The sequence below is a fragment of the Moschus berezovskii genome, chromosome 21, assembly GCF_049115385.1.
Source record: "Moschus berezovskii isolate FMDL1 chromosome 21, NW_MosBer_1.0, whole genome shotgun sequence".
In the NCBI taxonomy this organism is placed as follows: Eukaryota; Metazoa; Chordata; class Mammalia; order Artiodactyla; family Moschidae; genus Moschus; species Moschus berezovskii.
Genome location: NC_142480.1, coordinates 41,198,709 through 41,775,424, shown reverse-complemented (window position 1 = coordinate 41,775,424; position 576,716 = coordinate 41,198,709). Strand labels below are relative to the sequence as shown.

The 576,716-nt window shown below is 43.2% G+C and overlaps 4 protein-coding genes, 1 long non-coding RNA gene and 1 pseudogene across 12 annotated transcripts; 3 read left to right on the top strand and 3 right to left on the bottom strand.

Annotated features, from left to right (window-relative positions):
- The first annotated feature begins 116,796 nt into the window (after positions 1–116,796).
- Positions 116,797–147,674, top strand: LOC129550385 (uncharacterized). Its single transcript, XR_008684823.2, has 3 exons — positions 116,797–116,856; positions 118,919–118,985; positions 147,346–147,674. It is a non-coding gene; the product is annotated as an uncharacterized LOC129550385 (long non-coding RNA).
- TJP1 (tight junction protein 1) lies at positions 147,076–413,105 on the bottom strand. 7 transcript variants are annotated; one of them, XM_055417981.2, is made up of 29 exons: positions 412,936–413,105; positions 400,617–400,749; positions 231,693–231,749; positions 202,900–203,024; positions 201,877–201,979; positions 191,498–191,774; positions 188,298–188,401; positions 187,548–187,716; positions 187,198–187,345; positions 175,325–175,464; positions 174,306–174,411; positions 171,369–171,519; positions 169,278–169,386; positions 167,891–168,110; positions 167,476–167,660; positions 167,286–167,381; positions 165,010–165,092; positions 164,091–164,301; positions 163,676–163,776; positions 160,396–160,746; positions 159,827–160,066; positions 158,341–159,198; positions 158,114–158,211; positions 156,568–156,795; positions 154,203–154,378; positions 151,802–152,273; positions 150,384–150,601; positions 149,521–149,664; positions 147,076–147,214 (listed from the first exon to the last, which is right to left on the bottom strand). In XM_055417981.2, the coding sequence occupies exons 1-29, from the start codon at positions 413,103–413,105 to the stop codon at positions 147,120–147,122; spliced, it is 5,568 nt and encodes a 1,855-aa protein (XP_055273956.2). In that variant the 3' UTR covers positions 147,076–147,119. The 7 variants fall into 7 exon arrangements, with proteins under 7 accessions (XP_055273956.2, XP_055273957.2, XP_055273958.2 ...); XM_055417982.2 differs by having other exon boundaries at positions 149,581–149,664; XM_055417983.2 differs by having other exon boundaries at positions 149,560–149,664; positions 412,936–413,043.
- Positions 278,905–279,028, bottom strand: LOC129550829 (U4 spliceosomal RNA; annotated as a pseudogene).
- An 81,945-nt stretch (positions 413,106–495,050) lies between the features above and the next one.
- Positions 495,051–505,690, bottom strand: LOC148774541 (uncharacterized). Its single transcript, XM_088829714.1, has 4 exons — positions 505,611–505,690; positions 505,178–505,242; positions 498,950–499,567; positions 495,051–495,256 (listed from the first exon to the last, which is right to left on the bottom strand). The coding sequence occupies exons 1-4, from the start codon at positions 505,688–505,690 to the stop codon at positions 495,051–495,053; spliced, it is 969 nt and encodes a 322-aa protein (XP_088685840.1).
- On the top strand, positions 505,642–549,585 carry TARS3 (threonyl-tRNA synthetase 3). The gene is made up of 18 exons (XM_055417989.2): positions 505,642–505,985; positions 508,368–508,564; positions 516,305–516,428; positions 517,955–518,076; positions 519,193–519,310; positions 521,744–521,808; positions 524,699–524,777; positions 525,850–525,996; positions 526,809–526,907; positions 528,613–528,779; positions 530,411–530,573; positions 536,583–536,720; positions 538,365–538,442; positions 538,520–538,620; positions 544,667–544,771; positions 546,942–547,014; positions 547,645–547,759; positions 549,084–549,585. Exons 1-18 carry the CDS (start codon positions 505,689–505,691, stop codon positions 549,230–549,232), a joined length of 2,337 nt encoding a protein of 778 aa, XP_055273964.2. The 5' UTR covers positions 505,642–505,688; the 3' UTR covers positions 549,233–549,585.
- A 2,525-nt stretch (positions 549,586–552,110) lies between these two features.
- TM2D3 (TM2 domain containing 3) lies at positions 552,111–564,231 on the top strand. Of its 2 annotated transcripts, none has more exons than XM_055417991.2 (6): positions 552,111–552,225; positions 552,570–552,662; positions 555,132–555,289; positions 559,849–560,023; positions 561,488–561,563; positions 563,684–564,231. In XM_055417991.2, exons 1-6 carry the CDS (start codon positions 552,135–552,137, stop codon positions 563,847–563,849), a joined length of 759 nt encoding a protein of 252 aa, XP_055273966.2. In that variant the 5' UTR covers positions 552,111–552,134; the 3' UTR covers positions 563,850–564,231. The 2 variants fall into 2 exon arrangements, with proteins under 2 accessions (XP_055273966.2, XP_055273967.2); XM_055417992.2 differs by having other exon boundaries at positions 563,574–563,826.
- The last annotated feature ends 12,485 nt before the right edge of the window (positions 564,232–576,716 follow it).

The window sequence follows — 576,716 nt, the reverse complement described above, 5'->3', positions numbered from 1 at the left end:
AATTACTTTACAATATTGTGATGGTTTCTGCTATCCATCAGCATGAATCAGCCACAGGTAAACATATGTCATCCCCCTCCTAAACCTCATATTTTAGATTCCACATATAAGTGATATTGTATGGTATCTTTCTCTGACGTACTTCACTGGTATGATCATCTCTACATCCATCAAACAATGTGAATGTACTTAATGCCACTGACTTGTATACACTTAAAAATGGTTAAGATGGTGAGTTTCATGTTATGGCTATTTTACCACAATAAAAAATAGTAACAAATGTCCTTTTCTCCCTGTAAAACTGGAATAAAAGCAGACGAGGAAGAGACCCTGGAGCTCCCTGGGGCTGGGATGTGCGTGCCCAGGGCAGGAGGGGCAGCTGTTTTCATTATCAGCCTGTCAGTGCTGTCTGACTTGAACTCTGTTGTGCACTAGATGGATTTTTTAATATTAATTTTAGAACATAATGGGGAGCAGCGGAGATGAAAAGAAAAGCAAATTGAGGAAGCCGTGTGCCAATAAGCCGGGTGTCAATCATGGACATACGAGAGGGGATTATCCAGCAGAAGGCTCAGGCGTGCTCAGGAGTGGAGTGTCAGGACAAACCCTTCTTGCTTTCCCTTTTAATAAGGTCATGAGCTGGGGGATCAGAGGAATGCTAAAGAGATTAGGGCCTTTGCTTCAGCAAGATGTTAGTGTGAGACCAGAGCAGCCCCCACTGCGTGGTTGGGGGTCCTGGACCCAAGCCCTGACCTGGAGAGAGGATGGGTTCAGGACAAGAACACAAGGATTATGACATCAGCCTGCAACCTCACTCCAAGGTGAAATCATCTCAACTGTCTGGAATGCTAACTTTTAAAGTGAGCAGATGAACTCATCAGTGTTACAAATGTTCTGCATTTTGATACCAACATTCATAAATGCCATGAGCAGCAGACCACAAAGGAAGGAAGGGGGGGATTCTGGGTGGCCACCGGCCCCTCTGAAGGCAGTCAGCTATGTGGGTGGGAGCTGCCCAGGCCACAGTGGGAATGGTCACCAGCCAACACCCCACCCTGCCAAGTCCAGAAGGGCAAGATGTCCAGAAACCATCAGATGAAAACTGGGCAACAAGGCTTTGAATGTGCAAGAAGAACAAAAGCCACACAAGGAACGGGATGCAGAACTGGGTTCTCCATTTGAAGGACTCTGATGTGAAAAGAGAAATAAGGGATTTCCCCAGCTATTCAGGAAGAGCTGGGAAAGGAGGATCACTGTGCAAAATCAGACTTGGCTCCAGCCTTACAACAGAGATCCCCATAGTTGGCTCTAGGACACCAGGTCCTCCCAAGTCAGAAATATCATGGACAGCACCCTGCATTCTGCAGAGGGGTGATTTAACTGAACTGTAAACACCTAATATTCCACAACAATAAGAACAGAAGCAGCCACGAGAAAGAATGACTGACATTTATTTGGTTTAAACCGCAGCCAGGCAATCCTCACTACACTTTCATTGCATGCTCACTTGGTAATTCCTTGTTATCTGAATTTTATGATTCATTATAAATACTATCAACAAACCAAAAAAAATGTGGATATTTCATTATACATCATGAGTTCTTCAGGATGACAGCTGCAGCTAAATCATGGCAGGGGAAGGAGAGGGTGGCATGAATTGAGAGAGCAGCACTGAAGCATATACACTACCATGTGTAAAACTGTTGAATATGTAAAGATTTTCTTATATAACGCTAGTTCAGGACTCTAGCAACTGTAAGGCTATGCCCCAAAAGTGTAAATATCAATTTTAAAAAAAATTTCTGGGACTTTCCTGGGGGTCCAGTGGCTAGGACTCTGAGCTCCCAGTGCAGGGGGCCTGGGTTCAATCCCAGGTGGGGAGCTGGATCCCATGCCACAACCAAAGAGTTCACATGCTGCAACTGAGACCCAGTGCAGCCAAATAAATAAGTATTTTTTAAAAAATTTCTCCTGGATTAAAGTCATACCTCTCACAGGACCTGCACAAAGGCCATCTCAGCAACACTGCTTGGCCAGATGCTGGGAAATATCCTCCCCCGAGGATCAAGCCAGGATGAGGCTGACACAGAATGCAGGGGGTGTCTATGGTGACCCCCCCATCCCATCCTGACAGTCTCCTTCCCCAAAATTCTGACACCTGCTACAACATGGACAAACCTTGAGGACATCATGCTAAGTGAAATAAGTCAGTCACAGAAGGGCAAATACTGTGTGACTCCTCTTCTATGAGGTCCCTGTGTGTGTGTGCTTGCATGCTCAGTAGCTCAATCATGTCCCATTGTAGTCTGCCAGGCTCCTCTGTCCCTGGGATTTCCCAGGCAAAAATACTAGGGTGGACTGCCATTTCCTCCTCCAGGGTATCTTCCCGACCCAAGGATCATACCCAGGTCTTCTGCACTGGCAGGTGGACTCTACCACTGAGCCACCTGGGAAGGAGTCAAATTCCTAAAGGCAGAAAGGAATGGTGTCAGGATGTCCTTGGTGGTCCAGTGGTTAGGACTCCATGTTTCCAATGCAGAGGGTGTGGGTTCCATCCCTAGTCAGGGAACTAAGATCCAACATGCCACTCAATGCAACCAAGAATTTTTTTTAAAAAAAGAAAAGAAACTAGATGGTGGGTGCCAGGGGCTGAGGCAGGGGCGAGTAGGGAGTGAGTACTTCATGGGGACTGAGTTGCAGTTTTGCAAGATGAAAAGAGGGCAAGACAGATGGTAGTGAGGTTTGCAGAGCAATGTGAATGTACTTAATGTCGCTGAACCGTACACTGGAAAATGGTTAAGAGGGTAGATTTTTCTTATGTGTATTTTGTTGCTGTTGTTCTGTCGCTCAGTCGTGTCCAACTCTTTGCAACGCCATGGACTGCAGCACGCCAGGTTTCCCTGTCCTTCACTATCTCCCAGAGTTTGTTCAAGTTCATGTCCATTGAATTGGTGATGCTATCTAACCATGTGTATGTGTATTTTAACAAAATTAAATTTTTTTAAAAAATCTTCCAGTCCCAAAGGCTGCCTTCCATTCAAATCTCCCAGAAGGAAACCAGCAGGGTCCCCTCCAGGGACCCCAGCTGCAGGCAGGAGTTCTCCTGGAAAAATGGCTCCCTCTGTATTTCTCTCCACATTTGAATTGTCTTTACCACCATGGGAATATCTTACTTTCCTTTTCCAAAATCAGCGCCTTTGAGTACTCAGAAAGAATCGTGAAAACCACTGATTTTCTACAAGCAAGCAGCAGGGGGTTGGTAGCAGGTATGTTCAATATAGCTTTAGAAACTGTAGAATGGATTTCTTCACATCACCAAGAAGAGGCTAAGACAAGAGCAAACAATTGATGCCGAATTAAATAACCCTTAACAAACACACCACAGAAAATCACAATATGCTCATAAACACTGGCAGAGAAGAGCAAAGTTGACTGAGGAGGAAGGAGAGGCTGCAACCACCATGTTGGCTGCGTTGCTGGTACCCAATTCGCCACGAGGACAGTGGTCCTGGGCCAGAAAGTCCTGTTCCCCAGATACACATTTCCTGTGGGCAGTGCAATCTTGTCCTCAGGGCTCACCCCAGGGCAAACTTCACCTCAACTGACTGCCTCCCTCTCTCACACATCCCTGCAGGCTAAGCCAGGAGGGTAAATTTCTGCCACTGGGGCCCCCAGCCCAGACCATCCCACCCCCTAGCACGGCTGATACTGCCAAGCAATCATGTTAAAGCCCAGATGCACTTCCTCCTCAATCTTTCCAGAAACTGCCAGAAGCCACGATGCACTGATGGGCACCAGAATACCACGTAACAGAGTCACCTGTGAAGTCCCAGAAGCTACCAGCCAGCCAAGGTGACACAGAAGGGGCTCTGCCTTCCAGGTGTCAGAGATGAGATAATCCCTCAAAGATGCTGAGCAATTCCTTCCTTGGAATTTTACTGTGAACTGTCCCAAGTTTATTATTTATTATTAGAAGACAGCAGAGTAGAAGCACATGTGCTCATCTTCTCCTGCGAGAACTCCAAAATTACAACTTGCTGCTGAATAACCCAGAGAAGGGAATGGCAAGCCACTCCAGTACTCTTGCCTAGAAAATCCCATGGATGGAGGAGCCTGGTAGGCTGCAGTCCGTGGGGTCGCTAAGGGTCGGACACAACTGAGCGACTTCACTTTCACTTTTCACTTTCACACATCGGAGAAGGAAATGGCAACCCACTCCAGTGTTCTTGCCTGGACAATCCCAGGGACGGGGTAGCCTGGTGGGCTGCCGTCTGTGGGGTCACACGGAGTCGGACACGACTGAAGTGACTTAGCAGCAGCAGCTGAATAACCATCAACAGGAGAAGGTTGGATCCCACCAAAAATAGATACCGCACATCCAAGGATAAAGGAGAAGCCACAGTAAGATGGTAGGAGGGTCAAAACTGCATTTAGAATCAAACCCCATACCCGCCAGAGATGCTGGGAGGGCTCAAACAAAACCTTGTGTGCACAAAAACACAGAGACCCCACAGAAACTGAGCCAGACCTGTATTTGAGTCTCCTGCAGAAGTACGAGTCATCAGTGGCCTGCTGCAGGGGCAGGGACTCTGGATGCAGCTACCTGGCCACACAGCCTGTGGCATAAACCCTCTTGGAGGTCGACATTAACCTCACCGTACAGCTGCTGAGCAGACGACCCACAAACTGCAGAACAATTATACCTAAGAAATTCTCACACTGTTAAGAAAGTTCTAGGACCCACAACAGATTTCCAAACCTGGGGATCTGGCAAAGGGACTGAGACCTCCCAGAGAATTTGATTTTGGAGGCCAGTGGGATTGATTACAGAACTTACACAGGACTGGGGAAACAGACTCTTGGAGGGCACAAACAAAACCCTATGTGCATCAGAACCCAAGAAAAAGGAGCAGTGACCCCACAAGAGACTGACCCAGACTACCCTGTGAGTGTCCACAAGTCTCCGGTGGAGGCATAGGTCGGCAGTGGCCTGCTGCAGGGTCGGGGGCACTGAGTGCCACAGTGCATTCCCAAAACCTTTTGAAGGAGGTTGCCATTATCTTCACTACCTCCACCATAGTTTGGTCTCTGGTCAAACAACAGGGAGAGAACATAGCCCCACCCATCAACAGAAAATTGGATTAAAGATTTACTGAGCATGGCCCCGCCTATCAGAACAAGACCCAGTTTCCCCCACAGTCAGTCTCACCCATCAGGAAGCTTCCATAAGCCTCTTATCCATCAAAGGGCAGACAGAATGAAAACCACAATCACAGAAAACTAATCAAATTGACTGCATGGACCACAGCCTTGTCTAACTCAATGAAACTATGAGCCATGCACGTAGGGCCACCCAAGATGAACAGACCATGGTGTTGAGTTCTGACAAAAGGTGGTCCACTGAAGAAGGGAATGGCAAACCACTTCAGTATTCTTGCCATGAAAACCATGATAAGGATGAAAAGGCAAAAAGATATGACACTGAAAGATGACTTCTCCAGGTCGATAGGTGCCCAATATGCACTGGAGAAGAGTGGAGAAATAGATCCAGAAAGAATGAAGAGATGGAGCCAAAGTGAAAACAACGCCCAGTTGTGGATATGACTGGTGATGGAAGTAAAGTCTGATGCTATGAACAGCAATATTGCATAAGAACATGGAATGTTAGGTCCATGAATCAAGGCAAATTCAGTTCAGTTCAGTTCAGTCGCTCAGTCGTGTCCGACTCTCCGCGACCCCATGAACCACAGCACGCCAGGCCTCCCTGTCCATCACCAACTCCCGGAGTACACTCAAACTCATGTCCACAGAGTCGGTGATGCCATCCAGCCATCTCATTCTCCGTCGTCCCCTTCTCCTCCCGCCCCCAACCTTTCCTAGCATCAGAGTCTTTTCCAGTGAGTCAACTCGTCGCATGAGGTGGCTAAAGTATTGCAGTTTCAGCTTTAGCATCAGTCCCTCCAATGAACATCCAGGATTGATCTCCTCTAGAATGGACTGGTTGGATCTCCTTGCAGTACAAGGGACTCTCAAGAGTCTTCTCCAACACCACAGTTCAAAAGCATCGATTCTTCGGCGATCAGCTTTTTTCACAGTCCAACTCTCACATCCATACATGACCACGGGAAAAACCATTGCCTTGACTAGACGGACCTTGCTTGGCAAAGTAATGTCTCTGCTTTTTAATATACTATCAAGGTTGGTCATAACTTTCCTTCCAAGGAGCAAGCGTCTTTTAATTTCATGGCTGCAATCAGCATCTGCAGTGATTTTGGAGCCCAAAAAAATAAAGTCTGACACTGTTTCCACTGTTTTTCCATCTATTTCCCATGAAGTGATGGGACCAGATGCCATGATCTTTGTTTTCTGAATGTTGAGCTGCAAGCCAACCTTTTCACTCTCCTCTTTCACTTTCATCAAGAGGCTTTTGAGTTCCTCTTCACTTTCTGCCATAAGGGTAGTGTCATCTGCATATCTGAGGTTATTGATATTTCTCCCAGCAATCTTGATTCCAGCTTGTGCTTCTTCCAGCCCAGCGTTCCTCATGATGTACTCTGCATATAAGTTAAATAAGCAGGGTGACAATATACAACCTTGACGTACACCTTTTCCTATTTGGAACCAGTCTGTTGTTCCATGTACAGTTCTGACTGTTGCTTCCTGACCTGCATACAGGTTTCTCAAGAGGCAGGTCAGGTGGTCTGGGATTCCCATCTCTTTCAGAATGTTCCACAGTTTATTGTGATCCACACAGTCAAAGGCTTTGGCATAGTCAATGAAGCAGAAATAGATGTTTTTCTGGAACTCTCTTGCTTTCTCCATGATCCAGCGGATGTTGGCAATTTGATCTCTGGTGCCTCTGCCTTTTCTAAAACCTGCTTGAACATCTGGGAGTTCACGGTTTACATACTGCTGAAGTCTGGCTTGGAGAATTTTGAGCATGACTTTACTAGCGTGTGAGATGAGTGCAATTGTGCGGTAGTTTGAGCATTCTTTGGCATTGCCTTTCTTTGGGATTGGAATGAAGACTGACCTCTTCCAGTCCTATGGCCAGTGCTGAGTTTTCCAAATCTGCTGGCATATTGAGTGCAGCACTTTCACAGCATCATCTTTCAAGACTTGAAATAGCTCAACTGGAATTCCATCACCTCCACTAGCTTTGTTCGTAGTGATGCTTTCTAAGGCCCACTTGACTTCACATTCCAAGATGTCTGGCTCTAGGTCAGTGATCACGTTATTGTGACTATCTTGGTCGTGAAGATCTTTTTTGTACAGTTCTTCTGTGTATTCCTGCCACCTCTTCTTAATATCTTCTGCTTCTGTTAGGTCCATACCATTTCTGTCCTTTATCGAGCCCATCTTTGTATGAAATGTTCCCTTGGAATCTCTAATTTTCTTGAAGAGGTCTCTTGTTTTTCCTATTCTGTTGTTTTCCTCTATTTCTTTGCATTGATCACTGAGGAAGGCTTTCTTATCTCTTCTTGCTATTCTTTGGAACTCTGCATTCAGATGCTTATATCTTTCCTTTTCTCCTTTGCTTTTCGCCTCTCTTCTTTTCACAGCTATTTGTAAGGCCTCCTCAGACAGCCATTTTGCTGGTCAAACAGGAGATGGCAAGAGTGAACATCAACATTTTAGTAATCAGTGAACTAAAATAGACTGGAATGGGTGAATTTAACTCAGATGATGATTATATCTACTACTGTGGGCAAGAATTGCTTAGAATAAATGGAATAGCCCTCACAGTCAACAAGAGAGCCTGAAATGCAGTACTTGGGTGCAATCTCAAAAATGACAGAATTAACTCTGTTGTTTCCAAAATAAACCATTCTATATCACAGTAATCCAAGTCTATATCCCAACTAGCAATGTTGAAGAAGCTGAAATTGAATGGTTCTATGAAGAGTTGACTCACTGGAAAAGTCTGATGCTAGGAGGGATTGGGGGTGGGAGGAGACAGGGACGACAGAGAATGAGATGGTTGGATGGCATCACCAACTCGATGGACATGAGTTTGAGTGAACTCCGGGAATTGGTGATGGACAGGGAGGCCTGGCGTCCTGTGATTCATGGGGTTGCAAAGAGTCGGACATGACTGAGTGACTGAACTGAACTGAACTGAATGAAGACCTACAAGGTCTTCTAGAACTAACACCCAAAAAAGATGTCCTTTTCATCACAGGGGACTGGAATGCAAAAGTAGGAAGTCAAGAGATACCTGGAGTAACAGGCAGGTTTGGCCTTGGAATACAGGATGAAGCAGGGCAAAGGCTAACAGTTTTGCCAAGAGAACGCACTGTTCATAGCAAACACCCTCTTCCAACAACACAAGAGAAAACTCTACACATGGACATCACCAGATGGTCAACACTGAAATCATATTGATTATATTCTTTGCAGCCAAAGATGGAGAAGCTCTATACAGTCAGCAAAAACAAGACCAGGAGCTGACTGTGGCTCAGATCATGAACTCCTTATTGCCAAATTCATACTTAAATTGAAGAAAGTAGGCAAAACCACTAGGCCATTCAGGTATGACCTAAATCAAATCCCTTACAATTATACAGTGGAAGTGACAGATTCAAGGGATTATATCTGATAGACAAAGTGCCTGAAGAACTATGGATGGAGGTTTGTGACACTGTACAGGAGGCAATGATCAAAACCATCTCCAAGAACAAGAACTGCAAAAAGGCAAAATGGTTGCCTGAGGATGGCTTACAAATAGCTGAGAAAAGAAGAGAAGCAAACAGCAAAGAAGAAAAGGAAAGATATACCCATTTGCAGAGTTCCAAAGAACAGCAAGGAGAGATAAGAAAGCCTTCCTCAGTGATCAATGCAAAGGAACAGAGGAAAACAACAAAATGGGAAAGACTAGAGATCTCTTCAAGAAAATTAGAGATACCAAGGGAACATTTCATGCAAAGATGGGCACAATAAAGGACAGAAACGGTATGGACCTAACAGAAGCAGAAGATATTAAGAAGAGATGAAAAGAATACACAGAAGAACTATACAAAAAAGATCTTACTGACCCAGATAATCACGATAGTGTGATCACTCACCTAGAGCCAGACATCCTGGAATGTGAAATCAAGTGGGCTTTAGGAATCATCACTACAAACAAAGCTAGTAGAGGTGATGAAATTCCTATTGAACCATTTCAAATCCTAAAAGATGATGCTGTGAAAGTGCTGCATTCAACATGCCAGTAAGTTTGAAAGACTTAGCAGGGGCCACAGGACTGGAAAAGGTCAGTCTTCATTCCAATCCCAAAGAAAGGCAATGCCAAAGAATGTTCAAACTACCGCATGATTGCACTCATCTCACATGCTAGGAAAGTAATGCTCAAAATTCTCCAAGCCAGGCTTCAATAGTACATGAAGAGTGAACTTCCAGATGTTCAAGCTGGATTTAGAAAAGGCAGAGGAACCAGAGATCAAATTGCCAACATCCACTGGATCATAGAAAAAGCAAGAGAGTTCCAGAAAAAATCTACTTCTACTTTATTGATTATGCCAAAGCCTTTGACTGTGTAGATCACAACAAACTGGAAAATTCTTCAAGAGATGGGAATACCAGACCACCTTACCAGCCTCCTAAGAGATCTGTATGCAGGTCAAGAAGCAACAGTTAGAACTGGACATGGAAAACAGACTGGTTCCAAATTGGGAAAGGAGTAAATCAAGGCTGTATATTGTCACCCTGCTTATTTAACTTACATGCAGAGTATATCATGCGAAATGCTGGGCTGGATGAAGCACAAGCTGGAATCAAGATTGCCAGGAGATATACCAATAACCTCAGATATGCAGATGACACCACCCTTACGGCAGAAAGCAAAGAAGAAATAAAGAGTCTCTTGATGAAAGTGAAAGAGGAGAGTGAAAAAGTTGGCTTAAAACTCAACATTCAAAAAACGAAGATCATGGCATCCTGTTCCATCACTCCATGGCAAATAGATGGAGAAACAATGGAAACAGTGACAGACTTTATTTTCATGGGCTTCAAAATCACTGCAGATGGTGACTGCAGCCACGAAATTAAAAGACGCTTGCTCCTTGGAAGAAAAGCTATGACTATCCTACACAGCATATTAAAAAACAGACTTTACTTTACCGACAAAGGTCTGTCTAGTCAAGGCTATGGTTTTTCCCGTGGTCATGTATGGATGTGAGAGTTGGACTGTGAAGAAAGCTGATCGCCGAAGAATTGATGCTTTTGAACTGTGGTGTTGGAGAAGACTCTTGAGAGTCCCTTGGACGGGCAAGGAGATCAATCCTAAAGGAAACAGTCTTGAATATTCATTGGAAGGACTGATGTTGAAGCTGAAACTCCAATACTTTGGCCTCCTGATGCAAAGAATTGATTCATTTGAAAAGACACTGATGCTGGGAAAGATTGAAGGCAGGAGGAGAAGGGGACAATAGGGGATGAGATGGTTGGATGGCATCTCAACTCAACGGACATGAGTTTGATCAAGCTCCGAGAGTTGGTGATGGACAGCAAAGCCTGGTGTGCTGCAGTCACGGGGTGGCAAAGGGTCGGACACGACTGACTGACTGAACTGAATTGTCCCAAGTTTTAAGTGCTAGCAAATAAACATTTAACACTGCAAGAGCCAAGTAAATCACATCTGGAGGCAGACAGCCACCTTGGGCCTTAGTTTCCTGACCTCTAAACTAAAAGATATCCTTCAGTGCTCAGGGTGAACATGAACATGTAAATGTTTAAAAAAAAAAAAAAAAGGATGGAGAAGGAAATGGCAATCTACTCCAGTATTCTTGTCTGGAAAATCCCACAGACAGAGAAGCCTATTGGGTTACAGTCCATGGGGTCACAAAAAGTCAGACAGGATTGAGCAATACCCCCAAAAACCCCAGTCAATCCAATTTTAAAAATGGGCAGAGTATCTAAATGGGCATTTTTCTAAAGGAAATACAGATGACCAAAAAGATACATGAAAAGATGCTCAAGATCGTTAATCATCAGGGAAATGCAAATCAAAACTACCGTGAGATATCACCTCACACCTGTCAGAATGGCTGTCACCAAATAGACAAGAGATGATAAGTACTGGCATATATGTGGAGAAAATGAAACTGTTGGTGGGAATATAAATTGGTGCAGACACTCTGGAAATCAGTATGGAGGTTCCTCAAAATATTAAAAATAGAATTACTATATGATGCAGCAACTCCACTTTTGGGTATATATCCAAACAAAAACACTAACTTGAAAAGATATATATGCAGCCCCTTGTTCACTGAAGCATTATTTACAATAGCCAAGACAATCTAAGTGTCTATCCATGGATGAATGGATAAAGAAAAAACACATATATATACATAATATATAATACACATACATACAGTGAACATTATTCAATAGTCAATTCAATTATTCAGTATTATTCATGTTTAAAAAGAATGAAATCTTGCCATTTGTGATAACATGGATAGACATTGAAGGTATTATGCTAAGTGAAACAAGTCAGACAGAGAAAGATAACTGTTGCATGATCTCATATGTGGAATTAAAAAACAAAAACAACAACAAAACAAGTTTATATATACAAAAAACAGACTGGTAGTTAACAGAGGTGGATGTTAAGGAATTTTGGTGAAATGAGTGAAGAGAATTGACAGATACAACTTGCAGCTATTAAATAAGTGTCCTGGGAATGTAATGTACAGCATGGGGACTACAGTTAGAAATACTGTGTTGTATATTTGAAACTAGCTAACAGAGTAGATTGTTAAAGTTCTCATCACAAGAAAAAAACAGTGACTATGTACGTTGACGGATGTTAGTTAGACTTGGGGTGAACATCACACTTCCCAACCAATACAAATATCGAATCATTATGTTGTTCCCCTGAAACTAATACAGTGTTACATGTCAATTATGCCACAATAAAAATAATTAATCTTTAAAAAACAACAGAGAGGTCTTTCCTGGTCACTTAGTGCTAAAGAATCTGCCTGCCAATGCAGGAGACACAGGTTGGATATCTGGTCTGGGAAGATCCCACATGCTGTAGAACAACTAAGCCCATAGTAGAAGTGTTAGTCGCTCAGTTGTGTCCAACTATTTGTGACCTCATGGACTGTAGCCCGCCAGGCTCCTCTGTCCATGGAATTCTCCAGGCAAGAATACTGGAGTTGGTTGTCATTCCCTTCTCCAGGGGATTTTCCCAACTCAGGGCTCAGTAGTTGCAGCTCCTGGGCTTGAGTCCATGCTCTAGAGCCTGGGAGCCACAAGTAATGAGTCCGTGTGCCCTACAGCCTGTGCTCGGCAAGAGAAGAGAAGCCACTGCAACGTGAAGCCCAAGCACCACAACTAGAAGTAGCCACCGCTTGCCACAACCTGACAAAAGCCTGCACAACTAAGACCCAGAACAGCCCAAAATAAAATAAAATAATTAGAAAAAAAAGAGGCAGGGTTGGGTGGGGTCCACAGGCATGGTCTAGGGGCCTGTGTCACCTGCACAGTGCTGACAATGACCCAGCTCTGAGGACCAGATGGGGATGAATGCAGCTCCTGGGCCAGTGCAAGCTCACAGCAGGTGCAGGGTCCTTTAAGCTCTAGTTTGCTGCGATCACCACCGAGTTGAGCAGGAGAGCCACACACCAGGCTCTTCCTTCCATACAGGCTGGGCTCTGTGATGACCGTGCTGCTGGAAGACGCCCCCCTTGGCTCCTGTGACGACCTCCTGCAGCCCCAGACATGGACACTCCCAGCTCTGTGGACAGCAGTCAACTCTGAACCAAGGCACCCAGCAAAACAAGACCCAGTGGCAAGAGAGACACCATGGAGCAGAGAGAAGGGACCCTGCATTCCCCAGAGGGGACATGAGGCCATCACAGGACAGGAGTCCTGAGACACGAGATGTCACTATGGACGCCGGTCCTGGTGTCCGCTCCCCTGGTCACCCGTTCAACCTGGACAGGCATGTCTCCCGTCTCCAGGGAAACCAGCCTCAGCGGAAAGACGACTGGTCCACGGTGACAGGCATCTGATTTCACTTCTCAGTGATGTCCTGCCAAGGGGGGCGGGGAGTGGGGGCTGGAATCTGTATCCTGTCCACATTAATATCTATCCATGAGCTAATAGTCTATTAAGGAATACTCACAGACAAGATAATCATATCTGGGGAATGTGACAGATGAGCAAATGAAAACAAATGTAAACTTACAAAATGTCAAGGGGCAACAGTATGAAATTCAGAGACATAAAGCACACATAGAAGTTTCAGGCAGTTTTACACTGTTCAAGATGCAACTTTAGCTCTGTAATTTTTATAACTGAAACTGGCAATTCTTTTTATCTTCAGAATAATGAAACTGGTGATTTACATAATAGGTGTGATCATTTGAAAAAGCGTATTGTATACTTTATTATATGCTTGTAAAGTTGTAAAGTTGACCTCCCACCATAAGACAAAAAGTCTATGCTCACATGGTTAGCTGACCCCTTCTTATTTTCAGAGGGCATTCTGGCTAAAATATCAGCAGAAAAGGTCACGACAATGATAAATAGGTCAGACATTGGCCACATTCTCTGAGAGCACATCCAAGCAAGTGGCAGTGTGTGAGAGCTCATTTCTTGACACCTTCACCAGCCAGGTTTTACCATCCTTTAAGTCTTTTTTTGATTTGAAAGTCAAAATACATCAATACTAACATAACACTCACAACCTATATTTATTAGCTGCTCATCATGATGCACTCACTGCATTTAAAAAAATTCTGCATAAATTTTCTCATTTAACCCTCACAACAGTTCAGAGTCAGTCAGGAATTATTATGCCTATTTTATGGCTAAGAAAACCAAGGTTTAGAAATTTAAAGCCACATGTGATGCCCCAAATCACATGCTGAAGATTGTTGTGAACTTGATATCTAATTTCCAAATCCAGGCTGCCTGAATAACAGAAGTCATCAATTTCTCTGATTACCAGTAAGGCTTTTTAAAATCAGGAATCAAATCACACTTCTTTACTGGCCATTTGTATTTGTTCTTTTTAAAAATTGCTCACCCATTACCTTTTTTTTTCTTCTGATTTTCTCAACTGGAATATTCACTTTTTTCTATTGATTTGTTAAACTCAACACTTACTAAATACTTTAAAACATTTCCTACCAAAGGCAATGTTTTCCCTCAAGCTTTCCGTCTCTATTTAGTTTTCTTCAATTGCCAGTAATACATTTAAATAACTAGCTGCACACATCTCCCCTCGTTGTTGTTCTTTTGTAAAAAATTTCCTTGAATGCAGTTTTCTGTTTCTTCCTTGAATACTAGTCCATTTGGGGTTCTGCTTCTTAAGAAAATGTGATGGTATCTTTTCACAGAAAAACAGCTATTTCAGCAAGATTTTCATATACATCAGAGGTGCACAAACACTTCGTATGTTTAAATGCTTATCTCTGCATTGCCTACCTTCTTGTTCAGTAACATTTTTTCTGCTTTTCTGCTTTGGGGGGAAGATTATTCTTATCACATGATTTTTTTTAAATCTTATTGATCTTTTCCAAGAATGGTTAGATTTATTCATCAAATTTTCCGTATTCAATTTCATCTTTATTCTCTCCTTCTATTTTTATCTGGATGTGGCTTATTGCTTTCCGCCCCCCGCCACAAATTTACTAGAGTGGCACGTTCAATTCATTTAAAAATTTTTCTCGGGACTTTCCTGGTGGTCCAGTGGCTGGGACTCTGCACTCCTAATGCAGGGGGACCAGGTATGATCCCTGATCAGCGAACTAGATCCCACATGCCACAACTAAAGATCCTGCATGCCATAACTAAGACCCAATACAATCAAATAAATTAATTTTAAAAGCTTTTCTTTTTACCTAACAATGATAGCACTGAAGCTATAAAGTGTCCTGTGAGCACATAGAATTAATAGAGCATTGCTGCTGTTATTTCCATTTTTATAATTTTCACTCACTATTTGGTGTTTATTATTTCTGTGCATTTTCATACTTATACTGCAAGTGAAGGTTTCCTAAAATGATGGTTTTGTTTTGTATACTTTACATAAATGTTATCAAGCTATTTTTTAAAAGTTTAGATTTTTGTCCAAGGGTTATTTGGCCTAGTGGCTATTTTTATTTATTCATTTTTGTTTGTTGGCCTTTTTAAAAATGAAGTTTACCTATGCCTTTATTCTAGCTTTACAGAATGGTGGTCATAGAACCATAATTTCTACATTTTAGAATAAGCTGATGTTTTCCTTGAGATCTAGAAAGTAATCAATGTTTTAAATGGTTCATCAGTACTTAAGTGGATATTTCCTGATGCGATAGAATATTGGTATATACTTATTAACATGTCCTTTTATATTATTAAATTATTTCATATATTTATTCAGTTTGCCTTAACCCTTGGATCAAAATCCAAACTTTTAAAAAATAGCTTGATAACATTTATGTAAAGTATACAAAACAAAACCATCATTTTAGGAAACCTTCATTTGTAGTATAAGTATGAAAATGCACAGAAATAATAAACACCCAAAAGTGAGTGAAAACTATAAAAATGGAAATAACAATAGAAATGTTCTATTAACTAAAGAAATGAGTAACTTTGAGAGGAAAACTGTGACTTCTGTCAGTTTCTCACAGCTTTTATTTGATGTGTTTTGGGGTTGTATTTTTAGTAAAGGATCAAGACACTTTTATCTTCACTGCAGCATTTTGTTTCCATAAAATTATTCATTCTTTTTGATCCCCTCTGCCTTGATTTAATATGGCTTTTCAGCTGGACCTGTCTTGTACATCTTTATTTTTAGCATCTTGGTCCCTTTGTTTTAGGGCCTTCTGAGGTGGTTCAGGGAAAGGTATCTGCCTGACAGTGCAGGAGACACTAGAGATGATGGTTCGACCCCTGGGTTGGGAAGATCCCCTGGAGAAGAAAATGGCAACCCACTCCAGTATTCTTGCCTGGGAAATCCCATGGACAGAGGAGCCTGGTGGGCTACAGTCCATGGTGTCAAAGAAAGTCGGACAAGACTGCAGTGACTAAGCACACAAACATGCACTACATATAAAAGTAAACACATAGATCATAGACAAGCATGTAATAAAGGCTTAACTTTTAGACGAAATCATGAGAATATCTCTATATAGTATCAGGACATGGAAGTGAAAGTGAAAGTTACTCAGTCACATCCGACTCTTTGCAACCTCATGGACTACAAAGTCCATGGAATTCTCCAGGCCAGAATACTGCAGTGGGTAGCCTTTCCCTTATCAGAAATCTCTCCAACCCAGGGATCAAACCCAGGTCTCCCGCATTGCAGGAGGATTCTTTACCTGCTGAGCCACAAGAGAAGCCCAAGAATACTGGAGTGGGTAGCCTATCCCTTCTCCAGGGGATCTGCCTGACCCAGGAATTGAACCGGGGTCTCCTGCATTGCAGGCAGATTCTTTACCAACTGAGCTAAAATATTTCTTAAATAAGACAAAAATCATTTAAGGAAATGTTTATGTATTTAACTAAATCAAAATTTAAACCTTTTAGGGCAAGTGACAGTCTAGAGTCTAGGAGAAGATATTTATAATATTACTTTAAAAGTATCCAGGACAGGGACTTCCCTGGTGGTCCAGTGGTTAAGACTCCGTGTTTCCACAGCAGGGGCATAGGTTCAATTCCTGGTCAGGGAACTAAGATCTCACATGCCAGGTGGTGCAGCCAAAAAATAACAAAAAAGGCTTTTTAAAAAAAGTATCCAGGCTATATGCTGCTGCTAAGTCACTTCAGTCGTGTCCAACTCTGTGTGACCCCACAGACGGCAGCCCACCAGGCTCCCCCATCCCTGGGATTCTCCAGGCAAGAACAAGAGATCCTATAAATTGGTAGAAAAAAGCAAACCTCCCAACAGGAAAATTAAGAAGGGACACAAATAGATAACTTAATAATGAAGAAATCCCATAGCAAATAACATAAAAATAAATGTAAACTCGTTAAATTCAGGAAATAGAAGCAAAAGCAATGATTAATACCCTGAGGCAGATTTCAGTTCAGTTCAGTTCAGTCGCTCAGTCGTGTCTGACTCTCCGCGACCCCATGAATCACAGCACGCCAGGCCTCCCTGTCCATCACCAACTCCCGGAGTACACTCAAACTCATGTCCACAGAGTCGGTGATGCCATCCAGCCATCTCATTCTCAGTCGTCCCCTTCTCCTCCCGCCCCCAACCTTTCCCAGCATCAGAGTCTTTTCCAGTGAGTCAACTCGTCGCATGAGGTGGCCAAAGTATTGCAGTTTCAGCTTTAGCATCTAGGAAGCTAATGAAGTGTAAGCATCAAGATCCCCTCACTCACGTGGGCTCTTTACAAAGTCCTGGCTTCCCATGGTATTCACACAGTCATACATTTTTGCAAATTTTGTAAAATTAAATTGCTCATGGACTTTTGGAATCTAATAAGAGGAAGCTGCATTTCAGTTTGGGGCACATTGATATGATTTGTCATCATGTTGGTGTAATTAGGTTCCTGCTACCCTTCCCAGTAGAACTGGTAAACAGTGGTCCCTCTGCTGCCCTATGCCAGCACACCCACATAGTGGGAGGCAACCTGGGGACTGGAGGTTCTGCCACTGTACAACATGCCACACTGGGACATCCCTAGTGGTCCAGTGGTTAAGAATCCACCTTCCAATGCAGGGGACATGGGTTTGATCCCTCGTTGGGGAATTAAGATCCCATATGCCATGAGGCAACTAAGCCTGAGTGCCACAACTACTGAGCCTGTGTGGCTCCACTAGAGAGAAGCCTGCACGCTGCAACTCAGACCTAATGAGGCCAAATAAAATAAAGTTTAAAAGATAGATATAAAAAATGCCACATAGCACCTACTACCAGAAGGGCAAAGAAGGATCTTAAGATTAAACTCTGTACAAGAAAACTTGAAACGCCCTAAAATTTTACCATCCACACATGAAAGAAACTTCATGGATGTTTCTAAAACTCTACAGAACTCTTAAATGTGGTGAAATAAAATTTTCTGAAGCTGAAGTTCCAACACTTTGACCACCTGATGTGAAGAGCCAATTCACTGGAAAAGACTCTGATGCTGAGAAAGATTGAGTGCAGGAGGAGAAGGGGATTACAGAGGACGAGATGGCTGGATGACATCATCGATTCAACGGACATGAATTTGAGCAAACTCTGGGAGTTGGTGAAAGACAAGAAAGGCTGGCGTGCTGAAATCCATGAGGTCGCAAAGAATCTGCCATGACTTAGTGACTAAAAAGAAACAACAAATTTTTGTAGATGATTAGTGGGGGAAATCTTAAAGGAATGATGTCAGAAAAAAAAAAAAAAAAAAACCTAAGGAGATGCAAAATTCTACCTCTCAATAAAAACAAGGAAAAACTGCAAAAACTGTCATTATCAACTTTCTTTTTAGGAACTCTGAAAACTATCAAAGGCTTACAGCAACACGGGGAGTGTTTACACAAAGAAAAATATCTAAATCTCAGTAGGAACAGTGAGCTTTGTGTAGTATTTTTACTACAGTCCCATCCCCCACTCCTCAGCGGCAGCCTTGAAAATAACAGCCCACAGTCAAAGTATCAGAGGGAGCAGAATGGGCAGCTTTCACAAAGAAATGTCATTATTTCTTTTAATCCATCTGGTGCCTCCCTGGAAGACCAGATCAAAAGGCTTATTTTATTTTATCTGACTAGGAATTCTCCCAGTGCTACAGTTCCTACCCAGGGATATTTGCTGCAAACATTTCCAGGCAAATGTTTTATTCACTATTGCCTGGGGTAAGACACAACAGTCTGGGCCAACAATACCCTAATCAGAAAGCTAAGGATGAAAGGCTGAGGAACCAGAGTAGCTCTGAAAAGTTCAGAAGTATTCCTAGAAACCTAAAAGTTAATGCACATGTAGAGCTGCACCCATGCTCAAGAAAGACTCAAGAAGGCACTAAGCTGTCACCTCTGGCTAACCCTGAGCTCTACACAAGTCAGCAGGATGATTTTGAACAGGCCCCGACAGGCACACTGTCAATCCTAAAGGAAATCAACCCTGAATATTCATTGGAAGGACTAATGTTGAAGCTGAAAGTCCGATACTTTGGCCACCTGTTGCAGAGTCAACTCATTGGAAAAGACCTTGATGCTGGGAAAGACTGAAGGCAGGAGGAGAAGGGGTCGACAGACAATGAGAGAGTTGGATGGCATCACCAACACAATGGAGATGAGGTCTGAGTAAACTCCAGTAGACAGTGGAGCACAGGGAAGCCTGGTGTGCTGCAGCCCACGGGTCACAAACAGTCAGACACAACTTAGTGACTCAACAACAACAACATGCACACAGAGCCCCCTGGCAAAGACAGGGACATTATTTTGGTTGCAATCATGTAAGGAAACATCATTAGCAGACCTTCAAGCTCTCAGAACACAGAGTATAGCAGCACACACAGCAAAGAATACAAACTTCACAAAATTAGCTCAGAAAAGTGACCAACAAAGAACAACTCCAAGGAGCAACAACAAAGCCTGGAGGGAAGGGAGAACATGGTTTCCAGAGTTATGACATAATAATAATATGCAAAATGCCCACTTTTCAATGAAAAAAAAAAACAAGGCACACAAAAAAACAGGAAGATGTAACCCAATACAGGAAGAAAAAGCAATCAAAAGAAACCATCTCCGAGGAAGCACAAATACTGGACCTACTGGACAAAGACCTTGAACAAGCTTTTAGGTGTTAAAGACTAAAGGAAACCATGACTAAAGAACCACAGGGAAGCAAGACAACGTCTCACCAAATAGAGAATACAATAAAGAGACAGAAATTAAAGAAGAAAAATAACAGAAGTTCTGAAACTGAAAAATACACTAACTAAAATGAAAAATTCTCTTTAGGGGCTCAAAAGCAGATTTTAGCAGAAAGAGGAAAGAATAAGTGAACCTGAAGGTTTTAAGACTGTCCAGTCTGGGACTTCCTGGTGGTCCAGTGGTTAGGACTCTAAGCTTCCACTGCAGTGGGTACCAGTTCAATCCCTGGTCAGAGAACTAGGATCCCACAGGCCACATGGTGCGGCCAAAAAAAAAAAAGATTGCTCAGTCTAAGAAACAAAAAGCAAAAAAATGAACAGAGCCTCAGAGACCTGCAAGGTGCCACTACCATGCTCCACAAACACATTTGACAGATCTCAGAAGCGCAAGCGAGAGGCACAGAGAATATCTGAAGAAACAATGAATGAATAAACTGTAGATCATCAGAACTGATCAGTCAACTGCCAAGCACACACGTGAGGCTAGATCTAAGAGTTTTATTCTGTTTCCTGATAACCCCGAGAGGTAGGGTGCCCTGACCTCCGCATCATGGGAGGGGCAGAGTAGAGGTCAGATGTGCAGAAGACAGGATTCCAACCCTATTACCCCTGTGCCACTGCTGCTGGTCCCCAGCATCTCCAACCTCAAGGGCACTAACAGACTTCAGCACACATGCAATAACAAGCCCCTTATTCCGGCACATTTAAGATGCCAACAACTGCAGGACATCCCAGGAGAAGAAGTAGGATGCTGACAAATGTCAATGTACCATTCACTGGGAAGACCCAGCCAGGGTCAGGAAGCACTGAAATGCGAAAATACGCACATCCTGGGCTCAAAACACCTCGTGCACAGTAAATTCTCAACAGTGGCTATTTGAGAGTGATGGAATTAGGGCAGGGTTTTTTTGTTTTCTTGGCCCATCTGTATTTTCTAAATTTCCTACAGTGAATTACATTACTGCTAAGATTAGAAAAAATGACAAATAGGAAAGGAAAAAATAAATAAGCCAACCAGATTTACCCTGAAACTAATGAAGCTTAAGTTCTGGGCCATCCTATAGTCCCAGGCTCCATCCAAGTCCCGTCGGGGTGACTCCAGCTTGTCTGTATCTATGGTTTCAGTCCTCCATTCTGCACATACTTCAGTCCCCATAAAGCCGTGATCTGTCTTAGAACCAACAAATACGGAATAACTAACATGTCTGACTGCTTCAAAAAACAGAGAGAGGGCTTCCTTGGTGGCTCAGTGATAAAGAATCCACCTGCCAATGCAGGTGACACAGGTTCGATCCCTGGACCAAGCAGATCCCACATGCCCCAGGGCAACTAACTACCAAATCTGTGCTTTAGAGCCTGGGAGCCACAACTACTGGGCCCACGTGCTGCAACTACTGAAGGCTGAGTGTCCTAGCGCCCATGTTCTGAAACAAGAGAAGTCATCGCAATGAGAAGCCCACACACTGCAACGAGAGAGTAGCCCTCACTCTCTGCAACTAGAGAAAAGCCTGCACAGCACAAAAACCTAGCACAGCCAAAAATCTAAATAAACAGATAAAAAGAGAAAGAGAAAATTTTCCATTTAGGTGAGAACAAAAATAGGTAATCAAACCTGCATTCTCCCTCTGCCCGTTGTAATCATCACCTCTGCTGCTGCAGACTGAACTGTGTCCCTCCCCTTCCATGTTCAGAAGCTGAAGCCCTCAGCCCTGATGTGATGCTGTTTGGAGGTGGAGCCTTGGGAGGTGATTATCAGATGAGGTTGTGAGGGTGGGGCCCCCAGGATGGTCTTATTGCAAGTGCCCTTACTGCAAGAAGAAGAGAGTTCATTCTCCACCACGTGAGCCCTGAGAAAGGAGGCAGCTGCCCACAAGCCAGGAAGCGAGCCCTCCCAGGAACTGATTCCACGGGCATCTTGGACATCCAGCCTCCCACACTGTGAGAAATAAACATCTGTTGATTAAACCACCCAGCCTGTGGTGTTCTGTCCTGACAGCCCCAGCTGTCTCAGATACCCTGTCTTCTTCAGAATGCCCAGACCTGATTATACACACACCCAGAGGTCACCTGTCACTCTTCAAGCCACTGCACTGCTGGAGTTTTATACACAAATGGAGAGCTGCCAACATTTTATAAATGCTATTCACCCAAGAATTCTCTTTTCTCTGGGGTCTGTCAAGTTCTTTAAAAAGTCAGCCTCTTTTCATCCACAGGGAGATTTTCTTTTTAAATCCCTCTTTAAACACTTCCTTTTGTGTGATGTCTTAGCCTTATGCACTGAACATTAAAGAAAAGCTGTTTTCCATTCATTGGTTTGTTTTAGATACACTCTCCCTGACCTTTGAAAATGGCAAAAGAGGGACTTCCCTGGTGGTCCAGTGGTTAAGACTCCATGCTTCCACTGCAAGGGGTGCGGGTTTGATCCCTGGCTAGGGAACTGAGATTCCATATGTGGTGCACCATGACCAGAAAAAAAAAAAAAAAAAAAAAGAACCTGGGCCCACCTGCTTTGAATGTCCAAGCAGTAAAGGGACCAAGTAATAAACCTGGTTAGAATACCTGGCCCCAAGAACCCTAACCATATGCAACAGAACCCTCAGACAAGTGAACTGCTAGGTTGAACACCAAAATGAAATGACCCTAGTCCTGGTTTATAGTTTGTGGGAATTTGAATAGAATTTGTATCCTGCTATTGTGTGAAAACTGTATAAATCTTATTTATGTTGAATTGGTTCATGGTGCTTTTCAAGCAGGTCTACTATATCCTTCTACTTTTCTGTATATTCATTCTATTAATTTTTGAGACGTTGACATTGAAACTCCAACTAAAAGCCTTAATTTATCTACTTAAAAAATAATTGTAATATATAGTGGAACTACATGTACAAAGTTAAATATTTTCCAAGGCTCCTGCAAATGTGTTACCATACTTTCATAGTTTAAACAAGCAACAGGTAATGACACTAAAGGTTAAAGCACTCTCTTTGAAAAGAAATAGGAAAACCCTAAAATTCCACAGCACAGAGTCTGCAAACCATGTATCTGCATTCTCATCAAACAAGAAGCAAACAGATTGGGGGATTTTTCCCTCCACAAAAGCCAGGCCTCCTTTACCCCATCCACAGAGGAATGGGACACACACTGGATGTGACCCACATCCCCGAGATACCACTGGGGAGATAAGTGACACAGCTCAAGGCCTGGAGGAGTGAACAAGAGATTCTCTCTGTAGCAAGACTCTAAAAGTATTCATGCAGAAATGGTGAGTATTTGCTCACAAAAACAAGCTAGGAGCACTTCCTCTGTACCCTGCCTTTCTGTCTGCATCCAACAAGAGCATCCTGACCCAAACGCAACCCTCAGTTTAACGGACAACATCCACCAGCAGGAGTATCTCTAAGTCCACCTCCTGGTCTCTCAAGCCTGGAGGCATCTGAGATTTGGGGCACATCTGTGTAATCAACACATATTCGTGAAGTGCCAGATTGGTGGCCAGCGCTGTTCCAGACCATCAGTGGACAAAACCACTGGCAATCTCACCTGCGGGGCTGACATGCTGGACGGGAGGCCTGCCAGGGCTGCCAGGGTGCACCATATGCATTGAAATACGAGATGACAGCGGGATATTGCACGAAGTAGGGGCACAGAGGAGAATGCAAACGTTACTAGCCCTGTCCCACAAACACAAAGATCTACGTAGGAGAAAACAAGCTGCAGGGAGGGGAGACAGCAATACTAATAGACCAGACACAGCCTGTAAGTCATAATGACTCAACCTTCTCAACAACTCTGTGACAGATACTGTCACTACTTCCATCTGACTAAGGAGGCAAATAAGTCCCCATGAGGCTTCATTGTCTGCCCAAGATCAAGCAGCAGGGCTGGGACTTGAACCCAGGCTGTCTGGATACAGGTGTTTATCCCCATGCTCCACTGTTCTCTGAAATTCAGTGGGCGTCTATTCATCTCCTCTGGCAACAGGTATTCAAGAGATACCACGCAAATCCAAATTTCTAGCTTACAAATAGAATGACTCTGGGTAAACAAGGTCCTATTGTATAGCACTGGGAACCATATTGAATATCCTATAATAAACCATAGTGGAAAAGAATATGAAAAAGAACATGTACATATATATATTTATATATATGTGTTTGTATAACTGAGTCACTTTGAAGCAGAAATTAATACAACACTGTAAATCAACTATACCTCAATAAAATAAAATTTAAAAAATATTAAACAGATACAGCATTTAAAAATTTAAATATAAAAATAAATTTTAAAAGAGCGATTCTAACCACTCAAAAATTGTTCATAACCTTTTCTACTGAACTGTAAAACATATTCATATTCTACTTCCTGATGAAAGAGAGAAAAATGAAATTTATACTTTAATATTTATCCTTAAAGTAAAATGTACAATGTAAAACTCTCTATACACACCCCTTCTACTTATACCCATTAAGAGAGGGCCACCTGAGCACTGTTCCCCAGGCGTCGTTAGTGGGCTTGTTGTTCCAAGTGGCATTTTGTATGTGTGGTTTTTTTCCCTTTATTTTCTTCTACCTTTCTGTATGGCTTGAATGTTTGATAATGGGTATTTATCATTTTTCACAACAAAATTATTCTGAATAAAATGCCCACCTAATGACACTTTGAAAAGACCAAGTGAAAAACACCCATCAATGTGCCTCCTGTAGAAACCCAAGGAAAAGAAAGAGCATAAGAACCTTAAGAGGAAGAACATTCCTCTAAAAATAATCACAGGGTCAGAAAGGTCTTTCTCAGACAGGCATCATGGGTACATTACAGGCAGACAGCGCCCTGGGAGCCCAGGGCTCTTGCAAGGAGACAGCAGGCTGTGCTCGCAAGGGGCCGGATGAAAGAGCAGGCAGGCCATGGAGACAAAAATGTAAGTTCAGGAGAAGAGTGCACACTGAAGGAAGTACAAATCAGAACTTACACCCTGCAAAATCAAACCTGGTTAGAGGGGAACGCTTCAAAAATTCTACCAGAACGCAAAAACAAAAAGAACGCTGCTTGACAAGGTCTCCTGTAGTGAGACAAAAAAGGAGAGGTCACAGAATATGGGAACAAAATGTGTCGATAAAAGGTGTTTCATAACGACCTGCTATTTTCCAAAATAAATAAATAAATAAATGACTGTGGTACAAAAGCAAACAATTATTTTCTGGAAGAAAGTCTCTCTCCACCAGCATGTATTAGAGATACTGCCTGAAATGCTCTCTACACTGTACAAAGGGACAAATTTTGTCTTACAGGTCAGGAAAACACATCTGTACATTTACTTGGAGCACCACATTTCTTGGAATCTAAAATAAAAGACACTATTCTCACACACACACACATACACACACAAGAGAAAATAAGGTCCCTTTAAGCTAAACAGGAGCTCAAGTGTAACCTGAGGATTGTTAATAAACATAATTCCATCACATGAACAAAAATGAGTAGCTTTAAAAGAAACAATGGTGATGTTAGCAAGATGGTGGGATGGTTTTCTACCACCATCCCCCCAGAGAACACAGAGTGTGACCATCCATGCATGGACAGAGTACCTCTGTGGGAGTCCAGGAGTCCAGCAGATTACCAACACAGCACTGAAGCAAAAAAACCAAGAGAGAGGCACTGAATAGACTAAGGAACAGTTTCAATCTGCTGTGCTTCAATTTACACAAGGCAGCACTCTGCGGTGCCAGTGAAGCCAGCCCAGCCCGCCATGTCTTCAGAAGAGAAAGCAGAGGGTGAGGGGGTGCCTAGCTTCCCCAGCTGTGCAGGACCCTGCCTAAGAAGTCCACTGCTCTCTTGTTCTACCCAGAATATGGAGGTCTTCTGCGTTTAGCACCTCCCCTGGCTTTGCAGGACTGAGAGATGGCAGATAATCTTCAGAACTCCCTGCCAAAAAGGAACACAAAGTGTGGAGCAGGCACACCTGTAGAAAAAGTCTGAGGAAGCCTCAGATTTTCTAGCTGGACCAACTGATGAAGCTATTTCTCCCCCAAAGTCAGTCAGTAAAGACCAGAGGAACAAGATAAGGGTGCCCACTCTTGCCACTTCTATTCAACATAGTCCTGGAAGTCCTAGCCACAGAAACCAGACAAAAAAATAAATAAAAGCCACCCAAACCAGAAAGGAAGAAGCAAAATTGTCTCTGTTTACAAATGATATGATCTTACAAATAAAAATTCTATAAAAAATTCTAAAGATTTCACTTAAAAAACTGTTAGAACTAAGAAACAAATTCAGTAAAGCTGCAGGATACAAAATCAACATACAAAATTCCGTTTTGTTTCTGTACACTTTACAGTGAGTTACCTAAAAGAGAAATTAAGAAAACAATCTCATTTAAAATAGCATCACAAAATATACATACATAATACTTAGGGGTAAATTTAACCAAGAAGGTGAAAGACCCGTGCTGCTGCTGCTGCTGCTAAGTCGCGTCAGTCGTATCCGACTCTGTGTGACCCCATAGACGGCAGCCCACCAGGTTCCTCTGTCCCTGGGATTCTCCAGGCAAGAATACCTGTGTGTTGAAAACTATAAGACCCTGATGAAAGAAAGTGAAGAAGGAACATGTAAATGAAAAGATACCTCATAGTTTATGGATTGAAAAAATTAATATTGTTAAAATGACCAAACTACCCAAAGTGATGTACAAATTTAATACAATTCCTGTCAATTTCCCAATGGCATTTTCCACAAAAATAGAAATAGCAATCCTAAAATTTGTATGGAATCACAAAAGACCCCAAACAGCCAAAGCAATCCTGAGGATGAAGATAAAATGGGTACATTACACTTCCTAATTTCAAACTCTATTAAAAGGACAATAATTAAAACAGTATGGCACTGGCATAAAAACAGGCATAGAAATCCATGGAACAGAATACAGTACAGAAACAAATACACAGATATATGGTCAACTAATCTCAGACAAGGATGCCAAGAACACAAAACAGGAAAGAGACAGTCTCTTCAAAAAATGGTGCTGGGAAAACTGGATACCCACATTCAAAAGAATGAATGTCAACCCTTTTCTATACCACTCATGGAAATTAACTTGAAATAAACTGAAGACTTAAATGTAAGACCTGAAACCAAGAAAATCCTAGAAGAAAATGTAAGGAAAAAGCGTTCTGAGATTGGTCTTGGCAATGATTTTTTGGGAAATGACAAAAAAGCACTGGAAACAAAAGCAATAATAAACAAGTGGGACTACATCAAACTAAAAAGCTCCTATATAGCAAAATAAACAATTAACAAAATGAAAAAGCAATCTATAAAATGGGAGAAAACATTTGCAAACCATATAGCAGATAAGGGATTAATATCTAAATATACAAATAACTCAAACAACTCAATAGCAAAACAACAACAAAATAATCCAAATTATAAATGGGCAAAAGACTGAATAGACATTTTCCCAAAGAAGACATAAAAATGGCCAACAAGTACATGAAAAGATGCTTAACATCACTCATTAAGGAAATTCAGACCCAAACCACAATGAGACATCACCTTATGCTTGTTAAAACAGCTATCATGAAAAAGAGAAAAGATAACAAGTATTAGTGAGGATGCAGAGAAAAAGATACACCGGTACACTGCTGATGGGAATGTAGATTGATACAAGCCATCATAGGAAAGATTGTGGCAGCTACTCAAAGAATTAAAAATACAACTTACATATGATCCAACAATCCCACTTCTGGGTATTCATCTGAAGGAAATGAAATCAGTATCTTGAAGAGATATTTGTATTCTTACGTTCATGCAGCATTATTTACAACAGCCACAACATGGAAACAACCTATAGTCCATCTATAGAGGAATAAAGAAAATGAGGAAAAAACAAGCTTGAGAAACACTGCTTCCCATGAGCCTCTCCCTCAACAGATGAGTAGAAAAACAAATACATCTAAAACATACCTAGAAGAATAAACAATCGGTCAGTTCTCTTCCCTCTTTCACTCCAGGTATTGAGCAACATCTTCAACCACCTTATCCTCATCTGCTCTTACTGAAACTTAGTTCTGTGTGAAATGAGAGGCAGAACTTACTACAGTACCCTTGGGGGGCTGGTTCCAGGACACTCTTCATACATCCAAATCCAAGGATGCTCAAGTCCCTTATATAAAAGAGTACAGTATGGCTGGCCCTCATGCCTAGAGATGGCGAACACCAGTCTCATCTCCTCACCTGGGTACTGAATCAGAGCATTGCCAACAGAAGGGTCAGCAGACCCACTAGTCTTGTCACCTGAGTTCTTGGTAGGCCATGGAGAAGCCGAGAAAGCTCTCGGAAAAATGCACACACACACAAGACATAAGCTTCTATATACAACTTCAAGGGTCCACCCACTCAAGCTCATTCTCTAACCCACAGATTCAAGCTCAGCACCCTGGACTGTGGCCTCTTGGGGGTTCCGTACTACTCATCCTGGCCTCCACCCTCTCAGGTTCATTGCTGAAACTACAAGAGACAAGACTCAAAGAGAATGACCTTGCACAAAGTAACTGAGACCTCTCTGACCAGCCCTGCAGAGACCTCGACACCTATTCACTGGACACACATCTACTGAGTTCAGCCTATGTCCGGTGCTCTTCTAGCTGAGGAAGACAGATGCCAGGATTCCTGCCCTCAGGGAGCAGATATCCTTGTGAAGGGGTATCCTCTTTTAGTTTTAAAATCTTTATTTAAAATTTTTTAAGTTTGATTTTCATTTCTATTCAGCTCAAGAAACTTTCTTCCTTTTTTTGCTGCCAGGCATGTGGGATCTTAATTCTCCAACCAAGGATTAAACCCATGCCCCAAGCAGTGAAAGCATGGAGTCTTAACCACTGGACCACCAGGGAGGTCCCAAGGGTATTCTTGATACTGGGTGGTCAGTGGTATTGTTTCACAGCCTCTGAGATTCCATTCCATAAAAATCCCATCAAGATGCATAAAGCATCTCTAAATCCTTCAAAATAAGAAGTTACAATCTCGGGACTTCCCTGGTGGTCCAAGAGTTAGGACTCCAAGCTTCCACCACAGGGGGCCTGGGTTCGATCTCTGGTCAGGGAACTAAGATCCCATATGCCATGCAGTACAGCTTCCCCACCCCTCAGAAAAGAATAAGAAGCTACAGTCTCAACATTAACAGTTGACCAAGAACAAAAAAGAAAGATGAGTTGGCAGAGTCCCTCCTAAACTCATAAAGGGATGCTCATCCTCCCAGATTCCCACTCCCAGCAGAAACCTAGCCTCTATCACCAAGCGAGAGTCGCACATTTCTGCCAATCACCGCCATCTGGTATAATGGCCTTGTGCCACTGCAAAGACAACGAGCCAGTTTCAAATGGTAAAGGCGCCCAAAAATAAAGATGTAAAACCAGAGCCCTTGAATCGAGCCAAATGATACTTCCCCAGAAAACATCTTCTGATGACAAATCAAGTACAGAGGTCTCATGAACAAAGAACCGTAATTCCAGATAACGGGAGAATTAGTGCCACAATGAAAGCCTACATGCTAAAGCTGTTTTATGATTCACTGAATTATAGGTCTCTACATTGAAAAATTACATTATTGTGTTTCAAACAGACAAAAAAAGAGAAATTTCTAAACCCATCAATAGGAGAATGGTTACATAAATGATGTTTATAAAACAGAGTAATCTGCGACCATTACAAATAACTGGGTAGGGACTTTCCTAGTGGGCCAGTGGTTAAGAATCCTCCTTGGACACCAGTTAGATCCCTGGTCAGGGAACTAAGATCCCACGTGCTACAGAGCAAGTAAGTTGGTGCACTACAACTAGAGGGTCCGTGAGCAACAATGAAAGATTCCGCATGCCGCAACTAAGACCCGACGCAGTCAAATAAAATTTAAAAATTTTTTTAAAATAACTGGGTACACACTCAGTACTACATATAAAATAGGTAACCAGGACCTACTGTCTAGCACAAGGAACCTGACTCAATGCTCTGTAATGGCCAAATGGGAAAAGAAACTAAAAAAGAGGGAATATACGTATATGAATAACTGATTCACTTTGTTGTACAACAGAAAGTAACACAAGATTGTAAATTAACTATATTACAATAAAAAAATTAAAACTGGGTAAAACGATATTACAGCTGACCCTTGAACAACCTGGGGAATAAGAGACACTGACCCTTCATGAAAGTCTTCATATAGCTTTACAGTCAGCCCTCATACCTGCAGGTGTGAATCCTCAGATTCAGGCAACCATGGATTTACTAGTGCTATATCACTGAAAAGAATCCACACAGCTCTCATCTGTGTCATTCGAGGGTCAGCTGTGTATTACTTAAGGGATGTGTATTGTCTTATCTACCTAAAGCTTTACTCTTCTCAAAAATTCTCCTTCATCCTTTGTGATTCTACCTGGAACTTGCAATTATACCATTACCCTGACTAATCCCAGGATAGAGTCATGACATGGGAAAAAAATCTATTAGAGTCCCCTCTAGGATTTTCCCACCGGGAAAACCAAGGTCTCTTGCACGTCCAGTGATGGGACTATGAGCACATGAGCTCATAAGAGCTTCCGGTGGCCGAAGTCGACATAAAGGTAGGGTGTGTGCATACATGTGGTGTACACACGCTGTCCAGTATAAACATGGGAAGCTACGCGCACACAGTTAAGGACAGGGTGAGAGGCAAAGGCAGAGGAAATGCTACTGCTTTCTGAAATTCAAGAGAAATTTTAGGATTATCGGTGATATTTTTCTTTCTCTTTAATATGATTTGAATGAAAGGAAAGGCACCGCAGTGTATCACTGACAAGACCCCAGGCTGCATTTCATAACTCCACTTAGGAGTCAGTTACTTGGAACTGGAAATTATTTTCCCAAAGAAACCCTGCTACAAACAGCTGAGGTTAGGTCCCAAGCGAAACCCATAAATGCTTATTTAAACCACCATTTACTCTGGGGAAACATTTTTTTAAAGTCTTTTCTGTGTGCCAGACATTGTCTTCCAAAAAAAAATTAACTCATGTGTTTCTTAAAACAACCATGAATGGGGTTTTACTTCCTAAAATGAGCAGCTGGGAAGCCTATGATAAAGGCCACCAAGAGTTCCAGGTGGGCTTCCCTGATGGCTCAGTGAATCTGCCTGCCAATGCGGATTTGATCCCTGGGTTGGGACGATCCCCTGGAGAAGGGAAAGGCTACCCACTCCATTATTCCTGCCTGGAGAATTCCATGGACAGAGAAACCTTGAGGACGTTCATAGGGTCCCAAAGAGTCAGACACTACTTAGTAACAACAGCAACAACAGAAGTCCAGATGATATGTCTTCACTTGGCTTTTCCCATCACCATAACCTCACCTACAACTGTGACGCTCCCCTGGGGGGAGTCACCAGAGGAGACCAGGCTCCCCACGTGCATCCTAGATCCTGGGTCTCAGATCTTCCCGTTGCCCTCCTCTCTACTGTCTGTACAAATGCACACCATTCCTAAATCTCACCCTGCTTCCCCCTCCAGCCTGTCTCCTCCTCCAGCCCGCCTCCACTTCCTCTTTCCTGACTCCCTCTCGACACACCCCCTTCACATCCTAACCCTCCCTCCCACCATCCAGCTTCTGCCCCAGCTGCTCCAGGCAGTCAGTACTCTCCTTGCCAAACCCAGAGGATGCCAGGTGGCCCTTACGTGTCCTGGCGTCTTTGCCATGTGGGCTCTGCTGTCACACCTCCTCAGGCCCCTGGACACTCCTCTCCTCTTCTTCTCCCACTTCTGGTACCACTCCCCCATCTCCTGTTCTGACTTCTCTCCTAGTTTCCCTTAGGACACCACTGATTCCCGGAGCTCTGTCCTCAGCCATGGGTTCTCATTGAAAGGTTGTTGCCGAGCCGTGAAAGATGCCAGGATTCTTGGCCTCCGGAGGAGAGGAATTCAATCTGGGGCCAGTGGATTGCTCAGAGCTTTTGTGTAATAAAGTTTTATTAAAGTATAAGAGAGATAGAGAAAGCTTCTGACATAGATATCAGAAGGGGGCAGAAACAGTGCCCCCTTGCTAGTCTTTAGCCTGATGTTTTATGTCTGTTAGAAAGCTATCAATCAGATAAGAGGGACACCTCAAAGCTGAGGGAGTTTCACCAGGCCCCTCTCCCACAAATTGCATTTTTGAGATAGGATGGCACAAGGTGTGTGTAGTCCCCCAGCCATAAAACAATTGATATGAATACTGGTTTATTGAGCTATTATCAGCCCAAGGTTTGAGAAAAGAAAAAAAAGTCTTGCTGCTCATGCTGCTAAGTCACTTCAGTCGTGTCCGACTCTGTGAGACCCCATAGACGGTAGCCCACCAGGCTCCGCCGTCTCTGGGATTCTCCAGGCAAGAACACTGGAGTGGGTTGTCATTTCCTTCTCCAATGCATGAAAGTGAAACTGAAGTCGCTCAGTCGTATCCGACTCTTCGCGACCCCATGGACTACAGCCTACCAGGCTTCTCCACCCACGGGATTTTCCAGGCAAGAACACTGGAGTGGGTTGTCATTTCCTTCTCCAATGCATGAAAGTGAAAGTGAAGTCGCTCAGTCGTATCCGACTCTTCGCGACCCCATGGACTACAGCCTACCAGGCTTCTCCACCCACGGGATTTTCCAGGCAAGAGTACTGGAGTGGGTTGCCATTGCCTTCTCCCCGGCTTATTTCCTACCTAGAAAGAAAAAGGGGCCAAAGAGAAGGAAAGAAACCATATAATGCCAAGTCTGTCAGTGACTGACATAGAAAAGAAGCTCACTGATTTGATCCTATACAGCCAGAAGTGATGATGGTGTAACTTTCATCTACTAAAAACAAGGTTTGATAAATGTTTTACCATAAGTCTTTGTTTGCTTATAGTCATATTGATATATAATTGACATAAGACATTGTATAATAAACATTTGTTGATCAATAGAAATCATAATAAAGCATTTTTAGGTTTCTGATCAGGAAAGGTCCATACAAATAATTAGTAGCCTACTGCAAGATTTTTTAAGGACCTTTAATTGTTATTGGGCATTATAAGTAATAAAAATGTGTTTAAAATTTTTCAATAATTCCAAAAGATCTCCCAAGTCGGTCTGGCTCAAGCTCTGAGTAATTTCTTTTGAGGCTATGGACTATCTGGTAAAGAAGGTAGACTGAATGCAAATACTTATTTGGCTTCCTCTAAACCTGCACAGCCGGAGAAGGCAATGGCAAGCCACTCCAGTACTCTTGCCTAGAAAATCCCACGGACGGAGGAGCCTGGTAGGCTGCAGTCCGTGGGGTCGCTAAGGGTCGGACACGACTGAGCGACTTCACTTTCACTTTTCACTTTCACACATTGGAGAAGGAAATGGCAACCCACTCCAGGGTTCTTACCTGGAGAATCCCAGGGACGGGGGAGCCTGATGGGCTGCCGTCTATGGGGTCACACAGAGTCGGACACGACTGAAGTGACTTAGCAGCAGCAGCAGCAAACCTGCACAGAAATAATTTTTTCTTTTTAAAGACAGGTATAAGTCTTTTTAAAAAGAACCAGAGAGGAGACAATACCACCACAATTTTTATAAGGAGATTCAAAAGCTGAATCTTCAGCTCTCAGTGAAGAAGAACAAGAAGAAACCCAGTTTACATCTCAGAATCCCCAAGTCTTAGGAATAGGTGACAACAGGTATCTCTGGAGCTGAGATTAAAAACAGGAGGATTGATTACAAATCTATTTACGAAGCAGTTAGTGCTAAACCTACTCTGTGGAGCTAGGTGAATGTGCTCCATTTCCCTGGCAAAGACACCTGAATCATTACCTGGAGAGCATAAAACAGAGGGTCCCTGGACTGAGAAGGGGAGAGTAGGCACAGCTGAAAAAAGGTTGTACTGTACAGATATTCAGGGGATTAATTAGACATTTACTTGTGGAATGTTGAGACCCAGCTCTCTCCTCTGTACCTTTCCACTTAGGTGGGACCATTTTGAGCAAAGGCAAATTCCAAAGCAAATACATAGTTTCATTAACATAGCTTAAGAAGAACATTTCCATAAGAAAAACACACTGGTTAGCTCAAGGGTTTGAGAAGTTAAGTTCAGGTGGAACCAGGTGTCGCCATGGCAACACAGAATTTTAAAAGAAACCTCCTTTTAATTTTGTATAGAGAAGGAAAACAATCTGACACTTATAGTTTGTTTCCTCCTGCTGTTTAAGGGAGAGATAAAAAAAAAAATGTCTGACACTTGCAGCCTATTTCCTCTGGAGACCCCTGACCTTTCTGCCTGTTACCCTCTCATCACCATGTTCGCTTTTCTTGGGTAACTGCATCTACTTCCAGAACTGGAGCCTGCAGCACCTAGACAAAGATCCCCAGACCTTTTTCTAGGGCCCTGTCAAGAAACAGTCACCAGGATGAGGAATCAGATACCTCAGCCCTAAGGACACCAAACTGAACTCAAGATTTCTTCTCAGGCTTCCCTGATGGATCAGTGGTAAAGAATCTGCCTGCCAATGCAGGAGACATGGGTTCGATTCCTGGTTGGGTAGGATCCCACATCAGTTCAGTTCAGTCGCGTCTCTGCGACCACATGAATCACAGCATGCCAGGCCTCCTTGTCCATCACCAACTCCCGGAGTTCACTCTGTTAGGAGCCCTGACATCTGAGTAGCCGTGATAGGCCTGAGACCTTGCTTAGGCCTAAATTTCGATTTCCTGGAGACAGGGTGGAGGCTAAATTCACAGAAGCTCCTCCCTAAGAAAATCCCGCTGGCGCCAAAAATAAGAAACTCCTCCCTAGAAAAGTCCGGCAGGCTCCAAAAATCAGACCAATCAGAGGAAAAACGGAAATCCCCCAGAAAAACCCCGCGTGCGCATGAACTGGCCAATGAGCTTCTGCGCACGCATGAACTGGCCAATGAGCTTCTGCCAGCTTGATCTTTTGAACAAAAATAAGTGCTTATGTAATCTGAGACTATAAAAACCGCTGTGACCTGGGCTCCAGGCTCTTGTCCGCACTCCACTGCGCTGGAGGAGGCATGAGCCCTAGCTCAAGCTAGAAATAAACCCCATTCTTGCTTTTGCATTGCTGCGAGTGTCTTATTCTACCAGTATGGGGGGACCGGACTCAGGGCATAACAACTCAAACCCAATCTGCTGCTAAGTCACTTCAGTCGTGTTCGACTCTGTGTGACCCCATAGACAGAAGCCCACCAGGCTCCCCTGTCCCTGGGATTCTCCAGGCAAGAACACTGGAGTGGGTTGCCATTTCCTTCTCCAATGTGTGAAAGTGAAAAGTGAAAAAGTGAAGTCGCTCAGTCGTGTCTGACCCTTAGTGACCCCATGGACTGCAGCCTACCAGGCTCTTCCATCCATGGGATTTTCTAGGCAATAGTACTGGAGTGGCTTGCCATTGCCTTCTCCGCAAACCCAATCTGCTAAGGAGCAAATAAGCCTGTGCACCACAACTACTGAGCCTGTGCTCTAGAGACCAGGAGCCATAACTACTGAGCCCATGTGGTGCAACTTCTGAAGCCTGCATGCCCTAGACCCTGTGCTCCACAGTGAGAAGTCCCTGCAATGAGAAGCCCGTGCACTGTGACAAGAAAGTAGCCCCTGCTTTCTGCAACTAGACAAAGCCCAATCGCAGCAACAAAGACCCAGCACAGCCTAAATACATAAATAAAATTATTTTTTAAAAGTTCCCTCCTCTACCTGCCTCCTGGCTCTGACGTTGATCCAGGTTAGGAAGGCCACATGTCATCAGCATCACTGCCTTCAGCCTTGCAAGTGCTCTCATGCACACTCTCCATGAATATCAGTGTACAGGCAGGACAGGTATGGTGTTTTGATGAGGTACGGGATTTGTTTTGATCGGGTATGGTTAGACCTGCAGACACAGAATGCCTCTCATGAGGGAGGAGCTTTTCACTCACAGTTTTCTAGAAACAAGAGGCACAGCAGGCTATGCAGGGCCCCGAGGGGAAGCACCAGGGTCAGTCAGGAGACAGGGGAAGGGGAAATAAGGCCATTGTTGTGGTTCCCATAGGAAAGAATGGGCTGGGTGACGCAGGGTAAGCAGGATTAGCCTTGGTGGGTTTGGATAATTGGAGAGGGGGTAGAGGCGGTCCCCAGATGTCTGGTTCCTGGCCCCGGGGGTGGACAAAGCAGGTGGACAGGCAGAGAGTGTCCAAAGTGTGAAAGCCCTTCAGGGGAGAGGGTTGGGGATTTTCAGTGTGGACAGGCTGGTCTGGATTTGCAAGGCTCCCTTGCAGGGGGTCACCTGCTATCTACAGGGACTCCCTAGTCCTGGGAGGGGCAGTCTCTCCAAGGTGGACAAGACCACAAAATGTCAAAGCATCAAATATAGAAAATTAAAAGATATGATTAATATACACTTAAACCCTGTGTTACAGAGAATAGTGTAAAGAGAGGGTCATTGATGTGACCAAATTCAAATGGGTTAATAAATTCTACATTAGAGCTTACATAGCATTTACATATATTAGCTCCATTTATTTTTTTATTGAAGTCTAGCTGATTTATAATGTTGTGTTAATTTCTGCTGTACAACAAGGTGACTCAACTATACACATGTATACATTCTTTTTAATATTCTTTTCCATTATGATTTCTCCCAGGAGACTGAATATAGTTAGTTCCCTGTGCTATACAGTACGGAGAAGGCAATGGCAAGCCACTCCAGTACTCTTGCCTAGAAAATCCCATGGACAGAGGAGCCTGGTGGGCTACAGTCCATGGGGTCGCTACTAGTCGGACAAGACTGAGCAACTTCACTTTCACTTTTCACTTTCACACGTTGGAGAAGGAAATGGCAACCCACTCCAGTGTTCTTGCCTGGAGAATCCCAGGGATGGCGGAGCCTAGTGGGCTGCCGTCCATGGGGTCGCACAGAGTCGGACACGACTGAAGTGACTTAGCAGGTATACAGTAGGACCTTGTTGTTTACCCATCCTATATATAATAGTTTGCATCTGTTAATCCCAAACTCCCAGTCCATCCCTCCCCACACCCTGCAACTTCAGCAACCACAAGAACTCTGTTCTGTGAGTCCATTTCTGTTCTGCACATGGGTCATTTGTGTCATATTTTAGATTCTACATGAATTCTAAGTGATATGGTATTTGTCTTTCTCTGACTTACTTCACTTAGTATGATTATCTCTAGGTCTATCCATGGTGCTATAAATGGCACCATTTAGTTCTTTTTTACGGCTAATATTCCATTGTATATAGGCACCATATCTTCTTTATCTATTCATCTATCGATGGACATTTAAGATGTTTCCATGTCTTGGTTATGGTAAATAGTGATGCAGTGAACATTGAAATGCATGTATCTTTTCAAATTAGAGTTTTCTCCAGATATACGCCCAGGAGTAGGATTGCAGGATCATATGGTAACTCTCTTTTTAGTTTTCTAAGGAATCTCCATACTCTTCTCCGTAGTGACTGCACCAGTTTACATTCCCACCAACAGTGTAGGAGGGTCCCCTTCTCCAGGAGCAGGCAGTTTCACCCACCCATGCAAGAAACATATTTTAAATGCCTCATAGCTTTTTCACCAGAACTCCTCACAGACATTCCAGACTTCAAAACTGACCATGAAAATGTAAAGTAATTCAGAATTTCACATTAAAAGCATTTAAAATTTGGAAAGTCGGCAGGGGTAGAATAACAGCCATCTACCACCATGACGAGGGTTTGGGAGGTCAGGCAGATTTCTGGCTCAGAGCTTGAGAAACTTGAAAGAGAAAAAACAGGATTGACTGGGGAAGAACCAAACATGGGAGAAGGAAGGGCCAAGGGATTAAAAGCCTGCCTGAAACCTTCCATTTTTAATGTTTATCCTATATTATGGGGAGTAGTTTTCAATTTATTTCACTACAGTGTGACCTGCAGAACATATTTTATTCAGAAAACATCATTGGTAAACAAAAAGCTCAAGATGTGATCTTTGTTTACAAAAACTGGCAAACATATTTTAAATATATTCTTAAAGAATAAAATGCAGTTATACAAGCAGTAAAGAGTGTTTCTAACGTGTGGTATTCACAGCTGAGATGCATGATGAAAAAAATCCACTTGGTTTAGGCATCTCTTTACAATCATAGGCAGAAAACATGACCATACCTTCCCACTGGCAGACACACAAAGCAGTACCTCCCACACACTTGCAGTAGCTCCAGTACGAGCTGTTCTAGAAACTTACGTGAGAAGCTGCAGTCACAGACAGACTTGGTTGCTAATGTGCCAAAGAGCAACCTCTTCCACCCTGAAGCTAAAGTCTCTTGAGGACCAATGAGCTGAGCAAATTAAGTGAGCTCAACTAGTGCTTTTTTTTTTTTTGTACAGTTCTTCTGTGTATTCTTGCCACCTCTCTTAATATCTTCTGCTTCTGTTAGGTCCATACCATTTCTGTCCTTTATCGAGCCCATCTTTGCATGAAATGTTCCCTTGGAATCTCGAATTTTCTTGAAGCGATCTCTTGTTTTTCCTATTCTGTTGTTTTCCTCTATTTCTTTGCATTGATCACTGAGGAAGGCTTTCTTATCTCTCCTTGCTATTCTTTGGAACTCTGCATTCAGATGCTTATATCTTTCCTTTTCTCCTTTGCTTTTCGCCTCTCTTCTTTTCACAGCTATTTGTAAGGCCTCCTCAGACAGCCATTTTGCTTTTTTGCATTTCTTTTCCATGGGGATGGTCTTGGTCCCTGTCTCCTGTACGATGTCACGAACCCCCGTCCAGAGTTCATCAGGCACTCTATCTCTCAGATCTAGTCCCTTAAATCTATTCCTCACTTCCACTGTATAATCATAAGGGATTTGATTTAGGTCATATCTGAATGGTCTAGTGGTTTTCCCTACTTTGTTCAATTTAAGTCTGAATTTGGCAATAAGGAGTTCATGATCTGAGCCACAGTCAGCTCCTGGTCTTGTTTTTGCTAACTGTATAGAGCTTCTCCATCTTTGGCTGCAAAGAATATAATCAATCTGATTTCGGTGTTGACCATCTGGTGATGTCCATGTGTAGAGTCTTCTCGAAGAGGGTGTTTGCTATGACCAGTGCATTCTCTTGACAAAACTCTATTAGCCTTTAGCCTGCTTCATTCCGTGCTCCAAGGCCAAATTTGCCTGTTACTCCAGGTGTTTCTTGACTTCCTACTTTTGCATTCCAGTCCCCTATAATGAAAAGGACATCTTTTTTGGGTGTTAGTTCTAAAAGGTCTTGTAGGTCTTCATAGAACCGTTCAACTTCAGCTTCTTCAGTGTTACTGGTTGGGGCATAGGCCTGGATTACTGTAATATTGAATGGTTTGCCTTGGAAACGAACAGAAATCATTCTGTCGTTTTTAAGATTGCATCCAAGTACTGCATTTCGGACTCTTTTGTTGACCATGATGGCTACTCCATTTCTTCTAAGGGATTCCTGCCTACAGTAGTAGATATAATGGTCATCTGAGTTAAATTCACCCATTCCAGTCCATTTTAATTCACTGATTCCTAGAATGTCTATGTTCACTCTTGCCATCTCCTGTTTGACCACTTCCAATTTGCCTTGATTCATGGACCTAACATTCCAGGTACTGTACAAAAAAGATCTTCATGACCAAGATAGTCACGATAATGTGTTCACTGACCTAGAGCCAGACATCTTGGAATGTGAAGTCAAGTGGGCCTTAGAAAGCATCACTACGAACAAAGCTAATGGAGGTGATGGAATTCCAGTTGAATTATTTCAAATCTTGAAAGATGATGCTGTGAAAGTGCTGCACTCAATATGCCAGCAAATTTGGAAAATTCAGTAGTGGCCACAGGACTGGAAAAGGTCAGTCTTCATTCCAATCCCAAAGAAAGGCAATGCCAAAGAATGCTCAAACTACTGCACAATTGCACTCATCTCACACGCTAGCAAAGTCATGCTCAAAATTCTCCAAGCCAGGCTTCAGCAATATGTGAACCGTGAACTCCCAGATGTTCAAGCAGGTTTTAGAAAAGGCAGAGGCACCAGAGATCAAATTGCCAACATCCGCTGGATCATGGAGAAAGCAAGAGAGTTCCAGAAGAGCATCTATTTCTGCTTCATTGACTATGCCAAAGCCTTTGACTGTGTGGATCACAATAAACTGTGGAACATTCTGAAAGAGATGGGAATCCCAGACCACCTGACCTGCCTCTTGAGAAACCTGTATGCAGGTCAGGAAGCAACAGTCAGAACTGGACATGGAACAACAGACTGGTTCCAAATAGGAAAAGGAGTACGTCAAGGCTGTATATTGTCACCCTGCTTATTTAACTTATATGCAGAGTACATCATGAGGAACGTTGGGCTGGAAGAAGCACAAGCTGGAATCAAGATTGCTGGGAGAAATATCAATAACCTCAGATATGCAGATGACACTACCCTTATGGCAGAAAGTGAAGAGGAACTCAAAAGCCTCTTGATGAAAGTGAAAGAGGAGAGTGAAAAGGTTGGCTTGAAGCTCAACATTCAGAAAACAAAGATCATGGCATCTGGTCCCATCACTTCATGGGAAATAGATGGAAAAACAGTGGAAACAGTGTCAGACTTTATTTTTTTGGGCTCCAAAATCACTGCAGATGCTGATTGCAGCCATGAAATTAAAAGACGCTTACTCCTTGGAAGGAAAGTTATGAGCAACCTTGATAATATATTACAAAGCAGAGACATTACTTTGCCAACAAAGGTCCGTCTAGTCAAGGCAATGGTTTTTCCCGTGGTCATGTATGGATGTGAGAGTTGGACTGTGAAGAAAGCTGATTGCCGAAGAATTGATGCTTTTGAACTGTGGTGTTGGAGAAGACTCTTGAGAGTCCCTTGTACCACAAGGAGATCCAACCAGTCCATTCTAAGGGAGATCGGTCCTGGGTGTTCATTGGAGGGACTGATGCTGAAGCTGAAACTACAATACTTTGGCCACCTCATGCGACGAGTTGACTCACTGGAAAAGACTCTGATGCTGGGAAAGGTTGGGGGCGGGAGGAGAAGGGGACAACCGAGAATGAGATGGCTGGATGACATCACCGACTCTGTGGACATGAGTTTGAGTGAACTCCGGGAGTTGGTGATGGACAGGGAGGCCTGGTGTGCTGTGATTCATGGGGTCGTGGAGAGTCGGACACGACTGAGCGACTGAACTGAACTGAACTGAACTAGTGCTTAGCCTGAGTTTCCACTTTTACAACTTTCTGTGATGCTGTGCAGTCAGTCATCCCTTGGCATCAACAAGGGGCTGGCTCCAGGAACCCCATATATACACCAAGTCCCTCATATAAAACAGCACAGTATTTGCACAGAACCCACGCCCATCCTCCCATACACTTTTTTTGAACTTGATGAATTGAATTTTATTTTATTGAAGTATGGTTGATTTACAATGTTGCATTAATTTCTGTTCTACAGCAAAATGATTCACTTATACATATTCTTTTTCACATTCTTCTCTATCACAGTTTATCACAGGATATGGATATAGTTCCCTGTGCTATACAGTAGGACCTTGTTATTTATCCATCCTATAAATAATAGTTTGCATCTGCTCACACCAAACTCCCAGTCCTTCCCTCTCACTGCTCCTCCTCATTGGCAACAAGTCTGCTCTGTCTGTGAACCTGTTTCTGTTTCCCAGATAAGTTCATGTGTGTCGTTTTTTTTTAGATTCCACAGATAACTATCCTATGGTATTTGTTTTTCTCTTTCTGACTTACTTCACCTAGCATGATAATATGTAAGTCCATCCATGTTGCTGCAAATGCCATTATTTCATTCTTTTTTATGGCTGAGTAATTTTCCATTGAATATAAGTACCACATCTTCTTTATCCATTACTCTGTTGATGGACACTTAAGTTGTTTCTATGTCTTGGCTATTGTGAATAGTGCTGCTATGAACACAGGGGTGCATGTATCTTTTTGAACTATAGTTTTATCTGGATATAGGATCAGGAATCTCCCATACACTTCAAATCATCTCCATAAAGTGAAATCATCTCCATTAATATCTAATACAATGTAAATATTATATAAATAGCTTCCAGAGCATGGAAAATTCAAGTTTGCTCTCTGGAACTTTCTGAGGGTTTTTCTCTGAATATTTTCAATCTGTGGTTGGTTGAACCTGTGAACGCAGCACCCAAAGACACATAGGGCTGACTGTACTAGCAAATACAGATTTATATTGTTTTAACAAAAAAGGAGAAATTGGAATTTATCCCAACTAGATTTCAAAACCTACAAATCCAAAATCTTCCCAAGAATTGAAAACAGATCTCAGACTGACATGCTTATCAAATATATAAATTCCATTGGTATTTCAAAGAAAATGAAGAAAAGACATTAAACAGAAGGCCAGGGATTACAGCCAAGATCCTGAACTATCCCCTGAAACTGGGTGACATATTCACCACCCAAAGACAGCAGACCCTCCCACACTATTCTCGGCTCTGTCAGAGCAAGAGATGAGCCTGATTTAGCATGTGTTTTATGTACTGTAGGGGCTTCCCTGGTGGCTCAGTGGTAAAGAATTTGCTGCAATGCAGGAGACACAGGTTTTATACCTGGGTCAGGAAGATCCTCTGAAGGCAGGCATGGAAAGCCACTCAAGTATTCTTGCCTGGAGAATCCCACTGATAGAGGAGCCTGGCGGACTACAGTCCATGGGGTCACAAAGAGTCGTACTAACTCGGACTAACACTGTGCACTGTAGACAGACTATTTCAGTGAATTCTCCTTGATCTTGGGTTTCCCACAAAACAGACTCCTCATCACCACTCAGCAAGGGCAGAAACTGAGGCTGGAACTCGCCCACAGCTGTCCAGGCAGGAGGTGCTGGACAGGACCAATGAGGCCTTGATCCTCTTCCTGGGCACCATGTCCATCTGCTCCCAAATCCACAGCACATCCAACTTCAACTCCAGAAGAATTTCAGCCAACTTGCATTTTCCTCTAATCATAAAAAGTATGCATTTTGTCTATAGTAAGCTTTAAACATATCAGACATGGTGACCCTACAGAAGGACTCTAGGCTTCAGCTTCAGATGAACTTGTGACCAGTAGGGAGGGAGAAGCAAAAGGCAGAGAAGTGACCAGGAGAAAACTGCTAGACCAGACTCAGGGACAAGCGATACTGCCTTCATTATTTCCAAGTGAAATACTTCTTAGGCTATACCTGTTGATCTGGTGAGAAATTCAATTTCACTATGTAGTATAAGGACCCCAGAATGGGGACTTCCCTGGTGGTTCAGTGGTTAAGACTCCGTGCTCCCAATGCAGGGGGCATAGATGAATTCAATGCCTGGTCAGAGAACGAAGACTCTGCACACTGCCTGGCACTGTCAAAAAAAAAAAAAAAAAAGAATCTCAGGGTGGCTGAGGTTATGAAGTCCATAAAAATGTGGAGAAAGGTCCACCATGGCCATTATTAAGCTTCTCATAGTCCAGACCTACATGGTCCATCCCAAAGGCACTGATCAGGGCAAGGGTTGTCTTCAGACACTGACCAGCCTCACTATGGAGTTCTCCCTCCTCCAATAGCCAGTAAGACACCCCAGATTAAAAAAAAAGAGTCTGGCATTCCTCCCTGAGAGCAAAAGAACTTCCCACTCCAGCAGACCAAGACTCAAGGCTGTCCTTGAGGGGAAGGAGAAAGGAAAGTCCACTGCGGCTTCAGGAACGAGCTGGGAGCAGACATGGTGGGCACTGGCAAAGAGAGCAGGTCTACATTTGGATCTGTTTCACTGAGAAGTCGCTTCAGCTGTGCTCTGTCAGGGCCCAAGGATTCGAGTTCTAGAGAGTATGTGTCAGGCTGAACTGCACACTGCTGCCCATATTGGACTCTTAGTTGTGCCTGACTCTTTGCAACCCCATAGACTGTAGCCCACCAGGTTCCTCTGTCCGTGGGATTTCCCAGACAAGAATACTACAGTGGGTTGCCATTTCCTCCTCCAGGGGATCTTCCCCACCCAGGGATTGAACCCTTATCTACAGTGGTTCTTGCACTGGCAGGCAGGTTCTTTACCCCTGAGCCACCTGCAAAGCCCCATATTGGACTCTATGTGACCCATAAAAAGGGTGACTTCTTACGTTCAAAGCTAGTGGAGGTGATGGAATTCCAGTTGAGCTAGTTCAAATCCTAAAAGATGATGCTGTGAAAGTGCTGCAGTAAATATGCCAGCAAATTTGGAAAACTCAGCAGGGGCCACAGGACTGGAAAAGGTCAGTTTTCATTCCAATTCCAAAGAAAGGCAATGCCAAAGAATGTTCAAACTACCACATGATTACACTCATCTCAAACACTAGCAAAGTAATGCTCAAAATTCTCCAAGCCAGGCTTCAACAATACATGAACTGAGAACTTTCAGATGATCAAGCTGGATTTAGAAAAGGCAGAGGAACCAGAAATCAAACTGCCAACATCTGCTGAATCATCAAAAAAGCAACAGAGTTCCAGAAAAACATCTACTTCTGCTTTATTAACTATGCCAAAGCCTTTGACTGTGTAGATCACAACAAACTGTGGGAAATTCTTCAAGAGATGGGAATACCAGACCACCTTACCAGTCTCCTGAGAAATCTGTATGCAGGTCAAGAAGCAACAGTTAGAACCAGACATGGAACAATACACTGGTTGGGAAAGGAGTACGTCAAGGCTGTATATTGTCACCCTGCTTATTTAACTTACATGCAGAGTACATCATGCGAAATCTGCCAAGAGAAATACCAATAACCTCAGATATGCAGATGACACCACCCTTATGGCAGAAAGTGAAGAATAACTAAAGAGCCTCTTGATGACAGTGAAAGAAGAGAGTGAAAAAGTTGGCTTAAAACCCAACATTCAAAAAATGAAGATCATGGCATCCAGCACCATTACTTCATGGCAAATAGAAGGGGAAACAATGGAAACAGTGACAGATTTTAATTTTGGGGGCTCCAAAATCACTGCAGATGTTGACTGCAGCCATGAAATTAAAAGACGCTTGCTCCTTGGAAGAAAAGCTATGACCAACCTAGACAGCGTATTAAAAAATAGAGACATTACCTTGCCAACAGAGGTCCATCTAGTCAAAGCTATGGTTTATCCAGTAGTCATGTATGGATGTGAGAGTTGGACTATAAAGAAAGCTGAGTGTCACAGAATTGATGCTTTTGAACTGTAGTGTTAGAGAAGACTCTTGAGAGTCCCTTGGACAGCAAGGAGATCAAACCTGTCAATCCTAAAGGAAACAGTCCTGAATATTCATTGGAAGGACTGATGCTGAAGCTGAAACTCCAATACTTTGGCCACCTGATGCGAAGAACTGAGTCACTGGAAAAGACTCTGATGCTGGGAAAGACTAAAGGCAGGAGAAGGGGGCGACAGAGGATGAGATGGTTGGATGGCATCACCAACTTGAACAAGCTCTGGGAGTTGGTGATGGACAGGAAAGCCTGGCGAGCTGCAGTCCATGGGGTCGCAAAGAGTCAGACACAACTGAATGACTGATCTGAAAATTCAACCCAAAACTACACTAGCACAGGAGGCCCTGGGTGGAAACATCTCTCTCTCTCTTTTCCAACAAGGAACACATGGGATGTTTGAACCAACCCAGCTCTGACCTAATCCTCCTCTCACAATTCTGAATATAGAGAACTGACTTTCTCACGTGGGTCTTTGAGACGATGGATGGGCCCATAATTTAAAAGGGTTCTGTGGCAACGTCAAGTCAGACTTGATAAATGTGGCTCAAATTCCCTGCTGGTCCAGTAGTTAGGACTCTATGCTTCCACTGCAGAGGCCACTGGTTCCATCCCTGGTGTGGGGGACCAGGATCCCACAGGCTGCTGGGTGAGGCAAAAAATAAGTTCTATAAATGTGGCTCTTGACTCTCTAAACCCATAAACGGAACACTGAGCTGCCAGGATATTACGATGATGGTTTTGCACTTAGCTCTTTTATTTATATCCCTTCTTGTTCTGAAAAATATGTCAGGGGTTTATTTCACCATGAAGAAAGGGTTGCTTTAGCAACAGTATGGAAGCACAGGATAAAGAAGAATACTTCTCAAATGTCTATAAATGACCCGGATTAGGCTTCTCAGTTTGAAAAATACCTAATCCCTTTCAGCAATGAAGTGCTGAGATCATAAGGAGAAATCCAAAGTTCTTTTAAGGGCTGAGAGCTGATTTATTTTTAGGGAGGAGATGAGTTAAACCTCTGGTCATCTCAGTCCATCACAGGCGACCCTACAAAGAATGGGGTGAGCATGGGGTGTCACAGAGGGGAAGCTTAAAAGTAGTGGGGTCTGAGTTGTGGTTACTACACTCTGGCTAGAGACAAAGTTGTCACTGTTCCAGACAAAATGAGAAAAATAAGGGCAGTTCTCAGCACAAGAAAAGGCACCAATAACTATCTGTAGGGGGCTTCCCAGGTGACAACAGTGGTAAAGAACCTGCCTGCCAATGCAGGAGACATAAGAGACTCGGGTTTGATTCCTGGGTTGGGAAGATCCCCTGAAGGAAGAAAGGGCAGCCCACTCCAGTACTCTTGCCTAGGAAATCTCATGGACAGAGGAACCTGATGGGCTATAGTCCATGGGGTCAGAAACAGTCGGACATGATTAAGTGAGTGAACAACAGCAACATAAGGCAAGATTTAACACTACAAATTGCACATGTGATCTCCCTAAACAGCATGATCCAAAAAGTGCTAAAGCCACCTGGGGTTCCATGTAGATGATGTTATTCAGTGGCTCAGCTGTGTCCAACTCTTTGCGACCCCATGGACTGCAGCACACCAGGCTTCCCCATCCTTCACCATCTCCTGGAGTTTGCTCAGATCCATGTAGGTGATACCATTGCAGTTTGTAGGCGTTTTCTCTAAACACAAGTACAAAGAAGCTCTCTCTAAAATAAATGAAAAGTAGACAGCACGTGAGCCCCACAGCTTTGAAAAGTTATGCGGGAATATTCTAGACACTGCTGGGCTGGAAATAGAACCTGTCTGAGGACATGAGGAAAAGGTTCTTAAAAACCCAAAGCCCAGACAGGAATCCAGCTGGCACCTCCAGGACAGAATCAGAGCTGCTCTCCCTCCGTCTGGCTCTTGGCCTAATGATCACAAACCTCCAGGCACTCAGTGACCTGGGCTGACCAGAAAAGGCAGCACCTGCAGACAAGAACTGACCCACTGACAGGGACCCACTGGACCCATGGCGGTGGGGCACCCACAGTGATGCAGAGCTGTGTCCATGGGGACTGAGGCTCATTTCCTCTGTTCACAGGCTTCTTCCATAAACCCCACCTGCCTTGGGACACATATGGTCCAGGGGACAAGGTGGAGTCACCTGTCTGGGGCTCTGTCTTGGGAACCTCTACTCCAGTGAGAAAGACAGACAAATGCCTGGTAAAATCGAACATCAGATGGTACAAGAGATGAGCAGAAGGTGAAGCCAGGAGAGCAGGTCTGGATGTGGGAGAAGGGAGGATGAGAAGGGGTAAAGGGTCAGGGAGAGCCCCCTCTGAAAGTGACCAAAGGGTAGGGCCTGAAGCATGAGCAGGAGTTTGGAGAACCAAGAGTCCAACTGGAGAGAAGTCCTAGAAAATGAGGGTGGAAGGTGTTCTAGACAGGGATCAGGCACAAGGGTCCTGTAATGAGGGCAGCGGCCGTGTGAGAGGAGAGGCCATGTGATGGGCACACGGAGCTGTCATTAACTCAACCTGTCAGTCTGCAGAGACTGATGAGGTCCAGGGGGCCTCACAGGCCAGGGAGGGAGCAGGCAGTTTCTCCAGGAAGGGCAGGAAATAAGGGGAGGGGGCGTCACTGTGGGGGCCACACCATCAGAACCACCACACCTGCACAAAAGCAAAACCAGGCTTCCGGCAATAGACCACCTTGGCACATTTCCTCAATCAATGAATGGATATTTAAACATAACTTTAAATATTTTCATTTTATATATTTATTTTATTAAAATATTTTTATTTGGAATAATTTCATTCTATATACTTAAATCTGAACAACTGATCCATGGCCCTTTAATTTTGTAAAATTTAGTAATACTGCAGAACAAAGAATGGGAACATTCCCCAAGCTAGATAAACAGATATTAGAGTGAGGATATTGGCACGTCCAGTATCAACTGGCACACAGAACAAAATAATTCATGGTTAGTTTAAATTCAAATTCCTAGAGGCAGAAAGTGGAATGGTGTCTGCCAGGGGCTGGAGGAGGGGAGGTTAAGGAGTTGTTTAATAGACATGGAGCTCCAGTTCTGCATGATGAAATCGGTTCTGGAGGTTGGTTTACAACAATGCAAATGTAATTAACACTACTGAACTGTACACTTAAAGATTAAGATGGTAAATTTTACATTACATGTTGTGTTTTTGTTGTTTAGTTGCCAAGTTGTGTCCAACCCTTTGCAACCCCTTGGACTGCAACATGCCAGGCTTCCCTGTCCTCCACTATCTCCTGGTGCCTGCTCAAATTCATGTTCATTGAATTGGTGACGCCATCCAACCATCTCATCCTCTGTCATCCCCTTCTCTTCCTGCCTTCAATCTTTCCCAGCACCAGGGTCTTTAATGAGTCAGCTCTTAGCATCAGGTGGCCAAAGTATTGGAGATTCAACTTTGCCATACGTTACTTGTATTTTAGTACAATATAAATTAAATTTTTTTTTTCAAATAAAAATAATCATAATTTTTGCTAGGCAGGACTGGCTATCAGTCAGCAGAAGAAGACTGCACATAATTACTCATAACTTTGCAGGCAAGAAGCAGAGACCCTGGCTGGAGTGAAGTCTGCCTTGGGGTAGGAGGGGCACAACTCTGAATACAGGTCTGGGTTTCCTTAGGTCTAACACTGACGTTTTAGTCAGTCCTGATGTTAAGGTGCCTCATCCAATCAACGTTAAATAACTCTGCTACCTGCCAAGCAGATGTGTAGACTAAGAAAGCGTTGCGGCTGACTGCGCATGCACAAACGTCACCAGGCAGGAAGTGTACTGGCTCCCAGCAACACGGTTCTACTTCAGTGGCACCATGCGGTAGAACGCAAGCTTAAAGTTGAATATCTAACTGGCCCTTCAGATTTCTCCAAATACTTCACTATAATTAAAACTAAATATTATTGAGTGAACAGAAGGTTGCCTTTGATACAGTTAAGCTGCTCAGTTGAAATAAGCAACAACTGCCATATCTTCTGGGTAGATTATAAAATGTTTGAAGTTAGGACAGGCTGATGAAACTGACTGATGCACTGGGACATTTCTCCATCCAAAGTTCCAGCTGACTTAAAATTCAGCTGTCCCTGAAGCAGCTGTTCAATTTTCACAGACACATAATGCAGTCACAGAAGAAGTGAAATGCAGAGATTAACCGAAGAGGGAATGCAGGCATCCAGCAATTTTCAATATGCCTTGAAATTACACTGTCAATCCTAAAATGGCACAAGAGGTCAAAAACAAGAGTGTGGAATTTTAAAAGTATCCTGATAAAGACTCCTGCTGACACAACCACCAAAGGCCAAAATAAATAACAGAAAAAAATATACTAGGAATGAGAAGAGAGTATAAGACTCAAACTTTGTGATACTGAGGAAGAAAACAGCATGAACTGTGGGGATAAATGCAGCTACCATTCAGTTCAGTTCAGTTCAGTTCAGTCGCTCAGTCGTGTCCGACTCTCTGCGACCCCATGAATCACAGCACGCCAGGCCTCCCTGTCCATCACCAACTCCCGGAGTACACTCAAACTCATATCCACAGAGTCGGTGATGCCATCCAGCCATCTCATTCTCCGTCGTCCCCTTCTCCTCCCGCCCTCAACCTTTCCCAGTATCAGAGTCTTTTCCAGTGAGTCAACTCGTCGCATGAGGTGGCCAAAGTATTGCAGTTTCAGCTTTAGCATCAGTCCCTCCAATGAACATCCAGGACTGATCTCCTTTAGAATGGACTGGTTGGATCTCCTTGCAGTATAAGGGACTCTCAAGAGTCTTCTCCAACACCACAGTTCAAAAGCATCGATTCTTCAGCGATCAGCCTTCTTCACAGTCCAACTCTCACATCCATACATGACATATTTTATGAAAGCTACATTTACAACAGTGTTTCATTTTTCCAAAAAGATGCCACTTAATAGCCAATGGTCTTTATAATAGAAGGTATGTCAATGGTTTTGTTGTTGTTCTTGAATCGCTATGGCTTGTCTGGCTGCAACCCCATGGACTACAGCACACCAGGATTCCCTGTTCTTCACTGTATCCTGGAGTTTGCTCCAATTCACATCCATTGAGTCAGTGATGCTACCTAACCATCTCATCCTCTGCTGCCCCCTTCTCCTTCTGCCTTCAATCTTTCCCAGCATCAGGGTCTTTTCCAAGGAGTCAGCTCTTGGCACCAGGTGGCCAAAGGATTGGAGGTTCAAATTCAGCATCAGTCCTTCCAATGAATATTTAGGGGTTGATTTCCTTGAGGATTGACAGGATTGATCCCCCTGCTGTCCAAGGGACTCTCAAGAGTCTTCTCCAGGATCACAATTCAAAAGCACTGGTTTTACACTATGGTAACATACAAGTCACTTTTGCCACAATGAAGGACAGTTAGTTACTGAAGGCCACCCTGTCCCTCACTTTAAATATATATATATATTTTTAAATAAATTTGGCTTTTATTGACCTTTTTTATTGCCGACATCAGGCAGCATCGGGTATCTGAGTTCCCTGACAGGGAATCGAACCTTTTCCACTGGACCACCAGGGAAGTCCCTCACTTTTTATTATTAATGCGATGTAAAGTCTTCTGATGAAGGTACAATACAGATTTTTAAAAAATCATTCAAATATGGGCACTGTAAGTTCAACCTCCAGTACTACTATTAAATAACAAACAAGTGAAAACAGCTTCTAATATTGATCCTAAGCAGATCCTAAAGCATTGTTTAACATGTTTAAGATTGGTATCACTGACCACGCTCACCCAAGAAGAAAAATGTGAAGAATCTAGGAAAACACTGACAGTACCTATAATTCTACGTCACTTTGTTGTTATTCAGGTGCTAAGTCCTGTCTCACTTTTTGTGACCCCCATGGACTGTAGCCCATCAGGTTCCTATGTCCATGGGGTTTCCCAGTCAAGAATATTGGAGTGGGTTGCCATTTCCTTCTCCAGGGGATCCTCCCAACCCAGGTATTGAATTCAGGTCTCCTGCATTGGCAGGCGGGTTCTTTACCACTGAGCCACCATGGAAGCCCCTGCATAAAAGTTCCTATAAAAAGCACAAGATGCTTTAGAGATAGGACAACTTTTATAATACTCATCGGAGGAAGACAGAACAAATCAGAAATAATTATACCTCAGTTCCTCCTAATATTGACCAAGATAAAAAATGAAGGAACGTCAACACATAATTAAAACAAAGTTAACAGTCAATGAAAATGTCCGAGCCAAAGATGAGGGAGAGGCTGAAAACTTCCTTTGGGCACTTACTTCATGATACTCACTCATCTACTGCAAAAGCAAGTCTCATCAATAATTTAGCTCACTTAGAATCTTTCCCATTATTTTATCTAGATGCCATGTTATATGATATTTGGAAGTCTGACAGTTACCCAAACAAATAAAAATACTAATGCTCTAAATGCTAAGATGACCATTAATAATACATCTGGATTGAAGTTTTCTTTTTAAATTTATTTTTTATTGAAGGATAATTGCTTTACAGAATTTTGTTGTTTTCTGTCAAACCTATCAGCCATAGGTACACATATACCCCCTCCCTTTTGAACCTCCCTCCCATCTCCCTCCCCATCCCATCTCTCTAGGTTGATATAGGGTCCCGGTTTGAGTTTCCTGACCATACAGCAAATTCCCGCTGGCTATATATTTTACACATAGTAATGTAAGTTTCCATGTTACTCTTTCCATGCATCTCACCCTCTCCTCCCCTCTCCCCACGTCCATAAGTCTATTCTCTATGTCTTTTTCTCCATTGCTGCCTGTAAATAAATTCTTCAGAACCATTTTCCCAGATTCTGTATATGTACATTAGAATATGGTATTTATCTCTGACTCACTTCACTCTGTATAATAGGTTCTAGGTTCATCCACCTCATCAGAACTGACTCAAATGCATTCCTTTTTATGACTGAGTAATATTCCATTGTGTATACATGTACCACAACTTCTTTATCCATTCATCTGTTGATGGGCTTCTAGGTTTCTTCCATGTTCTAGCTATTGTAAATAGTGCTGCAATGAACAATGGGATACATGTGTCTTTTTCAACCCTGGTTTCCTCAGGGTATATGCTGAGGAGTGGGACTGCTGGGTCATATGGTGGTTTTATTCCTAATTTTTTAAGGAATCTCCATATCATCTTCCATAGTGGTTAAATCAATTTACATTCCCACCAACAGTGCAAGAGTGTTCCCTTTTCTCCACACCCTCTCCAGCATTTATTGTTTGTAGACTTTTTGGTGATGGCCATCCTGATCGGTGTGAGGTGATATCTCATTGTGGTTTTGATTTGCATTCCTCTAATAATGAGCGATGTTGAGCATCCTTTCATGTGTTTGTTAGCCATCTGTATGTCTTTTTTTGGAGAACTGTCTGTTTAGGTCTTTTTCCCACTTTTTGATTGTGTTGTTTGTTTTTCTAGCATTGGGTTGTATGAACTGCTTGTATATTTTGAAAATTAATCCTTTGTCAGTTGTCTCCTTTGCTATTATTTTCTCCCATTCTGAGGGTTGTCTTTTCACGTTGCTTATAGTTTCCTTTACTTCGCAAAAGCTTTTAAGTTTAATCAGGTCCCATTTGTTTACTTTTGTTTTTATTTCCATTACTCTAGGAGGTGAGGCATGGAGGATCTTGCTTTGATTTATGTCATCAAGTGTTTCTGCCTATGTTTTCCTCTAAGAGTTTTATAGTTTCTGGTTTTACATTTAGGTCTTTAATCCATTTTATCTTTGTGTGTGGTGTTAGGATGTGTTCTAATTTCATTCTTTCACATGTAGCTGTCCAGTTTTCTCAGCATCATTTATTGAAGAGGCTGTCTTCCCCCCATTGTATATTCTTGCCTTCTTTGTCAAAAATAAGGTACCCATAGGTGCATGGGTTTATTTCTGGGCTTTTTCTCTTGTTCCATTGGTCTATATTTGTTTTTGTGCCAGTACCATACTGTCTTGATGACTGTAGCTTTGTAGTGTAATCTGAAGTCAGCAAGGTTGATTCCTCCAGCTCCATTCTTTCTCAAGATTGCTTTGGCTACTGGGGTCTTTTGTGTTTCCATATAAACTGTGAAATTTTTTGTTCTCGTTCTGTGAAAAATGCCATTGGTAATTTGATAGGGATCGCATTGAATCTGTAGATTATGTTTGGTAGCATAGTCATTTTCACAATATTGATTCTTCCTACCCAGGAATGTGGACTATCTCTCCATCTGTTCATGTCATCTTTGATTTCTTTCATCAGTGTTTTATAATTTTCTGTGTACAGTTCTTTTGTCTCCTTAGGTAAGTTTTTCCCTAGATATTTAATTCTTTTTGTTGCAATGGTGAATGGGATTGATTCCTTAATTTCTCTTTCTGATTTTTCATTGTTAGTATATAGAAATGCAAGTGATTTCTGGGTATTGATTTTTATCCTGCAACTGCTAAATTCACTGATTAGCTCCAGTAATTTTCTAATACTATCTTTAGGGTTTTCTATGTACAGTATCATGTCATCTGCAAACAGTGAGAGCTTTATTTCTTTTCCAATCTAGGACTTCCTTGGTGGCTCAGACAGTAAAGCGTCTGCCTGCAATGTGGGAGACATGGGTTCAATCCCTGGGTCGGGAAGGTCTCCTGGAGAAGGAAATGGCAACCCACTCCAGTATTCTTGCCAGGAAAATCCCACGGACCGAGGAGCCTGGTAGGCCATAGTCAGTCCATGGGGTCGCAAAGAGTCGGACACGACTGAGTGACTTCACTTTCACTTTTCCAATCTGGATTCCTTTTATTTCTTTTTCTTCTCTGAATGCTCTAGCTAGGACTTCCATAACTATGTTGAATACTAGTGGTGAAAGTGGACACTTTTGTCTTGTTCCTGATTTTAGGGGGAATGCTTTGACCTTCTCACCATTGAGAATGATGTTTTCTGTAGGCTTATCACATATGGCCTTTACTATGTTGAGGTGGGTTCCTTCTATGCCCATTTTTTAAAGAGTTTTAATCATGAATGGGTGCTGAATTTTGTCAAAGGCTTTTTCTGCATCTGTTGAGATTATCATATGATTTTTATCTTTCAGCTTGTTAATATGGTATATCACATTGATTGATTTGCATATACTGAAGAATCCTTGCATCCCTGGAATAAACCCAACTTGATCATGGTGTGTGAGCTTTTTGATGTGTTGCTGAATTCTGTTTGCTAAAATTTTGTTGAGGATTTTTGCATCTATGTTTATCAGTGATGTTGGCCTGCAGTTTTCTTTTCTGTGTTGTCTTTGTCTGGTTTTGGTATCAGGGTGATGGTGGCCTCATAGAATGAGTTTGGAAGTGTTCCTTCCTCTGCAATTTTTTGAAAGAGTTTTAGAAGGATAGGCATTAGCTCTTCTCTAAATGTTTGACAGAATGCTCTTGTGAAGCCATCTGGTCTTGGGCTTTTGCTTTTTTGGGAGATTTTTTGATCACAGATTCAATTTCAGTACTTGTAATTGGGTTGTTCATAATTTCTGTTTCTTTCTGGTTCAGTACTGGAAGATTGAACTTTTCTAAGAACCTGTCCATTTCTTCCAGGTTAACCATTTTATTGCCATATAGTTGCTCATAATAATCTTTATAATCCTTTGTATTTCTGCATTGTCTGTTGTAAACTTTCCTTTTTCATTTCTAATTTTGTTGATTTGAATCTTCTCTTTTTTTCTTGATGAGTCTGCCTAAAAGTCTGTCAATTTTGTTTATCTTCTCAAAGAACCAGTTTTTAGTTTTATTAATCTTTCCTATTGTTTCTTTTCTTTCTTTTTTATTTATTTCTGCTCAGACCTTTATGATTTCTTTCCTTCTACTAATTTTGGGGTTTTTTGGTTCTTCTTTTTCCAATTCTTTTAGGTGTAAAGTTAGGTTGCCTATTCAATGTTTTATTTCTTGAAGTAGGATTGTACTGCTATAAACTTCCCTCTTAGAACTGCTGTAGTTGCATCCCATAGGTTTTGAGCTGTTTTTTCATTGTCATTTGTTTCTAGAAATTTTTTGATCTCCTTTTTAATTTCTTCAGTAATCTATTGGTTATTTAGAAACATTTTGTTTAATCTCCATGTGTTTGTGTCTCTTACAGGTTTTTCCTTGTAATTGATATCTAGTCTCACAGCATTGTGGACAGAGACGATGCTTGATATGATTTCAATTTGCTTAAATTTACTGAGGTTTGATTTGTGACCCAAGATGTGGTCTCTCCTGGAGAATGTTCCATGTGCACTTGAGAAGACGGTGTATTCTTCTGCATTGGGATGGAATGTCCTGAGGATATCAATGAGATCAATCTCATCTAATGTATCATTTAAGACTTGTGTTTCCTTATTAATTTTTTGTTTTGATGATCTGTCCATTGGTGTAAGTGGGGTGTTAAAGTCTCCTACTATTATTGTGTTACTGTCAATTTTTCCTTTCATGTCTGTTAGTGTTTGTCTTACGTATTGAGGTGCTCCTATATTTAGGTGCGTCAGTTCAGTTCAGTTCAGTCGCTCAGTCTTTGCGACCCCATGAATCACAGCATGCTAGGCCTCCCTGTCCATCACCAACTCCTGGAGTTCACTCAAACTCATGGCCATCGAGTCGGTGATGCCATCCAGCCACCTCATTCTCTGTCATCCCCTTCTCCTCCCACCCCCAATCCCTCCCAGCATCAGAGTCTTTTCCAGTGAGTCAACTCATCGCATGAGGTGGCCAAAGTATTGGAGCTTCAGCTTTAGCATCAGTCCTTCCAATGAACACCCAGGACTGATCTCCTTTAGAATGGACTGGTTGGATCTCCTTGCAGTCCAAGGGACTCTCAAGAGTCTTCTCCAACACCACAGTTCAAAAGCATCAATTCTTTGGCGATCTAGATACTTACAATTGTTATGACTTCCTCTTGGATTGATCCCTTGATCATTATGCAGTGTCCTTCCTTATCTCTTGTAATCTTCTTTAAGGTCTATTTTGTATGATACGAGGATTCCTACTCCAGCTTTCTTTTGCTTCCCACTTGCATGTAATATATTTTTCCATCCTCTCACTTTCAGTCTACATGTGCCTTGAGGTCTAAAGTGGGTTTCTTGTAGACAGCATATATATGGGTCTTGTTTTTGTATCCATTCAGCCAGTCTGTACCTTTTGCTTGAAGCATTTAATCCATATACATTTAAAGTAGTTATTGATATATACATTCCTATTGACATTTTCTTAATTGTTTGGGGTTGATTTTGTAGATCTTTTTTCTTCTCTTATATTTTTGGACTATATAAGTCCGTTCAACATTTGCTGTAAAGCTGGTTTGGTTGTACTAAATTCTCTTAATTTTTGCTTGTCTGAAAAGCTTTTTATTTCTCCATCATTTTGAATGAGATCCTTGCTGGGTACAGTAATCTTGGTTGTAGATTTTTCCCTTTCAGTACTTTAAATATATCCTGCCATTCCTTTCTGGCCTGCAGAGTTTCTGCTGAAAGATCATCTGTTAAGTGTATGGGGTTTCCCTTGTTTGTTACTTGTTGCTTCTCCTTTGCTGCTTCTAATATTCTTTCTTTGTGTTTAGTCTTTGTTAGTTTGATTAGTATGTGTCTTGGCGTGTTTCTCCTTCGGTTTATCCTGTATGGGACTCTTTGTGCTTCTTGGACTTAATCGACTATCTCTTTTTCCACGATGGGGAAATTTTCAACTATAATCTCTTCAAAAGTTTTCTCATACCCTTTCTTTTTCTCTTCTTCTGGATCCCTATTATTCGAATGTTGGTGTGTTTGATAATGTCCCAGGGGTCTCTGAAACTATCCTCAGTTCTTTTCATTCTTTTTACTTTATTCTGCTCTTCAGAAGTTATTTCCACCATTTTATCATCCAGCTCACTGATTCATTCTTCAAATTCAGATATGCTGCTATTGATTTCTTATAGAGTATTTTTAATTTCAGTAATTGTGTTGTGTTTGCATGTTTATTCTTTAATTCTTCTGGATCTTTGTTAATTGATTCTTGCATTTTCTCCATTTTGCTTTCAAGGTTTGTGATCATCTTTACTATCACTATTCTGAATTCTTTTATTTATTTATTCCTCTTCATTTATTTGGACTTCTGTGTTTCTAATTTGTCCCTTCATTTGCGTAGTATTTCTCTGCCTTTTCATTATTTTTTTTTTAACTTATTGTGTTTGAGGTCTCCTTTTCCTAGGCTTCAAGGCTGAATTCTTTCTTCCTTTTCATTTCTGCCCTCTAAGTTTGGTTCAGCTGTTTGTGTAAGCTTCTTATAGGGTGAAATTTGTGCTGAGTTTTTTTTTTTTTCTCCTTCTGATGGGCAAGTCTGAGTGAGGTGGTAATCCTGTCTGCTGAGGCCTGGGTTTGTATTTTTGTTGTTTGTTGTTTAGATGAGGCATCCTGCATAGGGGGCTATTGGTGGTTGGGTTTTGCCAGGTCTTGTATTACCGTGGTTTCCTTTGTGTAAGTTCTCACTATTTGATACCCCTGGGGTTAGTTCTCTGGTAGTCTAGGGTCTTGGAGTCAGTGCTCCCACTCCAAAGGCTCAGAGCTTGATCTCTGGTCAGGAACAAATATTCTACAAGTGGTCTGTTATGGCATTAAGGGAGATTAAAACAAATATCCAAAAACAAGAAATCAAAGATGAACCCCAGACAAATGGCAGTTACAAAATCAGCCAAATAATAATTAAAATAATGGAATACACACACACACATATACACTCATGAGCAAAGTCAAAAAAGTCCAACAAAAATAAGGTACAATAGACTGACCTTACAAACAAAGGAAATCAAAACTTATATTTACCAGTTAAGAACAAAACTAACTAAAGCACAAACTGGAAAACAAAAACAAGCAATGTGCCAAGTGGGGAATAAAGCAATGAAAACAAAGCTAACAAATATGTTGAGAGGAAAGGAAAGAAAGAAAAGAAAGAAAGAATAGATACGCAAAGTTAAATACAGGTAGATGAAAAAGATTTATATATATTAAAGATTAACTGCAAGGGGAAAAGAACAGTAGGAAAGGTAAATAAAGGAATAAATGTAGAAAAATATAATAGGCTTAAAAAAATTAAAAGTTAAAATTTTAAAAAAGAGAAAAGATTAAAAAAAAAAAAAAGGAAGAAAAAAAAAGAGGCAAGAAAAAGGAAAGCTCCACAGAGTTGCAAAAGCCCAACATAGATGCAGAGGTTTATAACAACAATAAAAAGTGTGACTGAATATACACATATATACATACACCCATAAGCAAAATCAATACACTCCAACAACAACAAAAAAAGGGACAATAGCTTGACCTGGCAAACAAAGGAAACCTAAAATTATATCTACCAGAATAAAACTAACTAAAGCACAAACTGGAAAACAAAACTAAGGCAAGGTGCCAACTGGGGAATAAAGCAATGAAAACAAAGCTAACAAATATGTTGAGAGAAAAGGAAAGAAAGAAAAGAAAGATAGAATAGCTATGCAAAGCTAAACAGAGATAGGCTAAGAAGATTTATATACACTGAAGATTAACTGCAAGGGGAAAAGAACAGTAGGAAAGGCAAACAAGGAATAAATGTAGAAAAAACATAATAGGTTTAAGAAAATTAAAAATTAAAATTATTAAATAGAGAAAAGAAAAAAAAATGGAAGAAGAAAGAGAAAAGGAAAAAAAAGGAAAACTCCACAGAACTGCAAAGGCCCAATGTAGAGGCAGAGGTTTATAACAATAAAAAGCGTGACTGAATATATACATATACACCCATAAGCAAAATCAAAACAGTCCAACAAAAACAAAGTATAATAGATTAACCTGGTGAACAAAAGGAACCAAAAATTATGTCTACCAGAACAAAAGTAAATAAAGCATAAACTGGAAAACAAAACTAAAGCAAGGTGCCAATTGGAGTATAAAGCACTGAAAATAAAACTAACAAATATGTAGATGGCAAGTGAAAAGCAAAGGAGAAAAGGAAAGGTATACCCATTTGAAAGCAGAGTTCCAAAGAATAGGAAGGAGGGATAAGAAAGCCTTCCTCAGCGATCAATGCAAAGAAATAGAGGAAAACAATAGAACAGGAAAGACTAGAGATCTCTTCAAGAAAATTAGAGATACCAAGGGAACATTTCACGCAAAGATGGGCTCTATAAAGGACAGAAATGGTAGGGACCTAACAGAAGCAGAAGAGATTAAGAAGAGGTGGCAAGAATACACAGAGAACTGTACAAAAAAGATCTTCACGACCCAGATAACCACAATGGTGTGCTCACTCACCTAGAGTCAGACATCCTGGAATGTGAAGTCAAGTGGGCCTTAGAGAGCATCGCTACAAACAAAGCTAGTGGAGGTGATGGAATTCCAGTTGAGCTAGTTCAAATCCTGAAAGATGACGCTGTGAAAGGGCTGCACTCAATATGCCAGCAAATTTGGAAAACTCAGCAGTGGCCACAGGACTGGAAAAGGTCAGTTTTCATTCCAATCCCAAAGAAAGGCAATGCCAAAGAATGCTCAAACTACCGCACAATTGCACTCATCTCACACACTAGTAAAGTCATGCTCAAAATTCTCCAAGCCAGGCTTCAGCAATACGCGAACCATGAACTTTCAGATGTTCAAGCTGGTTTTAGAAAAGGCAGAGGAACCAGAGATCAAATTGCCAACATCCGTTGGGTTATCGAAAAAGCAAGAGAGTTAAAAAAAAAACATCTAATTCTGCTTTATTGACTGTGCCAAAGCCTTTGACTGTGTGGATCACAATCAACTGTGGAAAATTCTGAAAGAGATGGGCATACCAGACCACCTGACCTGCCTCTTGAGAAACCTGTATGCAGGTCAGGAAGCAACAGTTAGAACTGAACATGGAACAACAGACTGGTTCCAAATAGGAAAAGGAGTACATCAAGGCTGTATATTATCACCCTGCTTATTTAACTTATATGCAGAGTACATCATGAGAAACACTGGGTTGGAGGAAGCACAAGCTCAAAACAAGATGGCCGGGAGAAATATCAATTACCTCAGATACGCAGATGACACCACCCTTATGGCAGAAAGTGAGGAAGAACTAAAGAACCTCTTGATGAAAGTGAAACAGGAGAGTGAAAAAGTTGGCTTAAAGCTCAACATTTAGAAAACTAAGATCATGGCATCTGGTCGCATCACTTCATGGCAGATAGATGGGGAAACAGTGGAAACAGTGGCTGACTTTATTTTTCAGGGCTCCAAAATCACTGCAGATAGTGACTGCAGCCATGAAATGAAAAGACGCTTACTCCTTGGAAGGAAAGTTATGACCAACCTAGACAGCATATTAAAAAGCAGAGACACTACTTTGCCAACAAAGGTCCATCTAGTCCAGGCTATGGTTTTTCCAGTGGTCATGTATGGATGTCAGAGATGGACTATACAGAAAGCAGAGCGCCACCACAGATGCTTTTGAACTGTGGTGTTGGAGAAGACTCTTGCAAGTCCCTTGGACTGCAAGGAGATCCAACCAGTCCATCCTAAAGGAGATCAGTCCTGGATGTTCACTGGAAGGACTGATGTCGAAGTTGAAACTCCAATACTTTGGCCATCTGATGTGCAGAGCTGACTCATTGGAAAAGACCCTGATGCTGGGAAAGATTGAAGGCAAGAGGAGAAGGGGATGACAGAGGATGAGATGGTTGGATGGCATCATCGACTCGATGGACATGGATTTGGGTGGACTCCAGGAGTTGGTGATAGACAGGGAGGCCTGGCGTGCTGAGGTTCATGGGGTCGTAAGGAGTCGGACACAATTGAGCAACTGAACTGAACTGAAATGAACTGACATTAAAGATTAACTGCAAGGGGAAAAGAACAGTAGAAAAAGCAAACCAAGGGATAAATGTAGAAAAAAATAATAAGAGGTTTACAAAATTAAAATTAAAAAAAGAGAAATAAAAATAAAACACTTCCCAGAACTGTAAAAGCCCAAAATAGAGGCAGAGGTTTATAACAACAATAAAAAATGTGACTGAGGAAAAAAAGAAGACAAAAAAAGCTCAAAAGCTTAGTTAGATTTCATAGTGCCAATAAAATTGACAACTACAAGGAGCGGGGTGGGAGGAAAAAAAGGGAAAAAAATCCAAAAGAATCTATGGAGCACATCAAAACATAAGAATAATAAATGTTTTTCTTAAATCACTGCTGCCAGAGTCGTTTCCTTTGCTGGGAGTCACAGTCCACTTCACCTTCCTAGGATGCCCTCTAACACTGTGCTAATCTCTGGAACTGCTGTGAGGGCAGCTCAGATTCTAATCTGATCCTACTCCTCTGTGTTCTTGCCTCCAATGTTCACAGCTATCAGAACTAGTGTACTTTCTTCTGTCTGAGCTCTCAATGACCTTTTACATATTCCTCAGACACAGAGTCTGCCTAGTTGATCGTGTGCAGATGTACAGCTGGTAGGAGAGTTTTAGGTCTTCTTCCTCAGTCACACTGCCCCTGGGTTTCAACTGTGATTTTATTTCCACCTCTGGATATGGGCTGTCCACTGGGGTTTACTCCTGAGGCTGCCCTGGAGGACTTGGGTTTGCCCCTGGGAGGGCCAGGCGTGGAGGTGGTGCAGCTACTTGAGTCTCAGGGGTTCTAGCAACACCAGGTACTCAGGGGAGTTGGCGGCTAGGGCAGCAGGAAATACAGTGTTCTAGAAGGGTATGGCAACCAGTATTGTCCCATGCACTCCAGTATTTTTGCCTGGAGAATCCCCCACCTTGACAGAGAAGCCTGGCAGGCCACAGTTCACAGGGTCACAATGAGTCAGACACTACTGAAGCGACCCTGTGCACATAGGTGCAAGACTTTTTTTGCCTGTGCCAGCTCTGTCCCAGTGAGAGTTGAGCATGAAGGTGGTGCAGCTGCTTGGCTTGAGGGGACCCTGGCAGCGCCAAGTGTGCAGGGACATGGACTGCCTCTGGCACAGGAGTTATGGCCCAATCAGTCTTTTTTCGAGCCTCTTGTAGCTGGCGATCAGAAGGCTTCTTTGGCCAGTCTTTCTCTGTAACCCCACCCGTTCAGGCACTTAGAGGGCTTCCATGCCTGGGGTCCTTCTCTGTAGATCAGCACATCAGGCGCTTAAAGGAGCACCCTGGGTGGGGTCCTACTCTGTAGTTCAGTGCGTCAGGCATTTGATGGGCCAGCCTCTCTACTGTTCAGCTGCCAATGCTGTTTGTGTTGGAGGGAGAGAGGCTATGGTGATGGCTCCACACCCTACATGTGACTCAGCAGTATTGCCTTGCTTCCATGGCTGCCAGGCTTTCCTCCACAGGCATTTCCCACCACACTCTCCCTCACATCTCCTTGATCTGTCTCTCCGCAGTCAACAGCAGCCCTCAGCGTAGGATTGCTCCACAATCCCTAAACTCCAGCTCCCAGCCACTGCACCTTCCAGGGGACCTGCGTCCCTGTCCAGGGTATGTATGGCTGCAGCAAGGACTGTCTGATTCTCATTCCATTTGGGCTGCTACAGATCAGCTGTCTCCTGCTCAGCCTTAAATGTTTCTCCTCTGACTCAGACAATTGCCCCAGTGTGGGATCTGGACCCCTGCTTCAGTTCCCCGACCCGCTGAGGGCAGGTCCAGTCCTACTAACTCCTGTTTTCCCCCCTAGTTCCTTTGTCCCACTGAGTTTTGCGTGGGTCTATATATTCTTTTCTGCTGGTCAGATACTCCTGTCCACTCTCAGCTAGTGTTCTGCATGCAGTTCTGTGTCTGAAGGTGTATTCCTGATGTATCCGTGGAGAGAGATATATTCCACGTCCACCTACTCCTCCACCATCTTCTGAAATTTTCTCAATAACTTTTGCATCCTTGTTCTTGCCATAAATTAACTTTTTAAAAAGTAGCCAAAATCTAAAGAATTTTCAATACTCTACAGCCACTAGAATGTAAGTGAACTAAGTCAAAGACAAATATATGATATCAGGTGTATGTGGAAACTAAAAAAATGATACGAATGAACTTATTTACAAAACAATTAGACTGACAGACATAGAAAAAAACCTGAGGTTCCCAAAGGGGAGAGGGTGGGAGGGAAATACTGGGAGTTTGGAATTAACAGGTACAGACTACTATATATACAACAGATTAAAAGAAAAAGGACCTACTGTACAGCACAGGAGTTATACTCAATATTTTACAATAACCTATAATGGAAAAGAATACGAAAAAGAATATATATGCATAGCTGAATCACTTTGTTGTATACCTGAAACCAGCAACACTACATTGTAAACCAACTATACTTCAATAAAAATAATAACTAATAACAAAAACCCACTAGAATATAAGTGAAAGTGAAAGTGATAGTCACTCAGTTGAGTGACCCCATAGACTGTAGCCTGCCAGGCTCCTCTGTCCATGGTATTCTCCAAGCAAGAATACTGGAGTGGGTTGCCATTCTCTACTCCAGGGGACCTTCCTGACCAGGGTTCAAACCTAGGTCTCCCTCATTATAGGCAGATTTTTTCCCTGTCTGAGCCACCAGGGAAGCCCAAATCAATTATACTTCAGTAAAAATAATAGTAATTTTAAAAACTCACTAGAATATAAGCATACTCTAATTTAAAACAACATTCATCACCAAGAGCTAACATACAATCATGATGTTCTTTGGCTCATTTATCTTTCTCCAAGGCTGGACCAACAACAGACTCATTCATTCCTTCATGCAGCAAACATGTACTGTCTCATACATTCTGGAAGGGAGCTGGAACACCACACTTCCTGAGCCCTTTTTCACAGATGAGGAAATTTGGGTCAGAGAGAGTAAGTGACCTGCCCATAGGCACAGAGCTAATAAACATGAGAAGTCACAGAGGCAACCACATGTCCTCAACTCTGCCTGACGCCCTGGCCATCCAGGCAGGCCACCTCCCTTGTGGCTACATGTGCCTCCAATGCAGTCCTCCCCCTGGTAGAGAACACTACTGCAGGAGGTGCTTTCTCCAGTTTGGGGCCTCCCAGCGCTATGGGGTCACACAGAGTCGGACACGACTGAAGTGACTTAGCAGCAGCAGCGCTGCTTGATCATCCCTCCTCCATCTGGAGAATGAACCCAAGGCAGAAGCAAGACCTTATCCAGCCCCTTGCAGCGGGACCTTGGCTCCAGACACAGCTTTCCTATTGGCAGGCACCATGGGAAGGCAGCCGTGGCTAGCGGGGCTGCTGACACTCAACCCCCAGCAAGCAGGGTGTCTTCTAGGTGGTGGTCGCAGAGCTGTCTTCACTTGTCACAGCCCAGTGCTGTATTCCTGGCACTGGTCCAGGTTACATGGAGTTTTGTGAAACTGGCTACAACAGGCTCTGGTTTTTGCAACTAAGAACCCTGAATGCTGTTCCACCTATGGATCTTTCCAGTAGTCATGTATGGATGTGACAGCGGGACCATAAAGGTTGAGCACAAAAGAATCAATGCTTTAGAACTGTGGTGCTGAAGAAGACTCTCGAGAGTCCCTTGCACTACAAGCAGATCAAACCAGTCAATCCTTAAGGAAATCAGTCCTGAATATTCACTGGAAGGATTGATGCTGAAGCTGAAGCTATGATATTCTGGCCACCTCATGCAAAGAGTCAACTTATTGGAAAAGACCCTGATGCTGGGAAAGACTGAGGGCAGGAGAAGAAGGGGCTGACAGAGGATGAGATGGTTGGATGGCATCATTGACTTAACGGATATGAGTTTGAACAAACTCTGGGAGACACTGAAGGACAGGTTAGCCTGGTGTGCTGTAGTCTATGAGTGTGCAAAGAGTCCGACACAACCAAGCGACTGAAGAACAACTCAATTACCCGGATGCTCAGTAAATCTGTCTCACAGCTATATTCAAAGTAAAGGGAGCCTCTTCTCAGACCCTCAGTATGCACCCCCAGTTCCCATCTATCTACCCACGTCACAAACTTTGAAAAGTATAAATGCTGCTTTTCTATCAAAAAGACAATGATGGAAAGAAAGAATGGGCTTGTGCCAAAATGTTCCTGGAGGCGTGTCTGGGGAACCTGCATTTCTTTGCTTTACCAAACAACCTTTATTCATCCTTTTATAAACAAAATGTCCCATTCATAATTGCAAAACCATTTTCTCTTGATGCAAAAAAGTTTTTTGTTCACATTTTCAATAAATGTATATAGGTTAAAAAACGAACAGTGACAGGACTACTGTACTTTTAGCAACATCTATTGAATTGTCGAGGCTGTATATTGTCACCTTGCTTATATGCAGAGTACATCATGAGAAACACTGGGCTGGAAGAAGCACAAGCTGGAATCAAGATTGCCGGGAGAAATATCAATAACCTCAGATATTCAGATGACACCACCCTTATGGCAGAAAGTGAAGAGGAACTCAAAAGCCTCTTGATGAAAGTGAAAGAGGAGAGTGAAAAAGTTGGCTTAAAGCTCAAGATTCAGAAAACTAAGATTTTGGCATCTGGTCCCGTCACTTCATGGGAAATAGATGGGGAAACAGTGGAAACAGTGTCAGACTTTATTTTTGGGTGCTCCAAAATCACTGCAGATGGTGATTGCAGCCATGAAATGAAAAGACGCTTACTCCTTGGAAGGAAAGTTATGACCAACCTGGATAGAATATTAAAAAGCAGAGATATTACTTTGCCAACAAAGGTCCGTCTAGTCAAGGCTATGGTTTTTCCAGTGGTCATGTATGGATGTGAGAGTTGGACTGTGAAGAAAGCCAAGCGCCGAAGAATTGATGCTTTTAAACTGTGGTGCTAGAGAAGATTTTTGCGAGTCCCTTGGACTGCAGAGATCCAACCAGTCCATCCTAAAGACCAGTCCTGGGTTTTCACTGGAAGGACTGAGGCTTCAGCTAAGGCTGAAACGCCAATATTTTGGTCACCTCATGAGAAGAATTGACTCACTGGAAAACACCCTGATGCTGGGAGGGATTGGGGGCAGTAGGAGAAGGGGACGACAGAGGATGAGATGGCTGGATGGCATCACCGACTCGATGCACATGAGTTTAATGAACTCCGGGAGTTGGTAGTGGACAGGGAGGCCTGGCGTGTTGCGATTCATGAGGTCGCAAAGAGTCGGACACGACTGAGCGACTGAACTGACTGAACTGTCAAATGCCTCCATACTTTTTTAATATGTGATAATATTAATTAATTGGCTGCACAGGTGCTTTGGTACAGTACACACTTTTTCTAGTTGTGGCTCACAGGCTTCTCATTGCAGAGAGCGGGCTCAGTTGCCCAGTGGCATGTGGGATCTTAGTTCCCTGCCCAAAGAGCAAACCTGTGTCCCTTGCATTGGAAGGTGGATTCTTAACCACTAGACCACGAGGGAGGTCCCCTTCCTTACTTTAAAAATAAAAATTAAGAAAATGGCACAATGAAAACCAATACCAAATATCTTTCCCCCAAAATTTAACAACACAGCACAGCTGGCACCAAGCCACCACTCTACACAGCAAGTTCCCACTGTTCCACATGGCCTCCTTGGAAGCAGGAAGCAAACGAAGAGCAAGTTAACAAAATTCTGAAATCTCAGAACAGCTATCAACCTCAGAGAGCAGCAGAGGAGAACAGCTGATGCAACCTCCAGAGAATGAGGAGAACTTGCCCCAACACCTCGCAACATGTCACCTAAGAAAAAGGAAAAATGCTCCAGAGAGTACACAAAATGCTCTTTCCAATGGTTACAGGAAGGAAATGTTTAAATATGACACTGCAAAAAAATAAATAAATAAAAGTAAACATGCCATTGAAAAGAGAATCACTTTCTCAACTGGACAGGATGAAGGGAGAAGGCAAAGGTGTCTAAGTGCCTTCGTCTTCTTGTCTGTCTTAGAAGGCAAGCACCAAGAAACCCAGAAACAGAGTTTTCAACTTGGTATTTAAAGTTAGACTGTAACAACAACCAAAAAAACTAACTGAAAATAAAGACCAAAACTCAGGAAATAGAAAAGGTGATCATTTTTTTCATTTTCATGCAAACAACAGATGTAATTTAAGAACTGCTAAGCCATGAAGGAGATTATATATAATAAATACATATTTAGATAAGTAGCCAGTGGGAAAACTAAAGACTCGAAACCACCCAATTCACCAGAGGAAATATCATAAATATACACATAAGTGTGCTTAGTCGCGCAGTCATGTCCGACTGCGACCCCATGGACTACAGCCCTTCAGGCTCCTCTGTCCACAGGATTCTCTAAGCAAGAATACTGAAGGGGGTTTCCATTTCCTCCTCTAAGCGATCTTTCTGACCCAAGGTTCCCACCGGCATTTCCTATGTCTCCTGCATTGGCAAGCAGATTCATTTACTACTGAGTCACCCTGGAAACCCCAATATGAACTCAGATAACAAATTTTAAAAAAGAAGGAAAATGCAATTTAAGAAAAAAAAAATGAGGAACTTCCCCGGTGGGCCAGCGGTTAAGAATCTGGAACCGTCAAGACAGGATCAGACACATCTGTGTTTGCCGTGAGGACACACGAGGCCCCTGCTTTGCTGCACATACGTGTGCTCAGCTGCTCGGTCGTGTCTGACTCTTTGGTTCTGTCCCTCCCCTGGAGGTGGGCAGGCCTGTGACTGCAGAGGCAACAACACTGTGTGACCTCTGAGATGAGGCTGGAAAAGGCATCAGCTTCCACCAGTGCTCCTGGGATGCCTGCTCTGGAGGAGTCCAGCCACACTGAGACCACAGGCCAGAGGGGCCACCAGGAGGCACGTGGCTAAGCTCCCAGCTGCTAGCCAGTAGTAACCCCGGCAGTGAGGGAGGCAGCTGGGACGTCTGGCCAGCCAAGCCTTAGGACAACCATAGCCCCCGCCAGCATCTGATGCAGTCGAGATGTGCAGACCTGCCCCACAGAGTCCCTCCAAATTCCCCAGGAAGAACGTAAAATACCTCTTTCCACCTACTACCTGTGGGTATAATCTGCTATGTAGAAACAGTAAGTGGGACTGCAAGTGAATTCTGTTAGAAAGAGAAAGAATGAAAAAGACACAAAAAGAACATGGGGGAAGGAGCACCATCAAATTTTAACACGTAAAGAATCAAAGTGCATCCATTAATTCACTGAACAAATGGATACTTAGCGCATACAGGTTCACACAGGCCAGGGGATTTGACTCCGGTGAGACAGCCAAACAAACAGATTTAATTTCAGGTAGCTCAGAGTTCTCTGAAGGAAAATAAAAATCAGGATAGGAGAGTGAAATGAGGGCAGTCAGAGCAGGCCTCCAGGAGGAAATAATCAAAGAGGGTTTCCAGCATCAAAGAACGGACACACTGACTGTGTAAAGTCCCTTCATGAAATATTGTGAAAGATCACCCCACCAAGAATAAAGAGTAGAGGGACATCCCTGGTGGTCCAGCGGTTAAGAATCCATTCACCTTCCAATGCAGGGGGCGTGGGTCTGATCCCTGGTCTGGGAAGATTCCAGATGCCCTGCGGCAACTAAGCCTGCAAGCCACAACTGGAGAGCCTATGCACCACAATGAAAGATCCAGTGTGCTACAACTAAGACCTGACACAGCCAAAGAAACAAATAAGAAAACTCAAGAGTTTAAAGGAAAAAAAAAAAAAAAAGAGGGGTGTGTAATGCAATGAGCAAGGCCAGGACTCGCAGGTAACGACTTTGCCGTCCAGTCTCAGACCATGTGAGCAGCTCCCCTGAAGTTCTCAGCTAATCTGGGTGCCAGAGAGGAAAGAGAAGACCATGGAAAGACACAGAAAAAAAGTTGAGATCGGTGACTGGCTAAGGATCCACATGGGAGAAGTCTCTGGAGATGAGCCCCCAGACAGGTCCCAAGGGCAAAAGCAAGAAAAGAGACCCGATGCAGGTGACTGCAGTCTGCCTGCAGAACTACAGATGGGCCTCAGGACCCCAGGCACATGTCCTCTCCCCAGCATTACAGTACTGGTTTCTGCTCTCAGGTAGAAACCAAAACAGTGCTGTATGCACCAAAGAAATGAACTTTCTGCCTCGTCCACTTCCAAAGCGAGAATTCACAACCCAGAGCACACACTTCAAGCACACGAGAGGAGAGGCCTAGCCCAATACCCAATACCCAAGCTGCCTGCTCTCAGCTTCGCCCACACCCAGACAGCATGGTCAGGCCCTTGCTTGATGGGCAGGACAGGAAAGTCAAGGAAAACATGTCAAGCACCACTATGAATCTAGCCCTAGTCTTCAATGATAAACCCCAAAGGACACCAAGAACCACCAGACCATTAAGGAAAATCAAAGCCACAAAGAGGAAGACTTGGAAGAATAAACAGAAGAGTCTGAGAGCAAACAGAGGATTCAAAAGTAAGAAGAACTCTTCTTGACTTAATTAGTACCCTCAGGCAGAAATGGAAAACAATGCAAACAGAAAATAAGATGAACATTAAGAAAAATTAGTAGAAAAGATAGAAGAGAGCACCACAATCTTAATTATGGTGACTATATACTAAAAAAGAAGACCCTAGAAATTTTCAGAGATGTAAAACAGGCTAGGTCTCCAGCAAAAGATGAGCCACACTGGATCAGACCTCTCACCAGTGACACCTGGCATACTGTGTGCTTTGTCGCTCAGGAGTATTTCCTGCTGTGTCAATAAACAAGGATGTCACATTCAACACCAATTCTAGCCCTCCAGGGCACTCAGGAAGGAGAATAACACCTGTGATCTGGCACCCTCGAGGATGCACCCATTCCCCACAGTAAGCCCTGAGGAAAATCGCAGGATGTTGACCCCAGGTAGCTGAGATGCATATGAAAGGAATGATTTCAGTGAGCCCAGACTCTTGCATCTTGCCATATGTAGAAAAGCGCTAAATTCCTTAACTTGGGATATCTGGTTATCCTTAATTAACAATCACGTTTTGATGTTCATACTACCTGCCCTTTGTTGCAAAACTTCTATGTAACCTGGCTCCTCCCCTCGCCTCCTTGGAGCAGTTCTCTCAGGGTTACTTGAGATGCTGACTCCTAGGCTCAAGACCTAAAAATTTCCACCAACTAAAACATAGCTCTCGACTTCTAAACTGTGACTATTTTTTAAGTCAGCAGTTATGTATGACTCTTTGAGACCCCATGGACTGTAGCTCGCCAGGATCCTCTGTCCACAGAATTTCCCAGGCAAGAATACTGGAGTGGGTTGTCATTTCCTCCTCCAGGTGATCTTCCTGATCCAGGGATCAAACCCATGTCTCCTGCATCTCTTGTATTGGCAGGCAGACTCTTTACCAGCTGAGCCACCAGGGAAGCCCATGGTGTACTGTACTTGCTATCAAAAAAGAAATAACAACAGAAAGGTTGAAAACATTTAATTGTGAGGGATGGAGAAGGCAGGAGCTGAGGGATCAGTTTAGCATTTCAATTTGCACCCTTCCATGCTGTTAAAACAATTTTAATTTCCATGATATTAAGTTGACAACACTTCTGTCATCATCACCAAAATCACCACCTCCATCAAAAAACAGAGAGATGAACTGTGTTGCTTCCACCACAATACACAACATCAGGGCTCTTTCTCTTAAACTCTGACTCCATTCCACTCGCTTGACAGGCACACCATCTGAACCACAGGTAAGAGCCACAGGTATAACTCTATTTTTTTAATTTGAATTTTATTTATTTATCTTGGCTGTGCCATACAGCAAGTGGGATCTTAGTTCCCCAATCAGGGATTAAACCCATGCCTCCTCCAGTGGAAGGGCAGAGTCTTAACCACTGGACCACCAGGGAAGTCCCAACAGGTGTAACTCTTTAGGTCACCAAACAGGCAACTAGCTCTGGCTTTTTGTCTCATTTTCTTTTGGTTTTTGTTATTCTTTATATAGCAAAAATAAAATGAAGGGTATTATACACATATATGTATGTATATTTACACACTCTCTGTTTTCAAGGAGAAGTCAATGTCGAGAAGTTATGTGCCACTAGTTATGACAGACTCCAGCTCAGTTAATCCGTTCACACCTCTTATGTGTTAATATTTCCTCATCTTGAAAAGGGTCAACTCCAAGCCTCACACTCTGCCTTGGCATAGAATGGCAATGGGAGGCGTGAAGAGAGGACTCGAGAGCACCAGTGCTAAATTTGATGAACTGGCAGGTGGAAAGCAGATGCCATGTTTCTTTGCCTTTTTCTGAGACAGGGTCAAACGTTAGTTTCTACAAAGGCAGTGTCCCTTTGTAAACAGTTGTGAAAAATTCTGGGGTGTAGTTGGGGGAAAAAAAAGATGTAGTTTCTTTTAAAAAAAAAATCACAAGATTCTGATAATCATACACTCTTTGTGGCTAAGCTGCTTATTAACATGTTAAACAGGGACCATTCTCTGAGAGCTTTCAGATTCTAGGTTAGAGGGTCTAAAAATGTACTTCAATATCACCATCTGCGGACTTCCCTTGTGGTCCAGTGGTTAAGACTCTGAGTTTCCAATGCATGAGGCCCAGGTTCAATCCATGGTTGGGAACTAAGATTCCACATGTGACCAAAAAAATAAAAATCACTGTCTGTATCCACTATCAGACAATAGTGTACAATATTGTAAAGCCAATATGTACAATTTCTCATTATAGATGAGAAGACAACACTTCTCTTATCCTTAGATCACTTCAATATTTTTCAAAAGAAAAATCTGTCTTTGCATGAAGTTTCAAATTCTCTATTTTTTTTTCTTTCTTCTGTAAAAAGATGAGCTGTAATTTTAAGGGTTTATTTTTGAGTCACTAAGTTACATGACTCTGTGATAGATAATTACATCATAGGCTCTGTAAGTAAAGCTGCTGACGCAAAGGAAGTAGTTTGTTTACATTTACCACATACTTGACTGAAGGCTATGAAATGGAATATTTCCTGCCATACTGGTAAACAAGGATGTCACAGTCATCAGGGATTCTAGCCTTCCAAATGTAATTTCTGAGCCCAGGAAGAATAATACTGGCTATTTGGCAGCCATCATCCACTTCCCTAGTAAAAATAAGTACTGAGGAGCTTGGTGGGGTGGGGTGGGGAGGATGAGAGAAACCACAAGAGGCATCTAACCCCACATACCTGACTCCCTTACTGTGAAGTAGGAATTAAGGATGTGAATAATCAAGAAGCAGAATTTGGCCCCAGAGAGCTGAGCCCTGACACTTGCATATTCCCATATCCAGAAGAGCCATAAATTCCTTAGTTCAAGATATCTAATTTTCTTTAATTAACAAGAATTTTTTGATATTCGGATTACCTGCCCCTTGCTACAAAACTTCTATATACCCTGACTCTTCCCCTCCCCTTAGAAGGCAGTTCTCTCAGGGTCACTTTAGATACTGTCTTCCGGGCTTGAAATCCTAACAATTCCCACTGGATAAAACAACTCTTGACTTCCAGGTTGTCACTATATTTTTTAGTTGCCAAGGCCTTCCCTTCCCCCGCAAATGCCAGTATCCCCAATTCCTGGAGGTCTTTAAGGCTCACATTTACCTAAGCGTACTGAAACCTGAAACTTTCATCACCAGTTGGACATAGGGAAGGTAAGAACAGCCACGATGATCAAATGAGGATATCAAGTCAGGTCACTGAAGTGCCTAAATGCAGAAACCAAATGCAAGCAGGCTTGCATTGGGCACACCAGGGACAGGGGCCTAGAAATCTCACCTTCAATAAATAGATGGGTAAAGTAAAAAGCAAGACATAAATGTTTCCTTTCACACCATCATTCAACATGAAGGTCCCAATTAACACAAAAGGAAAGGAATAAGCAGCATATACATTTTTTTGTTGATATGAAAAATACTGAAGACAAAGAAGCAAAATGATTTACCGATGATATCAATGTAGAAATGGGAAGCACAAATGAAAGCATGTTAGTTGCTCAGTCATGTCTGACTCTTCACGACCCCAAAGACTATAGCCCGTGAGGTTCCTCTGTCCATGCGATTCTCCAGGCCAGAATACTGGAGTGGGTTACCATTTCCTCCTCCAGGGGATCTTCCCAACCCAATTCTTTACCTACTGAGCCACCAAGGAAGTCACAAGACATTTACTTAAAAATAGAATAAATGATTTCAAAGTAAGACAGAAACAAAAGTCGACAGTTTCTCTGTATAGGAGCCGTCAGTCCTGGAAGAAGGGAAATTCCAATGATGACACAGAGCTACACCACAAAACTTGAGTACATTTAACAGGAAAGGTACAGCAACTATAGGACAGAACTTCAGAACACTCTACCTGTTCAAATATTGCATTCATATTAAAAACGTTCAGCACATATTAAAAACTGAAGCAAAACACAAAGATACAGCATTACATCATATCATATCTCAAATAAGCAAGAATATATGAGTTTTACCTTGCCTGGTATCAAAGAGTAAGGACTCAGACACCCAGAACAGACTTGTGGCTTTGAAGGGGGAGCAGGTAGGGGAGGGATGGATTGGGAGTTTGGGATGAGCAGATGCAAACTATTATCTATAGAATGGATAAACAACAAGGTCCTACTGTACAGCACAGGAAACTATAGTCAACATCCTGTGATAAACCATAATGGAAAAGAATATGAAAGAGAATGTACATATGTGTTTGAGTCACTTTGCTATACAGCAGAAATTAACACAACATTGTAAATCGACTATGCTTCGATTAAAAAAAAAGTGACACCTGCTTTTTAAAAAAAATATTTATTATTTGGCTGCACCTCATGGCATGTGAGATCTTAGTACCCCGATCAGGGATAGAACCTCTGTTCCCTGCACTGGAAGTTCGAAGTCTTAACCACTGGACCACCAGGGAAGTCCCAAGGCCTGCTTTCTTTTCATTTGAATTTGCTTGGTATATCTTTTCCAGTCCTTTTATTTTTAGTCTTTCTAAATCTCTCCATTTTCAGTCTATCTCTGGATCTTGCTTTGTTAAGTCAACCTGAAAAACTTTTTTAACCAGGCTTAATTAAGTCTATTTACATAATGTGAATACAGTCTGGATGTCTGGCATCAGCTTTGCAGATTTTTAACCTTATATTTAAAACAATGACGCATATACTCCGTCCTTCCGTCCATGGGCTGCCCACTTCCTACATTCTCTGCGTCTCTGCAGGTTCGTAGGAAGGATACTGGTTCTAGTTGCTCCTTTTATATTACCACCTTATATAACCCCCAGAGCACCCTCCTTTTCTAGGCATTATTACCTCCCTCCTAAGAGCAATAATGGGGAAACAGTGTCAGACTTTATTTTCTGGGGCTCCAAAATCACTGCAGATGCTGATTGCAGCCAGGAAATTAAAAGACGCTTACTCCTTGGAAGGAAAGTTATGACCAACCTGGATAGCATATTAAAAAGCAGAGATATTACTTTGCCAACAAAGGTCCGTCTAGTCAAGGCTATGGTTTTTCCCGTGGTCATGTATGGATGTGAGAGTTGGACTGTGAAGAAAGCTGATCGCCGAAGAATTGATGCTTTTGAACTGTGGTGCTGGAGAAGACTCTTGAGAGTCCTTGGACTGCAAGGAGATCCAACCAGTCCATTCTAAAGGAGATCAATCCTGGGTGTTCATTGGAAGGACTGATGCTAAAGCTGAAACTCCAATACTTTGTCCACCTTATGCTACGAGTTGACTCACTGGAAAAGACTCTGATGCTGGGAGGGATTGGGGGTGGGAGGAGACGGGGACAACAGAGAATGAGATGGCTGGATGGCATCACTGACTCGATGGACATGAGTTTGAGTGAACTCCGGGAGTTGGCGATGGACAGGGAGGCCTGGCGTGCTGTGATTCATGGGGTCGCAAAGAGTCGGACACGACTGAGCAACTGAACTGAACTGAACTGAAGAGCAATAATGCAATTAGCTAGTAATTGCTTCTTCTTTCTCCCTTCGTTCTTCCCTAAAGCATCCATTTTATTTATTTTAACAATTTTTTTATTGTGGTAAAAGTCACATAATGTAAAACATACTATTTTAACCATATTTAACTGTATAGCTCAGCGGCACTAAGTACATTCACACTGTTATACAACACTCACCATCATCCATCTCCTGAATTTTCCACCTTCCTGAACTAAAATTCTGTCCCCATTAAACATTAACTCTTCACCTCCCACTCCCCTCCCCATTGGCACCTACCAATGTACTTTCTGACTCGATGAATTTGACTATTTAAGGTACCTTGCATAATTGGAATCAAACAGTATTTTTTTGCACCTGATGTATACTGAAATGCATATTAAAAAACAGAGACATCACTTTGCTGACAAAGGTCCATATAGTCAAAGCTATTTTTTTTCCAGTAGTCATGTGTGGATGTGAGAGCTGGAACATAAAAAGGCTGAGCACCAAAGAATTAATGCCTCCAAATTGTGATGCTGGAGAAGACACTTGAGAGTCCCTTGGACAGTAAGAAGATCAAACCAGTCAATCTCTCTGTGACTCCATGGTCTGTAGCCCACCAGGTTCCTCTGTCCATGAGATTTTCCAGGCAAGAATACTGGAGTGGGTAGCCATTCCCTTCTCCAGGGAATTTTGCCAACCCAGGGATCCAAACTGGGTCTCTTGCATTTGCAGGTGGATTCTTTACCACTAGCACCACCTGGGAAGCCCCCATCTTATTTATAATAGTTTGCATTTGCTTATCCCAACCTCCCAATTCTTCCCTGTCCCAACCTCCCCCCAACCTTGGCAACCACAAGTCTGTTCTCTATGTCTGTGAGTCTGTTTCATAGATAAGTTCATTTGTGCTGTCAAAAGCAGCAACATTCTTTTTTTTTAATTAATTAATTTATTTATTTTTATTGGAGGCTAATTACTTTACAATATTATATTGGTTGGTTTTGCCATCCATTGACATGAATCCGCCCCAGGTGTACATGTGTTCCCCATCTTGAACCCCCCTCCCACCTCCCTCCCCATCCCATCCCTCTGGGTCATCCCAGTGCTCCAGCCCCGAGCATCCTGTCTCATGCATCGAACCTGAACTGGCGATTCATTTCACATATGATAATATACATGTTTCAATACTATTCTCCCAAATCATCCCACCCTCGCCCTCTCCCACAGAGTCCAAAAGACTGTTCTATACACCTGTGTCTCTTTTGCTGTCTCGTATACAGGGTTATCGTTATCATCTTTCTAAATTCCATATATATGCGTTAGTATACTGTATTGATGTTTTTCTTTCTGGCTTACTTCACTCTGTATAATAGGCTCCAGTTTCATCCACTTCATTAGAACTGATTCAAAAGTATTCTTTTTAATGGCTGGATATACTCCATTGTGTATATGTACCAAAGCTTTCTTATCCATTCGTCTGCAGATGGACATCTAGGTTGCTTCCATGTCCTTGCTATTATAAACAGTGAGCAGCAACATTCTTGACTGGATGTACACAATTTCCAGAAACTGACTCACAACGTTAACATTCAAAATGTCCAGAATATAATCCAAAATTACTAGGCCTACAAAGAATTAGGATAATGCCAACTCCCACAGGAAAACACAATCAATGATAGATTTTGGAACAATCAAAGATTTTAAAGATGTAATAACAAAAATGCTGCAGTAAGTAAGGGAATGAATAAAAAACTACGAAAACCAAAAGAAAAAAAATCCAGTTGATATGAAGGAGAACTATATGGAAATTTTAAAAACAGAAATACAGAATCACTGAAGTAAAATATTCACCAGATGAATTTAATAGCAGAATGGAAATGAAAGGAGAAAAAGTCAACTGACATGGGAGCAACAATTTAAATCACAAGGGATTTCTCATCAGAGAACACAGAAGGAATTAGAAGACTCCATTCTGCTTTTCATTTATTTCCAAGAATGCATAACGTGAGTCTGACCACAAGAATAAACCAGATGGACCCAGGTTCAGGGTCATCCTATAGCATATAGCTTTGTACTCTCAAGACTTTCCTGGTAGTCCAGTGGTTAAGACTCAGTGCTTCCAATGCAGGGAGGGGGTCCAGTTCGATCCCTGGTCAGGGAATTAAGATCCCACATGCTGTACAGCACAGCCAAAAAATTTCTTTTTTTACTCTTTAAAAAGGCTTGTACTCTTTAAAATCATGGAAAACATGAGACATAAAGGACGACTGAAGAGAGTGAAGAGATACGAGACACATAGACTGCTGGATGGAATCCTGGGCCAGGAAGGGGAAAGGGACACTCTTTGGACAGTTGGTGGAATTGGAATGGGGTCTATGACTCAGACAACAACGTTCTTCTGATGTTGAGTTCCTAGGCTGGAGGAGTTCATACTGGTTACACAGAAGAGTGTCTTTGAGTAGGGGAGATATACACTGAAATGTTCAGAGGTGATGGGACATCACATCTGCAGCCTGCTCCCAAGAGATCAAGAAAAATAATCTAATGATACTGGACGTTTTTTTTCCATTCAGGAAGAGAGACAGTGTACACAAGTCTCCATGCGCAAGCCATGGAGCAAATATAGTAAAAGCAGTTACAATTGGGGAACCTAGTAGACAGGATACAGCACAGGAGTTCTTAGTTCTGCTCTAGAATCTTCTCTAAAGGTTGGAAATTTCAACTTGCCCCCTCCAAATTGACTTTTGAAAATACTGCTTCACCTTTTCTAGCATAGAATTTGTTTGGCTTTGAGAACTGCAACACACAACACAAATGACTAAGACTTTCCCCCTTATCTTTAACATTATTTTACAGGGATCTGTCTGTGCTGATTTTTCTCCACTGATTTTTTCCCCCATCACATGGTGGACACTTTCAAGTCTTCTTTTATTTTTAGGTTAGTTTTCTGCCAGTAATAGTTCTAAACATTTATTTTATTCCATTGCTTTGTTCTTTCTTTCTTCCTTTCCTGGACACTCTAATTACACATAGATCTCCTTTGCCTGTCTCCTGTACTTTCTTTTTTAAAATATTTATTTATTTACTTATTTGGTCACGCTGGGTCTTTGTTGTGGCATGGGAGATCTTTGATCTTAGTTGCAGCATGTGGAATCTAGTTCCCTGACCAGGGATTGAACCCTGGCCCCCTGCATTGGGAGTTCGGAGGCTTGGCCACTGGACCACCAGGGAAATCCTTGTCTCCTATACATTCTAACTCAGTCTATTCCTTCATTTATTTGCTTTTGTTTTCATTTTTCTCCTTCTCATCCTGTGTTACTATTTTTGGGCTATGGTAACCACTTGCTCTTGTGTCCCTTCTGCGTATAATTTAGTCTTCCATTCTAAAATTCATTTTTTCTAATTCTTTCCTGATATCAATCTGCTCTCATTTCATAATTTTCTGTTATCAAGCCATGTTTTTGTAGTTTCTAAATTTATGCTGGATGCTATACTTTCAAATTGTTTTTTTCTTTTAGTTTATATTGAAATATTAGTTTATGATTTTTTCTGGCGTGCTCTCATTTTCTATAGTACCATTATGTTCATTTCATCATTCTTTTCTGAATCAATTTTGCATAAGATTAGATCATATTCCACTTTTCGTTCCCCATGTATGAATGAGGTAGATTTTCCTGATCTGGGAAGAGAAAGGTCCTAAAGAATAAGGGCTGAGCTAGGACAGCTTTGGGCTTCTCCAGCGGCAAAGCGGTACAGAATCCAACTGCAATCCAAGTGCCTCGGGCTCGATCCTTAAGTTGGGAAGATCCCTTGGAGAAGGAAATAGCAATTCACTCCAGTGTTATTGCCTGGAATATCCCACGAACAGATGAGTTTAGCAGGTTACAGTCTGTGGGGTTGCAAAGAGTGAGAGGCACACACATAGGACATCTTCATCACCTGGGCTCTACCGATCTTAAAGACTCAAGTATGAGATCTCTATGTATCCACTTACTTGCTTCTCAGCATTCAATCCAGAACCTGGGGACACTCACCCCCACCCTGGCCCTTTGCTCTAGCTCCAGACCCTGCAGCCCTTGTTTCCAAGGCCATTCTCTCTGCCCAGGATCTTCTACTGCTGCTGGAGCAGTTTCTGGGAGCCCCTTGACCTGCACCATCCTAATCTATGCCTCCTTACTGTCGGTGTTCCTGTCCTGCTCATTTTGGTTTCTGTTTCTGGTCATTCTGCTCAGGGCGAGGCACCGACCTTGTAGGAGAAAGAACTCACAGTGTGTTTCTCAGATGCTCCCAGGTTTGCATCTTTGCCCCTGCAAGGTGGCTGTTCTCACACCCAACCAGAAAACCCAGAGCACCTCTCCAGCATCCATCCACTTTTCGGGGTGAATAACTCGCGGTGATTCCGGGTTCCCATAGCCTGTCAATGCTTTCATTCACTCCCGACCACCCGCTGCTGTTCGTCTGCAGCTCTGGCTGCCAGTGGACTGGCTGCATCTATGTCCTGATTTGTAGGGATCACACATCTCTTTCACACATCACACATCTCTTAGGTTTTTCTAGGATGAACTGGTTTAGTTTTCTGTTTTGTTTTGTTCAGGCCACACTGTGCCACATGTGGGATCTTAGTTCCCCAACCAGAGATTAAACCAGTGACCCCTGTATTGGCAGCATGGAGTCTTAGCCACTGGACCACCAGGAAACCATGAACTAGTTTTCAAAAAAAGTTTTGGGGAGACTGAAAATCTGCTCCCATAAGAGATGTTCTGAAAGGTGTAAGACAAAGGATAAAGAAACGAAGATGCAGCCGTGTTCCTGAACTGGAAGCTTCCATATGAAGAAACTGTCGTTACTGCCAAAATTGTTCCATCAATGTAATGCAACTGCAATTCAAACCTTAAACAGGTATTGCTGGAAACTAGACACAGACATTTTAAAGTTAATATAGAAGAACTAAGGCACTTTTGAGAAAGAAAACAGTATGGAGGGAGATGCCTGACCAGATAGTGAAATTTACCAGGATGTTGCCTTAACCAAAATAATGTGGTTTGTGTGCATGTGTGCATGCTCTGTTGCTGAGTCATGTCTGACTCTATTCAACCTCATGGACTGTAGCCTACCAGGCCCCTCTGTCCATGGGATTTTTCAGGCAAGAATACTGGAGTGGGTCACCATGCCCTCCTCTAGGGGATCTGCCTGACCCAGGGATGAAACCCTGGTATCCTGCATTGCAGGCGGGTTCTTTATCACTAATGCCACCTGGGAAGCCCCTTTGTTAACTATATGTGGTGACAAATGTTAAGTACTCTTATTGTGGAGATCATTTTGCAACACATAGAAGCATTGGATCATTATGCTGTATGCCTGAGACTAGCATAATATTGTATGTTAATTATATCTCAATGAAAAAAATAGAGTAAAACTGAATAGAATCCCAAACAGAAGCACAGGTAGAGAGGAACTTGGTCTGCAAGCAAATAAAGTTACGCCTTTTTTTCATACTGTTGTTGTTTAGTCATTCAGTCGTGTCCAACTCTTTGCGACCGCATGGACTGCAGCATGTCAGGCTCCTCTTTCTATGGGATTTTCCAGGCAAGAATACTGGAATGGGTTACCATTTCCTTCTCTATACACAAAACAAATTTTGGATGATTTAAAAATTAAATGTAAAAAATAAGATGAAAACATAAGAAGGAAATATGAAGGAATGTTTGTATGACCTCTGTAATGACAACCCTCTTTACTAAGAAGAGAGCCCTGACACTGAGGAAAAGAAAGCTAACAGATGTGACTACATGAAAAGTTTTAAAATTTTATATACAGCAAAAGACACCAAAAATTAAGCCACATGAGAAATGAAAAACTGCAAGAAAATATTGGATTGGCCAAAAAGTCCATTTGGGTTTTTCCATATGATCTTATGGAAAAATCTGAATGAACTTTTTGGTCAACCCAATACTTGAAATGTATCAGAGAAGTAACCATGGAAGGTCAGATCAAATGAAAACAATGAAATATCTTTTCTTCCATCAGACAAATAAAATGTGAAGGAATGCTAATAGCCTGGGCTGGGAAGATGATGGCAAAGGGGCAGTCTTATGCAATGTTTCTGTGGGCAGGGATGACTACAATTTTTCATAGAATGACTCTGGCAATATCTAATGAAATACAAAATTGGAACCCCCTCCAACTAGCCATTCCACTTTGGGGAATGTATGCTCAGAAAACCAGCACTGGCCTCTAAGGCTACATAAGCAGCATGGTTTGTGGAGACACAGGACTGACACAACCAGACTACTCCTCGAAGGAGAACTGAATAAATTATAAAATGCATCCTATGGATTCTTACATAGTCGTTAACAGTGACAGAAATAGTAAGAATAATCAGTATGGCTGGGCATATTTATTACACACAAAATAAAAAAAAGTCAGAGTAAGTGGTGTGTGACATAATCTTTTCATAAAAAAATGTTAAAAGAAAAGAAACGTTCCACACATTACATATAAATCCTAATATTTTTGTGATTGTAAAGCAAAGTGTAGAAAGGTCACATGAAACAACACTGCTAATGCAGGTCACCTGTGGGTACAGAGCTGAGACAGAAGAAGGCACTGTCGTCATTTTCTATACACCCTTCTTTGTTTTCAGTTACTGCAACAAACACCTGTTGCTTTGGAGTATGGTGTTGCTTTTAAAGGAAAAAAAAAATATACACACATCTGTGCATCAACAGCTCCTAAAGGTTATGTCTTTATCAACACGTGACTGGCCATGTGGATAATTCACAGGGTACTCGGTTGTCTCTGATGTCTTGGGAGTGAACAAAATGTCAAAGAAAAATAATGAGGCTGTTCTGTCAAAGGTTAATGCTAATACTCCATGAGAGACAGCAGAAGTGCTGGAGACTTCCTTCCCCTCCCCTTTAATACCATTTTCTAATATTTAAATTACATATACAAAACTGTTTAATCTGGTCTATGATATAAAGTTCACTTAAAATAAGACTGAATTCATTGTGGACTTCCCTGGATGGTCCAGGGGTTGAGAGACAGTGCTTCCACTGCAGGGGGCACAGTTCAATCCCTGGTTTTTAAATAAATGATTAATTCATTGATCATTAAACACACACGCACACACACATACACACACACAGCCTTGGTAGTCTTCTAAACTGTTCCTATAGATCATCATCTCTCAAAAGGGGCCAAGCATTTATCCCTAGGGAAGCCAAGCCACCCAAATGGAGGGAACCTGGGACATGATAGCCACTTGAAGGCAGGTCTCTGAAACAGCATTGCTCCCCCGACCAGACCTGCTGCCCCCTCCAGTTTCCAGTCTTGCCAAGGACCCCCCAGGCCTCTCCCTGACCCTTAAACTTTCTCAGTCTCTGTAATTTCATGCTTCCCCAAAGTTCTCTTGCATCATCGCCTTTCTACACATGTTTTGTGCTTTACCTAAGAAACAGGTGTTTCTTCCCTACAGAGGCTTTACCTTTGACCCTTCACAGCCAACTCAAGTCCAGCCCCTTCAGCCACTGCCTGGGGTTGGGGGTGGACAATTAAAGTCTAATGGCTAGAGCTGTGGCCTCAAGTCAGAACAACTAAGTGCACATCTGACACTGGCCATGTGTGACCTTGGGTAGACATGAAATTTCATTTTATGTGCCCACTTGACTGAGGGATGCCCAAACAGACATGACAACATTCTTTTGGAGTATGTCACAAGGAGGATGTCTCTATAATATATTAGCATTGCCTCAGGAGACTGAGTGAAGAAGGTCACCTTTATCCATGCAGATGGGCCTCATTTAACCCAGGGAGGGCCTGAACAAGACAAGAGAGGCAGAACTAGGGCAAATTCACGGTCTCTGAGCTGGGACACCCACCTTCTCCTGCCTTGGACATCAGTATCCCTGGTTCTCAGACTTTGGGGCCAGAATGAGGACCACATCACTAGCCCTCCAGTTTCTGGGCTTCTGTACTTGGACTGAAAGATACCAGCAACATGCCAGGGTCTCCAGCTTGCTGATATGTGTGTATATCGGTTTGTTTCTCTGGAGAGCCCCAACTGATACAGCAAGTTCCTAAATCTAGCTTCCCCTTGGTGCACTCTGCACAAGCTGCCAAGACTTCTCAGGGTGTAGGTCTAGCCCTGACACAGCCTCAGTTCTGCATCACCCTACTAGCTAAGGCCAGTCGGAGGTCCAGTCCAAGTACAGGGAACTGCACAAGAGCGGTGGATGAAATGTGCTATCACAGCACGGAAAACACTTAGTGTAAAGGCTGGCACATCATACGCGCTCAATAAACCTAAGCTGTTTTCTTGATTGTTGTTTTTCCTTAAATAGAGGGGTTATTTTTACATTGGTTCTTCACCAGGGACACACCACAGAGAAGGCCGAGAGACCTAGAAAGTGCTGAAGAGCCCATTTTCAGGAAAGGCAGCCCCAAGTTATGCAGAGCAGATTCTGGCGAAAAGTCAATCATCCTAGTCACCATCTTATGACAAAAATGTCCTTGCAAGGTGGTTTCCACGGTGGGTGGGCAGGCAAGCGGCCAGTGTTACCGCCCACAGCTGCGACAACATGCTAACTGTCCCAGCACTGCTGGAACCATTCACTGTCTTTGCAGAGGGGTATAGACTGTTTGGAAAAAATTTTAACATATTACTGACCAGAGACATATTAATATGTCTTTTGTTATTCAAATGTTACTGACTGGAGTGTTTCAATACTCACATAACAAATCACTGGCCAAAGGCATTAGTTTCTGCAAAAATCTCTAGGTCAATAAAAAGTTAAAGGTGTTTGTGGAAGATTCAGTTTGAAAAAAGCCCATGAGACAGGAGGTGTAAGGAGGTGGGGAGAGCGAGAGGTGGACCCGGGGCACAATCTACCACCTCTAAAATAAAAGCAGAGGATGTTGCTCACTGTCCTCCCCAGAGCCCAGAGGCAGGTCTGCACACACAAGACACATGGGAAATTACTCTGAATTGCAGGACGTTAGACTACAAAGTTATCGTTGTGGAAAGGAATAACCCTGGGGATGCAAGCTGAATTAATGGTTTACATATTTATTTAACGCTTTAGACTACAATGCACTGAATGTACATTTTTCAACATAAACAGCTTTTCTACAATGTCTGATGGCTGTTTCCCCTTCCAAGTTCATCATTAAGAGGCAACTCTTTCTCTATGCCCTTTGGAAGAACCAAAGTCACAAAGCTAGGACAACCTGGCCCAGGGAGAAGCCAAGAGCAGCTCGTTTACCAAGCTGCCACCTGTGGGCCACAGAAGACACAAACTCAGACCACATGAAACAATGAACATTAAATCATGCTGAACAGAGTCACAGATGTGTTTGAAGGCTGTATTTAGGGGACCCCGTTTGAATCATGACTCCCGGGTCTTGTGTCCAATCCCCTCTCCTTACTTTGAGCACTGGGAGCCTGAGACTCACACTCCGTTGTTCTAATCGACTCTCCAAGACTCATTCCTGTTCTGAAATAAGCTCTGGAAATTCACACACCGGGGTGGTACTGAGTCGGATCTGCTTCGATCTTATCTTACAAGGCTTGCAGCAGACTTGGAGAACAAAGGCCATTACAAAAGAACAACAAAAGCGGAGATCGACAGAATTTTTAAATTTCAGAAGTCAAGGACAAATAGCAAACATTCGTTCTAAAGGCTTGGTTTGGATTTTTTGGAGATGGAGTTAAAACCCACCGAATTTACTGTTTAAACCTATAAGTCATACTCTGGCAACGCAAACCAAATGCAGGTACAGACGTCAAGAGTTCTCAGAACAAGGGCTTCTCTTTATAAAAGAATATTTGCTCAGTATAGATCTTTCCTGTTTCCATATATTCACTCTTTATTAATATAGGGGAAAAAACAACTTTAATAAAAAATTTTAAAAAAGCCTCCCCCCCACCCATTACTTCTTGGAGACCACCACTTCCTTGAATGGGATTTCCTGGTGGCTTTGCTTCTACGGAGGTTTGTCAGTCACTGGCCTCTCTAATTTGGGGTCAACATCCTGAAAATCTGTCACCTCCCGGCGAGGAAGCTCACTAAACACGTCCCCCACAACGCGACCCGCGGGCCGCCTGCCCAGTCGCACTGTCCACTGCTCTCGCGGATCAATCCCCACCACACGCGGGACGCGCCACGTACGCTACGCCGAGCGGGTGGGCTGCCAAGGCGGGTTCGGCAGCTTTCCGCCGTCAGGACTGACCCGCGACCCGACGGCACGCGCCCTGCGCCTGAGACTCCAGCCGCGGAGGCCAGCCGCGCGGAGCCGCGTCTCCGGACCGGGCTCGCACCCCGCTCCCACCCCGCTCGGGGTCGCCCAGACCCCCACCACCCCCGGCGGCTCCTGGGCCCCAGGGCGCAAGGAGCCTCAGGGCCCAGCCGCCGGCCCCGCCGCCCACCCTCATCCGAAGGCCCCTCTGGTGCTTGAGGGCGCCCGGGCTCCTGTCTCTTCGCAGAAAAGTAACTCCGGGACCAGCGCAGGGGAAAGGGAAAGCGACGCTCCCAGGGCGGCAAGCGGTGAGTCGGGTCCCCGGAGTTCTCCTGCCCGAGTTTTAAGCCGCACCCCGGGCTGTGGCAGCTCGCCCGGCAGCTCGCGCGCCGAAGTCGGCGCCCGCGGGTGGTGGGCCCGCCTTCCGGCCCGCAGCCCCCGCGCCCCGCGCCGACACTCACCGAGAAGCCGGCCCAGAAGGGGCAGGAGTGGCGGACGCGGGCCGACGTGGTGAGCGCCAGAGCGGCGAAGCTGACGGCCACGATGAGGCATCCGAGCGCCATCTGCGTGGCCCCGAGCGCCAGCACGATGCGGGAGCGGCCCGGGCACTCGCGCAGGCGGGACAGGCTGCGGGGCAGCGCGGCGGGGCGCGGCGCTCGGGGACCGCCAGCCGGAGGCATCGCGCCTGCACGCCTCACCCGCTCGCGCCCGGCCCCGCGCGCCGCCCCTCCTCACCAAGGGTCCGAGGCAAGTTGCACCGACTGAGGGGTCGGCGTCCCCCCGGGTCGCCGGGGCTGCGGCGGCCGCGCGCTTGGAGCGGGACGGGCGGGGCGGGGAACCGGACGCCCGCAACCCCCGCCGGTGCCCGCGCCCATGCCGCCGCAGCTCCGCAGGGCCGCCCGCCGGCCGCGCCGCGCTGCGCCCTCTCCCGCCCGCCCCGCGCGCTCCCCAGCCCGGGCGCGGGCTCGAGCCGTCGCCGCCGCCGCTGTCCCCGGGCGCGAGCCCTGCCGCCGCCGCGCGCGGGGCCGGGGCCGAGGCCAGAGCACGAGCCGGGACCGAGCGGCGCGGGAGCGGGCGGGCGCAGGTGCGGTCCCAGTGGCCGGGCCTCGGCGCTCGCGCCTCTCACCGAGAAGGGGAGTGAGAACCGCGAGCGCGTCAAGGGCGAGGGCGGCAGGAGCTCGGGCCCGGCGACGGGCAAGAGGCCTGGGAGCTGGGGCGGGCCGGCCGAGCCGCTGCCGAGCCTGGGGCTGGCCCGGGAGGGGCGCGCGCCGCGGCGGCCGGGGTCGCGGAGGAGGTGACTTCCCAGCGCCTAATCCCAGGCGTGGCAGGCGGGAGCCTCTCTCGAATGCGGAATTCCTGGTTGCAGGATTCTGCTGATCTCCTGCAGTTCCAGGAATTTCTCAAGCTAAGCGGAGAACTCGGTCCTGGAGGACTGGGCATTCAGAACATCCCCAGTCCACAGATGTCTCTTGCCCACCTTCCGCTTGCAGGGCTTTTGATACAAGTGGAAAATTGGGGCTGAAAATCAGTTGCACAAAACGAATTTGATGAACAGTGTCATGAAGGACCTACTAAATCATCTCTCCCTTTTGACAGTATTAGGTTTTAAATGCCTGACTGTTGGCTTCCTAGGGTACCGAGAAAGCCTGGAAGTTCAGGTTATCACGAGTCACCTTGCGGCCCCATTGATGTGTCCCCTTTAAGACTGCCAGTGTTGAAAAGGGTTGTGTTGACAGGAGAGGCCCAGGAGTGTCAGGCAGTCTGAGGATGTCAAGCACCAAAAGGCAACGTTCATAGTAATCATAGCGGGAAATGGTGGGTCAGTTTACACAGCCTCAAGGCGGGACTGAGGGAGTTTCCTGTTGGATTTGGATCAGAAACGCTGCAGTCTCGCCCCCAAATATCTCAGTTGCTGGTGGTGGAAATTACACCTTTAGAGATATAGATTCCTTTGGGGCTGACGAGACTCTATTAAAATGCAAATTCCTCTGGAAGGGCCAGTAGCTCAAACCTTTATCAGCCAACACCTTAGCAGGCATGGGATTTATTTTCCAATTTAACAGGACGGCCCAGGGATGCACAGGGGTGGGGATTCCACAGATGGAGTGGCTGACCTCAGAATGCTGGCCTCTGGCCAGAGCTGCTTCTCCCCAGTCCTGTCTGTAACAGGATGAGCTTCTGGCAGGCATCCTTCTGAGCTCTGGAGTACAAATACAAATTTCTTGAGACATTCTTTACCTAGAAATGCACAGGGCAGCACTTTTTAAGGGCTTGGAATTATACCATCAACATCCTGGACTGCTTGGAAGTTAGGTTCTCACTGTAGTCACCTCACTCTTTACTTCATTTATTCACTTCTCCAACAAAAGTTCACAAAGAACTGTCTAAGCACCCGGTCCTGTTTTAGGCTCTCAGAGAACACGGATATTCATGTTGGGTATTCCTCTGGCTGATTCATGTTGATGTATGGCAGAAACCAACACAATATTGTAAAGTAATTATCTTCCAATTAAAAATAAATAAACTTAAAGAAAGAGAGAGAACATGGGTGAATGAAACAGCCAACTCCCTGCCTTCCTGGTGAAAGGTGGGAAAAGATAAGCATAACAAATAAGTTACATAGTTGATTGACATTATGTGGTATTCAAAAAATATGTTAAACACCCACAGTGTGCCACACACTGAAGATATAAGGATGAGCAGACAAGCTTCCTGTACTCAGGGAACCTTCAGGCTAGTGGGGCAACAGGCAGTATGTGGGTAATTGCTCCAAGGCCATGGAGAAGGCAATGGCAGCCCACTCCAGTACTCTTGCCTGGAAAATCCCATGGACGGAGGAGCCTGGTAGGCTACAGTCCTTGGGGTTGCGAAGAGTCGGACAGGACTGGGCGATTTCACTTTCACGCATTGGAGAAGGAAATGGCAACCCACCCCTGTGTTCTTGCCTGGAGAATCCCAGGGATGGGGGAGCCTGGTGGGCTGCCATCTACGGGGTCGCACAGAGTCGGACACAATTGCAGCGACTTAGCAGCAGCAGCAGCTCCAAGGCCAACTGCAAATATGTTCAGTGTTACGGAGAATTCTACATGGTGCCAAAAAAACAGATAATAAGGAGCTTTGGAAAGAGCTTTCTGACCACAGTATAGAAAATTGGCTGCAGGATGCCCAAGGAAATGTGGAGATGTGAGATGCTGTTGCTGTCATCTAGGCAAGAGGGGATGGTGTTTGGATTAGGGTGGAGATGGTGGTGATACCGAGAATTGGGTGGATTTCAGAGGTGTATGGGAGGTGTCAGTGATGAATTAAACATAGACTAGAAATATAGAGGCTGCCAGTTGGCACACCATGGGAAGAATCACCAAATGCTGGAAACCTCCGGTGAACTCCCATCTACATATTAGATGTGCTTCCAGAATGTATATAAATCCTTCTGTTTATAAATGACATGGGAAAAGCTCCAGGCAGCTTGGCAGGGAATTTTGCTGTAGGTGGGTCAGGAAAGAGATCTACCTCCTTAGTAAAAATTGATCAGAGGGAGAGACTGTCGAGAAATTAAAATTACTTTTTGCTCTTCTAAAAATTAATTCTAGGATATCCCTGACTGACCTGTGGTTAAGACTCCATGCTGCCAATGCAGGGTGTATAAATTCCACCTCTGGTTGGGGAACTATGATCCCACGTGCCATGAGGTGCAGCCAAAAAATAAATCAATTCTGTGTTTTAGAAAATCTTAAAATTTTATTGTATTAAACCCAGTAAATAATTAAAAGGAGTCAATTTCCTAGAGGTGAATCATAAAGATAAGAGGGGGAGGGAGGTAGGGAGGGTAAGAACTGGCAGCTCATTGACCCTCTTTGCCCTTCACTGTTTTTCTTTTATGAAAGGCTGTAATAATACATATCCTGGTATTCTGGGAGATTCCTGGAGACCCCTGGAATGACCATATAGCAACTTTTTATTTTCCCTAAATCAGATGAGACTAATAGACTGAGATCATTTTTCTTTTTTTAAAATTTTATAGAAGTATACTTGATTTAAAATGTTGTGTTAATTTCTGCAGCAAAGTAACTCAGTTGTACATACATGTATTCTTTTTCATATTCTTTTCCACTATGGTTTATCACAGGATATTGAATATGGTTTCTTGTGCTGTACAGTAGGACCTTGTTGTTTATCCATTCTATATCTAATACTTTGTCTCTGCTAATCCCAAACTCCTGATTCATCCCTCTCCCACCTCCCCACTTGGCAGCCATAAGTCCATTCTCCATGTCTGTGAATATGTTTCTGTTTCACAGATATGTTGGTTTGTGTCAAATTTTAGGCTCCATATAAAAGTGATATTACATGGTATTTGTCTTTCTTTTTCTGATTTACTTCATTTAGTATGATAATCTCTAGGTTCATTCATGTTGCTGAAAATGACATTATTGCATTCTTTTTAATGGCTGAGTAATATTCCATTGTATATATGTACCACATTTTCTGTATCCATTCATCTGTCAGTGGACATTTAGGTTGCGTCCATATCTTGGCTGTTGTCAATAGTGTTGCTGTGAACATAGAGGTGCATCTGTCTCTTTGAATTATAATTTTTGGGGGGTATATGCCCACGAATAGGGTTGCTGGATCATATGGCAAGCCTATTTTTATTTTTTTGAGGATCCTTCCACTGTTTTCCATAGTGGTAGCACCAATTTACATTCCCATCAAGAGTTTAGGAGGATTTCCTCTTCTCCACACTCTCTCCAGCATTTATTATTTGTACACTTTTAACAATGGCCATACTGACCAGAGTGAGATGATACCTCATTGTCGCTTTGATTTACATTTCTCTAATAATTCATGATGCTGAATATCTGTTAATATGCCTGTTGGCCATCTGTATGTCTTCTTTGGAGAAATGTCTGTTTAGGTCTTTTGCCCATTTTTCAATTGGGTTGTTTGATTTTTTTTTTTTAGTTCTATGAGCTGTTTGTATATTTTGGAAATTTAGCCCTTATTGGTTGCATAATGTGCAAATATCTTCCCCCAGCCCATAGGTTGTCTTTATGTTTATGGTTTCTTTTGCTATGTAAAATCTTTGATTAGGTCTCATTTGTTTACTTTTGCTTTTATTTTTGTTGCCTTGGAAGACTGACCTAAGAAAACACTGGTATGATTTATGTCAGAGACTGTTTTGACTGTATTCTCTTCTAGGAGTTTTCTGGTGTCTTGTCCTATATTTAAGTCTTTAAACAATTTTGAGTTTGTTTTTGTGTATGGCAGGAAAGTGTGATCTAACTTCATCAAGAATATCTTTTCTCCATTGTATAGTCTTGCCTCCTTTGTTGAAGATTAATTGACCATAGGAGGACTTCCCTGGAGGTCCAGTGGTCTAGACTCCACACTCTCAATGCAAGAAGCATGGGTTCGATCCCTGGTTGGAGAACTAATATCCCACATGCAGCACAGCATGACCAAAAAAATAAATTAATTAATAATTGACCATAGGTATGTGGTTTTATTTCTGGACTCTCTATTCTGTTCCATTGATCCACACATCTGTTTTTGTGCCAGTGCCATGCTGATTTGCGTACTGTAGCTTTATAGTATTGTGAGACCATTGCTCATAAGCAAAGAAGGTGGCTGAGCTTTTTGTGAAATGTGATCATGCCTGCTTGCACCAAGGGTAGATAAGTAACACTAATGCCTCCCTTACAGGCCCCTTGTTGCAGATTCCTACTCTTTTCAAAATATACTTCTGCATAAATGGATAAGGAATGAACTTGTTCCTTTGTATGTCCTATAAGATGTAAGAAAGTTATACTTGGATCTCACAGTCCCTGTCTCTGGAAAAGTAATAACCAGTAGAGACTCCACTTCCAGGAATAGCACGTTAGCAGATTCTCCTGCTAAAGTCAATTAAGAAGACAAATTAAATATTTTTTAAAATATCTTTTTTAAAACATCCAAGAATTAGGGACATAATGAGAGAATACCAGGCCAAGACCTAGGAGGAATCCAGAGAGTGAATGCAGCACTTGGGCAGCCTCTGCCCTGAGCCCTTGTATTCTGCTTCTGGCAACCATTGAGGGTTAGAACAAGGAGTTTTGAGTCCAGGTCCCTCCAAGGGGGCCGGGGTGGTGGTGGGGAATCCAGGAAGCCAGTACCCTGATTTAGGATGGCCTCTCAGATGGCTCTGCCTGAATAATAATGGAGTAAGCCTACCTTATCTCTGGTTGCAGGTGCCCAGAAATCCCAAACCTGAAGTTTGGACTAAGGTAGCCTTGCATTGCTCAGGCCTCTAGGAGCTGACAAAAGCCATTGAAAATCATCTCTGGAGAAAAATAGCACCAATAACTACATCATCCTAGGCCTCAAATTATTTCTAAAAATAGCATGCTAAAGACTCACTTTCCTTTAACTTCCTCACTATGATAAAGGACATTTTTATGAAAAACCCACATATAGCATTATACTCAGTGGTGAAATATTGGCTACTTTCTCACAAGATCAGGCATGAGATAATGATGTTCATATTCCCTGCTGCTATTCAACATTGTACTAGAAATTCTGGCCAGAGCAATCAGACAAGAAAAATAAAGAAGAGACATACAAACTGGAAAGGATGAATTAAAACTTTATCTGTTCACAGGTGATATTATTGTATATTTATAGGAAATCCTCAAAGGATCCACACGAAAGCTACTAGAGATGATAAATTCTGAAAAGCTTCAGGATACAAGATCAACACATGACTGTTAATCATTTTTTTATTTGCCAGCAAAGAATAACCTGAAAAGAAAATTAATAAAACAATTCCATTTAAAATACAGCTAAAAGACTAACACACCTGGGAATAAATTTAACCAAAGAGGTGAAAGATTTGTACACCAGAAATTATAGAAAATTGCTGAAAGAAGATAAAGTATACCTGAATAAATAGAAAGACACCATGTTTGTAGATAGGAAGCCTTAATATCAAGATATAAGTACCCAAAACACTCTACAAATTCAGTGTGATCCCTGTGAAAACTCACAGACTTTTTTGCAAAAATAGGAAGGCCAGTCCTCAAATTCTTCTGGAATTGCAGTGGGTCCCAAATAGCCAAGCAGTCTTGAAAAAGAAGAATGGAGTTGGAAGACTCACACTTTCAGATTTCAAAACTTACTACAAAGCTACAGTAATCAAAGCAGTGTGGTAGATGCATAAGGATAGACAGACCATTGGAATAGAATTGAGGGTCCAGAAGTAAATTCATCCACCTAACACCAGTTGAGTTTTGACAGGACCGTCATCCAGTGTATAAATAGTCTCTTCAACAGATGGGGCTGAGACAAGTGGATTTTCACATGTAAAAGAAAGAGGTTGGACCCCAGTCTCACACCATATATGAAAATTAACACAAAATGGATAAAATACCTAAATATAAGAGTGAAAGTCATAAAACTCTAAGAAGAAAATATAAGTATAAATATTTATGACCTTGGATTTGGCTCTAGATTCTTAGCTATGACACCAAAACTGTGAGGAGCAAAAGAAAAACTAGATTAAATTGTACTTCAAAATTTTTGTTCATCAGAGGATACTTTCAAGGAGGTAAAAAGACAAACTATAGAATGGGAGAAAATATTTGCAAATGATTATATATAGCCGATAAGGATTTAATATCCAGGATATATAAAGAACTCCCACAATTCAAAATCAAAAAGACAATTCAATTTTTAAATGGAGAAATGACCAAACTAAGTATTTCTCCAAAGAAAATGTATAAGTGGCCAATTATCACATGAAAAGATGTTCAACATCACTAATTAGAAAAATGCAAATCAAAACCGCAATGTGGTACCACTTGGCATGCGTTAGGATGGCTGTTATCCAAAACAAAACAAAACTAAAATAGCCAAGCATTGGTGAGAATATGGAGAAATTGAAATCCTTGTGCACTGCTGATAGGAATGTAAAATGGTGCAGCTACTGCGGAAAACAGTATGGAGATATGTCAAAAAATTAATTGTAAAGTTACTATACCTAGCAATTCCAAGTATACACCAAAAAGGATTGAAGGCAGGGACTTAAAGAGATATCTGTCCAACTGTCTCCTGAACCTTGAGGACATCATGCTGAGTGAAATAAGCCAGTCAACAAAGACACAATTATTCCATGACTCCACGTATACGAGGTGCATAGAGTAGTCAGATTTACAGAGACAAAAATGTAGAACAGTGGTTGCCAGGAAATGGCGGGGAAGAGAAATGAGGAGTTAGTGTTTAATGGGGGCAGAATTTCAATTAGGGAAGATGGAAAAATTCTGCAGGTAGATGGTGGTGATGGTTGTACAACAACGTACAGGTACTTAATGCCACAGAATTACACACTTAAAAATGGTCAGGGCTTCCCTGGTGGTTCAGTGGTGAAGAGTCTGCCTGCCAATGGGGGAGACACAGGTTCAATTTCTGGTCTGGGAGGATCCCGCATGCCTCGGAGCAGCTGGGTCCATACGCCACAGCTGTCAAGCTCTTGTGCTTCAACTACTGAAGCCTGTGCTCTGCAATAAGAGAAACCACCACAATGAGAAGCCTGCATACCACAACTAGGGTATAGACCCTGCTTGCCACAGCTAGAGAAAAGCCCATGCCCAGCAACAATGACCAAAAATTATTTAATTAATTAAAAGCAAACAAACAAAAATGTTCTGTGATAAACCATAATGGAAAAGAATATGTGTATAACTGAGTCACTGTACAGTACATATTAGCATAACATTGTAAATCAGCTATATGTCAATTTAAAAAATGAAAAAAAAATTAAATAGGGACTTTCCTGGTGGTCCAGTGATTAAGACTCTGTGCTTCTACTGCAAGGGGTGACGGTTCAATCCTTGGTCAGGGAACTAAGATCCCACATGCTGCAGGGAACAGGCAAAAAAAAAAGATAAATCCAAAATTAAGTTTTTAAGACTTCCGAGTTACTGACTAGGATTTTGTGCGAAGCCCCTGAGAAATAAATGAGGTTGGATTACTCCGGAAGGGCAGTGAGGCTAAGAAGTAGGTTCCACTTAAATTAACCAGCACCATTAAGTCAGGTTATTAGAAACATATATTGTCATGGTTTCATTAGAATAAGCAGTTATTCATATTCACACACATTGACGCAAACAAAATTAAGCATGAAAGAAATGTTTTGCCTTCAGGGAAAATGTATCAAAATTACGAGTCAAGCCACATGAGATTTGATAATTCTCATCCATCAACTGAACAGAAAATAATGGAGTTGAATTTATCATTTGATTTTGAAGCATGAGAGTCACCTTCAACCAGAACTCCTTGAATAGCTTTTTTATTTTTTAAGTATGAAACAAAAGTAAAACACTTTGCTCATGGATAAATAGGAAGTCTCTGGAAACATAAACACTGATCTTCAGCATCAGTTACATGACTGGCCCTGGTTTCACAGCAGAGATATAATTCAGGGGATCTGTTGGCCTTTTTTGTGTAGGTCAGCTGTGCGCTCAGTGTCAGCCTTGACCATCCTGCAAATCCCACTCTCTCTCTGCTCTCCCCGATGCATTCCAAGCCCTCTGATCCAGAGAAACACCATTATTGTTGTTGTTGCTGTTCAGTCACTCAGTCGTGTCTGAATCTTTGCGACCCCATGAACCGCAGCACGCCAGGCTCCACTGTCCTTCACTATCTCCTGGAGCTTGCTCAAACTCATGTCCATCAAGTTAGTGATGCCATCCAACCATCTTATCCTCTGTCGCCCCCTTCTCCTCCTGCCTTCAATCTTTCCCAGCATCAGAGTCTTTTCCAATGAGTTGGTTCTTCACATCAAGCAGCCAAAGTTTTGGAGCTTCACCTTCAGCATTAGTCCTTCCAACGAATATTCAGGACTGATTTCCTTTAGGATTGACTGGTTTGATCTCTTTGTTGTCCAAGGGACTGTCAAGAGTCTTCTCCAACACCACAGTTCAGAAGCATCAATTCTTCGGCACTCAACCTTCTTTATGGTCCAACACTCACATCTGTAACATGACTACTGGAAAAACCATAGATTTGACTAGATGGACTTTTGTCAGCAAAGTGTATGAGACTAGTGCTGTAATAATAATATTAAAAGAGCCCAGAGAGCTCCCTTGCCTCTTCTGCCAGATAACAGCACAGCAGGAAGATGGTCATCTGTGAGCTAGGTAGCAAACCCTCAGCATACACTGACTCTGCCTGCACCTTGACCTTGGACTTCCCAGCCTCCGGTACTTTGAGGAGCATATGTCTGTGTTTATAAGCCACTGAATCCATGGTCTTCTGACTGTGGCAGCCTGAACAGACTGAGACATGCTCTGACAATGTCGCTATAACGACCATTTTTCAAAACGGATTGAAAGGGAAGAACAAATGCAAAAGCTTTAACTGCGTCCGTTAGTTAATTGGTTGTGATAGGGTTTGCATTATTATGATGAGACTGCACATAATACCAGATTAAGCAAATGAGGAATTTGGGGACATTCTATCATTTTTTTGTGTCCTTGAGAACCTGGGTTTTCAGTGTAGAGACAGGGAGTTAGAGATGCAGTATAGATGTTACATAAAATTCCTGTAGTCCTGAATTTGAATTGGAAATAACAATTTTGTGTAACTGTATTAGTAAGGATACTCATTGCAGTGCCTTTAAGCTTACCAAATATGTTTAAATCCATACGGTCATGATAGTGTTTTTAAAGAACTCATTAGTTGCTCCCAGTTGATGATAGGGAAATAATTCATAATCTTAAAAATTGGCAAATGACAGGAAAATAATCAGGCATTTATCCTGTCTTTCCTACATAAAGTGTACGTTTGGATAAATAGATAGTAGGTGAGGGGAAGTATAGTTTTATAATAATATCAATTATTATTATAAGAGATAGTTAAAAAGAAATATTGAATTAAGATGTCACCACTTTGCAGCCCACAATGAATTAACACATAGAAATTGAGCACTGACAGCTGCTGACATCAAAAAAAAGGGTGAAAACTAGACCCTGATGGGCCTCCTGATGGAAGGATGCATCATTTTTTATCTTGTGAAAGGGATTAAGCCTGACTCCAATCCCGTCTCTGGATCCAGCTGCCAAGTGGCAGGACACCCACAGGCAAAGAAACACACTGAACTGAATCAGGAGAATGCACTCAGCAAACGCTAGACTTCAGGACAGCCTGCTTCCTCCACAGATAAACTGTAGGGAAAAGAGAGGGATGGAATGCAATCTGGAAATACAAACAGACTTGAAAGACATATTTTTAAAAATTTAATGGGTAAGGCTAGTCTGTAGTATGTAGAGAGAGATTGTTGTTTGTTCTTTAGTCACTATGTCATGTCCCATTCTTTGTGACCCCATGGACTGTAACCAGCCAGGCTCCTCTGCCCATGGGTTTCCCAGGCAACAGTACTGGAGTGAGTTGCCATTTCCTTCTCCAGGGGATCTTCCCGACCCAGGGATCAAACCCTCATCTCCTGTTTGGAAGGTGGATTCTTTAACACTGAGCCACTGGGGAGGCCCTAGGGAGAGATCCTTGAGTGGTCAAATTACAAAGAAATGAGAGGAAGTGAGGACTACATGTCAGGGGGCAGTCGTTGATACTTTAGGGGAGGAGTAAGGGTTTGTCACGGCGATGGGGCAGTTTGAGGAAACTCCGGTGTTTCTGGTGGTTAATTTCTTTTTAAAAAAATTTGTTTTTATTTATTTTATTTGGCTGCTCTCATTTTAGTTTCTGCATATGGGATCTAGTTCCCTGGGCAGGGATGGAACCCAGGCCCCCTGTATTGGGAATGTAGAATCTTTGCCACTGGACCACCAGGGAAGCTCCTCTTGTGGTTAATTTCTTAGCCTGGGGGCGTGGTTACAAGGCCACTGACCTTACAGTAATTCACCCAGATCTACACTTGATGTGCGTGGATTTCGCTGTTGCTTTTCCATTCCCTTCTACCCCAGAGAATGTTTATTTACAGAAGATGGAAAACCTCACCCTCTGGACTTGTCAAGTTCATCATGACCTTCCCGTCCCATGACTTTTATGCCTGGATCAGAGAGTAAATTTTGAAAACTGCATTTTGTGTCTTTCATCCCCTGCAGTGTTCCTCAGCGCATCCTCATTCATCCCAGGCAACGAGTGGCATGTCACCTGCCAGATGCTGCCTGACACGCAGGCACCCCATTCAGCTCCCCCCGACACCCCCACCTCTGCAGCCCTGTGGATACTCGCATATGCTGTCTGCTGCGTTGTTTCACGGCTGTTCAGATATCGACTCTTTTTTTTATTATTTTATTGAAGTATAGCTGATTTACAGTGTTGGGTTAATTTCTCCTGTACAGCAAAGTGACTCAGTTATGTATACATATATATTATTTTTCATATTCTTGTCCATTATGATTTATCACAGGTATCGAATAGAGTTCCCTGTGCTTTACAGTAGGACCTTTTTGTTTATCCATCCTACATATAATAGTGTGCATTTGCTAATCCCAGATTCCCAATTCATCCCTCCCTGACCCCTTTAACCCTTGGCAACCACAAGTCTGTTCTTTGCTTTGTGTGTGTGTGTGTGTTTTGGCTGTGCAGTGTGTGAGATCTTAGTTCCCCGACCAGGGATCAAACTTGTGCCCCTACGTTGGGATCACAGAGTCTTAACCACTGGACTGCCGGGGAAGTCCCCACAAGTCTATTCTCTCTGTCTGTGATCTGGATGTCGACTCCTTATTCCTCCCAGACTTAATCTGCAGCAGATTCATCAAAACAGGTGGCTGTGAAATGGGAAAAACAGTAAGCTTGGAATCAAACCCCGTGTCCAGCTGGCTGCCCCCCCCCGACCATCTCTATGACCAGGGCCACCCCATGGGCTATTCAGCCTCGGTTTCCTCATCTGGAAGGTGTGTGGCTTGGGAATAGTGGGGAGGGTGGCGGTGGGGCTTCAGTGAGGAGATGAACAGAAAAGCCACTTGTAACCTCAGCTATGAGGCTTCCCAAGTGGCTCAGATGATCAAGAATCCACCTGCGATGCAAGAGACCTGGCTTAGATCCCTGGGTCAGGAAGATCCCCTGGAGGAGGACATGGCAACCCACTCCAGTATTCTTGCCTAGAGAATCCCATGGACGGAGGAGCTTGGCGGGCTACAGTCCTTGGGGTGGCAGAGTTGGACACGACTGAATGACTGATCAGCAACAACAGTTAAGACTTAGGAAAGGTCAGAGGCTCGTCCAGCATCTTTCATGAGAGACCGGCACAACCTCAGGCAGAATGTAGTTCTTTTGGGTTATAGGGCAGCGTCCTTCCCACTGGGCCCCCCTTTCCGCGGTGCCTCAAGGCTCTGTCTTGGCTTCATGGAGAAACGGAACTGGCATCCGGGCCACCTGGGATGGCTGGCTGTGCTCTGCACAAGAACCCCCATCAAGGGGGCTAGGTGAACCAGGTGGGTCTAATTCACCCCCACTCACCAGGCCAGGCATCCTAGCCTGGGGCATATCCTGTTCCCATCCTCTGCTTGGCACCCTGATGCTGTGTGTGCTGGTCTCAGTCCTGGCCACCAGAGTGATCAACTCGTGTGCCATGGCTTCTCTCCTCGAACCCTTTTCAAGGTGACCTTGTATCCAGCCCGCAACTGATGGATGGCGTGCAGACAGGTGAATTTTTGATGAAACACATCAATAGAATGGAGAAGCCAGATAATTTTTCCTTGTGACCTCCAAGTACCATCAGTAGGACTAGAAACTGTAATTGCTTGTCCGGGCCACTAGGGTGCCATTCAGGAAATTACTTCCTCAGTAAAATTTAGTAAATTACAGTTATAATTTAGGAAAAGTAGGCTACTCTTTGGTGAATTAGTGTTTCAGGGTGGTGGAATCATTTACTGCACAGAGTGGTGTCCAAGTGACCTAAAATCCTTAATGGTCCTTTCAGATGTGTTCTCAGTCCCTTTTTTGAGACCCCACTAGACTCCTCTGTTCATGGGAATCTCCAGGCAAGAATACTGGAGTGGGTAGCCAATTCCTGCTCCAGGGGATCTTCCCAACCCAGGGACTGAACCCATGTCTCCTGAATTGGCAGGTGGATTCTTTACCATTCAGCCACTGGGACGCCCCAAAGGAGAAAGCTTCCGTGTTGGAAAAAAATGCAGTTTAATTATAACTCACAGAGAAGGGAGAAACCAAGGGGCCCTTGTGTTCTTTAAGGAAGATAGCTCAAGGCACATGAACTGCACGTGCAAATGTCTCCAGAATGGACCCAACGTGCTGACCTATATACAGCCTCACAACTTACAGGAAAAATTAACTTGGAGGGAGGAAAGAAGGAAGGAAAGGAAAATTTTTATGACTGATATCATAGAATATTTAAAGACATGATGCAAAAGGTTTTTAAGAGATCCAGATATTCATAAACATGCTGATAAGGATGACTGTGCTTTATAAACGCTCTAACATAAATTATAATTAATATGCAAATAATGCCCCAGAGGACCTGTAATGTGATCCTCTCAGAAGTTTAACAAACTGCTGCGTCAATTAGCTATGAATACTTTCTTCATTAATCTTACACATTAACTAAACTTTCAAATGTTACTGTCTTCTTCTGCCAGTCTCCCCTCAGTCATTATTAAATGCAACTTCTCATTTCCTTCTTCTTAAACAACATCCCTTTTTTCTTACATCCGTCAAAAACGGTATAACATAGTAAGAGATTTGAGGAAAATCAGTCTTTGCTAACAGATGTCATGGCAAGTAGATTTGTCTGAAAAGAATTAGTGTTCTCGAAAGCAGTGCGTACGTCGTTTTGCAATCTTCTCTTGAAGGAGTCACTTAATTTTGGAAGACTCTTGTAAGGAGAGGTTTTTTCCCTCTTTTGTGCCCCAGAAGGCACTGTATGGCACCCACAGTTCATGTTTGCCTATCCCTCCTTTGTTCCTCCCCATAAGGGAGGAGTGACTTACCTGATCAACGAGTGGACCACATTACCCATAGGACAACAGTGACCCTTTCATCTGCTGTGCATTGAATTATGTCTCCTAAGAGCGTATGTTGGGACTTCTCTGGTGGTCCAGTGGTTAAGATTCTGAGCTTCCAATTCAGGGGGCTCAGGTTTGATCCCTAGTTGGGGAAACAAGAAAAAAATAACCAAGAGGGTATGTTGATGTCCTAAACCTTGGTATCTATGAATGTGACCTTATTTTTTATTTGTTTATTTTTAATTGAAAGATAATTGCTTTACAATATTGTGTTGGTTTCTGACATGCAACATGAATCAGCCACAGGTATATGTATGCCGCCTCCCTCTTGAACCTCCCTCCCACCTCCCACCCCATCCTACCCCTCCAAGTTGTCACAGAGCACTGGGTTGAGCTCCCTGTGCTATATAGCAGCTCTGTGTTTTACATATGGTAGTGTACATGTTTCCCACTAGCTCTTTGTTTTACAAATGGTAGTGTGTATGTTTCCACGCCAGTGTCTCAATTCATCCCATCCTCTCCTTCCCCTCCCCCATCCCCTTGTCCTCAACTCCATTCTCTACATCTGTGTCTCTATTCCTGCCCTGCAAATAGGTTCAGCTCAAATTTCACTTCCATCTTTATCACTTTTTGTTCCTTTGTTGCATTCTCATCTTTGTTGGCCAGTTCTTTCTTTTGATCACCCAGTGTCATAAAGTGCCATGTGGGGTTATCGCTGAGAAGCAAGGAGGCACCCCAGCTGCACACTTTGCTGTCTGTGCAGGGTCCAAATGATTGGATCCATAGACCAGCCTAAAAGTAAAATGTGATTCAAATTTACATCTCACCAAAGTGATCAGATTCCATACACCATACAGGCAAAGGAAGGGGTTTCTAGGGAGAGGTAACAGCATGTACACCATGGTTCAGATGGTAAAGAATCTGCCTGCAATGCAGGAACCAAGGGTTCAATCCCTGGGTCGGGAAGGTCCCCGGGAGGAGGGAATGGCAATCCACTCCAGCATTCTTGCCTGGAAATCCCATGGACAGAGAAGCCTGGTGGGCTACAGTCCATAAAGTCACAAAAAGTCAGACACAACTGAGTGACTGTTTCAACAGCATGTGCAAAGGCCCTGGGACAAGGAGTGAGGCATGTCTTAAATACCAAAAACCAAGGTGCAGAGAAGCCGGGAGTGCAGAAGGATATGGAGAGTGTCCAAGGATGGGCCAAAGACCACAGGGAAAGAGTTGTAAGATGTCCATTGGTGGATGAATGGATAAGAAAGTTGTGGTACATATACACAGTGGAATATTACTCAGCTATAAAAAGGAATACATAAGGAGGTGGATGAAACTAGAGCCTATGATACAGAGTGAAGTAAGTCAGAAATAGAAAGCCAAATACTATTTATTAAACATAAATATGGAATCTAGATGGATGGTACCAATGATCCTATGTACAAGGTAGCAAAAGAGACACAGATGTAAATAACAGACTTTTGGACTCAGTGTGAGAAGGCAAGGGTGGGATGATTTAAGAGAATAGCATTGAAACATATATATTCAGTTCAGTTCAGTTCAGTCGCTCAGTCGTGTCCGACTCTCCACGACCCCATGAATCACAGCACGCCAGGCCTCCCTGTCCATCACACTTCACTCAAACTCATGTCCACAGAGTCGGTGATGCCATCCAGCCATCTCATTCTCGGTCATCCCCTTCTCCTCCCCCCCACCAACCTTTCCCAGCATCAGAGTCTTTTTTTTTTTTTTTTAATGAAATCCTGTTTTATTTTATTTTTTTTTCCAATTTTATTTATTTATTTTTTTCAAGTTGAACAGACTAAATTTCTTTAAACAAACTTACTTATACTCCAGAGCCCTTTAAAAACTTAATAGCATTTATACATTGAAGGTATTTGATTTTCTTGTAACTAGCACTTCAAATGCAACAAGCATTTGACCCAACAAGTAAAACTTTCTACAGTTCATAACTTTTATAAATAAAATAAATGTACAGTGAATAAGTTCTCTGAAATATTTCAATATTTCTGCAGGTTTAGTAACATCATAAAATACATTTCAACTAAAATTCACAAATCTAAAAACCTGTTAGGCATTTTTAGGCGTTTTAAGATGGAAATGAAGACCAATGTTACATCGTAATATGCCAATTACAAATAGTACTTCAAATAGCAAATACTACAGTTTGTCCCAAACTTTAAAAACTATTCATGAACTCAACACTGAACTATTGATGGCTATGAGAATTGTTTCCTAGCCTTTTTGAAAATTTCAACCCATTTACGTTTAAGGTAATTATTGATAAGTACGATCCCGTAGCCATTTTCTTTATTGCTTTGGGTTCAAGTTTATACACTCTTTCTGTGTATCCTGTCTATAGAAGATCCTTTAGCATTTGTTGGAGAGCTGGTTTGGTGATGCTGAATTCCCTCAGCTTTTGCTTGTCTGTAAAGCTTTTGATTTCTCCTTCATATTTGAATGAGATCCTTGCTGGGTATAGTAATCTGAGCTGTAGGGTATTTTCTTTCATCACTTTAAGTATGTCTTGCCACTCCCTTCTGGTCTGAAGAGTTTCTGTTGAAAGATCAGCTGTTATCCTTATGGGAATCCCCTTATGTGTTATTTGCTGCTTTTCCCTTGCTGCTTTTAATATTTGTTCTTTGGGTTTGATCTTTGTTAATTTGATTAATATGTGTCTTGGAGTATTTCACCTTGGGTTTATCCTGTTGGGGACTCTCTGGGTTTCATGGACTTGGGTGATTATTTCTTTCCCCATTTTAGGGAAGTTTTCAACTATTATCTCCTCAAGTATTCTCTCATGGTCTTTCTTTTCGTCTTCTTCTTCTGGGACTCCTATGATTCGAATGTTGGAGCGTTTAACATTGTCCCAGAGGTCTCTAATATTGTCCTCATTTCTTTTAATTCGTTTTTCTTTTTTCCTCTCTGTTTCATTTATTTCTACAATTCTATCTTCTAGTTCACTAATCCTGTCTTCTGCCTGTGTTATTCTATTGTTTGTTCCCTCCAGAGTGTTTCTGATCTCATCTATTGCATTATTCATTGTATACTGACTCTTTTTTATTTCTTCTAAGTCCTTATTAAATCTTTCTTCCATCTTCTCAATCCTTTTCTCCAGGTTATTTATCTGTAACTCCATTTTGCTTTCAAGATTTTGAATCATTTTCACCATCAAAATTTGAAATTCTTTATCAGGTAAATTCCCTATATCTTCTTCTTTTGTTTGTGTTGGTGGGCAATTATCTTGTTCCTTTACTTGCTGGGTATTTCTCTGCCTCTTCATCTTGCTTATATTGCTTTGCTTGGGGTGGCCTTTCCCTCTTCTTGCAGTTTGTGAAGTTCTCTTTATTACGTAGTTTCTTCGCTGTATGTGGGGTTGGACGGGTGACTTGTCCGGGTTCCCTGGTTAGGGAAGCATGTGTCGGTGTTCTGGTGGGTGGAGCTGGATTTCTTCTCTCTCCTTTAGAAGACAATGGGCTGCTTTTCTGGGAGCCTGATGTCCTCTGCCAGTATTCAGAAGTTGTTTTGTGGACTTTACTCCGCGTTCAAATGTTCTTTTGATGAATTTGTGGGGGAGAAAGTGGTCTTGCCATCTTATCCCTCCGCCATCTTGTTCCTTCCTCCCCAGAACACTGGATTCTTATATTCCACTTGGTCGTGGAGTATCTCTTCCCAGCTGCTCCAGCAAGGCGCAGCCGCTGTACCTTACCTTGGACGAGGGGTATCTCCTCAAGGCCGCGCCTCCTGCTTTGAATGTAGATCAGCTCCTCTCGGCCCTCCGGTGCCCAAGCAGCCACCGCCTCCTGAACGTGGTACAGCTCCTCTCAGCCACCGCCCTAACCCTGGGCGCAGGGTAGCTCATCTCAGCCATGATTCTGCACGTGGTCGGTTGCGCCGGAGCCGGGAGTCTCCCGCGCCTGCGCCGCCAGAGCCGGGCGTCTCCCCCCAGCATCAGAGTCTTTTCCAGTGAGTCAGCTCGTCGCATGAGGTGGCCAAAGTATTGGAGTTTCAGCTTTAGCATCAGTCCTTCCAATGAACACCCAGGATTGATCTCCTTTAGAATGGACTGGTTGGATCTCCTTGCAGTCCAAGGGACTCTCAAGAGTCTTCTCCAACACCACAGTTCAAAGGCATCAATTCTTCGGCGATCAGCTTTCTTCACAGTCCAACTCTCACATCCATACATGACCACGGGAAAAACCATAGCCTTGACTAGACGGACCTTTGTTGGCAAAGTAATGTCTCTGCTTTTTAATATACTATCCAGGTTGGTCATAACTTTCCTTCCAAGGAGAAGGCGTCTTTTAATTCTGTACATAGAACAACAGACTGGTTCCAAATAGGAAAAGGAGTCCGTCAAGGCTGTATATTGTCACCTTGCTTATTTAACTTATATGCAGAGTACATCATGAGGAACACTGGGCTGGAAGAAGCACAAGCTGGAATCAAGATTGCTGGGAGAAATATCAATAACCTCAGATATGCAGATGACACTACCCTTATGGCAGAAAGTGAAGAGGAACTAAAAAGCCTCTTGATGAAAGTGAAAGAGGAGAGTGAAAAGGTTGGCTTGAAGCTCAACATTCAGAAAACAAAGATCATGGCATCTGGTCCCATCACTTCATGGGAAATAGATGGGAAAACAGTGGAAACAGTGTCAGACTTTATTTTTTTGGGCTCCAAAATCACTGCGGATGCTGATTGCAGCCATGAAATTAAAAAAACATATATATTATCATATGTAAAATAGATGACCAGCACGAGTTTGAAACATGAAGCAGCGCACCCAAAGCCGGTGCTCTGTGACAACCTAGAGGGACAGGGCGGGGAGGGAAGTGGGAAGGTAGTTCAGGATGGAAGGGACACACGTACACCTGTGGCCAATTCATACTGATGTTTGGCAAAAACCATCACAATATTATAAAGTAATTATCCTCCAATTTAAATAAATAAATTTTAAAAAAAGAGAAGACCATGATCCAATTTTTAAAAATTTGTTTTTAATTGGAGGATAGTTGCTTTACAGTGTTGCTTCTGCTGTACCCTGATGTGAATCAGTCATAAGAATACAGAGGGCAAGCGGATGGGAGAAGGTAGATGTAGGGGAGGAAGCTATGGCAGGGCCTGGAACAGGGAGGATGTGACACAACCCTTGTGGGAACAGTGAACTTGGGGACAGCGGACAGATCCCAGAAGCATCAGCATGTAAAACCAGTGCTCTAGAGCAGCGATCTCCCTGTGCGATGCCAGGACACAGCTGGAACATGTTAGAGATACAGGTCCCCAGCCTGCCGCAGCCCCCCACCCCCCCAATTTCTCGAGTGGTTGGAGCTCTCACAGCTCCCAGGAGGTTCTGACTCTCAGCCCTGTATAATATCCACTGAAATAGGTAACAGAATGACAAGAAGGAACTCCAGGGCTGACTTCGGATGGAGGGAGACGCTAGCTTGGTGACCAGGTGGGGGCTGTGCTCTCCTGGGGCTGGATTCCAAAAGCAAAAAGGTAAATAACCCTGTCAAACACTAAACAGAAAGACAGCAAAAGCCCTTCTTCAACTTGGATTCACGTGAAACTCTGCCTATTTTATGAAGGACACGATTGACAACCTAAAAATTAAGTATTTATATATGACAAGATTTCTCATCAAAAATTAAGATGAGCAACAGGGAAAAATGTACTTGTAACAATTACGGTAGAGGGGGAAAGGTCACTATCCTCCTTTTTAATTCTTTTTGTCTGCACCGGGTCTTAGTTTCGGCGTGCAGTTTCTTCCCTGACCAGGGATCAAACCCAGACCCTTGCATTGGCAGTGCAGTTTTAGCCACTGGACCACCAGGGAAGTTCCAACAGGTCACTCTCCTTAACATGAAAAGAGCCCAAAGAGAAAACTTAATAGAAAACTAGATTGAGGATGTGAGTAGGCATTTCACAGAGAGAAGAAATACTAGCTAATCCCAAATGGAGAGATAAGTGATCATGTCAGTAACAAAGGAAATACCATCACAGCAACAGGGTAGTTCTTCCCGCCCAATCTGACAGCAAAAAAAGAATTTTTTTAGGGCTGATAATATCCAGTGTCAGAATTTCATAAAATTGGGTGTATGGACACATTTTGCACTATTGGCGAGACTGTAAATTGGTAGTTTTTGGTTCTGGCAATTTGATAGTATCTCTTAAAACTTAAGCATACATTTTCTCTGGGAACTAGGGGAAGAAAGGGGGGAATTTCCATGAGACACACACCACAATATTTTTTAAAGAAATCAATGATTAGTTTAATTTCTATGCAGGTACCTTCTTATTCATAACATATTATGTCAAGTCATTCTCAGTTTACTTTGAGAGTAATTGTGGTATAAATCCCAAGGTCATGATATGTCTTATCCAAGGAATTCTGCCATATAGAAATAACAGAGTATTGAAATGGAAGAGTATTGAAATGGAGTAACCTGCCGAAGAATTAATGCTTTTGAACTGTGGTGTTGGAGAAGACTCTTGAGAGTCCCCTGGACTGCAAGGAGATCCAACCAGTCCATTCTAAAGGAGATCAGTCCTGGGTGTTCATTGGAAGGACTGATGCTAAAGCTGAAACTCCAATACTTCGGCCACCTCATGCGACGAGTTGACTCACTGGAAAAGACTCTGATGCTGGGAAGGATTGGGGGAGGGAAGAGAAGGGGACGACAGAGAATGAGATGGCTGGATGGCATCATCGACTTGATGGAGGTGGGTTTGAGTGAACTCCAGGAGTTGGTGATGGATAGGGAGGCCTGGCGTGCTGTGATTAATGGGGTCACAGAGAGTCGGACACAACTGAGCGACTGAACTGAACTGAACTGAACCTGCTTAGAACATTTTAGATATTTTACTTTGAAATTCAGTGTGGAATTTAAACTGAGTATTTTTATTTCTTTTGGCGTCACAGCAGAGAGCTGTTTCCCTAGGGGAAAAAAAGAAAAGCTTTTGTCCCCCGATTAAATCCAGTACATCCTAAAGAAGCTGATTAGAAGAGAGACAGGAGTGTGGTGAGTGTGGTAGAGGGAGTCCTGGATAGGAGATGAGACAGTCCTCACTAGCAGGTGAGAAAGACAGGTAGTAAGAACTTCCCTGGTGGTCCAGCGGTTAAGACTCTGCCTTCCAATATAGGAGACTCAGGTCTGATCAGTGGTCAGGGAATTAAGGTCCCACATAACATGGGGTGTGGCCAAAACTTAAAAACATCTAAAAAGAAAGGCAGGCACTGGCTGTGCCCTGTGACTTGGGCTCACTATACAGGGGACACGCACCACAGTGTTTATGGGGGTAGTCAAAGGCAGGCAGACCCCAGTCACTCCCAGAAATGTACAGAGAATGTTTAAACTGAAAAGCAGCCTGTAGTTAAATAAAGCTTGAATGTCCCTGATGGACATGTCTCTGAAGGGCCACCTTCTGAGCCACCCATCCTCAATCCGTACGTGTATCCTCAGTGAACAAATTAGAGACCGAACTGTGAAAGGCAGATGGGAGTACTACTTTTTATTTACTTATCAATCGCTGTGCTGGGTCTTCATTGCTGTGCATGGGCTTTCTTAGTTGCGGAGAGTGGGGAGTACTCTTCCTTGTGGTGCACGGGCTTCTCATTGCAGTGGCTTCTTTTGTTGTGGCGCACAGGCTTAGTTGCTCCAAAGCATGTGGGATCTTTCTGGACCGGGGATAGAAGTCATGTCCCCTGCATTGACCGGCAGATTCTTAACTACTGGACCACCAGGGAAGTCCCCTGTTCCTCTTGATTATAGCCAACCTCAGGGGTATGCGCTGGTATCTCAATGTGATTTTGACTTGTTTCCCTGACAACCAGTGATGCTGAGCATCTTTTCATCTTTTCAAATTGATAGTTAACTAATTGCTTTTAAAATTTTTGCTGAAGTATAAGTTGATTTTCAATGTTGTGTTAGTTTCTAGTGTACAGCAAAGTGATTCCGTCCTACATATACAATCCTTGTTCACATTCTTTTCCATTAGGATTTATCACAGAATATGATTCCCCATGCTGTACAGTAGGAGTTTGTTGTTTATTTGAGTGATAACCGTGGACATTGTGAAAGTGCAGAGTGTACACAGTGGAAGCAGTGTGGCCTTTCATGCCCGCATCCTGGCCCCTCTGGGCCCTTGTCTGCATGTCCTTCCAGGGACAGGTATGTAACTCACCCAGACACATACTGTATGCGTCACGCTAACACTCTTCTAGGCCAGGCTTCTTTCCCTTGACCATATACTTTTGCAGATTGATTCATATCAGTAGATCTAGATCTGACTCATTTTTAAAATTGTTTTAAGTAAAACAGATAGAGAAAACCACACAAATCAAATATAGGGTTTAATGAATTGTTATACGGTGAACATGACCTTGGACAAGAAAGAACTTTGCCCACTGCCCCCAAGCCCCTCGGTACACCCCACACTAACCACATTCTGCTCCCTCCCAGCATCTCCAGTATACCATTTTGGTGAAAGTTTTCACTTTCTTCTCAGGTGCAAAGGATTTGTTAACAAAATAAACCATTCATATATACAAATAAATAATACCAATTTGAGAATTATCTAGCTTACTTTTAATATACCAACATTAAAAGAAAAGATAAATAGAAACAGCAGAGGATACATTACCAAATTGGGTTTTGACCAACATCCAGACTCAAACAGCGCTGGGAAGTCCCATGTCCCAGCACATCTGGAGTCCCAATTGAGAACATGTCCCAGGCATCACATCAGCTCCGTGGGTGAGACGTCAAAAATTGCAGTTTGGGGTTCCTACTTATAATTCCAGGATGCAAACTGATATCATCCCACTTATAATCCCAGGATGCAAACTGATATCATCAGTCTGTGAGCAAATAGCAGCTCTGGTTTCATGTTAATGCTGTTTGTTTTGTCATGTGAAACTTGGATTGTTGTTAAGCCTGGGGCTTGGTTGGCCAGGCCCCCTCCAGGGGCCCAACAATCTCGAGATTCATCCCCCATCTTGTCTATGGTGCCACAAGTCTTGTGCTCATGGCAGGCAGTCACTCACAGTCAGGGCAGTGTCCAGGCAAGTTAGAAGCAGTCAGAAGCCTGCTCTGCTGTATCTCTAAAGCCTAAACAAGACTATTTAATTTCCCTAACACACTGGCTGTATGTATGGGCTCTCATTGGAATTGCATGTGTTTGCTCTGTTTCTTGTCAGAACATTGGTTTTCGAGAGGTTTTTGGACCCCAGGGATCTTAAGCCTTTCTTTGACCTTGAGGTTCCAGCTGCCTCTCTTGTTTTTAGTTTGTGATGTTTGTTTGGTTTTGCTGCAGGAAGAGCCCAGCATTTCCCTTCTGTCTTCTGGCTCAGGTGTCACACTTAGAACAGCAGTGTCTACCCCAAGGTTATATATACACGTATTTACTAAAAGGGTTTCATTTTGTATTAATACATCTCAGCTTTAACCCATCTAATTTCCCTTTCAAATAGCAAAACTGCTATTTCAAATAAAAAAAAAGACAAAAATTCACCTGGACACTCTCAAGATTTTCTGGCAAAGACAAAAAGCCCCCTTTGTATAGTGTTTTGTGTTTTTTTTGTAGGAGACATCCAGAATAGGTAAACACACCGAGGAAGAAAGAGAATTAGGGGCTGTCAGGGGCTGGGAGAGAGAAATGAGGAGAGCCTGCTTTGGATACAGGGTTTTATTTGGGGGGAAATAGTCTGAACTACATTGATGATGGTTACAAAACATTCAGTTCAGTTCAGTCACTCAGTCGTGTCCGACTCTTTGCGACCCCATGAATCACAGCACGCCAGGCCTCCCTGTCCATCACCAACTCCCGGAGTTCACTCAAACTCATGTCCATCGAGTCGGTGATGTCCATCCAGCCATCTCATTCTCTGTCATCCCCATCTCCTCCCGCCCCCAATCCTTCCCAGCATCAGAGTCTTTTCCAGTGAGTCAACTCGTCGCATGAGGTGGCCGAAGTATTGGAGTTTCAGCTTTAGCATCAGTCCCTCCAGTGAACACCCAGGATTGATCTCCTTTAGAATGGACTGGTTGGATCTCCTTGCAGTCCAAGGGACTCTTTGGGAATGTACTAAATGTTCCTCAACTGTGCAATTTAAAATGGAAAATGCTTAACATTTTATTATTTTAAACTTGAAACATAAACACATAGAATGTGACTTTTTAAAAAAAATGTGAATGAAAAAAGTAAAAACAGAAGAAATGACAGAGAAAAGGAAGTAAATTTCAGGCGTGGGAGTAGGTTGATGGTGAGGATCGGGAGCTGATGGGATGCTGGTTGCAGAGCCAGACTTGCCCGTGGGGCTGGTGCTTCCTGAGACAGCTCTGGGTCTCCGGCAGGGTTGGTAGTTCCTCACTGGGCTCTGGGTCTCCTGCAGGAACGGGTGTTTATGCTCCCTGCGGGATTTGTAAATCTGCTCTTCGCTCTGGGTCTCCTGTAGGAGCAGATGTGGGTTCTCCTGCAGGAGCTGTGGGTCCTGACCCGGCTCTGGGTTGTCTGCGGCAGCAGGAGCAGGTGCTGGGGTGCGTTGGCCCTTTGGGCAGTGTGGCGTCCCAGCCCCTCACTCAGGGAGATGGATCAGGTGTCCCCATCAGTCACCTCCTCGCTTATCTCTATGTGGGCTCTGCAGCCCGGACTGGCCCAGAGGTGTCAGAGCCCCGCCGGCCGTGACCATTGTGGCGACCTTCTACTCCCAGATCAGACCCAGACCCGTGTCTGCTCAGTTCTGCCTAGAGGGCTTGGGGTAAGCCGCAGGCAGAAGGGCACTGCCTGCACTTTACATCCCGCCCAGCCAGCTCTGACCAGGCGTGTGGACACCAAATGCCCACCAGGCTTCTAACCCCTCACCAGCCTGCTCTTGCTGGACGCCGACTCACAGCACAGAAACCCCCACCCTCACACAGCCAGGGAAGAGACATGAGGCTACCCGGGTGGGATCAGAGTGGTGGCTTGTGTTGGCCTGTGCGGGGGCTCCATTTCAGTGTAAATGTTCAAAGTTAAATGGATTCAGCAGTTCAGCTGGCAAGGAGTGCTATATCCAATGAACTGTCGGGCAGGCAGGTTCTGCACTTCTCGCACTGACCACACTGTGGTTCTGAACTCGCCTCTCTAACCCACACACCACTTGAAAGGTCCACCTCATGCGTGTCCCATGTATATCATGCACGTGCCACTTCGTGCACTTTCACGTGATTCACATGACCCACGTTTTACGTCACGCACGATTTACATCATTCACATTTGCGTCACGCACATTTTGCGTCATACACTTTCGCGTCGTACACTTTTTACGTCATGCGTGCATCCGTCACACATTCACGTCTTGCACGTTTACGTCACGCACGTTCCTATTTCACACGATTTACCCATGCTTTGAGTCATGCACATTCACATCATTTGCGTCGCGTCAAGCACGTTTCACGTCACTCACGTTCAACTTGGACTGAGCTCTGATCGCTGCTGACAAGCTGTGTCTTGTCAGCCAGCGGAGCTCTTCGGCCAACAGCCCTGCTCAGCGTCTCTGCAGTTGGGAGCTCAGTCTCCTTACTACTTGCTGGGTTTGGCTTCAGGACAACACAAGGCTGCGTCCACGCTCACAGGAGCTGGGTTTTCTGCCCACCCAGGTGATCCGGGGAGGACAAGGTGAGGAGGACTGACACTTCCTGTGGGCGATTGACAGCTGGAGGTGTCACTCTTTAGAGGATGCGGGAAGGGTGTGGTGTGGAAAGCTGGGATTTTAGTCAGTCTTGTGTGGGTGTAGAGGGCCTATGGCACGTGGTGTCAGAACTGCCAGCGCTGTTTGTGGTGGAGCTGCCGTGCTGTCTTCCCCACGGGCTGCACCGGTTCACCCGGTTCCTTTATGACAGAATATTGAGTAGTTTGTGGATCAGCCGGTTTTGTTTATCCGCATACACACGGTGGACGTTTGCATTGTTACTTTCGGCCGTTGTGAACAGTTTACTAGAACTGTGTGTGCTGTGTTCAGTTCTTTAGGTTCTTGTCCTGGCAGCCTGAGCGTGGGTTGGAAAAGAATTTCCAGATGCAGAGCACTTCAGAAGGGAGCGAGTGTATTAAGAATGAGGAGCAGAGATGATGTGGACGCTGCAGATTTAACCGGTGGGGGAGAGACTGCGGGGTGCTGTTAGAACAGGGGCAGTTCGAGGGGGAGCCAGAGCTTTTTCTGGGTTAGTAGCCAGTTCTTACAGCCTGGGGACAAATTTTCTGCTCAGAAATTTGGCATTTTAGGTGATTGGGTAGGGTGCTGTAGAGTGAGCCCCAGGATGGGCATTTTTGCCTAATTTTGGGGTCAGGAAGCTGGTGAGTAAGGATCGGGGGCGGTTACAGTGGGACTCAGGCAGTTCCGCGATAACCTTAGTTCTGGGCTCCGTATCTGTGGTCTTGGTGTAAGGCCTCCCACCTGTGCCCTTGGGTCAGGATTCCACAGGTGTCTCTCTAGGAGGGTAGTTGTAATAAATATCGGGGCTTCCCAGGTGGCTCAGTGGTAAAGAACCCACGTTCTAATGCAGGAGACACAGGAGACCGGGATTCAATCCCTGGGTCGGGAAGATTCCCTGGAGAAGGAAGTGGCAACCCACTCCAGTATTCTTGCGGGAAGAATCCCATGGACACAGGAGCCTGGTGGGCTACAGTCCATGGGGTCACAAAGAGTCAGCGACTCTTTGAGCAACTGAGCAACAACATAGTGAACATAGGTTGCACCGTTTTCCCACAAGTAATGTTTAAAGGTTCCAGCTTCTGTGCATTGTTGCCAACATTGGTTACCTTTAATTTTCTTGATTTTTAGTTGAGTGTGGAAGAAGTTATTGAATTTGTGTTTTTTTTTTATTTTTTAGGTAAAAAATTTGTATTTTTTTATTGTGGTAAAAAGTTCATAAAATTTACCTTGTTAAGCGTCTTTCTTCTTCAAATTGGAATATACTTGCTTTACATTATTGTGTTAGTTTCTGCTGTACAATGAAGTGAATCAGCTACATGTATACATGTATCTCCTCCCTCTTGAGCCTCCCTTGCACCCTCTTATCCCACCCCTCTAGGTTGCATCGTGGTTTTCAACTTGCATTTCCATCCTGTTTTCATCTGCTTGTTGTCTACTTACATGTCTTGTGTGAAGGAAGGTCTGTTGAAGTCTTGTTGGTTGTTGTTAATGAGTCATAAAAGTTTTAACTATACCCTGGATACATCATTTATTTAAAATTTCTTTAAAATGTTCTATTGGAGTATAGTTGATGTGACAATGTTGTATTAGTTTCAGGTGTACAGTAAAGTGATTAAGTTCTACATAAATATGTATCTATTCTTTTTTGAACATGTTTCCCATTTAGGTTATTACAGAATATTGAGTAGAGTTCTCTGTACTGTAGTGTAGGTCCTTGTTGGTTATCTATCATTATTTTAAATACAGCAATGTGTATTTGTCCATCCCAAACTCCTAATTTATCCCTCTCTCACCCATGTCCGTTGGAAATCGTAAGTTCTTTCTCCAAGACTGTAAGTCTGTTTCTGTTTGGAAAATAGGTTCATCTGTACCCTTGGTATGTCTGCGTCTCTCCTCACCTGGGTCCCCCCTCACATCACCAACTGCAGGAATTGAATGTTTGCTCAGCCGCCCCGCCCACATCTCAGTGGCCAATGCTCACATGTCGCTGAAACCCAAAGGCAGATCAGTCAGTTCAGTCGAGTCCAACTCTTTTCAGCACCATGGACTGCAGCACACCAGGCTTCCCTGTCCATCACCAACTCCTGGAGTTTGCTCATACTCACGGCCATCGAGTCAGTGATGTCATCCAACCATCTCATCCTCTGTCGTCCCCTTCTCCTCCTGCCTTCAGTCTTTCCCAGCTTCAGGATCTTTTCCAGTGAGTCGGTTCTTTGCATCAGATGACCAAAGTATTGGAGCTTCAGCTTCAGCATCAATCCTTCCAATGAATATTCAGGACTGATTTCCTTTAGGATTGACTGGTTAGATCTCCTTGTCATCCAAGGGACTCTCAAGAGTCTTCTTCAACACCACAGTTCAAAAGCATCAGTTCTTCAGTGGTCAGCTTTCTTTGTGATCCAGCTCTACATCCATACATGACTGCTGGAAAAACCATAGCTTTGACTAGACAGACCTTTGTCGGTACAGTAATGGCTATGCTTTTTGATATGCTATCTAGGTTTGTCATAGCTTTTTTTTCCAAGGAGAATGCATCTTTTGATTTCATGGCTGCAGTCACTATCTGCAGTGATTTTGGAGCCCAAGAAAATAAAAGTCTGTCACAGTTTCCATTATTTCCCCATCTGTTTGCCATGAAGTGATGGACTGGATGCTATGATTTTAATTTTTTGAATTTTCAGTTTTAAGCCAGCAAATGCTGTATGTTTTGGAGTCTTAATTTCTCATTAAATTTTGCATTTCAAGAGCCATCTCATTTAGCACCCTGCTTTCCATTCCTTTAGATCCAATAGTTGTTCAGTTTAAAAAATGTAAATAAACACCTATGTTGTGAAATGATGACCACAATGAAGCTAATTAACACATCTGTCATGTCACTTGTTTGCATGTTTTTTTTCCCTCTGGTGAGAACACTTCAAATACCCTTTCCTAGCAAAGTACAATATACTCTGTAACTGTTTGACCAGGCTGTACTTAGATCTCTCAGTTTCTTCATCCTGCAGAACTGAATTATTTTATCATTTGAACAATATTCCCCATCTCCCTCACAGCAAGTTCCTGACAATCACTATTCTGTCCGGTTTGGGATTTGGACTTTAGTAGTTTCCACATATAATTGAGATAATACAGTGTTTTCCTTTCTCTATTGGCTTATTTCACTTAGCATAGTGCCCTTTGGGTTCATTCATGTTGTCCAAATGGAAGGATGTTCTTTTATAAGGCTGAATAGTATTCATTCATATATATCACATTTTTAAATCTGTTTATGCTAGACACCAGGGCAACAATAGTGAGATATCACCTCAGATTTCTAGATGCTTAAATAAAAAAGTATATTTACATAAACAGTGATAAAGAATTGAAATTACCCTATATTGCTGATGGGAGTATAAAAAATATATCCAGATAGGAAAACTAATTCACTTTACTTATAAAACTTTATCTACGCATTTAGGGGAAAAAAAGTAAACACAAAACAATGAAAATTCTGAACTTCTGAGATACCCCTTCTCTCTGAATTCCTCCAGCCATCTATGGTTATCTTATGTTGTATGCAAATGTTGTTTTTAAGTCAAAGATAAGGAAACAGGTGAATCTCAGGGTTATTCTCAGACGCCCAGTGCCCATATCCCAGGGTGTTAATGTAGATAAACTCCATTAATATATGAGGGGCTTCCCTGGTGGTGCTCGTGGTAAAGAATCCGCCTGCCAATGCAGGAAATGCAGGAAGCGAGGGTTCGATCTCAGGGTTGGAAAGATCCCCTGGAGAAGGAAGTAGCAACCCACTCCAGTATTCTTGCCTGGGAAATCCCATGGGCAGAGGAGCATGGCGGAGTACAGTCTTATGGAGTCGAAAAAGTCAGACACAACTGAGCTGCTGGCACACAGTACTAAACAGTGCACAGTAACCTATTTTCAAACACATAGCAGATGCTCAGTAATTGTTGCTGTACTGACTATATACATATGTTGTCCTATTGGAGACTCATGTTATAGCCTTTATCAGCCTTCTCTAAACTGTAAAATGCCAGCCAAACATGTGATCTTTCAAGGCCACAATGGTGGTCATTAGTGGAACTCACAGTAGTTGTGCCGAGATAAGGGAGTTGGTGTGAGGGGTTTGGGTGTGTTCTGCCTGCTTGCTTGCGTGCAGTGACACTAAAAATGGGACTGGGGGCTTCATCGGCTCAAAGAAGAAACTGGATAAAGATGCCAGATCATGGGTCCCTCTCCAGACCTGCAGAGTCAGTTTCCTCCACAAGTCCTGGAATGCTTTATCTGTGTGCTTAAATTTGAGAGGAAAGATGTACATAAGTGCTTATCACTCTAGGTTTACAATGAAGATGATGTGGTGAGATTTAATAACTATAACCTGTGTCCCCTCTCACAGATCCTATTGGCCTGGGCCGGAGGCTGTTTTTCTAAAATGAAGTAGAGTTGACCATCGGTATTGTATTTGATTCGGGTGTGCAGTGTAGTTTCAGTTGAAAATAATTAACACAAATTACAAGTAAATTTGTTTTAATTAGCTGCTCTGGGCAGTTCCAGGGTGAAACCAGGGTTACTCAAGAGGGCTGTCAGATATTTTTGTGGTGAAATGAGTTCAGTCTTTAGTTGAAGAAAAGGTAATAGTCTGTGTGGGCTTCCTAGGTGACTCAGTAGTAGAGATCCGCCTTTCAGTGCAGGATACGTGGTTGATCCCTGGGTGGGGAAGATCCTCTGGAGAAATGGCAATCCACTCCAGTATTCTTGCCTGGAGAATCCCATGGACAGAGGAGCCTGGCAGGCTGCAGTCCATTCCATGGGGTCAGTAAGAGTTGGACATGACTGAGCCACTGAACAACAGTAGTCTGTGTGGGTGGGTCTGGTCCATGCAGCCCAAGCTCCCCTCTGATGCCGCAGGGTGAGCGGTCGAGTGTGTGTAAACAGGGCAGGAGAAAATCGTGTTCTGGTCTCCATGGAGGTACTTATGTTGTCCTGACTCTGTCAGGTGATCTTTCCTGCATTTCAAGGTCTTTCTGCCTCTGAGTGTGGGGGGAACAGGTGAACAGGCTGTGCTGACGCCATTAGAAATACACAGCTGTGATTTCTCTACGTAGTATCGCTGGAGAAAGAAATTTCGGAACAGAGGAGGAGGAAGAAACACCAGGGTCTCCCGTAAGTATTGTGACCCAGATTGGTGGCTCTATCACCTTTTATTGCAGAAATCCCATGTGTTTAGAACTTGCAAACACTTACTTATGTAAATCCAGTGGGCCTGCCCATCAGATTTATTTTCAGTACTTTTCTTCCTAGTGATAGCCAGCGTAGATCTTTTCAACATTTCTCTCTTATCCACCACCTTTGTCTCCATCCAGGCTCCCTATAGGACATGAAGGATTCCTGCCATGATGTGCAGATGTTAAAACTGTTCCCTTTTTGGTAGAGATGACCCTATTTTCAGGGCAGGAATAGGGACGCAGATGTAGACGTGGGGGAAGGAGAGGATGTGAACAATTGGGAACTTACCATTGACGTGTGTGTGTGTGTGTGTACAGTTGTTCAGTCACTAAGTCATGTCTGACTTTTTGGGGTCCCACGGGCTGCGGCTCTCCAGGCTTCCTTTTCCTTCACTATCTCCTGGAGTTTTCTCAGATGCTCAAATATATACTATTATGTAAAATAGCTAGTTAGTAGGAAGCTGCTGTATAGCATAGGGAGCTCAGCTCGGTGCTCTGGGATGATGTAGGAGGGTCGGGGGGAAAACTCAAGAGGGAGGGGATGTGTGTGTGTTTTATATATATATAGCTGATTCACACTGTTGTACAGCAGAAACTAACAAAATATTGTAAAGCAATTAGACTTCATCCACCCCAGAAAAAAGAGTAATAGATTAGAACATTTATTTAAAAAAAAAATGTTCTCTCTTTGTCTTTCAAATTAACATGGGGATGTGTTGATATACAAAATTCCCACCGAATGTGCGGTTGAGTCCTGGGATGTCACTGACGAAGGGACAGTATGTAGTTTAGGTTCTGTCCGGAGGCAGCATGGGTCTGTGTAGACAAGAATTATGAAAATGCACCAATAAAGCAGATGGCTATGCTGTCCAGAACCTGGAGTTCTGAAAAAGAAACAGAGCTCTCAGTTGCCTCAAGGAAAGATTTCCTGTTTAAAATACACAAGGGTACAGGATACAAGAGTTAATATGTGACTTTAAATGTGCTTAACCCTGATCTCATGACTAAATTAATGGGTTTTTTAAATTTGTTTTTTGTTTGCTTTTTTGTAAAACCAATGCAGCAGTGATGAGCCCTGCGTCTGTGGGGCAGGTGATATCAATTTGTCCCATCATAGCTGATGTTCATTTTGTTCATTTGGCTCAGAAGCCTGTCTGCCAGATTCCTCGAAAAGCTAAGAATTTTACAATTATCTTTAATAGAGTGCTGGTGGAATTTACTGAGAGATGTTCATGAACCATCGCGTTTAATCTGAAAAGTTGCCCGTCTTGTTATGTCCCTTTCCCAGTAGAATTGCTGTGGGAAATGACACCTCTAGGTTTCATTCAGTCTTTTGTCAGTAAACGTTCTGTAAATTTCTTATTCCACAGTCATGTCACAGTTTTTCTCCTCTTTATTACTTTTTGTATCTTCAAGAAAAGAAAACGAGTCCTATAGTATGTGTTCAGGTATCTTAAAATGCCACAATACAACCAGCACAAAAGGGAAATGAGATCATATCAAGGAACCAGGGGTTTATGGATGCAAAGAAAATCTTCACAATGTTTCATCTCATCCTTCTCGTCTCTTGAGTTGACCTCATCTTTCTAGATCATTCTGCTACTGCTGCTGCTAAGTCACTTCAGTCGTGTCTGACTCTGTGTGACCCCATAGACGGAAGCCCACCAGGCTCCCCCGTCCCTGGGATTCTCCAGGCAAGAACACTGGAGTGGGTTGCCATTTCCTTCTCCATAGACCATTCTAGAGACTCATAAAATACTGTTGCCCATATCTTAAAGACAAATAGTCATTCCTTAATTTGATAGAGTTCCTTATTTGTGGAAATAGAGTTAAGGATCTGTGAATTAGAAATGCTTCCTGCGTATTTTAAAGTATCTGTCAGGAAATGGTATTTGGTGGAATAATTTTCTATAACATATAGTGTCCTCTCTTCTGTGAACACAGTACAGGGTTGGAAATTGTAGAATCCCCAGGGTGATTCCCGTTCCTTTTTTAAATAGGTCTTGACGTCTGGAAGCTGAACCTGATCACCCTTTTTGAGCAAAGGAGACAGCAGTCATCACCCAGGTAGGTGGGCATGAATGAAGCACGTGGCACAGGTGTGAGTTGAAAGAGGGGGAAGGAAGCTTAGTTTTTAAATGAGGGTTGGAAAGCTCTGCTTCAGTGGAAGTTACTTTGAGTATTTATTTATCAAGGTTTACATCTCCTGCGTCACAGAGGTGCATCTTCTGAAAAGGATGAACAGGGAGTAGGGGTGGAGCCATGGCAGGGCTTTGTTGTTGCTTTAAATATTATCTGAACTGACATTAGCTATTGGCTCTACCGAGTCTGATATTGGAAGAGGGACTATTCTGTGTGGGGCTGCTGAAGCAGTTTAAGCCATGCTGTCAGAGGTTGATGAGTGCCTCTTGTGTTTATGTTTCTTGGGTGGTTCTGGTGGCCACTCCCTGATCCAAGCTGCTCTTGGGTCGTGTGCTGCACCATTAGAGGAACTGGGTTCAGGTCCTCGTGAGTCTCTCCTGCGTTCCCTTTGTGCCTGTGTGAAGTTCTGGGCTGAAGGAAAGGATGGAAAGGGGAAGGTTGTCAAAACCCCAAGGGGTAAGGACAGGGAAAGGAAGGAGAGCTGGTCTGTGCTACGGTTGTGGTGCCAGCTTCCAGCTTGCCTGAGCTTGGAACTTAGGTGAGTCGGCGTCATTACAATGGGATTTGAGCCTGGTGATCTGGAGCCCTGGGACAGTGGAGGGAAGAGCCAGGGGCTGCAGGTGCTGGCCCTGGGAGGGTATGGTGTGGGCGGAGTCCTATGGGAAATGCTCAGTGTGCCAAGGGGGTCTCTGATAGGAAAGGCTGGGTGGTGTTCTTACCAGGGTGAAGTCTGCTCAGGCGAGGATGCAGTTGGGCTGTGTGTTAACATCCTGAGTGAGTGGGGATGGGGATAAGTGGGGAGAGCTGCTTATTGAGGTCTCAGGCCATGCTGCACCTGGATGAGGTGTTTAGGGACTAGATAAAGACACTCCTCAAAGTAAAAGGTGACTATGTGGTGTTCAAAGGTAAACTTAGCACACGTTCAAGTTTCCAAGAGTTAATTCTAGTTCTCACAGCCTCAGATCAAAGTTGGTTTTGGAGCACTTCGCTTGCAGGGATTGGGGGAGAAGTTTTCTGGAGAAGACACCACATCAAAGCAAGGATGATACTTGATGGTACCTTAACCATAAAGTTGGTTGTGTGTTGGTTGATCTTAATTTATAGTCTCAGATTAAAATGTCTTGACTCTGGATTTAGTTTGCTTAAATAGGTTCCCAAAGCATTAGTCGTTCATGCGTGCATGCTAAGTCGCTTCAGTCTAGTCCGACTCTTTGCAACTCCATGGACCAGAGCCCACCAGGCTCCTCTGTCCATGGGATTCTCCAGGCAAGAATATTGGAGTGGGTTGCCATGCCCTCAACCAGGAGATTTTCCCGATCCAGGGATCAAACCAGAGTCCCTTGTTTCCTGCATTGGCAGGCAGGTTCTTTACCACTGGTGCTACCTGGGAAGCCCAACCTCAGCCTAATGACCTCCTTGTTTAGTTACTTTAACACTGGAAATGCAGTAGGGGGGATATTATACTTTTCATCCATTTGCAAGGTAAGTCAGCAATTGTTCGATTAATGTAGAAATGCAGTCACGTGGGAGCAACAGTTTATGCCCCAAACCACCAGGTAATCCACATGGGTACAGATCGAAGATCCACAGTCTGTGATAGCAGGAGATGAGCACTTGCAAACATGGAAATGTATAACTAGGAAATGTTTCTGTAAAGTCATTTTATTCATAAGTACCGTGAAATATGATGATGTCTGTTGGAATGCAAGAGATCAGTTTATTCCAGTGTGGAAAATATCACCTTCCTATATCATTGGTTAAGGATGGCAATTTGATTGATATAAAGTTTGATTTAACAATATGTATGTCAATATTGAACCATGTACATAATATTTTGGGCTTCCCTGGTGGCTCTGCAGTAAAGAATCCACCTGCCAATGCAGGAGATGTGGGTCCAATCCCTGGGTTGGGAAGATCCCCTGGAGGAGGAAATGGCAACCCACTCCATTATTCTTCCCTGAAAAATCACATGGACAGAGGAACCTACAGTCCATAGGGTCACAAAGAATCAGACATGACTTAGCAACTGAACAACAACAGCATAATATTCTAGTGTTTATGTATGTGTGCATGTGTAATATACAAGTTCAAATGTAATTTAAATGACACATTTCATAGCAAGGAGGATATACTTGGAACTGAGGATATTACATCTGGAAATAAGTGATGGGACCAGATGCCATGATCTTTGTTTTCTGAATGTTGAGCTTCAAGCCAACCTTTTCACTCTCCTCTTTCACTTTCATCAAGAGGCTTTTGAGTTCCTCTTCACTTTCTGCCATAGGGGTAGTGTCATCTGCATATCTGAGGTTATTGATATTTCTCCCAGCAATCTTGATTCCAGCTTGTGCTTCTTCCAGCCCAGCATTCCTCATGATGTACTCTGCATATAAGTTAAATAAGCAAGGTGACAATATACAGCCTTGACGTACTCCTTTTCCTATTTGGAACCAGTCTGTTGTTCCATGTCCAGTTCTGACTGTTGCTTCCTGACCTGCATAGAGGTTTCTCAAGAGACAGGTCAGGTGGTCTGGGATTCCCATCTCTTTCAGAATGTTCCACAGTTTACTGTGATCCACACAGTCAAAGGCTTTGGCATAGTCAATGAAGCAGAAATAGATATTTTTCTGGAACTCTCTTGCTTTCTCCATGATCCAGAGGATGTTGGCAATTTGATCTCTGGTGCCTCTGCCTTTTCTAAAACCTGCTTGAACATCTGGGAGTTCACGGTTCACATATTGCTGAAGCCTGGCTTGGAGAATTTTGAGCATGACTTTACTAGCGTGTGAGATGAGTGCAATTGTGCGGTAGTTTGAGCATTCTTTGGCATTGCCTTTCTTTGGGATTGGAATGAAGACTGACCTTTTCCAGTCCTGTGGCCACTGCTGAGTTTTCCAAATTTGCTGGCATATTGAGTGCAGCACTTTCACAGCATCATCTTTCAAGATTTGAAATAGTTCAACTGGAATTCCATCACCTCCACTAGCTTTGTTCGTAGTGATGCTTTCTAAGGCCCACTTGACTTCACATTCCAAGATGTCTGGCTCTAGGTCAGTGATCACGTTATTGTGATTATTTTGGTTGTGAAGATCTTTCTTGTACAGTTCTTCTGTGTATTCTTGCCACCTCTCTTAATATCTTCTGCTTCTGTTAGGTCCATACCATTTCTGTCCTTTATCAAGCCCATCTTTGCATGAAATGTTCCCTTGGAATCTCTAATTTTCTTGAAGAGATCTCTTGTTTTTCCTATTCTGTTGTTTTCCTCTATTTCTTTGCATTGATCGCTGAGGAAGGCTTTGTTATCTCTCCTTGCTATTCTTTGGAACTCTGCATTCAGATGCTTATATCTTTCCTTTTCTCCTTTGCTTTTCGCTTCTCTTCTTTTCCCAGCTATTTGTAAGGCCTCCTCAGACAGCCATTTTGCTTTTTTGCATTTCTTTGCCATGGGGATGGTCTTGGTCCCTGTTTCCTGTACAATGTCACAAACCTCCGTCCAGAGTTCATCAGGCACTCTATCTATCAGATCTAGTCCCTTAAATCTATTATAATTTGATCCTATATGTAGTAGTTTTTTTTTTTCATTGCCGTAACATAAGACCACACATTTAGCAGTTTTAAAAAAATTTCTACAGTTCATAAGTTAGAAATCCTGTTGTTTTGGCTGAATTTGCTGTTTAGGGTTTTTCAAGGTCAAAACTCAGGGTGTCTTATCCACAACTTCCAGGGGACAGTCCACTGCCAGGACCATTCAGGTGCTAAGCAGAGCCCATTACATCCTGGTGGCTTCCATGAGAGCCCTCATGCTCACATCTAACATCCTGTATCCCCAAGAGAGAGAAGAAATATAACGTGTCATTGTTTTACTCTTTTTTTCCTCAAATCCTTTACTGTGTATTCAGTTGAAGGGATGGTCACAAGGATTTTAGGTGAATAAGGTAATTTGTTATGTAGGTATGTAATTTGTCTTAAGGACTCGAATTAGAAACTGTTCACTATTGGGTTATGATTTGAATGCGAATCATGGAATTAGTGAGGAGAAAACAATGAGTGTCTCTCACGCCACTGCAATGCCATCACCTCACCTCCATCATTCTCTTCCTCAGTGTGACCTCAGTGTCCTCACCTGTGTGACGTTTATCTCTAGAACTAATTCTTCCCCACCTAGGCTTCTTTATTGCTCTCCCACATCCATCCTGTGCATTTTAGACCTCCATTGCATTGAAACCTCCATCCCCCTGATTCCAGAGCTCAAAGTCCAGCCCTCCTCCATTCCAAACCCTTCATCCTTCATGTCTTCCTTTTCCCTTGCCCTTTATTCTCCGCACACTCCAATGACTTCTACCCATTTCTTGTGTTGTACTGTACGTCCAGTGCTTAATGCTCCAGCCATCAGGTATCAAGGTTTCATCATGACTTTGCATCCATTTCCCCCGACCCTATCATCAGTTCAGTTCGGTTGCTCAGTCGTGTCTGACTCTTTGCGACCCCATGAACCGTAGCATGCCAAGCCTCCCTGACCATCACCAACTCCCGGAGTTTACCCAAACTCATGTCCATTGAGAAGGTGATGCCATCCAGCCATCTCATCCTCTGTCGTCCCCTTCTCCTGCCCTCAATCTTTCCCAGCATCAGGGTCTTTTCCAATGAGTCAGCTCTTTGCATCAGGTGGCCAAAGTATTGGAGTTTCAGCTTCAACATCAGTACTTCAGTGAACACCCAGGACTGATTTCCTGTAGGATGGACTGGTTGAATCTCCTTGCAGTCCAAGGGACTCTCAAGAGTCTTCTCCAGCACCACAGTTCAGAAGCATCAATTCTTCTGCGCTCAGCTTTCTTTATAGTCCAATTCTCACATCCATACATAACCACTGGAAAAACTGTAGCCTTGACTAGACAGACCTTTGTTGACGAAGTGATGTCTCTGCTTTTTAATATGCTATCTAGGTTGGTCATAATTTTCCTTCCAAGAAGTAAGCGTCTTTTAATTTCATAGCTGCAATCACCATCTGCAGTGATTTTGGAGCCCCCCAAAATTAAAGTCAGCCACTGTTTCCACTGTTTCCCCATCTGTTTGCCATGAAGTGATGCGACCGGATGCCATTATCTTAGTTTTCTGAATGTTGAGCTTTAAGCCAACTTTTTCACTCTCCTCTTTCACTTTCATCAAGAGGCTCTTTAGTTCCTCTTCACTTTCTGCCATAAGGGTGGTGTCATCTGCATATCTGAGGTTATTGATATTTCTCCCGGTCATCTTGATTCCAGCTTGTGTTTCATCCAGCCCAGCGTTCCTCATGATGTACTATTCCTAACTGTAGTTTCCTCTGCAAGGCTTTGGAACAGTTTGAGAAGAATAGGTGTTAATTATTCTCTAAATGTTTGTTATAATTCATCTGTGAAGCTGTCTGTTCCTGGACTTTGGTTTGTTGGAAGTTTCTTATTTTTAAATTTTACATTGGTATATAGTTGATTTACAATGTCATGTTGGTTTCAGGTGGACATCAAAGTGCTTCAGTTGTATATAAATAGATATAGATATAGATACCTATTCTTCTTCAGATTATTTTTCTATGTAGGTTATTACAGAATTTTGGATAGAGTTCCCTAGGCTATACAGTAAGTCCTTATTGATTATCTATTCTACATATACTAGTATGTGTATGTTAATTCCAAACTCCTAAATTATCCCTTCCCCAAGCCTTTCACCTTTGGTAACAATAAGTTTGTTTTCAATTATCTATAAGTCTATTTATGTTTTGTAAATGTGTTCATTTGTATCACTTTTTAGATTCCACATGTAAGTGATATGATATTTGTCTTTTTCCCTCTGACAAATTTCATTTAGTATGACAAACTCTTGACCTGTATGCAGGTCAAGAAGCGACAGTTAGAACTGGACATGGAACAACAGACTAGTTCCAAATTGGGAAAGGAGTACATTAAGGCTGTATATTGTCACCCTGCTTATTTAACTTATATGCAGAGGGCATCATGAGAAATGCTTTACTGGATGAAGTACAAGCTGGAATCAAGACTGCCAGGAGAGACATCAATAGCCTCAGATATGCAGATGACACCACCCTTATGGCAGAAAGCGAAGAAGAACTAAAGAGCCTCTTGATGAAAGTGAAAGAGGAGAATGAAAAAGTTGGCTTAAAACTCAACATTCAGAAAACTAAGATCATGGCATCTGGTCCCATCACTTCATGGCAAATAGATGGGGAAACAATGGAAACAGTGAGAGACTTTATTTGGGGGAGCTCCAAAATCACTGCAGATGGTGACTTCAGCCATGAAATTAAAAGACGCTTGCTCCTTGGAAGAAAAGTTATGACCAACCTAGACAGCATATTAAAAAGCAGAGACAACAAATGTCCATCTAGTGAAAGCTATGGTTTTTCCAGTAGTCATGTATGGATCTGAGACTTGGACTATAAAGAAAGCTGAGCACTAAAGAATTGATGTTTTTGAACCGTGGTGTTGGAGAATACTCTTGAGAGTCTCTTGGACTGAAAGGAGATCCAACCAGTCCACCCTAAAGGAAATCCTGAATATTCATTGGAAGGACTGATGCTAAAGCTTAAGCTGCAATATTTTGGCCGCCTAATGCAAAGAACTGATTCATTGGAAAAGACCCTGATACTGGGAAAGATTGAAGGCAGGAGGAGAAGGGGGCGACAGAGCATGACATGGTTGGATGGCATCATTTACTCAATGGCTGTGAGTTTGAGTAAACTCCGGGAGTTGGTGATGGACAGGGAAGCCTGGTGTGCTACAGTCCATGGGTTTGCAAAGAGTCGGAGACGACTGAGCAACTGAACTGATGACAAACTCTGAGGTCACTCATGTTGCTACAAATGGCATGATTTTATTCTTTGTATGGCTGAGTAATATTACATGGTATATATGTACCACATTTTCTTTATCCATTCGTCAGTGAACACTTAGGTTGCTTCCATGTCCTGACTATTGTCAATAGTACTGAAGTAGTGAAGTGACTCAGCAGTAGCAGCAGCAGCAGCAGCAGACATTGGGGGTGCATGTGTCTTTCTGAATTACAGTTTTCTCCAGATACATGCCTAGGAGTGAGTTTTCTGGATCATATGGTAGCTCTATTTTTAATTTTTTAAGGAATGTTCCTACTGTTCTCCATAGTGGCTGCACCAGTTTACTTTCCTATCAGTGGTGTAGGAGGGTTCCCATTACTCCACACCATCTCTAGTGTTTATTGTTTGCAGACTTTTTGATGATGGCCTTTCTGATTGGTGTGAAGTGATAATTCATTGCAGTTTTGATGCCTTTCTCTCATAATTAGTGATGCTAAGCATCTTTTCATGTGCCTCTTACCCATCTGTATGTCTTCCTTGGAGATATGTCTATTTAGGTATTCTGCCCATGTTTTGATTGGGTGGTGGTGGTTTTTTGGGTTTTTTTGATTTTGAGCTGCATGAGCTATTTGTATATTTTGGAGATTAATCCCTTATCAGTTGCTTCGTTTGTAAATATTTTCTCCCATTCTGGGTTGTCTTTTCATCTTGTTTATGGTCTCCTTTGCTTTGCAAAAGCTCAAGTTTAATTAGGCCCCATTTGTTTATTTCTGTCTTTATAATATTTTTCTTACTCTAGGAGGTGGTCATAAAAGATGTTGCTGTGATTTATGTCAGAGTATTCTTTCTGTATTTTCCTCTGAAGAATTTTATAGAATCTGGCCTTACATTTAGGTCTTTAATCATTTTTTAGTTTATTTCTGTGTATGGTGTTAGAGAATGTTCTAATTTCATTGTTTTACATGTAGCTCTCTAGTTTTCCCCACATACTTATTGAACAGACTGTCTTTTCTTCATTGTATATTCTTGACTCTTGTCATAGAGTAGGTGACCGTATGTGTGTAGGTTTATCTCCAGGGTTTCTAAGCTGTTCCATTGATCTATATATATATCAGTACCATAATGTCTTACTTATGGTAGCTTTGTAGTAAGTTTGAAGTCAGGGAGGCTGATTCCTCCAACTCCATTTTTCTTTCTCAATATTGCTTTGGCTGTTTGGGGTCTTTTGTGTTTCTATTCAAATAGTAAAATTTTTTGTTCTAATTCTGTGAAAGGTGCCATTGGTAATTTGATAGGGATTACATTGAATCTTTGGATAGTATAGTCATTTTCACATATTTGATTCTTCCAATCCAAGAACATGGTATGTTTCTCCAACTGTTTGTGTCATCTTTTATTCCTTTGGTTCAGTGTCTTACAGTTTTCTAAGCATTCAGTTCAGTTCAGTTCAGTTCAGTCACTCAGTCGTGTCCGACTCTCCGCAACCCCATGAATCATAGCACGCCAGGCCTCCCTGTCCATCACCAACTCCCGGAGTACACTCAAACCCATGTCCACAGAGTCGGTGATGCCATCCAGCCATCTCATTCTCCGTCGTCCCCTTCTCCTCCCGCCCCAAAACTTTCCCAGCATCAGAGTCTTTTCCAGTGAGTCAACCCGTCGCATGAGGTGGGCAAAGTATTGCAGTTTCAGCTTTAGCATCAGTCCTTCCAATGAACACCCAGGATTGATCTCCTTTAGAATGGACTGGTTGGATCTCCTTGCAGTATAAGGGACTCTCAAGAGTCTTCTCCAACACCACAGTTCAAAAGCATCGATTCTTCGGTGATCAGCCTTCTTCACAGTCCAACTCTCACATCCATACATGACCACAGGAAAAACCATAGCCTTGACTAGACGGACCTTGGTTGGCAAAGTAATGTCTCTGCTTTTTAATATACTATCAAGGTTGGTCATAACTTTCCTTCCAAGGAGCAAGCGTCTTTTAATTTCATGGCTGCAGTCAGCATCTGCAGTGATTTTGGAGCCCCCAAAAATAAAGTCTGACACTGTTTCCACTGTTTTTCCATCTATTTCCCATGAAGTGATGGGACCAGATGCCATGATGTTTGTTTTCTGAATGTTGAGCTTCAAGCCAACCTTTTCACTCTCCTCTTTCACTTTCATCAAGAGGCTTTTGAGTTCCTCTTCACTTTCTGCCATAAGGGTAGTGTCATCTGCATATCTGAGGTTATTGATATTTCTCCCAGAAATCTTGATTCCAGCTTGTGCTTCTTCCAGCCCAGCATTCCTCATTATACTTTTTGTTGCAGTGGTAAATAGGATTGTTTCCTGTATATCTCTTCCTGATCTTTCGTTGTTAGTTGGTTATCCATTTTAAATATAGCAATGTGTACATGTGGATCCAAAAGTCCTTATTTATCCCTTTCCTCTGCCCTTCCCACACGGTAATCAAAAGTTCTTTCTCTAAATCTGTGAGTCTTCTTCTGTTTTGTATATTAAGTTTACCTGTATTGTTCTTTTCAGATCCACATATAAGCAATATCACACAATATTTCTCTTTCTCTGTCTGACTTATTTCACTCAGTATGACGATCTCTAGGTCAGTCCCCGTTGTTGCAAGTGGCATTATTATTAACAACTGAGTAATATTCCAAGGTACATACATACCACATTCTCTTCATCTGTTCCTCTGCTGATGGACATTTAGGTTGCTTCCAAGTCTTGGCTATTGTAAACACCGCTGCAGTGAACACTGGGGTACACGTGTCTTTTCAGATCATGTTTTTCTCCAGATATATGCCCAGGAGTGGGTTTTCAGGATAATATGGTAGCTCTATATTTTTTAGTTTTTTAGGAATCTCCATATTATTTTCAATAGTGGCTGTACAATTTACATTCCCACCAACAGTGTTGGAGGGTTCCCTTCTCTCTGCACCTTCTCCAGCACTTATTGCTTGTGATTTTAAAAAATTATTTAGTTAGTTATTTTTGCCTGTGTGGGGTCTTCTTTGCTGCGTGGGCGTTTCTCCAGTTGCGGGGAGCTGCTGCTACTCTCTTGTGGTGCTCAGCCTTGTTGTGGAGCAGGGGCTTCAGAGCGCAGGCTCAGTAGTTGTGGTACACGAACTTAGTTGCCCCACGGCATGTGGGATCTTCCTGGACCAGGGATTGAATGCATCTCCCTTGCATTAGCAGGTGGATTTTTAACCACTGGGCCACCAGAGAAGTCTGTTTGTGGATTTTTTGATAATAGCCATTTTGACTGATGTAAGGTGATAAACTTTGGCCACCTCATGCGACGAGTTGACTCACTGGAAAAGACTCTGATGCTGGGAAAGGTTGGGGGCGGGAGGAGAATGAGATGGCTGGATGGCATCACCGACTCTGTGGACATAAGTTTGAGTGAACTCCGGGAGTTGGTGATGGACAGGGAGGCCTGGCGTGCTGTGATTCGTGGGGTCGTGGAGAGTCGGACACGACTAAGTGACTGAACTGAACTGAACTGAAGGTGATAAATCTCATGATAGTTTTGATTTCCATTTCTCTAGTTGTTAGCGATTTTGAACATCTTTTCACGTGCCTCTTGGCCATGTGAGTGTCTTCTTTGGAAAAATGTCTATTTAGGTCTCTGCCCATTTTTTTATTGGATTGTTCGTTTTGATGATATTGAGCTTCATGAGCTGTTTGTAAATTTTGGAGACTAATCCCTTATTGGTCACAACATTTGCAAATAGTTTCACCCACTCTGTGGGTTGTCTTTTTGTTTTGTTTATTGTTTCCTTTGCTGTACAAAAGCTTTTGAGTTTAATTAGGTATTTTATTCTTTTTGTTGCTGTGGTAAATGGGATTGTTTCTTGAACTTTTCTTTCTTATCTTTTATTGTTAGTGTATAGAAATGCAACAGATTTCTCTGTAATAATTTTGTAACTTGCAACTTTAGCATATTCATTGATGAGCTCTAATAGTTTGTTTGTAGCATCTCTAGTATAATATTTTCTATCTGTAGTGTCATGTCATCTGCAAACAGTGACAGGTTTTCTTCTTTTCCAGTGTAGATTCCTTTTATTTCCTTTTCTTTTCTGATGGCCATAGCTAGGACTTCCAAAACTATGGTAAATAAAGGTAGTGAGAGTGGACATCCTTATCTTGTTCCTGATCTTAGAGGAAATGCTTTCAGTTTTTCTCCACTGAGTATGATGTTAGCTGAGGTTTCTTGTATATGGCCTTTATTATGTTGAGGTAGGTTCCCTTTTTGCTTACTTTCTAGAGAAGTTTTCTTATATATGGATGTTCACTTTTGTCAAAAGCTTTTTCTGCATCTATTGAAATGATCATTTGGTTTTATTCAATTTCATTTTATTTTTAATCTATGTCTTTTAGTTTTGATATTTTTTGGCAGAGATTTCATTTTTGAACTTTTTTTTCCCTCTATAATTACCTCAACTAAGGGAATTTATGTGTGGTATCTCTGTTTTGGCATGTTATAAAGTGTTTTATTAATTGAAATATAATTGACATAGAAAATTAATTTCAGGAATGCAACACAATGATTTAACATTTGTATATATTTCAAAGCAATCACCATAATTAGTCTAGTTTCCATGGGTCACCATATAAACTTACAAAATTTATTTTTTATTGAGAACTTTTCCTATTTAGTTTCATAGTTACTTCCAAATTGGCAATATGGTAATTTTTACTACAGTCACCTTGCTGTACATTTTATGTCCATTATTTTGTAACTAGAAATTTGTTTCTCTTTTCCCCCTTCACCCATTTGACAACCCCCTACCACCATGCCTCTCTGGCAACTATCTATGAGTTTTTTGTTTTTGGTTGCATATATAGTGATATTATATAGTGTTTGTCTTTCTCTGACTTACCTCATTTAAACTAGTAATACCAAGATCCATCCATGTTGTCACAAATTTCATTCTCTTCTATAAGTTTTCTAAAATAGAAAATTTCTATTTTCATTTCTTTTCTCTGGGTGACCAGCATATGCATGTATTTAAGTGTACTTACATACTGACACACACATGTATCTTCCTGTAACATATATGTGTGTTCAGATATCTGTCAGTGCTGCTTACTGTGTGTGTGTCTAGATATCACCTGTCAGTGTGGCTGCGTTGTTCCATGTCTTGGCTATTATAAATAACAGTAAGTCCCCTACATACTAATGAGTCCAATTTGTTTGTCAGTCCAGCAAAGTTAGCCCGGGTACCCAACTAACACAGTCAGCTGTTTGGTACTGTACTGTAAGGTTTATAATACTTTTCACACAAATAATACATTTAAAAAAACCCACAAAAAATAAAAGTTTTCATCATACAGTACAGTGAAAATTACAGTAGTGCAGAACAGCAGCTGGCATACAGGGGCTGGCATCATGTGAACAGGCAAGAAGAGATACTGAATGGAGGGAGGAGTTACCTCCTCTCCTTCCTCCAGGTTCTACCACCTGGAGGTGGTAGAGCTGAAGGATCATCGGCAGTGTGAGATGGAGGGAAGCTGCAGTGTCACTCACGCCTGCTGTTGAAGGCTCAGGTTCTGGTTCCTTGCTGGATTCATTTCTGTCTACATCTTGAAAAAATAATCGTGTGATGTCTGGGTAAAAGCTCTTTTTTTCTCATCATGGATGACACAGTAGGGCTGGATTGCATTCTGTCGGCTGCTGCAACCGTTGTGTACTGTTCTGCATTCAATCCTGGGCCTCAAAAACTAACAGTGCCTCTTCAAAGAAAATCCCCTGGCCATTTCCTGCGTGGTGAATCTCTTTGGTTCTTCAGCTGCTACTTCTTCCTCTTGTCACTCTTCATCCTTTCTCTGGGACTCCAGTTCCATCAGGTCTTCATGAGCTACTCATGTTGCACAGCAAGGAGGTCAGTGAACTTGTCCTTTTGCAGATCTAGCTCTAACTTTTCACTGAGGGTCACTGAAGATCTCTTTGGACTCTTCATCAGCCTTTTCAAATTCACAGTATCACAAATAGTCAGCAAAGGTTCTCCCGAAGCCTATTCACGGTGCCAGCCATAACCCCACTTCAAGCAGAGTCATTGTTTTTTATGGCCTTGTAGTTGTTATAGTCCTTACAAAATTGTCACAGCGTTGTTCCTGTTTCATCACTCACCTTTGCTACCTGATGAAAAATGTGATGTAAATAATACTTCTTGAAAGTCGATACAACTCCCTGGTCTATAGATTTGATGAGCAATGTAGTGATAGTATTCAGTAGCAGATGCATTACTTTGACACTGGGTTGAAAGTTGTCCTTGAATGGTGGGTAGCCTGGAGCATTGTTGAGTAGTAAAAGAATGTTGAATGGGAAATCCTTCTCCAAGCACCTCCGGATAAAGTGGAAAAACCAGTCCTGGTACGTGGCCTGTGTAACCCAGGCTTTGGGGTTACTCTTCCACACAACAAGAAGAGAGCCCTTGACTATGTTTTTAAGGGCTCCTGGGCTCTCTGAATGGTAAAGTGAGAGAGGCTTCAGCTTCACATTGCTAGAAGTACTGCCACCAAACAGAAGAGTCAGCCTGTCCTCTGTTGCTTTCTAGTCTGGCATCAACTTTTCCTCCTTACTGGTGTAACTTTGGTCTGGCATCGTCTTCCAGTACAGTTCTGTCTCATTCACATTAAAAATCTCTATGGTAAATGCGCCACTTTGTCAGTCATTTCTTGAAGCCTTTCAGGATATTCCTGGGCAGCTGCTGTATCTGAACTTGCCACCTCAACACCTACTTTTATGTCGTGAAGGTTGACGATGGTTCTAGCCTTGAACCCATGAAATCAGCCATGGCTGGCATTAAAGGATGCATCCTCTGATTCTTCATCGTGTTTCCTCTTCAGGTCTTCATACAGGCTTTCAGCTTTCTCTTGGATCAGCATGAAGATGAGCTTGGCTCAACACTGATGCAGATTGTGCAAGCACACACTGAGGAATTTCTCCATCTCCTCCTTAACTTTCCCATAATTTTTAAATATTATTGTTGACGTTGGCACAGGAAAATCCACGTGTTCCATGATCATGTTCTTGTTCTTTGGAATAGTGCCAGTAGTTGAACAGTTCATGTTATGAGAATGAATGATATCTAGTATATTTTTGCCTCGCTTCACTCTAAATTATTTTCATTTTTGTTTCTATTATCCCTTGGCACTTCTTAGCAGTACCAGCTACATCACTGCTGCTTTTACCCTTGTTCCCAGACATCCTGGGCTTGAAATAAAGATGCCAGACTAGTGTCCACTGTACAGGACTGTATGTAAAGTACACATGGACTTAACCAGTTGTAGAGGACGCACCCACTTGACAGTGTGCACCAGACGTGAACTAACTTATGTCGTTGGACATGTGAACACACATTCTCATCTTTGAAAGCTTGCAACCTGAGGGCTTATATGTAGGGACTTACTATAATGCTGTAATGAACATGCACATATGAGTCTCTTTTTTTCAGATAAATACCCAGAGGTTCAGTTGCAGGACTGTGTGGTAGTTCTACTTGTAATTTTTTGAGGATTTTTCATGCTGCTCTCCACAGAGGCTGTACCATTTTACATTCCCACCAGCAATGTGCTCAGACTCTGTTATCCACATTCCTGTCAACAGTTGTCATGTCTTGTCCTTTTGATAATGGCCATTCTGACAGGTGTGAGGTATTATCTCATTGTGGGTTTAATTTGCATTTCACTAATTATTAGTGATGTTGAGTATCTTTTCATGTGCCTATTGGCCATTGTTATGGACATCTATTTTGGAAAACAAACAAACATTTATTTAGGTTTCTCCCCAACCCATTTTTTTTTTAGCAGGATTGCTTTTTTTTTTTTTAATTGAACTGTGCCAGTTTTGTTATATTTTGGAAAGTACCAAATATTTTATATATTTTGGCTGTTTGTTGGGGAGTCATATATAAGATCATATTTTCTGAAAATAAAATTTTACTTCTTCCTCTCTCTTTTGGATGCCTTTCTATATCCTATTTTCATGTCAGATTACTCTCAGACTTCATTACTGTCTTTATTTAGAGTGGTGAGCGTGAATACCCATATCTTGTTCCCGAGTTTAAAAGAAAAAGCCTTCAGTTTTTCACCACTAGTACAAGGTTACTTGTAGGTGTGTATTATATTGTCTTCTCTTGAGGTATGCTCCTTCCGCTCCCACTTTCTTGAAAGCTTTTGTCAGAAGAAGGTATTGAGATTTGTTAGTTGCTTTTTCTGCATCTATTGAGAAGATCATATATTTGTATTTCATTCTATACCATTGTTTTTCTGCATCTATTGAAAGGATCATGTATTTATTCTTCTACTACCATTGTGTATCACTCTCATCAATAGATAGGTTTAGATTCAGATAGATACATACATAAATATTGTCATCATCCTTCCATGATAGAGAGAAATTCCACTTTGGATTATGGTGTATGTACTTTTTAATTTGCTCTTACATTTGGTTAGACTTTTGCTGAGACTTTTTGCATTTATAGTCTTCAGATGTATCAACCTATAGATCTGTTTTCTTGTAGTGTTCCTTATCTCACTTTGGTGTCAGAGTAATTCTGTCATCACCAAAAAGAGCTTGGGAGTGATCCCTTCTCAGTTTTTTGGGAAGAGTTTGAGAATGTTGGGTGCTGATTATTTTTAATGTTTGGTAGAATTCACCAGTGAATCCTTCTGGATTGGGGTGTTTCTCTGTCAGGAAGGTTGTCTTATTGTTTCAATGTGTTCATTTATTATTGGTCTATTCAGACTTTCTATTCATGATTCAGTCTTGGTAGGTACCATGCCTACCAATTCTGGGAATTTATTTCCTTATTATAACTTATCTAATTTCTTGGCAGTTGTTAAAATATGGAGTCCCAGGTGGCACTAGTAGTAAAGAACCCATCTGCCAGTGCAGGAGACATAAGGGACATGGGTTCAGTCCTTGGGGTGAGAAGATCCTCTGGAGGAGGGCATGGGAACCCACTCCGTATTCTTGCCTGGAGAATCCCAAAGACAGAGGAGCCTGGCTTTTATGGTCCCTTGTATTTCTTTGTCTCCTCTCTCATTTACCAGATATTTTGATTTCTCCTTTTTTCCCTTTTGTTAGTCTAGCTGAAAGTTTATCAGTTTGCTTTATTTTTTAAAACACCAACTCTTAGCTTGATTTTTAACTCTTGTTTTCTAGTCTCTTTCTATGTTAGTAGCCCCTGTTTGCTGCAAGTAGAGAAAGCCCACTCAGCAATGAAGACCTAGCCCAGTCAAAAATAAATAAAATTTTAAAATTATTTTAAAAAGGTTTTTAAAAAGTAGACCTACTGGATATACACAGAACATTTCATCTAAAGACACCAGAAAGCACATTCTCCTTAAGGGCAAAAAAACCATTCCCAAGGATATATCCTTCTTGGGCCACAAAGCCAACCTCAACACATTTAAGATTAAAATCCCATGATTGCTTTCCATCTACAATGATACGGAACTAGAATTCCATAGGAGAAAAATGGTAACATTTTATAAATACATGGAATTTAAACAACACACTCCTGAATAACCAACAGGTGAAAGTAAAAATGAAAGAAATTAGTATTTTGAGAGAAATACAAAATACAACAATTTAGAGAGTACATCAAAAGTAGTTCTTATGTGCTTACATTAAAAAATAAATTGAGTTTCCAAAGAAAACTAATCATCTTTATACATCAAGAAAATAGGAAAAAAAAAACCCAGAAACTTAGGAGAAAAAAGTAAATAGCAAAGATTCAGTTCAGTTCAGTTAAGTTGCTCAGTCGTGTCCGACTCTTTGTGACCCCATGAATCACAGCACGCCAGGCCTCCCTGTCCATCAACAACTCCCTGAGTTCACTCAAACTCATATCCATAGAGTTGGTGATGCCATCCAGCCACCTCATTCTCTGTCGTCCCCTTCTCCTCCCACCCCAATCCTTCCCAGCATCAGAGTCTTTACCAGTGAGTCAACTCGTCGCATGAGGTGGCCAAAGTATTGCAGTTTCAGCTTTAGCATCAGTCCTTCCAATGAACACCCAGGATTGATCTCCTTTAGAATGGACTGGTTGGATCTCCTTGCAGTCCAAGGGACTCTCAAGAGTCTTCTCCAGCACCACAGTTCAAAAGCATCAATTCTTCGGTGATCAGCTTTTTTCACAGTCCAACTCTCACATCCATACATGACCACGGGAAAAACCATTGCCTTGACTAGACGGACCTTTGTTGGCAAAGTAATGTCTCTGCTTTTTAATACTATCTAGGTTGGTCATACGGAGAAGGCAATGGCAAGCCACTCCAGTACTATTGCCTAGAAAATCCCATGGATGGAGGAGCCTGGTAGGCTGCAGTCCGTGGGGTCGCTAAGGGTCGGACACGACTGAGCGACTTCACTTTCACTTTTCACTTTCCACTATCACACATTGGAGAAGGAAATGGCAACCCACTCCAGTGTTCTTGCCTGGAGAATCCCAGGGATGGGGGAGCCTGGTGGGCTTCTGTCTATGGGGTCACACAGAGTCAGACACGACTGAAGTGACTTAGCAGCAGCAGCAGGTTGGTCATAACTTTCCTTCCAAGGAGTAAGCGTCTTTTAATTTCATGGCTGCAATCAGCATCTGCAGTGATTCTGGAGTCCCAAAAAATAAAATCTGACACTGTTTCCACTGTTTTTCCATCTATTTCCCATGAAGTGATGGGACCAGATGCCATGTTTGTTTTCTGAATGTTGAGCTTCAAGTCAACCTTTTCATTCTCCTCTTTCACTTTCATCAAGAGGCTTTTTAGTTCCTCTTCACTTTCTGCCATAAGGGTGGTGTCATCTGCATATCTGAGGTTATTGATATTTCTCCCAGCAATCTTGATTCCAGCTTGTGCTTCTGATTAGGGTTTTTTTTTTAGTTGTAAGTTCTGCTCAACTGGACAGAACTAGAGAGAAGCCCGTGTGCTGCAATGAGTGAGCCCACACACTCCAGAGCCCATGCTTCACAGCAGGAGCAGCCTGCACACCTAAACTAGAGAATGCCCTGGTGCCACAACGAAGGGCCTGTCACAGCACTGAAGACCTGGCACAGCCCCTCCGGCCCCCATCAAAAAAAGTAAGATCCAACTATATGCTTTCTGTGAGACATGCCCTTTGGATTCAAAGACCCAAATAGGTTCAAAGTAAAAGGATGGAACAAGAGATGTTACACAAATAGTAAGGCAGAAGAGCTGGAGTGGCTATACTAATGTTGGTCAAAATAGATTTTCAGACCAAATAGTATTGCTAAAGACAAAGAAGGACATTTCATAATGCCCTTGTGTTAGTGTTAGTTGCTCAGTGTATCCAACTCTTTGTGACCCCATGGACTACAGCACACCAGGCCTCCCTATCCATCCCGGAGTTTACCCAAACTCATGTCCATTGAGTCGGTGATGCCACCCAACCATCTCATCCTTTGTCATCCCCTTCTCCTCCTGCCCTCAATCTTTCCCAGCATCAGGGTCTTTTCAAATGACTCAGCTCTTTGCATCAGGTGGCCAAAGTACTGGAGTTTCAGCTTCAACATCAGTCCTTCCAATGAACACCCAGGACTGATCTCCTTTGGGATGGACTGGTTAGATCAATTGAATGTAAATAAAATACACCATATCAAAATTTAAGGAATAAAGCTAAAGTTCTATATAGAGGGAATTTATAGTTTTTAAATGCTTATTTTAGAAAAGACCTCAAATTGATTAACCTCTATCTTCAAAGGCCCACAGAGAACAAACTGAACCCAGCTAAGCAGAAGGAAAGAATAAAAACTAGAGCAGAAACCCATTCAATGAGAAACAGCTGAAGAGAAAATTCAGTGATATAGATCAAAATTGATTATTTTACATGTTTTCTGAGGTTGGTAAGTGTACTGCAGTTAAGTACAATAGTTTGTTCTCAGGAAATACACATCACACCTGTAACCTGTGTTCAGATGACTCAGAAAAAATAATCTGAGTGTCTGTGTGTCTTCTCCCTCGCTGTCAATTTATATGTTGAATGCATAAGCTCCAATATGGTATATTTGCACATGGGGTTTGCATGGGAGTGATTAAACACTTTTTCCCAGAGAATAAAAGATAAATATGTTTTTATTTACACTTTATAATAGGAGATAGTTAACACACAAAAATAGATGACAGAGAACAACTATGTGGAAGAAAAATTTTAGTCATTCATTTTTAATATTTGAGTGTAGTGGATTTACAATGTTGTGTTATTTTCAGGTAGACAGCAGAGTGGTTCAGTTATATATATACACACATATATCCATTCTTTTTCAGATTCTTTTCTCATATTGTTTATTACAGAATATTGAGTAGAGTTCCCTGTGCTATACAGTAGGTCTCTTTTGATGATCTGTTCTACATATAGTAGTGTGTGTATGTCAATCCCAAACTAGTAATTTATCCCTCACCCCCTTTTCACTTTGGTAACCATAGATTTGTTTCCAAAGTGTGTCTGTTTCTGTTTTTAAAATAATTTATTTTGTAACTTTTTTTTAAGATTACACATATAAGTGATAGCGTATGGTAATTGTCTTTCTCTGACTTACCTCACTCAGTATGATTATCTCTGCTGCTGCTAAGGCGCTTCAGTCGTGTCCGACTCTGTGCGACCCCATAGACAGCAGCCCACCAGGCTCCCCCATCCCTGGGATTCTCCAGGCAAGAACACTGGAGTGGGTTGCCATTTCCTTCTCCAATGCATGAAAGTCTCTAGGCCCATCCATATTACTGCAAATGGCATTATTTCATTATTTTTAATGGTTGAGTAATATTCCTTTATATATATATATATATATATATATATATGTTGTTGTTCAGTCACTCAGTCATGTCCAACTCTGTAACCTCTTGGACTACAGGACACCAGGCTTCCCTGTCCTTCACTATCTCCCAGAGTTTGCTCAAACTCATGTCCATTGACTCAGTGATGCCATCCAACCATCTCATCCTCCTCATCCCCTTCTCCTGCTCTCAATCTTTCCTAGCATCAGGGTCTTTTCCAATGAGTTGGCTCCCATTTGCAGTCAGTCCAAAGGACTCTCAAGAGTCTTGTCCAGCACCACAGTTCGAAAGCATTTCTTTGGTACTCAGCCTTCTTTATGGTCCTGTTGTCATATCCATACGTGACTACTGGAAAAACTGTAGTTTCCACTATACAGATCTCTGTTGGCAAAGTGACGTCTATGCTTTTAATAGACCGTCTAGGTTTGTGATAGCATTTCTTCCAAGGAGCAAGCGTCTTTTAATTTCATGGCTGTAGTAACCACCTGCAGTGATTTTGGAGCCCAAGAAAATGAAATCTGCCACTGTTTCCATTGTTCCCCATCTATTTGCCATGATGTATAGGGAATGGATGCCATGATTTTAGTTTTTTGAATGTTGAATTTTAAGCCAGCTTTGTCACTCTCCTCTTTCACCTTCATCAAAAGGCTCTTTAGTTCTTTGCTTTCTGCCATAAGGGTGGTGTCATTTGCATCTGAGGTTATTGGTATTTCTCCTGGCAATCTTGATTCCAGCTTGTGCTTCATCCAGCCCAGCATTTCGCATGATATACTCTGCATATAAGTTAAATAAGCAGGGTGACAATATACAGTCTTGACGTACTCCTTTCCCAATTTTAAACCAGCCTGTTCCATGTCCGGTTCTAACTGTTGCTTCTTGACCTGCCTACAGGTTTCTCAGGAGGCAGGTCAGGTAGTCTGGTATTCCCATCTCTTTAAGAATTTTCCACAGCTTGTTGTGATCCACACAGTCAAAGGCTTTAGCATAGTCAATGAAGTAGATGTTTTTCTGGAATTCTCTTGCTTTTTCTATGATACAGTGGATGTTGGCAGTTTGATCTCTGGTTCCTCTGCCTTTTCTAAATCCAGCTTGAACATCTGGAATTTCTCAGTTCACGTACTGTTGAAGCCTAGCTTGAAGGATTTTGAGCATTACTTTGTTAGTATGTGAAATGAACATAGTTGTGCAGTAGTCTGAACATTCTCTGGCATTGCCTTTCTTTGGGATTGGGATGAAAACTGACCTTTCCAGTCTTGTGGCCATTGCTTAGTTTTTCAAATTTGCTGGTATAGTGAGTGCAGCACTTCAGCAGTAGCATCTTTTAAGATTTGAAATAGTTCAACTGGAGTTCCATCACCTCCACTAGCTTGGTAGTAATGCTTTCTAAGGCCTACTTGACTTCACACTCCAGGAAAGTTTGGCTCTTACATGTACCACCTCGTCTATAGCCATTCTTCTGTCGATGGACACTTAGATTGCCTCCATGTCTTGGCTATTTTAAATAGTGCTGCTGTGAACACAGAAGTGCATGTATCTTTTCAAATTATACTTTTTTCCAGACATATGCCCAGGAGTGGGATTGCAGGATCATATGGTAGTTTTATTCCTAGTTTTATAAGCAATCTGCATACTGTTCTCCATAGTGGCTGTATCAATTTACATCCTTGCCTACATTGTAAGAAGGTTCCCTTTTCTGTACATCCATTCCAGCATTTATTGCTTATAGAATTTTGATGATGGCCATTCTGACCAGTGTAAAGTGATACCTCATATACTTCATTGTAGCTTTGATTTATATTTCTCTAAAAATGAGCGGTGTTGAGCATCTTTTCATGTGTTTATTATCCATCTATATGTCTTCTTTGGAGAAATGTCTATTTAGATCTTCTATCCATTTTTAAAAATATTGACCTGCATTAGTTGTTCATATATTTTGGAGATTAATCATTTGGTCCCATTGCTTGCAAATGTCATCTACAAACAGTGAGTTTTACTACTTCTTTTCCAGTGTGAATTCCTTTTATTTCTTCTGATTGCTGAGGCTGCTGCTGCTGCTAAGTCGCTTCAGTTGTGTCCGGCTCTGTGTGACTCCATAGACGGCAGCCCACCAGGCTCCCAAGTCCCTGGGATACTCCAGGCAAGAACACTGGAGTGGGTTGCCATTTCCTTCTCCAATGCGTGAAAGTGAAAAGGGAAAGTGAAGTCGCTCAGTCATGTCCGACTCTTTGCAACCCCATGGACTGCAGCCTACCAGGTTCCACCATCCATGGGATTTTCCAGGCAAGAGTACTGGAGTGGGTTGCCATTGCCTTCTCCGTTGCTGAGGCTGAGACTACCAAAACTGCGTTGAATAAAACTGGCTAGAGTGGACGTCCTTAACTTCTTCCTGATCTTAGAGGGAATGCTTTCAGTTTTTCACCATTGAGTATGATAATTAGTTGTGGGTTTGCAATATATGCCTTTTTTATTAAGTTCCCTCTATGCCCACTTTCTCTAGTTTTTTCATAAATGTGTGTTAAATTTTGTCAAAAGCCTTTTCTGCATCTATTGCAATGGTCATATGGTTTTTATTCTTCAGTTTGGTGATGTGTTCTATCACATGGATTGATTTGCAGATACTGAAAAACCTTGCATCCCTGGGATAAATCCCAGTGCATCATGTAGTATGATCCTTTTAATGTCTTGCTGGATTCAGTTTGCTGTTATTTTGTTGAGGATTTTTACATTTATGTTCTTCAGTGATATTAGTCTATAATTTTTATGGTGTCTTTGTTGGTTTTGGTATCAGAGTGATGGCTGTCTAATAGAATGGATTTCACAGTGATTCCTTCTCTGCAGTTTTTTGGAATAGTTTCAAAAGGATAGGTATTAGCTCTTCTCTCAATGTTTGATAGTTTGCCCGTGAAGCGATCTGATCCTGGACTTTTGTTTGTTGGGGGTTTTTCAATCACAGGTACTTAAAATTGATTTGTTCCTGTTTTCTGTTTCTTCCCGGTTCAGTCTTAGAAGTGTGTACCTTTCTAAGAATTTGTCAGTTTTTTCTAAATTGTCCAGTTTATTAGCATATAGTTTCTTAGTCTCTCATAGCCCTTTGTATTTCTGTGGTCCATTGTAAACTTCTTTTTTCATTCTAATTTCATTGATTTGAGCCCTCTCCCTTTTTTTTAACAGGATGCGTCTGGCTGAAAATTTTTCTCTTTTCAGAGAACCAGCTTTTAGTTTTGTTGTTAGTTTATTTGTCTCTATTTCTGCTCTGCTCTTTATGATTTCTTTCCTTCAACTATATTGGGTTTTGTTTGTTCTTCCTCTAGTTGCTTCAGGTGTGAGGTTAGATTACTTGAGATATTTCTTGTTTTCTGAGGTAAGATTGTATGGCTATAACTTCCCTCTTAGAATGGCTTTTGCTTCTTTCCATTGGTTTTGGATAGTCATGCTTTTGTTTATATTTCTTTGTAGGTAGTTTTTTGTTCCCTATTTGACTTCTTTAGTGATCTGTTGTTTAGTGACATATTGTTTAGCCTCCACATAATTCTTTTTCACATTTTTCTTCTTATACTCGCTTTCTAATCTTACGGCATTGTGGTCAGAAAAGATGCTTGATAGGATTTCTATTTTCTTAAATTTACTGAGGCTGGCTTTGTGGCCCATCATATGACCTGTGCAGGAGAATGTTCCGTATGTGCTTGAGAAGAATGTGTAGTCTGCTGCTTTTAGATGGAATGTTCTATAAATGTCAAGACCATCTGGTCTAATAAGTCATTTAAGGCCTGTGTTTCCTTATTGATTTTCGGTCTGGATGATCTGTCTGGTGATAGTAGTGGGGTAGTAAAGTCCCCTACTATTATTGTGTGACTTTCACTTTCTTCTTTAATGGCTATTAGCATTTGCCTTACATATTGATATTGAGGTGCTCCTATGTTAGGTGCATATGTATTTATAATTGTTGTTTTCTTGGATTGATCCCTTGATCATTATTTAGTGTCCTTCTTTGTGTCTAGTCTTCTTTAAAGTCTATTTTGTCTGTTTTAACTATTGCTACTCCAGCTTTCTTTTGATTTCCATTCGCATGGAATACCCTTTTCCATCCCTTCATTTTCAGCCTGTATGTGTCCCTTTATCTGAAGTGGGTCTCTTAAAGACAGCATTTATAGGGGTCTTGTTATTTGTATCCATTCAGCCAGTCTATATCTTTTGATTGGCACATTTAATCCATATACATTTAAGGTAGTTCTTATTGCATTTTCATTCTTTCAGATTTGGTTTTGCAAGTCTTTTTACTTCTCTTCCTGTTTTGCTCTCTTTAGCATTTTGTTTCAATTGCTTTTTCTTTTGTGTGTGTGCATCTATTGTAGATACTTGGTTTATGGTAAGCATGAGGTTTTGGTATAGCAGTCTATATATGCACAAGATTGGAAATAAAGAGATCAGCAACTTAAACCAATGTGTTTCCAAAATCCTGAATTTTTACTCTACTTTTCTGACAATTCTTGGTTTTGATACCATTATTTGTGTATGGATGATTTCCTACATTTACTATTTGATTGCATTTACCAGTGAGCGTTCCCGTTTGTAATTTTCTAGTTTGTAGTTACAGGTTTTTCTTTTCCACCTAGACAAGTTCTGATAGCATTTGTTATAAAGCTGATTTGGTGCTAAATTCTCTTAGCTTTCGCTTGTCTATAAAGCTTTTCATTTGAGTGCCTTGCTGGGTATTCTTGGTTGTAGGTTTTTTCATGACTTTAAATATAATGTGCCACACACTTCTGGTCTGCAGTTGCCGCTGAAAAATCAGCTGACCTTATGGGGATTCTTTGTCTTTCTTTTCTTGCTTGTAATGCTTTTTCTGTCAATTTGATTAATATGTGTCATAGCATGTTCCTCCTTGGATTTATTCAGTATGGGACTCTGAACTACCTGGACTTGAGTATTTCTTTTTCCATGTTAGGGAAGTTTTCAGTTAGCATCTCTTCATGTATTTTCTCAGGCTCTTTTTCTCTCTTCTCCTTCCTGAACCCCTGTAATATGAATGTTGCTTTGCTTAATGTTGTCCCAGAGGTCTTTTATACTGTCTTTTCTTTTTTTGGTGGTGTTGGTTCTTTTGTGTTGGAATATAATTGCTTTAGACTACTTTGCTAGTTTCTGCTGTACAATGAAGTGGATTATCTCTATGTATACATACATCCCCTTCCTCTTGGACCTCTCTCCCACCCACCCTCTCTAGGTCATCACAGAGCACTAAGCTGCGCTCCCTGTGTTATACAGCATTCCCACTAGCTAGCTGTTTTACACATGGTGGTGTATATGTGTCAATACTAATCTCCCAACTTGCCCCACCTTCCCCTTCTACCATGTCCACACGTCCATTCTATTCCTTCAAATAGGTTCATCGGAACCAGTTTTTAAAAATTGTACATATAAGCATTAGTATATTTTCCTCTTCACTCTGTATGACAGACCCTAGGTCCATCCACAGCTCTACAAATAACCCAACTTCATTCTTTTTTAGAACTGAGTAATATTTCACAATATGTGTATGTACCACAATCTCTTTATGCATTCATCTGTTGATGGACATCCAGGTTGCTTCCATGTCCTGGCTATTGAAAACAGTGCTGCAGTGAACATTGGGGTACGTGTGACTTTTTCCTCAGGGGTGAATGCCCAGTAGTGGGATTGTGCTGTCCATATGGTAGTTCTATCCCTGTATTTTTTAAAGGAATCTCCACAGTGGCTGTTATGTTTGGATTCCCATGAAGGCTGCAAGAGGGCTCTCTTTTCTCCACATTCTCTCCAGCATTTGTTTGTAGGTTTTCTGATGATGGCCGTTCTGATGGTGTGAGGTGATATACTTCACTACAGTTTTGATGTGCATCTAATACATGAGAAGATGCTCAGTATTGCTCATTGTTTATTAGCCATCTGTATGTCTTCTTTGTTTAGGTCTTTTGCCCACTTCTTGATTGGGTTATTTTTTTTCTGATATTAAGCTGCATGAGCTGCTTTGTGTACTTTGGAGATTAATCCTTTGTCAGTTATTTGATTTACTATTATTTTCTCCCATTCTGAGGGTTGTCTTTTCACCTTGTTTATATTTTCCTTTGGCTGTGCAAAAGCTGAATTTAATTAGGTCCCACTTATTTATTTTTGTTTTTATTTTCATTACTATAGGAGGTATCATACATAGATGACCACAGGTTTATCTCTGGGCTTTCCGCACTGTTCGGTTTGTATTTGCTTTTGTACCAGTACCATTCCCATATACAAACAACAAAAGAAAAGGAAGAGAAATTAAGGAAAGCATCTCATTTACCACTGCAACAAAAAGAACAAAATACCCAGGAATAAATCTACATGGGGTCAGAAAGAGTAGGATACCACTGAGCAACTGAAAAAAGGAGGCAGAAGACCTGTAAGACACTGATGAAAGACGTCAAAGACAAATGCGTATACCGCCCAAAGCGATCTACAGAGTCGGTGCTATTCCTATCAAACTACCAATGGCATTTTTCACAGAACTAGAACAGAAAACTTGACAATTTGTATGGAAACACAAAAGACCCCAAATAGCCAACGCAATCTTGAGAAGGAAATTGAGAGCTGAAGGAATCAGGCTCCCCGACTTGATAATGTACTACCAAGCTATAGTAATCAAGACAGTATGGCACTGGTACAAAAGCAATTACAGATGTAAACTATACCTTAATTTACTTTATCTCTGCCAAAAATACAGCAACATCAGAAAATGTCCATGTTATGTTTTTGGGAAACTGTAAGGGAGGAGACAAATTATATACCAGTTGGCCCTTGGAATATGGATAAACGTAACCCATGTAGACTTAGGGCACAGTGGGAAGATGGCCTGTCCTCTGCCAGGCTGCAGGGAATTCCCCCCACCCACCCACCCCCACCCAAACAAGGCCCAACACGGCAGCAGGTGATGATGGTCGGTCTGCAGGATTTTATATTAAGTTGTGAAGTTACAGGACACTAGAAACAGTGGGCAAACAGACAAAACAAGCACCTTATTTTAAAAAGTTTTATTCTGCAGATTTAGAAATTTGAGAGTTTTTAATAACTGTAAAAGAAATCCAGTCATACCTAATGATTAACAGAATGTAGTGGTGTATTATCTAAACAGAAATCGTGCTGATGTGCCATAATAAATTGTCTATTAGTAAAAAAATACACTTTAGGGCACAGCATTGTATCACAAATTACAGTAGGGATACTTTGCAAGAATTTATTCAAACTAGAGAATTCTGAGTAACTGTGTCTTCTGAATGCAGCACTTAAAAATGTAACAACTCTGCATTCTTTTTTCTTAAAAAATGACCTTGTGTGTGTGTCATAGAAATGCTGCTTTATTGCTGCAGAAGTCAAAGTTCAAGGCTCAAGAGGTACAGGAGAGAATACAAAGGTAGCCTTAAGAAACTTGCTTTTGTTTATGTATAAAAAAGGTAAAGTTTATAAAAGTTAATTTACAAACCAAGAACGAAGTGGTATGCACGCATTATGTACAAGCATCCTTAAAATGTCAAAATTTATCAAATGCATTGCCAAAAGAAAAACAACCACTGCCTCTTGCCGGGAAAAAAAACAACAACAAAAAACACCACCCCAAATCACACCATTATTTTCTTCTGGGTGATCACACATTTCTGAAACCACGAAATCCACAATTTACTCCATCTTTTTCATGATACAGTATCTAGATGCGCACAAAGCTGTAAAACTTAGTGATACACAGACAGAATGATCTAACAATTAAAACCATGAGGGTAAGGCATTCCTGCTGGTCAGTATGTCTGTGGTGATGTGGTTAATTATAGATCCAGAAGAGGCCACGGACCCAGTCGCATGCTTTGGTGTCCTTCCCTAAGAAAAGTGAGTTTTCGTGTACAGTAAGTCACTGACTTCACTTGACCCGCACCTCCCCCCAACACACCACAGATTCCCCTTACTGCACATTTCGGTTAAATCCGCTACACTGGTTATATATTTGAGGTGCCTTTTAAAAAAATGTGTGCGTATTACTTCATGCATAATAAAATAAATTTGTGTGTGCAGGCCAGGGCCATAATAAAGTCTGAAACAGTATACTTTGGGAAGACTAGAACTCAAATGCACCCCATTTACTGGCTGGTATTTTAACGGAAATCAATGTTAAGTTAAGCAGTGACCATACAAAAGTACAAAAGTCATTACAAAGCATCGCATCTCTAAGCCTACAGCCCATACCAGTCCCAAATGGGCAGTGGGCAGCATGTACCCAGGCACTCACACTCAGCCTCCCCCATCCAAACACAGCGCGTAAGACTAACACACTGCAGGATCAACTCCAGGAAAAGGTGCTACTTGATAGAGTGGTTCCATTTTAGATTTAGTAAGTTTAACCCAGTTTCACATTATTATTTAATCAAGTTCGTATATTTTAAGGATTAAAAGTGGTCAATCAGAACAGAAACACAGTTTGCTCCAACAAGATAATTTGGATCTCCAGGAAGACACTTGTTTTGCCAGGTTTTAGGATCACCTACAAGAGAAAAAAAAGTCCACATCATTTCTGGTTTTTAAACTGCTTGCAATCATGAGGCAAATTTTCCTCTATTCCTTTAGCATACTGCACTTGCACCAAAGTTCTTAGTGCTTTTTATTTCATTGCAGACACACTGGAATTGAATGACCCAAAAGCTGTTGCAGATTTCTGTTCTTTGCTTTTAAGTTCATGCCTTTTAAAAAATAAATACAAATCAGGGTGAGTATATGCCTGGGACTAAATACAAGTCAGGTTGATTATATGCCTGGGACAGTTCCAGTTTGCCCAAGTCCAAACACTCATTAAAACTACTCTTCTTTCACTCTCAAAGGTCTGACTAATTGTATGAGCTGAGTATAAGAACACATTTCTCACATTTGACACACCAAAATGAAACCCTCAACATTCTACAGAATTTGGTTCTTAAACACGCTCTTCCCTGGGAATTCTGGGGTGATCCAAGACCCTGCTCCTACTCCATGAAGTACGGATTCCATCCCTGGTCAGAGAACTAGATCCCCAAAGACCCTCTTTCCCTCTACCCAAAATTTAAAAAGATTGGGCCAGAGTTTCTCAGCCCGCTCTGGCTGTACAGAAAAACCATCAGGAAGCTTCCAAGTCAGTGAGCTCTGTGAGACTGAGGCCTGGGCCCTTAACCAGCTGACTTGACATTCACAGTTGCAGCTAAGCAGCCCTGGCAGTCGACAGGGCATGAAGAAGACCTGGGATGGCCTGTTATCTCCTGTGTCCATGGTAGTGCTGGTGTTAATCACTCAAGTTGTGTCTGACTCTTTGTGACCCCATGGACTGTAGCCCACTGTCTATGGGATTCTCCAGGCAAAAATACTGGAGTGGGTTGCCATTTCCTTCTCGAGGGGATCTTCCTGACCCAGGGATCAAACCTGTGTCTCTTACACTGCAGGCAGATTCTTTAGTCTAAACCACCAGGGAAGTCTACAGTAAGTCACTATCAAAGTTGATGCCTGCACAGCAACAGTTCTTCACCAGAAGCGGTTATACCCCCAGGGGATGGTGTCCAGAGGCAATTTTGAGGTCCCAGCTGGCATCTAGAAGCCAGGGAGACTCTCAAACACCCCACAGAACCTTCAGACAGCATGCTGTCCATTACCTTAGCAATGTCATGGATCACATGAGTTCAGAGGGGTTCAATTCAAAGATACACGTAGGTTTATGTAATACTGCAGACAACAAATTGTTCAGGCACTGAGATAAGGTTTTCCTCAGAGTTGTCGTAACTATCTTTAGGTTCAAAATTCTTTGCAATACACTCGTTTTTCTTGGATTAAGTCGGTAGCTATCAAAATCTACCCTTGACTTTTTAAAAAAGAAATTTATAGCAGAAAAAGCATTCCAAAGTCATACAGAATTACACAGAAGCACATTTCTCTTCCAGGTGTAAGTACTCAAATTTAACACAGGAAAAAGTTGTTTCAATCTAAAAAATGTGTTTTATGGCACAAGGCGAACTATTTGAAGCATACTAGGACTCTCAATCTGTTTTGGATTCAAGGACGGTCACAGCCCATACTAAGACCTGACTTGCAGGATATACGTTTTAATGTCAATTCACTACCTCAAACTAGGCTAATACAATGTTCTCAGTGGAGGCCCTGAAGAAACTTAAAAAGGACTTTTAAATTCTAAAGTGATCTATACCAAAAATATAGAAAGTTTCTAACTGACTTAGTCACCCAAAGAAGTGAGAAATGTGAAAATGCAATGGAAGCCTTGAAATTCATGATCTTGACAGCAAAAAGCCATTTTAAAATAGTGTATTACAGAAGTATTTAGGGTTTTATATGGAAAAACCATGGCCAAGTATGATCACAGTGGAAGGTCTTTTATCTTTCGAGTTTCTCTAGTGTGTACGCTCTACAAAGTAATATATACGCACTTTGTGTATTGAGAAATTAAAGAATAGTAACTAAAAAGTTATTACATAAATCAAGTCCTTTTTGTAAGAAGATGAAAATCCCTATGTATGCAGGACAGTATCAGTTCTCCCACCACATCTTAGAAATTTTGACAAGATAATTTTGTTGACCATCATGAAACTGTCCACTTTTGGCCAACTCATCCATGTTAAACGGCGGAGGCTTCCCCACCTTGCCCTTCTCATTTACGACAGATGCGCCACAAGGAAACTCCAAAACACCGGTGATGCCTACAAGGCCAGAGGAATGGAGGGCGATTGGCTCATGATCAGCGTGGTAGCACCATCAGCCCAGACTCAATCAATGACAGCACCCAAAGCCCCAAAGGACAGAGAGAAGACAGCATACCCGACGAGGAGTCGGATGATTTTAGAGCAAAAGACCAACCGTCAGGAGTCATGGACGCACAGTGTGGTAGGCGCAGCTCCACGGGCTTCAGGAACTTGAGGCCATGGGGCCCACACATCACTAGGGGGCTCAGCAGGGTCTCACCTGGGGGAGGGGAGAGCATGGAGAAGAGGTTAGACAGCTGCCTCCTTATGGACACAGTTCTTCTCACCCTTCTCCTAACCACAGGCCTTAAAGCCAAAAGGGGGTTAGTTCTCTTGAATGGCACTGACCAAGAGAAACGTAACAGACCCCAGATGTAATTTAACATTTTCCAGTAGCCACATTACAAAGTGAAACAGGTGATGTCAATTTTAGTATTTATATAACGTTGTATTTGCTACAGAGTTAAGTGAGTGAAAACGATCTATTTAAGGAAACAAGCAAACACTGCTAAAATATTCTAAAAGAAGTTGTAACATGGTTCATTATTATGTCATCCTGAAGACCCAGGAAGACTGAAAAAACTAAGAGCATTCCATTCCCAGGTTCTTGAAACAGCTCAGAGGCACAAGCTGCGGCAGCCAGTGGGGATGCATCTGCCCTGTGCGGGGTCTGGGGGTGATGAGGGCTGACCCAACAGCTTTACCTGCACTAGCAGGCAGCTGCTCCAAGCCAGGCTTCTGGAGTGGGTGTTACCTGTTACCTAATCCATCTCTAGAGCTGCCAAGGGTAAAGGACTCACAGATGAACCTGTGGGAGGGCAGCCAGGACTGGCTGGCAGGCCCCTCTCCAGCAGAAGGAACCTGAGGGCAGCCAGGTATCCTGTCTCGCGGCCCGATATGCCTGCAAGAGCATGCAGGCTGCTTGAGGTGCGCACCCACCCTTCTCTTTGTCCAAAGGCGGCAGGATGCTGTTGTCACGGCAGACCTTGAAGTAGATCTCCTGTTCCACCCCCTCGGGAATGGCTCCCTGGGGGATGATGATGCTGACACCGGTCTCAATGGAGCTCAGCACCCCACCATTGCTGTTAAACACGCCGCGGGCAGTAGCCACCACTGTGTGCCCGTCTTCATCTTCGTCCTCCTCCACGGCTGAGGGACTGAGTTCAGAAACAGCCAGTGAAGTACATTGCTAGTGACACATAGAAGCTCCCACGGCTGTGCTAATCAAGCATATTTCTTCACATCATTAAGTTATTTTAGTAAGTAAAGTTTCAGTGACAGATCCTACTCACTGGGGTAACTGAGCATACACTTTCGGGACAAATTTTGCAACCAGAACATGCAAAGCCTGATACACTGCTCACCCAACATCTTACATCCATGAAACTGGTGTTTCAAAATTGATGGCACATCATGCTTTGATCCTTGTTTTTTCCTTCTGAGTGATACAACAGTGGCATCTTAGACATGATAGAATATACAATCACTAGGCCTCCTCTCTCTCCACTGAGGATTTCTGGTGTGCACACATTTCCCTTCCCACCCAGAGCACAGACATCCAGCTCCATGAAGTCATGAAGACCCTGGTGCAGGCAGACACATGTAGAGAGGGGCCAGCCCGTTTGTGTGGTCACACAAGGTGGAGAGGATGCGGTACCAATTCTCCTTCAAAAGTGCCGGGGCTTTGGGGATCACCCAGAGTTAAGTTCTGAGCCAGGACTAAAAGTGAGCAGCAAGATAGGTGGACAAAATGAAGCTAAGTGTGAGGGCCTGCAGCCTCACTCCTGAGCGGCCAGAGGCAGGAGTGGACCTGCTCCTTCGGGACCCTGACTGTCCCTCTGCTCCAGGGGCAGCCTGCAGGCAGACCTGACTGTCCCTCTGTACCAGCGGATGAAGAAGGCTGTCACGGACAAGGAAGGGGTTCAGGGAGCTGGCCCCAGGCAGGCTGGCTTCTTCTCATCTACTCACTATCTGACCACAACTGTCAAGACAGCGTTTCTTTTTACCCTCGCTGCAGATGAACAGTGGGTGAGGAAACAAACTCTTTCTGAGACATTCTCCAGATATGCCTCCCCAACTGGAGGTCAGAGGACAGATCGGGGCTGTGTCATGCTGAATGAGCTGCAGTGTCCCTCAATCTGGTTCTTACACAGCAGGGACAGTGAGTGAGGATAGCTGAGCCACATGAGCAGTGGCTTCAGGACTCATCTCTGCAGAATCCCTGCTATGGCAGTGGTTCCAGCGTTTGGCATGGCACCACTCACCTTCAAGTCTGAGCCGAGATCATCAGGCAAGTACCCCAACTACATCTGACTCACATGAGGCCAATCACCAGGCCGGGCAGACAAGACTCTTACCTCACGGGCACTGCTCTCGGCCCCGTGCTAACACTGTTTACTTGGTATTTCAGCTTGTTGTCTGTGTGGACAGAGAAAGTCTCCACGCCACTGTCAAACTCAGGAGGCTGCGCAGACTTCAGGAGGGTTTTTGGAGAAGCAGGAGCTTTGGAGGACAGGTCAGGTTTGTGTGTGGTTTCATTCGGCAGGAGATTGTGGTTGAATTTAGGACTTTCAAACTTGCGTTCGAATGGCCGTGCAGAGCTTGTGTATGGTTTTGGTGTGAATCGATTGTATGCTGGCGTGACCGTTTTCTGTGTCTGCTCGACCCCATTAGCTGGGGCTTTCTCTGCGAAACTCTTTTGGGGGTAGAAGGCAGACTGGACAGCGTCCTCTCGGGGGGCTGGTCTGTAAGCTGCTGGCTTATTCTGAGATGGAGGTGGGTCCGGTTTGGACACTAACGAGTTCTGAAAATCCAACGACATGGCATTACCTGAAAAAAACATGTAGAAAAGTATTTCAAAAACTTCTGAAAATGATTTAATCTGTGAATACTGAATTACTATGCTGTACATCTGAAAATAGTATACAGTCAACTATACTTCAATAAGAAAAAGTAAAAAGTATATTCAGTGGCCTGAATAAAAACAGAATTAGAAGTCCATCTCTTACTGACTATAATGGCTGGTGTTTGACACACTCCTCCAGAAATGAGAGAAAGAGAAAACCTGTCCCAGCTCTCAAGAGACCAGCACAACTTTGATACCAAAACCAGACAACGACAAGAAAATTATAAACCCCAATTTCTTGTGAGCATGATAATACAACTTATCACAGAACAGAATAAAGGAAATAAATCATAGGATCCTCTACAATGCGTTTGGCCTTCTGTATCCTCGGATGTGCAGCCCAAGCGGGCGGTGTGCGCTGTACTACACCAGTCCCACCAGGGACTTGTGCATCCATGGATTTCATTCAGTGTGCATGCGAAGTGGGGGCATCCTGCGGATACCGAGGACAACTGCACATAAAGTCAGTTGATAGAATGTTTTCAGCAAACTAGAAGTTCAGTTCAGTTCAGTCGCTCAGTCGTGTCTGACTCTCCGCGACCCCATGAATCACAGCACGCCAGGCCTCCCTGTCCATCACCAACTCCCGGAGTTCACTCAAACTCATGTCCACAGAGTCGGTGATGCCATCCAGCCATCTCATTCTCCGTTGTCCCCTTCTCCTGCCCCCAACCTTTCCCAGCATCAGAGTCTTTTCCAGTGATGAAGGGCACCCAGAGAATTCACACACTGCCCATCTGCTCTCCCGAAGTGGGAGCTGGAGAAAAAGAAGTGTGTTACTATTGCTTCTATTCACACTGCACTACACATCCCAGCCACTGCAGAGAGGCAAAAAATTAAAAAAACAAAAAGGCATAAAGTTTGGAGAGTAAAAAGTTAAACTTTGTCTGCAGACATGACAGATACGACAGTGTGTAAAGAAAATCCTGGCATACAGTGACATCGAATCACAGCCCTGGGAGTGGACTCCTGTGACTACAGAGCAGCACCACCTGCAGCAGTGGGATGTGAGCAGGAGACATGAGCTATGTGTGTCCTGTGAAGGCACCAGAGGGGGTGGGGTGGGGCTATAGGCCCTCCCATGGCTGGAAGGATGCGGGCTGGAAAGATGGCGTGAGGCTCAGAAGAGGTGTACTTGCTAAGACAGGAGAAAGCTGAAGGAAGCAGAAGGGGTGGGGGAGCGCCTTGGGCGAGGGTCAGCATGGGTGAGGGAGACAGTTTACTGATCACAGATGTGGAGGACAAGACACAGGCAGACACGCAGGGACACCCCCAAGGTGGCCCTGCTGAGAGACCTCATGGGAGAAGGGATGTCACCATGATTTTTACATACCACCCTTCATTTAGTTTCGGACATACTGGTGAACTCCACGTACAGAAAGTGAGCTGTGTTAGGCAGAATAGAGAGAAGGCAATGGCAGCCCACTCCAGTACTCTTGCCTGGAGGATCCCATGGACAGGGGAGCCTGGTAGGCTGCAGTCCATGGGGTCTCTAGGAGTCGGACACAACTGAGCGACTTCACTTTCACTTTCATGCATTGGAGAAGGAAATGGCAACCCACTCCAGTGTTCTTGCCTGGAGAATCCCAAGGACGGCGGAGCCTGGTGGGCTGCCGTCTATGGGGTCGCACAGAGTCGGACACGACTGAAGTGACTTAGCAGCAGCAGCCAGAAGGCAACAGTCATGAAAAAGATGTACTTCTAACAAAATCCTTATTGTTCACTGTCCTAAGCCTATAGGTTTCAAGTGTGTCTTTCTTACTTAAAGCCACTTTTACTTAGAAAGCACGAGGCTAACTTTAGCCTCGTAAGTCTGACTGTAACAGTCGTCTGTCCACTCTTGAACTGTCTACCTTCACTGTGCGCCCCCTTGGTATGTGCGTGGAGGCCGAGAGCCGCGCTGGGGCTAGGTTGAGCACCCTGGCTGTACTGAGCAGGCAGTGGCGGAGGGGGGGGCGTTGCCTGCAGCGGGTCATAGCGCTTCTCCCCGAACGACCTGTCCACAGCTTCAGCCTCAGCAGCCTTCCCCCTGTGAAAAAATGAGGACACATCAACACCTGAGGATGGATGCACGTTACCAAAGAATTTCCCATTCTTCTAGACATCCCCAAGTTGTTTGCTTTCAATTGAGAATTTCACAATTTATTCCCCACGAGTATGGGTAGTCTACCAAGATACACAAACTAAGTTAAGCCATCATCAGCACCAGAGATGTGAAGACACTACAGATACAGTAAGAATATTGGTAAGACATCCAGAAGATGGCAACCAAAAGGCAGATGAAATTTCGGGTACACTACTGTTGTTCACAAAAAATTATAATGTTTGGCAAGTATTTTGAAGAAACATTTAATGGCTCAAATCCTCCTTAGATTCCCATCTGCTTTTGCATCTAAGGCACCAGCTTGGCACCAGAGGATGAGGCAGGGGCTAGCAGGCGTTTTTGCTAAGGGCTGGGCAGGAAATGTTTCAGCTTCTTGGGCCACACAGTTTCTGTCACAGTTCTTCAAACTCTGCCCCAAATCAGACAAAAGCAATGTTTAAGGGACAGGACTGCTGTGTCCAGTAACGTGGACACTGTGGTCTTTAAATCTGCCCTTGATTTACCAGATCCATTCTGTTTAGCAATTCCTACAGGAGCAAACATTGCTTGATTTTGAGACTCATTTAAATCAAACTGTGCCATGTATGCTGCTTTTTTTTTCAGTTGCCAACTGTTCATACGGGAACACATAAAATTCACACGTGAAATTCAAAAAGAAGACCTCTTTACAATAGGACCCAGGATTGCAGTGCTGCCAGCTGAGCTCTGCAGAGTCCCGCTGCACCTGCTTTACGCACACACACAATAGCACAGAACTTGGAATGTTCACAGATTCTGGTCACAGTCCAGTCGCATGGTCAGCTCAAGAAACTACACCCTTAGGATGATGGGAAGTCTGCCACGTGTGCACTGCAAGGGGCCCGCACGGCATAGCTCATACTAGTGTCTTACACGGATGCTCCTGGACCAGCAGTCAGAGCTAGTCTAAGAGCCAAGAAATTTAGGTGATGGCAAAGCCAGCACAAAAGCAAAGTCAAAGAAAACGGTCAGTCTAAGTTTGCCACAAACAGAACTATGTTTCTGCCTCATGTTATGTTAATGTCTCAACTTGGCTACACTGAACCAGTCCTAGTAGTTAACAGTCCTAGTTACTAAATCAAACACTACTACTGCAGGGGTCCCAAAAGAGACCATCTAGATGGAAGCTTTTAAGAGGACATAACAGCCTCTCTGAGCTCAGACACGGCTCCAAATTTCCCTTTCCTGCTGACTTAGGACTTGCTTACCAACACTGTGTAAACGACTTCCTTATAACACATCCACGTCTGTCTTCATTATTGTGAGTCTGTTCTGCTCAGGTATGGGCCCACCTGTGCCTGCATGCGATTACACTCCATTCTCAGAACCAAGTTCGCCACCAGTCAGGGGTCAACCAGAGGCAGAACCAGAACACACAAAACATAGGAACCCAGACAAGCACAGGTGAGCTTGTTTGTAACCCAGCAAAACCCACAAAAAAGAAAAGCAACCGGAGGCCCAGCAGACAAGCAAACAGAAGGGTGCAGCACGGAGCAGGAAGATGACAGGCAGGACCTCGGAGCTCAGTCCCCATGCCGCCCCCTTCACAGCGCCCCCCGCTGACAACCGGACCAGAAGTCACCAAGTCCCCTCAAGCTGAAACAGTGATAGAAGGCAAGTTTGTTCCTGCCTTGGGAAAACACCAAACAACTCTTCAATATCTTCCCTCAAACAATGTCACTCCATAGCAGAGCCTGCTTTTATATTTAAAGAACAAACACCAAGAAGAATGAAGAGAAGCAGCACTGAGTGTGCCACATGGGAAGGAGGGGCTTCGAGGTCAGTCTCTTAACTGCTCACCCTCTTACCTTTGTCAGAGCACTTGGACCCTGACAACCCTTTGACATTTAACATCTTTTCCAACGTAAGAACCTCACACAGATGACACCAGGGTCGAAGAACAAAGCTGCACAGCCCAGGCTGGATAGCACACATGCTGAGCTGCTTACCACCCACAGAAACCAAGCAAGTATGACACAGCTAACATTTCCCTTCAGAACACACTGAACTTTGTGTGACTGACTCCACTTGATACAAGTCATCCTTTGCTTCATCTTATCTTCGGGAAAATTTACATCTGAAGTGAAGTGACTCACTTGGAAGAGTAACCGGCAAACTGTGGCTGAGACTGGGGATGAGCCGGCCTGGTGGGCTCGGAGAGGTGGCTAGCAGGGACGTGGGCCGGGGGCTTGGCCTCAAAGCTTCTCCGATCAAAGTAGGAGAGCTGCTTCCGGTAGTACTCCTCATCCTCCTCGGGGTCATAGTGATTTGCCCGAACGATGTCTTCAGGTGGCTTCACGTGAGGCCTCTGTGGTTCGGGGATCCTGACAATGAATGATAAATGTAAGAACTTCTGAGATGTTAACTTGACAAAGAGAACAGAATAGGTACCTCTGACCTTCCACTGACACCCTGACTACTCGTGACCTAGCTGAGCAGGGCAGCCATCAAGGCCGAAACTTGGGCCCCACGTAAACCCATGTCACACTCAGAGGGCAGACTTCTCCTAACACACCCCGTCTACTGAGCTTGACAACCACCTGGTTAGAAGCAGCTTATCAGAGAAAAGACAGAAGGGAAGTCAGACAGTGGGGAGCTCCAGCACATGCACCACTGTCAGAACAACAACTGAGAATTCAAGACCTTGATGCCAGGAGTAATAGACGATACACAGGTAAGGAAGGAGCTAGACAATCATGAGGGAAGCACGCAGCAAAGGAAGTCAACTATCAGCAAAGTGAGGTATTGTTACTTAGGCCCTGCTGGGTAATTGAGAAACTCAGCATCAAAAACAGATAAACTAGGTTTCACACCAAGAAGGAGGGCTAAGCTTTCAGTTATTACACATTTACTCCATGTAGAAGAGCTTATCTGCTAATGATACCAGCTAAAGGAGACACCGTAGTAGTTTACATTTGCATGACAAGCACTAGGCATCAGGAAAAGCAGAAGAAATTAGACAACAGTTCCTCTTTATTACAGCACAAATACAAGTGAATGAAACGTCGGTCCAGAGAACTGCTCAGACGCGGCCGAGCACTCAGCAGCAGGGGCGGCCACCGTGAGGGGCGTGCACAGCAGGTCCCCCGAAGCCGCCTTCCGCCCAGTCATCCTGGTGCCGACCGTGCTCCTGACCATGGCAGGCACGCGTCACAAGCTACATGCTCACCAACAGACTATGTTTGGGCTTCCTGGGGTGCAGGAGTTGGGACTCAAGAGTTCCACTGCAGGGGGCATGGACTCTGTCCCTCCTCAGGGAACCAAGATCCCACATGCTGCACAGTACAGACAAAAATTTAAAAAAAAAAAAAAAAAGTTCACAGCTATCTGTTTTCTTGTCGCTAAAAACTAACAGCCTGTGTGCCAACAGCAGTATTAAACTAAAAACATCATTCAGAAGTTAGGGCTCTAAAATGGTATGTTAGCATATGTTAGCAATTTGCTAGGAAATTGTTTTCAGATTTGTTTACGGAAAGGATAACAAAGATGTGCTGCGGAAGATAAAATGAAGTTTTGTCTTTCTAGGACCACTGTTTCAGTGGGAACATGGCAGATTTCAACTCAAGACCAGCAAACCCCCTGCCTCCCCGCCCCTCCCCAGTTGGGGCTTGCTCCCCATCCGTGAGGCTGCAGAGCACCCACCTATGTGCTGCTCTGTCGTGTTCACTGAGCTGACTCGGAGCTGGGGCTTTGGGACCTGGGACGGGAGCACCTGCTGGTTTTGATGTGACTTCTGGGGGCTGCAGAGAAAGAAGACACACATCCTTAGGCAGAGATCAAGAGAAAACAGGTGTTGCTTAGGCATGTTGCACGCTCATCACTGAGTGTGTTCTGCACACAAGGCAGGGAAACAGTGATCACATCTTTACCTTGAAACTAGTGGAATGGCTCTCATCCTTCCTGTTCTCCATGGAAGCGGACCTCTTGTTCTCAAACATCTTCACTCTGGTGAGCACTGACTGGGGCTTCATGGCTGGGTCTTCCTCCTCCTCGGCGGGAGGTGGGGGTGGAGGCAGGGGTTTGGTGCCTGTGGGCGGGACTTCGGGCTTGTGCTGGGATGAGGGGCCAAGTGGTGGAGCAAGCGTGGTGCTGTGAGGAGGCTCGTAGTGGCCCGGGCCTGTCCTGGAGGGGAAGCCCTGGGCTGGCACTGGCTCGTAACTCCGAGGGTACTGGTCCAAGTATGGCTTGGGCTCAGGGGGCCCCTTGGGGCCAGCGGTGGAGTAGGGCTGCGGGTCAGGCCGGTACCTTCCATGCACGTCGTACCCGGGGGCAGGGACGGGCGGCTCTTCGTGCCGCAAGGTGGAAGTCCTGGGCAGTGGGTCGTAGTGCGCTCGGCCTTCATAGGACAGGGGCACTGGCTCCTCAAAACGGGGGAAATATCCTCGTTCTGTGGGCTCCGCGGGAGGCTGACCATCAAGAGGCCGGGGCTGGTAGGGCTGCTTGTCGTCGTAGTAGGGCCACTGCTCCTCGTAGGTGAGGAGGCGATCGTCATAGCGCAGACGGGGGTCATAGTTCCGAGCAAACTGCTCTGGGTAGCTAGAGGGATCATATCTGTATGTGGGCTGCTCCAACTCCCTGCCGGCCTGTCGCTCTGTGTACAGAGGCTGCGGCTCGTAGCTCAGGCCTTGCTCCTTGTCTGGCCTCTGTCCAGCGTGAGCTGCAGCCGGCTGCTTCAAGACGTGGTTCTGTCTCATCATCTCCTCAGGGTAGGGGTCCTTCCTGTACACCTGTGTAAACAGCCATGCTTAAGGACACAGGCTGGCTTCAAATCCTAGTCTAGTAAGAGACAGAAACGACATGTTCTACCCTGTATTACCAGGACAGAGAGATTAGTGGAGAAAGCAAGTTTAAGTGAAAGCTCAAAATTTATAATGTAAGTAGGGGCGTTTATGTTTCAGCATGTATCGACACTAAATGAAGTTTAGTAGAAAATTAATGCATTCAGCTGTTGATTCCACTTGATTTGGACACTGAAAATGGAAATCATAAAGAAAATTTATGGACATAATAGTAAAGCAGTTTACAATGGATCTGAACAATATATTAAGAAATTTTGGAAGATTCTAAAGCCAAACATTAAAAAATCTATATATTAAGAAATTTTGGAAGATTCTAAAGCCAAACATTAAAAAACCTATAAAAGTATTAGGTACCAATCCCAATTAAAAGACCTATTTAAAGAATCAGGCACCACTGGAAGCCATGCAGACTGCAGAACCAGATGACTCGTAGTGATTTGAGAACATGGTATTGAGCCCACAGTAAAAGCAGAGGACACTCGAGGGAAAGCAGACGTGCTCATGTGGCAGGCTGACGGGGAGCGGCAGGTGAGTGCAGCCCCCGCGGCACAGGTACCTTTGCTGGGCCCACATGCGACGGCAGGGACGGCTCTGGACCTCTGAGCTGCACGTGAGCGGCCTCAGTGCCTGGAGCTCGTAAAGAGTCGGCGTGTGGTGAGTCAGAGGAGAGGGGAGCTGGGCTCGGCTCCTCCAGTCTGACATTAGTTAGGTCTACGTGAGGATTAACAGCAGAGGCTGATGGTGCCGGGTTTGTTTCAGGCGAAAGGTAAGGGCCTGGAGATGAGGCTTCTGCTTTCTGTGAAGTGTTTAAAATATTTTAAATATAATGCTTCTGTTCACTGCTAACTCCCCACTTCCATTTATAGTGGTTGATAAGACATATATTTTAAGTGTGCTGAGTTAAAAAACTGTGACCTTCATATCCTGAATTTTTTAATTTCAGTATACTGCTGTGTGAGATTCTAAACACAAAAAGTTTAGAATTAAGTCCTTGGTATTCTCCAGTTGAAATTAGAGATTAAATCTTAACTTGCAAGAAAGGACACCACATTCTTTAAGTCAGTCACCACATCCTAGACTTTGATAAAGTACCTCCACCTGCAGAACATTGATGCTGCTGCTTACCTGTTGAGAGGCTGTTTTAAATCCAGGGGAGTCTATTCTATGGCCTGGCTGTGGCTGCGCTTGTGGTGAGTAGGGAGGATATGCCTGGTGGTCAGGATGCATTCCAGAGGAGTCCTCTCTGACAGGCTCAGAGGACCGGGTAATGGCAGACTCCGGGGGAGTCCCCACCTCATCATTTAGGGTCTCATCTAGTTCTTGATCAGTGTAGGCCCCGCCTTCTGTATCTGTGTCTTCATAGTCAGAAGTGTGTCTACTGTCCGTGCTATACATTGAGTATTCACTACCTGGGGCTGACAGGTAGGACAGACGATCATCATGCAAATCAAGGTCATCACTTGTAGCACCATCCGCCTGGGTCAAATAAAAGTAAATTAAAAATTTTATTCAGTAGTTTTATAAGAGATGGCCTTTATTTCACAAGGGGATTGAAAAGTATACTTGTCCTCGGAGAAATCATAGCTATGTCTAGAGGCTTCTGTGAGGAAAGGTCAAGAAGACTTCACAAGCACACATGCGGACACACAAAACACCCTCAGATATCTGAAGGGCTTGGATGAGTGAGGTCGGCTGGCAGGCCATGACAACACTGGACCCTGATGCCCAGCCCCAGAAGACCACAAAGGAGCCCTGGCCTCCTCTGGTTCATGGAACCTAGTCACTTGCTAGTCTGTCAGCCCAGAGCAGGGTGAAGAGGGGGATGTGGCCAGGCCAAGCTCACAGAAACAAAGACACACCGACTGACAGAACATCGCACATGAGACTAGGAGATAAACGCCACAGTTCAAGCTGAGTAAAAGACCTTATGTATATATAAAATCTATATATGAAGATTAAAAGTTGGTATTTGGACCTAGAGTTTTTATAAAACACAATGGAAAAGCATCAGCTAAGTGCTGGCTGCCTCACTAGGAACTGCTGTTAAAATATAACTCTGCACAGATGCACCAGTGTCCAGTGGAAGCAGAGTGGGGGTAGACGCAGGAACGATACTCTACGCAGGATTAAGAGCTGAGTTGGCTCCAGGCTCCACCGAGTGTCTCCTGAGCCAGTGAGAGAGAACACAGAAGTATCTGAGGGAACGGGAACAACAGGCTGTCAGAGGACACTGACATGACGCTACTGCCTGGACCACACACGACAGCCACCCCCTACCCTGGTAGACCCAGAGGTGGGAAATGGCTTGAGAGCTGGAAGATGTGGAACCCAGAATTCTACCAACACAGACTGATGGACAGACAAGGCCTGAGCTGCCTGAATGGCACTTCCCAGTCTGGATGCTGGCTCTGCAGGAGCTGATCCTGAATGCCTCCTTCCGGGTTGGAAAAACCAGCTGTCCCTGACCAGCGGTTTGGAAAGCCAGGAATGATGGGCGGAGTCTCTCCCACTGCAAAAATCTGCCTGCTTTCTCCACTTGCAGAGCCTGCAAGAATAACCCAGGGGCCAGTCGGGGCAGTACTTATGGCCCTAGGGACAAGCAACTCAGAACTCTCTGATGTGCTGCAGGGTATGAAAGCAGAAGAAGCAAGAACCAAGCGCTTGGAGCCAGAGATAACATATGCCTCCTGTTAAGAAAGCCCCAGGATGACTTTCCTTGGTCATCTTGTAGGGAATATACAAGACCATCAGAACTGCAGAGAGGAACTCTTCCTGGAAACCAGGTGGAAGTAATTAACTCATGGGCGTTCAGGGTGGAAATGAAGAGAATCTATTTAGTTTAAGAATCTCTTAACTAAATAGAATCTCTTAGTTTAAGAATCTATTTGGAAAAAATGTACTAGAGTGGAAGTGGGGGCATAAGTCAAACTTGATTTAAATTTTAACACCTTTTCTGATTTACAAAATGCATCAAGACTATTATTCTAATAGTAAATGACTTATGAGACCTATTAATATAGATCGTTTTAATTACTTTTTATTAATATTCCTCACATACCAAAATAGTTATGGAGTTAGACCTTCATTGTAAAATCCAAGCAAAGGAAGCACACAAAGAAATCAAAACTAAGATTAGTGGAATAAAAAAACCTCTCAGATAGGTAGGCAAGTATATTGTGTGCATTTATAAACTAATAGCACTTCAAAAATCACCAGTTAAAGCTAACAGTCTAGCTGACAAAGGCTGCGAGCAGAATTGTGTTGTCCTGGATGGTTAGCATGGAGTGGAAGTGATCCTACTCACCCAAGGCCACAGAGTAAGTTAGTAAGTATGTTGTGGGAAGTGCTGCAGTGAGTTGCTCCACCTCTATCTATCAAGTTCCCAGCTGACACGTCAGTGGTCAGGGGGGTCTCATGATCGCATGTGAGTGGTACTGACACGTGACTATGGGTGGGAACAGCCAACACCACCTCCAGACGTCAGCGTTAGGACATCTCCTCTTGTAGAGGTGGTGTCTTCCAGGTAGGAAGCAGGGATCCTGAGCATGCAGCATGCACTGCACTGGCCTCAGGGGCCACAGCCAGGCAGGGGAAGGAGCAACGTGCAGGGGAAACACAGCAGAAACAAGCCGACGCGGAAATACAGAAACAAAAGAGAAGAGGCATTCTCAACTTTCCCTAGCAGCGGAAACACGAACAATGTCATCTGAAGGCAAAACACATGTATAGCAAAAGCTTCTTTAACTGTGTATTCTGAGGAGAGTTAACAGCAAAAGGCAGTGCATGCTACTGTACAGAACACCAGAATGCAAAGCCAAAAGTCTGGGCTGCATAACCTGACTTTTCCAGTGTGTCTCAGGGATGTTAATTAACAGAAATCCCTCAGGGAGGGACTCAGGGCCATGCTTGCAGCAAGCAGCAGAGCCAAGTCCCTCACTGCAGCCCCTCCGGCCCCCACCATACTGCTGTGTGTCCGTGCTGCCCCAGGGCCAGGTCTGAGGACAGTGGGCCCTGCCCATTCCCTGCCTTTTCCTCCAGACAAGTCCTGGATCTCACATGTAGAGGGATAGCACTTTGGGGACCCTCATCAAGCCCACTCATCCCCTTATTTCCAGAGGAGGAAGGAAGCCAGGTTCACACTCATTCTCGGTCAGGTGGGTGGAGTTGGAGCTCAGCCCTGCTCTTCCACATCAAGAATTCTGAGACAGAGAATACCACCGGATGGTAGCTTAGTGGGCAGGAAACTTCTGAATCCTTTACTACCAAAACTAATTCCATAACCCCACATGCAAACTGTGAAGACCTAGACAGCCCCCTATTCCTCCAATACGTTGATCCAAGTAGAAACGGTGTCTGAAAGGCTTCTATGAGTTGTCGGATGGGTTAACAATAGGAAACTTCTTACCTTTCCCTCAGAAACCCATACCAACTGGTTCTGTTGCTGCTGAATTGCTTCTTTCAATGCACCATACCAGCCATCATTCATTGAATTTAAGTTAATTGTAGCTGAAAAACAGACAACAGCAGCATTGTTCTCTGGTTAGAACACTGCCACAAAATAAGAATTCACTCAACACTGCTTACAGCTCAGCCTCCATGCCTCCACCACTGAGTTCTCTGACAGATGATATCTGAGGACACACCCCTGGAAATGTCTGTTTTGGCACCAAACCATTTCTTTCCATCAACAGCAGCCATTAACACAAGAGCAAGCAAAACAGGCAAAGGTTATATGAGTTTTAATATTTAAACAACACATTTTTGCCCACATATTACTGCACAGAAACTGTAAGGTGAAAGAAGGCCTTTAACGTACTCACTTGTAAAAAGATGGTGATTATTTTTACGAAGTTTATGAGACCGCTCATATAACTTCCTGGCGCTTTTCCGAGATTCTGGACATAACCTCATCCGCATTGTTTTCACACCCTGCTTAGAGTCCGGGTTAAGGAATACCACGATTGGATACCACTGGGCATAGTTCAGACGATCTACTGCATTGGGCGTTACATCCAATAAGGCATGTTTGTCCTAAAGACAGAAGGCGAAAGCAGACACGGACACAAGACACAGGTAACCATCACCTTCAGAAGTCCTACCCAAGACTACGTTCCAACAGGAACAGATGTTTCACTCCAAACTGTCTCAGAAGCATGTCAGGAAAAGGTGTACTCTCAAGTTAATGCTATATACTTTCTAGCCCAATATAAGGCAGAAAGTCTTAACGAGCTCACTTTTTGCTTACTCACAAAGTTTAATTTATAAATTGAGTTGCACAAAGATATTTGAAACCACATATAGCAGGAAATACATTAAATTTAGAAAGATTATTCTTTCCCATTTTTATATTTTACACCACCTCTCCTGGCAGTTCACTTTTAAGACAGCCCCAATACTTGCGAGCAGAGAGTGAAAATAAGTGTAACACTGTAATGGTCCTGACACAACCCTGTGACTAACACACATTCCTGTCATCTGAGCACCAAAGGGCAATCTGAACTGTCCTGCTGTGACAGCCGCAGACTGCCCACATGAAGACACTGGATCCCTTTCTGTGTGATGACAGCTCATCTTCTGAGGCAAGTACTACTTACCGTCCCTGACACCAACTGTTAGAATGTCTGGCTGAATTTTCTCATGGTATGCCAGTAACAACTTGAGAAAAACTACCTCCTACTTTCAATTTAGCCAGATTCATCCCACAGCTTACAATGAACAGGTCAACTTTCAGGAACATACCTGATCTATTATCTGCTTTATTGTGTGGAGGCGAATAATGCCGGAGCTGCGCTGGTCGGTTCCTGCATCCCGAGGTTCACTTTCTAGTCAGGAGAGAAACAAAACATCAGATTTCCACTGCTGAGACCAGGCCCTCGACATCTGGGCACTTACGACACCGTGGGCTCCACCTGCTGGATGTCAGCAGCAGTCCCATGTCCCTCCTGACCCAGGAGATACAACTGCGGCCACATGTCCTCTCTAGGGCTGCCCCGGCTGAGAACACCTGGTGACATCAGTGCTTCATACCATCAGAAAGCAGGTGGCCGCTCACCCCAGGTGCACGATTCCAGGGGTGCCCCCACCCAGCAGTTGAGCAACACTGGATGAAGTGTGCTTACAAGATCGAAGTAATATTTCACAATGAACAACATTTTAATCAGGAAGCAGAACTTCAGCATAAATCGTCTACTGGTCAAGAGAAATTGCCCAAATGGCAATTCTCTCAGTTGAAAATCAGCTTTTAAAGTCAACAAAGTAAAATTATAAATTCTATGTTTGGTCCAAATATTTAAGTTTAAAGTAATTAGTTTTTTAAGATGCATGTTTTCAAAAATGTTCCAGCTATTCTGAGGCAGAGACATAGAAGTGCGGAGGTCAGGCTGAGGGACAAGGGGGACGAGGCTCTCACAAGACAGAGAGGGCTAGCTTCCAGTCTGCTGGACACAGGCAATGACGGGGAGACCACCTGGGAGTTATGGCTAGAGAAAATGCTACCAGTTTCTAAATTCAAAGACTCTTCTTTGATTCAAAGAGGGTATATAACTAAACGATCTGAACCCCTTTTGTAAGACCCTGGCTGTAGAATAAACCCAATTTAATCCATTAATCAGTCCTTAAGACAGAACTCTGTAGGTCTTCATACTTGTTCTTCCTAAATTTAAAAGACTTAAGCTTGGTTACAGGTGGTATCTATAACCATCAAGTTCTTTAGGCTAAGTGCACAACCAAAAAAAGATCTCTTCTGAAAAGACTAACAAACTGAGTGGAGAATCAGAAGTGAACATTTTCTAAATTGCTCAAATTTTACTATCATTTGTCTGCATCTTCTGAGTTTCAGGACACACATGTCTTCATTCAGCATCACCAGCAAGCAAATGAAAAGTAATGTATGCAACACAAATACAAAGGCAACACCCTGCTCATGTAAACCAGCCCCTGGAGCTCACGGTGCCACAGGGGCAGTCAGAGCGCTACAGCAGCAACAGGGAGCGCACCCGTCTCTGGGAATTCTAATGAACCCAGCACACATACACACACACAAAGCTATGTACTGGAGTGTTTACACCCCGCAAACAAACTGCACAGATTTACTAATACACCCTCTGTATTAGTAAAATATAAATTTGAAACAAAATATAGAAACAAAGGCTAATCAAACCACAGATTGATTATAGAATAGATAATAAAACGAACGAGTTATCCACTAAGAAGGAAAATGGAGTGTACACTTTTCTAAACAGTATGAAACCTCATAAAAGTATGAAGGGTGGGGAGGGTGGAGGAAAATACAACAGGGTAAAATTGAGGGTGATGATGAGATATGTCAAAACTAATTTTCTAATTTTTTCCTAATACAAAACGGTGTATTTCTAATTAGAAAAAATGTTTCTAAAGTTTTTACATATAAATTAAAGCAGGCCTAAGGGGTCATAACTAAGTCTGTGGATTTAAACTACCATGGTAGTTAAAATAAGAAAACTGAAAGAATCTGCAAGCAAAACCTGTAAGGCATTTAGAGCACTACTTCCTCAGTATCTACACGTAACACCAAAACACTGTAAACGCCTGCAGTGACCAACAGCATAACCATGCTTGTATTACCTTCTGACGTTGATATCTGAGCTCTCTATTTGCTTAATGACTGAAAAAGCTGGGCTGGAGCCAGAAAGAGCTGGGTTCAGAGCTGAGTGTGACCTAACTGGTAGTCCTCACGACACCCCAACTAGGGAGGTGGGCAGTGCACCCAGCCTGCCGAGCTCAGGGTGAATATTTGGAGAGCTGCCCTGGGATACTGTCAGGATTAAATGTGACTGTGGGCTAAGGGAGAGGGACCTGGCAGAGTAAGGACACCATCACTCAGGTTTCCCTCCAATTAAACACGTGGGGTCACTGACAAATTTTCACTTACAAAAATGTTACTTCTAGAAGGTGAACGGGTCAGATCTACCTTTAGAGGAGTAACTAGTAAAGAAGCACCCTCAACCCCACTGAAAGTCTGCATTGAGACCACTTACTTGCGATCTGGTAAATATCTGGCTCCTCTCTTGCCAGCTTCTCCCTGGCAACATCAGCTATCGGTCCAAAGATGGTTACGGGCCTCAGGAATCCAGCTGAGAAGATACAGATGAAAAAAAGCACAGTTTATGTTTTTTCTGTCTTAGGCAAACCAACAGGTATTAGGCTGCTCGGCAGGAAATAGACTACCTTCTCGAAGAACCACCCTCTCATACGCCGGGAACTTGGTCTGGACTGGCTGGGCTGAGAGATCTTCTCGGCTCTTGCGCAGGTTTCTCTTGGAGCTGCGCAGGCCGCGGAACCTCCAGAAGTCGGCGCGGTCTCCCCCTGCTGTCTTGGGCAGTGTATACTGCACACTGGCTAACTGCTCAGCTCTACACAAGAGAACACAGAACAAAATGCACAAGGACTTGTGGTGGAACACAATGTCAAAACCCTGGACAGAGCTTCACATGGAATGTAAACCTTAATGCTTAAATTAAAGGAGTTTATAAACCTAGGTCAGTCTTAGACATGGTGAATACAGTGAAGACTCCCCGTGGGGTTCTGAAACCTTTTCCTCATTCCCTAACCTGCTCTGCAAGATGCAGCGGAATGCTCATACCTGTTCTTATTTGGGATGATGCCGCGTTCCACCTCCTTATGGTTTTTGCCAATCCGAATGGCGAGCCAGGAGCCCAGCTTCCCATTGTATAGAGTGTCCACAACACGGAACACCTCTCCTTTGTTAAAACTGAGTCCATAGGGAGATTCCTTCTCATATTCAAAATGGGTTCTAATATAGAAAGAATCACCCACATCGGATTCTACGATGCGACGATAAACTAAACGGAAACAAAATATATAATGCATGGAGAAAAATTAATATGAAGAGAATACATTAGGTGAAGATTCTATTGATAACGTTAGCAATGACAAAAACAACTGTATCCAACTAACAGTAGCTCCTTCCTAAATATTCTGTCTCGTGGGCATCACCATGAGCTCATGACATGGTGACTCTTGGCACTCCCCCCTTCTGGATGAGGAAACTGCTGCAGACACCCATCAGGCAACTTGTCCAGAGCCACATGTGCTTCCTGCTTTGGTCACCTAACAGTCCTGCCTCAGCCCTGCACAGATGCTCCTGCTCTCTGAACTATGGCTCTCAAATGAGGGCAACCCCGTACCCGTCAGAGAGGGCTGGCATGCATGGAGACGTTTCTGATAGCAGCAACCGTGTGTGAAAGAAGGTGTGTGCACCAGACACCTAGTGAGCAGAGGGAGAACTTCTCAAATCGCCTGAAGCGTTAACACACGGGACGGCCTTCACAACATTAATGGTTCAAAATACCAACAGTGCCAAACTTGAGAGACCTTGTCTGTTCTAAATGAAAAGTGCATCTTCTTAATCACAGAAATTAGTCATTCTCTTGAAATTAATGCCAACAAACATCAGAGCATACTGCTTAGAAAACATCAATACAAAATTCAGAAGCTGCCCATGCACGGTTCTGTGTAGAAGAGTATACAATTTTCCCACAGATGGCACTCTTACTTAAACAGAAGGCCAGAGACTCTGGCTGGTCCCATTATTGTGCTGTGCTAACAATAACAAGCACAGTGTAAGATTGTTGATGTTGTTTAGTCACTAAATCGTGTCCGACTCTTCGTGACCGCATGGACTGTAGACCACCAGGCTCCTCCGTCCATGGGAGTCTCCAGGCAAGAATACTGGAGGGGTTTGCCATTTCCTCCTCCAGGCAATCTTCCCGACCCAGTGATCGAACGTGCATCTCCCAAATTGGCAGAATTCTTTACTACTACTGACCCACCAGGGAAGCCCCACAGTGTAAAGGCTGTGTGCCCCTAAATGACAAAATCCATGGGGTTAACAAAGTCATTTATCACTCGGCTTTGAGTGATTTATTAAAAACATTAACATTAAAATTCCTTTTTAAGTAGTCCAGCATCTCCAGGTTTATTTTCTCAATTTCCTGAGAGTAACTCACCGTCTTTTTTCTTCTGAGCCAATATGGTCACTTCTTCTCCTTTTGGGAGGTCAAGCAGGAAGAGGACGGCTTCTTCTCTTATGATATTCGTGAAGTCTACATTGTTTACCTGTTAAAATAACGTTTCACAAATTACTACTGGCCATATTTTAAGACGATAAAAACATTTAACTACACAGGAAATAAGTATTTCCAGAAATATCACATCTCCAAAAATGAAAATATTTATTTTTGGAGAAAAGACCCTAGTTTGTAACAAGCAGAAACCGAGTAAATAAAGTGAGTTAAAGTATAAATTCATTTAAACAGTGACAATGCCACGCAATATTAGAGATCATACACTGCAAATTCCAACCAATTCAGACCAAGAAAGCCAACATCTAATTCCAATGACTTATTATTGTAAAATCTCTTAATTTAAACTTTGAAATTGAAGTCCTGACTGTACAACAGAGCCCTACTTCTTAGGACTCTCTGAGAAGCAATCAGAAGGAAATAGCGTGTGCGCTGTGCCCCCTCAGTAAGAGCATGTGTACAATACAGGCTCAGAGTCTGCCAGGTCAGTGCTCACTCGTATCAGAGACCCCTGAGGACCTAACGTAAACGTCATCAGTGACTGTTCGCAGGGTAATGGAGATTTCCTTCTATTCATCTTCTGGAAATTTTCCACATTATAGAAAATGTTTTCAATAGATACTACCTAATGATACAAAGCAAAAATAAATTATGAGAAAATATTTTTAAATGACATATAATTACTTCAAACAGCATATGGAGTGGGTAAGAGAATAGGTCTACTTAATTATCACTGTTGTATCTGAGAAAACAGAAACATTGTAAATACAACATCAAGTGGAAATCAGCAAGGCAGAGCCAATGAATGCCCTGACCTCCTTCCAAGCCAAGTGTGAAGGGGAAGGGGGACAGAGCGGCCACAGGCAGCCACCACGGCCTGAGGGAGCTCACCCCACGCTCAGAGGGCGGTTTCTGACTGCGAGCTGCTGCCTCAAGTGACCAAACCCAACATGAAGACAGGGAAGCAAGAGGAAAGAGGGGGTTGCTGAAAATGTGCCAGGTTTTAGGAAGAATGATTCAAGAAGGTGGTGGGAAAAGAACTAAAACATTGATCGACTAGGAGCGCCAGAATGACAGTGTTATGAAATCCAAAGAAGAAAGTAATTACTTAAGGTTAAAACACGAGTAAGAAATACAGAAAAATGAGGGCTGAAGATGCCATCAGGCTGGTGGTGCCTCACGGAAATCCACCGTGAGCCATGGTGAAGGTGGAAGGCAGGCCACATGGCCTCATGACACAAGCAAGCAGGGAAGGGTGCCACCTTACCTGCAAGTTCAACAGCCAGAGGAGAAAGACAACACAAGGAAGATGAGGAACCAACGGGCAGGGAAAGAGAACTCAGAACAAAGCAGTCAGGAAGAAGAGAGCAGAGCAGAGGGGAAGCGGGAACTCCCACTTGAGAGCTGGTCCTCCGACTAGAATGGGATGGAGTATATCCAGCAGGAGGTTTGGATATTTTAAAAAGAGAGGAGATGAATAAAGATGGCACTATGTTACTAGGTAACACTGCTTATGGAAAAGAAACAAAAACACAAGAGCCCACTGGCATACTGCATCTCTGGGCTTCCCTGGACTCTCATCCTTGTGGATGTGAAGCTTCAGAGTGAGAGCGGCTTATACCTGTACCCGATGGACACCCATCTTGGCACACCTGAGCCATCACTGGGTAAAGGGGCCCCACAGGCTGCGTACCTGATTCTGCCCTGCTGGCAGGCTGAGGCCTACAGCAGAGTCCAGCCAGCAGGAATGCTCAGCTGAACTGGAGATAACTGGGTAACACTGTGGGCTCTAAGACTTGGTTTTTCCACATTCTACAAATATGAGTGATTAAAATGAAACCAAAGCCGCATACTGTACAGTCACACCTAACATGGACGTGAGCAGAGGCAGGAAGGGGAAACCTGATGGAATCCCATGTCCTCTAACACACATTACAAGCTCATCATAACAGATCTGCTATACCTTGCTCTAGAGACCTAAGTATCTGAAACCGTGTGAGTTGATCATGGACATACCCTGAGGATTTGGTCGCCCTCCTCCAAGCCTTCTTTGGCAGCAGGGCTGTCTTCGAGAACACCAGCTACAAATATGCCAACATCGTTTCCACCAGCTAGCCGCAGACCCACACTATCTCCTTTCCTGAATTTTACTAACTTCATGCTGGGCCTGTTAAAACAAGTATTTCATTTGAACCAGTTAAGAGAAGCTTAAACAGTTACAGCAAACTGCTATAATGAAAACCATATTTAGAATAAAACAAAGGACCATCATATCTGAAATTTCCCCCACCCCACTAATTTACTTAATAAAATTTAGCATTAGAACTCAAAATCAGATTTAATAGCACTTTCTTTTAATTTCTAATTATCAAAAATAAGTTCTGAAATATCCAAATGTAATATGTTAGTACTGTTTTACATAACAACTGTAAAATTACTTCATGAATACATATTTTCCCAACTCTGACTTTTGGATATATATATATTAACGATGGATAAAAAACACTTCCATTTTTCCCATCCCAGTTCATATCATACCATCTCTACCAAATTACTGAGAAGCCCTATTGTACAAAGGTAGAAACTGAAGTGTAAACTGACAAATTTCCCTAATACCAGGAGTCAAAATCAAGCTCTTGGCACTGTGCCCGAAAGACAGTGCTTTTCAAACTCCGCAACCAGAGACTCTTGTAGTAGCTCACACAGATTACTTGCTCTGAGGCCCCTTTGAACTTTAAACCAAAAAGCTCACCATCCAGCCTTTCTGGATGAGCCCATGTTAATCTCTTCATGTTGGAAAGAATGGAGAAGAACTAATGAAGACACATTAATTCCTCTATTATCAGTGCAGGGTCAAAACTCTTGACACTTGTGAAACAAATACTAAGAATGCCACAGAAGAATGGCTACTAGTAACTACAGATTACCCTTTTGGGTAATTAATAACAAATTACATACATAATTACAAATTACCCTTCTAGGTTTCCATAGCTATCCCACATTCAGAGACAAGAAGACACAAGGTCTTTTACACCTATCTGGACATGAAATGTAGAAAAGTTCTTTTAAAGTAACAGTGAACAAATAAGTAGAAGTTAGCAGTAACTAAAACACACAAATCAACCAATGAATGAGTTGAGGGGACAGAGACAGATGCCTACTTCTTTAAACCAACTAAAGACCACTTTGGCTTTTAGGACTTATAAGGTAGTCCCACTAGATCTGGTTTCTTCACATGAGCTAACCATGAACTGGGGAGAAACCTGAGAGCATATAGATCAGACAAGGTCACTTACTGCAGGGGGTGGTGGCACTGGAGGTCCCCCGAATCTATGGATCATGGACGGTGAGCCCCTTGCTCATGGTGGAATCTACTTTTCCACCTACATCAAGAGCCTCCTCTCCCAAAGTCAACTATCCAGAGAGCTCTTTTAAGCACCCCCTTAAAGTCCTTAAGATTCCAGGCCCTAAGTCCTCTCCTAACTCTGAGCAACCTAGAGCACCTCAAAAGGTAACAACAGTGGACTGCAGTCTGCGTCCTTCAGGAAGACTCCGCTTTTAACAACCACCATTCGAGAACAGCTCCAGGCGCCATCTCAGGGTCACGTGACCAAGACAGGGTACTTTATTCTTGGCCCTCTGTCGTATCGACAGCACACAGCAGCAGAAGCCTCTGCCTCAAACACATCCACAGAGTGTGAGTGAACCCCAAATACAAACCCTGCCCACTCCTCAGTTCTCTCCCTATCTGTCCTTCAGGGCTCCTTCTGGCAAGTCTCTGGAATCTAACAAAGTTTTGGTAAACCTTAAAGAGTCAGGAAAGTGCTCAGGCAAGTCTTAGGAAAAACAAGAAGATAATAGGAATTATCAGTTACCTTGGTGATGGACAGGGAGGCCTGGCGTTCTGTGATTCATGGGGTCGCGGAGAGTCGGACACGACTGAGCAACTGAACTGAACTGAATATTGAAATGTGTAATCTTAAATTTGTGACACTCCCACCTATTTCAGGAGCTGTTTCTACCATGATGGGTCTTAGGGTAACAACCCAATTTCCTTCAGCAGAGAGAACAGATGAGAGCAGGGGTCTAGATCTAACCTACTTTAGGAGATTTGGTAATTTTCCATTATTCACAACCTGTCACCTCTCTTTTACCGCAGAGGCATCAAAAAACTAGATGATCACGACTGTTTGAAATCTGGACATAAAATCTACATCTCAGTCTCAGTACATAAGATACAAAGTAATGAAATGTCTGGAAATCAAACACTGACTTCTGAGGTGCTGACTGGTCTAGAGCAGGTTCTCAGGGTGACCCTGCCTCTGGGAACATCTGGCAGCCATCTGCAGGTGTTTTCAGTTGTCACAACCAGGGTGTGTGTGTTGCACGTGCACCACCGCTGGCTAGGGGTGCTGCTCAGCACCCACAGTGTATAGGACACTCACACGATGAACAGTTACCTGGCCTCAGTCCAGGTGCTGAGACGGAGAAACAATGAATTTTTTTTTTTTTTTAAAGCCAGGGATTGAGAATGCCTGTGAAAGTTCTCATGTTTAACTAGAAAGTTTTTCTTCTTGTTGGTCATACTACATAGCATGTGTGATCTTGGCTAACGAGGGATTAAACTCATGCTCCCTGAATTGGGAGTGTAGACTCTTAACCACTGAACCACTACATAAGTCCAGAAAACAATTTTCTAATTTCTGATCCAAAAACTAGGTAGAAAATAGCTGTGAGAAAGAAGTAAACATCCAAAGAAGTATGTTTTCCTCTAATCTCTGATTCTATCATATAAATAATTTAAAAACTAAACAAATGAAAGTCTAATCAGAGCATTATGCAGCACACACTATGTATCAAAAGCATTTGTAATACAGGTCACAATTGAACACTCACTCTAAACCATCATCAGTAACAGGCAGAGAAAACAACACAAGCTTAAAGCCACATTACCGAAGAATGCCATCTTCATGAGTTGAATTGGGCAGTACGCCATCAGATGGACTGACAGGTAAATCCACATCTGGCTGTCCTACCTGGGCATACACAGGCTTTGGTTCTGAAAGAAGAGAAAATCTAAATTGTGCAAGAAACACTGTACAAAATGGAACAAGCAACCACTGCATAACCAAACAATAAAAAGTCTGCAAAATACAGTGAAAATGAAGTTCAGAGAACCTGATCAGGGACATATATACTACATATGCATTTATCTGGGTACATTTTATAGTCATATATTCTGTATCTTTATAACATGTATGCACATCACATGGTCGCCTGTGCTTTCCATAGCTCCAGCAATTAAAGTCTGAAAAAAATCCACTTTTTAGGAAAGAATAACAGAAGAATGTATGAAGAGAGAATCCTTACATTTCTCTGCTGGGACTGTCACTTTCTTAACTATTGTAAAATTTATTTTTAAATATACACATTCCAGGAACTAAGCAAGCAAAGCAGAAAGAGTTTTTGGGAGAAGGACATGAGGGACAATAGAATCGGAACCTCTAGGCCTTTCAAGCAACCCTGCAGGATCTCGCAACCCTGCAGGTTTTCACGTGTGGTCTTGCATCCAGCTCGGCAAGGTACACTTCATAAAGAGTTTCTGAAAACACTGTCCACTGGCAAGATAACTTTTAAAAGTGTCTGAAGTCAACCTAATGTTTCCCTTTAATGAGCAGTGTTTGAAAAGCAACCTCACTCATTGTGAACAGCTGAGAACCATGAATAATTTCTACGTAGAAAATCTGAAAACCATTCAAGAATGCCTACTCATCTACAGTGACCTCCTATCCACATAGAAAATGCTGTAAATACAGAAAAATTCCATGGGTAGTTACCTACATGGGTAGTAGGTAACAGCAATAGTAATAACTGCATTTTTGTATCTCCTGTAAATATAATTCTGTAAATTGTAAAACAATTTAGTCTGACTGAATGTTTTCTGCACTTCGTATTTCATAGGCGAGGCTTACCTGGAAGATTGGGTGCTTGTTTCTCATTTCTCTCAACTACAACTTCTTCCACTGTTTTAGGCGTGTGGTCATCTGCATGCTTTACTGGAGTCGAGACAGCCCCAGGTTTAGAAATTCTCTCTTCCTCTCTGCTCCGGAGACTGTCAGTAAAACAGAAAGTTATGAGCACACCGTGAAAATCATTTATAAAGAGTACAAGAACAGCCAGGACAATGTCAAGAAAGGATGACAAAGGACTTTCTCTAAAAGATATCAAAATACTGTAAAAAACTCAGTAATTAAAACTAGAGTAGCACTGCCACAGATCCACATAGAAAAACAGAAAATGGAGAGAGACTTCTGCAGGACCAAAGTTTATCGTGGAGGCAGCAGGCCAAAGCTGCTGGAACAGAACAGCGTGTAATAAGCAGTGTCAGAACTGTTCACTAATCTAGAAAACCTAGCTCACTACGTGTATCAATGACATAAATCAATTTAAGATAAAGTCCCAAACATAAAATACATTAAAAAAATTTTATCAAAAATACTTTTAAAGTAAGTCTCAATTAACAAAAGCCATAATATATCAAGTAAATACATAAAAAGCTTTAAAAGGTGTGAAAATAGTTTGAAAAAAATGTCATATGTAGAACCAAATGAATTCTAAGTTCAAACAACTGAATATTAGCGATTTGACCAAACAAAATGTAACAGAAGTTCAATTACACATTGATCCAACAATAAGGATTTGATATTTAGATTATATAAGAACTATACATCAGTTTAAAAGAGACAATTCAGGAAAAAGTGACTACTAGGAAGAGGAAATTCACCAATAAAGAATGAATAAACAGACAATACACAAAAACTATTCAACCTCACTAGTAACAAGGAAAATGCAAATACAAAAAACTAGAGCTCTTACTACTCGTGAGAGTTCTCCAACCATAACAAGCTGTAAGAAGGACGTGGAGATACAGACATTTGGAAAAGGACAGTAGAAGTAAGTGTAAACACAAAAAACGAATATACAACTACTTGATCAAAAAATAAGAGTTATTTATCAAAACAAACAAAAAAAACGCACAGACACAAAAACCTCGAATCCTACTCTTTATCTTGAAGAAACACACATATACATGTTCAAGAAGATTTTATAAGAATATTTACTCTGATAGCAGTTCAACTAGCAATAAACAAAACTTAGTGCCCATCAACAGTTCCCCCCAAAAAATACAAACTATTTATATATATATATAAAGGCCAATTCATATGCTTCACACAGAAAGATAAATCAAGATCTACCATTTAACGTATTGGTAGAAGGTTTTATGGGTGAGTTCTCCCAACTCTGATAAAACTAATATTTTTCTTCAATCATCCTAGACAGTAGAAAAATATAGAAAGCTCCCTAATTCACTTTTTAAAGACTTTTTATTGTAGAAAATCCCATACATACATACAGAGAACAGTGTCATAAAAATCTCACGTACCTATCTTTAGTATTTTTCAACTTTCTGTTGATTAGCAATTCAACCTTAGGCTAAGAGAAGCTTTAACACCCAAATCTTGAGAATTAAAAGTACCAAATGAGAAGACAAAAACAAAAACATTTTAAAAGACAAATGGAGGGAAAAAATTCCAAATAAAATACTAAGGGAAAATAACACTGTATTAGAGGATTATTATATTGATACAGTGGTCACAGCAGGGCTGTTTCAAGAGTGCAAGACTAGTTCAGCATTAGAAGTCTACCACATAATTCTATCCAAACATTACAGAAAAAGTTAATACTGGTCAAATGGGCATGTGAAAACAATCAACAGCCATTCCTAATAAAAGTCACAAATAAAGCAAAGATCATCACATAATAATGAAACTATTTTACGAAACGAAGAGCTATTATCATATTATGTAGTGAAACACTGAATCCATTTGCTCTAAAATCAGTAACAGCACAGTGACACCTGCCAACATTACTGTTACACCACTATCTGAAGACTTGGATGACAGAATCATGCAATAATGAGCCTGGAAATACTGGCAGAAAACTTTAGTGAGCAGAAAAGAATATTAAAAATTATTTGAATTAAAATAACTTTAATTACATTGAGAATTAAATATCCTCAACAATCAGATAGAAATGAAAGGGTAAAAATATCTCTAGAACAACAGCATTAAAAATTATAAATCTATACAAACCTAGACTAGGGGAGATCTCCCTAAAAAGCAAGATAAAAATTCAAAAGCCATGAAAAAACAACACCCCAGAAAAATGAGCAACAGAAATGAACCAGAAATATACTAAAGAAGAAATTCAACATGGAAATATCACAAAAAGATGGTCAGTTCCAGTACTAGTCAGGAAATCAACTGATAATAAGAAGTTACCATTTTGCAGCCATCAGACTGGTACACATGGAATTCTGAGAAACAAACGAAAGCACTGCCACGTATGTATCACTGAATCGCTTTCCTACACACTTGAAACTAACATTGTAAATTAAATGTACTTCAATTTTAAGAGCAAGATAAAAATGTAAACACTACTTTTGGAAAGTAATCTGGCACTAACCATGAAAAAATTTTAAATGCCAATACATGCTTTAAGTATTTTAACAGTTAAAAAAGCCAATATATGAACCCATGGACAAAAATGAAAAAGACCTAGAAACAGACTTTCCATAATATGGAAAATTTCTGATCAAATGAAAAAGCTAAAAGGATGCTTACCTTGTGTCATGTGAAATAACCTAACAGCTGGGGAATAACGTGCAGAGCCTCCTATTTTAAAATTCTTTGTAAAACACCCAGAAACTCTCTACATGATGCTAAACGATGACACGAATACAGAGAAAAGCTTACTTCAAGTCTGAGATCCAGATGTAGTGGAGTTGGTAGCTGTGGCCTGTATCACTTGTTCTGATGAGCATACAATGCTTTCATAATTGAAGACAGAAAACTAAAATCTTAAACTTACAATGAAACAGTGTTGTTAACTAGAGATAGGAAAATAGCCCCCAAACAAAATGTGAAGAACAGATGGCAGAACACATGTGGTGAGACACCACTGAGGTGTTAAAGACCACTTTTCCCCACAGCTGCGCATGGGTGCACACACACACAACACTCTCACACACCCCATGTGCAGAATTACCAGACAGATGGGGGTGCCAGTGGTTCACAAAGGGGGAAGCAGATACAACAGCAGCCCAGAGAAACCCTTACATTTATCTTGATTGTTTCAATTTTCAGGTGGCTCAGACAGTAAAGAATCTGCCTGCAATGCAGTAGACATAGGAGACATGGTTCAGTCCCTGGTGGGGAAGATGCCCTGGAGGAGGTGGCATGGCAGTATTCTTGCCTGGAAATCTCATGGACAGAGGAGACTCGTGGGCTGCAGTCCATAAGGTCACATCTTCTTATAAAAGACTGAAAAGTTTTTAAGTATTTTAAAATAATGATTATTTAAAGATGAAATTAAGTCTAACTTTAAAGAATTTAATTCCATAGTGCATATTATTAGCAGTCCCTTAGCAGGAAAAAAGTTTCTTCCTGATATTCTCCTGAAAGAATAAAACATATGCTTTTTTTATAAGAAAAGTGTTCAGAGTTCTATTTTTAAGTTAGTTTAACTACTCTGGGGAGGGTGTATTCCAGTTTTAAATTATATTAAAAGAGCTGCATGTAAGTAAAACAGTCTTTTAGTAAAATACACACACAACACACACATATGCCAAGATATTTTCTAGCTCAAACCAGAATGAACTATTTTTAAATCATAAAAGGTTAAAACTTTTTAGCCACTGCTTATGTAATAATGGGGTGGGCTTCCTTGGTGGCTCAGATGGTAAAGAATGTGCCTGCAATATGGGAAACCCAAGTTCAGTCCCTTGGTTGGGAAGATCCCATAGAGAAGGGAATGAATCCTCACTCACTATTCTTGCCTGGAGAACACTATGAACAGAGGAGCCTGGTGGGCTACAGTTCATGGGGTTGCAAAGACTCAGACATGGCTGAGCAACTGATACTCTATGTATTAATATCTCACATACAATTAGTCTAAGTATAAATAAATACAATTAAGCTATCTGTAAACTGTTCTAGGCGAGTCATAATAAAAAGGGCAATACAAAATAGTAAATTCTTCTTGCATTCTTTGCTCTAAAAATACAAATGTACATATGAACATTTTGAAGAGAACAAGGTTAAAGAAAGAACTACATAATTTTAATAGTTCTACAGAATTCTGTTGCTGTGCAACTGGCTTAAAACTATCTGTTTAATAAAGATCACATTTCTGGACTTTCCTGGTGGTCTCGTGGTTAAGAATCTGCCTACCAATGCAGGACTCGATCCTTGGTCTGGGAAGATCCCATGTGCCACGGGGCAAATAAGCCCGTGTACCACAACTACTGAAGCCTGTGCTCCACAGCCAGAGAAAACTGCACTGAGAAGTCCATGCACCATGATTAGAGAGCAGCCCCCACTCTCTCTAACCAGAGAAAGCTCACACGCACCAACAGATTTTTTTTTAAAGTTGTAAGTTTAAAAAACAATTTCCAATTCCAACTGATTTTCTTCCTTTCCTGTAACTGAAAAAAAACTTCCCGAATCTACAACATGACTAAGTAACGCTGATGATAACTAAGAATCAAATATTTTAAAGTGAACATCCTCCCCAGTGGTAACCAGGCCTTGTAATAGGGCTCCTGCTCCATACAACACACAAAAATCCCAGAAGTATTTCATTTTTGGCTAATTTTCATTCTCCTCTGACTACCACCTTTCATTAACGTAATTACTACACTTTAATGCAGATCAGTGGAACTCACATTATTCTATTAAACTGTTCACACGCTCAATATTTTAAAAAATCATTCTTCTTAGTGCATTTCCGTTATCTACCAAAAGGTGGAGGCATTTTTCAATACATATAGATTTAGAGCCATGCTGTTAATAGAATCATGAAGAAAGTCATTTATGTAGCTTGAAATTTTCTAAAACTCATATTAAATAAATGAGGTGAAATCAAATAATATATTTTTGGAGAAGGAAACGGTAACCCACTCCAGTATTCTTGCCTGGAGAATCCCATGGACGGAAAAGCCTGGTAGGCTACAGTCCACGGGGTCGCAAAGAGTCGGACACGACTGAACGGAACGGAAGAAATGATTCATCCTACGAAAGCAAATTTATACTTTCTTTTCAGAAACATTTATTGCTCACAGGTTGGCAAGACCTACATAGTTTAGAATGAAAACAGAAACTAGGTGCCCTTTAAAGACCACTGGACTAGCTCACCCCTAATTAACAGTAAAAAAACAGAAACTCAGAAAGTAACTTAAACCAGGCTCCCAAGTTCTTCTCCACTGACAGAGTTCAGTATGGTGGACCCCTAACACATATAAGGAAGAAAAACCAAGGTGCACTCAAATCTGATAACTCAGAATGCTCCCACCAGTTAATCCCCCAAGTTATATATGCAAACACACAGATATTACACACTGAAGTTTCTCTTCGACAGCAACTCAAATATCATAACATGGCACAGTGGATTAGAGGGTGAGCAAGGCAGAGTGAGCGCTATGGAGATTCTGGCCAGGTGCTCAGGCAGAGAAGCGAAGAGCTGCCCCTGAGCATGCTGAGAGAGCGAGAATGTTAGAGAGAATGTTAACTTGTGTAAGAAGGTACTTGTGTAAGAAAATAATTCCCAGCTGATGGAGTAAATAGAATGTATACTTTTTACTTTAAAAACAGTGACAATAAAGTATAATATTTAAGCTTGCCTTGGTGCCACTGGGCCCACAATCTCTGCTTAGAGGTTAAAATCCATCACTACATAATATCCACAACATCACTACACGGGGGTCTCCATTAACTAGAGAAACGTTATCAACTGTGATTCTCCCTTCAGCCTGGTCCCTTACAAAGAGTATGAAAAACAAAAGGTCACTCTGTACTGCTAATCTGGTAACCTAAAATTCCCAAGGATTGAAAATAACAGTCAGTGCTTACCCTCAATAACAAAAGTTCGGGATGGGTCATCAACATTCCACTCACTTTCCAACATTACACAAAGAATCTTACCAAAAAAAACCCTTCAGTAACAATTCAACTTCAGTTCAGTTCAGTCGCTCAGTTAGAAACAACTATTTTAAAGTTTCACATTCTCCCCAACCAATTTTCCAAAACCGGAAAAAAGAGAAAACTTTCCAAGAACTCCAAAGCACTGGCTCCTCTGCTTCTGAGGTCCACCCCACTGGCTGCCATGCTGTTCTCCCAGCAAGCTGAAAGCTGTCCTCTCTGTCTTACTCTGGACCTGTCCTCCACTGTGGCTCCTTCTCACTGGCTCCCCTGAAGACAAGGTGACAAGAGAGAAGCCTTCCTTCCATATATACAAATGTATATAAGAAATGACTAAGTAATACAAAATATAACCTTTTACAATTCAAATTTTCTACATATGAACCATATCCGAATTAGTTTGAACTTTTACTGCAATACAGTTTTTCAACAGTTTGTACCTGCTTATGATAAATCAGTAGCACAAGAGTCACATTAAAACAGTTTATAGAACAGAACCAAAGCGTAAACATATGTTGCTCTTCTAAAGAGAAAACTCACAAAATGAGCCTGTTAAATAACTATAACGACTAGGGAGAGTGCAGTACAGCCAGGCAGAGGCTTGGAACTCACTCTGCACCTCAAATACTCTATAGTGACGAGTCCCCTTACTGACAATCCTGTCAATCAGCACGAGGCAGTGCCCCAGTGAGAACCCCCAGCTCCATCCTGAGCAGTCTCAGTCCAGACCAGGCAGTGGAATGACACTGAATAAAATATACAGAACCAACCTAGCAACAAGCATCAAGTGATTTAACAAAATCACTGTAATAATTCTCTCTGCTGCTGCTGCTAAGTCACTTCAGTTGTGTCCGACTCTGTGTGACCCCATAGACGGCAGCCCACCAGGCTCCCCCGTCCCTGGGATTCTCCAGGCAAGAACACTGGAGTGGGTTGCCATTTCCTTCTCCAATGTGTGAAAGTGAAAAGTGAAAGTGAAGTCGCTCAGTCATGTCTGACTCGTAGCGACCCCATGGACTGCAGCCTACCAGGCTCCACCATCCATGAGATTTTCTAGGCAAGAGTACTGAAGTGGCTTATTATTTTTTAATTTACAAACAAAATTATTTTAACATTCTAGACCAGTGAGGGACTGGCAGACTTTTTCTGTAAATGGCTCCATGGGCCAGGCACTCTCTGCCAACCTTTCATAATTATAACACTGTAGGATGGGTTCCAATAAAACTTTATTTGCAAAACCAGGCAGCAGGCTGGATCTGGCCCACAAGCTGCAGTTTGCCAGCTGCTGTTCAAGACAACAATAAGGGTACACTGTTCATCTGATTATAAGGAAGAAGTGAGCATGTGTGTTATGGCTCGGAACTCAACTCTCTAAGAACATCAGGTAGAGGAACCTATGCAGGTCACAACAAGGGAAGGCTCTGAAGGTTTCTGTTCCCTTGAGTAACCTTCCCCTTCTTTCTCTACTCCAGGAAGGGCAAACACTTGGGTCAAAAGGCCAAGAGGCCTTAATTCTCTTGTCAACAACATAACCCTGGACTTTATTCTTAGCTTAAACTGACTAGCCTATGGAATGAGGAAGTCTTCTTAGAAGTGGTCAATGTGAGCACATGGGAAAGCACACGTGGACAGTCTACAGCATGAACTGCTCCTACGACTAATCACTGTAATAGAGGAAGCTGCTAGTATCTGTGCCAGGTGTTACAATCGTCCTTCACAACTTTGTGGTGATACCTTCTTTACATCAAATGAGGAAACTAAAGCTCAGAGAGGGATTCAAAGTGGTGCAAGCAACCAATGACAAGCTGGGGCTCAAACCCAGGAAAACTGGCTTCAAAGTCCAAAAAGATGACTGCATTCTGTTGCTTCTGACAACAGAAGGTTACTCTATTTCTGACAAAATGAAGGTTACTATTCTCTGCAGGTAACTGCAGTCTTACAAAGTCACAGATATTCAGAAACCCGGGGTGGGGGGTGGGGGGCAGTAGTGTTTCACACACAAAACTGAAACTTTTTTCACTCGTCTTTTTGTATCATTTTTTAAACCGCAGAATTATAACATCTGTAAAACAAAAGCATCTGTTCAAACAAACAACACAAGGAAAATGTTCCACAGTGTTTTTGAAACACACGCTGGAATCAAGACTGCCAGGAGAGACATCAATAACCTCAGACATGCAGATGACACCACCATTACTTCAGAAAGCAAAGAGGAACTACAAAGAGGAACTAAAGAGCCTCTTGATGAAAGTGAAAGAGGAGAATTAAAAAACTGGCTTAAAACTCAACATTCAGAAAACTAGGATTATGGCATCCGGTCCCATCACTTCATGGCAAATAGATGGGGAAACAATGGAAACAGTGGCAGACTTTATTTTGGGGGCTCCAAAATCACTGCAGATGATGACTGCAGCCATGAAATTAAAAGACGCTTGCTCCTTGGAAGGAAAGTTATGATCAACCTAGACAGCATATTAAAATACAGAGACATTACTTTGCCAACAAAGGTCCATCTAGTCAAAGCTATGGTTTTTCCAGTAGTCATGTATGGATGTGAGAGTTGGACTATAAAGAAAGCTGAGCACCGAAGAAATGATGCTTTTGAACTGGGGTGTTGGAGAAGACTCTTGACAGTCCCTTGGACTGCAAGGAGATCCAGCCAGTCCATCCTAAAGGAGATCAGTCTTGGGTGTTCATAGGTAGGACTGATGCTGAAGCTGAAACTCCCAATACTTTGGCCACCAGATGCAAAGAACAGACTCATTGGAAAAGATGCTGGGAAAGATTGAAGGCAGGAGGAGAAGGGGTTGACAGAGGATGAGATGGTTGGATGGCATCACTGACTGACAGACATGAGCCTAAGCAAACTCCGGGAGTTGGTGATGGACAGGGAAGTCTGGAGTCCATGGGGTCGCAAAGAGTCAGACATGACTGAGTGACTGAACTGATCCTGAAGTGATATCTAAAGTGTTTCTCAAAATGCAAGGACCCTCTAAATTAAAATTGCACACTTGTCTGGATTTTAATAGTAACTTTATGGAGGAAATAAAACCTTTAAGCAACTTGTACTATTTTTCATCCTGCCTTTAGGCAGGCTACTTAAATTTTCAGGAATTATATTATCAGCACAAACATATGAAAATAGATCTGCAAACTTTTTGTCTTCTGTAGCCGAAGTACTGTCTTCTCCTTAGGATCTGCTATGTGGTAACATGCAGAAGAGAATGCTATTATATTAGAAACTTAAAGTTATTATTCCCTGCCTCCATCCCAGGTGAACTCAGAAGCAGGCCCAAGATTCTATATTTTTCAAAGATCTCATATAATTGGTGTCACCTATAAAGAATACTTCGGCGATCAGCTTTCTTCACAGTCCAACTCTCACATCCATACATGACCACGGGAAAAACCATTGCCTTGACTAGACGGACCCTGGTTGGCAAAGTAATGTCTCTGCTCTTTAATATACTATCAAGGTTGGTCATAACTTTCCTTCCAAGGAGCAAGCGTCTTTTAATTTCATGGCTGAAATCAGCATCTGCAGTGATTTTGGAGCCCCAAAAAATAAAGTCTGATACTGTTTCCACTGTTTTTCCATCTATTTCCCATGAAGTGATGGGACCAGATGCCATGATCTTTGTTTTCTGAATGTTGAGCTTCAAGCCAACCTTTTCACTCTCCTCTTTCACTTTCATCAAGAGGCTTTTGAGTTCCTCTTCACTTTCTGCCATAAGGGTAGTGTCATCTGCATATCTGAGGTTATTGATATTTCTCCCAGCAATCTTGATTCCAGCCTGTGCTTCTTCCAGCCCAGCGTTCCTCATGATGTACTCTGCATATAAGTTAAATAAGCAAGGTGCTTTTGAACTGTGGTGTTGGAGAAGACTCTTGAGAGTCCCTTATACTGCAAGGAGATCCAACCAGTCCATTCTAAAGGAGATCAGTCCTGGATGTTCATTGGAGGGACTGATGCTAAAGCTGAAACTGCAATACTGTGGCCACCTCATGCAACGAGTTGATTCACTGGAAAAGACTCTGATGCTGGGAAAGGTTGGGGGCGGGAGGAGAAGGGGACGACGGAGAATGAGATGGCTGGATGGCATCACCGACTCTGTGGACATGAGTTTGAGTAACTCTGGGAGTTGGTGATGGACAGGGAGGCCTGGCGTGCTGTGATTCATGGGGTCGCGGAGAGTCGGACACGACTGAGCGACTGAACTGAACTGAACTGATAAAGAATACTTGAGGCTCCCAAGAGAAGTAAAACACTCCAATATAATAGGAAGACACCTAAAAAACAAATTTTAAACCCTCTTCAACATTTAAAGTTACAGATGCTGAATATTTAGGAAATCTAAATGAAAAAATGTAGCTATTAAAAAGACCTATCTAAAGTTTAGAATTTGGTTACAATAGATACAAATGGCCAAAATTTTGATGAGTATTTCTTTCTTTTTAAAGGAAAATCATGTCCAAACTGCTTGCTGCCAGCCTGGCCTCTAGGGGAGAGAACTGCGTTAGGACTGCACCACGCCCTATGAGTCATGTCAGTTCTATTGCTGTGTGTGTGCTTCAGGCAGCCATCCTCTTCCAGGTAAAGGATGTGCTGTGTCAGCAAGATTTCCAGATTTAAGATGTTAACGTACAGCAGTTAAAACTAGTTATCGGTTATTAGTCAGTTTTTCATGTGACATACTATAATATTCCTTAAAAAATCATTACAATGTTAATTACAAAGATCAGGGTTAATATAATTTATAAATCTGAAATTCACAGAGAATCAGCTTCACAAATAGCTAAAATCAGCAGTGTGCAACAACTGTGTCAGGGTGATTTCTGACAGTCTTCAGGAAAGCTCTCTTCTGGGAGGTACTTCTCATTTGCTTCCTCAGCGTCCTTGGGAAACACTCTCCCACTTCTGGGCATTCTGTTTTGTTTCTCTTGGCAACTTTAGTGACTTCATGGCTTAGGTGAACACCACCCTCATGCAAGTCAGTCACAAGCAATCACAGTGAATCTTAAACTGGTCAGCTCTGGACTTGACTAAGTGCAAAGAACAGACTCATTGGAAAAGATGCTGGGAAAGATGCTCTCCAGGACTAAGAGCTCCAAAGTGGACTGCTGCTAAAACCTGGGTCCACTGTTGGCCAACAGAGCCCTGTGCTCGTCCAGAAATTTTACGTAAAATACTACATGTATCTGTGAGTGCGCCTCTTTCTGGAGAGAAGGATCATCTTTTTTTTCGGATTCTCAAATGTGCATGTGACCCCTCAGAACATAAACTCAGGTAAGTCACAATACTAGCATGGCAGACCCTCTGACGTAAATAAATACCACAAAGTGTACTTTAAAGGGAAAAACAAAAGTCCAGGTTAATCTCCACTAAAAGACACTACCATACACATTTAATTTGTCCTACAGCTTGTTAGCATCTTCTAATGCAGTGGATCAGCAAATTGTAGCCAAGAGCCAACTGTTTTTTTTTTTAAAATAAAAAGTTTTACTGGAAAATAGCCATGCCCATTCATTTACATACTGTCTACACTAGTTTTGAGCCACTAAGACAGAGCTGAGTGCTGACAAGACTTGGATCACGTACCTAAAACATTTACTATTTGGCCTTTTATGAAACAGTCTGACTGACCTCTGTTACTCTAGGTAAGAAATACATAAATTGATAGAGAAACACAAAGCAAATTTAAGTAATCAAAAGAAAATGTATCTTCTAGTTTTATTTCTAAGCAAAACCAGAAGCATGCACCAAGCACACACACCACTGTTTTACTTTCACAACAGAGAGTGATTACCTGCCGCTGCTGGGCTGCTGTGGAGAGTGTCTAGAATGGTCAGAAGGCTCAGACCGCTGGTCAGGAGACCGAGAGCGGTTGTGACGGGGAGGCCGGTCGTGGGATCGACCTGAATGGTCTGATGCCAGTGACTGGATTTCTGAAATATCTGTTAAACAAAAGGGTGCTGTTTATTTCCCCAAGATTATAGTAAAATATAAGGCACTCCAATGATAAAGGAAATAAGTTACTAAATATAATTTCCCATACAATGGTGGATTTAAGCATTAACTTAAACTCAAACATGTCCCACCTTCCCACTTTAAGCAACAGATCACCTTGAGGGTCTCTAGAAACAAAACCACACTCACCGTCCCTCTCAGAGGCGTCAGCAGAGTGGATGCTGTCGGAAAGGTCAGGGACATTCAGCAGGGTAGCCCGCTCATCTCTCTGCACCACCATCTTTAACTTGCCCTTAGACCTCTCGATCAGCGTCTTCGCATCTGTCAGTGACATGTTCTCCGTCACGGTACCATTTATCTGCAACAGAAAAGAAACTGTAGTTTGAAGCTAAATGACAAAAATACAAGCATTAACTTAGTGAGACATGGACAGCAATATCTCAGCTGCTCCCAGGCTTGCTCCAAGAGCTAAAATATTCCCTTCACACTTTCCTAAACTATCAAAATACTCCTCCTTCCCGAAATGATAAACCTTCACAACACGGCTGCTCTGCCAGAGGAGCCCACATCACACCCTCTACCTCTTCCTGGTCACTTTCTGTGCTTATGAGCAAACCAATAAAGTTGACATTTCAGTAACATCTGGAGGAGTCATCAAAACCACTTAAAGTGGAACAACAGGCAAATCTGTCTACAAAGTAATTCCTGTTAGTGAATAATATGCATCTGGAGCTATTAATTCTCCAGGACGACATGACACCCAAAGAAAAGCATCAGTGCTGACATGGAGTAATAGTCATGGCAGGCTATACAGTCCACCAAATACTGATTTCTAATTCTTCTTGGAAAAATCCATTCAAATATGAAAAGGAGCTATGTGGTCACACTAGAACTTGTTTTCTATTGCAGTTCATAAAAATGTTAAGAACATGACTATACCTTCAATACAACATCGCCTTCTTGAATATTGCCATCTCTTGCTGCCAAACTATCTTGTGAAATTTCCTTCACAAATATATGGCTGGCCAATCGAAGACCATATTCTGAAATAATATATTTAAATGTCTTTAGTGTAAATTCCCAAGACACTTAAATAGAGTTTAAAAGTATGAAACGAATAATCACCGCATAAAGAAAGTTTTTAAGTACAAGCAATAAGTTATTCTTGGCCTTCCTGCAAAGAAGACATTTTCTCATGTCATCAGAAGTTGTCACCATCAGTGTGAAAGCACAGGGCAAGTCCGTGGTCCAACAGCAGACTGACACTCATGCCCTCACTGTGCAGGGAGGACTGAAGAGAAGACTATCCCCTCTGACCTGTCAGGCTGATGCACCAGGCTGTTACAAGGTTTAATGATAACAATTCTGAAAACAAACACCCTAGGAAGCTCAATGATTTTAGTGATGACTTGTATTACCATGTGTATACTATTTCTGTTTCCCCCAGTTCCTACAGAAGAGGATTTTGGGTCCTAAACCCGTCCAACTCTGAGAGGCATACGCAGAACATCAGCACGAGCCACTAGAACTAGGGCCTGGAAGGAGCCAAGCAGAGAGGGGAGCAGTTAAGGATGCCAGTCCTTCCAACAGCCAGCAGAGCACCCAGGATGCAGCAGCAGGAACAGGACCTGTGGGCAGGGGAGCAGTCAGAACTAAAGACATTACCGGCAGAGTCCAAAAAACCATCCAGGGGCCTGTAGAACGATGGACTTTTTTTTTTTAATTAAAACAATATGCAATCGGTATAATGTCTATAGGAACAGGATTGCTCCTGGTTGTGTTAGGAATCTGACTGGGGGCAAGAAAAATAGAAAGGAAATAAGTGTTATTTTTAAGGTGGGCTAAGACCTGCTACTCAAGCTTTTAGAAGTTACATCAAAGTTACAGTTTTACTTAAGGTAAATATACAAAGACTGTTGACAAACAGAAACAGAACTGGGACAAAAGGAAAAGACTTCACAGAATCTACACAGTCCTCTCTCTGCTTCAGAAACGGTCATCATATCTCTCAGAAATAAAGTGCTGATTAAAAGACTGTCCTTATTTAGGATTTAAAAATTATAAATGACCAATACAGAGATGACTCTGAAATAGTCCCTGTATATGAAAGTATCATTTATCCCAAGTATTTCTCTGGTAAATATGAACGAGGTGGCAGGCTCTACAGAGAAAAGCAGCAAGCAAGAGGCAGCCCTTCGCTCTGGCAGCAGGGGAAAGACGTCACCACAGTCCAGCTTCGGTGGAGCTCAGGGTGGGCAGTACAGCACTCTGTGCCAGCAGGGGGGGTGGCGGGGGGGTCACAGAGGGCACCTCCCCCTCGGCCCCGAGAAGCAAACACTAATGTTGAAGCTCCATCTAAGAAACACTGCCAGTAAAGCTGAAAAGTGAGGTTGTGTGGTGGGGCAGTGGCACAGACAGAACGGCTAAAAACAGACACAGCAGAAGGCATGAAGGAAGACGAGGCAGGTTTGATGAAGCCTAAGTGCAGGAAAAGTCAGACACAGCAGCGCCCCAGAGGCCCTGTAACCCAAGGAGCAGAACCAACAGGAGCCCCAGAGACGAGCTCACAAGGGTGAGCGAGTCCAGTTAAGAAAGGGTGGCGTGGTGCTCCTCACCGAGCCCCACCACCCCACCGCCAAAACCCATGTAGGTTAACTTGACAGTATCGATCGTTTTCTATGTGTACGCATCTCAAGCATCACACTGCACACCTCAGATATACACAGCTTCACATACTAACACATACTGTTTATCACACGTCAGCAGCGATGGGAGAAGAGAAGGTGCTGGTGGCTTGGATGAGGGGTGGAGGTGGAGAAGGGAGGAGCCGGACAGCAGGGCGGGTGTGCGCTCAGCAGACACAGGAAAGCAGAGGGGAGACGGTGGCATAGGTAATCACGCCACAATGAGCCAGGCTGGCCTGAGACACCAGGTGCAGAAGGACAGTCAATGCGCTACTGTGTAAGAAACATGAGGAAACGTTCCAAGACGGACACGGGAGTTTCGCTGGAGATGTGCTGAGTCGCGGGGCCACGGAGGACACTTCAGTGAACAGGTCTGATCCAACTGGGACCCTGGGGTGCACACAGGTGTGGGGAAGGAGCTGCACCATCATGAGAGCTCCTCAACCCCTCAGGGAGACCCCAGGAAAGAATTCACAGAACACTGGAAGGTAGGATGAGTATAATGAGCTGGCCAAGGATACAGAAGGTGGGGGAAGCCCTGACACCCGCAGCATTGCAGAAGCCAAGAGAAAACATGGAAAAGCAGAGTGGTGAACTGTGAAATGGTGCTGAAAAGACAAGATACAGACTGGAAATTCCTACCGATTCAGTGCAACCAGTTTCAGGAGCAGATACCAGAGCACCCACCAGATACTGAAGTGTGGGGCGGTGACTAGCTCTGGGAGCAGGTACAGACAGAGGGCTGAAGCGTGGGTGGTGAACGAGAAGCAGCAGTTCTGAACACAGACCGTCTGACTAAGGAGTCCTGTGGACAAGGGGGCGGGAGTTGTGGGCAGGGGATGCGTCAGGTTTCGGGAAAGCAAATCAAAGCCAAGCTGGAGAAACTATTGCACCTTTTTGTCAAAGCCGTCATCACCAGTGCTTTCCTGTGTGGGAGAGACACAACCACAGCAGTGCTGCGAGGCCACCACCAGACTCATCCAGTATGGACTGTGACTACCTGAGGACGGGCAGCCAGGCTGCAGCCAAAGAGTCTTGACAACTGTGTCCTTTCTTTAGAGTAGCATCCCAGCTCTCCATCTGGGGCAGCAAGCTGCCCTCCCTCCCCACCCAGTGCTCTCTGCTGGGATGCGGATGCAGCCACGACTAAGCCCAACCCAAGCCTGACCACGAAGTCAACACTGCGCTGCAACTGATGCAGGGACGGTAGGGCACCTCCTAGTCACAGAGCTAACCTAACACTCCTACTGGACACGTTACCTGCTACAACAAAAAAGCAGAGGAAACCGACGACCCCTGAGGCCTGCAATAACAGGATGTGCTTTTAAACAAAAGGACACAAGAACAGAGGTAACAAACGACAACAGAGCAAAGATGTCAAGAGACAGCAAATTTACTTCTCATTAAAATCAGTCTTAAAATTCTCATGTGAAAATGCTAAGTTGGCAGAAATACCTTCATTCTTCCGGGACTTCACCAGGGTGACTTTGGTGGGTCTGGCAGGCTGACTGGAGGCCACAGACCGCCTGTCAGACCGCGGGGACAGACTCCTCTCCCGACTGGCACTCCTATCTCGGCCCCAGCTCTTCTCGCTCCTCCTGTTTGCCAGGGCCCCACGGCCACTTCTCGGGTCGTGCGCCTCCTCGTCGTAACTGTCCTCTTCATTCTCAGACGCAGGTTCAGGATCAGGACGACTTACTGGGATCTGAACTTTCTTCTTCCTTCGAATGGTCTACAAATAACAAAGGGGACGGTATGAGTTGATGGATGCACCATCAGTTCTTCGGAGAGGAAAGTCACATTTTTCTGGTCTCATGTTAATTATGAATAACAGACACAGTAGATAAATATAACCAATTACTAAGAAATACATTTCCATACTGGTTATCTTTCCAGCTTTACTAGTAAAAGATCTAGTTAAGAAGCACATTGGAATCGAGGGCTAATAAAGTTTTTACTTAATTCAGAACATCTTCTACATGTAATAATCACGAGCTTAAAGGGGAACTAGTAACTGCCAGTGGTCTGAATAAAGGCGGGAGTGCTGTACCCTTAACACCACTGAGCATCCTGCAGAGCTACCAAACCACTGGAAGCCCAACTCCATTCGTTACAAGCTTCATAATCCATCAGTACCAAGGACCACAAGTGTCCTGTGGGAACTCTTAAAAGGCAAATTCACTGCACCTCCACACTAACACTGGATGAGTATGTTGGAGCTAAAAACTTCATGATACTTTATCAATATAAACTGCTCTCAGATTCTCTCTCCAAAATGTGTAACCTCTGGTCCAGGTATGAACGTCTTTTGGCTTTTTTCCTGGCTGGCTCTGGTGCTGATTAAGTTTTCCTGTCCATTTCTTTCCCTCACTTTCTGGAAGATGAAGGTCTATGTGCCCTGTCTGCTCACAAAGGGGAGGCCTACTCCCTGGCCTGCACCCTGTCTCCCCACACTGGGTACACCTGCTCTCTCAGAGATCTGCCAGGTCTCCTTGGGGAACACTCCTTGTCTTCTACTTCTGACACCATCATCTACTAAAACTCTTACCTGTCCATCTTGTTTCTGATTCCTCCATGCCCTCCTGTTCTCCTAAATCCATCAACTCCCTCCTGGTTTCAACAGCCTTCTTCCCAAGTTTGACGAGATGTCAGGCTTGGGTATTTAAATGATTTTCTCCATCTCCAGGACCCCGCAGCCCTGAGTCTGCTGAGTCAGGACCTAGCCACCCCAGAAGGCCAGCACCAGTCCCTGTACTCCCAGGGCCCTGTGGCCAGAGACCCCAGGACCAGCCTGCCTACCCTGGGCACTAATCCTGGACACACAGGACCCTCACTCCGTCCACCAGCAGGTCAACAGCAGGACCCCTGGCCACACAGCCAGCCACCCAGTTCTACCCACCAACAGGCTGACACCAGGACCCCTGGCCACGGAGCTTTTTAATAAAATTTGACATCCATGTATGATCGAGAAAAAAAAAAACAACTAAGTGCATATAGAGGGAACATAGCTCACATGAAAAAGGTCATATACAAGCTCACAGCTAACATCATATTCAGTGGTGTAAAGCTGAGAGCATTTTCTCTAAGACAAGGATTCCCACTGTCATTCTTTCACTCAAAGTACTATTGGAAGTCCTAGCTCCAGTAATCACACAAGAAAAAGAAATCCAAACTCGAAAGGAGAAGGACAACAGTCGATGTATGAGGATGACATGATACCACAAAGAAAATCCTAAAGACACCACCAAACTACCAGAGCTCATCAATAAGTTCAACACAGTTGCAGAATAAAAAACGAATACACAGAAATCTGTTACATTTCTATACACTAACAACAAACTATCAGAAAGAGAAATTAAGAAAACAATCCCATTTATAAATTACATCAGAAAATAAAATTCCTGGGAGACAATCAAACTAAGAAAATAAAAGACCTATATTTGGAAAATAGACGCAGATGCAAGAAACTGAAGACAAGAGGCAAAGATGGAACACTACCAGTTCATGGGCTGGAAGAGTTAATGTTAACACAACCACACCACCCAAAGCAGTCTGCACATCTAATGCAATCCCCCTCAAAACACCAGTGGCAGTTTCCAGAGAACAAGCAACTCCAAAATGTATATGGAAAAACAAAAGACTGAACAGAAAAACAAACAAACCCAGAAATAATCCTGAAAATGAAGAATAAAGCTGGAGGCAACATGTGCCCAGATCTCAAACTATACTACATGGTTACAGCCATCAAAACAGCATGGTATTACCACCAAAACAGACACATAAATCACCAGAACAGAACAGGAAGCCCAGAAGATGAATCCAGACTTACACGGGTAATTCACCCTTGACTGAGGAGGCAAGAATATACAGCCTCCTCAATAAATGGTGCTGGGAAAACAGGACAGCTACATGTACAAGAATTCCACTGGACTACTCTTTCACACCACACATAAAAAATAAACTCAAAATGGATGTAAGATTTAAACGTAAGATCTGAACCTGTAAAACTAGAAGAAAAAAAGGCAGTACACTTATCTGCCTCCTCAGGCAAGGGAAAGAAAAACAAAAATAAACAAATGGAACTACATCCAGCTAAAAAGCTTTTACACAGTGAAGTTAACAATCATCAAAAGGAAAAGACTGCTGACAAAATGTGAGAAGATATTTGCAAATGACATGACCCACAAGGGGTTAATATCCAAAATATACCAACTTACAAAACTCAGTATAAACAAATACATAAATCAGTAACTTGACTGAAAACTGGGCAAAGGATCTGAATAGACATCTTTCCGAAGAAGACATACAGATGGCTGACAGGCACACAAAAACACGCTCGATATTACTAATATTCAGGGAATGCCAATCAAAACCACAATGAGATATCACCTCCCACCTGTTAGAATAGCAATTAAAAAAAAACAAGAGCAAATGACAAGCACTGACGAGGAAGAAGTGCTGAGTGTGGAGAAAAGGGAAATAACTCGTGCTCTGCCAGTGGGAATATAAACTGGTGCAGCCACGACAGAAAATAGCATAAACCCATCTCAAAAAAAGTAAAAATAGAACTACCATATGATCCAGCAAATTCCACTCCTATTTATCCAAAGAAAACAAAAACACTGAATGGAAAAGACGTTTATGAAAATCCCCTGGTGGTCCAGTGGTTAGGGCTCCACCTTCCACAGCAGGAGGTTCAAGTTCAATCCCTTCCTGGGTAACTAAGATCCCACATGCCACAAGGCCAAAAAAAAGTAAGAAAAGAGAGAAGACATTTGCACTCCTATGTTCACTGCAGCATTATTTACAATATCTAAGAAACAGAGGCAATGCAAGTGTCCATCAATAGATTAACTGATAAAGATGATTCGATACACACACACACGAATACTACTCAGCTATGAAAAAGAATAATGTTGAGCCATTTGCAACAACATGAATGGACCTGGAGGGCATTATGTTAAGTGAAATAATATGTGAAATCTAAAAAAAAGATGAACAAACCTAACAAAATAAAGATGGAGTTACAGATACAGAGAAGAAATGGATGGTTGCCAGAGGAGGAGAGAAACAGAAGAGAGAAATCCAGAGGTACAAACTTCCAGCTGCAAAATAAACGAGTCACGGGTGTGAAATGTATGGTGTGGGAAACACAGTAACTATGTAATACCTTTGTGTAGTGCCATAACGTAGCTAGACTTATCTCGGTGACTTTGAAATATAGAGAAATACAGAATCACTGTGTTGTTAAACAGGGACTAACACAGTGTTGTAGGTCAATTATACTCCACAAACAAACACATTTATAGAAAAAGAGGTCAGACTTGTGGTTATAGAGGTGGCAGGGGTGGGGGATTGGATGAAGAAAATCAGAAAGTGTTAAGCTCCCCCAATGGCACCCCACTCCAGTACTCTTGCCTGGAAAATCCCATGGATGGAGGAGCCTGGTGGGCTGCAGTCCATGGGGTCGCAAAGAGTCGGACACAACTGAGCGACTTCACTTTCACGCATTGGAGAAGGAAATGGCAACCCACTCCAGTGTTCTGGCCTGGAGAATCCCAGGGACGGGGGAGCCTGGTGGGCTGCCGTCTATGGGGTCACACAGAGTTGGACACGACTAAAGTGACTTAGCAGCAGTAGCAGTATAAGATAAATGAGTAGTAGGGGTGTCATGGACAACATAACAAATATAATTAAACTTGACAAGACTAAATCGTAAGAGTTTTCACCTCAAAGAAAAAAATTTTTCTATTCTTTTAATTTTGTATCTCTATGAGGTGATGGATGCTCACTACACGTACCATGGTCATCATTACATGAAGCCACATCAGCCTGCTGCATCCCTTCAACTTGAACAGTGTTGGCTGTCACCTGTGTCTCAATAAGGCTGGCTGTGTGCCAGGACAAACCCTGATCCTGTGCTAGGTCCCCTGTGGGTGGCCACATCTCCTCACTCTTATGACAACGTCATCTTCTACAAATTCATCTTACTTCAAAGAATCCTTTCATTTCTTTGGCAATCCTTTCATCTACCTCTGGCTGCCTTAGATTCTATGGAATCGACTAACAAGGGTGCCCCAAACTGCTCCCTGAGATGTCCCTCATCTGGGCTGACTTGCAGAGATCAGTCACTTCACATCCCCTCCACTCCAACATGTTTTCAGTATCTCATCTATTTAGTCCTCCTTCCTGGTCTCAAAGGTAAGTCCATCCTCCTCCTTATGAGCAACACCCTTTCAGAGGAGCTATTCTTATCCCTCCCCTCCTGCATGACCTTCCTCATCAATTACCATCCCCTGCCCCAGGTACCACCCTATTTACCTCCAGTCTGTCCTCTGCCTACTAACTGGCATATATGCATGTGCTACTCATTTCCAAGTCATCATCTTTTCTCTTCTTTTTGTGACTAACTTTGTTCAAAGGGCTGCTCCACATTTAATACCATACCTTCTGACCACTAAGAGTGATCAGAGAAGGCCTCTCGGAGGGAATAACACTGAGGCTGAAGGTCAGCAAGGAGCAAGACGCTAGCATGTGGAAAGGATAAGCAGCACAGGCCTGTGCTGAACACAGAAAAGGCTTCCAGTGCTGCTGCTCCCAGTACTGTCCTGCTGAGCCCTTCTCAGCAACATTCCCTGTAAGGCACCCCAACTGCCTCCCTGAGTCTTGCCTCTATTTCCATCTCCTACATCTGGTATTAGAAGCTATTCTGTTAGCACTTCAATCTTCAACTGCTCCCTAGTAAGGTATAATCCTATCCATCCAATCACAAGCTGGAATGAAGACTGCTGGGAAAAATATCAACAACCTCAGATATGCAGATGACACCACCCTAACAACTCAAAGTGAAGAAGAACTAAAGAGCCTCTTGATGAGGAGACGAAAAAGAGGAGAACAAAAAAGTTGGCTTTAAACTCAACAATCAAAAGACTAAGATCATGGCATCCAGTACCATCACTTCATGGCAAATAGATGGAGAAAAATGGAAACAGTAACAGATTATTTTTTTCTTGGGCTCCAAAATCACTGTACATGGTGACTGCAGCCTTGAAATTTAAAAACGTTTGCTCCCTGGAAGAAAAGCTATGGAAAACCTAGACAGCATTATTAAAAAGCAGAGATGTCACCTTGCGGACAAAGGTCCGTATAGTCAAAGCTATGGTTTTTCCAGTAGTTGTGTGTGGATGTGCGAGTTGGACCGTAAACAAGGCTGAGCACCGAAGAACTGATGCTTTTACACTGTGGTACTGGAAAAGACTCTTAAGAGTCCCTTGGAAACCAAGGAGATCAAACCAGTCAATCCTAAAGGAAATCAACCCTTAATACTCATTGAAAGGACTGACACTGAAGCTCCAATACTTTTGCTACCTGATGTGAGGAGTTGACTCACTAGAAAAGACCCTGATGCTGGGAAAGATTGAAGGCAGGAGGAAAAGAGGGTGGCAGAGGATGAGATGGTTGGATGGCATCACTGACTGGATGGACCTGAGTTTGAGCGAGCTCTGGGAGATGGTGAAAGACAGGAAAGCCTGGTGTGCTACAGTCCATGGGGAAAAGGGTCAGACACAACTTAGCAACTGAACAACAACAACAAGATATAAACAGGGCTTCCCAGGTGGCTCAGTGCGTAAAGAATCTGCCTGCAATGCAGGAGATGCAGGTTCAAACCGTAGGTCAGACAAAGCCCCTGGAGGAGGGCATGGCACTCCACACTAGTATGAATGTTCGGAGAATCGCATGGACAGAGAAGTCCATAGGGTCACAAAGAGTTGGACAGACAGGACTGAAGTTACAGAGCACGCATGGCACAGACACAGACACACACACACCACCCCCCCGCCAAAAACAGAATAACCAGTGGAGTCATCAAAGCTCTCCCTATCATTCCCCCAGGAGAGTGAGCGTACATCACTCCTCTGAAATCTGCGCCTGAAGCCCTCTCCATCTCTGGTTATGTGCTTTATGCTGACGACTGTGTGTACCTCCCCATGGCATCTGCTGAAATTCAAGTTCCTTGAGAAGTATTTGCACCCAGTAAGTGTTTAACTCACTAAAAAATATCCATTCTTGCTATGATTCTCCATTTATACTATGAGTAAACCCACAAAGGCTTGCTGATCATAACACAAATATTTTCTTAGGTTTTTTTTTTTGATGACGACCACTTTTAAATTCTTGACTGAATTCGTTACAGTCTTGCTTCTGTTTCGTGATCTGGCTTCATGGCTTCGAGGCATGTGGCATCTTAGCCCCCGGACCAAGGACTGACCCCTTCTTCATCCCCTGCACTGGAAGGCTAACAAGCCTTAATCACTGAACTGCCAGGAAGTCCCAACTCAGAAAACTGTGACACAAAAATTGGGGGAAAATGGTTACTTCAAAACAGCTTAGCTGAATAAAAGATTCAAATACAAAACAAAACAATGAAATTACATAGGTACCAGAATAAAACACAAGATATACACTCTTATAACTCTGCTAAGTACCAAACGCTTAGACTTCTGTAAGCACCAAAGGCAGAGTCAAGTAAAAGTCTGACAGATATGACAGGATAAAAATGGAAACATTTCCATGATGAAACAAGGTGACAGGAAAACAAACCAAAATATACCATAAACTTACACACACTCAAAAAATAATTGCAAAAACAATGTATGCTGTATATATAACAAAAGGCTAATCACCTTAATAGAAACACTAGTGTGACAGCATCACGATGGAAGGGCAAAGGATAGGAACAGGCAAAGAAACATCATGGGAAGTATACACACCACATGATGATCAGATCCACCTGCAATTTAAAAATCCTCATTTGACAGAACAAGAGAAGCCACTGCAACGAGAAACCTGTGCACCACGACCAGAGAGTAGCTTCCACTCGCCCCACTAGAGAAAAGCCTGTGCAGCAATGAAGATCCAGCACACCAAAAAAAGGTAAGACTCCTCATCTGACATAAGCTTAGTCCATCAGTTTGGCACAGACGTCAAGGGCTGATGAAACTGGACTCTCTCAAAACCTTACTGGTTCTCTGACTGGCAAAACAGCAGACTCACGTCATTCATGCCACCTGACTCCAAAAAGCCACTCCCAAGAAAGGAACTGAACAAGTAGGTACAAGATGACGATCCTCAACACAACTTTTAAAAAATACCTGTGGGAGCTGGACACATAAATGCCCATGAGCAAGCAGGGGAGGAAGAGTGAGGTGTGCATACAGACACTACACAGCCATACATTCACACACTCGAGCATTCACATAGCTCATCTCTGGAAAGTTTCTGCCCATTCACTTCATAATGCTTTTTTTGGTATGTTCAGAATTTTAGTAAAAATTTTACATGTTCAGTACGCTATAAACACTTTTTCTATCTTCTCTTCACCTACTGTTATAAAACAAAATTAAGCATATTTATGTAGTTATATTGTCAAAGAAGTTCTAAGATTTTAATTCAGTGGAAAAGAAATTTACTGAGCCTAACACCCAGGGCGGGGGGGGGGGCTTAGTTTATGGAAAGATATAAAGTGACAACCATAAATATGTAAGAGAACAGGGAAGAAGGAGGAATAATAGATCAGAAAGCAGGAGGGAAGGAGCCGGTTACTCAGAACAGGGCAAGGGTGGGGAGCATATATAAGATCTGAGGTTCTTGTTATGGCTGGAGGTAAAGACATCCTACAATCAAAGGCCACATTCTAAGATACTATGGCTTTATCCTTCCGTTCCGTTCCGTCACTCAGTCGTATCCGACTCTATGCGACCCCGTGGACTGTAGCCTACCAGGCTTCTCCGCCCATGGGATTCTCCAGGCAAGAATACTGGAGTGGGTTACCATTTCCTTCTCCAGGGTATCTTCCCGACCCAGGGATCGAACCCGGGTCTCCCGCATTGGGGGCAGGTGCTTTAACCTTTGAGCCAAGCTTTATCCTTAGACAGTGATAAAAACTTGGCATCAACAGATGACATGATCCACTCTCTTTAGATGCAGAACTGAACAACTACCCTTTGATGACTGAAAAGAATTCCACCCAACCCTCTACAGCTTCTCCCTGAAGAGCAAAAATACTTGCCCAACCTGAGTTCCACCTTCCCAAATGACGCAGACAAACACAGTAAGAGGAAAACTCAGGCTGATTCGTACATGTGCTGTTTCAAATACACAACAGAAAATCATTGCTTCTTACAAATCATTCCTATGGTGAGAAAGTCTGGAGTACAGACAATTTTCCTAGATGTATTATTGATGTGGGGAATATGTACTAAACATTCTGCATGAAAAAACGAAACAGTTCCATATTCCAGAAGAATGAAGTTGGAGCTAAAGCCCATAATTTCAGGTACAGGAGGAAAAATTCCATTTATCTAAGTTACTCAACTGGAATATGCAGCAACTCAACCAAAGAACACTTACTCAATTTATAAAAACCAACAATTATAAAAATTAGCAATTTGCTTCTGTAAACACTACAATCTCATGTTATAAAAACTGTGAAAAAACTATACCATCAACTAGCCAGTCTGCACATGAACCACACTTTAAGACAACATCAGAGTTACAGCTTTAAAAACACAACTACAGTGAAAGCTGTGAAAACACCTACACATTAGAAGCTGCCTGTCATTTGGAATGCAGTAACTGAATACTGGGAGCGCTGCCATGAGAAAAGTAGGGACACTGCTGCAGGTGTCCACACCAGTGGACACGGCAGCCTGCACTCAGTGACAGGGCCTCCAACTGGGTGGTGAGGGCAGTCTCAGGAAGCACCCCTCTGGCTCTCAGCACAGCTCCCAGAGGTCATACCAAGGCAGGCCTCCTAACTCCAGCTCTCTCCTCTCTGCTGGGTCCACTGTGGTTCAGCCAGTCTGCTGCAAAGCAGAAGGTTCTCAAGGGACAGGGCAGGATAGTCTCTGCCTTCTGCTCCATACACAGGAGCCAAGGCCTCACAGAATCTCAATCAGGCACTTGAGAGTTTTGATGAAGAAGAAACAGGGCAGCGAAGTGGCTAAGGTGCTCCTCTATGTAGAAATATACATGTATATGTATATATATTTTTGGCCAAATGCGTGCAGACACCTAGTTCTCAGACCAGGGACTGAACCCATGCCCTGCAGTGGAAGCACAGAGTCCTAACCACTGAACAGCCAGGGAAGTCTCTATGTAGATATAATTTTTTTAAAGAAGGATTTTAACATTAAATCCATTCTCTGTCACAACTGCCTAGTTTTAACTGTGATTTGAGGCCAGTTACTGAGAGATTACTGAACTTTATCTCTTACTAAAAACAAGAAAAACGGGAAAAAAAACAACTTCTTAAATATGAAGAAAGAGCCTAGCAAACATACGAAAAAACAACAAAAGTACCCCAAACAACTCTAACAAAACCCTTACCACTTTCCCTTTCCTCAAAGTGTATCACAGTAACAAGGTAGCAACATTGTATGTGTTTAAAGGATGACATAAAATTTACCCATTAAACAAATCCTGTAACAGAAAAATAGGTCTATAGACTTTAAACTGATTATACGTCAAGATTCCATCTAAGTTTTTTTTTTAAAAAAAGGAAATAATAAGCCATAAAAAAGTAACTATTTAACCAGGAATTCCTTCCTTCCTCTACAATCAAAAAAATCCTGGAATGTGCACTTTGAGAAAATACACACTAGTAACAAAATATACCACCAGTATCAGAAGAGGTGCTGTATGTGTAAATAACTAACCTTGAACTACTGTCCCAGATTTTATTTTCTTAAATGGGAAGAATGAAATCAAACACCAAAAACACATCAACAGTACAGCTGGTACCTTTATAAAGTTAGAGGTAAAAAAACACTTACAATTTTTGCATTTTTCCCACTTTTCCTTAGTTGCTGAACAGCAAATGCATGCTCAACATTATCCATGGAGACTCCATTAACCATTGCCACCCGGTCATTTTCCCTAAAGTAAAAAAATGATCAAAACAACATGTTAGACAAAATCACACAGGTAAGTTTATAAAAGTGTTTTAAAGACAGATATTCCCATTATGGGCTAATTAATCTATCTTCAGATCAATAATTATAAAAATGTACAACTATTTTTTTTCAGATCGCCCACAAGAAATGTTTAACAAGTAACTAACCACAGGTCATTTTTTACCTATTAATACAAAGGTTCCTGAAAGGACTGAACAGGTATACTGCTGTTGCTGGTCAGTGGCCAAGTCATGTCCAACTACTTGCAATCCACTGGGCTGTAGCCCGCCAGGCTCCTCTGTTCATGGGATTTCCCAGGCCAGAATACTGGAGTGGGTTGTCATTCCCATCTCCAGGGGATCTTCCTGACTCATGGGTCGAACCTGGGTCTCCTGCATTTGCAGGCAGAATCTTTACCACTTGATCCACCTAGGAAACCCTGATCAGGTACTACAGCACACAAAATGACTTCTGCTGGTACAGTTACATGTATTCAGTGATACTAGGTCAAAAGCCTAAAAAAGTTATTCTATCTTTAAAGATAAAGCCTTTCTCCTTCCAGTTTTCTTTTAGTCCTCCTAATCATACTCATGTTTTTCAAGTGCATTTTTTTGCCTCTCTTCAATCTTCCTAATCATCCTGCTTAACAAGAAATGGTATGACTCTTGGTGAGCAGCTCCTGAAGGCTAGATTCTACTCCAAACTGAGTAACAAGTTTTCTTTTCACTATCTTTATTTTTTATAGTGACCTACCGAAGGTAAGTAAAACTAGTTTTCCATTTATGACAGATAAGCATAAACACACATTAATTTAGAGGAATCGCTAGCATGACGTGCTAGTGGCAGAGGGCAGGAGAGTGCCTGTGACCTGGTGCCCACGAGGTTAGAAAGAAGCACACTTACTGCAGCTGTCCTTCTGCAGGCCCTCCCTTCAGCACGTCTGAAATCACGATGGAGGTCTCCCCGCTCTGGAAATGTGGATTATCTCTCCCACCAGATATTGCAATTCCAAATCCAAATCCAGGAGCCTGGAGTAAGAATTAAGAGTAAAATGTCATTATCAGGTCATCCTCTACAATCAGTCCTACACAAAACGCTCCTCACTTGTCCGGACAGGCATGAGGATGAGAGATCCTGGTATGGGAACACAGCTCAAATGAATGTAATGCTGGGTGGAAGAGAAAATGGAAAACTGCCAACCACGCCAATATTAAGAACTACAACACAGTTAAAAATTCTCAACACTGAAATTCTCAGCTCCTTTTTGCTTATCAGAAGATTTCTTGAGGGAATTGATGGTGCCCCAGTATGACCACCACAAACACTGGTCAACAATTCATAGAATGACAGTGTTAAAAGCATATACATCAGAAGCTATTTTATATAATAAAATACCAGTAGCTGTGAAAATCAACTTCCTTCACTTACACTAAGAATCTCTACTGAAATAATACACTATAAAGTCTTTGTATACTGTATTCAACAGAAAGTCCATTAACCATATCAAGCATGTTTAACTACTTACATTTCTAATTAAAGAAAATTATAATTAATAACTTCTAAATAAGCTGAAAATATTTACCATGATGACTAAAGACAGTCCAGCACAGAGAAAAGTCAAAATAGTTCCAAGTTATTTAAAAACTGCCTAATTTCCAAGAAAGCCACACATTTGCTAGAAAGGAAATGAGTGAAGTACTCAAAGTCATCTAAGCAAACACCCAGCATTTTGCCAGGGCTCCAGAATCAGTGAGTCAGGGGCCACATGTTCACATAATGTCCTTCGGTGCTCCACAAGCCAGACCACCTGAGGACAAAGGTGACGTGTTCTTCCACATACGTCCTGTCCACGAGAAGACCGTGTCCACCAGGGAGGGGTCCATCATGACCTCTCCTTGCACCCCAGAGTCTACTGAAACAGCCGAGGAGGAGGAAGGGGAAATCTCTTCTTCAAAGAAAATCAGTTCAGTTCAGTCGCTCGGTTGTGTCCCATGGGGTTTGCAACCCCATGAATTGCAGCAGGCCAGGCCTCCCTGACCATGACCAACTCCCAGAGTTCACCCAAATTCATATGCATCGGGTCAGTGATGCCATCCAGCCACCTCATCCTCTGTCGTCCCCTTCTCCTCCTGCCCCCAATCGCTCCCAGCATCAGAGTCTTTTCCAATGAGTCAACACTTCCCATGAGGTGGCCAAAGTATTGGAGTTTCAGCTTCAACATCAGTCCTTCCAATGAACACCCAGGACTGATCTCCTTTAGAATGGACTGGTTGGATCTCCATGCAGTATAAGGGACTCTCAAGAGTCTTCTCCAGCACCACAGTTCAAAAGCATCAATTCTTCAGCGCTCAGTTTTCTTCACAGTCCAACTCTCACATCCACACATGACCACTGGAAAAACCATAGCCTTGACTAGGCGGACCTTGGTTGGCAAAGTAATGTCTCTGCTTTTTAATATACTATCAAGGTTGGTCATAACTTTCCTTCCAAGGAGTAAGCGTCTTTTAATTTCATGGCTGCAATCAGCATCTGCAGTGATTTTGGAGCCCAAAAAAATAGTCTGACACTGTTTCCACTGTTTTTCCATCTATTTCTCATGAAGTGATGGGACCAGATGCCATGATCTTAGTTTTCTGAATGTTGAGCTTCACGCCAACTTTTTCACTCTCCTCTTTCACTTTCATCAAGAGGCTTTTTAAGTTCTTCTTCACTTTCTGCCATAAGGGTAGTGTCATCTGCATATCTGAGGTTATTGATATTTCTCCCAGCAATCTGGATTCCAGTTTGTGCTTCTTCCAGCCCAGTGTTTCTCATGATGTACTCTGCATATAAGTTAAATTAGCAGGGTGACAATATACAGCCTTGACGTACTCCTTTTCCTATTTGGAACCAGTCTGTTGTTCCATGTCCAGTTCTAACTGTTGCTTCCTGACCTGCATACAGGTTTCTCAAGAGGCAGGTCAGGTGGTCTGGGATTCCCATCTTTTCAGAATGTTCCACAGTTTATTGTGATCCACACAGTCAAAGGCTTTGGCATAGTCAATAAAGCAGAAATAGATGTTTTTCTGGAACTCTCTTGCTTTTTCCATGATCCAGCGGATGTTGACAATTTGATCTCTGGCTCCCCTGCCTCTTCTAAAACCAGCTTGAACATCTGGAAGTTCATGGTTCACATATTGCTGAAGCCTGGCTTGGAGAATTTTGAGCATGACTTTACTAGCATGTGAGATGAGTACAATTGTGCGGTAGTTTGCACATTCTTTGGCATTGCCTTTCTCTGGGATTGGAATGAAAACTGACCTTTTCCAGTCCTGTGGCCACTGCTGAGTTTTCCAAATTTGCTGGCATATTGAGTGCAGCACTTTCACACCATCTTTCAGGATTTGAAATAGCTCAACTGGAATTCCATCACCTCCACTAGCTTTGTTCGTAGTGATGCTTTCTAAGGCCCACTTGACTTCACATTCCAGGATGTCTGACTCTAGGTGAGTGATCACACCATTGTGATTATCTGGGTCGTGAAGATCTTTTTTGCACAGTTCTTCTGTGTATTCTTGCCACCTCTTCTTAATATCTTCTGCTTCTGTTAGGTCCATACCATTTCCGTCCTTTATTGAGCCCATCTTTGCATGAAATGTTCCCTTGGTATCTCTAATATTCTTGAAGAGATCTCTAGTCTTTCCCATTCTGTTGTTTTCCTCTTATTTCTTTGCATTGATCGCTGAGGAAGGCTTTCTTATCTCTCCTTGCTATTCTTTGGAACTCTGCATTCAGATGCTTCTGTCTTTCCTTTTCTTCTTTGCTTTTTTTCTTTTCACAGCTATTTGTAAGGCGTCCAGACAGCAATTTTGCTTTTTTCCATTTCTTTTCCATGGGGATGGTCTTGATCCCTGTTCTCCTGTACAATTTCACGAATCTCCATCCATAGTTCATCAGGCACTCTATCTATCAGGTCTAGTCCCTTAAATCTATTTCTTACTTCCACTGTATAATCATAAGGGATTTGATTTAGAGTCATACCTGAATGGTTTAGTGGTTTTCCCTACTTTCTTCAATTTAAGTCTGAATTTCGCAATAAGGAGTTCATGATCTGAGCCACAGTCAGCTCCTGGTCTTATTTTTGCTGACTGTATAGAGCTTCTCCATCTTTGGCTGCAAAGAATATAATCAATCTGATTTCGGTATTGACCATCTGGTGATGTCCATGTGTAGAGTCTTGTGTTGTGCGTTCAAAGAGAATAAACACCAGCAATTCCACTCCTAGGTGTACTCTCAAGAGAAATGAAAATGCAAGCATGCAGGGAAATTCACACTCACACACAGCAACATCTGTAACAGCCAGAAAGGGAAACAATCCAAATGTCCATCAACTGATGGACATGGCCTATCCATAAAGTGAACTCTTACCTGCAACAGAAAGGAGTATATTGCTGATATGTGCTCCAAGATGGGGAACCTGGAAAACAATGCTATCTAAAGGAAGCCAACTACAAAAGACCACACACATATCATACTATTCCTCTTAGACGAGATTTTCAGAAAAGACCAACACGTATAAGACAAAGCAGACTGGTGATTTGCTAAGGGCCAGCGGGGTGGAGAGGGATGGAGAGATGGGGTAGGAATGGCTCATGAGTACATTATTTCTTTACAGGGTAACGAAATGTTTAAAAAGTTACTGGTGATGGTCCTACAGATCTATGAGTAATCTAAAAAGTCACTAAATTATACATTTTAAAGGGTGAATTGTATAGTATGTGAATTATATTATAGTAAAGCTACTGCCCTCCCCACCACCACCACCAAAAAAAGGCTAATGTGAAAAACAAACAGAAAAACATCTGGGTGGCCGAAGTAAAGGCAATTGCCTGAATCTGTCTCCAAAATAACACAAGCAAATCACTACGCAAAACAATACCTTTGTTATAACTCAGAAAAAGAGAATATCCAAATTTCAAGACAGCTAGACACAGGGCTCAGATTTCAGAAATAAAGTAGGAAATAAATAAAGTAGAAAGGAAACAACTATTAGCACACAATAAGAACAAATTCAAATAAATGGGATAACTTAGATAATGGAAAATTTTGTAAGGAAATATAGATTATTGAAACTAACTCTATTAGAAATTAAGTTTAAACAACCCAGTTTATGGAGAGGAAACAGAGATAGTTATGAGGGAATTATCTCACAAAAAAACCCAGGCACAGATATTTCACAGGGGAATTCCACCAAAACATCGATGTCCAGAGAGCCTTGGTGCTCCATGAGTTGTTCCAGAGCATTCTAACATTAAAGGGAGATTTCTGAACTCTTCTCAAGAAGCAATTATAACACTGACATCTAAATGTGATAATGTCTCCCCATGATCAAGACAGAGCCCCCTCCAAATAGTACAGCCTAACACCATTTTTAAAGGCCTGTATCACACAAATATACCATGACAAGTTGGTTTATTTCCAAAACTGGTGTATTAGGAAAGCCATTATTTAAGAATTATATACTAGTAAAACCAGAGGAAAAAAAATTCAGAGATTGAATTCATAGACCCTGAAAAGGCCTTTGACAAAATCCAACATTCACGACCATGGGGTGGGGCGAATCAAGAAGACGCTTTCAATCTACTTTAATATTTCATTTTTTCCCCACACACATCACTTGAAAAGGAGAGGAGTTACTTTAGGAAGTCTTTAAGGTAATGATGAATATTCACATTTCGTTTTATATCGGTTAAGTGACAGTTTCTTAATAGGAGGCTGTAGAGTGCAATCTGAAACTGACACAGAGGACCTTCTGTATTTATTGTTACACGAACACCCGTCCCCTGGCCCATTCTGGACTTTGAATGGATATTTTATCCATTGTGGTTTTTATAATAGCATGAAAGTGAAAGTCATTCAGAGAGTCGTGTCTGACTCTCTGCAAACCCATGGACTATACAAGTCCATGGAATTCTCCAGGCCAAAATACTGGAGTGGGTAGCCTTTCCCTTCTCCAGGGGATCTTCCCAACCCAAGGATCGAACCCAGGTCTCCAGCAATGCAGGCGGATTCTTTACCAGCTGAGCCACAAGGGAAGACCAAGAATACTGGAGTGGGTAGCCTGTCCCTTCTCCATCTTCCCAACCCAGGAATCAAACTAAGGTCTCCTGCATTGCAGGTGGATTCTTTACCAACTGAGCTATCAGGGAAGCCCTACAATAGATGTCTTTAGTCATTTGGAAAATACTTAGGCAATCTTTCAAATGATAACACATTTCACCACTATATAACATTTTTTTAAGTTATGCTTTAATGAATATCACCACCAATGCAATCGGAGTCTTTAAGTACTGCAAAGTATTGAGCTCATCGCATGGTGGCAGATAATCCAAATTTTTGTTACAAAATTCAATTTTCCTTGCTGGAAACAAATATTATCAGCTGTCTTCCTTAAAGGAACAGGTAGTTACTAGAGAAAAATGTTTCTCAAACATTCCAGTCTGGATAATCATTCCTTAAAATAAAAACAGTGACACATACACCAATACAGAGCTGGTTGAGTTTGCAATTCAAACAATCAGCACACAAGTACTTCAGTATAAAGCAGAAATGCCTTATGCATGTTTCCCATTTCAATATATGGTGGATACTAGCATCTTTTAATTTTTATATTTTTTAATACTTCTATTTATTTACTTTCTGACTATGCTGGGTTTTCATTGCTGTGCACGGGCTTTGTCCAGTTGCAGCAAAGGAGGATTACTCTCCAATTGTGGTGCATGGGCCTCTCGTTGCAGAGCATGGGCTCTAAGCCACATGGACTTCCGTAGTTGCGGCTCCTTTGGCAGATGATTTTTAAAATGTCTTTTCACAAGCTGACATAGTAAAACCAGTAACTTTTACTGCTTTCAGTTACTCTGCAGCAGTACTGGAAGTGTTCTTAGGAGCTGTGCGTGTGCCCAGCGCTCCCAGAGGATCTCGTGCCACTCCTTGATCTGTCAGGGCTGAGGTCAGACTCACCTCATACCTCTGCTGCTGAACCTTCACTGCAAGTGTCAACACAGTGAAAAAGACAAGTGACATTTTTGTGCTGTTATGGAAATAGTTTGTCCTAAGTACACAAAGACTTCAGAGACCTTCAGGGGTCCTTACCCCATACTTCTAAAACACTGACATTAAAAACCACTGAAAAATGTGGGGGGAAAAAAGAGCCAATGAAACAGACAATTCAAAGATATGAAATGTTAAAACTCATAATTAGAGAAATGCAAATTAAAATCACACAGAGAATGGTAAAAAATTAAAGCATAACAGCACATTTTGTTGAGGAGGCTACAGCAAAACAGGCCCCACTGCTAATGGGAATGCAAAGTGCTGCAGCTCTGTGGGGAGGAACCTGTCAATCCCAATAAAATCACAAACTGTTTACTCACACAACAGTAAGAAAACATACATGTGCACAGTCATTCACTACAGACTGTTACCTACAAATACTGGAAAAAACTAATGCCCAAGGGTTACCTCCAGGCAGGGTGGGGAGGGGTGTGTTCAGTTCACTTCAGTTCTATTTGCAACCCCATGGACTGCAGCGCGCCAGGCCTCCCTGTCCATCATCAACTCCCGGAGTTTACTCAAACTCATGTCCATTAAGTTGGTGGTTATCATCCAACCATCTCAATCCTCTGTTGTCCCCTTCTCCTCCCGCTTTCAATCTTTCCCAGCATCAGGATCTTTTCCAATGAGTCACTTCTTCACATCAGGTGGCCAAAATATTGGAGTTTCAGCTTCACCATCAGTCCTTCCAATGAACACCCAGGACTGATCTCCTTCAGGATGGACTGGTTGGATTTCCTTGCAGTTCAAGGGACTCTCAAGAGTCTTTTACAACACCACAGTTCAAAAGCATCAATTCTTCGGCACTCAGCTTTCTTTATAGTCCAACTCTCATATCCATACATGACCACGGGAAAAACCATAGCCTTGACTAGACAGACCTTTGTTGGCAAAGTAATGTCTCTGCTTTTTAATATGCTGTCTAGGTTGGTCATAACTTTCCTTCCACGGAGTAAGCGTCTTTTAATTCCATGGCTGCAGTCACCATCTGCAGTGACTTTGGAGCCCAGAAAAATAAAGTCTGACACTGTTTCCACTGTTTCCCCATCTATTTCCCATGAAGTGATGGGACTGGATTCTATGATCTTAGTTTTCTGAATGTTGAGCTTTAAGCCAACTTTCTCACTCTCCTCTATCACTTTCATCAAGAGGCTATTTAGTTCTTCACTTTCTGCCATAAGGGTGGTGTCATCTGCATAACTGAGATTATTGATATTTCTCTCAGCAATATTGAAGGATTGTTATTCTTTGGCTTTTTTTTCCTCCTTGGGAAGAAGCTAGGACTAACCTTTTTTTCTGTATGCTTTAATGCTTGCATTTATATCTTGCTTGATAATTCTTTTACTTAAAAATTTAAAATGTAACACAAAAATATTAAAAGAAATGCCCCAAATGAAAATGTCAGGAACTCTCATGGAGAGGAGAGATGAGTAGCTATTTCTGAGGATTTGCTTGTGAACAGTGAGTGCAGTTCTGGCTGCAGGAGACAGGGCCTCAAAGCCAGCCCACTGCTCACTGCAAGGCGTCATCCTGCTGCGTCAGCACTCCCTATGCTTCCTTCATGACTACCCAGGAGGTGTTCGATGCCGAGCCCTGGCCGCAGATGAGACTCACTTGCGATCAGTGTCAAAAGTGCTTGACGATTTCCAACCCCTCAACCAACACCAATAAATAAAACTATATGAGGGCGATGGCAGGTATTCGTTTAAAAATCTCACATCATGCAAAATGCCAGGCTGGATGATTCACAAGCTGGAATCAAGGTTGCCGGGAGAAATATCAACAACTTCAGATATGAAGATAAAACCATTCTAATGACAGAAAGTGAAGAGGAAATAAAAAGCCTCTTGATGAAGATGAGCGAGTAAAAAAGCTGGCTTAAAACTCAACATTCAAAAAACTAAGATCATGGCATCTGGTCTCAACACTTCACAGCAGACAGATAAGGGAAAAGTGGGAACAGTGACAGATTTTATTTTCTTGGACTCCAAATCACTGGACGGTGACTGCAGCCACAAAATTAAAAGACGTCTGCTCTTTGGAAGGAAAGTCATGACAAACCTAGACATATTAAAAACCAGAAATGTCACATTCCCGACAAAATTCCGCATAGTCAAAGCCATGGTTTTTCCAGTAGTCATGTATGGATGTGAGAGCTGGAGCATAAAGAAGCTGAGCGACAAAGAATTGATGCTTTCAAACTGTGCTGCTGGAGAAGACTCTTCAGGGTCCCTTGGACTACAAGGAGATCAATCCAGTCAATCCTAAAGGAAATCAACCCTCAACATTAACTGGCAGGACTGATGATAAAGCTCCAATCCTTTGGCCACCTAATTCGAAGAGCCAACTCACTGGAAAAGACCTTGATGCTGGGAAAGATTGAGGACAAAAGGAGGAGAAGGGGATGACAGAGGATGAGATGGTTGGATGCCATCATTGACTCAATGGATATGAGTTTGAGCAAACTGGGAGATACTGAAGGACAGGGAAGCCTGGCGTGCTAACAGCATCAAAGTGATTCTAATGGGCAGTCACGGCTAAAAACCTCAGCCTTAAACACTGTGAACATCAGACGTGAGTGACCGTCACAACTCCACAAGGCTCAGCGACCCCCACACTCCCTCCCTCCCAGGGAAGGCGCCCTCTGAAACCTGTGCAGACTGACACTGTCACCACTGTTTCATCTGGCCTCTCCTCCATGCGCCACAGTCTACTCTCCATCGGGCTGCAAGGACTATTATTCCAGAGCAAATCTAACACTGCTGTTCCACTACCCTCCACATTTGCAGTATCCTGAAAGGCATGGCCAACGCGCTTCCCAGCACCGGTCCTGGCTCTGACCCTTGTCACCACTGCTCCCACTTCAGCAGTCCATGCACATCTGAGCTTTCTCAGAGCTTGATGTGCATGGACTGCTAAAGTGAGGGCAGTGGTGATGAGTGTCAGAGCCAGGACGGGTGCTGGGCTTCGACATTCAGGTTCACTGCTGTCTCCTTCCTAAAACCATCCCAGCCCTCCACGGGCAGCAGTCCTATCTTGTAGGCTCCCTGAGCACCCACGCCCAGTCTGACTCCACACAAACACAGTAAGTAGCCTGGATGTCAGAGCTACACTTGGAGGGAGCTACACATGCTTCTACGGTCCCAGCTAAGCCCAACCCTGCACCGGTCTAACACAAAGTGGCTGTGTTAGTGCACAGTAAGTATCTGACTGACTATTCAATTTAACTCCATTTCTCTTTACAGGACTTCCCTCGTGGCTCAGGCAGTAAAGCGTCAGTCTACAATGCGGGAGACCTGGGTTCGAGCCCTGGGCTGGGAAGATCCCCTGGAGAAGAAAATGGCAATCCACTCCAGTACTATTGCATGGAAAAATCCCATGGACAGAGGAGCCTGGTAGGCTACAGTCTATGGGGTCGCAAAGAGTTGGACAGGACTGAGCAACTTCACTCACATTTCCTTTACAGAGCTGTCTTTTTTACAACTCGCACGAATTTGAGCACTAAATAATCATTAGCAGCCATAGTAGTTGCAAGGATTTAGAATTTTCTGCATCTCCAAATATAATCAAGCAGAGCAACTATACAACAAAAACCCACAGACATTCACAACAAAATCAGGTAACCAATACACAGATGGAGACGAGCAGATGGAGAGGAGCAACACCTGTTAGACTTGCATGCTCCCAACTTGAGAAGAGAGCCACAGGCAGCTGATGTCCCAAAAACCGTAGGAACCCCCAAATAACTGACATAATAGCAGCTGAAATCAGTCATCAATGAGAGCAAGAGCCTGCAGAGAGCCTGAATTGTGGGAGCGGTGTCACCCCAGGATTTCTCAACATGGACCTGCCAGGCCCTGTGAATTCAGACTCCAGGGGACAGGAGAGCAGAGCATACAAGGTACAGAGGGCACAGGCCTAGAAAGCGTGCGAAAAGAGCAGCTATGTTTCTTGAGCGCGAGCGTACACATATACAAGAAGACTAAGCCAATTTCTAAAAGCTCAAGAAAGCTAATTTCCCATAAAAATGAACAAAAAAGGGATTATGACAAAACCCCCAACAAAATTACTACAGAAGATGGTGAGCAGCAGAATGTCCCTAAGGAAAATAAAAGCATGGCAAAGAGAGCGCTCCAAAGAAAGAAAAATGAAGGATCAAAACTGTGACTTTTATGAGACAAGTGATAAGGCATAAAGAAAACTTACAGGACATAATAATACAAACGAGAATTTTAAAAACGAAAAAATGAGGCCAACAGAATTCATGCTAATTAGAAAATTTTAAAAGCAATTTTATACAGGGACACAAACAAATATACTACCATGAAAGAAACAAAGTAAAACAGAGAAATCATTTTTAAAACAGAAATGATTCAGGGAATTTTTTAAAAAAGGATTTGAGAGGAAATGACAAATAATGAAGACAGGCAAAAGAGATACAACATATAAATAAAAGGAGTTCCTCAAGAACAAAACCAAAATAAAAAAATAAAACAGTAAAACTAGAATTAAATAATATTTACTTTCCTATAGATAAAAAACTGTACATACTCAAAAGACACAAATCCCTGTAGATATCTGAGAAGACCAATTCAGAGGAAACACCAAAATATATTCAAGTAAACTGACTAGATTTTAAGGAAGAAGACTCATTTGTATCTAGGCAAAATTTTAAAAGAAATAAAAATCAGATTATCATCACATTAGGGTAGTGACCCATTATGCCAAAAACACTCAAGGGAAACAGTGAGTTAAGGGGTTTTATGTCCAGTAAAGCTAATCTTCAAGTATAAAAGGGCAGAGATAAGCTACTAAACATGTTAAAACACCTTAGAGGATATTGGTTTTCATGATCCTTTCCTAATACAAAATAACTTTCTGTCAATCAAAATGACAAGCACCACATGAAAAGAACTGGTGATAAATATACACCTCCTTACAATACTAAGATTAAATAAGGATTAAAGGATGAAAGGGTTAAATTTTACAATAACTATATGATCAAGCTAGTTGTAAAACCATTTCTTTAAATGGGGAGAGGAACAGTGTGAGCATTTGCTAAAAAAACTTTTAATACTGTTTCCAGGAATCAAAATTGACAGTAGTATAATTATTATTATCCCAAGGCAATTATATACTCTGTATTGGATTTACGAAAAGACTAGCATGGTGCTTTTCAGAGAGATTTTCAAAAGAAATGGAAAATAATCCACTTTTCTCACATATGTTAACCAGAAAAAAATTTAGATGCATCAAAATATAGCTGATTTTCTTATCTTTACATAAGAAAATGTCCAAGATAATGATTTTTTATTATGGTGATGGGAGAACTGGTTTAAAACAGTATAATATGATCTCATTTATTTGTATGCGCACACACATACATGGCTATAGTTTCTGGATGAGTTAAAAGCATCAGAAGAATTTTATTTCCATCATATTTCATTCTTGCAAGACCACTACTCCCAGAGTTTACCCAAACTCATGTCCATTGAGTCGGTGATGCCATCTAACCATCTCATCCTCTGTTGTCCCCTTCTCCTCTTGCCTTCAATCTTTCCCAGCATCAGGGTCTTCTTTTCAAATGAGTCAACTCGTCACATGAGGTGGCCAAAGTATTGAAGTTTCAGCTTTAGCATCAGTTCTTCCAATGAACACCCAGGATTGATCTCCTTTAGGATGGACTGGTTGGATCTCCTTGCAGTCCAAGGGACTCTCAAGAGTCTTCTCCAGCACCACAGTTTAAAAGCATCAATTCTTCGGTACTCAGCTTTCTTCACAGTCCAACTCTCACATCCATACATGACCAAGGGAAAAACCATAGCCTTGACTAGACGGACCTTTGTTGACAAAGGAATGTCTCTGCTTTTTAATTTGCTGTCTAAGTTGGTCATAACTTTCCTTCCAATGAGTAAGCGTCTTTTAATTTCACGGCTGCAATCATCATCTGCAGTGATTTTGGAGCCCCAAAAATAAAATCAGCCACTGTTTCCACTGTTTCCCCATCTATTTCCCATGAAGTGATGGGACCAGATGCCATGATCTTCGTTTTCTGAATGTTGAGCTTTAAGACAACTTTTTCACTCTCCTCTTTCACTTTTAGCAAGAGGCTCTTTAAATCTTCTTCATTTTCTGCCATAAGGGTGATGTCATCTGTATATCTGAGGTTATTGATATTTCTCCTGGCAATCTTGATTCCAGCCCGTGCGTCATCCAGCCCAGCGTTTCTCATGATGTACTCTGCATATACGTTAAATAAGCAGGGTGACAATATACAGCCTTGACATACTCCTTTTCCTATTTGGAACCAGTCTGTTGTTCCATGTCCAGTTCTAACGGTTGCTTCCTGACCTGCATATAGGTTTCTCAAGAGGCAGGTCAGGTGGTCTGGTATTTCCACCTCTTTCAGAATTTTCCAGTTTTTTGTGATCCACACAGTCAAAGGCTTTGGCATAGTCAATATAGCAGAAATAGATGTTTTTCTGGAACTCTCTTGCTTTTTCGATGATCCAGAGAATGTTGGCAATTTGACCTCTGGTTCCTCTGCCTTTTCTAAAACCAGCTTGAACATCTGGAAGTTCACAGTTCACGTATTGCTGAAGCCTGGCTTGGAGAATTTTGAACATTACATTACTAGCGTGTGAGATGAGCAACCTAGACAGCATATTAAAAAGTAGAGACTTTGCCAACAAAGGTCAGTCTAGTCAAAGATATGGTTTTTCCAGTAGTCATGTATGGATGTGAGATTATAAAGTTATGGTTTTTCCAGTAGTCATGTATGGATGTGAGACTATAAAGAAAGCTGAGCACCAAAGAATTGATGCTTTTGAACTGTGGTATTGGAAAAGACTTAATAAGAGTCCCTTGGACCACAAGGAGATCAAACCAGTCAATCCTAAAAGAAATCAGTCCTGAATATTCATCGGAAGGACTGATGCTGAGGCTGAAGCTCCAATATTTTGGCCAACTGATGAGAAGAACTGACTCACTGGAAAAGACCCTGATGCTGTCAAAGATTGAAGGCAGGTGTAGAAGGGGGCGAGAGAAGATGAGATGGTTGGATAGCAGCACTGACTCGATGGACATGAGTCTGAGCAAGCTCCGGGAGTTGGTGATGTCAGGGAAGCCTGGCGTGCTGCAGTCCATGGAGTCACACAGAGTCGGACATGACTGACTGACTGACTGAACAGGACATCTCCAGTTGGGGGTGTCCTTCTCCAAAACTGTCCTTTTCTCCACAAAACTGAACTTACCACCAATATTCTTAAAAAAAAAAAAAAAAAAGCCAAACTTTGACCCCTTTCTTATCTATGTTACTACTTTTTACTTGATTCATTTTATTACATATACATGTAGTTGATGTGATAGAACTACAACAGTTTTGAATTTTAGGTATTATATTCCATAAATATTCCTTAAAGTTACATGTAAGTGAGAAGACCATTATATGCTGAGTCCAGATACCTGCAGTCAAGATGCTCCTCTTTGGGACCATTTCCCTAGACCTTTCTGAGACTTAGTTTATTTCCTGTGGTTTTTGACACCTGTCGTAATGCTGGGAAAGACTGGGGGCAGCAGAGGATTAGATGGCTGGATGGAATCACTGACTCTACAGACATCAATTTAAACAAACTCTGGGAGACAGTGAAGGACAGGAAGCTTGGGATGCTGCAGTTCATGGGGTCGCGAAGAATCAGACATGACTCAGTGACTGAACACCACCACAGAGAATTAAATAAAGGCTCTGAAACATTCATAATGCGCTCTATAAATATACACAATGGCATCCAACCAGATAAAACAAGTCTAGCTTAGCTTATATCCTCACCTCAGCGTAAATGCTTTCTTCTACCATCACACACTAGTTGGAAGCTACTCAACAAACATGCAGAATTACACCCTCCTGGCCTCTTTTCTTAGAACAGCTTTATTGACATATAAATTCATGTCACAGCTCGTATCAGTACTTCATTTCTTGTTCAGCAATATTCCATTGTGCAGATATAAGACATTTTGCTTATTCATCATCAGAGAATGGGTACATGGGCTATTTGCAGTTTCAGGCTACTGTGAATAATGTTGCTATGAACATTGATGTTTAAGCTATTGTGTTGGTATCCGTCTTTATTTCTCTTGGGTATATGCCTAAGAGTAGAGCTGCTGGTTACATGTAATTCTATGTTTACCTCTTGAATACCTTAGTATACCACAGTTGGCTCCACCAGCCAACATCCATTATCTTCATCAACACTTATTACTGTCTGCTTCTGTGAGCACAGCCATTCCAGAGGGTGACACTCTCACTCTTGACATATAGTTCCCTGATGGTCAGTGCCACGAAGCACCTTTTCATATGTTTACTGAATAGTTCTATATCTTCTTTGGAGAAATGTCTTATTAAAATTCTTCAGTCCATTTAAAAAACTGAATTGTCTTTTACTTCTGAATTTCTGTATTCTGGATACAAGTCCCTTCTCATGCATCCTTCGTGCTCAGCCTCTCAGTCATGTCTGACTCTTTGCGATCCCATGGACTGCAGCCCTCCAGGGTCCTCTGTCCATGGAATTCTCCAGGCAAGAATACTGGAGTGGGTTGCCATTTTCTCCTCCAGAGAAGCTTCCCAACCCAGGGATCAAACCGCCATCTCCCTTGTCTTTCTGTACTGCAGGCATATTCTTTACTGCTGAGCCACCAGGGAAGCCCCTATCAGATACCAGATTTGCAAATATTTTCTTTCTCCCATTCTATGGGTTATCCCTTCACTTTCTTACTGAAAGTTTCTTGGTTTCCTTCGAAATACAAAAAATTTTAATTTTGATGAAGCCTCATTTTACCTGTTTACTCTTTAACTGCTTGTATTTTCAAGATCTTATCTAAGAAATCACTGCCTAACCTGAGGTCATAAAGATTTATTCCTATGTTTTCTTCTAACTTACATTTAGGTTTTGAGCACGTAGGTTAATTATGTTCTTGGTGTGAAACAGGAGTCAAAATTCACTAATTTCCATGTGGTCAACCAGTTGTCCCAGTACCATCAGTTAGGACTATTCCTTTTTTTATTGAATTATCCTGGCCCCTTGTTCCAAGGTTATTTATTCAACTACCTCTCTATTTGAAACACTTACCTGCTTGACCTTGTATTATCTACCTCTTAACTAGATTTCTTGCTTTCAACACACTTTCCCCATTTAATTTTTTTAGTTTTAAGTGTATAACATACTGCTTAAAAAATTTTTTTACTCACACATAGTTGATTTATAATATTATTTTCAAGTATACAATATCATGATGCAAGTTTTTATAGATTATACTCCTTTCATAGTTACTATAAAAATATAGGTTATAATCCCATCCTATAGAATATAACCCTATAGCTTATTTTATAAACAGTAGTCTTACCTCTTAACCCCCCGCTTCCTCCCTTCACTGGTAACCACTAGTTTGTTCTCTATATCTGTGTCTGTTTCTTTTTTGTTATAGTCACCAGTTTTACTTTTAATTCTGCATATCATCTTTTTCTGTCTAGTAAGTGTAATACTCTTTAGGTCCACCCAGGTTGTTGCAAATGGCCTTATTTCATTCTTGTTTATGGGTGAGGAATATTCCATACCGTCTGGTGGCTCAGACAGTAAAGAATCTGCCGCCCGCAATGTGGGAAAGACCTGGGTTTGATCCCTGAGTTGGGAAAATCCCCTGGAGGAGAGCATAGCCACCCACGCCAGTATTCTTGCCTGGAACAGAGGGGCCTGGCAGGCTACAGTCCATGGGGTCGCAAAGAGTCGGGCACAAATGAGCGACAGTATTCCACTGTGTTTATGTACCACATCTTCATCCATTCACCTGTTGAACACTTAGGTTGCTTTAGTATCTTGGTTACTGTAACCAGTGCTGCTGTGAGCACTGAGGTGCATTTATCTTTACAAATTAGTCTTTGTGTTCTTCGAATATACACCCAAAAGTGGAACTGCTAGATTGTATGGTAGTTCTATTTTTGGTTTTCTGAGGAACCCCTGTACTGTTTTCCATAGAAGCTGCACTAATTTACATTCCCACCAGTGTACTAAGGTTCCCATTTCTCCACATCCTCACCAACACTTGTTATTTGTAGACTTTTTGATGATGGCCATTCTCAAGGTCCCAAGAGGTCCTGGGGCTGGTATCAGTCTGCTGGCAGGTAGGAATGAGGTCCAGGGGACCACAGGGCTGATGCCTATCCACCAGTGACTGAAAAGAGGTTCTAGGGCTAGTACCAACCAACTGGTCGGCAGAGGCAGCTCCTGGGGTCTCTGGCTGCAGGGAACCCAGGAACTGCTGGTGAGAGGGGCTGAGGCCCAAAGGGTGCTGGGCTGGTGCCTGCCCACTGGTGTGTAAAGCTGCTCACAGGGCTGTGCCAATTCACAAATGGGTGGAGCCAGGTCCCTGGGTCTCCGGCTGCAGGCCCTGGGGGTCCTGGTGCTAATGAGCTGGAAGGATGATTCCAAAATGATCCTTGCCAGCACCAGGGGCCACAGGTTAGAATGAGCTCCCCAAAATGGGTGCTGCCAGCGTCTGTGTACCCTGGGAGCCCTCTGGTTGCCTCCTGACTCTCTAGGAGGCTCTTAGATAAGAAGGTGGATCTGATCTAGGTTGCTTTCAAATTACTGCTTCTACCTTGGGTCCTGGACAGTGTGAGACGTTCTGTGCCCCTTTAAGAGTGAAGTCTCTACTTTTCACAGCCCTACTGGTGTTCAAAGTCAAGGCCTGGGGTTTCTGGGGATTCGTCTTCCTGGTGCAGGACCCCTGGGCTGGGGAGCCTGATGTGGAGCTTACACTCCACTCCTTAGAAGAACCTCTGCAATTGTGATCATCCTCCCAATCTGTGGGTCGCCCACCTAAGGGTATGGGTGTCTTGACCATGACTCCACCCCTCCTACCCATCTCATGTGGCTCCTTATCGTCTTAAGTTGTAGATCTTTCTATCCCTGATCTTGGTCACCAGTAACTGCTATGTAAATAGGTGTTCATGCTGGTGTACCCACGAGACCAGGTGAGCTCAAGGTCTTCCTTCTCTGCCATCTTGGGCAAGGCCTCTCTCAACCCTTTAATTCTTTAGTATAGAAATATCATTTAATCTTTCACATATTAATAGTACTTTTTCAGAAAATAAAAAAGTAGAGAGAACCAACTCATTCCAGAGCATTTATTCATTTCTCATAGAACTATAAATACATACATGTTTTCTAAGGGAGGACATCTGAAAGTAAAGAAAGCCATGGGTACATCATGGGAGGAAGGGTGGGACACAGGGCCCCCTGGATGCACTACTATCTCAAGCGACAGACCTGTACCTGCCAATACTATAGCCATTATATACATGACTACTAAGCACCCAAAACGTGGCTATTCTTACCTGAAAAGTGCTGAAATTGCAAGATGTGCATCGGTTTTGTAAGACTCAGTATGGAAAAGAAAAAGCAAAGTACAGTATGTCAATTTTTAAATATTAATTACATGTTGAAAATGACAATATTTTGGATATACTGAATAAAATAAAGATCTATTATAAAATCAGTTCACACACAGTTTACATTTTTCAGTGTGAAGACTAGGAAAATTTTAATTACATTGCGGTTTTTATTATATTGCTACTGGGCAATGCTGCTATTTTCTCTCTGAAAAGCAATTGTGTTGAATATATAGGCCTCCTCGGAAATCAAGCTTCACTGGGCATAACTAAGTACACCAAGCACTAAAAGGGTAATGCAAGAGGAGACGGGATAAACCACCACCTGGGGTATACATTCACCTATCAGAGAATTAAAAAATCCACGAGGCAAGGAACGCTGCCTATTTCTTTTCTAATAAACTTCCCAGAACTACAACAGTGCTTGGCATACAGTGGAGCTAAATTACTCAGCTTTGAAGAGTGAATAGGATTTCAATGGTTTCTAGTATTCTAAGAAGAGAGTTGCCTCTGAAGATGCAAACAGAAGAATCAGGAAATACAGAAGCATATCATATATTATTCTGGACAGTAAACAGCAGAAAACGGTAGTTTAATCCACAGGACTTTTATTCTTTTGAAAGACAAAGTTACCTTCGCTTTTCACATAACTGACGTTGGATGTCAAAAAATATGGATTTGCCTTTATTTGTCAAGACACAGTGTCTATTACTGTGGCAGGTTACTGTGTCTATTACTTTTGGCAGGTTACTGCCAAAAGCATATAGTCTCAAATTATCTCCTTCACACCACTGTTCCAAAAGTTCACTTGGCTCACCTCTAGGAGAATGACTGTCTCATTCCTTGCCCAGTGTTTCTTAAATATGTGATGCTAGAGGCCACAGCCCTCCCTTTCAAACATGTGGTTTTAAACATACACGAGGGGTTCCATCCCAGACCGAAAGAATCCAGATCTTGAGGAGTGGGGATGATCCACTTACTCTTCTTTACAATAAACCTAGAGAGCTACTGCTCTCCATCGGTGGTCAGCAGACTATGGCCTGTGGGCCAAAATCCAGCTAGCTGCCACTGTGTAAATAAAGCTCTCCTGGAACAGAGCGACACCCATCTGTTAACCCACTCTCCCATAAAGTAGCTGTGACAGAGATGCACGGCCTGCAAGGCCTGAAGTATTTATTAGCTGGCTCTTCACAGTAAGTTTGCTGACAGTGCTCTAGATAGTGCATATTTTATTCTGGATCAACTCAGAAAACCAAAGGAAAGACATCTGGAAGACAGTTCTGCAGCCTCAGAGAATGAAGTCAACTGAATTATGCTTTGGTGTTAAGTCTTTGGGCTTACAGTGACAGGTCTATTTTTAAAAGCCTTCAGAAACACTTCCTGGAGGGATGGTTGCTAAGGATTTCCATTCTGTCCTAGTCTCTCTCTGATGAGGCCCAGAGGCACACAGCTCTGTTCCCAGCACAACAGTAAACGTGTTTGAAAACCAAAGAATTGTGAATTATACACATTCATCTTCTCTCCAAGTTATCTTTTGATGACATTTTTCTGGACTGGTATCCTCCTTAAAGCAAAAGAAACCTGAAGCCCAGGAAGAGTGAGAGAAGGGAATCCACACTGATCTCTCCAGGTAGGAGTTCCAGACCTTTTCCTGAGGACCACCATTTCCATGAAGAGCTGGTGGGACACTTTTAAATTAACACGTTCAGAAAATCAGACTCTTGTTTCTTCACCATTCAGAATCTTTTCCTACTTGGCCTAAGCCAATGAGACACATCTATAGAAAATAAACTAGCATTTGCCCAAAACTAAGAAAACCTGGCAGAATAATAAAAAAGGAGAAACAGTACACTTTAGCTAATTTAAGTGTCTTATTTTATTCTACTTATTTAAAAACTAAAAAGGTATTGGGGAAAAAAATGCAATGTGGTAGGTGGTTAAAATTATACCTTGTGGTCTCAAATGATCTAGCTTCTACCTTAAATTATAAAAGGAACAGCAACTTAAACCCAATATAAGTAGAAGAAACATTAAAATGAGAGCAGAAACCAGTGAAATACAAAGCAGAAAATTAAAAAATAACAGGTATTTTGAAAAATCAATAAAATTGTTTAAACCTACAGCCAGACTGACCAAAAAATGACAAGGGACAGATTACCAATATCAAAAATTAAAATATTATAGATCCTAAGACATTAAAATAAGGGAGTGTTATGAACAACTTTATGTCTATAAATTTGATAATTTAAATAAAAAGAACAAATACTTTGAAAGGTACAAACAACCAAAGCTACAAAAAAAATCTCCAAAAGCTAACAAAGAAACATATAACCTGAAGAGTCCTATACAAAATCAAAGAAAACAAATGTTTAGTTAAAAGCTTTTTCATGAAGAAAACTCCAGAACCAAACAGTTACAGAGTCGAGAAAACTTCAGCTGCACAGTCTGCCAAGGAGCACAGCAGGGACAGGCAGCCCTCCTCACTCTAAACCAGCACAAACACGAGAAAAAAGCACTAGCCAATATCCTAAACCAGTACACACACAAGGAGAAAGTACTAACCAGTATCCTTCATGAATGCAGAAACAAGTGTCTCCACAGAACATCAGCAAATCAATCCAGCCATATATAAAATGAGCAACATATCATAACTAGGCAAAATTTATCCTGGGAATGGAAAGCTGTTCAACTCCAAAAAGCAAGAAACTGAACAACAGACTAAAACCTTTAGAGTGATAACTTTAATCAATTTAATGATAACCTCCATCAATACTTAGGAAAAAAGCATGGGCAAAAATCCAAAATCTACTCATGACTTTTTAAAAAAAGGCCTTTTAGCAAAATAAGTATAAAAGGGCACTTCCTCAACCTACTAAATGGCAAAATAGAAACACAATGCCACTTCTTTAACCTCATAAAAGGCATCTACAAAAACCTCATTGCCAACATCACACACAAGGGTGAAAAAGATGTCTGCTCACAGTACCTATTCAACAATATCCTGGAAGTCCAAGCTAGTACAGTCAGGCAAGAAAAAGAAATGAACAGCTATAGATCAAAAAAGATGAAATAAAACTGCCTCTATTCACAAATGACTGTCCACATAGAAAAATGCAAAAGAAATCTACCATGAAAGTTCCTAGAACTTGTAAGTTTAGAAGTTTCAAGTTCACTATTAAAAGAAACAAAAATCAACTGTATTTCTACATATTAATACACAATCAAAAACTGAAATTTAAAAACTACTATTTACAACAGCATGAGGAAACATAAAATATGTTTGTCAAGAAATCTTACCAAGTGTGTGTAGAATCTGTATGCTGAAAACTACAAAACAGTACTAAGGTAAATGGAGAAACATACTACATCCATAATTTATACTGTTGAGGAATACTCAATACTGTTAAGATATCAATTCTCCCCAAATGGATCTACAGATTCAATGCAATCCCAATGAGAATCCTAGCAGATTTTTTTGTAATTTGACAAACATTCTAAAATGTATATAGCAAGGCAAAGGAATTAGTTAAAATAACTAAAATATAATAGTACATTTGGAGGAGTCACACTACCTGATTTCCACACTTAATATAAAGTCACAATTATCAAGGCAGAAATAACTAGCAAAAGGATAGACACACAGTTCAACAGAACAGACTAGGGAAAGACCCACACATACATGGTCACTGATTTTTTTTAAGATTGTTTTTGATGTGGACAATTTTTAAAGTCTTTATTGCATCTGCTACAATACTGTTTCAGTTTTATGTTTGGGCTTTTTGGCTGTGAGGCATGTGGGATCTTAGTTTCCCAACCAGGGATTGAACCAGCACTCTCTGTACTGGAAGGTCAAGTCTCAAACACTGGACCCCAGGAGAGTCCCAGTCATTGATTTTTGACAAAGGTAGAAAGCAATTAAATGAAGAAGGAATAACCTTTTAATAAGTGGTTGTTCAAAAAAGTGGACATCTGTATTTAAAAAAAAACAAAAAATCTTGCCTTTATTTTATAATACATACAAAATTTAATTTAAAAAAAAAAAACAAAAAACACTTCCAGAAGAAAATAACAGGAATAATAATTGGGACCTTGGATTTGGAAGAATTCTCAGATACAAAACTAAAAGCAAAAGTAATAAAAGCAAAAACTAATAAATTAGACTTTATCAAAATGGAAAACCAATGCTCTATAAAAGACACTGTTAAGATCAGGGAAAAGGCAAGTCACAGGGGAAAATACGTGCAAAACAGTATCTAGTAAAGAACTTGTATCTGCTGCTGCTAAGTCTAGAAGATATTAAAACTTTCAAAACTCAGTAACAACTTCTGTGCACCAAGGGAAAAAAAAATTTACAAATCATATATCTATCTGATAAGGGATTAATGACCAGAATATAGAAAAACTCCTACAATTCAACAAATAAAACCCCAATTAAACAATGGACAAAGGAACTGGAAAAAAATAAACTGAACAGATGGTAAATTCTGTTATGCGTATTTTACCACAATTTAAAACAGTAAGTGTAAAAATTAATACACAGAAACCTCAATTAAAAGTTAGGTGGCCAGCAGGGGATGCGCTTGTGCACTGTGCTCTTAGAGCCCAACAGGAATAAGACCGACTTCCTCTTCCTGCCTGCCAGGAGCTCCATTGTGACAGATTGTCACAACTCAGCCAGTGAACAACCACAATACCCTGGGCTCTCGATTCCTCTGGTGGACTCGCTGTTTACTTCAGCCCTCCCAATTTCCTTTTCCCCTCCATAAAAGAGTGCCCTTCTCCATTGTCTGCTGGGGTCTTGCACTGTCTTGCCACGGTTGCAGACCCTCAACTGCAATTCTTTGTTGATCCCCAGCAAACCCACTTTTGCGGGAGAAATAACTGTTACTCTATTTAAGGTCAGTATAAGAAAACAAACAATTTAATTAAAAATAGGCAAAATATGTGAACATATTTTACCAAAGAATACTGGAGTGGGTAGCCTACCCCTTCTCCAGCGGACCTTCCTGACCCAGGAATCGAGCCGGGGTCTCCTGCATTGCAGGCGAATTCTTTACCAACTAAGCTATCAGGGAAGCCCTAAAGAAGATACATAGACAACAAGTAAGCACAGAAACAGATATTCAACATCATTACTCTTTAGAGAACTACAAACTAAAACCACAATGACATACCACAACACACCTATTAGAATAGATAAAAAGGAGGAGGAAAGCAACATTACCACCACCCTGATACAATCAACTGTTTGTAAGGATACAAAGTAACTGGAGCTCTTATGACCTGCTGGCTGAGATACATAATAGTACAGAAAGTATGACAGCTCTTTATCAAAGTTAAACATTCACTTACCATAAAACCCACAATACTGCATTCCCAGGAATTTACCCAAGAGAAACTAAAAGGTATGAGCACACAAAAACCTGTGTACCAGGGCAGATTTATTCATAATTACCAAAGGTATCCAGGCTGAAGAATGAATAAGCGAATTATTCTATATTCATACAATGAAATGCTACTTAGCAATAAGAAGGAACTAACTACTGATACAAGTCTATAACAGAGAAATTTCAAGTGCATTAGGTTAAGCATAAGAAGCCAGTCTCAAAAGACTACATACTATATGAGTTCCTCTCATGACACTCTGGATAAGGCCACTGTTAGTTAGTTAGTTCAGTCGCTCAGTCATGTCTGACTCTCCGCGACCCCATGAATCACAGCACGCCAGGCCTCCCTGTCCATCACCAAATCCCGGAGTTCATTCAAACTCATGTCCACAGAGTCAGTGATGCCATCCAGCCATCTCATTCTCCGTCGTCCCCTTCTCCTCCCACCCCCAACCTTTCCCAGCATCAGAGTCTTTTCCAGTGAGTCAACACGTCGCATGAGGTGGCCAAAGTATTGCAGTTTCAGTTTCAGCATCAGTCCTTCCAATGAACACCCAGGACTGATCTCCTTTAGGATGGACTGGTTGGATCTCCTTGCAGTCCAAGGGACTCTCAACAGTCTTCTCCAGCACCACAGTTCAAAAGCATCAATTCTTCGGCGATCAGCTTTCTTCACAGTCCAACTCTCACATCCATACATGACCACGGGAAAAACCATAGCCTTGACTAGGCGGACCTTGGTTGGCAAAGTAATGTCTCTGCTTTTTAATATACTATCAAGGTTGGTCATAACTTTCCTTCCAAGGAGTAAGCGTCTTTTAATTTCATGGCTGCAATCAGCATCTGCAGTGATTTTGGAGCCCAAAAAAATTAAGTCTGACACTATTTCCACTGTTTTTCCATCTATTTCCCATGAAGTGATGGGACCAGATGCCATGATCTTTGTTTTCTGAATGTTGAGCTTCAAGCCAACCTTTTCACTCTCCTCTTTCACTTTCATCAAGAGGCTTTTGAGTTCCTCTTCACTTTCTGCCATAAGGGTATGCTGCTGCTGCTAAGTCACTTCAGTCGTGTCCGACTCTGTGTGACCCCATAGACGGAAGCCCACCAGGCTCCCCCGTCCCTGGGATTCTCCAGGCAAGAACACTGGAGTGGGTTGCCATTTCCTTCTCCAATGTGTGAAAGTGGAAAGTGAAAAGTGAAAGTGAAGTCGCTCAGTCGTGTCCGACCCTTAGCGACCCCACGGACTGCAGCCTACCAGGCTCCTCGATCCATGGGATTTTCTAGGCAATAGTACTGGAGTGGCTTGCCATTGCCTTCTCCGGCCATAAGGGTATATCTGAGGTTATTGATATTTCTCCCTGCAATCTTGATTCCAGCTTGTGCTTCTTCCAGCCCAGCGTTCCTCATGATGTACTCTGCATATAAGTTAAATAAGCAAGGTGACAATATACAGCCTTGACGTACTCCTTTTTCTATTTGGAACCAGTCGGTTGTTCCATGTACAGTTCTGACTGTTGCTTCCTGACCTGCATACAGGTTTCTCAAGAGGCAGGTCAGGTGGTCTGGGATTCCCATCTCTTTCAGAATGTTCCACAGTTTATTGTGATCCACACAGTCAAAGGCTTTGACATAGTCGATGAAGCAGAAATAGATGTTTTTCTGGAACTCTCTTGCTTTCTCCATGATCCAGCGGATGTTGGCAATTTGATCTCTGGTGCCTCTGCCTTTTCTAAAACCTGCTTGAACATCTGGGAGTTCACGGTTCACATATTGCTGAAGCCTGGCTTGGAGAATTTTGAGCATGACTTTACTAGCGTGTGAGATGAGTGCAATTGTACGGTAGTTTGAGCATTCTTTGGCATTGCCTTTCTTTGGGATTGGAATGAAAACTGACCTTTTCCAGTCCTGTGGCCACTGCTGAGTTTTCCAAATTTGCTGGCATATTGAGTGCAGCACTTTCACAGCATCATCTTTCAGGATTTGAAATAGCTCAACTGGAATTCCATCACCTCCACTAGCTTTGTTTGTAGTGATGCTTTCTAAGGCCCACTTGACTTCGCATTCCAAATGTCTGGCTCTAGGTCAGTGATCACGTTATCGTGACTATCCTGGTCGTGAAGATCTTTTTTGTACAGTTCTTCTGTGTATTCTTGCCACCTCTTCTTAATCTCTTCTGCTTCTGTTAGGTCCATACCATTTCCGTCCTTTATCGAGCCCATCTTTGCATGAAATATTCCCTTGGAATCTCTAATTTTCTTGAAGAGATCTCTTGTTTTTCCTATTCTGTTGTTTTCCTCTATTTCTTTGCATTGATCACTGAGGAAGGCTTTCTTTTCTCTCCTTGCTATTCTTTGGAACTCTGCATTCACATGCTTATATCTTTCCTTTTCTCCTTTGCTTTTCGCTTCTCTTCTTTTCACAGCTATTTGTAAGGCCTCCTCAGACAGCCATTTTGCTTTTTTGCATTTCTTTTCCATGGGGATGGTCTTAGTCCCTGTCTCCTGTACAATGTCACGAACCTCCGTCCAGAGTTCATCAGGCACTCTAACAGATCTAGAGTATGTACAGAACAGAAAACACCAGTGGTTGCTAAGCGCTGAAGGTGATGGCTTGAGGCTGACTACAAGTTGCACACGGGAGAACCTCAGGGTGACCGAATGTTCTACATTGTCTGCAGCGGTGGTTATGTGACTGTCACAAGGCTAAATGCGTTTGGCAAACTCAGGACTGTACACTAAGGATGAATTTTAATGTGTGTAAATTATATCAATATAAACAATGAAAGTATTAAGAAAATTAATGAAATATGATAAAATAGTATCAAAGTATTCTATAAATACTAGCCAACTGACTATGTATAAGGCATGATGATATATGTTTAATCTGATTTCAATATGTTATCTATCAGGATACTTCAAAAAAATTCAGGCCATACCTTAGCTCTATAAAGTTAAGGTTAGTATTATGATTTCTTTTTTTTTTTACTATTTCAGTTCAGTTCAGTTCAGTCACTCAGTCGTGTCCGACTCTCTGCGACCCCATGAACCACAGCACGCCAGGCCTCCCTGTCCATCACCAACTCCCGGAGTTCACTCCAACTCATGTCCATCGAGTCGGTGATGCCATCCAGCCATCTCATTCTCTGTTGTCCCCGTCTCCTCCTACCTCCAATCCCCCCTAGCATCAGACTCTTTTCCAGTGAGTCAACTCGTCGCATGAGGTGGCCAAAGTATTGGAGTTTCAGCTTCAGCATAAGTCCTTCCAATGAACACCCAGGATTGATCTCCTTTAGAATGGACTGGTTGGATTTCCTTGCAGGGTGACACAAAAAAAATCAAGTACATTTTATCTGAAATCACTGTTTCTTTTCTAAACAATTAATTCACCCGTGAAGTGATGCGACTGGATGCCATGATCTTAGTTTTCTGAATGTTGAGTTTTAAGCCAACTTTTTCACTCTCCTCTTTCACCTTCATCAAGAGGCTCTTTAGTTCGCTTACTGTCATAGGGGTGGTGTCATCTGTGTATCTGAGGTTATTGATATTTCTCCCGGCAATCTTGATTACAGCTTTTGCTTCATCCAGCCCAGCACTTCACATGATGTACTCTGCATATAAGTTAAACAAGCAGGGTGACGATATATACCCTTGACATACTCCTTTCCCAATTTGGAACCAGTCTGTTGTTTCATGTCCAATTCTAACTGTTGCTTCTTGACCTGCATACAGATTTCTCAGGAAGCAGGTCAGGTGGTCTGATAGTCCCATCTCAAAGAATTTTCCAGTTTGTTCTGATCCACATAGTCAAAGGCTTTGGCATAGTCAATAAAGCAAAAGTACATGTTTTTCTGGAACTCTCTTGCTTTTTCGATGATCCAGCGGATGCTGGCAATTTGATCTCTGGTTCCTCTGCCTTTTCTAAATCCAGCTTGAACATCTGGAAGTTCATAGTTCATGTACTGTTGAAACCTGGCTTGGAGAATTACTTTGCTAGCATGTGAGATGAGTGCATTTGTGCAGTAGTTTGAACATTCAGAAAACTAAGATCACGGCATCTGGTCCCATCACTTCATGGCAAACAGATGGGGAAACAGTGGAAACAGTGTCAGACTTTATTTCTTTGGGCTCCAAAATCACTGCAGATGGGGACTGCAGCCATGAAATTAAAAGACACTTGCTCCTTGGAAAGAAAAGCTATGACCATCCTAGACAGCATATTAAAAAGCAGAGACATTACTTTATCAACAAAGGTCTATCTAGTCAAAGCTACGGTTTTTTCAGTAGTCGTGTATCGATGTGAGAATTGGGCTATAAAGAAAACTGACCAAAGAACTGATGTTTTTGAACTGTTGGAGAAGACTCTTCAGGGTCCCTTGGACTGCAAGGAGATCCAACCAGTCAATCCTCAAGGAAATCAGTCCCAAATATTCATTGGAAGGACTGATGCTGAAGCTGAAACTCCTGATTTTGGCCCCTGATGCGAAGAACCAACTCACTGGAAAAGACCCTGATGCTGGGAAAGATTGAAGGCAGGAGGAGAAGGGGCCGACAGAGGATGAGATGGTTGGATGGCATCACCGACACGATGAACATGAGTTTGAGTAGGCTCCAGGAGTTGGTGATGGACAGGGAAGTCTGGCGTGCTGCAGTCCATGGGGTTGCAAAGAGTCGGATATGACTGAGCAACTGAACTGAACTGAATTTACCTGTTGCCTATCATGTGCAGATTCAAAGATCCACAAGATCGCAGTTTAGGTACATGACTTTCCCCCTCTCTAACTTGCTAGCAGTGGACACAGCGGGTAGAAACGGTATGTGCAAAATGCCTGTCTGTTCTCTCATCTCTTTCTGCACATTCTCCAGGGAGAAGGGCAATGAGCAATCATGTCTCTTCAGAGGGAGGAAAAGGGAGACCTGTGGGCAGCACGATTTTATGCCAAGTACTATTAGGTGGCATCAGCCACATTTTACACCTGTGGAAACCAAAGTTTTAGAAGTGAGTTGGACCACCTGTGCTCATTTCTAAAGGGAAGCAGGCAGTGTAGGATTCAAATCCCAAACAGGTTCATTTCAGACAAAGCTCTTACTTTTTTCTTTTAACGTAAGTATTTTAAAGCTATCATTTACTTAATCCTCATTTCAGAATTTTCCATCTAGTACTAGAGCCACATGGCATGTGGTATCTTAAGTTCCCTGACCAGGGATTGAAGCCATGCCCTCTGCAGTGGAAGTGCAGAGTCTTAACCACTCAACCTCCAGGGAACTACCACAAAGTTCTTACTCTTATCCAGATCACTGTGATTTGCTCTCTGACTATCTGCAATTGCTTAATCAAGAGCTTGGTTCTACATGTTTCAAAACAAGGAATATCTTTTAAGATTTTATTATTTGCATGACCTTGTTCAATTTTAAACCCCAAGCTCACAATACATACTTATATACTCAGAAACACTAAAACAGTTTACACATTTACACCAGCAAACGGTGTCTTTTATCTGGTCACTCAAAACTTAAAATATAAACCACTTGATTTCTTAAGTCATGACTGAAAACAGCAATATACAAATAACAACCGAAAGGATATATGAAAAAGTAATCATGCTCACTTTTGACCTTAATAAAGAATTTATTGCAACTCTGATTTTAAACAAAGGATTGTAGAAAAGTTCTTCCCCTTTCTTCTGGCTTCCTGACATCTGGCTTTCCTCTATTGTTTTCAGAAACTGCCAGGATCCTGAGTTACACACAGATTATTTACTCAACAGAACTCACCCTGTGAAGTGTCACCGTGTGTTGTTCCCATATAGCTGTTTCCTCCATTGTTGTGTTCTGATAGAGGAAAAGAAAAACAATTATCTTTTAAGAGAATGTCTTTCATAAACTAGATGAGAACCTCTAGCAAACAATTTAGCACAGTAAAATACCAAAATCCATACTTTTAATATTAGGTACTCTGAAAAGCGCTTAATAATTACAGAAGTTTTTTGCTTGCTTCTGTTTTTGTTGTAAGAGACAGGAAAGTACACACAGGAACTTCCTTTGTTTTAACTTAATTTGGACAAACGCCACTCTACACTCACTCCAGGCCAGCTGAAATCAGTGATCAAGCTAATTCTGCAACTTGACAGTGACAGAAGTTAGAATAGCATTTTTAAAGTATCTAACAACATAAAACATTTAAAAGTTTTCCTTACATTGTGCAAAGAAAGGAAACGACAAATACCTCTGAACTCTATAACTGAATTATAAATACACATAATTACGGGAAAACAGATAAGACCATTTGATAGGTTTGGTCAGTGGTTGCTTCAGTATCAGCTGAAACACTACTGCTCAACCTAGTTTCATTTTACTACAGAATTATCTTCAAGTTTTGTTTATTACTCTGAAGGAAAAAAAAGGGTGGGGCTTTTCTAGTATACATATCATGCACACAAGCCCATACCGAAAGAACAAACAATTCCACCCCTCTCAAAGAATCCGAGTAAAATAAGTGATGCGAGCGCCCAGAGTTGCTGATGCTCAAATGTCCGTATCATTCAGGTTCTTCTCCTGTCAGAGCTTTTACTGAAGAGGGAAATAAATCACTATCTAAAGGATGGGCACTAAGGAATTAGAGTAAATTTCTTATAAATTGGGTTCATTGATCTTGGAAGTTTAAAGTAATTCAATCTCTTTTAATGTTATCATTCTCTGCAGCTGGGGTTGCTGAACATATACAGACATTTATAATTTGTCTAAAGGCTTTCCAGAGTTATCCAAAGGTAGGGTGGAAGGGAGAACGCTGGGCATGACACTGCCAGGCCATCGCTGTCACCAGTGTTATCAACGTTTGTGCCACAGGTGCTTTCCTAGCACAATGCTGTCACGAGCATCATGAGAAGGTATCCTCCACGGGGCCGTGGGCCCACTTCTTTCCACAGCAAATTTAATTGAACACTAATGCCCCTTGAGAAAATGAATCCCTATAAAGAAAGCCCGCTTCCCTCAATTCAGAGCCACTAGATTAACTTTCCTGCCAGATGAACAAGAGAGGGAGAGAAAGGGATCCCTCTGTCCCCTCCCATAGATAAGAACTGTCCACTAACGTTTTGTTTCAATCTTGCAGTCAAGTGCAGCAAAACCTCCTTTTATTTAGTGAGACCTCTACTGGAAACAAAGCTGTTTTGTTTTTTTTTAAAAAAATGACCAAGATCCATATATTTTTTAAAAATTCCTCCATCAATGTGACACAGTGATGATAGGAGTAATTCTGCTTAACAGAAAAGAGTCCCACTAAATTACACATGATAAAAATAATCTGCAACTGCCAGTTTGTCCAAGCTTAGCGGACTTATGAAAAATAAGAATTGCTTGCATGGCTCTAAGCTCATCATGCCTGGATCCACTTCTTTCATCAGCAGCACTGCTTTTAAATCCTTTCCTAACAAGGGCAAACTGAAAGTGATCTGATACCAGGAGAGAACCTCCATAACATAACCTTTGGAATGAAAATTTATTGTCCTGCGTATAGTTTGAATGGCCACAAAGCTTTTCATTTGGAAAAGAATATAAATCAAATGAGAAAATTCACTTAGTGTGAAGGGAGGAAAAGTAGATTCTGAAATACCTTGTATACTGTTACCCTCATTTTTAACATGATCACTTTCAAATAGAGCAAAGTTTAAACATGAATAGGAAAACAAAGGATATATAAAAGAATATACAGAATGTTAACACGATCATCTTCAAAGTGAGGGGACTATGGGTGATATCTCATTCGGTTTTTTTTTCCTTTTCTATTCCCAATCAGAATAAATTGCCAAAATATTTTAAGACACATTCATTAAATCCCACTTTGAACTTCAAATATTTTTAATTTTGCTTTTAGGAAAAATCAAGTAATATTTAAAAAGATTACTTTATGTTACTTATAAAAATTACTCTGTTAGAAAGGGGTTTATACAATAAGGTCTTAATGTACAAGCTTCTAGAGGAGTACAATAAGAGAAATTTAGATTATTTTACAAAAGGGGAAAAATAAGAATTCTAAAACAATGGTTCTCAGCATTTAAATCAAAATTTGTATGGTTCTTCAGAAAAGCACATACCTCAACCAACTCAATGGGTTCCCCAGAATGGGTAACACAGTAGCTCACTTCTCTGATAAAGCTGAACACAAGCTTTATTAGCTCAATTCACCAGAGGGAGACCAATGAACAAGACAGGGGAAAACAGAGAATGAAATACAAAAAAGGATGTTAAGTTAGGCTCTTAGCCTACACACTAAACCAACTAAATCTATAACATAAGATGTTATGTCCTGCTCATCCTTATCGTTTAAAACACACAGAGGCACACACAAGTATTCCTAGTTTAAACCACAGACCATACCATGTCTTTCCACTCTCAGGCCTTTGGCTTCTGTCACTGGCAAAAGCAGCAAAATTACCACTGTTGTCTAACTAGGCAGATTTTATGAGGACTTCTGAAGGCACAGAGGGTGAATAAGTGGATGAGCACACAGATCTGTGACAATACAAATACAATGAACTACAATGGTAGACTCCTGGTTGATGAGATTCAAGTCCTCACTTTTCCTTTCAACTTTGCTCTATTTGACCATAAAATGCTGAGGGGTGGGGAGATCAGATTCTTAAAATAAGTCACTCTGTTTTATGAAGGCTAAAACTGAAATAAAGCATTTTTAGTACTACTAAGTTTGGTACTTCAGAAATTTTGATACTTTAGAAAAAGAAGGAAGGGGATTTTCTCCACCCCAGGATTTTCTCCTCTGGGGTGGAGAAAAAGAAACTGGCGCAGGCAGGCAGGAAAATTTATTTTCACTGTGAGCACTTCTCACTTAATAGTGTTCTGCTAAGTTCATCCACTACTTACTCAAGTAATTTAAAAACATCATCCTTATTATAAAATTGCTTACTACTCATCATTTTTCTTACTGGGAAAAAAAAAAGGCATAACTGTGTAATTCGCACAAGGATTTTCTGGTAAAGAGTCTCATTCCCCAAATATTCAGGCTTGTGGGGAGACCACAAGTAACAAAGTGTTGCTCCAATAAGAGTGACTCCAGCACTATCACCCCTGTAACTCTGAAACATGCTGTTAAACAGAAAATGAAGAGGCCACGAACACCAAGATCAGAGCCCAAGTCTGCCACTAAATAGGTAAGTAACCTTAGTGTTCCCCATTTAGGGAATGGGATACATCAACTCAAGGAGAAAGCCCTGTATAGCTCCAAAATCCTATTAGGCTGTAATTCCAATTCCAAACAGGCTGCAAATTCATTAATTAGGTAACCAGTGTGGGCAACAAGAACAGAGACACTCTTGGCCACTGGGCTCTGAGTTCTACACACAACTTTAAAATCAGCATCCACTGACCAGAATCCCAACTTCTCAAGGAGCAAAAAGCTGCATTTCAGAAAGTGCCAAGAGTTTGTTTGGTTTCTTTGTTCTAAGCTCCAGCTGGCAAAGATACTACTCAGATCACCAACTGTGAAGGGCTTCCTGCCAAAACTTCAGATCCTAATTTTAGGCAGCTTCACTGTCCTTTCAGCAGATTCCAAGTGGTGGAAAGACAGGAAGCTACAAGAATGGACAGGATGAGAAGAATCTATTATCTGTTGTTATTGTTCAATCACTAAGTCGTGTCTGACTCTGTGATCCCAAGGACTGCAACACACCAGGATTCCCTGTCCTTCACCAACTCTCAGAGGATGCTCAAACTCAAGTCCATCGAGTCAGTGATGCCATCCAACCATCTCATCCTCTGTCGGCCCCTTCTCCTTCTGCCTTCAATCCTCCCCAGTATCAGGGTCTTTTCCAATGAGTCAGCTCTTTGCATCAGGCAGCCAAAGTATTGGAGCTTCAGTATCAGTCCTTCCGATGAATATTCAGAGTTGATTTCCTTTAGGACGGACTGGTTTGATCTCCTTGCCATTCAGGGTACTCTCAAGAGTCTTCTCCAACACCAAAGCTCAAAAGCATCAATTCTTAAGCTCCCAGCCTTCGTCATGGTCCACTTCTCACATCCATACATGACTACTGGAAAAACTGTATCTTTGACTATAGAGACCTTTGTTGGTAAAGTAATGTCTCTGCTTTTTAACACGCTGTCTAGGTTTAACATAGCTTTTCTTCCAAGGTACAAGTGTCTTTTAGCTTCATGGCTACAGTCACTGTCTGCAGTGATTTTAGAGTCCAAGAAAATAAAGTCTGTTGCTGTTTCCATTGTTTCCCTATCTATTTGCCAGAGAGTGATGGGACAGGATGCCATGATCTTAGTTTTTTGAATGTTGAGTTTTAAGCCAGCTTTTTCACTCCCATTTTTCATCTTCATCAAGAGGCTCTTTAGTTCCTCTTTGCTTTCTGCCATAAGGGTGGTGTCATCTGCATATCTGAGGTTATTGATATTTCTCCTGGCAATCTTGGTTCCAGCCTAAGCTTCATCCAGTCTCACATTTCACATGATGTACCCTGTTGTAAATAAGCAGGGTGACAATATAGTCTTAACATACTTTTCCCAATTTGGAACCAGTTCTTTGTCCAGCTCTAACTGTTGCTTCTTGACCTGCATACAGGTCAGGAGGCAGGTCAGGTGGTCTGGTATTCCCATCTCTTGAAGAATTTTCCACAGTTTGTTGTGATCCACACAAAGGTTTTAGCATAGTCAATGAAACAGAAGTAGATGTTTTTCTGGAATTCTCTTGCTTTTATCTATGATCCAACAGATGTTGGCAATTTGATCTCTGGTTTGATTCCTCTGCCTTTTCTAAATCCAGCTTGTACATCTGGAAGTTCTCAGTTCATGTACTATTGAAGCCTAGCTTGAAGGATTTGTTACCTTGCTAGCATATGAAATGAGCGCATTGTGTGGTAGTTTGAACATTCTTTGGTACTGCCCTTCTTTGGGATTGGAAAGAAAACTGACCTTTTCCAGTACTGTTGTGACTGCTGAGTTTTCCAAATTTGCTGGCACATTGAGTGTAGCACTTTAACAGCATCATCTTTTAGGATCTGAAATAGCTCAGCTGGAATTTCATCACCTTCACTTGCTTTGTTCATAGTGAGGCTTCTTAAGGCCCACTTGTCTTCGCACTCCAGGATGTCTGGATCTAGGTGAGCACACCATCGTGGTTATCCGGGTCATTAATATCTTTTTTGCACAGTTCTTCTGTGTATTCTTGTCACCACTTCTTAATAACTTCTGCTTTTGTTAGGTCCACACCATCTCTGTCCTTTATTGTTCCCATCGTTGCATGAAATGTTCCCGGAGTATCTCTAATTTTCTTGAGAGATCTCTAGTCTTTCCCATTCTATTGTTTTCTTCTATTTCTTTGCACTGTTCACTTAGGAAGGCTTTCTTATCTCTCCTGGCTATTCTATGTAACTCTGCATTCAAATGGGTATATCTTTCCCTTTCGCCTCTCTTCTTTTCTCGGCTACTTGTAAGGCCTTCTCAGACAACCATTTTGCCTTTTTGCATTTCTTTTTCTTGGGGATGGTTTTGATCACTGCCTTCTATACAATGTCACAAACCTCTGTCCAAAGTTCTTCAGGCATTCTATCAGATCTAATCCCTTGAATCTACTTGTCACTTCCACTGTATAATCGTAAGGGATTTGATTTAGGTCCTATCTGAATGATCCAGTGGTTTTCCCTACTCTCTTCAATTTAAGTCTGAATTTTGCATAAAGGAGTTCATGATCTGAGCCACAGATCATGACGACCTATATCTGGGAGAAGACCAAATCCAGGATGGACTAAATTAAAAGTCAGTGTTCCCCAAATGTAGGAAAAATATTGACTCCTTACCATTAACTAGTCAAAACCTACCATCTTTATGGCTGTAATTTAAAAAACAATCCATTTATTTATTCAATCCAGACTTTGATGCTAAGTGCTATGGGGGTCAAGAACAGAACCCTCTCTTCCTGAGGGGCTCAAGAAGGTTCAGAACACTAAATGGTGCATACGAGGTGCCACAGCAGGTGGAGAGGACAAGGTTTGCTGAGAAGATAGGAGACTGAGTCCCCAAGAAAAGCAACACTTGAGTTTAGGTTTGAAGGATGACCAGGAAAGAAAGTGGGAAAAGATGGTTCCAGAGAGGAATCAGCATGTCAACAGGCTGCTGCTGCTGCATACAGAGCTGCTGTCATGCAGGTAAAAGAGCCACTGGAGCAGTACACCAAAGGCCTTGTAATGTCAGGCTAGCAACAGTGAGCTCAGTGGAAAGATACTAAGGACCCATTCTGACACTGTGACGTGGAAGACAGAGTTGAGGCAGGGAGACCAATTAGAAAGTGGAAGTGAAGGAAGAGGAGCTAAAGATGGTGGTGAGAGGTTTCTGAATTGGACAGCTGCATGAAGAAACCAGCAGAAGAAATGATGAATTCAGTTTTAGTCGCCTTTAAGTTGAGGTGCCTGTGGAATACTGAAACAGAGAGTTAGGCAGTAGGACGGTGGATACAGGGGATCTGGCATAGATAAGAATCTAGCAGTAATCTACAAAGTAGTTCTGAACCCAAGGGGAAAGCTCCAATTACCAAAGCTCTAAGCTGACCCTGTGCAACATGAGTACTCAAAGGGGAAAAAGGAAGAACCACAGGGACTTGAGAAGGAACAGCCAGCAAGGAACTCACACAAAAATATCACTTAATAGTGAAGGACAGGGAAGCCTGGAGAGCTGCAGTCCATGGGGTTGCAAAGAGTTGGATACAGCTGAGAGACTGAACAACTGTCCAGAAAAGATGACAAAATAGAAAAATCAAGATATCATAGAAGAATACAATTTTCATGTATTTTTAAACTGTTGGGCCTTTCCATATCAAATATGTATTTAAAATAGTTTATTCAGGGCCATCTCTTAAATAAAGCACCCTGAGCATTCTTTGCTGACAACAGTGGTCCTCACTAGGAAAACCAGGCAGTAAACAGAGCAGTCACACTATGCTGGCTCCTGCTGGGCTTTTTCTTCTCTGAGCAGAGCTGCTGCACTCAAATGTTTCTGAATTCTCCTGCCCTATAAAGTGTTGGGTTTCCCTTTTTTTTGGCCTTCCATGCAAAACAAAAACAGAAAGCAAGATCACCTATTGAGATAAGGTGAGCCAGAAACTTATGAAGTACAGCCTAAGTTTTAGTGAATAAAACATATGCCGCCATCCCTCTTTGACCTTTTCTTATTGTTCAGTCGAGTCCAACTCTTTTCGACCCCATGGACTGTAGCCTGCCAGGTTCCTCTGTCCTTGGAATTCTCCAGGCAAGTATAGTGGAGTGGGTAGCCAGGCCCTCCTCCAGGGGATCTTCTCATACCAGGGATGGAACCCGTGTCTCCTACCTTGCATGCAGGTTCTTTACTGTTAAGCCACCAGGGAAGCCCCTTTGACCTTCAGTTAAGCATTTAATTTCAAATGTGATCACTGCTATACAAATGAAGTAAAAAGAAAGAGACTAGTGTATGTGCTAAAAAGTGGGAAAAATATAATTTGGATTGATCTGAAGGGCTATTATGCAAACTTTCAAAACAGAGATGTCCTGTTCAAGAGATAATACATAAATCTGAAGTCAAATGAAGAGCATCAGGAATTCAGCAAATCTCACAAATACAAGATAAGAACTCACTAAAGCAGAAGAACTAAAAATAACGATCCAAATAACCGGCAGCGACTGAACCTCAACTGAACTGCTCAACCTCAACTGAAAGTAACTAAATCGAGCATCCAACACTCTTTCAACTCCAGCTAAATTTTCTAATACTTTGTTGTGTATACTCCTTGGCTGAGAATTTAGGAGACATCAGATACTGTTTGATGAGATGGATATAATTAAAAAATATTAAGAGCTAGAAAAAAGATGTAAGTGGACCTAGAATTTTTTTGGTTGATCAAAGTTTAAGTAAGTTTACAGATAAATTGCCTATTTGCTGCTGTACTAAGATCCAACTGAAAGAATATCAGCTAAGTAAGTCACCATTAACCATTATTGGCACACAAAGGGACAGTTACAGACACTCCCAAAAAATCAGTGCTTTCCAGTTATTAGCAATAAAACTTCTTAGGTTGACATTTTCTAGTGGCTGAAGATGGATAAAAGACCTTTCAAACTTTTTCCAGGTAGAAAGGGAAGGGAAAGGGGCTGCAGAGATGGGGGAAGTAGTGTTCTCTGTGCACCAGTCCAGCTTTATGGTATATTATCTTCACACACTCAAGTCCTAGAGGGAGGGATGAGTAAAAAACGTAAACTGCTTTGTGTGTACACTAGGAGTGAATACATAAATGCACTGAAGATAATGAGAGGTGGGTTTCTATTGCTATAAATAAGAAAAGAAGGGAGAATAAACTCAGCTGTATGATGTGAGACCAAACTCTGAGGCATCAGTATAAACCCATGGTTTAAATACACATGTAGACAGATACAGAAGAGACAGAGTTCTGTAGATCCACACACACCCCCCTACTTCCCAGCTGTCTGCTGAGAGCCTAGCAGCATGAAAAGCCCAACAGCAGTGAGCACGGCTAGCACAGAAACCTTAAATTCTAAATACTGGTCTCTAGTAAAACAAACTGGAGAAGGCAATGGCAAGCCACTCCAGTACTCTTGCCTAGAAAATCCCATGGATGGAGGAGCCTGGTAGGCTGCAGTCCGTGGGGTCGCTAAGGGTCGGACATGACTGAGCGACTTCACTTCCACTTTTCGCTTTCACACATTGGAGAAGGAAATGGCAACCCACTCCAGTGTTCTTGCCTGGAGAATCCCAGGGACAGGGCAGCCTGGTGGGCTGCAGTATATGGGGTCACACAGAGTCGGACACGACTGAAGTGACTTAGCAGCAGCAGTAAAACAAACTACAATTTCTCAGAGAAGGGGCTGGCTGCAGGGTTGGGTCAGAGAAAATTCAGGATGAACCCAGAGTATCATGCAGCATTAGAAATGAAAGGACTGCTCAGAAAGTTATGAGAATTTGTCAAGAGAACACAGGAATCAGCAGGAAAGTTTCTAGAGGCCAAATCTGGAATAACTTGAGCAACAAAATATGATAATAATAGATTTTTAACCCATAAAATAACCCATGAATCCATATGATGTAATCAAATATGTAAATAGTAAAGGGACAGCTCTTGGTTAAGAGTGGAAGTTCAATTAACAAATGTGAAAAAGAAAAAAAAAAAATATGAAAGGAAAGGGGGCTACAGAATTACCATTAGGCAAACTCCACCAATTGCTGCAGATGAAGATCCACCCAGAGAGGATAAAACTGGCGGGTGAGTGCTTGAGGATTAACATGATTAGCACAGCCTCAAATCCTTTCCTCCAAAATACTTATAAATTAGAAATATAACAACTTTCCAGGAGAGAATACCATTGTAACCAAAGTAAACATTACCAACAGTAAGATATATCACATTATGAACTCCTTAACATGGTGTACAACATGATATCAAGTATTTTATAGTATTCTTGCCAAAAATGCACCATCTTATCCCAGTGATGAAAACACAACAGAAACCAAACTAAAGAAAGTGAAAGTCGCTCAGTTGTGTCCAACTCTTTGTGACCCCATGGACTATACAGTCTAAGGAATTCTCCAGGCCAGAATACTAGAGATGGTAGCCGTTTCCCTTCTCCAGGGGATCTTCCCAATCTGGGATTGAACCCAGGTCTCCCACATTACAGAGGGCTTCTTTATCAGCTGAGCCACTAGGGAAGCCCAAGAATACTGGAGTGGGTAGCCTAGCCCCTCTCCAGGGGATCGTCCCAACTCAGGAATCGAACCAGGGTCTCCTGCATTGCAGGGGGATTCTTTACCAACTGAGTTACCAGGGAAGCAAAACCAAACTAAAGGGCAGTCTAAAAAATAATCAGTTCTTTTCAAAAAGTTGTAACAGACGGAAAACTGAGGATCTGTTACAGATTCAAAGACACCAAAAAGAAGTAACAACTAAACACAAAGTGGAACCCTGGAAGAAAAAAATGGATGAACTAACAAAGTTCAAACGTGGTCTGTCATTTAGTTATTACTGGATCCATGTCAACTTCTTATCCTTGATAGATGTTCTGTAGGGTGAGTAGAATGAAAGATACAACTCTAGTATTTTTACAGCTTTTCTCTAACATTAACTCAAAATTTAAAAGTTTTTCTATAAACAGACAACTTACAAACTGAGAAAGAATGTACAAGGGCTTAATTTCTAAAACATATAAACAACTTATGCAACTCAAATATTTTAAAAAATTTTAAAAAAAATCCAATCAAAAATCAGGCAGAAGACCTAAACAGGCATTTCTCCAAAGACATACAGATGGGCAATAGACACATGAAAAGATGCTTAACCTCACTAATTGTTAGAAAATTGCAAATCAAAACTACATTGACTGAACTGAACCTATAATGTAAAAGAATCTGCACCTAAACACTTGAAACAGGATATTATAAACCACTGTTGTTAAATTAAAAGTAAATATTCACATAGCAAAAAAAAAAAAAAGAGGAAAGAGGAATGATAATGACAAGAGTTAAAGAGCTGAAGATTGCTAGTACCAAAAAATGTCATCTTGATTACATCTGCTTTGAGCAGAACATCTAAGAAGTCACATTCTGAACTATCATATATAGGCAAATTCGTCAAATTCCTAACAAAATCAAAACCATTCTTCCTTTAGATGCTAAAATAAAGAAAATAATCGACTCACTGAAGGAACCTGAGTGGGTAATTAATATATCAGTTTTGTGGAGTTTCTTAGGTTACTCCTTCTCCTCACTAAACTACTATTTTGATTTTCAAAAAAAAAAAAAGGTTTCAGAAAATCTTTTCAATTTCTAAATAATATATGAAAAACCATGCTGCTTTTCTAACAAAGCACTTAATGAAAAACAGCAAATTTGTACAAGTGTGTACACATTTCTTTAAAAGGTCACGTCTTTAAAATCAGCCTCCTTACTTCACCTCAATCCTAAAACTAAACAAATCACAATGTCTGAGGTAAGGTCACAAGCCACGTCTCAGCTGCTTAGCCTCACGCAGGTTCACTCCCCTGGGCCAGACATCTCACTAAAATTAAGGAGGAAGCAGCAACAGATCAGGTTCAGTGAGAAGGAAGTAAATGCACCGGTTAGAATGACCGCCACTGGTTATCAAAGCTTAAGAATTTTTCCATACACAACAGAGAAGCAGCATATTTGTTTTCTCATAAAACTGGGCTTTTAATGTAACCTGCGAAGTTTCATTTTACCTCAGACTTTCCAGCCTGTGGAGCCTCTGGGCCTTCCTCCTCTTCTGTGTCAGTGGTCCCCTGTCAGAAACATCCTGCCATCAAGAAGTTCATTCATCAAGCCAGACTTCCATTCCAGTAAATGCTTCATCCACTGCTTACAATATTTTCATGACCTTATGCTATTTCCAGGGCAAATCTATATTACTTTTTAGCTGTAGCCAGTTGGAGCTCTTAAAGGCATAGTGCCTTTTTTTCCCTGCTTCGCTTAGCTTGTTTCAAATATAAGAGCTTAATAAGCAACTTTCAAATGTAGAAAAATAATCTGCAAATATCTAATGTATATATATACACATACATACATACACACACATATATAGTATTCACATCCAGAAAACACAAAAGAATCCCCATCAACAAAGACAGAGCACCTAACAGAGAAGATGGACTGGGGGCTTGAGGGGAGCACTTCAAACAAGAGGACATCAAAGCTTTCTTATCCATTCATCTGCAGATGGACATCTAGGTTGCTTCCATGTCCTGGCTATTATAAACAGTGCTGCAATGAACATTGGAGAGACTGCAAAAGAGACATAGGCATTGAGAACAGTCTTTGGGACTCTGTGGGAGAGGGTGAAGGTGGAATGATTGGAGAGAATGGAATTGTAGCATGTATATTATCATAAGTGACCAGTCCAGGTTTGACGCATAAATTTTCCTCTGTTCATAAAAAAAAAAAAAGAGGACATCAAAATGGTCAGTAAACACGTGGAAAAGTGCTCTACTTCCTTACTCAACAGGGTAATACAAATTGAAAACACAACTAAATGCTACTACACAACCACACAAGAAGTTTAAAAAGAAAAAAAGAAAAAAAAAAAAAAAAAACCAGTAATGAACACTCTAATCAGAACTCAGCACCGGTGGGAGTGCAAACTGGTATCACAGCTTTGGGAAACTGGTAAAATTAAGCACGCTGGATGATCAATCAATAGAAACATGTCCATACATGCATAAGAATTTATGTATAAGAATGTTCACAAAAGCACTATTCTTAACAGTCAAAAACCATCTACAATAATCTAGATGCCCACCAATGATGCAACATTCAGTCAATGGAATATTACAACCATGAAATGAATAAACTCAACCTACACAATCCCTAGTGGCTCGGATGGTAAAGAATCTGCCTGCAATGCAGGAGACCCAGTTTCTAACCCTGGGCTGGGAAGATCCCCTGGAGAAGGACATGGCTACCCATGCCAGTATTCTTGCCTGGAGACTCCCATGGACAGAGAACCCTGGTGGGCTACAGTACATGGGATTGCAAGAGTCACACACAACTGAGCGACTAATACACATAAGTAAATATGGATGAACGCTGCTCAACACTGGGCAAAAGAAGCCACACATAAGAACATGTTTCCATTTAAGTTTAATAACAGGTTTAAAAAAAAAAAACAACCACCGCAGAAGAAAAGCTCCTGGGGGAAACTATCCCTATCAAGTTATGGCCTCTGAAGTAAGACTCACCATAAGGCACATCCACAATTATTGGTTTGACACTGAGGCATGAGTAAATAGACCAGTGGAATAATGGAAAAATTCTTAAACAGAAAGTGAAGTTGCTCAGTTGTGTTCGACTCTTTGCAACCCCATGGACTACAGCCGACCAGGCGCCTCCATCCATGGAATTTTCCAGGCAAGAGTACTGGAGTGGGTTGCCATTTCCTTCTCCAGAGGATCTTCCTGACTCAGGGATCTAACCTTGGTCTCCTGCATTGCAGGCAGATGCTTTACCACCTGAGCCACCTGGGAAGCCCTGCTGCTGCTGCTAAGTCACATCAGTCCTGTCCGACTCTGTGTGACCCCACAGACGGAAGCCCACCAGGCTCCCCCGTCTCTGGGATTCTCCAGGCAAGAACACTGGAGTGGGCTGCTATCTCCTTCTCCAATGCGTTAAAGTGAAAAGTGAAAGTCGCTCAGTCGTGTCCGACCCCTACTTTCCAATAAATGGAAAATCAGTGTGTGAGAAAGGTAATGTCTCAAGTCACTGAGATAGAGATGCACTTTTTAATAAACGCTGCTAGAACATCTGGGTTGTCACTTGGAAAATACATATATTAGATTTATATCTCACCAAGCACAAGAACAACCTTCCAATGAAGTTAGAGATCTAAATGTAAAAAATGAAATGAGACACATACTAGAAGAAAACTTGAGTGGATTCCTCTTTAATGATGGTGCAGGCAAAGGCTTTCTAAGAATAGCTCAATACGTAAGGGATATAAAATAAATTTAAGTACACAAAAAATTTTTAAAGTATGCCTGACCAAAATAGAAACATGAATATTAGAGCCACTGTCTCTCATACTCGGAAGTGTGGTAGTTTCTCACACTTCCAAGTGTGAGAGCCAGTATCTCAAGTGTGAGAGCCAGTATGAACCAGTATATCTAATATATAAAGAAATCCAAAACTGCAGGGAGAAAAACAAAAATTCAATTAAAACTGGGAAAAAGATATTTCACAAAAAGGATATTAAGGTTTGAAACAATGTTCAGACTCAGTCATAATTAGAGAAATACAAATTAAAATAACACCAAGATAAATCCAAAACTGCAAGAAGGAAAAAAATTCAATTAAAAATGGGAAAAAGATATTTCACAAAAAGGGTATTAAGGTTTGAAAAGATATTCAAACTCAGTCATAATTAGAGAAATGCAAACTAAAATAACACCAAGAATCACAAGCTGAAATCAATGTCACTGGAAGAAATATCAACAACCTCAGATATGTAGATGATACCATTCAAATGATAGAAAAAGAAGAGAAACTAAAGAGCCTCTTGATGAGGGTGAAAGAGGAGAGTGAAAAAAGCTGGCTTAAAAACTCAACTTCAAAAAACTAAGATCATGGCATACAGTCCAATCACTTCAAGGCAAACAGAAGGGAAAAAAGTAGAAGTAGTGACAGATTTTATTCTCCTGGGATCCCAAATCACTGTGGATGGTGACTGCAGCCATGAAATTAGAAGATACTGGTTCCTTTAAAGAAAAGTTAGACAAACCTAGACAGGGTATTAAGAAGCAGAAACATCACTTTGCTGACAAAGGTAGAGTCTGCAGTCAAAGCTATGATTTTTCCAGTAATTATGTACTGCTGTGAGAGGTGGACCACAAAGAAGGCTGAGTGCCAGAAGAATTGATGCTAACTACCACAGGGAAAATGCAGACCCAGAAACCCTACAGGACAAACAATTCTGTTCCTTACCAGTAAGACTGCACCACAGGCGGGCAGAACAGAGCCAGATGGGGGGAGTCTTACAGTTTAGAGACAGGAGGTAACACCAACCACACTGGGAGGTGTTTACTTGGATCTGGATTTTTTAAAAATACGCTTCCAGAGGAAGTTGACACTTCAGACAAAAAAACTGCACACTGACTAAATGGTGGACTTTTTTCATTTAGAAGTTATTTTTAAAGTTTGGTAACAATATAATTTTTTTTAAGAGTTCTTGGACTTCCCTGGTGGTACAGTGGATAGGAATTCCCCTGCCAATGTGGGGGACACAGTCCTTGGTCTAGGAAGATCCCACATGCCTCAGGGCAACTAAGCCCATACATTACAACTACTGAGCCTGAGTGCTGTAACTACTAAAGCCCAGTCGCTCTAGAGCCTGTGTTCTGTGATGAGAAGTTACCACGATGAGTAGCTTGCCCACTGTCACAAGAGAAAGCCTGTGCATACAGCTATGAAGACCCAGTGCAGTCAAAAACAATAAATATTTAAAAAAAAAAAAAAACTACCTTTAAACAGAAAGAGTTATCTTTTACAGATACATACTCAATGCTTTGGCCACCTGATGTGAAGAGCTGACTCACTGGAAAAGACCCTGATGCTGGGAAAGATTGAGGGCAGCAGGAGAAGGGGACAACAGAGGATGAGATGGTTGGATGGCATCACCAACTCAATGGACACGAGTTTGAGCAACTCCAGAAGACAGTGAAGGACAGGGAAGCCTGGTGTGCTGCAGTCGATGGGGTTGCAAAGAGTCAGACAGGACTTAGCAAGTGAACAAATTTAAGTATTAGCAGATGAAAAGACAAGTCTGGTATTTGCTATGAAATAATGGGGGAGAGACAATACAATGGGTAGAAGTATAAATGGAACAAGACAGCCATAACTGACAACTAGGCCTGTGATGCTAGTGTGGGGATACATTATACTCATTTACTTTTGTATGGTCTTGAAATTTTTCCACTTAAAAAAAAATAGGGGTGAGGGTGGGGTGGGGTTGGGTGGGGGGTAATTGAGGGGACTAGAAGTTCACTACTGAATCTAGGAAAGTTCTGACCAAGAATCCTGCGACAAGATGCCAAGCAGGTAAGCCACGCTTCAACGGGCTGGCTCCTCCAGCAGCTGTCTCCTCTTCTGTAAGGACAAGCGCACACGTCCTGGAGATGCACCAGCAACTTGTGCGAGTTTCTCAGCTAAATGTAACCTGGTCTGTGAACAGTAATGAGCACGAGAGAAAACGGTGCCACTGGTCTAGAAGCGGCATCAGATTCTAATCTAATAGGCAGCAGACAAGGAGGTAACACATTGATGTACAGGACAGGACAGGGAGAGTACAGGGTGTTTTCTGGGCTCAGAGCGAGGCTCTCGTAGAGAAAAGCTGGGCCAGGGCTCTGTGAGGAAGACGGTCACAGAGGCAGCAGAGATCTGGCCACTCCCGCAGAGAAACAGCCACTCCCAGCCAAGGCCACACCCAGAGGAACAAGGTGGTCTGGAAGTCTAGCTTTGACCTCGGTTTTTAAAATGCAAGAAGAACCTGCCAGACTAGAAGTGGCAGTTCATCGAATCACAATCATCTTCAGTAGCCTCAACACTGACCTGACCAGACACACAAAGGAAAAGCACCTCAAACTGGAAGGACCGGTTTGGGTGCATACCAAGACCCTGAGAATAGCTACAAGGAAACCTGGTGGGGAAGGTCCTAAGATGTGGGGTGGCTTTCAGAAGAGGCTCCACAGAGACTCACAGACCAGCAGGGCCTTCTGAGACATGTAGACTACCTCCACTAGGAACGGACCAGAAGTCAGGGATGAAGTCACCACTGCACATGTTGAGGGCTTATTTAATAAGCTGATAACCAGTTGTTTAAAGAAAAAAGAATTGGCACAAATGCTGGGTGAAACGAAGGACCCTCATTCCTTCCCGGTGGAGAAAACAGTATGTGCAATAGCCCAAGGGTACGAAAGCACTTTCCGCCATTATACTTTCACAATATCTACATTTATTATATGCTCAACACTGTGTTAAGCTTGGTGATAACGAGACACACCAAGGTGACCTTTGTTCTCATGGAGCTTAAAGTCTAATGGGAGAATCGAATGATTAAGTAATGTCACAACTCAACCTATTATCACAGGCTTAAATATTATAAAGAAAAGAATGAGAGCCATGAGAGGAACTAAAGACAAACAGGCAGGAAGTTCAGTACCTGCTCAAAAGGACAGCGCAGGGTGAGATTGGAGCCCAAGGTGGCAGGGTGGGGGAGATGCAAGGTGAGGCTAGAGGAGTAGACAGGGGCCAAATAACCCTGAAGGAGTTTATTGATTTTATTATGAAGTTTGGTCTTTACTTGTAAAGGCAATTAAGATGCAGAGGAGTTTTAGGAGGAGCATATGTACTGGGGCCATTTTAAAAAGACTCAGTGGAAAAGATCCTGATGCTAGGAAAGACTGAGGGCAAAAGGAAAAGGGGTGACAGAGAATGAGGTGGTTGGATGGTATCACGTACTCAATGGACATAAATCTGAGCAAATTCTGGGAGATAGTGAAGGACAGGGAAGTCTGAAGTACTGCAGTCCCTGGGGTTGCAGGGAGTTGGATACGGCCTAGCAAGTGAACAAGAACAACTAAGGGACAAGAGGTGTGCTATATATTATATGTGCCAAGTGACCCTAAGGACTGCAGCCCACCAGGCTTCTCTGTCCATGGGGATTCTCCAGGTAAGAACATTAATGTGGGTTGCCATGCCCTCCTCCAGGGGATCTTCCCCCATCTCTGAGGTTTCCTGCATTGCCAGATGGGTTCTTTACCACTAGCGTCATCTGGGAAGCCCCATCATGTGCTAGAGGAGTGGGATATGAATGGTAGAAAATACAGATAGAACGAGTGGAGAGATACGAGGTGCTCAGGTGAAAAGGAGTTTGCTAATTGGTCACTGACCATATTGGACAGGTAGTCCAACTGGACTGGGTGCACTGCAGTAGGCATAGTCTTTCATTTCTAATCCCAAATTCATCAGAATAAAGACTGCATCTCTTCCTCAGCGTTATTGTGAAAACATTTTCGAAAGCAACTCAGGAACTTCCTCTGGAAACGCAGCACATCTTACTGGTCTGGGGCTCAACCAATCTCCATCCTGTATTAAATAAACAAGTACATACACACACGAATATACATAATAAGCAGATGTTAGTGTGAGTGTAGACACACAGAAATATCGTAACTCCCATACGCCTCTTCCCTGCTATTACGATGGGCTTCACCAAGAATGCCAGCTAACACGACAGTGCCCCTGTTTCAGGCACTAAGTGGAGTGTGCCAGCGCCCTGAGTATGGGCACTGGGACCACGCTCTCCCCTCTGAGAGGAGAACAGTGTCAACTGGTGGACTCGAGATGCAGATTCCAGAGCCTGAACTCAGGATACACGGACAAACACACAAGGTTACTCAATGACAACCTTCTCACTTCTTACACTGCCTGACCTCTCTCTGCGCAGGTGTGGTCTGGAGACAGATCCCTCTCTGGGACTCTCTGGTTCCCTGCTGGTCTCTCTCTGTGCCATGACACTCGGACCACATGCAAATTAAGAGTTTCATCAAAAGACCATCAAGAGAACCACCACATTGGAAAATACACCTACAACACATATAATCAACTAGCTTTCATCCAAAAATAAAAAACGAAGCAACTCAGAAAGAAGATAATTCCAAAGAAAAACAGGCAAAAGACTCAAACAGGCCATTAACATGAAAAGTTGCTCAACTTCATCTAGTCAAAAAGATAAAAAGAAAATGAAAACTTGAGTGAGATTTACTAAAGACCAACCAGAAGGACTAAAATTAAAGGGTCTGATAATATCAAGTCTTTGTGAAAATGCAGAGCAACAGAAAGTCTCATTCACTGATGATGATGAGTATAAACCTGTATAATCTCTCTAGAGAAGACACTGTCTACTAAAACTGAAGACACACTAAACAATCCAGGAGCAATTCCATCCCTGAATACATCTTAGAGAAATACGTGCACATGTTTGCCAAGAGAGCTATCCCAGTGTTCATGGGAGCATAATTCTTAATAGACCGAATTAGTAAATACCCCAAATGTCCATCAACGGTAAAATAAACTGTAGTACAGTAACACAATATGAAACAGATAAGAGGACAGATGAATTCATAACACCACAACACACGAATCTTTAAAACACAAATTTAGAACAGTGCCTGTCTTGGGGAAAGAATGCAGTTGGAAGGAAGAGCCTAACACAGGGGTCTTAGGGTCAAGACAGCAGCTCTGTTGGCAGGATAATGCTGCCAGGTAGGGGCGAGGGAGGAAGTGAAGAGCCCGCAATGTTGTATGCCCCGACCTGGGTGGTGTTTACATGGGTGTTCACTTCGGTAATCACTAATGTACACATGCTTTCTGTGCTTTTACTAGATATTAAGCTTCACAATAAAAAAGTATAAAAAAAAAAAATGAAGTCAGCTGGCAACAAGTAAGTCAAAGTAATTTACATAAATCTGGGTTTTCGACCTGTCCTGAAAAACCAGGCAATCTGGGCCTGCCTTCCTCCAGGCCAGCAACAATCCGCTGGGGTTGCACAAACACCCTTCCTTCAGAGCAGCTCCTGCTGTCTGACCGCACTGCACCCTCTCTTCCACCCTCTGGTCTGACTCTTGTGAGTCACGACACACCTAACACCATTCCCTCCTCCTCTCCCTGACACTCCTTACAACACAGGAACGTAAAAGCACGTGCATGTGTGAATTACAAAGCCTAGAATCAAGTATGCCATTAGCCAAAGCAGTAAATTTAACCTCAGATTCTTCACCTATAAAACAGAGGCCCTAGGAGTGCCTCCAACAATTGCTAAGATCTGATGAGACAATGCACATAAAACAGCTAGCTTAGTATTGCCATGGAAACAGCACTCAGTATTAGGAGGCTTTTATTTATTATTAATACACATTTCTCATACTTACACCTAGAATGTAAATCTGCTTGCCATGGCCACTGTCTTCTGACTATACAGGAAATACAGTATCAAAATATAGGTTGGTATACATTTAATTAAATATCCCTAGTACGTCAAGGTTGTATATTGTCACCCTGCTTATTTCACTTCTATGCAGAGTACATCATGAGGAACGCTGGGCTGGAAGAAGCACAAGCTGGAATCAAGATTGCCGGGAGACATATTAATAACCTCAGATATGCAGATGACACCACCTTATGGCAGAAAGTGAAGAGGAACTCAAAAGCCTCTTGATGAAAGTGAAAGAGGAGAGTGAAAAGTTTGGCTTGAAGCTCAACATTCAGAAAACGAAGATCATGGCATCTGGTCCCATCACTTCATGGGAAATAGATGGGGAAACAGTGTCAGACTTTATTTTTTTGGGCTCCAAAATCACTGCAGATGCTGACTGCAGCCATGAAATTAAAAGACGCTTACTCCTTGGAAGGAAAGTTATGACCAACCTAGATAGCATATTAAAAAGCAGAGACATTACTTTGCCAACAAAGGTCTGTCTAGTCAAGGCTATGGTTTTTCCCGTGGTCATGTATGGATGTGAGAGTTGGACTGTGAAGAAAGCTGATCGCCGAAGAAATTGATGCTTTTGAACTGTGGTGCTGGAGAAGACTCTTGAGAGTCCCTTGGACTGCAAGGAGATCCAACCAGTCCATTCTAAAGGAGATCAATCCTGGGTGTTCATTGGAAGGACTGATGCTAAAGCTGGAACTCCAATACTTTGGCCACCTCATGCGACGAGTTGATTCACTGGAAAAGAGTCTGATGCTAGGAAGGATTGGGGGTGGGAGGAGACAGGGTTCGACAGAGAATGAGATAGCTGGATGGCATCTATGACTCGATGGACATGAGTTTGAGTGAACTCCGGGAGTTGGTGATGGACAGGGAGGCCTGGTGTGCTGTGATTCATGGGGTCGCAAAGAGTCGGACAAGACTGAGCGACTGAACTGAACTGATATGTATCACTATTTAAAAAAGAAAAACAACATATAAATCTTCCAAAGTTCCTTTACATGACACCACTGGGAAAGACTTCCTATGATTATACTTTGAAAAGTACACTTGTGTTTACTTGTTTTTGCCAAAGCACATATTTCTCCCCATCAGGGCTTTTGCTGGTCTCATCGGCATCAGGTGAATAGATACTTACAAAAAATACACTTTGAGATAATGGATTTTAAGACCTCAGTCATAAAATGCCCTCAAAATTAAAACTGACTTTTCAAAGTAACAACCTATGAACACCAAAAGCAGCTTATTTTTTCACATACTTTTTGTGTCCCAATGCCTAGCCAATATACTTATCTAATTCTTGCCCTTCAGTAAAGTACACATTTTTCTCCAAAACCCCACAGAAGTCTAATTCAAACTACTTTTTCCAGAAGCCGATCTGGCAGTAAGTCCTCCCTAAAAAGGAACACTATGAATTTCATCCACAACTACAATGAAAGCTAATGAACTAGTCACCCTCAACACCCATCAACTAACAGACACCACGCTGAGCAAGAGAAGCCATACACAATAGAATCCATACCGGAAGATTCTGTTTGTATAAAGTTCACAGGCAAAACCACAGTGTTTACAGAATGTGTAAGTGGTAAAATTATAAAGGAAAACTAGAAAATAAGTACTATGGAAGATTCTTGTGATCTCTGGAGAAAGCAGGTTATGATGGAAATGGCCTGCTGGGGATGCCAGTGCCCACCATCATCTACAGCATTAAAACAGCCCAAAGTACAGCACGGTGATGTGTTCACTGCTCTACTTCTACCACCTACAACAGTGCCTGGTACACACTAGGCAAGCAGAGAATACCTGCTGAATATAGAAAACAGTTTCAAAACTCCAAACTGTTAGTATTTCAGAGCTGGATAGACCCTAAACATAACAGTGACAGACAGCTTACTGTCCATTTTCCATTTCAGTATATTCAACATATAAATAAATTAGAACTGCTTTGTAATTCTTAACCTTTTTGTCCTATTCAGACTTTCACCAAATGCATGCATACAATGCATACACGAATGTATCTAGAGTCAACTGAAATTTTTTTTTTAATTAACAAAAGAAAACGCAGAAGCTCATTGTTACACCAAGTCCAGGCTCTAGATAGGATTCCATGATCTTCCCCAACAAAAAAAAAGCACACCAGAGAGCTATGCTATTGTATCAGTAAGAAGACCTCAAGTGTGTTTAGAGAGAAAAATGCAAAATTCTTTTGATCTTAAAAATGACATATTTCACAACTGATTATGACAATATAGACCAACTAGAAATTATAAGCCTTTAGAGAACAGGGATGCAAAACAAACTGTGCTCAACTAATGCTCACTGAACTAACAAGAACGTCATTACTGAGGGCCTCCTAAATTTTAGCATTATGTGCTGAATTGGAGAAGACTCTTGAGAGTCCCGTGGACTGCAAGGAGATCCAAGTAGTCCATCCTAAAGGAGATCAGTCCTGGGTGTTCATTGGAAGGACTGATGCTGAAGCTGAAACTCCAATACTTTGGCCACCTGATGCGAAGAGCTGACTCATTGGAAAAGACCCTGATGCTGGGAAAGATTGTTTGTGGGCAGGAGGAGAAGGGGATGACAGAAGATGAGATTGTTGGATGGCATCACTGACTCAATGGACATGGGTTTGGGTGGACTCCGGGAGTTGGTGATGGACAGGGAGGCCTGGTGTGCTGTGGTTCATGGGGTCGCAAACAGTCAGACACGGCTGAGCGACTGAACTGAATTGAGACAGCAATCATAAGTTTAATTCATGTATCAAAACTGTGCACAAATCCAAAAGATTACTAACGACAATTTGAAAAGAGTGAAAATTCCTAAAACAGCCAAGAAATAAAATGAACTTTCACTCTTTGGAATGTACATTATTTTAAATAACAAAAAATATTTCAGATAATAAAAAAAAACAATTTTAAATTAAAAAGATATATTCTAATCTTATGTTCCTAATTAGTATCCAAGTAATATTCTTTCCAGCCTTCAGTCCCCTCTGGGCAGGATAAACTAGAATGACTGAGACCACTCATCAATCAACTCATTTCCCAGCACGCTACCAGCGTAAGTGAGCTAGGGTGTTCTAACACATACGAAAATGCACCTACACACAAATAAAAACCTGTCTTCTGATACATCCCAAAGTTAAGGGCTTTCTGAGATTCAGTATTTAACACATTTAATCTCAAATGGTATTTTATGGTACAAATTTTGGCAACATTGGTTTCATCATGTTAAAACAGTGCTCCGAGTCACTACTTTCATCCACTTCTAGGATATAAAATGAAATTCCCTACCTTTGTAGTCACCACACACATCTTATTACTAAGGATCTGTTTAAGAAGGCATGGAAATCAAGCACCTGGCTAGCCCATCAAGGAGCAACTTGAACCCACTCTTGTCCGCAATAAATAAATTAGGAAGTACTCTAGGTCATCAATAGCAAAAGGCCTGTTTTTATTGCTGACTTGTATTAGAAATACTGTACCGAAACAGGCCCATCTTAGATTCAAAACTTGGTGAACTGTTCTAATGTCTCTTTCTACAAGATTTAAAAGTTAAGCTAAAGAGATTTTTCAAGATTACCTTCCAAAATTCAGAGATGCAAAGCAAGTTCAAGTCAAATATTTCAGAAACATCATACTAGAAACTATCTTTTAATATTAACATTTGATCAAAAACTCTACTAATAAAAAAGAACTCTGCTTGTCCCACAGCTACTCTCCAGCCCCAGGAGGCTTGGTAAGTGTTAGATGTTGAGTGGGTGATCGCACAGGGCCTGCAGTGAGTGGTGGCTAGGCAGCCAGGGACCAGTGGCACCACACAAGATTTACAATCAGACTCCTGGTCTTTCATTAGATTGAATTTTTATCATGTCAGAGCTACATCAGTAGATAGGATTACATTTCCAAATTTTTCACCAAAATCATTATTTTTAATGACATTTCCCTTAGCAGCATAGTTATGTCTTATTTATATTCAGTTCTATTCTTAGAATGACACTGAGTTTACATTTGGTCTCTAATAGAAAAAAGATTAAAGAGCAAGTAAAAGAGCCAGTTCACTGTTAACAGGATTGAAAAAAAGAAAAGAAGTGAAACTACTGTAATCTTTTTCCTTCAAACCAAACAGGAAACGGGACTCCATCTACTAGCCCACAGCTTTGAGAACTGCAGATGGGTCTTAACCGCATGACTTGTAGGTATGGATGGCTGACTTCTGTCACTCACTGACAGTCACCAGAACACAGCATCGGTCTTTCTTAAATACAAAATAAAAGTTTTCAAGTCCCAAAAATGAAATCATCACCATTCTCAAAAGGTAACAAAAGAAAAAAGGGTCCTTCCTAATAGCACAGAGCAATTTCTGCTACTGAACAATCTGGGCGGGCAGCACTGCGCAATCTGAAAAGCACCTATCTAATGGAACTGTCCTAAAATGAACTGGAAAGCTGTAAATGTGGTCAAGGATTATCAACCAAGGATATAAAGAACAATTCTAACCATAAGTGTCTACAATGTCAAACACACTAACATAAAAAATTAAACACCTTTCGCTTTAAATACTATAAAAATATTTCTAGTTAAAAACAGGATATATGTATACCTATGGTTGATTCATGTGGATATTTGATTAAAAAAACAACAAAATCTTGTAAAGCAATTATCTTTCAATTAAAAATGAAGAAAAAACTTTTAAAGTATTATACAAACTTGACAGGTACAGAAAAATATTACCAGTGAAGCTCAATAAACACTGAAAGACACAAGCAAGTGAATTTTCATAAAGCAACATGAGTTTTCAGTTTACCTTTAAAGTAGCAAGAAGGCATCCCCGAAGCAAATACACACCAATCACAAAGTACCGAAACTAAAACTATGTCATAACATCCACTCAAGACAATTCCTATCTACAAGGACTGATTTTGTAATTATTTTTGTTCATTTAGCTATATTCTACAGTTTTTAACTTTAAAATGATCAGCTATTAAGGATACTTAATAATCAATTCCCACTAAGCGGCATAAATAATTTCCATACTAAAGTACACTAAAATTCTAGAAATAATCAGTGGGAAAAAAATTGAGACAAAATGGAAACTTTTAAGCAGCAAAATCTGTAACAGAACAATGCTACATTTTATTGTTTCCTCTGGAGTGAACAGCTTGAGTTCACAAGCTGCTGAACTTCCTTCAGACTCTCTGTGATTCAACCAATGGAAATGTCTCTAACTATTCCTGTCATTTTCTCACATAATTAAACAATTCCTTGGTGAGACAGAACTACCCTCAAATTCCTGGTTTCAACTTTTGAATCATTCGCATCAGGTACACTAGTGATTCTGTTTGCAAATTCAGATGTATATCACAGATTAAAACTTTTCTTTTATTACTTAAGTTAATACACACAAAGAAACACTGAGGACTTTTTTTTAAGCCTCCTAGTCCCTTGTACTGCAAGGAGATCCAACCAGTTCATTCTAAAGGAGATCAATCCTGGGTGTTCATTGGAAGGACTGATGCTAAAGCTGAAACTGCAATACTTTGGCCACCTCATGCGACGAGCTGACTCACTGGAAAAGACTCTGATGCTGGGAAAGGTTGGGGGTGGGAGGAGAAGGGGACGACAGAATGAGATGGCTGGATGGCATCACCGACTCTGTGGACATGAGTTTGAGTGTACTCCGGGAGTTGGTGATGGACAGGGAGGCCTGGCGTGCTGTGATTCATGGGGTCGCGGAGAGTCGGACACGACTGAGCAACTGAACTGAACTGAACACTTTCTTCTAGTATTTTAGGATTTATCTTCTCTGCATATTTTCCAAACATTTCAAATGAATTTTTTTTTTGGAAGGGGATGGCCTAAGGGCAAAAACACCATATATATATTTTCAAAAGGCAGTCAACAGTCCCAGCACCTTATACCGATCTCCAGAAATCTATGTTATTTTTATCAGTCTCAACTTCCTCTCCTGTAGGCTAGGTGAATTTGGGGAAGGTACCTTATCTGTTTCAATTTCTGCATCCATAAACGGGGGCTAACAGTAGTGCTCATTTCATACGGATACTATGAGAATTAAATCAGTTAATTCATATTAAGCACTTAGAACAATAGGTAACACATATTAAATGCTGATGACCATAATTACTAAAAACTCTGTAAACACACAGATGTTTCTGGACTCCGCGATTCCAACGTCTATTCCTGAACTAAAAGACTACTTCAAATTACTCTGAATTTATAACACATTAGATTTTCTAATAAGGCTTCTTTTCATGAACTTTCACAGTTACTATCCATTTATTTTATCAGATAAACTTTCTCACCAACACATTAAGTTTTTTCTAGAATACCACACTGGAATTTTATTTGGAATTGTATTAACATTTATATACCAAGTCTAGGAAATGTGATATTTTCTACGATATCCTCCCCACTCTTTTATATCCTTTAAAGTTAAGTTTCCAACAACCACTGTATTTATTCCTAGGTACAACCTTTTTGGAGAAAGATTTAGTAGTATATATCAGAATTTTAAATGCACAAACATACCCTTTGATCCAGAAATTCCATTTTCAACAACATGACACACAGTAATACTACACATACGCAGAAAAATACAAGGCTATTACAAAATCCTGGAAACAAGTTAAATGTGTTTCAGTAACCATCTGCAGCCTATTCATGGAATGGAAAAATATTCAATCATTACAAAGAATATAGAATCAAAGATACTGACTTAGAGAAGATTTCTACAAACTATTATGCTAAAAGAAAGAAAAGCAAGCTGCAAATTAACTTTTGTTTTTTAAACAGAAGTGGGGGAAACAAAAATATCACATGTGTATTGAGTACATACACAGCCTGGTTCTTATTAAGCATTTTAATCATCTTAGAAAATTAAATGTGACTTGGTTGTTTGAGTATTATTTCATTTCCCCCATCTTTTATGGCCTTTCTCTATATAAGATTTAACGGTGGTCCCAAAACACAGCATTTTAGAAAAGTAAGCTTTCAACTGACATTCTACTCAAATATTTAAGAACGTAAACGTCCCTAAAATGTAATGTCTAACTAGTGATACTTGTTAATATGCCATAAAACCTTAACACCGTAATTCATGAGCAAAAGTATGACTCTTTCTAAAGCATCGTTTTACTATGGCAATCCACTGAAAACTTATTTCTCTCCGTAAGTGAAATATCCTTTTTGGATATCAAGTGCCAGAGAGCACACTACAGGAACACAGTGACATTCTCTATAATATGGAAACAAAGCCTCTCCTCCCCGGAAAGGAAGTCCCAGGAAAGTAAATAGTGTAAGACTATTTTAAAATCATGCGAAAATTTGCCTTTTACTAAAAATCTTTAGATCAAGTTTTAACTTTAGATTGATCTTTATCAATGTACAGCAATAAAGGTACACATAAAAGCTTTCTTAAAGAGAGAACACTAAATTCCTTACAAGAATTTACTCACTGCTAAATGTAACCGCTAACTTTCAGCCAAAAAACAAAGTCTTGAGTTCAGAAACTTTAGGGCCTAATTATGCCTGGTCCAAGATGCTATGAATAAACTTCTCAAACAGAAAAGAAAAAAACAAAGCAAAAACATGAAGCCAGCACCTGCTTAAGCACCTGATACTACTTAAACTAATAAATTGATTTTTAAGAGAGATTTTTACTCTTCATATTTCTGTATTCCCGCAACCGTTTACGGTGGAAAAGATTAAGCTATACAAAAGGAGAGGAGAATATTAAGTGATTTTTAGGAACGTCAGCTTTTTCATGTATCATACCAACTGGCTTGACAGCACTGAGAAAATGGCACAGTACTTCAAATCATATGAAAAAACTGATAGGAAAACGTTACTTTTTTAACGAACCCACAGGTCTTTGCCAACTTTTATTTTTAAAAGTTCACTGTCCATTTTCAAAGCCATTGTGCGGTACTTTTGAAAGTGTAACTCGAATTAAACTCTTAGAAAATGTTAGAAAGTTAGTTTTTCCAATGTCACCTTAAATAAATAAAACAGCGAAAAGATCCAACCTACTCCACAGGGGCTGAGTGCCGTCCCAAAGCCGTGTCGCGGGCGCGCGCATACCAGCGACAGTGACATCAGACCGAAACCACACGGTTTCGCCGGGGACCAGCCACTCCCGCAAAGATAGCAGCCGCCGGGGTGGCCCAGGCCCGCCCGCCGCGCCCCGCGCCCGGCTTCCCGGCGGGACCTGTTGAGCGGCCGGCCCCCCCGCCCTCCTCCCTCCCGCCGCGGGCCGGGGCTGGAGCCGGGACCGGGCAGCGACGCCGCCGCAGTGCACCTGCCCGGGCCCCGGCCGGGCCCGGCCCCTCCACGGCCGGCCCGGCAGCCCACGGGCAGAGGAAGAAGGGCCCCCGGAGGACGCTCCCCGCGGCGCTCACCTTGGCGGCCGCGGCCCTGGCGGACATCTTGTCTCTCCCGCGCCGCGCAACGATCCTCGGACCCGAGACTCCGCGCCGCCAGCCGCCGGCTCCTCACGCCGCGGCCCAGATAAACATCTCCCGGGAGCGAGCGGGGCGGCGGCTGGGGCGCCGGAGAGGCCCAGCCCACAGGGAGGGGACTCAACTCGGACAAAAGTCCGCGCAGCGCCCGCCCCGCCCGGGGCTCCCCGCGGGGTGCGCCCGGCCGGCGCCTCCTTCCGAGCGCTACGCCCGCAGCCAAGCCGCGGGCACGTCGGCTCGCCGCTCGGCCGCCTCGGGGCCTCCGCCGCCCGCAGTCCGCCCGCCGGCTCTTCGGGGGACGCTTTAGCACGTAACTTTCCGGGAACGAGCCGCAGCAACGGGACGTGGCGTCGGCGGGCTGAACCGGCGCCGGCAACCGCGGACAGCCACGCAAACCTGCCGGCCCGGCCCGGCCCGGCCCACTGAGCATGCCCGGCCTGGGGGTGGGGGCGGGGGAGGCGCGATCGAGGGGGCGGGGCCGTAGCAGGAGGGGCGGGGCCACGAGGGCGCGGGGCTAGCGGCCGGTCGGCTTCCTGTCCGGATGCGACCCCTGTCGCGGAAGGAAAAGCCCAGTTTCCCAAGTAACTTGGAGACTGAGTTTCCTGTTTGTTCGCTGCACGGGTCCGGCGGAAAGCACCCCCAAGGAGCGAGCCCCCCATACCCAGCCTTTGCGACTTGGAGAGAGGCGCCCCTGGCCACGAGCCCCGCTGCCCGCCTGCCTGAGCCTCGCTGGGAAGTGCCTCCAGGCTGTCGTAGTGGACGGACCGACTGCCCCGCGAACACTAGTCACGGGGTCATGGGCACCCGAGGGCCCACCCACACGAGGCCTTGATAGAGATCCAGCACCACCTTCAACAGCCCATGTAGACAGGGATCCCAAACGCATATTTTTGGCATCAAAAATGCTGGGATTCTCAGTGGCGAGGGAAGGGGTCGCGCCGGGCAGAGCCTCGAGGACGTTGGGTCCACAGTCCAGGGGACCGGCCCGCAGTGCAGACGGCCTCGCTAGACACCAAGGAGTATTTCAGAAACCTCTCCTGCCCTCGTTGTTCTGCACTCTGTAAAACGTAAAGCGCTCAAAGGGTACCCTCCTAAAGAACCTAGTTCAGCTCAGTTCAGTCGCTCAGTCGTGTCCGACTCTCCGCGACCCCATGAATCACAGCACGCCAGGCCTCCCTGTCCATCACCAACTCCCGGAGTTCACTCAAACTCATGTCCACAGAGTCGGTGATGCCATCCAGCCATCTCATTCTCTGTCGTCCCCTTCTCCCGCCCCCAATCTTTCCTAGCACAGTGCTGCAAAAGGTACATAAGAAATGGATAAAAGCAGAAACGATGGTTTCCTCTTTAGAATTCAACTGTAGGGAACATCTAACTTAACCAAGAAATACCTGCCTATCATACATAAAAATGAATTAAAATTTCAAAGTAAAATACCATACATTTTGCAACCTGAAGCTACGGAACTAAAGTGAAAGTCGTTCAGCCGTGTCCGACTCTTTGCGACCCCATGGACTATACAGTCCATGGAATTCTCTAGGCCAGAATACCAGAGTGGGTAACGGTTCCCTTCTCCAGGGGATCTTCCCAACACAGGGATCGAACCCAGGTCTCCCTCTTTTATGGAACTAAAAGCGTTCTGCAAATCAAATCCTTTCTCTTTTCTCTCCCTCTCCGCGCCCTCCCCCGCAGCAGAAATGATTACAGTCACTTTTGTTTTAAAGTCATGTTGGATGTGACTTTTGTTTTTGGACAAAGTATTATTCACTGCAGAACTGTAATGAAAAATTTCTTATGAATTTTTTTTAATGTGGCATTATTATTTTTTGTTTTCAAAGGTGACTGTGGAAAACCTTCCATGTTATTTTATTAGTCTACCCATTTAATAAGATGTGCTGTCAGCATGACCTGCCCAGAACCAAAATAGATACCATTCCTTTAACAGACCTAAACCTGGAAACATTTAAAACACAGACCTTTCCCTCTTTCCTCATTTGTCACTTTTCACCAGGCCTACTGTACCGAAGTTAAATGCTACATTACATAATGATATGTCAAAGATCTAATATATCTGATGACAGTTTTAGTTTAGTTTAGTTTTGCCATGGTTTTAAAAATAATGAAATTAAGCAAGAAATTTAAACTTGAGAATACTATGCTTTAAAAATTACATTAATAAAAACATTTCAGTAATTGTATACTTTAAAATTTTTTCTAGTAGTATTTATAATTCTAAATTAAGCTGTACAACTTTTTTAATGTATCTCCAATTCTCTAAAGAATGAAGAGAAAGTTTTTGTCATTTGTAAATATAAAGGTAAAACCTAGTTGTCAAGAATTTGATGGACAGGGAGGCCTGGCTGTGATTCATGGGGTTGCAAAGAGTCGGACATGATTGAGCGACTGAACTGAACTGAGTTGTCAAGAATTTAAAACCTATCTCCATTCCTACAGTTTATTTCTTAGAAAATGCTTTGATAAGAAGTGGAAAGCATAAAGCATAATTTCAGATAGTTGCCCCTTTAACAATGAAGAGTTTATCCACTGAACATAAAAAAAAAAAAGTTTCACATTATACCACAACTTTAATGTCTATGTATGGATGTTGTTACAGCTCCTCTGGATCAACTACACGAGAAGAAACACAAGCAAATTTGAGAGTCTCCAGAATTACAATAAGCTTTAACCAAGAATCTCTTTCGACTGTACAGACTATTTCTGGTCATCTAATGCAAACTGAACAGGAAACTAAAAAACCACAACACTTACAAAGACAACTTCCTGTGGGATTTTTGGTGTCTGTGGCTCAGAGTGAAAAAAAAACTATGTGTACAAAATCTTTATTAGTCTTTTAGAACCATTTATTAAAACGGCTTTGACCAAGTGAACAGCTATATCCATACCCACATTTTATATATGTGTATTTATGTTTCTATTACCAAAAATATCCTTAGAAAACTGTTATATGTTATCGTATGAGCGGTGAGTTTACACATGAAATACAAAAGGGAAATATTATGGCACTGCGGAAGAAATGGAGACAGTCTTGATGATGTCACAAAAGAGGATATATACACGAAATACTAGAATTAGGAGAACTTTATCAGAGCATAAGAACAGCAATGTAAAATAATTCTGCTCTCACAGGGTATCTTAAAAATTCTAAAAATTGCTTCAGAGTTTTCCTACACCAGTAAGAGCTGTATAACACTTAAACAGAGAAATGCTTTGTGAGGCTCATAGTGTTTCTACATTTCACAGACCAGTAAAATTTCACACCCACACACACACAAAACCACTTTGGGGTACAATACAGGATGACCAATTTTATCTTACTTTATTTTGCAAAGTGAAGACATTTTAAAATAAACATTATGAACTGTACACTTAAAGATGGTTAAAATGGTAAGTTTTATATAAATTTCGCCACAGTAAAAAAAAAAAATACCAAAAGAACGTTACATGATATCACCAATATTTCATTTTTTAAAAGGACATAGAAACACTAAAAACAGGACTTTTTAAATTCAATTCAGAATAAAGGACAATCCTTCCTAGGAAGAGCTCCTCCTAAGGAAGAGTGGGGCTGTACTTCCTCTGAGCAGGACAAGGCAGGGTCTCTCTCTTTAGGTTCCTGCATGTCACACAGTCAAGCCCACTGTACACTCCATAATGCCATGGAGTCCGTGACTGCAATCTCCTCTCCTTCACAGCTCAGTTCCCTGCCTTCTACACTCCCCCAGTGATCATGATCACTGAAACCCCCCCTCCCAGCCCAAGCACATATTTCACAGAGGAAACAGAAACAGAGGAATGGAAACTCCCTTATCTTCCTGCCAAATATGACACACCGACCCTAACACCAGGCTTCCCAGGAGGCAATAGTGGTAAAGACCCTGCCAGCTAATGCAGGAGACACAAGAGATGTGGGTTCAATCCCTGGGTAGGGAAGATCCCCTGGAGAAGGAAATGGCAACCCACTCCAGTATTCTTGTGCTTCCCCGGTGGCTCAGATGGTAAAGACTCTGCCTGTAATGCAGGAGACCTGGGTTGGATTCCTGGGTTGGGAAGATCCCCTGGAGGAGGGTATGACAACCAACTCCAGTGTTCCGGCCTGGAGAATCCCCATGGAAGGAGGGGCCTGGTGAACTACAGTCCATGGGGTCTCAAAGAGTTGGACATGACAGCACGCGCGCGCACACACTCTCTCTCTCACCTGCTTTTCTCCTCGCTCCCTCCCGCCGGGTTAGGAATCCCATTTGGGGAGCCGGCCCTATCAGATCTCCTGCCATCACCTTTGTCCTCTCTCAGCTAAAGGATTCTACCTCTCAGAATTCATGCTTCCCCTAGTATCTCCCATCTTAAAAGCAAAACCCTCTTACCCACCCAGGCTACCTTCCTAGGTGTGCCAGCACTGCAGCTATACAACCCGGCGCTGGGAGGGCCCTGCAGCTGGGTTTAATGCTCTGACTCTGAACAATTTTCATTTTGGATTTGTGCTTAGTAAATGAAGGTTGAGGGACAATGCAAGGCACACTGGAGACCTGGGGCCTCAGCTCACGCTGGCCCTGGCTCCTGCGGCCTCTGGGGAGGGCTTCGCCAGGCAGTCTGTGCCTCCCTGCCTGACAGGGATAGGCAAGTGCTGGTATCACAGCATCCTGGGTAAGCAAAGCCATCGCTCACCTTGGTAGGAGAGGAGCCTCTTGATCAGCCCCCACTCGGGTACCCGGGCTCCCCAGCCTGGAGATTTAAGGATCACTGTGGACGTGAAAGCTTGGCTCCCCTAGACTCTGTGCCCAGCCTGGGTGTTTCAGTCAGGCGTTTGATGAGAAGGGGCTTCTGGTAGGCCCAGCAGACAAATGGGACCCCCAGGGTCCATGAGGGTCTGTCCTGGCTGTGATTATCCCCAGGCCCAGGGGTGCTCTCTGTGCCTATGAGTGGGGAGTGGGTCCTCTCTCTCCTCAACCATCCTGAGTTGGCCAAGGCTGGTCTTTTCTACTGGCTTGAGAGACAACTCCAGGAACAAGCCCTGACATATCAAGTGTGTAATTCAGCTAAGTCCTCATAAAAGTTCTGATCTCTGCATCTAAACCCAGCCCAATACAAAGATACATGATAAATCATATGCACCTTTAATGATATTTTGTCCTGCGTTTTGAGCAAAGGATCCCACATTTTCACTCTGCACTGGACCCCACAGGGACACAAGCAGCTCAGAGTCCACCCCTGCTAGTCAGTGTTCTCTCTGTTCACGACAAGCTGCCTGAGACATACCCCGCACCACCCCACTCCTGTGTCTCTGTGATCAATTATGTAAAAGACTTGAGCTATAGACAGATGTTAAAAGTCCAACTGGCCCACACTGCCCATTCCCACTACCCAGGAATAACAGTATTTAAATCTAACTAGAGAGTATATACGGAGAAGGCAATGGCAAGCCACTCCAGTACTCTTGCCTGGAAAATCCCACGGATGGAGGAGCCTGGTAGGCTGCAGTCCATGGGGTCGCTAAGGGTCGGAGACGACCGAGCGACTTCACTTTCACTTTTCACTTTCACACATTGGAGAAGGAAATGGCAACCCACTCCAGTGTTCTTGCCTGGAGAATCCCAGGGACGGGGGAGCCTGGTGGGCTTCTGTCTATGGGGTCACACAGAGTCGGACACGACTGAAGTGACTTAGCAGCAGCAGCAGAGAGTATATACCAGATTGCTTTCTGCATATTTATTTATGCATATACATGGAAAAAGTGAGAGAAACGTGTAGATATATAGCAATGCCTGTTTTCTTTAAACAAATGATAGACTATATTTACTATCTTACAATTTATTTTTTCACTTAATATTTTTGTCTTGGAGATGATATTAAATAATAAAAATCTACCTCATGATTTTTAAATGGCTGTCTAGCATTCCACAGTATGGATGTAGCATAGTGTATCTAAGGTTTCACCAGTGGCTTAGAGGGCAAAGAATCCACTTGCAATACGGAGACCCAGGCTTGGTCCCCAGGCGGGGAAGATCCTCTAGGGAAGGGAATGAATGACAACTCAAGTATTCATGCCTGGGAAATCCCATGGAAGGAGGGGCCTGGTGGGCTACAGTCCATGGGGTCACAAAGAGTCCGGACACGACTGAGCACACACATGCACATACTTAGTTAAAATAAAAATTTTAAACTGATACTGTCAACTTGCCAACCAAGAATATTAAGGTCAACCTATCCTGTCTCCCTCACCCATATGAACACTTGACATTAACTTTATACATTTCGCCTGTGTGGTAAACAAAAATGGCATATTACTTGGCATGCATTTCATTTAATCCCTTTTTTCTGTTGGGTTACTTCTCTTACCACTTTGTTGAATTTCTCTAAGGATCCCTTTGTATTTCATGCATTCTAAGTCTTTTTAGTTTACTGTCTGTGTGTGTAAGTGTGTGTGCGTGTGTGAAATAAAATTTCCTTTGGAACAATTTTAGCTTTATAGAAGAGCTGAAAAGATGGTACAAAGTATTCCCTTATACCCTTCATCCAAGTCGCCCCAATGTCACATTTTATATAACTCTGGTATATGTGTTAAAACCAATAATAACAACAATTTTCTAACATTACTAACAAAAGTGCATCAAGTTCAACCAATTTCAACTCTAATTTCTCTGACATTCTCCTAATTTTGCCAAGCCTCTTTCTTTCCAAATCTTATGAACACAATTTTGGCCATGTTAATTTTGAGGCTCTAGAATTTCTCAAGTTCAAGTCTATGAGCATGACTATGAAGGAGGCAGAGAATGAATTAAAAAGTCAACAGAGGACAACACACAGGGTACACCTGGAGTTTCATGTTTCTTACTCGATAACTTTTTAAAAAATGTCTCTCTCATCTTGCTTTTTTTTAAAAATTGAAGTATAGTTGACTTCAACTATATACCAGGGCTTCCCTGATGGCTCAGAAGGTAAAGAATCCGTCTGCAATGAGGGATACCTGGGTTCAATCCCTGGGTTGGGAAGATCCCCTGGAGAATGGAATAGCTACCCACTCCAGTACTGTAGCCTGGAGAATTTCATGGAATGTACAGTCCATGGGGTTGCAAAGAGTTGGGACATGACTAAGTGACTTTCACTTCACATAGTTAATTTACAGTATTGTGTTAGTTTCTGCTGTACAGCAAAGATATTCAGGTATATATAAACACACACATATATATTCTATTTCATATTATTTTTCATTATGGTTTAATTCAAGTAACTTTTTTTCTCTGACTCATCTTTGTAAAAGAACTTCTGTGAGATATTTTCTCAGCCTCAGACAACAAATGGAAATTAGAAGAAATCTTTCTATTTCACTTTAGTTTTCAGTCTGTTTCCCGAATGTACCAAACTCATTGAAGAGAGAGAGATATTTCTTAAAAGAAACTAAACAGTGTCATCTGCCAAAGAATGTTTGGATTCATGTTCCTTTACACATGACACAGGTAGGCATGATAAAACCTTTATAATACTAGTCTTTTAAAACAAATAATAACCAAAAAATATAGAAAAGCTAGCAGAACTTCATTGACAAAGATGTAAGTTTTTTTCTATTTTAAGTAATTTCTAAAAGGAAATATATTTGCAAAAGAAACACTGGAAGGAAAATTAAGAACAAATGAAAGGACTTGCTTTTAGAGGAGGGAGGTAACACTAGTAACACGAGACTTTTCTAGGCAGACTCTATATTGTAGTTTTGACTTTGGAAACAAAAATGTTTTACATATTTTTAAAAAAATGAAATCAAGAAGAAAAAAGGCATCCGTAAAAACTGAAAACCAACTGGGGTGAGAATATATACATTAATTTGGTGCCCTAACCATACAAAGAAAAGAATGGTTTTCAGTGACTTGTCCAAAGTACTTTGATGGAATTCTCAGTGGAATATCTTCTAAGGAAAAGGGCACTACAGAGAAAACTTAAATTTCATCCAGTCAGAAAAGACCCTGATGCTGGGAAAGATTGAGGGAAGGAGGAAAAGCGGACAACAGAGGATGAGATGGCTGTATGGCATCATCGACTCAATGGACATGAGTTTGAGGAAACTCTGGGAAATAGTGAAGGACAGGGAAACGTGGTGTGCTGCAGTTCATGGGGTTGCAAAGAGTCAGCCAGGACTTAGCAAATGAACAACAAGTCTGTTACTAATAATATCAGCACTATTATTTTGAAATTTTTATTTATGTGTGTGTGTGCATTAACTAATCTAAAACTGTTACAAACTCACTAGTGTACTAATACATAATAATGAGCTGTTTCATATGTGTATTACCTATTATATTAGTATACTTAATATATATTATTCTTTACAATAATTTATAATATTAGCATTATCACATTATGTATATAATAGTGCAAAGTTAAATGAAATACATAACAATTTCAAAGTAATAATGCTGATACAATATATTATTAGCATTAGTATAAGCTAATATAGTAATATTACATGTTTTCACACATTAGTTAATATATCAATACATATTAGTGTATGTTAACATACACTAACCAAAACTTTTCATTGAAAAAAGAAGAGTATAAAAAACAAAGAAGTTAAATAAAAATTTTGCAATTCTAAGTTAAAAAATAAATTATACTTGATTTTTAAAATATACTTAAAAGAAAAAGAAACATATATGTATCTATATGTACCAGGACTCCCTGCAGATACCAAAATTCATGGAGGTCCCTTATAAAAAATCGTGCAGTATTTGCACATAAACCGATGCACATCTTCCCATACACTGAGAGGTGATTTAAAACCTCTCAGTTCAGTTCAGTTGCTCAGTCGTGTCCGACTCTGCGACCCCATGAACTGCAGCACGCCAGGCCTCCCTGTCCATCATCAACTCCCGGAGTTTATCCAAACTCATGCCCATTGAGTCAGTGATGGCATCCAACCATCTCATCCTCTGTTGTCCCCTTCTCCTCCTGCCTTCAATCTTTCCCAACATCAGGGTCTTTTCAAATGAGTCACCTGTTTGCATCAGGTGGCCAAAATATTGGAGTTTCAGCTTCAATATCAGTCCTTCTAATGAACACCCAGGATTGATCGCCTTTAGGATGGACTGGTTGGATCTCCTTGCAGTCCAAGGGACTCTCAAGAGTCTTCTCCAACACCACAGTTCAAAAGCATCAATTCTTCGGCACTCAGTTTTCTTTATAGTCCAACTCTCACATCCATACATGACCACTGGAAAAACCAGAGCCTTGACTAGGCGGACCTTGGTTGGCAAAGTAATGTCTCTGCTTTTTAATATGCTGTCTAGGTTGGTCATAACTTTCCTTCCAAGGAGTGAGTGTCTTAATTTCATGGCTGCAATCACCATCCACAGTGATTCTGGAGCCCAGAAAAATAAAGTCTGACACTGTTTCCACTGTTTCCCCATCTATTTCCCATGAAGTGAGGGGACCGGATGACATGATCTTAGTTTTCTGAATGGTGAGCTTTAAGCCAACTTTTTCACTCTCCTCTTTCACTTTCATCAAGAGGCTCTTTAGTTCTTCTTCACTTTCTGCCATAAGGGTGGTGTCATCTGCATATATGAGGTTATTGATATTTCTCCCAGCAATCTTGATTCCAGCTTGTGCTTCCTCCAGCCCAGCGTTTCTCATGATATACTCTGCATATAAGTTAAATAAGCAGGGTGACAATATATAGCCTTGACGTACTCCTTTTCCTATTTGGAACCAGTCTGTTGTTCCATGTCCAGTTCTGACTGTTGCTTCCTGACCTGCATACAGGTTTCTCAAGAGGCAGGTCAGGTGGTCTGGTATTCCCATCTCTTTCAGAATTTTCCAGTTTGTTGTGATCCACACAGTCAAAGGTTTTGGCATAGTCAATGAAGCAGAAACAGATGCTTATAATACCTGATACAATGTAAATGCTATGTAAATAATTGCCAGTGTGCAGCAAATTCAAGTTTTGCTTTTTGGAACTTTCTGGAATTTTTTTCTGAGTATTTTTCATCTGCAGTTGGTTGAATACACGAAGAGCCCACAGATACAGAAGGCTGACTATATCTATGTGTCTTCCAGCTCTTGCTATAGAAAGGACTAAAAACAATATAAACTCAGTATCAATGAGCCAAACCACTGCCCACACTGTAATCTCCAGCCAGGAATGGATGATTACAAGAAACATGTGAGATAGGCTTCCCTGGTGGCACAGTGTTGCAATTCAGTAGGTGCGGGTTCAATCCCTGGGTCAAGAAGATCCCCTGGAGGAGGGTGGCTACCCACTACAGTATTCTTGCCTGGAGAATCCTATGGACAGAGGAGCCTGGCAGGCTATGGTCCATGGGGTCGCAGAGTCAGACACGATTGAAAGACTAACGCTTACTTACTCCCCCGGATATCCTGAGATATACTGTGCTGGAAAGCAAGGGCACTCTCAAGGAGTAATGGTGCCAAGGGAGACAGAAGCCAACAAGTAGCTCCCAAGGCCCAAAGATGTAACAATTTGAGCCTCAAAAAAACGCAAATGACTGAAACACACTGAATATCTAAAACCCATGATGAGTTCATAATACAAGCATACCTCATGTTATTGTACTTTGCATCTTTTATAAACTTAAGGCTGTCAAGGATGGCTAGGATTTTTTTAGTAACCAACTACTTTTAAATTAAAGTATATATATTGTTTTTTCAGACACATTGCTATTATTGCACACAGACTACAATATAGTGTAAACCTATCTCTTGTATGCACTGGGAAATAAAATAATTTGTCTAACTCTACTATGATATTCACTTTATTGCAGTGGTGTGGATTAAAACCTTTCATATCTTCGAAGTCTGGCTGTAATATCAAAAATGAGCAGAAAAAAGAAAGAGATACCCCAAACCACTATGAACTGAGTAGCTCTGGATATAACTAGCGCTGATGCTGCTAAGTCGCTTGAGTCATGTCTGACTCTGTGCGACCCCACAGACGGAAGCCCACCAGGCTCCCCCGTCCCTGGGATTCTCCAGGCAAGAACACTGGGGTGGGTTGCCATTTCTTTCTCCAATGCATGAAAGTGAAAAGTGAAAGTGAAGTCGCTCAGTCGTGTCCGACTCTTGGCGACCCCATGGATTGCAGCCTACCAGGCTCCTCCATCCATGGGATTTTCCAAGCAAGAATACTGGAGTGGGGTGCCATTGCCTTCTCTGTATAACTAGTGCACCAACTCCTTATTCTGTAAGCCATCCATTAAAAGGCTCAGCTGTCCGAACACGCTGCAGGTAACTAAGTGACTCTAATTGATGAGGGAAAGTTCCTTATAAAAGAAACTCCAACTAGCAAAATCTGGAAGAAAGGACAGAGTTAGGAAATCACTGCCTTATAATAACAGATTCGTGTAATGATCATCAAAGGGTCAGCCCACCCATCAACGTTAGCATCAGTGAAAGTAAGACAAGCCTCCACGTGACGAGACTGGAAGCACGGGGGTCCTCTTTAAAAAGGACACCTGCTCCAGGAGTGGCACTGAATGAAATTCACCCACTAAGCAACTTTCACAAACAGAAGTACGGGAGCTAGAGAGGCACGTCAAATGATCCCAAAAGGAAGCAGCCACATGAATACAGAATGCAGGAGGTTCTTTGTAGGAAAACAGACCAGTCTTCAAAGCAGATCAATAGGGAAAAAGAAAAAGAAAGGCAAGTTGGGACTGCTATGGACTTTATGTGGGTGGAATCCTTTCCAAATCTACCTGCTGCAAAAAGAGACAACTGGGAAAATTTAATTATGGACTAAGTGCTGAGAATACCACGACATGACCACGGCTGGCGGCTACCTAAGCAAGGTCTCCTTTTTCAGGGGAGGCATATTGAAACACACAGAGCCAAAACAGCACCATGGGACTTGCTTGAAAATACTTCAGCAAAGAGAAAACTTTTAAAACGGAGGCCAAAAAAAAGGCAGCAAAATACTGAAAATTGTTGAATCCAAATGATGGGCATATAAGAGGTTTAATGTGTTATTCTACTTCAGGGTAGGTTTGAATGTTGGTATGCATTTGAAATTTGTTATGAAAATACTCCCATCATCACAGGTAGATACACTGCAAGTAACTGTCATAAATTCCTGCCAACCCCTTTGGATATCCCACTGCAATGTGATGTGGCAGCTCTTCTTGGCATGAGGGAGAGTCTTTCTTTTCCCCCTTGAGACTGGGCAGCAGCATGACTTGTTTCAAAGGGCGAACACAGCACAAGCAGAGGCCTGAAAAGCACCTGGCTTGCTCTCTCTTGTTGCTGACACCTCTGCGACCCCCAGGAAGGAAGCCAGGTTAGCCTGCTGGAGCGGTCACAGGGGAAATAAATGAGATGCTCAGGCTGATAGTCTGCCGGCCTCCAGACATACGAGCAAGGAAATTCTAGACCCGCAGTCCCGGCCAAGTCACAGGCGGATGGCATCTGCATGAGTGAGCCCAGGTGAGTCTAGCAAAAGGAACCACTCAGCTCATCTGAGCCCAAACAGCCAGCCCACAGAACCATGATTATGTTTAAAGATGCTAAGTATGGGGGTGGCCTGTTACAAAGCAAGGACAAACTGACATGTAAACTAAACCTGCAGGAGTACTACACAAACATATGCAAAACATCATCAGCTTCTTAGTACTGTGGGGCAAAGGCATGCACTCAGTCAGGGTATCTGAATGGGAGTTTCAGAGCACTGGAAAATGATGCACTGAAACTGCTCTAGACACAGGGCAGGTTTGAGTACTCTGCCCCCTTTTGTATGTATAATGAGAGCGAAAAACCAATCAGTCCCTCCACTGCTGCTGCTAAGTCACTTCAGCTGTGTCCGACGCTGTGCGACCCCATAGACAGCAGCCCACCAGGCTCCCCCGTCCCTGGGATTCTCCAGGCAAAAGTAATGGAGTGGGTTGCCATTCACACATAGAGGCAAATATGCCAGATAAACTTAAGGGAACATTTTCTTTTTCCTTTTCAGGACTAAAAAGGTCTGGCTCTGACCCTGGTTACCGTGATCAGACGTGACACACAAGCCTTTGGGATGGTTGGCAGATGGCCCTGCCTGTCTCCTCAGACCCACCCCAACTAGCCAGTGCTAGAGAGAGCCTGGCTGACCCTCCCTCCTCCTAGGGCCGCGCTGGGGCTGCCTGGCACCCTGGAACACATCTGGGCCACCTTCCAACAGGGCAGATTTCTCCCTGTGAACCCCAAGAACAAATCATGTCTCCTCTTTACGACAGATGTTCACCAGCAGATGATGGACTCATGGGATTAATTATAGAGTGCTCAGGGCGTCACGGATAAACTAGGCAAAGTCACTGAGGTACACAGGGATGCTTCAGCTAAGGTATTTTTTACTAAAAGAAAATATGAAAAGATTTTAAACTATGATCAATTTAGCTGAATCACACAGCTTCAAAATGATCGTAAGGACTGTGTAGCTCATCTTAGTGTCATTAGCGAAATATTGTACTTGTGAAAGAAAATTTCAACATAGTTAAATACTTCTCCAAATATTTCTCCATAATAGCTATTTATTTGGAAATATCTGAAAGTTAATTTGTTCCTTTAATTTTTGATGAATATTATTTTCAGTACATTAGAATTACTTTTCACACACTTGCCACCACATTTACATGCTAATTGATCCAGTCTCTTCATTTATATTTTTAAAGGTGCAGTATGGTTTTCTGTAAGTACATTTTTTGTTTGTTTGCTTCATTTATTTATTTTTGGCTGTACTGGGTCTTCGTTGCCATGTGAACTTTTCTCTAGTTGCAGTTATCCAGGGCTATTCTCTAGTTGCAGTCCACAGGCTTCCCATTGCAGTGGGTTCTCTGTTGCCGAACACAGGCTCCAGGTGCATGGGCTCAGCAGTTGTGGCACTTGGGCTCAGCAGTTGTGGTTCCCAGGCCCTAGAGCACAGGCTCAATAGTTGTGGCACACAGGCTTAGTTGCTCCGTGGCAGGTGGAATCTTCCTGGATCAGGGATCGAACCCGTGTCTCCTGCATTGGCAGGCAAGTTCTTTACCACTGAGCCACTAGGGAAGGTCTCTATAAGTACATTTTTTAAAGCACAAGAGTCTTGAAAGTAAATAACCATATTTTATACTATTTTGAATTAGCAAATTATTATTCAGTAAATGCTGTAAAAGCTTTTTTGGACTATGGATTTGGATTAACATTATGCAACAAGGTTTAACAATATTTTGGGGAAGAATGGACTTAAAAAAAAAATTTTTTTTAAAGTGGTGGCTGCTTTCTTAACTGTGAAACTACACTTACAGAGGACACATGGAAATCTGAGGCTGAGCTGAAGGTACACAGGGAACTAAGGGTCCCAGACATATCCCTCACCTGAGAGAGGCTTTGAGCTCCTGGCAGCTCTGCCTTCTCTTCTGGAAAGGGCCACACAAAGGGCTAGGAAAAGCCATTAACTCATTATCTTTCTACTTAAAACTAAAACAAATATTCTCTTTGGCTAACAAAGTGTGGACACACATGCTGAAAGCATCAAAGAGAACGTGAAGGAAATATCTGGAAAAGGTCTTCTGGGACTAAGCTTTCCTTATCTGTGCAGCAGTGGGGGTGGGAGATGGGAGCTGACTCCGAGGGATCCGTGTGGGTGGGGCAGGGCTGGATTAATTCTAAGACCCTTTCCAGCCGTGACTTTCAGTGATCTGAACAGTCAAAAAGTGAAGATCTTTTTCATTCCTGAGGCCCTGAGGCCACTGTGGAATGTGGTTATTTGGAGGTCTTACAAGTTTTGGAAATATACATATTATAAAACCATATACTTTGTTTCTATGAAAAGCTAACATTAGACCAGTTCAATCTTCAGTTCATTTCAGTCGCTCAGCCATGTCCGACTCTTTGCGACCCCATGAATCACAGCACGCCAGGCCCCCCTGTCCATCACCAACTCCCGGAGTTCACTCAAACTCATATCCATCGAGTCGGTGATGCCATACAGCCATCTCATTCTCTGTCGTCCCCGTCTCCTCCCGCCCCCAATCCCTCCCAGCATCACAGTCTTTTCCAGTGAGTCAACTCGTCGCATGAGGTGGCCAAAGTATTGGAATGTGATTAATATTTCCACAAGAGAGTACATATTTATATAAAATGAAAAGTTTTATAACAACTAGCCAAATTAAAAAAACACATAAAAGTCCAGCTTATTTTAAACCTGTGTGTGAGAGTGTATGTTTTGAAAGGGTGTGGTTTCCTGGCTGGGTTGTTTGGAAACATTCTGACAAAGCCAAATTCACTCCTCTGATAGCCTAAATCAGCAAGGAACAGGCGCCTAAAATAGCACAGAAAAGGATATTCCTATACATATAATCAATTTAAATCAACTAAGAACAGTGATTTTAAAAAGATTTCTAATCTGTATTCTCCTAATTCCCTTTTAGAGTTAGTCTACACAATTAGCTGGATTGGAAAATGTAGCAACACTTCACATACTTTTCACTCATTCACTCATTAATCCTCAGCAAATATTTCTTCCTTGGTGGCTCAGACAGTAAAGAATTGCCTGCAACGCAGGAGAGCCAGTCAGGTTCTATCCCTGGGCCACGAAGATCCCCTAGAGAAGGGAATGGCAACCCACTCCAGTATTCTTGCTTGGGAAATCCTATGGACAGATGAACCTGGTGCAGTTCATGGGGTCCCACGACTGAGTGACTAACACTTAATTTTTTACAAATATTTATATATCTCTTAGTATGTGCCAGAAATAATGTCTGTTAATTTTTTTTTCCAGTTTTTCTTTTTCATACTCCTGCTTTTGTTAGGTATGAGGCCATATTCAGATGACTCAAGCATACTTGTAAAATTGAAATATAGTTGATTTACAACACTGTGTTAATTTCTACTAAATAAATAATTTTAAAAGAATACTTTTAAAATATGATACCTAAACCAGAATGCTTTCTTACTAAGGGAGAAACACACCCCTCAGGGTCACCCCTCACACTGCAGTGTCAGGAGGAACAAAGAGATATCCAAGTACTTTCTTACTCTTCACCAACCCCACGCCCCAAAAGGGAAGCACAGTTCCGGTTGGACTTAACATGTGCTTCTCCGACTATTGTTAAGAGAAGTTGTTCTTGTAATGACCAACTTTTAGAGAGTCAATCCAGGACACAGCAATAACAGACAAAAAAAATAATAATGTAACATTTAATAAGTAATTATACACATATTATTGCTTTAACCTAAAAAATAGGTACTGATGGAAATTATATTATTCTGCATTCTCTTTTTGTTATATAAATGTTATTATTTAAATAAAACAACAACAGAATTTGTTGAGTGGCAATCAGTAGTAATTAACAGGAGTAAAATGATGCATGAGAAACATGTAACAATATTTTTAAATGTTTCTTGTGTCCTCTGATACAGCAATTTAGCTCATTTAAAATCATTTATTAGATATTTAGATTTTGTAGGCTGTAATGGTGCATACATAACTATGAGCTTGTCAGAACACACAGAACTGTACAACACAAAGAATGAACTCTAATGATAGCTATGGACATTGAGTGAGTGAAGTGAGTGAAAGTTGCTCAGTTGTGTACAACCCCTTGCGACCCCATGGACTATACAGTCCATGGAATTCTCCAGCCCATAATACTGGAACGGGTAACCTTTCCCTTCTCCTGGGGATCTTCCCAACCCAGGGATCAAACTCAGGTCTCTCACTTTGCAGGCGGATTCTTTACCAGCTGAGCCACAAGGGAAGCCCAGCTATGGACATTAGTTGTTTTCTTTTAATGTTAAGTCCCTCTGCATTTAATAACTTTTTTCCTTCAGCACATTTTGTCTTGTATTAGTATGCCACTGTGGCTCTCTTATAGTCACTCTTTGCATGATATGTCTTTCTCATTCTTTACTTTCCACCTCTTTGAATCTAATGGACCCTTTTTTAAAATCCAGCCTGACAATCTGTGAATTTTGAATGGAATGTTTAATACATGCACATTTAGTTTTATAACTTATCTAGTTGGAAGTATCTCTGCCATCTGGATATTTATTTTCTATACGACTCTGTGTTTTGTTCATCTATTCCTCCTCTATTGTCTCTTTTTCAGTAAGTAGATGTTTTGTTATGTATCATTTTCATTTTTGCATGGACCTTTGGACTATTTTTGGTTTTAGTTATCTTCCTGCATGCTAGGTCACTTCAGTCATATCTGACTCTTTGCAATCCCATGCACTGTAGCCCACCAGGTTCCTCTGTCCATGAGATTCTCCAGCAAGAATACTGGAGTGGGTTGCCATTTCCTTCTCCAGGGGAAATTCCTGATGCAGGAATCAAACCTGGGTCTCCAGCATTGCAGGCAGATGCTTTACCATCTGAGCCACTACTATTTAACTACCATACACACACACAAATGTCCTGTTCCTTTCTGCTCCACGACACCATAGGGTATTAGTACCATTACTCTGTTTCCTTTCCCTATAATACCTGCCTGCCTTTGTCAAGCCCACAGAACAATGATGCCTGGTGTCAGTCCAGTGGGATGACATCAAACTAAATATCCTCTCAACAAAAAAACGAGCAGGTTCTCAGACTTGTGGTAATTCATTTCCACCTCTCCAAAAATGTTCACCCACTTCATATCTACAAGCTTAAGTTAATCAGGTTGTCTGCATCCATAAATTCATCAAATGAGCTACATCTAAAAGATTCACTGTTTTATAAAAACTCTTCATTTTCAAACAATTAAAGATTCAGGAGAAACTGCAAAGCAATGTACAGGGAAGTTTCATGGTGCCTTCACCCTGCCCACATTGAGGTCAGCACCAAACACATCCCCAGGACAACGTGGCTACCAAAAATGCACACTGGACAACCAGAGACTGGATTTCATGAGCTGTCCTGTGCATGGGTGCCTGCTCTTATGCTGCTTGTTTTAACCACAACCACCACCACCCCCCAAGACATTCACTCACACTCCTTTCCCACAGAGCTCCCTCCTATCAGTCCTTCATAACCACACCCATCCTGTCCTCCATTCCCTGACCCAGCAACTAGTGATCTGATCTTCATCTCTGTAATTACATTACTTCACGAATATTACATACATGTAATCACAAGGTATGTAAGCTTTCAGAACTGGCTTTTTTCACTTGGCACAGTTTCCCTGAGATTTCCACAAGCTGCTGCACATCCCAGTGGCTTGTTCTCCCTTGGTGCTGAGTGGTGTCCAGGGTACGGATGGATCACAGTCTGCTCAACCATCCCTCACTGAAGGATACCGTCAAGGGCAAACCTGCTATGAGTGTCTGTGTACCGATCCCAGCATGGAAATAACTCCTCACTTCTCTGGGATAAATGCCCAAGAATTCAAAAGCTGAGTCCCTACAGTGAATTCATGTTTAGTTCTGAAGGAACTGCCCACCTATTTTCCAGCGATGCTGTACCACTTTTCATCCTCACAGCAATGATTGAGGGATCCAGACGCTCTGCGTCTTCAGTATTGTCCACAGGTTACCCTTTAGCCACTCTGATGACTATCTTAATGGTATCTTAGATGCTTTTAGTTTGCATTTCCCTAATGGCTAATGATATTGAACAGCTTGTCAGGTGTGGGGTTGTTGGTTTTTTTTTTGGCCACACCACAAGATCTTCATTCCTGACCAGGAACTGAACCCAGGCTCTTGGCCCTGAAAGCGCCAAGTCCTAACCACCGAACTGCCAGGAAATTCCCCCATTTTCCCAACAAATTTTTCTTTACTGTTATTTTGAGAGTTATTTAAACAGTCTAGATATAAGCACTTTGTTGGATTCCTAGTTTGCAAACATTTTTTTCTGGTAAATAGCTTATCTGAATCCTTTCAACAGACTCTTTCCCAAGGCAAAGGCTGTCTTGATGAATTCGAACTTATCAATTTTTCCCTCTTATGAATCACACTTTTGGTATCAAGTCAACAGTTCCCAGCCCTGTTCTAAGTCCTGAAGATATTCTCTTACATTGTTTTGTAGAAGTTCTATAGTTTTACGTTTTACATTTAAGTTTGTCTTTTTTTTTTTCAATTGGCAATAATCACACCTCATAAACCTCACTGGTTACGATACTACCACTGTGCAAAGCTTGTCTATCAGTCTTCAGTTCAGTTCAGTCCCTCAGTTGTGTCTGACTCTGCGAACCCATGGACTGCATCACACCAGGCTTCCCTGTCCACCACCAACTCCCAGAGCTGGCTCAAACTCATGTCCATTGAGTCGGTCATGCCACCCAACCATCTCATCCTCTATTGCCCCCTTCTCCTCCTGCCTTCAATCTTTCCCAGCATCAGGGTCTTTTCTAATGAGTCATTTCTTCGTATCAGTTGGCCAAAGCATTGGAGCTTCAGCTTCAGCTTCGGTCCTTCCAGTGAATATTCAGGACTGATTTCCTTTAGGATGGACTGGTTTGATCTCCTTGCAGTCCAAGGGACTTCCAAGAGTCTTCTCCAACACCTCAGTTCAAAAGCATCAATTCTTCGGCAGTCAGCTTTCTTTATGGTCCAACTCTCACATCCATATATGACTACTGGAAAAACCATGACTTTGACTTTGTGGGCAAAGTAATGTCTCTGCTTTTTAATATGCTGTCTAAGTTTGTCATAGCCTTTCTTCCAAGGAGCAAGCGTCTTTTAATTTCATGAATGTAATCACCACCTGCAGTGATTTTGGAGCCCAAGAAAATAAAGTCTGTCATTGTTTCCATTGTTTCCCCATCTATTTGCCATGAAGTGATGGGACCAGATGCCATGATCTGCATTTTTTGAATGTTGAGTTTTATGACAGCTTTTTCACTCTCCTCTTTCACTTTCATCAAGAGGCTCTTTAGTTCCTCTTTGCTTTCTGCCATAAGGGTGGTGTCATCTGCATATCTGAGGCTACTGATATTTTTCCCAGCAATTTTGATTCTAGTTTGTGCTTCATCCAGCCCAGCACTTCGCATGATGTACTCTGCATATAAGTTAAATGAGCAGGGTGACAGTATACAGCCTTAACATACTATTCCCAGTCTGTTATTCCATGTCCAGTACTAACTGTTGCTTCTTGACCTGCATACAGATTTCTCAGGAGGCAGGTAAGGTGGTCTGGTATTCCCATCTCTTTAAGAATTTTCCACAGTTTGTTGTGACCCACAGAGTCAAAAGCTTTAGTGTAGTCAATGAAGCAGTAGATGTTTTCCTAGAATTCTCTTGCTTTTTCTTTTTTTTCAAAAATTTTTATTAGAAAACTTAAATTTACAATGTGTTTATATCACTCACTGAGTACATGGCATTTAAAAACAACATCATTACAGAAAGATAACAAAAATCGATGTTGGCAATTTGATCTCTGGTTCTTCTGCCATCTCTAAATCCAGTTTGAACATCTGGAAGCTCTCGGTTCACATACCATTGAAGCCTAACTTGGAGAATTTTCAGCATTACTTTGCTAGTGTGCGAGATCAGTGCAATTGTGTGGTAGTTTGAACATTCTTTGGCATTGACTTCCTTTGGGATTGGGATGAAAACTGACCTTTTCCAGTCCTGTGGCCCTTCTGAGTTTTCCAAATTTGCTAGCATATTAAGTACAGCACTTTAACAGCGTCATCTTTTAGGATCTGAAATACTCAACTGGAATTCCATCACCTCTGCTAGCTTTGGCCCTAGTAATGCTTCCCAAGGCTCATCATCATTTTTAAACGAACCAAATGGGTAAGTTACACCTCTTTCACAGAAAATAATTTGAACTTGTGGGAACAAAGTTTTAGTTTAGTTGAGAATGTTGCCCTAATCTGATGACTTAACTTTTAAACAGTCATTAAAAAATGAGTCATCTTCTCACCATGAGTTTTTGCCTCAACCTAAACGTAACAGCAAACAACTTGGGTGCAGTTGCTCCATCTTTTCCTAGGTTTCTTACACATTGTCAAAGACCATCAAGCAGTTCTGAAGAAATAGCATACAAATATTCAGACCTCTTTTCTCCATTCTCATCCTCAATGTGTGTCCAAATCAGAGGACATGCCTTTTATCTGCACTTTGGAAAAAGGATTTGGGGGGTGAGGGTGCAGGGAATACTATTTCACGTCAGGTCAAAGTTTTAACATCACATGATGCCTGAGAACACCACCAGCCATTGGGTCAACAATCTCTGCATTTCTATAAATGCAAACATTGCATTAAGTGCTTCTAAACATTCTGAGGAAGCTGAAAAGTAACCAAACACTTGCATTAGGAAAGCATCTCAGGTGAATCTTTTTAGGAGTGTTGTGTATGAGGTGTGCAGGCATGTAGCATGTGAGACCATTTCAGTTTCTTCACTCAGACTAACTGGGATTCACATTTGCTCTATCTGCTGAACAGACAGATAAACAGAGTAGGACAAGATATCAACAACCTTGCACTGTTTGCTTAATGAGATATCATTTAAACCTTCACAGAAACAAAGAAAGTGTCAGTTACTCAGTCATGCCTGACTCTTTGCGACCCCATGGACTGTAGCCCACCAGGCTCCTCCATCTCTGGGATTTTCCAGGCAAGAATGCTGGAGTGGGTTGCCATTTCCTTCTCCAGGGAATCTTCCTGACACAGGGATCAAACCCGGGTCTCCTGCATTGCAGGCAGACTCCTTATAGTCTGAGCCACAGAAATGAAGATGATCTGAAATGTCAATTTTCAAATCAAAACACCTCACAGCTGAGTAGAACACTTCTGCTGCCCCGATCTGACACACCCCTGACCTACCGCAGAAGCAGGATGTTGGACAAGCCCTGACAGGACCAGATCTAAGCCACATGGCCCAACACGTCCGCCAGGGAGATTTCCTCTTTCTTGCCCACGTGGCACATTATTGCAACTTCTGGATTGGGAAATGGAACCTTCCTCAGTTTCATAGAGTAGTCGGGCAATAAGGTCGTGTTGCATTCCTGTGGCCTGCCAGAGATTCTTCCACACCAGCTAGTTTCAATTGCATATTGGTGTCTTTGGCAGAGATGGGGGACTTTTGATTGACTGGGAAATACCTGCCTATCTCAGCCCCAGTTGGTGGGCTCCACTCTGCACTTCCACAGCCCCCTCCCCATGCCCTGCCCCCACTCCGTTCTGGGTGCTGCACTCTAGGCTCTGTTTGGGTCACCTGCTCTTCCTGATCCAGTCCTCCTGGTCCCCATGCATCTCTTTATCTGTTGTTAAAATTTCACGGTCATTCATTTTCAGTGAGGTCTGGGCGATGCTGCCACTGCTATTGCAATTGTTTTCATTTTAATTATCTGAATCCTTAGAAAGCATGATCAGAATGTTCACAATGTTTAACACTTTAACCAGCACTATCTCAACACAAAGCACACAGTTAACCAACAGTCAACACCGAATTCTTAATGCTTGGGCTGCATCACCCTTAATTACACACTTAAACCTCCCGGCTTGGTGATGCAACAATAGTGTATTTACTGTGACCTGCAAAACGTGGTGCCACCAGCCATCAGCGCAAAGAGTGACCACTGGCACAGAAGGCAAATAACGCACCCAGGACCCAAGAAACACTAAGATGGTATTGTTTCCAGCCCCTGTTTGAGGGGAGGGGACCATCTTATGAGCTCTGTACTCCCCTTCACCCAACCTTCAGTACCCATCACCAGAAGCCAGGGTTTCGTGTCCCAGGGTGAGATTTCTTGGGACAGGATATTGAGTGCTAGAATGAGGATACTCTGTGCCAAAGAAGTCAGTGAGTCCCTCAGGGACACCACAGAAGAGCCTTCTAAGGGGTCCTGGGCCAGGATGACCCCACCCTCTGGCTCCAGTGGAACCTTTCTGGACAACCAGGGAGAGATGGCTCAGACAGCAGATAAACGGGCACGCCTCCCCTCCTTCTCAGCTACATCCCCACTTCATACCTAGACCAAAAGTTATAACTGTCCACAGCCTCCTCACTCCCCAAAAGGAAGAGGGGCAGGCTCTGAACCTGGAGAGCGCAGTGTGCAGACTTCCTCAGACATCGCTACTCAAGGCACACAGGAGAGCTGCTTGCAGCAGCACCTGCCACAAACACAAAGCACTGGTCTTCACCATCCACTGTATTTCTGAATTAGATGCCACGCACCATTCTGCATGTTTGGAATACAAAAAAGAATAGAGAGAATGTCTCTCTCCTCAAAGAATCTCTCCTAGAGAAGGAGACGATATATGAGAAAAGAACCAGAGAACGAGCGCTGAGAGCAGGTGGAGACAAGGGAAGCAGAGAACAAGGAGGTTTGCTTGGATGGGGGCTTGAGGAAGGCATACCCAGGAGGTGGGTTGGTGGGAGGGTAACTTCTGACACAGGAAAACGTGGACCCGGGAATAAGTCCCTGTATTTCAAAGTCCTTGGAGTACATTTCAAAGGGTGCCACCACTTCGAGGGCAGGAGCTGGCATTTCCCATGAGTGGCAAGGAGACCCCACCAAGGGTGCACGTGACTGCATGCGGTTGACAAGAAGGGGAGGGAAGCCTGGCAGCATCCCCACCAGCCTAGAGGGCTGGGTTTCTCCGTGACCGGACGGTAGGGGCGCTGATCCCCACGCCCCATGCAGTCTGGACTGGAGTCGGGTCTGGCAAGTCCACGACAAAGAGCTGACCAGGCAGAAGGGCAGGAGGAAAACATTTCAGCAAAAATATTTAACCTACTGAAGATAATTTATATCTGTGTACAAACAACCTGCTGATTAAAACGGATCCTTAACTGCTCATTAAAAGAAGGTCTGTCCTCCAGGACCTATACTTTGGAGCACTTAGTTACCACTGAATTAGAGTCACAGTATCAGCAAAGTGGAGAAAGGCTGCATTTATTTATATGCTATAACTTTACTTCTCTGACTAAGTAAATTTATACCATATGCGTCGGTGGAGATGCTGTCCATGGATTCCACGTAGGGTCTGCTGGCAGAGCCCACAGGATGTGCTGAGAGAAGAGACGCCAGAACAGGGCAAGAGAGGAGCCAAGGAAAACGCTAAGATTTTTTATCTAAGCTACTGAAAGTGTGGGAGCCTCCATCAAATAAGATCATATACCGTGTGGAAAAGCAGGTTTTGGTGGCTGACGTCAGCAGCTAGTTTTGGCGTGTTGTGCAAGAGGCTGATGCGGATGTCCATGGAGGAACACAGGGTCAGCGTGGGAAATGTGACTGGACTTGAGGTCCAGGGTGAATGCAGAGATCATCAGTGGGAGGTTCTCTCTGAAGCCATTGGTGGTGAGCTCACACAGCAGAGGTTGTGAATGCACAGAAGAGACCCAGGATGGAGCATGTCAGGGTCAGAAGTCAGGGAGAAGTGACCCAGGCGACTGCGAGTGAGGAGCCAACAAGATGGAGGACAGTGTCTTAGAAGCCAAGTGAGGCTGATGTTTGAAGGAGGAGGGACTGATCAACCGTGAACTGTGGCAAACGCTGTCCCCTGGCTAAGAACGAGAACCGACCAAATGGACACCCCAAATCCTCACAAAAGGTACGTTAAACCAGTCTGTAATCTTTTAATAAGTCCTTATAATTAAACACGACATTTACAGACGTGTTTATCTCCTTTCCTAAATCTCACCGAAATGACACCAAGTTATAAGCACACAAGGACAAAGAGACAGCACCGGTCAGGAAGTGTCTCCTTCCTCTCCCTCTCCCCTAAAACCTTAATCAGACCCTGGAATCTATTCCAGACAACATCCCAACAGACCCTCAAAATGCTTGAAGCAAAAACTGATAAAGATGAAAAGCCCCTCCTAGAAGTTAGGAACTGCAGGCTCCTCTCAGCAGGTCTGATTAAAAGTTTATGGCACTAAATACTTGAATGGAAAATGCTGGAAGGTCTCAAATTAATAACCTAACTTCCTACCTCAAGAAACTGGGGGTGGGGGTAGGGAGAGCAAAATCAGGCCAAAGTGAACAGAAGGAAGTAATACAGATAAGACTAAAAGCCAGCAAAATTAAAAACAGAAAAACAAAAGAGAAAAGCAAAAACCAGAATGCTGGTTCTTGGGGAAGGAAGATCAATAAAACTGAACAAAAGTCTAATGAGACTGACAAACATAAAAAGAGAGAAAACACAAAAGACCACTATCAGAAATGAAATAAGGGACATCAGTACATATCCCATAGTCAGTGATAAGATAACAAGGAAATCCCATGAACAACCTTTTCAGAAATTTGAAAACTCAAAAGAAATGGACTAAATACCTCAAAACCCACAAACTACCAAAACTCAACCAAGATCAAATAATCAATCTGAACAGTCTTATCACCTTTAAAAAATGCGTATCTAACTTTAAAGCTTCCAAAAGATAAACTTCCAGGGCCAAAAGGATTCACTGGGGAATTCTACCAAACATTTAAGTAAGAATTAACACCAATCAAGGGCTACCCTGGTGGCTCAGCAGTAAAGAATCCGTCTGCCAATGCAGGAGACAAGGGTTCAACCTCTGGGTCAGCCAGATCCCCTGGAGGAGGAAATGGCAACTCACTCCACTATTTTTGCCTAGAGAATCTCATGGACAGAGAAGCCTGGCAGGCTACAGTCCACGGAGTAGCACAGAGTCAGCTGTGACTAAGTGACTAAACACTACCACCACCACTAATCAAAATCCCTGCAAGATATTTATTGACACAATATTATTTCAAAGTACATATAGGAAGAAGTATATATTAAGAAGAGGTGGCAAGAATACACAGAACTATACAAAAAAGATCTTCAAGACCCAGATAATCATGATGTGACCCAGATCACTCACCTAGAGCCAGACATCCTGGAATGCTAAGTCAAGTGGGCCTTAGGAAGCATCACTAAAAACAAAGCTAGTGGAGGCGATAGAATTCCAGTTAAGCTATTTCAAATCCTAAAAGATGATGCTGTGAAAGTGCTGCACTCAATATGCCAGCAAATTTGGAAAACTCAGCAGTGGCCACAGGACTGGAAAAAATGAGTTTTCATTCCAATCCCAAAGAAAGGCAATGCCAAAGAATGTTCAAACTACCACACAATTGCATTCATCTCACACGCTAGCAAAATAATGCTCCAAATTCTCCAAGCCAGGCTTCAATAGTACGTCACCCATGAACTTCCAGATGTTCAAAATGGATTCAGAAAAGGCAGAGGAACCAGAGATTAAATTGTCAACATCTGCAGGGTCATCAAAAAAGCAAGAGAGTTCCAGAAAAACATCCTACTTTTGCTTTATTGACTATGCCAAAGCCTTTGACTGTGGGTGACAACAAACTGCGGAGAATTCTTAAAGAGACGGGAATACCAGACCACCTTACCTGCCTCCTGAGAAATCTGTATGCAGGTCTAGAAGCAACAGTTAGAACTGGACATGGAACAACAGACTGGTTCCAAACTGGGAAAAGAGTATGTCAAGGCTGTATATATTGTCACCCTGCTTATTTAACTTAGATGCAGAGTACATCATGTGAAATGCCAAGCTGGATGAAGCACAAGCTGGAATCAAAATTGCTGGGAGACATATCAATAACCTCAGATACACAGATGACACTATCCTTCTGGAAGAAACTGAAAAAGAACTAAAGAGCCTCTTGATGAAAGTGAAAGTGGAGAGTGAAAAAGCTGTCTTAAAACTCAACATTCAAAAAACGAAGATCATGGCATCCGGTCCTATCACTTCATGGCAAATAGATGGAGAAACAACGGAAGCAGTGATAGACTTTATTTCCTGGACTCTAAAATCACTGCAGATGGTTAATGCAGCCATGAAATCAAAGGACTCTTGCTCCTTGGAAGAAAAAATATGACCAACCTAGAGAGCATATTGTCAACAAAGGTCTGTCTAGTCAAAACTATGGTTTTTCCAGTAGTCATGTATGGATTTGAGAGTTGGACTATAAAAAATGCTGAGCACTGAAGAAATGATGCTTTTGAACTGTGGTGTTGGAGAAGACTCTCCAAAGTCCCTTGGACTGCAAGGGGATCAAACCTGTCAATCCTAGAGGAAATTAGTCTTGAATATTCATTGGAAGGACTGATACTGAAGCTAAAGCTCCAATACTTTGGCCAACTGATGCAAATAACTGACTCATTGGAAAATACCCTGATGCCGGGAAAGACTGAAGGCAGGAGGAGAAGGGGACGACAGAGGATGAGATGGTTGGATGGCAGCACCGACTCAATGGATATGAGTTTGAGCCAGATCTGGGAGTTGGTGATGGAGAGGGAAGCCTGGCATGCTAGAGTCCATGGGGTTGCAAAGAGTCGGACATGACTGAGTGACTGAAGTGAACTGAATACATAGGAATGCAAAGAAATTAGAGTAGGTAGATTCATTTTGAAAAAATAAATAAAATGGGAGGAATCAAGTCTATGTGGTCTCAGGAATCAAGTCTATATGGTTTATTACACATCTACAGTAAGCAAGACTAGTGGTATGGACAAAGATCAATATAACCAATACAGACACGCCCAATTCGTCTTGACAAAGGTGCAATTCAAAGAAAGGACAGCCTTTCGAACAAGCAGTGCTGTAGCAATCAGACATTCATTGGCAAAAAAAAAAATGAATATGGACCAAAATCTCACATCTTATACATAAACTAATTCAAAACTGATCAGACACTTAAATGCAAAACCTTTAGTGAAAAAAAGAGAAAATCTTCAGGATCTCAGGTTAGGTAAATATTCACTGGAAGGACTGATGCTAAAGCTGAAGCTCCAATACTTTGGCCGCCTGATGCAAAGAACTGACTCACTGGGAAAGACCCTGATTCTGGGAATTACTGAAGGCAAAAGGAGAAGGGGGCGACAGAGGATGAGATGGTTTGATGGCATCACCGACTCGACAAACATGAACTTGAGCAAATTCCAGACGATAGTGGAGGGCAGGGAAGCCTGGCGTGCTGCCATTCATGGGGTCAAAAGAGCTGGATGCAACTGAGCAAATGAAGAACAAGAACAAAGGTTTCTGAAACTCAACACCGAAAGGAGAGCCCACCAGAGGGAACAGTGAAGAACTGCACAGCATCAAACTTAACTTTTGCTCTGCCAAGGACCCTGTTAAGACGACAGAAAAGACAAGCCACAGACTGGAAGAAAATATCCGCAAACCACGGACCTGACAGAGAGACTAAAATATATAAGGAACAGACGTGTCACTGAAGGGAATATTCAGATGGTTATTAGCATGAAAAGATGTTTAACGTCCTGAACCCTCAGGGAAATGCACGTGCAATGAGGTACCAATGCACGTTTATCAGTCAAAACCTGCTTTGTGACAATACCAAATGCCCAGAAAGGACCTAGGAAAACTGAGTCACTCATACATTGCTGGGCTGCCCAGGTGGTGCTAGTGGTAAAGAACCTGCCTCCAGATGCAGGAGACACAGGTTCCATCCCTGGGTCTGGAAGATCCCCTGAAGCGGGACTTAGCAACCCACTTCCATATTCTTGCCTGGAGAATCCACAGAGGATCCTGACAGGCTATAGCCCATAGGGTCACAAACAGTCGGACATTACTAAAGTGATTTAGTATACATGCATACATTGCTGGTGGAAATGCGGTATGGTAGAGCCACTCTAAAAATGTTTGGCAGTTTCTTATGAAAGTAAACATGCAATTAGTACACCCATAAATTTCATTCTTGGGCATTTGTCTCAGCAAAATTAAAACTGATATGTACACAAGAACTTGTACATGAATGTTCATAGCAGCTTTACTTATAACAGCCCCAGACTAGAATCAATCCAGGCGTTCTTCAGCAGGTGAGTTACACTGGAGTCCAGCTATACCAGAGAATACTATTTGTCAATAAAAAGGAAAAACCAATTTAAATCTGTAACAATTTGGCTGAATCTCCAGGAAATCATACCGAAGTGAAATAAGCCAATCCAAAAGGTTCAGTCTGCACTGAATGCTTGATTCCATTTATATGACATTTGAAATTACAGTATCTTATAAACAGAGAATTAGCTGTTGTCAGGAGTTAGGGACCTGCCAGGGGAAGGGGAAAAGTTGCACATGGTTATAAAAAAGCGACATACGAGAGTTTATTGTGGTGTTGGAAATAGTATCTTGACTGTAGCGGCAGATACACACAAACCTACTCATGTTGCACGAGTGATGAAACTGTACAGAACTTAATACACACATATAAATAAAACTAAGGAAATATCAATAAGACCAGTGGACTGCATCAATGCCAATAACCTGGTTGTGATATTAAACTGTCCTTCTATAAAATGTTATAAATGGGGAAACTGGAAAAAGTATTCAAGGGATTTCTCTGTATTGGTTTTTATAACTGCTTGTGAAATTACAATTATATGAATAAAGTTTTAATTAAAAATATAAAAGGCTAGATAAACAGATATATTCATATCAAAGTGGCTCCATTTTTTTCTACAAACTTCATATTTAACACAATGGCCATGCTATAAAAACTGAATAAGAGGAACAGATACCCTGTGGTTATTTATCAGCATATCAAAACTAAAATAAATACAAGTACATTCTAAAAATAAATTCAAAGCTCTGTAAAATGTAATCAGACAAGGTTACTAAATGTTCTTGTTTTCCGGATCATGACAGTCATTTCCTTACATCAAAACCTAGAAATGAATATCCTTTGTTGACTGACTTTCTCGATGAATGCTGTTCTGCCACGATAACAATACCAAGGCAACAGTGGTTTTTTCACAAGAGGCTCCCTCATGGAGGGAGCAACCATGCATTTGCATCTCCAGCAGGCGGTCGCAGCACCTTCTCCACATCACCACCAGGTTCCCACGAAGCAGGGAGAAGGAAGTGGACGCATCTCAGTACCTCCCCTCTAAAAATACATGGAGACATGACCAGTCAGTCCATTCTTGTGCCATGACATTTTCAGAAGAAATCGTGTAATTACTCGGAAAAAAATATGTATTTACCAAATATGTATTTACCATGTGCAGAAAGTTAGGTGAGCAACGAGAGGTGGCCCCTTTAGCTAACCAACCAATAGCCACCTAATCCCACCAAACAGTTTATCAGTCCCGCCCAAGATACACCCACCAGTCCTCCAAAAATTGGGGGCCGAAAAAAACCCCTTACTGCCTTGTTGTTCAGTTGCTCAGTCGTGTCCGACTCTGTGTGACCCCTTGGACTGCAGCATGCCAGGTCCTTCCACCATCTCCCACAGCCTGCTCCCACTCATGTCCATTCAGTCAGTCATGCCATCCGACCAGCTCATCCTCTGTCCACTGGTGGCACTACCCCGACTCCGGAACATGTTTTATACTGAAATAACCTTCGGTGGTCACTGGACTCATTCAGTTCAGTTCAGTCGCTCAGTCGTGTCCGACTCTCCGCGACCCCATGAATCACAGCACGCCAGGCCTCCCTGTCCATCACCAACCCCCGGAGTTCACTCAAACTCATGTCCACAGAGTCAGTGATGCCATCCAGCCATCTGTCGTCCCCTTCTCCTCCCGCCCCCAACCTTTCCCAGCATCAGAGTCTTTTCCAGTGAGTCAACTCGTCGCATGAGGTGGCCAAAGTACTGCAGTTTCAGCTTTAGCATCAGTCCTTCCAATGAACACCCAGGACTGATCTCCTTTAGAATGGACTGGTTGGATCTCCTCATTAGCTGCTCATAAATATTCCATGAATACATACATCTAATTAGAGTAGACTGAATTTTGAGAAAAACTGGAGGATAGAGAATCTTGTTATATAACCTGCAGCTGTCAGTCAATAACCCCCTGGATTATGCAAATAGCCCTTAAAAATTCTGTACTGCAGCCCTCTGGGGCCATTGCCTCCCCTGGCATGGCCCACCTCTCCCTCGAGGTGTCCTCTCTGTTCTTCTTTTCTGTGTGCTCAGTCGTGTTCATCTCTTTGAGACCTGTTCTTTCTTTCCTTATTGTTAATAAGCTTTCCTGCAACAGATAAGACCTCATTCTTCTCTGTGTCCGTACCAAGAACTGAGGTCCACGAGAGGAAGGGTCTCCAGACTCTACCAAACTTACACAGATACAAAAAAGATAGAGAAGCACCAAAAAGCTATAAACCAGACAGACAGCCTCTGTGCTGCCAACTGGGGGGTGGCGTCCACAGTAGGGTGGATTGTAGCCCATGGGACAAGTCCACACCCTGATCCGCAGGAGCTGGAAAATGTGACCTTGTTTGGAAAAGTAGGTCTTTACAGATAAGGATTCTGAGACAGGAAGCTATAAATCAAGTAAGAGTCCTTCCTTTCACGAGGGAGGCAGAGGACATGTGAGGGAAACAGGGAGAAGGGTGTGAAGCCCAGTAGAGGCTGGAGAGCAGAGACTGCTCTCTGTCCAGGAACACCAGGCAGCCACCCAGACTGGAAGGGACAAGGGTCAGTCTACCCTGGCCTCCTGCAGGGAGCGTGGCCCTGCCAGATTCTGGACTTCCAGCCTCCAGGACTGTGTGCTAATTTGTTAGAGCAGTCTCTCTTCAGCAGGAATATAATCCACATACCTGCCAATCAGAGGAAAACATGAAAACCAGTATCTTTCAAATTCAGGATAAAACAGTCTCAAGAATACCATAGGGTGGTTTCCTCGGTGGTAAACAATCCGCCTGCCAATAAAAGAGACATGGGTTTGGTTGCTAGTCTGGGAAGACCCTACATGCCTTGGGGCGACTAAGCCTGTGGGCCGCAAGTACTGAGCTTGTGCTCTAGAGCCTGGAAGTCACAACTACTAAGCCCATGCACTGCAACTACGGAAACTCAAGCACCTAGAGCCCGTGCTCTGCAACAAGAGAAGCCACCTCAGTGAGAAGACAGTACACCACAGCTAGAGAGTAACCCCTGCTCGCTGCAACTACAGAAAAGCCTGCACAGCACAGAGACCCAGCACGGCCAAAAATAAATAGATTTTTTTAAAAAAGAATACCTTAGACTCTAGCTCACAAAAGTGTGAAAATGTGAAACACAGTATCAAGGAATAACTTTAGCCAACTATGCATGGACCTATATGAAAACAAAGAAAAAAGTTAATTACTATTTTCCTAATTATTATTTATACTGGTTTATTTATTTAAGTCAAGAAGTGGGACATGCCCAGCTACTGAGCAAAGGACTAAACACTGTAAGATGGAAGTTAGTCTCAAATTTGTTTGACACAATGAGAAAAAAAACACCCAAATATATTTTTCAAAGGAATGTAAATGATCCCAAAGAACAAATGATGTAAAAATCGAGTGATAAAAAAGATTTATGAGGTAAACTGACAGATATCATGATAACAAGACCTGCTGGATATTAGACATGATATAAAGGTATAACTAATAAAACATAAGAAAGAAGCTAAATAGAGCAGAACAGATAACAGAGAAATAAATCCTGTTATATAAGAGAATTAATCTATGGTAAAGCCAGCAACAGGAAAGAGAGTATCAAATCAGTAAGCTTTACAAGGACGAAGGCTGGCACCCAGGTGGGGTAGGGTGGGGATGGGGAAGGATTCCTATCCTTGTATCATACAGTATGTGACAATGAACTACCCAGGAACTGAAGACAAATTAAACAAGTAAGCCAGAAAGAGTGGGCTTCCTGGGTGGCTCAGCGGCAAAGAATCCACCTACCAGTGTAGGAGACATAGTCAGACATGAGTGATCCCTGGATCAGGAAGATCCTCTGGAGAAGGAAATGGCAACTCACTCCAGTATTCTTGCCTGGAGAATCCCACGGACAGAGAAGCCTGGTGGACTATAGTCATTAGGAAAATGCAAATGAAAACCATGATGAGATACCCCTTCACAACCACGAGGATGGCTATAATCAAAAAGACCAATAAAAACAAGAGTGGGAGGACACAGAGAAGCTGGACTTCCATATATCACTGATGGGGGTGTAAAATGGCTCAGCTGCTTTAGAGAATAGTCTAGCAGTTCCTCAAAATGTTAAATACAGAGTTAACCAGCAATCCCACGCCAAGAGAATTGAAAACATACACCTCGATAAAAACTTGTAAACAGAGCAGCATTATGTCACAATAATTGAAGAGCAGAAACAGCACAAATATCCACCAACTGCTGACTGAACAAACTGTGGTCTGTTCACACAACAGAGTATTGCTCAGCCTCATTGGAAGGACTGATGCTAAAGCTGAAACTCCAATACTTTTGGCCACCTCATGCGACGAGTTGACTCACTGGAAAAGACTCTGATGCTGGGAGGGATTGGGGGCAGGAGGAGAAGGGGACGACAGAGAATGAGATGGCTGGATGGCATCACCGACTCGATGGACATAAGTTTGAGTGAACTCCGGGGGTTGGTGATGGACAGGGAGGCCTGGCGTGCTGTGATTCATGGGGTCGCAAGAGTCAGACACGACAGAGCAACTGAACTGAAGAAGGAGCGAAGTGTGGCTACCACACGAATAAGCCTTGACGACATCATGTTAAATGAAAGAAGCCTGACAGGAAAGGCCACATATTGCTTTATCTCATCTGTATGAAACGTTGGCAAAAGTCAAATCCATAGACTGGTGACGACAGAGGCTCAAGAGAGGGTAACTTGGGGTGACTGCTAATCACCATGAAGTTCTTTTGGAGTGAAGGAATCATTCTGGTATTATGAAGTTATATTTTTATCTAAAACCACGTCATGAAATAAATGTGGGAGCAAAAATTTTAAAATAAAAAGAACAGAAGAATATTTCAACAATCTTTCACTGGGAGAGGTCACCCTTCTAAGCATGACATGGATTAAAGAAATTTTAAAGGATAGATGAACTTAAGTTAAGAAAATTTACAAACTTTTACAACACAAGAGACTTCCTGAATGGTTACTGTTGGACTGAAAAGAGGTGGTTACAATTAAAGTTTTTAAAAGGCCAGAGCAGTCAACACCTGAAGGTCTGTCTCCTTCACACGTGGACCCATCCTTGGGCCCTGGTCGTGCTTTTCTGCCACATGGACAAGAGAAGCAGAGGAGGCCTTTCTGCAGCCAAACAGAACGAAAGATAGAGGACGGTGTTCAAGTGCACTGCTCTAGGGGCCTTTGGCCAACATACAGCCTGCCTTTGGCAGCTGTGAGATAATTAAGACTGGTTTTTTTTTGGGGGGGGCGTTGTTTTTTTCTTTGGTCACACCATGAAGCCGGTGGGATCTTAACTCCCAACCAGGGATCAGACTCGCACCTCCAAGCACCCTCAGCAGTGGAAGCACAGTCTTAACCACTACTAGACTACCAGGGAAGTCCCCACACTGGGTACTCTTAAATAAACAAGCCTGTATTTTCAGTTAGTGGCTTGTAACAAACATTGCCTCATTTCCAAGATTATTATTATTAGAAAGTGTTCTATTATTAAAACACGGCTTTATTTCTTTTGTTCTTGTTTTTTAATTTTTTTGGCTGTGCTGACTCTTAGTCGCAGGACGCAGGATCTTAAGTTGCGGCATGTGAACTCTTAGTTATGGCATGTGGGGTCTAGTTCCTTGACCAGGGATCAAACCCGGGCCCTCTGCAATGGAAGACTGGAGTCTTAGCCACTGGACCACCAGAAAAATCCTTATTTGTTTTTAAATCTTCTAAGTGTTTACGCCTTTGGGTTTTTCCCCAGTGCTTCTGTATTAACATTCCAATTTTAACATTAACAAGTGTCATCTTCCTGAAGTCCAACCAGGAAGTCAGCTCTAACATCACACCTGAAAGCACGCCAGCTTGCTGCTGGATGGTATTGTCCGTGGGTCTGTCTTATTTACAGGACCATCTTATTTAGAAAGTCAACTGTTTTATGCCATACATTTCTCTGTATGGTGGAAATTAATTTTTGGTTGCTTTTTATTTTTACATCTGTGCTCAATCGTTTCATGACTTTTAAAAATGAAGTATAGTTGAGTTAGTTTCCAGTGTACACCAAAGTGATTCAGTTATGTGTGTATGTATATATTTTTGTTTTTCAGTCAGTCGTGTCGAAGTCTTTGAGACTCCATGGACTGCAGTGCGCCAAGCTTCCCTGTCTTTCACTATCTCCTACAGTTTGCTTAAACTCATGTCCATTGAGTTGATGATGCAATCCAACCATCTCATCCTATGTCATCCCCTTCTCCTCTTGCCCTCAATCTTTCCCAGCATCAGGGTCTTTTCCAATGAGTCAGCTTTTCACATCAGGTGGTCAAAGGATTGAAGCTTCAGGATCAGTCCTTGCAATGAGTATTCAGGGTTGATTTCCTTTAGGATCAACTGGTTTGATCTCCCTGCAGTCCAAGGGACTCTCAAGAGTCTTATCCAACACCACAGTTTGGAGAAGGCATCAGTTCTTCAATGCTCAGCCTTGTTTATGGTCCAACTCTCACATCCATACATGACTACTGGAAAAACCATAGCTTTGACTACATGTAGCTTTGTCAGCAAAGTGATGTCTCTGCTTTTTAATACACTGTCTAGGTTTGTCACAGCTCTTCTTCCAAGGAGCAAGTGTCTTTAAATTTCATATATATATACACATATGCACATATATACATCAGTTCAGTTCAGTTCAGTTCAGTCGCTCAGTCGTGTCTGACTCTCCGCGACCCCATGAATCACAGCATGCCAGGCCTCCCTGTCCATCACCAACTCCCGGAGTACACTCAAACTCATGTCCACAGAGTCGGTGATGCCATCCAGCCATCTCATTCTCTGTCGTCCCCTTCTCCTCCCGCCCCCAACCTTTCCCAGCATCAGAGTCTTTTCCAGTACACATACATATATACACATGCAACATTTATATCTACTCTTTTCCAGATTCTTTTCCTTATACGTAATAACAAAATACTGAGTGCACTTCCCTTTGCTACAATGATTTTATAACTTGACAAGAAAACATCTTGGGGAGAAAAACTGATTGCAGGACATCTTCAAAGATATGCTGGCCACCACCCAAATGAAACCACAAGCACGTGTATCACGCAGACACACCCTCTGTCTCTGCCCTGCCTCCACACCACTGTCAAGGAGACAATGACCTCACACCACGTCCCCGCCCTGGGGACTGCAGCCCTCTTCTGGGGACTGTGTCCTTCCCCCGGGGGATCACATCCCACTGTCTGGCCTCACTCTTCCCAGGAGTCCTTCGTACCCTCAGTTCACAGTCCTCCTCTCCTCCTGTCCCTGTTGCCTGGATACGGACAGCAGGCTGGAATCACAGGCTCTGCTTTCCACTCGTCCTAAGGTCATCCAGGGCACTGTCAGACTTGCACAGTGACACTCACCTACTGAGAGAACATGCCACACTTGCTCTAGGGTAACCCAAGTGTGTGCACTGCAGACAGGACTACTGTTTACTTTGAGTCTTGTGGGTGGAACCCTATAGACATTCCGGTCCTGCTGAAGTTGAACCAGGACATGAGACAGAAGATGCTATGTGTACTTTAGAAAAGCTCTCACAGGGATTGAACAAAACAGCTTTCTTGAGATTTGTATAATTCCCATACAAAGACACCGTTTTAAAGTGTACAAACTCGGTGGTTTTTTAGTATATTCACAAAGAAGTGCAACTATCACCAGTATCTAATTTCTGAACATTTTCAGGACCCCATTAGGGATCTCATTCCAAGTAATCGTCACACCCTACTCTGCTCCCCTTCCCAACCTTCTAGTCCCTGCCAACTACTAATCTATCTTCTGCCTCTGTGAATTTGCCTACTCTGAGTTATTTCATATGCATGGAAGGACAGAATATGTGGCCTTTTGTGACTGGCTTCTTTCTCTCACACAACGTTTTCAAGGTTCACCCATGTTGTAGCATGTGTCAGTACTCCATTTATTTTCATGTCTGAATAATATTCTATCATATGGATATACCACAATCTGTTTACCCTTTTATCAGCTGATGGACATTGGGGTTATTATGAAATAAAGTTGCTACATGTTTATGTCCAGGTTTTTGAGTGAACGTACATTTTCAACTCTTTTATGTACATACCCTTAGGAATGGAATTGTTGGGTCACATGGTGACTATCCCCTACACAGATCACAGTCTTGTCATGGTAAAGGGACTGATATAACTCAATGGAGCAATGAGCCACGCCGTGCATGGCTACCCAAGAAAGATGGGTCACAGTAAAGAGTTCTGACAAAACGTGGTCCACTGGAGGAGGGAATGGCAAACCACTTCAGTATTCTTGCCATGACTTAGTGACAGCTTTCAGACACAACTTAGCAACTGGAAAAAAAAAAGGTAACTATACCATGTGATCTATATTAACATTTTTAAGAACTGTAAACTTTTTTACATAGCAGTTGCACTGATTTACATTCATATCAGAATCCACAGGGGTTCCAATTTCTCTGCTTTCTAGTCAACATATGTGACTGTTTATCTTGATTATAGCCAACCTAGTGGTGTGAAGTGGCATCTAATGTGATATTGATTTGTGCTTCCCTGACAACCAGTGATGCTGAGCATCACATGCTTGTTGGCCATTTGAATACTTTCCTTGGAGAACTGTTCATTCAAGTCTTCTGTCATTGCTTCTTCATAGCTGACTTGCAAGGGTCCTTTATACTTTCTGGACACTAGGCCCTTAGGAGATGTGTGACATGCACGTATTTCCTCCCATTTTGTGAGTTGTTTTTTCACTTTACTAATGGCGTCCTCTGAGGCACAGAAGTTTATAACACTGATGAGGTCTAACACATCTGTTTTTTCTTTGGTCACTTGTGATTTTGTTGTCATATCTAAGAATCCACTGCTTGTTCCAATGTCAGAAAGGTTTAGCCTTGGGTTCTCTTCTCATGATTTAGGTCTGTGATCCACTCTGAGTCAATTTTAGTGTCTGGAGCAAAACAGGGTTCCCGGTTCATGACTTTACATGGGGTGCCCATGTGTTGTCCAGCACACACAGGGGACTCCAGGTGACCTTGATGGGTACCTCCAGTCAAGAACCACCAAATTCTGGTGGTGGTAGACATCTCCAGGACCTTCATTTCATAGAGGAGAAATTTTAGGCCCAGAGAGACTGAGGTAAAACTGCTCTGTATTCGGAATAAAGGAAGTTACGGGAAGAAAGAGAACCTGGTTCCCACTGTTTAGAATTTCACAAACATTGCCATGTTGGAATATAAATACAATGAATCAGGAATAAGCACAGAAACAGGCAGAGTGGCACGGGATGGCAACAGAGACTGAGTTAACTGGTGATGTAAGCTAAGATGCACCATGCAGTGAGGGTCATTCCAGCAGAAGACTCACTCAGGAAACCACTAGGCTGGGCTGTCACGGCACACACACATGGTCACCTGAGAGGTGGGGCCTTAAACCGGGGCCAGCAGGACAGGGAGTGAGAGCAGACGAGGATGAAGCCCGGGCAGCTGTGGAGCACTGGGTGTCCACATGGACGCGGCTCCACCAGACCAGATCAGGAATCAGCAGCTGGTGACGGGGTGCTGGGTGCCAGGCAACAGTAGTGGTGGGCCCTAGGCAACAGGAGGCCCTGGAACAGCTCCTGACAGGGGCCCAGTGCAGAGTCCTCAGCCCACACCCAGTTTTCTGATGCAGCTGGCAGAGAAGTGTTGTTTGGCGCCTTTAACACATCTTGACCTCAAATGCCTGCTGGGGGTTAGGGGTGAGGAGAAGCCCTCCCTGGGGCGCTAGAAGCCAGCGCTCCCTCCTCAGGCCTGCCTGGCAGGAGGATCAAGGATGCAGCTAGTCAGGCCCTGTGAGCCTCTCAGTTTACCACGTGGGTCTGCTGGGTCTGGTCTAGAGAGAAACAAGCTGAGGCGGCTCCGGGGGGAAAGTGAGAAAGCAGCTGCTGCCAATCCTCTGGGGGTGGAGAACCGCAGAGCAAGGCTGGCCTCGGGACCTGGGTGTGTCCCACCCATCCTTCCACCCACCACCTGCTCCCAGGAGGAAGACAAAATCTGTTGAATCTGCTGCTCACAAGTTTGCACTGCTGGCTCCCAGCCTCCGTGGCCAGTCCTTCAAGATGGCGAGTCAACTGTGGTTTCTATTTTCCTGCTGAAGGTTTATGGCAGAAAACTGCGCTAAGTTCCTACCTGTCATTCCCTGAGCAGCGCAGGCTCTTTTAAACTACAGGCTTCAGCTTTTCCAAGGCTGCCTGGACATTCAAAAGGCTGGTCAGTGATACAGTGTTCACTTCCTTTGTCTTCAATTGGTATCTCTCCAAAGATTTCTCTCTCAAGATGAGAAGACTTCCTCTTCTGAAGTCTGCTCACTGCTTCCTTCTTTCAGATCTTTCAGAGCGTAAGCTCCTTGAGGGAAGGGACTGTACCCGGCTTAGGTGGTAAGTCGTGAGTTTAGTGAGGTCCCAGCCTCAGGCCATGGTCACTACTGAGAACTGTACGGGACACCCACTGTTAGGGCAGTTATCTGCAAGTTCTTTTCTGCTCCAGTTGCCTGGAGGCCTCTGGGTCAGGTTCAAGTCAACAGAGCTTTCACCCAAATCAGGGACACAAAAGACAAGCAACCTAGCGTCTGACCCTGAGGTCTCCAGGACCGAGGGGCTGAAGCTCCAGCTGGAGGGGCTGGAGTGAGTCCTGCTCCATCATCGCCATCCTCACTGCACTTATCCGCTGGCCACATAGGTGCTTTCTCTCCAGTTTACATCTGGCTTCCTTTTTCTTTGTTTTACTGGGCACTGAGTGGTAAACATGTCCGCTACTTATCATTCCTTTCAACTTTTTGCTTTACAAACACCTGTATTTTGCTTGTAAATCTCTTCTCTAAAATTGAAACCAAAATTCTATGATAAGAAGCAAACATTAACTAAATTTAGAAGGCTTAAATTTAATTTAAGCCCTTTTTCCTCCTCCTCCAGGAGATATAAGAGGGCCTGGCCCTTCCAGGTCTGATGTGAACATTCAGGAAACATGAGAGCTCACATGAGCCAAGATCTTCCTAATTCACTTGAGCTAGAATCTGCAACTGAGTTTTAACAGGATGAACAAGATGTAACAGGACCAGGAAACTATTCGAGGACAAGATCAGATGGCTGTTCCTGGTTTCAGCTACATAAGTCAACACCAATCCCCCTAACAGGATAAGCATCATTCTTTCTGCAGCTACCGACAGCAGCAAATGGTAAGATGCTAACCAAGAGCATCTGTGTACAGCCCCAGTGCCTGTGGGATGAAGCGGACAAGCTGTGCACGTTAACCTGAGCTCTGCCTCTCACTCTTCTCCATCCTATTGAAGACTCTACTCTGCCGGGTCTGGTGCAGCCTCAACACACACTTCTCCCCACAGAGTGGACTATGGCTTCCCTCAGCTTCAGGGTGACTGTAACATGGAAAGAAATTTGCAATATCTGTAAGAACTGGGGCCTTTCATAATATGATCATCTTTAGCAGTACATCTGTATTTGTAAAAAGTATTGTAATAGATATTTGACAAATGAATGAATGAAGGTACACAGTCATGGTGAAGAATCTGGAGCCACGCTGCACACCTAGAGGAAGACCAGTCTGCATCTGTCAGTGAGGGGGGCTAGAGAAGATGTACACACACCCGGCAGCACCTCACATGAGGCCTGAACCAGGCACCATCACCACACCAGACAATGGGTGAATCTGGCCCTCCAGAGCCTTAACAGCTGCTGGAGAACGTAGAAGAGTGAGGGAGCAGACGAGAGAGACAAACAGGGAAGCTAAAAAGGCAGAAGCAGTTTGTTGAAGGGGGCCATCCCACGTATCCCGGTGGTAAAAACCCACCTGCCAATGCAGGAGACATGGGTTTGATCAGGACGATCCCCTGGAGGAGGCAATGGAAACCCACTCCTGTATTCTTGCCTGGGAAATCCCATGGACAGGGGAGCACGACAGGCTGCAGTCCATGGGGTTGCACTGAGTCGGACACCACTAAGCGCGCACACACACAGGGATCTAGTCTCACAACCAGGCTCTGCCGAGTGGGAGACACACGGTCTCCACTGAGAGAAGTCCCTGCCCTTGGCTGTTAGTGACACAGAAACAAACCTGCAGATAACAACTGCAGAAGCATTCTTCCATCACAGGCCCTCAGAAGAAAGGAACCACAGAGCCAACAAAAACTTGATGTAAACATAGCTTTAAGTAGTTTTTCTTCTCTTTTCGGTGATGTGACACCTTCTCCTTTTCAAAAATAGCAGCATATTAATTCTCTGTTACCTCTACTCTGTGGAATCTGCCTGTATGTCTGGCATGACTTTCTCCCATGCACCCGAGTCTTGCCCCCTACCTCCCTGCCCCTTCTGTAACACCCAACTGAATTTCAACACATCTTCCCTCACAAATGGAGCATTAGCTTAAGACACTGACTATATTTAGAGCCCATCTTCACCTCACTGAGACATACAGGGTAGTTGCCATAATGGTTCTGGTTGTTTATGAAGAGAAACCATCCATTTTCCATCAGTACGTTTAACTACATCATTTTTATGCTGCAACACGGCTTTGACAGATGCAAGGGGAGGGGGATGAAATGGCCAGGCCGGTGGGAACACAAATGAGCAGCATTCTTTACCTTATTATGTGAACTCCCCGCACAGCAGGCTATGTGGAATTCGTGTGGGATCTTATTTACTATATTACAAAAGCGCCCTTAGCGTACGTTTTCTGCGGGACAAAAACAAACAGGCTGTTTTCATAGAAGTCAAATGTCAGATGAGAAAATAGTCTGGAATGTTTGGAAAGCATTCCAGTGCTTTGGATCCACTGAAGACTATAGCGTCTCCTTCACAACAATAAACTGATGGAGGGGAAAGGCACATTCAGTAAACACAGATGCCTCTGGTTGGAAGTGAGCAGTCAGGAGGAGAGGTACAGTGGCCACCCTCAGCCAAGCCGGCCTGGGAGGCCATGGGCTGGAGGCATGGGACCTCAGGAGGCCAGCATCAGGAGCCCCCAGCCTCGCAAGGAAGGAGAAGAAAAGGGGGAAGGAGGGAGGAGGACAGGTCACTAGGGTCCTGTCCTGTCTGTGTGGGGATCCAGAGTTGCCTGTGTATCTGTGCTCCCTGAGGCCTTCCCAAAAGAGCAACCAAACTAGACTTAAGACATTTATTCAGAACATTTAAGATCAATTCTGTGGGGCTTCCCCTAGCTCATTGGTAAAGAATCCACCTGCAATGCAGGAGATTCAGGAGATGTGGGTTTGATCCCTGGGTCAGGCAGATCCTCTGGAGGAGGAAATGGCAACCCACTCCAGTATTCTTGCCTGGAGAATCCCATGGACGAGAGAATCCCATGGAGGAGAGGAGTCTGGCAGGCTACAGACCATGGGGTCGCAAAGAGTTAGACATGCCTGAAGCAACTGAACACACACGCACACAAAATCAATCATGTACCACATCAACCGTATGAAGTGGAACGAGTGATTCCTAATGGGCACCAAAGCTGTCCTGGACACAAGAAACCTCTGCCATCTAAGCTGAGCAATGCCCAGATCAGTCACACGGGCTGTCTGTGGCCCATATTAGGACCTGGTCTTTAAGTGTAAAAGCCAAGGGCAACAATGAACAAGAAACCAACTGAAAAAATGAATGACCTACATGACGACCATCACAAGATGGGACAAGGGCAAAACTGTAAAGGCAGCTGTTGGATATCCTAGCATGTTCCCTGAAGAAAGGGCCTGCCTGCCTTCACACCTGCTCAGCCCACATACTTGGGCAGGAGAACACCACTTCCTTCCCTCCCACAGTGGGCTCAGAACACGGCCCTCCACTCCTCCCACAGGAGGAGAGGGTGTGTACTCCCTTGAGACTGTCTCAGTGTGTAAAGTATGTGTTTTGAAAACATTTCCAAGTAGAATTAGTAGAATTTTTGAGTGCCAGCTCCTAGCTGCTTCTCTGTGATTTTCTAGGCATTCAGCGTCAGCGGTCAGTTCTAAGAACCACTTGTCAGTCATAAGGCTGCTAGCCCAGCCTGGGGGCTGTACGGAGGCTCAGGACAGGACGTAGGAATGACTGAAGGGAGGCGTCACTCCCTTCTTTGCCTTTCCTGGTGTTCTAGAGTCTACACAAGCTCTGAGGCTAGGCCCCACATGTGCCCAGTCCAGAGCTCCAGGGGCACCATCAGTGAAACAGAGGCTGGTGCTCCTCTGTGTCTCCCACCAAATTCAGGGTTCGCACAGGGCGTCACGCCATAAACACTGAAGGAGAGAAGGAAAGAGGGGAAGCAAATCGAGAGAATGAAACGGCCAGTCGAGTCTGGCATCAACAGACAGTAGCTTCCCCAATATTTGTTGAAAAAAATGAATCCCCTAATAAGGTAAACAGCCCAAATTCAATTTTTTCAAACTTCCTTTATAGACTGGTTCTGAGGACCTAAGAGAGATTTTGCTACTGCTAACAAACTTTGCAAAAAGAAAAGTTTTCACAATGGAAAAACAAAATCTTGGGAAAAAAAGTAATGAGTAGGAACTAGCTCTAGCAGATAATAAAACATAATACAATGTTTCAATATGAATAGAGTTTGGAGTTGAAAAAGAAATAAAACAGATGACTGGATCACAAAAAGGATTAAAATACGTAAGAGAATTTAATTTACAATAAAGGTGTATGCGTGCATGCTAAGTTGCTTCAGTTGTGTCCAACTCTTTGTAACCTCATGGACTGTAGCCCGCCAGACTCCTCTGTCCATGGGATTCTCCAGACAAGAATACTGGTTGGGTTGTCGTTTCCTTCTCTAGGGGATCTGCCTGACCCAGAGGTCTAACCAATGTCTCCTGTGGCTCCTGTACTACAGGCAGATTCTCTACTGCTGAGCCACTGGGGAAGCCCATGATAAGGGTATATCATTATAAAAATAGGATTTCAAGAAAAGAGATCACTTAGGACTCCCGTGGTAGTAAAGTGGCTAAGACTCTCACTCCCAATGCAGGGGGCTTGGGTTGACCCCTCGTCAGGGAACCCACCACATGCCACAACTAAGACCCCATGCAGTCAAATAAATAAAAGATCACTCAATCAAAGTGTTTAGATGTAACCAGGAAGCTATCTGGAAAAAACAAAGCCAGACTCCCTCATGCTTTACACCACAATTAATCCTAGACAAATCAAAGGTTCTAATGATGCAAATATGAAGCCGTAAGAGGAAGCCTGGGAGAACAATGAGGATGTGCATCATCTCACGGTCGAAAGAATGGTCTCTTTTTGGGCGGGACATAACCTTAGAACCAAACAACAAACAGGGAAGGCATTAGTGACAAGACACAAAGGGTAACTTCCTTATTTTACAAAGTGCTCATATGGACAAAAATAAAACAACAGAATAATGGGGAAGGTATCAGAAAATTCATGGGAAGAGAAATACACATCTCAAAAACAAAACAAAAATCAGAAGATGCTTGACTTCACACATATTTAAAGAGGTAAAACAAATAATGAGACACTGTTCATTTTACCCTTCGCACTGCAAAACAGTGGAGAGATCCTGGAATGAAGCAGAGAGACACCACGGAGGGGAGTACACATTAAATGCAGTGTTTCTGGGGACTGTGGCGATGTTTACCCAAATGTAGAGAACATCCATCTCGGCACACCTGGGCCACAAAGAATCTGCCCTACACACACACTCCCCCCTCCGAGAGCTGTTCTAGTGCCAAGGGTACAGCAGCAGCAGTACTGTCCCCTGGCAACCCCCTACACTCAGGTTCAGCCCCATGACCGCGGACACCGCTCGTTGCCCTCCCTGACAGTCCCGGACACCCTGTGCAGACAGCTCGCCAGGCTCCAGCGTCCCATCTTTCCTATCTAACATTACACAGCCCACACCCGGCATACAAAGTAACATTTGTTGAATAAATGAACAAAAGGGTGAGTGAACGTGTCAATAAGGCAAATTAAATTAGCTAGCTAGAAATACCAGTGGGCAGATGAGAGACAGGACTGAAACACAGGGGAAAGGCTAAAAAGTAAGAACCTTACAACAGTTCTCTAACGAATTTAACCTGACTGGTGTGTAAAGCAGCTTTCATACTGAGGGTACAAAACCATGTTACAATAATAAACAGAGCAGCACGAGTAGACGGTAATGGCCTCACAAAAGGGGCAGGCTGGGTAAGATGGGGGTGAAAACAGACTCAAGCTCCGGAGACGAGCTTGTTAAATAACCACGTTCCTGTAAACAGGCTGCTAGATTTATCGAGCCCCCGGGAAACTCTCTGGAATGAGCACAGAAAATGCTGCTGCTGATTAGCCCTCCTGGCTGGCGGCGGAATGCTGACCTACAAGGGAAAGGCTTGCCCTCCAGATTTTACATAACATGCCCTTATCAACTCCCAGCGGGGACTGTCTCCCCAGGACATGAGGAAGGGGACCCTCCTTCTGAGCAAAAGCCTGTTCTCTCAGAGCCTGCTGCCCACCAGAAACTGGTCGTCCACACCTGCCTGCTGATCAGAACAGATCACTTTACACTGAGGGCAAGGAAAAGGACAAGGAAGGATGAGGAAATTAACACAACAAAGGGAGGAAATCAGGGCCATCCGTGTGTGACCACCTGCCCCAGGTCACAGGGGACCTCGGGGCAGCAGGGCAGGTCCCCTCCCCACAGCAGGGCCTTCTCCAGCCACCTGAGAGCTAGCTCCAGTGGCAGGTAGGGGCCATGCCCAGCAGGTCCCACTGAATCCTGCTCAGTGTCTAGACAAAGGAAAGGAAAGCGGCTCCTACAAAGAGGACACTGCCCTCACTCAGAGCTAGTAACTGAAGCATCCAGCTACGACTCCAGACTCAGGTTAACCAGCTCTGGGGCTGTTTCCCTGACAGTTCTGAAAAAGAACTCAAAGCAGGAATTGGAGTCAGGGAAAGATGAACTTCCAGTCTTGTGAGAGTAACAGTAAAATGAGTTGCAATGACTGTAAGGAGCACTATAAAATAGGGAAGTGTCTGCCGCTGGTTTTCTGGCTGTGGTGACCAACCTCCAAGGGTGACACCCACACAACCCCCACGTTCCTCCCACAGGGATACCCCCACCCCCTGAATGCAGTGAGGTGGAGCCCTATGACCTCTGAGGCTGAATTCTTAAGAAGCCTGGTAGCTTCCAACTCTGGGGCCCCTGTCCTGGAAGGAAGCATGATACTCAAGAGGGGGCACAGCCCAGAGGGCAATGCCCAGCGGGCACTCGAGAGGCATCGTGGACACCCAGCCCAGGTCCACAGGAGCCTTGCCCCATCCCAACTGACCGCCAGCCCAAGGCAGACCCCGGGGAGAACTGAGGAGAACAAGAGACAAGTCAGCAAGGTCTGGGGTGGGTTCCTATCCAACAACAATCACACAACATCAGGTACCCATGGTGTGAAAAGCCCAGAAGTAGACTTCATGTTCTAAGACATAAGAAATGTGAACCAAATAGGTTAATAAACGATGACTGTGCTCTTAACACTGCTTCTTTGAATGGAAGACCTCAGAAATGCTTCTCTATTTGAGGTCTTTTGAAGGAGCACAGGTCTGAACACACAGCAGCACCAATGCAGGGAGGAAGGCTGGGGGCTGAGAGGACTGGGATGGTGACCACAGGGGACCCAGGAGGTTGCAGCTGAAGGGCGCAGGACAACACTTAACTTTCCCTCGGAAATACCTCAGCCCTGTTGGTTAGTTCTCTTACAAATTCTGGACTGTTCTAGGGTTACAGAGGAATTTATACTGTGAGCATAAGTGTTGCTTGCACTGTCCAATTATGTGACGAAATCTTTTTTTCTGTACTTTCTCAAGAGTTCTACCATTTTTTTTAGACTTATACCTTACTGTTTTTCAAAGAGAGATGATTATGAAGGACCATAAACTCACATTCAGATTTAAAAGAGAAAACAAAGATGAAAGCACAGACTAGAACAGAAAAAACAAACAAAGCACAATTCAAGGATAGAGTAACCAAAACACGTTTCAACCCTGGAGAAAGTAGATACTTTGGGTCAGGTTCTAGGGGTATCTCACCCTCCACAGGCAGTTGAGACCACCAGTTCCTGAGCCAAGTCACTCCTGCTGCTCAGAGTCCAACTGAAATGGGCCTCACAGGATGCGTGGGGCCTGGAAGAAAGCTGTGCAAGAGCAGGTGCCCATGAAGCCACAGGCACACACGCTGGGGGCCCTAGCGGGAGGGGCAAGGCCCCACGCCCAGGAACTTCCAGCAGCTCTGAGCTTTTCTTTTCATGTCTATTTGGCAAAGGAATTTCTTTTCCAAACAGACCAACTCACTGTGTTTTTGCCAATGATACTAAACACGTGCATGACATTTTTTCGGTCTTTCAGGCTTAAAACATTAATTGCAGATATTAGTGGTTCCCAGATTCAAAGGAGACATCATTTGATGTTAAAACCTAATTTAGAAGCTAAAAACACCTAGGGGAGGATCAAACAGGTAGATACTGCTCCCAGGCCCGGTGGCCACCACCCATACTGTGTGAAAGCAAACCACTCTGCATGGGAAGTTGGCCCCTCTCATGAATCAAATTGGGCTTCCCTGGTAGCTCAGCTGGTAAAGAATCTAATGAATCAAATCAGAGACAAAGAATCTAATAAATCAAATTAGAGACATAGAGGGAATATAGAAGACTGTTCACTTATGATGAAGGCAATGTTTGCTAGTCCCGTGGACAGCAAGGAGATCAAACCAGTCAATCCTAAAGGAAACCAATCCTGAATACTCACTGGAAGGACTGATGCTGAAGCTGAAGCTCCAATGCTTTGGCCACCTGACATGAAGATCCAACTACTGGAAAAGACCCTGATGTTAGGAAAGACTGAGGGAAGGAGGAGAAGGGGACGACAACAGAGGATGAGACGGTTGGTTAGATGTCACAAGGGACACGAGTGTGAGCAAATTCTGAGAGATAGTGAAGGACAGGGAAGCCTGGCATGCTGAAGTCCATGGGATTGCAAAGAGTCAGACAGGACTTAGTGAACAACAACATTTGCCAAGCTTGGTATACTTTTTCAGTTAAAACTTCCATGTTATCACGGAGCAGGTATCAAGCTCGGTTCTCCCTTTCTCTCAGCAGGGTGTAAAGGTGACTCCACCTGCCTAGCGAGACCCTGGCCACTTCCTTGGGGATGGAGCACAAAAGAATGCTGCTCCAGATAAACCTAGAAAGCCTGTACTGTAAATGCAGCTGCTGATCATCAGAGAATGTTTTGCTGAGAACAGAAATATATCACTGCTGCACATAGCACAGCACTGGACGAGCTCCCACCCCTGAGGCTCAAAGTCCACATCAGAACAAAACAAGGGACAGAAAGGAGGGCAGCTTTCCCCAGCCCACCTCCTATTCTCCCCCAAAATGCGCCACCCATGGGGGTGTCCTGATCATGAAGCTTAGTGCACAGACAGGGACGACCGGCCACGCTCTCCTCGGGTCCCCATCTCAGTGTCACCACCATCACAGCAGTGACAGAGAGGGGGTGCAGCCACATGAATAAAACAAGAAGGGCCTGTTCTGAGGCCACATGGGGCCTGCGTCCTGGCTCCTCTCTGAGAAGGAGGGTGATGGGTGAGAATGGCCTGCAGGGTGACGGTGGGCCTTGTGTCACCGATGGGGTTGCAGGGCCCAGTGAAGTCCCCACTCCGTGCTGTCGGAACCAATCAGGCCCTCAGCCACTGGAAGCTGCTTGAAGAGCAGTGGGGGAGGGCGACCCCACCAGCACGCCCCAGTCACGGGGCGCAATTGTCGGCAGCCCTGACACAGCCTGCAGCAGCCAGAGACAATGCCGGGGCATGGCAGGAATGTACCCAATTATGAAAGAGGAGAAACCTCAGCAAATTGTTGTCTATGCTCTTTCTGAGCTGACAGAATGGCGTTACAATGAGCCAGGAATGGCCAGTCTCTCAAAATCCAAGTTAATGTAATTTTCTAAAACCAGCAAAAACTAGTAAAATCATCCTTTTCAACAAATGTAGAATTGAGCACTCTTATTTGTTGGCAAACCTGATCGTTGAGCTTTTGAGGCAAAAAGTCCAATTCAGCTCCTTATTAAATAAGGAATGGCTTTTGAACGTGACTGCTTAACGAGCTGCTATACCAGAAATGGCAACCCACGCCAGTATTCTTGCCTGGAGAATCCAATGCACAGAGGGAAGGCTACAGCCCAGGGGTCACAAAGAGTCGGACACAACTGAGCTGCTAACACTTTTCACCAGTATTATAGCTATTAATATGCTTGCTGCTTCTAACGATGTGTGTATATATTACATACACACACACAAACATCATATAGAAGTACTACCTACTTGATTCTGACATGCATATGTATAAAACAGGACCATTTCATGATCACAGAAAGCAAATACACCCATGAGAACAACATTAAAGGGAGCTGGATTTCCACTCCCTTTCTTGGTGGAAAGTAGCATTCACTGCTGTCTATTCCTTGCTGGGGCTGCAGCACAAAACCTTGTCCAGACTGAAGGGATCTGTTACATAAGAAACTCTTCCTTAAAGTGGATGACCCCCAAAGTGCCCACCCGTCAGGCACTTGCAGACCCTCACAAGGGGGAAGGAGTGCCATGTCTAAGTCCGGCAACCACTGTGGACCTGAAGCCGACGTTCCACTCTGGCCCAGTAAGTGTGTGGCCAGGGGAACTGGGCCTCAGAGAACTCAGCACAATCCTGACACCCAGCGTACCTGTGGAAACAAATGTGAGAACCCCTCATACCTGCTCTGAGGGGTCAGGACCCTGCTAGGGGCAGAGCCCACACATTTATGAGGACAGAAACATGTGAGAGGTGCAAGGAGCCAGTGCACTCACAAAGCGGGAGTTTCAGTTCATTCCGGTTACCTCACTCATCCCTTCCTTCTGCTGCTTTTCTGTATGGTACATCCATTCCCCTTCTGCTTCAGTGTGGCACACTCAACCCTGATCTTAACTAGCAGGACCTTTCCTTCATCGAGGTTCACTGCTTTTACTGTTTCATGTAAAGCAATAACAGGTGTAGATTTCAGAGGATTTGACTTCACATTTGACTCCAGGACATAAAACTGGAAGATCATTTCTAACAAATCCTTTCACTTTTTAAATTAAAATTTGCCTGTTTTCCCTAAAAGTATGGTTTCTTAAGAGTCAGTTAATTGTGACTTATTGAGAGCAATGTAAACTGACTTGATCTCCACAGGCAGCCAGGACTTGCCCAGAGCCACGCATTCCTGGAAGGAGTTGAGATGGAGGCTCAGATGAGTACTGTGCTCTATGTCAGATGGTTCTGATACACTCTCATCTCAGACAACGGGTCACAGTTGAGTCTACAACCACCACCTGTCCTTAGAGCGGAGATGAGCACTTAGAGGAAGTCTCTGCAGGCATCTTCTGAAAGGTCCCCACAGTTACAGAGTCCACAGCATGAGTGCTTTCTGATCACGCACATCAGTGGCTGAAATGAAAAACAATCTCCCTTTTGTATGTCTCCTTTTCTGCATTTGTTTGCACAACATTCCCGTTCTGCCAACAGGGAAACTGGTGTGGGAGCGGGGCTGGCCGGGGGCATTCGTGCATGCACCAGAGCAAGTGACCTGCACGTTGACTAGTGCCCTGGCCTCCCCAGCACCCTCGCCCCCTCACATTCCTACACAAGGGTTACAGCAGGATAAAGAGAACAACAAATACCATGTTAGTGGGCGATCAGCACCTCAGAAAGGCGGGAAGATAAGCCTTGAGGCTGATCTGTGTCCCCTCCTGCCCTCATGCTGCACCCTCCACACCACCTCCACCACCAAGGTGTCTCTAGGACTCACCACCTCCCCTAGGGCCAACACACTGGGGCCAGATTCTCCACAGCCTTTTTTTCCTCTCTTGAATATTTTCCTTAGGTGTGTATTTCTCATGGGCTTCCCAGGTGTCTCAGTGGTAAAGGATCTGCCTGCCAATGCAGGAGACACTGGAGACATGGCTTTGATCTCTCGTCAAGAAGATCCCCTGGAGAAGGAAATGACAATCCACTCTCCAGTATTCTTGCCTGGAGAACCTCACAGACAGAGGAGCCTGGTCGGTTACAGTCAACAGGGTCACAAAGAGTTGGACATGACAGAGTGACTGAGTGCACACCCACAGATTTCTAAAGCTAATTAATGATTTAATTAGGTCAATCAATTTTCAGTGGTTTAAGCCTAAATCTTGGTGTTCTAGGAAATGTGTCTCTGGGCAAAGCCATCTGGTCATCAGCATTAACCCCAGTCCTCTGACCTGCTGGTATTTCGGGGATAGGACCCCAATGTCCACACATGCTCTGGACCAAGTGACAAAGTCAGCTCCTGTATCACAAACACCTTCATCTTGTTAGCTACTCTGAAACATGTTGAGTTTTGTTTTAAGAAAAGAATTGTTTCTCAGTAATATAGAGTTAATTTCAAAATTACACAAGCTTTTACCAGAGCTATGCTGAAATACGTTGAGTACTGCTTTAAGAAAACAATCACATCTCATTAATACAGAGTCAATTTCAAAATTACAAAAGCTTTTACTACATTTATTACTTTCGTCTCCACCACATTCTCAAATATTTCTTTCTTGGTGCAATTAACTGCAATGGTTGATTCAACCATTTCTCCGTGTGTATGTACATTCAGGGTTTTTTGTCTCTAATAACAAAGCAATAATAATAGTTGTAATAATAAAAACAGCAATGACCTTGTCCATGGCCTGTTGCATCCTTTGCAGCCAGGTAGTCCAATGCAGCGGGAAAGGAGATAAAGCTTTAGAGCTTCATTACCTGCGCTCACATCCTTCCAGCATCACTGCTGAACCAAGGACAAGCAACTGACTTTCTGCTTGGTTTCCTTCTCTGCTCACCTGCTGCTGCTGCTGCTAAGTCACTTCAGTCGTGTCTGACTCCGTGTGACCCCATAGACGGAAGCCCACCAGAATCCCCCGTCCCTGGGATTCTCCAGGCAAGAACACTGGAGTGGGTTGCCATTTCCTTCTCCAATGTGTGAAAGTGAAAAGTGAAGGTGAAGTCGCTCAGTCGTGTCCGACCCTTAGTGACCCCACGGACTGCAGCCCACCAGGCTCCTCCATCCATGGGATTTTCTAGGCGTGAGTACTGGAGTGGCTTGACATTGCCTTCTCCGTCTCTGCTCATCTGCAGTGACACAAACTGATAGACATAGTATCTCATCCAGAAAGGCTTTATCCAGCCAGAGTTCATCTCCTGTTGTGAGAGCAGATGCAGATTTGACCCACAACTTGCATGCCTTTGGCCCCTATTCAGGAAGCTTTGGGTATTTAGCAGTAATTCCCAGATAAATCAGTGAGATTTAAAAAGTGCTTCTGGACAGTAAAGTCTGATGCCCTTGCCTCAGCCCAAGCCGGCCTGAAGCTGCCCCAGAGTGCCAACCAATAAGACCAAGGAACTGAGCCCTTGCATCGGGCCAAGCCCCACCATGTGCTCTGCTTGTCTGTCTGTGTTGTGGTTTGGGGGAGGGGAAAGAGGTGTCAGCGGACTCACAGATACACCACAGCACAGACCTTGAACATGACATGACTCTTAGGTCCCCATCCCCAGCATCAGCAAGAAAAGACTTCCTGGTCGACCCTGGAGAACTTTTCCAAGATGACTTTGTGACGTTCATCCTAAATCATTAGGCAACAACTCATTCAACAGGCTCCAGGAAAGGGGCCACACAGTAACCACGAGGCACGTGGTTATCAGGCACAGAGGATGGGAGGGGGACCACAGTTAAAAGTTGTAACTGGGCTTAAATACAAAATCCCCAAGAGTTAGGTGGTGGATTAAAGCTGAAGAGCAACCGTCCACAAAGTTCCACCCCCACCCCAACCCCCACCCCACCTAACCACCCTCCCCACATTCACAATCACGGGTACAATTCATGTGACCAATAAAAGTTAAAACACCAACCATAAGGAAGCCTGTTGGATCAATCTGGTGGAGGGATTTTGAGTCACTAGGAAAAGCAAACAGACCCAAGATCTGACCAACCTCCTTGCCCGGTGGCGACGTCATCACTGTGGAATGCCTCCTGACTGCTCTCTGGGGCTTCTTTCAGCTTTCTCATGCTGCCACTTCTAGGGCTTCAGTGGGAGAAGTGCTCACATGACTAAGGCACTCAAATTCTTTCAAAATGGTTCTGAAAGAACTCATGTAATTAATGAAAAGACATGCCTCTCCTTGAGTTCCAGGACTTCTGCTTCCGTTGGGAAAGACAATCTGGTCAATCTGCTTCCAATGCGAAGATGCAGAGACCCCAGAGTGTGGAATACAGTCTACAGCCCACTGGAAGTCTACCTGCTTCCTCCAACTAATGTCAAAGAAATTCAACTTGGAATCTAATAAAAGAAAAATCATCTCTTTCAAGCGGTGGGCTTGCCTGGGGACTTAAGAGAATGCTGGGTCCACTTCCTGTGCCCTGGACAGCCTGCAAGGGCAGCCTCAGGGCGGGGCTTGGGGCGGCTTGTGCACAATGCCCGAGAATGCGGGGAATGCAGACCGTCCCTCTGTGTTCTCGGTCACTCTGAACGGTTCCTATTGCTAAACAACCTCTACTTTCCCCTCAGTCCAGGACAACCCTTGCATCGTGACTGAGGCATAAGACGACACAACAATCTCACACATTCCCTGCAGCAACCCATCTCCTTACCAGCCCCCACACAGAGCTTTTCAGTGGTAAAATGGTGGGGTTTTCCCTTTTAATCTGACATCATTTATTCCACCAGTGCCATTTAATACAATGACCACGTAACACAGAAGAAAAAGAGGTACTTTGAGAAAGGGTTTCATTTCTGCCTCTAAGTATAAGGATAAGGCTTTTTCTTCCTTTCTTTTCCAGAGGCAAAAACCTAGAGCTAAAAGAATTGCATTTTAAAGAACGGTGACTATATAAATCTTTTAGAATTTGTGCATATATTCTATTCATCAAATATTTACAGCTCAATGAAATGAAGGACAAGACAACTCATACATGGAGCTTGATTGCCTCATACGTTTGGGGGTGAAATGATTAAAACCATGGTCCATGGCTATTTTGGACAGTCCCCTATGCATGAATGAGTTCTGAAAGCACAATCGTCCTAAGTCCAACGAAGTTAGCCTAGGTACTCAACTAACATAATCGGCTATATAGTACTGTACTGTAATAGTTTATAATAGTTTCCACACAAATAATATATAATAAACACAAAAAATAAAACATTTTTAATCCTACAGTACAGTACCTTGAGAAGTACAGGAATACAGTACAACAGCTGGCACACAGGGGCTGGCATTGAGTGAACAGGCAAGAAGAGTTATTGACTTGAGGAGGGAAAGGAGGTAGGAGATGGTGGAGCTGAAGGGTCGTCAGCAGCAGGTGACAGAGGGCAAGCTGCAGTTTCACTCACATCTGACATTGATGGAATGCACGTTCGCATCTTTGAAAGTTCACAACTTGAAGGTTCATAGGTAGGGGACTTGTTGCAATGTGTTAATAAAGTGAACAGATGATAAATATGGAAACTCTTGAAAGGTAAAATTCTCAGGAAAAAGCCTTTAGGCGGAAAGCTACATGGGGTTTCCTTGCTGCAACGGCCACCCTACTGACTGCTCCCTCCTTGCAGAGGATCTGAAAACATGCCTTTTCTGCTAAATGAAGCACATGCTCATTATCTGTACTTGTGACTACACCCAACTCACAAAAGGGAAAGGAAATTAAACATCCGATGATAGTAACTTCACAGAGCTGTCCATCCTATCTAAGTGTCCTTTAAAAACAGAGCTGGAGACACCACAGAGGTCACCTTGCTCAGTGGTTCTCCTCACACGTGGCCTGGACCATGGGGCTGGTTCATGGGGTGGGGAAGTGGATGTACTTACATGGCTCAGCCCTGCAGCCCAACAAGTCTCAGAGGGCAGAGCCCAGGCGTCCACAATTTTAATAAGCACCTATTTCACTCTTCTCTACAATGAATTTTGAGGACCTTTTCAAACACAGAAACTCCAACCCAGGCTGTCCAAGGTTAGAGTGGTGAGTTGAGCAGAATGTCATCCAATAATCACACCACCACACCAACACTGAACTAGAACACTTATGTCACGCATATGCCTGTGTGCTCAGTCATGTCCAACTCTGCAACGCCATGGACTGAGGCCCACCAGGGTCCTCAGTCCATGGAATTATCAGGCAAGAATACTGGATTGGGTTACCATTTCCTACTCCAGGGGATCTTTCCAAACCAGGAGTTGAATCTGCGTATCCTGCATTGGCAGGCGGGCTCTTTACCACTAAGTCAGCTGGGAAGCCCTACTAGAACACTCATAAAGACCAAACGTAGACAGAAGAGCAGACACGTACCTTCTCTTCACTGCCTCACAGGGACATTCAGGCTTTTCTCGTTCCATAATCTCTACTGAATACCCAGATGATACAGGCACCACTGTCTCAGCAGTGCCCTCAAGGAGTTTACAGCTGAGCAGAGAGGAGACATTTACACAGAGAGGCACAATTCACAGAGCCTGCAATAAACACAACAGGAGCAGGCTGACCACAGGGACCTAGGGCTCCTAGGCAGCTCACTCTCCTCCTGATTCAGGTGATCAAGAAAGACTTCACACATGGAGGCTCTGCTGGCCAGGGCGGCAGGACGGCTGGCCAGCAAGGGCAGCGAGAACTCAGCTCACCAGCTCACACACTGCCCAGTGTGGACATCACGGGGCTGCAGCTTTTGGACAAAGTGAACTGAATGAGAGGAAGGGGTGGGCAGCAGGGGACAAGACCCTGCCTGTGAAAAAATACTGGAAAGAGTTTGCTGGGTCAGGATTTTCTAAGACTGGATTGAATTCAGTTGGGTAAATGGATTCTGTTGGGAATAAGCTAAAGTAAGACTTGGGTTTGATTTTCTTTCTGGTAAGAGAACAAAGTTTTCTTGGAATGCTGTTTTTGATAACAGATTGTGTGGACTTTCTTTGCCTTTAAATGATCTGAATTTACTTTTGAGATGTCCCATAACTTTGGTTAAGAAATAAGTATTATCTCAAAGTGACTGTGGTCTTTGATCAAGTGTTTCAAAATTTTTGACAAACTTTCCAAATATCAAATTTTAGTCAAATTTCTTTTGACTTTCAACTAACTTTGGGATGCTTCCAAGGACCCTTGAGGCATCGCAGAGAAATATTTAAGTAGCATTATATTTGGTATGTTAAATTACACAGAGAGCATTATCACACGAGCGAAAAACCTACCTAAAAATACACTGTAGGAAACAGAAAGAGACTCACAGACTTAGAGAATGAACTTATGGTTGCTCGGGAGAAGAATGGACATGTTTGGGAGTTTGGGATGGACATGTCCACATAGTTATATTTAAAATGGACAATCAACAAGCACCTCCTGTACAGCAGAAGGAATTCTGCTCAGTGTTATGTGGCAGCCTGGATGAGAGGGGAGTCTGGGGGAGAATGGATACATGTACACATATAGCTGAGTCTCTTTGCTGTCCAACTGAAACTATCACAACACTGTTAATCAGCTATACTCCAACGCAAGATAAAAAGTTCAGAAAAAATACTGTATGGATAAATATTATTAATATGGACTTTCCAAAAGGTTTCTAAAATTTGGATATGTCCTGGTATAATGTTCCAGTTGTTATCTTAAAATGCTATCACATTTCAGGGTTCTTTATCGATTACACTGTAGTCAAACATTTAATTGTGACTTTTAAGTCTTTTTGTCATTTACAGATAGTTATTGTGCTGTGATGCTGTTACAGAAAGGGCTTCATCATCAAGGAGACCCATAGGAAGGCTACTGAGGTTCCACATCCAGATAACAGCTATGTGAGGATTCCAGCCCATACGGATTAAAACAAGGAGCCATCCTGCCACTAAGGCCCCTAGATCATTCAGATTTTTACTTCCTGACAGGCAGGGTTGACGCTCCTACTTAGCCTGGAAAAGAGCCTCTGAGTACAGAATGAGACAGGAAGGGGGCCAGGCAAAACCTTTAAAACAGGTTCCCAATCCGGACCCCACCCTAGGCCTCACAGCAGGGGGTGAGCCTCGGGAGAGGGAGCAAAACTTCATCTGTATGTGCAGCTGCCCCCCACCACATTCGAGTTAGTGCCTGAGCCTCCGCCTCCTCTCACACCAGTGGTGACAGCATTAGGTTCTCCTAGGAGCATGAACTCCACTGCGCTTTGGAAAAACTGTCTTACACAAAACTGGTCCCTGGTGCCAGAATGGTTGGGGCCTGCTGCTCTAAAAGAATGACACAGCCCAAGGACATGACATAAACTGATTAGAACCAGCTAGGTCCAAGATGGCAGACCAGCTGACTCTCAGTGTACGCTCACTGTAACACATCAGCTAAGTGACACACGCACCAGCGCCATGGTCCACGATAAACAACTAGAATTAGGATGAGGATTGACTGGTTGGATCTCCCTGGAGTCCAAGGGACTCTCAAGAGTCTTCTCCAGCACCACAATTCAAAAGCTCAGTTTTTTTAATGGTCCAATTCTCACACCCATACATGACTACTGGAAAAACCATAGCTTTGACTCTATGGACCATCTATCAGCAAAGTGATGCCTCTGCTTCTTAATACACTATCTAGGTTTGTCATATCTTTCCTTCCAAGGAGCAAGCATCTTTTAATTTCATGGCTGCAGTCACGGTCTGCAATGATTTGGGAGTCCAAGAAAATAAAAAGTCACTACTTCCACTTTTCCTCCTTCTATTTACCATGAAGTGATGGATGCAGATGCCATGATCTTAGTTTTTTGAATGTTGAGTTTCAAGCCAGCTTTTTCACTCTCCTCTTTCACCCTCATCAACAGGCTCTTTAGTTCCTCTCCCCTTTCTATCATTAGAGTGGTATCATTTGCAAATCTTAGGTTGTTGATATTTCTTCCAGCATCTTGACTCCAGCTTGTGATTGATCCAGCCTGGCATTTTGTATGATGTACTCTGCATACAATTCAAATAAGCATAGTAACAATATAAAGACTTGACATATTCCTTTCCTAATTTTGAACCAGTCAATTGTTTCATCTCTGGTTCCAACTGCTGCTTCTTCACCTGCATACAGGTTTCTCAGGAGACAGGCGAGATGGTCTGGTATTCTCATCTCTAAGAATTTTCCCGTTTTTTCCATTATCTTCTGCCATTTTTCAAGCAACTTCATAATTCTACCTTCCCCAAACTTATCTTTTTAAACAAAGAACTATTCCAGGTGATTTACTGTCTTCCAGGGAATTGACATTTTTTCCATTAGGAGAATTCTGTAAAGACCAAAATCAATGGGCATCAACGGTACAACATCTGGCGAACATGGCAAATGAATCAGAACTTCCCAGTCAAGCTGTAACAGTTTTTGCTTGCTCATCAAAGGAACACATGATCTTGTGTTATACTGATAGAAGATTATGCATTCTCTGTTGACTAATTTTGGATGCTTTTTGTCGAGTGCTACTTCCAGTTGGTTTAAGTGGGAGCAGTACTTGTTGGAATTAATCATTTGGTTTTCTAGGAGCTCATAAGAAAACTCCCTCCCGATTCCACCATATACACATCACCTTCTTTGGATGAAGACTGGCCTTGTTGTGGGTGGTGGTGGTTCATTTCGCTTGCCCCACAATCTCTTCCATTCCACATTATGGTACAGTATCCACTTTCTACTGCCTGTGACAATTTGTTTTTTAAAATGGAACAGTTTCGTTAAGTTTATGTAGAGAATCACATGCAGAAATATGGTCAAGAAGGGTTTTTCCTGATTAACTTATATGGAAAGCAAACATCAAAGTGATGAACATAAACAAGCTTGTGTGAGTAATTTTTAACACTTAATTTGAGTATTTTGAGTATGACAGCTATCTCCCCTGTGGTACAATGTTGATTGTTCTCAATTAATGTCTCAATTTGATCTCCATCAACTTCAATCGGTCTACCTGATCATGGAATATCACCCATGAGCAGTCTCCAGCATGAAACTTCACAAACCACTTTGGACACTTTCTCCATACACTGCACATTTGTTTTGTGTGTGTTTTGACCTTTTTTTTAAAATTACTTACTTAATTTTTGACCGAGCTGGGTCTTTGCTGCTGCACACAGGCTTTCTCTACTTGCAGCAATCAGGGGCTGTTCATTGCGGTGTACAGGCTTCTCAGCACAGAGGCTTCTCTTGTTGCAGAATACAGGAAATAGTGCACTTATGCTTCAACAGTTGCACCTCATGGGCTCCAGGTACAGGCTCAGTAGTTGTGGCACACAGGCTTAGCTGTTCTAAGGCATATGGGATGTTCCTGGACCAGGGATCAAACCCATGTCCCTTGCATTGGTAGGTAGACTGTTAACCACTGGACCACCAGGGAAGTCCTCTACCTCTCTTGAAATAATTAAGCATAATATGCTGAAAATTTTGCTTTTTTCTTCTATTTTCACTATTAAAATGGTTATACAAAAATTCACCAATTTTGATAAATTTTTTAAAAAATGCATGCTAACATGACAGCTCAAAGAATACAATCTAAAAAACTATTTCAAATGAAGTTAAAGACAAAAGCACTACTAGAGCACCTCACAGAAAAAAACGGAACCTTTTGGCCAACCCAATACATTCCATAACGAACTATTCTAGTCCAGCATGCCCAGAATTCCAACACTACCTGTGTGCATTTTCACTCCTGTTATTAAAGTGACACCCCGACAGAAGCACTAGAAAAATATCAAATGCAATGGGATGCTACTGAAAGGACTAAACATGGGGCTAAAAGCCCAACAAGGATGTAGGAGAATGGAGAAGCCAGGGAGGGAGCAGAACAGACTGGATCTCACCAAATGCTGGAGCTGAAAAATGGCCAGAAAATGTGCTCACGAAAGCCAAGCACTCCTGCTCCTTGGGACCAAGAGGGAGCAAATCCACTCCCCGGGCTAGGTAATCAGTCCCAAGAAAGAAATGAGACGAAAGATTTGGCGACAATGGCCATTCCGACTGGTCTGAGATGATTCCTCACTGTAGTTCTGACTTGCATTTCTCTAATAATGAGCAAGGTTGAGTACCTTTTCATGTGTTTATTGGTCATCTGTATGTCTTCTTTGGAAAAATGTCTGTTCAGGTCTTCCGCCCATTTTTTTTTAATTGAGAAAAATCTAGAAACAAAAATGGAGAAGGAAAAGGCAATCCACTCCAGTATTCTTGCCTAGAGAATCCTGTGGATGGAGGAAACTGGTGGGCTGCTATCCATAGGGTCACACAGAGTCGGACATGACTGAAGCGACTTAGCACGTGTGCATGCATTGGAGAAGGAAATGGCAACCCATTACAGTATTCTTGCCTGGAGAATCCCAGGGACAGAGGAGCCTGGTGGGCTGCCGTCTATGGGGTCGCACAGAGTTAGACATGACTGAAGTGACTGAGCAGCAGCAGCAGAAACAATAAATGCTGGAGAGGATGTGGAGAAAGGGGACCCGTTTGTGCTGTTGGTAGGAGTGTAAATTGATATAGACATTATGGAGGACACTATGGAGATTCCTTAAAAAACTAGGAATAAAATTATCATATGACTTAGCTATCCCACTACTGGGCATATACTCTGAGAAAATCATAATCAGAAAAGACACATGTACTCCAACGTTCACTGCAGAAGTATTTAAAATAGTTAGAAAATGGACGCAAGCTAGATGTCCATCAACAGATGAATGGATAAAGAAGATGTGGTACATACAATGGAATATTACTCAGTCATAAAAGGGAACAAATCTGAGTCAGCTGAACTGAGGTGAATGATCCTACACCTTGTTACACAGAATGAACTAAGAAAGAGAAAAACAAACATTGCATATTGATGCCTATATATGGAATCTAAAAAAGTGGCACTGATGAACCTACTGGGAAAACTGTAACAAACTAGACAGCATATTAAAAAGCAGAGACATCAGTCTGCCGACAAAGTGACTCATAGCCAAAGCTATGGCTTTTCCAGTAGTCGTATGCAGATGTGAGAGTTGGACCATACACAAGGCTGAGCGTTGAAGAAATGATGCTTTCAAACTGTGATGCTGGAGGAGACTCTTGAGAGTCCCTGGGACAGCAAGGACATCAAACCATTCGATCCTAAAGGAAATCAACCCTGAATATTCCTTGGAAGGACTGATGCTGAAGCTAAAGCTCCAATACTTTGACCACGTGATGTGAAGAGCCAACTCACTGGAAAAGACCGTGATGCTGGGAAAGATTGAGGGCAAAAGGAGAAGAGGGCAGCAGAGGATGAGATGGTTAGATAGTACCACCAACTCAGTTCAGTTCAGTCGCTCAGTCGTGTCCGACCCTTTGTGACCCCATGAATCACAGCATGCCAGGCCTCCCTGTCCATCACCAACTACCAGAGGTCACTCAAACTCATGTCCATCAAGTCGGTGATGCCACCCAGCCATCTCATTCTCTGTCGTCCCCTTCTCCTCCCGCCGCCAACTCAATGGACATGAATTTGAGCAATCTCCAGGAGATAGGGAAGGACAGGGAAGCCAGGCATGCTACAGTCCACGGGGTCACAAAGTGTCAGGTATGACTTGGCAAGTGAACAACACCACAGTGAGTAAGAATCCACCTGTCAATTCAAGGGACACAGGTTCAATCCCTGGTCTGGGAAAATTCCACATACTGTGGGGCAAGTAAGCCTGTGTGTCACAATGACTGAGCCCATGTGTTGCAATTACTGAAGCCCACATGCCTAAGGCTGGTCCTCTGCAACAAGAGAAGCCACTGCAATGAGAAGCCTGCATACTGCAACTTGAGATTAGCCTCCTCTCTTTCCAACTGGAGAAAGCCTGCACAGCAATAAAGATCCAGTGCAGCCAAAATAAATAAATAATTTTAAATGTTTAACATTTTAGAAGACCTGTCAAATGGTCTTGTCATCTGTAAGCTGAAAGATGTACCAGAAATGTATTAGGTTTATAAATAATATTGTTATGTTTGAGATAACCTGATTACTGCACTAATAGTTTATCATGTTAGTTTGAGACTTATTTTTCTATTGGGATTGTAAATTTGCCTCTCACACATTTTAAAGGCTTAAAAATAAAATATACTGAAACCACAAATGTAGTATAAAATACTGGAGGGAAAGACCATTTAACTAAAATTAATTGAAAGGTGAAAGTGTTAGTCCTTTAGTCATTCCCAACTCTCTGTGACCCCATGAACTGCAGCCCACCAGGCTCCCCTGTGCACGGGATTTTCCAGGCAAGGATACTGGAGTGGGTTGCTATTTTCTTCTCCAGGGAATCTTTCCGACCTAGGGATTGAACACGGGTCTCTTGGACTGCATGCAGATTCTTGACTGACTGGGCTACAAGGGAAGCCCTAAAAAATTAATTGACAACTAGTCTAATGTTATGCAAAATAATGAGTTCATTAATGAAATAAGATTTTTAAACTGAAAAGGAAAACTAGCTTTTAAAAGCATAACCTCCATAAACTGGATGTCATCTATAAACACAAGTGACTGCAAAAGTCCCCTGTGAGGAAAGCAGTCCCTGTGGACATGGGGACTCACTGTCTCCTTTCTCCCCAGGCCCTCCTGCAGCCGCAGCTACGGAGGCTTTCTGGGAAAGGAGCCAGGCCAGCCCCTAGTGCTCTGAGGTGACACAGAGTAACTCATCTCATCCTCCAGGGAGACCTGGCGCCACAAGGCATTATCGAGTTATAGTCATTCTACCAAAGATTTCATGGGGAAAAGGTCAGCAAAATTAACACTTAAAGGTCAGCAAAATTAACACTTTTTCCATATACCATGTAGCAAAAAATTTTCGTTTCTTCTGTTAAATATCTCCTTCTCCTCAAAAGTTCCTGCAAATTTCATTATCTCTTTTGGTCTCTCCATGACCTCTCTTCATATACATTTCTCTCTTTTTTTCCCTAAATATTTATTTATTTGGCTGCATTGGCTCTTTGTTGGAGTACATGGGCTCTCTAGTTGTGGCATGAAAGCTTAGTTGCCCCACAGAATGTGGGATCTTGGTTCCCCAACCAGAGATCAAGCCTGCACACCCTGCATTGGAGGGTGGTTCTTAACCACTGGACCACCAGCAAAGTCCCTAGACACACCTACATTCCCTATTTAGGAGAACAAAAGCTCCACAGTGGGTTACACAGTGGCCCTGATCCTCTGCCCACCCTGAGTCCCCCACTCCATGTAAAAACCAACAACATGACAGCATTCTACTGCCAAGGAAATGAAAGCTTTCTTATATCATTTAAAATAAAATAACTGTGACAAGCCAGCTGAGACAAAATGAGAATTAAGGAGAACAGGCCATCATAAGGGGTTTCCCTGGTGGCAAAGACAGTAGAAAGAATCTTCCTGCAATATGGAGAGGCAGGTTCGATCCCGGTGTGGGAAAGATTCCCTGGAGAAGGAATTAGTAACCCACTCCAGTAGTCTTGCCTGGGAAATCCCATGAAGAGAGGAGCTTGAAGGGCTACAGTCCATGGGGTTGCAAAAAAAGTCAGATACGACTAAGCAACTAACACTTTCACAGGCCATCATTAAAGAATAGAAGTACAGCCTCTCCACTATTTGCTTACTTCTTAATGCCATCAGTTAGATCTTTGTGCTACTAAAAGCAATCTATTAACATCACCAATGGCATTTTTCACAGAACTAGAACAAAACATTTTTTTTTATTTGTATGGAAACACAAGGACCCCAAATAGCTAAAACAATCTTGAGGAAGAAAAACAGAGCTGCAGGAATCGAGCTCCCTGACTTTGGTCTATATTGCAAAGCTACAATCACAAAAACAGTATGGTACTGGCACAAAAGCAGACACACAGATCAATGGAACAAGACAGAAAGCCTAGAAATAAACCCATGCATCTAGCATTCTTTTAAACTACAATTAAAAGAATTAAAGTGGTCAATTAAACTACAAAAAAGGAGGCAAGAATATACAGTGGAGAAAACACAGTCTCTCCAATAAGTGGTGCTGGGAAAACTGGACAGCTACATGTAACAGGATGGAATTAGAACAATCTCTAACACTATACACAAAAATAAACTCAAAATGGATTAAAGTCCTAAATGTAAGATAAGACACATCTTATGAGATAATATAAAATTCCTAGAGAAAAACATACGCAGAACACTCTTTGACATAAACCACAGCAATATTATTTTTGGATCTGTCTCCTAGATTAATGGAAAGAATAATAAAAGTAAACAAATGGGACCTAATTGAACTTACAAGCTTTTGTATAGCGAAGGAAACCATAAACAAAATGAAAAGAGAACCTACAAACTGGAAGAAAATATTTGCAAATTATGTGACCAACAAGGGCTTAATTTCCAAAATACGTCAACGTTCAATATCAAAAGAACAAACAGCCCAATGAAAAAAATGGGCAGAAGACCTAAGTAGACATTTCTCCAAAGAAGACATACAGATGGCTGACAGGCAAATAAAACATGCTTAACTCCGCTAATCATTCAGTTCAGTCGCTCAGTCGTGTCCGACTCTTTGTGACCCCATGAATTGCAGCATGCCAGGCCTCCCTGTCCATCACCAACTCCCGGAGCTCACTCAAACTCATGTCCACAGAGTCGGTGATGCCATCCAGCCATCTCATCCTCTGTTGTCCCCTTCTCCTCCCACCCCCAATCCCTCTCAGCATTGCTAATCATTAGTGAAACGCAAATCAAAACTGTGATGAGGTATCTACCTCACACTGTTCAAAATGGCTAGCATCAAAAAAATCTACAAATAATAAATGCTGGAGAGAGTGTGGAGAAAAGGGAACCTCCCACGCTACTGGTGGGAGTGTAAGTTGGTACAACCACTATGGAGAAGAGTACGAAGGCGCCTCAGAAAACTAAAAAGAGAGTTACCATGGGATCCAGCAAACCCACTCCTGGGCATCTATCCAGAAAAGACTAAACTCTAATCTTAAAAGACACATGTACCCCCATGTTTACAGCAGCATCACTTACAATAGTCTAGACATGGAAGCAACCTCAGAGTCCATCAACAGGTGAACGGATAAAGAAGATGTGGTACATATATACTATGGAGGATTAGTCATAAAAAAGAGAGAAAGAAGCCGTTTTCAACCAACTTGGTTGGTTGTCCATCACCAGTTCCTGGAATCTACCCAACCCATGTCCACTGTGTTGGTGATGCCATCTAACCATCTCATCCTCTGTCGTCCCCTTCTCCTGCCCTCAATCTTTCCCAGCATCAGGGTCTTTTCCAATGAGTCAGCTCTGCACATCAGGTGGCCAAAGTATTGGATTTTCAGCTTCAACATCAGTCCTTCAAACAAACACCCAGGACTGATCTCCTTTAGGATGGACTGGTTGGATCTCCTTGCAGTCCAAGGGATTCTCAAGAGTCTTCTCAAGCACCACAGTTCAAAAGCATCAATTCTTTGGCACTCAGCTTTGTTCATAGCCCAACTCCCATATCCATACATGACCAATGGAAAAACCATAGCCTTGACTAGACGGACCTTGGTGGACAAAGTAATGTCTCTGCTTTTCAATATGCTGTCTAGGTTGGTCACAACTTTCCTTCCAAGGAGTAAGCATCTTTTAATTTCATGGGTGCAATCACCATCTGCAGTGATTTTGGAGCCCCCCAAAAATAAAGTCAGCCACTGTTTCCCCATCTATTTGCCATGAAGTGATGGGACCGGATGACATGATCTTAGTTTTCTGAATGTTGAGCTTTAAGCCAACTTTTTCACTCTCCTCTTTCACTTTCATCAAGAGGCTTTTTAGTTCTTCACTTTCTGCCATAAGGGTGGTGTCGTCTACATATCTGAGATTATTGATATTTCTTCCAGCAATCTTGATTTCAGCTTGTGGTTCCTCCAGCCCAGCGTTTCTCATGATGTACTCTGTATAGAAGTTAAATAAGCAGGGTGACAATATACAGCCTTGACGTACTCCTTTTCCTATTTGGAACCAATCTGTTGTTCCATGTACAGTTCTAACTGTTGCTTCCCGCCCTGCCTACAGAGAATATACTGCTCCATTAATATGAAATGCTGGAAACCAATAAATCTACAGAGACAGAAAATAGATTAATGGTTCTGCAGGGTAGAGTCAGACATGAGCGATTAAGCACAGCACATCAAGTAACGTCTCACCTTCTCTGAAGGTTATTTTTGGGCCTCCCAGGTGGTGGTAAAGAATCCATCTGCCAATCCAGGAGACAAGAGATGTGGGTTGGATTCCTAGGTTGGGAAGATGCCCTGGAGGAGGAAATGGCAACCCACTCCAGTACTCTTCCTTGGGAAATCCCATGGACAGAGGAGCCTAGCGGGCTAGTCCATGGTGTCACAAGAGGAGCAGACAACTGAGCAGTATTTGGGGGGTCGGCAGAGGCAAACAGGGAGATCTAAAGGGTAGTGACTACTGATGAGCCAGGTGATGAAAAAGTTTTAAAATTAGACTGTAGTGGGAGCAGCATAACTCTGTCAAAATGTTAAAAACCACTGAAATGTATACTTTAAACAGCTGAACTGTATTTTATGTGAATATCTCAATAGAGCTGCCATATAAAAAACAATCATCATCATTGCTAACCTACTCTACATTAAATAATCCTAATTTTTAAAACTTTGAATGATTATTATTTGTTAGTTTCTATAATCCATTTTTCTTTTTTTTTTCATATCCTTTAAGAGATGACAGCTGAATTACAGAACTCATTTAATCTAGAACAGAGGTCAGCAAACTACAAGCTGAGAACCAGAGCTCAGAATGGTGTCTTATTATTTTAAAGGGTTATTATTAAAAAAAGGAATATACTACAGACACCATGCTTGGTTCACAAAGCCTAAAGTATCTGCTGTCTGTTCGTTACAGAGGTTTGCTGATGCATGACCTAGAACAACAGTGAATCTGCACAGTACGCTCATCATAAAACATACAGAAACATGTTCACTTTGATCCACATTAATGTTGTGATTATGTTTAATGGGCAGAGGAAGAATAAAGGGACTGTTGTTAAACTCCTAATACACTAATATAACCCATTTTACATGCCTGTATTCCAGGGTATGAATCACCATAGGCGACCTGGCAAAACTGGTGCCTACATGCACAACTGCCTCGTCCTGAAGGGGGAAGAGGTGCTGACCCAGGTAGGTGCTCCACTCAGAGGCTCTTAGAGGTTATTTTGCGAAATCCGTCAGGTTTTGGCCAAATCATTTCACAGCAAAAGAGTCAAGGATGTACCATCGGGACTGTGAACATGTGTGAAGGAAACCTGACTCAGAAGTGCAGTCAGGAAGCCGGGAAGGAGGGCGCTGGCCCAGCCCACAAGGTTCCTGCCTGTGGCCCTGGGGAAGCTCCTCACGCTGCACTCCGGTTTTCCTGCAGTGACCTCTGTTCCAAACAGCCCCTCCCAGCCTCCTTTCCTCCACAGAGAACACTCTCCTCCTCTGCTCCCTGCACTTGTCTCAGGGCCACCAGGGTGCTTGCCGCGAAAGGTGATTCCACTGCTGTTTCGAATAAACTCATTGCGGCTGAAATAAAATAGCTCTTTGCTCTGCTGCTGCTAAGTCACTTCAGTCATATCCGACGCTGTGTGACCCCACAGATGCCAGTCCACCAGGCTCCCCCATCCCTGGGATTCTCCAGGCAAGGACACTGGAGTGGGTTGCCATTTCCTTCTCCAGTGCATGAAAGTGAAAAGTGAAAGTGAAGTCACTCAGTCGTGTCCAACTCTTTGCGACCCCATGGACTGCAGCTTACCAGGCTCCTCCGTCCATGGGATTTTCCAGGCAAGAGTACTGGAGTGGGGTGCCATCACCTTCTCCGCTTTGTTCTGCTAGAGGCTGACAATACCTGAACCCTCCAAGTCCTCATCCTTCCATCCCCACCTGTCCTTCTATTCCCATCCTACTAGCAGAGGCAGACAGAACTTGGGCTCTGTTGACGAGCCACCCAGGCTGCACCTGTCACATCACTCCTGACCCTGGGATCAGATGAGCAGTGAACACAGGTAAGCGCACAGCCCAATGCCGGGAACAGAGAGCCCTCAGGTCACATTTGGGGCCAAGACATTCAACAAGCCCTGCTGAATATCTGCTCTGGGCCTGGTCCAGAGATACAAACAGGGAAGGTGTGGAACCCCCTCCAGAAGTTCAGGATCTAGAGAAAGAAAGAAGCCTTCCCCGGTAGCCCAAGGGTCCATAGGAGTGCAAGTAAGACAAGAAGACAGGATGGGCAGGTGGGGGTGTCTCAGACAGCTTCTGAGAGGAGGTGTCAGCAGAGCAGAGGAGAGGGATGAGAGCTGGCACACCCAGGAAATGTCTGGAGAGAGGAGGGACAGGGCACCGAGTGTCCGCCACTGAGAACCTGAGAACAGGCGGCTCCTCTACGCTCCACAGCGTGGTGGGGTCAATCACCCATCCTGGAGATCACAACTTGGACACGGGTCCCTCTGAACAATCCCTGACCAGCAGGTGGTTGCCATTTGGTTTGACCATTCTTGCTTTCATAATCACACCATGTCCTCTTGACTATTACAGTCAGATCTATTTTTTTTAAGTCAACATGCTGTACTTTCATTTTTATTCAGTTCAAGAAATTTTCTTTTCCTTTTTTGTTTTTTGGCCATGAGGCATGTACAATCTTACTTCCCCAACTGGGGAGCAAGGGTTCAAACCCTGCAGTGGAAACATGCAGTCTTACCACCTGACCACCAGGGAAGTCCCGGTCAGATCTTCGTATACTGTTCACATATTAAGTACCAGCCTACAATATATATTTAATTTGATTTTTCTTAATAACATGAAATAAAAAAACAATAAACATCTTAAATAATATGGAAAAATAAGCCCTGAGTTTCTGATGGAACCCCCGAGTTCGCATCATCAATTCCAAAAACAAGTCCACTTTCAAGAGTTAGAAGATAAATAGGAAAAAAAATCCAAATGGTAAATTAGAAATTTTAACTGTCACACTGGATTCTTTAATTAAATCATGGAGATATTTGAAATTTTATTTTGTAAGAAAATCAGAAAATGGGAAACAAACAGGCCATTAAAAAATGCAATTTAAAAAACGTTTTCACTGAAAGAAATGCAACATTTTATTTTTTTCCCTTGTCATTTGAAAGTTATAGGTGCAACTGAGTGAGAACATGTGAATTAATACTTCAATGTCATTAGTTAGTATTTTGTTCTAACAGTCCAAATGGTAGAAGAAATCATTAGTAAAGAAAGGATAAAACAAACTCAGTTAATTACATGGAAACAATCAAGTCAGGTTTAATTTATCTAATAAAAATTTATTATTTATTTAATAAAAATTTATCTAATAAATACATCTAATTTTATTTTTCTAATAAAAATTTATAATGCAGTTCTATCAATACTAAACTTTTTAAAAAATTAATTAATTTATCTATTTAGTTTTGGGAACTGGGTCTTCGTGGCTGCATGCAAGCATTTTCTTTGCAGTGCTCAGGCTTCTCGATGTGGTGGCTAGTTTCGTGGTAAGAGCATGGGCTCTAGAGCGTGGGATCAGTAGTTGCATTTCACAGGCTTAGCTGCCCCATGGCATGCGGAGTCTTCCCAGACCAGGGATCAAACATGTGTCCCCTACATTGGCAGGTGAATTATTAACCACTGAAATACCAGGGAAGTCCCGGGTCAGGCTTGATTTTAAAAAGAACCTTTCTAGAATATTAAAAATCAGTGTTACTTCAATTAAAAATGTTCTTAATAAAAAATAAATTAAAAATAAAGAAAAAGAAACTTTCTATACATTCACAGTACTCATGTAGGTCAGATGCCTAGTCCCATATACAAACACCTTTGAAAAATACTCAGAACAAGGGAACTCTTCTTCATTAGTGCTCCTTTTTGGCCATAAAGCAGTTAAGACAGAACTCCTCCACTCAATAAATTATACTAAAGTACCACTTTCCCTGCCCTAGATGAATTAGTTTGATCCAAAGGAAACTGATAAGAACCAGAGCACGTGAAAACCAACAGTTTAACAAGTTAACATCGGTGACATGCCCTTCATTCACATCCAAGGAAAAAGACAACACAATGCAACCCTATCTAAGAAAAGTACGTGTTGCATCTCACAGGCCCAGTTTTGACCTGAGTGATTCACAGGCAAGCCAATCCTCAGTGAACACGTCCAGGCTTCTCACAGACACATCTGTCCAGTCCCTTCTACCTTTCACAGTCGTCTCCTGGTGGCCTCTGACTCGGGGAAGGGTGAGTTTGAATGAAGCAAAACTTTTCAACTTATGTACTGTTCTCCCCACACTGTGTATGAGGCTCAAGATGAACTTTTTACAAAGGCATAGAACACGCATACCAAAAAAAATGCTTAGTTTCCTTCCATGGTGATCAAATGTACCTATTGTGTAATATTAATAGTTACCGAGAAGTATCTCCTTGACATCTGGTAAAAGAGCAGATAAAGATTAAGGCCTTAATCATTGAGAAATTATTAAGTGTTCACTCTTACACATTTAATCTTACCAAGTTTCAAAATACTAAAAATTCAGAAAATTTCCCTCTGCAGTCTTCAAGACATTTGTTCTTTCTTTTTCAGACACCAGAAAAGCGCTTTCATGAAAAGCATCAATCTAAGCAGATCATTTGAAGAAGAGCATGGCAACCCACTCCGATATTTGTGCCAGGAGAATCCCATGGACAAAGGAGACTAGAGGGGTCCATGGGGTTGTGAAGAGTCAGACACAACTGAGCGACAGTACCAGCACAAAGCAGATCATAGCAATGGGAAATTCCTCTACAGGAATTTAAAAACTCCAAATAAAAATATGTATTTGTAGTAGGCAACTTGAAGACAGAACACCACATTCAAACTGCAGAGCTGGCGAAGGACGAGCTGGGGGGCGACCCCCGATGTTATCAAGTTTTGACCACTCTGAGCCTAAAATAAGCAGGCGGATTTCAGCAGAGTTGTCTGAAGGCCTATCTGGATAAACTGGAGGAAGGGGGCGGGGCGGGGGGGAAAGAGGGGCAGGAGAGGAGCTGGGGAAGGCACAGGCCCAGGGCCACAAGCAGGTCTCAGGCTTTTGTTCAGATGTGAGCTGAGCCACTGAAGGGCTTTGAGCCGGAGAGCTACAGGGTCTGATTTACATTTGAAAAGGGCTGTTCTGGCTGCTGGTTGAGATCACACTGGGTGGAGCCAGAGAAAGAGCTGCAAGGCCCCTGCAAGGATCCCTGAGAAACAAAGGATGGCTCTGGCCTCACAGGCGGTAGAGGAGGAGGTGAGACGTGATGGAATACAGGATGTATTCAGAAGGAAGACACGAGATCTAAGAAGACAAAGGTCCCTCTCTGCCTCTTTTCATAAATAAAAATAAATTCCAGATTGTTTGATGAGTTAAGATGAACCACTGAATTGAAAACTAAGAGCTGATTTATTGGAAAAGACCCTGATGCTGGCAAAGATTGAAGGCAGAAGGGGACGACAGAGGATGAGATGGCTGGATGGCATCACCGACTCATTGGACATGAGTTTAAGCAAACTCCAGGAGACAGTAAAGGACAGAGAAGCCTGGCATGCTGCAATCCATGGGGTCGCAGAGACATGACTGAGCAAACTGAACAAGAAACTGAACTGAAAACCAGGTAAGGGCTACAAACAAGAAATACACGCAAACAACCACATCAAAAGATTTCAGCACCACTAGTAAAGCAAATTGCATTACATAAATACAAATTAAAACAAAACCAGGATGCTTTCCCTCTGTTTCGATTAGAAAAGAAATTTAAAGGTAACTGTGGTGGTATGGATGGTTTCCCAAAGTCCCATTCACCAGGAGCCTCAGGGAGGGAACTTGTTTGGAAATAGGGTCTTGGCATGTGTGATAATGGGTTAGGATGAGATCATACTGGACTAGGTGGGCCCTAGACCCAATGGCAGGGGTACTTCTAGGAAAAGGAGATACACGCAGAGACACAGGTCTGGGAGAGGCCGTATGAGATGGAGGCAAGACTGCAATGATGCAGCCATCAGCCAGTGGTACCCCGGATGACAAAGCCATAGATGCTGAGGAAGTCGGGAGGCTCCTTCCCAGAGCTCTGGGAGGGAGCGCGGCCTGCTGACCCCTGACTCTGACTTCTGGGCCCCAAATGGAGAGAATACGTTTCTGGGTTGCTGGGGTTTTTTGTTTTTTTTTTTTTTTTATTTGGCTGCACCGGGTCTTAGTTGTAGTATGTGGGATCTAGTTCCCTGACCAGGGGTCAAACATAGGACCACTGCACTGGGAGCTCAGAATCTTAGACACTCGACCATCAGGGAAGTCTCAATTTCTGTTGTTTTAAGCCACCAAATCTGTGCTTATTTGTTATGGCAGCCCTGGAAAATGAATACAATAACTGATGATATTACCAAGAACAAGGGAGGTGGTCAGTCTCGCTCCCTGCTGACAGAGCCTGTCAGTGGCACAAGCTTTGGGAGACAGGAAGTCACAGAACTTACACAATTCTAAAAAACATATCTCTGGGACTAGGAATTCCAATCTGAGAAATATACATTCAGAAAATAATTAGAAATGTGTGCAAAAACTGGAAATGAAGAATGTTCATCCTAGGATTACAACGGGAAAGACTATAATGTTGCTGTAAACTTTGCACTGGGATGAGAGTGAGGTTGATGTCAGCTCACCAGTTTCAAGAAACGTAGTGCCCTGAGGGGACGCTGAGAATGGGGGATGAACATGCCTGAGTATGGGGCACACGGAACTGCACTTCCTGCTCGGTGTCACTGTGAACCCAACACAGCTCTAAAAAATAAAGTCTATTCATTTTTTGAAAGTTCAAAAGAAAAAAATGATCTTGAAAAAATATTTAGAGCTAAAAATATTCAAAATATGTGATGCATTGTTAACTGGAAAACGAATATAAAAGCAACCTATAGTAAGATTCTAATTTTGTTTTTAAGAAAGAATACATATTCATATACTATTAGAGACAGCACAGAAAACACTCAAATATTAATAATGGTTATCTCTGAGTGGTGGGATTCACATAATCTTTATATTTTTCTTTGTGAGTTCTTGTATTTCCCAAATTTCTACAATAAACATGTATTACTTTCATAGTCAGGAATGCAGTTAATGTCATTTAAAAGTAATAATAAATGTAAGGGTCTGAGAAACCTAAGAACATTAATCTGAGAAAAAACAAACCTCCTTCAAATTCCTTTTCTTTTACTAAGCAACCTGCCCACTTCTTCAGAGATACTGAAATGCATGGAATATGAAAAACCTCTGACTCCCTTGCTCATACAAAGAAGCTTCTTAGAGTATTCATCCCCTGCATCTTCCACTCCTCTGTCACTCTGCTCTTTAAAAACAGAATGGGGAACAAACGCGCTCTTGAAAACTAAAAATATGACAGAAGGGGGAAAAAATCTATGGAAATTTGGAAGATAACGTTGTGAAATTATCTCATAAAGCAGGATTAAAAGGGGGAGTTAAAGGAGGTAAATGGGAGGATAAATAGAGGTAAAAAGAGATGGAAATTAAAAAACAGCCCCACTGTTCCAACTAGAGAGGAAGAAAATGCCACTTAACAACTTCCCAAAGTCTAGAAGATATTTCTGGTTTCAAGCTTCTACTTGGAAGTTGCAAGAGCCCATCACAACGAATAAGAAAAGACCCACTTCACAGCACATTGGAACACCAGGGATAAAGATGATTTCCTAAAAACGTCCACAGAGGGAGGGAGGATCAGGAGCACACAAAAGGCTGAGGATGAAAACGCCCTGTAGGGAAACTGGAAGGCATTAAGTGGCAGCTGCAGAAAGAGGAGAAGTGGTCTCTGCCCTGGAATCCTACCCCAGCCACTTGCCTGGCACATGGGCCACGCAAAGATGCCCTGGACATTCCACATACCGAATCCTTCGACACCACAGTGGCCACTGCTGACAGCCAACCCAACAGCCACCCTCTTCCTCTCACTGAGAAACCCTGACTTTATTCTTCTGTTATGTGGTCATCCATGTTGTGGGGGTGGGGGCATGGGGGGAGGGTGTTAATCCTTTCTAGAATCCAGTTACAGCCCCTTCAATTCTGGTCCTGGGGCCTGAGATGTGAACTGAGGCTGGCAGAAAGGTCTCTACAAGAGCATCTTCTGGCCTTTGAAGACAGCCTCACCAGAGAGGACGGTTCACCTTTTGCTCCTGGATATTGCTGCCTGCACAGGGCACCCAAAACACAGCAGCCACCTCATAGCTGGCCTGTGAGTCTAGACTCTACGTGGAAGCCCAAGGGGTCGAAAGTGAAAGAATCTATGTGTGAAGATGTCACTAAGCCAGCCCTGTACCATCCGAGCTCCTGACTTCCCTAATATGATAAAATCCATTGTGTTTAAGTCACTCTTAGCTGGCTCCTACCCATAGTTGAAAGCACCATAAACTGAGATGTCCCCATTCTCAGAACACCAATGGAAGTGGCCTCGCTGGAGCCATGGAACAGGAGTGCAAGGGAAGCCCTGGGATGACAATGAACTGGTGCCCAAGGAAAACAGCCGTGCGAAGGCTGACGGACACATGTGTGCCTGAAGCCAGAGGACAGGCCACAGGAGGGTCTCCAGGAAAAACCAGCAAATGGAGAATAACACAAAGAAGGGCTCCGCAAGTTGACCATTTAAGAAGACATAACAATAGCTGCTTAGAAAATAAGCCAATAGATGAGGCAAGTTTTAAGTCCAAGGAAAATGAAAATTTGCACAAGAAAGGAGAAAATGGTCATAAAACTCTTAGGCTCAGCAGAGAATAATATTTATACAGTCACACTACCTCAGCTCTGAATTCTGAGATGGGGGAAGGAAAGGGAGGGGGTCCAGGGAGCGAGCGTCCCCCCCTCCATCTTCAGCAACAGGAAGTCAATGGGGAATGCTTCAGGTGGTCACACCAAGAGACTTCGGAGAAGGTCTGTTACCTAGCAATGAGGAGGTGAGCAAGTGCTGCAGAGGAGTCTTTGAATGCTTCTGAAAGCTGGAGGAACTCAATCTCTGAGAACTATGTGTCACGTTAACCACATGACTGCATTGCTGTGGTATGCTGAAGAACCCATCTGGGCTCCGTCCCTGTCCCAGGTCTCTGGCAGAGCACCAACAGCCTAAGCTTTCCTGAGTGACAGGAGCATCTCTGTCACCTAACAAGGTAACTCCCCAGTTGGCTTCCCACCGAGGGCCGGACCCTGGGAGGACCAGGAGGACCTATTCTGTGAGGAGGGGGCTAGGAGGCTTTCTACTGCCTGACCTCCAGGGAGGGAGACAGGGGTGAAGGCTGACTTCAATCACGTGCCCGTGACTCAGTGAATCCCCAGTAAAATCCCTGGATCACAGAGTTCAGTGGAGCTTCCTGGCTGTGAGCACAGGGCGATGCTCCAGGCTCCCAGGGGGGTAGGGGGGTGGGGGGATGGGGGGGAGGGGAGAGGGGGAACAGAAATCCCACATTCCCCACAGAGCGCACCCTCTGTGTCCCCTCATTGGCTTCTCCTCCTGATCTGTGTCCTTTTATAGGAATAAGACTGCAGCCGTAAGTACAGAGCAATCTGGGTGTTGAGCATTATTCTGGTAAGTTCTCTAGCCTGAGAGGATCGTGGGAAGCCCCTCGTTAACAGCTATGTGGTCAGAAATGCAAGAAGTCCTGTTGGGGGCCCAGCCCTACAACTTGTGGGGTCTGAGCTAATACTAGGTGGTTAATGCTTGAATGCAACAGCGGGAGACCCAGTTGGGTTGGCACAGAATAGTTACTTTGCTAAATTAACTTTTACAAGAAAGAGTAAATCTCATCACCTTAACCATGGGAGGGTGCTGAGGCACAGGTTTGAGGGCCCACAAGGAGGAGCACAGCTGTGAGAGCACTGCCCACTATGGCCTGTGAGGGCTCCTGGCTGGGAGTATCCCTAGGGGGTGGGGGTGGGGGCGTCCTTCCTCCCACCTTCGGAGACCCTGGCATCATCTGCGCGGAGCCTCTCACAAAACCTCTCTGGGCACCCCCAGGCTGCTCTCCCTCTCCTCCAGGGTCCCGTTCCCCCCCCCCAGCCATCCTGCTCCTATTAAACCTCAAAGGCCTGGTTTTGACTACTCCGGGAAACGGATTCATTAATTCACAAATGAAAGCAAGTGACTGCTTTGCATAGAAGTGAAGTTTTTAAAGGAGAAGACTGGATGATTTAAAAGTGAAATTTCAATGTGATAAACCACAGAAAAGGGATTGTGATGATGGACAAGCTGCTCAGGAGCTAACAGCAAAGTCACCCTTCCTGGTCCAACAATCAGAGTGGCTTTGGGGCAAGTCTGGCTGTGGCTCCCAGGACACTGTGCCCGTGGGGTCTCTGCTCACACACCATGCACACACAAGGTTCTGAGAGTAGCCGAGCACCCTTTCCCACCAAACACGACATCTCTGCACTGGTGCCAAACTGAGGCCTGCAGATTAGAACCCAGGTCCCCAGGGCACAGGGCAGCCATGGCTGTCAGGGCCCTGGGAGGCCTCAGCGTCACGTGGAAGCCATCCTCGGGGTACGCTGCAGAAGGCAGAGGTGGGAAATGGTCGGCTCTTTGAGAATTCTTCATGTCTTCATAGCTGATCTGGTCAAAGCAGAGTTTTCAGAAGGATCCAGCTCACACTTCACAAAGGGCTGAGATACGGGCACTGAAATCGGAAAATACTCTGAGAGGCAACGTGATATTTGCTTGTTTGTACTGCTAGAAACCACTGGAGAAAACGCCTTATTTATCTGCAAAAACAATCTGAACCTTTACTCACCTCCCCACATCTAGATAGATATCTAACACCCACTTTCCTCCCAAAACAATGGCAGGCAGTGGGGGCAGAGCCTTCATACTGAGAAAGGTTACAATGTCATAGAAACCTGATACGATATAAATAACGGGACTTAATTTTCTGCCCACTCACTTTCTCCCTCATATACAAGCCCCTGTTGTCAACAGTGCGGTGGAAAGAGTGACCATAGATGTCCAGGCCACCCAGGTCCATTGCTACAATGCCTGAACCTCTGCCAAAGCGCCCGCCCATCGCTGGGGAGCCACACACACAGCCTGTTGTGAACACTTCACCACTCCCTTAACCTTTCCACTTTCAAAATATTTTCCGATATTTTGTTTACTTTTCTATTACAAACACTGTTTATCTGAAGCAAAGTATTTTAATTAAATCGAGCAACAGAGCTTATGCTTACCATCTGCATACAGATGATTCTACAGTATGTTGTTAAAGTTGAAAAGAGTTATATATTCTCTAACAGCTCTGCTAATAATGCTAGTGACACAAATGGACTTATGAGTTCGTTTTTAAGAAGCCCTGCTATGCAGAGTGACCACCATCAACCCCACCCACCCCAAGGGCTCTGAAGACACGAGGCTCAGCAGCCCCTCTCTTGCAAACAGAAGCACAGGGAGCCCCAGGAGACACAGACACCACATCCCCTGTGACATGGAAGGGCTGCATGGAAGGAGAAGGATGCACCCTGCGCTGGGGGAGGCGGATGAGGATGCACATCTGGGCCGGGGGAGGGACACCTGAGAGCAGGGGTGCCCAGCACTGGTCACCGGCTGCCCCCTGCCGCCCCAGGTGGCTCTGCTGTTCTCAGAGCACGTGAGGCAAGGAATCAGGCCATGAGCAACTCAAGGAGCGCTGAGGCAGACAGACTGAAGTAAGGGGACACACTCTCAGTCCTTGACCTACAGAGGAGTCTCCTGAAGTCCAGCAGGTACCTGCTGCCTCCAAGAGGCTGATCCCACATCCAGCACACCTTCCCCACCTGCCCACACAACTCAATTCCAAAACCCAAAACTGGGCAGGGCAGAGGGAACCTGGGAGGAGATTCAGCTGAAGGAGGAAAAGGCAGGAAAATGAGGGTGAGGGAGGTTCAATCTCATAATTAAAGCAAGCCTTATAATTAGTTGTGTCAACCATGACTTCACATGTTGACTCAGCTAAGACTCACGCCCTGGGAACATAAAACACACCAGGTTCTGTGGTAGGAACAACTGGGAAACCAAAAAATGAGATGGGGTTTTGTCACAGCCTGATGAGGAGAAACAAGCAAATAACTATTTCGTTTTAGATTAAATATGAGGTTGAACCATACAAAATTACATTAAAAAACAGAACCCTAAAGAGGGTAGCATGAAGGAATGTACTGGGGAAGGGGAGGTGATGGAACTGTCCCATATCTTGAGCATGGCGGTGGTGACACCACTCAAAGCACCTGTGAGGATTCTCAGAATGGGACACCAAGAAGAGGGAACTCAACTTTTCTAAATTAAATGACATAGTTTACAAGCAATGGATATCAGCAGTTTCATGTAGTTCAACCCCATGGACGCTCCAGTGCAGGAGCACAGGGCGCAGAGATGAGCACAGACTAACAGGGGACCCACAGTCATCTCATCAGAGCTCTGGACAAGCAGAGGCTGTAGACAGACAGAGAAGGAAGGGGCGCTGGTAAGCACTCTAGGTACTCGGCATGTCAGGCAGGAGAAAGTTCCTGAAAGTGGGGAAACAACAACGACAGCAAAAAAGATGGGGTAGAATTAGATGATGGAGGGCCTTCTAGACAATTTAGAAGAGATTAGAATTTATTCTACAAAGACAATCATGTTTTTAATTAGGGGAAGGATATTATTACATTTAGTTTAGAAAGAAAACCTCGGTGAAGATGTGGAGAATATGTATTGCAGGAGCTATTAGAGATCATAAAATGGCCCTGATGAGGTTTTCTGTACCAGGATCTGCAAATCTCTCTGGATGACTGTGTGTGGTTGTGAGTGTGTTGTGTGTGTGCTGTGTGTGTTTGTGGGGGGGGTGTGTGTGCATATGTGCCCATGAGCATAAGCACTTTCTCAGCAAGAGGGCCTATGCCTTCATCAGAAACCCAAGGGTTCGTAACCTCAGAAAAGAATTTCACAGGTAACCCTCCATGCACAGAGTGGGGCATGGGCCAGGTGTGTGCAGAGAACAGAGTAATTCATGAGACCCTTGGCGATGACTGCATTTCTGGACCCGCAGTCAGCCAGTGAGCGACAGTGAGAGGAGAACTGAACGATGACAGCAGAGGTTGTAGATCCGGAAAGTGCGAGGAGGAGAGGGACAGAGGGGGTACCCTTACACAAAAAACAAAAATAATAACAACTGCACTTCAAAGAATCAAGTACTTAACCTTTTCACTTAGCTGGTGGTTTTGGCCCATTTTTATGGGCACAAGTATTTCTGGCTGAAGACAAAAATAAGGTGAACTACGGAGGATCCTGTTTGCATATAAAAATAAAAGGCAGATGAGAAAACAATCTTCAAAGTCTTTTTCAGGGAGATTTCTCTCTCTACATTCTCACGGCATTAGCAAACCTCAGGGAGACAGCAATGAATTTAACACACATAAGTAAAGCAAGCTGAAGACAGCAATGCAGAGCGTTATTTTTTTATGTATAGAACATTTCATACTATTTGAGGTTTTCACAAATTAGGGACTAGATTCTCCAGGGTGGATTATCCTTTAGATGGACATGGCTTCACCCCTCCTGTTCTTATACACACACACACAACATGTAACAGACAACTCACACGTCTTTAGCAAAACTTTGTTAAGAGGAGCCTGAAGGCCCCTTTCAGCATCCCCTTCTCCACGTCCTGACCTCCAAAGTCAAAACAGTGACTGACACACAGCAGGTGTTCAGAGCTGGGTCCAGAACAATGTGACTGCTCACCTCTAGCTTTCCAATTTTTAAGTAAAACAAAAATTTCTGTGGATTTAGAAACCAATTGCAAAGATATTTGCTTTTATTACATAAACGAGACATGAAAGAACTCCAACTGTGAAATAAACCCCCATTAGCCAGTATGGGCTTGATTACAGGAGCCATAAAAGTGGTCTATGGACCATGGAGGCACACTGTCCAGGTGCATGTGTTAAAATGCAGGTTCCCAGGCCCCACTAGCCAACTAAGTCAGACTCCCCGCAGTGGGGTGGGGTGTGAACATTACAGTCCTTGCTCATAGTCTGAAAGCCACTGGCCTCAGAAACAAGTGGTGGGGAGAGAGAGATGGGGGTGAGGACCAGCAGGACAAACCAGAATGTCTAGGGAAGAGATAGAAAGACCACAGAGAAAATCCACCTGTGTGTCTTGCAGGAGGTGCTGGGACTGGAGCGCCACGAACTTTGATCTTGGCGACTGTCAAGGCAACTGGTCCCATAGATTTCCTTTCCGGCTTTTCTTAAAGAAACAACTTGTCTGTCACTTTCTCTGATTCCACCACCCTTGAACCGGCTCTGATGTCCAAAAACCTGTGAGTTGAGGGCTGTAAGGCTCCCCTACCCCCACCCCCATGGAGCCCAGGCCAGTAGGTCTCCCCTGTCCCCGACAGGCTGGGGGCTAGGACTGCAGGCACCTCCTGCCCTGCACCCGCTGAACCAGGGCCCCAGCTTCTCCTGGAGAGGCCCACAGGGGCCACATGTATGGCTGGAAATGGGCTTAAAGCTGAGCGTACAGAGAATTTCACATGGTCTGGGAAACACTAATTAAAACCGGGAGAGTAGAGCCCTCATCCTCTCTGCCAGTGGTTCTCAAACTTCAGCCTTGGGGCTCAGCAGGTCTGGGCGGGCCAGGAGCCTGCATTTTCGACCAGCTCCAATGCGGTGCTGCTGGAGCAGGGCTGGCCAGCTGAGAACCGCTGGGTCACACTGTCATCTCTGCCACCGCCTCCCCTTTACCACGGAGCAGCCTGTTTAACAGGCAGATTTCTGGCACATTCAGGGAAAATGCAGATCAAGAGCCAAAACCACTCTTCAGCCCTCGGGCTGGAGGAATGAGCAGGGGTCTCCAGGCTCCACAGGAAAGAGGGAGAAGGAGGACGGGTACAGGTGTGCAGAGGTCTGAAAGGGAGAGGGCAGATTCCAGAAGAGGGGGATGAGGGGTGCCTTCCCTCACCCTAGAGCCCTGGACAAGCCTGAACTGTAGAGACCTGCATAGATGGCTGCAGGTTTCTGTGTACCTGCCCTGAAAGCTCCATGGACTCTCCGGGTCTGCCCCCAGAGTGGCCTGTGATCTTGTGCCCTGAGACAAGTGTCCCCAGCACGGGCCAAAAACTGACAGAGTCCAGCAATCGGCCAGTGAGCCACCTGCCTGCCTTTGCTCTGGGCAAACCAGATCACCCCAACAGAGAAGGAGGCCCGTCAGGGACCCTCCGCTGTGGCCCTCAGAGGCACTGATGTAATGTGTGGCCAGCCTTGCTTTTCAGAGCCCAGCCAGCCTTCAGGGGTTCACAGGCCCCAAGTGTGGAGGAGGGTGCTCTACAGAGGGCTCTCAATCGCTCTGTCTGCTGTCTGACCCTTGGTCCAGGGAGCCAAGGCACAGCCTCAGGAAGCCTGGAGAGAGTCAGACAGCGAAGGCGAGCGAGTCTGTGTGCAGCAGGCAGGACGATGCCATGACCATATCGGGATGCACGGCCATGCGGGGGCTCACTGCTGGTGGGGCTAGCTCAGCCACGCAGGGCAGCCCCAGAGGAGGAGCTTGCTTGGTTGGGAGGCCAGGAAGGCTGCTGCTACAAGGAGCTGGCTGCCACAGGGACCTGAGTGGGGCACCTGATGCTCCCGTCCGCACTGGACAGTACTCTGACCTGGACTCCATGCCACAGCTCCACAGGGTCAAACACTGCCCTCGCTTCCTCAGTGAAGCATCACAGATACCAGGACCACGACGTATGGGGCCTTCAGGCCTCCTGGCTGCCCACAACACACGCAAGCCAAGGACGCTCACACATGCACACAAAGGCACGTACACACTCGCAACTTACGCTCTCACCAGCCGAGCCCTGTGAACGATACAACCTCAGCCGATTCACAGTTACAGTTGTACTTTTTATTGTAACTGGTGAATGGGTTCAGTGAATTCTTTGAAAGCACCTGATAAAGGCAAATTACTATAAAAAATAGCTGGAAAATTTAGCATGGAAGAGATTAACTGTAAAAAGGAGGAAGGGAAATTATTAAAACTCATGGAGGCTTCCCTAGTGGTCCAGTGGTAAAGAATCTGCTTGCCAATACAGGAGAGGCGGGTTCGATCCCTGGTCTGGGAAGATCTCACATACCACAGGCCAACTAAGCCCGTGTGCCACAACTACTTAAGCTGAAAGCCTAGAGCCCGTGCTCCACAATAAGAGAAGCCACTGCAACGAGAAGTCCATGGACCACAACTAAAGAGTAGCCACTGTTAACTGAAACTAAAGGGAATCCTGGGTAGCAGCGAAGACCCAGCTCAGTCATAAATAAATAAAATTATAAAAAAGATAACAGTAAAAAAATTACATTTACTTCATGTGATAGGCAGCCAAAATGGAATCTACAGACTGCCGTGAATTTTAAACTACACGCAAATGCAGTCACACAAACTCATTTTCTTCTGTTCTCCACAGTGTTGCCCAAGCTCACAAGTCAGCTCCTGCACACCTAGGTTCTGCTCTACAATGGCTGCTGTCAATTCAAAGAGGGGATCCCTGTCTAAGGACCACAATTAAAAGGGAAGATGTCCCTAAAATAAAGTGTTACTATATGGCTGTCACAAGTTAGTTTTGAAAGGAACTCACTGAATTTTAGTGTATCAGTCTACAGCATCCATTAAGCAACTGGTATCAAGCATTTTGAAAGCAGTTCATGGGGTCACAAACAGTGGTACATGCCTTAGCAACTGAACAACAACAATTTTGAAACCAACAACAAACCAGGAAGTGGTGATGTCACGGACACGTTCCTTTAAGCCCTCCCCTCTAATCCACTTTTCTAACAGCCATTACAACACACGCACAGTGTACACATACACCTCACAGTTTTGTGGCAACACACGCCAATCTTTCATGGATATATTTATGTTTTTTGTTGTTGTTAGGTTGTTGAGTCATGTCTGACTCTTTGCAACCCCATGGACTACACCATACCATGCTTCCCTGTCCTTTACCATCTCCCAGAGTTTGCTCAAACCATGTCCACTGAGTCGGTGATGCTATCTAACCATCTCATTCTCTATCGCTCCCTTTTCCTCCTGCCATCAATCTTTCCTAGCATCAGAGTCTTTTTCAATGAGTTGGCTCTTTGCCATCAGGTGGCCAAAGTATTGGAGCTTCAGCATCAGTCCTTCTAGTGAATATTCAGGTTTGACTTCCTTTAGGATTGACTGGCTTGATCTCCTTGCAGCCCAAAGGACTCTCAAGAGTCTTCTCTAGCACCACAATTCAAAAGCATCAATTCTTTGGCGCTCTGACTTCTTTAAGGTCCAACTCTCACATCCATACATGACTACTGGAAAACCATAGCTTTGACTAGATGGACCTTTATGAGTGGACTTCCCTGGTGGCTCAGACGGTAAAGCGTCTGCCTACAATGTGGGAGACCTGGGTTCAATCTCTGGGTTGGGAAGATCTCCTGAAGAAGGAAATGGCAACCCACTCCAGTATTCTTGCCTGGAAAATCCCATGGACAGAGGAGCCTGGTAGGCTACAGTCGGTGGGGTCGCAAAGAGTTGGACACGACTGAGCGACTTCACTTACACTTACTTACACCTTTATGAGCAAAGTGATTTATGGTTTAACTTTAGCCAATCTTTAAAAAATTTTTATTGAAGTATAGTTGATTTACGATGTTGTGCTAATTTCTTCTGTACAGCAAAGAAATTTAGCCCAATTAATGTTAATTTCTTCTGAAAGCTTTGGAAGTATTTTTCAACCCTGTTTAGACAAATGACAGTAAGACTTTTAGGACTCAGCTCTATGAAGATATCTTTGTCATTACCACTGTTTTCTGTCCTCTCCAGGGAATGTGCTATCGGGCACAGAGCTGTCACTCAGCCATGAGGAACGGATGTTGCCTCGTGGGGCCTGTCAATCAGCAGAGCCTGGGTTTAGAAGCTGACTCTGCACTGTGACCCCAGCTCCCAGGGGACGGCTGTCCTGATGTGGACAATGACATCAACTGAAGAGCTGGCTGAAATAGTACTTTGAGTTTTCATTTGCATGTGAGAAGATTAAAGAGATTAAAGTGGTATATCCATAATTATATGATTAGAGCTATTAACAAATAGCTATGCCGACTTCTGATTAAAAAAGGTAGATAGTACATGTATAATATGTTATTTCCTCTCTCCCCTGAATCATAGCCCCTCCATGAAAAAGATATAAAGCCATAGGATAAAGATCCAAGTGAACGGGAGCTGGCAACATGCTGTGGAAGAGGGAAAGGGGTGCAGGAGCGGTTTTGAACTAGAAGGAGCAAAGGCCACAGCCCAGCCTGCAGAGCACAAAGCACAGAGGAACTGAAATGTTCTGAGACCAAGAGAGGGCTCCGGGAGCACCTGCCCAGGGCAGGGCAGGGGGATAGGGAAGCCTTGTGGCTCAGGGAGCAGCCACACGGGGCAGGGCTGGGCAAGGGGGTGACAAGGCTGAAGATGCACCCCTGAAGGCCAAGATGTGAGAACTTCATCCCCAGGTCTGCCCTGCTGCTGTCCGGCCTGCTCAACCACTTCAAGCGCTTGTCAGTGAGTCACTCCTTCATATAAACTGATAACTAACGATTAGAGAACTTTCAGGAAAACTTTCCAATGTTAATGAGAGAAAACCAACAGAAATGAGGAAGGAGTCTTGAGGATTTAAAATAGTACAATAAACAGTTTTTAGAAGAGTTGTGCAAAAAGAGAGATCAGATGCTGCAGACGAAAAAGAAGATTCAATATTGTCTAACATAAAACTAATAGAGAAGAAAGGTGTTTATCAAGAAACAAAAGAAGACACTTCTCAAAGTTAAAAATGCCAAAGGGCCTTCTGGGCTTCCTAGGTGGCGCTAGCGGTAAAGAGCTTGCTAAGTCACTTCAGTCATGTCTGACTCTTTGAGAACCCATGGACTGTAGCCCACCAAACTCCTCTCTCCATAGGATTCTCCAGGCAAGAATACCAGAGAGGGTTGCCATGCTCTCCTCCAGGGGATCTTCCCGACCCAGGAAACGAACCCATGTCTCTTATGTCTCCTGCATTGGCAGGTGGGTTCTTTACCACTAGTGCCACCTGGCAAGCCCTAACCCATGTGCTAATGCAGGAGATGTGAGAGATGCAGGTTCGATCCCTGGGTTGGGAAGATCCCCATGAGAAGAGCATGGTAATCCACTCCAGTATTCCTGCCTGGAGAATTCCATAGACAGAGGAGCCTGGCAGGCTACAGTCCATGGGGTTGCAAAGAGTCGGACATGACTGAAGTGACTTACTATGCAAACGGCCTTCTGAGAGCTGGGAAAAGATGAAAACAGACCATTTAGGGCACATCATAGTGAAATTGCAATATGAACAAAGATGCTGGAAAGCTTTCATGGAAAACAGCAGATCACTTCAATGCTTAGGAAATGGAATGGCACCATTTGATCTGGGCCAGAGAAGAACAATGGCTTTCAAGTTAGGAGGAAAACAGTTTTCAAGCTGGAATTCTGTAACTAAGCAAACCATCAATCAGGAAAGAGGCATGAAAGGCCAGGAAAGAGGCATGAAAGGCCTGGTTTCCATCAGAGTGGCAGAGGAGCCGGCCATCAGGAGCTCGGTGGTCAGGGCTAGGCATGGAAGAGTCCCACAGCCTGGAGTGTGGGGGTCAGGGCCGGGCATAGAGGCCTCCCTGGTGCCCCGGCCAGGTTCCTGAGGTTCTCCTTGATCAGGGCTGTTGGTCTGTTCAGAGATGGCCAGAGCTCTGGTCCTCACGAAGTGTTCCTTCCACGGCTGGAAGGACAGCTAAAAAACAAACATAACCAGTGAGGTAAAGAGCTGAGGAAAATGAGCAGGGTGAGGGTCAGAGTATGGCCAGTGGACAGAGCCCTGGGGGTCAACAAGCAGCAAGGAAGGGGGATGCCAGGACCCCGCCCCCACCAAGGACGAGTTTTCCACGAGTCTTCAGCCATCTCAGCTCTTTTCGATCCTCTAGGAAGCTCGGCCTGGAGCCCACGAGCCAGGTCAGGTGGCCACAGTCACCCCACGTCCAGGCCCTGCCAGGCAGACCCTCTGTCCCTGCCCTGTGCAGTGGGGACCTTGCAAGGGAGATGGAGCCCACACAGAAAGGGCACAGCACTTGAGTCTGAAGCGGGAAGTTCAGGCCTACATGAGTCCAGGCGACAGGCCACTCTACTTCTGCAGCTCTTTCTGTGTGTCTCCACAGGCAGGTATCCTCCTTCACATTGAGACCAGAGACCAAGGCCCCCAGGCAAGGAGTCTGTCCTGGGTCACAGACCACACCTACAGGGCCCAAACTACAGCCTGGACCTGCTTCAGAGACCAGTCAACACCAGATGTAAAAGCGTTTTCCCCATCACTTTTCACTTTATTCATACAGGTAAAAATAAAGCTCAAGCTGTAGGTGGTTCGTGAGACCAACAGAGCTCCCCATTCATCGTTGAATAAACTATAACTCTGCTCCTCTAGGCACCTCTCCTGAAGCAACCCATCGTAAGAGACAGCAACCAGAACCAGATGAGGCTTACTCCACCTCAGATCAGAAATAACTGCTAAATTCAGGAGGAAAAACTGCTAAGGGCTGGAAAAAAGACAGCCTGGAAGAAAGGTGGGTCCATGTTTGATCACTTCCTTCACCTGAGTCCCCCCTGGAGTCCATGACCTTGGCCTTCCAAACCTCCCACGATCTCTCCCTGCCTGTGGGCTGCAGCCAAACCCTGTCCAGCGTCCTGTGAGCATCAGAGGGTGGGAGGGGGTGCCCAGGCCCACGTGGGGAGTCAACAGCCAGCCCTGCTACCCTGCTGAGCAAGAAAGGCGGGCGGCCTGACTCCACCCAGGTCTGGTGCAGTTCCCCAGGGCTGCCAGAACTGAGTCATCATTTGCAACGTGAAGTCAGGCGACTTCTGAGCCAGGTTAAAACATCATGTATTTCTAAAGTGCTTTCCCATTTAATCTTCAAAATTCCTCCATGAGAGAAGCACAATGGTGTCTGCAATTTATCTGAAATGAGTCGAAAGTGTAAAATGGATGGATAGATGGAGGAAGGGAAATGTGATAACACGAGTGAAGTAATATGATCAAGGTGGGATCCAGGTATTGGATTAGGAGTATTTACCGTAATGTCCTTTTGTGCTCAGTATATTCCTGAGGTTCTTCATGATAAAACCTCGTGGGGTGGGGGAGGGCTCTACCATTATCCTGAATAATTTCAACATTTGTGTGAACAGTTCATTCAACAACTCCATGTCCAGTTGCATGACCCTCAACACGTAGGGGACTTCCTTAGCTCACGAACCTCATCCTCTTGCACGAGGCACTGCCTGTAAAGGAGACGCTGCCTCTTCCTCTCATTCCAGTTCAAGTGCTCATCAGTGCTTCCTCCTCAGGAAGATGCTGAGAGCCCGAACCTCGCCTTTCTCCATGTTTCTCCCTCTTCCATGCCCAGCAGAGACCCCATGGGTGGTCAACCAGCCACACCCAGTCTTAGAGCTCTCTCAGCATCTTCCCTGGAATAAGCAGGGCCAGACGCTGACAGGAGAAGGCAATGGCAACCCACTCCAGTACTCTTGCCTGGAAAATCCCAGGGATGGGGGAGCCTGGTGGGCTGCCGTCTATGGGGTCGCACAGAGTCGGACACGACTGAAGTGACTTAGCAGCAGCAGCAGCAGTCATTGTCAGGTACCAGGGATGCAGAGGCAGGAAACTCCAAGCAGCCCCCATCTTTGGGGAGCTTATCCCAGATGTCCAGCAACTGTGTTACCCAGGGGAGAGGGTAGCCTGGCTCCCCCTCACCCCCCAGGCCCCTCTGGTGGTGAATCTCCTCTCTCCTCCATGGCCAGATCTTAACAGAGAGCTCAGTTTACTCTCATTGTGATGGAGCATGCCTTTCAACAGCTTAAATGCTTTTTTAAAAGAAAATTTTAAAATACACTCAAAAGTAGAAAGAAATGTATAATAAACCCATCCCTCATACTCAACAACATCAATATTTTGACATATCTGCTTTCCTATTCCTTTTTTCTTTTTCTTTTCTTTGCTGAGTACTTTAGAGGAACTCTCAGTTCTTTAATACACCTCTCTAAAAATGTGGAATTGGAAAACCAATACTCCAATGTCACTCACACATAACAAAATTAAATATAACTTCTTGCTAGTATGTAATACTTAGTCTACAATAAAAATATCCTGATTGTCTGAAAAATGACTTTTACTCAAACAAGTTTTAATCAGGATCCACGCAGGGGGCCCTTACCTGCTCCCTGTAACTGCGTGTCTCCTGGGGCCTCAGAATCCAGAAGTCAACCCCCGGCCCCCACCTTTGTTTATTTAACACCATTAATTCATCGTGTTTGTTCCAGCTGACCCACATTCTGGACTTGTCTGCTTGTTTCCTCATGGTGCTATTTGTTTAATTTCTTCCTTTCTCTCTCACAACAGAATTTAGCTTCAGCAGCACAATTATTCTCAGGCTGTGGTCTTCAGCAGGCAGGATTCACAGCAGCGCTCTATGCTTGCTACTGCATCTAGTTGGGAGCCCTGGGTTGTTGCGGGCACCTGTCTTAGGACCGGGTAGTGGAGTGAGCTGGTGACCACCTGAATGCTGCACTGTGAAGTCCCCTCAACTTGTTACCCAGTGCTCTCACCACCTCCATCTGTCTCATCAAGGGTGGTGTCAATACAAGGACGATCTTCTAAGTCTAGCATCCTTCCACAGCTCCTAGTTGGAATTCTCCACAAAGAACAACTTGTCTTTATCAGTTACAGCTGTGAGTTCACCTGTATTACAGTTCATAACACAAAAGGCAGGACAAGGGAATAATTCTTTCCTTTTAATTGCTAACTTTCAGAGGAGGACTCCGGCCCTAATTCTGAAATTATCCAACAGGGCCCAAAGAATTGTTTGTTTGACTTTCTCTTTTAAAGTTTTCTTATGAACTCATAGGATTTTACAAGTTCTTTGTGTTTTAATTAACTGCATTTTCCCTCCTGCGTTTGACTTTCCCCAACTCTCCCATCTTTGTCCAATGAGAGCTCTTTCACATTGGGTAGAGGGTATACTGACATGCCCCATTAGCCTTGAGTAACTTCTTTGCTTTCTGGCACAATAAAATGTTCCAGGCTCATTATGAAAATTTCCTGCCCAAACAGGAACTGGCCATTTCTCAAGAAGTCAGGGCTAGATGCTATAGTCTGTGTGCTGGATGTGTTCACTGCTACAGTCATCATCACCCCTAGAACTTACCATCTAAAGAGAGCTGGGATAACAATTTTAACTTCTTAAAAAAAAAAATCAGTTCATACTGATATTCCCAATTAAAATTTCACATCACAGGGTTTTTACTTAAGATCTACCAACAGAGAAGATTTTTAACTCTCCAGGTTGCAGGCCTCTAACATTCCTGTAAAAGGAAGGCCTCTGCAAGAGTACACAATGTTGGAAAGACAGTCTCTTCAACAAACGGTGCTGGGAAAACTGGACAGCCACATATATATAAAAAAAGAAATTAGATCATTCTTTAATTCCACACACAAAAATAAGCTCCAAATGGATTAAAGATTTAAATATGAGATCAGGTATTATAAAACTGCTAGAGGAAAACATAGACAGAATACTCTCTGAAATAAACTGCAGCAATATCTTTTTCAATCTGTCTCCCAGAATGGAAATAAAAACAAAAATAAACAAATGGACTCAAACTTGTAAGCTTTTCCACAGCAAGGGAAACAGTAAAGAAAGCAAAAAGACAACCCACAGATTGGGAGAAAATATTTGCAAATGTTATTGATCATTGCAAATGATTGATAAGGGATTAGTCTCCAAAATTTACAAACAGCTCAGAATGCTTAACAGCACCAAAACAAACAACTCACTCAAAAAATGGGAAGAAGACTTGAATAGACATTTCTCCAAAGAAGACATAGAGATGGCCAAGATCCACATGAAAAGATGTTCAACACTGCTAATTAGAGAAATGTAAATCAAAACCACAATGAGATATCACCTCATACCAGCCAGAATGGTCATCGTTAAATAATCCACAAACAACAAATGCTGGAGAGAGTGTGGAGAGAAGGGAATCCTCCTACACTGCTGGTGGGAATGTAAATTGATTCGGCCACTATGGAGAGCAATATGGAGTTTCCTTAAAAAACTGAAAATAGAGTTACCATATGACCCTGTAATCCCACTCCAGGGCATACATCCAGAGAAACACATGATCTAAAAAGATACATGCACCCCAATGTTCACTCCAGCACTGTTTACAATAACCAAGATATGGAAGCAACCTAAATGTCCAACAACAGCGGGATGGATAAAGAAGACGTGGTACATATGTAAGTGTACGCGTGTGTGTGTGCGCCCGCATGCTCATTAGCTCAGTCACTCAGTCATGTCAGATTCTTTGAGGCACCATGGACTGTAGCCCACTGGACTCCTCTGTTCATGCGACTTCCCAGGCAAAAATTCTGAAGTGGGTTGCCATTTCCTTCTCCAGGGGGCCTTCCCAACCCAGGGGTCAAATCTGCATCTCTTGCATCTCCTGCACTGGCTGCCAGATTCTTTACCACTGTGTCACCTGCGAAGCCCCCGTGGCACACATACACAATGGAATTATTCAGTTCAGTTCAGTCACTCAGTCGTGTCCGACTCTCCGCGACCCCATGAATCACAGCACACCAGGCCTCCCTGTCCATCACCAACTCCTGGAGTTCACTCAAACTCATGTCCATCGAGTCGGTGATGCCATCCAGCCATCTCATTCTCCGTCGTCCCCTTCTCCTCCCGCCCCCAACCTTTCCCAGCATCAGAGTCTTTTCCAGTGAGTCAACTCGTCGCATGAGGTGGCCAAAGTATTGCAGTTTCAGCTTTAGCATCAGTCCTTCCAATGAACACCCAGGATTGATCTCCTTTAGAATGGACTGGTTGGATCTCCTTGCAGTACAAGGGACTCTCAAGAGTCTTCTCCAACACCACAGTTCAAAAGCATCAGTTCTTCGGCGATCAGCTTTCTTCACAGTCCAACTCTCACATCCATACATGACCACGGGAAAAACCATAGCCTTGACTAGGCGGACCTTGGTTGGCAAAGTAATGTCTCTGCTTTTTAATATACTATCAAGGTTGGTCATAACTTTCCTTCCAAGGAGTAAGCGCCTTTTAATTTCATGGCTGCAATCAGCATCTGCAGTGATTTTGGAGCCTGACAAAACAAAGTCTGACACTGTTTCCACCGTTTTTCCATCTATTTCCCATGAAGTGATGGAATTATTACTCAGCCATTAAAAAGAATGACATAATGTCATTTGCAGCAACATGAATGAACCTAGAGATTGTCATACTGGGTGAAGTAAGTCAGACAGAGAAGGAGAAATATCATATGACATCCCTTAAATGTGAAATCTAAAAAGAAATGATACAAATGAACTTACAAAATAGAGACTCACAGACTTAGAGAATGAACTTGTGGTTGCTGGGGGAAGGGATAGTTAGGGAATTTGGGATGGACGTGTACACAGTGTTGTATTTAAAATGGATAACCAACAAGGACCTACTGTATAGCACACGGAACTCCATTTAATATATTGTGGCAGCCTGGGTGGGAGGGGAGCTTGGGGGAGAATGGATACGTGTATATATATGGCTGAGCCCCTTTGCTGTGCACCCTAAACTATCACACTTTGTTAACTGGCAATACCCCAATATAAAATAAAAGTTTTTTAAAAAGGAAGGCCTCTAGCTTTCCCCCACTACATAACGTGCTGACTTTGGGGTGTGTGTGTATGTCTTCATGTGAAAATGTTTCATGCCAACTTATACACACTGAGCCCTGTTTTATTGAGCATTTTTTAAGGGGTGAGTGTTCAACGTTGTTAATGCCCCTTTGGTATCTATGGAGATGACACATAATTTTTTCCTTAATCTACTGACCTAATCTGACAAACTATATGAATGGATTCATAAATCAGATTTGAATTCCTGGAGTAAACTTTACTTGATCATGATCTTTTTTATGTACCATCAGATTATTGTACTTGTTAGCATTCTTAAAATCTCTATCATATTTTAGTATTAGCTATATTCGCTTCATTAAAAGAGTTTGGACTTTCCCTTCTTTTTCTGTGCTCTGGAACAGGTTAAGAAGTACTGAGATTATCAGGGTTTGAAGTTTTGACAAAATTCCCCTGCGAGACCATCAGGGCGTAGTAGTTAAGTTCTGCAATTTTTCCAACCTCCAGATAATCACGATGGTGTGATCACTCACCTAGAGCCAGACATCCTGGAATTCAAAGCCAAGTGGGCCTTAGGAAGCATCACTACGAACAAAGCTAGTGGAAGTGATGGAATTCCAGCTGAGCTATTTCAAATCCTGAAAGATGATGCTCTAAAAGTGCTGCACTCAATATGCCAGCAAATTTGGAAAACTCAGCAGTGGCCACAGGACTGGAAAAGGTCAGTCTTCATTCTAATCCCAAAGAAAGGCAATGCCAAAGAATGCTCAAACTACCACACAATTGCACTCATCTCACAAGCTAGTAAAGTAATGCTTAAAATTCTCCAAGCCAGGCTTCAGCAATACGTGAACCGTGAACTTTCAGATGTTCAAGCAGGTTTTAGAAAAGACAGAGGAATCAGAGATCAAATTGCCAACATCCACCAGATTATTGAAAAAGCAAGAGAGTTCCAGAAAAACATCTATTTCTGCTTTATTGACTATGCCAAAGCCTTTGACTGTGTGGATCACAATAAACTGTGGAAAATTCTGAGAGATGGGAATACCAGACCACCTGACCCACCACTTGAGAAACCTGTACACAGGTCAGGAAGCAGCAGTTAAAACTGGACATGGAACAACAGACTGGTTCCAAAGAGGAAAAGGAGTATGTCAAGGCTGCATATTGTCACCCTGCTTATTTAACTTATATGCAGAGTACATCATGAGAAACGCTGGGCTGGAGGAAGCACAAGCTGGAATCAAGATTGCCGGAAGAAATATCAATAATCTCAGATATGCAGATGACACCCCCCTTACGGCAGAAAGTGAGGATGAACTAAAAAGTCTCTTGATGAAAGTGAAAGAGGAGAGTGAAAAAGTTGGCTTAAAGCTCAACATTCAGAAAACTAAGATCATGGCATCTGGTCCTAGCACTTCATGGGAAATAGATGGGGAACCATGGCTGACTTTATTTTGGGGGCTCCAAAATCACTGCAGATGCTGATTGCAGCCATGAAATTAAAAGACGCTTACTCCTTGGAAGGAAAGTTATGACCAACCTAGACAGCATATTAAAAAGCAGAGACATTACTTTGTCAACAAAGGTCCATCTAGTCAAGGCTCTGGTTTTTCCCGTGGTCATGTATGGATGTGAGAGTTGGACTGTGAAGAAAACCGATAGCCGAAGAACTGATGCTTTTGAACTGTGGTGTTGGAGAAGACTCTTGAGAGTCCCTTGGACTGCAAGGAGATCCAACCAGTCCATTCTAAAGGAGATCAATCCTGGGTGTTCACTGGAAGGACTGATGTTGAAGCTGAAACTCCAATACTTTGGCCACCTGATGTGAAGAGTTGATTCATCTGAAAAGACCCTGATGCTGGGAAAGATTGTTGGCAGGAGGAGAAGGGGATGACAGAGGATAAGATGGTTGGATGGCATCACCGACTCAATGGACATGGGTTTGGGTGGACTCCGGGAGTTGGTGATGGACATGGAGGCCTGGCATGCTATGGTTCATGGGGTCGCAAAGAGTCAGATACAACTGAGTGACTGAGCTGAACTGAACTGACCATGTATTCCTGGGCCCTTGAGCTTCTCTGTTTCTACTGGTAAAGTTTATCTTCATAACACACTGCCCATTTTATCTAGGCTTTCAAATATATTTGGATGGATCTGTACAAAGTAATCTCTTGTTTCAGTTTAAATTTCTTCGGTTTGATGGTTATTTCTCCCTTGTTCTATCTTATTTGATATATATGGTTTTCTTACACCACTTTTTTTTAAAATTAGGGGGGGCTAGTGGTTTTTATCTTTTCTTGATCTTTATCCTGAGAACCAGATTCTTGATTTAGTAATTATTCTGTTTTTCCTTTTACTAACCAGTTAATTTCTAATTTTATATTTTTAATGCCTTCTTCCCATCTTTTTTACTTTGTCGTTTATTGCCCCAGAGTTTTTTCTTGTATTCATTTTATGTTTTGATTTTTATTTATGTAGACATTCCTGCTATGAATCTTCCTAAGCACTGCTTCATTCCCACTGACCCTGATACAGCATGGTTTTAATATTGCTACTTTCTCAGCACTCTGTTCATGTTTCCCTTGTGATCCAAGAATTACTGAATAGAGCTTTAAGTGTTCCAGACTAAAGAACCTTCATTTTTAATGAATAGAACAACTGTTATTTAAAACTGCACCTTGGAGCAAACGGGCATTTTTACTCCACCCTAAAAATTTCCACATAAAGCAGGTTTTGTTTTCATTTGTAGTTGCATTACTTTTTGTGTGTTGTATCCCCCTTCTTCTGGCCCTATTAGTTTTACTCCAAAGATGTGCTTCCAGTGTACACTCCCTACACAAAACCAAGTCAGACCCTGGCTCCACCACTAACCAGCTGCGAGACACTAAAGGAAGCAACGAACCTCTCAGGGCTTCACTATCACCCCCTGTTTAAGTACGGTGCCCTCGCTTCCAAGGCTTGTTCTGGGTCTAAGTTCTACTCTATAGCTGCACTCAGAGTAGTAAGTACTTCCATTTTCTATCTGGCGTAAACCAGCGGTTCAGTAAAACACTCCTCCTCACCTGTCCATAAACTTTAAAGCAGTGGGAGTTGGAGATAACGTGTGATCACTTTCTGGATTTTCCTCCTGACAATCAGGTCTAGTATCTTCTCTAAATGTTAATGGAAGTAATGAGTTCATGTTGAGACTGCTCATCATTAGTTCACTTCACGGAACTATTTTAATGCCAAAAACTCTAAAGGAAGAACACCATCACTTTTTTAAAAAACTTGAATTTGTCAGGAATTTACCACAAATTCTAAGTAAATCTTCACCTTAAAGGTAAGTGATATTACCTAGTTGAAAACTGGGGAAGCAGTTTGCAAAGCTGACTGTTTTTCTTGGGCCTCAAGATGCTGGAAGTTCCCTGAATTGAATCTAGCTCTCTGTGGTGGCAGTCTGCACCATTCCATACTCATCTGCTCTAGGTCAACCATGTGTTCTTTCTGGTTCTATCAAGTCACTGGGTTTTTGGGGTTTTGGGGGGCTTTAAAGAAACTGTGGTAAAATACATATAACACAAAAATTACCATAATAACCATTTTAAGGGTATAATTCAGTAGTATTAAGTACATTCACACTGTTGTGAAACTATACTTTTGTTTTTATTACTTTCTAATTTTATTTGGAATATGTTGATTTATTTCTCTTTTTCAAAATTATTTGCTTGAAGTTTTTTACAATCAGCTGATATAAGGCCAGCTGTTATCAGTGGTACAGTCTCTGTCCAGGGGTACACAGTTCAGCGAGTGTCCACAGGTCTCTTTGCTGGTCACTTCCTTGGGCATCTACGCCCCACACACATCTGCACCTCATCTGTGTCATCAGAGAGCACGTCAGAAGTCCCTACTTAGCAGTACGTGCTACTCCTCCTCACAGCTACAGTTTCTGCTTTAGGAACATTGTTCCTGTGTTAATAAAAGCACAGATGTTAAAAACTGTCATTTTTTAAAACCTGAAATCATAGCCTTTAGCATTAGATAGTATCTGTGTCTTAAGTAATCTTCTCCTCAACCCACTCCCCGCCCCCCAGTATTTATTTCTTTATTTGGCTGCACTGGGTTTTAGTTGCGACATGTGGGATCCAGTTCCCCAAACAGGGATTGAGCCCAGGCCCCCATATTTGGTGCAGAGTCTTAGCCACTGGGCCACCAGATTACAAGTCACTCGTAATCTTTCCTGGCCTAAATTCTACTTCGTCTGACATGAAGACTTTCTTTTTTGTTTGTCTATTTTGGTTGGGCCGGGTCTTTGTTGCTGTGCTTGGGTTTTCTCTAGTTGCAGGGAGTGGGGGCTACTCTCTAGTTGTGCTGCACAGGCTTCTCACCATGGTGGCTTCTCTTGTGGCAGAGTGTGGGCTCTAGGGTGTGTGGGCTTCAGCCGTTGCAGCTCCTGGGCTCCAGAGCACAGGCTCAGTAGTTTCAGCACATGAGCTTAGTTGTCCTGTAGAATGTGGGATCTTCCCAGATCAGGGATTGAACTCGTGATCCCGGCATTGCCATTCGGATTCCTATCCACTGGACTATCAGAGAAGTCCCTCATGTAATCTTTTTTGGTCTAAATTCTACTTTGTCTCATATCAAGACTTTCTTTTTATATGCATTTTCCTGGCACATCTTTCCCAATCCTTTATTTCTCATACATCTCAGTCGCTCTAAGTGTATCTCTGCACACAGCACAGAGTTAGGTTTTACTTTACCAACTGGAGACTCTAACTTTTAATAATCATTTAGATCTGCTTACATTTATCAATATGAATAATTTCTATAATATATATATAATAATATATATTATGAGGTCCAATTTCTTTGCTCTGTTATTCCTTTCCCAGCATTTCTTTTTGTACTTAAGAGTGTTTTGTATTTTCTACTAGCTTCTCTATCCTAAACTTTTAAGTAACATTCTCAGTCATCTCTTTATTCAGCTATTACCTACTGGTTTCATAATCCAGAATTGTCATTCAGAACTAGTGATAAGCTATTTCCACCATGATTACTCAGGACACAGTAATGCATGGAATGAAAAGTAAGATTTTCTAGGGCACATTAAAGAATGAAGCTTTCCCTCATTCCAAAGGGAAAGGAGGGAGATTAGGAAAAATGAAGAGAGCAGTAGAGAAATTAAAAAGAAAAAAAAGAAGCCGTATAGAAATAAAGGAAAATTAATGCAAAAAGTCAGCATAAATTAAGCCTATTAATATGATATTCAGTAACTTTGCTTTATAAGTGAACAGATTAACCCTGAGGCTACACATATATGGTATATTTGTGAAGGGCCATTCTTTCAAGTTTCTAAGCAAATCTTCAGTTAGCAGTTTAGAGTCTTCTAAAATTAAAGTAAAAAGAATTAACTGGTGTGAAAATACAAGGGTTAGCTGTGTGGGAAAATGTCTAATTGAGGGTTGTAAGTGTGCTGCATCTTGAGAAGAATAAATATTTTGAAGAGTAACACTGAAGGTGGCATTTTAAAAGACATTAAATGCTTATTAAAAGCCATAGGAAAAGTAGTGGAAAGGAAACGGTACCAGAACAGTCAAAGAAAAGGATAATAGAATAATAAACAGGTTAACAGTAGAATAATGATAATTAACAGTAATAAAAAGATACTATTATAGTCTCAATGAAACATAAAGCAGTGGAAGGAAATATTGAAAATACTCAACTATATAAAAATTCTAAACTTTTACTCATAAGCTTCCAACCTTGTATGTTTTAAATGAAAAAACACAAATGGCCAAAATGTAAAGTGGCCATATCCTTTCAACCACCAAATCTACTTCTAGAAATTTATCCATAGAAGATAATCACAGGACTATCCAAAGATTTATCTGAAACAGTGTTCAGAAGAGCGAAAACTAGGAAATACTCAACTATCCACAAACAATGGCTAGAGCAAATAAACTACGGTACATCCTCAAAAAAGATTCCTGCTACAGCCATGAGGACATAAGGGTGTTGGAGAAAGTCACGTAACAAGGAAACTTGTGTCACCGCACATTCATGACGTTGCTTCCAAACGGGCCCTGCACACTGTCTCTAACCGCACTCAAGGGCCCTTCTGCTGAGCAGCCAAGGCGCTCCTACCCGCAACAGGAAGCAGTGAGTACTGACACACATTGCAGCATCGAAGACCCCTGAAAGCATCATGTGAACTGAGAAAAGTCAAGCACAAAGGACCACAGGGTGAATGAAATGCACAGGGGTGGGAAGGCTGGAGTGGGGGACGGGGGAGTGGGGGCAAAAGGGAGTAGGTTTGGGGGGTAATGAAAGTATTCTAAAATTGATTATGATGATGGGTGTACAACTCTGTAAACAGATTGCAAGGTGCGGAATGGTACATTTTAAATGGTGACTTATGTGGCATGTGTATTATAGCTCAATAAATGTATTAAAAAACAGCTCTCCCGTACGCTGAGAGAGTACGGGCATCTTTGTGTTGCCCCTTTACCACCTTGGTGCTCTTACCCTTTTTTTTTTTGAAATGGGTAAAGTGGATTAAGAGGTACACATTTCCAGCCAGAAAATAGATCACAGGAATGTAGTATAAACACAAGGAATAAGTCACTAATACTCTAATAAGTCTGCGTGGTGATGGATGACAACCAGACTTATCTTGGTGATCATTTCCTAACATATACATATACTGAGTCACTATGCAGTACACCTGAAATGAATGTAATATTGTACATTAATTGTAACTCAACAATGACAACAACAAAACTGAGAAACTACTACCACACAAAGTAAAATACAGCAGGATTTTCCCAAGTGGATTGGCCAGCAGACCTTGGGAGGCACACAGAAGAACCTATTTTTTTTTTAACTTTTTATTTTGTGTTGGGGTATAGCCAATTAACAATGTTGTGCTAGTTTCAGGTGAACAGCAAAAGGATCAGCCATACATATACATATATCCATTTTCCCTCAAACTCCCCTCCCATCCAGACTGGCACACAACATTAAGCAAAGTTCCATATGAAGGATAGGAGGTTATCCATTTGCTGGTTATCCATTTTAAGTACAGCAGTGGGCACATGTCTATCCAAAACTCCCTAACTATCCCATTGCCCAGCAACCATAAGTCAGTTTTCTAAGCCTGTGTGTCTGTTTCTATTTTGTCACTAAGTTCATATAAGGGGGCATCATGTATTTCTCTTTCTGTGTCTGACTTACTTCACTCAGCATGACGATCTTTCAGTTCAGTTCAGTTCAGTCACTCAGTCGTGTCTGACTCTGCGACCCCATGAATCACAGCACGCCAGGCCTCCCTGTCCATCCCGGAGTTCACTCAAACTCATGTCCATCTAGTCGGTGATGCCATCCAGCCATCTCATTCTCTGTCGTCCCCGTCTCCTCCTGCCCCCAATCCCTTCCAGCATCAGAGTCTTTTCCAGTGAGTCAACTCTTCGCATGAGGTAGCCAAAGTATTGAGTTTCAGCTTTAGCATCAGTCCTTCCAATGAACACCCAGGATTGATCTCCTCTAGGATGGACTGGTTGGATCTCCTTGCAGTCCAAGGGACTCTCAAGAGTCTTCTCCAACACCACAGTTCAAAAGCATCAATTCTTCAGCGATCAGCTTTCTTTACAGTCCAACTCTCACATCCATACATGACCACTGGAAAAACCATAGCCTTGACTAGACGGACCTTGGTTGGCAAAGTAATGTCTCTGCTTTTTAATATGGTCATAACTTTCCTTCCAAGGAGTAAGCGTCTTTTAATTTCATGGCTGCAATCAGCATCTGCAGTGATTTTGGAGCCCCCCAAAATAAAGTCAGTCACTGTTTCCCCATCTATTTCCCATGAAGTGATGGGACCAGATGCCATGATCTTAGTTTTCTGAATGTTGAGCTTCAAGCCAACTTTTTCACTCTCCTCTTTAGGCCCATCCATGTTGCTGCTAATGGCACAAATTTTGTTCCTTTTTAATGGTTGAGTAATATTCCATTGTATATATGTACCACATCTTCTTTATCCATTCCTCTGTGGATGGACATTTAGGTTACTACCATGTCTTGAGTGCTCTTATCCGTAAAGCTGGATATGCCTTACTTGTTTATTCCAGCATGTCTCTGTCATCATCTGTATGCACCCAACCAGTTCTACACGCATCAGTCACTCCACTGTTTCAGAAAGCCATCTGATGACACATGCCAACAGCTAACATAACAATTTTCATCCACTGGTTCAAAGATTCTTCTTCAGAAACCTATCATAAGGAAATGTAAACTTAAGAGACTTATATTCAGAGCAGTAATTTTTTAATTTTGGGGAAAAAAATGCAAGCAATCTAAGTGTTTAACAATTGAGGAATCAATCAGCTGCAACATGTTCTCGTAAGAAATAGCAAAAAGTCATTAAAATATCTCCAAAGAATATAGAATACTAAAAAAGAGTGGAGCACAAATAGTACAGGCAGCGTGGTTGCTGTTACGTACATGACACATGCTTGCAACATGAACGTGGGGGATGTCCACTGTGTCTCGAGACCCCAGGCCCCCATCCTGCATCACCGTGCTAGTGCACTGTGACCCCAGTGCCTGTGACCCCACTGTCACACAGGGACAGGGGCTGATCTGGGGTGGGGTAGGCAATCGGATTAGATTTCCCGGAATGCAGCTCTCCTGGAAATGTGCAGTTGAGACCATGAGATCTGACCTGGCTCCTCCCTGAACTGCCCGGGTCTGACCCAGGCCCAGTCTGCCGGACGCTGGGCCTGTGGTTATCTGAGGAATGCTGCTGGGTCCCTGCCTCAGTCCTGACACGTTGCACTTGCATTCCATGTTCCCGGTGCTCACTGGAATGCAGGCTCGGGAATGCCTAGCGCACACTGGCTGGTAGGGACAGCACAGCTCATCCCCTGGAGTGCCGCTGGCCGCAGTCCACCTGTGCCAGCAGCTTCCGGCAGCACCCACGTGCTCCAGCCACAGAAAGGAATCCAAGAGCCAATTCGGCTTCATCAGCAAGGGGAGTCGCAAGCAGTGAAGCTCTCTTAACCTCTCAAGTACTGCGTGGGCTGAGAGGACTGCACACTCTCGCTGGGGTCATGGTGGGACGTCCCAGGCTGTACTATCTCCCTTCAGTTTCCTCCTGTTCTGGGAGGAGACAGCAGAAACATCGAGAGCAGCACAGCATGAACTATGCAGGAGACCTCTCAGCCCGCCCCCCTCAGCCCCTCGAGCTGAGCCTCCTTCTCCAAGAGCACCGGGATCTCTGAGAACAGAGCAGCCATCCGGCCCCTGAGATCAGGCTCTGTCCTCCCCTGTCCTGGTCACTACAGCCCCACGGTTGGTGACTCACTGGAGGCTCTCATCAAACGGTATCCTCGTTCCTCCTCTGTGCTACCTCCTTTTCTAAATATAAAAAAATTTACAAACAGAGATACCGACTTGCTGCTGTGGACATAATAATTACAACCTGTAAATGATGGCATTCACCAAGAGCTCAGGAAGTCATTCCTGTAAACACACACACCCCTTCCTGCCTGTGTGCACTGTACTTGGAAATACCTGTCACACTGAGTCAGCAGACTTGTGGAATTCATGAGCAGGTCAGCAGTTTCTGATACATTCTCCCTTATCTCTCTGATGGCAGATCTTCCCTTTTACAACTTGATTAAAGTATGTATCACACATCATAAAATTCACCCGGTGAAAGGGTAAAGTTCGGTGGTTTTTATTATTTGCAGGCAGATCCTGACCAGCATAGAGCAGAAGATAAAAGATATGTGTTCTCCGCCACACCTTGGTCTTCTCCTCTCCTACTCTATTTTCCTGGGCACCCTGTCTAACCAGGGCTGTCTTCAGCCCCCTGGGGGCTGGCAAGCCTGGGAGGGAGCCTGACCCAGGGCTGTGGGCTAGACTCAGCATGTCATGACCCCAAAATCCCCCAAAAGGAAACAAACTCTCAACTCAGAATGCCTGATCTTGCTGAAAACCAAAGGAAAAAGGATAAAAAGGAGGTGAAAGAAACACATTTTTGTGTACTTTTAAAGTACAGAGAGCAAATTGAGAGTTTATAAATAAAAACTGAGTTTTTTAAAAAAGAGCTTTTTGCATAATCTTTATCTCCACAAATAATTAAAATCTCACAAATAACCAGAGAGACCCATCAAATGGTAAAGAATTATTTGGTGTAACGAACAAATTCACACATGTGATGGACAAAAAAAGGCCCAAGAAAGTGAAAATCCAGAAGAAGCAGAGTAAATACAAAGCACAGAAAGACATGATAGAAATCCATCTAAATATATCATAAATCACAGTAAGAATACATACAGGCAATGTGTCTAAGTGGATAAAAACTTAGATTGTGTAAAAAAGAAAAATAAACTCTACAAAATCCACAGACACACATAAAGAGAGGTTAAGAATAAAAGGAGGAAAAAACATGTCTATGGGAGGAGTTGAGACTGGGAGAGGTCGCCTAGTAATTGAGACTAAACCTCCACCTGAACACAACTGGAAAAACACAAACGATATTTTCTTGAAGAAATCACAGAACCAGTAAGAGAACAAAGACCTTCTAAGTCAGATCCTCGGAGAATGGAGGTCTGGGGGCATGAGTCAAGCACATGGGGGTCACTCTCCCTGAGGGTGCCCTCTGACTCTAGGATGTAGCTAAGCAGCTCTCTGTCTCCATCGTGGGCCCAAGGGATAGAAACTGGAATCCAGGCCCACCAAGTGAGAGTGCCTGGGAAATGCTCCTTAGTTTGGGACAGGTTCTGGAAAGCATGCTCCCTTCAAGTAAGAGACCACCAGGTCTTCACAGGCACTTCACTCACAGGCTCACTTCTGAACCACCCAAGTCCTTGCAACTGGACTAAGGTGGGGCAAAGATTCCAAGTGCCTGCCAGAAACAAACACAACCCATTTTGGAAGAAGACTGGACTTTAATTTCTTGTTAATTCTTTTCATCTTTTGGGCACTTAGTCAATAAATATAAACAGACATACAAAAAGATAAGACTCTATGGAAAAAGCTCACAAGCAACAGAATACTGAAAATCACTCTGAATATTAGACAGTGAGACACAAAGTATAAAATAACTTGTGGTCGACAAGATAAAACACAAGATTGTTGACACAGAGAGCCAGAAACTGCAAAGAATCAAGAAACATGAAAAACGGCTCAAACTCTTTAGTTATTACAGAAATGCACACTAAAACCACAATGTGCTACTATTATGCCCCAGCTTGTTGATCAGTTGCTGTACTGTGTCTGACTCTTTGTGATCCCATGGACTGCAGCACGCCAGGCTTCCCTGTCCTTCACTATCTCCCAGAGTTTGCTCAAACACATGTCCATTGAGTCGATGATGCCACCCAACCATCTCATCCTCTGTCATCCCCTTCTTCTTCTCCTGCCTTCAATCTTTCCCAGCATCAGGGTCTTTTTCAATGAGTCGGCTCTTCGCATCAGGTGGCCAAAGTAACAGGGCTTCAGGTTCAGCATCAATCTTTCCAATGAATATTCAGGACTGATTTCCTTTAGAATTGACTGGTTTGATCTCCTTGCAGTTCAAGGGACTCTCAAGAGTCTTCTCCAACACCACAGCTCAAAAACATCACTTATTTGATGCTTAGCCTTGTCTGTGGTCCAACTCTCACATTTGTACATGACTGTTGTCTGCAAAGTGATGTCTCTGCTTTTTATATGCTGTCTAGGTTTGTCATGGCTGCAAACAGTATCTGCAGTGATTTTGGAGCCCGACGCTTACTCCTTGGAAGGAAAGTTATGACCAACCTTGATAATATATTAAAAAGCAGAGACATTACTTTGCCAACAAAGGTCCGTCTAGTCAAGGCTATGGTTTTTCCCGTGGTCATGTATGGATGTGAGAGTTGGACTGTGAAGAAAGCTGATCGCCGAAGAATTGATGCTTTTGAACTGTGGTGCTGGAGAAGACTCTTGAGAGTCCCTTGTACTGCAAGGAGATCCAACCAGTCCATTCTAAAGGAGATCGATCCTGGGTGTCCATTGGAAGGACTGATGCTAAAGCTGAAACTGCAATACTGTGGCCACATCATGCGACGAGTTGACTCACTGGAAAAGACTCTGATGCTGGGAAAGGTTGGGGGCGGGAGGAGAAGGGGACGACCGAGAATGAGATGGCTGGATGGCATCACCGACTCTGTGGGCATGACTTTGAGTGAACTCTGGGAGTTGGTGATGGACAGGGAGGCCTGGCGTGCTGTGATTCATGGGGTCGCGGAGAGTCAGACACGACTGAGAGACTGAACTGAACTGAGGTTTGTCATAGCTTTTCTTCCAAGGAGCAAGGGTCTTTTAATTTCATGGCTGCAGTCACTATTTGCAGTGATTTTGGAGCCCAAGAAAATAAAATCTGTCACTGTTTCCACATTTTCCCCAACTATCTGCCATGAAATAATGGGACCTGATGCCATGATCTTTGTTTCTCTGAATGTTGCGTTTCAAGCCAGCTTTTTCACTCTCCTCTTATACTTTCATCAAGAGGCTCTTTAGCTCCTCTTCACTTTCTGCTATTAAAGTGGTACCATCCACATATCTGAGGTTGCTGACGTGTCTCTCGGCAACCTTGTTTTCAGCTTGTGCTTCATCCAGTCTGGCATTTCTCATGATGTACTCTGCATATACGTTAAATAAGCAGGGTGACAGTATACAGCCTTGATGTACTTCTTTCCCAATTTTGAATCAGTCCATTGTTCCATGTCTGGTTCTAACTGTTGCTTCTGTCCTGCATACAGGTTTCTCAGGAGATGGTAAGGTAGTCTGATATTCCTTTCTTTTTAAGAATTTTCCAGTTTGTGGGGATCTACACAGTCAAAGGTTTTAGCATAGTCAATGAAGCAGAAGTAAAACTTCTTGGAATTCTCTTGCTTTTTCTATGATCCAACAGATATTGGCAATTTGATCTCTGGTTCCTCTGCCTTTTCTAAATCCAGCTTGTACATGGTAAATTCTCAGTTCATGTACTGCTAAAGCCTAGCTTGAAGGATTTTGAGCATAATCTTGCTAGCATGTGAAATGAGTGCAATTGTACAGTAATTTGAACATTCTTTGGCATTGCCTTTCTTTGGGATTGGAATGAAAACTGACCTTTTCCAGTCCTATGGCCAATGCTGAGTTTTCCAAATTTGCTGGCATATTGAGTGCAGTACTGTTTAACAGCATCATCTTTTAGGATCTGAAATAGCTCAACTGGAATTCCATCCCTCCACTAGCTTTGTTTGTAGTCATGTTTCCTAAGGGCCACTTGACTTTACACTCCAGGACTTCACACTTACCATACTACCATCATGGTTATCCAGGTCATTAAGACCTTTATGGTACACTTCTGTGTATTCTTGCCATGTCTTTTAAATCTCTTTTGCTACTGTTAGGTCCTTATTGTTTCTGTCCGTTATTGTGCCCATCCTTGCATGAAATGTTTCCTTGGTATCTCCAATTTTCTTGAAGAGATCGCTAGTCTTTCCTGTTGTATTATTTTCCTCTATTTCTTAGGACTGTTCACTAATGACGGCTTTCTTATTTCTCTTTGCTATTCTTTGGAACTCTGCATTTAGTTGGGTATATCTTTCCCTTTCTCCTTTGCCTTTCACTTCTTTCCTTTTCTCAGCTATTTTTAAGACCTCCTCAGACAATCACTTTGTCTTTTTGCACTTCTTTTTCTTGGGAATGGTTTTGGTACCACCTCCTGTACAGTGTTATGAACCTCCATCCAGAGTTCTTCAGACACTCTTGTCTACCAAATCTAATCCCTTGAATCTATTCATCACCTCCACTGTAAAATCATAAGGGATTTGATTTAGGTCATACGTAAATGGCCCAGCAATTTTCCCTACTTCCTTCAATTTGAGACTGAATTTTGCAGTAAGGAGCTGATGATCTGAGCCACACTCAGCTCCAGGTCTGTTTTTGCTGACTGTACAGAGCTTATCCATCTTCAGTTGCAAAGGATATAATCTGATTTCAGTATTGACCATCTGGTGGTGTCCATAGGTAGAGTCGTCTTTTGTGTTGTCGAAAGAGTGATTGCTATGATCAGCGCATTCTTTTGGCAAAACTCTGTTAGCTTTTACCCTGCTTCATTTTGTACTCCAAGGCCAAACTTGCCTGTTACTCCAGGTATCTCCTGACTTTCTACTTGTGCATTCCAATCCCCTATGATGAAAAGGACATCTTTTTTTGGTGTTAGTTCTAGAAGGTCTTATAGGTCCTTCATAGAACCATTCAACTTCATCTTCATCAGCATTTGTGCTTAGGGCATAGACTTGGGTTACTGTGATACTGAATGTTTTGCCTTGGAAATGAACCAAGATCACTCTGTCATTTTTGAGATTGCATCCAAGTACTACATTTCAGACTCTTGTTGACTATGAGGGATACTCCATTTCTTCCAAGGGATTCTTGTCCACAATAGTAGATATAATGGTAATCTGAATTAAATTTGCCTATTTCCATCCACTTTAGTTCACTGATTCCTCAAATGTCGACGTTCACTCTTGCCATCTCCTGCTTGACCACGTCCAATTTACCTTGATTCACGGACCTAACATTCCAGGTTCCCATGCAATATTGTTCTTCACAGCATCAGACTTTACTTTCATTATCAGACACAGCCACTACTGGGCACTGTTTCCGTCCCTTCATTCCTTCTAGAGCTATTTCACCATTCTTCTCCAGTAGCATATTGGACACCTACCAACCTGAAGGCTCATCTTCCGGTATCATATCTTTTTGCCTTTTCATAGTGTTCATGGGGTTCTCAAGGCAAGAATACTGACATGGTTTGCCATTCCCTTCTCCAGCAGGTCACTCTTTGTCAGGCCCTGACCAGGGACATGCCCTTCAGTTAGCACACCCCAGCTACAGTGGCTAAAATTTAAAAAGCTGACAACACCAAGTGCTGCTAAAATAGAGTAAAGGGAACTCTCATGCAGTACTCATAAGATTATAAATCATTTAAATCACTTTAGAAAACTGTGTAATCTAAAAAAACTGAACATATGCACAAGCTTGTTGTTCAGTAGAGCAGTCGTGTCTGACTTTGCAAACCCACAGACTGCAGCATGTCAGGCCGTGCTGTCCCTCGCCACCTCCAAAGTTTGTCCAAGTTCATGTCTACTGCATCAGGGATGCCAACCAGCCATCTCATCCTCTGATGCCCTTTTTCCCTTCTGCCCTCAATCTTTCCCAGCATCAGGGACTTTTCCAATGAGTCAGCTGTTCACATCAGGTGATCAAAATACTGGAGTTTCAGCATCAGCATCAGTCCTTCCAATGAGTATTCAGGGTTGATTTTTCTTAAGATTGACCGGTTTTATCTCCTTGCTGTCCAAGGGACTCTCAGGAGACTTCTCCAGCACCACAGTTCAAAGACATCAATTCTTTGGTGCTCTGCCTTCTTTGCAGTCCAGCTCTCACAACTGAACATGACCACTGGGAAAACTACAGCCTTGACTATATGGACCTTTGTTGGCAAGTAATGCCTCTGCTTTTCAACACACTGTCTAGGTTTGTCATAGACTTCCTGCTGAGAAAGCTTTCCTTTCCTTTGATTTCATGGCTGCAGTCATTGCCCACAGTGATTTCAGAGTCCAAAAAGAGGAACTCTGTCACTTCTTCTACCTTTTCCCCTTCTATTTGCCATGCAGTAATGGGGCCAGATGCCATGATCTTAGTTTTTTTAATATTTAGTTTTAAGCCTGCTCTTTAATCTCCTCCTTCACCCTCATCAAGAGGCTCTTTAGTTCCTCTTTGCTTTCTACCATTAGAGTGGTAACAACCGCATATCTGAGGTTGTTAATGTTTCTCCCTCCTATCTTGATTCCAGCTTATAACTCATCCAGCCTAACATTTCTCATGATGTGCTCACCATATAGGTTAAATAAACAGGGTGACAGCAGACTGTCGTATTCCTTTCTCACTCCTGAACCAATGAGTTGTTCCATACAGGGTTCTAACTGTTGCTTCTTGACCTGCATCCAGGTTTCTCAGGAGACAGCTAAGACGGCCTGGTATTCCCATCTCTTTAAGAGCTTTCCACAGTTTGCTATGATCCATACAGGCTAAGGCTTCAGCACAGTCAGTGAAACAGAGGTAGATGTTTCTCTGGAATTCCCTTGCTTTTTCTATGATCCAGAGAACTGCCAGCAATTTGATGCACAAGCTAATATGTAGCAATTCCACATCTAGGTCATACAAGCAGCAGAAACAAATGTGCACGTACACCAAAGGACTTACACAAGTAAACTTCCAACAGCAAAATCTGATCACTAGAAGGAAAAATGGAGAACTCCACTATCATAGTAGTAGGAGTTAACACATTTATTCAGTAAATTAATTGATCAAATAGAGAAAAATCTAAATAACTAGTAAGTCTAATCTAAAGTGACTGGGCTTCCCTGATGGCTCAGATGGTAAAGAATCTGCCTGCAATGCAGGACACCCAAGTTTAATCCCTGGGTGGGGATGATCCCCTGGAGGAGGAAATGGCAACTCACTCCAGTAACCTTGCCTGGAGAAGTCCATGGACAGAGGAGACTGGCAGGCTACAAACAGTCGGACATGACTAAGCAACTCACACAAAGTTACTGGAGAACTCATTGTTTTCAACCCATTGGCATTTTAAAGAAACTGACTTTATCAGGCAATATGCACATTTCAACAATTATCAAAGAAACATCATCACACAGACTGCATTATCTTACAACAATGAAATCAGAAATCAAGGCAGAAAGGTAACCAATTTGTGTCCTTCTTGGAAATTTATGAACACAGGTAGAAACAATCATAGGTCAGAGAAGAAACCATAAAGGATATTAGAAAATACTTAAAACTAACGACAATGAAAGCTCTAAATATTGCAATAGGACTCATCTATACCAATACTTAGAGAGAAATCTCGTGTTATAAGTGTATATTAGAAAAGCAGAAAGATTGAAAAACACTAAGCTAAATGTGCAACTCAAAGATGAGGGGAAGAATGAGCAGAAGGTTAAGAGTGTGTGAGGAGAATGATGAAACTAAAATCAAACCATGACAAGAAGCAACACAATCAAAAGCTGGCTCCTTAACTAAAGAAAAATATAGAAGGTACAAAGAAGAAATATTGGGAATGAAAAAGAGAGTCACAGTGCAGAGATAGCTGACACTAAGAAAAAGAATATAGTGAACAACTTTTTCCAAATAAAAGTGAAATTTTGATGGAGAATGAAAAGTTTTTAAGAAAACTGTAATGAGACCCCCCCATCATGATCCAATGGTTAAGACTGCATGCCCCCAAAGCTCGGGACCCAGGTTCGATCCCAGCCCAGGGAACTAGATCTCACATGCCACAACTAAAGATCCCATGTGCCACAACAAAGATCTGGCACAAATAAATAAATACTTTCTTAAAAAAGAGAAAATTATAACATCAAAATTAACTCAAGAAGAAATGTAAAACTTGAATAAACCTAGAAGCACTGAAGAAACTGAATCAGTAGTTCAATATCTACCCTTCAAAACATACTATTAATAGAAACAAACAAAAATCAGCCTTCAATGATACTTTTAGCAAGTTATATCAAGATATATCGAGATACGGATAAATTTCTGCTTATACAAACTGTCCCAGAGAATGAGAAGAGAAGGAATCAATGCCAGCTCATACCATGAAGACAGGAAAGCCCAGAAACCCAAGTGAGTAAGAAGAGCACCAACATCTCAGTTTCTAAGCAGATGCAAAAATCTTTCTAAAAATGTTAAGAAACCCAATTTTGCCAAGTCTTAAATAACATCAACATTGTCAAGTACAATTTATTCACGTGACACAGAAACAGTTTTACACTTTTAATGGAAAATACAACAGTAGAACTTTGTAACTCACCACATTGACATGAAGATGCCAATTAAAATTAAAGGAGAAACACTGGATTAGCTTAATAGGTATAGGAAAGGCACTATTCAAAACTGAACACTAATTTATGATACAAATTATTAGTAAACTGAGACTAGGAGTTCTCTAACCTAATAAAGGTGACCTACAAAAATATGCAGCAAATACCACCCCTAAGGGCAAAGCATCAGAAGCTAAGAGGACCACTATCACGGCCCTCATCCAGCCGTTCACGGGGGTGGCCAGCACAGATGGAAGATGCCTGGCATGAGGGCCCAGACAAATCCATCACAACTCGCAGGGACCAGCAGTCTATAGAGAATCTCCAGGAAATCTAGACACTGTGAGAATTAAAACAGCAGGCTGCTGTTTTTGCTAACACCAAAATACAAAAGTCAATTACACATCTACACATCAGCAGTTAGAAAGCAAAAATAAAATTTAAGCCATTTACAATGACAAAAAAACTAACAAATCTTACAAGTCATATAAGATTCAACTTTACTGAAAACAATTTTAGAATAGAGAGACATGCTCTGTTCAAGTATAAGGAGTCCAAACTATAAAGAGATTAATTCTCCCCCATTCTAATTCTACATGTTCAATGTCATCCCAACCGAACTCTCACGGGTGTTTTGGGTGGAATCTGATGACTGATTATAAAACGTGGAAGGAAGATAGAAGGGCCAAGTGTAGTCCAGGCAGCCTTCAACAACCAGGGTGAGATGGGAAGGCACTTGTCCCACCAGCTTTCATGATTTGTTTGTGAGTTGCAGTAATTAACACCATATGGTCTCAACATCGGAGAAGGCAATGGCAAGCCATTCCAGTACTATTGCCTAGAAAATCCCATGGATGGAGGAGCCTGGTAGGCTGCAGTCTGTCGGGTCGCTAAGGGTCGGACACGACTAAGCGACTTCACTTTCACTTTTCACTTTCACACATTGGAGAAAGAAATGGCAACCCACTCCAGTGTTTTTGCCTGGAGAATCCCAGGGACGGGGGAGCCTGGTGGGCTGCCATCTATGGGGTCGCACAGAGTCGGACACAACTGAAGTGACTTAGCAGCAGCAGCAGCAGCAGGTCTCAACATAGAACTAGGTAAACAGATCAGTGGAAAAGAAAACACATAAGAACCTTCTATTTGAAAGATAAGGTATTACAGATCAGTATGAAAAGGATGCAACTTTTCATGAATAGCATCCATGCTGAAAATAACAAAGCAATCTCTTACCTCTCACAACACCCAAAAATAAATTTCAGCATTAAAGACTCAAATGTGAAAAGCAAACACTAGAACATTTTTTAAAATGTAAGGGAGAACATTCTCTTTATGACTTGGAAAAAGAAAGGGCTTTTAAAATAAGACATTAAGAGAATAAAAACCATAAAGGAAAACACCAATAAACATTAAAATTAGGGCCACAAAGTAGCAAGTGAAAGGTAAATCATGGAAGAGAAGACCTCTGCAGTGCATACTGCCATTAGAGAACTAACAACTACAATGTACAAGAAGTTCGTACAAATCAATAACCAATCTTTTCTCCAAACAAATCAGCTCATTCTACAACTGTGAACTCTCCATTTTTGTTTCCATTTTGCAAAAGGAATATTTAGCTTCTCTGAGAGTTATTCTTCTTCTATTATTGTAATTTTCAACACAGAATTCTAAAACTGATTTGAATAGTATTAGAGCTATTAAAGAATATATTAAAACTAATGTATTTTAGGGACTTCCCTGGTAGTCCAGTGGCTAGGACTCTGCCCTCCCAATGAAGGGGGTCTAAGTTGGATTCCCGGTCAGGGAACTAGATCTCACATGCCACAACTAAGAGATCCCACATGCTACAATGAACGAAGATCGAAGATCCAGATCCCAGGTGCCACAACTAACATCCAGTGCAGCCAAATAAATAAATACAATTTTAATCCTAATGTATTTTAACTATTTTTATGATGAAAAATAATTCATAATTATGCACTTTATAAAGACATTAAAATATACATTTGAAATATTAAATACTTAAAATGTTAAAGTTAAATGGAAAAGAAACAAATTAGAAAAATAAAAATCATTAATAATCCTTGATGCACACACACATCCCTGTGAATATTTTGGAATTTTTCTCTAGCTTTTCTTTCTATTAATACCTACAGACATGCCCATGTACCTTGTAATACACACATTAACATAACACATGCATGATCATTTCAGTTGGGACTGAAATAAGGGCAGGCTGTTCACATGCTGACACTGTCCATCAGCAGCAGATCCCAGCCGACAAGTGAGGCTCAGAGCAACAACAGTTAATGTCACTCCCGGAGGAGGAACCATCACAGGAGCGACGGCTCAGCACCAGGTAAGGACTACACAAAGATGGTGGGTTGAAGAAGTCTTGGAAAAACAGAGGCAGAATTGGAGGGGTTAGGACGAGAACCAGTACACTGTGAAAGAACTTCAGGAAGATGATGCTGTTCAACTGATGGATCCTGCAAAGAAGAATGCCTGAAGAAAAGGCATCTGAGAAAAGGCATTTCACCTGGTGAAATATCAGATTATGAGGAACGGGAAGAACAGGAGCCAAAGCTGTGTGTGGACTTCACAGTCAGCAAACTTGGCAGGAAGAGAGGGTGACACACCAGCGGAAGTTCAGCCTGGTCCACTGAGAGACGGGGATGCGGGAAGAGACAGGAAAGGAGGACATGGCGGCCTGTTGACAGCATCCCCACAGAGACGGGCCCAAGCTGAGGATGGACAGGCGGATGGCCTGCAGCCAGTAACTGTGGTCAGTTTACAACCAGGCTCTAGCATGGGACAGAAGTTTAAAGCAAGACGCATTCCGCCAAGTTGTGTCTGACAGCACACAGGAATACAAAAAGGAGGAAAATCTCTCATTCTGTCTTTGCTTCAAGTCATTCATGGCAGGAGAACCAAGATTTGAGAGAAATGTCACAAAAATTGATGCTGAGGGAAATTTTTATAACTAGGTATCTGATGACACAAAGGACAGATAAGCACTCGTTTCCTTAAAAGAAAGTCCTGACTTCTTCCATATTATCCTTGACTGAGTCTATCTGCACTACTGCGAATGCTACACGTAATGAAGTCTCTGTGCTACGTGGGCAACTGCAGAAGTGCTAATTTAAGACGCAAAATTAAAAGCAAAACAATTCAGGGTAAAGCAACCCAACCCGTGTTTTCTTAAACATCTGTGATTAAAGCAGGAACGTGGTGATTCACAGTTCTCTGCAGATTACCCTGGGGTGGCGCCCAGTAGTGACAGGGGAGCAGGCCAGCTGTGATCTCCCAGCCCCCTCCGCATCCCCTCCGCTCCTCGCAGCACCCTGGCTGATGCTAAATGGAGACACCTCTACGCCAAGCCCCAAAACTGGAGAGACAAGGACGCTGACTGGCCGCTTTAATTACTCCTTAAAACAGATCTAAAATTCATGAGTAATAAATTTTTTTTCAAACTTTAAACTTTTTATCTTATATCGGGTATAGCCAATTAACAAACAATGCTGTGATAGTTTCAGGTAAACAGTGAAGGGATTCAGCCATACACATATATGTATCCATTCTCTTCCAAACTCCCCTCCCACCCAGGCTGCCACATAACATTGAGCAGACTTCCCTGTGCTATACAGGAGGTCCTTGTTGGTTATCCATTTTAAATATAACATTGTGTACACGTCCATCCCAAACTCCCTAACTATCCCTTCCCCTTGCAACCATAAGTTCATTCTCTAAGTCTGTGAATCTCTGTTTTGAAAGTTCATTTATATAATTTCTTTTTGATTCCATATATAAGGGATGTCATAAGATATTTTTCCTTCTCTGTCTGACTTACCTCAATGAGTAATAAAATTTTCAAAAGAACATTTATCTTCTAAGTGTACACATGACTAAAGCTTATGGCTGAAATGTCTGGAACTTCTAACATGGTTTTCAGCTTCAGATACAAACATTAGAGGCAAAAGCTAATCAGCTTTATTACAGGGAGGGTGTGAAGAGCTGATGTGATTTGAGGAAGTAAATAAAGCTTGCAAAGGCTGTCATTTGACTGAATTTACAAAATGTTCAATAATTCTAATTTCTGAAATAGCTGTGACCTTCCTATAAATCAGTCAGCTAAGGGTGGAGGCCTCAGAGGTGGTTCAAATCCACGCACAAGAGGCAAACTTTCAGAAGTGCTTGGAGAGTGATCATCAGAAATGAAGTCAAACAAAGCACCACATCCTCCCTGCTTCCAGGCATGCTTCTTCTATTTATTACATTCAGTCAGTTCAGTTCAGTTCAGTCGCTCAGTCGTGTCCAACTCTCCGCGACCCCATGAATCACAGCACGCCAGGCCTCCCTGTCCATCACCAACTCCCAGAGTTCACTCAAACTCATATCCACAGAGTCGGTGATGCCATCCAGCCATCTCATTCTCTGTCGTCCCCTTCTCCTCCCGCCCCCAACCTTTCCCAGCATCAGAGTCTTTTCCAGTGAGTCAACTCGTCGCATGAGGTGGCCAAAGTATTGGAGTTTCAGCTTTAGCATCAGTCCTTCCAATGAACACCCAGGATCGATCTCCTTTAGAATGGACTGGTTGGATCTCCTTGCAGTACAAGGGACTCTCAAGAGTCTTCTCCAACACCACAGTTCAAAAGCATCAATTCTTTGGCGATCAGCTTTCTTCACAGTCCAACTCTCACATCCATACATGACCACGGGAAAAACCATAGCCTTGACTAGGCAGACCTTTGTTGGCCAAGTAATGTCTCTGCTTTTTAATATACTATCAAGGTTGGTCATAACTTTCCTTCCAAGGAGTAAACGTCTTTTAATTTCATGACTGCAATCAGCATCTGCAGTGATTTTGGAGCCCAAAAAAATAAACTCTGACACAGTTTCCACTGTTTTCCCATCTATTTTCCATGTACCCCACAAAACACCTGTATGTCTCCCAACACTCAGCATTTAACTCTGTTAGCTGAAATCACGCCATAAATCATTTCTTCCCTCTCTCTTCAGAGGGTCCTTATTCTCAAATTTCTCCTCAAATTCCACTCTTCATATTTACCTTCTCAACTTCCTCTGCTCCAGTCATCAAAAGTACTCAACTCTGTTAGCCCCTGTCACTTTTGGCATTACTGTCAGGAATTTTCTTAAAATTCTGGCATCTCGCCTGAGATGCAGGTGGCTTTACAAGAGCCATCCAGAGCACTGTTAACACGACCAGAAGAGAACAGTTAGGAATGGCCATTTCACAGCCCATGGTCACTCCAAACAACTTAACTAGCTCCCTTTATGGAGGAAAGACCCTGACCCCAACTCCATTCCAACTGTCCCTCCTAGAGCCACACATGGTCTCAGTGCCACTGCTCCCCTGACAACTTCTGAAACTTCCACGCCCAGCACTCCAGCCAAGCTCCTGAATTCTGCACTAGGCCTGCCCATACTCTCTCTTCTGACTTCATGTCCTTGCATTATCACTCTGGCCCCAGGGGCCATCATCTCCATCATCCTCTCATCTAGAACTTCAATTCTCCCAACTCGATCCCTTCTGGACCTGACAGCCTGCTGCGCCAGGCTGCAGAGCCCGTCTGGAGAGCATCACACAGGCCCGCCGTCCCCTGCAGTCATGGTCTCTGACCTCAGGGTCCCTCAACCATGCCCGCAATCCCTGCTCACAGTCCCAGTCACTGCCCTCTCCTCTCGTCCCTCAGCAGCAACCCTGCATCATCACCTCTCCTCAGAAGCTCACCCACTCCTTCCTCCTGACTGGTGCTTTCCACGCCCTTCCAGCCCACCTTACTCTGTGCACATTATTCAGTTTCTCCTCTCTGGGGCGGGGGTCCTTACACTGTGCTGTGAATCCCACCCACCCAAACCCCCGCAGTAGCAGAGCCCTATATCTCTGTCCCTGCTCCCCCCTCCTGCCCCAGTAACTCCAAAGGATCCCCCAGGCATAGAAAGATGCTCAACACTCTCCCATTTCTACAAAGTGGCATATATTGAAAATGACAAGAGTAGGTTTAACACTCACCAAGTACTAACACAGCAGTATGCTCAACCTTCCCCATGTCGTTTTACCTGTGCTGTCAGTAGATGGCTCCCCTGCTCTTTTCTGTAGACGCTGACTATTCTCACCCCTGAGCCGCTGATCAAGCCTCGAGCCATCCCGTGGGATCAAAGGGACCACCCACTGGCTCCCCAAATTGAGGCTTTCTTTCTCACACCAGCAGCTCTGATCACCCCACCCCTAACCTGGTTTCAACTGGGACTCGGGCACCTGCTAGGACAGCAGGTGACCCTGGATGCCCACTGACTACACTTGCTTCCAATCAATCTCCTGACAAAGAACCAGCTTTTTTCTGCTGAGGGTCCTGACTCCATCTTAACCCCAGGAATTACTAGGGGTCCCTTCACCTAAACTTCACATCACTATACTTGGGAGCTGAATAAAAGCCTGGCCTTTAGGCAGCTCTACCTAGATGGACAGTTAAGACTCTGCACACGGGACAGAGCCTGTCCTGCTGCAGTTCAATTGGTCTCCTCACCCCTGGCTCCCTTGTTCCTCTTATTTTCTACCATCTCCAAGCCATCTCTCATCAAATCTATGGCAAACACCCATGCCACAACAGACAGCCATTTCATTCACTACATATTTTAAGTTCTGGTAACTGTTATAACCCGGACTTCCCTGGTGGCTCGGTGGAAAAGAACCCACCTGCCAATGAAGGAGACTTGGGTTCGTTCCATGGGTCGGGAAGATCCCCTAGAGAGGGGAATGGTAACCCACTCCAGTATTCTTGCCAGGGAAATTTCATGGACAGGGGAACCTGGTGGGCTATAGTCCATGGGGTCACAAAGAGTCAGACACGACTGAGCGACTAAATAACAACAGAAAATGGTATAACCAGATCCTGAAATCTACACAACTCATCAGTGGTGATCAAATGACACTATTACAGACCCCATTATAGTTCATCATCATATATATAACAATGAATGCTCTATGGTTTATGCTCAGAGAAGAGCATCATTTTAAGAGCACAGAATATGTGAAACTGTTCAGCCAAAAACAAAGAAGAAAAGGTTACTGTCAGGTGGTCATAAACTGGAAAGCCAGAACCTGAACAAAGATTTAGGGAGTCTTAGGCTTACAAGGGTGTTAACTGGTGGCTCAGTGAGTTAAGAATCACCTGCAATGCAAGAGATTCAAGAGACTCGGGTTTAATCCCTGGGTTGGGAAGATCCCCTGGAGAAGGAAATGGCAACCCACTCCAGTATTCTTGCTTGGGAAATTCCATGGACAGAGGAGCCTGGTGGGCTATAGTCCGGCGCGGTCACAAAAGAGTTGGACACGATTGAGTACATACACACACATACACAGGCTTACAAATATACTGGTTTCCACTGGATAAATTCTCTACTGTCTCATTTTTTACCATCCAAACAAAGGAACTGATATGATTTTTTTAAAAAAATGATCCAAAATAAATCTGAATAAACACAGAGAAAGATAGATATAACTTTATATATTGTATCTTATGAAATAAAATGAAGAAAAATCCAGCATGCTAAAACCCACAGGCACTATTGTACTTCATGACCGTACCACAAAGCAGAATTTAATAACTTCATAAAGCAGGTATCTAGGACTTTCCTGGTGGTCCAGCAGTTAAGAATCTGCCTGCCAATGCAGGCAACACAGGTCCAATCCCACTTTGGTAGGATCCCATTGACCACAGGGCAACTAAGACCTTGCACCACAACCACTGAAGCCCACATGCCCTAGAGCCCGTGCTCCATCCCAAGAAAAGCCACTGCAATGAAGAGCTTGGAACTGCAACTAGAGAGGCAGTCCTCACTCCCCAAAAGTAGAGAAAAGTCCATGCAGCAACAAAGACCTAGTGCAGCCAAAAAATTTTTTTAAAAATTAAAAAAGCCGTTATCAGATACCATCTGCATGTGATGTGCAAAGGAAACAATAAGTATACAACCTAAAACAGACAATGCTAACAGCCTGACGCAGTCCAAGGTACAAAACGACAGACAGAGAGACACACTGAACACGCCATCATCTGGAGAGTAAGTCAGGAAACAGGACAGCCTGACTCTGTCCTCTCCTACAGGACGGTCTTGGGAATGCTACTTCTTCAGCAAAGCTGTCCTTGTGCCCTGCTCAAAATGACCTAAACATGAAAACGTGCAAGGAAGAGCACGTCTCTTCACTAGAAAGAAATCTAATTCAGTTTAGTTCAGTTCAGTCGCTCAGTCGTGTCCGACTCTCCACGACCCCATGAATCACAGCACGCCAGGCCTCCCTGTCCATCATCAACTCCCAGAGTTCACTCAAACTCATGTCCACAGAGTTGGTGATGCCATCCAGCCATTTCATTCTCTGTCGTCCCCTTCTCTTCCCGCCCCCAACCTTTCCCAGCATCAGAGTCTTTTCCAGTGAGTCAGCTCGTCTCATGAGGTGGCCAAAGTATTGCAGTTTCAGCTTTAGCATATCAGATGCTAAATCTAAGGGTTATGCAAAAACAAAATTTAGATGAAATAAAATATGGCTGCCTCAAAGCATTAGCAGGTCTTGCCAATCTCACTGTACCTCACTAACAATTTCAAGGAGGAAAACATAAACATTTGAACCATTTAAAATTGCACAGTCCACTAAACATTCTGCTGTGAACACAGAACACATGGTATACTTGTTTTACAGGACATGTACAAAGAACCACATTTATGTGGAAGCCAAAGGTTAAGATTTTTAAAATTATGAATAGTAGCAATAAGATGGAGAAGGAAATGGCAACCCACTCCAGTGTTCTTGCCTGGAGAATCCCAGGGATGGGGGAGCGTGGTGGTCTTCCGTCTATGGGGTCACACAGAGTCGGACATGACTGAAGTGACTTAGCAGCAGCAGCAACAGCAATAAGAATATGCTGACTTATATAATTTCCAAAATGCTGAAAATGAATTCTCATGCCAAAATAGTAGGAAAATGCCAGTGATTATGAGTTATTGAAATAAGATGCAGCAACTCAAAGTATACAGTAAGAGCAAAAGAGAAAAACTGAAATATTTTAAAATCTAGTTCATGATTTTCATTCTCTAATTATAATACATCTTTCCAAATTTAACACACAATAGAGAATGGAAAAACAAAATTAATAAATGCTTAAAAAGATGGTTCCTATAATAAATGCTTACAAAAATGGAAATGACTATCAAAATATGATTTTTAAAACAACTGAAAGCTAAAATCATGTTTGGAGTACAGGTATATAGCTAGTTTCAAAGAATTTCAACTAAGTTGCTTTTTTAAAAGCAATCAAGAAAACAGTTGACTTCTTCCAGACAGCAAAGTCCCTAAAGCACTTTCATTTTTCATCCCAAAGAAGAAATCAGAGCCACTCCAGTGTTCTTGCCTGGAGAATCCCAGGGACAGGGGAGCCTGGTGGGCTGCCGTCTATGGGGTCACACAGAGTCGGACACGACTGAAGTGACTTAGCAGCAGCAGCAGCTGTCATCCTGCTGCAGCTATCCTCAATTTTCAGAGTCCCCGGCACATAAGTTACCTTTAGACAAGCACAGGGTAGCCCCGTACTCTTCTCTGCCCTCAGCAGCATTTTATAAATACCAACAGTTTCCAGAAAGACAACCAAACACCTTCCAGGTGGAAAGGCCTTCCACTTTCATTTCCATCTTAAAGCCCACAAGTCACAAATTTAAGCAGAAGTGCGACAGGTAGGAAGTAGGAAGCTTTCAGGCAGCAAGGTCCCAGTGGCCGGTCCTCCTGGGTGGCAGGTCACTTGCTGGGAAGCCCTGCCCCCAAGTGGCCGCCAGCTATCCTGCCCACGCAACAGGGAGTAGGCCACGCGTTCTGTACAGAGATCTGGGAACAGTCTCCTATCAGACTCTCTCTCTGCCCAGGCTCAGGCCCAGTGTCCTGGACCAGGTGACTACATGCAGGTAGCTGCCCCAAAGGGAAGCAGCTGCCAGGCCCACAGCTGCCTTGCAGAGGGGTCCTCAGCGGCTTCAGCCAATGCTGAGTTTGAAGATCTGAGCCCCAGTTAATGGATACCTGCCCTGCTCACACCTGTATTTCGCTGCCAGTGCAATACTGAAAAGGTTGTGTGTGATATCGACAACCTTTTAACAGTTAAGGTGGATGTAAAGGTCATGGACGGCTTCCTCTGATTCTGGGGCCTACAGGACATCCCAGTGTCCTGGCCCTGCTGTGTTCCTCCTCTCCCTGGACCAGGTCTGTGGGCTGGGACCCGCCCTTCCAGCTGCCTGGGCCTCTCCTGTCATGCTTCAGTCTCCTCCCAAGGCAGAGCCCTTGGCCACCAACCTCTGCCCACCAGGCCCACACCCCATCTGTCCTGTGCCTCTGTCCACCTTGGGGGCAGGCTCTCCACACCTCTGAAGGTGAGAGCCAGGTCCAAGCCGATGGAGGACTCTCAGAGCGGGGGTGGTTTCCAGAAAAAACAGGCCACATAGAGATCAGGGAGGACTGAGTCCTCTGTCTGCACCAGACAGGCTCTGAAGAGCAAGCCCTCCTATGATCTATGAAGTTACCACTGAAGAGAAATGGCGTTACCCTCCCACACCTGCCACCAGAAAGGACACAGTGAAGAAGCAGCAAGGACACCAAAGGCCTCCTCTCCGCCTGCTGTCCTCTTAGGGCCGCCCCGCTCAGGCCAAGAGTTGGCACCTCCTATACCAGGCCCACAGTCAATAACCCTCACTACTGACTACCGAATAACCACAAATGTGCATCCCAAAGATAGCAAACAGCAGAGACAGTAAACTACACATTGCGAATCTTTCATTTCTCCTCCTAACACTCAGCAGCTTTGGATGCATGCAACAAATATGGGTAATTTATTTTCCTTTTTATTCTGTTACAAATATTTTCTAATTTTCCTTGTTATGGTTTCTTAGACACATTCATCATTTAAAAGTGGACAATTTCCAAATATATGGGTTTTTTTAAGTATCTTTGATATTTCTTATATTGAAATGAGAAATTTTGAAATTTCAATTTAAAATGTTGCAATCTACCTAGATGTCCATCTGCAGATGAATGGATAAGAAAGCTTTGGTACATATACACAATGGAGTATTTTTCAGCCATCAAGAAAAATGCATTTGAATCAGTTTTAATGAGGTGGATGAAATTGGAACCAATTATACAGAGTGAAGTAAGCCAGAAAGAAAAACATCAATATAGTATACTGACGCATATATATGGAATTTAGAAAGATGGAAACCTGAAACCTGTGTACGAGACTGCAAAAGAGACATAGACATATAGAACAGTCTTTGGGACTCTGTGGGAGAGGGTGAAGGTGGGATGATTGGGGAGAATGGCATTGTAGCATGTATATTAGCATATGTGACCAGTCCAGGTTCGACGCATGATGCAGGATGCCTGGGGCTGGTGCACGGGAATGACATGGGGGGAGGATATGGGGAGGAGGGAGGTGGGAGGGGGGTTCGGGAGGGAGAGCACATGTACACCCGGGGTGGATTCATGTCAATGTATCGCAAAACCAACCAATATATTAATGAAAGGTAATTTGCCTCCAATAAAATAAATTAAAATTAAAAAAAAATAAATAAATAAAATGTTGCAATCTACGGGGTCACAGTAAGCAGCACACCGCTCAGCAACTGAAGAACAACAACAGCAACTCTGCAGTCACTCCCTGTGCTTTTTCAGTCTTTAAACTTCACACGCTAGTAAAGTCATGCTCAAGATTCTCCAAGCCAGGCTTCAGCAGTATGTAAACCGTGAACTCCCAGATGTTCAAGCAGGTTTTAGGAAAGGCAGAGGCACCAGAGATCAAATTGCCAACATCCGCTGGATCATGGAGAAAGCAAGAGAGTTTCAGAAAAACATCTATTTCTGCTTTATTGACTATGCCAAAGCCTTTGACTGTGTGGATCACAATAAACTGTGGAACATTCTGAAAGAGATGGGAATCCCAGACCACCTGACCTGCCTCTTGAGAAACCTGTATGCAGGTCAGGAAGCAACTGTTAGAACTGGACATGGAACAACAGACTGGTTCCAAATAGGAAAAGGTGTACGTCAAGGTTGTATATTGTCACCTTGCTTATTTAACTTATATGCAGAGTACATCATGAGGAACGCTGGGCTGGAAGAAGCACAAGCTGGAATCAAGATTGCCGGGAGAAATATCAATAACCTCAGATATGCAGATGACACTATCCTTATGGCAGAAAGTGAAGAGGAACTCAAAAGCCTCTTGATGAAAGTGAAAGAGGAGAGTGAAAAGGTTGGCTTGAAGCTCAACATTCAGAAAACAAAGATCATGGCATCTGGTCCCATCACTTCATGGGAAATAGATGGAAAAACAGTGGAAACAGTGTCAGACTTTGTTTTTTTGGGCTCCAAAATCACTGCAGATGCTGATTGCAGCCATGAAATTAAAAGACGCTTGCTCCTTGGAAGGAAAGTTATGACCAACCTTGATAGTATATTAAAAAGCAGAGACATTACTTTGCCAACCAAGGTTCGTCTAGTCAAGGCAATGGTTTTTCCCGTGGTCATGTATGGATGTGAGAGTTGGACTGTGAAGAAGGCTGACCGCCGAAGAATCGATGCTTTTGAACTGTGGTGTTGGAGAAGACTCTTGAGAGTCCCTTATACTGCAAGGAGATCCAACCAGTCCATTCTAGAGGAGATCAATCCTGGATGTTCATTGGAGGGACTGATGCTAAAGCTGAAACTGCAATACTTTGGCCACCTCATGCGACGAGCTGACTCACTGGAAAAGACTCTGATGATGGGAAAGGTTGGCGGCGGGAGGAGAAGGGGACGACGGAGAATGAGATGGCTGGATGGCATCACCGACTCTGTGGACATGAGTTTGAGTGAACTCCGGGAGTTGGTGATGGACAGGGAGGCCTGGCGTGCTGTGATTCATGGGGTCGCGGAGAGTCGGACACGACTGAGCGACTGAACTGAACTGAAACTTTACTGAAGTCTTTTGCACTTCACTGGCGGTCAGATGGTAAAGGGTCTGACCACAATGCGGGAGAACTGGGTTTGATCCCTGGGTCGGGAAGATCCTCTGGAGAAGGAAATGGCAACCCACTCCAGTATACTTGCCTGAAAAACCCCATGGACAGAGGAAACTTGTGGGCTCCAGTCCATGGGGTTGCAAAGAGTCGGACATGACTGAGTGACTAACATTCACAACTTTACTGAGGCTTTCAATGGCTATCAAAGATCTCTCTTGGTAGATGTCACATTGCACGTGAAAATATGTGGGGTATTTTCAAATAGCTTTTGATATGATTTCTAACCTAATTCCACAGTGATAAGAGAACAGATTCTGTATGATTTCAATACCTTTAGACCATGAAATTTTGGCACCAAGATTTGTGTCCAGTTTCTCCTGGTTTATAGTCTATGGGAACTTGACCAGAATGTATATCCTACTGTTGCGTCGGAGCGCGCAGACGTGACGCCGGGCTCCGCAACTGACCACACGCAGAAGCGTGGCCGAGAAGAGCTACCCCACGCCAGAGGCCAGGGGCGGCAGCCTAGAGGAGCTACTCCACGTTCAAGACCAGGAGGGGCGGCCGTGAGGAGATACCCCTCGTCCAAGGTAAGGTGCAGAGGCTGCGCTTTGCTGGAGCAGCCATGAAGAGATACCCCACGACCAAGGTAAGAGAAACCCAAATAAGACGGTAGGTATGCTTTTGAACTGTGGTGCTGGAGAAGACTCTTGAGAGTCCCTTGGACTGCAAGGAGATCCAACCAGTCCATTCTGGAGGAGATCAATCCTGGGTGTTCATTGGAAGGACTTATGCTAAAGCTGAAACTCCAATACTTTGGCCACCTCATGCAATGAGTTGACTCACTGGAAAAGACTCTGATGCTGGGAGCGATTGGGGGTAGGAGGAGACGGGGAAGACAGAGAATCAGGTGGCTGGATGGCATCACCGACTGTATGGACATGAGTTTGAGTGAACTCCGGGAGTTGGTGATGGACAGGAAGGCCTGGCGTGCTGTGGTTCATGGGGTCGCTAAGAGTCGGACACGACTGAGAGACTGAACTGAACTGAACTGATTGTGAGAGGACGTCACAGGGCAGACACACTGAAATCGTAATCACAGAAAACTAGTTGATCTGATCACACGGACCACAGCCTTGTCTAACTCAGTGAAACTAAGCCATGCTGTGTGGGGCCACCCAAGACGGGTGGGTCATGGTGGAGAGGCCTGACAGAATGTGGTACACTGGAGAAGGGAATGGCAAACCACTTCAGTATACTTGCCTTGAGAACCCCATGAACAATATGAAAAGGCAAAATAATAGGATACTGAATGAGGAACTCCCCAGGTCAGTAGGTGCCCAGTATGCTACTGGAGATCAGTGGAGAAATAACTCCAGAAAGAATGAAGGGATGGAGCCAAAGCAAAAACAATACTGAGCTGTGGATGTGACTGGTGATAGAAGCAAGGTCTGATGCTGTAAAGAGCATAGGAACCTGGAATGTTAGGTCCACGAATCAAGACAAATTGGAAGTAGTCAAACAGGAGATGGCAAGAGTGAACGTAGACATTCTAGGAATCACTGAACTAAAATGGACTGGAATGGGTGAATTTAACTCAGATGACCATTACATCTACTACTGTGGGCAGGAATCCCTTAGAAGAAATGGAGTAGCCATCATAGTCAACAAAAGAGTCCGAAATGCTGTACTTGGATGCAATCTCAACAACAACAGAATGATCTCTGTTCATTTCCAAGGCAAACCATTCAATATCACAGTAATCCAAGCCTACGCCCCAACCAGTAATGCTGAAGAAGCCAAAGTGAAATGGTTCTATGAAGACCTACAAGACCTTCCAGAACTAACACCCAAAAAAGATGTCCTTTTCATTATAGGGGACTGGAATGCAAAAGTAGGAAGTCAAGAAACACCTGGAGTAACAGGCAATTTGGCCTTGGAGCACGGAATGAAGCAGGGCAAAGGCTGATAGAGTTTTGCCAAGAGAACGCACTGGTCATAGCAAACACCCTCTTTCAACAACACAAGAGAAGACTCTACACATGGACATCACCAGATGGTCAACACCAAAATCAGATTGATTATATTCTTTGCAGCCAAAGATGGAGAAGTTCTATACAGTTAGCAAAACAAGACCAGGAGCTGACTGTGGCTCAGATCATGAACTCCTTATTGCTAATTTCAGACTTAAATTGAAGAAAGTAGGGGAAACCACTAGACCATTCAGATATGACCTAAATCAAATCCCTTATGATTATACAGTGGAAGTGAGAAATAGATTTAAGGGACTAGATCTGATAGATAGAGTGCCTGATGAACTCTGGACGGAGGTTCGTGACATTGTACAGGGGACAGGGACCAAGACCATCCCCATGGAAAAGAAATGCAAAAGAGCAAAATGGCTGACTGAGGAGCCCTTACAAATAGCTGTGAAAAGAAGGGAAGCAAAGGAAAAAAGGAAAGATAAAAACATCTGAATGCAGAGTTCCAAAGAATAGCAAGGAGAGATAAGAAAGCCTTCCTCAGCGATCAGTGCAAAGAAATAGAGGAAAACAACAGAACAGGAAAGACAAGAGATCTCTTCAAGAAAATTAGAGATACCAAAAGAACATTTCATGCAAAGATGGGCTCGATAAAGGACAGAAATGGTATGGACCTAACAGAAGCAGAAGATATTAAGAAGAGGTGGCAAGAATACACAGAAGAACTGTACAAAAAAGATCTTCACGACCAAGATAATCATGATGGTGTGGTCACTGACCTAGAGCCAGACATCTTGGAATGTGAAGTCAAGTGGGCCTTAGAAAGCATCACTATGAACAAAGCTAGTGGACGTGATGGCATTCCAGTTGAGCTTTTTCAAATCCTGAAAGATGATACTGTGAAAGTGCTGCACTCAATATGCCAGCAAATTTGGAAAACTCAGCAGTGGCCACAGGACTAGAAAAGGTCAGTCTTCATTCCAATCCCAAAGAAAGGCAATGCCAAAGAATGCTCAAACTACCGCACAATTGCACTCATCTCACATGCTAGTAAAGTCATGCTCAAAATTCTCCAAGCCAGGCTTCAGCAATACGTGAACTTCCAGATGTTCAAGCTGGTTTTAGAAAAGGCAGAGGCACCAGAGATCAAATTGCCAACATCCGATGGATCATCGAAAAAGCAAGGGAGTTCCAGAAAAACATCTATTTCTGCTTCATTGACTATGCCAAAGCCTTTGACTGTGTGGATCACAACAAACTGTGGAAAATTCTGAAAGAGATGGGAATACCAGACACCTGACCTGCCTCTTGAGAAACCTGTATGCAGGTCGGGAAGCAACAGTCAGAACTGGACATGGAACAACAGACTGGTTCCAAATAGGAAAAGGAGTACATCAAGGCTGAATATTGTCACCCTGCTTATTTAACTTATATGCAGAGTACATCATGAGGAACGCTGGGCTGGAAGAAGCACAAGCTGGAATCAAGACTGCTGGGAGTAGCAGATGACATCACCCTTATGGCAGAAAGTGAAGAGGAACTAAAACGCCTCGATGAAAGTGAAAGAGGAGAGTGAAAAAGTTGGCTTGAAGCTCAACATTCAGAAAGCTAAGATCATGGCATCTTCCCATCACTTCATGGGAAATAGATGGGGAAACAGTAGAAACAGTGTCAGACTTTATTTTTTTGGGCTCCAAAATCACTGCGGATGCTGATTGCAGCCATGAAATTAAAAGACGTTTACTCCTTGGAAGGAAAGTTATGACCAACCTAGGTAGCATATTAAAAAGCAGAGACGTTACTTTGCCAACCAAGGTCCATCTAGTCAAGGCTATGGTTTTTCCCGTGGTCATGTATGGATGTGAGATTTGGACTATGAAGAAAGCTGATTGCCGAAGAATTGATGCTATTGAACTGTGGTGTTGGAGAAGACTCTTGAGAGTCCCCTGGACTGCAAGGAGACCCAACCAGTCCATTCTGAAGGAGATCAGTCCTGGGTGTTCACTGGAAGGACTGATGCTAAAGCTGAAACTGCAGTACTTTGGCCACCTCATGCAATGAGTTGACTCACTGGAAAAGACTCTGATGCTGGGAAGGATTGGGGGAGGGAGGAGAAGGGGATGACAGAGAATGAGATGGCTGGATGGCATCATCAACTTGATGGAGGTGGGTTTGAGTGAATTCCAGGAGTTGGTAGTGGACAGGGAGGCCTGGCGTGCTGTGATTCACGGTGTCGCAAAGAGTCAGATATGACTGAGCAACTGAACTGAACTGTTGCATGAAAATCATATAAACCCTAACTACATTGAATTGGTTCATAGTGTTTTCAGGTCTACTATAACCTTCTACTTTTCTTACTCATTTCATTAATTTTTGAGAGTTTGATATTGAAACTTCAACTAAAAAACCTTATCTACTTAAAAAAATAATTGTTATAGTAGAACTATATGTAACTTTGGAGAAAGAAATGGCAAACCCACTCCAGTACACTTGCCTAGAAAATCCCATGGATGGAGGAGCCTGGTGCAGGCTACTGTCCATGGGGTCGCAAAGAGCTGGACATGACTGAGCGACTTCACTGTCTTTCTTTTCTTTCTATATGTAACCTTGTTCTGTATTTTCCAAGTCTCCTGTAAATGGATTATAATACTTTCATAATTTAAAAAATAAAAAAGAGAAAAAAGTCACATAATAACCAGGTAACCAATTTCTACATATCCTTGAAATTAGCAGTGGCAACCCACTCCAGTACTCTTGCCTGGAAAATCCCATGGACAGAGGAGCCTGGTAGGCTGCAGTCCATGGGGTCGCAAAGAGTCGGACATGACTGAGTGACTTCACTTTCAATTTTCGCTTTCACTCGTTGGAGAAGGAAATGGCAACCCACTCCAGGGTTCTTGCCTGGAGAATCCCAGGGATGCAGGAGCCTGGTGGGCTTCTGTCTATGGGGTCACACAGAGTCGGACACGACTGAAGTGACTTAGCAGCAGCAGCAGCAGCACACAGACACAGGTATACAATGTTGTTATTTTTTTTTCAGAGATTATTTATTCTGTTCAGTGACAAATATAGAAATCAAATGACTCAGTTCCTTGAGTTAAAAGTAATAAAACAAGATCATTTCTAAAAACCTAAAACAGATCCATTTCAAGTCAATCAGTTCAGTCACTCAGTCATGTCCTACTCTTTGCAACTCCATGGACTACAGCACGCCAGGTTTCCCTGTCCATCACCAATTCCTAGAGCTTGCTCAAACTTATGTCCATCAAGTCAGCTCAATGCCATCCAGCCATCTCATCCTCTGTCGTCCCCTTCTCCTCCTGCCTTCAATCTTTCCCACCATTGGGGTCTTTTCTTCACTTCAGGTGGCCAAAGGACTGGAAATTCAGCTTCAGCATCAGTCCTTCCAATGAATATTCAGGACTGATTTCCTTTAAGATGGACTGGTTGCATCTCCTTGCAGACCAAGAGACTCTTGAGAGTCTTGGACTCTCTTGGACTCTTCTCCAACACCACAGTTCAAAAGCATCAATTTTTCGGTGCTCAGCTTTCTTTATGGTCCAACTCTCACATCCATACATGACTACTGGAAAAACCATAGCTTTGACTAGATGAACCTTTATCAGCAAAGTAATGTCTCTGCTTTTTAATATGCTATCTAGGTTTGTCATAGCTTTTTTTCCATTTTAGGTAAAAAAGAATTATTTCCATAAATTTACTCATTCAGCACACATGAAAATAATCATTTTATTTCTATAATTTTTCAACCTCTTTTGCCCTGCCTGCCTGTCATCCCACTGTCCTTGGCTAACATCACCAGCAACCCCCAAATGCTCCCCTCCCTACCCTACCCGCCACCATAAGTATAGAACCTTGAGGCTGAGTTCCACTGCCCTGGGCCCTCTCATAGCCCTGGAGGAGGTGCTGTCAAGAAGATGGTACAGCTGTCAGCGTCCATGACATGGCTCTTTGTTCTGTGATTGTATAAAATGATTACACTATTTCTCTTCTCAAGATAAAAAGTAAAAAAGACAAACTCTGGTTCCCACTCCTTAAGTGACCCTCTCTGAGCACAGGCAGGTCCTTTCCCCTCCTCCACGTACCTGCAGGTCATTCACTCCTTTCTGGAAACTGTCCTCCTCAGCTAACACCCATCCACAAACGTCCTCTCCTCGCTCCCCTCCTGTGCCCCGCCCTTGACCTGGCCATGCTCTCTGGTTCACACTTTAGCCCTCTTAGTTCCCAGAAGCTTCCTCATAACAGAATCCTTTTTCCCCAATGCAATGGAGCCTGTTCTCCTGCCCTCCCGAAGTAGAATAGGTGAACATGGAGCTCCAGGCTGGCAGGGAGGGTGGGGCTCTGCAGAGCTCCAGGCTCAGAACAACCTGCGGTCCCTCACAAGGCCCTGGCAACTCCTAGCTCATCCCCATTCCCTGCTCAGCTCCCTCAACCTGGGGACACCCCCCACCTTCCCCCTTACAAAGTCAGATGCCTCCTTCAGGTCCAGTTCCAGGTCAGTTCTTGGTGATTCTCTTCTGCACCAGACAGGAATGAGCATGGCCTCTACTACTGTCCGTGGTGCGGTGATGTTGTTGACATTTCTGCCTTCTCTATGAAATCGAGACTATTTAAAGGCAGACGAGATGGTGGTGGTGGTAATGGTGTGTGTGTGTGGTGTGTGTGGTGTGTGTATGTGTGAGAGAGCGAGAGGGGGAGAGGGAGAGAAAGAGAAAGGTGTGGGAGAGAGGGGTTCCAGATGAACCGAACACAAGGCTCAGGAGTGCTCTGCTTTGGGCTACTGTCTTGCTCTGCATGAATGGAAGTGAGGCCATGGGGCGGGCAGTGACTAGAGAGCTGGAGGGTAAAGCGGCCACTGGCCTCCAGTCCTGCCCACAAAAGGAACCGGAGCCCTTGAGGGAGATGGTCAGGCAAAATCCAGGAGTGACTTTCCTGAGACTGAAATACAAACTAATGCAGAAAACTAAACTAAAGGCTTCTCCATGCTTCCCGGGTGGCGCTAGTGTAAAGAACCCGCCAATCAATGCACAAGAAAGAAGAGACAAGATTTCAATCCCTGGGTTGGGAAGATCCCCTGGAGGAGGGCATGGCAATCCATAGTATCCTTGCCTGGAGAATCCCATGGACAGAGGAGCCTGGAGGGCTATAGTCCACGGGGATGCAGAGAGTTGGACATGAATGAAGTGACTTAGCATGCACATGGTCAACTCACTAGTTGGGAATTTCTCACTGGCCAACTTCTCTGATTCTGTCTTCTACCCAGTTTGCTCAAATATATACACTGTGTTCTGCTTCCCTCCATCCAAAGGCTTCTCATTCAGTTCTTGGAAATTGTATTTTTTATATTTTTTCTTAAGACCTAAATTTCTAAAAGGATCCTGTTTTCTCCTCAGTTCTGACAAATAAAATCCTGCCTAAAACTAGAGCCAACAAACTTTATAACTAGCAGTTGTTAGTGAAAAGAAACTCTGAAGAGATAAGAGATATCAGCAAAGGTCCAAGATGGAGACAAAATTCTGAGCTCCAAAAGTAATCCAAAAGCCTGCTGGATAAAGATAGGCTGACAATATTACAAGAACAAGAGTACTTGGAGCCGCTATGTTTATTAACCATTTAGAAAGTCCTTGTAAGACTGTCTGTAAGAGTCCCTTAAAAACATCTGGACATTCACAGTTTAATGGAGAAGTGACCATGACAGACAGTGCAGCTCCTACTAACTGGTTGTCAACTGGCAACTGCATTCAGACTGGTCTATGGAAGTCATGAAGTCACATTGGCAACCTGATTCTTTTTTTTTGTTTTGTTTTCAATATTCAATTGGCTGTACTGGGTCTTAGTTATAGCATGGGGGATCTTTAGCTGGGGCATGTGGGATCTAGTTCCCTAATCAGAGATTGAACCAGGTCCCCTGCATTGGGGGCACAGAGTCTCAGCCACTGGACCACCAGGGACGTTCCAACAGCCGGACCCTTCTGTTCCCCAAGCTCAATCCTCTGACTCTGGGAAACTGCCTTGGGAGGTAATTCTGGTGGATCTCTGTACCCTCCAGCCATGTTCCTTCCCACGGAGGGCCGGGACTGGCCACAGCCCATAGTCATCCAGCGATGCGGCCACTCAGGGAGCCCGGACTAATGAGGACGGACTGTTTCTGCTCGAGCACAGAACCTGAGGTTGGTCATGAGGAAACATGGAACAGATATCGGGTGAGGATTCTTTCAAACTGCCAATAAGGAGATATGACACCCAGAAATGATCATATTTGGATGGGAGATGTGGACTGGACCGAACTGCCCTGACAGTGCTGACTTCCTGCCTTGGATATATGGGGTGCATCGTGATTAGGCAGGGAAAGGCCTAGTGTGAGGGAACTAAACCCAAAAGAGTTTAGAGGTTGTGGGACATCGTATCTACAGCTTGCTCTCAAGTGTTCAGCAAAAGACTAGCGACAAGGCATATACTGACACACACACACACACACATACACATCTCTATGCAGAGAGCAGGGCAGTGGAGCAAACACTATGAAATGTTATCAGTTGGGAAATTTGGGAGATTTGTTATGGCCGTTCTCTGTACTGTTCTTATAATTTTTCTTCAAGTTTAAAAATATTTCAAAATGACATTTTAAAATTCTTACTGTTTATTCTAGTATTTTTTTTATCTCTCCTTTCCTTACATCTGACAAAGCCCAACAGTCAAGACCCCTAGACATGCCTGCAGGCAAACAGAGTGAGGTCTGTGAACTTGCTGCAGCCACAAGGAACCCCAAACACCTCTATGGCAGGGGAGGGGGAGAGCAGCAGGGTGGGAGGTGGGGGGTGGCCAGGGTTAAGGGCTCCCAGAGCATCTGGGGAGGGACAAGGCAAGAGTGGGTCACTGCATGGTTCTGGCAAAGACCAGTCAGAATTTATAAACCAGAGGGAAGCTGGACCAGTTGGTGGTTTATCTTCAGAGCTCAGGAGAGTCTGAGGAGTGACTGTCAGACCACTTTGTCTCTGGACCTACCTGTATGGATGTTTGGGTCTGTATGGTCAGGTGTTAAGAGCCTAAACACGGTCTATGGTGGCCACCATGGTGTGGTCGAGCATAGTTTATGTTTTGCAAGTTGTGGTTTCCATTTTCATTCACAGTGCCTCCTTCTGGCCCAGCCATCAGCCAGGCCATTGATCCACCTAATGAAATCTCTTCCTTCCTTCAATAAATATTTGCCCTGAGCTCCACTAAGTCCTTAACATTATGGCAGGCATTATGAAGCTCTCTAGTTTAACAACACATGATCCACCTTTGAAACTAGTGAGGCAATGAGTAGAGATAAACGATGATACAAGAGATCCTTGCAAGGTTGTACTGTGAAAACAGAGACTTGATGGAATGAGGGAGAACCTGGGGAACACTTTGTTCTGGATAGAGACGTTAGTCCCAAGTATCACATCAGGCACAAAATCCTCTTGTATTTTAACCATGTGGTTATGTAATTTTTTCTAAAAACGTATTACATACTTTACTGTCTTAAACTGAAACATAATTTGATGACATGCTAAGCAAATTTTAGTGGTGCAAATCTAAATCACACAACATAAAATATTAATGGTCCCACTTCATACACAAATCTGAAATTACGTAAATGCTCTAAATTAAGAATGAATTTCAAGAACTGCATAACTTCAAGAATTGCATACTAGCAGGCTGACTGAAATGAAACCAGACCACTCTATCTGGAAAACAGAAACAAGCCACCTTAATTTGTGAGTGCTCTGGGACAATGGGTTAATGGCTGTATTGATGTTGTTGCTCAGTCATGTCTGACTCTTTGCAACCCCATGAACTGCAGCACACCAGGCTTCCCTGTCCTTCACCAACTCCCAGAGATTGCTCAAACTCATGTTTATTGAGTCAGTGATGCCGTCCAGCCATTTCGTTCTCTGTCATCCTCTTCTCCTCCTGCCTTCAATCTTTCCCAGCGTCAGGGTCTTTTCCAAAGAGTCAGTTCTTCGCATCAGGTGGCCAAAGGACTGGAGCTTCAGCATCAGTACTTCTAATAAGTATTCAGGATTGAGTTCCTTCAGGATTGACTGGTTTGATCTCCTTGCAATCCAAGGGACTCTCAAGAGTCTTTTCCAACACCACAGTTCAAAAGCATCAATTCTTTGGCAGTCAGCTTCCTTTATGGTCCAATTCTCACATCCATACATGATTACTGGAAAAACCATAGCTTTGACTAGACGGACCTGTGTTGGCAAAGTAATGTCTCTTCTTTTTAATATGCTGTCTAGGTTTGTCATAGGTTTTCTCCCAAGGAGCAAGCGTCTTTTAATTTCATGGCTCCAGTCACCATCTGCAGTGATTTTGAAGCCCAAGAAAATAAAGTCTGTCACTGTTTCCATTGTTTCCCCATCTATTTGCCATGAAGTGATGAGACCGGATGCCATGATCTTAGTTTTTTGAATGTTGAGTTTTAAGCCGGCTTTTTCACTCTCCTCTTTCACCTTCATCAAGAGTCTCTTTAGTTCCTCCTCACTTTTTCTCATAAGGGTGGTGTCACCGCATATCTGAGGTTATTGATATTTCTCCTGGCAATCTTGATTCCAGCTTGAGCTTCACTCATTCTCACATTTTGCATGATGTACTCTGCATATAAGTTAAACAAGCAGGGTGATAATATACAGCTTTGACGTACTGCTTTCTCAATTTAGAACCGGTTCCTTGTTTCACGTCTGATTCTAACTATTGCTTCTTGACCTGCACATAGGTTTCTCAGGAGGCAAGTAGGCAGTCTGGTATTCCCATCTCTTTAAGAATTCTCCACAGTTTGTTGTGATCCATACAGTCAAAAGGTTTAGCGTAGTCAATGAAGCAGATATATTTCTGGAACTCTCTTGCTTTTTCTATGATCCAACCGATGTTGGCAATTTGATCTCTGGTTCCTCTGCCTTTTCTAAATCCAGCTTGAACATCTGGAAGTTCTTGGTTCACGTACTGTTGAAGCTTAGCTTGGTGAATTTTGAGCATTACTTTGCTAGCATGTGAAATAAATGCAATTGTGTGGTAGTTTGAACACTCTTTGGCATTGCCCTTCTTTGGGATTAGAATGAAAACTGACCTTTTCCAGTCCTGTGGCCAATGCTGAGTTTTCCAAATTCGCTGGCATTTTGAGTGCAGCACTTTCACAGCATCATCTTTTAGGATTTGAAAAAGCTCAGCTGGAATTCCATCATCTTCACTAGCTTTGTCCGTAGTGATGCTTCCTAAGGCCCAATTGACTTTGTACTCCAGGATGTCTGGCTCTAGGTGAATGATCACACCATAGTGGTTATCTGGGTCATGAAGATCTTTTTTGTATAGTTTTTCTGTGTATTCTTGCCACCTCTTCTTAGTATCTTCTGCTTTTGTTAGGTCCATACCGTTTCTATCCTTTTTGTGCCCATTTTTGCATGAAATGTTCCCTTTGTATCTAATTTTCTTGAAGAGATCTCTAGTCTTTCCCATTCTATTGTTTTCCTCTATTTCTTTGCAGTGATTCACTTAGGAAGGCTTTCTTATCTCCCTTGCTATTCTTTGGAATTCTGTATTCAGATGGGTGTATCTTTCCTTTCCTCCTTTGTGTTTCGTGTCTCTTCTTTTTTCAGCTACTTGTAAGGCCTCCTCAGACAGCCAGTTTGCCTTTTGCAATTTTGGGGGAGATGGTTTTGATCACTACCTCCTGTACAATATCATGAACCATATAGGTCTTGATTATGCTTCTTCTGGGACATCACACTGATGCCAGGGCACACATACCTTTCACGGAACACCAGATCCATCGTAACTTAACCCCTTCAGATTTGGCTTTAATTAAGCATTAACTGTCTGGTTTGTACAGTGGTGAGCTCCAGACCTGCAAGGGTATGTAAGTGGACACTGCCAGTTACTGAAACAATACCCACTTCCTCCTTCTTCCTTACCAGCAGAACCTTACTTTATCCCCTGTAGCCCTGTGCTACCAATACTTCCCATTTCTTATCCTTCCTCAGAACTGGGGAGGACAACGTGACACAGTTCCTCCCAAATAGATATAGGAGGACATCCCTAAGCAAACATGATCTCCTCTGAAATAACTGGACAAAGCTTCCTGGGGACAAAGTCTGCCCCTTTAGGCTGGCTCGTGCTTCTCAGTGGAAACACAAGATATGAGGGCAGTCCTGCAGCAGCCATGCAGAGGCCACAGGAGACAGGCCTAAGGACCCAGGCCTACAGACTGAGGGGGCCTGTACAGGTGGAGAGAGCTGGTTCTCATCACAGCAGAGGGCTGGTGGGCCCATGACTGCCTACCCCAGAAGCCTACTGAGAAAAATCCTTGGCAGCTGATTTTATTACTATTATAAATAACATTAATAAATGACTGTAATTCAATCACCCAACTCTTACATACTTATAGTTATTGTTTGTTTATATATATATATATATTTTTGGCACTTCTTTGGTCAAAGAGCCCAAGCTAAGCAAATCAATACACATCATTCGCCAAATCCTGGTCCAGGAAAAGGCCTGATCAGAGAAATGGGAAGCGGTAAAGGGAGCTCCAGGGGAGGGTTTCCATGCTTGTAGGAGAGATTCCCCTCCTTCCGGACTTCATCCATGTGGATATGAGGCCTGTGCCACACTCATCATGTGACAATCCTACTGATGAAGTCCACTGGATTCAGTGAGTCCTGAAGATCACCCCACTAGATTCTGCACCTCTAGGAATGTGACCCTAGATAAACATCCTGAAAATTCAGGCCAATATGAGTCAGTGTTTAACATGCAATCAGGAACTTTTTCACTGCCTCAAAATGTGAAGGGCGTGGAAATTTTGAGAACAGAAGCTGCCATAAGCATCTCTTCCACCATCACCACCACCACCATCTGTACCACCACCGTCTGTACCACCACCATCACCTCCCTCACAGTTACTGCCACCACCATTATTACCACCATCACCTCCATCACCTCTATCATCACACCTCCATTCCACCGCCACAACAACTATCGCACCACCACCACCACAATCATCACCATCACCACCTCCATCACCATAACACCACCTCCACCGCCATCACCAGTCCCATCACCACCATTTCTACCATCGCTATCACCACCACAATCACCACTACCAGCTCCATCACCATTACCACCATCACTTCCATCACCACCACCACTACCACCTCACTTACCTCCACTAACCATCACCACATCCATCAGCACTTCTACCACCACCTCCACCACCTCTACCACCACCAGCACCTCCACTATCACTACCATCACCGCCACACCATGACCATCACCACCGTTACCATCGCCTCTGCCACCACCACCACCATCACTTCCCCTCCACTATCACTAACACTACTCCACCATCTTAATCACCATGACCCTCACCACCACCTCCACCTCCAACACTGACCTCCTCTACCTCCATCAGTACCGCCACATCTATTCTGGTTATTCAAAAAAAGTTCCCCTTATTGCTTCATGCTCAGGCATATTCCCCGCAACAGGAGTCAATATATGAAGCTGCTTCCTTTTCCTGTATGTCGAATGAGTGACATTATTTCCCATGTCCTTTTGCTCCTCAGCCTCACCACTTTAACATTTAGTGGTCTCTCAGCTTTCCTCTACTCAGCTACCATAGCTACTGAAGCAAAGAGTTCACCAACACAATCAACCAGCAAACACTGAATGAGCACAGACCTGTCATGCTCAGCGTCTGGGGAATACAAAAGACACGCTCCCTGCCTCTGCAAAGCTGAAGCACATCATCAGTGGGGAGCAGACCATGCACTGAGCACCAAGGATGCAGTGAGGAGATGTGTGGATGGCCTGGGGCCAGCACCCCAAGCTACACAGAGATACCCAAAGAGAACAGAAAGATGCCACGTCATTAGAGCTCAGGGTGAGAGGAGCGCAGAGGACCCGCGAGGCTCGCTGCTGTTTCTTCCACACGCTCCTCGGATGAGGCAGGTGTGGGGTCAGCAGGGAGCAGGGAGCAGCGGACTCCTCCCACCAAACCAGGAAGCAGGGTTAGCTGGTGTTCAGTGGCCCCTGCATCTTCTCCCTCCACAGACTCTGCACCTTAATTGCCAGCTTGTCATTCATGTGTCAGGCACCAGTAAAGCAAACCTGACATATGGTCAAGGTCAAAGGGACATTTAGTTTTAAATCAGGCCTCAGCATCCTGCACATCTCACAGGAGGAGGTCATGGGGAAGGGAAGAAGGAGAAAATTTCGTCATTGAAATTCTCACAGGGGTACATAGATCCTCCAACAGCCTACACAGACACCCCTTTACTAGGAGAAAATGTTTCTTTTCAAACGTGAAAACTGCTGATCATTACAAAACCAGAGAACTATTATTCATGCAGCAATGAAATGTGACTTACTGGCCCCAAAATAATATCTTCACATATTTTCCTGCTTCAGGACAAATACTCCTGGAAGGGTTTGAAACATGTATCATTTTGCCTAAGGGTTCTCAGTGATGACTGAATCCTTCTTTCACTCAAGGCTAAGTGAACAGAGACATATGTTTTTAATTAGTTCACTGTTTCCATTTATTATGCAGAGTTTTTGTAGTATTTCTCTGTTGGAAGAAAGAGAAACTAGCAGTCAAGGTTTACACCCACAAAGCAGGAAATAAATTCCTTAAGTTCACGTTCAGAACAGCTTCCCAAATGGAAGGAGTCCCACCCAGCTGGCTCCTATTTTAGGGGGGGTGGAATAATTAAGAAAAGCCATCAAATTCCAAGCAGTCTGTTGAATATTTAAAGTATCACTTAAGATTCTTTGACAATATACTTCAGGATCTGAGAGGGAGGAAGGGACAGAAGTGAAAATGCAACCCGATGGCTCTAAAGTTGATGGCAAGGACACTACAGTGATATGGAAGAGCTAAGAACAGAAACACCATTAGCTAGATCTCAAGACTTTTCTTCTTCATATGGATTATCAATACATCACTCCATCACCCCAAGGGAGAAAAGGAACTTGTCACATCATTTATATAGCATTTTACACATGAAAGTGTCGAAGAATGGCTCAGGTTTTCTAGGTGTAACACATCTTCATAACAGACTCGTCCATTCCAGGCCTCGCCTGAAAAAACTGTACCAACATCCCTGGGAGTTGTCTGAGGACCTCGGCAGACTGGATGGATTCCAGTCCCCTCAGCAAAATGCGATGTCAATCAGTGATGCTGCAGGGTTTACCAAATGAACTGGAAAGACCACCTCATTAAATCCCCATAGAGAAAGCTGAAACAATCACTTCTCCCCAGGGGTGAAACGGCATTGCTCTGACGCCAGAACCAAAGCCAATGGTCTCAGTTGGAACTTGAGGTCTCCTGGCCAGAAATCAGGAGCTTGACACCATGGCAAGTGGACCTGCTGCTCCACTTGCCAAGTTCTTCCAAAATCAATAAAGATTGCATTTTTTCTCAGGCAAAGTTAAAAGCAAAGTGTAAAAATCCTACATGCTCCTCTGCTGGTCACACAAATTTGATATATATCCACATGAACGAAGTTTTAGTTCATGACCAATGAACTAAGTTTTAATCTTTCAGTTGTAAGGCTCTCTGTTTACTGTGGCAGACAAAGGAAGCCATAGAGTTAATAAGAATTTTTACAATTTAAAAATCAGCATATAGTATGACAAATTTTCCAGTCTGCTTGAACTAGAAGAACATCTCTAAAGAGTCCTGCAATGGCTGAGCTATTTCCTGACAAGAGTGAGGGTGTGTGATCCTGTCCCATTGGAAGTCATTACGGACCCTTTCCCAAGGAGCATCTGCCTGTTAAGACTTTGTGGCAAAGGTTTTAAAATCTGATTCTCCACAATTATATGGTAGAGCCAACTGCATTAGAGAATCAAATCTAAATACCTTTTGCCTCCCATGAAATCCTTTTCTAAACTGTTTTTTAAAAGTGTAACACTCCTTTAAAAAAAAAGATAAAATTTGCAAGTGGGGGGAAAAAGTCCTTTTTCAGCCCCAGGCCAATGTCCTTATGTCTTCTGGATACTACAGTATTATCTGACTGCAGCTTGTGGTAGAAAGTGGGATTAGCCAAGCTGGGAGAGTGTTCTTTCTATTATTTTATTGTTCAGAAAATCATCAGTTCATTGCTTTGCTAAAAATGTTACACATTCATTGTAAAAATTTCTGACAATCTAAAAATGTTAAACAACAAAATATGAAATTGCTGCCCCACCAACTGTAACTGCAAAAACCTGGGACAGAAAATAAAATCAAATTGCAAAAAATGCAAACTGATTGTGGTAATTACATTTCATTAATACATTCCCATCACTGATAAGTTGATGAACTGTCAGAACGTGGCCTTTCAATGCACTCTGCAGAAAGTAGAATATCAAAGTCAGAGCCAGCACAGTGTGTGCAGCCGAGTACATCCCATACCAGCACCCACGGCTCCTCCCCAGAATCCACTTTCCTGAACTCAGCTGTAACTCTCCTTGAACCTCAATGTCAGAATCTTTCCCCAGAGAGATGCTAAAACGTTTCACTTTTGAGATAAAGTCAAACAGGAAAGATCATCACAAAGAAATAAACTAAGTCTGCACCTGGCCAGTGCTATTTTGCTCATACTTGGACTATAAACTAACTTCAGCCAAATCAGCTCTTTCATACACAGAATGAGACAGGAAATCTACCATTAATAATTTGTAAACATGATCATGACAATAAAAAGATAACTCTATTCACCAACTTTTCCTCATAGATGAAATAATCTATTATCTGAGAAACTGAAGGTAACCTTATAAGAAGTTAAGCTTTTCTCCTATCACATTCCAGAAAAATTTTAACATCTTTCCCACCCACAAAAAATTGTTTAAGCAAGTAAGCATACTTTATGACATGCCAAATTAATCAGTTAGCTGATTATGCTTCAGTAATGATAATAATGATAACATTTAACATCATATAAAATAATGTGATGGAATTTCAACTCTCGTTTGTATATTATTCTCAAATTTGAATTAACAAATAATTAAAATTTGTTTCTCAGTTCGCTTTATTTTAGACAGACTTCTATTTTCCTCTGTCACTCTGGTAGGTCTATTCAGCAAGAATTTACCTTTTTTTTTTTACCTTTTTCAGTTATTGTTTGAACATCTGATAGGTCACATTTCACCTTCTTAAGTCTGATATGGTCAAGCATACTTTTAAGTAAAATAGTTGGGTAAAATTATTTTAATGAAGATGTTGGAAAAGGAAGGAAAAAACCCCCAAAACATCCACTATTACTAAAACTTTTGTTTTCATCGATTATAGGTAAAAGATGCTGCAGTTGTGTCTGCAAAAAAGACAGGCTTTACTTCTATACTTTCTAACTGCCTTTTGAAACAATAATGGTCAGTGGTATTTTCATAATTCTGAATTTCTCAGAGCTCAAAAAGGGGAGAAATTAACTTATCTAGTCTAAGCATCCCAAACATCCATTAATTTGCCAATGAATCCTACAGCACATACATATGAAAAAAATCTTCTCACATTTGGTTTTCTTACAGAGAAAACCCTAGTGTTTCCTTTATGGTATTAAGCAGCTCTTCTAGACCAGGACAACACAATTAACAGGAAAGAACAATGGGGCCTGAAGGCGGCGGTGTTCTCTAAAGACATCACGAATTTATCATATGCCTTGTGAAAACCTGTTACCTGGCCTGGTGAAAAAAGACCACTAATATTAACCACCAAGTACAAAAAGAAAACACCACGTTTAACTGAACCAGGATCTGTCCTAATATAATAATATGAGGGCACCTCTATTTTCCAGAACTCCCAGGAAGCTGGGTGTTTGGGGTTCATCAAATACTTAGGTCTGTACCTACATTAACATGTGGATTTGTGATCTTCCAAGAAATTTACTTCATCCACTGACCTTAACTCAGTTTTTATTGTAGAGTTCAGGAAACACATCTCTATCTTGGTCTGTGAACCAGAATCACCATTATGAACCACTTATCATAAATGTATTTATGGGTACTGGTTAAGAAAGTTACACCAGTTGGTAACCTGTTGGTTAAATCAGTTTTTACTGAAAAATGCTTAACACAAAAATAAGCCTGTTGCCTTTTAATGAAAATTTTTTTAAATCAATTTTTTCATATGCTTTGAAAAGGAAGAAAAGTCTTAAACCATCCACTCACAGTCAGTTCACAGAAATCGATGCTATCGAGGCTCTTGCTTCTGTGCAGTCTCCCTTTAATTCGTCTTAAAGAAGGCTTTCCTTGGCTGACACTAGAAGTAGCACCACTGGGGTTTTCAGAGGACGGCGTTACCCTGCAAGAAGAGGAAAACACTTAAGACGACAGGCTCGCAGATGAGCACATATCTCAGTACGAGGCAGACGTTTACTCGAGAACAGCTGTGGAAAAGTCATCCTTTTCCAGCTAGAGAGCTAAGAACCACAGTGGAGCTGCCTTCTATCAGGCACCTTTCTAGATATTTCTCAGCAGCTTGTAAGTTTAGAGATCTCTAGTGACAGTTCAAATATTACAACATAGGATCCACTGAGAGTCAGCTCTGTGACCATCAGAGAAGCAATCAAGACTGGACTGAAGTTTCCTAGGTGACTGAGAAGCACTGTTCGCTGGGGTAGTTATTCATCAAGTGCTCAGCTGGGCGCCTGGCACACCAGTGCACCAGCCATCATGTGCACCAACACAGACACTGTTCAGGAGGCTTTTGTTAAGCGTGAAAATAGCCTTTAAAAATCTAACCATGACAGCAGACACTTAATTCAGTTTTACTATGGAACTAAGAAAATACAGATAAGAAGAAACGGAACATGAACTAAACCATCTACAGAACACACACTGGGCTACGCGTTCACACATACAAACACACACTCCAGACTGCCATGTGTTCTCCCATGTCCGTGCCACTGCTGGTGGCAGTCCTAAACAAGATGCCGTGGGAATCTGGGAGGAAACTGCTCAGTGGATTATGGTCTTAGCGATGATAAAGATTACAAAGTAATGAGACTGATTTGTAAGTGTGGTCTGGGAAAAACAGCATTTTTATCTTATGCTCAGAGGTTCTACTTGTAATACATCTTATGTTCATGAATTTATCAACCTTCACACCATATTTAACTTTTGATATTTAAAATGTTGTTTTCTGGGACTTCTCTGGCAGCTCAGCCTTTATGACTCCATGCTTCCACTGGAGAGTCCATGAGGTCAATCCCTGGTTGGGGAACTAAGATCCCATAGGCCTCTCGGCCCAAAAATCAAAACACAAAATATAAACAATATTGTAACAAATTCAATAAAGACTAAAAACGGTCCAAATAAAAAAATCTTTAAAAAAAAATAAAATGTTTTCTGAAAAGGATAAAGCTATGTCTGCTACTGCTTGAAAAGGACACAAGGATGACTACTAGCAAAATAAACTGAACTTAATAAAAACAAGATAGGAGTAAATACCATAAAAGAGACTTGTTTAGGTACACCTACAGTGGGCTGGAGGAAGGATAAGCTGAAATCAAGATTGCTGGGAGAAATATCAATAACCTCAGATACGCAGATGACACCACCCTTATGGCAGAAAGTGAAGAGGAACTAAAGAACCTCTTGATGAAAGTGAAGAGGAGAGTGAAAAAGATGGCTTAAAGCTCAACATTCAGAAAACTAAGATCATGGCATCCGGTCCCATCACTTCATAGCATATAGATGGGGAAACAGTGGAAACAGTGTCAGACTTTATTTTTTTGGACTCCAAAATTACTGCGGATGCTGATTGCAGCCATGAAATTAAAAGACACTTACTCCTTGGAAGGAAATTTATGACCAACCTTGATAGTATATTAAAAAGCAGAGACATTACTTTGTCAACAAAGGTCCATCTAGTCAAGGCTATGGTTTTTCCAGTGGTCATGTATGGATGTGAGAGTTGGACGGTGAAGAAAGCTGAGCAATGAGGAATTGATACTTTTGAACTGTGGTACTGGAGAAGACTCTTGAGAGTCCCTTGGACTGCAAGGAGATCCAACCAGTCCATCCTAAAGGAGATCAGTCCTGGGTGTTCATTGGAGGGTCTGATGTTGAAGCCGAAACTCCAATACTTTGGCCACCTGATGTGAAGAGCTGACTTATTTGAAAAGACCCTGATGCTGGGAAAGATTGAGGGCAGGAGGAGAAGGGGATGACAGAAGATGAGATGGTTGGATGGCATCACCGACACAATGGACATGGGTTTGGGTGGACTCCGGGAGTTGGTGATGGACAGGGAGGCCTGGCGTGCTGCGGTTCATGGGGTCGCAGAGTCAGACACCACTGAGCAACTGAATGGAACTGAATGGTTTAAAATAAAAGTACTCTGTCCACACAGTTAGAATATTTGAACACTACAGAAAGACACAAAAATGACAAATAAAAGCCTGGTCCTTCCCTAGAGGTCCAGCAGTTAGGACTCCAAGCTTCTACTGCGGGGGTGCGAGTTCAATCCCTGGTTGGGGAACTAAGATCCAGTATCCAGCATGGAGAGGCACAGATGAAAAAAAGAAAAAAAAAAAAAAACACAGGCCTCCCTTATCACCCTCATGCCAAATCTCCACCCTTTTACTTAAGGACAATCATTACCAACAGTTTTCTGGAAAACCTCTCAAATGATCACATTTATCTATGTACATTTTAACCTCCTTTTGAAAATTTTAAGGAACCAAATTGTTTATATTGCCCTGTATCTTATATTTTTCATTTAACTATCTATCTTGACACTCTTCCCATAATAACCCATACAGATCTATTTCATTCCTTTTTAATGGTTAACGACAGCATTATCATTGCTGTTTAGCCACTAAGTTGTGTCCAACTCCTTGTAACCCCATGGACTGTAGCCCACCAGGCTCCTCTGTCCATGGGGATTCTCCAGGGAAGAATACCGAAGTGGGTTGCCATTTCTTCATCCTGGGGATCTTCCCAATCCAGGGACCAAACCTGAGTCTCCTGCATTGCGGGCAGATTCTTTACCACTGAGCTATGAGGGAAGCCCCACTTCATAGTAAAGGTGTACCATATTTATTTAAACATTCCCCTGTGATGGGCATTCAGTTTAGGTTTCAAATGTTTGCTCCAAAAGAGAAGAAAAAAGAAGCTCCAATTAAGCGATTGAAAGTGAAGTTGCTCAGACGTGTCCGACTCTTTGTGACCCCACGGACTACAGCCTACCAGGCTCCTCCATCCATGGGATTCTCCAGGCATGAGTACTGGAGTAGGTTGCCATTTCCTTCTCCAGGGGATCTTCCCATCCCAGGAATTGAAGCCGGGTCTTCTGCATTGTAGGCGGACGCTTTACCATCTGAGCCACCAGGGAAGTGGCTGCTGCTGCTGCTGCTAAGTCACTTCAGTCGTGTCCGACTCTGTGGGACCCCATAGACGGAAGCCCACCAGGCTCCCCCGTCCCTGGGATTCTCCAGGCAAGAACACTGGAGTGGGTTGCCATTTCCTTCTCCAATGTGTGAAAGTGAAAAGTGAAAGTGAAGTCGCTCAGTCGTGTCCGACCCTTAGTGACCCCACGGACTGCAGCCTACCAGGCTCCTCCATCCATGGGATTTTCTAGGCAATAGTACTGGAGTGGCTTGCCATTGCCTTCTCCGAGGGAAGTACTATCAAACCAAAAAGCAATAGTTTTAGGAGCTCCTAACTTCTTTCTCCTCATCCCTTTTGTGACTCTTCAGCTTACTCCTCCAGATTTCTAATTTGCTTTTCAGTTCTGTCAATTTGTCCATTCTTTCACTTCAATGAGTAAATTTTACATTTCCAGTGTCCAATATGTTTTTATTAACAGAATTCACTCCTGTATCTTTCTGAAAAACATGTGGATCCAATGTTTTCCTTTCCTTCAGAGACTAGTTTCTCTGCCTGTTGAAGATGCTAAGTGAGTCTGTAAAGACTGGCTTTTCCCAGCTGCTGTGTTATCTGTAGAGATAGATGTGAGTCTACATCTGTCTCCACTGGAGAACTTCTGTATCCCCACAGGAGTGCTTACCAGGCCTGCCCTCAGCAGCTTTGGCAGACAGGACACACTGCCAGAAGGCGTGTGAGGCAGTGTCTCTTCTGGGTCAGGGCACGCAGTGGCCATCTCAGGTCCAGCCCTGTCTCTCTGGCCCGTGCCCACAGTACCGCCACAGTGAGGAAGCAACATGGCTGTCCCCTCGGCATCACATCTCAATGAGGACAAGCGGTCGTATCCGATGAACTCCCCCAACGCCCTCAGCTCCTTCCAGTCCTTGAAGCTGCCTTAAGCCGTCCACCCTTAACTTCACAGGAATCTTCTGCACATTTTCTGGACAGTGGTTTCAGCGAGGCGTTTTCATGCTATAGAACTACCCCTATCTACTAACTGCTTCTCAGTTGTTGCTGTTCAGTTGTGAAGTCATGTACAACTCTTTGCAACCCTCAGGACTGCAGCACACCATGCTCCTCTGTCCTTCACTATCTCCCAGAGTTTGCTCAAATTCATATCCATTGAGTTGGTGATGTTACCCAACCATCTCATCCTCTGTCGCCCCCTTCTGCCCTCAATCTTTCCCAGCCTCAGGGTCTTTTCCAGTAAGTCAGCTCTTCCCATCAAGTGGCTAAACTATTGGAGCTTCAGCTACTTCTCTACTTCTCAGAGATCCCTCAAAAATGTTAGTCCATTGATGGTATTCTTCATTGTTAACCTAGACTGTTATTATTAACGCTACAGCTTTTTTCATTTATATTTTTGTTATTTCATTGGGTTCCAATGAGGACACCTTTCAAGTCACCTCCCAGAGTAAAATCCTACTGATGTCCTTTTCACGATTCTCAATACAAAGAGCAGTACCTTGTACAGTTTTGTTCTCCTTTCTGTAGGGAAGAGCTTCCATGAACACAGTGAAGAACTGTGCTCTAGAAGAGGGCATATGGTAAAAAGAAACCGAATGGCACAATACAAGTCTTAGGGTGTGGAGAAAAGGGAACCCTCTTGCACCGTTGGTGAAAAAGTAAATTGGTATAGCTGCTATGGAGAACAGCATAGAGGTTTCTTAGAAAACTAAAAACAGAGCTACCATATGATTCAGCAATACCTCTCCTAGACATATACCCTGAGAAAAATCATACTTCAAAAAGGCACATGTACCCCAATGTCCACTGCAGCACTGTATACAACAGCCAGGACATGGAAGCAACCTAAATGTCCACCAATAGAGGAATGGATAAAGAAGATGTGGTACCTATATACAATGGAATATTGCTCACCCATAAAAAGGAACGGAATTGAGTCATTTGTAGTGATGTGGATGAACCTAGAATTTGTCATACCAAGTGAAGTCAGAAAGAGAAAAACAAGTAATATATTAGTGCATATGTATGGAATCTGGAATAATGGTACTGACAAATCTATCTGCAGGGCAGGGACAGAGACACAGATATAAAGAATGAACTTGTAGACACAGCAGGGGAAAGGGAGGGTGGGACAACTTAAGAGGGTAGCAGTGACATAGCTATACTGCTGCTGCTGCTGCTGCTAAGTCACTTCAGTCGTGTCCGACTCTGTGTGACCCCATAGACGGCAGCCCACCAGGCTCCCCCGTCCCTGGGATTCTCCAGGCAAGAACACTGGAGTGGGTTGCCATTTCCTTCTCCAATGTGTGAAAGCGAAAAGTGAAAGTGAAGTCGCTCAGTCATGTCTGACTTGTAGCGACCCCATGGACTGCAGCCTACCAGGCTCCTCCGTCCATGGGATTTTCTAGGCAAGAGTACTGCAGCTAGTGGGAAAGGGCTGTACAGTGAAAGGAGCTCAGCTCAGCGTTCTGTGATGACCAAGAGGAATGTGATGGGGGGGTGGGAGGTCCAAGATGGAGGGGATATAGCTGATCCACTGTGTTGTACAGCAGAAACCAACACAAAATTCTAAAGCAATTATATTGCAATTAAAAGAAATATATATACAATTAAAAGAAATATATATACAAGTCTTGAATTCTCTTTATTTCCTCTCTCTCACTTCACATTGACAGTCCTGGTTAGGCGGTATGATGATATTAGAAATTAATACAAATGAAATATAAACTTTTTTGACAGAAGAATATTTTCAAAAGTTTTTCTTCATCTGACCTAGAGATGCATCACCAATTTCCTTTTTTCCAAACTAAAAGCCTAAAACCTAAAGTTTTCAGTAAGAATTTATGTCTACCAAATTTTGAAAATGACTAAAAGCCAAAAAATGTATCAGGATCACAATAAAAATCTTCAATAACCAGGAAGGCAGAGCTGGCATCCACCAGGCGAATACTGGGTTGGGCAGAACCCACCTACCCACACATTCAGCAGGAGGAAGGAGGGGGTCTTATCCCAGGACTGAACCAGCTCCTGGGGAGAAATCTCAGTGACTTCACAGCTCAGACCAGATCTTTGTGAAGCTAAGAGACCAACTGTTAACAAGCACATGGTTCAGTCATGGCCCCCCTTTCCCTGGTGGGAGATAAAGAAAAGAAATAAACAGGTCCAGATAAATATGTAGAATATTTATACTCATATTTAAGTAGGAGGAGTCTTGAGATATAAGATAATTTAAGATGTTGCTTCTCTTTAACGTTTTTTGAGCATTAATTCCAGATACAGTCATGTATAGACGTGAGAGTTGGACCATAAAAAAGGCTGAGCACCGAAGACAATGCTTTTGAACTGTGGTGCTAGAAAAGACTCTTGAGAATCCCTTGGACAGCAAGGAGATCAAACCAGTCAATCCTAGAGGAAATCAACCCTGAATACTCATTGGGAGGACTGATGCTGAAGCTGAAGCTCCAATACTTTGGCCACCTGATGGGAAGAGCTGATTCATTGGAAAAGACCCTGTTGCAGGGAAAGATTGAGGGCAGAAGGAGAAGGAGACAACAGAGGATGAGATGGCTGGATGGCATCACCAACTCAAAGGATGTGCGTTTGAGCAAACTCCAGGAGTTACTGAAGGACAGGGAAGCCTGAAGTCTGTAGTCCACGGGGTTGTAATGAGTTGGACATGACTTAGCAACTGAACAACAAACAACAATATTTGTGGAAATATGTGTGTCTGATAGTTCTGTGCTGGACACACAAACACGCACAAGAACACTGAGGTACATCCACAGCTCAGGAGAGAAGCCCTGTCCACGGTGCTCCTGATGTGGAGAAGATAGCATCTCTGTCGCCCAAGGTACCCCTCTCGCCCAGCCTGACCTGAATGCCTCAGACTCTGGAGATGACTCCCTGAATATCAGGAGCATGGCCTCTGATGACGGGGAAGTAAAGTCAGGAACTGAGCTGTAAGCACCCTTCAACGTTGCAGTGCTTTCCCTTCAACTCTGGAAAAATCAACACTTGGCTTAAAAGGAAGTTTTTCTTTTCCTAATTCTTAATTATACTGAATCATTCCTAGAGGGCAATTGGGGAGAAAATGCCTGCCTCTCACCATTCCCTTCATAACTTCTCTAACGGGGTCATGTTTTTATTTGGCTGATAGGCTTAAAAGGCAGAAACCCCGGGTCCACCCTCTCATTTTGTTATAACAGGAGATCTGGCTCACGACCACTTCTGACCACAGTTCACTTATGACAAATAATTCCCAAGCTCATCTGCCGCTCCCACTGTTCACTTCCAGTGGAAAAGAACTCAACAATAACACAGAATTGGGCAAAAACAATCGAGATGGTAAAAACAAAGCAGTTCCATCAGGACAAAACTAACAATGCTTTTACAATATACTAATTCTAAAAGGTCAGCAACTGATGGCTTCAACCAAGTCAAGCTAATACAGATGAGTTAACAAGGCACCCTTCCCCGAATGTGGGTGTGAGAACAGGATCCTTGAGACACTGCCAAGCACAGCAGGCAGCTGACTTCAGAAGGACACTGAGTACTGTGGAAGGGTTCTTCGCTAAATGCTAGCAAAATGCTAGTTTTTGTTTATGAGCATCAGACTTCAGAAATCTTACTTACTCACTAAATTGCTGTTGCCACTCAGCTGCTGTCATGTCCAACTCTTTGGGACCCCAGACTGCAGCATGCCAGGATCCTTCATCTTTCATGGAGGATCACTCCTCCTCCTATCTCCTGGAGTTTGCTCAAACTCATGCCCATTGAGTCACTGATGTTATACAACCATCTTACCCTCTGTTGCCCCCTTCTCCTCCTGCCCTCAATCTTTCCCAGCATCAAGTTTCTCAGATCACTGAAAAAGTTTGTATTAAATGGCCCTTGCTGCTGCTGCTGCTAAGTCGCTTCAGTCGTGTCCGACTCTGTGCGACCGCATAGACAGCAGCCCACCAGGCTCCCCCACCTCTGGGATTCTCCAGGCAAGAACACTGGAGTGGGTTGCCATTTCCCTCTCCAATGCATGAAAGTGAAAAGTGAAAGTGAAGTCGCTCAGTTGTGTCTGATTCTTCATGACCCCATGGACCGCAGCCTACCAGGCTCCTCTGTCCACGGGATTTTCCAGGCAAGAGTACTGGAGTGGGGTGCCATCGCCTTCTCTGAAATGGCCCTTAGTTGTACTTATAACAATAATGTGTGTCACTGCCTGTAATTTGCTCATTAAAGAAACCAAGGGGACATCCTTGATAGTCCAGTGGCTACGACTCCACACTCACAATGCAGGGGAGTGGGTTCCATCCCTGACTGGGGAATTAAAACCACAACTAAGAGTTCATGTGTTGCAACTAAGACCCACTGCAGCCAAATAAATAATTTTTTTTTTAAAAAGGAAAGAAACCAAGGGAGGACCTGGATATGGTCCTATCCCATCAGGGACTTCTGTGAGCCATGAAGAGGCCAGGGGCCACCCTGGGAGAAACAATATCATATAAGACATGTTCCTGCCCTTTGGTTCCTGTCTTCAGTCCATCTCTCTTTCCAGACCTGCATATCCTTGCTCAAACATGATTAATCCTAAGAACTGGCATAAAGCCGAGGTGTGACCTTGGACAGGCCAACGATCTCATTTGTAAAGCTGGAGGAGACACAGCCCCCACCTCCAGGGAGATGGAGGACCCAGTAGGGAGCAAGCTCAGTGAACGGCAGCTCTTCTTACTTTCAAAATCTGATTATGAGATGACAATGTCAGTGGTTGAATGGATACTGCATGACCTACAATAATTACAGTCTCAACACGAAGAAACAGACTTAGAAAAATAAGAAAATGATATGACACTCTTTTCCCCTAAGATCCATGTATATGCTCCTGAAAGCACTCAATGCAAAAATCAAAACTCTGACAACAATAAACTTATTATGAAAATACTTTTCACATTTCATCTAAAACAGACAGGAGTAACAACTCTCTGGGCCTCACACCTGCTGAGCAGGTGTGGTTCCTGCACTGGACTGAGCCTTGCCCCTCCCTGCCCACACCCCCTAACCGCATGAATGTGACCCTGGCTGGAGAAAGGGTCTTTGCAGAGGTCACTGGCTACCTAACTCTGATGAAAGATATTCTCAGACAGAAGAGAAGACAAGACACACAGGGAAGACCACGTGAAGGGGCAGAGACAGACTGAAGAGGTGTGTCCACAAAGGAGCCCTGGAGCCACAGACACGAGTGGCGATAGGAAGGGTTCTCCCCAGGGCATTCAGGGCTGCAGCCCTGCCAACAGTGACTTCAGACAAACGTCTGTTGCTTTTGGTGATTTGCTACAGTCTCTAGGAAGCACTGTGCTCTGTGGCTTCTGTCCATCACTGAGCATTCACCGGAGGCCCTAGGGCAGGCAGCAGCCGCACAAACTTATGTCTCCCCCAGGTAACAAGCCTGAGTTCAGAACCAAACACTGCAAACTATGTACTAAACTTCTTGGAGAAGGAGCCTCAAGAAGTAGGCTCCTGCAGGCTCCACTGACACAGTGGAGTGTGTCTCCTTCAGGTTCCATGTAAAAGTGTCTGCAAGTGTGTAGTCCTTAAAGGATGTGCAGAGTCAATCAGAAGGACTGAAGGACACTGCAGAGAAGAAAGCAGATGTGCACAAATGGCCAGACCAGAGAGGAGAGTGGGGCCAAACCACTGGCCCCATCAAGCCTAAGCTTTACTTGGACAGGTGTAAGCTTTGTGAGCGAGCAGTCTTCCCACACAGACTGTAAGAGTTACAGAGAAATGCAGGGAGCATACATTTCTTTCTAAAGGTCCTCACATAAAGCTTCACACATGCCATTATCAACGACCACGCTATGACCTCACATTTCATAAACAGACACAAGCTGGTGCATCCTGAGGTCTGAACACACTATTGACGTCGGATACTAGTTCCCACTCACCACTCTGAGGTCAGAACCCATTCACACATCTAGACAAATAACAGTGTCTTTGCCTTTCATCTCCAATTCTCCACATGGAGTTGTTAGGACATTGGCAAAACAAAATGTTATCTAGAAAATAAAATGTTACCTACAAAATGAATTCCATAAGACATAAGAGACAGAAGAACCAGATGGCACAATATTCTCCGACTTCATAAAAGATTACGCATCTGTGTTCAAAAGTACCACCCGCTCCAGAGTTTCGTAGAGTGTGCTCTTCACTTTGCCACTAGAGAAACTAGATGAACATTCGCAAATCCACTTAACATTAGATAGAAATTCTCAAATGCTCATTTAAGACTGGAGAAAGCTCAACAAAATCTCCCTGATCTTTTCAGGCTGTCTCTTCATAAGATGGTTTTTAATGTTGGTCCCAGGTCACTGACTGCCTCAAACATGAATCTCTAGAGTACAAACATTACCTGGATTTCATTTTCTTTGTTCTGTCTTCACAAACTGTATACTCGGGACAGCAGTTTCAGAAGCAGAACTCCAGTGATGAGAAGGAATAAACCTAGCTTCCTGACCTTGTGACCAATCACTGCTAACATTCATGCGGAACAGTTCCTCAAACACTGTATCCACATCTTGGTTTTTAAATGTAACATCAAGAAAATTTCCTTGGGACTTTCCAGAGGGTCCAGGGGGTAGACTCTGTGCTTTCATTGCTGAGGGCCTGGGTTCAATCCCTGGTCAGGGAACTAAGGTCTTGCAAGCCACTCAGAACAGCTGGGGAAAAAAAAAATTTCCTCAACTTTCTTTCCCAGTTACACATTATGAAGAATTCACCAACTCAAACACACATCTTCTGAGAATCTATTTGTACTGGAAACTAGTTGTAGGGAATTTAGTAATCAGCTAAACAGACAAATGCCCTGGCCCCATGCTACTTACATTGCAGGGGGCGGGAAGAGGGATAAACTATGTAGCATGTTCTATACTGGTAAGCACTTAGGAGGAAAGCTGAGTTGAGGGTAAGACTGTTGGTGCCAACTTTGGCTTTGCTTTTTCTTTTTCTGTAACCCATCCATCTGGAAAGTCACCTTCAAACGTTACTGCTTATTGCTTCAGAATAATGACATATTGTTGATACATATGCTAAAATCTTCCATGGACATTTCTTAACTCAGTGACTGCAGATTTTTACCTGCCTAGTCTTCCAGGTGTTGTCACTTGCTGTTCTTCAAATTAAAATACCTTTTGCAAAAATAAACTTCTCTTTTTCTGAACAACTGGGGGCGGGGGAGGGGGTTTCACGGGAAGAAAGACAGTAATATTTACTCAGCACCTACTATGCAGCTGGGGAGAGTGGCACTATGCACTGACCATGGCAGTTGATCTACCCACGACCCCAAGAGGTAGAGAGTATTATTTCCATTTTACAGAAGAAACTGACTCTCCAGTAACTTGTCTACAGTCACACAGAAAGTGGTACAGCGGAAATGTGAACTTTGCTGCTCATGTATTCTGGTCTTACCTTCAAAATTCTCCGCTATTGCGACTGTTTTTCTAAGTTCTTCTTTTTTCCTGACTGCTCAATCTTTATGTTCTCTGGATGGTTAGTCCATTTCTTTTCACAAAGCTGATATTAGTTTTCTACAATACCTAAAAGCAGCCTCTTTTCCTTTCTCTATCACCTTCAAATTAAACTGGACTATGTTCAATCGAATCAAACTCTATGGGACCGCATCTAGCACACATTTTTTAACTGAAATGACCACCGAATCCCATGATCATCACACCTTTTTTCTACATCATCATCCTGTTTACTGAACCGCTTCCCTTGTGACAGAACCAGGCACCCAACTCTCAAGTGAATGGAACACCAGGGTGACCACCGGGATTCTTGTGACATGTTTACATGCTAACAAAACGGGATACAATCCGACGGATGATCCCGTGTGTACAAGGCTCCGGGTGATTCCGGACACCTTTCTCTAGCGGCTTCCAGGTGGGAGCACCGCCCCCCTCCACCGATGATGACCCTGACCTGCAGCCGATGGATGGGAGGCGCCGCAGGAAACGCAGCGCGAGAGCTGCTGGACTTTGCAGCCAGACCCGCCGGCGCGGCCCCTCCGTCTGCCGCGCTCCGGGCCCCTCCCGGTCGCGCGCGCCGGGGGTCCCCCAGCGGATGAGCGCGCCCCCCGCCCGCGCGCGCCAGCCCCCGCCCTCACCACAGCCTCCTCTTGAGCGGCAGCAGGCTGCCGCGGTTGGACGGCGTGACGCCGATGGCCATCTGCAGCACCGTCAGGTACTTCTGGTACTTCATCTTGTCCCCGCTCCGCTCGCGGCCAGGGCCCCGCCGCCGCCGCCGCCGCAGGCACAGCCCCTCCAGGCGCCGCATAAGTCAGCCCTGGGCCATCCGCCGCCGCCGCCGCCGCGCCCGCCGCCCGCGCCCCCAGCCGCCGCCGCCGCCGTGCGTCCAGCCGTGCGTGCCGCCCCGCGCCCGCGTGCGTGCGTGCCCGCCGCTCCCGCCGCCGCCGCCGTGCGTGGCCCGCGCCCCACCGCCCCCGCTCCGCGCACCGGCCCGCGGCGTTTGCGCGCCTCCGGGCGGCCAGCTGGCAGGGCTGCGGTACTGAGCGGCGGGCGAAGCCAGCGCCCGCCCCACCCCGCGCACCGCCCCACCCCTTGTTCTCTCCCCGCACTGCCCCCGCGGCCCCGCTCCCTCCCCGCACCGCACCGCCCCCTTTCTGCGGCCTCGTCCCCACTCAGCTCTTGGCGGGAGCTCACTCCCCACCGCCTGCCGCAGAAGCCCAATCACAACCATCCAGAGAGGAAAATGACTATTCTGCATTCATAAGCTCCCCCAGTAGCTGTCGCCGTGACGTGGGCTCCACCTTGCAGTGTGTGGACGCGCGCTGTGTAAATTGCACGCGTGTCCGTGTGCTGTACCTATGGGTGATGCGTGTGCACACGAACCGGCCTCGCCTGCGGTGGACAGGACCCTGAAGTACGAAACCATCTTCATCGTACGTGAGGAAAACTAACATTGTTCCACGAGACATTCCTAACTCTTGACTGATGGTTAGGAATGTGTAGGGAAAAGAGAAAAATAGCAAAGCTAATCACTGCTGCTGCTGCTGCTGCTGCTAAGTCACTTCAGTCGTGTCCAACTCTGTGTGACCCCATACATGGCAGCCCACCAGGCTCCCCTGTCCCTGGGATTCTCCAGGCAAGAACACTACTTATATTGTAAACCATCACACACACGGAGACTTGAACTGTTTTCTTTCTGTGCAGGAAAAACTCGGAGAAGGCAATGGCAAGCCACTCCAGTACTCTTGCCTAGAAAATCCCATGGATGGAGGAGCCTGGTAGGCTGCAGTCCATGGGATCGCTATGAGTCGGACACGACTGAGCGACTTCACTTTCACTTTTCACTTTAATGCATTGGAGAAGGAAATGGCAACCCACTCCAGTGTTCTTGCCTGGAGAATCCCAGGGACAGGGGAGCCTGGTAGGCTGCCGTCTATGGGGTCGCACAGAGTCGGACACGACTGAAGTGACTTAGCAGCAGGAAAAACTTAACAGGAGTGGCTTGAACAGGGCTTGTCTTCTCGTGGACGTGTCGTTTTGTGCACAGAAAGCATCTTTTCCGTGTCTTGGCAGAACGTCCTGTTTGGATCACTTTCAACACGTTATCCCCTGGGCATTGCCTTGAATGCCTCATCTGTCCTCTGGGACGTACAATCCTTTTATTCAAGCCTCTTTCCTCAACTTTTCATTCGTGCGTTCCCCTGGGGGCAGATCTGGCGTCTTTGAAAAGGTGTCGAGGTCAGCATTCCCACAGTTGCCTATTTTTTTTTTTCTTTTTAATAACTCCAGTTACATTCCGTGCATATTTCATGTCACTTCCATCTTTATCATTTTTTTGTTTCTTTGCTGCACTTCCATCTTTCTCACCCAATTCGATCTTTCAGTTACCTATTTTTGTTTTTGCTTGTGGGGTGGGTAGGGGCGGATGGTGGGTGGAGGTTGGGTGATTTTTTAACAAGGCTGTGTGGGTTTATCACTAGGAGAAAAGGAGGCAACACAGTGACACACTTAGCTGTCAGGATCTGAGCTTAAAAATGCTCAAAATTTGTAGAGACCTGGATGAACCTAGAGAGTGTCATTCAGAGTGAAGTATGCAAGAAAGAGAAAAATATCATGTATTAATGCATGTGTGGAGTCTAGGAAAATGGTACAGATGAAAATGGTGCAGGGCAGGAATAGAGATTTAGATGTAGAGAAAAATGTATGGATACCAAGGGGAGGAGGGTGGGTTGAATTAGGAGACTGGGATTGATATACATACACTGTGCTTATTTGCTTAATCTTTCGACTATTTGCCACGGCATGGACTGTAGTCTGCCAGTCTCCTCTGTTCATGGGATTTCCCAGGCAAGAATACTTGAGTGGGTTGCCATGCCCTCCTCCAGGGGATCTTCCCAACCCAGGGATTGAACCCAGGTCTCCTGCATTGCAGGCGGATTCTTCACCCTGTGAGCCAGGAGGGAAGCCCAGAAGAAAGGCTTACTACTATGTATAAAATAGGTAACTAATGAGAACATATTGTACAGCACAGGGAACTCTACTTAATGCACTGTGGTGACCTGAAAGGGAAGAAAGTCCAAAAAACCGGAGATGTACTTGCATGGCTGTACAATAGAAACTATCATAACATTGTAAAGTAAATTCAGTAAAAGTTAATTAAAGAAAAAAATGTTCAGAGACCAAATATTGACAGCTCTGAAAGAACTGCTTCGATTGCTCGCTAGCCATGATGCACCTGTTGAGTAGTGATTTATGGACTAAAAAGTTGGCATCAACTTGGTACTAGATGAGCTTGTACTAGACACATTTACTCACAAGATGTGATGATAACTGAAATTTGAACCATATCATTGATCCACTGGTATTGAATTAAACTATGGTAGCTGGGGTCGGACACGACTGAGTGACTTCACTTTCACTTTTCACTTTCACACATTGGAGAAGGAAATGGCAACCCACTCCAGTGTTCTTGCCTGGAGAATCCCAGGGACGGGGGAGCCTGGTGGGCTTCCGTCTACGGGGTCACACAGAGTCAGACACAACTGACGTGACTTAGCAGCAGCAGCAGCAGCTGACTTCAGGCATATCTGATCCCTCAAAGCAAGGACTGCCTGGAAGCAGTCTGTGTGTGTCTGTCTGTGTATATGAAAAACACAGATAACAAGTTCACCCACTGGACAGAATGATCAAATGTCATCCCACTCTCTGCAGTGTGTCTCTCATGTACCTCTGCTTAAATGCTTCATTTCCAAAATCATTAGCACATAGGAAAATTAGAACAAAACAATCTCCTAGTTTAGGCTCTTAACTTAATTTCACAGCCACTTTGGTAGAAAACTACGTCTAAATCTATTTCACTTTTGTTTATTCAGAGGTTTTAGCTCTCATGTAAAATGAGGGATTGGAAGATCTTTCACACTTCAAATGTATATACTAGGGAGAAGACCTTTTAAAAGACATCAGGACCTGTACTTATCTATTTACCATTTCTTACATGTGCTCGGTCTTTTGTACCACCCTGCTATATTGTTGTAAGATATTTGATGAAAATACTGCACTATCAAGGATTTAAAGAACTAGAGGATGAGGGGATCTATTCAGGATAAAGAAAGATAAAAATAAATCTGGCAGAAGCACTTCCAGAATGGCAGAAAAATCTGATTCTCTGTAAAAAACAGAATACTGGCTTAAATTGTCAAATCGACCTTTTCAGAACTCCGGACGTTAACCTAAGGCTTCCAACCATCCAAAGAATGTTTTTCAATAAAAATGACTGAAGCTTGATAGGAACAGTGACCCTGATGGCACTGTAACTTGCCCAATTCCCAACCCCTCCTATCCAGTTCTCTGGTAGCCTTGGCAACTAATAGTCTCATAACAATAGTAGCTTTGAAACCCAGTAGACTAGCAGCCACTGGATGGGAAGAATGGATTTAGATATTCCTAAAACCCCATCCGTAGAGAGTTGTCATTATTTGACCTGTTGGCAGCTCCATTCACAGGGCTCCTCTTTATTTGACCTGCTTCAGAATTCACTCTGTGCAAACAGTTCTATCCCTAGGGCATTTGTCAAAAACAATCAACAGCAGTTGTTTAACATCACAGCTGCCTGAGGTGGTAAAACCAATTGGGGCTAACAAGAGGTTAACCAAAAAATGAAAGCAAAAATGGGGAATGAGAGTCCATAGGGTGCCTTGAAAGCTAGCTCTGATATATTCCTGGGAATCCAGAATGCCGTGCACAGTGCAAGACTGTGCGCACTCTTGAAACATCTGAGAAGGCCCTAATCTCTCACTTCAGGTTGACGTAGAGGTTCCGAGCCAGCAGAAAGTGAAGGCAAAGGAAGAGTTGTAAGTTACCTACCAGAATATTGAAGGCATAAAAAGAAGAAAATAAACTCTGTCCCTGCTTCCACTTTTCCCCCTTCTATTTGGCATGAAGCGATGGGACCAGATGCCATGATCTTACTTTTTTGAATGTTGAGTTTTAAGCCAATTTTTTAACTCTCACCCTCATCGAGAGGCTCTTTAGTTCCTCTTCACTTTCTGCCATTAGAGTGGTATCATCTGTGTATCTGAGGTTGTTAATATTTCTCCCAGAAATCTTGATTCCAGCTTGTGATTCTCCCAGCCTGGCATTTCACATGATGTACTCTGAATATAAGTTAAATAAACAGTGTGCATGTATATATACATGTACTTATATGTAATTGGAATGATAATAATACTAATAGCGCAAAGGAGAAGAGAGAATGGAGCACAACTGGAGCTTAGTTTGCGTGTACTACTGAAATTAAGCTAGTATTAATTCTACCTAGATTATTTTAAGTTAATTGTAATCCCCAACACAACCATTAAAAATGACTTTAAAATATAGTAAAAAAAAAACAAATTAAAATACTACAGTAGAAAATATACAGCACAAAAGAAGGCAATCACAAGGAAACAGACAAACAAAAAGACATAAGATATATAGAGAACAAATAGCAAAATGGCAGTCATAAATCCGCCTTATCAATAATTTCATTAAATGTAAATATACTAAATACTCCAATCAGAAGACAGAGATTGACAATATATATATAAAAACATGATCCAACTATATACTGTCTATAAGAGACACTTCAAAGTCACAAATAGGTTGAAAGTAAAAGAACAGAAAGACATATACCATGTAAAAAGAAAGAAAAGAAAAGTGGCTATACTAATATCAGACAAACTAGACTTTCAGCTGTAAATTGTTCCTAGAAACAAAGAACATTTTATACTAACAAACAGGTCAATCCATCAAGAAAACATAACATTTAAGAAATGCCTGTGTGGCTTCCCTGCTGGCTCAGTGGTAAAGAATCTGCCTACCAATGCAGGAGACACAGGTTGGATCCCTCGCGAGGAAGATCCCATATGCCACTGGGCAACTGTTGAGCCTGTGCTCGAGAGCCTGGAAGCTACAAGTGCTGAAGCCCCAGTGTCCTAGAGCCTGTACTTCATAACTAGAGAAGCCACCACAATGAGAAGCCCGCAGCTAGAGAAAGGCCCAGGGTGCAGCAATGAAGACCCAGCACAGCCAAAAAGAAACAAACATTAAAAAAAAAAGTAAATACCGATATATTTTTAAAAAAGGAAGCACTTGTGTGTATAACAGCTGAACCCCAAAATAGCAAAAACGGACAGAATCAAAGGAGAAAACGAAACAATTCAACAATAATAATTGGAGATTTCAACACCCTCACTTTCCGTAATGGATAGAATAAGGCAGATGATCAACAAGGAAAAAGAAGTCGAGAACACCACCAATATTCAACTAGACCCAATACACCTGTGGAACATTTGCACTCAACATGGTCAAATACACCTTCTTTCCACATGCACATGGAACAGTAAGCTCTCAATAAATTTAAAAGTAATGAAATCATATAAAGTATGTTCTCCAACCACAATGGAGTCAAATTAGGAACCAGTAATAGAAGGAAATTTGGGGAATTCAAAAACATATGGAAATTAAAACACCCCCAAACTAAATAACCAATGGGACAAAGAAGAAATCATAAGAAAAATTAGAAAAAATTATGACTGAGATAAAAAGTATAACATAGGACTTGGATGCAGCTAAAGCAGTGCTCTGAAGGAAATTTAAAATTGTGATCCCAATAGTTTAAAAGATGAGAGAGTTGAAATTTATAGCCTAACTTTCCATCTTAACAAATTAGAAGAGTTCAGTAAACCTAAAGCAAGCAAAACGAAGAAAATAATATAGAGTGGAAAGAACCAAAATAGAGAATAGAAAAACAATAGAGAAAAATTAGCAAAAGGAAAAGTTGGTTCTTAGAAGAAATCGATAAAATTGACAAACCTTTAGCTAAATGCCAAGGGGGGCAAAAGGGAGGAAAATGCAAATTACTGATATTTGGGATGAAAGAAAGGATATCACTACCAATCTTATGGGAATAAAAAGGATTTGAATGGAATACTATAGTAATTGTATGCCAACAAATTAAATAACCTGGATAAAATGGGAAAGGGTCCAGAAAGACCAAACTACTGAAACCTGACTCAAGAACAAACAGAAAATCTGAACAGAACTATATCAAATAAAGAGGTTGAATTCTAAAACTTAACCACCATTCAAAGCCCAAGTCCATGGAAAGGATTTACTACTATACCTCCAAAACAAAAAGAACTGGGTCTGGTATATAGTAGGCACTCAATAAATATTTGTTGAATTTGCATGAGTGCACAAATGCAAAATGAAAGACTCTATGACTTTTCATAAAGTATTTCATTATCCTAGCAAATGAGGAAAAACTACCTGTGGAGTTTTGCATGCAGTGTAGATAAATACTACAGCTGGAAAACTGACATCATTTTACCAAGTCAAAGGCATTAAAATGTGCTGCAGATTCTTAGAAGATAGCCAGCGCTTCAGAGGAAAATGACTTCTCCTTTCCTTATTTCCAATGTAGTTTTAAAAGACTTCAATGTGTCTTGCCTCTCAGTCGCCTGGCCTCATCTCTTCCAATGACTTTTCCCTGTCATGCGTCACTCCCTGGGCCTGGACTCACATATCCAAAGCCAGTAGGGTGAGGCAGTCACAGCCTGAAGGTGGCCGGGGTTTGTCCACAAGGAGTGGTGGGAGCTGTGACTCACCCGCCAGGTGCTGAGATCCTTTTAGGAAAGGACCTGTCCGCAATCATGTGGAGATGCTAGATTGTATTTCCATCCCTCCAGTTCATGTCAACAGTGATTTTCCTGGGCTGTCACCCACATTGCTAAGTGTTACCAACAACATGGACTTTCAGTTTTAAGGTGGTGACATTCTTCCCCCATTTTTCTTCTCTCTTGAAAATCAGCTCAAAAGGATAAGCACAGGGACTTTTCTGGTAGTCAGTAACTAAGACTCCCATACTTTCAATGCAGGGGCCCGGGTTCTATCCCTGGTCAAAAGAACTAGATCCCACATGTGGCAACTAAGAGTTCACATGCTGCAACTAAAATTCCACATGTATACTCCAATGTAAAACAAATAAGTTTAAAAGATCCCGCATGCCTCAATGAACACCTGGTGCATGCCACAATGAACACCTGGCACAGCCAAAAAGAAAAAAAGGACAAGCTTTATAAGAAAGGGAAATAAAAATTCCATCTTCCTTGAAACCTGGAGATATCTAAAACCCCTGCTGAAAGCAGGGACTTTCTTGACAGTCCAGTGGTTAAGACTCAGCCTTTCAATCCAGGGGATACAGGTTTGATTCTTGGTTGGGGAGCTAAGATCCCACATGTCTTGGGGCCATAAAACCTAAACAAAAACATAAGCAGTATTGTAACAAATTTAGTATTAGTCCCTCAGTTGTGTCCAACTCTTTGCGACTCCTTGGACTGTAGCCCACCAGACTCTTCTGTCCATGGAATTCTCAAAGGCAAGATTACTGGAGTGGGTTGCCATTCCCTTCTCCAGGGGATCTTCCCAACCCAGGGATCCAACCCAGGTCTCCGATATTGCAGACTGATTGTTTACTGTCTAAGCCACCAGGGAAGCCCAGCAAATTCAATAAAGACTTTAAAAGTGACCCACATTAAAAAAAAAAAAAGGAAACCAATAACAGTGTTTTGTTCTTTTTTTTTTTTTTTTAAAGAAGAAAGTGAAAGCAGCATAAAAGTAGTAAATGTTTCAGCAGAAGGAAGGGGTTCATGAACCCATGAACCCAAGAACCTACCCAGGGTGATGTTATGAAGCAGGCTTTCTTCCCCTGCAGAGATGCTAAGGAATACCGGGGAGGCACCAGGTACCACGGAAGATGGATGAAGGTGAGGGAGACAAGAAGCACGGAACACAGGGACTTCATTCAAAAGATCAAATAAGAGATGTCATTTCTTTTGGTATCCCCTCCCGCCCCATGTTAGGCAACCACTCTTCCTCTATCCTGCAGAAATGGAGGAATGTTCCCAGGAGAGAAACTAGAGTGGAATCAGTACAGTAGGGTGGGCTGTCAGGCTGAAAGGGGGAGGAATGTGGGAAAACCTGTACACTGAGTGCTGAGCCACTAAGCTCTCCTCCCCACCAGGCTCCTTATTACACTGACCTCAGGCAGGAGACTCACACATCCTGCCATGTGGATCATCAACACTACTGGTTAATCTATATACTTACTTATTGTGACTATTTAAGATTGTTTAGTGGGGCTTCCCTTGGTGGCTCAGTGGTAAAAATCCTGTTTGCAATTCAAGAGACCCAAGTTCAATCCCTGGGTTGGGAAGATCCTCTGGAGAAGGGAATGGCAACCCACTCCAGTATTCTTCCCTGGAGAATTCCAGGGACAGAGGAGCCTGGTGGACTACAGTCCATGGGGTCTGAAAGAGTCAGACACAACTGAGTGACTAAGCACCTAAGATTGCTTAGTACTGACCATAGTATTGTACCATAATTATATTTCCTTTCTTCTACAACTTTTAATTTTACCCAGAGTTGATACTTGCCTAGCTTTTCAATTTATTTAATTTTCCTAGAATCCATGGCTAAGCATTCTTACATCTCCAGTGGGAATCTGAAATGCCTTGCAATACAGCTTTCCATACTGTAAACCAGTGAAGCCAAAATAAATAAATATTTTTTAAAAAATAGTTGCTGGTGTACAGCAAATTCAAGTTAGAAAAAAAATGAAAGGGCTTCCCTGGTTGTCTAGTGGTAAGAATCCTCCTTCCAATGCAGGGGACACAGGTTTGATCCCTGATCTGGGAAGATCTCATGTGCCATGGAGAAATAAGTCCCTACAACAGAACAAGAGAAGCCACTGCAATGAGAAGCTTCCCCACAGCAGCTAGAGAGTAGTCCCCCATCACTGCAACTAGAGAAAGCCCACATGCAGCAATGTAAGACCCAGCGCAGCCAAAAATAAATAATTTTTTTATTGTTTAAGAACAGAAATGGCAGCAGTGATTACACTGAAGCTGGTCTATCAGGAGCAGTAACAGGAGCCAGAAGCCAGTAGAGGAGAGTCAATGCACTGAAGGAAAATGAGTCAGCATAGAATTCTACAGCCACTGAAAATATCTTTTAAGAATGATGGTGAAACAAAGACATTTTCAGTCAAACAAAAATTTGTCTTCAAATTTTAGTTTGTCTTCAGCAGACTTTCAATAGAGAAAATTTGACATGACACATGTTTGTCAGAAGGAAAGTTTTCCTAGATGGTAGGTTTAAGACACAGGGATAAACAGTAAAGTGAATCTAAGCAAGTACTGATTAATAAAAGAATAATAATAATAATGTTTTCAAGGGTTAAATAAGAATAGCTAAAACTCATGGAAAAATGATTATAAGTGTGGGAACTGTTCTAAGTTTCTTTTATTATGCAGGAAGAAATTAAGGGATTTATTCAGACTTCATTAACTTAAGTAAGCGTATTATAATTTCAAGGACAACTTCTAAAAGAAATGAACAGAATGTATAACTTCTTAAACTCCTTAGCCAAGTAACTGTTTTCAGTTGCTAGACTCTTTATGACCCCAAAGACTGCAGCATGCCAGGCTCCCCTGTCCTTCACGATCTCTCAGAGTTTGGTAAGGTTCATGTCCACTGAGTTGGTGATGCTATCTAACCATCTCATCCGCTGCCACTCCCTTCTCCTTTTGCCTTCAGTCTTTCCCATCATCAGGGTTTTTTCCAATGAGTCAGCTCTTTGCATCAGGTGGCCAAAGTATTGGAGCTTCAGCTTCAGCACCAGTCCTTCCAATGAATATTCAGGACTGTTTCCTTTAGGATTGACTGGTTTGATCTTGCAGTCCAAAGGACTCTCAAGAGTTTTCTCCAGAACCACAATTCAAAAGCGTCGATTTTTTGGCACTCAGCCTTCTTTATGGTGCAACTCTCACATCTGTACATGACTACTAGAAAAACCACACCTTTGACTCTTCAGACCTTTGTTGTCAAAGTAATGTCTCTGTGTTTAATACACTGTCTAGGGTTGCTATAGCTTTCCTTCCAAGGAGCAACATTAGAGGGGACAACACTGGAATAACTAAAATACTCAGTAAATTCAAAACAAGGTTAAAAAAAAGGACAAAAAAGTGCAACAGTTATGACAAGTAGAAAGCACAAAATAAGTTTTCAGACCTAAGTGCAAATATATGTACAATGTGAACTGTGCCTTTAGGAGTGGTGCAGTGTCATGGCATTCAAAATGTAGTACTAGTTACATTTTATATAAATGAAATAAATGCCCCAGTCAAAAAACAAAGATTTTCAGACTTCATAAAGACAAATTCTACCTGTGTGTTTTTTATAAGAAACGTATCTTAGAAGTATAAGGATTAAGGATAGAGAAAATTTGGAAGTGACCTTATTAAATAAGACTTCCCAATACATTCTACACCAAAGAAAATTAGTATAGCTTTATTAAGGGGGAAGATATTTCTAAAGAAAATAAAATTGCAGCAGTAAAGGAGGTCGAGGGTTTCCCAGGTGGCGCTTGTGGTAAAGAACCTGACTGCCAATGCAGGAGACATAAGAGACGTGGGTTCCATCCCTGGGTCAGGAAGATCCTGGAGGACAGCATGGCTACCCACTCCTGGAGAGCTGCAGTTCATAGTGTTGTAAACAGTCGGACACAACTGAAGCAACTTAGCATGCATAGCATGCATACATACAAAGAATATTGATTCACGGTTAATAAAAGGTTCCATTGCTGAAACTATAGGACAATCTTCAATTTGTATATTTTTCAATATATACCCTCAGGATATGCAAAGAAATAGGAAAAAACAATAAAATGGGGGAAGACTAGAGAACTCTTCAAGAAAATTAGAGAAAAATTCCAAGGAAACATTTTATGCAACAATGGCCACAATAAAGGAGAGAAACAGTATGGACCTAACAGAAGCAGAATATATTAAGAAGAGGTGGAAAGAATACACAGAAATATACAAAAAAGATCTTAATGACCCAGAAAACCATGGTGTGATCACTCACCTAGAGCCAGACATCCTGGTATTCGAAGCCAAAAGGGCCTTAAGAAGCATCACTACAAAAAAGCTAGTGGAGGTGATGGAATTCCAGTTGAGCTATTTCAAATCCTAAAAGATGATGCTGTGAAAGGGCTGCACTCAATATTCCAGCAACTTTGGAAAACGCAGCAGTGGCCACAGGACTGGAAAAGGTCAGTTTTCATTCCAAACCCAAAGGAAGGCAATGCCAAAGAATGCTCAAACTACTGCACAATTGCACTCCAGTTCAGTTCAGTTCAGTTCAGTCGCTCAGTCGTGTCCGACTCTCCGCGACCCCATGAATCACAGCACACCAGACCTCCCTGTCCATCACCAACTCCCGGAGCTCACTCAAACTCATGTCCACAGAGTCGGTGATGCCATCCAGCCATCTCATTCTCTGTCGTCCCCTTCTCCTCCCGCCCCCAACCCTTCCCAGCATCAGAGTCTTTTCCAGTGAGTCAACTCGCCGCATGAGGTGGCCAAAGTATTGCAGTTTCAGCTTCAGCATCAGTCCCTTCAATGAACATCCAGGATTGATCTCCTTTAGAATGGACTGGTTGGATATCCTTGCAGTATTAAGGGACTCTCAAGAGTCTTCTCCAACACCACAGTTCAAAAGCATCGATTCTTCGGCGATCAGCTTTCTTCACAGTCCAACTCTCACATCCATACATGACCACGGGAAAAACCATTGCCTTGACTAGACAGACCTTGGTTGGCAAAGTAATGTCTCTGCTTTTTAATATACTATCAAGGTTGGTCATAACTTTCCTTCCAAGGAGCAAGCGTCTTTTAATTTTATGACTGCAATCAGCATCTGCAGTGATTTTGGAGCCCAAAAAAATAAATTCTGACACTGTTTCCACTGTTTTTCCATCTATTTCCCATGAAGTGATGGGACCAGATGCCATGATCTTTGTTTTCTGAATGTTGAGCTTCAAGCCAACCTTTTCACTCTCCTCTTTCACTTTCATCAAGAGGCTTTTGAGTTCCTCTTCACTTTCTGCCATAAGGGTGGTGTCATCTGCATATCTGAGGTTATTGATATTTCTCCCAGCAATCTTGATTCCAGCTTGTGCTTCTTCCAGCCCAGCGTTCCTCATGATGTACTCTGCATATAAGTTAAATAAGCAAGGTGAGAATATACAGCCTTGACGTACTCCTTTTCCTATTTGGAACCAGTCTGTTGTTCCATGTCCAGTTCTAACTGTTGCTTCCTGACCTGCATACAGGTTTCTCAAGAGGCAGGTCAGGTGGTCTGGGATTCCCATCTCTTTCAGAATGTTCCACAGTTTATTGTGATCCACACAGTCAAAGGCTTTGGCATAGTCAATGAAGCAGAAATAGATGTTTTTCTGAAACTCTTTTGCTTTGTCCATGATCCAGCGGATGTTGGCAATTTGATCTCTGGTGCCTCTGCCTTTTCTAAAACCTGCTTGAACATCTGGGAGTTCACGGTTTACATACTGCTGAAGCCTGGCTTGGAGAATTTTGAGCATGACTTTACTAGCGTGTGAGATGAGTGTAATTGTGTGGTAGTTTGAGCATTCTTTGGCATTGCCTTTCTTTGGGATTGGAATGAAGACTGACCTCTTCCAGTCCTGTGGCCACTGCTGAGTTTTCCAAATCTGCTGGCATACACTCATCTTACATGCTAGCAAAGTAATGCTCAAAATTCTTCAAGCGAGGCTCCAACAGTACATGAACCAAGAACTTCCAAATGTTCAATCTGGATTTAGAAAAGGAAGAGGAAGGAGAGATCAAATTGCCAATGTCCTTTGGATCATAGAAAAAGCAAGAGAGTTTCAGAAAAACATATACTTCTGTTTTATTGACTACACCAAAGCCTTTGACTGTGTGGATCACAAACAACTGTGGAAAATTCTTAAAGAGACAGGAATACCAGACCACCTTATCTGCCTCCTGAGAAATCTGTATTCAGGTCAAGAAGCAACAGTTAGAACCAGACATGGAACAACAGACTGGTTCCAAATTGGGAAAGGAGTATGTCAAGGCTGTATATATGTCACCTTACTTATTTAACTTATATGCAGAGTACATCATACAAAATGCCAAGCTGGATGAAGCACAAGCTGGAATCAAGATTGCTGGGAGAAATACCCATAACCACAGATATGCAGATGACACCACCCTAATGGCAGAAAGGAAAGAGGAACTAAAGAGCCTCTTAATGAAAGTGAAAGAGAGGAGTTAAAAAGCTAACTTAAAACTCAAAATTCAAAAAAGGCACATCATGGCATCCAGTCCCATCACTTCATGGCAAATAGTTGGGGAAACAATGGAAACCATGAGAGACTTTATTTTCTTGGGCTCCAAAATAAATGGCAACCCACACCAGTATTCTTGCTCAGAATCCCATGGACAGAGGAGCCTGGCAGGCTACAGACCATAGGGTCACAAAGAGTCGGACACGACTGAGCTACAGTCCAAGTCCAAAATCACTGCAAATGGTGACTTCAGCCATGAAATTAAGACACTTTCTCCTTGGAAGAAAAACTGTGACCAACCCAGCTTATTAAAAAGCATATCAGAAAGCAGAGACCTTACTTTGCCGACAAAGGCCTGTCTAGTCAAAGCTATATGGTTTTCCAGTAGTCATGTATGGATGTGAGAGTTGGACCATAAAGAAAGCTGACTGCCGAAGAATTGATGCTTTTGAACTGTGGTGTCGGAGAAGGCTCTTGAGAGTCCCTTGGAACTGCAAGGAGATCCAAACAGTCAGTCCTGAAGGAAATCAGTCCTGAATATTCATTGGAAGGACTGATGCTGAAGCTGAAGCTCTAATACTTTGGCCACCTGATGCAAAGAACTGACTCACTGGAAAAGTCCCTGATGGTGGGAAAGATTGAAGGCAGGAGGAGAAGGGGGTGACAGAGGATGAGATGGTTGGATGGTATCACTGACTCGATGGACATGAGTTTGAGCAAGCTCTGGGAGTTGGTGATGGACAGGGAAGCCTGGTGTGCTGCAGTCCATGGGGTTGCAACAATTTGGACAAGACTGAGTTACTGAACTGAACTGAATTCAGGATATGTAACCCTGACAGATCTTCGAGGAGAAACAGACAAATCTATAAGGATAGAAGGAGTGCTGTTTTGGTACTACATCTCTTAGTTACTAACAGAAAAAAACAAAAATGAGTAGACATGAAAAAAATTTGAATAAAATAATAAAATTGACATATTGAGATCTCTACATAAGTACTGTAGAATACATTATTTTTTCATGCATACAGAACATTTACAAAACATAAATGAACCATAAAGCAAGTCTCAATATATTTCAATAGTTCAAAACCATACAGAGCATGGCTGTACCATAAGACAAACTAAAAATCAGAAAAATTAGAAACAGGAAAAAACCCCAGATGCTAGAGACCTAAAATGACCATGCATCAAAACAAAATTAAGAAAATATTAGAAAATATGTTGAACAGAATAACAAAATATTCATGTCAAAATTTATGAATGCAGTGCAGAAAGAGTAACACACAATCCCAAAGTGTGTTGCCTTCAGACGGTCTGAAACCTAAGTAATTAAGTACTCATCTGAAGAAGTTAGAGCTATATCAGCAAGAAAGAAATAATAATGAAGATAAAAGGAGACACTTTAAAAACAGAAAACAATTACATAACAGAGATGTTCAACAAAGCCAAAAGTTGCTTGTTGATTTTAACAAACAACAATATCTCTATCAAGAGTGATCAAGAAACTAAGGCACAGATAACCAATATCCAGAAGCAAAAAAGAGACACACTTACAGATGTCACAAATATAAATAAGATAATGTAAGATTAACATGGTCCTCAGTAAAGCTGGTGTGTATATGTTGGGGGAGGAACATGTTAAATAAAAAGAAGATGGATGTGAAATCTCAGTACCAATACACTTGAAAAATTTAGACAAATTGGACAGCTTTTTTTAAAAATCATAACTTAATTTTTTCAGAAAGAGATAGGAAATCTATAAGAATAAATAGGAAATCTTACTATTGTGATATCCATAAATCTCATTTTGCCCAAAACAGTCCCAGTTTATGCCCATCATTGCTTAATATCTATTCATTGTTTTAATGACACTTTTAATGCTCAGAAGTGTTACATTTTGGAAGATAAGCCATGTGTTCATCCTTCCTACTTCCAATAATTAAGAGAAATGAAATCCATAGCCCAAAATGCTCATCCTGAAATTCACCAGCAAGTTCTACCGAACACTCGTGAAAGAAATACTATTAATCTTAAATTCTTTCAGAAAATAGAAAAAGAGGAATCACTAACTCCTGAGACTAGTATATAACCTTGATATTAAAACCTGGCAAATAGAGTTCATGAAAAGAAAATTACAGGCAATCTCCTGAATGAACATAGGCACAAAAATCCTAAATATCTGCAAGGTGAATCTAGCAATATATAAAAAGGATAACACATCAGGACCAAATTGGTTATATCCCAGGCATTCAAGGATGTTTTACAATAGAAGATGAATTAATATAATCCACCATGCTACCATATTAAAGAAGAAAATCATAACATCTTCTTAGTAAATGTAGAAAAACCATTTAATAAAATCCAACATACTTTCATGATTAAAAATAAATTCTTCTCAAAGTGAGAATGAAAGGGTACATTCTTGAAAGTCATCTTCAAAAATCATACAGCAAATATTCTTAATGGTGATATTTTGAGAACAGGACAAGACAAGAATTTCTACTATCCTCACCACTATTTGCATTGTAGCAGTGGTCCTAGCCAATGAAGTAAGTAAGTACAAGAAAAAAAAAAGTTGTGTAAGAACTAGAAAGGAAAGAACAAAACTATTATTATTAGAGAAGGGAATGGCAAACCACTTCAATATTCTTGCCTTGAGAACCCCATGAACAGTATGAAAAAGCAAAAAGATAAGACACTGAAAGATGAACTCCCCAGGTCGGTAGGAGCCCAATATGCTACTGGAGAACAGTGGAGAAATAACTCCAGAAAGAATGAAGGGATGGAGCCAAAGCAAAAACAACACCCAGTTGTGAATGGGACTGGTGATGGAAGCAGGGTTCGATGCTGTAAAGAGCAGTATTGCATAGAAACCTGGAATGTTAGGTCCATAAATCAAGGAAAATTGGAAGTGGTCAAACAGGAGATGGCAAAAGTGAATGTCGACATTCTAGGAATCAGTGAACTAAGATAGACTGGAATGGGTGAATTTAACTCAGATGATCATTACATCTACTACTGTGGGCAAGAATCCCTTAGAAGAAATGGAGTAGCCATCATAGCCAACAAAAGAGTCCGAAATGCAGTACTTGGATGCAATCTCAAGAATGACAGAATGATCTCTAGTTTGTTTCCAAGGCAGACCATTAAATATCACGGTAATCCAAGTCTATGCTCCGACCAGTAATGCTGAAGAAGCTGAAGTTGAACAGTTCTATGAAGAGCTACAAGACCTTCTAGAACTAATACCCAAAAAAGATGTCCTTTTCATTATAGGGGATTGGAATGCAAAAGTAGGAAGTCAAGAAACACCTGGAGTAACAGGCAAATTTGGCCTTGGAGTACGGAATGAAGCAGGGCAAAGGCTAATAGAGTTCTGCCAAGAGAATGCACTGGTCATAGCAAACACCCTCTTCCAACAACACAAGAGAATACTCTACAAATGGACATCACCAGATGGTCGACACCGAAATCAGATTGATTAGATTCTTTGCAGCCAAAGATGGAGAAGCTCTATACAGTCAGCAAAAACAAGACCGGGAGCTGACTGTGGCTTGGCTCATGAACTCCTTATTGCCAAATTCAGACTGAAATTGAAGAAAGTGGAGAAAACCACTAGACCATTCACGTATGACCTAAATCAAATCCGTTATGACTATACAGTGTAAGTGAGAAATAGATTTAAGGGACTGGATCTGATAGACTGAGTGCCTGATGAACTATGGATGGAGGTTCGTGACATTGTACAGGAGACAGGAATCAAGACCATCCCCAAGAAAAAGAAATGCAGAAAAGCAAAATGGCTGTCTGAGGAGGCCTTACAAATAGCTGTGAAAAGAAGGGAAGTGAAAAATAAAGGAGAAAAGGAAAGATACACCCATTTGAATGCAGAGTTCCAAAGAATAGCAAGAAGAGATAAGAAAGCCTTCCTCAGTGATCAATGCAAAGAAATAGAGGAAAAAAGTAGAATGGGAAAGACTAGAGATCTCTTCAAGAAAATTACAGATACCAAGGGAACATTTCATGCAAAGATGGGCTCAATAAAGGACAGAAATGGTAGGGACCTAACAGAAGCAGAAGATATTAAGAAGGGGTGCAAGAATACACAGAAGAACTATGCAAAAAAGGTCTTCACGACCCAGATAATCATGATGATGTGATCACTCACCTAGAGCCAGACATCCTAGAATGTGAAGTCAAGTGGGCCTTAGGAAGCATCACTACAAACAAAGCTAGTGGAGGTGATGGAATTCCAATTGAGCTATTTCAAATCCTGAAAGATGATGCTGTAAAAGTGCTTCACTCAATATGCCAGCAAATTTGGAAAACTCAGCATTGGCCACAGGACTGGAAAAGGTCAGTTTTCATTCCAATCCCAGAGAAAAGCAATGCCAAAGAATGCTCAAACTACCACACAATTGCACTCATCTCACACGCTAATAAAGTAATGCTTAAAATTCTCCAGGCCAGGCTTCAGCAATATGTGAACTGTGAACTTCCGGATGTTCAATCTGGTTTTAGAAAAGGCAGAGGAACCAGAGATCAAATTCTTTATAGTCCAACTCTCACATCCATACATGACCACTGGATAAACCATAGCCTTGACTAGACAGAACTTAGTTGGCAAAGTAATGTCTCTGCTTTTTAATATGTTGTCTAGATTGGTCATAATTTTCCTTCCAAGAAGTAAGCATCTTTTAATTTCTTATTAGACTTAATAAGAGAGTTAAACAAGTTTCAGTTCAGTTCAGTCGCTCAGTCGTGTCCGACTCTCCGTGACCCCATGAATCACAGCATGCCAGGCCTCCCTGTCCATCACCAACTCCCGGAGTTCACTCAAACTCATGTCCACAGAGTCGGTGATGCCATCCAGCCATTTCATTCTAGGTCGTCCCCTTCTCCTCCCGCCCGCAACCTTTCCCAGCATCAGAGTCTTTTCCAGTGAGTCAACTCGTCACATGAGGTAGCCAAAGTATTGCAGTTTCAGCTTTAGCATCAGTCCTTCCAATGAACACCCAGGACTGATCTCCTTTAGAATGGACTGGTTGGATCTCCTTGCAGTCCAAGGGACTCTCAAGAGTCTTCTCCAGCACCACAGTTCAAAAGCATCAATTCTTCGGCGATCAGCTTTCTTCACAGTCCAACTCTCACATCCATACATGACCACGGGAAGAACCATAGCCTTGACTAGACGGATCTTTGTTGGCAAAGTAATGTCTCTGCTTTTTAATATACTATCAAGGTTGGTCATAACTTTCCTTCCAAGGAGTTGCTGCTGCTGCTGCTGCTAAGTCACTTCAGTCGTGTCCGACTCTGTGTGACCACATAGACGGAAGCCCACCAGGCTGCCCCGTCCCTGGGATTCTCCAGGCAAGAAGTAAGCGTCTTTTAATTTCATGGCTGCAATCAGCATCTGCAGTGATTTTGGAGCCCAAAAAAATAAAGTCTGACACTGTTTCCACTGTTTATCCAAACTCAGCAGTGGCCACAGCACTGGAAAAGGTCAGTCTTCATTCCAATCCCAAAGAAAGGCAATGCCAAAGAATGCTCAAACTACTGCACAATTGCACTCATCTCACACGCTAGTAAAGTCATGCTCAAAATTCTCCAAGCCAGGCTTCAGCAGTATGTGAACCGTGAACTCCCAGATGTTCAAGCAGGTTTTAGAAAAGGCAGAGGCACCAGAGATCAAATTGCCAACATCCACTGGATCATGGAGAAAGCAAGAGAGTTCCAGAAAAACATCTATTTCTGCTTCATTGACTATGCCAAAGCCTTTGACTGTGTGGATCACAATAAACTGTGGAACATTCTGAAAGAGATGGGAATCCCAGACCACCTGACCTGCCTCTTGAGAAACCTGTATGCAGGTCAGGAAGCAACAGTTAGAACTGGACATGGAACAACAGACTGGTTCCAAATAGGAAAAGGAGTACGTCAAGGCTGTATATTCTCACCTTGCTTATTTAACTTATATGCAGAGTACATCATGAGGAATGCTGGGCTGGAAGAAGCACAAGCTGGAATCAAGATTGCTGGGAGAAATATCAATAACCTCAGATATGCAGATGACACCACCCTTATGGCAGAAAGTGAAGAGGAACTCAAAAGCCTCTTGATGAAAGTGAAAGAGGAGAGTGAAAAGGTTGGCTTGAAGCTCAACATTCAGAAAACAAAGATCATGGCATCTGGTCCCATCACTTCATGGGAAATAGATGGAAAAACAGTGGAAACTGTCAGAATTTATTTTTTTGGGCTCCAAAATCACTACAAAAATCAACTGCATTTCTATATATCAGCATCAAAAATTTGCAAAATGAAAAAAAGTAAAAGATACTATTTACAATGTTACCAAAATATACAAAGGATCTAGGAAGAAAATCTAACAACAGATGTTATAGAGAAAATTATAAAATCTTATTGAGAGATATCAAAGAAGATATAGAGAAATATAATAAACTTATGTGTAGAAGGTTGACTATTATACATATATCAGTTTTCCTCAAACTAATATATGGATACAATGTAATCACAATAAAAACAATAGTTTATGTGGTTGTTACACTAGGCTAACATTTTAAAGTTTATATGGAACTGGAAAGGGTTTAGAAAACGGCAACAAACTAGATGGGCATATTTGCCCGTAAGATGTCAAGACTTAAAACAACACTGTAATAATTAAGAAGCTATTTATTGGTTCGGGGACAGACAATTAGATCAGTGGGCCAGAGGGAGCACACAGACATAAACCTACACACCTGTGGATACTTGATAAGTTGACAGAACTGCCATTGCAGGTAAGTGAGAAAAGGATGGCTTGTCATTAACTAGTCCCAGAACAATTGGGATTTCATATGAAAAAAAACCCTGAATATGATGGTCCTATATCTTTCATTACACATAAAAAGCAGTTATAAGCAAATATACATGAAAACCAAAACTATAGTACTTTCAATAGATCAGGTGCTAAGCCACTTTAGTCCTGTCCAACTCTATGCAACCCTTTGGACTGTAGCCTGCCAGGCTTCTCTGTCCATGGGATTCTCCAGACAAGAATACTGGAGTGGGCTGCCATGCCCTCTTCAGGGGATCTTCCCAACCCAAGGACTAAACCTGGATCTGCATTGGCAGGCAGATAATTTACCACTAGCACCACCTGGGAAGACCTTAACAGTACAGGAGGATATCTTCAAGACCTGGGAGTAAGGAAATATTTTTTAAATATTACATAAAATGTATTTCAACATAAAGAAAAAGATGAATAAGTAAGACAACATTAAAATTAAGAGCTCATCAATAAGACATCTTCCCCATCATCATAAGACTGAAGACTAGAGATACTTGTAATGAAATAACTGACAAAGGACTCATATCAAGAATATATAAATTTTTTAATGCCTACCAATGAGAAAAAGGCAGATAACTCATTAGAAAAATGCACAGAGGACTTGAACAGGAAGCTGCTCCAAATGTGTAATTGTTGGTGTTGTTCAGTCACTCAATCGTGTCCGAGTCTTCACAACCTCATGGACTGCAGCATGCTAGGCTTCCCTGTCCTTCACCTTCTCCCAGAGCTTACTCAGACTCATATCCATTGAGTAGGTGATGCCAACCAATGATCTTGTCCTCTGTTGTCCCCTTCTCCTCCTGCCTTCAATCTTTCCCAGCATCAGGGTCTTTTCTAATGAGTCAGATTTTTCCATCAGGTGGCCAAAAGATTGGCGCTTTGGCCAAACGATTGGCCAAAGATCAGCCCTTCTAATGAATATTCAGGATTGATTTCTTTTAGGATTGACTGGTTGGATCTCCTTGCAGTCCAAGGGACTCTCAAGAGTCTTCTCCAACACCACAGTTTAAAAGCAGCAATTGTTTGGCACTCAGCCTTCTTTATGGTCCAACTCTCACGTCCATACATGACTACTCGAAAAACCAAAGAAAAAAAAATGTGTAATAAACACATCAAAGATGTTTAGCCTGCTTTGTATTCATGGAAATGCACCTTAAAACCACAATGAGACCCTCTACAGTAATATCAGACTGGCCAAAATTATAAATGTAAAATAAGTTTGGTAGAGGATATGAAGACTATTTTCATACACAGTAACAGGTGGAAATGCTCTCTGCATTATAAAAACAGCAACTGAGTATAGGAGAAGAACCCAGGGACTCCGGGGAGTGCCAGGATGCATACCTGCTCACTTCCTGCATTGTTGGATTTGATGAATGACCAGGCAATCAGTTCTGGCTCTTGTCAGTCCCAGGACTAAATTGTTCAGCTACCACTTAGTGGAAGTAACAGCTGTCATATTGCTTCAATAGTTTCCTTCCTTTGACATGAGATGAGGAATTTCTTCCACGGGAATGCTCAAGAGTTGGCAAAACTCCTAATGGCATTCTTGTTTTGGCCTCCACTGGCTCTTATATTCAACTAAATTGTGTAGAAAATAGTCAGAAAGAAGGAATTATCAATCATATCCCTCTCTCAAGGAAATGAGCCATTTTCTTCTCTTCTGTACTCTGATGGCATTTTTTTTTTCAAGCTTGCTTTGTTTGAAACCTACATACCTCACCCTCTGCAGGATGTTCTTCTAAACTGATGTCTTACTGCCAGCTCCCCTTTTATCCTCTTCAGTCTCTGTTAATCTCTTGTATCACTACTGTAGGGAGGACATCCTTAGCTCTTTTAGTAGACAGTGACTTTGTGACAGACAGGATCCTTGTCTGATCCATTTTTGAGCTCCCTACAGAGAAACTTTTCCAGTTTACTACACATAGTAGGTGGTTAATAAAAGTCTGTCTTATGATCTTCAGATTATTAGGTAGTAAACATGCAGAGTTTTAGGATGTATCAGTTAGGAAGGGTGTTGGTGTTAGTACTGAGAACCTGTTGCGGTGGCTTGAACAAAGGAAAACTTAAAAATCCATTGGTCTGCCAGCATGGAGTTGGTAAGGTGGTTCCACAAAGTCATGAGAGATCCAGGCACTTTAAAATTTCTGCTCTGCATTCTTTAGCATGTGGTTTCCATTTTCAAAGTCACAAGATGGCTGCCGGGGCTCCATCCAGTACATCTGCGTTTTAGGAAAATAGAAAGGGAAACAAGGGACAAAACAGGCTCTTCTCTCATCCAAGACAGCCCCTCTTTAAAGAGAATTTCAGAAAACACGAACCAAAGACTTCTACATAAATTTCAATGAATACTCCCTTAATTGCACGGGAGGCTAGGAAAAAAATGTTTTAGCTTGGCACACTGACCTTCTGAACAAAATCTGAGATATGTTGTTGTTGTTGCTTAGTCACTTTAGTCATGTCCGACTCTTTTGGGACCCCATGCACTGCAGCCCTCCAGGCTCCTCTGTCTATGGGATTCTCCAGGCAAGAATACCGGAGTGGGTTGCCATTTCCTTCTCCAAGAGTTATGTTACTAAGGAAGAAAGAGAGTTTATGTATTGGACAAGCAGCCTGCAATCTTTGCCATAAGGAGTCTTAATCACTCATCCATAAGTGTTATCATTTTTTTTCCATAAGTATTAATTGTTTCTTCAAGATTTTTAAGTTTCTCTTCAAAGTATGTAGGTAAGTTATTGAACGGAGAAGGCAATGGCAAGCCACTCCAGTACACTTGCCTAGAAAATCCCATGGATGGAGAAGCCTGGTAGACTGCAGTCCATGGGGTCGCTAAGGGTCGGACATGACTGAGCGACTTCACTTTTCACTTTCACACATTGGAGAAGGAAATGGCAACCCACTCCAGTGTTCTTGCCTGGAGAATCCCAGGGACGGGGGAGCCTGTTGGGCTTCCGTCTATGGGGTCACACAGAGTCGGACACGACTGAAGTGACTTAGCAGCAGCAGCTTTTCACTTTCACACATTGGAGAAGGAAATGGCAACCCACTCCAGTGTTCTTGCCTGGAGAATCCCAGGGACGGGGGAGCCTGTTGGGCTTCCGTCTATGGGGTCACACAGAGTCGGACACGACTGAAGTGACTTAGCAGCAGCAGCAGCAGCAAGTTATTGAAATTTATCCAGACTCCATCTTTCACATTCAGAGTTTTAATGTCATATATCCCGCTTGAATATTCTCCCCTCCTCAAATGAACCTTGTTTTTCCTATATCCCCAGGTAGACATGATACCATCTGGTGTTTTCTGCTTTTGACCCAAAGCCACAGCTGGTATCATCTAATTAATCAGGAGCTGGGAAGGGACAGGGTCAGGAAGGGGTTGGTCTTACAAATCACTTGGTAATTAAAAAACTCTTGGTTATAATGTTTGCTCTCCGCAGTAAAATATCCATTGCAGGATTTTGATAAAATTGTGTTATATTAAATGAGAAATTGAAAGGTCAAGGTATAAGTCTAATTGATGTCATGGCTGATATGAAGTATTAAGTTTCAAAAATACAAATGGAGAGGCAGTGAAAGAAACATTTCTTGCAGACTTCCCTGGTGGTCCAGTGGTTAAGATTTTGCCTTCCAGTGCAAGGGGTGCAGGTTTGATCCCTGGTCAGGGAGCTAAGATCCTATAGGCCTCAGTTGCCAAAAATACCAAAACATAAAATGGAAGCAACATTGTAACAAATTCAATAAAGACTTAAAAAGGTCCACATCAAAAAAAAAATTTTTTTTTAAAAAGAGAAACATTTCATATATGTTAAATTTCTCCTAAAAGTAACCTGGATGACTGAGGTATACATGACTAAAGATAATAGTTGATCTATTTATCATCCATTTTATTCAGTCAATAATTGTTCAGTACACACTATCTGCCAAGTGTTGTGCTAGTTCCTAGATTTTTTAATGTAGACATTTCAGAGATAAAGATATGTAGAAAGACTGTAATGGACAGCAGAAAACTTAAATAAGTAATCTGAAATCAGCTTCCACAGACTAACATTAATAATTCCAGAAAGCCTACCAGGAAATTAATAGCAGAAACTGAGCTTGGACATTTTGTAATTCTTTTTTAGCCACACGAAATTAAATTAGAAATTCTCAGAAGACTCAGGCACAAATTGCTAATGTAAGATTTTGACACTTACAAATCAGTCTACCTTAATGAATAAAGAAAAGAAATGCAGTTACTTATATGGCATAATATAGGGGGGAAAACAGGTGTCCTAGATTGCCAACTATTCTGCTTGAAAGATAAAAAGAAGTTTTAAAAGGTTACAGCTGAGTGAGTGGCTCAACATTCCATTAGAGTATTCTTAGCTTTAGTACCCGGAGAAGGCAATGGCAAGCCACTCCAGTACTCTTGCCTAGAAAATCGCATGGACAGAGGAGCCTGGTGGGCTGCAGTCCATGGGGTCACTACTAGTCGGACACGACTGAGCAACTTCACTTTCACTTTTCACTTTCACGCATTGGAGAAGGAAATGGCAACCCACTCCAGTGTTCTTGCCTGGAGAATCCCAGGGATGGGGGAGCCTGGTGGGCTGCCGTCTGTGGGGTCACACAGAGTCGGATACGACTGAAGTGACTTAGCAGCAGCAGCAGCTTTAGTACCAAAGTTTACACAATAATTACAGAAAATGGAATTTAAGACCAAGACCTGGAAAGTACTTGTTAACTTAAGGGCAGGTCGTTTTTTGAGGAGAAAAATCACTGGACTGTTAAAAATTGAAATAGGTTAATTTCAGTTGCATGCTGCTACTGTTGCTGCTAAGTCGCTTCAGTCGTGTCCGACTCTGTGCGACCCCATAGACGGCAGCCCACCAGGCTCTGCCGTCCCTGGGATTCTCCAGGCAAGAACACTGGAGTGGCTTGCCATTCAGTTGCATACGGTTGGTCAAATCTTTGAAAGTCATGAACTGAGAAGCTGCTGATGCTACGGAAGACCACATCTGTCCATAAGAAGGTGTTCAACCGGTAGCTGCTAGGTGTCCTTGGGTTTCCAGTATGTTTCACTTGGAACTCAGGCCACTGTCCTAAGTTTTTGACCTTGGAACATCAGTTGGTCTGGCATGCTTGTTTTGTTCCTGTTAGTAGTATGAATAATTTATAATCTCTAAAACTCAATGTACTCTTACATAAGTTGTGTTTAAATATAACCATTATGATGTTCTATACATACTCTTATTAATTTTCTTAATGATTTTTGAAAGGCTTGAAAGGATTTTATCCACAAAATTTATAAGATTGATTTTGTAGATTAAATGCTTAGGAAGATTTTGTTTCTTATATTTTTAATCCTCTTGGTATATCTGAAATGTTTGAGAGGGTCAATTGTATTAAAACTGTACTTTGAAACAGCCAAAGGAATTTGATTAAAATTAAATATCTAAATATGTTACATGTATGAATTAACTGAAAAAGCACAAGTGAAAATGACTGTTCTTATTTTTGATTAAAATTATAAAATTTGTAAATGAAAAAGAAGTTGTAAATGTTTAAGGAAAACAAGGTTTTTACCTTTATAGCTATAATAATATAATATGGATTAAAACAAGTTAATTATAAGGATTCCTTTCTGTGTACAAGAGCCCAGCTAGAAGAGTGAAAGCCCCAAACTCAGAGATTACCAAGAAGAGAAGTGGGAGTAGGCCATGGGTGTGGGCTGTGGAACAGTTTTTTTAGACCCCCATTCCTAGCAGCAAGGTCAGTGGGCTCCATACCTCATACACAGGTTCCAAGGGAAAGGATGAAAGAAGGTATTCCGTGCCAGTGGAACTTAGAAGAGATAAGCGGTAACTATACTTATATCAGACAAAATAGATTATAACTCAAAAGCTGTAACAAGAGACAAAGAAAGTTATTACATAATGATAAAGAATATGTGCTGGGGTTTCCCAGGTGGCACTCAGGTAAAGAACCTGGCTGCCAATGAACGAGAGGCAAGAGATGAGAGGGTCACAGAGAGTCGGACTTGACTGAGCAGCTGAGCACACTGATAAAGAATTAAATGCATCAAGACGGTATAACAATCGTAAATATACATGCACCTATTTGGAGGTCTGATGAGGGTCCAGAAATAAACCTTCATATTTATAGTCATACCCAGTGGGGAAAAGACAGTCTCTTCAGTAAGTGGTGCTGAGGAAAGTGGATATGCACAACAAGGGAATGAAACTAGACTCTTATGCAACTCACAAAAATTAACTTGAAATGGATTAAAGACCTAACGTGAGACCTGCAGCCATAAAACTCCAAGAAGAGTTTTTGATTGTTTATGTATGTCACCTAAAAAACATGTAACAGGAACAAAAACAAGTAGGACCACAACAAACTAAAAAGTTCTTCACAGCAAAAGAAACCGCCAATGAAATGAAAAGGCAACTATGATATGGGAAAAAATACTTTCAAATCATCTGTGTGATAGAGCTTACTATCTAAAATATATGCAATTTGGGACTTCCCTGGTGGTCCAGTGGCTGGGACTTCACCTTCCAATGAAGGGGTACATGTTCTACCCCTGGTTTGGGGAGCTGGGATCCCACATGCCTTGAAGTGGAAAAACCAAAAGATGAAACAGGAACAATACTGCAATATATTCAATAAAGACTTAAAAATATATGCAACTCAATGCAAAAAAAAATCCAATTAAAAAATGGGCAGAAGATCTGTACAGACATTTTTTTTTCCCAAAGAAGCTATTCAGATGGCCAACAGATACACAAAAAGGGTGTTCAATATCACTAATCATTAGGGGAATGCAAATCCAAACTGAAATAAATTGTTACCTCACACTTGTCAGAATGGCTGTTATCAAAAAGACAAGAAATAACTGCTGGTGAGGATGTGGAGAAAAGAGAATGCTTTGGTATGCTATTGGTTGTTGTTGTTCAGTAACCAAGTCTTGTCCGACTTTTTGTGACCCCATGGACTGCAGCACACCAGGCTTCCCTGTCTATCACCAACTCCTGGAGCTTGCTCAAAATCCTGTCCATTGAGTAGGTGATGCCATCCAACCATCTCATCCTCTGTTGCCCCCTTCTCCTCCCGTCTTCAATCTTTCCCAGCATCAGGGTCTTTTCCAGCAAGTCAGTTCTTTTCATCAGATGGCCAAAGGATTGGAACTTCAGCTTCAGCATCAGTCCTTCCAATGAATTATCAGGGTTGATTTCCCTTAGGATTGACTGGTTTGATCACCTTGCTATCCAAGGGACTCTCAAGAGTCTTCTCCACTACCACAGTTCAAAAGCATATCAATTCTTCGGCACTCAGCCTTCTTTACCATTCAACTCTCACATCCATACATGATAACTGGAAAAATGATAGCTTTGACTATATGGATCTTTTTCGGCAAAGTGATATGACTGCTTTTTTAATATGCTGTGTATGTTTGTCATACCTTTTCTTGCAAGGAACAAGCATCTTTTAATTTCATGGTTGTAGTCACCATCTACATGGCACCCCACTCCAGTACTCTTGCCTGGAAAATCCCATGGATGGAGGAGCCTGGTAAGCTGCAGTCCATGAGGTCGCTAAGAGTCAGACACGACTGAGCGACTTCACTTTCACTTTTCACTTTCATGCATTGGAGAAGGAAATGGCAACCCACTCCAGTGTTCTTGCCTGGAGAATCCCAGGGACGGGGGAGACTGGTAGGAGGCCGTCTACGGGGTCACACAGAGTCGGACACGACTGAAGTGACTTAGCAGCAGCAGCAGCAGTCACCATCTACAGTGATTTTGGAGCCCAAGAAAATAGTCTGTCACTGTTTCCATTTTTTCCTTTTATTTACCATGAAGTGTTAGGACCGGATACCATGATCCTCATTTTTTGAATGTTGAGTTTTAAGCCAGCTTTTTCACTCTTCTCTCTCACCTTCATCAGGAGACTCTTTAATTCCTCTTTGCTTTCTGCCATTAGGGTGGTGTCATCTGCATATCTGAGGTTATTGATATTCCTCCCAGCAATCTTGATTCCAGCTTGTGCTTCATCCAGCCCAGCATTTCGCAGGATATACTGTGCATATAAATTAAATAAGCAGGGTGACAATATACAGCCTTGACATACTCCTTTCCCAATTTGGAACCAGTCCATTGTTCCATGTCCAGTTCTAACTGTTGCTTCTTGACCTGCATACAGATTTCTCAGGAGGCAGGTAAGGTGGTCTGGTATTCCCATCTCTTTAAGAATTTTCCACAGTATAATGTGAGCCACACAGTCAAAGTGAGGTCAATAAAGCAGATGTTTTTCTGAAATTCCTTTGTTTTTTCTATAATCCAGCAGATGTTGGCAATTTGATATCTATTTCCTCTGCCTTTTCTAAATTCAGCCTCTACATCTGGAAGTTTTCACTTCATGCACTCTGAAGCCTGGCTTGGAGAATTTTGAGCATTACTTTACTAGAGTGTGAGATGAGAGCAATTGTACAGTAGTTTGAACATTCTTCGGCATTGCCCTTCTTGGGACTGGAATGAAAACTGACCTTTTCCAATAATGTAGTTACTGCTGAGTTTTCCAAATTTGCTGGCATATTGAGTGCAGCACTCTAATAGTATCATCTTTTAGGATTTGAATTAGCTCAGCTGGAATTCCATCACCTCCACTAGCTTTGTTGGTAGTAATGCTTCCTAAGGCCCACTTGACTTCACATTCCAGGATGTGTGGCTCTAGGTGACTGACCACATTATCATGATTATCTGGGTCATTAAAATCTTTATGTACAGTTCTTCTGTGAATGCTATTGGTGAGAATGTAAATTGGTGCAGATGCTACAGAAAACAGTGTGGAGGTTCCTGAAAATACTAGAACCAGAAACAATATGATCCAGTAGTTCCACTTCTGGGTAGGTTCCTGAAGGAAATTAAATCATGATATTCAAGAGATGCCTGCACCTGCATGTTCACTGCAGCATTTTTTACAACAATCAAGACATGAAAACAACCTATGTCCTTCAACAAATGAATATATAAAGAAGATGAAATATATATATATACTTATTTATACATATATATACATAATGCAATATTATTATTTCAGCCACGAGAAAGAAGGAAATTCTGTCATTTATGACAACATGGATGGACCTGGAGGGTATCATGCTAAATGAAGTTAAGTCAGACAAAGATAAATACTGTATGATTTCATTTATATGTGAAATCTAAAAAAAACCAAACTTATAGAAACAGAGAACAGATTAGATTGGTAGTTACCAGAAGTGGGAACTGTGGGTGAGGGAATGGATGAAGATGGTCAAAAGGCGAAACTTCCAGTTGTGAGATAAATTAGTTCTGGGATGAAATGTACAGAATGATAACTATAGTTAACAGTACTGTGTTGTGTATTTGAAAGTTTCTAAGATAGTAGATCTTAAAAGTTCTCATCACAATAAAAATGTTAACTATTCATGGGGTAGCGGAGAGTCGGACACGACTGAGCGACTGAACTGAACTGAACTGAACTGATGTGAGGTTATTCAGTCTTGAATATTCAATGGAGGGACTGATGCTGAAGCTGAAGTGCCAATATTTTGGCCACCTGATCCAAAGAACTGACTCATTGGAAAGGACCCTGATGCTGGGAAAGATTGAAAGCAGGAGGAGAAGGGGGTGACAGAGGATGAGATGGTTGGATGGCATCACTGACTCGATGGACATGAATTTGTGCAAGTTCCAGGAGTTGGTGATAGACAGGGAGGCTGGCGAGCTGCAGTCCATGGGGTTGCAAAGAGGGGGGACACGACTGAGCAACTGAACTGATGATGTGAGGTTATAAATTTTAACTAAATATATTGTAGTAATCATTTTGTAATATATACTTATATCAAATCATGTTGTATGCCCTAAACTCATAGAATGTTATATGTCAATTATATCTCAACAAAACCGGGAAAAATAAATTTCTCATTTTTCATTTGCTAAATCCATATTTTCCTCTACATTCTTTAACATATTCATACTAATGATTTGAAGTCATTTTTTGGCCAACTCAAATAGCTAGGATATTTGTGGATCTATTTTTTTATTTATTTTTTCACCTCAATTAATCAGTCATGTTTCTCTGTTTTTTCTTATGTCTCTTACTTTTTTTTTTTCGTCTCTTACTTTTATTCTGTGCTAGATAGTGTGTATAAAATAACCACAGAGACTGAAGTTGACGTTTACTTTTTTCAGGAGGTGGTCCCCACTTCCTCCATGAGTCAGAGGGCTGAGAGGCCCAACACTTCACTCTGCTCAGGGATTGTGCTGGTCTGGACTACACAAGTTTGCTCTTGTGGGCATCTGACCTGAGTCACTACGGTTCTTTTAGAGACAATACACACACACAATCATGGCTGGTCTTCCATACTGCATAATATTGATATTACATAACTTGCAACAACAGTCATTGGAAAAGGGATTTTACCATGTTTGTTCTGTCTGCTCTCTAAGCATAATATTTGCTGTTAACCTTTAGATTATCCTTGGAAATACAGTGATCTGTACCAGTTTTTACAGGATGCTGCAATGTTCTTTAGTTTTACCTTTTCTCCTTTAGAGACAGTTTGTCAAGTTTGTACTGAAAAGCACTATTTGTTTTGTAAAACTTTCATTGCTCAAGCAGAAGCTCACTGTGCTGTCCTTGAAAATTATGTAAAACATTGATGGATTGTGCAGTTATTTGTCAAATTTATATAATGGGGAATTATTAGAGGAATAGGTTGCTGGTTCTCAAATCCTCAGTTTTCAGAAATTAATCTTTTTGCTTCCTATTCAATGGTTCATATATTTATATTTATTTTGGACACTTATTTGAATTCTTTACTCTGGTAGATATCCAGCCTGAGCATACATTGATTTCTGCTCTAATTTACACAGGAGTCCTATTCAACATTTAACCTTACATTTTAAAGGTATATATTTTTTCTATCTCAAAACTACTTTGAAGCTTAATTAGCAACCCTGAGCAACTGGTCCACTTGGAGAATTAAGGTTGTATTATAACACAATAATAGTAAGAAGAAAAACATAGAAAAATGTTCAGTGTAAAAATTAGCAAAATTGGGGATGTTAATAAGACAAATTATCCAATGAAGAAATACCAACAAAATTAACATAAACAAGGAATGCTTATTTTTGGATACTAAACAGTCATTGGAGTGATTTCATGATTCCTGCAAACTCATGTGTGTGTAAAGTTGCTTCAATCATGTCTGACTCTTTGTGACCCTGGTGGACTGTAGCCTGCCAGGCTCTTCTATCCACTGGATTCTCCAGGCAAAAATACTGGAGTGGGTTGCCATGCCATCCCTTCAGGGAATCTTCCCAACCCAGGGATCAAATCCACGTCTCCTGCATCTCCTGCATTGCAGGTAGATTCTTTACCACTGAGCTACCTGCAAAGCCCTGCAACCTCACAGAAGGAGAGAAGAACTGAAAACCCTGCAGCACAGTAATGGGCTCACTCTTCTTTAGGAACAGGAATAGAGCCTTGCTCATGGAGGAAACATTTTTTCTTCCAATTTGGCAAATTCATGGCCTAGGATCTATATTAGATCACAGACATCTTTGTTTGGCCCGCATTCAGTTCAGTTCAGTTCAGTCGCTTAGTCGTGTCCTACTCTTTGAGACCCCATGAACCACAGCACGCCAGGCCTCCCTGTCCATCACCAACTCCCGGAGTTCACTCAAACTCACGTCCATCGAGTCGGTGATGCCATCCAGCCATCTCATTCTCTGTCGTCCCCGTCTCCTCCTACCCCCAATCCCTCCCAGCATCAGAGTCTTTTCCAGTGAGTCAACTCGTCTCATGAGGTGGCCAAAGTATTGGAGTTTCAGCTTTAGCATCAGTCCTTCCAATGAACACCCAGGATTGATCTCCTTTAGAATGGACTGGTTGGATTTCCTTGCAGTCCAAGGGACTCTCAAGAGTCTTCTACAGCACCACAGTTCAAAAGTATCAATTCTTCGGCGATCAGCTTTCTTCACAGTCCAACTCTCACATCCATACATGACCACGGGAAAAACCATAGCCTTGACTAGACGGACCTTTGTTGGCAAAGTAATGTCTCTGCTTTTTAATATGCTATCTAGGCTGGTCATAACTTTCCTTCCAAGGAGTAAGCGTCTTTTAATTTCATGGCTGCAGTCAGCATCCGCAGTGATTTTGGAGCCCAAAAAAATAAAGTCTGACACTGTTTCCACTGTTTCCCCATCTATTTCCCATGAAGTGATGGGACCAGATGCCATGATCTTCGTTTTCTGAATGTTGAGCTTCAAGCCAACCTTTTCACTCTCCTGTTTCTTGGCCTGCACAGTACTTTTTAAATCAGGAAAGATCTGGCACCTCTGGAACAATCAGCCCTTTAGTCAGCAGCTGGAGCTGATTAGAAGTGGTTCTCTGTTGGCACTTGCATCTCTGATTTGCTCCAGTTGCCATCACTTCCTGTTTTGAAACACTTGCCTTGCATTACCTGCCTGGCTTCCATAAACATTTTCGTTTGCGACTATTGACTAAACTATTCCCAAAGTGGGGAAAATAGGTCTTATAGGGAAGGAAGGAAGCAGCAGACCAGGCTCCTGCTGCAGGAAGACTAGAAAAGAAACCCAAGGCCAGAATTTCGAAAGCCTAGACTTTCTCTCTAGACTGCAGAACTCAGAAAGCCTGAGAGAGCTGTACCTCTTCTTATGGAAACTGATGAATATTTCAGTTTCTAGGGAGAGGAAAGTGGAATTGTGGATTGAAAAACTTCAGAAAAGGAGGTAATTACTTATTCACTGTAGGCATAAATCTGAGGGTGGGTAAATCCCATTCGGGCTAGATGGAGCCCCAGTCAGATAACAAGTAATTTAAAATTTTTTTCTAACTTAAAAAATATGCTGACTGTACTAGTTTTTTTTTTTTCTTTCATTAAAGTAAATTTTTTACAAAGGTTAAAAGGACCCTTATGTCTGAGTCTAGGAGTATAATTGCTGGGTCATGAAATGTGTACATCTCCAAAGTTGGATAGAAAGTTTCAAATTGTTCTTCACATGCTCCCACTGGAGTGAACCCAAATACACATTGTTCTGCAGCTAGCCAGTCCTTGATGGTGGCAGTCTGATTATTATAAAATTATATCTTTTTGTGGTTTTAAGCTGCATTTTCCTGATTATTACTGGAAGTGAGCCTTTCCTATCTTCTTCTGTCTGAATTGTCTATTTGTCTAATAATTTTCCTATTGTGTTGTCTTTTTGATATACATATATTCTGAATTAATCCCTTGAGGGTGATATGTGTTGCAAATGTTTTCTCCTAGTTTACACTGACCTTTCTTTTCTTTTTTTTTAGTGTGTCTTTCACTGAGCAGATTTATATTCTCATGTAGTTAATCTTCCCTTTTATAGTTTTATAGTTGGTGCTTAGTTTTTGAAAATAAAGAACAATTCTGGCAATATTTCAACAGTTTTGCCTATAAGACATAATGTATTTTCTATGTACATACACAAATATGCCAAAATAACAGCTCTGCCTAAATTATACAGCTCTAACTAGCTTTAAATATTGTAATTAAAAGTGTATTATTAAAATAAGCAAACCAGCCAATGGTTTAAAAAAGTTTCACTCCAATTTGGTATTTATTTAGCTTTTGAGCTGCTGTAATCAATGGCCAGAGAAAAGCAATTATCTGATGCTTGTGGGTGGCAACCTTGGAGAATCTCAGCCTCTTCTTCCATCTCATCCTATTTTCGTCCTTAATAGTAGGTATTTACCTCAATTTTAGATTCTATTATTTTTTATAATCATAATCTTAAAATGTTTAAATGGTACTAAATTTCATGTGCCGTGAAACTTCAGATTCTCAGCAATTTATCTTTCTTAGTGATTTCTACTCTAGCCCCCAATATTATTATATAAACTCTTATATAAACTGTAGCTTTTATTTAGTATTATCTAAAAGAAAGGGGAAAGGGAAAAACAGAACCCAAATTATCCATTATTGCCTCTGCCTTCTGAGGAAGGTGACATAATTTATACCACTGAAGAAAGAAATCTATGACTTTGTTCTCCTCACATGAACCAGTCGGAGAAAGGGAGACGTGAGACCCCAGTTCAGGAGAGCCTTTGGGTATTGAGTGGAGACTCAGAGCTGAGTTCTCCACAGGAATGGACTAAGATGGAGGTGAACAAAGAAGGATGGGGAGGGAAAGAGAGGGCTAAATATGTTGGTGAAAGGCTGGATCCTGAGCTGGCAGATATGGTCAAAAGAGAGTTAATTAAGTATACAAATTAGAGATTTGAGGTGACCCCACTTTCCCTATTACCTTAGGTTCTTCATCTAGTCTACTTTTTTTTTTTTAAGTATTTATTTGGTTGTACCAGGTCTTAGTTGAGGCATGTGAACTCTTTAGTTGTGGCACGTGGAATTTAGTTCCCTGAGCAGGGATTGAACCCAGGCCCCTTGCATTGGGAGTGTGGGGTCTGAGCCACTGGACCACCAGGGAAGTCCCTAGTCTGCTTTATATATTGTGTGAACAATGCTTTTGAGGAAAGGTAATTGAGAGTTGGACTGTGAAGAAAGCTGATCACTGAAGAATTGTTGCTTTTGAACTGTGGTGCTGGAGAAGACTCTTGAGAGTCCCTTGGACTGTGAAGAAAGCTGATCACTGAAGAATTGTTGCTTTTGAACTGTGGTGCTGGAGAAGACTCTTGAGAGTCCCTTGGACTGCAAGGAGATCCAACCAGTCCATTCTAAAGGAGATCAGTCCTGGGTGTTCATTGGGAGGACTGATGCTAAAGATGAAACTCCAATACTTTGGCCACCTCATGAGACGAGTTGACTCACTGGAAAAGACTCTGATGCTGGGAAGGATTGGGGGAGGGAGGAGAAGGGGATGACAGAGAATGAGATGGCTGGATGGCATCACCGACTCGATGAACATGAGTTTGAGTGAACTCCGGGAGCTGGTGATGGACAGGGAGGTCTGGTGTGCTGTGATTCATGGGGTCGCAAACAGTTGGACACGACTGAGCGACTGGACTGAACTGAACTGAATCTGTGTTTTACGTGATACAAGGTATGAAAGGAACAGGACATATGGATGGTGAGATTATCTCCTGTTCAACCGACTCAGCTATGGAAGATGATCAGAGCTGAAAGAACTGGGCTGCTTTGTGGTCCTCAAAAATGTTAAGAAGGATGTATGTCTTTGATCACCCACAGCAAGGAGATCAGGCAATTTTATTAGCATCTCCTGTCATCTCAGTTATACAAACTAAGAAGAATGAGACATACCCAGCAGTCACTGGTCCATTATAATTCCAAAGTCCAGCCAAGCACATATGTACCAGCAGCAAAAAATATTCCTTAATTAGGGTCCATTTTCTGCTCCCTGGCAGTGGTTCCCTGGCAGTGGTTCCCTGGTCATTATGTTTTGGGGCTCCTGAATTCATCCTCTCTGCTCATGGCTCTGCCTTCTTAATTGTCCTTCCTTTTCTTTGGGAGCTTCTCTCTCAAGCCTTTTCTTGCCTTTCCAAAACTAGGGGCCTGCTGAGCTCTTTTCATCTTGAACTGTCTCTGCTCCTTTTAGTGAAAGCTCATGGTACTTTCACAAGTATAATCTTCTTTAAAGCATTTTGGGTTCCCTATGGATTTTACTGGAGACCACACCATGGCCAAAAAAAAAAAAGCATCCATAATTATTTCTAAGTTAGGTTTCTTTTTATTTGGGACTATATGGGAGGCAGCTATGGGAAAATACGGCCTTAATATTCTTAGCAGTCCAGCATCTAGTTGAGAGGCTCTGCAGCCTTAAGTTTTAATGGAGTTTTAACCACGGATCTTATAGCCATGCCGGTGATTTAATCTTTGCTGCTGCTGCTAAGTCACTTCAGTCGTGTCCACGGCAGCTCACCAGGCTCCGCCATCCCTGGGATTCTCCAGGCAAGAACATTGGAGTGGGTTGCCATTTCCTTCTCCAATGCATGAAAGTGAAAAGTGAAAGTGAAGTCACTCAGTCACGTCTGACTCTTTGCGACCCCGTGGACTGCAGCCTACCAGGCTCCTCCATCCATGGAATTTTCCAGGCAAGAGTACTGGAGTGGAGTGCCATTGCCTTCTCTAATTTAATCTTTACTCCAAGACTATTTCTTTTTCTTTTATTTATTTATTTAATTTTTATTAAACTTTTTATTTTATATTGGACTAAAACCAATAAAAATACTGTGATAGTTTCAGGTGAGCAGTGAAGGGACTCAGCCATACATATACATGTATCCATTCTCCCCCAAACTCCTCTCCCATCCAGGGTGCCACATAACATTGAGCAGAGTTCCCTGTGCTACACAGTAGATCCTTGTTGGTTACCCATTTTAAATATAGCAGTGTGAGGCTATTTCTTATTTTGAGAATGTTTTGCTGGCCAGAGAGGCTATGTGAGTTCTGCTGCATTTCTTCGTTATCCTGCCTAAAAGCTAAATACCTCCTTCTTTAGTTAATTGCTCTCTTCCTGCATTTTATAAATGCAGCTAAAAGAAGCCAGTTGCATTTTCTTTTCCTTTTTATAATACTGGGTTGGCCAACAGGTTCGTTCGGGTTGAAAAACCCTTAAGAACCTGTTGGTCAACCCAATATGTGCATATATTTAGCTTATTTTTTTTTAACTGTGGTGTAATTGACATATAACATTAGCTTCAGATGTATTAATATGACATAATAATTTGATATTTGTATATACTGTAAAATGATCACAGTTAACATCCATCACTATAGTTATATAATCTTTTTTCCCTGTGATAAGAACTTTTAAGATTTATTCTCTCAGCAACTTTCAAGCATGCGATACAGTATTATTAACTATAGTCACCATGCTATACATTACATCCCCAGGGCTTACTTATAACAGGAATTTGTACCTATTTATCCCCTTCATCCTTTTCTCCCATCCACACCTTCTACCTTGTTAGCCTTCAGTCTGTTCTCTGTATCTATGAGTTTTGGGTGTTTTTTTAATTCCACATAAAAAGTGAGATTACACAGTATTTGTCTTTCTCTGTTTGGCTTATTTCACTCAGCATAACATCCTCTAGGTCCATCCATGTTTTTGGAAATGGCAAGATTTCCCTCTTTTACTGGTTGATTAATATTCCACTGTGTATAAAGACTGTATTTTAAAGTCCATCCACTCATTGATGGACACTTAGGATGTTTCTATGTCTTGCCTATTGCAAATAATGATGCAATTAACATGGAAGAATATCTTTTCAAATTAAGTGTTTTGGTTTTCTTCAGATACCAAGAAGTGAAATTGCTGGATTATATAGTCCAAAAAAGGGTTTCCCTGGTGGCTCAGATGGTTAAAAAAAAAAAATCTGCCTGCAATACAGGATAACTAGGTTCGAACCCTGAGTCGGGAAGATCTCCTGGTGAAGGGAATGGCTACCCACTCCGGTGTTCTTGTCTGGAGAATTCCATGGACAGAGAAGCCTGGCAAGTTACAGTCCATAGGATCACAAAGAGTCAGACACATGGGAGCAACTAACTCCCTTTGGACTATAAAAATATGGTAGTTCTAGCTCTAATTTTTTCTGGCACCTCTGTACCATTTTCCATATAGATTGCACCTATTTACATTCCCACCAACAGTGCCCAAGTGTTCACTTTTCTTCACTTTCTCATCAATGCTTGTTATTTTTTTTTAAACACTTGATCCATATTTTATTTGTAAATCAATAAATACATATGCTACACCAAAATATCAAGACAATTAAGACTGCATTAGTAATGAATGTGTATGGTGAAAGAAAACTCTATTTGAACCAGTTTCAGTGTTTTGTAAATAGCATAATCACTGAAAAATATATTGTGAATGCAGAGCTGTCCCTCAGTATCCATGCGGGATTGGTTCCAAGATGCTTCCCCATTCCTGGGATACCAGAATCTGTGGATGCTCAAGTCCCTTATACAAGATGGTATGGTTCTGCATATAACCTATGCACACCCTCCCATATACTTTAAATTTTTCGATTACTTTTAATACGTAATACAATGCAAATACTATGTCGTTGACAATGCACAACAAATTCAAAGTTTTTTGAAACTTTCCAGAATCTCCTTTTTCCTGAATATTTCCAAACCAACAGTTGAATTCAAAGATGTGGAACTCTCAGGTACAGAAGGCTGACTGTACAGTGTTTTTACTCTCCTTTGTATTTTTCTCTCCTCATGATAGCCAGTCTCACTGTGGCTTTGATTTGCATTTCCCTGATGATGAGTGATGCTGAGCATCTTCTCATGTACCTGTTGGCCTATCTGTATACTTTTTTGTGTAAAGTGCTTATTCAGATCCTTTGCCCACTTTTTCATCAGAATTGTTGTGGGTTTGTTTTTTTTTTTTTTTTTTGCTACTGAATTGTATGAGTTTCTGACACTTTTCAACACTAATCACTTATTAGATAGACGGTTTGAAAACACTTTCTCCCACTCATTCAAGTTGCCTGCACTTTCAGTATTTTGCCTGGAAATCTTCTTATCCAGATTAGCAAGTTCATTAGCTGCAAATTTTCTATCTTCCATGATATAACGTGGCCCAAAATTCCACCAGATATAATACAGCTAACCCTTTTCTTGAGCATCCACTAGCAATTTTCTTGCTGCTGTTCCAGGCTTCCCTAACAGTTTTCTCACTGATTCTTCAGCCTCTTCCATCCAGTATCAAAACTCATGATGTTACCAAGTGCAAGTCTGTGCACCTGACACACACCACCAAAATGTCAGAGTTTGGAGCAGAGAAAGGTTTATTGCAGGGTCATGTAAAGAGACAGGTGGCTTATGCCATAAAGACTCCAAATTCCCCCAAAGCTTCAGCAAAACCCTCTTACAGGAACGGTGAGGGAAGAGGGTGGTTAGCTGTTGCAAACTTCTTGGTGTCAGATCCTTTGTTCTTGAGGTCAGGTCACAGTTAGGTCACCATGTTCCTGTAAACCTCCACAAAAACGAATGTTATTCTCTGTTCTGACAAGAGAAGGCAAGGGCCCGAGGCTCAACTCTCACCCTCCAAGGTCCAGGCCAGGCTACCAGGAGGGGAGGAGGGGTACCAGCCCCAAAGCACTCACCCAGCACCTGGTCGGGGTCCTCCCAAGTGCCCAGGCCCAGTGGGAGAGGCCTGTCTTAGTTGGTGGTGCCCCCAGGGCCGGATCCCTAGACCCTGCCTGGCCATCATCCCTGAGGGCACCGGGCACCCAGCCAGCTCTCAGGCTTTTCACTGAAACTGGAGAGAATCGTTGTACAGGATCACTAGGAAAGCAAACCGCAGCAAATACCCACCAGGTGAAGCTCCCGCTCACCACAACTGCCCCTCTTTGAAAACAGCCCCAACCACATAGGTGGACCTCAATTAACTGAATGCAAGGCCCTTACAACTTAACTTAACCTCTGGCCATCTCCTAAAGGCAGACAACTGAGCTAAGCTGGACCAAGTACTGAAACATGAATGGAAAAACCAATGCTGGTTGATGCTCTTACCTGCCCATGGCAGTGTCCACATACTCCTGTTGGTGAGGTCTCCGTGGACCGTGACCCATAGAGACTGCTCCTGCCATTAGGTCATGGGAAGGAGGGAGCGGCTTGTGGCTGCCTCAGGGCCTAGGCTCAGCTGGTGGGTGGCTGTGGTGAGGGCTCTGGGCCTCTATAGACACAGCCCCCAGCCTGTACCCAGGACCCAGCTTACCCACCAGCCATAGGTTGGAGGGTCTGGAGAGCCCAGGCAGACAGCCAAAGTCCACCTTGCACCATAGTCTTGCAGGAGAACCACTGTCCACTGACAGTTGATCCAAAGGGAACTCTGGCCGCCAGGCTGTGCACCTTGCACCAAGTGTCTCACGGTATCCTAAAGTCTTGCAGCAACTAAGGGTCTCAGGGTAAATGATAGTCTCACGGTAACCAAAGATCTTGTGGTAATTAACAGTCTTGTGGGAACAAACGGTCTCACGGTAACCAAAGGTCTCATGATAACAGTCTCCTAACTAATGGTCTTCTGGTAACTAACAGCCTTGCAGTAGCCAAAAGTCTCACGATTAACAGTCTCGTGGAAACTTACTGCCTCACAGTAGCCAAAGGTCTCGCAGTAACTAACACTCTCAAGGTAACTAATGGTCTCACGATAACTAACAGTCTAGTAGTAGCAATAGGTCTCATGGTAACTAACGGTTTCGCGGTACCAGCTGTGTGCCTGCCCCGCCAGTAATGGGTGTTTTTGGTTTTTGCAATGGCAGCACCAATGTCTGCTTCACTTATCTGTTGCTGTGTGATAATGCAGCCCTGCATTTAGTAGCTTAAGTCAGTATCAGTTTTACTGCTCAGAGTGTGTGGGCCAGGACCTTGGGTAGGGGTTGGTGGGAGCAGCTCTTCTGGGCTGCAGTGTGGTCAGCTTGGGCAGAAGAGGCTGGATGATCCCAGCTTCTTTCCGTGGCATTGGTTGGCTTGGGTTCCTCGGTTCTCCTCTTATTATCTGGACCTCTTTTCTTCCACGTTACTTTGCTATCAGTGTCCTCTGGACTTGCATACACACCAGCTGGCTTCCAAAGTGCAAAAACAGAAGCTACAAGGCCCCTGGAGGCCCTAGCCGAAAACTCAGACAGCGTCACTTGCACTGCATCCCATGGTCAGAAAAAGTCAGAGCCAGTCCAGACTCAAAGGAAGAAAGAAGGAATGTCAGTTCTGAGTTGGAAAAGTCACATTGCAGAAGGACATACAGGATGGGACTAATTGCTGTGACCATCCTTAGGAACAACCTACCCCACGGACAGATGGAGAAAGGTCATGAGCCCACATGCTCTCTGAGGCCGCTTCTATTCCTATCCAGCAGTGAACCTGAGGTTCAAACCATCTCCTTGGCAAAGTGGCAAATGAATCCAAGGTAGGTCAGAAGGGAGTTAAGCCAAGAAGGAATCAATACAAGGCTGCATTTTGAGAGACAAGCCACCTCTGAGAATAACCTGTGAATGACTGTAAATTCCAAAAGTGTTAGTTGCTCAGTTGTGACTCATTGCGATCCCATGGACTGTGGCCTTCCAGGCTCTTCTGTCCATGGAATTATCCAGGCAAGAATACTGGAGTGGGTAGCCATTTCCTTCTCCAGGGGATGTCCCGACCCAGGGACTAAACCCAGGTCTCCTGCATTGCAGGTAGACTCTTTACCATGTGAGTCAATGGGAAGCCCTAAATTCCAAAGCAGTGTCCATCTGTGAGGCTGACCCTGACTTTCCATGATTCCTCCTGGGGTCAGAGATACACCCTCTGGAACAAGCTCTCTTCGAAATATGGCTTTCTTTTTTCATAATTATTCTTTTTTCAAAAAGTTAAAAGAAAACAACCTTTCTTTGGTGGGGTGGGGTGGGGGGTAGTGGACCATTTTAAAAATCTTGACTGAATTTGTTACAATATTATCTCTGTTTTATGAGTTGCTTTTTTGACTCCTAGTCATGTGCTATCTTAGCTCCACAATCAGGGATCAAACCTTCACCTCCTGCATTGGAAGGTGAAGTCCTAGCCATTGGACCACCAGGGAAGTCCCTATTTGTTCTTTTTAAGAAAATTTTATATAGGAGTAAGTTGATTTCTGGGAGATAGTGAGGGACAGGGAGGTCTGGCGTGCTGTAGTACACGGGGTTGCAAAGAGTTGGACACGACCAGGTGACAACAACAAAAGAGTTGATTTACGATGTTGTATTAGTTTCAGGTGTCCAGCAAAGTGATTCAGTATACATTACATATATCCATTCTTTTTCAGAAACTTTTTATATATAGGTTATTAGAGAGTAGAGTTCTCTGTGCTCTATAGTAGGTCCTTGTTGATGACCTGTTTTATGTATAGTAGTGTGTGTATATTAATCCCAAACTGCTACTAAATATGGCTTTCATTCAGATTTAGATATTCTTGACTCAAGGCTCAACACCTCCCAGCTATTTTTACTTGTCTATCCTAAGTCATGATTTCCCAAACGTGTTTGTGTGTATAATATATACTCATACCATGAATTTTTGCCCAGTTAGTGTCTAAGAAGAGAGGAAAGTAACAGATTATTCAAAGTTTTAAAATATCTGACAGTGCAAACAAATGGGTTATTTACCATAAAAGTATTTGTTACACAGCTTCCCTGGTGGCTCAGTTGGTAAAGAGTCTGTCTGCAGTGTGGGAAACCCAGGTTCGATCCCTGGGTGAGGAAGATCCCCTGGAGAAGGAAATGGCAACCCACCCCAGTATTCTTGCCTAGAGAATTCCATGGACAGAGGAGCCTGGTGGGCGACAGTCCATGAGGTCACTAAGAGTTGGATGTGACTGAGTGACTAACACTTTCTTTCTTTCTGGCTTAAACATTCATTTTCGTCTTGTGGAAAACCAGTGCTTATCTTTTCTCAACTTTTTCATAATCTATTCACTCTTAACCAAAATAATTATCTAAATGGCGCATTTTCTATAATTAGTATTCAGTGGGTGATACAAGTGGGGAGCAGTAATACACAGATTCTGAGAAGAGCTGCATGCAAAGTGTACTGTTAGGTTACAACTGACAAAACAGAACAAAAAAATTGCCCAGATAAGACAAACTCTACTTGATGCTTTTTGTGCCAAATGAAAAATAGGATCATATATGACTGGCCAAGAATCATTTCTCCCCATGGATGGTGATTATATAAGAAAATGCATCAGATCCCAAATTGTTACTGAAAGGTATGTGTGGGGGGTCTGGCTGCTTGCCGGTCAAAAGCCAATAAGCAGGGCAGGTTGGTGGGAAGGAAAGTTTGCTTTATTTCAGATGCCGGCAACTGGCATGGGGGCAGGGAGAGTGGCAGACATCCGTCCAAAGGCGGACTCCCCTGCTGGCAAGCAGGGGCTGAGAGCATTTACAGACAGAGTAGGGGAGGGTGGTTACATGCAGAAACAGCATAGTCATCTCTGTCATCTTCAATTGGTCATCAGTGGTCTGACTAGCATCATATTGGTTCCAGAATGGTTCATTTGCCTGCTCTTGGTCCATCCATGTGCCTCGGTACTAGGCCTCCTTTTTATTTATATATTTGCCTAGTTGTCCACATTGGGGGAAAACTAGTCAGATATCATGAACAGTCTGGGAGGTACATTAATAGGGAAATGCTTTACAGGCCAAACATTTTATCATTCATACCCACGCAAACACTGTACATGTGCTTCAAGTGGTACACTTAAAGCCAGCAGTGTTACACAATACGAGCAGTTATACTTTACTGGACAATTTTTCCATCCTGAACATTGAGGTCAAAAGTATGATTAGAAACAAAACAGTTACTTTCCATTAGAAGTCTCTGTTATCAAATCAGATCAATATTCCAGGAGAACTTTTCTTTCTTAACAGAGAGAAAAACCAACTTCAGTCTTGCATCAATTTACTGTTAATAAAATTCATATACCTAATTAAATTTAGTCTAATCTTAATCCTGACAATGTACACAATTCTTTTTTTTCAAAATTCCTTTGTCACAAACCTTTGTCACTTTCTAGATCCAAACAAATTTGTCCTGTATTTCTTCATCCAGAAACAAACAACTGTAGGACAAAATTATTATCATCATTTTTCCTCAACAAAAATATTTCTGTTCTTTATACCTTCTCTTTGTCGACAATGTATATCCTACTTGCTTTACATACCAAAATGTTTCACTTATCATTTTTACATATCACAATTTCTAAGAAGGACTGATGTTGAAGCTGAAACTCCAATACTTTGGCCACCTGATGTGAAGAGCTGACTCACTTGAAAAGACCCTGAGGCTGGGAAAGATTGAGGGCAGGAGGAGAAGGGGGCGACAGAGGATGAGATGGTTGGATGGCATCACTGACTCAGTGGACATGAGTTTGGGTAAACTCCGTGAGTTGGTGATGGACAGGGAGACCTGGCATGCTGCAGTCCATGGAATCATAGAGTCAGATGTGACTGAGCAACTGAACTAAATTGAACTGAACCCTTGAAAGTTTTAACAAAACCAAGAAACAAGTGATTGAGCTGTTACACCATCGTTTTCTGATTGGCAAACTTAAGAACATACTTCATAACCTCAAAAAACATACAATTTTTTTCATAGTGTAATTTTTCTTTGGTAGTACAACATGTATGTTTAATAAACCCAAACATCTTTAGTTTCCGTCTTGGTCTTACAAGAATGCAAAAATAGGTAATCAATTTATGGATTATAGCCAGAATAGCCAAATTATACATTCAATTTTAAAGCCTTTTTTTCCTTTGCATAGTTAAACCAAGGCTAAAGATCCAGGCAAAGTGAACTGTGTTTGTATTTCAAGGACATGATGAACGTCAACCTCAAACGTTTTCCCAGGCATAATTTTGTTTTCTCAGGGTCTGAAAAAAGTGTTTTATTAAGTTAGCTTTCCCTAACTTCATATGCAAAAATAACCAGTTTTTTTTTTAAATTTCAAGAGTTTCATCTTAACCAATATTCTCTGTAGTCTGAAGAATACTATAGCTATACATTGTCCAAAAGAAAATCATCTTTCTTTTTCAGTCATAAATTCATAGTTAAGATTTTTCTTAATGAATTGAACCTAAATTTCCCATTTTACATAAGGCAATAAAAGTACCAATCATACAAATGGAATACATACCCACATACCAAATGACAGATATGTCATAAACCCTCTCCTACTTGGGGCCCAAGTGCATGCCAAGGGTGACTAGTACGGAGTCCCAAACAAACACTTTCCTGATACAAATGGTCCTCAGTGGTAGTCAAATGTAAGAACCAATTGCAAATTACCCAAATGACACTCATTGGTCATACATGGTCCTCAACAGTAGTCAGATGTCAGAACCAATTGCAAAGAATGCCCAAAAGCACTTCATGCTCACAAACAGTCCTCAGTGGCAGACAGACATCAGAACCAATTGGCAAAAATGCCCAAATAGCAGTCAGTGCTCATAAACAATCCTCAACATCAGACACATGTCAGAACCAACTGGCAAAGTGCCCAAATAGCACCTCGTGTCTCAGGCAGTTCTCAACATCAGACACTCATCAGAATCAACAGGCAAGAATGTCCACATAGCCCTAGCATTCACAAATGGGAAGGTTGTCCGTATGCACACCAGTGGACTTACCCTGTCTTGGAGCTTGTCAGCTCATCCCAAATGCAAGTTTCCATTCCACCAAGAAAAGTATAAGTTGACCGCCAGGGCCAGGCAGGGGAAAAACAGGCAGGATCCTCAAACAAATGGTTTCAGCATCTGCTAGGAATGTCCCCCAGATCTCCTACCTGAGGTTAGCTAGCTTACAGAAGCAGGATAATACATTGTCATAGCCACAACTCTCCCCTGGAAGACTCGGGAGAGCCAGGTGCCATGAAAGCTTAGGAGTCAGCCATAGCCAGACCCGCGCTGGGTGCCAAAATCACCAGGCCAGGTTTGTGGAAAGGAAAGTTTGCTTTATTTCAGATGCCGGCAGCTGGGTGGGAGGGTGGCAGATATCTGTCCAAAGACTGACTCCCTCCACCCTCCTGACAAGCAGCGGGTAAGAGTATTTATGGACAGAGTGTGTGTGTGGGGAGGTGTTAGATGCAGAAACAACATAGTCATCTCTAACAGTCATCTTCAGTTGGTCATCAGTGGTCTGACTAGAATCATCTTGGTTGTTTTAGGTATAGTTAATCTTCAATTCCAGGGTGCACTTGTTCCATTTCTCTGCGGTCAGTTCTCAGAATTGTGGCAGCTCAAGTCCTGGGTACAGTCTGGTCATCATGTAGTTAACGTCTCCACCTGGGGTTTTGGTATCTATAAGACAGCTCACAGGATATGGCTCAGAATATTATCTACAGCCCTTGAGAAAGAACTAAAGGTCCTTGACTATGCTTAATGACTACATTATTATTACTTATTCTCCTTAGACTGTTTTCCTTTATTTCAGCATTTCTCACTTCTCTGATTAAAGTTATTCTTTGACTAAAGTTTTCCACAGGCAAAAGGCAGGCAGAAGACATGGTAGGGGGACAAGGATCATAGAATCCTGCTCCATTTCAAATTTAGGGTGAAGCTTTCACTAGTCGGGGAAGGTGACTGGAGAAAGATGAGAATAAAGATCTATGACCAATAAAAAGAACAAGAATTTAATCACAGTCATATAAGCCCCCAACCAGGGATCACAGAAACCCTTAATCATGTCCTGTGGTGTTAAGACAACAACCCTACATTTTCCTGACAACAGATGTTGGTGCTCATATTTTGGTCTTTGCCTCCAAGCACTGGCCTCCCCATAAAATCAGGCAGCTTTAAAAATGTATGTGTGTATGTGTTTGTTTTAGAAACAGAAATATATTTGAGGTTATATGAAAGGAGCAAAGTATTTATTTCACCACCCAGTTCAGGACTTTAAAAATATTCATGCCCTATAATGTCCTTTACAACAGTAAAGTAAGTGGGAGCGCTGCTTTGAATTTATGAAGAACATGTATAATTAATGACTTTCCCCTTCTGTCTGCACTGTACTTGCTCAGTTTTTTTCAGACTTTGTGAAAAGGCTATATATAGAGAAAAACAATGTGTATATGTAATAATAAAGAATTATCCGGTGCTCTGTGACAGAAGGGTGGGAGGTGGGAGGGAGGTTCAAGATGGAGGGGACATACATATACCTCTGGCTGATTCATGTTGATGGATGGCAGAAACCAACACAATACTGTAAAGCAATTATCCTCCAATTAAAAATAAAATATATTTTCTAAAGAAAGAAATAATGTGGACTATCAATGAAATGAAAAATGACCCATTTGGATACACGTATTAATAGTTTGAAGATAGTTCCACATATTCTGTCTACATTCACCTTTCATATTTAGTGCATAACTGGCATAAGAAGATCTTCAAAATTAGGTAACTCAGATGTATCCTAGTTGAACATAAAAAAGTGAGAAAAAACTAATTTTGCTAAATATATAATAGAGGGTAGAAGACTACTGGAACTGTAGAAATCTTTTTCAAAATTGATCCTGAAAAAAAAAATTTGATTCCGAAACTAGTGGCAATGGTTGTTCAACAATGTGATAGGACTAAATGCCTCTGAATCATACACATTAAAATGACTGAAATGGAAAATTGTGCTATATGGATTTTACCATAATAATAATTTAAAAAATGACTTTTATGGGCTTCCCTGGTGGTCAGTGGTTAAGAATATATCTGCTGATGCAAGGGACTCTAGTTTGGTCCCTGATCCAGGAAAATCCCACATGCCAAGGGTCAACTAACCCTATGCATCATAATACTGAAGCCTGCGTGCCCTAGAGCCTGTGCTCTGCAACAAGAGAAGCCACTGCAATGAGAAGCCTGCATGCCACAACCAGAGTAGACCCCACTTGCCACAACTAGAGAAGGCCTGCACAGCAACAAAGACTCAGCACAACAAAAAAAAATAAATAATTTTTTTAAGAATGACCTTTAAAAAAAAAACACCCATACTTCATCTAAATAGGCCTGGAAATCTACTCTGCTAGGAAGTTAAGATCTGAGACTTGAAAGAAAAAAGAACAAACCTGGATTGAATTTGCTAGGATTGCCCATCATTGTCTTTGTTGACAACCTCCGAAATGTTTACAAACTTCAAGGCAAACCTGAGTTCAGTCAGTACAATCAGCAAAGACGTGACATGCACTTGGGCCCAGGCAGATGGTACCCAGGTGTCTCTGGATGTTGAATTGGCCCAGTTCCCTACTGAGCCCATAGCAGAGAGGAGCTGGTTTGAGAGCTACTGATTCTAAGAGTGTGCAACAGAGTCAGCTGGCCGTGAACGGAGCCAGCACAAGTGGCCTTTCATGCCAGAGCCCTGCTGGCCGCCAAGAGGACAATCCCTCCATTCATTTCTTCCCTTTGGACACTTGTGGTCTTGGGGCCTTTTGGATGTTTGTTGTTGCAAATGACAGAAAATAGGGGTGGATCAGTGTTACAATAGGATTTTCTTTCTTTTTTTTAAAAAAATGTATTTTTTCTTTTTTTTAATTCATTTATTTTTTATTGAAGGATAATTGCTTTACAGAATTTTGCTGTTTTCTGTCATGAATCATGAATCAACATGAATCAGCCATAGGTATACATATATCCCCTCCCTTTTGAACCTCCCTCCCATCTCCCTCCCCATTCCACCCCTCTAGGTTGATACAGAGCCCCTGTTTGAGTTTCCTGAGCCATACAGAAAAATTCCTGTTGTCTATTTTACATATGGTAATGTAAGTTTCCATGTTACTCTTTCCATACATCTCACCCTCTCCTCCCCTCTCCCCATATCCATAAGTCTATTTTCTATGTCTGTTTCTCCATTGTTGTCCTGTAAGTAACACATGAAAAGATGGTCAACATCGCTCATTATTAGAGAAATGCAAATCAAAACTGCAATGAGATATCACATCACACCGGTCAGAATGACCCTCATCAAAATGTCTCCAAACAATAAATGCTGGAGAGGGTGTGGAGAAAAGGGAACATTCTTGCACTGTTGGTGGGAATGTAAAGTGATACAGCCACTATGAAAGACAGTATGGAGATTCCTTAAAAAACTAGGAATAAAACTACCATATGACACAGCAATCCCACTCCTAGGCATATACCCTGAGGAATTCAAAATTGAAAGAGAAATATGTATCCCATTGTTCATTGCAGCACTATTTACAATAGTTAGCTGTCCATCATCAGATGAATGGATAAGGAAGTTGTGGTACATATACACAATGGAATATTACTCAGCCATAAAAGGGAACACATTTGAGTCAGTTCTAATGAGGTGGATGAACCTAGAACTTATTATACAGAGTGAAGTGAGTCAGAAAGAGAAAGATCTATACCATATTCTAACTCATAAACACAGAATCTAGAAAAATGGCACTGAAGAATTTATTTACATGGCAACAATGGAAAAAAAATTTATATATTTGTTTGGTTGTGCCAGGTCTTAGTTGTGGCACTCAGGATCTTCCATCTTCATTGAAGCATGTGGGATCTAGTTCCCTGACCAGAGATCAAACCTTGGCACCCTACATTGGAAATACAGAGTCTTAACCACTGGACCTCCCAGCATCAGAGTCTTTTCCAATGAGTCAACTCTTTGCATGAGGTGGCCAAAGTATTGGAGTTTCAGCTTTAGCATCAGTCCTTCCAATGAACACCCAGGACTGATCTCCTTTAGAATGGACTGGTTGGATCTCCTTGCAGTCCAAGGGACTCTCAAGAGTCTTGTCCAGCACCACAGTTCAAAAGCATCAATTCTTCGGCGATCAGCTTTCTTCACAGTCCAACTCTCACATCCATACATGACCACTGGAAAAACCATAGCCTTGACTCATGGGGTCGCAAAGAGTCGGACACGACTGAGCGACTCAACTGAATTGAACTGAACCACTGGACCACCAAGGAAGTCCCAGTAGGATTTTCTTTAGACTAGGAAAATCCCTGATTAGAAATAAAACAATAGAAAATGGGAAAGGTGAACAACACGAGGCAGCATAGCTCCTGAGAAAATAACTTTATCCAGATTTTATCCTAAAATATAAGGTGGCCCAGCATGACTCTAGGCCAGGTCATGGATTATTAAAGTGTCATACATCAGATGGCCAATAGGGACATGATGAGATGCTCGTCATTGCTAATTATTGGAGAAATGCACATCAAAATTACAACGAGGTATCACCTCACACAGGTCTGAACGGTCATCAAAAAGTCTACAAATAACAAATACTGGAGAGGATGTGTAAATTGGTGTAGCCAATAGAGAATAGAATAGAATGGGTTCCTTAAAAAACTAAAAAATAGAACTACCATATGATTCAGCAATCTTACTCCTGGGCAAACCATAATTTGAGAATGTATATATACCCCAATGTTCACTGCAGCATTGTTTAGAATAGCCAGGACATGTAAGCAACCTAAATGTCCATTGACAGATGACTTGATAAAGATGTGGTACATATATACGATGGAATATTACTTGACCATAAAAAATGCTATTCGCAGCAACATGGATGAACCTAGAGATGATCATACTAAGTGAAGTAAATCAGACAGAGAAAGACAAATATCATATGATACTGCTAATATGTAGAATCTTTTAAAAAAAAGAGTATAAATGAACTTATCTACAAAATAGAAAAAGGCCCACAGACTAACTTATGGTTACCAACAGGGAAAGGGTGGGAGAGCAGTAAATTAGAAATTTGGGATTAACAGACAGACCCTACTACACATAAAAAAGATAACCAGCAAGGACCTACTGTACAGCAGAGGAAACTATACTCAATATTTTCTGATAACTTATATGGAAAAATAATCTGAAAAAGAATAGATATATCTATATGTATAACTGAATCACTGTGCTTGTTATACACCTGAAGCTAACACAACATTGTAAATCAACTACAATAAAGTAAAATTTTTAAAAAAAGATGTATCCAGATGAAAATAAATATATTTTTTTAACAAAAGAGAAGAAAAAAGAAAATTAAGGTCTTTTCTGGAGGGCCCAGCAAACTTCTCAGCTTGCTCATTGATCTGATTTGGGTCTCATGACAATTTCTGAACTGATATAGGGCCATGAATATGGGTTATTCTCTGACCAACCACCTCCCAGGTCTGGAGGTGAAATTTACCTTCCGACTGAACTGAACTGAAGGCACATGAGGGGTCCCATGGTGGGGCTGGGGAAAAGAACCACACAAAATTGGAGCTCTGTTAGCAAGGAGGAAGCAGTGAATGAGTGCTGTGTGAGCACAGAAGGTGCAGAAGGAGGAAGGTTCAGGACGGTATATACAGAAGGCTGACAATTTTTGTTAAAAAAGAGAGAGATGGAGAGAAAGAAAGATAAATATATATATTCATGTACTCATACATTTAGATGGAAAACTCCCAGGTGTCTGGAGACAAGCAGAGGTGAACTTCACACTCTACACTTATTATACCTTAAAAGAAATTTTGTTTTGGCCACATAGCTTGTGGGATCTTAGTTCCCTGACCAGGAATCAAGCTTACTCCCTGTATTGAAAGTGTGGAGTCTTACCCACTGGACCGCCAGGGAAGTCCCTATACTTTTAAAATTTTGAACCATGTGAATATATTGGTGATTTGAAAAAAAAAAATTAAAAAAAGTGAACTTTCAGAAGTATGAGAGTGTGAAGAGGCTTGGGGACTCCAAATCTGAACACTTTAAAGGGCTTTGCTGCAGATTAAGTGAGCTCAACATTCAGAAAACTAAGATCATGGCATCTGGTCCCATCACTTCATAGGAAATAGATGGGGAAACAGTGGAAACAGTGACAGACTTTGTTTTTGGGGGCTCCCAAATCACTGCAGATGCTGATTGCAGCTCTGAAATTAAAAGACGCTTACTACTTGGAAGGAAAGTTATGACCAAACTAGATAGCATATTAAAAAGCAGAGACATTACTTTGCCAACAAGGGTCCGTCTAGTCAAGGCTATGGTTTTTTCAGTAGTCATATATGGATGTGAGAGTTGAACTGTGAAGAAAGCTGATCGCCGAAGAATTGATGCTTTTGAACTGTGGTGCTGGAGAAGACCCTTGAGAGTCCTGTGGACTGCAAGGAGATCCAGCCAGTCCATCCTAAAGGAGATCAGTCCTGGGTGTTCATTGGAAGGACTGATGCTAAAGCTGAAACTCCAATACTTTGGCCACCTCATTGGAAGAGTTGACTCATTGGAAAAGACCCTGATGCTGGGAGAGATTGGGGGCAGAAGGAGAAGGGGATGACAGAGGATGAGATGGCTGGATGGCATTACTGACTCAATGGACATGAATCTGAGTAAACTCTGGGAATTGGTGATGGACAGGGAGGCCTGGCGTGCTGTGATTCATGGGGTCGCAAAGTGTCAGACACGACTGAGCAACTGAACTGAATTGAACTGATGCTTATGTATTCACCCTGGGTCCCAGAGGGTGATTGTTGGGTCAGATAGTCACACACACACACACACACACACCAAATATAAATTATCAGAGGCAGTGCAGTCTGCATTCATCCTTAGGAAGGAAGTCTCTACAGTTACTGACTCCAATGGGAGGGTCATTTTAGTGACTGTGCAGGGTGGCGGCAGGTCCTTTCTTCTGTTATCAGCCTCTGAAGCAATGGTCCTCAACCAAGGGTGATTTCACAGCCCTCACAGAGGGACCTCTGACAATATCCACAGGCATTTTTGGTTGTCAGGGCTTGGGGGTGGGTGCTACAGGTATTTAGTGGTTATTACAAGGGTCCTGCTAAACAAGCTAAAATGGGGGCTTCCTTGGTGGTCCAGTGGCTAAGACTCCGTGCTCCCAATCTAAGGGCCCAGGTTCACTTCCTGGTTGAGGAACCAGATCCCATGTGCCACAATTATAGATTCCAAGTGTCCCAACTAAGACGTGGAGCAGTCCAATAAATAAGTAAGCCATGTTAAAATGGACAGGACAGGCAGCCACCCCCCCTCCCCAGTAAAAAACAACCCCTTCCAAAAGGTAAACAGCACCACTGTTGAGAAACCCAGCTCTAAGGCAGGAAGTATAAGAGCCAAAATCTCCGTGGCCACCATGTAAGAAGATACCTGTCTTGGTAATTGCCACTTGTCTTACTCCCAGATGAGAATTCTTACTAGAATCCTGCCATGGAAAGGAAGTGATGTGGGAAGCTGTGATATCCAGGCTTTAATGGAGTGCAGACCCAACCCTCCCAGTCAGAGTTGGTTTGCTCCGTCCGAGAATGGGATACAGTGCCCATGGAGCTGCCATGCTGCACTCGTCTTCAGCAGCTCACAGCTGAGAAGTAGTCGGACATCCTCTTTACAGGAATGTTGTGATGACTGCCTCCCATGTGCTGAGCCTTCTTCTAATCTGTACAAATGAAACGGAGCAGGACCCTGTGGTCCGTCCCCCCATGTCCTCTGCTTGCCTTTTGTCTGTGGAAAACTTTAGTCAAAGAGTAAGTTTAATCAGAGAAATGAGAATATGAAGAAAGAAAGGAAAATAACCAAAGGAGACCAAATAATAATAAGCACAGTCAAGGACCTTTTATTTCTCCTCACAGGCTATAGATAATATTCTGAGCCATATCCTGTGAGCTGTCTTGTAATACTGAAAGCCCCACCAGGTGGAGGAGTGAACTACATGATGACCAGATTGTAGCCATGACATAAGCTGTCACAATAGCAAGAACTGGCCTCAAAGAAATGGAAACAAACTGACCTTGGAACTGAAGATAACTGTACCTGAAACAACCAAGATGATGCTGGTCATACCATGATGACCAACTTCAAGATGACTGTCAGAGCTGCCTGTGCTGTTTCTGCACAAAGCCCCCTCCCTCAGCCTATACAAGCTCTTGCCCCCTGATTGTCAGTGAGGGAGTCAGCCTTTGGACAGATGCCCTTTCCCCACCTCAGTTGCCAGCATCTAAATAAAGCAAACTTTCTTTTCCACCAACCTGGGCTGTTTATTGGCTTTTGAGTGGCGAGGGCCCGGACTCCTCACAACTTTCGGAAATGCAAATACACCTAATTTTCGTGAACTCCACCTCACAGATGAGGCCCAGGTAGGCTAAGGTCACTTGTCACAGTCAGACAGCTGGAGACTTACTGAGGAGATCTCTGACCCCTGGCAGGCTGGTTCCAGAGCCTGACCAATCACATAACACACCACTGTCCTGCCCCTGAACAACCAAACCATCCTGCCCCTCTGCATGCTCTCGTGAGAAGGAAAACTCTCCTCCATGAAGGTCATTCTGACATACTTTCCAATGAATAATACACAGGAGTGACTATTTTCCCTCATCCTCACCAACAAACAGCGGGTATAATGAAATTTTAGAGCCTTGTCATCAACCCTTATTATTTCTGTTTTTCATCTCCCACCTTAAAATGAAATTAATAATCTTTCCATGTATTTACATTTGTGTTTTGTGTTTCTCTTTCTATGAGAAGTTTGTCTGTTTTTCTGTTGGGATATTTATTCTTTTCTTGCAGACATAAAACACTTTGTTTATTAGGAACATGTAACAATTGACTATCCTGTATCACCAGTTTTTTGCCCAAATTTATCTTTTATAGCTTTTACTGTATTTTTCTCTTCCTGTGCAAAGGAGCTTCATTTTTTTCTGTCCTTGGATGTATCAGTCTTTTCCTACTTGGCTTCTTGAATCTGATGTCACTTGGAAACTTCTTACCTATAATACATTGGGTTGACCATGTCAACTTAAAGAAGATACACAATGTGAGAATTGTGAGTTAAAAGCTTTATTTGGGGCAAAATGAGAACTGCAGCCTGGAGGACAGCACCTTAGATAGCTCTGAGAGACTGCTCCACAGAGGCAGTGGAGGAAGCTCAATATATAAGATTTTGGTGAAGGGGGAGTTCAGTGCAATCACGCGCTTACTTTACAAAAGGTTTTCTGTTAGTCATGAGGAGCTGATGTCACTGTAAGGGATTTAGTGCTTTTTTAGATATGAAGAGATACAAGGATTGGGGTCATGCAGTCAGTTTCTGCGGAGAAGGCAATGGCACCCCATTCCAGTACTCTTGCCTGGAAAATCCCATGGATGGAGGAGCCTGGTAGGCTGCAATCCATGGGGTCGCTAAGAGTTGGACACGACTGAGCAACTTCGCTTTCACCTTTCACTTTCATGCATTGGAGAAGGAAATGGCAACCCACTCCAGTGTTCTTGCCTGGAGAATCCCAGGGACGGGGGAGCCTGGTGGGCTGCCGTCTATGGGGTCGCACAGAGTTGGACATGACTGAAGTGACTTAGCAGCAGCAGCAGCAGCAGTAGTCAGTTTCTGAAAATTAAAGACCTGTTCCACCAGTTTCCCTAGAGCACAGAGTGTCTCACTCCATCCTGAACTGTCCGGGGTGTTGAAGGTCAACAGTTGCAACAGCACAGGGTTCAATCTCTGCAGAGGCAGATGGCAAATGCCCTTGGCAAGTGCCAATTTGCAGTTGACAGCCAAAAGTTCATTTGGCTTTTTTTCCATAAGATGTTATGGGAAAACATGAACAAACTTCTTAGCCAAAACAAAATTATTCAAAATATTTACCCCTGCTTCCTTTTTACAGATTCTCATTGTAGAACTCTAGTCCATCTGAAGTTAATACACTAAATTTGAATGTGCTTGTGTATTTTAACATGGAAAGAATCACAAAGAGATCATGTATAATCTTAACATAAAACAGATTTCAGTTGACGTCACTCTGTCTTTTGAGATTTACCAAAAAGTCAACACAAATCCCTGTTGCACACCTGAAGGGAAGCCCAACCCTGTTTCCAAGGTTTCTGTCAGTCCCACAGTCAAGTCCTGATTCTCTGCTCTGGCTGAATTGTTGAGCTCATTTGTTCCCCGACCCTCACCAGAGTCTGCTCTCTGTTCCCTCAGCCAGATGAAAACTCCACCTACTGTTTTCATATGGTTTCAACTTTATTTTCTTGGCTTCCAAAATCACTGTGGACAGTGACTGCAGCTATCAGTTAAAAGACAGTTGCTCCTTGAAAGAAAAGCTAGACAATGTATTAAAAAGCAGAGACATCACTTTGCCAACAAAGGTCAGTATAGTCAAACTATGGTTTTCCCATAGTCATGTAGATATCTAAGAGTTGGACCATAAAGAGGGCTGGGCACCAAAGAATTGACACTTTCGAACTGTGGGCTGGATAAGACTCTTGAAGAGTCCCTTGGACAGCAAGATCAAACCTGTCAATCAACCCTGAATAGTCATTGGAAGGACTGATGTTGAAGCTAAAGCTCTAATACTTTGGCCACCTGAGGCAAAGAGCTGACTCACTGGAAAAGACCCTGATGCTGGGAAGGGCCGAGGACAGGAGGAGAAGGGGGCGGCAGAGGATGAGATGGTTGGATGGCATCATCAACTCAGTGGACATGAGTCTGAGCAAACCTTGGGAGATGGTGAAGGACAGGAAAGCCTGGAGTGCTGCAGTCCATGGGGTTGCAAAGAGTTGGACATGACTGAGTGACTGAACAACAAACCACTAAAGCCCCTCCAAGCAGACCTTTCTATGGGGGTGGGGGAAGGGTGCAGCTTTCCTGCTACTACACCAACAGTAAACTGGCCACTAAAGTTCTTTGGTCAATTCATGCTTCCCAGGTGGCACTTGTGGTAAAGAATCTGCCTGCCAATGCAGGAGACATAAGAGATGTGGATTCCATCCCTGGGTCAGGAAGATCCCCTGGAGGAGGGCATGGCAACCCTCTCCAGTAATGTTGCCTGAAGAATTCCATGGACAGAGAAGCCTGGTCGGCTACAGTCCATGGGGATGCAAAGCATTGGATATGACTGAAGCTGAGCTCGCACATGGTCAACTCACCAGTTTTGAAACGGAGCAGGACCATATGGTCCTTGCCCCCACCACCATGTTCTCTGCCTGCCTTTTGCCTGTGGAAAACTTTAGTCAAAGAATAACTTTAATCAGAGAAGTGAGAAATGCTGAAATAAAGGAAAACAGTCTAAGGAGAATAAGTAATAATAATGTAGTCATTAAGCATAGTCAAGGACCTTTAGTTCTTTCTCAAGGGCTGTAGATAATATTCTGAGCCATATCCTGTGAGCTGTCTTATAGATACCAAAACCCCAGGTGGAGACGTTAACTACATGATGACCAGACTGTACCCAGGACTTGAGCTGCCACAATTCTGAGAATTAACTGCAAAGAAATGGGAACAAGTGCACCCCAGAACTGAAGATTAACTGTACCCAAAAAAACTAAGATGATGCTAGTCAGACCACTGATAACCAATTGAAGATGACTGTTAGAGATGACTGTGCTGCTTCTGCATGTAACCTCACCCTACTCTTGTCTACAAAAGCTCTCACCCCCTACTTGTCAGGGGAGGGGGAGAGTCGACCTTTGGACAGATGCCTGCCACCCTCCCCCCGCAGGTGCCAGCATCTGAAATAAAGCAAACTTTCCTTTCCACCAGCCTGGCCTGTTTACTGGCTTCTGAGCAGGGAGCAACTGGACCCCACACACATACCTTTCCATAACAGTTTGGAGTTTCTCACTGACAAATTTCTCTAAGAGCCTTAGGCTTCTACCCATTTTGCTCAAACATATACATTGTATTCTGCTTCCCTCCCACCTTTTTTCCCCTTCCAAACTTCTGTTTGTTTTTGTACTTCAGTTCAGTTGCTCAGTCGTGTCCGACTCTTTGCGACCCCATGAACCACAGCACGCCAGGCCTCCCTGTCCATCACCAACTCCCGGAGTTCACTCAAACTCATGTCCATCGAGTCGGTGATGCCATCCAGCCATCTCATTCTCTGTCATCCCCGTCTCCTCCTGCCCCCAATCCCTCCCAGCATCAGAGTCTTTTCCAGTGAGTCAGCTCGTCGCATGAGGTGGCCAAAGTATTGGAGTTTCAGCTTTAGCATCAGTCCTTCCAATGAACACCCAGGACTGATCGCCTTTAGAATGGACTGGTTGGATTTCCTTGCAGTCCAGGGGACTCTCAAGAGTCTTCTCCAGCACCACAGTTCAAAAGCATCAATTCTTCGGTGATCAGCTTTCTCCACCATCCAACTCTCACATCCATACATGACCACTGGAAAAACCATAGCCTTGACTAGACGGACCTTTGTTGACAAAGTAATGTCTCTGCTTTTTAATATGCTATCTAGGTTGGTCATAACTTTCCTTCCAAGGAGTAAGCGTCTTTTAATTTCATGGCTGCAATCAGCATCTGCAGTGATTTTGGAGCCCCCCAAAATAAAGTCTGACACTAGGTGTCACAATTTTCTTGTTGAGCATTCCAGGACAAACCACTCCCTCAGGATTTTGTCTTCCAATCAAAATATTTTCAAAAACAAAAAGAGCATTCTGTCATTAAACATACCTTGGTATTATCTATTTAAAAACAAACTTCTCTTTCTGTTATAGTTTTTTGAAAGTCTTGTCAGTAATGCAAAATTTTCAAATGGCTTCATAGAATTAAGATAATTGTAAGACTTTCATTTTTTAAAAATCAGGCTTTCATTATTACTTATTAATGAATGAAATTCACACATCAAAGGATTCTTTCATTCTTAAATTAAGCCTTGCTTGGTGTTTCTTGTAAAACATGCTCTTTAAGTATGTGTCAGGGATGTGTAACTTCATAAGTAAGACTTTAAAATAGGGATGTGCTGTGAGTGTGTGTACCTGTATGGGAGCCACCTGCAGGATAGTTTTAGAAGTCATAATGCACTAACTCAAGAATAAATTAAGAAGGCTTCCTTTCTCCCCTGTGCTTTAAAACAGTTTAAATGCCATTGGAATCATCTTTCCCTAAAATGGCTTTATTTATATAAGACAAAGTAGACTTCAGAACAAAGAAAATTACCAGAGACAAGAGGAAAAATACTGTTTTCTGGTTGCACCACATATCTTGTTGGATCTTAATTCCCCAACCAGGGAACAAACCTATGCTCCCTGCAGTGAAAGTGCAGAGTCCTAACCACTGGACCACCAGGGAAGTCCCAAAATACATTTAACTGTAACTCCAATACTTTGGCCACCTCATGTGACGAGTTGACTCACTGGAAAAGACTCTGATGCTGGGAGGGATTGGGGGTGGGAGGAGACAGGGACGACAGAGAATGAGATGGCTGGATGGCATCACCGACTCGATGGACATGAGTTTGAGTGAACTCTGGGAGTTGGTGATGGACAGGGAGACCTGGCATGCTGTGATTCATGGGGTCGCAAAGAGTCGGACACGACTGAGCAACTGAACTGAACTGAACTGAAACAAAGATGAGAATTCATCTAGCTTTTTCTCAAAAACCATGTAAGGAAGAAGATAACAGAGTAAAACATTTAAAGTACAGAAAGAAGAATAATACCAATCTAGAATGTCATATCCAGTGAAGCTATCCTTGAAAAGTAAAGGAAGGAAGAAAGAGTTTCTCAGAAGACAAAAAATCCAGGTAATTTATTACACTTTGTAAGATATTAGAGAAAAAGATCTTCAGAGATAAGAAAATTGATATTGATCAGAAATTTGATCTATGTAAAGAAAGAAGAACAGTATATATGCAACCAAGAGACAAGATACATAGACATAAAAACACCAAGTTAGGTAAAGAGGCACAGAGGAATATATTCCAAATGAAGAAAAAAGATAAAGCCCCAGAAGAACTAAATGGAGACAAACAGTCTACCTAAGAAAGAGTTTAAGGTAATGATCATAAGGATGATCAAAGAACTCAAGAAAACAATAGATGAACAGAGAAGGAAGTTAGAGGCTTTCAGACAAGACTTAGAAACTATAAAGAGAGACAGTAAAAAGATCAGTCATTGCCAGGGGTTCAGCAGAAGAGGGGAAAGAGATTGATAGGTGGAATACTGGAGTTTTTTAAGGAAAATTTTTTGGCCACACAGCATGTGGGATCTTAGTTCCCCAACCAGGGACTGAATCAGCATTCCCTGCATTGTCAGCTCAAAGTCTTAACCTTTGGACCACCAGGGAAGTCCTAAGTACTGGACTTCTCTGGGGTGGTGTTACTATTCTGTGTCATACTGTAATGGTGCCTACAAGACTATGAGCTTGTTAGAACACACAGAACTGTACAACACAAAGAATGAACTCTAATGTTAGCTATGGATATTGGTTTTTTTAAATGTTAAGCCCCTCTGCATTTAATAACTTTTTTCCCTCAGCATATTTTGTCTTGTATTAGTATGCCACTGTGGCTCTCTTACAGTCACTGTTTGCATAATACGTCTTTCCCTGTTTGCATAATACGTCTTTCCCATTCTTTACTTTCAACCTCTTTGAAGCTAATGGATTTTTTAAAAAATCCAGCCTGACAATCTGTGAATTTTGATTGGAATGTTTAATCCATGCACATTTGGTGTTTTAATTTATCTAGTTGGAAGTATCTTTGCCATCTGGACATTTGTTTTCTATGTGACTCTTGGTTCCTCTATTCCTCCTCTATCACCTCTTTTTTAGTAAGTAGATATTTTGTTGTGTATCATTTTCATTCTTTTGTCGACTTTTGGACTATTTCTGGTTTTAGTTACCTTCCTGCATGCTAGCTCACTTCAGTCGTGTCTGACTCTGAAATCCCATGGACTGTAGCCTGACAGGCTCCTCTGTCCATGAGATTCTCCAGGCAAGAATCCTGGAGCAGGTAGCCATTTCCTTCTCTAGGGGAATCTTCCCGATCCAGGGATCAAACCCTCGTCTCTTCCATCTCTGGCACTGCAAGGCAGGTTCTATACCACAGTGCCACCTAGTTGCTCTAAGTCTGAAGCACTGAGGAAGGGCAGAATTGGAATCAGGAGAACCGGTAAGAGTCACCATGTGGGTACAAACTGCTGACCACGCTCCCTCCTGGCTTCTGGAAGCTGATTTGGTCCCATCTTCCTCTCAGGGGACTGATTTGGTCTTTGGTCCCTATCTGGCTTGCTGCTCAAGTCCTTGACTTCAGTCTGAACCTGAGGAATCAGTCCTTCCGACCTGGCTCTTAGAGTCACTGGCTGTGATTCCAAGGTTTTCTCATCTCTGAGCAGTCCTACACGCCTGCCAGAATTCAGGAAGGAAGCTCCTGTCTAGGTGCTGAAACCTTGGATCTCAATCAGCTAACACTGAAAGGTTCTTTCCAATTCTTTTATTCCCCAATTGCCTTAAAATAGCACTGGAAACATTTCTCACCTTCTGCTGTTCCCATGTGTCATCTCATTGAATCTCTACAAGGTATTTGTTCCATGCTTTTAACACCTTTTTGCCTGAGTTCAGATGAACAATACCTGAAATTGTAACCCTTTTATGACAGGATGATTTAGCTTTAGTTTTACATATTATGAAACTACAGAATATCTTAAATATGTTTCCTGATAGATCTAGGGCAGCAAATCCCTTCTGGATATTTTTCTCTGAAATTACACTGAAAGAAATAAACAGCTGTCAGACGGATGCAGGCTAAATCGTTAGATTGCTGACTCGGTGCTCTGGAAGTTACAGTGTGTCCTGGAATGCAAGTCACTTGCTCTGACATTCAAGTACTCTCTTTTTTGGAGAAGGTTAACATAAATTGGTCGTGGGGTATCTCTTCACAGCTGCTCCATCAAAGCGCAGCCGCTGCTCCTTACCTTGGACTAGGGGTATCTCCTCACGGCCGCCTCTCCTGACCTTGAACATGCAGTAGCTCCTCTCGGCCCTCCTGTGCCCATGCAGCCGCCACTACTTGGACAGTGTCAGACTTTATTTTTGGGGGCTCCAAATTCACTGAGGATGCTGATTGCAGCCATGAAATTAAAAGACGCTTACTCCTTGGAAGGAAAGTTATGACCAACCTAGATAGCATATTAAAAAGCAGAGACATTACTTTGTCAACAAAGGTCCGTCTAGTCAAGGCTATGGTTTTTCCAGTGGTCATGTATGGATGTGAGAGTTGGACTGTGAAGAAAGCTGATTGCCGAAGAATTGATGCTTTTGAACTGTGGTGTTGGAAAAGACTTTGGATCCCAACCCTCAATGTTATAAATGCTTTCCATTTGGACTTTGATGTTGTGATGGGATCAGCCACATCTTTACCAAAAAACCACTGTGCTCCTCACCAGCGTGGTCTCCAACCACATCACTAAGCACTCTCTCTCTTTTTTAAAAGGTTTATTTATTTAGTTTTCTGTTTTGTCTGTGGTGGGTCTTCGTTGCTGTACAAGGGCTTTCTCTAGTTGTCACCAGTGGGGGCTACTCTTCATTGTGGTTCTTGGACTTCCTGTTGCCATGGCTCCTTGTTGCAAAGCACAGACTTAGTAGTTAAGGCTCACAGACGATCTAGAGCCTGGCCTTGGTGGGTGTGGCATACAGGCTTAGTTGCTTGGTGGCATGTGGGATCTTCCCAGACCAGGGATCCAACCAGTGTCCCTTGCATTGCAAGGTGGATTCTTAACCACTGGACCACTAGGGAAGTTCTAAACTGTCTTATAATTATGAGAAAGCCAGAATATCAGGTGATCTCAAATATTCCTCTTGCAGTCTATGATAATGTTTTTCTTTTCCATTATGGTTTTTTGTTTTTTAACATTTATTGGGCTGTGCCTGGTCTTGGTTGCAGCACATAGGAATATATGGAGTCTTTAGTTGCTGCATGCAGGATCTTTTTTCAGTTGAGGTATGTGAAATTTAGTTGTGGTATATGAAATCTAGTTCCCTAACCAGGGATTGAACCCCGCCCCCTGCACTTGAAGTTCAGGGTCTTGGCTACTGGACCACGAGGGAGATCCCTCAGCTTAATTATTATAGGATATTGAATACAGTTCGCTGTGCTATACAGTAGGTCTTCATCATTTACCTATTATATATATAGTAGTATGTATCTGCTAATCACCAACCTCCTAATTTATCCCTCCCCTGCTTCCCCCTTAGCAACCACAAGTCTGTTCTCTGTGAATCTGTTTCTGTTTTGTAAATAAGTTCATTTGTGTCATATTTTAGATTTTGCATGTAAATGATATCATGTACTATCTGTCTGTGTTGACCATCTATATGTCTTCTTTAGAAAAATATCTGTTTAGATCTTCTGCCCATTTTTGATAGGATTGTTTGGATTTTTTTTTTTTATATTGAGTTGTGTGACCTGTTTATTTTGGAAATTAATCCCTTGTCTATAGAATAATTTGAAAATATTTTCTCCCATTTAGTAGGTTGTCTTTTCATTTTGTTGATGGCTTCTGTTGCTGTTCAAAAGGGTTTAAGTTTAATTAGGTACCATACACATATTTTTGCTTTTATTTCCATTACTCTAGGAGAGGGATCTATAAAAAGATACTGCTGCAATGTCAAAGAGTGTTATGCCTCTGTTTTCTGTAGGTTCATTTCCTTTTTGTTACACTATGGTTTTTTTCTTAAGTGTTAAGATCCATTTGTTTTAAATTATAGTTGATTATTAATAACAATGCTGTGTTAGTTTCATATGTACAGCAAAGTGATTCAGTTATTCATATACATGTATCTCTTCTTTTTCTAGTTATTTTCCCATTTAGATTATTATAGAATATTGAGCAGAGTTCCCTGGGCGGTACAGTAAGTCTTTATTGGTTACCCATTGTAAATATAGCAGCACGTACATGTCATTTCCTTTTGAGAGAGCTATGGAATGGACTCCTGCTTGCTTCCCTTGGACACCTCTGTGTTGGGAAATAAACATGAGGCAGACACTACAGGCATAGCACTGGAGGACTGGAGTGCCTGGACTAAGCCAGCCCTGAAGCCTGAAGCAGTCCTTCCAGGAATAGGACAGAGGTATCTAGCAGATGAGGTTAGGGTCAGCAGGCTGTAACTGGAAACACAAAGCCATTTCAATCCAACTCTAGTGGGCTTGCAGGCTTCTGGTTAACAAAAGTAAAGTCATTTCTGATGTATAGTAAGTTATAGTTTAAAAAGTACTCTCGCATTCAGGTCTTATTTGTCAGTGTGCAAGGCAAACCCTCCACCCGACTGCACAGTGAGGAACGGAGAACATCGTGGGGGAAGCTCTGGTCCAAGGCCACGCATCTTGTAAGTGGCAGTACTGGCACCTGACCTAAGTGTGCTTCCGAACCAAGGTTACATTCCCTGACTTTCCTGTGAACCCTAGGCTGCTGGTCTCCAGGCATTTGTACCCACAAACATGCAGGGGACATTCATGGTGGTCCAGTGGTTAGAACTCCATGCTGCCAATGCAGGGGGCCCAGGTTCAGTCCCTGGTCAGGGAACTAGATCCCTTACTACAGCTAAGATCTGCTACAACTAAGATCTGGTGCAGTCAAGTAAGTAAATAAATAAAAATAAATATTAAAAAAAACACAACCAACAAACATGTACTGAGGGCCCATGCTGCCTCCAGAGCAGCGGGACCAGAAATCCCTGGACAGGCAGGAAGTAGGAAGCAGCAGGAAGAGCACCATTGGGATACAGCTGCTGCTACCAGGACAGCATGACCTCTAATCCCTGCCCCTGCCCCCTACCCTTGCATCCAATCCTCAGGATTCAGTGTTAACATGTAGCCTCACTGAGGCAGGAGAGAAGGACCCAGTGCCCCTTGTCTGATGGAAGAGCCCCCCAAGACAGACATTAGGGTGCAATGCTAGGGAGCCCCAAATGGCCTATGTCCCACCAATCCCTAAGGCTCCTGCCATCCCCAAAACTCTGGTGGCAAATAACAACGAATACACTTTAGCAACCTCCTTCCTCTGGAGAGTTCTCTTTCTTTTAAAAATAATACTTCAACTGATTTAAAGAGAATTCAGTCTGAAACATAAGAGCATTGTTGACGATGGGTTCAGGGAGCTGACCTCAATAAAAAGTTAGGAGAAAGACCCGTGCAATAGCATCCTTGGGCTCAAACTTAATCCCAGAGCTTCAGCTGAGTCTTGAATGTGTCATTTAGAGGCACACTAGACATTGCACACACCCTTTTGCTTCTGCACAAGCACAGGCATGCCACAACGGTGTTGTAGCCTTTTGTTTTTAATCCTTCGTTCATTTTTAGATCCTAAAGCACAAAGCAGAACTTAAGAAGTGTGAATTTACTTGAACCAAACTGTAAAAAGGTTTTCTCAACCTCTGAAAAATGTGGCTACAGAATTCACAACAGTTTTAATTATAACACACTAAATTAATACAGTAAAGCAACTCCACTCTGAGGTTGAAATCTCTATTTTTATCTCCAAGCAAATAACAGACCAGAAGGAAAAGTTACTACATTGAGAGTGGATTGTTGAATCTAAGCATTAACAACTTCTTTGACATTATTTTGTACTGCAATGCTGAAGAAAATAATTTACCTGAAAATGTTACTGTAAATAGACTGAATAAAAAATGTAAGATTTTTTAGAAGAGATTTTCTTCCCACAGGCAAAGAAAGAATAAGTGCATAAAAAACACTGCTATGCAAATTGTGCTCTCTCCATACAATGGAAGATTATTCAGCCTTAAAAAGGAAGTAAATTCTGACACAAGCATCAACATGGATGAACCTAGGAAACATTATACTGAGTAGAACAAGCCAGTCACAAAAAGACAACCACTGAAGCCCATGTGCCCTAGAGCCTGTGCTCCACAACAAGAAACACCACTCTTAAGAGAAGCCTGCACACCACAACTAGCCAGTAGCCCCTGCTCCCTGCAACTAGAGAAAAGTCCACACAGCAATGAAAACCCAACACAGCCAAAAATAAATAAACAAAGTTATTTTTAAAAAGGCAACCTACTGAATGAGAAAAAATAACTGCAAATAATATGATTAGCAAGGAGTTAATATCCAAAATTTACAAACAGTTCCCACAGCTCAATATAAAAAAAAAACAAACCCCAAAGAACCCAATTAAAAATGAGTTGAAGGCCTGAACAGACATTTTTCCAAAGAAGACAGATGGCCAACAGGCACAGGATAAGATTCTTAACATCACCAATCATCAGAGAAATGCACATCAAAACCACAATGTGATGTCACCACACATCTGTCAGAATGACCATCATCAAAAAGACCACACGTAACAAGTGCTGGTGAGGATGTGGAGAAACCCCTACACTGTTGGTGGGGATGTAAACTGGTGCAGTCACTGTGGAAAACAGTATGGAGTTTCCTCAAAAAGCTAAAACTACCATGTGACCCAGCAATTCCACCTTGGTCATACACTGGAAGAAAATGAAAACACTAATTTAAAAAGATGCATACTCTCCAATGTTCACTGCAACAGTATTTACAATAGCCAAGATTTGGAAGCAACCTGTGTCCATCAACAGATGAATGGATAAAGAAGATGTGATTTATATATATTTATATATATTTGGGCTTCCCAGGTGTCTAAGCAGCAAAGAATCCACCTGAAATGCAGGAAATGCAGGTTCGATCCCAGGGTTGGGAAGATCCCCTGGAGAAGAAAATAGCAACCCGTTCCTATATTCTTGCCTGGGAAATCCCATGGACAGAGGGGCCTGGCATGCCATGGTCCATGGGGTCACAGAGTCAGACACGATTGGGTGACTAAACAACAACAAAATGCATGTATGTATGTATGTATATATATATATATATGGGATACTGCTGCTGATGCTGCTGTTAAGTCGCTTCAGTCGTATCCGACTCTGTGCGACCCCATAGACGGCAGCCCACCAGGCTCCCCCATCCCTGGGATTCTCCAGGCAAGAACACTGGAGTGGGTTTCCATTTCCTTCTCCAATGCATGAAAGTGAAAAGTGAAAGTGATGTCGCTCAATCGTGTCCGACTCTTAGCAACCTCATGGACTGCAGCCTACCAGGCTCCTCAATCCATGGAATTTTCCAGGCAAGAGTACTGGAGTAGGGTGCCATTGCCTTCTCCATAGTGAGATACTACTTAGCAATAAAAAAAAAAAGAAATCTTACCATTTATAAACATGGATCAACTTGGAGCATATTATGCTTAGTGAAATGTCAGACAAAGAAATATATAGTACGTTATCACTTATATGTGGAATCCAAAAAATAAAATAAATAAATGACTGTAACAAAAGAGAAATAAACTCATGGACATAGGGAACAAACTAGTGGTTACCAGTGGAAAGAGAAAGAGGGGAGGGGCAAAGCAGGAGCTGGGGAAGAGCTACCAACTACTATGTACGAAATAAATGAGGACTTCCCTTGGAGTCCAGCAGATAAGACTCTGCTCCCAATGCAGAGGGCCTGAGTTCAATCCCTGGTCAGGGAACTAGATCCAGCATGCTGCAATTAAAGATCCCACATACCACAACAAACTCCCAGTTCAGTCAAATAAATAAATAAATATTAAAAAACAAAACAAAATTTCTCTTTCAAAAATAAAATAATATAAAGTACAAGGCTATATTGTATGGCACAGAGAATATAGCTGATATTTTATAACAACTTTAAATGATACATCATCTTTAAAAAATATTGAACTAGTATATTATACACCCAAAACTAATATAATGTTGTAAATCAACTATACTTCAGTTTAAAAAATGGTTGAAATAGTAATTTTTTTCTTTTTGCAGGAGTACTCTTTATTTTTATTTTATTGAAGTATCTATTGTGCAGCAAAATGATTCAGTTATATATACATATACATTCTTTTTCATATTCTTTTTCACTGTGGTTTATCTAGAATATTGAGTATAGTTCCCTGTGCTCTAGAGTAGGTCCTTGTTGTTTATCCACCCTACACATAATAGTTTACATCTGCTAATCCCAAACTCCCAATCCATCCCTCTCCCACACCCTCCCCCTTGGCAGCCACAAGTCTGTTCTCTATGTCTGTGACTCTGTTTCTGTTTCATAGAGAAGTTCCTTTGTGTCATATTTCAGATCCCACATATAGGTGATATTTGTATTTCCTTGCCGTACTTCACTTAGTATGATAATCTCTAGATCCATCCATTTTGCTGCAGATGGCCTTATTTCATTCTTTTTTATGGCTGAGGAGTATTCCATTGAAGATATGTACCACATGAGATGGCAAATTTTCTGTTACATACATTTTTACCACAATAGAAATTTGAAAATAAAAGCCCTATACTGGTCTGAAGTATTTTTAAAGTATAATTCTCCTCTTAACTTTCAGAGGAGCCCTCAGAGACTCTTCCTTTCTCCCTCTCCACAGTCACCAGGGCCTAGCACTCAGGTCCCTCCAGTCACTGCCACAGCTGGGCTCTGGGGACCATGGGATGCAGGAAGACAGCACCCTGGGTGTGGTGGGCTGGGACCATGGTGGGGGCTGCCAGTTAGAAAAGCCTAGGGCATGCCGCCCCACGTGCCTGCCCTTGGCCTCACTTCCCTGCTCTTCCCACATCAGAAATGTCTGTGGACTGAATGCCTTCTCCATACCTGAGGTCACATCATAGACCTTTTGTAAGAATGGGACAGCAAATTGAGGAGCAGGCAACAAATGCTGAGGTTCACTCACTTCACTTTCAAAGCAGCCCTCACTGCGGATGAGGAAACAGGAGCACGGAGGTGGTGAACAGCCTTGCAGGGGACTGTGCTTCACCCCAGCTCTGTCTGACTTGAAACTTTGAATTACATCATAATGACTTCTGAAAGACAGGGTTAGAGAACCGCTGACGTAAAACGCCCACCTTGACCAGGCAGAAAGATAACCACTTGTCTCACAATAGGACATCTCGATAAAGAACGCTCAATGCTGCCACGAAAACTAACCTAGAAGAATTTGGGAGGGGCTGAAAGGAGGAGGACATGCTAGCCCATAATATATCCTACCAACCTCCCAGAATCTTTTGTGCTTGAATTCATCTTGGCCAAGAGAGACCCACACCACCAGGAAGGACCCTGAGTCACCAAGTATGGACCAAGCAAGATGACTGGCCGAGACAACCCCAAATCTAACCCATCACCATGAAACCTGAGACTGCAAGCCTTGTGGCAGAGTGGCTGTCCTGGGTTCCCTGACCTGCTGCTCTCCTCCCAGGCGCCCCTTCCCAATAAAGTCTCTTACTCTGTTAGCATGTGTGTCTCCTCAGACAATTCATTTCTGAGTGTTAGAGGAGAGCCCACTCTTGGGCCCTGGAAGTAGTCCCCTCCTGCAACAAAAGAGTTGATCCTCAAATTTACAAAAAATTTAACAAGCCACCCAAAGGACTTGTTTGGGGAGATTTAGTGAAATGACTATACAAGAAGTTTTCCATCAAAGGCATCCTCATTGAACACTTAAATTATGTTCTAACATAAACAGTTATTAAATTGCTTAAAGATGTTTTAGGGCTGAATGAGTTAATTCCATATGATGGATTCCTAATGAAAGGAAACATGGACTATTATTATTCATTATAAAGTGTAAAGCAGGAGATTTCACAGCCAGTCAAACCAGAGTTTAGAACCGGGTCCTCCTGCACTTTCCCCTACATGTGAGTCACAGCCATTCCCTTCTGCAGGTTTCTGCTGGTCTCTGAGCACCCTGGACCACCAGTTACAGGGTGCTGTCTGCCTGATCCAGCCAGGAACCCCCTTGGGGTAGAGGCATCATCTTCCATGGAACTTCCAAAACCCTGGGGCTTGTTGCCATGCCTGGCTTCACTTACTCTAAAGATTTATCAAGTCAACAAAAATATAGTAGAATCTCAGTGCTTGGCTTGGGGTTTGAAGATCAATGGCGTCTACTATTGGAATGACCTTGGGGCTTTCCAACTGACTGATGGACTGACTGACTGTGGTGTGGATGCTCAAGGGTCCTCAACTTGGCCCAGCTCTCTTTCTCTGTTGCTACTCCACCCCCAGACTCTCAGCTGCCTCCCTGGTCCTTGTGTCTCCATTCACACCATTGGGGACCTGAAGCTTGTCTGTCCCATGGCCCCAGGACCTTGGCTTGGTAGCCTCCCTGTTGTCTCCTAAGCAGGTCCAGCTGCCTTTTCTGGGTCAGGGCTGCACAAGGAACCACACAAAGTTGCCAGTTTTGTTGGCTGCCTTTGTCCTACAAAGAGGACAGTGTCACATCCTTCAGTTTCATACTTCTGGAGAAGTAAATGACCTGCTTTTGTTGCCCAGTTCAGGGAAGGGAATGGCAACCCACTCCAGTATTCTTCCCTGGGAAACCCCACGGACAGCAGAGCCTGGTGGACTCCAGTCCAAGAGCTTGCAAAGAGTCAGACATGACTGTGTGACTAACACATAATAATCATGGAACAGATAGTTCCTGCCTTAAAGACTTTTTCTGAGCCAAAACACCCTTGTTTGATGCCTGTTTCCTCTGCAATGCCACGGGTGGCACCATCACACGAGGCCTGGATTTCTTCCTGCTTCCTAGAAAGTTCATTGCCCTTTGCCTGACAAATATCCTTCTTAGGATGGCTTCACTGTGATCATCTTCTGAGCGTGAAGTGATAGGAAGAACATGAAATACTGATCCTATTCCCTTAAGTAATAAATTAGTTTCTTCCACATTCTCTTTGGCTGGAAGCTTCACCCAACTTTAGACATCCTTCTCCACTATGTAAAGAGCAAAGAGGATGTGATGGATTCATCCAAATTAGCCTGCTTCGAGCTGGAAACATCAGTGACCCCTCTGTTTACTGTCTTAGAAGGTTTAGTAGCTGATAAATGTTTCTTCTTCAAACTAACTGGAACATATGTGATCCCACAAAACCTGGGCCTGGGGTCATCATACGAGAATGTGGAGCTTCTCCATATGTGGTGCTGGCCTGTCTCGTAGAAGCTCAGAGTCAGGGGTGGGGTTGGGGAGAGAGGCCCAGCCAGGGTGGCTGGTTCCAGGAGAGGACCCTTCTCAGCTCCATATGTGACATCTCACTGCCGGAAGGGGGTTGGGGGTGCATTAGAGGAGTGCATACATACAACAAGATCAAAATACAATGAGCAAAGAAATGGAGACAGAGGAGGATGAAGGTAAAAAGTTAAGATGAAGCCACATTTTTCTCTTTGCCTCTTCATATTTTGAGTTTTCTCTCTTTCCTTATTGGCCTGTAGGAGTTTCTTGTATATTCCAGGTCTGTGCTGCCCAGTGGAGTCATCACAGGTCCTGTGCGCCTGTTAGAATGACAATTAATTAAAGTACAGCTGCTCAGGCACACTGGCCTCATTTCAAGTGCTCAGTAGCTGTTCGTGACTCTCGGCAGAGCAAACCTGGAACATTCCCATTGCATGGAAAATCTTCTCAGATAAAGTCGTTCTGTCTATGAGCCCCTTGTCAATCTTATTCATTTCAAATCTTCTTCAAGATTCTTGTTTTCTGGTTACTCTGACTAAGACGCTTTCACAGAGTCACATAATAGAGTTTTTATGTGGTCTTAGCCATCCTACTTTGCCCTTTACTTTGGTAAATTGAGGATCTCGTATGATCAGTCTTCTGCTCATACAAGAGGATCAGTCTTCTCCCTGAAGTCTCCAAGACATTTCCTTTGACCTTTTTACATCCACTTCATGGTTTTACTTTTTCTTGTCTTTAACAAAAAAATTTATTGGCATAAAGTTGATTTACAATGTAGTGTTAGTTTCAGGTGTACAGCAAAGTGAATCAGTTACACATATACATATATAGTGGAGGAAAGGGGAGCCTGGTGTGCTGCAGCCCATGGGATTGCAAAGAGTTGGACGTGACTTAGCTCGACTAGACAGCATGGATATATCTATTCTTTTTAGATTCTTTGCCCATATAGGTCATTATAGAATATTGAGTAGAGTTCCATGTGCTATAGAGCAGGTCCTTGTTGTTTATCTGTTTTATATATAATGTTTGTCTGTCAATCCCAATCTCCCAATTTATCCCTCCCTCCCTTCCCCTCTGGTGATCATTAAATTTGTTTTCTACATCTGCGACTCTGTTTTTGTTTTATAGATAAGTTGATTTGTACCCTTTTTAAGATTCTACATTTAAGTGATATCATATGATATTTGTCTTTCTCTGTCTGACTTACTTCACTCAGTACGACAATCTCTAGGGGCATTCATACTTTTCCTGTTTAGGTATTGACTCTAACAGGACATTGCCTACTTTGAGAGAGGTGGGTAGGGAGGAATACATTTACTGAGACAGGTGTCCCAATCGCTGCTGCTAACACATGGGCTTCTCCCCACTGGTTTGGGGGGGCTGCTCTTCCAAGCCCATCCCAAGCCTTCGTGTGGCTTGTGGGTCCATGGCTTTCTCAGCAGCTACATTCACCTCTTTGTTTTTCCAGAGCACAGTGCCTTCTTGCTACAACTCTGTAGTGTAACTTCATGTGGGAAGTGTGCCCTGCAACCCCTAGCTCTTCTTTTGCCAAAGTGTCATAGCTATTCATGGACCCTACCCATTCACCCATGCACTTTAAAATTCATTTTTTTAGGTTCCTCAAATATATTTATGTGCGTTCATGCTCAGTTGTGTCCGATTCTTTGTGACCCCATGGACTGTAGCCCACCAGGCTCCTCTGTCCATAAGATTCTCCAGACAAGAGTACTGGAGTGGGTTGCCATTTCCTACTCTAGGAGGATCTTCCTGACCCAGGGATCGAACCAGAGTCTCCTGTAGCATCTGCACTGGCAGGCAGATTCTTTACCAGGAGCCACCTGGGAAGCCCTCAAATATATATGTATATAATATTACATATAGAAAACCAGCATCCACTAATGAAATGGTCTCCTTTGATTTTCAAAGAGTGTATGTATGGGGCAAGCTCTGAGATTTCCTTCTGAATCTCAGAATGAAGCTGCAAGTGTGAACAGTGATTCGAAGTCCAGCCCTGGAGTCTCGGTAGCCCTGGTGCGCCCCGTTTCCAGAGCACTCTGCCTTTGGAGGCTCCTGATGCAGGCAGTGTGTTGCCATGGTAACGGTTACTTTTAGTTAGTACTTTTTATAGATTAAAGGGTTACACCCTGGAGTCTATGCCTGCAAAGGAATAAATCCTAAGGCTGTGTGGTACTTCATCTAATGTAGATATTTAACAGCACAGAGGTGACCTAACCCACAAGCAATGAGAAATTTCAACCTTTGTATTTGATGTGGATATATACTCTTACCAGGGCTACAACATTGTCTTCAAACTTTTTTTCTTTTTTTTTTTTTTAAATACAAGTTAATCTTTTTTTATCCAATGAAATATATCCATATTTAATAAGTTGTGACAGAAATACATGTGTGTCAGGAGTTTGCTCAGATGGCTGTTTTCTACCTGGGGCAGAATCCCCAGTTACTGGGGGAAGTCTGAAGACATGAAGAAGAGTGTCTCCTGACATGATTGGGGGACCTCAGGGGTACCAGGGGGAGAGCGGAGCAGGTGGGCCTGGGTCTGGACACAGTTCAGCCCTTTACTGCCTGTGTAGGGTTAAGCTTCAGAAGACAAGTTTCCCTATCTACAATGCAGAGAGACATAATGCCTCAAAGAGATCCATGTCAAAGTTGCATGATATTTATATGAGGAATCTGAAAATACAACAAAGTAGTGAACACAACAAAAAAGAAGACTCACAGACACACAGAACAAACTAATGGTTCCCGGGGAGGTGGGGAAGAGGGAAGGGAAGGGGCAATTCAAGGGTAGGGTGTTAGCAGGTACAAACTTTCAGATATAAAATAAGCTACAAGGATGTATTGTACAACATGGGCCAATATTTTAATAACTATAAGTAGAATGTGATCTTTATTATAACTCTAAAATTGTGAATGACTATATGATACATCTGGAACATATAATATTGTATAGCTAATATTGTATAGCTATGCGGGCTTCCCTCGTGGCTCAGATGGTAAAGAATCTGTTTACAATATTGCTTCTATTGAACTTTTTGGTGTTTTGGCCTCTGACATTTGGAATCTTAGCTCCCATAAAAGTGATAAAACCCATACCACTTGCATTGGAAAGTGAAGTCTTAACCACTGGCCCACCAGGGAAGTCTCCTCAAAATGCATTTATGAACCTTATCTCACTTGGCTCCCGGAAGAACTTTGTGAGCTAGAATCAGCAGGCATTAGTTACATCCTTGTCTAAAATCAGAAGAGACCCTTTCCAGAAAAGTAACAATCGCAGTGAAGGTGAAACAATTTTAGGCCTTATTCTGTCTCAAAAAAAAAAAAGAAAGAAAGAAACAAAAGAAAGTGGCTTCTTTTGCCTCTGTGGTTCAACAACATGGCCAAGGTCAGGCTTATGTTGGTTCTCTGGGAATTAGGAAGAAATCGCTGATAAACGCATTCCCAGGAAGGGTCTCTTAGACCTTTCAAGGACAGTTGTGATCATCTAGAAGACAGATCAGTTTACTCTGCAAAGAAATGAACATGTCGTGGGCATGGTCAAAACAGGGTACTTCCCAATCTATGAGCTCTCCCAGGCCTCAGATGGGCATGGGTTGAGGGATACCTACCATAAATACAGCTCAGCCCATCATCTAGATCTTCCCTGGTGGCTCAGACGTTAAAAAATCTGCCTGCCAGTGGAGGAGACCTGGGTTTGATCCCTGGCTAGGGAAGATACCCTGAAAAAGGGAATGGCAACCCACTCCAGTATTCTTGCCTGGGAAATCCCATGGACATAGGAGCCTGGCGGGCTACAGTCCAGGGGGTTCCAAAGAGTCAGATACGACTGAGCAACTAAACAACATCATCATCTGGGTCCCTGTGATCTCCATCTCAACTGTCCCATCGTGGCCCATGGTATTTCCACTCTTCAAGTCCCCTAGGGAGGAAGAGCTTCCCAAATGGCCCCCAACGATTCCCACCTCCTGGTATTCATGACTTTGTGTGTATGGGCTGGACCACTGACTTAACTTTAATGAAAAAAATACAGCAGAGGGGATGGGTTATCACATCTGAGAAAAGGTTATAAAAGATTTCCCTCTTTTTCATATACTCTGTCTTTCTGACTCTTCTCAAGTGTTTGCTCTGATAGAGTAAGAGGAAAATCCACATGGTGAGAAACTCTGGGCTGCTTCCAGCTGTGTTGGTCACTCAGTTGTGTCCGACTTTTTGCGACCCTGTGGACTGTAGCCCACCAGGCTCCTCTGTCCATGGGATTCTCCAGGTAAGAATACTGGAGTGATTGCCATTCCCTTCTTCAGGGAATCTTCCTGACCCAGGGATCGAACCCAGGTCTTCTGCATTGCAAACAGATTCTTTACCATCTGAAGCTTCCAACTACCTGCCAGTAAAGATTCAAGAGCTTGGTCCTAACATCTCAGAGGGAGATGGAAGTGGGTTCTTCTCCCATGAAGCCTTCAGATGAGACCCCAGCCCTGGCAGACACCCTGATTGTGACAGCCTGTGAGAACCCCTGAGTTGTGTAAACCAGCTAAATTGTTCCTGGATTCCTGACCCACAGAAATGATGAGATGATAACTGTGGGATTTTCTGCTTTTGTTTTCGTCTTCTAGACGTGTGGGGACCTTAGTTCCCTGACTAGGAATTGAACCTGTGCCTCCTGCCATGGAAGTGCAGCGTCTTAACCACTGGATCATTAGGAAAGTCCCTCAAAACTGTGTTTTTTAAGCTATACATACTGGGGTGATTTGAGGATAATTTATTATTTAGTAAGTGATAATTAACACACCCAGATTCCAACACCTGGGGCTATCTTTTCTCCTATTGATTATGACAAGGCATCTTGAAGTTCTCCTGCCCTTTTCTCAAGGCCTTTAAATTTACACTTCTTTAGGAGGAAAGATCTCCAGTGTCAGCCTCTTGGCACCCCTTCCTCTGCTGGACAACACCTCTCCAGCTTCTTGTCGGAAAACAACACCTTCTTTGCCTTGGACTCGCTGAGTCCCAACACTTAGCCTGAGTCCAGACTGTCTTCTTCTTCCTTGATAGATTCCAATCCCAGAGCCCAATGCTGGGGTTCTGAGCCTGACCCAGGCAGCAGACCTTTTATCATTGCTGTGTTTAATGGTTGGTCTGTGGCATTCTTGACCCCATATGACACCCACTCAGATCAAACCGTCTTAGCAGCCTTGCCAGATGGCCCGAGTCCCTCCCTGACCAGTACACAGCCAGGTTCCCAATTGGGTCCTGGTGGTCAGCCCTGGCTGTGGCTTCCCAACTGCTCTGCTCGGGCTTTTCATGTCACTGACCTTCCCAACGCTACCCACTGAGGAGGCATGCACCATCTCTCAAAGGCCTGTGCCAAATTCTGAGCTCCTTCTCCTATCTTTCCAGGGGACAGGGGTCGGGGGGAGGGGGTACTTGCGGATAGGCCAGTTCTTCAGGGGAGATGTGAGCACAGTGGGTCCAAGAAGAGTTTGGCACCAGAACCCCCCTCAGTGGCTCCACAGTGACTCAAGGCAGTGGGGGGTGGAACATGGGTCAGAACTAGCTCTCAGGCCCTTTCAGCAAGGATGAAGCAGACTGTTGACTTGGAGCCAGGAAAATAAGAGTAAAAGTCCCTTTCTCTGGCTTCCAGGGAAAGTCACAGACAGACGCTAACCCACTCATCCAATCTGTCCTCATCTCAAGCTCTCTGCTCCCACCACTTTCTATTCCAGAATTTTTTACTTTAAAAAATATTTATTGAATGGATGAACCTCTCACACATTATGTGAAGCAAAAGAATCTGGATGCAAAAGAATAAATGCTGTGTACCTCCTTTAGATGGCTTTTTAGAATAGACAGAGCTCGGCTAATGTGAAAAAAAGAAAAAATCCTACTGGTCACCACTGGTTGGTGAGGGATTGCCTGATAAGAGATGAGGAACTTTCTGGACTAAGGGAGACGTTCTCTGTCCTGAATGTATGTATTTGCTAAAATGATAAGCCAACTCTGTGGTTTTGTCATTATGCCATTTTCACAAATGTAAATTTTATCTCCAATAAAACTAAAAAAAACAAAAATTAAACGAGGGAGAGGGAGTGGGTGAGGTTACAGAAGAAGCAGAAATGGCAGAACAGTAATGAGGCTGTGCGGATAAGTGTTTTTGAGGGGAGGAGCCACCTTTTACTTCTTTGCATTCCTCCCTAAACTTAGCCCTGTGGTGCTCAGTAAACATTTGTTCAAAGTATTTATTTAGAACCAAGCCATGCCGTGTGGGGCCACCCAAGACGGACGGGTCATGGTGGAGAGGCCTGACAGAATGTGGTCCACTGGAGAAGGGAATGGCAAACCACTTCAGTATACTTGCCTTGAGAACCCCGTGAACAGTATCAAAAGGCATAATTATAGGATACTAAATGAGGAATTCCCCAGGTCGGTAGGTGCCCATATGCTACTGGAGGTCAGTGGAGAAATAACTCCAGAAAGAATGAAGGGATGGAGCCAAAGCAAAACAAATACCCAGTTGTGGATGTGACCGATGATAGAAGCAAGGTCCAATGCTGTAAAGAACAATATTGCATAGGAACCTGGAATGTTAGGTCCATGAATCAAGGCAAATTGGAAGTGGTCAAACAGGAGATGACAAGAGTGAACGTAGACATTCTAGGAATCAGTGAACTAAAATGGACTGGAATGGGTGAATTTAACTCAGATGACCATTATATCTACTACTGTGGGCAGGAATCCCTTAGAAGAAATGGAGTAGCCATCATGGTCAACTAAAGAGTCTGAAGTGCTGTACTTGGATGCAATCTCAAAAACGACAGAATGATTTCTGTTCATTTCCAAGGCAAAGCATTCAATATTATAGTAATCCAAGCCTACGCCCCAACCAGTAATGCTGAAGAAGCCGAAGTTGAACGGTTCTATGAAGACCTACAAGACCTTTTAGAACTAACACCCAAAAAAGATGTCCTTTTCATTATAGGGGACTGGAATGCAAAAGTAGGAAGTCAAGAAACACCTGGAGTAACAGGCAAATTTGGCCTTGGAGCACAGAATGAAGCAGGGCAAAGGCTAATAGAGTTTTGCCAAGAGAACGCACTGGTCATAGCAAACACCCTCTTCCAACAACACAAGAGAAGACTCTACACATGGACATCACCAGATGGTCAACACTGAAATCAGATTGATTATATTCTTTGCAATCAAAGATGGAGAAGCTCTATGCAGTTAGCAAAAACAAGACCAGGAGCTGACTGACTGTGGCTCAGATCATGAGCTCCTTATTGCCAAATTCAGACTTAAATTGAAGAAAGTAGGGAAAACCACTAGACCATTCAGATATGACCTAAATCAAATCCTTTATGACTATACAGTAGAAGTAAGAAATAGATTTAAGGGACTAGATCTGATAGATAGAGTGCCTGATGAACTCTGGACGGAGGTTCGTGACATCGTACAGGAGACAGGGACCAAGACCATCCCCATGGCAAAGAAATGCAAAAAAGCAAAATGGCTGTCTGAGGAGGGCTTACACATAGCTGTGAAAAGAAGGGAAGCGAAAAGCAAAGGAGAAAAGGAAAGATATAAGCATCTGAATGCAGAGTTCCAAAGAATAGCAAGGAGAGATAAGAAAGCCTTCCTCAGCGATCAATGCAAAGAAAAAGAGGAAAACAACAAAATAGGAAAGACAAGAGATCTCTTCAAGAAAATTAGAGATATCAAGGGAACATTTCATGCAAAGATGGGCTCGATAAAGGACAGAAATGGTATGGACCTAACAGAAGCAGAAGATATTAAGAAGAGGTGGCAAGAATACACAGAACTATACAAAGAAGATCTTCATGACGAAGATAATCACGATGGCATGATCACTCACCTGAAGCCAGACATCTTGGAATGTGAAGTCAAGTGGGCCTTAGAGAGCATCACTATGAACAAAGCTAGTGGAGGTGATGGAATTCCAACTGAGCTATTTCAAATCCTGAAAGATGACGCTGTGAAAGTGCTTCACTCAATATGCCAGCAAATTTGGAAAACTCAGCATTGGCCACAGGACTGGAAAAGGTCAGTCTTCATCCCACTCCCAAAGAAAGGCAATGCCAAAGAATGCTCAAACTACCACACAATTGCACTCATCTCACACGCTAGTAAAGTCATGCTCAAAATTCTCCAAGCCAGGCTTCAGCAATATGTGAACCGTGAACTTCCAGATGTTCAAGCAGGTTTTAGAAAAGGCAGAGGAACCAGAGATCAAATTGCCAACATCCGCTGGATCATGGAGAAAGCAAGAGAGTTCCAGAAAAACATCTATTTCTGCTTCATTGACTATGCCAAAGCCTTTGACTGTGTGGATCACAAGAAACTGTGGAAAATTCTGAAAGAGATGGGAATACCAGACCACCTGACCTGCCTCTTGAGAAACCTGTATGCAGGTCAGGAAGCAATAGTTAGAACTGTACTTGGAACAACAGACTGGTTCCAAATAGGAAAAAGAGTACATCAAGGTTGTATATTGTCACCCTGCTTATTTAACTTCTATGCAGCGTACATCATGAGGAATGCTGGGCTGGAAGAAGCACAAGCTGGAATCAAGATTGCTGGGAGAAATATCAATAACCTCAGATATGCAGATGACTCCACCCTTATGGCAGAGAGTGAAGAGGAACTCAAAAGCCTCTTGATGAAAGTGAAAGAGGAGAGTGAAAAAGTTGGCTTGAAGCTCAACATTCAGAAAACTAAGATCATGGCATCTGGTCCCATCACTTCATGGAAAATAGATGGGAAAACAGTGGAAAGGGTGTCAGACTTTATTTTTTTGGGCTCCAAAATCACTACAGATGCCGATTTCAGCCATGAAATTAAAAGATGCTTACTCCTTGGAAGGAAAGTCATGACCAACCTAGATAGCATATTAAAAAACAGAGACATTACTTTGCCAACCAAGGTCCGTCCAGTCAAGGCTTTGGTTTTTCCAGTGGTCATGTATAGATGTGAGAGTTGGACTGTGATTAAAGCTGATCTCTGAAGAATTGATTCTTTTGAACTGTGGTGCTGGACAAGACTCTTGAGAGTCCCTTGGATTGCAAGGAGATCCAACCAGTCCATTCTAAAGGAGATCAATCCTGGGTGTTCACTGGAAGGACTGAAGCTGAAGCTGAAACTCCAATACTTTGGCCATCTCATGCGGCGAGTTGACTCACTGGAAAAGACTCTGATGCTGGGAGGGATTGGGGGTGGGAGGAGAAGGGGACGACAGAGAATGAGATGGCTGGATAGCATCACTGACTTGATGGACATGAGTTTGAGTGAACTCCGAGAGTTGGTGATAGACAGGGAGGCCTGGCGTGCTGTGATTCATGGGGCAGCAAAGAGTTGGACACGACTGAGCAACTGAACTGAACTGAAGTATCTCCTTATAAAACCTGCCTGTATTATATACGTGTTTATAGTCTGAATGTTTGTGTCTACTCCTGTGTTTAGTTGCTCAGTCATGTCTGACTCTCTGTGACTTCATGGACTGTAGCCTGTCAGGCTCCTCTGTCCATTGGATTCTCCAGGCAAGAATACTGGAGTTGGTTGTCATTTCCTACTCCAGGGTATCTTCCTGACCCAGTGATGGAACCTGAGTCTCTCGTGTCTTCTGCACAGGCAGGTACTCTTTACCACTAGCACCACCTAGGAAGCTACACACTCTTGCCCCACTCCCCCACTCCAAATTCTATGTTTAGATTGTAACCTGCAATATTGAGGGTGTTAGGAGGGGTCTTTGGAAGGTGGTTAGGTCATGAGGGTGGAGTCCTCACAGGTAGGATTAGTGCCCTTATAAAAGGGGCCCCAGAGAGCCCCTTGCTTCTTCTGCCAGGTGAGAAAACAGATAGAAAGCAGCCATCTATGAATCAAGAAGCTCTCGCCAGACACTGAATCTGCCAGCACCTTGATTTGGACATCCCAGGATCCAGAACTGTGAGAAATAAATATTTGTCTTTAAATATCACCTAATTGAAGCTATTTTGTTGCAGCAACTCAAATGTATAAAGATATATGCAGATTTACAAATATATCAAGAATTTTTTCTCAAAATATTGAACTAAATGATTAATTGTTACTGGGACATGCTCTTTTATGAAAGGAAATATAAAAATAGGTAAAATTTGAACATAACTTTGCAGTTATTTAATTTTGTGGCATGCCGATTCAGTGTATTTCCTGTTTGACAAATTCTGTCTGTATTATTTTTGGTATCTGTCCTCATGCAAACCATCCATATGCTGAGTTGGTTGTAGGGGAAACATTTGTTCTAACAGAGTTCTTGGGACTTGAGCTGAACCTGAACCCACTCAGGCATTTGGAGAACCATCATTCTTAGGAGCTGACCACAAATGAGAGGAACTATATGTATCTACTGGGCTTGTCAGGTGGCTCAGTGGTAAAGAATCCACCTGCTGATGCAGGAGACGTGGTTCAATCCTTGGGTCGGGGAGATCCCCTGGAGAAGGAAATGCAACCCACTCTAGTATTCTTGCCTGGGAAATTCCACAGACAGAGGAGCCTGGCAGGCTACATTCCAGGAGCTTGCAAAGAGCTGGCCACAACTGAGCACACAAAGAAGCATTAGAACACATTTTAGGGGGTCAGTACATGATTCTTAACCTCCATTGAGATGTTAGAATTTTACCCCTGAAATGCAGAATTACCTGGGAGGCTTCGAAAGTGCAGAGTTGGGGCTCCAATAAAGAATGAAACCCCATTACAGATGAACCTATTTCCAAGGCATAGAGACACAAATTCAGAGAAAGGACTTGTGGACACTGGAGCAGAAGGACAAGGTGGGATGAACTGAGAGAGTAGCACTGACATATATACACCGCCATGTGTAAAACAGCACAGGAAGCTCAGCTCAGTGCTCTGTGATTATCTAGAGGGGTGGGATCGGGGCAGGAATGGGGAGGAGGTTCAAGAGGGAAGGGATCTATTTTATATATACATATATATATATATATATGATTCACTTTGTTGTACAGCACAAATTGACACAACATTATAAAGCAATTATCCTTCAATTTCAAAGAAGAACAAAACCCCAGGAAAGTCGGGAGTATGCTCCCACAGCATCAAGGGCCTACGATAACTGTGCTCTCCAAGAACTGTTCTTTCTATACTATGAAACAACCCAAGAAGCCACACAGCGACCTAGGTATGTCCTCGGAAATATGGCAATTTGTAAAGGGCTTCCCCAGTGGCTCAGCAGTAAAGAATCTGTCTACCATCAGGATGCACAGGAGACCTAGGTTTCATCCATGGGTTGGGAAGATGCCCTGGAGAAGGGAATGGCAACCCATTCCAGTATTCTTGCCTGGAGATTCCCATGGACAAAGGAACCTGGCAGGCTATAGCCCATGGGGTCGCAAAGAGTTGGACATGACTGAGGACACAAGGTGATTTCTAAAGGCCCAGGGGTCAGGGTGGAATCAGATCTACACAGGAGGAAGAAATCTAAAAAGAAAAAGGCAGGACTTTTGAAAGGCTGCAAACACACTGGGAATGTGAACATACTTGTTAAATAATTGAAGACTTTCCAGATCCTCTGGCTCAAGGACTCTGTGAAGTTTTTCAGGCTGAGCTCCAGCCTTTGCCTTCTGCTCTGCGGCAGCTGAGTCTTGCAGGGCCCCACGGGTCCTCTCTGAGTCGGAACAGAACCAGGAGTCAAAGTCTGGCAAGACACTGGCTCATCTGTCGCTGCCTACTTCCCTTCCCTTAAGTCATCTGTTGCTGGAGACGTGGCCATTTAAACGGCACAGAAAAGGACAAACAGGGTTCGGGTCAGATTTTGCTGACTAGACACCTATTAGTTCACTGAAACATGGTTCATGCTTAGTCCTTCAAAAGAAACAGTCTCTCACTTGCTGGGGCTGGGAAGAGATGGGCTGGCTTTCAGAAGCCCATGCTGCTATTTTCCTGGGTACAGAACTCTGGAGTCAGGACTTACGTTCCCTATGATATGGAACGTTTGTTTCATGGAAACAGGGAAGGAAGAAGAGGGGGAAGGAGAAACGAGAATCCCTTTCTCAGGGGGCTTCCTGTGAGCCGCTGACCCAGGACAGGCACAGCCTGGTGGGGTTGGGAGGCACAGTCACGTGAGGTTCACCAGGGAAGCTCGTCTTCTCCCTCTCCAGGGCCTGGTTCAAATCGTTAGGTCTGACCAAACCGTCTGAGACTTTGTTCTTGGCCAGTGTCTTTGTCCCATCTCCCATCTGTCATAAGAGGCCATCTTTCTTGGCAAAGAGCTGATGACACCCAATTAAACCTTCTGTGGGGGCCCTTCAGCATCCGAGGCCACTCGCCAACCTCTCTGCTCACCCCTGCCTACCCTGGCCCTCGCTTACGTGCCCTTCCCCCTCACATGCCCACTCACGCACACCTCCCTCACCCTCCCAGCACTGGTCTCAAACCTGCCAGGTGTTGACGTGTTGTGGTCTGTGCGGTCACAGGGGATCCCATTGTCCTGGAAGAGCTCCCTCAGGAGCTGGGCTGAGGGAAAGGCTGGCTCTGCTCACACTTAAGTGGTCTTTTCAGCTCTAGGGCCTGCCTCTCTGGCCTGCACACAAGGATGGGAACAGGAGAAGTGGGGCGGCCACCTTAAGGGGCCATAGGGATGAGTCTCTCGCCCTGTGTGGGGGCTTCTCTCCTGTAATTAAGGGTGTCAGGCACTCTTCATTTCTATGGGCACAAATGACCGTTACAACAAGTCCTTCTGCAAACAACATTACAATGTGGACATAGGACTTCCCTGGTGGCACAGTGGATAAGAACCTGCCTGCCAATGCAGGGGACATGGGTTTGATCCCTGGTCCAGGAAGATTCCACATGCCAAGGAGCAACTAAGCCCATGTGTCACAACTACTGAGCCTGTGCTCTGGAGCCTGTGCTCTGGAACAAGAGAAGCTGCCACACTGAGACTTCTGCACACAGCAACAAAGAGTAGCCCCCACTTACTGCAACTAGAGAAAGCCCATGCACAGCAACGACCATCCAGCATAGCCAAAAATTAACAAATAAAAATTATTTTTAAAAATGTGGTCATAAAACACCATCGGGCTCTTGGGTCCCACATTGCACTAGCTGCTGATACGGAGTGAAATACAATAACTTCTTGCCTTCACCTTTATGCTGATTAAGTCATTTTTCCTTGGCATTTGCTCTGAAGCATAACTGCTGACTGGGATACTTTCTTGTGTGGTCATGCTGGGACATGTTTGTTTATAGGATGTATATCTAATGATGGTAGCTGGCCCTGTGTATATAAGAAGAATGGAAAGGCCTCCTAGGTGTTTGCACAGGCTCATTCTACTCCCACCTGAGGAGACCACCAGGGAGATGTCATGATGGGCCATCATAAAGCAGCTCCTTCAGGGGACCCACAGAAGGTGAGCCCCACGGTTGGATCACCTCATACTGGAAGAAAGCAAACCTCTGTAAAGAACTTGCAGAAGAGCTTGAAATTGTTACCTAGGGAACCAGCTTCAGAGGTTACTTTAAAACTCTTAAATCCTGACCATGAATTCAGTTAGTAAAAGACATTGAACATTTTGGAATTTGACTTCTGAAAAATAATCCCTCCAGTTAAATTCTTGATAATGTATTGCTGGGTTTATATGTATATATATATATATATATATATATACATACACACACACACACAAACAGATTTTAATTTTTGAGTTTTAGGCTCGTATAGAAGTTGCAAAAATAACATGGACAGCTCCCATGTATCTTTCACTCTACTTCCTCCAATATATTGTTTTGCATAATCCTAGTTATGATATCAAATAGTCAGTCAACCATCTAAACCAGAAAGCTGATATTGGCACTGTACTAATCCATAGATGTTATTCAGATTGTACTAGTTTTTACATGCACTCTTTTTTGTGTATTTTTGGTTTTTTGCTTTTTGTGGTTGTTGTATAGTTCTATGGCTTCCCTGGTGGCATTGGTGGTAAAGAACCTGCCTGCCACTGCAGGAGACAGAAGAGGCGGCAGTTTGATCCCTAGGTCAGGACGATCCCCTGGAGAAGGAAATGGCAACACACTCCAGTATTCTTGTTTGGAGATCCCATGGGCAGAGAAGCCTGGTGGGCTAGGGTCCATGGGGTCGCAGTGACTTAGCACGCAAACAGGCATATAGGTCTATAAAATGTTATCATTGATACAGATTTGCATAACCACAGTTACTCCTATTCCCTTTACTTGCAGCCCTGGACAATCACAAATCTATTTTCTGTTTCTATGGGTTTATCTCTTTTGGACCTTTCATATGACTGGGATCATACAATATGTGGCATTTTGTAACTGGCTTATTTCTTTTAGCATAAAGTTTTCAAGGTCCATCCATGTTGCAGCATCTTTTAGACCTTCATTACTTTTTACGTCAGAGTAATATTTCATTGTACGAGTATACCATATTTTTTTTATTCACCCATCACTTGATGGTCATTTGGATCATTGCTTCTTGGCTATCATGAATAATGCTGTTTTGAACATTCTCACACAGGTTTTTTCTGTGGACATATGTTTTTACTTCTCATGGGAATATACTAAGCAGTAGAATCCTGGTCACATGATAACCCTTACATTTTGAGGAACCATTGCAACTTGCGTGCCTTCACGTGTAGAATGAAAGCTCAGGCCAGCTTCCATGAACAGAACCTTAATCTATTAATGTTTTGGTGGTGGTTCAGTCACTAAGTCATGTCTGACACATAACCCTCATGGACTGCAGCCTGCCAGGTTCCTCTGTCCATGGGATTTCCCAGGCAACAATACTGGAGTGGGTTGCCATTTTCTTCTCCAGGGGATCTTCCCCACCCAGGGATTAAACCCACATCTCCTGCATTGCAGGCAGATTCTTTACTGATTGAGCCACCAGAGAAGTCCAATTAATATTTTATGCTTTGCAATTAAAAGTCCTCGTTAAAATCAGAAAGGCGAAAATCATTCTATCAGACAACTGAAATCACCTTCTATGCTGTGTTGTGTAAGGTTTTATGTGATGCCACAGACATTTATTTCTGTGTCATCAGTACTGGAAAGGAGTACTGAAAGAAGTCTGGATCTTTTTATTAAAACAAAAATCAAAGCTGTCTTGAAGCTCCTTCTTTTTTTTTTGGCCGTGCAGCAGGGCATGTGGGATCTAGTTCCCTACCTGACAGGGGATCTAACACATGTCCCTTGCACTGGAAGCACAGTGTTTTCATCACTGGACCACCAGGAAAGTCCCTGAAACTCATTCTTAAAGAGTGTGGTTGTGGTACCAGATATGTTAATTAGACCATCATTCCTCCTTCTTACCACATTTCAGAGCAAAGCATGTTCTTACCTTGGAAGTAAAGAAAAAAGCAGGTGAGCAGGTAAGGGCAGAATTCCTCCAGATGAGAGCAAAAAGCACAGAACGCCTCCGGCCCTTTGGAGACCAGCTTCAGGAAGAAAGCATCCACTCTCTGCTGAGAGCCAGCCCGGGAGAGAATCTGGGTGCCCTCCTGCAAGGAGAACAGGCCATCGTACACCAGATGTGGAAGCAACGAGCCCACGTCCAGGGCCCGCAGCGCCCTCTCTCGGTAACTCCCGGGGATCTCCGCAAGCAGCTGGGCCCGCCTCTCCCTTTCTCTCCGCGCCCTCGGCTCGCAGTGATAGAACCAAGAGTCTGCGCCTCTCTCTGCTGCCCTGGTACGCGGAGGGCCCGAGAAACCGCTCCCCGCCAGGCCTGGCGTCTCCTCGGCCTCCGCGGGCACCGTCCACACCGCGCGGGCATCTGCAGGCCGACTCATCCCGCCGTCTGGAGAGACTGCAGGTCTGCGGGGAGGGCTGGGATTAAACCTGCAGTGCTGGCGATCGTGCCCTAAGAGGATTGCCCTGCACCGTGAACCCCTTGTGGGGGTGAATATGAAAAGATGAGCCAGAGGCAGCCTGACTGAATCCCCTCCCGCTGAAATTCCTCCTGAGGTTCCCAGGTGAGCACTCTCACCCCATCCCAGCTGACCCCTACATCATTCCCACCCCCCACCGCCTGGCACCATCACACATTTACAGGTGACTTGGAAAATACAGAACGAAGTTACATACAGTTCCACTGTTGTTCATTGCTCAGTCGTTTCAGGCTCTCTGTGACCCCACGGACTGCAGTACACCAGGCTTCCATGTCCTCCACTATCTCCTGGAGTTTACTCCAATTCATGGCCACTGAGTTGGTAATGCTATCTAACCATTTCATCAGCTGCTGCCCCTTCTCCTCCTGCCCTCAATCTTTCCTAGCACCAGGGTCTTTTCCAATGAGTCAGCTCTTCACATCAGGTGACCAAAGTATTGTAGCTTAAACTTTAGCATCAGTCCTTCCAATGAATATTCAGGGTTGATTTCCTTTAGGATTGACTGGTTTGATCGCCTTGCTGTCTTCTCCAACACCACAGTTGGAAAGCATCAGTTCTTCAGCACTCAGCCTTCTTTACGGTCCTTATCTATGGTCTCTCACATCCTGATATGACTACTGGAAAAACCATAGCTTTGACTACATACACCTTTGTTGGCAAAGTGATGGCTCTGTTTTTTAATATGCTATCTAGTCTTGTCATAGCTTTTCTTCCAAGGAGCAAGCATCTTTTAATTTCCTGGCTACAGTCACCAATTTGCCTTGATTCATGGACCTAACATTCCATGTCCCTATGCAATACTGTTCTTCACAGGATCTGTAAAGTTCTTTACAGGACTTTACCTCCATCACCAGTCACATCCACAACTGGGTATTGTTATATTGTCACCCTGCTTATTTAACATATGCAGAGTATATCATGTGAAATGCCAGGCTGGATGAAGCACAGCTGAAATCAAGATTGCCGGGAGAAATATCAATAACTTCAGATATGCAGATGATACCACCCTTATGGCAGAAAGTGAAGAAGAACTAAAGAGCCTCTTGATGACAGTGAAAGAAAGAGGAGAGTGAAAAAGTTGGCTTAAAACTCAGCATTCAGAAAACAGATCATAGCATCTGGTCCCATTGCTTCATGGCAAATAGATGGGGAAACAGTGGAAACAATGGCTGACTTCATTTTTCTGGGCTCCAAAATCACTGCAGATGTTGATTGCAGCCATGAAACTAAAGGACGATTACTCCTCCGAAGGAAAGTTATGACCAACCTAGACAGCATATTAAAAAGCAGAGACATTACTTTGCCAACAAAGGTCCATCTAGTCAAGGCTATGGTTTTTCCTGTGGTCATGTATCGATATGAGAGTTGGACTATAAAGAAAGCTGATAGCCAAAGAATTGATGCTTTTGAACTGTGGTGTTAGAGATGACACTTGAGAGTCCCTTGGACTGCGAGGAGATCCAACCGAGTCCATCCTGAAGGAGATCAGTCCTGGGTGTTCATTGGAAGGACTGATGTTGAAGATGAAACTCCAATACTTTGGCCACCTGATGCAAAGAGCTGACTCAGTGGAAAGGACCCTGATGCTGGGAGGGATCGGGGGCAGGAGGAGAAGGGGACGACAGAGGATGAGATGGTTGGATGGCATCACTGACTCAATGGACATGGGTTTGGGTGGATTCCAGGAGTTGATGATGGACAGGGAGGTCTGGCGTGCTGCGGTTCATGGGGTCGCAAAGAGTCAGACACAACTGAGCGACTGAACTGAACTGAATACATTGTATGTATAGCTGAGTCCCTTCACCAGTCACCTGAAACTATCACAACATTGTTAATCTAGTATAGCCCAGTACAAAACAAAAAGTTCAAAAGAAAAAAAAAAGAAATTGGGACACTTCTGTGTGATGACTTGGTTAAACGATCTGGTCTCATAGATTATCCCTCCCCTCTGATCCAGCCCTGGTGTTCAATTAATGGATCAGATTAGAAGGGATTATTGCCGGGTTGGGAGAGTGCACCATGCCTCATTGAGGATTGTATAATATGATTACTCCACCTGCTGGAGCCCCCAGGCCCTAGTGACCTCAGGATGTACCCTGGTTGCGTCTGAAGGGGACCTGTTCTTCTCTGGCCTGTCCCTCTTCCTTTGCCCGTGAGATGAAGTATGTTCTCAGGGTCCTTCTCCTGCTCACATCACCCATCTTCTCTCTAAAAGTCACTCTAAGATCATTCACCCAAGAAGAGCCTACTCATAGCACAGGGAACTCTACTCAATACTCTGTAATAACAATACTCTGTAATAACCTGTACAGGAAAAGAGTCTGAAAAAGAGTGGATGCATGTATATGCATAACTGAATCACTTTGCCATACACCTGAAACTAATACAACATTGTAAATCAACTATACTCCAATACATTTTTAACAAAGCAGATCATTTCCAGGTGAAGAGAAAAGATTTAAAGAAGCCTGATTTTCTAAAACTTCTTTTTCCGGTTAGGAAATTGATACCAAGGTCTGCTATTCTTTAATATCCCTGCCAGTTCTGTTTACAGAAGGAAATAGATATTTTTCTACAATATCTGTGTGGAAGAGTTACTTTTCATAAATCCAAACACCCTTGTGGTTGTCTGGTGGTAGTGTCACAGAAAAGATTTCCTGGCTTTGCTTGACCTCATGTGTGACCTTGAGAAGATAATTCTGTGTCATCATACTTGTTTGTGTTAACCATGTTTTCCTGTTGTTTTGCTATCTTGGGGCCTTGCTGACCCTGAAGAGATGGCCTCCTTCCCCCTGAGGGTTGGCCAGGTCCTAGAGACAGAAGAGGACTTGCCTGCAAGCATGCCGTTTATAGGCAAGTTACCAATCAAGAAGCTACACCCCTACACACTTCCTTTATGGGATCCTGACACCTGGGGCCACACTCTACCTGCCCTAATCACTGCAGGGCCAGAAAACTAGGGACAGACCGTCTGCCCCACAGGCTGCTGAATGTATTCAAACTAGCCCATCATAACCCTGCTTACCCCACCTCACCCATTCCTCCCTGCAGAAACCACATAAAGACTCTTATCCACATCTGCTTCCTGCTCCTCCAGTCTCCTGATGGACTGCATGATTCCCCACGTGTCCCTGCCTGGAACAGAGCACCCTCTCCTCTTGGGAACTGTAGGTGACAGACCATCTTTTCAATGGCAGGGGTCTCCTGATCTGTTGGCCTCACCCTGCCTGAGTAACAGTTAACTCCATATTTTAAAACATCTATTGAAAGTACAAAGCTGGGGCTGAATTGTGATGACTGTAAAGCTGTGTCGTTAGAACAGGACCAGATGACAGAATCTGACTACTTTCTTCAGCACCAACAATGAAGGTCATATGCCCCACGCTGAAACTTCTAAGGGAACCAGTGCCATCTTGTGGTATTTGGTAACCTCTCAGGCGATTTCTTTTCCTTCACACAATCTTTTTGGCACCAGGGACAGGTCTCCTAGGGCTACCCTGGTGGCTCGGATGGTAAAGAATCTGCATGCAATGCAGGTGACCTGGGTTCGCCCTGGGTCGGGAAGATTCCCTGGAGAAGGGAAAGGCAACCCATTCCAGTATTCTTGCCTGGAGAATCCCATGGACAGAGGAGTCTGGGGGCTACAGCCCATGGGGCTGTAAACAGTTAGATATGACTGGGCAACTTTCACCAATTTCACGGAAGACAATTTTTCCACTGACCAGAGAGTGGGGCTGGTTTTTGGATGATTCAAGTGCATCACATTTATTGTGTACTTTGTTTCTATTATTACATTGTGACATATAATGAAATAATTGTACCACTCACCATAGTGTGGAATCAATGATAGCCCTGAGCTTGTTTCCTGCAACTGGAGGGTCCCATCTAGGGGTGATGGGAGACAGTGACACCCCGAATGTGTTGCTTATGTCCAGTCTACTGTGGAATCTCATGTTGGTTGCTGTCACTGCAGAAAACTGTGCTTCACAAAGATGGGATATTGGAAATGGAAGCGGGCTTTTCAGTACTTTTGTGGTACTCTAAGGATATTCTGCCTTGACTTTAATCCAGAATGTATGGAGATTTGAAGGTATCTCAAACATGCGTGTTACCTGCTAAGTCGCTTCAATCACATCCGACACTTTGTGACCCCATGGACTGTAGCCTGCCAGGCTTCTCTGTCCATGAGATTCTACAGGCAAGAATACTGGAGTGTGTTGCCATACCCTCCACAAGGGGATCTTCCCTGATCCAGGGATTGAACCCATGTCTCCTGTGACTCCTGCATTATGGAGGGATTCTTTACTGCTGAGTCATCAGGGAAGCCCCGTTTCAAACATACCCTGACCTTAACCCTAACTCTGACCTGCTGTGCAGCCTCGTTCCTAACAGGCCACGGGGACCCCTGTTTTAACAGACCTTATTTTTTAGAGCAGTTCTAGGTTCACAGCAAACTTGAACAGAAAGTACAGAGTAACCCCATGTACCCGCTGCCCCCCCCCCGACAGCCTCCCAGCCGCCCATTATCAACATCTCCCACCAGAGGGGTACTTTGGTTACAAGGATGAATCTACATTGACATGTAATTATCACCCACAGCGCACATAGTTCACTCTTGGTGTTTCAGATCCTGTGGGTTTGGAAAATGCATAGTAACATGTGTCTGTCATTACAGGATCAGATGGGGCTTCATTGCCCTAACATCCTCTGTGCTCCACCTGCTCATCCCTCCCTCCACTCTTGATCATGTAACCTCTCTTTGCTTCAGTTTCTCCACCTATAAATGGTTGTGTCCCTCACTATGAGTATCTATTAAAGGAGTTCATACTTGTGTAAAGACTTTAGAACAAGGTTTGCCACATCCCAAGCCGTAAGAATGTTAATAAAAACCAATTTGTGTTGCTTCTATGGGAGGGTGTGTGCTCATGGTTATGAGGGACACAAAGACCCATGTGGCATTTGCCCTATCCTCAAGGCGCTAGCAATTTTGTGCCATCAGATGTAAATCTTTGTAGTGATTTGAGTGCCCTGGTGTTGGACAAGACTCTTGAGAGTCCCTTGGACTGCAAGGAGATCCAACCAGTCCATCCTAAAGGACATCAGTCCTGGGTATTCATTGGAAGGACTGATGCTAAAGCTGAAACTCCAATACTTTGGCCACCTCATGCGAAGAGTTGACTCATTGGAAAAGACCCTGATGCTGGGAGGGATTGGGGACAGGAGGAGAAGGGGACGACAGAGGATGAGATGGCTGGATGGCATCACCGACTCGATGGACATGAGTTTGGGTAAACTCCGGGAGGTGGTGATGGACAGGGAGGCCTGGCGTGCTGTGATTCATGGGGTCGCAAAGAGTCAGACACGACTGAGCGACTGAGCTGAACTGAACTGAGTGCCCTGGTGCTGTGGCCTCTGCATTTGGCCAGCCTTGGCATGAGGCCAAAGAAGGTCAGTTATCAATGGCCACTTTTTAGAATCTGGGGACAAGTTAAAAGAATGGCGACTGCCAGCATTTGAGAGGGGAAAGCCAAGAACCATTCTGGGAAGGCAGATGTTCCCAAGGTTTTGGACAATTGGCATTTTGGCAACATACTGGCGTGGTGCAGTCCATGGGGTCTCAAAGAGTCGGACACGACTAAGCGACTGAACTGAACTGAACATACTGGTAGCTCTGAAGGTACCTTGTACCTGTTCCAGGCCAATGCCGCTGTACAGGCCAGTCTGCCGGTACCAGGTGGTCTCCAGCCTAAAAGAGTGCCCAACTTGGGTCTACCTTCCCCTCCCCTCCCTGGCTCCTGGCCCCTGGCCCCTCTCCACCGCCCAGCCCCTCGTTCCATAGCCCCGCCCTGCAGTGAACAACCAGCCCCACCCCTTCTATTGCCCCGCCTTCCTTACGGTACCTTTCGCTCCGCCTCTTCTCTTCGCCCCGCCCCCTACAGGTCCTGTGGCCCCGCCTCCCCAGCGCCTATCCTCCTACCCCGGCTGTGCACAGCCGGCCCCACCTTTCCACATCGCCCCGCCCCTACGGCTCCCATCGCTCCGCCCCTGCAGTGTACAACCAGCCCCACCCTGCCCTGGCGCCCCGCCCCCCCGTTTATATAGCGCCGGCGATACCCCGCCCCCTCAGTGCGCCCCTTCGCTGCCGGCTGTCCACGCGTGTCGTCGGTGCGTGTGGGAAGCGAGGTTGCCGCCATGGCTGCCGAGGCCCTTGCGGCTGAGGCGGTGGCGTCGCGCCTGGCGCGGCAGGAGGAGGACATCCGCTGGCTGTGGGCGGAGGTCCACCGTCTGAGGGACGAGCAGCTGGACGCGCCGGACCGCCACCAGGCCGAGGGGCCGTGCCTCACGCGGGAGGTGGCGCAGCTGCGGGCAGAGAACCGCGAGCTGCGCCACCGCCTGTACCGTCTGCGGCTGTGCCTTGCGGAGGAGCTGAGCCACCAAGCGCGGCTGGAGAGCGCGGCGGAGGCGGGGCTCGCGGCCGCAGGCGCGCAGGTACTGAGGAGGGGGCTGTCTGCCGGGCGGGGCGGGGAGGGTGCGGATGCGCTGAGGACCGAAGGGCGGCAGGAAGGTGCTGAGACCCGACCTCCTCCCCGTCCCTTCCACGACCCCGCTCGGGCCCGGAGCCCACCGCAGGCCAGACGCCCCAGGGCCGCTGCATTTGCAGCGATCGCCAGGCTGACCTAAGGCAGTGATGTCTCAGCTTTTCTAAACTGTCCGCTACTCATTTTCTTCAGTGGCAGAAATAGGGTTCTCTTTTCTTTGAAAAAAATGCTGCGGTGTTTAAAACTCAGTGTTCTTTCTTTGGGCGGAAGACCAGCAGCTCCCTATAGAAACCCTTCCCTTCGTTCTGATGAATGGCTGGTCTGACCTGTTGACGACAGGTGGCTTGGGGTGTTTGGTCCTTGCCTTGTTTCCGGGGCGGGGGTGGGGGGAGGTCTGTTTTGAGATTTTCGTATTTAACCTTGTCACTTAATAGTATTCTGAAAGATTGAGGGCACGAAGAGAAGGGGGCGTCAGAGGGTGAGATGATTGGATGGCATCATGGACTCAATGGACATAAGATTGAGTGAGTTCCGGGAGATGGTGAAGGACGGGGAAGCCTGGTGTGCTGCACTCCTTGGGGTCTCAAAGAGTCAGATATGACTGAGCGACTGAGCACACATGCATGTTAGTGTTTTGATCCACTTACCTTCCAGCGATGTAGGGTATTTTAAGTTCTTGCCGTGGCTCAGACTGGATGCTCCTCACATTTTTGCCAGGGGACTGTGGTGTTCCTGGGTAACACCTTCCTGAAACAGTGCATTTAAAGTCGCTGGTGACAGCTCTGCAACCGACTTCCAGGGACATTACTTAAGATTTGGGGTGGGGGGAACCATTAAAGAGCAAAATATATTAAGTACACTTAGCAAGAATGTGTGAAAGTGCACAGTCAGGAAGGACTGAACCCCAGAAAACCACTTACCTGTTGAGGGTTGAAGGTGGTGGTCAGGAGAGCCTCTCATATGGGATGCCTGCTGCCTGCCCCTGTCCCTGTTCGTTAGGATTCAAACCTGTTGGTCTTTGTGGTCATTGGTACGAGTTGTTTATAATTTCCGTTTGTTTGTCAGCCTCTTCCTAGTCAAAGCCCAGAAGAGGACGTTAAAAAGGAGATCGAGCCTGATAATGAAGTAAATCATTGCTGTGGAAATAATATGTAATTTTATTGTGTATATAGTAATAATAAATATAAATAATAATGTAAATATAAAATACATAAATATAAACAATAAAAATAATATGTAATATTATATGTGGAAATAACCTGTAATTTAAATATGCTTATGTAGTTAATTGCCCAGGCGGTTGTGTGTGCATGTATTTGTGCTCAGTCATGTCCAACTCTTTGTGACTCCGTGAACTGTAGCTCTAGAGCCTGGGAGCCACAACTACTGAGCCTGCACGCCTACAGTCCATGCTCCACAACAACAGAAGCCACTGTAATGAGAAACCCATGCACCTCTAATAGAGAGTAGCTCCCACTCACCAAAACTAGAGAAAAGCCTGTGCAGCAAAAAAGACATAGCACAGCCAAAAATAAATAAAGATTACTAAAAAAAAAAGCTATCTTAGCTTAGAGATGAGACAGCCACACAGCCATAAAGCACTTATCTAAGTCTAAAGCTTAGTCTAAGTTGAGACAGCAGAGCTTGTCTTCTGTGTTAAGGAAACTGGCTTTGTTGCTTTTTAAATATAAGTCATTACGGTAACTGGAGAGAACTGATAAAGCACATCAATGTTTGGTAGCAGCAGAGGAGGAGTACTTGGCCTCACAGGGATCCCTGGGTTGAGGAGTTCAGTCAAATAGGAGAAACAACTAGAGAACAAAGTCAGATAGTGTATCAGTTAAGGGCTGAGTTGTGTGGCTCTGTGCACAGGCTTGCTTAATGTGCAGAGAAGGGTGATGCCAGTGGGTATAGCAGTCGGAAGAGGAGGGCTTTGCATGGCTCGGTGAGACCTGGGCTTCCCTGGTGGCTCAGTGGTAAAGAACCTGCCTGCCAATGCAGGAGCCTCAGCTTCAGTCCCTGGATTGGGAAGATCCTCTGGAAAGTGAAATCCAGTATTCTTGCCCAGAGAATCCCAGGGGCAGAGGAGCCTGGTGGGCTACAGTCCATGAGGTCGCAAGTCAGACAGGAGCATGCAGGCACTGAGTTGGGAGGGCGTCAGCCCTGTTGGGGGAGTCTCTAGAGGGTGGGAGTTGAAGCAGAGCCTAGGGGCTGGTGCATGGGGATGCCCTGGGCCTGCTGAGGAGGGTGGGGCTTATTTAGAGCTGAGCAGTTAGGAAAAAAGTGGGCTGTGTGTTAACCTTACCATATTCTGTGTTCTGATGGCTTTCAGGTGAAGAATCCACCAAATTTTATGAAAGAAAGATTGAAGCTTTTTGAAATATTGAAGAAAGATCATCAGCTCTTACTTGCCATTTATGAAAAGAAGAGAGAGTCAAGCGATGTGATCACAGTAAGAGTGGCTGATGGGAGAACAGTGAAAGGGGAAGCTTGGAAAACAACGCCTTACCAGGTGGCTGCTGAAATTAGGTAAATTAATTTACCTGATGTGGAGCAGATAGTGTTAGTGCTGTGCCAGAGCTTGGTGAGAATGTGTTCTTGGGGCTGCTGAAATATTTTTTTCTTAGTTGAATAAATTAAATGTAATCAGTTTATTTATTCCCTCTTGGCTTCTAAAGAGGCCGTTTAATAAGTAATTGAATATCAGAACACAGTCTCTTCCTCTTTAAAGTGTCCAACTTTTAGAGTTCTAATAAAAATACATAGTAGAGAAAAGTGCCTATAATCCTTGACAGGCAACATGATATTGACTTGGTTTATCATCAGGATACTTCCATGAGGTTTTACAGGTCTTTTGTCAGACTTGACTCCAAGCCATTCTTCTGCTAGTAGATAACCATGGGTGAGTCTTTGGACCAGTGTGGGCAGATCCCTCCAGCTGTCCAAGCCTGTTTTTTTATGCCTAAAGTGGAAATGATAATATCTTCATCATTTACCTTCAGTTCAGTCACTCAGTCGTGTCCGACTCTTTGCGACACCATGAATCACAGCACGCCAGGCCTCCCTGTCCATCACCAACTCCCGGAGTTCACTCAGACTCATGTCCATCAAGTCAGTGATGACATCCAGCCATCTCATTCTCTGTCGTCCCCTTCTCCTCCCACCCCCAACCTTACCCAGCATCAGAGTCCTTTCCAGTGAGTCAACTCTTCGCATGAGGTGGCCAAAGTATTGGAGTTTCAGCTTTAGCATCAGTCCTTCCAATGAACACCCAGGACTGATCTCCTTTAGAATGGACTGGTTGGATCTCCTTGCAGTCCAAGGGACTCTCAAGAGTCTTCTCCAACACCACAGTTCAAAAGCATCAATTCTTCGGCGCTCAGCTTTCTTCACAGTCCAACTCTCACATCCATACATGACCACTGGAAAAACCATAGCCTTGACTAGACGGACCTTGGTTAGCAAAGTAATGTTTCTGCTTTTTAATATGCTATCTAGGTTGGTCATAACTTTCCTTCCAAGGAGTAAACGTCTTTTAATTTCATGGCTCAATCAGCATCTGCAGTGATTTTGGAGCTCCCAAAAAATAAAGTCTGACACTGTTTCCACTGTTTCCCCATCTATTTCCCATGAAGTGATGGGACCAGATGCCATGATCTTAGTTTTCTGAATGTTGAGCTTCAAGCCAACTTTTTCACTTTCCTCTTTCACTTTCATCAAGAGGCTTTTTAGTTCTTCTTTACTTTCTGCCATAAGAGTGGTGTCATCTGAATATCTGAGGTTATTGATATTTCTCCTGGCAGTCTTGATTCCAGCTTGTGCTTCTTCCAACCCAGCGTTCCTCATGATGTACTCTGCATATAAGTTAAATAAGCAGGGTGACAATATGCATCCTTGACGTGCTCCTTTTCCTATTTGGAACCAGTCTGTTGTTCCATGTCCAGTTCTAACTGTTGCTTCCTGGCATGTATACAGGTTTCTCAAGAGGCAGGTCAGGTGGTCTGGTATTCCCATCTCTTTCAGAATTTTTGTAAATATTAAATGAAATAATGTATATGGAAGATACTCTGAAAATTAAAACTTCTCTGCTGCTGCTGCTGCTAAGTCACTTCAGTCGTGTCCGACTCTGTGTGACCCCATAGACAGAAGCCCACCAGGCTCCCCCATCCCTGGGATTCTCTGTACAAATAAGCCTTACTAATTATAGATTGAAGATATATGTGTTAGAGCTATGATCAGCCCTAGAATAGGTGCTTTGATCTTCCTAGAATTTAGACCCTTCAGTGAAGTTACATTCTGACTAATGTTAATTCCTGGCATTAAATAAAATTCTGTGGAAGCTGTAGCTCAGAACTGCCATGTTAATAAACTTATTATTTAAAAAGCAAATTTTTCAACAATTCAAATCCTCAGGTTCCTTTGAAAGCTGTGGTTAGGATTGTGTTTTTTTATCCTATTACGTCATATACCCTCGAGGGGCCTCCCATGTGTTCCTGTGCTTTCCAGGAGAGATGGATAGATGCACTGGGAAAATGGGCTTTGAGGCAAAAGTAAACTTCTGTCTCTTGGTGGAGAGTCATATGCACGTTGGCGGATTGAAGTCTGAGCTGCCCTGCACTGAAGAGACGGTCCAAACTTGGGAAACAAGGTCGTTTCATCCTAGGCCATGCTCTTTGTTGCACTGTCAGTGACATTTCCACAGGCACCAGGTTAAAACCACCCTTGAGTTTGATGACAGAGGGTTGCAGGAATTGTCTACAAAGTAAAATTGTCTGGAGCTAAAGGATGGGCCTAGAGCCACATCAGACATACCTGATAAGAAGAAAGCAGAGGTCATGATATTACCTTCAGGTGGCAGAACTCAGGGATACAGTCATCGAGTGGGAGACTGGGGCTTATTTTTAAAATAGAAGAACAGTGTAATCCCCAACTTTTCACACCCCTTTATGAGTTATATAATGTAGTATCACACCAGCAATGCAAAATTATAAGAACTCAAGAGTAGCAGGCTTTAATATACCTGTCTCAGTTCTTGAACAAATAGACCAAAGTTAAGATGACATGGTCTGAATGGTAACATTTAAGGTGGGCTTCATGGCTGCTCCCTGGTCTCTGTGCTATGGCCCACATGGTGCCTTCTTTCTTGGGATGTGTGGTTGTGCTTTCGGCTTCTCAGAAGAAGATGCAGAAACACACAGTTAGCATTCTGTGAACAAAAGGAAATCCATTGTGAACTCAGTAAACATTAAATGGCAACAAGACAAAACAAAATTAGGAAATTAAAAGAAAAACTTCAAGATACTCAGGTGAAGGGAAATAAAAACAAATATTCTCAGGAATAGAAAGGAATATTCTTAGAAAATACTTCTTTTTTGAAAGCTATTTATTTATTTGACTGTGACATGTCTTGGTGGCAAACAAACTCTCAGTTGCAGCATGTGGGATCTAGCTTCCCGACCAGGGATCAAACCCTGTGTATTGGGAGCTCAGAGTCTTAACCACTGGACCACCAAGGAAGTCTCAGAAAATACTTATTATACGAGAATACATTTCAGCATCTGTGGAATAAATCTGAAATGGTGATCAGAAACAGATTTGTATTGCTTGAAGGCTTTTATTATTGAATAAGAAAAAATGAAATGACTGAAAATTCAACTCAGGCAGTTAGGACAATTAAACAAGGAGGAAACTCTAAAAATGTGACTTAGAGAAGTAACTGAAAAACTCTTGGTAAGGGTGCAGTGAGGTGGCTGGATACAAAAATAAAGTTAAAAATAATAATTTTATTAAGCTATTCTGCCTGTTGCCTTGGTTTCCTGGGGAGTAGATTGCTTAGATGATTCTTCCTGCTCTGAAGGAGCATCGTAGGCCTTCCGAAGTGCAGTGCATAAGGTCCAGATCATTCAGGCAAGGATGGGAAGATTTGAAATCACTTTGGAGAAATAGCTGTGCATAAGAATGACACCACAGAAAGGGAAATGACAGATGTGAAAAAAACGCGCCATATAAAACAAATGATTGCTCCTTAAATAGTTTTTCACATTAATAGGAAAAAGATGAAAACTTCAGAAGAAAAAAATAGTCTTAGGAATGCAAATTAGTTGTGTATTATAATATCTATTGGTCTATCAAAAGTTTATTAATAACAGTTAATATTGATAGGGTTTGAGGGGAGTGGCCCTGCTGGAGGTGGGGGATGCAAAGGTGCTGTGTCTTTCTTGAATGTTTGAACCCCAGCCCTGACCCAGTCATCCTATACATAGCCAATTATCTTCAGAAAACACCCCCACAGAAAAAAATGGGCAAAGGACACTTGATAGCTCAGTGTTGAGTAGCTCTTGGCTTGTGGTTCCCAGACCAGCAGCACTGGCGTCACCTGGGAGCTTGATAGAAGAACAGCGCTCTGGGCCCCTCGGGAGTCAGTCACCTGTGCTCCCAGTGCCGTTGGGGCTCCTGACTAAACTGCTGCCAGAAGAAGCCCCTCAGAGACCACATCTTAGATAAGACAGATGCCACATTCTCCCCTTACAGTGTTGCGGAGGCCTGCTGGCAGGTATCTCTGGTTCAGGCTATTATTCATGGACCCTGGTCCCCCCTTCACCATCTTGTCACTCAGCTGTCCCTTAGGTGGGGTTTGTCTGCATCTGGGGTGCAGGCTGGGTGTCACCCATGGACTAGCTCGCAGGCCAGGGGAGGAGCAGCTGAAGAATGTGGGTGCTTTGAGTCCAAGACCCCAGAGTAGCACACTTTAATCCCCTAAGGGCTGTGAGCTCATACGGAGTCACAGGCCCTGCCGAGCTGTGGGAGAATGGAGACACAGCTCCTACTGACCCAACGCATTTCCAGTCCAGGTACTCTTGCCTCGGGAGAGAAGACTCTTGGCATCAGGGACAGTGTCTCCCAGCCATGTCCCTTGATGTCCAGACCCCTGTGAGTAGCCCCCTGCCTCATGCCCCACCATCCTTCCTCTCTCCACTGTGAGTCAACCCCAGGCACCCCCAGCGGCAGCAGAAAGCCCCGGACTGACTTTAGGTGAGCCACACAACCGCCCTCCCCCCTCCACCCATCAGCCGGCTGCAAGCAAACAGACAAGGCTGCGTGTGTCACACGGGTTCCAGCGAGGGATGAATGGAATCACGGTCATTTGGAACAGAAAGGAGCAGTGCGGCTGACATCGAGGCAGTGTTCCGGAGCCTCAGGTTCTGTTGGCTTGGGTCGGCCTGTCTGGCCACGCTTTGTTCTCTGGGAGTAGCTCGGCCGCCCACTGTCCTCCGTTGGGCCTGGTTTTGCAGTCTGGAAGGTCCGTCGTCATCCCTTGCCCTCACCTGCCACGTCTCAAGTGCGGCAGCCAGTGGGTTTGGAGGCTGCGTGTTTGGTGCCACTCCCCTGGTGCACATGGTGAAGTTGGGGTTGCGGGGCTCAGGGCTCCTCTGAGGGTCAGTCATGGGTCTCTGTGAGTGGGGCTTATGGTTTGTTCTGCTAAACAGTTCCCTCAAGCAGTTAACTGAAGTAGGCCTCTCACCAGAAGCTTCTAATCAGTCTCACACAAGAGTAATCTTCCTAAAGAGTTCTAGACCGGGACTTCTTACCCTCTTATTCCCTGGCTTTGTTCTTGACTCGTTTGTCTCTTCCTCCATTTAATGGACCAAGATTAGACATACTGTAGCCTGGGGGAGAGCGGCTCCCTTACTCTGACCTGTGCAGTTGGACGGGCCCATCTTGTCTGTCCCTGCATGGACTCTGACAAGGGCTGTCACTGCCTGTCCCCTTGCCACCTCTGCTTGCAAGCAGAACAGGTCTCACCTGAGCATCCCTTGGTCTGGTGTGTGCATGCTCAGTTGCTTTGGTCATGTCTGACTCTTTGTGACGCCATGGACTGTAGCCCACCAGGCTCCTCTGTCCATGGGATTCTCCAGGCAAGAATACAGGAGTGGGTTGCCATGCCCTCCTTCAGGGGATTTTTCTGACCCAGGGATCAAACTCACATCTCCTAGGTCTCCCGCATTGGCAGGCTCTTTACCATTAGCACCACCTGGGAAGCCCTCTTGGTCTGGTTGTCGGTGTTGTTTAGTCGCTCAGTTGTATCCCACTCTTTGTGTCCCCATGGACTGCAGCATGCCAGGCTTCCCTGTCCTTACTTATCCTCCGGAGTTTTACTCAGACTCATGTCCATTGAGTTGATGATGCGGTCCAACCATCTCATCCTCTAGTTTTTTGCTCAAAGTCACAGGAGTTCCCTGGCTTATCCCAACATTCCGCCTTTTCACACCTGTTTGCTCTTGTGCTACAGGCGTTGTGGGCAGATCTTTCACCTGCAAGTCTTACCAGATACTTTATCGTGCTGTAATAGGGTTGTTAGCTCTGTGCATCTTAGTGTCTCCTTGTAACCGTGGCCCATCTGCTGAGCCAGTGCCATATAATTTGTCTTGTTACTTCCAGGTCCTTGTTTCTGTGTTAGTTAAGACACAGGCTAAACTGCTGCAGTGGAGGCCACAGAAAACTCCGTGGCTTAGATGTGGTCAGCATCTCTCTGAGAGCAATTGAGGGGTGCAGGGTCCAGGATGGGAGGCAGTGCTTCTCCACACCCTCATTTGGGGACCTGAAGTCCTTCCGTGTGGCTACTGGGTGGTCTGGTACAGTGTTGCCTTGTCTGTGTGGTCCAAAGGTTGTAGCTCACTTGTGTTCCATCCACAGAGGGCCGGGTGGGGGTGGATTGGTGCCCTGCATAGTCTTAACGGCAGAGATGCGGCAGTGTTTCTGCCCATCTCCTCCACCTTAGCCACATAGCTCCCTCCTGCTGCAGGACCAGCCAGACGCTGACTGTAGAGGATGGAGATGACGGACTGGAGGGGCCCTGAGCTGCCTGGCCTGGCCAGCAGAGAGGAAAATGAGATTCTACTTTGACAGTAATACTGAACATTTATTAAGTTCTAATTATGAGTACACCTTATTTTTGTTGTTGTGTAGTTGCTCAGTCATGTCTGAATCTTTGCGACCCTGTGGACTCTAGTCAGCTGGGGCCCCTCTGTCCATGGAATTCTCCAGGCAACAATACTGGAGTGGGTTGCCATTTCTTTCTCCAGGGGATCTTTCCATCTTTCCGATCCAGGGATTGAACCCCCGTCTCCTGCCATCTCCTGCATTGCAGGCAGTCTTTACCACTGAGCCTCCTGGGAAGCCTAAATATATGAAGAAGATCCTGTAATTCCCATTTTACTGATAAGGAAAGCAAGGCTTAGAAAAACTGAGTAAATTGTTCAGGGTTCAACCTGAGGTTGGCCTGATCCCAGAGTATGTGCTTTTAACCACAGGGCTGTGCCCCGGCTCAGGGCACTCACAGAAATACAAATGTAAACATTACATTGCCAAGAAAACATAATTTTGTACTCCTGGAGAGCACAGAGAAAGGTATTCTTGGGCCCTCTCCTGGTAGGAAAATTTGGCAATGTAGTCCAGTTAAGTTGTTAAAAGTTCAAATCCCAGGTTTACTTCTAGAATTTTCCTGAGAAAATAGTCAGGAACTAAGATATATTCAGTATTCAATGAATATTCAAGAATATTCACTGCAGCATTATTTATCACTGCCAAAATAAAACAAGAAAAGCAAAACCCTCAAATTATAACGGAAATGCCCAGCTATAGTAGGTGCATTAGGCAAATCTTAGTTCTACTGCAGCTGTCGGGTAGCATGTTTTACAAGTCTGTCTGCTGTTGGAGAAAATGTCATGGTTTACTGTTTAAAAAGTGAGTGCAAGTCACTCAGTCGTGTCCAACTCTGTTGCGACCCCATGGACTGTACAGTCCATGGAACTCTCCAGGCCAGAATACTGGAGTGGGTAGCCTTTTTATTTTTTTTTTTTGAACAGAGGAAAATTTATGCGTCGAACCTGGACTGGTCACTTATGATAATATACATGCTACAATTCCATTCTCTCCAATCATTCCACCTTCACCCTCTCCCACAGAGTCCCAAAGACTGTTCTAAATGCCTATGTCTCTTTTGCAGTCTCTTATACAGGGTTCAGGTTACCATTTTTCTAAATTCCATATATATGCGTTAATATACGGTATTGATGTTCTTCTTTCTGGCTTACTTCACTCTGTATAATTGGGTAGCCTTTTAAAAAAAAAAAAAATCTGTCCTATTAGTTTACATTTGTACTTTCCACTTAAGAAAGAAACAAACCCTGGAAATTAATTTCATGTTTTGTTTTAAGGAATAGCTTTAGTCTGTGATGGGTTAACCCCCACATGACTGTCTCTCCCCAGTCAGGAGCTAGCGGAAACTACCGTGGTGGCCAAAGTGAATGGGGAGCTGTGGGACCTGGACCGCCCGCTGGAAGGGGACGCCACTGTGGAGCTCCTCACCTTCGAGGATGAGGAGGCCCAGGCCGTAAGTGTCTGAAAACCAGCCAACCACACTTTGGGTGTTTATTTTGTCAGATATACCATGTACAAAGTCACACACTAAAGGGTAGAACAGTGGGTTTTGTGATCTTCTAAGTTTGGTGTTTAATAAATCTAACATTCATGACACTGTGTTTAAAAGTGATTCATAAAGAGCATGAACAAAATATGTAATGAAATACATACCTTGCATATGTGTGTTAGTTTTTCTAACTTAAGGACTAACCCTAACAACTGTCACCTAGTTTCATACCAGATGCCACCCTGGAACTTGTAAACCTGTGTTGATTTCCACAGTCAGCTGACCAGCATCCAGGGTGCTGGGTGCATGTGCCGATCCTGTGGGCGGCAGAGTTCATGACAGGTGGAAGGGATAGTTAGTAAGCAAATCAAACAGCTCAATGCTTTCAGGTAGTGTCAACCTCTGGAAAAGGTCAAGTAGGAGCCAGTCCAGAGCAGCTGTGGTAGCTGACCTGGCAGGTGGTCTTAACCTTTTCCTGAGGTCAGAATCCTGCTGAGACTTGAGCAGTTTCCCACACAGGTGGGCTCTTGGTTGACCTGCAGACATGGTTCTTTAACAGTGGGCTGCTAAGTGCCTTCAGTCTGTCAGGAATATGGCTGGTGGGGACAGGGGACCACCAAACTTAATGTTCCACAGAGAGGTCAGCCTCCTTGACGTTCTCTCCCACTGTGTTCAGTGACATCATGAAAGATAAAGCATTTATCATATTATCATGGGAAATCTTCCTAGAGTGCCTGATAAGTCCGCCCCTGGTACCTGGTGTCACGCTGTAGGGCTTCCAGAATAGTTGTGGTTGCTCATGAAAATGAGAGTTACCTCCCAGTCTCCAGCCCCAACCCTGGTGTACATTATCTAGGTGAGACTCAGTGACCTTGTCACAAAGGTACCATGTTAATAGTATGCAGAGCTCAGATGTTTCAGTAACTTTTACTTCCGGGAGACTCCTCTGCCTTCCTGACTCCTCTTTCAAACTTCCACAGCCACTAGCTGTTTAGTGTGTGAAGACTGCTGTGTAGACACAAAATCTTGTTAATGTGAATGATGTCAGGAACAGCCACTGTGGCTGCATCTCTCACTTAGAAAGGCTGGCCAGAGGAGGAGAAAGGGGGCCAGTGCTCACACTCACAGGTGGCCCTCTGCGCTGGGCCTGAACCAGCTCTGGGTGGCTGCTCTGCTCATGGTCTAGCTCTCTTCTGCTCATGGTTGAGTCCCATAAGGAAATAATTTAGGAGCCGGGCTCAGTGGTGCTCAGAGTAAAGCTGTAGGAGAAGTACACAGCTGGCCGGTAGGACAGGGGTGGGGTAGGGTCGGGGCACAGTGGGCTCCAAGGAGGGCTCAGAAACATGCGGGTCTCAGCAGTCTGCAGAGACGACACTGTCTGTGTCCTGGGGTCTGTCACCTAATGCTGTACCCACATGCTCATGCGTCCCTGCGTCTGCCTGGTGGCATCCCATGATGCAGCTATGGCCTGGCCTCTTGTCCCACCACAGGTATACTGGCACTCCAGCGCCCACGTACTCGGGGAAGCCCTGGAGCTCCACTATGGGGGCCTCCTGTGCTGCAGCCTACCCGGCGATGGCGGCTTTCACTCCGACGTGTACCTGGAAGACAGGTAACCCTGAGAGCTTACTTGTCGGTGCATTGAGTATCTGATACAGGACGTGATTACAGATGGGGTAACCGTTTGTGAAAATTATTATTTTTTTTGAGTGTAGATTTGAGGGTAACTTCTCAAATGGTTTTCTTTCTTTCCTCAAGAAAGACATGCACACTATTTATCTAACCTGAGACTTGTTAGGGCAGACTACTGATTCGGACCAGAGTGGTCAGGTTAATCCCCGGAGAGCAGGTAGTCCTCCTCATGATGGTCAAGAGCGACGTGCCCCCCAGCCACACATCCCGTGGCTGGTGCCAGAAGGGCCAGTCTCTGGAGGTTTCACATTCCCTAGGTCTGTGCATGAACTCCCGAGCCACAGGCCCCACCTCAGCCCTCCTTACCTCTCATGACTCTATGTGGAAACCTTCCCAGCTGTCAGACTGAAAACCAAGGGTCCTCCCTACCCCACCTGGCCCTCATCCCTCACCTTGTCACTCCATCCAGGTCTGCCCATTTTGTCCCTTCAGGAGTTCTCCCCGACCCCGCTTCTCGCTCCTTCTGCCTTAGCGTAGACCCCTGGCCTCTGTAGCCTGGTTGCCTGTGGTTCATTCTGCCTCCAGCTGTTACCTCCACGCTGCCCGAGTGCCTAGTGCTCTACTCTGTAGCTCCTCTCCTAGCCCAGCCAGCTCATCCCCTGTGAGCAGCCTTCCCCATCAGAGTCATCTCAGAATGTGTAGATGCCTCCTGTGTGCCGGGCTTGGTGCTTCTGACTCCCCAGTGGAGATCAGCCTGTCCTCATGGGCTCAGCCATCCAGTCGGGGGAGACAGAAACAGACACACCACCGTTTGCTGCAGGAGGTGACAGAGCTGTGGGACAAGTAGGTTGGCACTCAGCCGAGAGCTCAGTGACCTAGAAGTAGGGTGGGACGGAGGATGGCAGGGAGCTGTCCCAAAGCATCCAAGGCCTCTGTGGGGCAGCCTTGGGCTTGGTGGTGGGGGGTGCGGCCCACGAGACTGGAGGGACATGAGCACCACGTTCCTCTGCGAGAAAGTTGATCTGCTGATGACTAGGGCCTCAGGTCACAGGTTCCGTCCCAGCAGTCTGTGGTGACTATCGCTTCTTCCCTGCAGGGCCGTGTCCAGCGCAGAGCTGCCGGTGCTGGAGAGTATGTGCCAGGCCATCATCAAAGAGCAGCAGCCATTTGAGAGACTGGAAGTCAGCACGGAGGTCCTCCTAGACCTATTCAAGGTGATTACGGGGGGGACTTAAGCAGTGATAGCACACCACTGCTTTAAACAAATGGTCAGTCCCTGCTCACCGCATTGTTCCTAACGCTTGGTTCAAATTTGTAATGCAAATATAAGTAGGTGAAGGGCCGGGAGAATAGTGTTCATTTGTGTGTTTTATAAATCTGATTAATCCTGAGTGTTGTTAGTACTCCAGCTATTGAATTCAACAATGTTAATAATACCATATAAGATTCTGGCTTTTCCTCTTTTCCTTGGGGTTTTCTGCTATTTTTTTAAATAGATTCTAGCCTGGAGTAACCTGTGTAAAACTTCAACTTTCTCTTTTTATTGTTCAAACTAATTTACTTAAATATCTTCTAAATTTTATTTTTAAAATCATAAATATCAAAGAAAGCATAATTTGAGAGTGTGTGCGATAATGTTAGTTCTGTAGGCTTGAATTAAAAAGTAGATTTCGATTTGGTAAAAGTTGCAGCTGCTTTTTTTCTGTGTGTGGTAAACTATCCAAAATATAGAAGTTACCGTTTGAATCACGTTCTAAGTGGACAGTTCTGTGGTGTTAAGTACTCGCACACTGTTGTGCAGTCACTGTCAGCACCCATCTCCAGAGCTCTGCACCTCCCAGCAAGTACGCCGAATCCCCTTTTCCTCACCCCTTTTGTCTCCTTGAGAGTGACTGCTCTAGGGCCTCATCAGGTGGAATCACATAGTAGTTGTCCTTCTGAGTGGCCTCAGTGTTGTTTGCTCAAGGTTCATCCATGTCGTAGCGAGTGTCAGAATTGCCTTCCTCTTTTGAGACTGAATAAGATTCATTCCATTGTATGGATGGACTACCTTTTATTTGTTCACTCTCTGTCAACGGAAATCTCTTGACTGTAAGAAAAATGTTACTCCCTGGCTGTACTCGTATCTCTTTAGGTCCCCACTTTCAGTTCTTCAGTGTATACCCAGAAGTGGAGTTGTTGAATTATATGGAAATCTTGTTTAATTTTTTGAGCAACTGCCACACTGTTTGCCACAGTGGTTGTACTGTTTTACATTCCTACAAGCATAAGCGTTCCAGCTTCTCTGTATTCTTGCCAATTTGACTTTTTCTTTCTCTCCCTTCCCTTCCCTTTCCCTTCAAGAAAATAAAATAACAATTCCAGTGGGTGTGAAGAGGTACCCCATCCTGGTCTTTATTTGTATTTCTCTAATGGCCGATGCTAAAGCTGAAACTCCATTACTTTGGCCACCTCATGCGACGAGTTGACTCACTGGAAAAGAGTCTGATGCTGGGAGGGATTGGGGGTGGGAGGAGACGGGGACGACAGAGAATGAGATGGCTGGATGGCATCACCGACTCGATGGACATGAGTTTGAGTGAACTCCGGGAGTTGGTGATGGACAGGGGGTCCTGGCGTGCTGTGATTCATGGGGTCGCAAAGAGTCGGTCACGACTGAGCGACTGAACTGAACTGAACTGACTGAATGGCTGGTGAGAGCATCTTTCCACACGCCTGTTGTTATTTGAAGATCTTCTTTGGAGAAATGTCTGTTCAGTCCTTTTCCCACTTTTGAATTGAGTTGTTTGTTTTTTGGTGTTGAGCTGTAGGAGTTCTTGATTTATTCTGGATATTAATCTCATATTAGATACGCGATTTGCAACTATTTTCTTGCATTCCTTGGGTTGAGAACTAAACTCCATCAAAACTTTGTGAAGAAAAATGACTTGATTTTAACGTGTAAGTACACAATGGTTAAATCATACAAATCTATTTTTTTCTCCCAACAATCACCTCCTTTAAGTAGTTATTTAATACACAGTATCTGGCACAATAGTAATAATGATGAAAGCAGAAAAGTGTCTGCCAAGTTTTTTAATGTAATAATATCATTTACTATAGACTTTGTTTTAATTTTTTGTACAAATTCATAATGTAGCTGTGTCTTCAGAATTTTATTTATTTCGTGTAGTTAAAGCTGAAATCTTCTAGAACAGTCCAGTCTAATAACGCCATTCCCAAATCTGAGCCATGTATGTCATCTGAAATTTTCCGGTAGCCACATTTTAAAAGTAAAAGAAAGGTGAAATTGATCTTTATTACATTTTATTTAACCCAATAAATCAAAAAATATTACTTCAACATGTAACCAACATAAAAAGTGATTTTATATTCTTTTTTTCACATTGTGCTTCTGGAATCCAGTGTGTTTTGGCCTGGTGGTGCCCCTCAGTTCAGATCAGTTACGTGTCAAATGCTCAGGGCCCACACAGGCTCTGGGCACCCATCCTGGATGGCACAGAACCAGGCACTGAGCTCCATGTGTCCCCAGGGTCTTAGCACCTAGAACATAGCAGATGCCCATTCAGTGTTTGTTGGAAAAAGGGAACATTTTTTCCCACTTAAACGTTTTATCTGATACTATTTGGGTGTATTTTCCTTTGTAGTACAATAAATTTAAATGCCGCATCCTGAAGGAGAAGGTGGCCACGCCAACGACCACAGTTTACAGGTAACGTGTGTGCGTGAATTGTAAACTCTGCTCAGTGATGCATCTGAAGGCGTTAGCAGAAGCAAGTTTGTCTTTGAGTGGGAGGCCTGATTGTAAGTTTGCATGGTTGACAGAGTACTCCTTTGTGTGGGGACTCTGAAATGTCACTGCAAAGGGAGGTAATGATTTTCTCATTTGTATTTATCAGGATGGTACTAAAAAGCCACAGGATTCCCTGGTGGTTCAGGGGTAAAGAACCCTCCTCCCAAAGCAGGAGACATGGGTTTGATCCTGCTTTGGAAAGATGCCTTGGAGGAAGAAATGGTAACCCACTCCAGTATTCTTGCCTGGAGAATTCCATGGGCAGAGGAGCCTGGCGGGCTACGAGTCTATGGGGTCGCAAAGAGTCAGACACAACTTAGCAAATAAATGACAACAAACCCACATTCTGTTTTGGGGATGTTAGCTGTAGCGCGCCTCTCTCCCTGCAAGTGAGACAGTGTTCTCAGGGCCTCATGTTTTGGGGGCTTTTCAGGAGAGGAATTCTGTTCATCTTCCCATGTTCATATTGGGGGGCAGTGGAGCTATAGTGGGCCATCTCCTCAGGTATGATTCTCTGCCTCTCACCACACACTATCCACTGTTTAGGGGCCAAGAGCATCACCCTGTATGCATCAGTAATGACCGTGGGAGCCCAAACCCAAACCCTTAGTTATGCTGTATGTCAGGCTCCCAGCCCCCCTTACTGTCCACTTGTTCAACTGCTTTATGGGTACTGCTTGTCCCCACTTCTGGTGTCCCCTTCTTTGGCTGCCTGTGACTTTCTCATTCCCATCAGAGAAGACTTGTCCCTGTAATAAATATGACCACAGATGTCCTGCACAGGGCACTTCCTTTCCACACTCAAGTGCTGTGGTTCTGTGACTTAGCTGTACCGTGAGTAAAGTCACATCCCCTTCATGCACATCTGTGCACAGTGCATTTCCTGAAGGGTCATGTGAACATGTGACCACTTTATGCTGCAGGTGGATACCATGCTTGTTTTTACCACTCTCCAGTGACCTGATAAGATTTTATTGTTACCTGTAATACAAATAAATATTAGCGTGCCATTTCAGAGTTTAAAAACAAATGAGGAAATTGACAAGATATGGTGAGTTTTAAATTTCTGACTTTTAATACTTGATCTTTTGTGGTTTTTAAATACAATTTTATTTATTTATGGCTCTGCTGGGTTGTCATTGGTGTGCAAGGGCTTTCTCTAGTTGTGGAGAGTGGGGGCTGCTTTTTGTTGCAGGCCCTAGAGCACCCAGATTTCAGTAGTTGAGGCACACGGGCTTAGTTGCTCTGCAGCATGTGGAATCTTCCTGGACCAGGGTTTGAACCCATGTCCTCTGCATTGGCAGGTGGATTCTTATCCACTGCACCACCTGGAGACTCCCTTTTGTTTTTTTTAAAAATGTTTCTTAGGTCAGCATTAACACTTATTTTATCAATTGGAATGGCTAGTGTTTAATTTTTCGAACATTAATGACTTTTTTCCCTGTGGGGTTATTTAAAGATTGGCTTATTTAAGTCTTTCTTACTAATCAGGCATTTTTTTCCATTTCTCTTGAGCATTAACTTAAAATTTCCTTTTTGGACAGAGAACAGTTCATAAATCCCAGTCATTCAAAAAATGGTGTTTTCATGTTTAAAACTTCATTCTACTTTGAATAATCCAGTCCCTTTATGTATTCATTATGATTTTTAACTTTTTAACTAGTGAACTTTAAAAATACTTAAAATTGGTTGGAATAGTTAAGGAACAACTTTCTTTCGTTACTAAATTTCTCTTGAATTGGTTCATGTTAAGTCATCTTTCTCTGACCTGCATTGTTTCTATCTTAACTCTGTTCATGTTTCTGTACTTGGAGAAGAGTCTACTCTTGTTAGGGTTTTATGGCCTCTTGTTCATTACAGGTGCAGACAAATGCTTTATAGTGGTTTCGTCTCTGATTGAAACTTTTGCATCATCTAATAAACCAAAATACAAGTAGGCATTTTGTTATAAAACCAGAGGGCCTGAAAACAAGCAAAGAAAACCCTTGAATTTATATATTATTTAATAGAGTTTATTTTTTTGAGCAGTTTTAGGTTTGCCACAGAATTTGGAGGACGGGCAGCAAGTTCCCATACACCCCTGCCCCTGTGTGCATGTGGCTTCCCCATGGTCAAGATCCCCCCCATCCAGAGTGTGACATGAGTTATAGTCCATCTACACTGCCATGTCTCTGTCACCCAAGTCCAGCATTTACATAGGTTTCATGCAGTGTAGATGGACTATAACCTGGTGAAGTTTATTTTTGACTTAAATTATCAAGTGAATGTATTTTTTATATCTTTCATGTAATTTTGGTTTTGAAAATTAGTGTAGAGTGGGAAAGTGGATTTTTGATTTTCCAACAGTGAAGATTTTTAAGAGCCTTGTGTGTGTCCAATTGTTTGCGACTCTATGGAATTTCTCAGGTAAGAATACTGGAGTGGGTTGCCATGTTCTCCTCCAGCGGATCTTCCTAATCCAGGGACTGAACCCATGTCTCTTGCGTCTCCTGCATTGGCAGGCAGGTTTTCTACTGCTGAGCGACCTGGGAAGCCCTTTAAGAGCCTCAGGATATGACCGTGAAAAGAGGTGTGTCTGTCTGCAAAGTTTCTTTCCAAAGATTCTGTGGCTTCTGTATGCAACCTGAAGGGGGAAGATTGGGATCTGAGACTGTGTGACTTGCCTTTTTCCTGCACCCTAAATTAAAGATGGATTCACACTAAGTTGTTCCTGAATTAAACATTGCCCCAGAACATAGAACATGGTTTCCAACCAATAGTCCCCAAAGCTGTAACTGTGTCTGGACATGTTTTAAATATTTCACCACAGGTGCGGTCCACTAGTTGAACTTTGTAAAGGCCCTCACATAAGACACACTGGAAATATTAAGCTTATAAAAATCTTCAAGGTAAGGATTGATTTTTTTCTGATATAGTAAACTTTAAGTGAACTAGATAAGATAGTAGTTCAATAATAGCTTGTATAATATGAGCACTGTGCCACTATCAAACACCACATGTGTATTTGACTTTTGTATGGGGTTTCTAAAAATAATACAGTGTTTTAGAATTGATAATTAGAACATTTTACATAGCCTTTATGCTGGGAAAGGTTGGGGGCGGGAGGAGAAGGGGACGACAGAGAATGAGATGGCTGGATGGCATCACCGACTCTGTGGACATGAGTTTGGGTGAACTCCGGGAGTTGGTGATGGACAGGGAGGCCTGGCGTGCTGCGATTCATGGGGTCGCGGAGAGTCGGACACGACTGAGCGACTGAACTGAACTGAACTGACATAGCCTTTGATTGTCTGTCATTTAACCTTACTGTAAGTTTCACAGTACATTTCATTTTTATCTGTGAAAATATTCTGCATACTCTTGTTTTCTTGAGTTCTAATGTGTGTTTATCTGCCATGAGAATAATATAATGTAGGAAAAGGAGGGAAAAAAGAGATGGAATGGTGTGATGCCAAAAACACGCTGTGGAAGCGAGAGGCCTGGGACTGATGGAGCTGTCCTGACCTGCCTTGGTTTTCTCAAGGCAGAGGGAGGCAGAAGGAGCAGGGGGCCAGCTACCACACCCCTTTCTCCTTCACTGCCCTCTACTGGGTGATGCACGTGGTGCTTGCCTTCCCTCGTTTTCACACTTTCTTTCTCACTTTTCACTCCTAGAACCCACAGCAGACTGACTATGTAATTTACTGATTAATGGTGTAATTTGGAGTGGGAAGGTTTAGTTGGAAACAAGCTAAGATTCTAAGTCTACAAGAAGTCCCCTGTGAGTCAGTTGTGCTGATATTCAGGTGGGAAGTTGTATATAGTCCCTCATCCCTTGGTGTCCAGGATGCCTGGCTTATATCCAGGTCCATGGCAGTTCAGGCCCCTGGTATGAACCACCTGCACATATTAGTATTTCAGAGCGATTTTACTGGTCACCAAGAGTTTGACGTGTTTACCCGAATCTTGTCTGATGTCTAGAATTCCTTGGTATACTGGGAGGACAACCCTGAGATGGAAATGCTGCAGAGGGTTTACGGGGTGTCCTTTCCTGATGAGCAGCAGATGGCTGCCTGGGAGGAGCTCCAGGAGGAAGCCAGGGCCCGGGACCACAGGACGATCGGGAAGGTGAGCCCACCAAGTGCTGCTGCACTGCTCTGTGACCAAGGCTTGGAACCAGGCTGTCTTAATGCTGACGTTTCTTCTCCCCTCCTGTCTTCTGTTTCCCTGGCACTCGTGGTTTGCTGCTGAGTTCTTTCACACTCCTACCCCCAGTGTCTACTAACCTTTTCCTTCTTGTATTTCCATTAGATTTAAAAAATTGCACTTCTCTCTCGTTTTTATAATGATACAAAATTTTTTAAAGAAAAAAGAGTGTATACCTGATAGTATACTTTGTATTTGGGAAGCAGAGCAAGAACAAGACTTGCAGGCAGGTAGACCTGGTTTAACTCTCAGTCCTCCACATGGGTGCTGTGATGTGAGGGGCTGGTGCTCACTGTGGAGCTCCATGTCCTTGGCTCTGCTGGGTGGTGTGTGGGGAGGCAGGAGGATGGACACTGGAGGGTGGTGGCCACCCGGGTGGACTCCTAGCATGACGGCCATGCAGAGGTCACTGCCACTCAGAGCCCACCTCCAGCAGTGAACTTTCCTGACCTTTTTGCCGTGTCGTCTCCTCATGAGATCCATACCCCAAGGTGCCAAGTAAGAAATCAGCGGTGAATCCCAGGTGAAATAAGAGTTAATTTCAAAGCTGGGTCATCATAAATATGAGTTGTAACTTCACATGCACTGTTACATAAGTCAGATTCAGGTATTTGGATTTTCATCTATTAGAACATGGAAATAACTGAGCGTATGTTTTATTCTAGCATATCATATGTGTAGAGTAAATATGCAGCAGCAATGGAATTTGAGATGCAATTACTTTTTCAACCTAGGAACAGGAACTTTTCTTTTTCCATGATCTAAGCCCTGGAAGCTGTTTCTTTCTTCCTAGAGGAGCCTTCATTTATAACACACTGGTAGACTTCATACGAGTAAGTAATTTTTTAAATATTCTATGCTTATTCAACTCCATTTTGTATTTTACCATTTTCTCTCATCATAAAATAGCCAAGCATTTCCATTGATTTAATTTTAATAATACTCAGAATTTTGAACCTCAAAGAGAAATGCTGCATTGTGCCTTCAACTAAAAACATTGAGACAATTTGTATTTTCCTTGGATTTCATTAAATGTACCTCTTGTCCGTTTGAGTTTCTAGAGCACATATGATACAAAGATAAACTTTAGACCAACTGTGGAACTCCCTGTGAGAGAGGAAGGAGGAAATGTTCTGTGTGACATTACCACCTGAGATTGCAAATGATGGTGGGCTTAAGAGTATGTTTGACACAACTCCAGATCTCCATACATTTTAGATTAAGGTTGAGGTGGAATATCCTGAAATTGCCACAAAAGCACTGAAAAGCCTGCTTCCATTTCCTGTATCCCATCTTTGTGAAGTAGGGTTTTTTGCAGTGAAAGTGAAAGGCATTCAGTCCTGTCCAACTGTTTGCAACCCCACGGACTGTATAGTCCATGGAAATCCCCAGGCCAGAATACTGGAGTGGGTAGCCTTTCCCTTCTCCAAGGGATCTTCCCAACCCAGGGATGATCAAACCCAGGTCTCCTGCATTGCAGGCAGATTCTTTACCAGCTAAGCCACAAAGGAAGCCCAAGAATGCTGGAGTGGTTAGCCTATCCCTTCTCCAGCTGATCCTCCCGAACTAGAAATCAAACCAGGGTCTCCCGCATTGCAGGTAGCTTCTGCAGTGACAGCAACCAAAATGGGATTATGGAGTAGGCTGCACATAGGCAACACACTCCAGGTATCACTGTTTTCTAGCACCTCTAGATGGGACCATCCAGGTGCAGGAAAACAGGCTCAGGGCTCCCACTGATTCTGCATTATGGTCAGTTGTATAATTATTTCATTATATATGACAGTGTAATAACAATGGAAACAAAGTGCACAATAAATGTGGGCTTCCCAGGTGGGACTAGTGGTAAAGAACCCACTTTCCAGTGCAGGAGACCTGGGTTTGATCCCTGGGTTGGGAATATCCCCTGGAGGAGGGCATGGCAACCTACTGTAGTATTCTTGCCTGGAGAATCCCATGGACAGAGGAGCCTGGTGGGCTAGGAGTCCATCCATAGGGTCTCAAAGGGTTGGACACAACTGAAGCGACTTCACACACGTGGACACACACAATAAATGTAATACACTTGAAACATCCCAACCTCCCCCACCCCTGCCACCAGTCAGTGGAAAAATTGTCTACCCCAAAACCAGTTCTGGTGCCAGAAATGTTGGTGACTGCTATTATATACTATATACCATTATATTATGAAATGAATATGTGCGTGTATGCTTGCACTTAAGTCACTTCAATTGTGCCCAACTGTTTGCGGCTATGGACTGGAGCCTACCAGGCTCCTCTCTCCATGGAACTCTCCAGGCAAGAATACTGGAGTGGGTTGCCGTATAAAATGAATATACTTAATGTGAAAAGTATACTGAGTATACATGAATCTTTCTTTTATGATCCATAAGGTACCACACTTAAAACCAAGGGCATATTAGCTGTGAACTGATGTAAGGCATGATCCTGAATTTAGCAGTCCTTGTCTGGGTATCTCTTGCCTGCAGTTATGCCCTGCCCCAGCAGATTTCAGCTCTGTGCACCTGTCTCCTTTAGGAGCAGCACCACCAGCGCAACTTCACGGAGGTCCTGTCCCCCAACATGTACAGCTGCAAGCTCTGGGAGGCCTCTGGACACTGGCAGCATTACAGTGAGAACATGTTCACCTTTGACATCGACAAGGACACTTTTGCCCTTAAGCCCATGAATTTCCCAGGGCACTGGTGAGTATGAAAAATGAAGCAGATCTATACCTAGCAGGTACTTCACTACAGTTAGTTTTTAATATTATTTTGCTTTTTGGAGTTAAGAGGGTCCTTTAACATGAAGAACGGTGTTTAGAAATCATCTTTACCAAGTTGTTTCATTCTGGAGGATGTATTTACTTTTAAAATATATTTGCTCTTTGCCAGATGTGGGCTGTTGGCTAGAAAACATATAGTATTTTGTGCTTCTCAGAGGATAATATTACCCATCAATTTTATAAATTATTACATTTCTCTTCCCAATGGTAATATACTTCAAATATACATATTTGCAGAACTTTTAGTTCTTACATGCTATTTGGGTTGATTATAACAAGACCAGTGAGCTCACAATCAGTGACTGGATTTCATTGATTCTAAGATGCATTCCCCTCTCCATATTTCAACATCCCTGAAATTGAAACGTGTCTTATAGTTGGTATCTTAGCATTATGCCATAATTTAATTCTTGGTTGTTTTCCTTCTTAGTCGCACATAATGTAATGGTCCATCTTACAGTCAAGGTTGTCTTAGAATCTATGAAAGAATGTAATTATCATAAAGCTGTATAGGATGTGAATGCAACCTTGTCAGAGAAGTAGATTTTACAACTTGAAGTGAACAGGTACAATTTTCCACCAAAAAATATCCCACCTATTGTAGTTTCATATCAACATACACAGTTTCAGTAAATTGACCTTAGAAGGTAACTACTTGAAAGAAACCTCTGAATACTGAAGAAAACTCTTTTCCCTTTTCAGTAAAGACTAAAGGAAATTCAACTCTGTGGTAATTGCATATAAAAGATATGTATTTATCTTTAATTTTATGAAAACTGATATGTAAATATTCTATAGCCGCTTTTTTAAAACAAAGGTGGAGGCTAAAACCTAGTGCTTTGCATTCTCCAAAACACCTGTATTAACTACTTCTTAACTCAGTTTCCCATTGGGTACCAGTTGAAGCTGTGATTTCAGTATTATTACAAGAAAACTGAACACAAGCAGAGAGTGTAAGTTTGTATTTTCTTATCTCAGAACAAGGAATCAGGACCACAGTTGCTTAGTGGTGATGGGGTGTGGAAGCGAGGGTTGCTTCCTACAGAAGAGATGCCTTTCATGCAGAGAGAATATTAGCGGGGGGCTTTAGACACAACCATTTCCTCCTCGAGCTCATGAGCAGATTGGAGAAGGAACAAATACACAGTCAGTTATTGAAAAAGTAAGACCAGTGTCAAATCTGCGGCAATTCTGGCTGTTCTTGGAGCCTGAGGCTCGACTGTCCAGCCCTTCTGGGGAGTGTCCAGGGCTGCCTCACTTAGGAAGCAGCCTTTGAGATAGATTGTAGATGGTTAGTGCAAATGGGTGAATAAGAATAGGGAGCAGTATTTCTGGAGGAGATGATTGGGTTCTTTCTCAGAGTGTGCAGTGATATAAATACAGTGTTCAATAATTGATGGGAGAAGAAATTTCTTTTAATTGGTGATCTAAGAACAAGAATCAGGTGTTCACAAATCCTGAGTCATTTAATTGTTAACTTATCAACATTCAGATGGTTACTGCATCTCTTCTGCAGTAAGGAAACACCGTGTGCCCCTGTGTCTTTTCTAGTCTGATGTTTGCCCATCGCCCACGGTCTTGGAGAGAAATGCCGATCAGACTTGCTGACTTCGGGGTTCTTCACAGGAATGAGCCGTCAGGAGCTCTGAGTGGCTTGACCCGCGTCAGGCGCTTCCAGCAGGATGACGCTCACATCTTCTGCACAGTGGGGCAGGTAGACGGGAACTCAGGGAGGCATGGTCAGCACAGGTCCACGGTGGACTAGGTAAATGGGGACTAAGGGAGGCATGGTCAGCACAGGTCCATGTTAGGGCAGGTAAACAGGGACTCAGGGAGGTGTGGTCAGCATGGGGTCCAGTGTGGCTGCCTTACACGCATAGCTGGGGCTTTCAGAGTTGCTGTGAACTGAGTTGTTCAGTCTAGTCTCTGAGGTCCCATCAGTTCCAACACATTCTTTTGTATCGTTTTTTTAGATTCCACATATAAATGATCTCATATGAATTTCGTCTTTCTCTGTCCGACTTACTGCACTTGGTATGATGATTTCTAGGTTTATCCACGTTGCTGCAAATGGCATCATTTCTTTCTTTTTATGGCGGAATAATATTCCATTGTAGATATACACCATATCTTCTTTACCCATTCCTCTGTCAGTGGTCGTTTAGTTTGCCTCCATGTGTTGGCTATTGTGAATAGTGCTGCGGCGAACATTGGGGTGCCTGTATCTTTTCAAATTAGAGTTTTCATCTTTTGGATATATGTCCAGGAGTGGAATTGCTGAATCATATGACAACTCTATTTTTAGCTTTTTAAGGATGCTCTATACTATTCTTCAAAGTGACTGTACCAATTTATATTCCAGCAATAGTGTAGGAGGGTTCCCTTTTCTCCACACCCTCTCCAGCATTTATTATTTTATAAACATTTTGATGATGACCATTCTGACTAGTATGAGCTGATACCACATTGTAGTTTTCATTTGCATTTCTCTAATAATTATTGATGTTGAGCATTTTTTCATGTGCCTGTTGGCCATTTTTATGTCTTCTTTGGAGAAATGTCTGTTTAGGTCTTCTGCCCATTTTTTGATTGGGTTGTTTGTTTTTCTTGACATGAAGTTTGTTTTTTTTCTTTTAAGCTTCTTCCAACTTTATTAACATTAATTATTAAGTAACATTATTTTAAGGGTATTGGTGAAATTTTGGATGTGTTTGTTTTTCAATTTTGCCTGGAAGTTAGAATTTACTTTTTCAGGTTTTTATCTTAATTCGAATTCAAATTGTCATGCGAAGAGCCACTGTTAAATGGTTTGACCTAATAGACATCTATAGACCCCTCCAATCAATAACAATGGAGTACACATTCTTTGAAAGTTCCCACAGGACATTTCCAAGATAGACAATATTCTGGGCCATAAAATGAGTCTCAGTAAATTTAAAGGGATTCAGTTCATGCAGAATATGTTCTCTGGGGCTTCCCTGGTGGCTCAGTGGTAAAGAATCTGCATGCCAATGCAGGAAACATGGGTTTGATCCCTGGTCTGAGAACTAAGATCCCACATGCTGTAGGCAGCTAACCTTGTGTGTCACAGCTCGAGCTTGTGCTCTGAAGCCTGTAAGCCCCAACTACTGAGTCCATCCACCCTAGTGCCCATGTTCTACAGGAGAAGTGACCGCAACGAGAAGCCCGTGCACTGCAACTAGAGAGTGGGCCCTGCTCACCACTAGGGAAAAAGCCTGTGCAGCGATGAAGACCCAACACAGGCAAAAAAAAAAAAAAAACAACTTAATACATAAATAGTTTTTAAAAAGTTTTCTGGCTGATTTGAAATTGAGGTAGAACTCAATAACAGAAAACTATCTGGAAAATCCCCAAATATTTGGAAAGTGAGTCATGCACTTCTAAATAACCATGTGTCAAATAGGAAATCAAAGGGAAATTAGAAAATATTGTACACTAACCTGTGCACAGCATGAGTTTGAACTGCCCCTATTTCTACACAGCAGTTTTTATGAATACATACAACACTGCTCCGTGAGTCACAGTTAGCTAAATCTGCAGGTGTACAACTGCAAACCGAGGGCCAACTGTACAGTTATGCATGGGTTTTTCATTGTGTGAGGGGCCAGTATTCCTAACCCCAGCCTTGTTCAAGGGTCAGCTCTATACCAAATGAAAAACACAATATATCAGGATTTGTGGGATGCCATTAAAATGGTACTTTAGAGGAACACCCACATTAGAAAAGAAGAATGTTTTAAAAAAGGTAGCCTCAACTTCTGCTTAATAGACTAGAAAAAAGGAGAGCAAATTACATTAGAGATGAGCAGAAAAAAAATAATAGCAGAAAAGAAATCAGTGAAATAGAAAAAAGAAAAACAATATGCAGTATCAACCCAGAGGCTGGGTCTCCTAGACCAATAAAGTTCATAAGCCTTTAGTTTTGTCAGAGAGAAAACTAATTAAAAATATTAAGAATGGAAAATTCCGTGGCAGTCTAGTGGTTACATCTCCATGCTTTCATTGCCTGGGGCCTGGGTTTGATCCCTGATTGGGGGAACCAAGATCCCACAATCAACAATGTGAAGCAAAAAAAGAAAAAAACTTAGGACTCAGAGATGTGACATTCCTGCAGATTCCATAGATATTAAAAGGATAATAAGGTAATAGTATGAACGTGCTTATGCCAGTAAATTTGACAAATTAAATGAACACATGCTTTGAAAAACACCAGCTGCCAAATTTTACTCAAAAAGAGATAGATCATCTGAGTAGTCCTGTGTTTATGAAAGAAGTTGAATTGGTAGGTAGCAACCTTTCCACAAAGGAAACTCCAGGCCCAGAAGGAATCACTAGGGAATTCTACCAAACACTTACAGAAGGAGTCATGCCAAATTCTGCTCATTCCTGGTAGGCATTAACAGGGAACCCCTACACCCACCTTGTAACATCAGTGGAGACCAAGTGGCACCTGAACTTCTTCACCTGACAGTCACACGGTGCCTCCTCCACTGCCTGCTTGAGTGGGGAGGTGAGACTCCCACCAGCACTCCTCAGTGATGAGGCTTCACCTTCAGTAGAAGCCACGTGAGGAGTGGTAGCAGGGCACTCCAGCCACTCCTAGCCAGAGTGTCATCGGAGAAGCCTACCAGGGTAGATAATTCCTGCAGTCATCCAGCAGTAACAGGGAGCCCCTGCCCTCCTCACAGTCCTCAGGGGGAAACCCTGACATGTGCTCCCACTCTACAATAGCCAGGCAGTCCTCCGTCCCTGTGGGAGCAGAGTTCATGGAAGACAGCTAAAACAGGTCATTTAAATAAAATCCGAAGTCTTACAATAGCCAAAATGCCCAGATTTCAGAAATCAGTCATGTCAAGAAGAAGAAAAATCTCAACTTGGATGAAAAAGGACAGTGTAGGCACCCTGCTGTGGAGATGACAGGGTTGTTTGAATTATCTGGTGAGGCCACCATAAAAATGCCTCAATAAGCAATTACAAACACACTTGGAACAAATGCAAAATTTAAAAAAACCTCAGGAAATAGAAGATATAAAGAAGAACCAAATGGAGATTTTAGAACTGAAAAGTGTAATAACCAAAATGAAATATTCAGTGGATGGATTCATGAGAAGAATGGAGGGGACAGAGAGAAGAATCGGTGAACTTGAAGACACCAACAGAATTGACACCAGCTGAAAAAACAGAGACTGAGAGAAAAATTAACAGAACCTCAGAGACTGGTGGGACTGTAACAAATGCCTGATATATATGTCCCTTCCCTGGTGGCTCAGATGGTAAAAGCATCTGCCTACAATGTGGGAGACATATATATGTCAGCAGAGCTCTGGAAAAATAGAGTAGGATGGAAATGAAGAAGTACTCAAAGAGGTAATGGCTGAAAACTGGCCAAATTAAGTAAAAGCCATAAGCTTACAGATTCAAGCAGCTGAGAAAGTCCAAGCGGGATAAACCCAAACCAGGTGGTGCAGTGGTAAAGAACCCACCTGCCAATGCAGTAGACGTGGATTCGATCCCTGGGTCAGGAAGATCCCCTGGAGAAGAAAATAGCCACACACTCCAGTATTCTCACCTGGGAAATCCCATGGACAGAGGAGGAGCCTGGCAGGCTACAGTCCATGTGGTCACCAAAGATTGGACATGACTTAGTGACTAAACAACAACAAAGAAACATTAGACACATTAAAGCCAAACTTAACAAAAACTATAAAGAAAAAAATGAAAACAGAAAGAAGGGATACCTTGCCTTCAAGAAAAAAATTAAAAATGAAATAATAGCAGCTTTCTCATCAAAATGAAGCATAACCTACTGTACAGCGTGGGGCACTCAATGCTCTGTGGTAACGAAGAGGGGATACATGTACACATGTTACTGAATCACTTTGCTGTAGAGCAGAAACTGACACAACACTGTAAAGCAGCTGTACTCCAATAAAAATTTAAAAAACAAAATCCAGAGGCCAGAAGGAAGAGTCACAGCATTTTCCAAATGCTGATATAACTGTTAAACCAGAATTCTGTATCCCCAAAAAGCAATCTTTCAGTGATGAAGGTGAAACCAAGACATTAGATCTACCTTAAAAGTTTGCTATAGGAATTTCTCTAAAGAGAAAGGAGATTATAAAAGAAAGAGTCTCAGAACATCCAGAACAAAGAAAGAACTAGAAATAAAACATGGTAAGTACAATTTGTTGCTGTTGTTTAGTGGCTTAGTTGTGTCCAACTCTTTTGTAACCCCATGGACCATAGCCCACCAGGCTCCTCTGTCCATGGGATTCTCCAGGCAAGAATACTGGAGTGGGTTGTCATTTCCTCTTCCAGGGGATCTTCCAAACCCAGAGATCATACCACATGTCTTCTGTATCCTGCATTGGCAGGCAGCTTCTTTACCACTAGCGTCACCTGGGAAGCACTGCATGTAAAAACTGAAAGAAAATAGCATGGACATGTGGTTCCGCTGATGAAAATCTGCAAACCTAATCCACAGTGACAGGACAGAAGCAGACCCTTGCTGGTACCCTTTCTATGTTTTTGCTGCCCCACCTTGCTCACACTTAGAAGTGCTCGTCTTCCTCCTCTTTCGGCCTCTCAGCTCAGCCCTGCTCTTCTCACCCTGCGCTCACTCTCTGGCTTCAGTCCCTCCGCCAACCTCAGCTGCGTGTCTCAGTGGTCCCCGTGAGCTCCAGACCCCAGCCCTCCAGGGGGCGTGTCTGCTTGGCCATCACACGCACCCTCACGTAGGCCACGTCTAGTGCCGGTCCCTCTTCTGCCCCTCTCCCCCCATCCTCTCCTTTCAGCGACACACCAGCACCCTCTCCACGGCCCCGGCCAGGAACCCGGGCTGGGTTTTCAAGTCTCATGTCCAGTTTATCACATGCCCTGTCGATCGCTCTTCCTAAGCATGTTATTCCTCAATAATTTCATTCATTCCTCATTTCCCTGCATCTGGTGCAGTGCTGACTCCGCAGGCAAACACTGTCTGTTAGTGAACAAGGACAGGTGTCCTGCAGATGCAGCCCACCCCTGTTTCAGCCACTTGTTTCCAGCACCAACCTCCTGCTCCTGAAGGATCCCAGCAACTCCCAGATGGGCTACTCTTTTCATCTTGCTGGTCAGTTTTCCAGATGCAAACAATCATGGTGAGCTGTGTTGTTCCTCTGCACCGCTTCTCACTGCTCGCTGGCTCAAAAGTGCAACCTTCACCCTGGCTCTGGAAGCGCTGGGTTTCCTCCAGCCCTGGCCTGCCTCCGTCCTGTGTACTCCCTCTCTGCCTTCTGCCCGGTCACAGGCAGCTCCCACAGCTGGCCCTCCCTCACCCATTCCTCCGTTCTCTGGGCCTTCACCCTCCGTGTTTCCTGTGCTCAAGGGGGTTCCCGCCCTGGCCACATTGGAGGACTCTCACCTCTCCTCTGGGTGCAGCTTGGCCATCACATCCTCTGGCCAGCTGGTCTTCCTCCTGGGTGGCATGTGCACGGAGAGGCACCCTCGCCTGTGTCTTTGCCCAGTCCTATGCTGGACCAGCAGCCTGGAGGTGCATATGGGCATCTGGTAGGTGTCCTGTGAATATTCCAGTGAGAAAAAGACAACAGGGCAAACAGTGCCATGGACTGTCCTCCACAGTAAAAGCGCACTTTATTTCTAGCTGACAGGAAGAATTTTCTTAATGCTGTAAATGGATTTAATTTTTCATTTGCTCTAATTTCAGATTGAAGAGGAGATAAAAAGGTGTTTGCAGTTTCTGCAGTCTGTTTACTCAACATTTGGCTTCTCCTTTCAATTAAATTTGTCAACAAGACCTGAAAACTTCCTGGGAGAGATTGAGTTATGGGATGAAGCTGAAAAGGTAGGGAGAAGCAAAGTGTTACCTTTCATTTTACCTTTCATGAAGTTGTGATGCTTTGCAGTGGAAATTAAAGACTGGGAAGTTTGGGATAAATGTGCTAATTGTAGAACACAATTAATCCAGTTTTCTTCAAACACCGATAAGGACGATAACTGACATTTGTTTCACACTTTAGTTTATATCAGGCTTTTGTTTGTAGTCTTTTCAGTGCTGCTTCCTAATAACCAATTTCATAAGTTTTTAAGAAATCCTCTGGCTCATTTTTCAGCAGCTCTGGTCACACCTCTGCCCGTGGGACCAATGTAGGTCTCTCAGCTCCTCAGAGCCAAATTAACCCCAGCCTTTCTCTGTCCTACTTTCCAGAATTGTAATGAGTCGTTAAGAGCACTCCAGCCCCACCCACACGCCACAAGCAGACAACTGTGTCTGGAGCCCAGCGAGTACTGCAGTCTAGACCCCAGCACTCCTGGGAGCCAGAGATGTGGTGAATGTGGGACAGGACAGATAGACGGCAGGGAGAAGGGGTGCTGGGCAGTGTATATGGCCAGGCCTAGGAGCAGTGATTCCAGCCCCGGCCAGACCTTGCGTAAACCCGAAGCTTTCAGACCCTCAGCCTCTCCAGTCAGGCCTACCAATCCCTGTGTCCTCAGAGGCTTCTGGCATATGCTCTTCCCCCAAACCTGGCTTTTAAAAAAATTTTTAATTCCCTGAAACTCCTCCCCTCCCTCAGCTGCTGTAGCTGGGCCTCACTTTGTCTGAGAACATGCACAGAGTCCCTTCAGAAACGCTCCACCCCCAGGGTCACCCCTTCAGGGTTCTTCACCCCTTCAGGGTTCTTCACCCCAAGGGTCACCTCCTCGGGGCCCTCCACTCCCAGGGTCACCCGCTCAGGGCGCTCCACCCCCAGCATCACCATTCGGGTCCCAGTGCACGGGGACAGTGACAGGAGTCTGGCTGCTGTTCTGACAGAAGCCTGGATGCTACCCAGAGAAGCTGCTTCCACAGGGAGGGAGTGTCCAGAAGACCCAGAGTGCCCTGAACCTACTGTCGCATGCGCATCCGGCCCCGTCAGCAAGGGCGGGTCTCCACTGCCAGCTGGTTGGAAGGACTGTACGTGGCTTAGTCTGCAGACCATGGCAGGCCTCCCGCTTCCACACCCCATGGGTCACCAGGGGTGCTGCCCACCAGCCGCAGGCACAGAGATGGGGGAGAGCAAAAGAGGGTGCACAGCCTGCCCCCACCCCAGGTCTTCTTACACCTGCACACGGAGTGCACGAGGGGCAGGGCAGAGCCTGCTTGCCCTTTACCGTGCAGGGTCCCTCCTGAGAGGGGCTGGGAGTGTGAGGTTGGGGGGCTGCAGGGGCAGACGAGCCCAAGCTCCCCGCCAGCTCTCACTGGGATTCACTGGACATGTCAGTGAGTGATCCTTTCTTCCCCAGTTAAAGCGTCTGTTTCTTGAGAGCAGGCACCATCTTAGTCATCTCCCTGTGTCCTCACCCAGAGTTTACTGACTGTAAGAGGGGCTCAGTAAGAAGAAGAGGGTTAGTGAAGATTGATGGTGACTTACTGTTCTGAGCTATAGGACAAAAAGAAAGTGTACGATGAAGTGGAAGTTACTAATGTTCTCTTCTTATTAAAAAATAGCAACTACGGAATAGCTTGATAGAATTTGGAAAACCATGGAAGATAAACCCTGGAGACGGAGCATTTTATGGTCCTAAAGTAAGTAGGCAATATGCCTCGAAGAGTAAAGCTGGAAAGTAAAAACTGTGTCTAAGCAAACATCTTTGAATTTACAGATTGATACAGAAATCAAGGATGCTCTTGGCAGATACCATCAATGTGCTACAATCCAGCTGGACTTCCAACTGCCTATAAGATTTAACCTTACATATGTGAGGTAAGTGGCTGTGATGAGTAACACAGGACTGATGTCTTAAATCCTGTCACTCACACCTTAGCAGCATAAGAACGAGCATCAGTGGATGTCTGCTGCATAGAGTGCGCTCAGTATTTGATCACCTGCTTCTTGTCTTGTTGGAGGTCAGCCTTAGTTTCCTCAGGCCCTGGTCAGTGGGATGACGAAGATCAGAGCAGTGAACAGATACAGAAACACACCCCAGACAGTGACGTCTCCCTGAGGTGGAGGAGGGGGCTTTGTACAGGCTGATCCTGGGTCTGTGTCTCCAGGACAAGGTGTTTGCCCAGGAGAGCAGACAGAAAACGCTGTTTCATCACTGCAAACAGTTCAGTTGAGTTCAGTTCAGTCGCTCAGTCGTGTCCGACTCTTTGCAACCCCATGAATCACAGCACGCCAGGCCTCCCTGTCCATCACCAACTCCTGGAGTTCACTCAAACTCATGTCCATCAATGAGATGCCATCCAGCCATCTCATTCTCAGTCATCCCCTTCTCCTCCCGCCCCCAATACCTCCCAGCATCAGAGTCTTTTCCAGTGAGTCAACTCTTCGCATGAGGTGGCCAAAGTATTGGAGTTTCAGCTTTAGCATCAGTCCTTCCAATGAACACCCAGGATCGATCTCCTTTAGAATGGACTGGTTGGATCTCCTTGCAGTCCAAGGGACTCTCAAGAGTCTTCTCCAGCACCACAGTTCAAAAGCATCAGTTCTTCGGTGCTCAGCTTTCTTCACAGTCCAACTCTCACATCCACTGCAAACAAGCAACTTTAAAATTTTTTTCTCAATACACAGTAAAGTCGACTTCGTGTGTCTGTGTGTGTGTGTCTGTGTGTGTGTGTATAGTTGTATAAGTTTTATCATTGTGTGGAGCAGTGCCCACCACCCCAATTGTGATCCATCAGACCAGCACACTCCTGTTCCTCTGTGGTCACACCCTCCCCTCCAGCACCCAGCAGCCACTGGCCTGCTCTCTTTCACTTACCCAGAAGGTCACACACGTGGGGTGATGCTGTATGTCACCTTTGAGGGCGGCATCTCCTGTCAAGGGCGTGCATGGTAGCAAGGTGACTTGTCACCAGTGATGTTAACCTCCATTGCTCAGGTAAAATAGAATTTGCCAGGTTTCCCCAATGCAAAGTTACTCTTACTCCCTTTCCTTAATCTGTTCAGAATTGTGACTTTCCTGGTGATGCATATGCTGAGAGGTTTTGGACTGCATCCCAGATATTGTTAATATTATACTATGAGATGCTGGGGTTTGTTTCTTTTTTCTAGAGCAATTTTTTAATTGATTTTTTGGGCTGTTCTGGGTCTTCATTGCTGTGCCAGCTTTCCTCTAGTTGCAGCAAGCGAAGGCTACTCTTGGTCATGGGGCATGTGCTTCTCATTGTGATGGCCTCTCTTGTTGTGGAGCACAGGCTTTAGGGTGTGTGGGCTCAGTGTTTGCAGCTCCCCAGGCCCTGGAGCACAGGCTCAGTAGTTGCGGTGCACGGGCTTAGTTGCTCTGTGGCATGTGGATCTTCCCAGACCAGGAATCAAACCCGTGTCTCCTGCATTGGCAGGCAGATTCTTCACCACTGAGCCGCCAGGGAAGCCCTGGGTTTTGTTTCAGTCGAAAGCAGATTATTGACTTTTTAGCAGTCATTATGCCTGGGCAGGTACAGGCTGTAATTTCCAGCCTGCCTTCTGTGGCTGTGATGTCAGCTTAGTTCCCCAGGCCTATATACTATGTACTGAGCCCTCTGTATCTATATCCAACACCCACGGGGGCCCATGGTACCCATTGCTGCAAAGGAAGGACTCGAGCATTCCTGGATCTCAGCATCGGTGGGGCCTCCTGTCCTGTGTGCACCACCTCAGGTCCAGGTCCCACAGCCTGGTTCTCGAGGCTTCTGTGTGCTGTTGGGTCAGGTCCTTACACACGCAGTGAGTGGTGAGGCTGGGCAGCTCTCCCACGCCCACTGCTGTCTGATTTTCCTGAAGTCCTTTCTGCAGTCCGTGGCCAGGAGGCTGGGCTTTAGCTTCCCTGCCCCGTATGCTCTTCTCAGACTCTGTGTCACACACCACGCATCCGGGGGCCAGAGTGAGCGCAGGGCGCTCACCCTGTGCACTTGGGCTCCAGGCTGTCTGGTCAGACAGAAGGTCCCTGCCTCAGAGCGTTAGGTGCCTGTTTACTCTCTGTGCTCCATGGGAATACTGGGGGCTGGAAGAGGAGAGCAGGAAAATGGAACAGAAGGAAACCCCAGGACCCCCGACTCAGCTCTTTCTGAGACTTAGTGGTTATTTTTCTGGCTCCTGGCCGGAAAGCAAGGGTTTCTCCCAAAGTTTTTCCTGTCTGCACTTGGTGTGTATTCTTGGTTGTGGACTGTCTTTATGTCCAGGCCTCACAAAAAAGAAGAAAAAATTACAAGAACCTAAGTGCTGGTTTGGTGGCACTTGAGAGTTGGGTCTTCTTGGGCATCGCTCAGTTCTCCCAGTCCTTTTGTTCTCTCCTGGGCCCACATCTGTGTCCAGTGAGAGTGCTGGGTGTGGCATGCTTACTTCATTCCACCTGGAGCCAGCTTCTTTTCAAAGACGTTCCCCTGACTTGAATTAGACGAAATCACAACATCCTTCCTTCAAATGATCCTCTTCTCACCATCTCCAATTTTAGATGTAGTGTTGATTAGACAATGTGTTGAGATCTCTTTCATTCAAAAGTTACTAAGGCAAGAAAGGAAAAATTATTGGTATATTTTAAATCTAATAATTTTTATTAGACTATTTTCCTGATAAGATTCTTATAATAAATGAACAACCACCAGTTCCCCGGAGCATATGCTGTTATGGGTTGATCTCAGTTTGTGTTCAACCAACAGTAATTTCATTTTGAAATTCATTTTGAATTTTCATTCTGTGTTGTGTTTTAATTAATAGTTATAGAACTACACTCAGAGTTAGGTCCTATGAGAAAGTACAGAGCTGAAGGAATGGTTGCAGTGTTCATATGGAGTTACACCAGGACATGAGAAGAGTAAAGGGGAAAGCACAGAACCTTCAAGAATAAATTTGGGCCTTTTGGAAAAGATTGTGTCTGGAGTTTATATTTTCAAAACCATCTTTCCCCAATAACCTACTATTAATAAAATTAGGAGTAGGTCCATTTTATGCTAAAATGGCCCAACTAGTTTAACAAAATTTGAATACTACTGGCCATCTAAAGGGGATGTGGAGAAGAAGCAGATAAGGCAAGCCAGCATCCATCCATCCATCCACCCATCTCCCCATCCATCGATCCATCCACCCACCCACCCATCCACCCATCTATCCATCCACCCACCGACCCGCCCACCCATCTGTCCATCCACCCACCCACCCGCCCACCCATCTATCCATCCACCCACCCACCCGCCCACCCATCTATCCATCTACCTATCCACCTATCCATCCACCCATCTATCCATCCATCTATCCACCTATTTATCCACCCATCTATCCATCCATCCGTCCATCATCCTAGGTGTTGTGTGGATGATAGGGACTGGAGAACATAAGTGGAAGCAGTGGTATGTAGACCAGGTAAGAGATGACAGTTATAACAAGGTGGCTATGATAGTAGAAATGAGAAAAGTAGAGGTATATAGGGTTTATTTTGGAGGCCGAACCAGTGTGATCTGTTGTGACTTAAATATGAGGAGAGAAGGAGGGAGGAGCAGTGAGGTCATTATCTTGATCAAGTAAATTTTCTACCCAAGAAAGCAAGGTTTAACATGAAGAGGCATATTGCCACCCATTACCTTCAATAGTGCTGAGTAAAATGTAATTCATTCCAGTGAGAGGAAAGGAAATAAATTTTCCTATTACTATAAAAAAACCATCTATTTAGAAAACAATGATAACATATTGACTTAATTGAGAATAAGGCAAATAGCCTGTTTGTACTTTTACTCACAGTTGTGCTGGGATTTGTAGACACATTGAAAAAAGAGACAAAATCATCACTATATGTAGATGCTGAGATGTCAAGAAATCCAACAGGATCAGATGGAGGAAAAATTAAAACTGATAATAGAGTTAAGTAGGGTACCTAGCAATAGGTCAATGCAAACATCAATTTGCTTTCATATATATATTAAAAACAACCCACTGGGAAATGCAATGGAAAACAAATTTCAGAAACAACAACAACAAAAACCAAGCAAATATCTAGGAATAAACTTAACTATAAATATATAATATATATATGAAGTATATACTATAAAACTTAATTAAAGGCCAAAAAGCTACTTAAATGAAAATTCATACACATTATTGGAATGGGAAGAATAATATTGTGAAGATACTGATTCTCTTCAAGGGTGTCTTTGAATCTAATGTAATTTCAGCTGTATCCACTGGGATTATTTGGGAGAACTTGACATTGATTTTAATGTTTACCTGAAACTGTGTCCATGTAAGCATAGTTTAGGTCATTATTTGCCCTTCTTAGAGCTAGATCTGGTTTTAGTTCTTTTAAAATAAATGACAGGACAGCAATTTCTGGTACCCAGAGGCCTGTGAAAGGATTGTGTGGCTTTTCTTTCATTCCTTCCACAAAACGACATTATATGACAACCAGGAACATCCACACTGGTTCCAGGTTGTAGAGTGAATCATTTCTTCATGTATCTGAGCAGGACTGACCAGGCCCCCACCCCACGTGGAAGTCCTCTTGGCTCTAACAGAGGACGTGGCCTGCAGTCAGTCTGCCATGACCCTCAGCAGAGGTGACTGGCAGGGATGAGATCCAGTGAAAACTCACCTGAAGTGAGTTCAGTGAATGACTCTCTGTTTTTGTTTGCTTGTGCATACATGAGTTTTAGTAGTAACTAGCTGGTACAACCCTGTAGATAAAAATTCCTCCTAAGAACTTTGTAAGCATTGCAAGACCTTTATCTTCCTGGGAAGAGTGTACACAGATCTTGGAGTGAGTTACTTCACTACAGTTAACAGTCATAGTTTGCTTTTTACATCTTTTTTGAAAGAGGGGAGAGAATCCTCCAAAGTAAGGAGCATGTCATGAAGTTTTCAGGCCTGTAAAGGGAATTAGACCAGGAATATTTTGAAATGTAATGTGGGGGCATAGCATTTATAGGGTGGCATGGCAGTGTGTTTACAGCAGGTGGTGTCAGGAGTGGGAGCGTTTGCACCATACAAGGTGGATTGTGAGCTGATGTTTGCCGATGCTGAGCATTCATTATACAATGCTCTCTAGTTTTGTATATGTTCTCAATATTCTCTAATAAATAATGACTATGTTATACTAATTAGACAAGGTTGGTAAATTTTTTGCCAGCCACGGTGGTCATACCGTTAACCCAAATTAATAGAATACCAGTGTATTCTAACAGAATACAGAAACACATTTTATTTTTTCAATGTCTTTGATAATTGTTCAATAATTTACTGGTGGAGTAAGCCATAGTTCAAAATAACGTTAATTTTAAAATGTGATTTGTTAGAGTGCCTCTTGGTATGGGGTAAACTGGGCTTCCCTGGTGGCTCAGAGGTTAAAGCGTCTGCCTCCAATGCGAGAGACCCAGGTTCGATCCCTGGGTCGGGAAGATCCCCTGGAGAAGGAAACGGTAACCCACTCCAGTATTCTTTCCTGGAGAATCCCATGGACGGAGAAGCCTGGTAGGCTACAGTCCACGGGGTCGCAAAGAGTCCAACACGACTGAGCGACGGAACGGATGGGGTAAACTGGTAACTTGGATTAAAGCTGGTAGTTTAGAATAATCAGTAGACTTGTGAGAGAAATAGTGATCTAATATTACCTTCCTTTTTCCTAGATGATATATTTCATTTCCCTTGGGTTTATTAAAGATACTATAATTTGAAAGAAAAAACCCTTTATTTCTAATTAATGCATGGCACATTTATGTTTAAAGATAATTCATGAGTCTTTTGTTTTACCTAGTTTGGAAAAATAACTTTTAAATATAAGGTAAGAAGATAAAGTTATTTCTGAGTCTGAAGAGAACATTCATGTGCAGTTTTCATTTTTCAGTAAGGATGGGGATGATAAGAAGAACCCTGTGATCATTCACCAAGCCATTTTGGGGTCAGTGGAAAGAATGATAGCCATTCTCTCGGAACACTATGGGGGAAAATGGTGAGTGATGTGGGAAAGCTACATGTTTCCTGTTCTTTAAAGTCATGTCTAAAGATAAAATTAATATGAAAAAAAATGATGGCTCCTACCTTATAATTAGCAAGTGTCCAAACAGCAAATAAAAAATTCTTGTGGCATCTGCCAGACCAGGAAACAAAACAAAGAAAACAAAGGCAGAGTGGCATAACCCTGTCATTTACCTTTTTGGGAACTTGGTGAAATGAGCGAGTAGCCTTTTCACGTGTGTGTCTAACCTTCAAAGATCTGGTTTCTGGAATGCATGTGGGCCACACTCCAGGGCACACCCCGACACCCATCCCCACCCCCCCACCTCACAAGCTCTCCATCCCTCTGCTGGCTGCCCTGCTCTCCTTTCTTCCACTCAAAGCCCTGTGACCACTGACTTGGGAGGAGATACGTGGACTTGGGTCACACGTGGCCCCAAAGCTAGAGGCCGTCTGCAGTGGCAGCCCCACCTGGGAATGGAGGGGCAGGTAAACTTCCTGAGGGCAGCTTTGAGTGGTTCATCTGGTCACCCTCTGTGCCCCCAGGGAAGAATGGCTAGAGGTATGAGTTACACTGATGTGTGGGCTCTAGTTATTGCTTTGGCCACAAGGTCAGACTTAGAGATAATTAGGCTAGAAAATGTAGGTTTGATCACTCAAAATGGTCCACAGGATGGTGTTGCCTGAGTCTGTGTCTATCTCCGAGATTTTATTTGTGATCTTAGAGAAACATACTGAGGTGTCACAGGGTGTCCAAGCCATTACAGGTACAGGTATAGATATGAATGTGGGTGCCTCCTAAGCGTGAGTTAACTTGTTTGTATTTCTCTTCAGTTGATTCTGTTGTAAGTAGTTAGCACAGTGAGAGATGGTGGGTCTTTCATGAGAGCAGTAGAGCTAGGGGATCTGCAGATGGGGTGGCGCACTTCCCCATGGAGTTGCCGTGCATACCCTCCACCATTTATGCTGCAAGCCTTTGGACACCTGCTGAGTGCTGGCAGAAGATACCCTGAGATGGGAAGTAGAAGTGTGTAGAGTGCGGCTTTCTGGGGCTGGTGGCTGGGTCTGGGGCGAGGACAGAGCTCAGAAGGAAGCATTTACTGTATTTTTCTGTTTCATCATGTATATAATTACATTTGTCACATGTATTATTTTGGTTTGTAATTTAAGAATAAGTATATAAAAACATGCTTTCACAGAATGCCATCCACAATAATCTCCATGCATTTCCCTCCACCTTCAGACTAAATCCATATGATGAAGAAAAAAACAGCCATTTCCCACATCAAACATTGCTTATCCCCACCTTTCCATCTCGAAAAACATTTTCATTCTGAAAATAACTGTAGAATCATATACACAGAGGTCTAGCACACCTGTTACCAGTTTCCCCAGTGATGACATCCTGTAGAACTACATACAGCATGACTAGAAAGTGACTCTGATACACTTACCAGCCTCGTTCAGATCTCACACTTGTGCACACGAGTGAATTTGTGTACCCGCTGTTCAGGGTATAGGACAAGTCCGTTACTTACAAGGATCCCACTCACCTCCTGCTCTACTCTGTCCCTATCCCCAGCAGCCACTAATCTGGTCTCCACCTTCATCTGTCATTTCCAGAGTCTTACAGGCTTGGAATCTCAGTGCACAGCCGTCGAGACGGCTTTTCCACTCCTTGGATGGAATTGCCTTGGGATCCATCCAAGGTGTCTTGAGCCCTAGTCCTCGGCCCCCTATCACTTCTGTCAGTGTGTTTGTATGCAGTGACAGTTGAGTGCTCACTTGTTGAAGGGCACTGGGGCATTTGGTGCTCTGATATGGAGCACTGCTATAAATTTTAGTGTGCAGGACTAAACACGTTCATGCAAACACATTTCTACTTCCCTGGGGTGGATGCTCAGGAGAGCAGTTGCTGGGTCAGATGGTCAGTGATGTTTAGCTCTTTCACCTGGCTGCCAGCCTGTCTTCCCCTCCCCTTCCAATCAGAAGGTCCTATCTCCGCTTTTGTCTCCTCGACTGCTTTTCCATATAGTTTGCTTGGCTTACACCCCTCTCTTCTGAACCTGCTCTCATGTGAAGTCTTATTTTTAAAAAAAGTCTTCAGTTTTTAATCATGTAATAAACGATCATTTTGAAACATACATATTACTTACGTTTTTCAGGCCTTTCTGGCTGTCTCCTCGTCAGGTGATGGTCATCCCTGAGGGGCCAACTTGTGAAAAATATGCACTTCAGGTAACATCAGAGATGTTTAAAGTACATAATCTTGGCATGTGGTCAGTGAATGTCATTGACTTGGAATGTTATTCACGCCTTAAAACATTGCATAACTAATACATTTATTTACCATCCCATGTATTCAGTAACACCTGAGTCAAGTCTATGTAGCTGTATAAGAACTACTTTAAATCTTGCTTTTGAGAAATTGGTGTGTTAAAACATCTCATAGTTATTCTTTCCCTTGCGGCTCTGTTAGGGAAGAATACTTATATTATCCATTGCTGTGTAACTTGGCACCTTAGAGCAAAGAAACAGGCATGTATTATCTCATAGTTTCTGTGGAGCAGGATCTGAGCCATCATGGCTGGTGGGCTCTGGCCAGGGCACCTGGTGAAGCCACAGCCCTTGGGAGCTCAAACATCCCAGCTAGGGAAGTGGTCTCAGCCCTTTAAGCTCACCTCAGAACTTATGAGCCATCACTCCTTTTCCACTGTGGTCAAAAAGACCAACCTGGGACCAGGTGGGAGAGACACACCAGGGTGTGAATATTGGGCAGAGGCGATGCTGGGGCTCATATTGGAGGCTGGCTACCACACTACCCTACCCTACACAGAGTACTAATGAAAGTGTCTCGTTGTCTTGTAGATATCCAGTGACTTCTTTGAGAAAGGATTCATGGCTGATGTTGACTTAGATCGTGGTTGTACACTAAATAACAAAATACAAAATGCACAGCTGGCTCAGTATAATTTTATTTTCGGTAATCTAAATTTATATATGTTTTCCCAAATGCTTGTTTTTTCCACTTCAATTCCAAAAAAAAAAAAAACTCACCAAAAAAGAAAGAATATGGTATAACTGCTTGATTATTACAAATAACTGTTGAATACTTAAACACAAAGAAAAGCCTGTGGTGTTCCTGGCTAGATACTCTGTAATTTTCTGGAAGAAGACTTAGGAAATTTCATGTGCATCCTGTGGTGTAGTATTACTAGCAATAATTAATATCTCAAACCAACAGTGGAAAAACTATATAAATGATCTTATCAGTAGAATTATAATCCTCATGTTTCAGCCATGTGACAGGCCTGAAATAATACCCATTGCTTTTCTGATTTATTAGAACTCTTTAGGATTCAAGTAGGGAAAGTTCCAAATTTAAAATGATCAAAAGAAAAGAATTAAGTGAAAAAATAAAATGTCCTTCAAGAACAGGAGCAATTAGATGTCAAATCTAAAATTTTGACTGTAAGAGTAATTTAAAACCAAGCGAGACAGATATTGACATGCCTGTGGGCACAACGTGGTTATCTCCTATTAAGTTGAAAGTTTCTGTAGAAGGCAAAATAAATATGCAGGGGGCGGTCCTGTGGGCAGTTTGTCATCAAAAGTGTTTATAATGGGTATTGGTGATGGTTCAGTCAGACTTCTTGTGGTGACAGAGATTTCACATTATCTTAGGCATGATGAAATGTATTGGGAGTCAGAGTGTTTCACACCATGGAAGGTAGAATTCGATAGCTGAACCATTAGAGAAGTAAGTGGGACAGGAGGGAGCTCCACCCTGACTAGGACCATTTCTCCCCATTTCTGTTCCCTTTTGGTTCTTTATGCTTCCTTGATCTACTTTATTCCCCCCTCCTTGATGGCCACTGTCTTCCTTCCAGGTGGCAAGACATATGACTGCAGAATTCTGCATCATCTCACAGTGTGGGTTGCAAGAACAGACCTTTTACTTATATTCTAGAACATTCTTTCAGCTGGTTGACCTGTGTCTGTTGCCCACCCTGATTCATCAAGTGTGCCAGGTGGAGTTGGGGAGTCTGTAGGAGCTCTCTGCTCCTATTGGTACCCCACAAGCACCACAGATGTTTGTCCAAAATGGACAATAGACCAATGGGATTAAAAGTCATTCCTTGTCTCCAGAAACTTACTCTCAGTGGATGACTCAATGGATATTAGATTGATATTTCGTGATTAGTGCTAAGAAGGAAGCTCAATGCGACACAGGCCATATGACTGTTGACTTAATATTTAGTAAAACATTGATTTAAAATAGATTTATTTCCCTTTGTTTTCTACAGTGGTTGGAGAAAAGGAAGAGACAAATAATGCTGTAAATGTTCGAACAAGAGACAGCAAAATTCATGGGGAGATCTCAGTAACTTCCGCCATTGATAAATTGAAGAATCTCAAGCAGTCACGTACCCTGAATGCTGAGGAAGAATTCTGAAGTCCTTTCCCTGTGCTCAGTCTGTGTAAGCTCATTTTGACCCCTGAGCTTGCATTTTCCCTAATTACTATTAGTATTTCTAAGAACTTGGGACCCACTGTCAGCTCTGGTGCTGGGCACAGTGAGAAGCGAGACAGGAACTGAGTGGTTGATACCCACAAAATCTGATTCACTCATATGTCTACAGACAAAGGACAAGGGTGGGAAATTTTAAATTTCCTAAATGTCTTGAGAAACTTAAATGGGAAAATGTTCATCAAAAGAGGGAGATACTAGGAAATGAACAATATGAGATGTTGCTGTTAAGAACTGTGATTTTTCAAAAGATAAATCTCAAATAAAATTCTGCAAAGCTTTTTGAATGGGGGAAAATCTTATTTTCTAGTAACATGTCTCAGGTATTTTTTTAACTAAAGTTTTGCTAAAGTTAACACTGAAACTTTATTTTCAAAATCAGAATCAATTTGTTTTAGCTAACCTACAAACAGAAGCTAGTACGGATTACTAACAAAGGATTCTAAACTCAAAGAAATTCAGTGTTGTGTAATCTTTTGTAGCTTCCACTGTAGGATGAGTTGCCATTTTAATGCTTCTAAATGACAATTGAACCTTACTTATCTTTAGGAAAAAAAGTTCAAAATGTATTACATAGTGCTTCCAGGGTTACACCTATGGGTTTTTACCATAATAATTTCAGTTCAGTTCAGTTGCTCAGTCGTGTCCATCTCTTTGCGACCCCATGAATCACAGCACGCCAGGCCTTCCTGTCCATCACCAACTCCCGGAGTTCACTCAAACTCATGTCCATCGAGTCGGTGATGCCATCCAGCCATCTCATTCTCTGTCGTCCCCGTCTCCTCCCGCCCCCCAATCCTTCCCATAATCAGAGTCTTTTCTAGTGAGTCAACTCGTTGCATGAGGTGGCCGAAGTATTGGAGTTTCAGCTTTAGCATCAGTCCTTTCAATGAACACCCAGGATTGATCTCCTTTAGAATGGACTGGTTGGATCTTCTTGCAGTCCAAGGAACTCTCAAGAGTCTCCCCTACAATTAAATTGCTCTTTTGATGGGATCACATTCCACTGACTTACAGACTCAAATGGCTTTCTGATTTTAACTGAGAGGAATAATACCTTGCTTCCCAGAACCATATTAAAATGGCTTTATGTCAATAGTGAATTTAGCTTGCATTCCATCAGTCTTTATTTGCTATGTGCTCTGGAATTAGAAATAGATTTAAAACCTGCTCTCTTCCGTACACACTGGTCCTTTAGCTTCCTGAAGAGGTGGTGGGCAGAATAGTCGACCGTGAATGACAGCAAATTGAACTGTATGGGTCCACAATCCCGTGGGTTTTTTTCAATAGTAGGCTTCCCTGGTGGCTCAGCGGTAAAGAGCCCAGCTGGGACGCAGGAGACGTGTGTTGGATCCCTGGGTTGGGAAGATCCCCTGGAGAAGGGCATGGCAACCCGCTCCAGTATTCTTGCTTGGGAAATCCCATGGACAGAGGAGTCTGGCAGCTACCGTTCGTGGGGTCGCAAAGAGTTGGACACGATTGAACAACTAACACACTTTTTCAATAGTAAGTACTAGAGTGTACAGGATCCTACCCGCGACAGGTGGAAGAACCGGACTTGGAGGGCCTGCTTTAAGTTATATATGGGTTTCCCCCTGCACCCTTCTCCCCGAGGTGGTTCAAGGGTCACACCTGTGCGATGCTAGAAGCTGCAGGTTGTGTAATGTAACTTTTTAAGCCAACTTTTATTGAAGCCATGAACTATTCGATAGATCTCTTTATTCACCAAATGTTCTAGTGAGGGAAGGGGTGTGAGAGGACTACCCACCCAGACGGTCTTGTGGAGGGTGGACGCGAAGAGCGAGGCCTATGCGTGGCCCAGGACGAAGGATGCTGCGGCAGGAACACGTGTGGGTCGCCGTGCGGGCCTCAGGGAGCTGCGGCCTGCGAGCAGCTCCCTTCCCGAGCCCGGCCTCCTCTGGACGGTCTGGGGGCCTGAGACCTGAGCCACCTCTGTCCTCGAGGAGCGTCTCTAGGAACTGGCGAGACTTCAGGGCGGGGCGCTAGCCGGGCCCCGGGGTGGCGCGGAGTGGGGCCTCGGGTCCCGCGGGCAGACCTGGAGTCCTTCCCGAGCAGTCTGGGCTGCATCTGTACACAAGTGCCTTTTCAGTCAGACTCTGATGCTGGGAAGGATTGGGGGCGGGAGGAGACGGGGACGACAGAGAATGAGATGGCTGGATGGCATCACCGACTCGATGGACATCAGTTTGAGTGAACTCCGGGAGTTGGTGATGGACAGGGAGGCCTGGCGTGCTGTGATTCATGGGGTCGCAAAGAGATGGACACAACTGAGCGACTGAACTGAACTGAACCGCAACTTCGTTAGATCTATGCACGGTGCCGAGCGCACAGCAGCAGTTTTTGTCTCTAAACGTTCAGATCCAGAGACAGGTAAACAGTGGCCAACTTCCCAAACTTGCCCGCCTCTGCCCTCAATCCCTCAGGAGGGAGAAAGTGAAGTCGTGTCCGACTCTTTGCGACCCCACGGACAATACAGTCCATGGAATTCTCCAGGCCAGAATACCGGAGCGGGTAGGCTTTCCCTTCTCCAGGGCATCTTCCTAACTCAGGGATCGAACCCGGGTCTCCTGCATTGCGGGCAGATTCTTTACCAGCTGAGCCACAAGGGAGGAAGGTGAGCCTCTTATTCCAGGGGCAGGTGGCGCCCGGGTACCTGGCAGCCTTAACCCTCTGAGCGCGGGGAAATGGGCAGGGCTGCCGCGCCTGCGCCGGCGCTGTGGCCCCGTCCGGCCCCGCCCCCTCGGCGCGCGCCGGCGCCCCGCCCCTCGCGCGTCCCCGCGCGGCCGGAACTGAGCACGCCGGCAAGATGGCGGCTGCGGCTGTCCAGCTGCGGCCTCTTTGCCGACTGTGTCGTGTGGTGCTGTTCCTCTCACAGTTCTACATCCTGTCGGGCGGCGGTGAGTTGAGAGCTGGGGGCCCCGGGACCGCAGGCGGAGGCAGAGTGCGGGAGGAGGGCGCGGGTCTCTGCGGCCGAGTCCGGTGCGGTTTGCCGCCGCCCCTCGGCTCGCTCAGGGACCCGAAGCCGCGAGCCTGGAACTGGGAGGGCCCGGGGGCTCGGCCGGGGGCGTGGAGCTGTGTCCCGGCCCCGCGCTTGGTCCCAGGTGCTCGCAGACCCGGACGAGCATAGACTTCGTTGGGTTTCCCCTTCAGTTCGCGGGCGATCAGGCCGCCAGGTTTGCCCAGGCAGCTGAAGCCTGGAGCTCAGCCGCACCGCCTGAGGTCTCCGTCTCTCCGGTCGCAGGGTCCTTCAGCGAGGAGCCCTCGCAGCCGCTGCCGCAGGCCATCAAGGACCCGAGCCCCACACGGACCTTCACAGCGGTGCCCAGGGCGGCAGGTACCGGGCGTTTTCCGTGCTCGTAAATGTGTGTGTTCATATCTAGTGGTCTCTGCCTTTTTGGTGAACATTTCCTGTAGAATATGAAAACATTTCCCTGGTGGCTTAGATGGTAAAGAGTCTGCCTGCAATGCAGGAGACTCCGGATCTATCCTTGGGTCGGGAAGATTCCCTGGAGAAGGGAATGGCAACCCACACCAGTATTCTTGCCCGGAGAATCCCATGGACAGAGTAGCTTGGCGGGCTAGAGTCCGTGGGGTCGCGAAAGAGTCGGACACGACTGAGCGAGTTTCACTTTCCATGTTTTGAACGTTTTATTGATTGCATTTTAGGTTATGTGAACTAAAGACAGATACACAGATCTTTTCTGTAGACAGTCTCGGTATTTCAATACCTTTCTACATTCCTGCCTCATCTCTTTCCAGTCCCAGGCTCCTCATTCCCATTTCTTTATTTCTAGTATTTTTTCGCCTCACCCATGAAGATTACCTTCAACCAATGTTCCTTTCTCTTCAGAAAATTCCTTGTGCCTCTTGAACCCTGAACCTGATGTTAGGTATTAAAAGGCGCCCCCTTAAAAGGGCTGTGTGAAATGGGGCGGGGCGGGGCGGAGCGGGGAGGGGGAGGAGGGGGAGCGGGAAATCCCAGAGGGACTGGTTGAGACTTGGCTTTAAGTCTGGTGATGCCCCTGGAAGCTGGAGCAAATTACTAACCTTTCCGGCTTCAGAGACATTTTGGTTTGTGATTCTAAGTGTCCATCCTCTAGCCTCAGTAGTAATAAGAACAAAACAATAAAGGAAAAAGTGATATTTTGCATCAGTTCAGTTGCGTCCAACTCTTTGTGACCCCATGGACTGCAGCATGCCAGGGTTCCCTGTTCATCACCAACTTCCGGAGCTTGCTCAGATTCATGTCCATCGAATCCGTGATGCCATCCAACCATCTCATCCTCTGTCATCCCCTTCTCCTGCTTTCTATCTTTCCCAGCATCAGGATCTTTTCCAGTGAGTCAGTTCTTCCCATCAGGTGGCCAAAGTATTGGAGTTTCAGCTTCAGCATCAGTCCTTCCAATGAATGTTAAACGTTGATTTCCTTTAGGATTGACTGGTAGGATCTCCTTGCAGTCCAAGGGACTCTCAAGAGTCTTTTCCAACACCACAGTTCAAAAGCAACAATTCTTCGGTGCTCAGCTTTCTTTATGGTCCAACTCTCACATCCATACATAACTACTGGAAAAACCATAGCTTTGGCTAGACGGACCTTTGTTGGGAAAGTAATGTCTCTGCTTTTTGATATGCTTTGTAGGTTGGTCATAGCTTTTCTTCTAAGGAGCAAGTATCTTTTAATTTCATGGCTGCAGTCACCATCTGTAGTGATTTCGGAGCCCCCCAAAATAAAGTCCCTCACTGTTTCCATTGTTTCCCCATGTTTGCCATGAAGTGACTCAGATGCCATGACCTTTGTTTTTTGAATGTTGAGTTTTAAGCCAGCTTTTTCACTCTCCTCTTTGACTTTCAACAAGAGGCTTTTTAGTTCCTCTTTGCTTTCTTCCATAAGGATGGTGTCATCTGTGCGTCTGAGGTTATTCATATTTCTCCCGGCAATCTTGATTCCAGCTTGTGCTTCATCCAGCCTGGCATTTTGCATGATGTACTCTGATATTTTTTATAATTGCCCACTTAATAGTGACTTTAAGTAGAACCAGTTTTAAATGAGCATCAGTGTGCTTTGCTGAACGAAACCTTGTTCTCTGTAGTTTCATCCCTGTAGAGTTCCGTTATTTCAATGAACTGAAATTAGCAGCCATATATTATTCCTTCTATTAAAGTGTGCTAGAAGACATCGGCATACTTGAGTTTAAAACATAGATTATTTTATAGAGAAAGCACAAGAATTTTTGACTCTTTCGGACGTTTTTTGAGAGCTCTTCTTCCTTCCTGAAAATAGTGTTTACAGTTTTGATCATCTCTTAACTCATAGTAATACTCCTGGGTAGGCTGGCTGGAAAAAAAGAACTGTAACCCACTGAATAAGTTGCTAGTATTTGTACTTTGGTAGTATAAAACTGCGTATTCCTTGCAGATTGTGGCTTGTGGAAGTACCAATGTGTAACAATGACAGTGTATCTTCTGGGGGTGGTTCCTTGTTGTACTGATTCTGTTAAAGGGTCTGTGGCTTCACTTAAAAATTAGTGAATTCAAGTGAAAAGCACAGTGCATTGGAAATGGAGAAATTTGGATTCTGATTCCAGTTCTACCCACCCTCTGTGATCTTGAACAAACTTTACCATCTCTAAGCCTTTGTTTTTTCATCTTGTAACACAATAAACTTTTTGCAGTCGTGATTTATTACTAGCACCATATACATATGTTATGCTCATGATTGTGTTCCTTAACCTTGGAAAATTGCTTTTATCTGTTATTCTAATTCGTATTCTAAGAGAATAAGCTTCTCTCTCACCCCTTGCAGAAAGTACCGATATCCCACCTTATGTGATGAAGTGTCCGAGCAATGGCCTGTGTAGCAGACTTCCTGCAGACTGTATAGATTGCAAGACCAATTTTTCCTGTGTCTATGGGAAGCCTGTCACTTTTGACTGCACAGTCAAACCTTCTGTTACCTGTGTTGTAAGTACTGCAACTAATGAATTCTTAATAAACTGACTGTAAAGCTTGAGTTATAAATAGAGTTTAGACGTAAACATGGTGAAAATTGAGAAAGTGCTCAACATTTTAAAAGTAAGATTTGAGGAGTAAAGTCCACTTTATTAGATGGAACTTCTGTCTCCCAGCAAGGTTTGGTGTAAGGATTCAGATAGCAATTTTCTGACATAAGACTAAACTGAAGTAATTGTCAGATTGCTTATAACAAGTAGGGCATAGAACAGGCTCAAGGGCACCCACTGTTGTGCATCAGCAATGACCCTGTTAGAGTTGTCACACTGCAGCCTGTCTCTGATAGGTTGACAGCTCTCAGGATACCTGCTTCAGAGCTCGGTTCCTGGAGGCAGCCCTACTACACCTGCTGTGTGACCAGGTTAGGGAGATTTACATATGTGCGTTCTTGAATGGTTGGACCAGGTAAATTACTGCACACTTCGTTGTAGTCCCAGCATCTGGGCGAGACAGAGAGTAGAAATGAATAACAAAGCAGTGTCTACTCTTGGCCTTGCCAGGGCCAGCTCTGAGATTTATTCATCTGTCTCCTGTTTAATCAGGAGATGGACCTAGAGCAGCTTTTCCTAAAGTGTTTCTGTGAAGCCCTTGTTGTGGGAGGTGGTCAAGAAAACGCAGATTCTAGGTCATGTTCTCTTTAGCGGGTTTCCTTTGACCCAGCGATTCTCACTTGAACAGGATTCCTTTCCCCATTTGTCCTTTGGAGCCTGGTCTGCAGAGGGCTAGATTAGAAAGTTTCTCCCCTCCACCCCACCCAGGCTCTTGCTGTTTCTCCTGAAGTCCAGTATCAGGAGAGGGCCTGAGGGAGGCTTCACTCCGAGGGGGCATGAGATTTTATGTGGCCTCGGCATCTGGATGTAGTGTTGGTAAACTTCAGTGTTTGTCATTTTTGTGTATCAGTGTTGCTCTTGAAATCGCGCTGGAAAACTGAGCTAGTTGGCGGGTAGTCTTCATGACTGCCCTTGGATTATCAGTTAGTCTTTGTTGCTTCTTCTTAAATAGAATTTTCTCCCTATTCACCTAATTACAAAACCTGTTTGATGGCTTTTGAAATCACATGCTTCGTAAGTCTGGCACATAATAGGTACCTTGTGGAAAATCAGAAAACCCTGATGGCTGAGGGGAGCTTTTCCCAGAATGAGCCTACTTTGTTTACCTTAGTGTCTTGGACATTCATCTCTCACAACTGGTTCCTGAGTAAAACTTAGTTTTCAATTTCTTCCTCCTTTAGGTGTTCCAAAAAAACAGGTGGTTTCATTTTTCAGTAAATAGCAGAGGACAGGAGAAATGACAAAGGTAGAGAATTGGCAAAACTTAGGGAGGGACTTTTCCTGGCTGATTCTGTCCCTGGTCTGTCCTCAACCCTTGGCTAAGACATGCCCTGGAAGCACTGTTCACTCCTCACACCTCAAGTACTTTCATCTCCCCTGCTTCATGAGATTCAAAAGCCAATCGTCACGAATCCTATACAGTAGCAGGTGCCCAGACCCCAGAGGTGGCTTTTGAAGGTAATCTAAAGAGCATCTGGTGGTCTGTTTCTTCTCAGAAACAAAGAACAGTCAAACAGTTGGCTGTCAGGAGCCACGGGTCCCAGGAGTGCTGCGGTTGTGATTTGGGGCCGGCCCCGTGTTCTTCCCTTGGTGTTTAAGACCAGCGCAGGTGTACACGCAAGTACTCGTCCTCTCACCTGTAGCATTCACCCACTTCCCTCCCGTCACCTGTTGAACTTCAGGTTAATAGAAGGAAATAAACTCTTCTCATTCTTTTAATGTGCACTCGTAGGGACTCAGGCCAAGGGAATCTCACCTGGATTACACTAGTCAAAGAAATTGTTTTATAATGTATTTAAATAGAAGTAAGTGCAGAAATCTGGCTGTAATGGAAACTGCCAGGCCAGTTGACATCAGCTGGAGATGTGCTTGACAGAAATGGTTTTTGTTTCTGTTAACTTGGAGGAGAGCTTGGTCTGCTAGTGAAAGTGAGGCAAGTTTAATTCCTTTAGGTAGGTTCAGTATTCTCAGTAATGTCAGTTGTGTCACAGAGGGAAAGGTATTTACCACATATGAGCTCTTGTTGGAGGTCTGTACTTTTTTGTGGTGTGAAAGTGGACTTAGTGAATGCTAGGGTGCCCAGGTGCCCATGGAAAAAAAGTGGAATCCCTATTTTGTCCAAAGTAAATTCCAGATAGATGCAAGACTTTATGTGAGAAGATAAAAACCTCAAAGTACCAGAGAAAGTGTGAGAGTTTTGATACCATCTCAAAGTGGGGAATATTTTTCTAAGTATGAAATAAAATTTAGAAGTTATACAAGAAAGAATTTATACATTTGACTACTAAAGATGAGAGGTTTCTGTGTGACCTTAAAAATCATAAAGGCCAGAGATAAATGACAAACGATGAAAAAGTTTTTTTTAACACATGTGACAAATAATATACTAATACCCCTAATATATCAAGACATCCAAAAATCCAATGAGAAAAAGATGACAGTCCTGTAGAAAAATGGTACTAGAGCATGAGCACATGGTTCATAGCAAAGGAAATACAAGTGGACTTTCAACTTGTATTTGAAAGATCCTTAATTTTCTCATAGTTCGATACAAATTAATGCATTTTTTTAACCTGTCAGATTGGCGAAACAGAGTTTAATAACACTTTTCTTGAAGGTGTAAGAGACAAACATTGCTGTGTCTTATCAGTAGATGTGGGTTAGTCAGCCTGTGGTAGACAGTTTGTCTTATCTCTGAAACCTGCGGACTTCCCTGGTAGCTCAGAAGGTAAAGCATCTGCCTGCGACCCGGGTTCTATCCCTGGGTCAGGAAGATCCCCTGGAGAAGGAAATGACAACCCCCTCCAGTACTCTTCCCTTGAAAATTCCATGGACGGAGGAGCCTGGTAGGCTCCAGTCCATGGGGTTGAGAAGAGTTGGACACGACTGAGTGACCTCAGTTTCTTTCTTTCTGAAACGTACAGATGCACGTAAGCTTTGACCTGGCAGTTCCATATCTAGGAATTCATCTAACAGGTGTTACTTATTGCACATTGATACACATAAGTATGCCTAAGAATATTCTTAGCTGCATTGTTCACCCAGCAAGGTTGGAAGCAAGCTTATAGTCCAAGAAACAGTTCACTTTGCAGCTCACTGTGTAGTGAAATAAATACATTGCGACTGTTGAGAAGAACTAGGCAGCTCCAGAGATGTTTACTGATACCTCAGAATTAAGTGAAAAGTAATTATCAGTGGGAACATTAAATTAGAAAAAGAAGAAGCCTATCTGACGTAAGCGTGCCCATGCATAGAACAGACTCCCTGGAAGACCAGTGTGGATGGGCTGTGCTCAGTGCTGAGGTCTGGGCCGGGCCAGCCATGTCTTTACTCTCCTCTTGTCTCCCAGAGTTTGTACCATGTACACTGTCTGCCCAGTGCTAAAAAAAACAGGTTGATAAGAAATATGTGTTACAGATGCATCACTAGAAATATGCAGACATTTACAGTAATAATGCTTAAATCAAGCAGTGCCTTACTTGTGAATACTGCCCTTATAAGTGTTTTTTCCATTAATCAAAAAAATTTAGTAAATATGATACTTCCGGAGGTGATTGTATTACCATTTAAATACAGTTTTGAAAAGTATGTTTTATAGCATAATATCAAGTGGTGGTGAAAGGATACAAAATGTTTTCATTATAATTCCGTGTATGTAAAACTGTATCACAGGAAGCAAAAATGAAAGGTTAGGCGTGCTTTTCTCTGGAGAGGTTACCGGTTTTCCTGTAATTTCCAAATGTGCAACATAGAAGCACACGGGGTGCTCTTACAGGCAGAAAACAAATGTAAAGTTGAAATGGAAAACTCTTGTTTCAAGGCTCAGGGCCACAGTAGCACTGGCTGAACCTCTCCAAGGGGTTCTTTCTAAGTTGGGGATGGCCTTCTGGGGCTGCCTCTGGGTGGGTCCTGTCGGGTGCTCCTGGGAATGTAACAGCTGTGACTGACCTGGGGTTCAGGACCTCAGGGACTCCTAGGAAAAGTTGAGACCTGGTAGGCAGGCTGTTCCTCCAGGAGCATCCAGCTGTGTCTGGGCTCCCACATACTGCACAGTACTTTGAGCAGAGGGACTCATCTGCCCTGTCAGCTCTCTTGTGTCTCTGGGGCTTCATAAAGTGTCTTTTCCTTTCTTCTTTGTTATATAAGTACGCATGTGTGTTATTAAAAATTTAGCCAAAGTAACAGTGATGAAGTAATCTTATCCTGATAACCTTTGCTAATTTGATGTGCATTTATCTAGGTATTTTTTCTTAGGTATATATTTTGGGGTATATACTTATGATCCTAGATCATGGCATACGCATTTGTTTTGCGTACATATTGGTTTGGTACCTGTTGGTCTACCACTTCCTCCTAGATCATAAATAGAAGTGTTTTTGACACTTGTGCCTTGTAACTGTGTAGTTTTATTGACATATTGACAAGCTGGATTATGACTGAATAGCTCTGTGTCCTTTGTAGGATCCAGACTTCAAATCCCAGAAGAGTTTCATCCTCAACATGACCTGCAGGTTCTGCTGGCAGCTGCCGGAGGCTGACTATGAGTGCTCCAGCTCCAGCAACTGCAGGGCAGTGTCCTGCCCTCGGCAGCGCTATGCAGCCAACTGCACTGTGCGGGACCACATCCACTGCCTGGGTGAGTCGGCTGAGGGAGGCTTCTGGGCAGAGTGCTCTTCTTCAGGCGTACTTGCAGAACCATCGCAGAAGTTTGAGAATTAGGTTTCAGTTGTGTAGTCAGAAATATTTATCACCACCTTTTAGTTATGCCAGTTCTCTTATTTTTTAAAATGTAGTACTTCATAAAATAAAAATGTATAAGGTATAAAGTGTAATGTGTGATTGAGTCTCCCTAGGTTAACAGCCAAAGCATATGATGCCATCGAAACTGCCAGTGTTTCCTGCCTCTTCTTTAGGGGTGACACCCTTTTGAGGTTTTTTATGATCCCAGTCCCTTCCTTTAAGTTTTTTATAGTTGTCCCATGGATGTGCTAGAATACAGTGTGGTGTATTATTCAGTAATGCATGTCTCAGAACTGTGTGAAGTAGTAGCAGGGTGTTTATGGTCTCCTGGGACTTGTTTCTTTTCATCATTATGGCTCTAAGATTCTTCAGCTTGTCCTCTTCTTTTTTCACTTCTTTATGATAACCTGTTGTAAGATTGTATCATAGTTTATCTGCTCTCCAGTGTATTTGGACTATTTACCTTTTGTTTTCTTTTTCACAAATGGTGCTGCTCTTAAAGCTTCTGTCTGTGTCTCTTGTCTCACGTGTGCAGGAGTGTGTCTGGCATGCGCTCTCTGGCACGTGTTCTTTGTGTTTGTTCCCACTCCCGGCAGTGGTGCACAGCTGTTGGTGAGGCTCCACATCCTCTCCAATACTCGTCCCTAAGTTTTGTTTTTTCTTACAGACTTCTATGAATTCTTTTGTATTTTGGAGAGTAACCTTCGATGGCCCTAAAATCCTCTCCTGGATTTTAACTTTTTCCCCCACTTTCTTTTGGTCTCTTGTGAACACAACTTTAAAATTTTAGTTAGTTGGTTTTTCATCTTTCATAGTTAGCCCTTTTTGTTGGAAAAAGCCATTCCCTGCTCCAGATTAACAGAGATAATTTCCTGTACTTTCTTTTAAAAGTTGTAACTGTGGCCTTTCACATTTAGGTCTTTAGTTCCCCAGGATTGGTTTGGTGTATGACGTGAGGTGGGGTCCGACTCACTTTCTCCAGTTTGAACAGCCAGATGTCCCAGGATCCCCAGGCCATCTATGGCCTGCATCCACATGATGTGTCGGTCCTGTGTGGCCTTCTCCCCTCCCGGTGCCTGGTTTGTCTGTCTCGTTCATCCCCACATCATCCACACGTAGACAGCAGGTGGGGTGGTTCACCTTCTTCAAGCTGTGGTCCTCATGAACCTGTGCTCCTCACAAGCCTGTGCTCTTGGACAGTTAGGGCTTTCTGTTTAGCATTCAAGGTAGTGAACATTTATTTTTGTGCAGAGAGTTGTTTTTTTTAGATTATAAATCATAAGACCACCGGCTTTAATTTAGTCTCTTGCCAGAGTATTTTTATACCTGTGTTTCATTGTGGAGTGTTTCCCTTTCTTAGGTAACCGCACTTTTCCAAAGATGCTCTACTGCAACTGGACCGGGGGATACAAGTGGTCCACAGCCCTGGCTCTGAGGTAAGCGCTGTTTCCAGTGAGCAGAGACACCACTGGGCGTTTGCTGTGGCTGCTGGGCTCTTCTGCACTCCTCTCCTACTCTCTCAGGCCCTGCCACGGGTTGGGTAAACCACAGGGACTGTGCTGCTGGGGGCTGTTGAGGTGGTCAGAATGCTGTCTTTGTGGAACTTGGTGGCCTGTTGCTGGCTTTCCTGCCAAGATGCCTGCATGTTCTGGAGGTGACTTGAGTCATTACTGGAGCTCATTAGAACCAGTCAGTCTTCCCACTCTGAGCGTTCTTTGAGTCAGTGAAGTGCTGCCTACTATTTAAAGTAGCTAGGCTTATGACTGTCTTTAATTTTCAGTAATTTCCTTCTAAATCATAAAAAACATGTTCAGTATTGAAAACTAGAAAAAACAAAAATGACAAAGATAAATGTTGAAAATCACGTGTAATTCCACTATTCAAGCATAATTATAGACTTAATTTTTACATAAAAATATACTTGTATTTGTTAAACTTTTCAGCAGTTTGGAAAGAAAATTGTAGCAGTTCTCCCCACCCCCACCGGAGGGAGGGGCAGGTGGGCTGCTGGCTAAATGGTCCCTGATTCAGAAGTTGTGCGGCCGCTGTTGGAGGCTTAGGGTGAGAGCCCAGGGACTCTATGGTGGGATGTGGGCAGGGCTTCTCAGCCTTGTCGTTGTGGATGTTTGGGCCAAGAATTCTTGGTTGTGGTGCATCCTGTGCAGAGTAGGTGTGTAGCATCCTCTCTGGACTCCATTTATTGGGTATTGTTTACAAGCCTCCCTACCCCAGTGGTGACAGTCAGTAGCGCCTCCAGGTATTGCCTCTTTCTGGGGACCACTGCTTGAGGGTCTGGCTAAGAAGGTGGAGGGTCCTGTCTGGCAGGAAGACTCCCCTGGAAAGTGAAAAGATGGGGCCATGACAGAAAGTCAGACACAGCGAAGGTGAGATTGCCCAGTGTCTTTGACACAGTAATTCACATTGAAAATAACACCTGACTTTCTGCTTTCCAAAAAACTTTTTATTTTGGATTCATTTTAGATTTACAGAAAAGTAAAAGCAAAGCTAGAGAGTTCTGTACACCCCTGACCCAGTCTCCCCTTCATTGTGAACATCTTAAATTACTGTGACACATTTCACAGCTGGCTTTTAAACAGTAAGAATGGAGTTCTTCTCTGGGCTTAACATGGTTTTTTGCCAAATATTGAGTGTGATGATGCCTGGCAGTTGCTTCATGGTTCTTGGGTTGGGGTGGGAAGGAAAGGGTGTGATGAACCGGGGTGGGTACATGGTGATAATTATTGGGACTGGGTCATGGACTTCCCAGGTGACTCAGTGGTAAAGAAACCACCTGCCAGTGCAGGAGATACAGGCTCAGTCCCTGGGTTGGAAAGATCACCTGGAGAAGGAAATGGCAACCCACTCCAGTATGGCAACCCACTCCGGTATTCTTGCCTGGAGAATCCCATGGACAGAGGAACCTGGTGGGCTACAGTCTGTGGGGTCGCAAAGTGTCAGACACGACTGAGCGACTCAACAACAACAATAAACATGGGTGCTGTTCACTTTCTTTTTACTTGTGTATGTTTTAAAATTTTCCATAATAAAAATTTTAAAAGAAAAACAATGAGAAGTTGTCTGAATATTGTTAGATGTCAGAATTTGAAGGAACGTTAAAAGTCATTTTTTCCTAACACAGAGCTTTTTAACATGGGTTGATTGACAAAGGGCAAGACTTGATGAGGTGACCAGCTGGCTGGCTGCCTTGAGATTCTCCTGCAGCCTCTACATTGCTGGTCTGTCTGTTAGACTAGCCCTGCTTTGTCCTCTCAGATGCACCGTTTTTTTGCTACTTAAAAAAAGTAGCAAGCTAGATTTTCTTCAAAAGAGAAGGATTAGATTTCATTACAGCTCATGTGTGTTCATTGTTGACATGTGAGCAGTCTTCTTGCCTGTGATTTTTTGGTGGTGTGCATTTGTGAGATGATCGCTGTGTCCTCATCCAGGGTGTGCTCATCTGAGGCCCTTTCACACATGTGAGTCAGCACGGTTACTGAGCTCCAGCTGGTGCAGTTGGGGGGCCGCTGATGCAATGCAGGCCTGTTTGCTGTTGCAGCATCACCCTCGGTGGGTTTGGAGCAGATCGCTTCTACCTGGGCCAGTGGCGAGAAGGCCTTGGCAAGCTCTTCAGCTTCGGGGGCCTGGGAATATGGACGCTGATCGACGTCCTGCTCATTGGAGTTGGCTACGTGGGACCAGCGGACGGCTCTTTGTACATTTAGCTGCAGTTACATGCTTCAGAGAGGAGCAGAGCTTAGCAAATGTGCTTTGCCTGTGGGAATCCACGTGCTTTGAAGGACTTGTATGTGTGTTTAATGTACAGCATCTGTACTTTGCCTGCCTTGATGAAGGTAAAATAAAAAACAGTGAACCGTGCTTATCTGGAATTTGGTTTTCTTTGCCTGCAATCTATTTTTTTTTTTCTGTGAAAAATTTTAACTGGAAGAACAACCTGTGCAACTGAAAATGTTTAGTTCCTAGACTTGAGTTTTATATTACTCACTTCAGAGTGTATCATTTGTATCTCCAACTTGAGCTATAATTGCAGAAAGTGAAAAATCTTTTCATTCTTCAGCTAAATAAAGTTATCTATATAAACTTCAATCATCTCTGAGTTTTGCAGTGTAATAATGTCTGTGTAGTGTGGTCTTTCTGTATGATTGTTTGAAATAAATGCAGAAATTTTGTGTCTGGCTCCTGTGATTGCAATTTTGTTAGTAATATAAAAGGTTGCAAAAGTACTGGAAAATAAATAAAGCTACAAGTTACTTTAAAATTTTTGCAGACTTGTTATGCTTTTTATATTAAAACATAATCTTGAATAATCATAGAACTTTATTTTATTATTAAGAAGTAAAATGTTCCTTTTTCATTCCAATAGATTTATTCATAATTGGCTGGTTCATTAACACATTGTGGAAATGTTTAAAAATGTGTCAGTGTGATAAATGCTTTTGAGTCTTTATAAGATCTGTTGTAGACCCTGTCTTGGAAAGAAAAACATTTATTAATCCAAAAACTCTTTTCAAAGACATTTTTAGTTAACTTTTTAAAATTCAAGTATAGTCAATATACAGTGTTTCAAGTGTACAGCAGAGTGATTCAGTTATGTATGTTGTTGAGTCACTAAGTTGTTTCTGTGTCTTTGCGACCCCCAGACTGTAGCCCACCAGGCTTCTCTGTTCATGGAATTTTCCAGACAAGGATACTATAGTGAGTTGCCACTGCCTTATAGTTGTGTGTGTGTGTGTGTGTATGTATGTGTATTTTTTCAGATTCTTTTTCCATTATAGGTTATTACAAATATTGATTGTAATTTCTGTGCTATATAGTAGAACCTTGTTTATTATCTGTTTTATTTAGAGTACTGTGTATATGTTAATCCCCAGTTCCCAATTTATCTATCCCACCCTTTCTGCTCTGGTAACCATAAATTTATTTTCTGTGTCTGCGAGTCTATTTCTGTTCTGTAATAAGTTCATTTGTATAATTTTTATGATTCCACATATAAGTGATATATGGTATTTGTCTTACTCTGTCTGACTTGCTTCACTTAGTGTGATCATCTCTAGGTTCATCCATGTTGCTTCAAATGGCATTATTTCATTCTTTTTTATGGCTGAGTAATTTGTCGCTCAGTCTCTCAGTTGTGTCTGATTCTTTGCAACCCCATGGACTGCAGCATGCCAGGCTTCCCTGTCCTTCAGCATCTCCTGGAGCTTGCTCAAACTCATGTCTGTTGAGTGGTGATGCCATCCGACCATCACGTCCACTGTTGTCCCTTTCTTCTCCTGCCTTCAGTCTTACCCAGCATCAGGGTCTTTTCCGATGAGTCAACTCTTTGTATCAGGTGGCCAAAGTATTGAAGCTACAGCTTCAGCATCAGTCCTTCTGAGTAGTTTTCCATTGTATATATGTACCACATCTTCTTTATCCATTCCTCTGTGGATGGACATTTAGGTTGCTTCCACATCTTGGCTGTTGTAAATAGTGCTACTATGAACATTGGGGTGTTTGTATCTTTCCAAGTTAAGAATTTTCATCTTTTCTGGATATATGCCTGAGAAGTAAGATTGCTGAATCATATGGTAGTTCTATTTTTGGCTTTTGAAGGAGTGTCCATACTTTTCTCCATAGTATAGTTTACATTCCTGTCAAGAGTGTAGAAGGGTTCCTTTTTCTCCACACCTTCTCCAGCATTTATTGTTGATAACTTAGACATTTTGATAATAGCCATTTTGACTTGTGTGAGGTGATACTTCATGATAGTTTTCATTTGCATTTCTCTAATAATTAATGATGTGAGAGCCTTTTTATATGGCCGGTTGGCCATCTGTATGTCTTCTTTGGAGAAATGTCTATTTAGAACTTCTGCCCATTATTTGATTGGGTTTTTTTGTTGTTGTTGTTTTTTTTTGACATTAAGCTGCACAAGCTGTTTGTATATTTTGGGGATTAAGCCTTATTGGTTGCCTCCTTTACAAATATTTTCTCCCAGTTTGTATGTTGTCTTTTTGTTTTGCTTGTGGTTTCCTTTCCTGTGCAAAAGCTTTTTAGTTCAATTAGGTCTTTTTTGTTTGTTTTTGCTTTGATTCTGTTAGACTCTAGAAGTATTCCAAAAAAATGTTGCTGCAATTTATGTCAGAGAGTGTTCTGCTTATGTTTTCCTCTAGGAGTTTCATAGTATCTGATCTTTAATCCATTTTGAGTTTATTTTATATATAGTGTTAGAAAATATTCTAGTTTCATTCTTTTACATGTAGCTGTCCAGTTTTCCCAGGACCATTTAATGAAGAGTTTGTCTTTTCTTCTCTTGTATGTTTTTGCCTCCTGTGTCATAAATTAATTGACCCATTGAACTTTATGTCTGCTTTTGTGTCAGTACCATACTGTTTTAATAACTGTAGCTTTTAGTATAGTCTGAAGCCAGGGAGTATGGTTCCTCTAGCTCCATTCTTTCTCAAGATTGTTTCTCATACTTGTTCAAGTTCTGTGAAAAATGTCATTGGTATTTTTGTTAGGGATTGCATTGAATCAACAGACTGCCTTGGGTAGTATAGTCATTTTGACATTATTGATTGTTCCAGTCCAAGGATGTGGTGTATCTTTTCATTTGTGTGTGGAGTTTTTAGTTTCTTTCATCAGCATCTTACAGTTCTTGGAGTAAGGGCCTTCTGCCTTCTTAGGTAGGTTTATTTCAATGTTTTTTTTTTTTTTGATGCAGTGGTAAATGGGATTGTTTCCTTAATTTCTCTCTGATATTTCACTGATAGTGTATAGAGATGCAAGAGATTTTTGTATGTTAATTTTGTATCCTTCAAATTTACCAAATTCATTGATGAGCCCTAGTAGTTTTATGGTAGTGCCTTTAGAATTTTCTGCATATAGTGATATATAGTGATACATATCACAAACAGTGACAGTTTTACTTCTTTCCAGTTTGGAAGTGGAAGTGAAGTCGCTCAGTCGTGTCCTACTCTTTGTGACCCCATGAACTGTATAGCCCACCAGGCTCCTCCATCCATGGAATTTTCCAGGCAAGAATACTGGAGTGGGTTACGATTTCCTTTTCCAGGGGATCTTCCTGACCCAGGGATCGAACCCAGGTCTCCCACATTTCAGGCAGATGCTTTACCATCTGAGCCACCAGGGAAGCCCTTATTATTTCTCTTTTTTTCCCCTGACTACAGTGACAAGAACTTCCAAAACTATGTTGAAGAAAAGTGGTGAGAGAGAGCATCTTTGTCTTGTTCCTGATCTTGGAGACAATGCTTTCAGCTTTTCACTGTTAAGTATGATGTTGGCTCTGGGCTTGTTATGTGTGGCCTTTATTATGTTGAGGTAGGTTCCCTCTATGCCCACTTTCTGGAGAGTTATTATCAGAAATGTTAGGTTTTATCAAACGCTTTTCTGCATCTATTGTGATAATCATACGTTTTTTTCCTGCAGTCTCTTAATATGGTGCATCACATTGACTGATTTGTGGATATTGAAAAATCCTTGCACCCCTCGGAGGAATCCCACTTGATCATGCACAGCGTGGGATCCTTTTACTATACTGTTGGATTCGGTTTACTACTATTTTGCTGAGGATTTTTGCTTCTCTGGTCATTGGTGATAATTGGCCTGTAATCTTCTATTTTTTGTGATATCTCTGTCTGGTTTTGGGATCAGGGTGTTACTGGCCTCATGAGTTTTGGAGTGTTCCTTTCTCTTCAATTTTTGGGAAGAGTTTCAGAAGGGTAAGTATTATTTCTTCTGTAAATGTTAGATAGACTCCACCTGTGAAGCCATTTGGTCCTGGACTTTGGTTTGTTGCAAGTTTTTAAATCACAGATTCAATTTGATTACTTGTGCTTGATCTGTCTATATTTTCTGTTTCTTTGTGGTTCTGTCTTGGAAGGTTGTGTTTTTCCAAGAATGTCCATTTCTTCCAGGTTGTCCATTTTGTTGGCATATAGTTGTTTGTAATAGTCTCACATGATTCTTTGTGTTTCTCAGGTGTCAGTTGTAGTTTTCTCCTTTTTCACTTTTTATTGATCGGGGCCCCTTACCTCATTTTATGACTCAAGCTAAAGTTCATCAATTTTGTTTATCTTTTCAAAGAACCAGTTTTAGTTTTGTTGATCTTTTCTATTTTTTTTTTAATTTGTATTTCACTTATTTATGCTCTGATCTTTGTGATTTCTTTTCTTCTACTGTTTGTTTTGTTGTTGTTGTTGTTTTTTGTCTGTTTGTTTTTGTTTTTTGTATTTTCTCTTGTTGCTTTAGGTGTAAGTTTAGGTTTTTTATTTGAGATTTTTTTGTTTGCTGAGGTAAGCTTGTGTCGCTGTATACTTCCCTGTTAGAATGCTTTTGTTGTATCCCATAGATTTTGGATTGTTGTGATTTTATTTTCATTTGTCTCTAGGTATTTTTGATTTCCTGTTTGATTTCTTCAGTTGATCCATTGGTTGTTTAGTAGTATATTGTTTAGTCTCCACTTGTTTGTGGGTTTTTCTTGGTAGTTGAGTTCTAGCTTCATGGCGTGTGGTCAGAAAATATGCTTGATGTTCAACTTTCTTGAATTTATTGAGGCTTGCTTTGTGATGCAGCATGTGATCAGTCATGGAGGGTGTTCTGAGTGCAAATGAAAAGAATGTGTATTCTGCTGCTTTTGGGTGGAATTTTCAATTAAGTCCATCTCACCTAATGTGTCATTTAAGGCCTGTGTTTCCTTACTGATTTTCTGTCTGGATGATCTGACCATTGATATAAGTAGGGTGTTAAAGTTTCCCACTATTTCTATGTTACTATTGATTTCTTCTGTCATTGATGTTAGTGTTTGCCTTATGTATTGAAGTGCTACTGTGTTGGTTGGATCTGTATATGCAGTCATTGATCCTTGTCTTAGACTGATGCCTTGATCATTATGTAGTGTCCTTCTTTGTCTCTTGTAGCAGTCTTTGTTTTAAATTCTGTTTTGCTGATACAGACTCTTAACTATCTCTTGATTTCCATTTGCATGGAATATCTTTTTCCGTCTGCTCACTTTCAGTCTTTATGTGTCCCTGAGTCTGAAGTGGGTGTCCTGCAGACAGCATATATACGGGTCTTGTTTCTGTATCCATTCAGTCTGTTTCTTTTGATTGGAGCATTTAATTCCTTTACATTCTGGGTTATTATTGATATGTGTGTTTTTATTTCCATTTTATTAATTGTTTTACGTTTGTTTTTGTAGGTCTTTTTGGGTTTTAATAACTTTAAAAACATTTACAGGCTTTTAGCATTTTTCCCTTTAAACTGGGTATGTGTTGCTATTTTCCTGATATAACAATATTTATTTACATCAGTTTCCCATCAACACACAAGTTATTTATTGATATTTATGTTAAGCATTTCCATTGGTTGGCAGGAGGCTCTTCTACTAAAGGCTTACGTGGTTTCCACTGAACCATTTTTCTTCCCAGACAGTTTATTTTCAGCCTGAAGAATCACCTCTTCTATTTGGCCTCCCTGAAGTTGCTCTTCTAGTGTCTTAACATCTGGTTCGACTTGAACCATACTCAGCTTTTCTTTTGTAATCTGTTCTATATGCTTTTCTAAATTAAAAAGTAATAATAATTTAATTTTTTTGGCTGTGCCATGTCCTTATTTTTGCATGGGCTTTTCTGTAGTTCCAGAGAGCAGGGGCTATTGCAGTGGCTTCTCTTATTGCAGAGCACAGGCTGTAGGGCTCTTGGTTTTAAGTAGTTGTGGCTCCCATTCTCTAGAGCACAGGCTCAGTAATTATGGCGCATGGGCTAAGTTGTCCCATGTCATGTGGGATCTTCCAAGACGAGGAATTGAACCCGTGTCCACTACATTGGCAGGTAACTCTTCACCACTGAGTCACCAGGGAAGCCCTGTATACTTTCTGTATGCTTCATTTTTAGGGATTTGTGTAAGAACAGCAAGAATCTGTGTATAGTATTTTTAGCCTCTCATGTAGACCCTCACATACAGCCAGTTCAACAAGGCCAGTGATCTTTATTTAGCAAGCCCACCATGACAGCAGAGTGTTACTTTTTAAACATCTGTGTCAATAGCCAGAAGATGTAATTAACCAGGTTATCAGATATTTAGCTATAAAATATTTTTGAGAATATTTCCATAAATCTCAGGTGACAAAAACATGTTTCTTTTCCTGAATAAATTATAGTTGACCTGAAAGGGGAACTGAATCATTTGGTGCTATAACGCCCTTTCGTGGTGGTGGTTTAGTTGCTTAGTCATGTCCAACTCTCTGCCTGCCAGGCTCCCCTCTCCGTGGGATTTCCCAGGCAAGAATACTGGAGTGAGTTGCTATTTCCTTCTCCAGGGGAACTTCCTGACCCAGGGATCGAACCCACTCTGCTGCATTGTTGGTGGATTCTTTACCACTGTAACCACCAGGGAAGGTCCTACTTGCCCTTTAGGAACCAGGAGTTGTGTCTGGGCAGGTGTGTATTGGTCTGATCAACTAGCAGTTCCAGCCCTGGGCACTAGGTGGGGCTTCCCCATTACAGTTGCCTTCCTGTCGTATTCCCAGAAGCAGCCAGTCTTGACTTGTTTTTTCCCCGGGACTGTGAGCCTGGGCACGGAACAGGCAGCACTTCAGGTGGGCAGCCCGGGTTGCATGAGACTTTGGTTTCTAGAGACAGGACACTTTCTTACCCGACCTGGGTTCTTGAGACTGGGCTGAGCAGGTATTTCATTTCAAGGAGGACCTGTCCTGTCAGGAAGCAGGCCCGTTATTAATTATGGTAAAGATATCCCAAGAATCTGCTCCATATTCAGCTCTGCATAGAAGAGAATCTCCACTGCTGTTACTCTCACATGAGGAGGAGCGGGGAGGTGACAGGAACTGCTGGCGGTGTGCAGTGAGTATCCTGACCGCTGGCCATCTGTATGGCTTTGGGATCTGAGTTAAATGACCAGTGTCCTGTGTTTGAAAGGTGAAAACTGAAAAGACTCTGAATGTACAAGAGACAGTGGATGAACTTCTTCCTAAGCCATTTTACATGCAGACCTCAGCTTCCTTGGTCACCCAGTGTTAAAGAGTCTGCCTGCCAATGCAGGAGACGTGGGTTTGATCCCTGGGTTGGGAAGATCCGCTGGAGAAGGGAATGGCTGCCCACTCTAGAATCCTTGCTGGAGAATCCCATGGACAGAGGAGCCTGGTGGGTTAGACCATGGGGTCTCAAAAGTGTTGGACGTGACTTAGTGACTAAAAACAACACCTAAGGGAACCTAAAGAATATAAGCAAATTGGGGATAGTTTCTATCAAGGATTTGATGGAGCCAATGGCCTCAGAACTAGTGGGAAGATGAAGAGGTTCTCAAAAGTTATGAATGAGGAACTCATGTGAAAGTGAGAGTTGCTTAGTTGTGTCTGACTCTGCGACCCCATGGACTATACAATCCATGGAGTTCACACATGGGCCTTATTTTGCCAGTAGTTCTACTTGTGAAGGATTAATTTTGAACCTAGGTTTGAAGGGTTTGTTAGCAAAACAAACCACTTGTTATAAATAATCTCAATTTTTTAATAGATTTTTTTACTTAATTTCAGTGTACAGTCATTAAAAATATAAATAGAAACAATAGAGATAAGTCACAGCATACTCATCACTAGATTGGGCTGACCTACAACCAGACTTAACAGTTGTGGGAAATTCCTTGTTGCAGCAATCTGGAGTCCCAGGTAGGAGAGGGTCTTGGGCAGTGTGTCCACTCCATGGGTGAGACAATTCCAGGGCTGTCACATGTGATCCCAGGCTGCAAGGTGATTTCATCAGTTTGTGTGCAGAAATGCGGCTCTGGTTAACTTTAACCTTTTTTTTTATAATGCTGTTTTTTCACATTGTGAATCATAGGATTTTGTTAGATTCTGGGGTGGGGGGTAGGGAGGTAGGGGGTGGGGGCTGGTTGACCAGATCCTCAGGGACTCAAAAATTCAAGACCTACTCCCTTCTTTATCTAAAGTGCTGCCTGACTTGCTACGCGTGCCAGCAGGCACAGAATCCAGGTGCTACCAAAACCCCAAGTCCGTGTGCCCAATGCTCAGTGAGATCAAACAAGACTCAAACATTGGAGTTTGGAACAGAGAAAGGTTTATTACAGGTTCATGCAAGGAAATGGGTGGCTTATGCCCTAAGAATCCCAAAGTTACTGAAAACTTGGCAGAGCCCTTTATAAAGCAAAAGGGGAGGGAGGGGCGTGGTTAGCTGTTGAAGATTTCTTGATGTCAGATCCTTTGTTCTTGAGGTCCAGTGATAGTCAGGTAATGATATTCCTGTAAATCTCCACCAAACGAATGTTACTGTCCCAACAAGAAAGGGCAAGATCCCAAGGCACAGCTGTCACCCTCCAGGGTCTCCATCCTGGCTAAGAGGAGGCAGAGCTCAGCTGGCAGCTCCCTCAGGGGCAGATCCCCACACCCTTCCCAGCTGTCATTGCTAAGGGAGCCAGGCACCCAACCCAACTGGCCCTCAGTCTTCAAGCCACCTAAAGGTGTTGACCAGGTTTCACAGACTGCAACCCAGGCAGATGGCCTCTGCTGTTAGGTCACAGAGACAGAGATGGGGGAGAGGTTCACTGCTCCTCAAGGCCTGGGCCAAGACTAGTGGGTGGCCTTGGTGAGGGCTCTGGAGCCCTGCAGGACACAGCCCCCTGCCTGGTCCCTGGACCTCCAGCTCACCTGCTGGCCCAAGGCCAGGGAACAGGCTTGAGGTCCTCCGGGAGTGTGCTGGGATCCACCTCTTACCTCACTCTCCACCTGATGATCATCACGTCACCTACTTGCTGAATCACTCCCCTGATGGTCGCTCATTGGCAATTTGTTACTTGTGGCCAGGGCCCACTGTGGTGCTGACCAATAACTGAGCAGGACTGCTAATGGTTGTTCATTGACAATTGTTGCTTGTGAGCAGGGCCCACTTTGGCACTGACCAATAGCTGAGCAGGGCCCATTGCCTGGTAACAGGGTGCAGAATAATGATGCACAGCAATGGCTGCTAAGATCTGTGCTTGCTGTGCTCTGTCACAGAGGCAGAATCCAGGCAGGTTAGAGGTCTGCTTTCCTGCTTCTGAAGCCTGAACAAGACTTACTCCATTTTAGTTTTCCTAATGGGCCCCTTGAAATCTAATAGAACGGCATGTTTAAAGGGCAACAGAGAGGGTGGGGGTGATCTCTAGTCAGTTGCAGGAGCCTCAGCTGGCAGCCAACTGTCTTGTTTGGGTCTGACCTTTAGACTCTGTTCCCCTCTTGTGGGAACTCTGATCAGAGGCTGTCATCACAGGCACAGGCTGGGCACCAAGTTGGTCACCTGGACAGTTCTCTAGAAATTCAGAATTTATCACTGCAGCACGCCATGTGTCATTACTTTGAAGAACGTCTATCTTGCTTTGTCAGCGTTCTTCCACTCATCCCAGTAATTCCTGGTGGGCAGGTATTGTGTTATTTATTGCTCTTTCCACATCCCTGTCCCCAGCACAGCATCATGCAGACAGTGCCCCTCATATTCGCTGCTGAATAAATGCCATAGTGTCTTGCAGGTATTGAAACACCTGAATGGGATTCTGGACTCTGGCGGGTGAGACGGTTGCAGGGTGGTGACATATAGAAATTGGCTCTAAATAAATATTGGCCACAGCACCATGTGAATCTGATTCCTGCAAATTGCTGAGGAGCGTTGGTTTATGGTACCTATAAAAATTTTTAGAGGATTTTATGTTTCAAGGGACTTCTCTGGCAGTCCAGTTGTTAAGATTACATGCTTCCACCACAGGGGGCGTGGGTTTGATCCCTGGTTGGGGAACTAAGATCCCACATGCTGCACTGTGCAGCCAAAAAGGAAAAGAATAGATTTTTACATTTCAAGATTTAAAATGTAAAGATGTCTTCTGTATGCCACACAACTTTGCTTTCTTCACTTTTAAAGTACTTTGTGCCAGAATTGCGTTTATTTTTGACACATGATCAGGTAAGGAATTTGCAGATAGTTCTGATTCATTCCATTAGCAGTGATTGGAAAGCACGCTGTAACTGATGCTGCTTTTCAGATACGTCAGGAGAGCTTGAAAAGGCAGGCAGGTTCCTTTATGTGTGCTCTCAAGTTTTCTCTGTCCAAGCCAGAGTGTGTGTACTGTCATAAGGTTAGAGGGTATGTGGTTCGGTATAAATTCTTGGATTTGAAGTATTGAAATTGTCCTTATAAACATGCTTTTACGCAGGAGGAGGCAGCTTTGATTGACATGACCTGGTTTACTGAGACTGCAGGAAAACAGGGCTCAGGGTCTGTGTTGTGGCCCAGCATCTCAGGAGTAAGCTGAAGAGTAAGCTAGAGACCTGAACGCATTGCTAAGACCTTCTGGGAGAGCAGCTGGATCAGAACATCTCCCTTTTCAAATACTAAGTGAGATGAACACGGTGGTTAAACTGGCGCCTCCTTGTCACAAAGAACAAGCAAACAAATAAACCTGGCAGGAAAAAAGGAAAAAGACCACCACCCCCCACCCTCACCCCCCCAAAAAAAGTCCAGAAATAGTAAGAGAAGAAAAAGTTATTGCTCATGCATGCCAGGTTACTCCTGCAAGTGGTATTGGTGGTGAATCACCACAATTTGGGGACTCAGCCTCAGGAGAGAGGCTAGCTGGGACTGAGTTGAATATCCTTATTGTTCCTGTCTGCGGGGGAGGGGTATGTGGTGAATAGGGCGGCTGGGGAGCAACCAGGATGGACTCTGATGGAGGTGGGGGTTCCACGTTGAGCCAGAGAATGGATCCAGAGCCTGGGATGTTCCCCAGGGGTTATGGCACTCACACAGGGACATTTAGAAAACCTTGGTGGAGAGACGGGAGATCAGATACTGCAGGAAAAACAGTCTCAGCTGAGCTCTTGCCGCATTGCCTCTGGCAGTCAGGCTCCAGAGCATTATGTGGAACACAAAATACGGCTTTCACACTGCTCAGAGAGGAAACAAGCAGGGTAGTCTGTTCACTCGATACCATGAGGTTGCCCACATCATACAAGAACACGATAGAAAGGAACGACATAGCTTCATATACAGTAGAATAACTGCAATGGGAAGGATAGTCAGACGAGAATTAGGATGGGGAGAAATTGGAACCGTCATACATTGCTGGCGGGAATGGAAAATGATTGCAGACACTTTATAAAACAGTCTGGCAGTTCTTAAAATATTTCGAACATGGAGTTAACTGTTTTTGACTCATGAATTCTAAATACATGCCCCCCCCCAAAAAAAAGAAAATATAGGTATATGCAAAAACTTGCTCATAACAGCAATATCCATAATAGTCAAAAATAGAAACAAGCCAAATGTCCATCAAGTGATCATAGGATGTGCTTAGTCGCTCAGTTGTGCCCAACTCTCTGTGACCCCATGGACTGCCACCCAGCATGCTCCTCTTTCTGTGGGATTTCCCAGGCAAGAATACTGGTGTGGGTTGCTATTTCCTACTCCAGGAGATCTTCCCTACCCAGGGATCGAACCCCTATCTCTTTCATCTCCTGAATTGACAGGTGGATTCTTTACCACTGATTGCCACCCGGGGAGCCCCCAGTGATGGGTAACACATTAAGAAAATGTGGTCTATCCATACAATACATTAGTGTTCAATACAATAGTGTTCAATGCAATGGAAAGGAATGAAGAACTGATACACGGTAAAGCATGTTTCATTTCAGTTCCGTTCCGTTCAGTCGCTCAGTCGTGTCCGACTCTCTGCGACCCCATGAATCACAGCACGCCAGGCCTCCCTGTCCATCACCAACTCCCGGAGTTCACTCAAAGTCATGCCCACAGAGGCGGTGATGCCATCCAGCCATCTCATTCTCTGTCGTCCCCATCTCCTCCCACCTCCAATCCCTCCTAGCATCAGACTCTTTTCCAGTGAGTCAGCTCTTCGCATGAGGTGGCCAAAGTATTGGAGTTTCAGCTTTAGCATCAGTCCTTCCAATGAACACCCAGGATCGATCTCCTCTAGAATGGACTGGTTGGATCTCCCTGCAGCCCAAGGGACTCTCAAGAGTCTTCTCCAGCACCAAGGAAGTGGTTAAAGTGATGACCAACCTAGATAGCATATTAAAACGCAGAGACGTTACTTTGCCAACAAAGGTCTGTCTAGTCAAGGCTATGGTTTTTCCCGTGGTCATGTATGGATGTGACAGTTGGACTGTGAAGAAAGCTGATTGCCGAAGAATTGATGCTTTTGAACTGTGGTGCTGGAGAAGACTCTTGAGAGTCCCTTGGACTGCAAGGAGATCCAACCAGTCCATCCTAAAGGAGACCAGTCCTGGGTGTTCATTGGAAGGACTGATGCTGAGGCTGAAACTCCAATACTTTGGCCACCTCATGTAAAGAGTTGACTCACTGGAAAAAATACTGATGCTGGGAGGGATTGGGGGCAGGAGGAGAAGGGGATGACAGAGGATGAGTTGGTTGGATGGCATCACCGACTTGATGGACATGAGTTTGGGTAAACACTGGGAGTTGGTGATGGACAGGGAGGCCTCGTGTGCTGTGATTCATGGGGTCGCAAAGAGTCGGACAAGACTGAATGAT

Excerpts from the sequence above, each read along its gene's own strand:
- TARS3 (XM_055417989.2), top strand. The coding sequence starts at position 505,689 with ATGGCTGCCGAGGCCCTTGCGGCTGAGGCGGTGGCGTCGCGCCTGGCG. Across the intron at positions 505,986-508,367 it reads TCGCGGCCGCAGGCGCGCAG|GTGAAGAATCCACCAAATTT; the intron begins GTACTGAGGAGG and ends GATGGCTTTCAG. Across the intron at positions 521,809-524,698 it reads CCAACGACCACAGTTTACAG|GTGCGGTCCACTAGTTGAAC; the intron begins GTAACGTGTGTG and ends ATTTCACCACAG.
- TJP1 (XM_055417981.2), bottom strand. The coding sequence starts at position 413,105 with ATGCGGCGCCTGGAGGGGCTGTGCCTGCGGCGGCGGCGGCGGCGGGGC. Across the intron at positions 231,750-400,616 it reads TCGATTTCTGTGAACTGACT|AACACAACAATGGAGGAAAC; the intron begins GTGAGTGGATGG and ends TTCCTCTATCAG. Across the intron at positions 158,212-158,340 it reads GCCATTCCACTAGTTTCAAG|CCCCCAGAAGTCACATCAAA; the intron begins GTAAAGATGTGA and ends CTTTCTCTGCAG.
- TM2D3 (XM_055417991.2), top strand. The coding sequence starts at position 552,135 with ATGGCGGCTGCGGCTGTCCAGCTGCGGCCTCTTTGCCGACTGTGTCGT. Across the intron at positions 552,226-552,569 it reads CTACATCCTGTCGGGCGGCG|GGTCCTTCAGCGAGGAGCCC; the intron begins GTGAGTTGAGAG and ends CTCCGGTCGCAG. Across the intron at positions 552,663-555,131 it reads AGCGGTGCCCAGGGCGGCAG|AAAGTACCGATATCCCACCT; the intron begins GTACCGGGCGTT and ends CACCCCTTGCAG.
- LOC148774541 (XM_088829714.1), bottom strand. The coding sequence starts at position 505,690 with ATGGCGGCAACCTCGCTTCCCACACGCACCGACGACACGCGTGGACAG. Across the intron at positions 499,568-505,177 it reads TGGCCTGGAACAGGTACAAG|GAGGAATTTCAGCGGGAGGG; the intron begins GTACCTTCAGAG and ends TGGGAACCTCAG. Across the intron at positions 495,257-498,949 it reads CTTTTTTCTTTACTTCCAAG|AGAGGACCCGTGGGGCCCTG; the intron begins GTAAGAACATGC and ends GTTCCGACTCAG.